The following is a 523,008-nucleotide window of genomic DNA, read 5'->3' as shown; positions in this document are numbered from 1 at the left end:
AAGACAGCACATAGTCTTACTACAGCCAAGAAGTTATTTTTAGCAACAGATCCTCCTGACAGTAACTATCCTTAATCACAATTCTAGTGTGTCTGCTGTTTTCAAATTAACTTGAAGTCAAGTACTGTAGTATATACATGTATTCATCTGAAAAATCGGATATTCTACTACAGAATGTCTGAGTTTTCCTCTTATTTGTGTAGATTACGAGGATGGCTTTCTCTAGATGTACATAGGTTCTTCTTAAGGTAAAACTCTGCTACTCCATTCAAAGCCATTTGCATTAACAATCACAACCCCAAGAAATCTATTTCCGACTACAATGTCCACTCTATATACATTGTCATTCATATTTCTTACAATGACATGTCATCAGTACAGTTCACTAAATGTAGTTTCTTCAATAAATACTGTAGTCAAGAACTTCTTCTTTCATTTCAGAAAAACCACTGTGTTCTCGCCAAACATGTAATATCTCCTTCTGCACCTCTAACCCTGAAAATAAATATATAATTATCTAAATGTAGCGAAAAGATACAGCTGAATTTTCTACCGCTAACCCTTGTAACATTACTTCAAGGTCAAGCCTAATATTAACTCATAAGTTGGTTGGTTGGTTGCTAATGTTCGACATATTGGAGTTCTTCCATTTCCTTCTTGCTTCCCAGTATCGTAATGACAGATCCGTAGTTGTTAATTTTTTTTATAGTTCTTGAAGTATGTCATATCCATTGTAGTATTATCTTCTTTAAAAAGTACTGGGTTTTTGCCAAAGGGAGAATTACTGAGAATTGACTGCCATAATAAAATTCGCTCAATGATTGCCAATGAACTTCATCGGGCTGATAAGCATGAGGTGTACGAGGAAATTGGATACCTTTCCATTGCCTATATCAACTCGAATAGCAGATATCATTGTTATAGACTGCAAAAAAATTGTGGACTCATTCTAGATCCAACAGTCCGTTTTGAGAACAGCGAGGAACAACCTAGAGAATTCTGCAAAGAAAAGTGGTCAATTTATCTGCCATGTTGCAGTGAATTGGGGACCAAATATAACATCAAGACATGGGATATTATAGGAATTATGATTGGGGCTAGAGACACAATTCCACGAGAGTCCTTAGAAGTCTTCCGGAAGCTAAAAATTCCTGACAGCACCCTGGAAATGATATCCTCAACTGCACTGAAGTCATCGATTTGCATACTGTAATTAATCATTATTTATATTCTTTATAAATTGTAATTTGTGTCGTAGCCTAAATTGTTTCTTGCATTTACAATAAATTTTTTAATGATAGCCTACCTAACTAGGGTTTCTACTAAAAAATTGAATTAAACATAAATATTCATTTAGAATTGATTAGGAGGCCGTTTATTATACCCTGGTTGAGACAGCTATCAAATATAATTTCAGTTTTTCATATAAAGTTAGGCTATGTTGATTTCTGTCTGATTGTAATGGAGTGTTATCTGTAAAACCTTGCAGAACTGATATAGGTGTGGCTGAACCATCACCTTTAATAAAGCGTAAGACTTGATTTTGGACTTTCTCAGTTCTATCTAAATTTGATTTTTTTGCTGTAATAATAATTATTATTTCACAACCATACCGGAGAACTGGTTTAATGTGTTTTATATGTTGTATTCAAGACTTGTCTAGAGCTTCCCCATTTACTTACAGCTAGTCTTTTCAAGATGGAAAGTCTTCTACATGCCTTCTCTCTTACTGTAGCTATATGACGTTTTCAGATTAATTTGCTATCAAAAGTTACACCTAAATATTTACAAGCTTGTGTTCGTGTGATGGGTTCATTATTCAATAAAAGTGAAACCGTTGATATTTGATGAGCTGAGAAGAATATTTGGTAATTTGTTTTGTCTACATTAATATTCATGTATCTTCATCTTACGATGTTTGGTGACGTATACTTGTCCGTTGAAGTGACATATCAACCCATAAGCAGTGCTGACTAGATCAGACGCTATGGACAGTACTCTATAACAGAGTCGCCAGTATGAAAGGATAATTCCAAGCCTTTGGCGTGAGACGAACTCGATAGCTCAGTGGTAGAGCACCTGACCGGAGAACAGGAAGTCGCAGGTTCTATTTCCGCTCGAGATTGTGAAATTTTTCTTTCATACCATGGCATGATTGTGACTATAATAGTATTTAAATTAATATTCATTTCATTTTTTCTGCACCACAAACTGCATCATTCATTTGTAAGAAGAGTTGATGATGATGTTTTCTCTTTGATAATGTCCAGAATACCAAATCATCTGCGAAAAGGGCACAGTCGATATTTTGTACTTTCTTTAATTTTTTTGGTACCGGTAAATCATTAATCATCAGGTAAAATAGGGTAGTGTTCGAGTCAGAACCTTGAGGGAGATCTCTTCTTGATTGTTTAAATTTTGATATTGTTTGCCATATCTTGTAGCTGAAAATCGTTAAATTAAGAAATTATAAAACCATTTTAGCATGTTATTATTTATAGGCCACCCATTTTATGCATTTTGTCTAACAGTTTCATTCGCCATATTGAATCATAGGCACTTCTAAAATCTACAAAAATGGCTAGTACTGTTCTCTGTTTATCGAAACTGTCTTTGATTTCTTAACTATGTTTAATTGTTTGTTGAGGTGTGGAATGATATTGTCTAAATCCTGCCTGAGCTGGAGTAAATAGATTTTGGTTTTCAAGAATCCAATTATGTCTACTGCAGGTCATCTTTTCTATAAATTTGGCAAGAGTGCTTGTTAAGGATATTGGTCTATAGTTCTGAATATTGTCAGCTGCAGGGGCGGCTCTACAATAAGAACTGCAGAGCTGCAGAACCGTCATTTAAATGGACCTGTAAAATTAAAAATGTAAAACGTGCTTTTATGTAATCTAGTTCACTGTTTCATTTATTTTTCCAATTCACTCTCCTTCGATTCGAGATTTTACTGTCTATAGGAGTTTTGAACTGCTCGAGAATTTTAGATGTAGTGTACTTTTCGGATCTGTGATCGGCAGTTCCTGGAGCTCAACATAGGGAAGTCGACAGCAGAAAACTGGTTTTCTTTACCGTCCCATAAGACTGCATTAGAGCTGCAACCGAAGCAGCTCTCTCCGAATATACAAAAGAACCGTCAACACCCTCATCTCTTTATGACCTGCGTTAGGACACATTAGGCTTCTGGACTGCTGTACATCATTACAGTTTCAGTGTGTTATAGTACTGTGGGTGGTGTGATATGATTAGTCAGTGTGTCTAAGGAAATATTTTATATTAAAAATGACTGAAATGAACACCTAATCGACCAACTCTTTTCGAAATTAAAATAGAAATTGCACGTTAACTTAAGAAATTAGGACGTCCTACACCAAATTTAAATATTGAAATTTCTAGAAAAAGTCGAGGAAATCATTAGCCTACTAGTCATTTTAATACCGAAATATGTAATGGAAACGATTGGTTTTTTGCTGAGCTCATGAAAACGCTTTCTCCCCCACCCGTGTATTCTGTTTAGAGGAGAAAATACATGAACAAAGGCTGGAGTGAAAGATTTAGTTACTCGTAATTTGACTTAAAAAAATAGAAAAGCATGAAAATTCGAAAACTCATTTCAAGTCAAATACATTGTCACTGCTAGAGATATTAAAATATTCTAACACAGCTTGATTCTGCGTATTGGATTAACATTCAGAAACAAGATGAAAATGTTTCTAAAAATAAATATGGTCTATCTAAAATAATTAACTGTGTAAATTCTGTGACGCATTTGAATTAGCGATGCGAGGACTTGCCGAATCAGAAGATTCAACAAACCGCGGTATATTTCGGGATTTGACTGATTTTACTCCAGATTTACAGTAGATTAAACTTTCAAAGATCATTTATAGGGCTAGTCACAATCCAAAGGAACTACGAACAAGGATGAATGGTTGCAGTGCTATAAGAACAAGGCGCAAAAGGACAACAACGGACCCGGCATTCCACTTCAGAAGCTGAATGGGAATCTACCTACCGGAAGGTTCTCAGCAGGGGACCACTTAACAGCCGCAACTAGAAGTCTGCTGAATAGCGCAAGAGATGCCGCCAGGAACAAAGGCTACCAATTCGTCTGGACAAGGGATGGAAAAGTACTGGTTCACAGATGAAAGAAGTCCGGTTATTAAGATAAGTAGTACATATGACGTAAATAACCTGTAAGTCTTGCACACTTCCAAACGTTTACTTTCTAGTATTTTCTTAATGTTAACTAACAATGGAACACAATACTATTATAAATAAACTTAACCAGTACTACCACGAAAACAACAACGCCACAGAAAATTTTGAAGACCTCGCTCTCTGTAACAATTATATTAGCACTAGTTTATCACATTTAAAGATTCTTCACCTAAATATTCGTAGTATAAATAAAAATTATGATGAATTTTGTGTATTACTAGAAAATTTTACTTTCTTTTTCGATATAATAGTTCTTACTGAAGCCTGGATTGATCATGATAACGGTTTTGACTTACTTGGTTATAATAAATACGTTAAAATAAATAAATATAATAAATTGATGGAATAGTGGTATATTTTAAAGATTATATTACTGTATGCTTAAAGGATGTAGAATTTAATCACTATAACTCTATTCATTTTGACTTTTCTATAGGCGATACTCCATTTTCTCTAACAGCAATTTACAGATCTTCAAATAACTGCAAAATTGATTTCCTGGATAGCTTTGAACAATCTTTGTATGAACTAAAAGACGTTAAAAATCATGTTATTTTAGGTGACATTAATATTCAAATTTTAGAAAACAATTTAGATAACTCTGGCAACAGATATTTGAATATTATGCATGAATATGGTTTTTTTTAAATACTTAAATGCCCCTACTCGATATAATGCATGCCTTGATCATATATTCTTCAAAACATCTATTAACTTAGATTTCAAATCTGGAGTATATAATAGTGCAATTACAGACCATTATATGGTATATGGACTAGTCACTATCACTACTAAAAATATTATTAAGGATCCCATCATAAATTCACATAATAATTGCAAGCAACATATTAATTACAAAGACTTAGTCGCAAATATTAGCTCAGAGACCTGGGAAACGGTTTTTGATTGCCAAAACGCTGAAGTTAGTTTTCAAAATTTTTACAAAATACTCCGCGATCTAATAACTAAATATACCTTTCATACTTGTAAAAATGTACCCAGTAAATATAAAAAATAAAACCCTGGATCACTTCGGGTATTGTTAAATCAATACGCACAAGAGACAGACTAGCCAAAAAAGTAAAACGTGAACCTTTGAATGAAGATTTATTAAAAAAATATAAAAGGTACAGAAATATCTTAACTTGCGTTATAAGAAATATGAAAGTTAGTTACTACTCAGAGAAATTTGTCAAAAATAGGAATGATCCCAAAAGATTTTGGCAGACTATTAACGAAGCTACTAACGTTTCAACAAATAAAAGCTGCAGTATTATGGAAATAGTAAATAAAGATGGCTCAATTATTAAGAATCATTATGATATTGCAAACGAACTTAATGCTCATTTTACAAGCGTAGGACACAATATAGCATCAAAAATAAACAAAAACACAAGACTCTCTTCTTCCTTTTCTTATCCATCATCATCATTATCATCATCATCATCACCATCATCAATGTTCATGTTTCCCGTAAGTGATAAAGAAATTATAACTATTGCTAAAACTTTAAAAAATAATGTGGCTCCGGGTGTTGATGGTATCACTACTAGAACACTCAAAACGATTATTGAACCCATATCGAAACCACTAACCCATGTCTTTAATTTGTGTTTATCACAAGGTGTATTTCCAACTGATCTTAAATGTGCTGTAGTAATACCTATATACAAATCTGGTGACAGAAACAATCTCAGTAATTACAGACCCATCTCACTCTTACCAAGTCTCTCTAAACTATTAGAAAAATGTATTAAAAGCAGGCTAATGAATTTCTTAGAAAAAAACAGTCTATTAAGTCAAAAGCAGTTTGGCTTCCATACTGACATGAGCACGGACGACGCTATTATGAACGTAACATCAAGGATTATCAAAGAATTAGACTCGGGTAAAAAATGTTTGGGAGTTTTCCTAGATATTCAAAAAGCCTTTGATACTGTAGACCATAATATACTCACTTCTAAACTTCATGCCTATGGTATTAAAGGAATCGCTTTAAATTTATTTAAGTCATACTTAAGCAACAGATCCCAATTAACGAAATTTAACGACCAACACAGTGAAATTCGTAATATAAATATAGGTGTGCCACAAGGTACAGTTTTAGGCCCACTACTATTTTTAATATACATCAATGACTTGCTAAACATTGATATAGGAAACACATCTGGAGATATATTTGCATATGCCGATGATACAGCCGTAATTTTTAGTGGATCGAATTGGAATGACGCCTACCTAAATGCTAATAGAGGTATAAATATAATTAAGAAATGGTTAGATGAAAATTTGCTCTCATTGAACATTTCAAAAACAACTGCAGTTCCTTTTACATTAACGGCTTCTAGTCTGAGAAAAATCAAACTTGATAAGGATACAAATTTAAAAATACACAATTGCAGTAACATAAACTTGATTGATTGTAATTGCTCTTCCTTGACAGAATCCACGCAAGTAAAATACTTAGGTGTTGTCATTGATCAACATTTAAGATGGAATAAACATGTGACATATTTATGTAATAGGTTACAGAAAACAATTCACAACTTTGTAACCCTTCGTGCATATATGCCTATCTATGTTCTCCGTGTAGTTTATCTAGCCTTGTTTCAATCAGTCATCCAATACGGAATAATAGGATGGAGTGGAATGACAAAGACTATCTTAACTCCATTAATATTACTACAAAAACGTATCATCAAAATTTGTCTGCATAAACCACTTGATTATCCGACACAATTTATTTATTCTGAATTCCAAGTACTAAAAATTGAGCAAATATATAAACATACATTACTAACTTATTTTCACAAAAATCGAATGAATTTTATAACTGAAAAACATATACATAACACCAGAAGAAATGTCCCAACTCTTTTGGCAGAACCTAAATGCCACACTACAGCTGGATTAAGACGCAGTAGGAATTATGGACCAAGACTATACAATTCAGTATTGAAAAATAATCCAGACCTAAGCAATTTACACATTCTTAAGTTTAAAAATAAAGTGAAAATGTTTGTATGATATTTGATAAATTTTATTATAATTTTTTTTAAGTGTTACTAGCATTATGTGGTACTAATTTATATTGTATTTATCTGATGCACGTACCCTATAAGATAAAACATTGTAATAAATATAAATAGATCATTTTCTTAATTAATAACAGTGTATATCTCCAATAAATGATTCCTTAGCATCGCCACAGATACACTTGATTGTACTTGTCACTATATCTCGTCACTAGAAAGTTACTGAAATTTATATTTTCACCGCCATTCATAAAATATTTTGATATGATACCTCTTGCACAAAAGGAGAGATCTATTAAATGAAACTCGATTAATATATTTCAGTATTATTTGTATTTATCCTGGTAATAATGAACAGTTTGACTCGTAGACATTTTGTTTTTTCAGCATTAACTTCCCATGATTTTACGAGAAGATTCGAAGAGAACGGCAGTTACGTAGACTTTCAGCTCCCCACTACTATATGCACAACACAATGTCAATACGGCAGTTGCTGTCGTCTGCGATACAACGAACTTTTCTGTTGATTTTCGAGTTTGGCATTTTTTCCGGTTATTATATGCTTATTTAAGTTGTGTTAACTCTCGCTAGTGGTTTTATATTTTATTTTATCCGTCTTAGCATTTATTTTATTGTTGTAAATATTTTTGTTTTATCACTATTATTATTATTATTATTATTATTATTATTATTATTATTATTCTTATTAATGAATTATTTTGTATTACAATCTTTGTATCATTTCTGTCACGATTATTCTATTATTATTATTATTATTATTATTATTATTATTATTATTATTATTATTGTTACTATTATTTATATCATCATTATTATTTGAATCCTGTAAAATTTATGTAGACTACTGGACTGTACTAGAGCACGAGCATTATGGTCATTTCGGGTATCTATTCATATGTATTCAATTCAAATGTAAATTGTAAATAAATTTGAAATTTGAAAAAAAAAAAAAATTGAAAATTCAAAATTAATTGCTGGATAGCAATAAAATTATTGGAAATTTCTCTTCATTGCCACCAAAACATGACGCTGAAAGTTTGGTGCAAACTATCTTAATGGAATATAGACTTAACGGAAATTCAGTCATAATTGAACCACATAAATTAATTGTGCTGGTTAATGGCGGGGCTAACATAATGAGTGGGAAACACAGAGAATTTGTATTGTGTCCCACAGCTCATTTCTTGCGCTGTTATGTCAAAGAATTAAATTTAATAATGCAACAAACATGTTCACAGACTGGTCAAGTTACGATACTTTATTGCAAATCTGTAGGAACTCCCAGCTCTCTGTTTTATAATTCCGTCTGCCAGTACGATTGTAGGCTAGAAAAGTTGGCGTAACGAAATTCGATAGGAGTTAAAAGCATTGGAAGATAGAAAGTTCCTGATGGTTCTTCATTCAGATATCCACTACGTGACTAGTTGTACCAGGTGGGAGAGGTGTAGCACGGGGTGGGTAGGGCGCACGGATGGTTGGAGTACAATTTCGGGTGCACAGTCAACTCCGAGAAGAGGCTGTAATTACACGCGTTATCCGATTTAGATGCAATAAACAGCATGTGTTTGCTAAATACACTATTTTTCATGCAGAACTGCCAACCTTTGTAACCGCGGGCGGCTACTGGTCAGCTGATTATTTTGATTGAAGGATGGGTATTATTATAGATTTCTTCCATATAGATGGAACTGATGTTGTTTAGATAACTGTATAAATCTGAACCTACAAGTCATATCCCTAACGCATCACTTATGAGCCAACTAGACCAGGAGATAATGGGATAGGGTGGCCAGTTTCTTTCCCCCTTCATTGAATATGTGGCCGGTTAGCTACATATTACATTATTCAGACTTCAGATGCATACAAACAATTGTTCTTCCTGTGACACATATCGCCAAGTGAGATATACTGCCTGATATTTTATATATATATATATATATATATATATATATATAGACATACACACACACACGTATCAACCAGAACCTCAATCAGAAGTAGGAACTGATGTATGCCAGATTAAATTGGATATTTGTAAACAAATGCCAAGTCCTTTATTGCCTAAATGTTTAATTAACTTACTTCATTTGATATCTGATCAGTATCAGAACTAGCTCATAGGAGATGGGCATAATCATTTCACTTTTTGTTAAACAAACTAAAACATTGGTCCCAAGAGGAGGAGAAAAAAACACTAGGATTGAGGCTCGAACCTGCTCCCTTCAACCCTTCCACATGACAGGAGAGAGCTACTGAGGCGAGACGAAAGGCCACACTTCTGAGAGACGCATTAATTTCCTTATGAAAGTTATCATGTAAATCGCACTATGAAACGACCTCCAAAAGTCGGCCCATTACTTTTATTTGGTGCTATATACAAACATGCAGAGATATTACTTTCAATGGAGCTGTAAACACAAGCAAATTTTTAAATCATAAGACATAAGGAAAAGTATTATTCATAGTAGTACTCTGCAGAAAACTATTACACAAAAGCAAAATTACGATATTTTAAAAGAGAATGGTTTAAGAATATGGTGACATATTCTTATAAACTATCAAGATTCTTTATTATATAAACAACATACAAGGTCACATTAAAACTAAATACTGAATAATAAGTGGAATTCTTGGTCATTAACTTTACACTCTATTACAATACTTCGGTCTTGGTAAAATATAAACGATTATTTAACTATAACGTCATTCTTAATATGATAAGATTTCAGTCCTCAACTCTCACAAATATGGCAGTTATATTACATTTCAAGAAAAATTATACCTCAAACTCAGACTGTCTAGTTGCTCTATAATGCACTATAATACTGAGCTTTAAGTGATAAAAATGGCTCTCAATCATAATTTTCTCACAGATAAAAAACTTTTGAAATAACTGTTCATTAATTTCAATTGAAGTGCTGGGTGGAAAAGGGGAAATTTGATTTGATGAAATTGCCTTTCCCCTCCCCCCCACAAAATGTATAATGTCAAGGTATGTGCTGCCCTCTACAAGATGTTTACGAATTACTTTAAAGCAGTGGTCGTCAGCACTCACTGAAATGTGCAATGGGTACGCAGTGCCGTCCCGTGTGCACCGTCGTGCAACGGGGAGAGATAGAGAGCATACCCGCTTGCAGGTACGAGAGCACTATAGTGCACAGTGTTTTCCGCGAGTAAGACAGGCTAGCCCCAGCGTGCTCTGTGCTGTCGACCCCTGCTTTAAAGTATCAATTCTCTACTGAGTTATAGCTTATTTTATGTTGAAGAAAAATTTTCCTTTTCCACAGAACATAATTACAGTGGTTCATTTCGACAACAATGAGTATTTTAGCTTCTTCTCAGCATTGTTTGACTTCAGTTCTGAGGTTTTTTTTTTTTAGTAGGTTATTTTACGACGCTTTATCAACATCTCAAATTATTTAGTGTCTGAATGAGGTGAAGATGATAATGCGGTGAAATGAGTCCGAGGTCCAGCATTGATAGTTACCCAGCATTTGCTCATATTGGATTGGGGGGAAATCCCGGAAAAAACCTCAACCAGGTAACTTGCCCCAACCAGGAATCGAATCCGGGCCACCTGGTTTCGCAGCCAGACGCACTAACTGCTACTCCACAGGTGTAGACAGTTCTGAGGTTTCTGTCTTTCAGTAAGGATGTGCTGCATGTTTCTATCCACAAAGATGATGAATACAGCAGTGACTCTAGTTTTAGTGAACAGAATGCATCAATTAAAAATATGAGAAATAATGGACGAAAACAGAGATGAAATATAAAATGCTTTGGGAGAGGAAAGTTTTAAAATTAAGGAAAGACGTGGTAAGTCATATGAAACTAGCTCCAGTAAAGAAAGTGCATCTAAAGTTTTCAGATCAGACAGTGAGTATTGCATGAAAGCTCGTTTTAAGAAAGTATCTGTACCACAACAAAGTGCATTTTTCAATTCAATCTAGGAAACTGCAGATAAGATTTCCAAGACAGTATTTTATGTCCACTGTGTGATACCAACTAAACCAAAAAGAAGAGTGACTAACAAATAGTAAAGAAGAAGAAAATATATTTTCAATGTGAATGTGTCAGTATACAAGGAATATTTTTAAGCAAGACTGATTTTCATGGACTAGTTGTTCATATTAACATAAGAAAATATTTGTGTTTTGGTTAATACAAAAGAAATAATTAATATAAAGATATTTCAACATTGTTTTTTATTCCACAGAAAAGGGCAATTTTTAATGTCAAATTTACATGACTATCTTATATTGTTTTACACAACAAAGTCCTTCAATATATAAAAATTTTATATACCGGTATATAAAAAAACATTTCGAGAAAAATAAATGTAGTAATTAAAATGAGTTAACTTTAAAACAATGGTTACCAACTCGTGCTATGTGTGTAAGAGCACTATTCTCTGCACACAAGCAGTATGCGAGAATACAGTACCGGTAGATCATTTCAATGCTTGCAGTTCCAATATTGCTCTTTTCTGTTCATGCTTTGTAGGAGCAGGTACTTGAATTTTTCCAGCTTTTCATAGGATAGATTTCCAATGTTTATATTTCCATTTCTTACTATGTTCTGGTCACGAGACATTATCATATACTTTGCTTTTTCGGGGTTTACTTCCAAACCTATCTCCTTACTTGCTTCAAGTAAAATTCCTATGTTTTACCTAATCGTTTACGGATTTTCTCGTAACATATTCACGTCATCCACATAGACAAGCAGCTGATGTAATCAGTTCAATTCAAAACCCTCCCTGTTATCCTAGACTTTCTTAATGGCATATTCTACAGCAATGTTAAAAAGTAAAGGTGACAGTGCATCTCCCTACTTTAGCTCGCAGTGAATTGGGAAAGCATCAGACAGAAACTGACCTATACAGACTCTGCTGTACGTTTCACTGAGACACATTTTAATTACCTAATCGAAATATCTTCTTGGAAATAACTAATTCAAAAAGAATACTATATAAAACTTTTCTCTTAACCGAGTCATATGCCTTTTTTAAATCTATGAATAATTGATGTACTGTGTTCTTGCACTCTCATTTTTTCTCCAATATCTGTCGAATACAAAAAATTTGATCAATAGTAGAACTATTATACGTAAAACCAATTTGATGATCCTCAATAATTTCATCTACATAAGGAGTTGATCTTCTTAAAAGAATATTGGACAAAATTTTGTACGACATCGATAAAAGTGATATTCCTCGTAAGTTACTACAGTTAGTCTTTTTCTCTTTCTTAAAGATAGGTACAATTATAGACTCCTTTCATTTTTCTGGTTCAATTTCCTTTTCCCAAATAGCAAGTACAAGCTTATAAATTTCGTTAGATAATGCGTTTCCACCCTTTTGTATTAGTTCTGCTGAAATTTGATAGATACCTGGAGTCTTGTACTTTTACAGCTTTTCTATCACAATTTCGACTTCAGAAAGTGTGGGTTTGGGTATAAATGGCTCAACAGTTTGTATTGAATATCGTCCCGATCATTTCTATTTGGATTATTCACATTTAATAGTTGCCCAAAATAGTTTTTCCATCTGTTCAGAATGGAATGAGATTCTGCAAGCAAGTCACCATTCTCATCCTTGATCACGTTTATAAATCCCTTTATGCCCTTATATAAATCTCTAATGTTTTTATTCTTACTATTTGTTTCTATCTCATTCAGTTTGCCCCACAAGTAATCTCTCTTTTTGTTCCTAAATGTACGACTTGCTTCCGCAGTAAGCTATAACGTAAAATGAAAGTATCAGGGATTCTGAAAGAATCAGACACGAAAACTGAAAGAAAGGAAATTTAAATTAAGTGTTCATTTGGCTTAATTTTCGTAAAGTTTAACAAACGATCACATTGCAATGAAGAAGATTACAATAAATTAATTAATCATATTGGTACCGGTACATCAACAAGTGAACGCTCGATAACTCGGATCTCGATATCTCGGACTTTGGATAACTCGGACCAAATTTTTCGAAAATAAAATATAAGAAAATATAAAAGAAGATTGACAACTTTTTCAAACGTTCTCCTAGGAAAAACAACGGTGAATCTTGAATTTGGTATTGCCAGTATAGGGAATTAAAAACAAACACTGAAAATACCTTAGTTTTGTAGTGTGGAGTAGTAGAAACTCGATGTGATCACTGGGAGAGCTGTGGTCCCGCCCAACCCGCCCTAAATAGGTTCCTTACTTATATAGAAAAATCGTCCTGCTTGAATGAAGAAGGCGGTCATATTTCGTCATTGTGACGTAATTTGAGGTGGAGTGGGAGAATGATTGCAGTGTCGCCAATTGTGGTAACCATTCATATAATCTTACACACCTAACCTAACATACTACACACCTATTTTAACATTCCTAACGTTTAGCACACCTGTTGTAACATTCCTCACAGTTTCATTTCGTTTGCCGATATTGGCATCCCTGCTACACCTATAGCATATCGTCTGCTGGAAGTCAGAGTCATCTAGTGGAAGTGAAGTGAAACTGCGACTCTGTTAATTACGTTTCATAAGTTGATTCTGTGTTATCTGCAAGAATTATTGTGTCATTGCAGTGATAATTGCATATATATTGTAAATAAAAATTGAAATGTATCGCGGCTGTGATAAAAGTGTTCAAAATTGATTTCCAGCGCCACAGTCCCAGTGATAAACGTGTAAATATTCGTTAGGAGTCCATTGGAAGTGACAATAGGAAACAAAGTGGCAGATCAATCATCATCATGCTCCTATAATAGACCAATCGAATTACAGTAGACTCTGATTAATCCACTTTCTCCATTACCTGTGTTATTTGTATTTCCATTTTACCTGGTATGTACTGATAACCTTGTTGCATTAATGTTAAGTATAATATTGCTACTGTATAGATAACATATGGTGTTAGTGTTCATTCCTTACGTACAACTTTATTTCCTTTCGATAAGATGGACTTTCCGTAGCTCGGACAGATCTCCGCTTCCCTTTAGTACGAGTTGTCGAGCGTTGACTGTAGTCTATTTATAAATTAAAACAACACGATTTTGACAGCTCGGCTATGTTACCGAAGCTACGGAAGAAATAATAAACAGTAGCTATACAAGTGTTACACCCCATACCTATAGGAATAGGACTTTAAGACAGGAAGGTCGATTCTTTAAATAATTTAAATACTCCTTACATGTCGCCCAGTGTTCTCTGTATTTTTATTAAAAATACGATTGAGTATATTTACCTATTTCTTACGCACATAAAACGAATCTAATGACGTTTACTAGATGTATAACATCCACTTACCAAAAATCGGACCGGTATAAAGTTGCAGTTGAACTGAACTTTTGTTGATAATGTAATACATATTTCCTTCACAAACACGCCTTAATCGAAAGACAAAAGTACACGTACATCACTGTATTTTTACACTGCAATACTTGTCCTTCGTGTATACCTTCAAACACAACCGATACCGATCTCAACCGCACCACATCTATCATGGTTATGTAACAGTCTAGTGTATACAGTTACGAAGCTTGAGTTATTGAGGGTACTAGGAACAATAGACGGTGCCGGTACTATTTCGCTTTGTCTGTGATGAGGCGATAGTAGCGATCCTAGTGATTAGCAACTATCTATGGGTGCATATTTCCTACGGATTGAACTTCGTCACTATATACACTAGTAACTAGACTGTGGTTACATTAGTCGAGGCAAGAGGGCTTAGAATTTCTCTAAGCCCTCTTGGTCGAGACAACATCAGACTACACTCCTGTCCTCTGTAGCCTATATACAAACTAATGTATCTCATGCTAATTGCTATATAGGAGATGAAATGAAATGTGTCAGATATTATAACAAATTTATAAATATTTGTGAAAATAACATTTAAGTCAAATATATTATTCTAACGTAAAGTAAGTTATACAGTATGAAGGTCTGCAGTAATCTTCCTCAATGGTCAAGTATTTATTAATGTCTGAGGTTCGTGGGATCAAACCCCTCAGAAGTTGGTGAAATTTAAGGGCATTACAAATTGTTAGGTTTTCTATGAAAGGGAAGCAATGTTAGGAAGTCCATGACGTTAGGTCTACGGCACGTAAAAGAACTCTAACGCTGTATGAACCAGTTCCAGACAAAATTTGTCGACAATTTGTTACACACGTCAAGACTCAATTTCTAGTAATTTTCTTCACCTCGTTATCAATTTATTATCAGGAGTAATGAATTTCATCTCAAAAGTGAGCAGTCGAAAACGGTTTTATTGCAAAATATCTACTTGCTGACAAACGATTAATCATCCCTAAGAAAAAAATTATGTATAAAGTTATAACTTGATTTTTACTTCCTTTCTACTTTATCTTCTTCTTCCATTCTTTTCTCCTCCCATCTTCCTGTTTGTTTATTTCTTACCTTTTATTTTATTCTCATCTCTCTTATCTCTTTCTTTCTATGTCTCTTCTATCAACAACAAGTCTTCTAAAATTAACGGGTCGAACTCCCCTTCAAAATGTCGAACACGGGTAGGTCTTAAAAACGATTAGAAATAATAAGTATTTGCAATTGTTGAGTGATAATCAGGGAAAGGAAGTTCATGCCCTAAAAACGTGAAGAATATGTATGCATTTATGAAGTAGAATAGATAAATATGCTACAAAATATGCATTATCAGTCTGAGATTATTTTAACAGAATAATAAGATATAGGTAACTTACGTTTAGTCTATGGATTCTGGAGTGCTGAATGCTGTCACAGTTCACAACTAAGCAGTGACGTATGTTTTCTGTTGTCATTCTTCGCCTATTCTCTCTCAGCAAAACTTTGTAGCGCGAAAAACGTCGTTCTACGTCACAAGAAGAGAGGACTGCACAAAAGCTGTGAGCTGTTCTATATAAATTTTGTTGGTTTTTGGGATGTTTTTCTTTCGAGAATATCTTGAATTTCTTTAAGTTGATAATAGCCAGGGTTTTTGGAAAGAATATTTGCTGTTTTCTCGTTCACGTTATCTCCTACATTTTCTGAAACTGATGTTAAACTGGATATTGTTCTATCGAAATCTGCTAAAGACTGCAGTAAAGGAATACTCACTATGACGGCGTCATCGGTACGTTCAAAATTCATAAACATAAATTAGTCGTGTTTACGAGGTTACACACTTTTAAAAATGAGGGAAAGACAAATAAATATACATAATATGCAGTTTCCCTGCATAAATGTTAAAATATGATACTTTTATAAAAAAAAAAAAAAAAAGGCAAAATATGCACTTTTATGCACAATAAAAGTAATATCATTGCATTCAGAAATTTGTGATTCATGTAGATAATCTTTCAGCATATTCACACAACGACAGAGAACAAATATGCAAATGCATGAACTTCCTTTCCCTAGTGATCATATCTTCGGCCTGTCGTGTAGGCGGTTCGGGTTCGAGTTCCGGTTAGGCTTGAGAATTTTTATTGAAAAATTCGAAGTGACACTTTCAGTGAACAAAGTTACACTCGAGAATCCCGTTTCTCCATGTTAGTCTGCGGTTACACTTCATCCGTATTTGGCCCATTTTTTACACTGACATATACTGCCGACAAAGATAGAACAAACAAATGCATTGAGTTTAGTGAAAACGGTCACAGATTCTATTCGTTCTGGTCAAACGGGGCAAGGTTACACACCGTGGTTGTACCACAGTCTAATATCTATTAGACTGTGGTTGTACGGTAAACTTTTCCAATTTGCGCCAGAGTCTGTAACACGTACCTACCAGCGTTCCGCTAGTTCAGGTACTCGTACTTTCAATCATGGATGTAGCTCAAGAGGAGTAGAATAGAATATTTCTACTCCTCTTGATGTAGCTGCAGCAGCCTATATTTATTTGCAATATGCGTGCAAAAAGAAACGGAAACAGCGACGATAGTGGCAAGCAATTATAACCACGTAGAAATAGACTAAACATGGTGGTTCAAATTTGCTGGCTGACATGAAGTTTCAAACAGTTAGCGGACATTATACAAATTTTAACAGAATATCACCTACAGACTTCGAATGTTTGATTAATTTGGTAGGGCCTAAGGTTGCAAAGAAGGATACCATCTTCAGAGAGGGTATCTCGGTTCAAGAAAGCCTGGCAATGACAGTACAATTTTTGGAAATCGGTGTTCTCATACTTTACTTTTCCTTTCTCCCTTCGGAGCGAAGAACACAAGGCAGTCATTTTCTTTCAGCATTCCTCTGTCGTTGTATACAGCTCGGTCGCCAGCTCTTCCGAAGCGTCATTCGTTAAAATTTTGTTAAAATGCCTTGGAGTGTTTTGCATTCCACAAAATTTCTTTACCTCTGTATAATTCCATAAAATGCAACGTGTTTTGCTCGGTCCATTCCATGTTCATTGTTCACGCAGACAAACGAATGGGTGTTATTTGATTGAAGTGAATCCGACGCTAACAGGCGGGCTACCCTTCCTAGGTCCCATTATCTACTGAGGAGCCCGAATAGAACCCAGAGCCCCAAACCCTTAGAACCTAGATCAGCATCGTGAATCCGTAGGCCTACTTACCATATGTAGGTACGTATACCTGTTATATCATTTTGGAAAGCAATTTTATTTGCGTAAATATTACGAGTCAAAAGGTTACATGGGCTATATGAGGGGATAACTAAGTTACATTAGGCCGAGGAATGTGACAAGCTTAGAGTGGGTTAGATGAGGGAATAAATAATGTGACAGGAGACATATTGCGTACGAACTAAAACCTCGCTCGCATTTTCTTTTGTTCCAACACGGTCTAATATGCTTATCGATTCACTAGTGAGTTTCTACTCGCCCATGGCTCTTATAATATTTTTTTTCGTAAAATTTATAAACAGTGTTATCAAAGCAGTAAATAATTTTATGGCCGTTGAGAGTTTTTCTTTTCGTAAAATGCGAGATATTTTCTCTGACCCAAAAACACAACACCAACGTGGTAATAATTACGTAGTTAACGCTTTGACGAAGATTTCCCCGAAATTTGATTTCGTTTATTTCAATTATATTCCCAGAACCACATCTAGGGCAATGCATTTAATGACCTATAAATTGGTAAAAAATGCAAAATGAAAAATGCATTTATGACCTAAAAATACAAAAAATGACCTAAAAAAACAAAAAAATGACCAATAAAAAGTAAAGCATTGCCAATGAAAATACTTTTAATTACGTTAAGTACTCACTTGATTACTGAACTACATAAAATTAAAAAAAATACATGTTACAGTACCTTGTATTGCAGAAAATTCATTTCAAGTGCACTTTTACAACAATTTTGAATTGAAGTTAACAATCAAAACTTGGCGGAGATTTTCAAACAAAAATGATTGTCTATTGTCTGCTAGTACCGACTTATAAATGGAAAAGCTTCTCTCTACTTCAACGGAAACAATTGGAGCAAACTGAAAGCAAGCAATACCTCCTGGATTTAACTCACAGTCAGGAAGAGAAAAATTTTCACTAGACAAAGCTCTGCCAATTGAACACAATGTTGTGTACCCCTTGTTCTTGCTTAGACAGTTTTTCATTTTCATTGACACTGCATCACCCAGTTTACCACATGCACGGCTCAGATCATTCACCACTTTATCCACTATTTGTAGCTGTTCCACTAATGTCACTTGGGATTTTTCCAGTGCAGTTATGACATCAGGAAGGAAACCAAAATTAGTATTTATGTAAGAAAGTTTACCAGCAATTTCTTTATCAGCTAACAGTTCTTGCGCCTTTTTTTATTGACACTGACTCACCATTATCAAAAGAATCAACCACTTTCTTCACAACATCGAAATTATTGCAAAAATAACTGCAAGCTTGGAGCCATGTTCCCCATCTAGCCAAAACAGGTGAAAATGGCAATTGGATTTCTGGAGCTTCTGTTTTGAATGCTGAAATTCGAGAGGGGGCTTTCAAGAATACTTTCTTCACGCATCCAATTAATCTATCCACTTCAGGAAAATTTGCACGTACTTCTTCCGCGACCCGGTGTAATGCATGCGCTAAACACGTCACATGTACCATTTTTGGGTACAGTGAACTTAAAGAAGCAGCTGCTTTCATCATGTAGGGTGCTGCATCTGTTATAAAAAGGAATACATTGGAATTTCGAATCCCATCAGGCCAAAGTATTCTCAATGCATGGTCAAATACTAATCTGATCGTTGAGTAGTTGACTTTGTCCAGCTGCTCACAATGTGGTAGAAATTGTTCTCCAGGGCTGTGTGCTTCTAAAACTCCAACAATAACATTAGCTACATAAAGGCCCACAGAGTCTGTTGTCTCGTCAATGGATACGAATACATTTCTTTCTCCAATCATTTCTCTTATTTTTTTTTTCAAAGTTTTGTCATAGCACCGAGCTATGTATGTTCTTCTCAATGTTCTGGGATCTGGAATTAATTTTCCGGTCTCCTCTTCTAAGAAAGTTCGCAGCTTAGGATGATTCAGTTTGTGACGTGAAATATCAGCCGATAGAAAAGCTTCACATAGTTTCTCATAAAATGGCGAAAACGTTGAACACGTATCCCCCAGAAGCATTTGCTGTAAGTTTACACTGGATTTATTTTCAAGTCTCTGCAGGCCACGTTTATGTTTCTCCCGTGACATGTGTTCTTCTATCGTAAACTTTTTTTCAGCAGCCACTCTCACATCGCAGATCTTGCAGAATAAAATACGACCGTCCGTTGAAAAAATATTTTCTCCATATTTTTAAACAAATGCCTTTAATTTAACACTAACACTTTCCTTTACTTTAGGCATTTTGCTCTTGACCTGTTCACACAGACGACTAGAAACAACTGACCACCTCAATTAACAGCATAACAATGCCAGTTTACCTGGAGAAAGGAATCTCTGTGGGAGTGTGGGTAAATTCCTAGAAGTGGGCAAGTTCATTATGCCTTGAAAAATAGGGGTACAAGCTAGCATACTCTCTAAGAATTTGAATAAAATTCCTAGAAGTGGGCAAGTTCATTATGCACATACTTGAAAAATAGGGGTAGAAGCTAGCAAACATCTACTTAATTCCAAGAAATTGCATTGACAAGGAAAATACTGAATTATAATAAAAATCTCAAATCAAATACAAATAATGTCACAGTCTTCCTGAAAGTGTAAAAAATGCTCAAAATGACCTAAAAATTGCTAAAAAATGACATATCCGTAAAAAAGTTAAGAAAATGCAAAAAAAAAATGCCCTAGCGAATTGCTTTTATTTAACCCGGTTTTTAATGTCATACATTTCCATATATGCTAGCAATGTTTAAACCTTCATAAGAAAAAGATGCAAAATCATTAATTGCCTTGCCCTACACATCACATTTCTCCTTTATTTCGCTGTAATAACCTGATATAATAGCCTATCTTATAAAATCTGTATTTTCTTTTAATGCATTCAAAAGTCCGCCGTTATACTCCGTAAACCTTGCACTTGAAGCAATGCTTAAAGAATATAGTCGCGAATTTTACTAGCGACATTTGGATGTCTTTTGTTTCACTTATTTCGGTATACTCCGGCCACTAGTGGCGAGCATAGTCGGCGCTGCTGTGCGGTCCGCCTTATCCAGTTGTTTCGAGAGATGAAATGAGGGGAAATGAAGTGCTGGAATGAAAGAAGGGAACGGAAGTACCACGAAAAAATCCTTTGAAACGTCTGTTTTCATCACAAATTCCATGCAGACCTAACCGGAAATCGAACCCGGACCGTCTGAATGGAAGGACAAGCGATGGAACGCAGCGCGCCTCGGTCCGTAACGCTCAGGTTGCAAGCTCAGGTTACGCGCCGAAATTACGAAGTACCGTCCACATAGGAACGCAGTGCGGTTGCGTTACGAGGTTTGGTTGCAAGTCTGGACGCAGCTTAAGTCAATGAACAACAGGAATACCACTTGGATTTGATAACAATAACGAAGTATATATTTAAAGGTAGTTTATATGCAATAAAATATAATTTTTACTAGGAACAGATCCTCTTTGTTTTCAGGAGCCACCACATTTCTTCCAGATATGCATTGAGGAAACCTTTCGAGCTAAGATAAAGATAAATTTACTGAAATATATTAAACAACACTAAATATCTATGCAATGTAAACACACGCTCCCAGTGACGCTCTGAAGCAAAGTAGGACAATAAAATGAGATGCGCAACAAATGTAACGATGTGGAACAGTGCGTTTCAATATACAAGGTGTAAGGGATATAAGTGCCATCCTTTTAACAGTCGTCGGCGACGGTCTACAGGATCAAAATATGTCCACACGACATAGGGTAAAAACTTGATAGTTTTCCCAGAAAAAAATATTTACCTCAACCAAGTAACTTGCCCGGACCTTTATACTGCTTATATCGTTAGTAAAATTACGAAAACAATTACATCAGTATGTATATCTAGCGAAGAGTTAATATTAGTTTAAATAAATATTTGTGTGTTCTATTAAGCTTTCATGAAATTAAATAAAAATGCATGCTTAAATTTGTTAATATTCAGGCGTGAGAAACGTGGCAACGTGTTCAGCAGGCGGTACTCTGCACAGACGTAAGTACGAGTCAGTTGAGTTTAAGCTCCCTGTTCATAGCTCTATTGCAGAGCGGATGACAGTTCAGTGTAGGGTATTCGATAAACTACTTACAATGTCATTTTTTTATTTACAGTTTAGGAATATCATTATTAATTTATGGAGAAAGTCGTCGTAATTCAAGTGAGGGAAGAAGGATGTACCGTTAACGTTTTCCTCAAAGAAGGTTACCTAATCGGCGAACTTTTGTAGCAGTTTCTGAACGATCTTTAGAAACTAGGAATCTCTTACTCCGTTTCGAAAATCACACAAAAAATGATACTGCTTTACGGAAACGGTAGAGATTAAAATTTTTCATTAGAAAAAACGTTCGTGTGGTTTTGTGCAGAAAATCATTATTTATTTTTTATACATGCAATAAAAATGGAGCAATATTGTTACATAAAATGTAAATCTACCATAATGTTGTATTAATGAGATTGAAAGTTTGTATTTGCTGCACGTTTTATGTAAACAACAGTATTGTCATGGTCGCTCCTGCATTAGAACAGAGCATCTGTTTTGTACCGTATGTCTGCACCCGCTTGAACTGTACTGTGTACGTCTAAACCCCCTTCTCCCCGCTTGAGCTGTACTGTGTACTTCTAAATCCGCTCTTACCCGCTCGAGCTGTACTACCATTGCAAAACGTCTATTATTGTAAACTTTAATAATTAGTTAAATACTGCAATTATAAAAAAATTGTAAGGGCACTTTTTCTTCCTTATGACATGAATAATCATCACTTAAAATAATAGCACTTATACCCCTTACTCCCTATATATCCAGCATACTGCTAGGACGTATACTGTTAATAGATAGAGAAACGGTCTTTCTATTTAAATTATACTCTACAGCACTGGGATAAGATAGCCTATCCTATCACAGCACATAAAATAAAATCACTTTAAATTGTATTTAAAATAGTGTATAAAAACAAAATAATTGCTAGGCTACATTATCACATCACTACAAAAAAGTTACAGACATACCACTAACCGGCACTGAATTCTAACGTATATTAGACAGTACACGACTTAAAATACCTACCCCGTTTATTATTACGACGCATCGCGACGAAGAAGATTTCTTGTCCTAAGTGAAACTCCCACTAATTTGCGCGTCCCTTTGAGAGCTCGGCAATAGGTAACGCAGCCGGGAGTATCAAGCAATCGAGACAGGGCGAGGTACTGCTGAATGGTTGTAAGCGTACCGTGCTTAGTAAACAATGATGTCGCCAATTGAGTTCAGGCACTGGCACCGAGCACATCACAAACGGTAACAGATGTCTGTCAAGCGGACGTCCTTAAACTGCAATAAAAACTGGAAGTTATTCGTCGAAATAAAAATGCGAAAACTTTTAACATACCGCAATAAATTAATACAAAATTAGTGCTCCCACGCGATTTATAATGTTGCTGCCTGCTGGATTAAAATTTCCAATGAAACTCTAAAGACAAGCTGGGATAAATTACTTACCTACATATGCAGTGGAAAGGGCGGCTTCTGATTAAAGAAACTTTATGTAAAATCCACCAGTCATGCTGCAGGCACGACTCTTATCAGAGCTGTTTGTAAAATACTATTAATTTTTCTACTCTTGATGTCCCAATGTCACTTAGAGGTGCTGCTTTCTAAAAGCTGTCCAAAATTACCATTAAATTAATTTAAACATAAATCAGCGTTGGAATTCAGTCACCAGATGTCTATTAAGGCATTTTCGATGCTGATTCATGTTTAAATTAATTTACTGGTAATTTTGGACACCTTTTAGTAAGCGGCACCTGTAGGTGACATTGGGACATTTAAGAGTAGTGTAAAACTATACGAGTATGTTTGTTGGGAACTCTTTCAATCCTAAAAATATTACAGCTCATAAAATAAAAATAAAAGCTGCATATTTGGTAGGTATATGAAGACGTAATTTGTGTTCAGTATATAAAAAAAATCAATTTCACAGCAGAGCGAAGAAACATTTTAATACCTTGATAACGAACAAATATCTGACATAAGAGGGTATTTCAATCTGTTCTTGTGAAATTTGTCTCCATGTCTTGACTTAAGATGTGTTTGCAGAGGTTTCGGGAAAATTTCTTTATTGGGAATCAAGTGAAATCTTATTGTGTTCATTTTTTTGACATACGAAGTTGCTGTTCAGCACCATCGAAATGTTACATTATTATAATACTGCGTACTTATTTGAAGGGTACACGGGAAAAACGAACAATGTCACAATGCTATTAAGGGTGATGTCATTATATAATTCACTGTATTACGACAAACTTTATTGTTATTTTTACCCAAAGTGGTAAAGGAGAATTAAAACTACGAATACACTCATCATTTCCTTCATTTCAAGTAGAAACATCAATAAATTTTGCAGCAATATACTGAAATAGATCACTATCTCACCCTTAATGGAAATGTGACATTGTTCGTTTTTCCCGTGTACCCTTCATTTGTGGTAGTATTGTGATTAGGGGTCTTTTCCTAGTGCACCTGCATCGCTGCAACCTTGGTGAACCAAAAGACGTGCGCTCTTTCTGTGAAGGATTTTATACGGAATTGGAGTTGTACTGTACTTTATTCTCAGCGAAGCCTCATCGGCGACGTAATAATGTGCAAGGACATAAGAGCATATCACCTTCACCTTGAAAGTGTGAATACTGCTTTAATCAACGTTACCTATTTCTAGGCAAATTTGTTTAGCACACCAATTGCTAGAAAACAGTTCATTTGTTTATTAATTTGTGCTCAAAATGATAAGCTTTACACACGTTTAAAAAAATCAGAATATATTAACCTAACTTCCTACAGCTAGTCGCTATATTTGACACTGCAACATGAGTTAACTAGATTTTATTCGGGTTTTAATTTTACACTAATTCAAAATGAGTTCATTTCTTTCGATTTCGGAGGAAAAAGGTGATAAATACGACGTGGAGACACTTCGAATCACCAGAAGTCTAAGGCCGGTATTCTTAGTTAAAAATGTTATGTTTTATTTAACGACGCTCGCAACTGCAGAGGTTATATTAGCGTCGCCGGATGTGCCGGAATTTTGTCCCGCAGGAGTTCTTTTACATGCCAATAAATCTACTGACATGAGCCTGTCGCATTTAAGCACACTTAAATGCCATCGACCTGGCCCGGGATCGAACCCGCAACCTTGGGCATAGATGGCCAGTGCTATACCAACTTGCCAACCAGGTCGACGGTATTCTTAGTCGAGATAAGTCATACTTATATATAAGTCGAACTTAAATCTCGTCTCAATTGCAGATTTCGGTCCAAATAAGTCGTGCTTATTTTATAAGCTTTACTTTACAAAGTCTGACTTCATGAAGTTGAACTTATTGCAATTCATAGTGACTCAAGTGCGACTTATGTTATGAAATAAGTTAAACTTTATCAAGTCAAGGGAACCCCTGACTTATGTCAGTTTTAACCTAACAATTAATAACGTTTATAAAGAACTGGCCAAGGAAATTATTGAAATGCAGGAAATTTGCGCCCAAAAGCGTTACTTGCGAAACATTATGGGTCGCTTTGAATTTTATAATCTTGAATTCAAAAGGAGGTTTCGTTTTTGCAAAAGGTTTTGGAATCAGTACTTCCGAAAGTGGAAAGAACTCTTGCAAAACCGAGATAGCGAGCTTTGCCATTTCTTCTAGATTACTACTTCTTGTTCGCTTGAGATTTTATGCCACGGAAATTTTTGAAATAAGTTTAATGTTCTTAAAATATAGCCATAACCGTAGTCTATAAATATATGAGGTATTTGTCGGCCTTGGTAGCGTAGTTGGAATAGCGCTGGCCTTCTGTGTTCGAGGTTGCGGGTTCGATCCCGGCCTAGGTCGATGGCATTTAAGTGTGTTTAAATGCGACAGGCTCATTTCAGTAATTTACTGGTATGTAAAAGAACTCCTGCGTGACAAAATTCCAGCACATTGGCGGCGCTGCAGTTGCGAGCGTCGTTAAATAAACCATAATTTAATTTATATGAGGTATTCAATATATCGGTGAAGTTAGGTTTCTTTAATATACATGAAATTTCAGTATTAGTAAGATTAAACACCCTTATCCAGTCAATTTAAATTAAATTATTATGTGTTAATAAAATTAATTTAAAACAAAGCCTTCTTGCTGTCATACTTACTTACAATTAGCTTTAAGAGAACGCGGAAGTTCATTGCCGCCCTCGCATAAGCCCGACATCGGTCCCTATCCTGAGCAAGATTAATTCAGTCCCTAGCATCATATCCCAACTCCCTCAAATCCATTTTAATATTATCCTCCCAACTAGGTCTTTTTCCCCCCAAGATCTTCCAACTAACACTCTATACGCATTTCTGGATTCCATACGTGTTACATGCCCTGCCCAGGCGACGCTGATATAACCTCTGCAGTTGCGAGCGTCGTTAACTAAACCATAATTTTAAAATTTTTAATTTTTCTCTTTTTATGAATAAAGAATCCTGTTCCAAATTGGTGTTACGCCATTCTCATCTAACCTAACCCCCTGTACTCCCAGAAAGTCTATTCTAGCTAGTTTTTTTTTTTTTTTTTTTTTTTTTTTTTTTTTTTTTTTTTTTTTTTTTCTACCAATGTCCTGTTCTGTAAAGATTGGTGCCATTCTAAGTACCAAATCCCATAATCTTATTCCTTTGCCAAAGAATCAATCCCATATTTCGAGGCTTATGTTGGGGTTTCGTAACATGGTCTTTTGTACTGTGATGGGTTGTTAGTCCTTCGCCCAACCCTCAAGCTGGAGGACCACCCCTTATCGGCTGTCCACGACTGCTTATTCAATATATTCGAAGCTACCCTTCCCGGTGGTTCATTGCTTCAAACGAGCGTAGAGCTCACCGAACATGCAACCACAGTAACCAATTAAGTTTTCTTACTGTCATAATGAAAGTAAATAAATTGTCAAATGTAAGCAATTGTGGAAATATCGGCTTGACATCTTAAAATTTATAGGTACAATAAGAGCCGACAAAAGGACGAGAATTAATGTAGTGGAGAGAATGTTTGAGCTACGGAAGATAAGATTTCCTTATCTGTCGGTTGGTTTAAAAAACAAACTCGACAATGTCCCAAATATAATTTATTGTTACCTCTGCAGTGCTTCACAATTCGAGTTCGGAGAAAATGACAACTTACCAGAAGATGATCCCAACGTAATGACTCTTCCATATGAATCTGTGCCTGTTGCATCATCTGCACAGCAATCTTCGGTTTGGCTTTCAGGGAGAACTGATTAACATAGTGTTCAGGAGGCATGATGATAAAATGTAAATGAATTTCACAATTAGTTTTAATGTATTTCACTGAAGCAAAATATTTATTCTTTTATGTGATTTACCAAAACATTTTAAAATTTAGATGATTTGTAATATCAACAATGAATACTATGAAGTTTTATACAATAACCTATTGAAGTAATTTATCTGGATTTCATTATGGACAAGCGGTATTTGTTTGTGAGCTTTCGATCTCAGTTGCATTATTGACCTATAAAAATAATAATAAATTCACACTGTTCCTTCAAAACTACATTCCTGAGCTTTCTTGTGTGATCCGCTTATGCTGCTGGAGTTGCCGTCGCTGTTGTTTGAGCTCCAATTGAGTTGGATGGACCAGCAGTAGAGGGGGATACGTCATCGGAAGGATTTGATGCAATATGTGCTCCCTCTACTTCCTCTGCAAACACGACTGCAATGTAAACAATATGTACACTATAACAACTGGCTAATTATGTTGTGTAGAATTTATTCTTCCTCATTCTATCACTTGTTAGGTATAGTTACCTATTACGGACTCGCTTTCTGTAAATAGATATGATTTGATAATTTTCTTTATTAACAAATAATAGCTAATAGGCTAAGAAACAAATTAAATGTTCAAGAAAGAATGTTGAATGTAATACTGCTTACCTTCTAGTTCACTCGCAATCATATCGGAGTCAACCGCTCCCGGAACTTGGACCATTGTGAGAGGGATTATTTGTGCTACAGGTGGATCAATGTCCTTCATATTTTTACTAGAAGACCACCTCGTGTAGCCATCACTGTTTGACGTTCATCGGTCAAAACATTCCGTTGGTGACATTTGATGTTCGTCCATAGTAGCCTATCCGTAGTTGTTTTCCAAATCTCTGTAATCATTATAACCAAAATACAATAAAATTTCCAAACTTCGCGTAAACGAACTTCATAATTTCTTTATGTTATAATATACACTTTTCAAAGAAAATATTGTATTAGGCTTACTTACATGTTCCACAATATGTATCGACGAATTGAATTCTTCTGCAATCTTCTGTCTTCAAAAAACTGCGTCGGTCTTCTTATTCTCTACAATCTTTGAATATTTTAGAATAATCTCCTTCAATACAATCATCTTTCTGTACAGAACTGAAATATTCTTCTTTCCACACATTACATCAATCATTTTATTAAATCGTATAGAAGCTATGCATATAAATTTAGAGACAAAAGAAAATCGACTGTCTGAGTTACATTGTCGTGACAATGGCCTTGCAATTTCTCATACCAATAAGTTCGACTTATTTGTATACACATAAGTTACACTTATTGCGTGAAACTTAACAAAGTACGACTTATTAGCCGACTATGAATACCGTAATCATATAAGTTAAGATTTTCCAATAAGTATAACTTAACAAAGTCATACTTATTGAACAAATAAGTCACCGACTATGAATACTATGTATATAAATTAAATATATTGTAATTGAATCGGTCCTTTCTGAAAGGCCCTATGTTTGGCAGCATTAGTTTTGACAAAAACACAAAAACGGTTTTCATCAGAAAGCTTTCACCATGGACGATTACATTTTTCCCCAACATGAAGTACATAGCTACTTACAGACATATCGTATTAAAGACTTGGTGAAAGTATGGCCATTCATCACAGTATTGGTTACCAACATTTTTAAAACAAAGGCCTTTTAGCAACGACGTCAAAATCTGAAAATTTTTGTATAAATGATATGATATAATATATTTATTTCTACAACTCTTATTTGGTAATGGGTCGCCACCACATATCTATATTCGTGCTCCCCATTACCTTCTAATTACAAAAGCACATACAAACTTTCATTGACGTGTGCAGACATCTTATTTTCTCTTTGTTACCTCTGTTACTAAAATACATACTCTCAATTTGCTTTCTAACCTCTCACCTTAAAATTTTATCTTCTTTCTACTGAACACCTCCCCACTTTTATTGTTTACTTATATTTTGAAGTACTTCCTATCGTCTAAAATTTCCATAATTTTGAACTAACTTTTATTTACACTATTTAATCATACTCATTCACTTACCTCTCTAACTTACAATCAGCTCTACCTCTCCTCACTTCTGTCATCATTCTTATCCCCTATTTCTCCATTAGACCTGAATCACATGTTTATTTTGTTTAATTGTTCCCTTTCACCCCGATAAATTTTCCGTTTGGCACTATTTTTGTAAGTCAACTCAACCTTCATTTGTAAACTTACATTGAAATACTTGCTGTCTTCCTATCATTTCAATTTCTCTGATTGTACGCTAACTTATTTTGCATAAATAAACATTAGATTCATAAAATATACGAAACATATATATTTATTTGAAACTTTTACACCTTGACTGGAACGAAATTAATCAATGTAAATAAAATTATTTCTTTTGCTACAGTACAATGAAACAGCAGCAGATTCTTAATCATCTTCTTCTGTTTCTAGCATAGGCAAATTCAAAATTGTCTTATATTAGCTATGACAAGTGTTAATCTGGGATGTATCTGATAACTTCTTTAATACCTTCAATTTTATTTGGGTTAAATTATACCTTTGAATTTACTATAAGCAGAGTTTTGTTGAAGATTTGTTATGAATTTCATGCAAACTTAAGTCAAAAGTATGATTCACCATTCCAAAAATGTTTATTTTCATTGTTGAAATAATTATTACCAGTGATTTCAACTGGTTCATTTTTATTTTTTATTTAAGTAAGTTATTTTACGACGCTGTATCAACATCTTCGGTTATTTAGCGTCTGAATGAGGTGAAGGTGATAATGCTGGTGAAATGAGTCCGGGGTCCAGCACCGAAAGTTACCCAGCTTTTGCTCAAATTGGGTTGAGGGAAAACCGCGGAAAAAACCTCAACCAGGTAACTTGTCCCGACCGGGATTCGAACCCGGGCCACCTGGTTTCGTGGCCAGACGCGCTAACAGTTCATACATGACCTATACTCTATAGTAGTGATGCGAGTTATTAAATTCACTGCTATATGCCCCTTTCTCCAGGACAAGAGGTCTTTTAGAAATTAACGGATATTTCAATACTTTATAAAACATATCAATATTGGCTGGAGGAGGGTCTCTTTAACATGCATTATCAGTTTTTTTTAAAGCAAGCTGAATCCATACTCAACTCAGTTTTGCTAGAAACTGGCAATGCCGGATTAAATTATGTTTTGTTGAAGTTATTACTGTTTCATTTAATATTAAATCCTTACGTGAGTATCATAAAATGTGTGTGTGCGTATCTAATGTCTACCCACTTCACTTGCGTGATTCGGGTTCCGCATATTGCTGACAGATGGCAGGACTGTGACCCATTTTCAATTTGTACACCACTTCGGCGGGCCACACTGTACATGATGTGTATCTGTGAAGAGTTACGTCGTGTACTAAGGTAAGTATATGTGTAAGTATTCTTGTAGAGAATGGGTGAGAATGATAGTGAAGTTGAGGAAGGGAGAATGGGAAACCCGGTACCCGCACGTAGCCTACTCCTGTCGAATAGCATGTCCCCATCCGACGGACGAATCACTATCAACAGTAATATTATGTCTTCTCTTCATATTATGCACTGCGGAGAGATTTGGGCTTAGCCCAGAAAATTTACATGAAAATGTATAACCCCACCGGGAATAAAACCCGGGCCGGCTAATCTGGAGGCAGACGCGCTGCCACAGAGCTAACTTGGCGGCCTTGTCATGAAATTATTGCATCACTAGGTCATCAGCTTATCTGTATCTTAGCGTCTTGCTGACCTCGAGCAAATTCCACCATATTTCCCATCTAGTCCAGTGTTAGTCGAAAATACCTAGAATAGTACGGGCCCAGGATATCCTGTAGTGATAGAAGAAATCCTCAACAGATAACTTCTTTTCAACAGCTCTGACTTTATTGGTGTTTCCGCTTACTTCTGTCTTTTCCTTATTTTAATGAATGACATTCGTCAACAGTGTGACCACATGGATATAAAATTAAATCTACGTCAGTAGCACTTCGACAGGACGCGGTGAATGAGCAGACGAGGGCTAGCTGTGACTCCGTAAGCAATATTCATCGTTGCTATGTACTCTGTATTTACGGCAACGCTTCATCTACTCTTCCTGTGACATACTGTAGGTAAGATCGCAAATTTACTGTGATATTTTACTTTTCCGAAGACAAAGTTTTGTGTTTCTTAAAAAAATTAATGTTTGTTATTTTCACGGTAATCTTCGGCACTCTGACAGGCATGCCTAGAAAGTGGTTATGAGCTTGCTATTTGTATAGTGACTTTCATGAACTATTGGACGAGTTTTGTTGATACTAAGTACGTGCAAGCCAACTCGTCAAATTATTATGTATATGAAACAGATATTATTTTACTGAGAGTATGGATCATTATTTAGAATATTTAGAAGAATAACATAGTACGCGATTTACTCAATAAATGTTCTCTTTGTTCTTTATGAAAAGTATGAAGAGAAAATAATTAGTGTGATGCAAACATATCAATTCCGATATTTTCCTGAGAAAACACGTTTTGAGGATCCCTAACTAAAAGTATCGTTTAGCAGTTTTTAAACAGTTCTACGTTTTAAAAGTAAGTTTTTTCTGAACATACTGAAATGGATCTAATAGCATAATTACACGGGTCTGGAACATTAAGGTTGGTAAAAACAAAACAAAAAAAAAAAACTAAATTCGCAGGTTTTTGGGATGCTAAACTCAAAACTGAGCTCAGTATTTCTCTATCATTTATCAATTTCTAATTGACGTACTCACAGAGAAAGGTCTACTCTCCCATTGATTAAGCCTAAATGTCATACAAGTGCACCACTTCAACATGGTGCTAGTTTCGGCCCAAGACTTTATAATAAAATTACAAATCATTTTCCAAATTTGAAATATTTAAAATTGAACGTTTTAAAAAAGAAATTTATAAAATTATTCATAATATAATATAATATAATACTAACAAATGGTGTATTTTTTACCTTTTTCTTTCTGTCGACTATATTCATGTTTTTATTGAATGTCATTGATTTCTGTCTGATTGTCAACTTATATTAAATGTGCTTTTTCTCTTCTTCCCTTTATTTTTTCTCTTGTGTGTTAGTTGTCGATCTGAATTAAGTTAATTATTTTTAGTAAACTGTCCTTGTACATTTTATGTTATATTATTGGCCAAGACCACACCGTGCACGAGCCTAGCTCTTACGGTAGTGGCTAGAAAGATTTTTGTTGTTAATTTTTAATTTGTACTCATTTTGCTTACTAGCTAAATAAAAATAAAATAAATAAAATGTCCTAAATCTTTTGTTGCAAGTTCTAACTAAGTGAATGTAGCGTTTTTATTATTTCTGTAAAGTTTCTTAATCATAAATTCACCACAAATAGATCTACAACAAAATGTATATGGGGTGTTCATAAAGCCAAGGCTAGCCATGTTTCATAATTCACTGCTATGTAGAAGTTCGAGGTTACAGCGTGACACAGCCTTCTCGACTTTGTTTGCAATGTCCATTAACAAGTTGCAAACAATTGACACTAAGAACACTTTGTACGAACGCTAGAAAGTCAGATCCCCACTTTGTATAATAATCCCTTACAAACGTTGATATCAATTTTGTGAAAAACTGTACGTGATATGGCATTTTAAGTGTCGTTTTCTGTTTAGCATACAAAAAATACGTAAGAGACAACTAAAATTTCAAAAAAGTTTCTTCCTCGCAGACCTTTGTTATGAAATTAGTTTATAATGTTATACCGTACTGCATGAACTAATGTTCAGCATAAGCACCGACTTTGGAGATGGGACAAGGCACTCAACTTAAAAAGGTAGGGGCGTCGCCCCTCCCCCCCCCCCAATAAAAATAGTAGAAGGGCCTCGCCTCTAAAATAATTCGAAGGGAGATTCATGTTAAATAAATAAAATATGAAACGAGCCATAGCCATCTTAAATTAACAAGCCATGTTCAAACACTTGGCAACGTTGCTACTCCAGCACATAATGGTCCAATTGCATAAAACATAATAGACAACACATTTAAGAAATATGTTTAAAATGTCGTGTTTAATAATTTTGTAGTAACTGAAAAAGTTTATGAACGATTTCAACATGAAATGACCGGAGATGAAAGAGTTAAGTGGGCCACCCAATATATAATATACACTTTGTGTATTTTTAAATACACAGTTTTACGGTCAATTTCTGGTTTATATGTACATCTATTATCAGGCAGTACATCTCACTTGACGATATGTGTCAGAGGAAGAACAATTATTGTTTGCATACATCTGAAGTCTGATTAGTGTAATATTTATCTAGTCGGCTATGTATGCCATGGAGGGGGAAAGGAAATGGCCACCCTAACTCATTACCTCCTGGCTTAGTTGCCTCATAACTGGTGCCTTGTTGGTATCACTTGTGGAGTCCAGACCTGTCTTCGGATAGTTGACTAAACAACAACAATATTGATATATTATTACAGTTTTCATGTTCACACGTCTATAACTATCTTCACTCTTAGATTTCTTCTGCCATATAGAATATAGAATCCTGGACCTCTAGGTAGGTATAAGCTAGAGAATTAAATTTTGGTTAATCTTTTCAGTATGTGAGGATTACTACCGATTTCATTACAAATATGGTGAATGCAGATATCCCAAGTCAAATTTCTGTCGATATATAGGCCTACGGTAAACCAAGGAATTTAGTAACTTATCGTTTACCTCTAAGATTCCCTGATTTTTTATGTACAGACTATATTAAGACATTTTAGTCCTAGCTTATCTTGTTTGAAATACAATATATTCGTAAGTAGTTTCGGCAGAGTTAATAAATAAGCCATTATTTTCAAAGTATTGGGTAATCCGTTCGTCATGAAAGAAAGTTTAGATCTCGAAATCTTCGATATTTGAGTTGTAGTTGAGAATTCTTGTACCATCACCAAACATAGTAATCTATCCATTGTGTGGTTTGGAGTAGGCATACACCAAATTTAATTTTCCTCTCATCTGATTAGACTGTACTTAATGTTATTCATCATTTTCAAATTGATCAATTTGTACCATTTGTAACCTATTGGTTATATAGCAATGGTATGTCCCGAACATTATAATAATTATGTAGTTTATCTAGTAACATCTACACCAGCATTTCTCAAACTACGGTCCGCGGACCACCTGTAACTTAAAATCTCTGTGTTTGGAAATGACACATGGCAATCGAATTTCACCTTTTCTCCTAGTACAGACATTTTATGAAATGTATTACCCTACCCGTCTATTTACTTCCCACTCTACTCTCAGCAACAAAAGAAGAATTTAAAGCACTATGAACGTGGTGTTTCTCGACATCTTTTCCCTGCACATCTGGCGCCTTGCCTGTAACTCAGCCAGGGACCATCCGAATTCATAACAGAGGACTAAAGTACCGAACCTTAATTCAATTTTAAAATATAAGTATACTGGTATTAAAATATGCTACAAAATGATAAATTTGCTTTCGAAGGGAACAAGAGTAAGGTGGTCCGCGGAACTGTTCTGACTTTAAAAAGTGGTCCCCACTTCAAAAAAGTTTGAGAAACGCTGATCTACACAATCAAAAGCCTTTCAAAAATTCATGAAGACAATTAATTTGGTATTTTATTATTATTATTATTATTATTATTATTATTATTATTATTATTATTATTATTATGTGATTGAAAATATTATGGTAATGCTACGATATTATGTTAACCTCTTCTATTTTATGTAGGTACATGTCTTCAATATCTGTTTAAATATGAATGTTTACTAAATAATGTTCCCCAATGTTTGCACACCAGAGGCATTATTACAGACGTTTGAATGCTATCAATATAAAATGAAAGTGAAACCCTCGTTTACAAAGAGGCGCAAACAATTCAACAGTTGATTTAGACCATTTCAGACAATAACTCGATTTTATGCTAAGATCGGGGCCCAGACGATTACTGCATGCACATGAAGAGAGCGGAGTGTGATTCATCCTCTCGTCCACAAATTTGCGTCTTTGTGGAGTTTCACTTGAAGTTGTGAAGTTGTACATTGGTCTAATTTCGTGGTAGTTGAACGTAACTTTACCATGAAATTAGCGGAGCCTCACGAGCCAATAAATTGGTAGAGTTTAGTCTGCTACACCAGACTTCACACCAGCTTATTTTAAGCGCTAGTGCGTCAGCTATAGACGCAGTGTTTTCCTTGTGTCATACAGACTGCGGTACTTACAGGTTAAGAAGGAATTTTTGCTCAGTCAGTACATAGCGAGTGATATGACAGTGTAACGCCAAAGATAGAAGAGACTTGAGTGAATTAAGGTGACGTGATGTAGTAGACTATTATTTTTATATTAGCAGTTTCTGACATCTTTTCTTTCTTAATGTCATTACAATCTTATTGTGCTGCAATTAGATGAAAGATACGGTGTAATCATTTTGAGCATGGTCACGTCTCACGACCGGTATATGTTTGATTCTCTTTTAACATTTCTCACCACTTCGGCTGGTCACCTCATTGGGTTTTCTTTGCGACGTTTTTCGCAACTGTAATGTAATATTAGGTAAACCCATGAAAAATCCTTGATCTCATGTCGCTAAATCCCATCTCATTATCACTCATTTCGTCGATAATAAATACGCCTAACTTAGTATTTGATAGAGCGTTGTTAAATAGTTGACTAAAATATTTGCTTCTATGTTTTTACATTTACAAATTTAATGCAATTTTACACCCATACATTATGTGTGTATTAACCTGGCAGTGTCCGTTTATAATCAACGGATAGTTCGTAAAATAATATATAACATGGCACTGATCGTTATAAATATTTTATAAAATTAAAACATAAGCGAATTCTCCCATTACAGCTCAAAAGGCAGATATAATTTATTTTATAAATTGAGTTATATTACTTGTAGTCTTTAATATTGTATTTTATATTGTGTACCGCACATTTGGAGAGAAGGAACAACTTTTAACCTAACATTATGCCCTTAAATTATCCATACAGTCATTTAGAGCGTTCACCTTGGAACAACTCTAGATTAGTTAAGCAGCTAAAAACCGTACCGCAAAGTTGTGAGAAATCAAGGCTAGCTGTACACAGAAGTCTGTAAAGTAATAATTCCAAGAAAAATACTTCTTCCTTTCATTCACTGATTTTTCTTGTCTAAGGAAAAGTACAACTGAATCGGTTATTTGAGAAAACACACAAGTCAATTTTTATCCAAAATGACTTCATTGTGTTTCTGGCATTGATACATGTAGGTCTATTTGCAGCTCTGTAGGATAAAGTAAACCTGTCCGCCTTATTCTAAGTGATGTTGTCAAGACAGTAAGTATCTTCCTGAAGAGAATGAAATCAAACAATTTTATAAAGAGTGATTTTTCTGGCCTAGTCTAACAAGATGACACACCAGAGGAGCTGTAGTGTGAGACTTTAATAAGATATCAGTGTTTTCACTTTAAAACGTTTTAAAGCTCCTCTTTCCATTTTGTAATATGAAGGACTAAATTTGTATACATTATGTGCTAAATTTGTACTTCAGTAGCTTTTGTTCTCACTAACTTACATAGAAAATAACAAAAAAACTGTTACAATTTTTTTTACTGAAAACATTTTATGTAATTGAGAAACAACACATGTCCATAAACTTCAGGGCACCCCAGCGCTCAAATTTATCAATTTTAACTTAATATTTTGTAACAACGTCTACTAAGCTAGTCAAAGTCTTTGGTCCAGGGATAATTAGGCTTATTCAGAATTTATTGCTTAGCATTGATTTTCACTTGTTTCTTCTCTCGTCTGGTTCGAGGTTCGACAAGTAGCAGGTCTTACAAAGAAATACAATTAATTGCAATGTTTTTTTTTTCATTTACACCATTCAATGGTGATGGTTCATAGCCCACAGTGAGATAAGAAAAAAATAATTTTCCCGGAGTAGTTTCTTAAAATGGAACATTTTTTGTGTTTTACAGTCTTTTTCTATGACGTTCGTTTTCGAAGAACGGATTGGAACACATAATTTTCTGTTTTATATATATGTATATATATATATATATATATATATATACAGTAGAATCCCGTTCATCCGTCACCCTATTAACCATCGATTAGTGCAGAGGTCTCCAAAAAGCGTATAGTCAGCCATTCGTGATCCCGATGCTGCCCGCCGAACACTGTGTGCTGTAAGGCTAGAGAAAGGGGAGAGACTCTTACCTCAACAAATGGGAGCGGTCAGTGGGGATTGTGGCAACGATCTGCTTATGTTTACAAATAATAACATCAATTTATTTTATTTTATTGGGTTATTTTACGACGCTGTATCAACATCTAGGTTATTTAGCGTCTGAATGAAATGAAGGTGATAATGCCGGTGAAATGAGTCCGGGGTCCAGCACCGAAAGTTACCCAGCATTTGCTCGTATTGGGTTGAGGGAAAACCCAGGAAAAACCTCAACCAGGTAACTTGCCCCGACCGGGATTCGAACCCGGGCCACCTGGTTTCACGGCCAGATGCGCTGACCGTTACTCCACAGGTGTGGACCAATAACATCAAAAGGATATGAAATATCATACGTTTGTATATTATTTTGACATATTATGAAGCTTGTACTTTTGATTGGGGAATATTCGTGAGCGAATGCAAACATGGAAAATGGAATAATTCATTTCGCATAAGCTCCACTTTCCAAACATCTAGCATTGCCACAAAAGATGTAACACGATTGTACATGTCGATTATATTCTGATTTTGTCCTTGCAGATGACAATTCAAATTGTTAAAATATTCCGAAATATCAACAAGGAATGTTAAATCAGTAACAAACAGTTCATCTTCCAGCTCCTGAATGTTCTTCCCTTGTAAATTAATGAGAACAATTAGTTGCAATGAAGAATGTAGATATATAAAGTCCACACGCTATAGTCAGACGCTAAATAACCTAGATGTTGATACAGCGTCGTAAAATAACCCAATAAAATAAAATAAAAAGATATATAAAACAATATATACAATAAAGCATATGCATTAAAAAACTTACCTAATCTTCATATTCCTTTCTTAGGCCTAATTGCTCTAACAGCTTACGAAATTTGCGAATTTTAGTGAGGAACCATTAATTGTGTTGACCGTTCGTACGACCACATCCATCACCTATTTCATATTTACAACTTTACTCCACAGTGTTTCCTGGTGAATTAAACAATCCAAATATGTTACATTTACAGGCACTCCCTGATCATTCAACCATTTGTTTAGCCTGCCCACCAATCCTGTCCGTTTACCAGTCATGACTGGAGCCCCATCTATTGCTATTGACATAAGCCGTTGCAAATCCAACCTTTTCTGTTCTATGGTGTTTTTCAGTACCTGTGAGCTTTGTCATTTCTATTTTAAGAATCTCAAATAGAAGACGATATTCCGACATACTCTAAGGTGTAGTTACGATTTAGATAACGATTTCAAAATTCTGCAAATTACCAAGTGAACAAGATTTACCAAAAACTGCACTGTGCAGTTTGAAACTTGAAACTGCACTGTGAACACACTAATAATAATCATAATAATAACAATAATAATAATAGTTTTTTTTAAAGTGCGTATAATGACAACACAAAGATGTGTCAAATTGACAATTGTTCAAAAGTTGAACTTTGAATGTCAATACACTTTCCAACTTGTTTCCTAAGACTGCAAGTCGTTTTTCAGAGTACAGCTCGTTGTATAAGAGTAACAGCATCCAGAATTCGTGCATTAAACTTATCTAATCTATCCTATTTTGTTTGGAAAACTTCTATTTTGAAGTAACACCGCAAACCGTAATCTAGTGGAGTCACATCCGGAGACAGTGACGGCCAAGGAATAGGGCAATCATATCCAATACATCGCCCAGAAAAATGTTGTTTTTAGGTATTCATTTACTACACGCAGAGTAATCCTTTATAGTGCAGCTCCATCATTCTGATACCATATTCAAAACCGTGTCACCAAAGGAATGTCTTGAGGAAGTCCTGGCAACTCATTTTTTAGCAAGCAAGTAGGCCCTATCTTGCGCTTGCTAAACGATTATAAATCATAAACAGGGCCAATCAAGTTATTGTCGACAATACCGCACCATACTTTTACTGCAAAAATATATCGGGACGTTTCAACAGTTACATGGAGTTTTCTTATGCCAAAATATGACTGTTGAGGCTGTCGTTGACACTGTCAGGGTGAAGATTGCTTCATCGGTGAACAATAGTTACATAAACGTTTTTATTTAGAATGACTCATACTATAGTCTCCCAAAATCATCGCCCTTCTTATTGACTCACCCGGTTATGTATATAATGGATATTTCAGTCTGTTTTTTTTCCAGAAATCCAAACTTCACCAATCTCTGCATTCTTTTAAGTCACATAAATATCTGATCACTACAGATGAAAAATAACTTTCCATATTTTGCTTCATTTCAGCATCAGTGAAGGAGATAATAATGGGCATGCACACGATTCAGTTTAATGCCAACCGTGTAGCCCAGGAGATATTACATGCTCTAAAGGAAAGATTATGATCATCAGTGGTAAGATTACACTTACTTACTTACAAATGCCTTTTAAGGAACCCACAAAGGCTAATGTCCTGAACATTTAATATAATATTTTTGTAAATATATGAGGTCAGTGATAAGAAATAAAATTGATAAAATTAGAAGATGATGGGTAAATGAAATCCCGGATGTGGAGATAATATTCTCTACCAGTACCATTTCTCATTTTGTGCACTTCCATCGTTGAAATAAATAATTCTCAAACCTCAGAATTTGTATCGAAATCTAAGTCACAGTTTTATCTCTAGCTAGGCTACATTCTGAAGAATTTATGTGAAAAATTATTACATTACTGTATACTCAATATGGTAAGCACTACGGTTTGGAATAGCAAACAGAATAAATGTCTTCATTAACATGATAAAATTGCAACAGTAGCAGATCTGAAGAAACACTAATGTCAGAAAATGTTACGAATTTATCCATTATGGTTCGGGAATGCACTTGCATAGTCATGTAAATTTCCTCTGTCTAAATCTAAACAAATGATATACATAATAAGTTACGAGTAATTTTTTTATTCTCCAAACATATTCAACTATTTAGAAATCTACGCAATAAAATCTTCAATTGTATGGAGGATGAAAGAGTCATTGTTCTAATTTCTTCCGTTTTCCATATTGTACCATCAGCGAAACGACCAGAACATTGACGTTGCTTTGTTGAGATAGGGTTCATATGCTAGCAAACGAATATATGGTGGACAAACTAATTGGGATAATATAGACCTACGTTACTACGGCTTAAAGCAGTTTAAACTTCATTTATAGCTGTGAAGGATATTAGTTTAAAATTAGCTTAAAGCCTTAATCTCCTATTTTAGAAAATTTCGTATTAATTATTTTATTATTGTTCACAAGTCTAAACTAATTATTTATTACTTTTGTCCGCGAGGAAGTGGCCAGTCCTATAAGCCAACACTGTGGGCCTATCCGTTCTTCGGCATATAACACAGAATGATTTAAATAACACCAATAACTCTTAGTATGCTGTACAGGACAGCAAGCTGATCATTTTTCAATTGGAAACCCATGTCCTGAGATGCGTGATTTGGCTATAATGGGGCGTCAAAGCTTATTCTGATTGTTTTTGACAACCTCGTAGTTATGCATCACATTAGCCATCAGTGCAAGGTAGATGGACTATCTGCACCTGTTAGGTTAGCTTTCCTACGCATGAGCGAAATCACTCCATAGTCCATACTCCACATCCTAATTAGATCGTTTGTGGTGTGTTCCAGTAACGTTGTTGACAGCAGTAAAACCTGTATCAATAAAAATTATGGAAATGACCGATATGCTTCTTGCATACGAAAAAATGTATGTCAATGGTAGAGGGAAACCTGTCCCAGGGCCACCATGGTCGCCAGATCTTACACCTCTCTTATGTTTTTTTACTATACTATGGAGGGTAGCTTATACGAGACTCCTGTAACGTCAGAGGAGGTCCTTATCGCACGAATCCACGTAGCGACTGAAATACTTAGCACCAATTACACGTCTTTGACCATGTGCGTCAATCTTTATACCGCCGATGTACGTTCTGTTGGAGGTCGACAATTCGAACTCTTTTTGTAACTTAATGCAAGATGTGATGCTCTTATTGGGCTGTGGAGATTTTCTGACAAAATGTGGAACGCATGCCCATCACCATATCCAAAGCGTTGTCATACTTTGACGTCCCATAGTGCCCAAACTATGTATTGCCGTACATGTGTTTCCATTTGAAAAATTATCAGTTTTCTGTCCTGTAAAACATAGGCTACTAAATCTACGGTTTTGCAGTAACGGTTAGCATGCCTGACTGTGAAACGAGCGGGTTCGAGTTCAAATCCCGGTTGGGACAATTTATCTGGTTGAGGCTTATTCCGAGGTTTTCCCTCAACCTATTAACAGCAAATGCTGAGTAACTTTTGACGTTTGACTCTGGACCCATTTCGTCGGCATTATTAACTTCGCCTCATTCAGACATTAGATAACTATAGCAGTTGATAAAGCGATGTAAAATAACCAATTTAAAAAGGCATAGTAAGGGTTGTCGATGTTATTTTGAATCATCCTGTATATTACTATGAACTGGTAGCGCATTTGCAGAGAATACTTTCGCCATACAACTACTGTATGTGAACGAAATATTATTGGAGGAAGCGAGAAATCGATTTTCAAACTTTGGGATTGCCTAAACACATTTTGCCTTTGTATATTATGTGTGTGTGTTCCTATGTATAAGCGCGCACAAGACTGTCTTGAAGTCTTGTGGTCACAGTCATTAGAGCGTTCAGGGTTAAGAAAATACCATTGGGTACACAGGCGTCTTCTTAGCGGACATCCCCCCTCTTAATAATACACCTAAAATAAGTTATTTGCGTATTTTCTAACGTATATAAAATAACAGAAATAAGCATTGCTTTAAAAAAGGCTTTTTATTGCTTACAAATACTGTCGAATATACAGTGTGTGTATGTGTGTGTATGTGTTGTATTTTAAATAACCGAATAAATTAAATTGATTTACTTCTGTATTTTATATACGTTAAAAACACGTAAATAACTTATTTTAGTTATATTACAAAGAAGGTGGATGTCCGCTAAGAAGACGTCTATATACCCAATGGTATTTTCTAAACTCCGAACGCTCTCTACCTGTGGCGAACCGCCTAGTATTGTTTAAATGGTTGTTTACTAAAGCTTTGGTGTCTCTGAACCAAAGAGTTTGTAATACTTACTAGAGACACATACCCGTGAGTGGCAGGCAAGGAAAATGTCACAAATTGAATCGGCTAGAATCCGCCATTAAAGGGAGTGTTTGCGGCGCGAAATTCGGAAACAGTACCACAATACATTGATGTAGCCTGGTGATAGACACTGTTTTAAACGTCTTTTACCAAGGATGGGTCGTGATGAAATAAAGATGAATGGCAGAGGAGCGCTGTATTTATTGAAGTATTATATGATTCATCTTTGGCGATATTATAAAAAAAATAAATTCAATCATACATATAAGTTTATACTCGGGATAAGTAAGTGAAATATTGAATAATAATGGCAATGCCAACATGAATTTTCAGTATTACCAGTATTGTTCAAAGTCACAATAATAGCTATCTACTGTAATATTTAAAATAATCTATATTTTAGTCCTTTCATGCAAGGGAAGAGAAAGATATATGGTGCTTAGAAAATGTTGTGGTGAAATATGGGATCATCAAAATTCTGGAAACCTGATTTAAAACATAACAAGAATAAATTTTTATCATTAAACAATTTATTAATTGTATAGCTGTCAGTACATGCTTTTTAATGCAGTAGTAGTAATAGGCCTAGTAGTAGTGACATAATAGAGGTCTAGTAGTAGTGGTAATAGTAGGTCTAGTAGTAGTGGTAATAATAGGCCTAGTATTGGTGATATTAGTAGGCCTATTAGTAGTGGTAAGAGTAGGCCTAGTATTAGTGGTATTAGTAGGCCTAGTATTGGTGATATTAATAGGCCTAGTAGTAGTGGTAATAGTAGGCCTATTAGTAGTGGTAAGAGTAGGCCTAAGCCTAGTATGGATGGTATTAGGAGGACTAGTATTAGTGATATTAGTAGGCCTAGTAGTGGTAACAGTAGGCCTAGTATTGGTGATATTAGTAGGCCTATTAGTAGTGGTAAGAGTAGGCCTAGAATTGATGGTATTAGGATGCCTAGTATTAGTGATATTAGTAGGTCTATTAGTAGTGGTAAGAGTAGGCCTAGTATTGATGGTATTAGGAGGCCTAATATTAGTGATATTAGTAGGCCTATTAGTAGTGATAAGAGTAGGTTTAGTATTGATGGTATTAGGAGCCCTAGTATTAGTGATATTAGTAGGCCTAGTAGTAGTGGTAACAGTAGGCCTAGTATTGGTGATATTAGTAGGCCTATTAGTAGTGGTAAGAGTAGGCCTATTATTGATGTATTAGGAGGCCCAGTATTAGTGATATTAGTAGGCCTATTACTAGTGGTAAGAGTAGGTCTAGTATTGATGGCATTAGGAGGCCTAGTATTAGTGATATTAGTAGGCCTATTAGTAGTGGTAAGAGTAGGCTTAGTATTGATGGTATTGGAGCCCTAGTATTAGTGATATTAGTAGGCCTAGTAGTAGTGGTAACAGTAGGCCTAGTATTGGTGATATTAGTAGGCCTATTAGTAGTGGTAAGAGTAGGCCTATTATTGATGTATTAGGAGGCCCAGTATTAGTGATATTAGTAGGCCTATTAGTAGTGGTAAGAGAAGGTCTAGTATTGATGGTATTAGGAGGCCTATTATTAGTGATATTAGTAGGCCTATTAGTAGTGGTAAGAGTAGGCCTACTATTGTTGATATTAGTAGGCCTATTAGTAGTGGTAGGAGTAGGCCTAGTATTGGTGGTATTAGTAGGCCTAGTATTGGTGATATTAGTAGGCCTAGTATTGGTGGAATTAGTAGGTCAGGTGGTGGTGGTGGTGCTGATTGTAATAGTAGGCCTAGTAGTGGTAATAGTAGGCCTAGTAGTAGTGGTAGTAGTGGTAGTAGTAGTAGTAGCAGTAGTAGTAGTAGTAGTAGTAGTAGTAGTAGTAGTAGTAGTAGTAGTAGTAGTAGTAGTAGACCTTGTAGTAGTGGTATTAGTAGGTCTAATATTTGGTATTAATAGGCCTAGTATTTGGTATTAGTAGACCTAGTAGTAGTGATGGCAAGGCATCTTGTGGTGGTGGTAATAAATTTGTAGCCATCAGCTATATTTTCACGAATAAACTAGAAGTACCAAACGGAAATTACATGATTTACCGTAATTTATTCTGAAATAAAACAGTTTTATAGAGATACTGTCTGAGGATTTTATTATGCACTTTGCTATTATAATCTACTGTAATATGATGGCACCTAACCCTTACATACATTGTTGAAATCAACCGTATAAACCAGATTAATATGCTTCTGGAAAAAAAAAAAAAATGTTATCCAAGAAATGTTCCGACATTCTGTAAACACACTGAAAGGAGGAACTGCATTTAGAACATTTTTCCAAATATCAAGATATGTATGTTTTCCTGGGCATCCTACAATAGCAAGCTATGTTAGAACAATTATTTGCGGCGCAGTATTTCACCATTTTCTTATTATTTCCCTTCAGGTGTACTTATATTTATTCGTACTCCTCAAATAAGCATGAACTGCTCGCACTCCCGGCGAAGCATCAACTCCCTTTAATGGCGGCCGAACATCGGTTCAAATTTGTACGCTACACTAGCGCCATTGGTGTCTCAGTTATATATTACAAACTCTTTGCTCTGAACCGACGCATGCGAAGTGCGAGGTACGAGGGCCGCCTAGCACAAACCCGGACTACACGAAAGATAGTGAGTGGTTTCTATAACTGCGAGATGCGAGGTCTGCGCATCTCGCAGTTATAGAAACCACTCACTATCTTTCGTGTTGTCCGGGTTTGTGCTAGGCAGGCCTCGCACCTCGCACTTCGCATGCGTCGGTTCAGAAAAACCAAGGCTTAAAGGAACTGAGACTGTCAAGTTTAATAGTATCAGTAATTTCAGCGAATAGCAAACTTTGTCAACAATAAACAATGATTATAACAAGATGCTTCACTAACATTATTTTCAGTCTATGATACCAGAGGATCTGAAGTTCCTTACGACACGGATATGTATCATCAGTCATTTCGAGGATAACCACTCCCATGTTATCTACAATCCCGGCCTAAAATATAAATAATGAAATCAGCGTAATTTTCTATTTGGAGAGGAAAAGACACTTCCTATGACATGACGGTAACCACTTCTAAAATTACAATACGATAATTCAACCACAGAAGACATTCATTGAAGAGTGTGATCCCAAAACCCGTTCAGTCCATTTTTTTAAGGAATGGGCTAATGTTTTTATTCTCTGTTATACGGACTGAGCGAGTTTTCAAATGGCATGCAAAATAACACAAACTTTTAGATAAAGATTGGCATTGTTTTGTAAAAAAAAGCTTAAAATATAGTGATAGAGGTCTCAAATATAATCATACACTTATTTACTTACGGCTTTTAAGGAATCCGGAGGTTCATTGCCGCCCTCACATAAGCCCGTCATCCGTTCCTATCCTGATTAATCCAGTCCCAACCATCATATCTCACCTCCCTCAAATCCATTTTAAAATTACCCTCCCATCTACGTCTCGGCCTCCCCAAAGGTCTATTTCCCTGAGGTCTTTCAACTAAAACAATATTGTTCATGTACGATTGAGTCAAGTCCATTAGGTTTCAGAATGGCTTTCGAAGCAGGGGAAGTAACCAAGATTATGTTAGTAATAATTAATCTTAAAATTAATTACAGATAAAAATACAAATATAATTTTACATCGATAATAAAGAATATTTGATGTTTCAGTAAAAGTAATACTCTGCTAATACTCTTACCTTATCATTTATGATGCAGTGTATTATTTCTTAAATGTTAGATATTTTTATTTTCAATTATTGTCTGACAAATATGTTTTACAGTATCCATTGTAACGCATAAATGACTTCAGATGTATGCAAACAATTACTCTTCCTCTGACACATATCGCCAAGTGATACGTAGGCCTACTGCCTGATAATAGATGTAGGCCTACGTATCAGCCATAACCTCAGTCAGAAGTAAACATTCCATATAATGAATGATAAATTATACATTAACTTTCATTGCTAAATTTAATTCTGTGTGTAACCCTACTTCTAAAAATCGTGTTACTTTCTTTAATTTCTTAGTTATTCCTTTATTAGCCTACAGTATTTATCCAGATACACACAAAAATCAAGCATCTACATTCCTACATACAGAGCGGTTAGTAGTGACCGGGGTCGTCAAACTCCGTTCCTTGCCTGCGCGGGGTTTCATGAAGCCTGTCCTAAGTACCACTTTTATACGTGAGCCCATCCCCAATGTTCACATGGGCTCGCTCCCGTACAGGTAAACATTTCCCTTCCCATTTTATGAAGATTTAGGACTGCCATATGGACTCGTTCCGTACAAACATTTTCCTTCCCATATGCATAATTAGGACTACCAGCACTGTTATTGTTAGTTTGGTTGAAAATGTTTGATACAGAAGCTTACTTGGTGCAGAATCACTTCGTCAAAAAAGAAAGGTGTGGTAAAATTCAAAAAGGTAAGCGTTTAAAATCAACGCTTCTAACAAAGTTGTATCTTATTACTGAATATGTTTTATATTCCAACATTTTATACAAGATGAACATCTTTTTTCGTGGGCTTTATTACTCTGCTTTTTATTTTTGATCTGATTAAAAGGTGCGTGTCACTTTGAATGTTCTTTAAAACTTCAAGTAATTGAAAAATATAGGCTTATGGGTGCGGGTTGTAGAATAGTTCATTCAACTTAGCATGGAACGCTTCCCAATTATTTGTAGTACAGACGGAACTTTCTGAGAACTGTTGCCCACATTTCTAAAGAGAACGTATTGTTTTCATCTATGTAACTTTGTAATATGTAGTCACAGAAAGCTTCAACTCGTTTGTTATTTGGCATTGTGGAACAAATATCGTCAACAAAACTGACATTAAAGAAAATAGAATACTGTCTTCTGAAGCAACAACAGTTTGATATTCTGATGTTGACATACAGTCTTTGGAATTACAATTGAAGATGTTTCATCGGAAGTACCAATGAGGTCATTGGCTGATGCTGTAAACATCATACAAAACTTGTCATCAGAACCCAGAAGACTACTTCGAAATGTCGAAACATTGGTGATAATTCTTGTAGTCTCTGTAGGCTTAAGACATATCTCCGATCATCTATGAGCCCGAGACAACTAAATAATATAAGCTAGATGTGTGTCACACTCATCAAACTTTATTGGACACAATAAACCTCCATGAAATAGCACAAATGTTTGTATCTGTAAATGACTACAGAAGAAAAATGTTTGGCTCATTTATGTAATGTGTACTTGTGTACAGTTTCCCTAGAAAAGCTCTTAAGATATTAATTTAATCACATTTCTGTTAAGTAAATAGTAAATAATAAATGACAAAATGTTTGTTAGAAGTGGATTGATTTTTTAATTCAACCTTCCAGTTTTATGTCCCCCTCCCCAATAATATTCACCTATCGGCGGCCATGAACAGGTCAACTCACGAATAAAGTTTAAACCAATCTGACTGACGTGATTCTGCACCTTACGGTGTCCATTGCACTCCGCTATTACGTCTGAACTGTCATGGTAAAGCCTTGGTTTTTCTGAACCGACGTATACGAGTTGCGAGGTGCGAGGCGGGCCTCGCACAAATCCAGACTACACGAAAGTTAGTGAATGGTTTCTATACTGCGAGGTACCCAGACCTCGCACCTCGCAGTTATAGAAATCACTCGCTATCTCTCCTGTAGTCCGGATTTATGCGAGGCGGACCTTGTAGGGTACCTCGCAACTCGCATGCGTCGGTTCAGAAAAACCAAGGCTTAAGGAGCCGCATTATGACGGCCCCAAACGCTCTGTATTATCTATATGTATTTATACATGCATAAACAAATTAATTTTGTATAATCTTTTCTTTTATAGATCATGAAAGACACCCACTCAGGTACAAAGTACACGTTGATTAATATGAAATGTAGTGACAGAAGTAGATGTCGGTTATTCCTGAGGTTACTAATAAACCACTGCAGACAGAGCACCGGAATTCCATAAGCTGAAAGCCACATATCTGACACTACAATGGTAAGTGTACGCACCAGCGATGAGATGTCTACCAGCTCTGCTTTATAATATCCAAACGCTCTTAACTTTATCTCGCATAAGAATTATATTCATTTTCACTATTTCAAATATATTCAGTGTTCGAAATGGGCATTTCTCAAACCTACAAATTTCATAATGGCACTTTTTCTTTAAGAAATTTCATATCGGTGCAGTGTTGCCAACCGTACGATCTGGATCGTACATGTGCGATAATTTGGTATCATGTACGATCGTATGATCCAACTCGCGGATAGTACGCAAAATGTACGATCCTGTCGGCAAAGAGGGTAAAATATGTCAAAAAGAGAGGAATTTAAACATTTATTACAATTTACGACATTTGAAAATTTATATATGTATACATTTCTGCAATATTACTGGTAGGCTATATTTATTTCACTTATACATTTAAAGTAGTTTCTGCATGTAGCACTTCTGCGTTACAAGTACTGTAGTCTACGTCGACTGTCGCAAAATATATTTCTATAAACATTGCACGCCTATGTCTTTAGTTTCAGACGACAATCACGACAGCTTGATTTTGGTGAATACAGTATTATTATAACGACAAGAAATTATGTAGTGTCCATTACTTGTGGCTATTCAAAAATGATGCTAACACATTCATTTGTTTTTTTCAAACATCTCAGAGAAATGGTCTTTCCAATCCTCTCAATAGTCTAAACGTAATTACTGTTGCCGTGTAATAACTAATAAGTTGGTGATAATGTTTTGAGAACTCCATAACAGAAAAAGGAAATAAACAAATTCAATATATGGGCCTATTTTGTACATACAAATGAGTAAGAAACAGTCTGTTACAGTACTTGCTTGTACCAGTCGTGTTTCGTGGTAGTGCCCGGGCAGTAAGAAATCAAGTGTCATTGTGATAGGTTCTGACGGAAACAAAATTGTACAAAATTATGAGAACAATTCCTAAATTAAAAACTTGGTTTTGCTCTGATGAAACAAATTGTAAAAGGGCTAGATGTAGGTTCTGACTCTTCTGTTGTTGATCCTTCTGAGAATCCTCCCAAGGTAATGAGACAACAAAAAGTTTAAAATCATTTTATGCGCTGATATTTCATTTTTAACAATTATTTCCTTATAACAATTTTAAAAAATCGTTTAGATAAAACACTGTGGAGGCAGTTTAGGTGAAGTAATAAAAAAAACCTATTTTATATGTAGTGTACCATCCTCCAATCAAAAGTAGGCTACAATAATTTGGACCCAATTGTACAATCCAGTCAAGCCTCAGGGTTGACAACGCTGTACCGGTATGCTATTTAAAAAGAACCCGTTAAAGTAATAATACCGGTATTTCATGCTGCAGCTGAGCTCTCGTCTCCTGTTTAAAATACTTCATTTATCCGATACATAAGTCACACAACTTTTTGACAGACTGTAATTTAGGCGGTAGGTACCTTAGCTTTGATTTCCATATTTGATTGCGAAGAGCTGAGAGCAAGTCGATAAGTACGAAAGTTGTGTGCTTCAGCCGCACGAGTTTTATGAATGAATTTCCTGTTTCCATTATTGTAAATTCTGGTTGCCAGATTTTGACTTAAGTACCGTAATTTCACACAGCTATAGTCCAACATCACACCACCTTTTCGATTTCTCATTGTAATAACAATTTCCAAAATAAAGCTATTCGAAATATATATATAGGCCTATTTTTTTGCTATCAACTGCAGAAAGATCATAATTTAATATCAAACACATTTGTTATTCCACATGTAGTTTATATATGGATTTTTTTTATAAATTATGGACAATAGTTGTATTATGAAGTCACAATTATAGTCCATCGAATATTTTCTAATATAAATATCTCATGCTCCGTAGTTGAATGTTTTGCAACTATGTCATACAACAGCCAATAATTTTTAATATAAAATACATATTGTCAGAATACCGTAAGGAAAATTATTTATTTCTTCATTTTAACAAAACTGCTTATTCTTGAAGAAAAATACAATTTGTATAAAATAATAAAATCTATATAAAACCAAAACAAGTTCAAGATAACTATTCTTTATCAAATATTCTCAAACAGGTACATAATCAATTTATACATTTTTTGTTCAACTCCATAGACCCTCAAGTTCGCACATGGAAAAGTTTTCTTTTCGTACTTTGCTGCTTTCGCTTACTCATAGATCGTTTAATATCCCTTTTAGGATTAAAAAGGCAGTCTGCCTTGTTTGGCCACTTCCATAGGTTTCCATCTGGTCATGCATTTTATATATGCCCCATTGGTCTCCACTTTCATAACTTTCCCAAGCCAGTATTCTCTTTCATAATCAGAACTACAAACTCCTCGCTTGCAGCGAGATAATTATCATTCTGGACCTCATGATTTGATGTATCTTCGAAGGTTTCTTCAATATCTGACAATTTCAATGGAGCATCTGATGCCAAGAAATATCTACCTTCAACTTCCTCGGTAGAACTCTCTACTGCCTTCACCTTGCGAGAATCTTTCTTTCTACTTGAGCAAATTGCTGTTTTGGAGGTAGAAGTAATGCAAATTTTTCAATCTTCTGCTGAAATGCTTTTATCTGGCTCAACATCAAGCTTCTTCTTTACCTCTTTATTGATGTTTCTTGTTCTGCTGCTTGATTCCTTGTCATTTATGTATATTTTATGAATGTGTCTGAAACAGCACTTCCTTCTGGTTTTCTGACGTTTGAATTAGAATAAGATGGCAGGCGTTCTAAAACTTTCGCTGCACGAAAAGGAAAGATTTCAGTCTTCCTGAATCCAGCTTGCAAATTGGCTTGCGACATCGGAAAAACTTCATTCAAGAGCTTATTTAACAATGAAGGAAACACAATGTTGGGGACTGTTGGCATGCTTCTTCCATCTGGTGTCGCTTTTCATCATCAAGTATTTGTCGGCAGTGATATTTTAATGGCCCAAAACAAGATACGTCTGGTGGTTGCATCAGATAGATCGCATTTGGAGGCTGCAAAACCTGTGATAATTTATTTTTGTGACATTCTAAAAAGCATTCCGCCCAACGTCTTCCAGATAGGTTCTTAGTAAATTCTGGTACTTTGCGGTCTTAGCTACCCAGGTACATTTTCACAATACACCTAAGGTCGAATAAAATTATCGGAAATCCAAAATTTGACGTGGTTATAGCATGCTCGACGAATTCGTCACCATATGGTTTGTAGGACTTCGTGCAACCTTTCTACTGAGAATTTTATTAGGCGGCGCCATCAGAAAGTATAAAAAAACATTCTGTAATGTAAGAACCGAAACCAGAAGTCGGAACACAACTATGGTCCGCAAAAATGATAGGACCATAGTTGAACTCCAAGTACCATTTTCTATTATTCTTCCAATAAATATGAAAATACATATGCAACTGTAAAAATATTCCTTAAATGTATGTAAGCACTAAATTACCTGTCATGTAGACCATCAAGAACACAGAACTGCTTGTTGTGGTAACAGGTGGCCGAGAAAGTTTGCAGCTGACGAGGTAACATGCAAAACATAACTCCAATTGACAGTTGACTAGCGAAAAAACGTGGCAGTCAGGGTGCGTTCCATAAGCTCACAATATTACTCTATCTATGCTCTCTACTTCAATATTTAATTAATCACTAAGTGTTACTAGGAATTCAGATATCGATGTTTTCGTGAACGCGAGTGTTTGGACCATAGTTGTGTGAAATTACGGTAGTTAAAATCTAACTGCAAAAATGAAAATATTAGAGAGATTTGAACTTAACAAAAGGAAAGCTGACTGCGATATTGACGTATTAATAACAGATGTTTCAGAATTAGAGACTTATAGGGTGCTATTCATAGACATTTCGCAGCACGCGCTACGAGCTATACACTGTTTACTTGTACAGAATTCAAATCATATCCTGTCGCTATCACTGGTTTATGAATACGAAAAACGTTGATCATCCACCGGAAGCCCGCACTAAAAATGTCTACGAATACGGCCCATAGTGTTTCTAGTGTCAGTGTTACTGAAACAGCAACTCAGGGACTAAGGCTTTCTATGGAGTGGAAATATTGCAATATTTCGTGTTTTGGTGACGGTGAGGAACAAATGAGGCAGTCAATACGGAAGAAAATATTTATATAGGCCTACATAAAGCGGCAATTAACATTTTAACTCAATCGAAAGAACAGAAATTGCAGAAGGCAGTTTCCTCATACGAAATAGATTATGACGAAAATATGTGTCATGTATCCAGTACAGTGTACACGTTGGTAAAACTCAAAACACCGATCTCTGATTTGCCAAATTTGTTAGATATGCAGACCATGAATGTTTGAGGATATGTAGAATTCTTCAGACTGATCACTCATGCGATAATATTGCAGGCCTAGGCGTAAATAACTCGATTAAGTCACTGGAGATCACCCCTTAACTCCTCACTCACCTTCCCCGACTAAGACAGTAATGTTTTGGTGCGGTAGAAGCAGGCAGGAAAGTCAGAGACGAGTTGTATGTATCAGGCGGGCATCTTAGCTTTTACGAACTTCCGACTAGAGTCGTGCACATCAGGTTACGAAAAATAGAAATGATATATTGCTACAGATCGTCTGTCGCTATAGACAATATGGAAAGCTCTTCCGTCTCGCGGAATGATTTCAACTCTCGCTGGTCTTCTAAAATCCACCACTAAGGAACGCACAGAGCCTAAAATTGAGAAACAAAAACCAAATTCATAGAGTTTTTGATAATAGCAAATGGGCGACTGATCCAAATATTTGATTTGGAGACTTCCATTAGAAGTCCAGGAAGAATTTTCAACATGACGCCGAAAGATAAACAACAATGTATTCGTGGTTTCCTTGGTGCTGTATCTTCAGAACCACAATCTGCATCACTCCAAAATCAAAGTGATCTGAAACCTTCGCCTGATATAGTGAATACATTTCATTGATCATTTCAATGAGAGAATGTGAGCGCGTGTTTAGTAGAATGAATGACGTGTATACACAATCAAGGAATTTTCTACTGTTGAAGACCATAGCAAATTTAATATTCCTAAAAAATAACGAACATCCTCTCCATCTCTTTCACCCAGAAGATCATTTGGTCCAAATCCATGAAAAGTGTTATGATTATGATTGTGATTATTATTACCATTATTATGGCTTCTGTATTTTGCGTAAAAATTACGTGACGAGTCATCTGTCCAATTACTCCAGAGCCGCGCCTGTTATCTGTACAATTTCGAGCAATAAAGTTGCTTATAGTATTTGTATTTTAACATATCAGCAACTCGCACACCATGCCTATGACTTTAACGCTAAAATAACACAAAGTTTTGCAAATTGGCGTGACTTATAAGTAAACAAGTGACTTATTGTATTTCCTTATACAAGTGTTGAAAATGAAACGTGGCAGAGCGCAAGGTATCTCTGAAGCATATCTACAGTTCAAAAATTATCTCGGCTACCGTAATGAATTTCATAAGGACACAAAATACACCAATTTAATAATAATGCATTGTTTTAAGATCACGAGTCCCGTACATGAAGTTTCAAAATCTTCCGCAGAACAGAAATACGCCTAATTAAAACCATAATATTATTATATTGGTACTAGCGTTAGACACGAGAAGTGACAGACTAATTGCAGGATAAAAGCAGTAAGAATTAAATGTTTGAGCTAAACTGTTAAACAGAAGCAAATTAAATTAATTAAAACAAAATCAGCTTGAAAAGAATTAACAAAATACAAAGAAAAATATTTCTGTCACATAAAACAAGTGAATTGGAACGAACTAACACCCCAGGCTTGGCTTTACGAGGGTTGGACCCGGTAAGGGTCCGTAGACTACACTTAGGCACGGTTTGGCCCTTTGTGCGCCATGTATATGCCACGATTATCCAAGATCGACAGGTAGCCTGGGTGGAATTCATAAATCTGACGTTGACAGGTGGGTCATCCTGTCTCAGCCCCTGATAGAGCTAGCATGCAAGTAGCCTGATAAGCCCTTCCGGTATCAGCATCGGAAACCCGTTACTACCCACAAGACTCCACCCTAGCCTATTTTTACTACTGCGGATGATAGATAAAATGAGGGAGGAAGTGATGGTGGAATGATATGGGAGTATCCCGAGAAAAACCCTCTGGTTCCACCACGACCCGGCGGGGATCGAATCCGGGCCGCTTGGATGGAAGGCCAGCGCATTAGCACTTGAACCACAAACGCGGCATACAGTGCCAAGAAAGAAGAACGTAAATATTACTAGCAGATGACAAATGAAGAAACTTAAGGTTGAAGAATGACAAAAGAAAAGTCATGAAAAGTCCTGACGTTCTATTTATAAATAAATTATCTCTGAATAAAAAATAAAATTAATATTTTTACGTCACATGCTTCGTTGAAATAAAGTTATAAAATATATCTTGCTTGCTTTTGCTTTTGAGGGTTTCTCCACTATTTAGCGGTTACTCTGTATTCCCATTCGCCAATCTTCCCGGTCAAGCCATTCATCTCCTTCCAGAGACCTGTCACTCATCAATCTATGGATCTGTCCTCTCCAGGTTGTTCTTGGCCTACCCCGCTTCCTTCTACCATGAGGTGACCATTCCAAAAGAGTTTTAGGCCACCTACTTTCCTCCATTCTTCTGACATGTCCATACTATTGAAGAGTTTGTCTCTCAATTCTGTCCATCACTGTCTCCTATAAAATATATCTGACTGCTATAAAAATCTAATGACGGTGTTTCTGTCAAGATTAGCCGACTACATGTTTCGATATAAATGTAAGGAAATGAATGTATTGTCATTTTTTTCTATTATAAATTTATGTTCTCTGTATTATTTTTAATGTTTCTAATTTTCCACTTAATATAAATTGCAAGTTTACTTATTTTAAATGTATAACTGTAACTATATTGTGCACTTCCCCTTAGGATGAGCAATGGTGGCCTTTGGGGCCTTGAGTGCAATAAAAATAGATTCACGCTCTACGTACTGTTCCACACATTCTATAAAATCTGTTTACTTTTATGTTTATAATGTCTTCTTCTTGGCACTCATTCATTCATTCATTCATAGTGCAGGGCAGGTATTTCATTGCAAACCCAGCATTCTTCGGTCTTTTCTATTTTCTGTCTTCCTCTTTGTTTCCTCATATGATCCATATATCTTAATGTCGTCTATCATCTGATATTTTCTTCTGCCCTGAACTCTTCTCCCTTTCACCATTTCTTACAGTGCATCCTTCAGAAGGCAGTTTCTTCTCAACAGTGACCCAGCCAATTCCTTTTCCTCTTTCTTCATCCACTCCTTCCAACACAGCTAAGTTTCTTATTCTGTCTGTCCACTTCACACGCTCCATCCTTCTCCATATTCACATTTCAAATGCTTCTATTCGCTTCTCTTCACTTCGTCGTAATGTCCATATTTCTGCCCCATACAATGCTACACTCCACACAAAGCACTTCACTAGTCTCTTCTTTAGTTCTTTCTCCAGAGATCCGCAGAAGTTGCTCCTTTTTTTCTATTAAAAGCTTCCTTTGCTATTGCTATCCTCCTTTTGACTTCTTGGCAGCAGCTCATGATACTGATTATAGTACACCCCAAGTATTTGCAGCTGTCCACTTGCGCTACTGCTTCAGTTAAAATTCGCAAGTTTACCTTCTTTGCTTTTCTTCCTATGATCCTCGTCTTCTTAGCATTTATCTTCATTCCATACTCTTCACAGCTGTCATTTAGCTCCAGTAACATCCCTTATTGTTAGTATCATCTCCTCTTCTGCTAACAACCCCATATTATCAGCAAATCTTAAACACTTTATTCTTCTTCCTCCTACTATCACTCCTCCCATGTTCTGAAAACAGTTCTTCACTAAATCCTCCAAGTAGATGTTGAACAGGGTAGGTAATAAAGAGAATTCTTGTCGTACTCCTCTTGCCATTTCACTTCCTTCTGACATTTCTTCTCCTATCCTGACTTTGATTCGTTTCATATAAAGGTTGCTGAAGAGCCTCCTCTCTTTCCAATCCACGCCAATTTTCTTTAAAATTCCCATCAGTTTATTTCAATCCACTCTGTCAAACGCCTTTTCTAAGTCCACAAATAGCCTACCACATACACTTCTTTATTCTTCTCTAGGTATCTTTCGCCGATTGTTTGTAGCAGTCCAATTGCATCTCTCGTACCTTCCCCTTCCTGAAATCAAACTGCTCTTTTTCCAGCTATTGTTTCGCCGTAGAATATAAACGTCGATTCAGTATTCGCAGAAGAATCTTCGCCGAGTATGATATCAGGCTGACAGTCCTGAACTCGTTACATTTCTTGGTATTATTTTTCTCCGGTACTGAAAGCAACACTGCCTCCGTAAAATCTTAAGACCAGTCGCCTTTCTCATATATTTCGTTGCATAATGATAGAATTTCCTTCTTGTCTTCAACCAAGCATTTCACTAATTCTATGGGGATTTCATCATCTCCTCTTGCACTAAGGCATATTAAATCCTAGATAATTAAAATTATTAATCTTCCCTATTATTGTTACTAATTACTTTACTTCTCACAAAATTTTTCTTGTCAAATTCCATCACTTTAGTCCTTGTTACTAAAATGTTTGTATTGTAGATTTGCTATATCATTGAGTTTCTAAACAGCCAATTGTAGATTACTTTCTGAATTGCTGAAAATGACCTGGTCGTCTCTAAATTAAACATTGTTCAAAATATTATTTCTAAGTATATATAGGAAGTTTCTGAGGTGGTGTTACAAACTTTCAGGGATTATGGCGAAGGCCATATGTATCAATTTGAGATAAAGAACCATGGTCCGGAAATGACTGAGTCGAAGTTATAAGGAAAAATAGTTGTGTGGAAATGGAATTGTAATTTGGCACCACGTGCCCTCCTTCCCTTAACTTTTGGAACAGTCGTGGACAAATGATATTGGCCGGATATCTCCTACGTGGGTACTTATCCCGATACAACCTGTGAGCTTGTCTACTGTTCTCATTGGCTCACCTGTATTCGAAAATCAGGTCTGCCTATTCTGCTCTCGTGTACTACTCCATTTCACTAGGACTGATTGACTGGATACTGCAACTTGTACACATACACTGCTGTCTACAGATGTGCATATCAGGACCGACCATTTCCGTTACACATTACGCTATCTGCATTGCTTTAGTGTAGTTTACTGTCCCCATCCCTCAGACAGCGCACTGAATGGAATACTGTAAGTAGACAACGTAAACAACGTCAGATGAATACAGTATGTATAAGATGTGCAGATAAATACACATAAATAAGGTGTACAGAGGAATAAAATTATTTCATTTCCACAGAACTATTTTTGCTTGTAATTTTCGACTCGGTCATTTCCGGACCAGGGTTCCTTATCTCAAATTGATACATGTGCCCTTCGCCATCATCCCTGAAAGTTTCTAATACCACCTCGGAAACACCCTGTATATGAAATGTAGGCCTACATGAAAAAATATACAAACTGTATGTATACATGAAATATGTAGTATATTTATATATCGCATATGATTTATCGAGAGTATGAATTTATAGAAAACAAATTTTCTAGACACGGATTCCAGAAAAGACAAGAGCATTGCTGAAGAAAGTTATCCTCCATTAGGCTCTATATTAGTGGGTATAACCGTCCACCATTTCGATTATTTCGTTGCCATTTGGAGTTATCACACAAGAAAGATAGGCCTATTTCTCGCTCCGTTAAACATTTATCAGGTATTAGCTCATATAATACAGTAGGGTAAACTCATCTAATTCCGTGATAATAAGATTTTATTACTATTATTTCCATATGAAGACACAAAATAATATTGTTTATTACTGTAAACATTTGTTCAAACATCGTAATATGACAATCCGTGAAGTAATAACTGATAGCTGTGTTTACGTAGAGAGAAAAAAATTAAAAGCATCACTCACATTTCATTTAATTCCGTGATATTTCACTTAATTCCGTGACACTGTAACCTTAATTCCGTGACACAATAGTGTACATAAAATAAAGACAGAAAAATCTTACACTGTGACCTTGAACATTAACATGAACGTAATTATCCTAATTAAAGTTATTCATTATCCATATAATCAACTTGAATCATCACGATCAACATCAGAAGTGGCACAACTATCACACATAAAACATCAACATCAGATTCTGCAATTTGACACTTCTCATGATATGTTTTCCTACAGAATGAGCAAGCAATCCAATTTTCATTATTTCGTTTTTTGACGTCAGCACTATAGGATCCGTTACGAACTCCACAAACCCAATTTTCATCGTTAGAACTGGCTCGTGATGTGGACGGCTTTCCTTGAGAAGATTTTATAGACTTCTGCGGTGAAGCATCAGCTAGAGATTTGATTGGCAGCGTAAGGCACTTGGCTCTGACACATATTTTGCGGTTGACCGTTCTCTTTTTCTTTGATGGATCATATGTAGGTGTTTTCAACAAATCTGTTACAGTTGACGTCGTTTCTCTTGTGTTCAAACAGGCAACTGAACAGAATCATTTTGTTGTGATGAAACAGACAGCTGAGCAAACTCTTTCTTCTGGAAGGTCACCCTGCGTTTGTTGACTTCCAAGAGTTGGCTTGTCTTTTAATTTGCTAGCTGTAAGGGCTTCATCTGTCAAAGACGCAGTGGCGGCCGATTGGCTGAGGCAAGTGAGGCCCGGCCTCAGTCACTGGCTTAAATGAACTCAAAATTTGTGTTTTTATATACGTAACATTATGTATTTGAATGAAGCATGTAACGTTGTAGAAGTATTCGAAAACCTTGTGATGTATATAGACCTGTCTTGCAGTAAAATCTGTTCCTGAGGCCCGAAATCTTCTGGCCGGGTTTAGCTTCCACATTAAATGTGTATATTTGAGGGTTTTAGGTTGAACTTGAAATGCTGCAACTGAGGCACAATTCTTCTGGCCTGGTCGGTGTCCCCCTCCCACCATTCTCTTTGTCCCATAGACCGGTCTCTTGTGAATGGTCGTCTGAAGGGTGGGAAGGGATGCGGATAAGGAAGTTGGGGGAACAGTGGTGGCTTGGCTTCCTAAATAAGAGGCAAATAACATAAAAATCCCATAGACTTACTAAATAACCGCTAGACCGCTCACTGGCGCTAGTGTTATGTTCCCAAATTGAACAGTCGACGAGCGGCCATTTGTTTGGTAGAGCTGAATAAGTATGGTTCTTTCGTGTGCTGCTTTTTATTGCAGCAATGCACACGGATGTAACGATAAAGAAGGAAGGAATGTTATATTTCACTGGTTAGTTAATCCTTAATTTCTACGACGATTTTTTCTCCATATTATGTTACAGAAGACAAACTATTGTACTTGCCATGTGACTCTTTATGCTTCAAGTTTCCTCTGAGTAAAGATTCCCTTAACCGAAAGTGATAGGTGCAATCCGCAGAGAGAATTTCTACCCTACATTGAATCATTCAGAGTGTTCAACTCATTTCGAAGATAGTAATTGCCTTTCAAACTACGTTATTATACACTGTTATTGTCCTTCACTCACTCTATATCATTCATTTTCTTCAAACAGCTATTGTTTCAGTGCATACATGAATAATAAAATTATTCACCGAACTTAAACATACAGAAACTGCATAAATTATATATATATATATATATATATATATATATATATATATTTAATATAACTGATTGAAAGTAATTCCTGTCTTAGTTATGGATTAATGAAACATTTTCTTATGTCATTGCTGCTGCTACTGCTATTATTACTACTACTATTCCTGCTACTGCTACTACTACTTTTTTTACTTCATACAGCAGTTTAACCTACAGACTGAATTAAAAAGTTGACATATTAATTCTTTTATTAACCGTGGTTATGAATGTTCCAATTCAGAGTTCCTGTGAAAATGATGCAAATCTGAACACAGTACCTATGTCTGACAGCCAGGGTAGTCGGGTATCCCAATTTAGGCGGGGTTCTCCCAATTTCCTGATTGAGTCCCGATTAAAGGGATTCGGGATTGACAAAAATCCCGATTTTACAGATATTAGCCTTGAACATATTTAAAGAAATTAGTCTGTATTTCCCATTATCCGATATTTTTATTTATATAATGACTCAAATGGTAACATTGTAAACACAGAGATAACCTGCGGATATTTAGTAAGTCTATGAGGTAGCCCTGCTGATTGCCGTAAGGCAACTAAACTCGCAAAATAATACTTCTTCTAGTTCTACAGCATTGTTGATTATTCTTGTCGCTGTACTCGCAATTAGTAAACATTGTGTATTTAAAGTGCGTTGACTGGCAAGAAAGATAGCATTTTGATATCGTACTTTACACTAATAACAGAGACATACAATTGCTGCGTTTTATAGTTTAGTGAACAATGTTTAAACATGGATTCATCGTCAGATAGTGAAACTGTTGCAGTACTGGTTCCAAAATTAATTTATTATCAAATTGTTAAAACATAGGCTATTCGCGGTTAGTACGAGAAAAAATAATTGTAGTGATCACTGTACTGTGTGTCCGTCGTATTTTAGTGTTTCTCACGGAGGCGAATAGCCTACTACTTTAAATAGCACGTGAACACTATGCAGAAAACTGCTATAAATCTCATGATAGGCTAAATTGTTGACAAGTCTAATGTCTTAGGTTAGCTTCTGATATCCCGACTTCCCTCGCAGAAAACCTAGCAACTCTACTGACAGTAGAGACACGGTATTAAAGGTATCGCAGAGGAAGTATTGTTCCTTTAAACAAAAACATTTAGCTTTCGGATACGCAATACAACACGTATTCAAATAGCGGTTTCGAAATCCCACGCGTTTTCTACCTAACAAATGACGGCTTTCTGCTGCTTCAAATTGGGAACATATTTCTCACTTCTCCGCTACGGCGTGGTAGGGGCTCGAAAAATCCTCGCTGTCTAGCAGGCACGAGCCCACACTGTTCACTCCCCTTGTGTCACAGTTTATGACTTAACCGAGGGTGTTGTGGTATTGTACTTCACAACTATAGTACGAAGTGAATACGTCCAGTGTTATTGTGTGTTTCGGGAAAATGGAAAGTGAAACAGTTGCGAACAATAGTAATGATGTAATTAATTCATTGTTAAAGTATCCTTTTTCGAGAAGAAATGATATTGAAAGAAGGGAAGTTTTAAATAAAGATAGACCTACGCCATCGCTAACAATTTTCCAGAAAGACAATTTTAAAACGCGAGCTTTCAATGCATCCTGGTACGGGCAACATAAATGGCTATGTGGTAGTGTGGTGCGTAATAAACTTTTCTGCTGGCCATGCTTGTTGCTGTCGAAGAAAAGAACAGTGTGGTCCACTGAGGGCTTTAGCGACCTGAAAAATATTTCTAGGGCAATTTCAACACATGCTTCCTCAGTTGAGCATATGCATTGTTTCATTACATTGAAACAGTTACTGAAACAAACTCAAAGCATTTCAGAACTACTAAATGAGCAAGAAAAAATTAAAAAATAAAGTACATTAGTGAAGTGAAAAAAAATCGTGAGGTTTTTAAATCATTAATTGATTTAACGTGTGTTTTGTGTAAACAAGAATTGGCGTCCAGAGGGCACAACGAAACCACGGATTCAGTTAATCCAGGCAATTTCAAGGCAATTTTTCAGCTCCTTTTGAATAATAATCCCGAATTAAAGCAACACTGGGAGGGCATGGGATATTTTCGCGGACTCTCGAAAACAGTTAAAAATGAACTGATTGAATGCATACAAGAAGAAATTCAGCTGTTCATAGACAGTGCAATTCAGAAAGCAGATTTCTTATCATGTATTGTTGATGAGATGACGGATATCACCGAGAAGTCTCAGTGCTCTATTGTTGTGAGATTTGTGGATGAAGAAGGAATAATACAAGAATATTTTCTTGGGTTTTATGATATCGATGAAGATCGAAGTGCTGTGGGATTATGTAGGGTTCTGCAAAATGTTCTTCAAAGATATGATAATATTGACAAAAGACTGGTTGCACAAACATATGATGGAGCTAGCGTAATGGCGGGAGAATTGAACGGACTTCAGGCTAAAGTTCGCGAGTTCGCATCTCAGGCTATTTTCACTCACTGTTATGCACACAGACTAAATCTAATATTGCAACAAAGTTGTTCGAGAATACCTGCTGTGAAAAGATTCTTTTCAGTTCTTCAGGGAATTCCAAGCTTCTTTCACAGATCTTCAAAGCGGAGTAGCATTCTGGAAAGAATTCTAGGCAAGCGAATACCAAGACACAGTGAAGTTAGATGGAACTCCAATGCAAAAGTTGTTTCATCCGTGTGTGAACACAGAGAAAAACTAATTGAAGTGTTTAGTGAAATAATGGACACACCTGACTCTAATTCAATTTCAGTGAGACAAGCTTTGGGTTTCAAAAATAATTTAGAGCAGTTTGAATTCAAATTTCTATTGTTGGTTTTCGACTACATATTTCAGAAAACTGAAATTCTCTATAGCATTCTTCAGAATAAATCTAATGATATTCAGTTCTGTTGGAATGCGGTGTCAGATTGTCTCTCCTTTATTACAAGAATGAGAAACGAAGAGAAATTCTCTGAATTTTTTTCAAACGTCGAAAGCACTGATTGCGACAAGCATGTAAGGCGTAATGAGCTTCCAGTTGAAAGGAGTGTAACTGGAAAATATCGACAGTTGTATTTCCAGATTTTGGATAATATTTATGTTCAGCTAAACTCAAGATTTTCAGACATGGCGAAGGTTGAATTTATTGAGTTGGGTGATCCATGTCAATTTCAAAACCATCATGAAAATTTTCCTGTCAGTGCTTTTAATGCGTTAATGGATACTTACGGACAATTTTTCGACAAATTGAAACTGAAAAATGAACTTGCAACATTGTATTCTCCTCATTTTGAGGACACATTTCGTAAGAGCACAACGAGTAAGTTAATCCGGTCAATGATAGATTCAGAATCGAAGGAAATTCTGCCCGAGGTATATAAGCTGTTGTGTTTAATAGGCACAATTCCTGCGACCAGTGCTTCCGCAGAAAGAAGTTTTTCTTGCCTGAAGAGAATAAAGACATTCTTACGGAACTCCATGACTCAGGACCGACTTTCAGCATTGGCCATGGCTTCGATTGAGGCTGAAATATTGACAAAGCTGCAGGAGAGGACGACATGGCATGATGACGTCATTGACAAGTATGCGAAGAAGAAGGAGCGCAGGGTCAACCTATTGTATAAATAGCAACTTATTTGGTGAGTGACATTTTATTATTTTCATCATCAACAACAACAACAACAACAATAATCATAATAATAATAATAATAATAATAATAATAGTGTAACTACATAATATTTTAGTAGGTTAATTTACGACGCTTTATCAACAACTTAGGTTATTTAACGTCTGAATGAGATGACGATGATAATGCCGGGGAAATCAGTCCGGGGTCCAGCACCGATAGTTACCCAGTATTTGCTCATGTTGGGTTGAGGAAAAACCCGGAAAAAACCCCAACCAAGTAACTTGCTCCGACCGGGAATCGAATCCACGCCACCTGGTTTCGCGGTTAGATGCGCTAACCGTTACTCCACAGGTGTGGACCATAATAATATACTAATCGGCTTACTAACATCAATAATAACAGGAAAATAATAATAATAATAATAATAATAATAATAATAATAATAATAATAATACCTTCAATGAAAAAATCTATATAGGAATTAGACCTACTTAAACTAGTTACATCAGGCCTCACCGAGGATTTCAGTCACCGGCCGCTACTGCAAAGAAGATGGGTTGAATGGATAAACTCCCGTTTTAGAAAACTCTGAACGGATATGTGTTGATGTCATTGCCTTCTCATATGCCAAACTGAATAACTTTTGCAAGTCAAATCGTGTTGGTGCAACATTGGATTTCGTCATATGAAAGTTCTCCAACTCATTTCTAAAGCTTGCTTCAAGGGACGATAAACACTGACACCTAATGGTTGCAGAATATGGCTGTTATGAGAGGGCATGGTGAAGAGGACGATCTTGTTTTCTCTGGCCAAAGCCAAATCATCAGGACCTACGTAACTTCCATGTGAGTCCATCAACAAAAGGAAAGGTCTGCTTGGAGGGATGTTCTTCACAAAGTGACGCATCCAATCAAGAAAGAGATCACAATTGATCCACCCATTTGCTGAGAGAGAGATATTCAGTTATCTTTAAGAATCTGGGTAGATAAAGCTTGAGACCAGTTCCTGACTAAAAATGTCTGAGAGTTCCGAGAATCGAACCCACGTGCGGATCAGAGAACAAAGTGCTGATCCCTATGCGAAGATGATCATTATTAAATATGTATATCATAGACAAAATTTTCTTCATTTTAATTGGCGTTAATATTCGATTACTTAATATAAGTTATCTAATTATTATAAATAAATATTATATAATTAATTAATATAGATGACAACTAGTCGTATAGGCCATATGACGTTCATTTAACGAGTTTTCATTTTCTGTTCACTTAATTCCGTGATACAGTAATGCAGCCAAATGTTAAAAATCCTTAACAAATTGTGCAAACAACTTAAGGTTTGTAGACTAAATTATATAAGTTAACTGACAACTGTGTACACATTCTAAATCTTCAAAGCAATCTTTATAGAAATATATATTTATACACACGTATAATCATGCACATACCTGTTTTTTTTAACTTATTTTAGGATACGACACCAGGACAACTCAAACCAAGCTTCTTAGCAAGGGCGCACTATGAAATGACTTCCTGTTAGCAGTGCTCTTGTTCCCAGAAGCCCAAACTTCTTGAGACGGTAGCTGATTAGTGCTGCTATCCATTGAACAAACTACCAACAATTTGTCATGAACACATAATTCAGTGATATTCATTATATTCAGTATAACAGAATTACATGAGTCACGGTATTAGATGAGTTTACCCTATAAGCAATCGTGCTGTAATTTTTTTATTGATAGGTTAATATCTAAGGAAAGCATTGAAAAAATTCGATTCAAAATCTGTTTTCAAAAGTGAGAAAAAATTACTAAGTTCGAAGTATTTTTAGTTAGTTATTTAACGACGCTGTATTTAGCGTCTATGGAATTGGTGATAGCGAGATGGTATTTGGCGAGATGAGGTCGATGATCCGCCATAGATTACATGACATTCGCCTTACGATTGGGGAAAACCTCGAAAAACCCAATCAGGTAATCAACCCAAGTGAGAATCGAACCCACGGCAGAGCGCAGGTCCAGATCGGAAGGCAAACGTCTCCGCCAATTGAACTACGCCGGTGCTTAACTTCGAAGTGATCTGTTCAAAAATAGACATTTACATCTTCAAAAGTTGGCCAGCAGCAAATTCTTTTATTTTTCAATTTAGACTGGTAGTCATTGTGAGAGAAATGTTGAGAAAGATTGGAAATTACTTTTAAAGTTATTGCTACTCAAAATCTTTACTGATTTAGGAGTCAGGACGACTTAAACAAACGAGAGCCCTAATGCTCCAAGTGATATCGAAGCTTGAAAAACATGGCGGACACAGCTAAGCGCTAGAAGACGGTGTAGAACTGCTCATATTCTATTCCCTATACTTCACGTTACAAGTTGTCAAAGTCACGAATTACTATGGCAAATAGGTTGTCCAAAATCAGCTTTTTCGCACAGTTAGAAATAAGCTTAACAATGAGCGGCGGTTTTTATGCTTCTGATTACAAGGCACAGTCATAAGTAACGTAGTCATATAATTATACTTCAATGGAGAGCATGGCTTCCAAACCAGTGGATGCCACCAAAATCAAGTTAGTAGTAATTATTCTTAAAATGTATTGAAGATAAGGGCATAATTTTAGATCAATAAAAGAATCGTTGGTGTTTGAATAAGTAAAAGTAATACTTTGCTAATAGCCTTACCTTAGCCTATCGTTTATAATGCACTGTATTATTATTTTAATGTTTCGTTTAACAGATGCTCTTATTTTTAATTAATATAAATACATACCTATCCATTACAACATCCATCGAAACGCATAAATGAGTTTCTTTATAATTTAATAAGTTACCGGTACACATGTAGTTCCTTACTAGGTTACTTTAATGCAATTTAATATCAATAAAACTTCGAATCATTGGGGTGACTATAATCAGTAACATGAGCTGCTGCCAGGAAGTCAAAAGAAGGATAGCAATGGCCAAGAAAGCTTTTAATAGGAAAGAGAATATCTTCTGCAAACTTCTGGAAAAATAACTAAGGAAGAGACTAATGAAGTGCTTTGTATGGAGTGTGACATTGTATGGGACAGAAACATGGACATTACGACGAAGTGAAGAGAAGCGAATAGAAGCATTTGGAATGAGGATATGAAGAAGAATGGAACGTGTGAAGTGGACAGACAGGATAACAAATGAATCTGTGTTGACAAGAGTGAGTGAAGAAAGAATTATGCTGAAACCGATCAGGAATATAAAAAGGAATTGATTGACCATTGGCTGAGAAAAAACTGCCTTCTGAAGGATTCATTGAAAGGAATGGTGAATGGCTGAAGAGTTCGGGGCAGAAGAAGATATCATATGATAGACAACATTAAGATACAGGCATGGATCATATGAGGAGACAAAGAGGAAAGCAGAAAATAGGAAATATTGGAGAAAGCTGGGTTTGCAATGAAAGATCTGCCCTTGGACAGAACATTTTGAATGAATGAATATCAATACATTTGTAATATTTTCATTATTTTTATTATATACACATGGCCTATTTTTAAATATAGGCCTACCAATATCTTATTTAAATTGAGAAATATTTTAGTTTTAGTTTTCTGTATTAGCGAGGAACGTTTAAGTGGGCACCTATTCGGGAAGAAATTTCGTTATCATTTCTGTAATACGCTACGCGTCTCGTAGAAGAACGCCGATGCAACCCGCAACGAATCATTGCTCTTAGCGGCAGCGGGCTTGCGCATCCCATAACATATCATTATTGGAAAAATGACCAGCTACGTTCCACGCAATTATACGTATTCTACAAATTCCTTGCCTTCCCTTTTAATTTAAAGATTGTATGCCGCACGTAATTTACGCGACATCAAATTTATATAATTAAATGTAGGTATAAATATAATTTTAGCTGTCTACAATTTAGCCTACTTCTAACACTGCCGTACCCTTGTAAGGGAGATATAATGAAATCAAATTTGCACAATAAAATTATATCTAGGTACAAAAGTTTAGTTTCCTATATCTTAACTCGTAACATTGCTATCTTCTTATAATGTGCATATATAAAGTCCAAAAAGAGTATTTTAGAGCTTATCTTAAAGGAGCAGTCCGCGATAAAATTCCATATTTCGATTATATTATAGGATGTTTACCAAAGTAATCCTTGGATTAACGGCGAAATATTAAAGGTCTTACTGCAAGCTCTGACGTCATAACCACTGATCGCTTCATAAGACTGCGTTGTAGTTCCGTTTGACATACAGAGTAGAACGAGTAAATATATATTTATACGTTACAGTCAGTTATTATTAACACACTTAGGACCTATCACATGCATATACTGTAATAATAATAATAATAATAATAATAATAATAATAATAATAATAATAATAATAACTTACACATTTTGAATTTCGTACTCAAAGTGATTAGAACAACTTGGGTCTGGTAAGGGTTCAAACTGAAAAGGTTTAATATGTCGATCCATTATAACCTAAGTCAACGCCTTCACTGAGTGAGTGAATGTATTTGAGACGTGAAATATTCGTTATGAATGGACTGCAAATACGTGTTTATCTCACGTCAACAATAACTTAGTATAGTCGGAGGCACCGATTTTGGCAGATGACCTCGATGACATTTCCAGTAGGCGAGCCAATATTGTTTGTGTAAGCTGCGAGAATGAGATGCGATAACATTCTGAGTCGTTCATATTTTCATAACAGCAGCTCATATCAATTATCCTTATTATGAAACACACCATGGTACAGTCCTATTCAAAGAATACCTTTAATAGCCTAAATGTAAATGACTTCCGTTCGCAATGATTTTACAATACGTCTCCTACATTTTCTAAATTAAATTAATTCTTAATTAAAAGGAAAATCCTACCCTTACCAGATCAATATACAAGATTTGTCCAGTAATGATCTAGGGATCGTCTACTGGTGGTGCGACAATTCAAGTTAATAAAATTACGATTCTTCTTAATAATCAAAATATAATTTGCTTAATTGGGTAAAATTGCATGCTGCGGAAGTTAGATTTATATAAGAATATAATAAATAGGATTGTAATGGATATTACAAGGGCAATAATTTCTTCACACGCACATTGTGAATAGAACAGAGAAGAAAGCATTTTAAAATATTCGAAATCGTACAAAATATCGGAGAAACCAATTTTCCCTGCACAAATTGCACCAATTGAAAAATATAATTACCATTCACAATAAATACTGTATTTTATGGATTCTAAAAAGTTTATTAATCTAGAGGTATTGGCTGATGACTATATTAAATTCCAGCACAACATTCATTCAGAATATGTAGAAATTACACTTTGGATTTTACTAAATGTATAGGCCTACTATTAAAAGGTGTTACATATCCCCTTAAATACTGTACATGTGTTACCTGTGCGATGTCCGATGTTTAATTTTTTAAAATATAATTCATAGTACTGAAACTGCCATATTGAATCCGCACAAATTGTATTATTCGTAATTTTCGTCTCGAAAACCCCTAAGATATCTAATTTAATTTTTCGCCCATTTTTGTCCCACTCCACCATTTTAGGGACAAAGTCGGACTAACTAATACCTTATTCGCATTCTGTGATCGCAAAGATCCCCAGATATCGACTTTCATCGAGATCGTATGACATGAGATTTCTCACTCCCTTCTGCCTTTTCATCAGTACCTTAGGATATGGTATTTAAAAAATCTAAGAATGTTTAACCAATATTGTAGAGAGTAACCTTCATTTTAAATTTTACGTCTCTAGTTAAATATAGTTTAGTGAGTTTTTAAAATCGTCGACTTCTTTCTCTCTCCTCTCTGCTCGGAAGTTATTTCAAGGGAGTAGCCTACATGAAATTGAATTTTTTTACTTGTCTTATATATTTTAGAAACAATTCTGAGAGATGAGGTGAATAGTCTAACCCAATTTTATGAGTGAATCTTTGTTAAACAAAATAAATCGGTATAATTATTTTGATCATTACTGCCTCCCATTTTCCATCCCTTAATGTTCGTATTTCGTAAAACTCAGTCTTATCTATTGACTAAGGATTAACATATTTCCATATACATATATATTTCCATATATATAACAGATTATTTTTCCATTTCGTACGATAATCTGGTCACGAGACATAATCATATACTTTGTCTTTTCGGGATTTACTACCAAACCTATCGCTTTATTTGCTTCAAGTAAAATTTCCGTGTTTTCCCTAATCGTTTGTGGAGTTTTTCCTAACATATTCACGTCATCCGTTTAGACAAAAAGCTGATGTAACCCGTTCAATTCCAAACCCTATCTGTTATCCTGAACTTTCCTAATGGCATATTCTAGAGCGAAGTTAAAAAGTAAAGGTGATAGTGCATCTCCTTGCTTTAGCCCGCAGTGAATTGGAAAAGCATCAGATAGAAACTGGCCTATACGGACTCTGCTGTAAGTTTCATTGAGACACATTTTAATCGAACAAGTTTCTTAGGAATACCAAAGATACATAAAGACTACTGTAATATTTGTTTAGTTTTTGGAGGTGTCTGTCCAGAGTGCACAAATGCTCTGGCGTGCATGTTTACTCTTATGCCCTACCCATTCCACTGCGACAGAGATAACAGCCGATCTTGCAGCGGTGAGAACTGGCTCTCCAGTTCACATTAAGAAAATCCATCTGCCAAAATCCCTGGCGCGACCTATACATGGTTTATATTATTCCATTGCGTCATAGTTGTTGAGTCACACGGTTTAGGCACGAAGCTATGTTTGGGGGAACCTCTAAAACATGTGGATCATCGAAATGCGGCAGCTGATAACCAGAACTACTTCCAAGACATTTTTCTGTATAGTATCTTCTTTCCACGCATTTTACTTCCAGCTGTATATTTTGTCTTTTACCCATCGTTTAGTGGCTTTAGAGTATTGGAGTTTGGAGCCAGTTACATCTCTTTTCACGTTGTAATTATGGTCCATTATCGCAATCATAGTTCTTGTTACCATTCCACCTTATGGAATAGGAGTGTAAAGCAATCTCTCGTTATGGTATGATTCAAATTTGCTGGTGTGACAAAATTGATTAGTCTGATTTAGGTCTTTCAAAAGGGCAGGATTACATACAACTTTTTTCAGAGCATTGTAATCGCTGGATCCAGGTTCGATCCATTCCCTCTCACTATTGTATGAGTGAATGTGTGCATATTTTTTATTATGTCTCTGTTTCTCCCCATTCGTGTATATTACAAACATGATTTAATACAGAAATGAATGTCTTCCAAGTCGTCAGAATCACCTTCACATGTAGCACAAGACCACATAGGTGATTTATGATGCTCTCTTTCCACATTTGTGCGGCGGCTTTAAGCTTTTTGCCATGTGCCAAATGTTAGATTGATAGCCCATCCATTCATATTTCGTTCTTATCAATTTCCTAATTCCTCTATGGCGGTCCGATAGAAAGAGGGTAATGTTCATTTTTTCTTTTAGGCGATCTAGAACTTTTTCGCATGCTGCTTCGCCTACAATTAGACCTTTTTGCAGAACTACGAAGTCTATAATCTTATCTGAATCGAGGTCCATTACACTGTAAGTCACATATTTTGCACTGTAACCAGGTGAGTCAAATTGGCCATCACTGCGATTCGCACGTTTTTATCTTTTAGGGAATTTATAAGTTGTTCATGAATCTGAAAATAAATACACCTGACTGTTGGTTCTACGAATTTTGAAATTATTTTATAAAATGTTGTCTTGCCGATGAAACGTAGTTGTAAAGTTTTTGAAAATTTTTCAAACAATTTGTGTCTTATATCGCACAAGTATGACGCAAAACTCACTGCTATGCTTCACCTCGTTCGGACTTCCACTCCCAATTACGGGTATTCTGGCACACTGCATTAACTTTCAGCAATAGTCCTATTGTTTCTACCAAATATTTGTAAAAGAGGAATGACAAATATTACACAAGAAAAACAAAATTTGTAACGTTGACCAGAATAAAAAAAAAAAAACAAAAAAAAAACACTTTTTGACTCCCTATTTACTTTCTATTTCATGGGCAGCGTCCTCGGAACCTGTTGAATTAGAATTTGAAGTTTCTTCTTCTATTTGAAGATATGTCCGTAAGTCATTTTCTGCTCCCCCACCTCTGATTCACCACACACATTTCTTAGCGTCTCGCACCCTATCTCACACTGCACAACTTTGTTTATATTAGGCTCCTGTGAATTTTCAGCCTCATCGAGAACTACACACACGTCAATATTTTCAGCTATAGGTGCATCACTGCAACTTGCTATTGCTTCTTCGACGACCTTCTTTCATTTATAAGCAGAGGAGCCCGCAGTATCAGAACTGTCTTGGGGAGATTCTCCTTTCAAAACTAAGGAAGGGACAGCAGTTTTCTTCATTTTCATAGGAGTTCTATTGTCTTTCATTAAACATCTTTTTGGTAAAGACGATTCTTCAAAATCAGTTTCACGGAAATGACTGGAACACACAACAGTAGTTTTCGATAGTGTGAAACCTTTTCTATTGATTTTCTTCACCCATGTTTTAAATCTTTGCAGTAACTTTTCTCTGTTCGGAAATACATGAAATGATACCCCTTCTTCATGTTCTGTTTTTGTTGTTCCCTCTGAACACGAAAAATCACAACACCACGGCATTTTAAACTGTATTACGATACAATTTCTTCTGTTTAGTCTACTGTAGTTCAAAATCGTTCATATAAAAGAAAATACGTCTACATAAAACCACAACATTGGTATGTGCTGGTTTTATGATTAAATTAAAAGCAAAACATGACTTCACACAATCATAACAAAGTCCGAAATTCTGTTCACGTTTACTACGGCGAGAGAAGATTATTTATTTTAATACAAAGCGCTGCGCTGCACTCACCGATGTTCTCGGTCTACTACGCAATCACACCAGTTCAGTGGCTGTGACGTCATAAGTATTTGTGCGGAATCAGTAACTCAAGAACCATGTCTCGCATTGACATGCGGCAAATTACATTCTACTTAGATTTAAAAACGTGTTTGATTAAAGCCAACTTAATTTTATCGCGGACTCCTCATTTAATATTGTAAAATCTACTTTATGCGCCTAAGCGTGCTTTTTCTAGAGTTAAAATATCCGAGTATTAATAAAACATTTGAATAACTTTGGCGTTATGGGCGTGGACAGATGGGTTGACAGAATCGCAAAAACCTCATATTGTTTATTCATTCTTAGTGACTGCTACTGCTGTTGCTGCTACTGCTACTGCTACTGCTACTACTAGTAATGTTAGGCCTATACTTCATAGAACTTGTAATATTAACATATGTGACTACTAATAACATCATAGTAATTCAATTTTTCAAACCCAATACAGCACATCCTGTTGTGAATTATAGCACGTCGTGCTGGTTGCTGATGCTTGTCGCCAATACAGCGAAGAAACGTCAGAAATAAGCTGAAAGGATTATCGGTCTGTCGACCTGGTTGGCGAGTTGGTATAGCGCTGGCCTTTTATGCCCAAGGTTGCGGGTTCGATCCCGGGCCAAGTCGATAGCATTTAAGTGTAAAAGAATTCCTGCGGGACAAAATTCCGGCACATCCGGCGACGCTGATATCACCTCTGCAGTTGCGAGCGTCGTTAAATAAAACATAACATTTAACGTCCGTCGGTCTGTTTCGGTTAAGTTCAGATGTGTTCATTTATCATCACTCTCATTATTCATCTCGTGTTTTTGACACTAATTTACTATTATAGATTTATTAATTTGTTATATAGAATAATATCTGTAATATTGACAATTAACATTTGAGGAGAAAAATTCACTCTGGCACCGGGGAACGAACCCGGGTCCTTGGTTCTACATAGCAAGCGCTCTGACCACTGAGCTACGCCGAATTCAATCCACAGCACCGCATCGAATTCTCCTCCTTCAATATTTCCCTTTGTGGCGTCAACATATATGCCTAAATTGGAGTCAGGCCACAAAGGGAAACACTGAAGGAGGAGAATTCGATCCGGTGCTGTGGATTGAATTCGGCGTAGCTCAGTGGTCAGAGCGCTGGGTACGTAGAACCAAGGACCCGGGTTCGATCCCCGGCGCCGGAGCGAATTTTTCTCCTCAAATATTAATTGTCAATATTACAGATATTATTCTGTATGACAAATTAATAAATCTGTAATATTCTCATAGCTGCAGTGCATATGTCTGTACAGATTACTGTGCACTTAACTGCGGAATCCCGGCCAAACAAGTCACTCAGCTGAGTGCACTCCTAGTATAATGGCAGTTGACATTGGACATATACGTCAACATATATGCCTAACTTGGAGTCAGGCCACAAGGGGAAACATTGAAGGAGAAGAATTCGATCCGGTGCTGTGGATTGAATTCGGCGTAGCTCAGTGGTCAAAGCGCTTGCTATGTAGAACCAAGGACCCGGGTTCGATCCCCAGCGCCGGAGCGAATTTTTCTCCTCAAATATTAACTTATTTACTAGTTATAAAGTTGTTTGTAGTTGCCTTAACTTGTTGTTGTTGTTGTTGTTGTTGTTGTTGTTGTTGTTGTTGTTGTTGTTGTTTTATAATGCCAGGCGTTTGACAATAAAGTCATTTGACCTCTTGCACTCCAATATTTTTCAAAGATATTATCATAACCAGCCACTGAAGCACAGATTTTAAGGTGTTCCGAATCCATTTCTTGGTTTGAGTTGCACAATGGACAGTTAGGGGACTGATATATTCCAATTCTATGCAGGTGTTTGGCCAAACAATCATGGCCTGTTGCCAATCTAAATGCAGCTACAGACGATTTGCGTGGTAAATCGGGAATTAACTGTGGATTTTGATTCAGAGAGTTCCATTTTTTCCCTTGGGATTGTGTTATCAAATTTTGTTTGTTGAAGTCTAAGTATGTAGATTTAATAAATCTTTTCACAGTGTAATACGTAGATTTAGTAACAGGTCTGTAAGTAGCAGTGCTACCCTTCTTTGCTAAAGCATCCGCATTCTCGTTTCCCAGGATTCCACAATGGGATGGTATCCATTGGAATACAATTATTTTATTGAGTGATATTAATTGAGAGAGCATTTTAGTTATTTCTGCTGTTTGAGATGAAGGTGTGTGTTTAGAGACTATTGATAGAATAGCTGTTTTGGAGTGTGACAATATAACTGCATTCCTAAATTTATTGATGTGGCATAGAAGATTCCTGAGATTTCCCCTTAACTTACCTTGAACGTTGTGATTATGTAAAGCAGTTGTTCCCAAACTGGGGATCGCGACTCGTAGGTGAGTCGTGTGAAGAGATATGAGGGGGTCGCGAAATGATCTACAAAATGAAAAGAAAAAAAAAAGTTCTATTAACATACACTCACTGTGTGTTCAGAAAAATAAGTAATATTTAACATAAAAATTACAAAAAAAGTTTCAGTAGTTATACACTAAAGTAAAAATTAATTTTATTACTGCGACAAATGTGCCTGTTTCCCTCCCACTCCCCCCAGAAATTAACTCTCAAATCTGGACTACCTATGTATTAGATATACATATAGTGATATCCCTTTCAAGTTCAATGAGATTTCTTGTCTGTTTTGATGCCAATTATAGCTGAGAAGCTTATTTTGCATAAATGTGAGATTGAAAATGTTATAAAAAAAAAGCCTAGTTTCAATATTCCATTAATAAGTTCTGTAATAGCCTTCATATTAAAATTAATTTTACCTTCTTTCCAATTCCAGCTAGTTGAACGCAACTGTCTAAAAATGGATTTAGTATCCATCGGTAACTAGTATTATTTTGAGTGCCTTCCGAAAAAATACTCGAAAACATCGTTGTTTAGAACTGTACAAATGTAATCGCATGTTCGCAAAAATAAACTCAGTAGGCTATTTATCATATCATACGTAGCTAAATTTTTTTTGAAGCTTTTAATGCACTGGAATGCATCCCATTTCTTTTGTCAAATGATGTCGAACAGAAATTAAGTTTCTTTATAAATCCTTTGATTTTATCACTCGCTGTTATTATGTTAACATCTTGGCTTTGCAAACAACTACATATTAAAAGTATTTAAATGTTCGAAAAATCAGAAAAGTAGGCTACTATAAATGATGTTCATGTAATATTTCATTATAGGCCTATCCTTCTATTTTGGTCGTTCTTTGGGTGGTATCCACTAATTTGGGTAAAATAATCTTTGTTTTCAATTTTACAGTGATTTACATTTTTGAATGGGGTTAAGTGTCCTACCAGTTCGGTATTTGAAGTCGCATAGAGAAGTCTTGCCCAAAAATTGATCGCACCTTCAAAATGTTAGGAACAACTGATAGCCTATAAAGATACTGTTTTTCTGGAATATGACTTAACAAAGACGTTAACATTCGGACTCATTACTGAATAGGATGTCTATAAATAAAGTTAGAAGAAGAAGAAGAAGAAGAAGAAGAAGAAGAAGAAGAAGAAGAAGAAGAAGAAGGTGGAAGCCTCTCGATAATTGCCTCGAAGGAAAGCATTATGCTTCTGCATATTTCTGATTTCCTTTTTCTTCCCAGCAATCCATTGTCAGAAGCAGATAGTCGGGAGCTACCATTTCACATCATCCGCGTGCCCATATTGAAACCGAGACAAAACATTGTATAAACACGAAATAAAAAAGTACAGTATAAGTAAAAACGAATAATAATAATAATAATAATAATAATAATAATAATAATAAAAATAATAATAATAAATTTATCCATATACACTTAAAAATCTATCCTTTAAAAATGAAAAGAGAAGTAAGGCTTCCACCACATCCATCAACGTTACGACCATGATATGCTTTACTACTGTGATTGTTATTTTATTATTACTATCACGTAATTGGCAATAAAGAGCAATATTTTACAAAAACTTTTTGGAGGCTATGCCTCTCATGTCTCTTCTGATAACCCAGCACTAGTCTCCACGTGAAATACATATAACAAATTTTTCTTTAGATAACTTCTTCGAATACATCTAGGTAAGTAAGAGTAAATGTGGATATGCAGAAGAATGGAGCATGTGAAGTGGACAGACAGAATAATAGATGAAGCTGTGTTGGAAAGAATGAGTGAAGATTGAATGATGGTGAAACTGATCAGGAATATAAAAAGGAACTGATTGCGCCATTGGCTGAGAAGAAACTGCCTTCTGAAGGACTCATTGGAAGGAATGGTGAATGGGAGAAGAGTTCGGGGCAGAAGAAGATATCAGATGATAGACGACATTACAATGTGGATCATATTCGTAAACTAAGAAGAAGGCAGAAAATAAGAACGATTGGAGAGTGCTGGATTTGCAGTGGGCAAAAATTGTGAATGAAGACTTTAGGGTCTACAAACCGCGACTATTCTGTTTCGTCAATTTGGAGAAAACCATCCTATGTTAATATTAATGTTAAATGTAGTAAATATGTTCATTGTCTAAGTATGTGTTAATCTTTTTATTTAATTTGGAACAAAAACCGTTCATTTTATTGGAAAATAGAAAAAGTGATAAATTATTTCTTACTTGTATTTTTAATGATAAGAGTTAAAATCAGAATTTTACGGACAGTACCTACTTATCAAGTAAAACAGTGTTAACATTTAAGGGAGAATTACTTTTTTCTGACTTGGAACTAATATGGTATTAGAATTTTTTTTATTCCGCCCAAAGCAATAAGTTGTTAAAATCTGCACAGCTGTATTACTTGCACCCTGTACATATCAGTTAATATTGGAGATATATGACTAATTAAAACGATAAAATTAAAAATATCACTCTTATATATGTTCTTATATGTTGATACATATGTGATTATTTTTTCTATTATTAGGATCCCAGCATCAGTTCAACTTACGACAAAGTGCCGGGGTTTGCAACGACATCTGGTATAATGTATGAAGTGAAGATGTGTTGTCTCATCTTCGTCCGTGCTTTTCGTCTCACAGAGGAGTTCTTTCTTGCCACAAACATGAATAAAGCTGGTGCATTCGATGACATCGTGCTAATGTACAAATGCTCACATTGTAGAAGTAGGAAGAAATGCTTGATCCAGATGAAGCACAAAACGAGTAAGAAGGACATCGGATTCCAAAACCTTGTAGCCCTAAGTGGAAATTTCAGTCTGCCTAAGTATTGTAAATCCTACAGTCAAGTAAAACATGTACCGGTATTTCAGATCTGTAGTGATAACAATTCTAAATTCGAGGCAGACTTTTCACAATCTGAGTTCATCATTTACACGAATTCACTGCTAAATTTACAAGTGTTGCAACAAAAGCAAGAATCTGAATGTAACACTCACACTCTTCTCAATACTAACAGTGATTCCAGTTCAGTGGTTACATTCGGGGACATCTTTAGTGAAAATTGCAGTCCTGCTTATGATCAAAAGTATCACCAGTTGTGTGTAAATGTAAGCAATTACTTTGAAGACTTGGTCAAATGTAAGAAATATTTAGACTATTTAAAGTCAGAAAAGCAAACACGCAGGCAAATACTGGAACATATCAAAGAATTCAGAACAGAAGTTAACAAATGCCTGTTCGATAAGCTGGAAAGAGCTGTGGTTCGCAACGAAATTGATAACTTTCATAAAGACTTACAAGGTTTGGAAGATTACAAGGAATTCTTGCAGAATTTGACTCTATTTATAGGACAAGCCAATGAGGAGGAGTTGGATGAGATTCTGCAAGGAGAAATACAAAATCTCTTCCATACATCTGGGACGGACACAAAAGCAATTTGTATGGAGATGTTGAAGCACATAGAACGTTGGAGAGATCGGGAAACTTACTTCCTAACTAAAACTGCCACATTCTGGCAAGAGGTAATTGCAGGAAGACGGAACCAACTGAGTGAAAGCAAACGGAATGAGATGGAGGCTTTGGGAGTGAGATTTGACAAACACCATCTGCTGTCACTTCCAGCAACTGGAGTGGTGAACATCGTGGCACATTCGACATTGCTCAGCTGTGTCAGAGTGTGCCAGAGTTTGGAGGATCATTACATTGTGATTGGACAAGAGTCACTTCTACGGCGACAGCAAGAGGTGCTGGCTCTGTGGCCCAGTGACTGTTGTAGAACTTTAGTAGTGGACTGGGAGTTTGGCCAAAACAATATAGTTCATCTGTGGACTCAGAACACAGAACACAGACTCATCATAGTGTCTCAATCGACTCTAAATATAGGACACACACTTAAAGACAGATTTGACTTTAGTCAGTTAGATGAATCATCTCAACACAATATTGGAAAAACTGAAATCATATTTCAAGGTTTTCCAGTGTCCTTCAATTCCCTAATTTCAAAGGATATGCATAAACGTGTTAATGAGAGCTTACTATCAGAACTTCTCAGTAATAAGAAAGTAGAAATAGGAAACGACATTACTCATTCTTTGAATCATTTCGTTCCTAGATCTATGAAACATCACATTTATATAAGAAAGGAAATTTTGAGTGGTGTTGGAACTTCTGCTTTGTTTGCTTTGAGTGGTGTTCGCAAAGATCTTCCATTATTGTATGACGTACATAACCTTTACATACTCAATTACCATTCATCAAATGCATATGAATTCATACCCTTTGACCAAATGAGAGCAGGACCAGAATGCCCAGAGTCCAATATGCGGAGGGAATTGAATGCAAATACTTGCGAATTTGTTGTAATCAGAAATTCATCTGATTTTGATTTCTTATGTGAAAAGCGTGAAAATATTCATTGGCTGGAAATAGAGGAAAACACTAAACTAAAATGGAAAGCATCAAAAGGAGACATCACCCTGTTACAAAAGTTTGTAGACGACAGTGATGATGTTTTCTACAATTATGAACAACTGACAAGTATTCCTGAGAGAATTATGCTTCTTATAGCAGAGCCAGGGATGGGAAAGACAACGCTCATAAAGAATCTGGCTTCTCGTATAAAGAAATCCAACTTGTCCCAATGGGTGCTTCCAATTGCTTTAAATGAGTACACTGAATTGTTGGACAGAATGGATAGACATTCACATATGATGAATGTGAAAGAAATGCTAAAAGAAGCTGCATGTGCAAATAAATCTAAACTAGAAAGTTTGCTATTTAGTGAGGTATTGAGAGACATGCAAGACATTGTGGTACTGTTCGATGCAGTAGACGAAATCAGTCCTGACTATACAGACCTAGTGTATTCACTAGTGAAAGCAATGATTAACAAAGGAGTGTCGCAAATATGGCTAACTTCTCGACCTGTAATGAAGATACATCTTGAAAATGAATTACATGTATTATCACACACATTAGAGCCTTTCTCTACAAGTGACCAAATATCTTTTCTGGTGAACTACTGGTGTACACATAATGAACAACTAGAGAAAGAGGTTGCGATAGAATTTGCAAATAGCCTGATTCGAATTACCACAGAAGATATTCTAGACAATAAAGAGGAGTTCATGGCAGTACCCCTGCACACCAGGCTCATGGCAGAAAGTTTCAACAGTCATTTAAAGGTATATAAGGAAACTGGTTCTCCAAATCTTCCAGAAAAATTGAATGTAATTGAGTTATTCCATTGTTTTGTAAAACAAAAGTTTTCCATTCACTTTGAGGAAAAGAGACAAATAGACACGACCAAGCCAAGTAACAAACGACAGTTTAAAAGACAATACAAAGAATTTGAAGAAGATCATATGGCATGTTCCTTAATAGTAATCTTCACTGAAAGTGAATGTAGATTACTGAAACCAGACAACATCGTAACTCAAGCAAGAAGTAATTGTATCAAAATCGAAGAAGGGTTTGAACAAACAGGAATTATAGACATGATTAAAAATGGAATACCACATTTCATTCATCGATCTTTTGCAGAGTACTTTTGTGCACTATGGCTTAGAAAAAACTGTGATGAGAATAAGGATTTTTTGAAGAAGAAACTCCATCGACAGGAATTGAAAATCATGTGGAAAATGCTGAATTACATTGTATCTGAAGGCCATAATTTACATATTGCTGTCCTCAACAATGATATGCAAAAAATGAAAATACTTTTAGATGATGGAATTGAAGTGGATCAAACAGATGCATGGGGTCGATCAGCTTTACATCTCGCTGCAGCTTGTAACTACCGGAACGTAATAGAATTATTATTGAGATATGGTGCAGATATGAGGCTAAGGGATTCTTTAGGCTGTGACCCCCTGGACTATTGTGAGAGGACCACATCTTGGGCTTCAGTAGACTTCATGCTTTCAGCATTCAAAGGGCAAACAGATGATCAATTACCCTTCTTGAAGGAAAATATTAACAATGCAGCATTTGGAATTCAGGCGTTGCGGGAAAGTACTGAATATGGCCATGCATATCTTGCAGAGTTTCTGCTAAACAATGGCTTAGATTTGGAGACAATACTGAATGAAGAAAATCAACAGGTATTACATATTGCTTCTCGAAACAATCAAGAAGAGATAATAAATCTTGTACTAGAAAGCAGTACTGTTATCACTAAACACAACTACACAAGAAGAAATGAAGAACAAATAGATTCATCTTTCAAAGACAAAATTGTGAACACTAAAGATAAAAGTGGCTGGACCCCTTTATTATATGCAAGTCGTCAGGGTAACTTAGATATTGTTCAGATTTTAATAAAACATGAAGCAGATATATCATTTGGAAATGAAAGTGGAGAATGTGCACTTCATTTAGCAGCACGTGAGGGTCATCTGTCTGTTGTTAAATATCTTGTGGAACATGGAGCAGATATTCAGTTAGGCGATAATAAGGAGTACACCCCATTGCACAAAGCAATTGCGGGAGGTCATTTGTCAGTAGTTGATTTTCTTGTGCAAAATGGAGCAAGAATTAACTTAGGTAGTTACTGTGGAGAAACTCCTATATATGCAGCAGCTCTAAATGGTCATTTGCCTATTGTTGAATATCTTGCAAAGAATGGAGCAGATATCAACAAGTGGACCACCTATGACCATACTCCATTACATATGGCAGCATGGTTTGGTCATCCCTCTGTAGTTGAATTTCTCGTGCAGAACGGAGCAAATGTTCAAACAGAAAATAAAGGTGGGCAAACTGCTTTATGTTATGCAATAGATGAGGGTCTTTTGACCATTGTTGATTACCTTATACAACATGGAGCAAACATACACTTTCATGAACGGAATGGCCAGACTTCATTGCATAAAGCAGCATATCGTGGTCATTTACATGTTGCTAAATGTCTACTTCAGCATGGTGCAAATATTAATGCAGTTGACATTTGGGGTCAAACCCCATTGCATCTTGCAGCGAAACAGGGATATCTGGATATTGTTGACTATTTACTGACTTATAAAGTAGAAGATAATGATGCTGACAATTCTGGGTGTACTGCCCGTAACTTCTCTGCTCAACAGACAGTAGATATTCACATATGTGATAAACTTGGTCATACTTCCTTGCATAAAGTGGCATATTATGGTCATTTACCTGTTGCTAAATGTCTACTTCAGCATGGTGCAAATGTTAATGCAGTTAATATTTTGGGTCAAACTCCGTTGCATCTTGCTGCAAAACAAGGACATTTTGATATTGTTGAATATTTATTTACTCAAAATGTACAAGTTGAAATTGGTGATAACTGTGGATGTACTGCTCTCCATTTAGCAGCATATGAGGGCCATTTGTCTGTTGTCGAATGTCTTGCACAAAATGAAGCACTAATTAATTTAGGAGAGGATCTAGGATATTCTCCATTACATTTCGCTGCAGAAGAGGGACATGTGAACATTGTCGAGTGCTTGTTACGTAACAAAGCTGATGTTAACTTACAAAACAATGACGGAATTACCGCACTGCATTTGGCAGCTGAAGAGGGACATGTGTTTGTCGTTCAGTGTTTACTAGATAATGGAGCCCTAGTTAACATATCTGATAAGGCAGGAAATATTCCATTACGTATAGCAGTAGAGGAAAGACATTGGAGTGTTGTTAGCTGCTTGCTGAGACGAGGGTCGTATTTCAGAATAGGAACCATTAATATTTCTCTACGTTTAAGGAGACGTAGCTGTTAACTTGTATAATATTGTGTTGTGTACAACCAACAGGACAATGTATTTTGCACTTACGGATATGTACATATTGTGTAACAAACTGAATCCATTCTTGAAGAAATCTACAGTTATATAAGTATGGTTGATATTAAATATTTTAAACTCTGTAATTTCTTTAATATGCAAATTTATTCTTCATAAATATAATTTTATGAATTTTAATAAGAAATTCCTCACATCTTAAATGGAAGAACCGTTTCTTTTAAGTATTACTGGCAGTATCGGTACTGGGATATCTTAAATTATTCTAAAGTGTTTTTAGGAATATACGGTACTATATATTATTCTTTGATTTTACCAGACATTTATTTGTGTACATTTTTAACAATAGTTCATCTCTAGTCATGAGAATACCAGTCTGTTTTTCAGGTGCATCATAAGGTCATTACATGAATCAACCAGCCCTGTACTTTCTATATAACAATGTAAAGATCTTAATTAACATTTTCAACCACATGAATTACTGAACATATTGCTACAAGTTGCTGATATGAATTATTTTCATCTCATATCCCCTTTCAAAAAAAATGATTAAGAATGTCGTTAAGACCGACTTCGAGTTCGTCATTTTTACGTTTTTAATTAAAAAACTATCAATATTATTTTACTAACATTATTACATTTCATGTCCATCACTGTCAACTAATTTGAGTCAGTGTCAGATTAACACCAGTAGCAATGTTAACATATGCTATGGGCTCTGTGCACAGGGCCCTGAGTTTTCGAGCATCGTCAATAGAAAATTAAAAAATAAATAAATTTAAAATTTGGGGGGAAAAAAATGCTCGTATGCTGTCTGGTGAAAAAGGCATCACAACACATTCTGGCAATGCTGTTGTTTACATATTGAGAGTACGATATATTCAATGGTACTTCCATATCGAGTGCATAATGCCAGAAGGGTGCATCAACAAAACAGCAAATTTTCATTAGATGAATATAAATATGGTATGATTTTTCCTATCCTTGCCTATATAACAAGGCATTTTCTTTGAATCTTTCTCATGCCAATTGTATTTCTCAAATGTTTGTTTTCAAACATACTGGTAAATAGGTTCCATTAAAATAATTCAATGATGCAAAAGTTGTTTATACACCCTTCTGGTATAATAACTTTGATATTATTGTCTGTAGTTGTGTTAGTCCTTATAGTGTAGTGTGCGGATATGTCCACTTTGGTTTGCAGACTACAAGGTGACGACTATGCAAGTATGAATTAGACTTTGAACTTTAATTTGTATATCCCAAATGAAATGAGTTTCAACAAGCATTAAATAGGTCATTTTCACAGCATTATTCCTAGTTTGTTGAGTGACTCATACACGCTCATAATGACAACAATCATATAAATTTGTGGTTGTTCATTAGTTTTTGTTAATATTGCTATTTAGTTTTTGTAGTGTATAACTTACACTGTTGATGTGTCTTGGCTTGCTGTTTGGAATAATTATACGCCTATTTTTTCATTTCCTGAAGTTCACTTCGCATGCCTATGTTGAAAGAGCGCCAACTAGTGTCGTCTAACATTTGTTACTAAACTACAGTGTCAAGTTCAAGCTGTTTTGCAGTTTGTCAGTAATCTTTTTCTGCTTTCTCAAAACATCAGGAAGATTATCAAAGGGTAACTAGCGTATTTATATTCCTTTGTCAGTTACAGTCATTTACACCAGAAGAGACTGTAAAGAGACAATGAAATCTTATTAAATCATATCTGGAAAATCTGCGGGAAAGTCTCGGTGAAAAATTTCCACACTTCACTGCACTACTAAAATTGATTTTGCTTCTCATTTTGGTGCCAGACAAGAGCTCGTAGAGTTACAATTGTACCATTTCAGAACTGACAATTCTTTGGAGTCTGGTTTTCCAAATCTAGGAGATGATTTATGCATCTATTTGTCAGTCATGGTTACAACTGCAGTGGAAAATTATCATTTTCAAAATTGAAAATGATTAAAAGTACAGTAAACGAACGAGCACCATGGGTCAAAACAGACTGAACAATCGCACTCTGAGCGCTGAAGATGAACTTGTGCGTTAAATAGACATTTATAGTGCCATCAAAAGTGTTTTTAACCTAGATCTAGAAAAATTAAATTTTAAATTGTACATCTTGATTGCACAACTTTTAACACTATAACACTTAGGAATATAATTTATGGTGATCACTTCCACATTTTAATGATGAACTAAGTTTATAAGTAACTAGTCAACTAGGTGATCATTTTCACGTGTTAATAATGTACTAAGTTTACAATGATTTAGACAAGCTAGGTGATCACTTTCACGTGTTAATAGTGAACTAAATTTATAAATAACTAGTCAACTAAGTATTTATAAACATAGTTCACTATTGCTAAATTGAAATTGTAGCTTTTGTTACTTTTGACATTTGGCACTGATACTTATAATATGTATTAACAACTGCGATTCTACAGGCTTTAATCTTAGGAGATGGGATATTTTTATATTGAATGAAGTTTTCATGCATGATTCACTTACAATAATGCGACATTTGTATTAGATAATAAATTTGAATATGAACCAGAAAAAACGCTCTTTTACTACTTTATTCATTACATTTCCTTTTCCTTTTTTTCAAAACTGTGTCACGCAAAAACAGACATTCTGGCTGAACAGCAAATGAAAATGTTGAATTACTATGCTGCCCAAGCAAATGACATTATTTACGTATATTTTTATAAAATTTGGGTCCTATATGCTACAGGCCCTGCACAACCTTAATTCGGCACTGATTTGACTCATTGTGCTGAATATGAACAAAAGCCTTCTAACAGTTTAGGGGCCATTGCTGTACACAGACGGACACACAGACAGTATGCCAAAAAACACTTTCAGGTATATATTTTTGCAGGATCACAATTCTTTCCAATAGACCTACACGAAGAAGAAAGCAAAAACGTAACTCTAAAATGTGTTATTTTCAAAGCATATGAAGGGCATCATACCACAAGGAAGTATCAACAAATTTTACATTACTGAAATATTTTAATGGAACAATCGTTTGAGAATTACAATGGGCATGAGAAGGAATCAAAGAATGTACCTTGATACATACAATGATAAGAAAAATCATTCCATATTTCAATGGCTCTAATGTAAACTTGTAGTTCTGTTGATACGGCTTTCTGGCATGATGCCCTCTATATATCTCTAATACAAACAACAGCAGTTAACATAGCGAAATAAGAAATTGTATCTCGTAGTACTACCTCCATAAGGAGAACACCTCAGTATACAAAGAAATGCAGAGTGTGAGTACTAGTACTATTACAGGATCATATGGTAATGCGCCCCTTCACCAGAAATCTTATCATGCTAAATAAATATTTTAACAACAGTTTATTGTTTGAGATTAACACCAAGAGAACCATTGCAGCATGCAAAAAAAAAAAAAAATGGGAACAACTTGTTTAAAATCCAGAAGTCATTCCTGATGTTTTCTAACTAGCAACTGGTCATAACTGCTTGAAAAATATATAGTCTGCATTACAGTTCTAATGTCACCAAGTTGCATTTTATCCCAGAATGGTGAAGATAAGAACAAGTCTCATCTGGATGTGTGTGAAGTCCTAGCATAGAAGTCTTGTACTATTTCAAAATATTGAAAAGTGAGACTACTAATGACTTTAAAGTTCAATGCAGTACACTGAACAACAACAATAATTTATTCGTCTTTATGTTGACAATAATTTAGTTTAACATGTTCTTAACCTTTACTTTTTAACTTCGCTTTAGAATATGCCATTAGGAAAGTTCAGGATAACAGGCAGGGTTTGGAATTGAACGGGCTACATCAGCTTCTTGTCTATGCAGAGGACGTGAATATGTTAGGAGAAAATACACAAACGGTTAGGAAAACACGGAAATTTTACTTGAAGCAAGTAAAGCGATCTGTTTGGAAGTAAATCCCGAAAAGATAAAGTATATGATTATGTCTCGTGACCAGAATATTGTACGAAATGGAAATATAAATATTGGAGATTTATCCTTCGAAGAGGTGGAAAAATTCAAATATCTTGGAGCAACAGTAACAAATATAAATGACACTCGGGAGGAAATTAAACGCAGAATAAATATGGGAAATGCGTGTTATTATTCAGTTGAGAAGCTCTTATCATCCAGTCTGCTGTCCAAAAATCTGAAAGTTAGAATTTATAAAACAGTTATATTACCGGTTCTTCTATATGGCTGTGAAACTTGGACTCTCACTCTGAGAGAGGAACATAGGTTAAGGGTGTTTGAGAATAAGGTGCTTAGGAAAATATTTGGGGCTAAGAGGGATGAAGTTACAGGAGAATGGAGAAAGTTACACAACACAGAACTGCACGCATTGTATTCTTCACCTGACATAATTAGGAACTTGAAATCCAGACGTTTGAGATGGGCAGGGCATGTAGCACGTATGGGTGAATCCAGAAATGCATATAGAGTGTTAGTTGGGAGACCGGAGGGAAAAAGACCTTTAGGGAGGCCGAGACGTAGATGGGAGGATAATATTAAAATCGATTTGAGGGAGGTGGGGTATGATGATAGAGACTGGCTTAATCTTGCACAGGATAGGGACCGATGGCGGGCTTATGTGAGGGCGGCAATGAGCCTTCGGGTTCCTTAAAAGCCATTTGTTGTTGTTGTTATGTTCTTAAACAGAATTTTTGTCAAATCTGGTGCTAAAATAGTATAACAAACTGTTTAATGTTAACACCAGTTGATGAAATGAGGATCACATTAATACATTATGAGGCTTAAACTTTGGAGTTCCTCCACAGAATAATATTTTTTGTGTACTGTATAGGTGATTCATGAACATCATGCAATACTCTAGGAACTGATTTCTGATACAATTTTGACAAAAAAAAAGTTCATATGAACGTACACAGTTCAACAATTAAATAATGGGAATGATTTTATTGTAAGGAAAAGAGAAATTCCATCAATAACACATTGCATGCCTTCGAAATATTCAAGCTTCGTATTATCTGGCAAAACTGTATCGTTTCATGCTAAGCTTGACGAGAACTAGGCAACATTTTTTTGTCGGTAGGCAGGAGACTGTTGTCATGTTAACGTACCAGAGCGAGTTTTAAATTCTGTTTTAAGTTCGGAAAAAGTGTGACCAAGACTGTGTGATTTATGCGACAAGTGTATGAGGATAATTTTTTATCTCGTGCACAGATATTCAGGTGGTATGAGTGATTTAAAAGTGGTGTGGAAACAATAGAAGATTAAGCAAGAGCTGGGTATCCAATTTCAGTACGTAACGAGGATCTCATTGCAAAAGTGAGAGAACGGGTTAAAGAAGATTTTTTTGTGACTGAGAATATTGGCAGATGAGTTTGATGTAAGCCAGAGAATAGCTCACAACGAATTTATTATTAATGTATTTATTTAATTAATTAATTTTATTTATTTATTAAATTCATTCATTTAATTAATTTATCTATTTAATTTATTTAGGTACTTAATGCATTACTTACTAATAAATGGCCTTCAAGGAACACGGAGGTTCATTGCCGCCATCACATAAGCCCGCCATCGGTCCCTATCCTGAGAAGATTAATCTAGTCTCTACCATCATATCCCACCTCCCTCAAATCCATTTGTATATTAAACTCCCATCTATGTCTCGGAACCCCAAAGCTCTTTTTCCCTCAGGTCTCCCAACTAACACTCTATATGCATTTCTGGATTCATCCATACGTACTATATACCTTTCCCATCTCAAAAGTATGGATTTAATGTTTCTAATTATGTTAGGTGAAGAATACAATGCGTGTTGTTCTGCGTTGTATAACTTTCTCCATTCTCCTGTAACGTCATCCGCCTTAGCCCCAAATATTTTCCTAACACCTTATTCTTGAATATCCTTAACCTCTGACCCTCTGTTCCTCTCCCAAAGTGAGAGTCGAAGTATCACAACCATACAGAACAACCAGTAATATAAGTGTTTCATAAATTCTAACTTCCAGCTTTTTTGACAGCAGCCTAGGTAACAAACGCTTCTCAACCAAATAATAACAGGCATTTCCCATAATCATTCTGTGTTTAATTTCCTCTCGAGAGTCATTTACATTTGTTACTGTTGCTCCAAGGCCCTTGAATTTTTCCATCTTTTCAAAGGATAGATTTCCAATTTTTATATTTCCATTTCGTGTTATGATCTGGTCACGAGACATAATCATGTATTTTGTTTTTTCGGGATTGACTTCTAAACCTACCTCCTAACACACTTCAAGTAAAATTTCCGTGTTTTCTCTAATTGTTTGTGGTTTTTCTCCCAACATATTCCCGTCTTCCACATAAAGAAGAAGCTGATGTAACCCATTCAATTTCAAACCCTCTCTGTTTTCCTGGACTTTCCTAATGGCATAAATTCTAGAGCAAAGTTAAAAAATAAAGGTGATCGTGCATCTCCTTGCTCTAGCCCACTGTGAACTGGAAAAGCGTCAGACAGAAAGTGGTCTAAACAGACTCTGCTGTACGTTTCACTGAGACAAATTTTAATTAATTGCATTAGCTTCTTGGGAATACCAAATTCATAAAAATATTATATAAAACTTCTCTCTTAACCGATTCATATGCCTTTTTTAAACCTATGAATAACTGATGTGCTGTGCCCTTACACTCCCATTTTTTCTCTAATACCTGTCGAATACGAAAAATCTTATCAATATCGATCTATTACGCCTAAAACCACACTGATGATCTCAAATAATTTCACGTACATCTTCTCAAAAGAAGTTAATCTTCTCAAAAGAATATTAGACAAAATTTTGTACAACGTCAATAAAAGTGATATTACTAAAAAATTATTACAGTTAGTCTTTTCCCCTTTCTTAAAGATAGGTATGTACAAGTTTATAAATTTCACTACATAATGTGTTACCACCCTCTTGTATTAATTCTGCTGGAATTTGATCGATACCTGGAAACTTGTACTTTTTCAGCTTTTCTATTGCAATTTCGACTTTAGAAAGTGTGGGTTCGGGTATAAATGTCTCAGCAGTTTGAATTGAATATCGTCCCGATCATTTCTATTTGGCCTATGCACATTTAATAGTTGTCCAAAATAGTTTTTCCATCTGTTCAGGATGGAATGAGAGTCTGCAACCAAGTCACCATTCTCATCCTTGATCACGTTTAACCTTGCCTGATATCCTTTCTTAAATTGCTTTATATAAATCTCTAATGTTTTTATGCATACTGTTTGTTTACACCTCATCAGTAGCGGCTGGTGGTCAAAATAATGAGTGTGCTACAATCTCTATATCGGCCTACTGTATACACTTATATGCATTTATCTTAATTTGAGACTCGCCTAGTGACGAAATATGGAGTTCCTTCCTACTGCAGAAGTTGTCAATTACCCTGGTGTTAAACGTTAAATCCCTCCATCCTGGACATCATACTCTTTTCTATTGACAGTATTGCAAGAGCAGTGAGGCGATCCTGGGACATAGTGTTCCTTAAAAACGTTTTTATGCGTTTCAAGCAAGAAAAACATCTTTCTGGCTCAGCAGTGGTCATTGGTGTTGTAACCAAAATATTTAACAACTTCGTTACTTCACAGAATGGATCCCGTGAATTGTTGGAGACTATGTTTTGTAACAATTGAACAGCCATCTATATTTCGGAAGTCGGATCTTCCGTATAGAACCCCAAGTTGTGTCTTTAACATTCTTTTGTTCAGTACAGTATAGCTGTTGACAGCAACTTCAAGTTCGCGTTCAGGAAAATTATGCAAAAAATTGTCAAAAAATTCGCTGTTTAACAATTTTGTTGCGTCTAGGTAGCTTAAAGATTGGAAACGATGAGTAGTTTCCTGAATTATACGGTTACATACCTCCTTGGCATCAATTTTCTGGGATTCAATTTTCCGTCGCTTGCTGATTGATTCAGGAAGTACCTCAGTAGATGGCAGCAGCAGTCGAACATCTGAATTACCAAATACATTGTACATAGTTCCGAGTTCCTCCACAAACAAGCATTCTTTCCTTACGCTTTACTTTTGCAATCTCCAGGCTGTGTTGTGCTGAAGCTGACTACAGCACTTCCCCGCGTAAAAATAGGCAATCAGAGCAGTTATTTCAGCTTCGCACATGCGCATTAACTGTCTACATTCTCATTTAAGTTTTGAGTAGCACAACGAACCCCCTGAGGCACCAAAGAGCGAAGACTAAACATTCTATAACTCGTCATGAACATAACAACGGGAAATTGTCAAATGGCAGATCAAATACTATGGTATTGCAAACACTTTATTTGAGCAAAAAATATCATTGTGCTGTAGCACTGTAGCACATAAGGACGGGCCGCCCCTGCACCTCATTCAGTTTTCCTTCAAGTAGTCTCTCGTTTTGTTCGTAAGTGTACGACTAGCTTCCCGTCTTCGATTGAAATAATTATCTCTACTCATCTGGACCAGATCCTGCAAGAATTTCAATTTTGCCTGTTTCCTTCTTTCTACTACCATGCAACAATATTCATCAAACCATGGTTTCTTTTTCTCAGTTTCATAATAGCCTATGCTCTGCTCAGCTGAAATTTTGATATTATCTCCGATATTTTCCCACACACTATTAATATCTAATTCCTCCTCAACTTCGTCGGAACTTCCTAAAGCGGCAAACCTTTTTGAAATTTCGATCTGATAATGTTGGTTAGTTTTCTCGTCTTTTAATTTCGGAATATTGAACCTCCTAATATTAACTTGTTACTCTACTCGCTTGGCTACTGATAACCTTTCTCTGAATTCTCCAATTACCAAATTATAGTCAGAATCAGTCTATCCCTCTGAAGGATCGAATGTCTATTGTACTACTATTTAATTTAATTCTTTGTTTAATTTATTTATTATATTTATTTATTTTATTTATCTATTTATTTAATTTATTTGTTTTATTTATTTAATTTTATTTATTTATATATTTAAATAATTAATTTGTTTATTTAATTTATTAATTTAATTGTTTATTTGATTATTTAATCGATTTGTTTGTTTGGTTCTTAGTATGTTTGTTTGTTTCTTCATTCCTTCGTTTATTTATTTACTGACTTTTCAGTTTAGTTGAAACAATCTGGCCAAAAGAAGCTGTAAGAACAATAAATTGTTATGGTAGAATATATAAGCGAAATATGTACTAGCCTATGTTGATTGGCTACATATTATCGAGAATACTCCAAAGGCCAGAGAACTTAAACCTTTCCCTAAAAGGTTTGAAACAGGCTACTGAAAATAAATATCCATCAAGGACGATTAATCTCTGCAACTAAACTTTTGATGGGATTACCATGACTGCTGTAAAAGCACAAAATCGCCTCAAGAAGGCAGTGAAGGGTGAGAGAGCAAAAAAGAAGACAGGAGAAGGTATCTCTCATTTATACAAGACCAGAAAAAAGTCTCTTGCCACCATATCGACATTGAATCAGCATGCCTTCATATCACTTATAGACATCAAAGCAAGATAGAGGAACATTTGTGGATCATTTCCTTCACTGACAAACGCCACCTGATGGAAAAAAAATTATTTAAAGGAATAGAGACAGCTGGTATTCATGTTGTGTGAAGAGAAGAAATTTCCGTTGCTCTCTGTTAAGATGTCTGTTGATCAGACACAATACTGATGAGGAACAGCATGCTGCCAATGTTGATGTGTCAGCATGAGATCTTTGACTGATTTTCTACAGATGGGATCTGTCATATCCAGCCTTCACCTTATTATTCTCTTACTGATGCAGACCTATATAACATTATTTAGGTGACATCGCACTTCTACAGTAGTCATATAGTATTCCCATCTGGGGTGCGAACTGAACTGACAGGTGGGAGGGGGCTGCCGGGGATCACCTTCCTATGGAGAATTTGGTGTCCTCTGCTTGAAAAGTATTAATTTTATCCCTCCCAGGGACAACACTTATCCCCTTCAGGTGCTTAGTTTATAATTTTTGTATATTTTATATGTTACTAACGTGGTATGCAATGAGGAGGGGGAAACTCCCCAATTATCTTCTGGCTTAGTTGCCTCATGAGTGATGCCTTTTGGTGTCATAAGTTGAAACCTGACTTCGGACAGTTGATAAACAACAATATGTGGTACATAACAATGATTCTCCTTTCTTCTTTAATATAAGTTGAGAGCAACAATACGAGTTGGCCAACACTTTATGGGCAGTATCTTCTATCGACAATGAAAACTTTAATGTCCTCTCCCCATGGAGAAGATATTCAATTCGCACCCTATTTTCATCAAACTTGTAGTGGTAGATACTGATCGTTCTTGACGGATGTTTCTCTTCTGATGTCTCTTGCAGGCTCGTAGAAAAGAGTTAAGTTCTCTATATCTTCGCAATGTTCTCTGGACAGTAAAAGATTGATATAGGCATAGGCGGAGAGAGCACCATTTGCTTGGAGGGGGGCAAAGCAAAACCATAGAATCCCTATATAACAGGGTTATGGGGGACATCATTTACCTCCTTCCCCTGTTGTAGCTTGACCATGGCACAGTATATCGGAATATGGCCATTTAATAAAGATATTTTCTAGGGGCATATTTCTTACAGTGTTACATCCATATCCATGATGTTAAATGTTATGTTTTATTTAACGATGTTCGCAACTGCAGAGGTTATATCAGTGTCGCTGGACGTGCTGGAATTTTGCCCCGCAGGAGTTCTTTTACATCCCAGTAAATCTACTGACATGAGCCTGTCGCATTTAAGTACATTTAAATGCCATCGACCTGGCCTGGGATCGAACCCGCAACCTTGGGCATAGAAGATCAGCGCTATACCAACTCGCCAACCAGGTTGACTCCACAATGTTTCGGACCGAGTTGTATAGGTCTTGAACTGTAGATCTACTACAAACTATAATAGGGCATAACTTAAAACAATCTCCTTATTTTTCTCTCTCGTACAGAAACACAAGGATACATCAATAAAACTACGTAACAGTGCTAACAGAAACTTTTTTATATGAAGCTTATGTTCCTGAATCCTGAAAATATCATATGAAATGTAAACTCTAATTGTTGGCCTGAACACCTGCAGACTTCTAACACTTGAGTACAGGCTCTTACAAAAGAAACAATAAAGCACTTCCATTTCTCAAATGAGGTATAGGAATTCTTAAACATTCAGAAATTTAAAATAAATATTATAGTCCAGACTTATGAACTGAAGATATTAATTCATCATTTTAAGCACAGAAACTTTATCATAAACAAAAGCAAAAAACGATCTTTTGAATTCAATATTTTCTAACGTTAAAAGAAAAAAAAATAATTCAGATAAGTTTGGAGGGGCAGTGCCCCCCCATGTCCCACCATAACTTCGCCTATGGATATAAGGTACCAAGCCAATAAAGGGTATGGTATACTGCGCCCATATTTCACCAAATAAATTGTTTTTGCATCTTCTTCCGATCTTAGAAGCATGTTACATGATAAAATAAAGTTTAAAACTGGCTGAAATGTCTAAAAAAAATTTAAATTTTACTAAACAATAACATAGAATGTGCTCAGGATTAAGAAAGTAATAATTAACATGCCATTAACTCAATTTTTTTTAGTACAACATTATTTTACTGCATAGAATTATTGTCTGAGATGCATATTGGCAAGGGGCACGAGAACTAAAAAAAATTATCAAACAAACCTTTCACATGGAACAGTCCAACATTCCTAAAGATGAAAAACAAAATTCTGCTTTAAACAGAAAAATGTTTTGATGTGGTGTTATGGTGTATGTACTGATATTACACGTGAAATTGAGATTTACTGCCATCAGCGTATATGGAGTGGATCTGATAACTATGCAGATTGAAGGGGACAACAGAACATAACAAATAAATAAAAAAACCAATTATCCATTTTAGCCTAATCTGTACTAATAATAAATCTGTAGCCGAGATTTTTCTGGTAATTTTCGATTTTCCAAAAATGATTGGTCCTAACATATGTATATAATTAACCACCCTGAAACCGAAAATCGATTTTTTGAAATTTTTGTTTGTATGTCTGTCTGTCTGTATGTTTGTTACCTTTTCACGCGATAATGGCTGAACGGATTTGGATGAAAATTGGAATATAAATTAAGTTCGTTGTAACTTAGATTTTAGGCTACATGGCATTCAAAATACATTATTTAAAAGGGGGGTTATAAGGGGGCCTGAATTAAATAAATCGAAATATCTCGCTTACTATTGATTTTTGTGAAAAATGTTATATAACAAAAGTTTCTTTAAAACTAATTTGCGATAAGTTTTATTCCTTGAAACATTTTGATAGGACTGATATTTAATGAGATAAATGAGTTTTACAATTAAAATAACTGCCACCTAAGGCCGTATAATGAAATAAAAAACAAATGACTTCGTCTATAAGGGGCCTTGGACAGCAACAATCGAAAGCTATGAAAGATAGCCTACAGAGAATGTTTCTGTGTTTGTATGAAGTAATATCGGAAGCTAAATTAACCGATTTGTATAATTAATTATTATTTCACCATTGGAAAGTGTAGTTTCTCTAGATGGACATAATGCTATTATGTTATTACAGTAACTTTGATATGATATGATATAATATAATATAATATATGTAATGTAATATTATATAATATAATTTAAGTTATTTGAAGGGTTCAGAACCATAGTGGGCCAAACGCCATTTACTGAATACGTAGAAAACAAGAGTTAAAATTAAGTTATTACCATAATACAATGGAAACCTATAACAAGTAAAATAAAGTATACACATTAAATCTAAATGATGTCAATCTTCATTAAACTATGGTTGCATGTAATAACAATAAAAGAAACATGTTAAAGGAATTGTCATTGCACCAATGAGTGGTCTCTGGACCAAAATGATTGCATTTTAATTATTTAAATACAATTTAAATTAAGTAACATATTAAAACGATTTATCCTTATATCAAACACGAATGTTCCCTGGATCAAACGTTCTATTTTAATTATGTAATTACTTTATATTTATTTCTAACAGGTGCAGCGGAGCGCACGGGTATGGCTAGTTTTCTAATAATCATGTACTTAATTATTAAGTAGGTACATGATTACTAGAAAATTAGGCTGGAAGTCTGAGTAGTTTGGCAACAGCACATCACCAGCTCATCCACATGAACTCAGGTCCGAATAGTAGCATTCCCATCCTTGTTACTGCAGCAGGGTTGCGACACTTCCTAATGGCAGGAAATAATACCTTATGTGTAATTTGCAAGAAAACCGTCCATTTTATTGGAAAACTGCAAAGGGATAAATTATCTCTTATTTGTTTTTTTATGTATGTGTATGTATGTATTTATTCACACTGCAAATGGGTACATACCCGGTGGCAGTGGTAACTAATTACACTCAATAATGACAATTAATAATAAACACAACTAATAAAAAAACAATAATATTAATGATAAATAATAATAATAATAATAATAATAATAAGGAACAACTGGATAATACGCACGGCAGACCAATATCGATAGTCGACTCTACTCGCTGGCCACTAGTCACCGGGCCGTACCGAGCCGTATCAAACAAAATATAATCGAAATGGTGGTAGTCAAATTCGCGACTATATTCTTAAACAATTCACTCCATTAGTCAAGTTCAAGGTTTTATGTAGTACAACGGCGGTTTTTTGAATGCATTAAAAGAAAATGAAGATGTAATAAGATAATAAACTAGGTTATCACAAGGAAATTAACAGGATAAAGGTGTGTTTCACGGAATACAATTAAAATGACGGAAAGTAAATTTCCGGTTAATGTTCGCCAAAGCGTAAAGTACGTAATTATGACGGCGTTGCTGTTTTATTTCTGGCCTATAGAAAAATACTTAGCCTTTTACGAAAAAAAATTTAAGGACCATGAAATTATTCACCGCTTTCATTATAGGCCTATTATTTTTTAACCAAAGCTAATCTAACCTAACCTATCCTAACCTAACCTATCCTAACCTAACCTATCCTAACCTAACCTATCCTAACCCAACCTAATTTATTCTAAACTAACCTAACCCAACCTAACCTATCCTAACCTAACCTATCCTAACCTAACCTATCCTAATCTAACCCAACCTATCCTATCCTAACCTATCCTAACCTATCCTATCCTAACCTAATCTATCCTAACCTAACCTATCCTAACCCAACCTAACCTATCCTATCCTAACCCAACCTAACCTATCCTAACCTAACCTTACCCAACCCAACCAAACTTAACCTAACCCAACCTAACCTAACCTTCTCCCATTCCTCGACCTCATATCACTTATCACATGCGGCTCGCGACAGGATATTGCCTGTCTGCGCATGCGCGGACTTGGCTAATAAAAACCTAAACTAACCAAACCTAACCTTCGTATATCCAAGGTCTGTAACCGGAACAAGAAGGGATCTCAATCATTTAATCTTCAATGTACACGCGAAAATAATTTCAAGGATCACGCTTCCACTGCATGAGAGGTCCGCGCATGCGCTACAGCAAAACTGTTTCTGTCGCGAGCCTCTCATCTAAGCCACTCGTCATAATTTACCCGCAATATTTGCGCAAATACACCTTGTACCTAACAGTGGTGCTTAACATTTAATAAAAAAAAAAAAACAAAGATAGCAAAACTGTTTTGTCTCGAAACTCTCATCTAAGTCATGTAATAAGTTTCAAACAATTATAAAATACGATAATTTGGTCCAGGGAGCATCCGTTTTTGATGCAAAGATAATTCGTTTGGCTAGTTTCTTAAATGAAATTACGAAATGGCGTTCCTGTGCTTAAGTCACGTAATCTACTTGCAATATATTTGCGCAAATATATCTTGTAGCTAACAGTGGTGCTATCTCTCAGTAATGTTCAGAACGAAGGGGGCACAGAAAGAAAATAAACAAATTTCTCTCTCTAATGACGCCACACACCAACATCGTGTTCTTATGTTGGCGAGATTGTGTATTTAGTAAAATTTGGCGCTAAACGTAACGGCACGGTTCAATGATACCGTGGGAATTCTCCAGTATAGCGAATAATAATAATAATAATAATAATAACAACAAGGAGCATCCTAAATTAAATGAAGCATGATCACTTAAAATAACATTTAAAGTAAATCTAATTTGTATCTTAACCAAGTTCGAACTAAGACCCACGAGTGTGACAGGTTTATACCTGCACAAGTACCTTTCGGTACTACACTTATTTCGCTGTCAACTCACTCACTGCACTGATTCTATCCTGATTTCAGTAACACTTCAAAACCATTTCAATGTTCAAATACTTTGCACAGCTACTTCACTGACATAAATACACTTCACTTACACAATAGACTTCACTGACACTACGCACTTCACTGACACAACACACTTCCTCACTGATAGAACACTTCAAATAACAAGATATCAATTACCAGTGGCGTAGCATGAAATTTTGAGCAGGGGAAGCTAACTCAAGTTGTCTTTCGTGCAATATGAGAAAACGTATTACAAAAATACAGTCTTAAAATAAATAGTAGTCAATTTCAAGTCAGCAGTCGAATATTGATTGGAACATCGTAAGTAACACCAATAAGGCATGACCTCAAATGAGACGTAATAAAATAGGATTTCACGGTTTACACATATCTCTTAACAAATAGACACGTATACGTATAACATTAGCTCACTCCCTGTCATACTTAGAGAAATCACCATATTAGTATCATTACGTAAGTATGCGTCTGTCTTTTGGTTGTGTCCTTCATTGACAGAAAGGGAGTCGGTCATTTCTTTTTTAAATCACACTTTTGTTCGTAAGTCAGTCTTGATAATACAATTGTCCTAAAAAATTCAAGTAAATTAGTGTCAGGAACTGTTATTTCGCTCATTATTTATTATATCAGCCACAATGCACACTAACACTTCAACTGAACACAACTGACGAAAAGGGATAACTCGGAAACTACTTATTTTAAATGTTAAAGCTAGCTTTTTTTTCGAGCCTTGCGACTAGGGTAGTTTAAAAGGGATGGAAAATCTGCGGGGTGGATTACACAGAAGAAACCGGTCTTCTTGGAAGCTGGTGTGTGCAGGCTTCTAGTTTACTGCTGCATCACAAATAATCCTGAGCTGCCGCATCACAATATTTAACGCGTAAATATAAATTCTATTAAAATTAATAAATAATTTTCTCCATAAACTGCAGGTTTATTATGAAATTATTATTAACTAGGGAAGCTAAGCTTTTTAGCTTACATTGACGCTACGCCACTGTCAATTACACCCTTTAAATAGTTACTACCGTCTATTAGTAAAGTCCTTAAGCCTATTTTTAAATACATTTTTGGTTATTGGTAAAGCCTTTAGTAAGTCTGCAGGTAAAGCATTCCAGTCCCTGATAGTACGATTGAGAAAAGAAAACTTTCCAGTGTCCGTCCTCTGCCTTCTTTCCCTCAATTTATATGAGTGGTCGTTCCTTGAAGAGTAATTTGGCGGCTGCAACCTATTTTTTATTTCTCTCCAGGCAGGCTCACCTCTGTATGTTTTGAACATTGCGCATAATCGAATTCGCGTTCTCTGGTCCGTGAGTTTGTCCCATTTTAATGGTGAATTATTACGACAACTCTTGAGAGCCCGTTTTTTAATCTTTTCCAGTGTCTCAATATGTTCTAATCTGTAAGGATCCCAACATGCAGCACCATATTCCATTACTGGACGAACTGGTGATTTATATGCAATCTCTTTGGATTTATCAGAGCCTTTTCTTAGTACCCACATCACAAAGTGTAACGCCCTCCATGCCTTTCCCGCTGTGTCAATAACGTGTTCCCCCCAGCCGAGATCGCTGCTAAATGTTATTCCTAGGTATTTACATGGTTTCACCCCCTAACATATACAATGCGATTATTTTATTTCTTTTTCTTGTAAAGCTAATGGCTTTGCCCTTTAGAGAATTTATTTTCATTTTGTTGGCCAATCGTTTATTCTATTAAGGTCATTCTGAAGAAGAGTAGTATCCTCATGACTTTTTATTTCCCTATACAGTGAAACCTCTCCTTACGGACACCCCCAAAATACGGACACTTCTCATATGCGGACAGATTTTTATGTCCCAACTGAAATGTTATAGAAATAACGATAAATTTAACTCTCGTTTACGGACACTCTCAGACATGGACATGGACAACAGTTTCACAGTCCCAAAGCTTGCTTTACCTCCTGACTGCGGACAGAACTTGGATTTGAAGACCTAATGTGTTACAAAAACGGCAAATTTAGTACAGAAATCCTTAACATGAGACATAACAAAAGGGTCTTGTAGGCTAACACTAGTCCAGCCAGCTACTCCTTGTTAGCTGGAAACATGTGGATAAACAGAGTCATAAAATTTAACCTGTCTGATGGGTCCAAGGTTTCTGCGATCGTGATATTGTATTCGACACATGATGGGGTTAGTAAGATTATTCTCTTCACTTCAATCAGTTGTACTGTTTCGAGAGACATGGCACCTGAACGTAAAGGTTAAGTTGAAAACTGTAAATTGCAGTACTGCATAACTGTAGACCTACAATAAAATTGCATGACACAGTACTGTATTTTCGTTTTTTGTCTTATCTACTGTAGTTCAAAGTCCCAAAGAATTTACTGTAGTACAGTAGACTGTATTTAGAATTAAACTACAGTAATACATTTCATTTAAAGCGTGAAGGGATACATAATGCACATTATAAATTTAGTTAGATCGGTGAGCCTCCCTCCCAATAAAGGACACCTCCCAGATGCGGACAGATTGTTATGTCCCTTCGATGTCCGTAAATAAGAGGTTTCACTGTATACGATACAGTCATCCGCGAATAAGCGAACCCTGGACAAGATGTTAACTGGCAGATCATTTACAAAAGCAAGGAATAGAAGGGGCCCCAAGACACTCCCCTGCGGGACCCCAGAAGTAATTTCTATTGGGCTCGATAATTCCTCCCCCATCCGTACTCTCTGAGTGCGACAAGTTAAAAATTCCTTGATTCACTGGAGTACTCTGAAATCAACCCCCATTGATTGTAGTTTAACCAACAGTATGTCATGTGGGACTACATCGAATGCGCGTTTAAAGTCAATAATCACTGCATCTATTTAGCTATTTGAATATATTCCGCCTGCTAAATCCTGACATACAGTTACTAATTGACTCTCACTCACATGAGTAGCCCCCGTAAAACCCATGCTGACGATTATGTAACCAATTTGAATCATTCCAATGCTGCCTTAGATATGCTGAAATCAAGTGTTCCATCTGTTTGCAAACCAGAGAGGTGAGGCTGACCGGTTTGTAATTTTTTGTATCTGAGCGAGACCCTGACTTATAAATTGGCACCACTATTGCATCTTTCCAATCTCGCGGGACAGTACCATTATTTATTGATATTTCAAATATACGAACTAGATAGGGAATCATGGCTTCCCCTCCCTATTTTAACATGTCTCCGGCGATACCATCAGGTCCTATTGATTTATGAGTTTTCAAATTAGAGATCCTTCTCCTTATGTCCCTAGGCTTGATAGAAAACTAACCCGTATTTTCCACAGAAGCTAAGTTAGGTATTATTACCCTCATCCCAAAAACATTGGCATAAAAGGAATTTAGTTCTTCTGCTTTTTCTCTGTCCTGTACAATAAATTCATTGAGGTAATTCTTTAGAGGGAGGCTCGAATAGTTTTCCTTGCGTTGTCTCTTCACATATTTATAAAATTCCCCCCACCCATTTTGTTCATCTCTGAAAAGTTTATTTAAGTAATTTTCCTGTGCTATCTTCTTCGCATTAAGCAGTTCTTTCCATAGTTGTGTGAATTTTGTTTGTTTTACAATGCTTTCCTTGCGCTGGCTGTAGGATTTCCTTAGTTTTCTTTTAAGTTTCTGTATGTAATTATTATAATATTCCAGATCAGGATTGTTTGATAAACATTTAAGCGGGATAAATTTCTGGATTCCTGTTAATATAACCTGCTTGAACTCCGCCCAGCATTCTTCTACACTACTGCCCTTTACTATCCATGATGAGTACTTTCCTCTAAGATAATTTTGGAAGGCTTCTCTGTCGGCTTTGTTATATTGCAAGATATTTTTGTTCTTTGTTCCGCTTTGCTTGTACTTAACATTCCATAATATAATGATAATAAAAATCAGAATTGTACGGATAGTACTTATCGAGTAAAACAGTGTTAACATTTAGGGGAGAATTACTTTCCTCTGACTTGGAACTAATATGGTATTAGAAATTTTTGTTTTATTCCAACCAAGCAATAAGCTGTTAAAATCTGGACAGCTGTATTACTTCCACTCTGTACATGTAAGCTAATAATGAAATTAAAAATATCACAGTTATATGTTCTTAAATGTTGATACATATATGATATTTTTTCTATTATTAGGATCCCAGCATCAGTTCAACTTATGACAAAGTGCCGGGGTTTGCAACGACATCTGGTATAATGTATGAAGTGAAGATGTGTTGTCTCATCTTCGTCCGTGCTTTTCGTCTCACAGAGGAGTTCTTTCTTGCCACAAACATGAATAAAGCTGGTGCATTCGATGATATCGTGCTAATGTACAAATGCTCACACTGTAGAAGTAGGAAGAAATGCTTGATCCAGATGAAGCACAAAACGAGTAAGAAGGACATCGGATTCCAAAACCTTGTAGCCCTTAGTGGAAATTTCAGTCTGCCTAAGTATTGTAAATCCTACAGTCAAGTAAAACATGTATTTCAGATCTGTAGTGATAACAATTCTAAATTCGAGGCAGACTTTTCACAATCTGAGTTCATCATTTACACGAATTCACTGCTAAATTTACAAGTGTTGCAACAAAAGCAAGAATCTGAATGTAACACTCACACTCTTCTCAATACTAACAGTGATTCTAGTTCAGTGGTTACATTCGGGGACATCTTTAGTGAAGATTGCAGTCCTGCTTATGATCAAAAGTATCACCAGTTGTGTGTAAATGTAAGCAATTACTTTGAAGACTTGGTCAAATGTAAGAAATATTTAGACTATTTAAAGTCAGAAAAGCAAACACGCAAGCAAATACTGGAAAATATCAAAGAATTCAGAACTGAAGTTAACAAATGCCTGTTCGATAAGCTGGAAAGAGCTGTGGTTCGCAACGAAATTGATAACTTTCATAAAGATTTACAAGGTTTGGAAGATTACAAGGAATTCTTGCAGAATTTGACTCTATTTATAGGACAAGCCAATGAGGAGGAGTTGGATGAGATTCTGCAAGGAGAAATACAAAATCTCTTCCATACATCTGTGACGGACACAAAAGCAATTTGTATGGAGATGTTGCAGCACATAGAACGTTGGAGAGATCGGGAAACTTACTTTCTAACTAAAACTGCCACATTCTGGCAGGAGATGATTGCAGGAATACGGAAGCAACTGAGCACAAGCAAACGGAATGAGATGGAGGCTTTGGGAGTGAGATTTGACAAACACCATCTGCTGTCACTTCCAGCAACTGGAGTGGTGAATATCGTGACACATTCGACATTGCTCAGCTGTGTCAGAGTGTGCCAGAGTTTGGAGGATCATTACATTGTGATTGGACAAGGGTCACTTCTACAGCAACGGCAAGAGGTGCTCGCTCTGTGGCCCAGTGACTGTTGTAGAACTTTAGTAGTGGACTGGGAGTTTGGCCAAAACAATATAGTTCATCTGTGGACTCAGAACACAGAACACAGACTCATCATAGTGTCTGAATCGACTTTAAATATAGGACACACACTTAGAGACAGATTTGACTTTAGTCAATTGGATGAATCATCTCAACACAACATTGGGAAAACTGAAATCATATTTCAAGGTTTTCCAGTTTCCTTCAATTCCCTACTTTCAAAAGATATGCATAAACGTGTTAATGAGAGCTTACTATCGGAACTTCTCAGTAATAAGAAAGTAGAAATAGGAAACGACATTACTCATTCTTTGAATCATTTCATTCCTAGATCTATGAAACATCACATTTATATAAGAAAGGAAATTTTGAGTGGTGTTGGAACTTCTGCTTTGTTTGCTTTGAGTGGTGTTCGCAAAGATCTTCCATTATTGTATGATGTACATAACCTTTACATACTCAATTACCATTCATCAAATCCATATGAATTCATACCCTTTGACCAAATGAGAGGAGAACCAGAAGGCCCAGAGTCCAATATGCGGAGGGAAATGAATGCAAATACTTGCGAATTTGTTGTAATCAGAAATTCATCTGATTTTGATTTCTTATGTGAAAAGCGTGAAAATATTCATTGGCTGGAAATAGAGGAAAACACTAAACTAAAATGGAAAGCATCGAAAGGGGACATCACTCTGTTACAAAAGTTTGTAGACGACAGTGATGATGTTTTCTACAATTATGAACAACTGACAGGTATTCCTGAGAGAATTATTCTTCTTATAGCAGAGCCAGGGATGGGAAAGACAACGCTCATAAAGAATCTGGCTTCTCGTATAAAGAAATCCAACTCGTCCCAATGGGTGCTTCCAATTGCTTTAAATGAGTACACTGAATTGTTGGACAGAATGGATAGACATTCACATATGATGAATGTGAAAGAAATGCTAAAAGAAGCTGCATGTGCAAATAAATCTAAACTAGAAAGTTTGCTATTTAGTAAGGTATTGAGAGACATGCAAGACATTGTGGTAATGTTCGATGCAGTAGACGAAATCAGTCCTGACTATACAGACCTAGTGTATTCACTAGTGAAAGCAATGATTAACAAAGGAGTGTCGCAAATATGGCTAACTTCTCGACCTGTAATGAAGATACATCTTGAAAATGAATTACATGTATTATCACACACATTAGAGCCTTTCTCTACAAGTGACCAAATATCTTTTCTGGTGAACTACTGGTGTACACATAATGAACAACTAGATTAAGAGGTTGCGATAGAATTTGCAAATAGCCTGATTCGAATTACCACAGAAGATATTCTAGACAATAAAGAGGAGTTCATGGCAGTACCCCTGCACACCAGGCTCATGGCAGAAAGTTTCAACAGTCATTTAAAGGTATATAAGGAAACTGGTTCTCCAAATCTTCCAGAAAAATTGAATGTAATTGAGTTATTCCATTGTTTTGTAAAAACAAAGTTTTCCATTCTCTTTGAGGAAAAGAGACAAATAGACACGACCAAGCCAAGTAACAAACGAGAGTTTAAAAGACAATACAAAGAATTTGAAGAAGAACATATGACATATTCCTTAATAGTAATCTTCACTGAAAGTGAATGTAGATTACTGAAACCAGACAACATCGTAACTCAAGCAAGAAGTAATTGTATCAAAATCGAAGAAGGGTTTGAACAAACAGGAATTATAGACATGATTAAAAATGGAATACCACATTTCATTCATCGATCTTTTGCAGAGTACTTTTGTGCACTATGGCTTAGAAAAAACTGTGATGAGAATAAGAATTTTTTGAAGAAGAAACTCCATCGACAGGAATTGAAAATCATGTGGAAAATGCTGAATTACATTGTATCTGAAGGCCATAATTTACATATTGCTGTCCTCAACAATGATATGCAAAAAATGAAAACACTTTTAGATGATGGAATTGAAGTGGATCAAACAGATGCATGGGGTCGATCAGCTTTACATCTCGCTGCAGCTTGTAACTATCGGAATATAATAGAATTATTATTGAGATATGGTGCAGATATGAAGCTAAGGGATTCTTTAGGCTTTGACCCCCTGGACTATTGTGAGAGGACCACATCTTGGGCTTCAGTAGACTTCATGCTTTCAGCATCCAAAGGGCGAAGAGATGATCAATTACCCTTCTTGAAGGAAAATATTAACAATGCAGCGTTTGGAATTCAGGCGTTGCGGGAAAGTACTGAATATGGCCACATATATCTTGCAGAGTTTCTGCTAAAGAATGGCTTAGATTTGGAGACAATACTGAATGAAGAAAATCAACAGATATTACACATTGCTTCTCGAAACAATCAGGTAGAAATAATAAATCTTGTACTAGAAAGCAGTACTGTTATCACTAAACACAAATACACAAGAAGAAATGAAGAACAAATAGATTCATCTTTCAAACACAAAATTGTGAACACTAAAGATAAAAGTGGCTGGACCCCTTTATTATATGCAAGTCGTCAGGGTAACTTAGATATTGTTCAGATTTTAATTAAACATAAAGCAGATGTATCATTTAGAAATGAAAGTGGAGAATGTGCACTTCATTTAGCAGTACGTGAGGGTCATCTGTCTGTTGTTAAATATCTTGTGGAACATGGAGCAGATATTCAGCTAGGCAATAATAAGGAATACACCCCATTGTTCATAGCAGTTGCGGCAGGTCATTTGTCAGTAGTTGATTTTCTTGTGCAAAATGGAGCAAGAATTAATGTAGGTAATTACTGTGGAGAGACTCCTATATATGTAGCAGCTCATGATGGTAATTTGCCTAGTGTTGAATATCTTGCAAAGAATGGAGCAGATATCAACAAGTGTACCACCTATGACCATACTCCATTACATATGGCAGCATGGTTTGGTCATCCCTCTGTAGTTGAATTTCTCGTGCAGAAGGGAGCAAATGTTCAAACAGAAAATAAAGGTGGGCAAACTGCTTTATGTTACGCAACAACTGAAGGTTTGTTGACCATTGTTGATTACCTTATACAACATGGAGCAAATATACACTTTCATGATAGGTATGGCCAGACTTCATTGCATAAAGCAGCATATTATGGTCACTTATCTGTTACTAAATGTCTAATTCAGCATGATGCAAATGTTAATGCAGTTAATATTTTGGGTCAAACCCCACTGCATCTTGCTGCACAACAAGGACATTTTGATATTGTTGAATATTTACTAACTCAAAATGGACAAGTAGAAATTAGTGATAACTGTGGTTGTACTGCTCTCCATTTAGCAGCATATGGGGGCCATTTATCTGTTGTCGAATGTCTTGCACAAAATGAAGCACTAATTAATTTAGGAGAGGATCTAGGATATTCTCCATTACATTTCGCTGCAGAAGAGGGACATGTGAACATTGTCGAATGCTTGTTACGTAACAAAGCTGATGTTAACTTACGAAACAACGATGGAATTACCGCACTGCATTTGGCAGCTGAAGAGGGACATGTGTTTGTCGTTAAGTGTTTACTAGATAATGGAGCCCTAGTTAACATATCTGATAAGAGAGGAAATATTCCATTACGTATAGCAGTAGAGGAAAGACATTGGAGTGTTGTTAGCTGCTTGCTGAGACGAGGGTCGTATTTCAGAATAGGAACCATTCATATTTCTCTACGTTTAAGGAGACGTAGCTGTTAACTTGTATAATATTGTGTTGTGTACAACCAACAGGACAATGTATTTTGCACTTATGGATATGCACATATTGTGTACAAACTGAATTTATTCTTGAAAAAATGTGAGAGTTATATAAGTATGGTTGATACTAAATATTTTTAATTTCTTTAATATGCATATTTATTGCTAATAAATGTAATTTTATGAATTTTAATAAGAAACTCCTCACATCTTAAATGGAAGAATTGTTCCTTTTAAGTACCGTATTACTGAAAGTACTGGAATATCTTAAATTTTAATCTGAACTGTTGTTTAAAATATACTATATATTGTTCTTTGATTTTACCAGACATTTTTTTGTGTACATTTTAAACAATAGTTCATCCCTAGTCATAAGACAAGATTGTTTTTCAGTGCATCATAAGGTGACTACATGAATCAACCAGTCCTGTACTTTGTATATAACAATGTAAAGATCCTAATTAACATTTTCAAGCATATGAATTATTGAAAATATTGCTACAAGTTCCTGATGTGACTTATTTTCATCTCATATCTTCTTTCAAAAAAATTAATTAAAAAAAATAATTAAGACCGATTTCGAGTTCGTCATTTTTACGTTTTTAATTACAAAACCTTCACTATTATTTTACTAACATTATTACATTCCATGTCCATCATTGTCAAATAATTTAAGTCAGTGCCAGATTAACACCAGTAGCAATGTTAACATATGCTATGGGCTCTGTGCACAGGGCCCTGAGTTTTCGAGCATCCTCAATAGAAAATTAAAAAATAAATAATTTTAAAATTTCGGGGAAAAGAAATGCCCGTATGCTGTCTGGTGAAGAAGACATCACAGCGCATTCTGGCAATGCTGTTTACATGTTGAGAGAACAACATACTGAATAGTACTACCATATTGAGTGCATCATGCCAGAATGGCGTATCAACAAAACTACAAATTTATATTAGATCATTATAAATATGGTATGATTTTTCCTATCCTTGCCTATATAAAAAAGTATTTTCTTTGAATCTTTCTCATGCCAATTATAATTCTCAAACGTTCTCACACATAAATGAGTCATTCCACATCAAACAAGGCAAATTTAAAGGAAATTTGACCTTGATATTTTTTATTTCTGTCAAACTTTTTTATTCGATTGAAAGAACAAAAATAAAATATATGTATATTTTCATAAAACTTGATTCTTTCGAAAAGTATTCAAATTCAAAATTTATGTAATAGCGCACACACCATTATATATAAATGGTAATATCTCCATTACACTTAATGAAATTTATTTAAATTCGGCTCATATTAAAGCTCATAAGACATACTTTTAGCATATCTGGCCTGCAATTACATAAAAATTTATATTGTATTTTTTTCTCGAAAATATATTTCTAAAATGCCTTTTTCTTAAAGTTCGGAATCTCTTTTCGAAATATAGAAAATATCACTGCATTCCTTAGTTTCTCAACTGTATGCATACAAAATTTCAGAATGGAATATACATAAATGAATTTGCAATAAATTAACTTATCCAGTCGGGCACATGCTGTTGAGTAGGAGCATCACTGCAAGAACATGTCGCTATGTAAGGATATGTGTGTACACACAGTGTCAGTAGGAGCATCACTGCAAGAACACGTCGCTATGTAAGGATATGTGTGTACACACAATGTCAGTAGAACACGTCGCTATGTAAGGATATGTGTGTACAAACAGTGTCAGTAGGAGCATCACTGCAAGAACATGTCGCTATGTAAGAATATGTGTGTACACACAGTGTCAGTATGTTATATACCATAAAGTCAACTTACGAAATATGTAAACACTTTTGAAGCACAATTATTAACAAAAAAATTCCACAAAACTAACTTAAAACACACAAAAACAAGCCAACCGGATTGGATAACTGAAATGTACTTTTAAGCAACTCAGATAAATACACGTTTACTTTCGTGGGACAAAGAATAATCTTTAACTAGTACTTCAGATTTTGAGACCAGTATGAAAGCATGTAGTGTTCACGTGCCACTTACTGCTTTTGCCCTCTCATATTGAAGCTGCAGTAAGTCACATTCATTTTTATGTTCATCATTGGTTAAAAATAGAAAATTAATTCCACTAATATTCTTTTCAGCCCACTCAAACAATTTTCTTGGTGTCATAATGGGGTCCTGATATGGCTGAAGACTTGCTGTTGTTGCTAGTCTTTTAGTGGTGCCACCAATCCCATCGCAAGGGCCCTACCCACGTGAAGTTCCAAAAAACTGCCATTCAGCACTTATGCCGAAATCTTCTTCGTGAAAACACTAGCCCCATCAGAAAAATAAATAACTCTTTTCACATTTCCTATTTTGTTCTTCAGAAATCGTATTAATTGTCGTGTTTAAGACACTCTGAAACTGATACAAAGTTTTTATGTTTTAATTCACTTCTGTCTTTAAAATAAATTACAAAGGGATGGAGTGTGACCTGATTTTTATTCCAATAAACACCCTGTACTAAGTCTTGAATCATGCAGGCATAATTTTCGGAAAAGTTACAAATTACAAGGCATTAACCCTCCTGGATAGCTTTAGATCCAAGATATTTAAAATGTTCCACTCGTCTAATTGTCTTGTCATTTATATGAAGGTCTTTCCCTTCTTCTCCCACTGTTACATATTCAGTCTTATTATAATTGATGTTCAAGCCTCCTTCCTCCAATGTATCAGCAAGTTTGTGAGTCATAAATTCAACATCCTCCCTATCTTGTCCTATTATGACCTGACCATCAGCAAATAATAGGCTATGAATATATTTGTCATTTATTTCTATTCCCATTCTATAGCATGCTGTATTCCATTTTCTCCAAAAATATTTTGAACAGTGTTGGTGACATTGCACATCTATGCCTTAAACTTTTCATCATGCGAAATTTTTTGGATATTCTACTACCCATTTTCACAAACACATCACAATCATATAGCCTTCTTATGAACTGAATGAGAGGTTTAAGAATTCCAAATCTTACTAAAGAATGCCAGAGTTTATTGGTATGGTATGATATGCCTTTTCTAAGTCAATGAATACAAAATGTAATTCTTTACCTTTCTCCGTCCTTAATTCGATTATTTGTCTGATTGTAAATATATGATATATGCATGATTTATCTGGTGAAAAGCCCGCTTGTTGTTCAGATATCTTAAATTAATTTCTCTAGTCGAATCTTATTGATGGTACTAAGAATTCTATTCACTGTTGCCATAACACTAATTCCCCTGTAGTTCTTAGGGTCTCTTTTGTCTCTTTTTTATGATGGCATTAATATATGTAGGCATATGTACTTTTCCAATCAGAAGGTATGGGATCACCATCTATTATCTGATTAAACATTCTGGTTAATGTTCTTACAACAGCTTCTCCCTCATATTTAATTAATTTCATTGCAATTCCTCCATGGCCCACGGCTTTTCCATTTTTAGCATTTTTTAGTGTCAAAAATACCTCATCCTCTGTAACTGGATCCATATCATCATTTATTTTGTTTAAAATTGTTTCAGATTTCATAAAAGCTTCTCTTGTTTCTGTTAAAAGTATTTTAAAATGTTGCATAAAATCATTAATTGTTAAAAAAAATCCAGGGTTTTGCTGCTTTATTTGTTTAGCTATCTTAAGGGTTTTTCAGGCTTGGGCTGATCTCGCATAACCTACATTATGTTCTATTTGCCCACATAATCTATCCCATAACTCCTTTTTTTGCAATTAAATAATGAGAATGATTTTATTGTAAGCAAAAGAGAAATGCCATCAATAATACATTACATGTCATTGAAATATCCAACCTTCATATACAATCTGGCAAAACTGTATCATTTCACGCTAAGCATGACGGGACCTAGGGTGACATTTTTTTGTAGGTAGCAGGAGACTGTTATCACATTAGCGTTGCAGAATGGATTTTGAATTCTGTTTTAAGCTCGGAAAAAGTGCGACTGAGACTGTGCCATTGATGCGACAAGTGTATGAAGATAATTCTTTATCTCGTGCAGGTGGTATGAGCAATTTAAAAGTGGTGTGGAAGCAATAGAAGATGAAGCAAGGTCTGGGCATCCAATTTCAGTACGTAGCAAGGATCTCACTGCAAAAGTGAATGGGTTAAAGAAGATCTTGTGTGACTATGAGAATGTTGGCAGATGAATTTGATGTAAGCCACGAAACGATTTGTCGTGTGCAGCCTGAGTACTCAACACCAGGCAGTTGGTTCCTACTTCATGACAATGCACCAGTTCATCAGACAGAAGTTGTACAGAATTTTTTGGCCTGAAAATAAGTGAGTGTGCTCCATCACCCACTTTATTCACTAGATTTTTCAAAACTGAAGTTACCGAGAAAAGGGAGACTCTTTGACAATGTTGAAGATATCCAGAGGACTGTGACATCGACTCTTCAAGACATAGCAAAAAGAAATTTGCAGAGGTCGTTTCAGTCGTTGCTCGATTGCGTCACTCGTATTGATTCAGAAGGAATGTACTTTGAGCAAAATAATGTACTATTCAACTGTCTTGTTTCTATTTGTAGTAGGAATGTACTTTGAATAAAATAATGTACTATTCAATTGTCTTGTTTCTATTTTGTGCAATAAAATCAGTCTCATTATTTAACTGTCGGACTGTATATGTCTCATTTTAAAATGACTAAGTTACAGCCTCCTGAAAGTTGAATATGAACATGGCAGTTATGAAGGTAAAAGCATTTGAATATCTAGGAAAATGGTACAGGATATATTATAAATATATTAAATACACTCACATTATTAATTGCAAGAAAAATTTGTATTGAAGGTGGTTTTTAAAGTCCCCATCTTCTACAGCAAAACATATAGTCACCCAAGAATGAACTGCATGCATCAATGTGGTATGTATACTAGTAATAAATCAAACAAAATTGTCAATAAAGGACCCAATTCGCAGTTCGTTGTGTATTTTTATGGAATACCCTGTCTATTGTTTCAAGCAGCTTGAGTTATTTATACTACAGTATAATTCTAAATGCTCGAACACATTTTACAAGAATCTGTGATACGAAAGCAAAAACCTCACAAATGATACTAACAAGTCACCACTTATGAGGCAACTAGGCCAGGAGATAATGGGGTAGGGTGGCCAGTTCCTTTCCCCCTTCATTGCCTACATGCCAATTAGCTACATATTATATTATTAAGACTTCAGATGCATACAAACAATTATTCTTCCTCTGACACACATCACCAAGTGAGATGTACTGCCTGATAATATATATGCGCGCGCATGCAAGCACGCACGCACGCACGCGCACACACACACACACCAACCAGAACCTCAATCAGAGACAGAAACTGATGTATGCTATATTAAATTGAATATTTGTAAACAAATATCAAGTCCCTTATTACCTAAATGTTTAATTACTTCACTTGATATCTGATCAGGATCAGAGCTAACTCATAGGAGTTAGGCATAATCATTTCACTTTTTGTTAAACAAACTAAAACATTGGTCCCAAGACTGTAAACTACATTTTAACATTATTCAAGAGGGGGAAACACAATTGTTTTTTACACTAGGATTGAGGCTCGAACCTGCTCCCTTCATCCTTTCCACATGACAGGTGAAAGCTACTGAGATGAGACGAAAGGCCACACTTCTGAGAGACGCGTTAATTTCCTTATGAAAGTTATCATGTAAATCGTGCTATGAAACGACCTCCAAGAGTCGGCCCATTACTTTTGTCTGGTGCTAAATACAAACATGCAGAGACATTACTTTCAATGGAACTGTAAACACAAGCAAATGTTTAAATCACAAGACATAAGGAAAAGTATTATGCACAGTAGTATTCTGCGGAAAACTCTTACACAAAAGCAAAATTACGATATTTTAAAATAGAATGGTTTAAGAATATGGTGACATGTTCTTATAAATTATTAAGTTTCTTTATTATATAAACAACATACATGGTCACAATGAAACAAAATATTGAATAATAAGTGGAATTCTTGATCATTAACTTTACACTCTATTACAATACTTTGGTCTTGGTAAAGTACAAATGATTATTCAACTATAATGTCATTCTAATTAATATAAGATTTCAGTCCTGACTCTCACATATATAGCAGTTACATTACATTTCAAGAAAAATTATACCTCAAACTCAGACTGTCCAGTTGCTCTATAATGCACTATAATACTGAGCTTTAAGTGATAAAAATGACTCTCAGCCATAATTTTCTCACAGACAAAGAACTTTTGAAATAACAGTTCATTCATTTCAATTAAAGTGGTGGGTGGAAAAAGGGAAATTTGATTTGATAAAATTGCCTTTTCCCTCTTCCCCCCCCCCCCCACAAAATGTATAGTTTCAAGGTATCTGCTGCCCTCTACAAGATGTTCACGTATTACTTTAAAGTATCAATTCTCTACTGAGTTATAGCTTATTTTATGTTGCTGAAAAATTGCCCTTTTCCACAGAATATATTATACAGTGGATCATTTCGACAACAATGACTGTTTTAGTTTCTTCTCAGCATTGTTTTACTTCAGTTCTGAAGGTTTCTGTCTTTCAATATGGATGTGCTGAATGTTTCTACCCACAAAGATGATGACTACAGCACTGACTATAGTTTTAGTGAACTGAATGCATCAATTAAAAATAAGAGAAATAACAGACGAAACCAGAGAATGAAATATAAAATGCTTTGGGAGAGGATAGTTATGAAATTAAGAAAAGACAGTGGTAAGTCATATGAAACTAGCTCCAGTAAAGAAAGTCCATCTAAAGTTTTCAGATCAGTCAATGAGTGTTGCATGAAAGCTCGTTTTAAGAATGTATCTGTACCACAACAAAGTGCATTTTTCAATTCAATCTAGGAAACTGCAAATAAAATTTCCAAGACAAGTATTTTATGTCCATTGTTTCGGTACCGTTTAAATCGAAAAGAAGAGTGACTAACAAAGAGTAAAGAAGAAGAAGAAAATGTATTTTCAATGTGAACGTGTCAGTATACAAGGAATAATTATTTTTAAGCAAGACTGATTTTCATGGACTAGTTATTATATGTAACATAAGAAAATATTTGTGTTTTGGTTAATACAAAATAAATAATTAATATAAAGATATTTCAACATTGTTTTTATTCCATAGAAAAAGGGCAATTTTAATGTCAAATTTACATGATTATCTTATATTTTTTTACACATCAAAGTCCTTCAATATATAAAAATTTTATAAAAAAAAAAAACATTTCGAGAAACATAAATGTAGTAATTGAAATGAGTAAACTTTAAACAATGGTGACCAACTCGTGCTCTGTGTGTAAGAGCACTATTCACTGCACACAAGCAGTATGCCAGAATACAGTATATCATCCAAATGCTTGCAGTGCCAATATTGCTCTTTTCTGCTCATGAGTGCATGTGAATGCACACAGTGCTTCGTAAGAGCAGGTGAGTTGGGTTACCACTGCCTTAAAACAAACAAACATTTCTAGATTTAAATATTTCAAATGCAATTTACTAAAAGTATCATTTCGAAAAATTGCCTTTTTCCCATCCACCTCTTCAATTAACCTTAAACGAAGAACTTCGGTAGTAAATCCTTGCACCACTTGGCAGTCTTCATCAATCACTGCAGATAGCATGATGCCCCCATTATTTTACATAATTAAAAATATAAATTTAATATATAAAGAAGTTAAAGACAAATGAGAGAATGCATTTACTTTTTATTAAGTTTGACATAATTAAAAACATAAATTTAATATACAAAGAAGTTAGAGATAAACTTTGAAAAGAGAAATAAAGAAGAAATATCATAAACCATTTGCAATTAATGAGAACTTGCAAACATTAGTAGTAACATATTTCAGAAATGTACATATTCTGCATGTTAAAGAATTAACAAAATATTATTAACTCAATAATAGTCAGGCACTTATTTCACTATTGGAACAAATGTATTGTCTTCACCAATTAAACGCAAAGTGTTTGGTTCATTATATAATCCAGTTTGTTCTCATATAACATGGGAATGTTAGGACCTGAAGCAGTGCATAGCAGAAAGTCCTCAACTTTTTTTTTACAATCCCCCCTTCCATCTCACCAAACTTTTTCTCCTCAAAACGAACAAATGACTATGCCAAAAATCAAAGGCACTAACACTACACGAATTTAGTTCTTGTATTTGGTTTAACGGAGAAGGTAACTAAATAAGTCCTGAATTGCATTCCAATCCAATACAAACTCTGGATTATGTATTATTCAAACTTTCAAAATGCACCTGCCACAAAGAAGCAGATTTTTCCCAGATAATGCAGTCTATAATAACTAATACGCTAAAATATTAAATATTGAATATCTATATAAAGAGGCATAAGAGAAACAAGTAGCGAAATAAGAAGAAACAATGATTCAGTTACATGATGAATCTAGTAACTACAGTAAGGCACATACATAGTGTTTGACCTCACTAATCCAATTTGAAGCTTCAATATTCAATGTTTCCTATCACATTAGGTCGACATGTTATAAAAGAATCGACTATGTTCAGTTAAATACGCAAAAATGAAAAAATTATGAAGTCACAAAACAAAAACCTAAGAACTCTTTTATATACGTAGTATTTGTGAAAACAAAGCAAACTATTCGTATATGAGTTATTCTTTCCCGTTAAATTTGAATATTAAATTACGCAGTATTAATACCATATATATTTTCGAACACAGTAAACAACTGCAAAAACAAATTGTCGGAATCTGATGTCAGTAATTCACGTAACTTAACATTGTTGTAGTATTTAGGTACATCTTACACAATGGTGTTCAAATTAATTAGCAACTGTTTGTTCGTGTATTTCTTTTAGAAACAAGACAATATCGAAATATATTTAATGACACTGTTCACTCGAAAGATCTCTTCTATCCAAATGCAATTATTTGGACAAATTTTGTCTCATTTAATTTAGCGATGAATTTCATCATGTCATACATTTACCTAGTTTTCCTTTGTTTCTGTAATTTTAATATTGCAATATTTATAAATTGAAATGCATCTGTACCACAACTGGTAGTGTTCGAAGAAGGTAGTTGTAGGAAACTTCTGTGATTACAACTGTTAGTATAAAATATACTCAAGCCAACAATGACATATGATTAGAGGTAAGTGTGGTGAAAGATAAAATATAAGAACTACACTTATAACAAATAATGACAAGAAATAATTAAATCCTGTAAAAATAAACAAAATTCCCTGAAAAGAATTTGACAACTGCAGATGTTCATATAAATTCAATGGTCGAGCATGTTCTGGAAGAAGTGTGAGTTGATCAATAAACCTCAAGCATCAGGAAAAATGACAAACAATATGTGAAATATGGATATTAGCAGACTTAGACATACTCTTAAAAATTTTTCGAGTTTCTTCTATTTCCAGAAATATACTTCCACTTGATGGTATGAACAAACTGAGTAAATACGATGGTATACTGACATAAAGAACTGTTTGTTCTCGTCCAATTTTCCAAATGAAGGTGAAATTGTGCAGAAAAATCTTGTGCCAATCACAAGTGAATAAATGAAGTCAGAAAAATAAATATGATCTTCCTTAGCTAGCTGGTAACCCATTATCAGATTTATATTAAAAGAATGCTCAATAACTGGTTTCATTTCCAAAGCCATATTAAGGAAGTGATTCACTTCTCCAAATCGATATCTTAATATGAAAGCCATAATTCTTTTTTAAAGTACCAAGTAAAGTGTCCGTGACTATTAAACAATCTTGTTCGTTTTCACCAACAACTCTGTGTAGTGGTAAGACAGGTCCCTTGTAACTCACACTTCGCAGTCCATTAATATCTGCTACTTCTACACTGTACAGAAACTGTGATTCTGAAGTTCCAGTACAGATAGCCTGCAACAAGGAATCGAAGTCCGTTAAAAAAAGGTCACTTTGGATAGTTACTAAGGAAAAAACTTGACTAGTCATTTGGTACGAGATAGTGTACAAGCAAAAACCATTTGTACTTCTAAAACAGTAACACTGAAAGCACACATTTAGATGTTAATAGCATAAGCTCTTCCTATAAATCAGATCATATTATTTTAAGGTATGATAATCCTAAAATAAAACAATAATGCATTACAAAACTGAACTGAACATACTGAAAATATTTAAATTCAACGACGAATTTGTTTGCAAAGGCTAGAGCAAGACAACCTTGAACAAAAATAGCTTAGCCTTCCAGTTTGGGGATTGATGCATTAAGTCAGCTCCCTACTTCTCACAAAAGAAAAAAATATATATAAAAAACCAAATACCAAGTCACAGATGGTAGGACAGAAGAATGTGTGAATGGGTACCAATAGGAAGAAGAAAAAGACGTTCAAAAAAGACTTGGCTAGAAGGACTGAAAGCAGAAACTTTAAAGACCAGTGAATGGATAGAGAGAAATGGCATTTGGACACGGAAAGATGGCGATAGCTGTTATGAGACTGGGTATATATCAATTCAATTACTTCAAGAGGAAACATGGTGAAAAGAACTATGAAAATCTCTCTCAAAATGTTGTATGTTTTACTAATGGTTTGACTATACAAAGGTATTTTACAATTCATACTGGGTATTTGTTCAGATAAGTCAGACACTAAGATGAATTATATTATAATGTTATTTGTTTCTAATGAATTATCGTGTTGAAGTAATTTTATACACTTTTTGCAATATCTAATTTATAATCATATTGGTTAAATATACAAGGACATTTAAAACAACACTTTAAAGTGATATACAAAGACATTTAAAATAATACTTTAAAATTAAAATTTTAAAAGATGTTGTTTTCTAATGCCAGGCGTTTGACAATAAAGTCATTTATCCTCTTGCACTCCAATATTTTTCAAAGATATTGTCATGGTCAGCAGCTGAAGCACAGTTTTTGAGGTGTTGCGAATCCATTTCTTGGTTTGAGTTGCACAATAGGCAGTTAGGGGACTGATATATTCCAATTCTATGCAAGTGTTTGGCCAAACAGTCATGGCCTGTTGCCAATCTAAGTGCAACTACAGACGATTTGCATGGTAAATCGGGAATTAACTGTGGATTATGATGCAGAGAGTTCCATTTTTTCCCTTGAGATTGTGTTATCAAATTTTATTTGTTGAAGTCTAAGTATGAAGATTTAATAAATCTTTTCACAGAGTAATATGTAGATTTAGTAACAGGTCTGTAAATAGCAGTGCTGCCCTTCTTTGCTAAAACATCTGTATTCTCGTTTCCCAGGATTCCACAATGGAATGGTATCCATTGGAATACAATTCTTTTATTAAGTGTTATTAATTGAGAGAGCACTTTAGTTATTTCTGCTGTTTGAGATGAAGGTGTGTGTCTCAAGACTAGCTGCTTTGGAGTCTGACAATATAACTGCATTCTTAAATTTATTGATGTGGCATAGAAGATTCCTGAGACTTTCACTTATTGCAATGATTTCTCCATCAAAACTTATTGTTCCATATCCAAGAGATCTATAAAGTGAGAAGAGACAGCACGTAACACCTGCACCTGCACCTTGTTCCCTGGAGATCAAGGATCCGTCGGTGCATAAATGAAGCCAGTTCTGTGGAGGGTACCTAATATTAATGGTCTCTAAAGACAACTGTTTCATTATTTCATTGTTTACTTCTGATTTCAGTATGTCTTCTGCTTTCTAAAAATTCTCTGCTTAGCATTTCAACAGTATTTCTCCTAGACTTAACTGACTGCCAAACTTTCCTTTTAACAAATTCACCAATGTCATCTACAAGTCCCTTACCATATGATGTTGCAAGTAATTCCACGTTATATTTACAAGGTGCACTTCTCAAGAACAGGTGGAGTTGCTTCAACAAATCTGTTCTTAAAATGTGATGCAGACACACTGAATCACACAGAAATTTTATTAACATCTTTCAGGAGCTGTTGAAATATTTTGTCAATATAAGCAAGAACAGTATGCTTACAATGTGTTACATTTTCATGCACAATGACAAGTTAGTAACATTTCATTACCAATGTGCCAATGGAACGTGAATAAATTGACCTGTGTATGTTGGTAGTGTGCACTTCGGATTTTATCCTGGAATACATAGGTATAATTTGATAAAAAACTGACCTTGGTTAGTGCTTTGTTGGTTGTTGAATTGTTTGTAACAGCAGCACGTTCAATCTTGTAGGCACTGTTTTGCTTTCCTTTAATGAAAAAGTGCTTCAAGAACTGTGGCAGAAATTTAGCTGTATAATTAAACAGATTCATTACTGTCAGCTCCTCCATAACTTTACAAACCGGTACTCTAAATTCTTTTACTTCATTTTTTTATTTCTCCAGATATATCTAGAGAATTATTCTTTTTCTTTGAGCATAGGCTGAAATCTGTTACGGAATAATTTACTTTCATGACAAGTAATGCAAATGCCCATTCAACGATTCTGGCTTAAAGGATCACAAACAACTAAATCTGAATACTTGCTTGTGTATTTGGGTATTTAATAATTTTTTATGCGAAGTTTTCAATGTCTGAATTACATTTTGATGGTACTCGCCCATACATACATTGTGAGGAAGCTTAGTACTTAGCAGAACTTGTTTTGGTCGAGATTCTGAAAATTTCGACATTCACAAATTAATGTTAGGCTTCTCTTGTTGGAAAAGTTTGTAGATTTCATAAACAGTAAAACATTACATATTTTTCCTTTTACCATTGTATTTTGTGTAAGTAACAGTGTCTTTTAGACCATGAGTTTGCCTAATACTGTCATCCTGGCAATTGAAAGCTTTCACTCTTTGGCTTTTTTGAGTAGGCTACGGTATTTCTTGGTATTATTATAGTTTTTGCCAATCGAAAAACTGGTGCACTAAATAACTTTCTAACTACAGGCTTCTTACGATGTGTGGAACTCGGATGTGCACAATAGCAATGGCAACTGTTTTTGACAGTGCCCTTGATGTTTTGTAGGCTTCCGGTAGTAAACAAGCAGTGTTCTTATAGACTCAATTTGACGCTTTTCTTCAGAGCCCTGCTCTTTGCCACACGATTTCTTGTATCCTGCTTTCTTTAGCTTACAATTTTTCTTTCAACATTCTCTGGTAATGCTTTAAGAGCATTCATTGCATTTTTTTGTTCAATGGCAGGATGGCAGGGCTCTTTACTTCTTGTTGTTCACCCCGACTCTATGAACAGCTCACAGGTGCCTCTACTGCCAACAAGTGTAGACCACTTAATAGTAGTTTTTCAGAGACTATTCAGAGTTCACAACAGGCAATGGGTCCACATTATACTCGTAATGAATAATAATAATGATGATGATGATGATGATGATGATGATGAAGATGATGATGATGATGATGATGATGGAAAACTTGCCAACGCAATTCAGGGTAGAGCAGGATTTGAACTCAGACATCCTGGCTTATAAGCCCAGCAATTTAGCATGAAGCCACCATAATGGTTGTCCCTCCTAGTTTTTGTATGTACTCTATATGTTTCCTCTTGCATTCTTCGGAGACCTTTCTACTTAATTTGAAAGAATCTTTTTGTTTCTGACTGTAGGTTTGTTACAGGCCAAAATCTGACTAAATTATCTTAAATTTTCTTTCAGTTGACCTTGTAACATAAACTAATGTGTACAGAGAACTTAATAAAACTGAGCTTTTTTTTATCTATGTACGCTATTTACATCTTTATATTTCTAATACATTTTTTGCAATTAAGTCTCATTACTAAGAATGCCAGAGGAAATGCAGGAGAAAAATTATCATTTGTCACAGCACCAACTGTTTACCTGGCATGCAGATAGCTGATGGATGGGAAGTTTTTCACTGAAGAAGTGCTACTAGAAACATTGTATGTAAATTAAAAGCAGGTGTTTCTGGTCGTTCACTACAAAGCCAAGCACAAAATATAATTACATATTATAATGTCGCGAGACACTTGAAGAGTATAAGGAAACGCAAATAATATTATATTATGTCAGTGAACCAACAACTGGGATTAAGAAAAAATTTATTACAATATTTGTGCAAGAAAGAAAAATATCAGGGACTAACTGTGAACAAGTACATTTTTGGACTCGAGAGAAAACATAAGAGAAAATTGTGCTTGATGAATTTTTTGAGGATATAGCAAGGAGGAAAATAAATCAAGAATTTTATGCCACAATGTATCTATTTTCGGAATTAGAAAGCTCATCAGTGGGTTGCATGCATACACACCCCATGCACACATGTGCATACACAAATTATAAGAGGAAGATCTGTAGGATTAGCAATTACAGATGGGATGAAAATGTCATACAACAAGAAATATAATAATAATAATAATAATAATAATAATAATAATAATAATAATAATAATAATAATAATAATAATAATGAAGTTAAGGCCATCAGGCCTTCTTTTCCACATCACCAGGAATATGTAGCTACATACACAACATTTTTAGACAGCAGCGAAGAAACTAATTAGTAACATTCAATTACACAAAAACGTCGATACAATACAAGAACATTTACAATTACAGTAACACAAAACGAAAAAAAAAAGAACACAAAAACAATGAAAATGTTGAATCTGTATGCAATTAAACAAAGCTTAAGATCTATATTAATATTATTAATCTAAATAACTGAACGAGGAAGGGTAACTAATAATGCAAACAAGAAATACAATTATAAATGATTAGACGAAGGCTGTAATCAACACATTTTGTAATGTATTAATAATAAATTTCATAAGACAAAAAATATGTTTCTCACTTAATTTTTAATTTCGATAGCGCAGCAATCCCTGATGTCACCAGGTAGAGAATTCCACAGATGAGGTAATGATATTGTATAGAAGGATGAATATAATGACGTTCTATGATGAGGGATAGGAAGAAGTGCTTGATTCTGATTGCGCACTGTTGTGAGAAATTGAAAACGTGCTTCCAGGTAAGTGGGAGTAGAGGTATGCAAGAGTTTAAATAGCAGTGCCAATACACATAAAACAGAGAGAAAAATTAATATATTTGATTCATACTTATTTCCCATACAACATACTGTAGACTAAAATGAAAACCCTGTAACATAAGAACTGTCGCTATTTATTTTTCAGTACCAGTAATCTATTGAATATATATCACATCACATTATTATACATGTTTATTGTATTCAGGACCCTTGTGGTCACTCAAAATTCTTTGAGCTGATGTCTATAATTATGAAATTTATTTATATATATATATATATATATATATATATATATATATATACATATATTCATATATGAGGCCCCTCCGTCCTCATTGAATAATCATTGACTTTAAGTAGCCATACTGTGAATATTATGTCCCAGTACAGCTCAGATGGAAGGAGCGCTCAGTGTGCAGAGCTGAGAGGTCCGGGGTTCCATTTCTGCTCCTGGAACGAATTTTTCTCAACTTAATAGATATTTACAGTATGGCTACTTATAATCAAAGATTATTCAATGCAGTGGCGATTCGTGATATTTTTTGTATGTAGGATGAGATGACCAAAACAGAAATAATAATAACAATAATAATAATAATAATAATAATAATGATAATAATAATAATAATAATAATAATAATAACAACAATAGATTATGTAAAATTAATACAAGTAGGCCTATGTTAATCTTTGACTCACCATTCTGGAACTGGGAATTTACTTGTAGTAAAGTTCGATTCTCCTCCCTTCTTATTTGCGAAGGCATTTTATGTTAAATGTAGCTAATGGAATCTAACTGATGCTTGCCCATAGCAAAATTACGACAAAATATTAGTTAAAGCTTTGGAATCTAAGAGTATCATGCTCTCATTTGATTCTAATCTCTTTAGTTTCATAATGTCTCTTGCCTAGCTGATAAGAAATTTTAGACCAAGAAATGTTTTTCGTGATTTCTCACGAAGTTATGGGAATGGACAAAGGTTGTTTTGAAAATAAGCTCCTCAATATATCAAGCGATACTATGAAACACTTACTTACTTATGGCTTTTAAGGAACCTGGAGATTCATTGCTGTACTCACATAAGCCCGCCATCAGTCCCTATCCTGAGCAAGATTAATCCAGTCTCTACAATCATATTCCATTTCCCTCAAATCCATTTTAATATTATCCTCCCATCTACGTCTCAGCTTCCCCAAAGATCTTTTTCCTTCCAGTCTCCCAATTAACACACTATATGCATTTCTTGATTCACCCATCTCATACGTCTGGATTTAGTGTAACTTTTTCCATTCTCCTATAACTTCATCCCTCTTAGCCCCAAATATTTTCCTAAGAACCTTATTCTCAAATACCCTTAACCTCTGTTCCTCTCTCAAAGTAAGAGTCCAAGTTTCACAACCATACAAAACAACCAGTAACTGTTTTATAAATTCTAACTTTCAGTTTTTTTGAGAACAGACTGGATGACTATCAAACACTACTGATTACAAATCTGCTATGAATTAAACAATAAATTTAAATGGGACCAGAGTAATTCTGTTCCTAATTTACAAAGACATCTATTATTTTTTATGTGTAAATAATGCAGATATAGATTATAGGATAATGCAGGGTAGAGGAGCAATAAAGATGTTGAATGGAGTGCTATGGAGCAGGACAATAACAATGCAAACAAAAAAGAGAATTCTTGAGGTTATAGTGGAAAGTATATTGACATATGGGGCTGAAGGTTGGAGTCTATCGAAAGGCCAAAAAAGTAAGATACAGGCAGTTGAAATGGACGGCATAAGGAGAGGTGCTAGAATATCCAGGCTGGAAAAGAGAAGAAACGAGGATGTTAGAAGGATAATGAACATGGAAGAATCGGTGATTGCAAGAATTGAGAATAGACAACTTCAGTGGTATGGTCATGTAAGGAGGATGGATGAGGGGAGATGGCCAAACGTGCTACTTCAGTGGTCTCCAGCTGGTAGAAAGAAACGAGGAAGGCCTACTAGAAATTCATGGAGGGCTGGAATATTGAGAATGATGAATGATAAGGGACTAAATGAGCAGGATTGGAATGACAGACGCAGATGGAAAATGGGAATAAAGGGTAACCACTGAAAAGTGGAGAGGCCCTCAAAAGTAAGTAAGTAAGTAAATAATGCAACTCAACTTACATGCATGGTCCTTGCACAGATTTTATTATATACACACCTGCATCCATAAACTTTATTATATAAGGTACACACCTGCATCCATAAACAAGTATTTTTTCCACTGACTTTGTGACATAGGAAGAAGAGCCCCCAACCAGGAATGTCAAAGGCCTGGACGAGTGACTGAAAGGCATGTTTAGTCATTGTTCGTGTAAATTTATGCCTGTAATGATAAAAATTATACAATTTAATGACATGTGGCATTTGCTTTTCTCAATTCATTCTACATTCCATACAATAGGAGTTGAAAAATTAAATTCCATTTATTGTATTCAATAGATATTACATCTGCACTTAGCTTTGATATGTGGAAAAAGTCAAAAGTTATAATGCAAATATATAACCACACAATACAAAGCAAGCAAATTAATTCAATTTACAAGCATAAACAATTCATCAGTTGAGTAGATTGTATGAGAAAGGAGAAATGTTGCTAATTCTGTTCTGAACCTTTTTCCTTTGGCACTTAAAAGCTTTACGAAAATTAGGCAATGCATTGAAGATCATAATAAGTGGATAGTGAACTCCTTTCTTATTATAACAAAGGGTAGATTTGTGTCTTGTATTAAAATTATGAATGTCTTGAATAGTAGGCCTATTAAATATACCTTTGTTTTCAGCATAAAACATGACCAGAAAAAGAATATACTCATAAGATAAGGTCAATATTTTTTAATTTTGTAAAGCCTTTTCATATGGTGCCTTTTTATGCACACCTGTCATTATTCTTAGGGTTTTCTTTTGTAAAACATTATTATTGGTCGATCGCTAAACGTTTTATGAGTGAGAAATATTCAAATCCCCGAAAATGGAATAATTTATATTTCAACGAGCCTTTGTTGTGCAATTTAACTTCAAACTGAGTTACTGTGTCATGCGGACAATAAATGGCAGAGCACAACAGGGACTCTGCACATGTTTGTCTGTGGGAGCAGGGTTGGCGACTTATTGCTGCTAAGTTGGTGACATTGACACTAATCATCAGATAATCTTGCGTGAGAAAGTGAGACACAGACTGTAGCAGTCGCTTGTTGTGCCGTAAGTATGCTGTGTGTGTCTATTTCAGCTACATTACTCCATCTGCTGTCTCCTAGCACAATTATTCGTGTCTTACACTCATACTATGCCTTGTAACATTAATTGTTGTATTTAGTGATATAAGAAAGGAGTTGAAACAGAGCTTCCGGGCTAAGATGCCGTGGTCTACTGGTGCTGACGTTACCAGACGTTTCGTCTACTTCTACGACAGACATCTTCAGTGGTTAGGTATCCTCGGTCGAAGTCTTCTGCTCGGGATACCTGTAGCAACGTAGTGTCAAAACTAGACTAGTGGAACACGAACGGAACTGCAGATTGGGACAGCTGGATAAATCTGCAGTGGCGGAACATGCGTTTCAGGATGGGAGGCACGACATACAATTCTGAGAAACAGACATCCTCAGTAACACGTCCAATTACTTCCCCCACCTATTCAGGGAAGCGATTGAAATCCATAAACATCCAAACAATTTCAACTGTAAAGAAGAGGGTCTGAAACTAAACAACTGCTGGCATCCTGTCCTGAAACGGACACGTACAAAACCTGTGTACAGCGACGGTACGACGGATGGAAACCGAAATCCTGCGAGTGCTGTCCGCCACAATATTGGAACACAACAACCAGCCCAAGGTCACCGCACTCCAGCGAGCGCGGACCGCCGCAACAACTGTGCGCCACGACCAGCCCAAGGCCACCGGGACCGAGCAGGTCCGGGCCGCCGCGACCAAGCAACGCCACGGCCAGTCCAAGGTCACGATCTGACGGGCGCGGACCGCCGCGACAACGGAACACCAAGTCTCGGAGCTATAAATAAGGACGAGCAACCAGTCAGGTCATCAGTTGCTACAGGTATCCTGAGCAGAAGACTTCGACCGAGGATACCTAACCACTGAAGATGTCTGCCGTAGAAGTAGACGAAACATCTGGTAACGTCAGCACCAGTAGACCACGGCATCTTAGCCCGGAAGCTCTGTTTCAACTAGACACCGGCCGTGAAAGCCTGCATGCTAAGATAAGAAAGGAGTTTTTCTAAAAAGAATAAGACATCATTTTCATGAAAAGTAGGAGCAAGATTAATAAAAGACAAATGTTGTTGCCTTATTTATAACACTTCAGTGGCAATACCTAATAAAGGGAATTTAGAACACCCTCCACAGCAAATACCAGTTTGACTTTCCACCCAATTGTGAGGTTAGAAAACACAAGTTGCAGGAACTTAAATCCAAGTAGTATGCACAACAGATTCTCTTAACCAACTTTACAACTGAAATCAGCATCATTCAAAGTTAGCCACCTTCTTGCAAAGAAACGTAAACCATTTAGTGATGGTGAATTTATTAAGGACACGTTTCTAGAAATATCAGATGTATTTTTTCAAAGTTTCAAAAACAATAATGAGATTAGAGCTGCTTTTCAAGACCTCTAGTTATCACGAAATAATATGATGTGGCAAGTTGAAAAAAATGGATGAAAATGAGAGCCAACAATTGTAAGCAGACGTGTAAGTAACGCCTTATCTCTCCAGTTGGAATCCAGAGATATATTATACTGCTCAAATTTGTGTTTTTATACATATGGGTTTTAGTGATTTTACCTCAAAAGAAGAAATGCTTGGTATGACTCCTCTGAAAGAGAGAACTATAGGCTTGGACATATTCAATGCCTTCAAAAATTTTGTTGATAAGCTTAAATTGCCTCTCTTTAAATTGGTGTCCATTACAACAGATGGAGCAAAATCCATCACTGGTCATGCTAAAGGTTTCATTGCATTATACCGGAAAAATAATGACTTTCTAGATTTACTGCTTTATCACTGTATCCTTCATCATCAGGTACTGACCAGCAAATGAAGACCTCCCTCAAAGAATGTTGTATATCATATGCAAAAGCCGTTGATATACAACGTTCTTTGAGGGAGGTCTTCAAATGTTTAACACAAGGAGTGTGATGGACAAAGCCTTCAAAATTATAAATTCAGCCAAAATGTGAGGTGATAACTCAACATCCATTCCACACTTCCTACATGTTGGGTCATCAATGAGGCCCAGTATATGCGCAGATGCTTATTCAGATAGCAGTGTCCAGTCACAAGTCTGGTTACCCACCTTCAGGTTTTTCTTTCCACAGCTAAGAGTTATTTAGTTATGTTAAGTCCCGGTTCTCCAATAAAGAACTTGGCCTTAAACGAATATATATGATGAATGTCAAGTTTGATAGGTGGCATGGGTGACATTTGTGAATCTGATATGCACTGTTTCTAATTACAATTTTATAAATCTCATTAAGGTCTACAACTTTTTTCTAAAACAGTTCAATTGTTCTACATTATTTTCCAGGCTTCCATTGTCATAGTATAATCCTTCAACATAGTTCTTTATTTTCCCTACAGTGAATTCTAACCCTTTTCTGTTTTCACATTGCTTACCCTCTCCCCTTGATTCATCCTGTATCAGTCTCAACTTCAAGCTTTCCCCACCTTTTTGGTACCTTACTTGATCTCTGGATCTTCTAGCAGCAATGACTATTCCATATCATCTAAGTTGCTTCTGGGTAAGTAAAGAGATGTTTCATTGACTCTGATTTTTGGTTTTTCATCATGTTCTTTAAAATTATTTTATTTTATTACTCATTCAAAGTGCCATTGATTTGGTGTAAGTTAGCTTATTTCATAATGATATAAGTATATAATTCTTTCTGGGGACTCTTTTATTGTATTACACTGTTCATTCTTGTCTACTTTCATGTCAATCTTAAATTACTTTGGGTCATTGTACTGTCATGGAGTTTACAAATTTGACACTTCATTTGCATTAAATCATGTCTATTAATTAGGTGATTCTAATGATGAGAATGACAGGCAGTCAGTCATCTTTATGCACGTTAATTTTCTTTGACTGGGACATACTAACCCTGGATAGATCGTACTGTATTGTGCAGAGGCACCATCAATAGAACTAAAAGCTATCAAATTCTATCGGCATAATTTCTGGGGGAAAAAAAAAAAACGAATTCGTACAGAATGAACATTGATCTGCTTAGAAGAACAATTCCATACAAATATACTGAAAGAATGTCAAAGTATTAGAAATGTATATCTATAATACTTTCTGCTCAAGAGAATGAAAGTTCCACAAGCTGTCACTAGACTTCATGATTATCATGTTGCATGATTATTTCCCTTCATTCCAGTCAAGTAGACAGACATTATGTCCTTACTGTGTGTCATAGTAGAGCATTTTATAGTCATGATCAAATGAAACCAGTTTGCCCCACCTCTAGTGGTCTGCTGTCACTTATGTATGTATAGTCGCGATGCTGTTATTCCCGGCGTGACTCCTCCTCTTTGCTTACGTCTTAGGAAATCAAGGCTCTATAAAGTCTAGGTAGGTAGTATCGTTCGCCATTTTTGTTCTTTCGTTGCTGAGCTACCAGACAAGGGATCTATTTGCCACACCATTAAACATTATCATGTCGTAGCTCCTATGATAATAAAGCAAACGCACTGTAATTCAGCACATGTCTCGTGTGCTTTCTGCGAACGCCAACGAAAGAGCCAAAATGGCGGGAGATTATATTAAGTATTTATCCAGCCTTAGGAAATGCTTAACATCTTCATCAGTGAATCACAAGACGCACATGTTTAAATGTAGCCGACCTGCAACGTGATTGGCTGCCGGAAATTAGAGCGACGGGACTTTAGTGTGATAGTTGTCTGCATAGAGAAATCGAGAATATGGTTCTATACATAATAAATAAGTGTGTAAATGATGGCATGGGCCTATTAAGGTTGCAGTGCTGATGAAGCAGCCTAGGTTTTTTTTTTCTCACAGTGTGCATCATCTCCTCATACAATAAGATGTAACGTCTGTGGAGACTTCTTTTAAGAAAACATTTTGCAGTTATGTATCCAGCTGACTGTATTTAGTGCCTCCCCACACAATGAGATGTCCCTCTGAATGCCTGTGGAGACTACTTCTAAGAAAACCTACAGCATGCATGTATCCTTAAACACTGATCTTCCTACATTCTTCATATTTCTTATATACTTTAATAGGGTACTCCTGTTTTCCTCTATCATTATACCAACACACTCCACCTTCTCCTCATTTCATCTATTATCTGAAATAGTTAAAAATGGAGTAGGGTGAAGTTTTGGTAAGTAGTAAGGAATTCCGATGCTGATATAGGTACAGTAGGGAGGACTTGAAGTTCTGGCCCTGGGGTTATCAGGTAGGGGAGGGTTGGACAATATGAATCTTGGGAAAATGTATACAGTACCAATACCATTGATATTAATAGTAAATTTAAAGCATTTTCACTACATTTACGAATTATTTCAATGAATGTTTTCCAGTCAAGGTAGTGAAAAAAGTAAAAGTAAAAACACGTGGATAACTCAGGGAATTAAAATATCATGTGTTACAAAAAGGAATCTATATTTAATGAGTAGGAATAGTGATGATCCTCATGTTCTTAACTACTATAAGAATGGCTGTAAAATTTTGTCATAAGTTGTAAAAGATGCAAAGAGAATGTATCTGAATGAAAAAATACAAAATTCAGATAATAAGATTAAAACTATTTGGGATATTATTAAAAATGAAACTAATTGATATTCAAATAATGAAAACATTACTTGTATTAAAATCAATGATTGTAAAATAGATAACCCAAAATCAACTGCAAATCATTTTAACGATTTCTATATAAATATTATTCAGAACTTAAACATTCAAGATTGTGCAGAAGATGCTGCAATTGGTTACCTAACAGATGCATTTAACACTGAATTTCTAGGTCTCAAATTTATTCCTACTACTGCAGCAGAAATCATGCATGTGATAAAAAAACTAAAAACAAAATATTTCTCTGGATATGATGAAATCCCAAGTTCTGAAAGCTTGTTCTGAAATAATATCCCCTCTGTTAAGCTACTTGTGCAATTTGTCAATGCAATGTGGTATTTTTCCAGAAAGACTCAAATATTCAATAGTAAAACCAATATAAAAAAGGGAGATAAATGCACTACTGCTAATTATAGACCCATATCATTATTAACAACATTTTCAAAAGTGTTTGAGAAAGTTATGTATAATAGATTATACCATTATCTGGAATCCAACGACATATTAGTTTTAGAACAGTTGGATTTAGAAAACAAAATTCGACAGAGAATGCTACTTTTAGATTGGTAGATGAAGCACTAAATTCTTTAAATTCGAAATTACATATTGGTGGGATTTTCTGTGACTTGGCTAAAGCATTTGATTGTGTAGACCACAATATATTAGTATCAGATCATTTTCACAATTAATTTCAAGCTGTGAGAGTGGCTGTACTGGAAATAGAAGCCTTTCTACATTATCAGTTATTTGTGCATTGTATTTACTTTGTAATTTATAAATATGCTGGAAGAAGCCAGACTGTGTTTTAAGTTTCCATTCAGAATTTTTGTAGTTCCCCCAAAAAGCATTGTTTGGAATTTGTTATAATTTCTCAAATAAAATAAGACTTTGTTTCTCAATTTCGTTTTTAATAGACGTTAGTACTTATTTGCATGGCTGTGATGGGAGTAGATTTAACACCACCTGTAATTAGTCTCATAGCTTGATTCTGGACCATTTCTATTTCATTAAGTCGTGTTGGTGTCGTAGATATAAGAACTTCACTGCCATACATTAAAACTGGTTTGACATAAGTCTTATATGTTGTATTTAGTGCATGTACTGAACAACCCCATTTACTTCCAGCTAGTCTTTCCATCACTGTCAGTCTATTTTGCACTTTCTCTGTAACATTTTCAAAATGCTTTTTCCATGTAAGTTTTGAGTACGTTGTCACACCAAGGTAAGTGTGATCTTCTGTTTCTTCCATGGATTTGTTATTAAATGTAAGTAAGACTCTTTAGTGTGGCAAAGAGTAAAAACTTGGTATTTGGTTTTAGACAAGTTGATGTCCATCTCATTCTCAAAGCACCAATCTTGTAATTTCAGTAGGGCATTGTTCATTTCTGTTGGTAGATGCATATGTTTCTTTTGTGGTGCTCGTGTCCACTTTATGAGATCACTGGCATACAGTGCACATTTAACATTTTTTGTTTCGTTTAACTCAGATGGTAAATCATTGATGATTATATTAAAAAGTGTAGGGCTAGACATTGCTCCTTGTAGAAGGCCTTTGTGAGTTTGTCTATATTCTGATAGGCATTCAGTGAATTTTGTTGCACAAAATCTTTGATTCAAAAAACTATAAAACCAGTTTTGCATTTTATTATATATTCCAATATTAGACATTTCTTCCAATAGTTTAGTCGAAGTGCAGAATCAGAGGCATTTTTGGAAGCGACATAAACAGCCAATATTGTTTGCTGTTTGTCCAAACAGTCTTTAATTTCTTGGCTAACCCTACTAATTTGCTGTGAAGTTGACTGATATTTTCTAATTCCTGCCTGTTCTTTCGCTATTATGTTTTGAGTTTCCAAATACCAGATGAGATGATTGCAAACCATTCTTTCTATTACTTTAGCTAGTATACTGGTAAGTGATATAGATCGGAAGCTTTCAATTTGATTTGATGATTTGTTTGAAGAATATGGATAATAGCCTTTTTCGATATTACTGGTATTATGGATGTATTCCATATTAAGTTGAAGATGTCTAAACATTTCCTAAGAGTTACTGTGCCAAAATGTTTAATCATTTCTCCAGATATTTTATCTGGACCTGGACTCTCCTTGGATTGTAATTGAGCAATGGCTTTTTGAAACTCATTCATATTAAATATGGTGTGTAATATATAATTTGTTTCATCTGTTTTACTTTTGAATTTATCCTTAACATTTCTCTTAAGGAACTTCCTATTTGATCTTGACATGAAGGAGGAAGCAAAAAACTTATTAAAAGCATCTGCTATGTATTTATCATCTATTAAAGTTTTCCCTTTGTATATAATAGGTTCTTTTTTGTGCTTTTTTATTATTTAATGAAGCATATGAAATTGTGTACTTTTCCACTATCTGTTCTGTAATCAATGCTACCCAAAAATGTTTCAAAAGATTGTTTTTTTTTTTTTTTTTTTTTTTTTTTTTTTTTTTTTTTTTTTTTTTTGCGTACATAATTTCCTTGCTAAGATTTGCTGCTGCTTTCCTCCAATCTTGAATGTCAATAATGTTTATAGTCTTCTCAGCTTTTTTCCTTGCGTTTTCTCGATTTTTTTTTTATTACTGGTATTCTAAGAGTTTTCTCCTTTCATGCCTCAAAAGTCAGGATCAATCACATAATCCAATCCTTTTGAAAACAGGAATTCCTGAAGAAAAGTGAAGGCAAACCTTGGAACATTCTACTAGAAAATAATAACATCCCAGATTTACCACGAAAAAAGGCTGTCGCTATATTTCACTTAACCAATCCCCTAACTGCCCACTGTGCAATTCAAATCAAGAAATGGATTCGGAACACCTCAAAATCTGTGCTTCAGTGGCTGACCATGACAATATCTTTGAAAGATACTGGAGTGCAAGAGGTCAAATGACTTTATTGTCAAATGCATGGCATTAGAAAACAACAACATATTTCGCTTAACCACCGGACATGACTGTCTTACCTCTCAACTATATCGGATTAATATCTACCAGCATCCACAGTGCACCCTCTGTAAAAATCAGAACTCCAGAATGGATAAAGAACATTTGCTACAATATCCAGCAATAAAGAAAATGATGTGTTTTAATAAAGAAAATCCACACAGTTTTTATGTTTATTTAGTTATGTTTGAGCCGTCAGTGTCGTCACATTAGGGAGTTCACACGAACTTTCGTTTTCAATGGATATGCGAACCTAAAATTAGTGTATTATTTGTATTGTATGATGTGTTTTAATAAAGAAAATCCACACAGTTTTTATGTTTATTTAGTTATGTTTGAGCCGTCAGTGTCGTCACATTAGGGAGTTCACACGAACTTTCGTTTTCAATGGATATGCGAACCTAAAATTAGTGTATTATTTGTATTGTGTGATGTGTTTTAATAAAGAAAATCCACACAGTTTTTATGTTTATTTAGTTATGTTTGAGCCATCAGTGTCGTCACATTAGGGAGTTCACACGAACTTTCGTTTTCAATGGATATGCGAACCTAAAATTAGTGTATTATTTGTATTGTGTGATGTGTTTAAATAAAGAAAATCCACTCAGTTTTTATATTTATTTAGTTATGTTCGGGCCGTCAGTGTCGTCACATTAGGAAGTTCACACGAACTTTCATTTTCAATGGATATGCGAACCTAAAATTAGTGTATTATTTGTATTGTGTGATGTGTTTAAATAAAGAAAATCCACTCAGTTTTTATATTTATTTAGTTATGTTCGGGCCGTCAGTGTCGTCACATTAGGAAGTTCACACGAACTTTCGTTTTCAATGGATATTCGAACATAAAATTAATGTATTATTTGTGTTGTGTGATATGTTCTAACAAAGAAAATTCACACAGTTTTTGTTTATTCAATTAGGAGCAAGTGCTAAAGAAATAAGCTTCACATGGCTGCAGTTTCAACATTTGGCACCATCAAATACGAACTTTTTTTTTTTTTTTTTTTTTGTATAAACAGGTATTTATTCAATTATCCAGAAAAATCTCATATCTGGAACTAGCCTGTCCCTTTTGTGCTGGTTAAGAGGGATTCTACTATAGTAGTATGACATATTATCTTTTTATGGTTTTATCGTTTTTTTTTCTCTTATTTGCTGTCGATTTGTATTGTTTGTATTTCTACTCTGTATTTCTTTAGTTCTTCTGCCAGTATGTCTTGTCTTCAGAAATAATTATTTTCCTGCAACTACTATCACCGAGTGGAAACCTATTTCTTAGGTAAGAAATATCATTCATTCAAAACTTAACAGCATGACGATGCCTGTTTATTATATATTAGCTTATAGTAAATAATTAGTCATACTTAATATTACATTTCACTCACCTGTATTAGTGTAAATAGTTAAAAAAAAAAATTAACTTTGTGCAACAAGCAACAGTATAAAAATTACAAAACATTCGACTTTGTGTTCATTTCTTCATTTACTGACTCACAATGGCGTCCCCACTCATCTCACACAAGATGCTAGTACCATCTGACTGATAGGTGCTGCAACCTTGTGCTGAAAACAAAAAACTGGTGCTCTCTGATACTGTCTGATCTTCCCCTACTCATCTGGGAATGGAACCTGGCTCTGTCAAGCCTGAGGTAGGATACCCCACCTGTCAGGATCGGATTCATGAATGCCACCCAGCCATCTGTCAGACTTAGACAACCACTCGAACAATGGGCCAAAGAAAGCCTAGGTGCAAGCACCCATCCCAGGTTCGGTCCTCGAAAAGCCAAGCCAAAGTACCTTAATAAATTACTTTATAAATAGACTCGAATGAACTTTGACTACAACTGTGTTAAATTTACTTCAATGAAATAATGATCAGTGCATTTCTCTGTATTTTTTAAGAGGTTAATAAGTTATTACTTACCCTTTAGGAATGTGGAAGGGGCTTCCAAATATCAGATGACTATGAGAATTCTTCAAATGTACTGTCATGCCCACATAACTATGAGCTTGATTACAATTATCAACCAAACATGTATATGTGCGAAACAGACAGGTTTCCTCATGAGCAATTTTTTCTGTTTGAGGCATTGTCTTCATACATCCATCCACACGGTATTTGCATGGCAATGGCAACTTTTCGACCATGGCCTCTGCCACATAATTGCGTGTTGTTGACCGATAGCGTTTACACAAAGGACAAGAAGGAACACGTTTCCAACACTGGTTACATACATGGTGACCTCTTTCACATTGTAGGACTGGTGAGGAAACAATTTCTAGACACACTGGGCATTCTAGAATCTTCCACATTTCCATCAAATGATTTCCAATCTCCCATAAGCTCTCTGTAGTTTGAATCTTCTGTAGAAGAAAAAGAAAGATAAATTTGTCAACTAGTTTGTTACACAAGAATTTCATAATTATTATTGTAATATAATTTCTAGAAACATTTCAATGTCATTCTGCACAATGGTGTTATACGAAATCTAAAATGTTTGATGGTCTGTATTTCAGATTCAATATTTTGCAGTTAAGTTCTTGTTCCAGAGAACGCCTCAATTATTACAGCTGACTGACTAACATATTAAAATGAAGATCAAAGTCCTGAAAAGATATATTACAGTATCACCACAGGAGTCTCAAACCGATCCCAGATTAATTTTCAGAACCATGAAGGTAGCTTGGAATGACAACTACCAATTGTGTGTGTTAATGTAGCCATTACAATGATAGCTATTGTTAGAACTCTGAGTTACAAAGAATACTGCTGAAATTAAAGTGACTGCTTTTTGTCAAATGTTTGTGGAGACTGGAGTAACAATAACATAATTATCTAGGCATATTTATCTCATAAAATCTATCTTTCATACAAGCAGGACTGTGTAAGTTATAAAACAAGAATAAATCACGGTAAAATATGGAAGTTGGACCATGTTCAGCACTATGACTGCTATCAATGTAGTGAATGCTTCCTATTTTTGAAACATAAGTGAGAAGTGATAGCATATATGTCATGAAATTTGGAAAACGAATTAAGCAACACTGTAGATAACAGATCTGCCAAAGCCTATCATGCCTTCAAACTAGGGTTATCAAACGTTCAGATTTCACGAGACATGACAAGCAAAATAACACTACATATGTATGAGTAACTGATATTTTAGTATTGAGTGTGAATGTTCAAACAACAGACCGGTACACAGAAAACATTAATAATTACACCGAACTATAAAAAAAAAAAATAAAACATCTTTGGAAAGTGGATGAAGTCTTATCCACAACAATCAATGCAGTAAGGTGCATTTTATGAAAGTTACTGTACACAACTTTCTAAATGTTAAACGAGAATAAAAGAATATTTATCATCGTAGGCTACATATTACATCAGGAAGCAACATCAACTATGTATATGCATAGGTGCCAACTTCTTTGAAATATTGCGGGGGGGGGGGGGGCGGAGGCAGGACTCTGCACAAAAATCCAAGAATACTTTAACTACTGTTTCTCACAAATTTTCTTGTGTTTTTACAGAAAATAACAATCTGATTTTTCATATAATACCTAGAGAAATTACTTAACCCAAGATGGTTGAAAACTACAGCCCTTATGCATTACCTTTTCCCCTTCACTACTTTCCTATCATTCCTCGTAACGATGATGAACATAAGCTATTAGTTTCACTGGCACTACTACAACCTAATTTATCATTCTGTTCTCGTTCATTGCAGTTTTATTTTGTCCAGTTGTCTTTACTAAAAATTTATTCATTTTCAATAGCTGTCATAACAATGTTCATCACAAGAAACAATCACTGAAACTGAATGTTGATAACAATTACTGTACTTCTAAATTTCGTAGCAAGTTTTAACTGTTTATGAAAAAATGTTGAATATTAATAACAATTTGTTAACTGATATTAGGCAAAAACACAGTCTAATACACTGCTAATTCTGTACTATTATTTCCGCTTTGTAATACTTTTGATCAGGGGTGTCGCCAGCTTCCAAGCTGGGGGGAGGGGGACGAGGGAGGACAGCTTAAAATTTTATAGAGCTTAGAGGGGAAAAAAGTAGACATAATAAAATAGAAACATTTGTATAGATAAGGAAATAATTGATATTTAACGTTTATTTTATTAATAGAATAGAATAGAACAGCAAATACAATACAATATCAAAGGATGAAAAATTCACAATATGGAAGAGTTGCAAATAAATTATAACTATTGAAAAAGTAATTTTCTTGGGTTCATGGCAAATTTTTCAACTACTGTTTGAATAAAGTAATTGTAGTATGTACACTTATAATAGCTAGTCCGTTTAACCGGTCGTCATACATAATGCTTCATAACTATGTCTTGATCCTTCACAGACTGCTGAAAGAGCACTCTACTCTACTGGTGTGCACAACTGGGAGAGCAGTATCAGCAGATCCTTTTTTGTCACCGGAAAAAAGGTTCAGACTCCTATAAGACTTGGGAGATGACAAAGTCTTTTAGTTCTTCACTACTCAATTTCTTGTCCTTACATATACATTACTTGCAAAATGCTCCTTTCAGGCGCATGGAATATGCCAGTCATGGAGAATATGTCTCTAACCATTGATGATTGAATTTCTTCTTTAAGAGGGTAGCATCTTCAGAAAAATTATAGGTCTTAAGTGAAATCCAACAATCTTCCAGTAACTGTTTCTTTTTCTTCGTCAAAATCATAGATGACCGTCCAATGTGTCTACCAATGTCGTTTTCGTGGCTGTCATCCAGTGAAATACCAGCTTCGATATCTGGCATCATATCATGACTCATCGAACAGCTGGGTCTGTGTCCTACGTTGAAATAGGAATGACTGCCTCTTGTGTAGCCTTAGTTGACATATTAGTATCTTGTTCGTCTTTGTCGCTACCACTTCCATCTGGCTTTTTCCTTTTCAAATTAACTGCAAACAATATATTGCAAAAGTTAAAACATACATATTGCAATGACCAGTACATTCCATGGAGATATATGGAAACATTATTTTTGATTAGTTTCATTAAACACAATAGCTTGATAGCTTCTATCCTTATATTTTATTATATTATATAAGGTTAAAAGGTACGTACCAAAGGATTTCCTAGTATCCATGTTTCATGTTCTCAGTGACAATTGAACTAAACCTCCCAGACTGAGGTGTGCTGCACCACATGGTGGCATCATGGCATGGTAATTTTTATGACACTTTGAATTGTATAGCCTACACTTAACACTGAGTTGAGAACACTGGCTGACTGTATAATTCACACTGACTGATGCCTGAAGTGCGCCAATTAAATATCCTGGTGCTGTACACAAAATCTAGAACCATACAGATGATCACAGAATACATAAACACACTAAATCTGGAAGGACATGAAAATCGGTACAACAGTTGAAGCCTGACAGCACACGTGCAGATTGTTGGCCAACTCCTCGGCCAATCAGCAAACGTGGATGGGACATCACACACGTCATAAAGGCTTCTAGAAGGGTTCCTTATACTTCATTTGTGGACCAGATTTCTACAGTATTCCGAAATTTAATCGTATATTCCAGCAGTCCAGCATTCTTTACTTCCTTCACTATAATAACAAACAGATTTTTAGTCATAAACTTTTTTTTTTCGTAAATTCTCCATTTTTGTTTTTCCTTTTATTTTTTTCATCATTAATTTGCCTAGGAGGGCACTCATGACGACGTCCTTGCTTTTACCTAGATATGGTCACATGTCACTACTTTTGCAGTGCTGCAGTACAAAATACCGCAAAACTCTTGTACAGAGACGTTTGAATAATGGTGCAACCCGAAAAGTAGCTGCCTGCTACTTTTTCATGCTGTGCACAGCTTAAAAAAAGCAGTGAATGAACAGGGTTGCAGTCACACCATTTTTAAGATTGGCTTTGTTGAAACTTTTACAGTGGTCGTGAACAGTGTTACCACCCAAATGTGCCAATGACACTTTGTATTGTTTGGAAATATTTTAGTGTTTGATGTGATGAAAATAAATGATTTGTAACAGTTATTAAATTTACAACATAGTCAGAGTATATCTACTGATGATATAATTATTTTTGTTCATTTTCCATAGCATAGTTACAAACATGAGAGTTGCCAACATTGTTTACAAGAGTATACTATTGGTTATCATAAAGTATATAGACTTTTTATAATTATAGCCTTATAATAAAAATATTTCTGAATACTAGGGTTAGGGCAGAAAAATAAATAATAAACCTACTTAAACCAAGAGACTGCTTATGGAATTAGCAAATGCTGATTTCTACAACAAAAGGTAAAAGACTCAAGCAGAAATTGCTAGTGCAATGCAAATTTCGGAAGACAATGTTAAAAATATACATTGCATTCTGAACTACTACAATAAGAAGAGTTAACAGATAATAATGTTCCTAATACTCGCAAAAAGTTCTTATACCATAATATTAAGGCCTATTCATCCCCTTTATCATGCTTCGTAACTTCAAATTCTTCTGTATTTCTATTTTTTCTTTGTCCCAGGATCTTTTGCTTTTGTAGTTTAACATTTTGTCCTTCATTTCATAATTAAAAGAAGTGACAAGTAAGCTACCGCAGAGTTTCACAATCTGAAATTCTAATGGGAACATAACCACAAAAAGTATTGAAGAACCTACATCGAGATGTAAAGCTGCAGCTAAATTATGGTTGCAAAAGTAGCGCCTTGTGTGTGAAAAGACTCACATTCTCCAGTTGCAAATTTTGCAGTGCTTGGGTTGTGCAGTACGGAAAGTAGCATGCAGCATGTTACCTTTGACTTACGTGTGAACATGACACGCAACTTTTGCGGCTGCAGTACAAAATTTGAGCAGCAAATGTAGCAATGTGTTACCATACCTTCACTCTTCAATTGTAATAGTTGATAGATTTGACCTAAATTGAAAAAATGTGAAACATAGACAAGGAAGTAGTCACCACTGCATCTTATGTGGGGATTCACCAATGTCAAAAATGCAGGAGGAAAGAAAGGATGGGGACATTGTGAACTGCGTCATTAATATGTTCACTGTGGCAGCTGACCCTCTCTATGGATCTGAAATAACTATTTCTGGCTTATGCTCTAATGACCTAGTACATCTTTCAAAAAAAACTATTTTTTTAACATGAGGAATCTCTTTACAGACTATGTAGAAGGGCGAAGCTCATCTATTAATTACATTGGGGGCAGTAACATCCCTCGCTGTATAAGACAAGAGAACAGAAAGTGCCTTGCCTCCTCAAAGTCGGTGCCTATGTGTATATGCCACTATAATACACTAAATACAAAACACAAAAGTATTATTTGATTTATCCATCACAGATATTGACTTTCAGAGAAAATATGAATGTTAAATGAAGATAATAATAATAATAATAATAATAATAATAATAATAATAATAATAATAATAATAATAATAATAATAATAATAATAATAATAATAATAATAATAATAATAACAATAATAACAGTACCTTGTTAGCTGTAGTAGTCTTAGTTTCTGAAAAATAAAAATGAGAATATATTATTAACAACAAGAAAATTATTCTACTCAATTCTTGATCTATTTCTGAAGTAGCTAGCATGCTTCACATTTTCCCAATCTTAATCGAAAAAAATAAAAGCATTCTGTGGAACAAAAATACTACTGTGGTTGTCATGGAAATGTGGAAATGTTTATGTCATATCTAATAAAACGTGGCTGTCGAGAAAGAGAGGCTATGGCAGAACATCACATTCTCAGTCTTGACATGGCCAACATTGAAAAAGTTTATATACGAGTGTTTAACATGAGTTTAATATAGCAATTCCTTTGTTTTTTAGAACTTTGAATATGTATTTATATTAGGTGATTGTCATGATTGCCATGATTGGACTGAGATAACCATGTGATTCTGATTTGTGCCATAGCCTGTCTTTCTCATTAGCCACGTAATAAAATTATAATCCCTGGGAGAGGGGTTTGCAATATATTAAAAAATATATATTATTCATTTATGCTTTGACACGGACGTTAAGTGAACAATATATGCGTTTTTTTTTTCGTTGTTGGTAACTCTATAGCATCTATTAGATGCTTTATGGTTGTGCTAACAGATTGGAGTTACTTGTCAACAATGTGACGCTGAAACGTGTGTTCAGGTTACTGCCCAGCGACAGTCCTGATGTATTTTTATATTTGTGATGATTGGTTAATTAATATTAACCCGGCACACTCACAATCACACTCACATTCATACAAAAATATATGCGTAACTATAGAAAGTTAATACATCCTTGGCATTACTCACATGTGGAAGGATAAGTAACAACATTTAAATGAAATGATGCATTATGCTACTGGGATACAAGAGGGTAAATGAAATTCTCCAAGAAGCCGAGCACTGGCAACCAAGCAATATTTAAGGGATATTCCAAGTGCCTATATACAATATACCAGTTAATTGTTAATTTATTGTCTGTAGTTAAAAAAAACATTTCTTTACTTCTTCCCTTAATAGCACATTCTGTTTCAATACTTTATTGTTATTATTATTAGGGAAATTTGTTATTTTTGGTTTATTTCATTCCATTCATTACACACACTTAAATCTTACAGCAAATGGTACGACATGCCATCAAAATGTATCCAGACTGTACCTCCCATTCACTATTTATGTCTAGCACACATTTGCAGCAGCAGAGGTCATTATACCAGTCTGTAAAATTGCATTAAGCTGAGAAGGCTGTAATGCTCTCTGCATATAATTTTGTAATGTACTGTTAAACTGATCTGGCGATTTCGAAATGGATTCGAAATTGGAACAGGGACGAACATCAAGTTTTGTGTTAAACTTCGAAAGTCTGCCACAGACACACTTCAGATGCTTCGGGAGGTCTATGGCAGTGACGGCTTTGGTCAAACTCAGTATTTTAAATGGCACTTATGATTGAAAAATGGCTGAACATTGTTGGAGGACGAGGAGAAGTCTGGATGACACTGCACAAGCACAACCTCTGAAAATGTCCAAGAAATCACACGACAAATTCGGAATGACAATCGAAATATGATTCAAGAAGTTGCAGAACCAGTGGGATTTCATTTGGTACAGTTCAGACAACCATGACAGGAATACTGAACATGAGACGCATCGCTGTCAGGTTTGTACCCCTACATTCATGTCAAGGATCATCACCTGGAATGAGGTTTGGGTTTATGGTTATAGTCTAGAGACTAAGCAGCAGCTGTCCCAATGAAAGATCCACAATCTCCAAAGCTGAAGAAAGCAAGGCAAGCAGAAACCAAACAAAAGCATGTTGATTGTCTTTTTCGACACGAAGGAAATTGTGCACCAGGAATTTGTTCCTCCTAACCAGATGGTTAATGTCAATTTCTATTGTGATGTTTTTTAAGAGGACGTTCATTGTAAAAGACTGCAACTTCGATGACATGACAGAAACTGGCTTCTGTATGACAACAATGCTCCTCCTCACTCTGCCTACAAAACACGAGATGTCTAGAAAGGATCTGGGGCATGGAAGAAGCATTGGAACCATTATAACAATGCAAGAGGGAACTACTTCGAAGATGATGGTGACCAGATTTCAATTAGTAAGCGTCAAAATTTGTTCAGGCCCAGAGCAGATACATTTCCTAACTCTGTTAAAGTCATAATAAAATGCGAACTGTCTTGGGGAAAATTCATATGGAGTGGAATAAGAAAAATTAATTTTAAACATTTATAATTTTAAGTTGGTTATCTTCACATTATTGGTACATAAATGGAAAGCCAAAAAGTGACAGGTTATTTGAGAAGGAAATCCCTATGAAATTAGTAGTGGCACTATGTACAGTATTTACTAATCCTAATTCCATTACCCTAATTTCTGTATAGACCATTTTTATAGTCAGGAAGTCACATACTCATTGATTTTGCAATGATGGCAAAATGTCTACATCATTCATTCTGTGCATGACTGGTATACATAAGTAGTTCAGTGCAAACAAGACTCAAAATCATTCGATACCACAAAAAAATAGTTAACCATTGAAACTATTAACATATATTTTTTCTAAAATTAGGAACAACTGATTGCCATTTTAGCTGACCCTAAGGATCCAGAATACATAACAGACATATGAAAGTGTACAATACACAATTTACATAATTTGAATTACGAGTATAAAATCGTGGAAGTTTTTTTCAGCTGCATTAAGGTAGAGACTAGTGAAGTGCTTTATGTGGAGTGTGTTATTATATGGGGCAGAGACATGGGCATGTGATCAGGAGCAGACGACAAAGTGAAAAGAAATGACTAGAAGCATTTGAAATGTGGACATGCAGAAGAATGGACCGTGTGAAATGGACAGACAAAATAAGAAATGAAGATGTGCTTAAGAAAAGTGGATGAAGAAAGAATAATGCTGAAACTGATCATGAAGAGAAAAAGAAAACTGACTAAGAATAAACTGCTTACTGAAGGATGTACTGGAAGGAATGGTGAACAGGAGAAAAGTTCAGGGCAGAAGAAGATACCAGATGATAGACAACATTAAGATACACGGATAGTATGCAGAAACTAAGAGGAAGGATGAAAATAGGAAAGAATGAAGAATGCTGGGTTTGCCCTTGGGCAAAAAATTATGAATGAATAAATCCATTAAATTTCGTTAACCATAGAGTTCAGTAAAGAAATTTTGAATAGTAACTAACCTGTTGGTTGATTCACATTATATTTAGCATACTGAAGTCTTAGCTCTTCAAATGATAAGGAGGAATATTCTGGCATTGCTGTAATATGTTGGTGATGAGAAGTTATTGAATATGTTATTCCATTTTTCACATATGTATCTGCTTCTGTGACTACTCTGAATGGTATTTCTGATTTATTTGGTGTTGGTTTTTGAATCCCTATGTAAAAAAAAGAACAAGTTAAATAAATCAACATAGCATGCTTTAATATTACTTATATCAAATCTTAACAGTATTGATAAGCAGTGACAGAATGTTTAGGTACTAAATGTTAAAAATGACACCTTGTATACTCGAATGGATGTAATATAAGTTTGAATTGTTTTGAGTTCTTCTTCATAACAATAAAAAATCTAACAAAGGAGAGATAGATCATAAAGATTGGAGAATGCAACTTGTCAAGCACACTTGCTAATTTGCAACTAACTTGAGTTGATACCCTTCAGTTGAACTTGCATATGAAAAGTGAGTACCACCTACTAAAGCCATTCACAACTCTAAATCAGCAGAAGCTGTAGGAAAGTGTAGCAAATGGCACAAACTTAATAAAATACATAGCAAACACGAAGTTTGTGCTATTCACTACAATTGGCTACCACTTACTATACACATTCACTGTCATTATTTATACCTCAATGGGAGCATTGAATGCTCGTTTATAACTATAGCTAGTTGGAATATTAACTCTTAGTACCTAAAACCCAGTCCTTATTGATAACAAATCATTAAGTGAATAGTCACATGCGATCAAAATCTGAATGAGGAATCCAATTAAAATTTACTACATAATTATTCTTCGCCCACATAATTAATTTCGGATACCCATTCATCTACATCTATCATATCATAAGGGAGTAATAGATTTTGCCTTGTGGAAGGGCATGTAGCATGTATGGGCAAATCCAGAAATGCATATAGAGTGTTAGTTGGGAGGCCGAAGGAAAAAAGACCTTTGGGAAGGCCGAGATGTAGATGGTAGGATAATATTAAAATGGATTTGAGGGAGGTGGGGTATGATGGTAGGGACTAAATTAATCTTGCTCAGGATAGGAACCAATGGCGGGCTTATGTGAGGGCAGAAATGAACCTTCGGTTTCTAAAAGCCATTTGTAAGTAAGTGTCTCCTTATGTTAGAAATTAAATTCTTGTCTGATTTTTGAAGACCATGGCTAATGTAGGGATTGCAGTATATCACAAGTTACAATAAAATAAGCAATATAATTTAGCAACAATAAGTAAAAAGTTAAACTTAAGAGATATGTCTGATGTAATTATCTTAAAATGAACATACCATTTTCATTGGTGCATTTTGATCAATTTCATCAACAGAATTCATATATACTTGAATAACACTGCTAGTAGCTTGGAAGATATGAAATAGCAAGGATTGATTAGATTATTAATCTCTTTCCTTCATAAATCAATAATAGAAAACTAAGTCGAATGCAGTGTTACCAATCTACCATAATTATGGTATGCTTACCATAATTTGGCTCATTGTATCATGTACCATAATTTGCTTAATAGTATAAAAGTATGAAAATGTTTATTATACAGTCTGATTTCCTCGCTACAGGCCCCAAACTTTCGTCCATAAAACTGCCATTTACTTAAAGTTTACCTTGAAATTTTATGTGCACATACCTTCAATAATGTAAAACAGGATCTGCCCATATCCGATTCTGAAAATGGTCCCCTTTCACATGCAAGCACTCTTGTACACGTCTCTCCAAATTCTGGAATAAATTTCTTAAAGTGGCATCGGTAATGGCTTCAATCTCTTGACGTACAGCTTCTTTCACAGATGCAATTATGCAGGGTTTATTTCTGTACACTTTACCCTTCAATAAATTTAAATTTTGAAACCATAACAAAACCGCACACATTTTTTATGGTCCATCGGTTGCAATTCTTGAACATATAAGACACACGGTAAGCAAGTAGCTTTGAGCTTTTTTCAACCTTTTGACACGTGAAATATGGGAGATTAGTTTCTTGGGAAAGTCTTTGCAATGATGTTGATTGTAATACCAGTAATCGCTCCTTTACATCCTGTATTCTCTCTTCAGACAGTTTCTGGCCTCCTAAATGCTATACAAGGCTTCTCATTGTCTCTTTCTTACCAATTTCTGGATACAACACTGAAGATACAGACCCAGAAACAAAATTTGCGCCACCTGAATTTTCCAAGTTCCAGTTGTATAACATACTGTGCATGATCAGTAAGCAGTAGCCCAAATTTTGTTTCTCGATCTGTACGTTTCACACCAAATTTAATCTAAAATGTCCTTTGATATGCTTCAAATGAGCCCATTTTCCAGTATTTACGAAGAAGGAACACGCACTCTTCAATTGTGTAGCCTATGTTGTTAATCCCTAGACATTTGAGCCAACACTAGCGAGATGCAATGTAGCAGAACAAAAATCAATCAAAGGTCAATGGAAGAGTTCAAAACCTATTGCAGGGGTTAGATCCTGTATTACATTCTTGAAGGTACGTGCATACAAAATTTCAAAACAAACTTTAAGTAAATGGCAGTTTTATAGAAAAAAGTTTGGAACCTATAGAGAGGAAATCACACTGCACCTCTCTGTTCAATTTAATGTAATGGAACAACTGTCAGTTGGTTCTCAGGACTTTCATTAATATTGTTGCAGTTCAGTTTTTTCCTGTAAAATTGCCTGAAACAAAGCCGAAAACTCCCGTTCAACATTGACCAAGTTATTCACATTATTTTAACAAACATCTTTCTCATTATTTTTCATTATTGAAATAGATTACATTTTACCAATTGCAGTAATGTAATAATCATGTTGTGCATACACATGACAGTTGTTCACAGTAAATAGTTCATTTAATATCATCATCATAACCATTTCACATATTAGACCTAGGGGTCTGTTATGGTCTCCTATCCAGCACTTTTTAGGTCTTCCCAAGTTCCTTCGGCCTCTTGAGTATAGCATAAGGTAAGTTTTGGCAAGCAGTTGGAGTTCATCCTGGCAACATGTTCTTTCCAGTTCAGTCTGTATTGTTCTATATAGCTACCGGTACTGAGTAATTGAATCTACTTTTAATTCTTTAAGAATGTCCTCATTTCGTTTACGGTCAAGTAGGGAGTAACCAGCAGTTCTCATAAATCGCATTTCGGCTGCTATAAGTCTCCTTTCGTCAGTCTTTTTCATGGTCCAGGCTTCGCTTTCATATGTGAGAACTGGTCGAACAAGAGTTTTATATACCGACTCTAGTGTGTCACTGGATTTGAGGAGGCTTAAAAACCTGATTGATTAGATTTAATCTCTGCTATAGAATCTAGTGAAGAAGATAATAAATGGAATGCAACACCAAAAAAGAAATCCATACAGTGTGGTTATGCTGAGAAATATGAATGAACATTGAAAACATAAATATAAAATTTGTCCAGAAAATGAAAATGACTTCAAGTCCTGGGTGGACCTGACAAGCAGGATGTATTCAAGGCCCATTGTAAACCTTTTTGTAATGATCAGACAGTGGATTTTTGGTCCCTACACAGCAACAAGACATCGCATCCCTTGGCGTATGGAAATGTTAAATGTTATGTTTTATTTAACGGCGCTCGCAACTGCAGAGGTTATATCAGCGCCGCCGGATGTGCCGGAATTTTGTCCCACAGGAGTTCTTTTACATGCCAGTAAATCTACTGACATGAAAGCACACTTAAATGCCATCGACCTGGCCTGGGATCGAACCCGCAACCTTGGGCATAGAAGGCCAGCGCTATACCAACTCGCCAACCAGGTCGACTGGCATATGGAGGGAGTATAGCAATGAGTTCTATGACTTCCCTGCAAATGACGTACACCTAACATTCAGTATGGGGACCCAAAATCTGCTGTATGGTAATAATTCGATGAGAGTAGATATTTCCGCTATATGCAACCACATGAAGTTGAATAAACATGCAGCCTTCTCATGAACATTTGTTAACAATTTCTCATTTGCAAATCTGTAGACCATGTATCACATGGGTCATTCCATGCGAACTCAACAAATTTGAAAAAAGAAAAAGAAAGTGTTGCATGACTATCATCAAAATTAACATTTTTTTTTTTCATGAAGAGGTCTTAATATGACATGCATAATTCTGAATGTAAAATTGTGAAATGCAAATAGTTTGCATGCCAGCGCTGTCCAAAGCTTTGAAAATTAGCAGTGGAATATAAAAATGTGATGTTGAATAGCTCTTATTAAAGGCAAATGGCTAATGATAAATATTTTACTCATATATTATTTGAAAGAGCTTTTTCTACACTACGAACTAGGCAAATAGTTATGTCCCAAAACTTCAAGGATTGCTCATAGATGTGTTACATAATGCAACGAAAATGCTGAAATTTGGTATTTTATAATATTTTTTTTCAACAGGATAGATTTAAGATAGGACTTGTTCTTTTCATGACAGTTACCTCTCATATGCTTCTATCAATGGCATATATCAGTTTACAAAATAATGAATAAAGAAAATAAATATTCTGGTCTTAATTTTGATCTTTTTTTTTTTTTTTTCAAGTTTTCACGACAATATTTGACAATGTCTGGGAGAGGTTTCAGATTTCATATAATTTCCTATTTAGTATAGTTTTAGTAGTTTGTGTCGTAAATTCCGTTTTCCAACTCTGACTAGTTCATTTGTTTATAAAGTTTTTAAGAATTACAATCTTTTTCAATTTCAAGAAAAATTCTAATACCAAATAACAGCAAAATAACTGTATAACTTTTGTATATGCTATACAATAATGGTTCCAAAGTTCAAAATTATAGTAACAGCAGCCAGAGTAGCAGTCAAGGATACTTCTCATAGTAATATACTGTACATTACATTGTATTATCATTCCTATATAAAAAAAATTACTAGCAGTAATCTGAGAAGTTGATCTTATCACAATTCCAATCTTTGCACAATGCAAAACAATTACTTCAAATGATGATGTGTGGTGACTAATGACAACTCTGAAGACTACATGATAGGGACTTCGTTAATTGTCTACGGATTGAAGCTGTGAAGGTGATGGTAAAAACATTGGAGGAATATAAGAGATAAGACAGTGTACAAAGATCTATGTTTGTGATATATGTGGACATGTGACGAATTTATTGAAAAATCAGTTGACAAACCCTGTCATCTCTGTAATCACCATTACATTGCCAACCAACAATCGAGTTTTTAAGCGATTTTTCTGAGGGCCTTGCCCAACATGCTGTTCAAGATTTTCTTTAGGTTAATGATCACTCTACATTGCACCCTTTCGTGGTTTACATTGAATACAGTCATCCCATATCTATGTGTATCATTAGTAATATGGAACAAGCACTGTAACTGTCCATTACTTTCAACAAATTGTAGGTCTGAGTATCCTAGGGGTAAGCATCCTGATCTACAAAAGATAGTTTATTTTTCTGATGGTTCTGCTAATAGTGCTATCAGTTTTGCTTTCCGCTGGAGTGTTTTGCCTATGGACGAGTGCGTCATTCATTAACCAGTAAAACAATCAAATAAACTAACCATATAACAATACACAAATTTAAGAGGCTCATTACTTACCAATTTATCAAATTAATAAGGTGTTGAAACTGCCTGCCTTCATTCTCCACACATTTTTTTCGCATCTCTTCAGGAAATTATTAATCACATTTTCCAGAATCCACTCACAAAATGTGCACTTAAGTATTGGGTCACCTGGCTGAAGAGCATGTGGCACAGTTATTTTATACTGTTTGAAGTGCAATAATTTAGTAGCCTTTTGCACAGACTCATATGAAAGCCCCACTTGTGCAAGGCAACGAAGAGATTTTCTAGGAGAATTTTCTAAATGATTATGAATGTCATGTAATCTTTCTTCAGTGAGAACCCTATACTGTTTTTTTTTTTTTTTTAAGGCTGGACACTTCCAGTTTCCTGAAATTTATGATAAAGATTACGGACTGTTTTACGATCTGAAGTGTATACACCCAGGAATCTTTCTTGAAACCATCTACGAAACTCACGAGCTGCGTTAACAAATATTAATCGTAAATAAAGACATGCTGTGCCATTGTAAACTCACGAGGCATAATACACTTTATGTATACTGTCAAATTAAGAAACGAACACAGCTGCGTTGTGACATTCAGCAAGGTCAACAAGTAAGCAAGTAGGCTTACTACTCCCTCAAGTATGCAGCAAATGAATGGGGGCTCGCTCATAGGAAAAATCCTGCACTGTGAGGGAAAGCATAGCTGATCGTACTGTACAAAAATAATAGGAATTTCACACGTATACTGATCCATGAAAAGAGACTTTCATAGTACAGAGGCTAAATGGCATTTCTTTGCATCAAGTTCCATGGCAGGAGTGCAAATGATGGAATTATTTGTGGAACAGTCAAACAACTTGCAGCTAATGCCATACAATGTCCAGTTGCAAATTTAAAAATTTGCATAGGAACACACAATGAGCATCCAATTTTTTTTTTATGTTCTATCTGAAGCCACAGTAATGCACTACAGCACAGATTCAAAGAATCATATGCAATTCCTGGGACAAGGGGATATCATAGATTAACCCTAGCAATATCAACCCATAATCTGGAACATGCATTACCAATGGGGGGGGGGGGGCCCTCTCAGGCCCACATGTAAAATATTCATTTTATATTTTCAAATCATGCTATTTTGTTTTTATATCCATTAGTTAAGAGTTTAAATGTTATTTATTTGCTATAATTCAAGAAACATTTCATACAAGACTCAGTATTCATATCACGTATAATTATGAGGACTAGACACATAATACTTTGAAAAGAGCTCATTGAGTCCTTGAAATAATTCCCTCAGTGGTGCAAACTTGTATTTCTGACAGGTATTTCCCTTGTGTTCTTGTCAAATCTAAGAATTCTTGTTAATTCAAAGAACCGAGTTCGACTCATTGCTCTGTAATAGATTTGTCGACCTTGCAGGAAAGACCACAGATCTTGGATTATTACACTCAAAATAACAAATTTTCACAGTTATCAACAAAAGTTCTAGCATATGCCTTGCGTTTTCTTTTGTTACGGCAACTGACATAGGTGGCTTTGGATACAAAACAAATCAACAACAACTTGAATACAGAAGAAAATTACATGTGGCTTGTTAATCATCACAGATATTATGTACACCACAAACAATGACTGTAACTAAAAAATTAAGCGAAATCGACCATAAGTTTATATGAACTTTTCCGCTTGTTTTCAGGTCCTCTATCAATTCCCACATGTTTTGGTACACTTGTATAGACTACATATTAGAAAAGAAATAGAAGAGTCCACACCTGTGGAATAACGGTTAGCACGTCTGGCCGCAAAACCAGGTGACCCAGGTTTGATTCCCAGTCGGGGCAAGGTACCTGGTTGAGGTTTTTTCCGGGGTTTTCCCTCAACCCAATATGAGCAAATGCTGGGTAACTATCGGTGCTGGACCCCGGACTCATTTCACCGGTATTATCACCTTCACCTCATTCAGATGCTAAATAACCTAAGATGTTGATAAAGTGTGTAAAATAACCTACCGGTACTTAAAAAAAAAAAAAAAAAAATAGAAGAAAAAAATTTTGAAAGTACTGATAACAAGTAATGATCTGTCTTCAATAACAATTCCTCAGTTCTAGATTCACTCAGACATATAGTAATAGCTATGGTCAGCATCCTAACAAGGCACTGTTGCCTGACAGTCCATCTAGGTATATCTGTATATCCATTCTCAAAATGTGACCTAAGCAATAATGAAAATTTCTTAATAACAACATATCTAGACAAATGTTCCTCCTTAACTATACTTCATCTGGACTCAGCATCTAAACTATATTTGGAAACAAAGAGAATGGAGCTAATCCAAGTTTCTGGGAGACAGACTACTACGAGATTTCTATTAACAAATAAAGAAAAATATAAGCCAACCTTATATTCTCGTTTGGTCATCTCCTCTCCATTACACAATGCCTCTAGCTCAAGGAAAAGTACATGAAAATGTCGTTAATTTCCAAGCTTCCACTTTGACATTACTTTTAGATACTTATAACATGATCTCTGAAAGACTATAAATCTTTCTATATACAGTATTTTGAATTTTCAATGTTAAGATTTCAAAAATCAGCTTCAGACTCGTGAGGAAAAAGAAAAAAAAAAAAAAAAAGACATAAAATTCACAGAGACTATGACTATAGTAACAATAATTACTTAAAATTACCACAAGTTAAAAGTCATCATTTTATAAACTTACGTAATTTAAGCTGTGCTGGTGTGACTACTCTTGAAGATTTCTGTTTTAATTTCTTGTCTGAGGCCTTGAAGTTGAACATAACAGTGCTTGAAGTAGCTGGTGATGATACTCCAATACTGAATCTGTTGAAAACTGAACCACTACTGAAACTATTTGACGGTGTAGACGGAAAGGGCTTTGAAGATGGACTTGAATTTAAGGCACTAAAACTATTACTAGTATTCTGCCCTTGAACAGATCCAAATGAAAACAGTGTGCTTAATGACGCAGTCACTGGCACTGGTAATGTTGTCTTTTCCTTGGGACTATTCCATGTAAATTGTGGCACATCCTTATCCTTCATGCCAAAACTATTAAACAGCATTCTATTTGTTTCTTTGGATTTACAATCAGATTGAGGTAGTGGTTTTGAACCAAATAGATCACCAGATTTAGAACTTTCCGAGTTTTCTTCAGATGCTCTTGCAATGGAACCAAAAGAAAAAGTAGGTGAACTACTGAAGTTGTTGGTTTCTGCTGTAGTTATGTTTAAACCAATTTTTCCAAAATTGAAAGATGAAGATTCAGGCTGTTTTGTGACACCAGAAAAAAATATGTTCTGTCCAAAAGTACCCACAATATTATCTGATTTTGGACACTTAACATCCAACTTTGGAATATTTCCTGTTGCAGTATTTGTATTTATATCAACAGAAGAATTTACTACTTTGAAGGGTGTTGCAAATCGAAATGCAAATCCTGGAGTAGCTGTAACAGGACCAGCATTGCCAGTGTCTAAATGCTTCCCAAAAATTGGTGGAGGAAATGATGGATTACCAGGGCAGAAATTAAATGATGGTTTATCTGTAGATGAGTCACTAATGTTATTAATTTCAGAATCACCTGTAGCATATTTTAAAGGTACATTTACAGCAGGCGTGTTTTTGGAAGCTGGCATGTTTGAAAATACACTACTTTCACCAAATCCTGTATTTTGCGTTGATTTTAATGGGAAACTGAAGCTAACTTTTGTTTTCTCAGCACTATTTTGTAAAGAATTGTTTGCATTTGCAAATTTTGGAGATAAATGAAGATTTTGAGAGTCACCAACTGAACTGTTAGATGAATAGTTCGGCTCTAGCTGGAAGGACGACACTGGGGGTAACAGCAATGGTAGAGATGGTACTGTTGATGATGAAGTGAATGATTCAGAAAATAAAGGCACTGGTTTATAAGAACTGAGTTCGGGTGGTTTCATTGGTTGCAGTGACAATTGTCTCAGTTTGGTTAAGTCTTGATCTGAGACTGTCCCAAATAATCCAGTAGCTCCTTCATACATTATACTATTTGTGTTATTAGTAAATGATGTACTTGGTGTTACAGATTCTGGTGTGCTTGTAGCTAGACCACAGTGCAATTGTTTCTGACCCACATCTGATGTTAATATTCCATTTGAAAACCCAAGGCCTATTAAAGTTGAGGTGTCTTTGGTTTCCTTTTTTGCAGCGCATTCTGAAGTAAATGTGACTCCTGTGTGACTTTCATGTGTGTTTGTTGCATCTGTGGCTGTAGTAAAATACGTTTTAGGCATCATCTTTAAACTGCTGCTGTTTAAATCCTCTGTTTTAGGCTTCTGATATCGATTCTCAGAAGTAGTTGTTTCACTATGGAAATCCATGCCTTTTTCTATGCTCTGATTCATGACACTGTCTCCTGTTGCTGTAATATTCTCATCACATTCAGTTTTATCATTAAATGAACGTGTTTTCTTTATTTTGAGGCACTGGTCAAAAGTAAGTGAGCATTGTGATGTATCTGAGATCTCTACAGTTTGTGTTGATTTATTTGTATCACCTATTGCTGTGGAATTAAACGTTTTAGAATTTACAATATGTCCATGTTCACCACCCACTTTATTTGGCTGACACTGATTGTAACTATCTGCAGTCTGCTCATCCATGGATCGTGACACTGCAGAACAAGCAATATCACTCTTCATATCCTCATTCATTTCACATTCTTTAATTTCTTCCTTCACAGTTTCAGCAAATGAATCTTTGCCACAAGCCATATGAGAAATTTCACTATGTTCGTTATTGGGCAAGTCACATTCAGTTATTTTGTCACTTGTTTCTAATTTGGATACAACAGAACAGTCTTCAGCATCCTTTTTACTGTCGTTCTTCCTGTTAGGTTCTCCAATATGTGTATTATAATTAATTCCAAACGCATCTTCACATTGAGTATTGTTCGCAGAGGCAACAGCCAACTCAGTATGAGCAACAGATGCATCAATATCACCAAGAGTTGTCAATTCATCATCTTCACCAGAATTGTCAATTTTATCAACAGACTTAGAAAGCGATTTATCTCCTGAACGAAAACAATTAAATATGCCTGAAGATGTAAAATAATTTCTTGTCGAGTACTCATTAACAGTACAATCAGGTTCTTCGCCCGAATCACTTGACTGAGGATTAGAAGCTTCACAACTGTCGAGTCTTTCAATTATACAGGATTTATCATCTGTAAAAGAAGATACGTTTCATATAGAATTTCTGAGGGGACAAAAAATATTAAATGAAAATTCACAACTGTTCATAAAAACTTGTGTCATTTTATTAACTAAAATTGCTTTTAGTGATTACAATTAGAATTATCCCTAACAATAAGAACGTCTGTTTTACTTAACTGTATAAATGATAAATAAGTCAGTAAAAATTGATAAATAAGTTGGTAAAAAATAAATAAATGCACAGGCCTACTGTTTCAATTACAAGTTTTATAAATTAACTATTAAAATCTTTATGTTATCCAAAGTTCATGACTCTCTTCTTGAATCTTTTGAAATATCAAGTTCAGGAAATAATAAATTTCAACATCACATTTACTCTCTGCACAGAAGCTAATCAAATATATCATACTGAGATTAAGACACCAATATAAATTTTCTGTTAACACCTGCTATTTTTCTTTACGAAGTATATGGTAATGGGTTCACCATCATCACAGTCTACTATATAGAGTCACGAAGCTTGAGTTTTGAGGGTGCTAGAAACAATAGACTGTGACGGTACTATTTTGCATTGCCTGTAATGAGGCGATATTAGCGATCCTAGTGGTAAGCAACTATCTAATGTTTGCATATTTACTACATATTGAGCTTCGCGACTGTATATACTAGACTGTGCTATCATTATACTGGTAATTTCACTTGGTAACATACCTTCTTCTGTGTCCATTTTGTTAATTCAGAATACATTCATTGAAGACATCAAGTGACAAGAATCGAATCTGTGAAACATAAAAATTTCTGATGTCAGTGACTGCAAATTATATTGCATACTGGTACAGGAGTATGTATAACAAAATAAATAGTATAGACATTACAGATTTAATTTCCCCTCTGTTCCAAAATATGTGTATCTAATGCCTACCCACTTCACTTGCGTGATTTGGGTTCTGCATATTTCTGATAGATGGCAGGACTGTGATCCATTTTCAAGTTGCACACATCTTCATAGGGCCACGCTATGCATGATGTGTATCTATGAAAAGTTATATTGTGTACTAGGGTGAGTGTATGTGTAAGTGTTCGTTTAAATGTAACGTAGGGAATGGGTGAGGATGATAATGAAGATGAGGAAGGGTGAAGGGGAAACCCAGTCCCAGCACATAGTCTACTCCTGTTGAATAGCATCAAGAGGGCCGCCAGGCTTAACGTCCCTGTCAACAGATGAATCACTATCAACAGTGACATGTGTCTTTTCTTCATATGCACTGCGGTGAGATTTGGGATTGGTGCACAATCTAGTGATTAGAAGTTGTGCACTGCCACCTCTCCTAGTCCTGAGGTAAAGATTTTGCATGAAAATTTCTGACCCTGCCGGGAATCGAACCTGGGCCAGCTAGTCTGGAGACAGATGTGCTACCACAGGGCAAACTCAGGGGATCTGTTCCAAAATAATGCACCTGATTTAAAGCCTTATTGCTAAATGGTAGGCTACTTTTAATGGCACTATTGGCTTCCATCATGTCACCCACAAGGTAGTCAGAACTGAATCTCTTGGACATTCATCATTACCATTAATTGTTATTACTTTAAAAGTAAAAATAAGATAAGCCTACACAGATTTATTTAAAAACGTTCTACATGAACTGTTATACCATTTAGAGTTTCCTGTCTATTGTGTGTAGCATATAACAAACTGGTAACACACCTATGAAGTAGGAAATGTCTTCAATAACAGATTAAGAGGCAAAAATCTGTTTTCTCGAAGCTCATATATAACAACTTGTAGCTTTCATCTTTGGGGGAGAATTAAGGACAAAGTGAACAGGAAAATCATATTCTCGAACAGTTGCAGGAAACACACACTAAGAAATTCACTTCACAAGAGAGAAATTGCAACTAGGTAACAAGGAATTTCCTTCGTAAATGTAAACAATATATGGATGGCAAGAGTCGATTTTTAAATATCACCTAGTTTGGTGAGTGCTTCTAAACAAAGCTATGTATTTTAATTTTATTTTTAATGTAGTAGCAAATATTTAGTGGTAATAATAATAATAATAATAATAATAATAATAATAATAATTCTCAAAGAGATTCTTTTGAAACTACCTTGAGGGCAGTATGATGGAAGCCAGTGATGCAGTGCAGGTAGTTAATGTGGCACTTTGCAAATAAGGTTTTAATCGGACACTATGCAGGCCTATTTAAGAGCAATACAGAAAATTTAAATGATCATTAAAACACCGTATTAATGAATTTTAACTACCGAAACTTTTGTTTTCCTGAAAACTATATCTAACATTAAACTCCATATTTCCCTTATTTCTGTTCATGTTGGTAATTAATTGATAAGAGGGTCCTAACTTTTTGTCCATTTTGAACAAGCACAGCAAATATTTTTAAACTAAAATATTCTTACATCTTTATTATGAAATATTTTTGATAAGAGCACTCACAGAGAAAGCTCATTTAATTCTCATCTTGAACTACAAAGGTTATTCAGAAAAGGAGTAATGTTAATACCATGTGGCACATTAGATTACACATATTAGACTACCTAAGGATTTTTCATTTGTTTCTTGACATTTTAAGACCGCAAAAGTCCTACATTAATGAAGGCTTCACTTTGCTCATCTACTACACTCTTTAAGGGGACATTAGAGAGTCTTCCAAATTCTACAATTTTCAAGTGATCTCAATTATTTTTAAATAGCATGTGTACAAATAGCAAATAAAGTTCTGTGTCAAATTTGAAGTAAATTGGTGGTTTAGTTCCCCCCCCCCCCCCAGTCGCATATTCAAAGTGCGCCAAAAATTACAAAATTTCAGTATGGTCAAGCCTTACTTTTCATTTTTGAGTGCAGATTTTCAGTTCTTGAATGTAACAGCAGATTTAAAAAATTTGTAATTCATTGCTTTTTTAATTTGTCTTTAATCTCATAGCACATTAATGGTCATTAACAAAACTACAATTTATTTATCACAAAATGGCAACTATATAGAGTTGCTATGCAGACTGGTCTCACTCCAACCTCTACCAACAAAATCTATTGCCGGGTAGCGAGAAATCATGCATCAGCATAGACAGGTCTGTGCGCTCTTCCCTATGCAGATTGGTCCCAGCCTTACTGCTTAGCTTCCTCAGGACAGCCACTCTGTACTACCGTCATTAAGCTGACAGGACGTTACTACCTGGGACTGATCTACATAGGAACTCTCCGTGCTTTCTTAACCATCTTATTAGCTACAGTCATGCAAAATCTCAGACGAATCCATCTTATTACCTATATTCATGCAAAATTTCAGACCAATGAGATAAAAAATGTTTATTTTGGAGCAATTTGAATACGTGAAAATGTCGTTTTGAGACAACTCCAATTTTCTACTACCAAGAGGATTTAAATGGTTCATGCATAGTGATTTTAAAATGATCACAGCTCCCTTAAAATGGCGGATCATAAAAATCATACTGAAAACGGTTCATGCATACATTAAGAAGTATTTTAAGGGGTCATGTACACTATTGAGGGCCAAAAAAAAAAAAATATTTTATTTTTTTATTTCTTTGTTTCATTAAACGAATTTTCCTCTTTAGTTTAGTGAAACATTTTTTTAAACTAGAACCAATATTCCTCGACTTATGGCTTAAAACGTGAGGCCATGTGTCATTCAGCAATACACATCTTTGGTAAGTTGTTGCTCATTTCCCGTAACTTGCATTTTTTTAAACCATTTTCCTGATAACTCGTACAATTTTTTATATAACTTAATGAAATTTTGCAAGCATAGAAAAGAACAAAATTGACCTCTATCATTGTTATATCTATACTAGTTCTTATTTTATATACTTTTATGCAAAAAAGAAAACGAAAATATTTAGTTCATCAAGAAAAAAGTCAGAAAAAATATTACTCATTCATGTATTGAAATGATAGAGATTAATTTTATTTTGTTAAGGCATTCATTGTGAATAAAATGAAGTAAGCAATCGAAAGGGCCTATCTTCCTCAGAATGGACCAATGCTTTAAAAATGTCAAGCAATATTTTGGCGGTTCGCGCAATACCGGGCAGAATTCTAAGCACAACCCGCTGCTGTCATCCAGACTGTAGTGAGCTTGAAACACTTTGACACTGCCCTAAAGGCGAGCTGCTGATCAATGCTAGACATCATCGTGTACGACATGCTTTGGCGACATCGTTAAAAACTTTAAATTGGGAGATTCATGAGGAAGTACCAGATGGGCAGACATTATTGCTATTAACGGACACTTAAAACGGGCTCTTGTTCTTGACCCTACTATCCGTTTCGAAAGAATCCTAAATCAGGCCACCAAAGTTGATATTGAGAAGAAGTCCATATATGAACCTTGTCTGCCTTATCTTTCTCAAAAGTACAACGTCCCTCTTAAACAATGGTCTGTCATTGGTTTGCTGTTTGGCAGTAGAGGTTCTATTTCCAAATTCACATGGAATTATCTTAAGGAACTTCACGTTCTTTTTGATTATGTAATGTCTGTCCTTATAAATATTATCAAGGATTCTCTTCAAATATTACATTATCATCTGTATTTCAATTAATCCACTTATATTTGCCTTAAACAATTAACTTTCTTTTCTCTTTAATGTATCACATCACATTATATTGTACATGTTTATTGTATTCAGGACCCTTGTGGTCACTCAAATTCTTTGAGCTGATGTCTATAATTTAGAATTTATATATATAATATTGAAAATTATAAGAGATATTTGGACAACAGTTTTTCCTAGTGCAGACTGCACACATCAATTTAAAGAACTGTAAACCGTTAAAAGTAATTTTATTTTAATTCTAAAATTTGTTTAATGACATAGAAGAATTGTATAATGAATTATATACAAATTCACACGCTAGTACAATACAAGAAATAGAGGTCATATTTTTATTGAAATTTTTAATATAACTTCACATAAAAACAGTTTCATTCATGCTGGTTTTCGTATATATAATAGTCTACCAAATTATTTTAAAGAAATATCTGCACATTAAAAATTTAAGAAAGACTGACAGTGGTGGATCACGGAAATTGAGGACATCAGTTTAAAAAACAAGGATGTTTTTGTATTGTTTTACCACCCAACAGGTCCAAGAACCTCCTTAAAAAAAAGTCAACTGCTGACAGAAAATATCTGCTTTGAAACTTACAATATAATAGGCCACTCACATGTTGTTTCCGACACACTGAAGAAATATCTCAACTTTGTTCTGAAATGAGTACAAGAACTCCGTGGCATTTACAATGTCACTTGTTCCGTCATTCAATTCGATTCTAAACAGATACTGCATCTCTACTTCATTGTGTATGACTTCAGTGCAGTCCCCCAGTGTTAGGTTACATCGGGAGGTTATTGAAATACATAAACACAAAAACAACTTTAACCGTAAGGCGGAAGGACTCAAGGTCAACAAAGCTTGGTATCCGGCCCTCAGAAGCACACACATCAAACCCTTTCTCCGACAATTAGACACTATGACAAACAATCAGAACACCAAAGCCACTGGTGCAGACTGCGGCGACAATGACAAGCCACAACAGTCCCACACCTTAAATATCAACGTGCTACTAGTCTCAGTACCAGTTCTTGATACACACAGCAGATCTCTCCGAGCACGTGTACCACACCACTGAAAATGTCGACCGGAGTAGTGGACAAAACGTTTGGTTATATCACAGACAGACCATGGCCCTCTAGCCCAGAAAATACCCATCCTATTTTTTAAAAATGTTACTTGAAAGAATACAGTGTATCACTGTTGGATGCTTTCTGATGTCAACATTATATATTTTCTATCATAATGAAGCCTGCAGTACTTCAGGAGCTTCAGAAAGAGCCTACATATACAACTTTCAGCTTAAATAGGTCATGACTTATAAAATATTATGTAAACGCATACAAATACAATTTTATCAGTTTTTCTGATTTTATGAAGTCAGTAATTTCAAAGATAGTAATAGAAATAAGCATTTAATATATATTAGGCTTATATCGCAATTCTGCACAGCCTACATGTGTATCACTATACAGGACTCCATTTTAAAAAAGCAATTAAAGCAAAAAAAGAAAGTAGCCTAGTACCTCCTTTAGTGTAGCTTTCATGAATGATTACCTAGATATTAATTAGCAATTACTGAAAACAACATAAAACAAAATTAAAATATATTGGGAAAATCTGAAACACTGACTGGTGTAGCTAAGCTCTTTACGAGGTGTTGAATGTACATACTACAAGGAGTGGATGACATGATCCGGCAGCTACACCGTTCTTTCAGATTTGTTGTCTGAAGATAGGTCTGAACCTCATAAGTAGAGTTGCCAACCCTCCCGTATTTCCCAGGATCTCCCATATTTAGCTCTAATGTTTAACAGTCTCCCGACTCCTGATTTTTCTTCTCTTCGAGCATTTTTCTCCCTTATTTTCGCATAATGTAAAAATCTATTTCAAACATTTAATTTTTCCGTGATCGAAGATGATTTATATTATGGATTCATCATTAAAACTGGAGTGCTAGTTTAGAACAAATGTAACTGCTTTAGATTGAGCACCAACTTCTTCTGCTTTGGCGGTACTTCGCTCATACATTACCCCCAAAATGTTTGGAGGGCCACACCCGTCATTGGTTGGCGGGTTCATTCGACCTAGCCAGGAGGATTATCAATGTAAGTCCACCGATCTTTTCCCCTGTTTACCAGCGACGGGACGCCTTACATGCCATGATGGGTCAGCCTGTCAATAATTGTCGTGATTCTACTGTTTGGAGGTGTTGGTCGTCCTCTTTCCACGTTGGGACTATTCTTAGCTTCTCCTCACCTCTTACCAACCAGCAAGTTAGAAATGTCCTGATTTGGTCGTCTGGTTCATTGGATACTAAGCCCCCACACCGGCAAGGTGATAGTCCCTTATGTGATTTTCAGGAAGAAATGGATCAAAATCCTCTTCAGCACTGCCCAGCCATTATCAACTTGGTGTCCTTGAGTGAAAAATACTGGAGAGCGAAAGAATTAATGATTTCATTGTCAGAAATTCTACATTAGCAAATAACAACAACAACATATTATAGATTCAGTTGTTCCAGAGATGCAGTGAAATGTGCAATCTCTGTAGAAGGTAATACTTTCCAGAAATAGTTTCAGGGTTCACAGTTTAAAATCAAACAATGTTAGAGTTAGAAATTCAAGAAAAAAAAAACTAGTGAGTTGTGTTGTAAGCATACCAGGCAGCAAAGCTCATGCAGAGAGCGTTTTCTCTTATGAACAGTAAGTCAACAGATATTCAAAACAGGAACACTAAACATCTAATCAAATCAGAACTGCAAATCACAATCGACATCAGCTAGGCCTACTCATGCAGGGAATGTTTACAATTTGTTTGAAATTATTACGCGAGGCAAATGGTCTCAATGTACTCGTAATTTAAGCTTAACTGAATTGAACAATTTGTCAGTTTTCTATGTAAAAATGTTGCAGATCGTTGAGTCTCTCGTATTTTCTTCAAAAACATTTGGCAACCCTACTCATAAGTGATACCAATAAGAAATCACACATGAGGCAACTAGGCCAGGGTAGCGTTGGTAGGGTGACCAGTTCCTTTCCCCTCCACTGCATAGGCTACATCGCCGATTAGCTACATGTTACACTAATCAGACTTCAGATGTATACAAACAATTGTTCTTCCTCAGACACATTACGTCAAGTCAGATGTAACTTACTGCCTGATAATAGGTGTACGAATCAGCCAGAATCTCAATCAGAGGGGTTATTTTATAGTAAGGGAATACATTATGTTATTCACTCTCCTCACTTCGTATGAATTCCTAAATGAGGCCTACTTCCTACGAGTATCAGTGATGCAGGATGCACCTTTCTATTAAGGAAAAGTTATAAAACAAAAAGGGCAACAGTTACAGATGTAAGACTTACGTTACATCGTAGTGGACGTAATTTACCATCATTTATAAAACACGTTAAGCAGTGTGTTCTTACGCTTTGTCAATATGTCACTTTCTGGATGTGCTGTCATCCATCATCTAACTTAATGAAAAGCATTTAAAAATCACTGTAACATTATTCCTATCATTATAATCTCTGGATTTAAATGTAACCATCTTTCAAGGAATTTTTTTCTCAACTTTCATACTTTTTCCTCTATTCTGACAATACCATCGCTAATCAGACAAACGTATTTTATCCTATCAGATTCTGGAATCTATAAATTCATTACAGCAAAAACGAAACACATGAATTCGTACAACGCATGATACTTATTGTTACTGTCGCAATTTCACATACTACTCGTTGTGTGGAGCAAAATACCGTTTAAATTTAAGCTGGAATCCAGGATTCAAACACAGAAATCATGTGAACTGAGCAAAAAACAAGAAATAAGAAATTCACCTTGCTTGTGTATACAACTCACTGTTGCCAACCTCAGAAGACGCGAAAACCGTATGCGAGATAAAAATGGACTGTATTTTCCCCGTAGGACCGTACAATAGAATTCATTATGTAATCGCTTTATTCTTTATGCATACCTAAATTTTCACTGTCTTCAGACATTATTTTGTCTACATTTTACTTGTTCCTAAAATAAGATATAAACAATTTATATAATACCATAAAATGAGGTAAACAGGGACGAAGTTTTATTTTTTTTTTCTTTGTGTCAAAGAGTAAATATAATAATAAAGTGTTTATTTATTCACTCATTTTGAATGAAAACATAAACACTCTTATTATTATATTTAATCTTTGACACAAAGAAATAAAAAATAATAAAACTTCGACCCTATTCATCCCTTGCGTCCCTATTCACTCCATTTTACGATGATGATGATGATGATGATGATGATGATGATGATGATGATGATGATATGTTTTATTTTAGTTGGTTATTCAACGACGCTGTATCAACTACTAGGTTATTTAGCGTCGATGAGATTGGTGATAGCGAGATGAAGCCGAGATTCGCCATAGATTACCTTGCATTCACATTACGGTTGGGGAAAACCTTGGGAAATACCCAACCAGGTAATCAGCCCAAGTGGGGATCGAACCCGCGCCCGAATGCAACTTCAGACCGGCAGGCAAGCGCCTTAACCGACTGAGCCACGCCGGCGGCTAATAATAATAATAATAATAATAATAATAATAATAATAATAATAGAGTGCACTTTTTAATGTGTGACACTTATTGTTACACTTACTTATTATTGTACTTTTCACACTTCGCTCTACATTGTACAGTAGGATAGGTAAGAAGGCACTGCCACTTGCACACGCCCAGACTCAACCCCAAAAAAGAGAAGAAAAGTGTGTGAATCCCCTATGCGTCATAGCACTCAGCCACTCAGTCACGTTCAGTACACTTGCACCTTGCAGGGTCGAAAGATCATAAACGAGGCGAGAAGAGTAAAGTCACAACAATCAATAGTACTAGAAATGAGGGGAAGTGGGTGATAGAAAATATTGTGTTTCCCCTTTTTATATTATGTTCCACTAAAGATTATTTTACAAGACCGTACAGAATGCGTACGATCCAAACATACACTGTACGGAAAGGGCAAAATACTGTATTTGTACCATACACAAATGATTTGTGCGGTCCAAACCGTACTGTTGGTAACACTGACACAACTTTACTATCATGCATTGTTGCCACCTAATTGTTCATATGAAATGAATTGCATTCCGAATTTCTGTAATTTTATTTTCCATGTAACAATTGCCCTTCTGGTAATCTTATTAACTCTAACAATGTTATAAAGGTGTAAAAAAATATTAAAAAGATTACACACATTTTTAATAATTGCCTTGTCATCTGTTTATCAGATATACCATTTGCTCTGGGATATTTCATTCTAAGAATAATGTTGGTGAGAATGTATATTGAGGTTATTCAATTTATATAATTATGAAGGTTTGATTCTTTGAGGATAGAAAGATTTATTCTCTCAGGTTTGTTTCTGTTGCAGTTTCCAACCGTCATGAGCATACGCACATCGCCTTTATTGTTCGTGCAGCGAGAACTTCAAACGTTCAAACGCTGCTGTTTGGCGTTCTTGCAGCATATCAAACTGTCACCAAACCATTTCTTGACAGTGAGAAAAATTTGCCGATCAAGAGCAAACCAATATCAAACCAAGTGACGCATGCGCATAGTTGTGAAATAGCTCTTCTCGGTTTCTCAGCCAAATGAGTTGGAAAGTTGCTTCCAAGTTTACGATGATTCGCTCTGCCATCTTCTTCAGGGAATGAAGTGTTATGGGATCATGTCTAGCCTGTATATAAACGTCAGTAGGATTATCCGCTCCGGCCAATCAGGAGCCAGTTCCTAGTCCCGACCGCCTGCCGCGTTCTGGTTGGTCGAAGCGGTGACCAATCAGGAGTTTGTTATTCCTGATCCTGATCGCCTGCAGTGTGCTGGTGGTCGAAGTATGTTGATGGCAGGTTTCCATGTTGTACTCATCACAGGATGCACAATTATGGAATTCTGCAAGGAACATCAACGCAGCATAAGACTATATTACTCCAATAAGTCGGCAGTAGCGCAACACAGCTTGGAAACGGGCCACAAGATAGATCTTGGACAAGGCATCAGATTATTGGGACCTGGTCATCAAGAAAGCCATCGAAATCCAGCTAGATGGCAGTAATTTCAACAGAGACGGGGGGCCTACAGCTGAGTACAGCATGGAAACTGCTATCAACACTCTTCGACCACCAGCACACAGCAGGCGATCAGGACCAGAAATAACTAACTCCGATTGGCCACTGCTTCGACCAACCAGAACGTGACAGGTGGTCGGGACTAGGAACTAGCTCCTGATTGGCCTGCAGTGGGAAGCCCTACTGACATTTATACACCGGGTAGATATGGTCCTCCCCTCCTTTCCCAAACCTTATTGTCAACAAACTCCTTGAAACACACAATGAATACCTACTCCAACAACACCTTTGAATCATCACCACCGCATCGCTGGCTAAGAGCTATGTAGGAGAAGAAAACAACACGTGATACCTGCAATCCCACACAATAGACACCTCTCCTTCCTTCCCCTCTCCCTCTCGCACTTCAGAAGAAGAAGAAGAAGAAGAAGAAGAAAACAGTGTTCACTCCTAGCATCCAGTATTAGATGCAGCAACGAGCCCACCTCCAACACACAAACACACAGCCTGAAGAGGGCATTTAAGACCCTACGACATTACATATCTCCTCCTCCTCCTCCCACAACACTTAATTCCCTGAAGAAGATGGCAGAGTGAGTCATCGTAAGCTTGGACGCAACTTTCCAACTCATCTGGCTGAGAACCTGAGAAGAGGTAGTATTCCACATCAAATGCTGGGAAAGCCTCAAGTTTCTATGCCGCAATTTTGCTCCTAACACAGTTGTGACAGGCATTTCACAAGAGCTCACCATAACTGCAGCCTAAAATGTATGCCAATAGCTAAGGAACAGCTAAGGTCTTTTCTAGTTTCAAGCGATGGGCATTCATCATAGAGACCATAGAGAAAACACCTTTGCCATGTATATGTAATTGGCACCATTTTTTAAATTCTTGATTTTGAAGAAGGCATCTTATATGTTTTCTTGGTTATAATTTCTTTCATCGGTTTCTAGCTTCTCTAAACACTGCTACTTGTCAGCACATAAATCTTTGGTGGCATGGATAGGCTACTCATTATGAATTTTTCCTAGGATTTGACAGGAATTAAATTTCTAAAGTGAAGCCTCCCACTTCGTCTGGAAGACACCAAGTCCTTTTACTTTTCTAAATCAATATACCATGGAATCTAGGGTGTCAATTTGTACTTGAAGAATTTTCTTTACCATACTTTTTAAGATTTTATCTATAGTTGGAATTCATGTTTTTAGACAGCTGCAATTTATCTAGTTCTAGAAAGCAATAGGTTACGGAGGGCAAAATAAATTGATTACCGAAAACTTTGTTCAGGTTTCAGGAGAGGACTACCTGCTAGAAGATTGAAGTGTTCCCGAAGTTCATTAATTGTTTTGTTCTCATAGAAAGCAACTGATTTGAAAAATTTATACTAAGGTAATTAATTTTCTTCGACTGATTTTGCAGTCAGAAGTAGGCAATAATGAAGAGTTGTCAAATTTCCCTTTGACGGTATTAATGGCAGAATAATTTAAATCCAATAACTAATAACATAGAAACTATAATTCACGAAAATATTTTTATAACAGAAAATGAAGTAATATAATTCATTACTGAAACTGTATAATCAACCAACAAACTTCCGTAATGATATTAGCATCCTATTTATTTATTTATTCACATTTAATAATAACCCAATTTCTTTAAATTGTTGCACAACAATGTTTGTGTGATGGCATCTTCTTTATTTTTAGAAATTACAAGGGTGCCATCTGCAAAGCCTTAGTACCATCAATTTAGGTAGTCCTTTTACTAGTTCATAGCCATATTTCGGAAATATTCTTTTCTCTGAAAGCTTGTGTTACTTGTTCAATTATTTGATCATTTAATACCGGTACTATTTTTGCTAGTTAATATAACAGGAAATATTACTTTTTTTTTTTTTTTTTTTTTTACGAATTACTGTACATTACTGAGGACACAAAACACTATACTTGAAATTTAAAAGTAACGTATGTGTGCATGCATGTGTTTGATATGCATATGTAGTAGGTCTATGCATGTTTGTATTCATATGCAAATCTGACATTTGTAACGAATTTATAATTTTACAGATTGTTTGAAAATGTGTTGCAATGCTTTTCCCAAAATGGTGCCACTACGTTTATGTCAGTTGTCACTCAAAAGAAGTTTCAGGTACTGTATGCGAATTCTTTACAAATTAAGTTTAGGTCTAAATATTAATTAATTAAATATACAATTAACAGCCTCACCAAATTGCATGCTGTGTAATGAACATGTCATAATGAACTGGGACCATTTAGAATATGTGGTGCACTTCAGGCCTACTGGACAAGATCAGATGGACAACTTTATTGGGAAGCCAGAAATCTAATGGCCTTGCTCCAAATGTCTTGAGTATTAGATTAAATAAGTAAATATACAATTCACTGCTTATATATGTGAAATCCTACTATCGTGCTTCATTGGTCTTCATTTTAAAGGAAGCTTTAAATTACAGTTATTCAATTTTATTGAGTCTGGAATATTAAATACAGTAGTTGTTCAGCAGTGTATCTTATTCCATTTTCATAAATATTTCTTTACAGATATGTCACAACGATAAATCAGGAAGGTTTTAAGAATGAGCACTCAACCATTGATGGAGATGATATTAAACTTTACAATGAGCTAGCAGATAAATGGTGGGAAGACAGGGGAGACATGAAGGGCCTCCACGCTTTAAATAAATTAAGGTGACTACAAACATCATTAAAAATATGGATGTGTATTAGGGAAATCCAGCTGACATCTTCTCACGAATGAGACTAAAGGTTTCCTTCTTGTTTCAATATTTTACTTTTAGCTATTAGCCTATTAGCTACTATATTACTGGTACCTAATTTAATTGAACTACTGTCCGACCAAGTGTTATGTCGTAGGGTTGGCAAAACGAAGGAAGTCACATGACAATTACTTACTTTACGGGGCCTTTTTTTTTTAATTATTTAAACAGTTGTATAATATTATGTAGACTTCCAATTCCGAACAGTAGATATTTGAGGAAAGAGCCTAACAACCCAGTCCACTAGCCTTTACAGAGAAGCGAGTAGAAATGAGTGGGGAAAATCAAGATGAAATATAACCACTCAGTCGGACAAAAGATAAGAGTATACGAAAAATTTTATCTCTAGTGTATGTCAGTGAGTATGAGTGGTACAGCATAGCTCTTAAAACAGATGTATGAATTGCTCTCAATTTTAAAACAACTATAACATAATTCGAAATTTTCTCGGGCTTCCAGCCAGGTCATAAGTTGGTGATCCACCGACGTTTCGAGGATGTTCATCTTCCTCATCTTCAGGGTTAAATGATATCTGAGGGTACCTAGCTCCTTAATTTATAGTGCCAGAGGGAGTCAGCCGAGGAGCTGTGCGCCGATTGGCTGTTATTAGTGCGGACCGCGGCGAGAACGCTGCCGACATGTCGTCTTGCTTTGTGCTTTCCAGCTGAATGACCTTGGGTCTCACGGTGGGCTCGGCAGACGAGTTCTCATGTGTCCTCCGCTGATGACGGCCCGTCGTCCGGGCAGTGAGAAATTTAATAGCCGGTGCCCATGCCGCGCTTAGTTGGAGACCCGAGTCCCGGTTCAGGTTACTGCGTTCCGCCTCTATGGCCAGGGTTTCTTTTACTCTTCTATCCCAATAGCCCGCACAGTTTACCAGGACCTCGGTGTTATTGAAATTAGCCCTATGGCTTTTTTCAATGCAATGTTCAGCCAATCCGTATTTTTCGGGCTGCATTAATCTGATGCTTCTTTGATGTTCCGAAAGACGCGTCGCTATTGTGCGTCCAGTCTGTCCAATGTAAGCTGCATCACATTCACACGGGATGCGGTAGATCCCTGGTACTCTGAGGCCTAGATCGTCTTTTACTGATCTGACCTTGTTCCTGATTTTTGGCGGAGGTTTGTGGATTGTTTTTATTCCATGCTTGTGGAGCAGTCTGCTTATCTTTCCCGACAACTTCCCTGTGAATGGTAGACAGGCTGTGGCTGGTTTTTCCGCTTCTAGTGAGTCCGTGATGGGCTGCTGCTGCTGCTTCTTGTGTCTTGCTCTATTTAAAGAGGCCGTGATGTCTTTAGCCAAATATCCATTCTGCTGGAGGGTGAGCTTCAGGTATTGAAATTCAGTGTCTAATTGCTCCGGGTCCGATATAGAGACTGCTCTATGGGCCAGTGTGTTAAGTATGCCCATCCGCTGCGCTTTGTGATGGAAACTATTCGCGTTCAGGTACAAGTTGGTGTGTGTTGGTTTACGGTATACCGCATGGCCAAGAGATCCGTTGTTATTTCTGAAGATAAGGATGTCCAGAAATGGGAGTTTACCATTCGTTTCAACCTCCATAGTGAACTGGATCTGGGGTCGTAGACTGTTTATATGCCTGAGAAAATCTGGTAATGTGTCTTGTCCATGAGGCCAGATGACGAACGTATCGTCTACATATCTGAAGAAATGTGTAGGCTTTAACTATAACATGCAGTATAATAAAAACTAGTGGGAAGACTATCGTTGATTGCAGGTACAAAAGTTCTAATTAACTAAATTGAAATGGGTATTATTTTGATGGGATGAATTCCAAGGATTACCTAACATTCATCTTACAAGTTGAAAAGATTAAAAAAAAAAAACAGTAATCACATAATCAGCCCAAGTTGGATTCGAATTCATGCCCAAGCACAGGCTCGGAACACAAGTCCCACTCGCTACTCCATACTCCTACACCACACTAGTGGTCCAAAATGGTCTGCTAACTGGATACTGTGAAGTAAAACGCCGTTTGACAAGGTTGCAAAGAGCTGGATTCTTCTTGTTCTGAATGTTCGAATTCAGATGAACTGGCAGGCATTTTAATGTTAATGCTAAGTTTTAGTACAAATAAAAGCTCACATTTTCGAGTCCTGCTTTATGGACCTAAGTGAGTTCTCTGAAATCCAAATTTATGGTGTAATAACCTTTTCTGAATCGTCGAGATGTCAACGATTAAAATAAGTGAAGCACTGTAGGTCTTGGGTCGTAGTGCAATTTAACATGAATTGTATTTTTGGATGCTGTTTTTGTTGTTATTTCAAAGTTATGTTATCAGAAAATCTTAACTAGGTCTAATACAACAACTTGACAGAAAACTCCCTCTCCAAGTCGCATAATATTCAGTATTGCAAATAGAAATTTAATTCTTAAATTTAAAAATAATGTTAACATAATGTAGGCATTATTTGTTTAAGATCTGTCATATATGTATAGCAAAATTACAACTGAACGAAATTGCATTACTCATAACATACACACAAAGAAAAAGAAACAAAGTACAGCCTACTCATAACACTTCTAATGGGCATATTTTTCTGGTGAATGAATTTCCATAAGAATTTTCATATTTTCATTCAAGAAATTGAAGAAAACAAGGAAATTGTATTTGAAATTAAGTTAGGTAATTTAACAGTGACATCAGTGTGTCAACCTTCAGTTGTGTTTTGTCCGAAGTTCCTATTTTGTTCATTCTGACAAAAACTGTTTTTATAGCAGTGATAGTTCCAAGCAGGGATAAGTCAAATTCTATAGTGTTAGCAGTGTTTCTGAATGACAATTAATTATTGATAGGAGAAATGCTGGAACATTTCCACCCATCTTGTATAGACTTCTTCCTCATCTTAATTCTATTGAGTGACTTTGTCTGCACTAGCAAATTACTTCACATAAACAAATTCACTAAACTTGGTTTTATCATCAATGTTGGGATCGCCAGAAACGTTTGTAATGGTGTATATTTCAACATCATTCCATTTTAAGACTTTACTCAGCAAGAACCTTTTTTATATTTTCCATCAAAACGTGACTGTCCTATTCAAAATGGGATCTCTGGTTACGTTATTCAAAGGGCAAAAAGAAAATGTGTTGTTTAATGCATTTAAAATAAGAAATAATTGAGATTAGCGAGAGCTCTTGAAATCTGATGTCTATGTTTTAATTGATTGTATTACAATACTTGAAATACAGAGACAGGTTAGATTAGCACTAAGCATTTCAGTCCCAATTGGTCCATTGTGCTTATCTTTTTAATACTGAATGTCTTACATTATTAAGAGAGTTCGTCCTTTTCAGCAACTGCCTTTGTACAAGTCTTTGAACCTTTGAATGATGTGAGGAATTGATTTTTCTGTTCTCCTGATTCGAAACTACAGATATTGTTTCTGTATTACATGATCTGCAGAAATATAAGTCTGTGAATTAGAAAAATTGAGAGACGAAATGCGTGATAACTTAGACTAGAGCCCTCATATTCAAGGACAGATTTATTTCATGTGTCGTATATCTACTCCTCTTCTGGTAAATTCCATACTAAGAATTTTTATCACCCTTAAAACTTCTACACCCACTGGATTTGAACCTGAACACCTGGAATTCGGTAACAAGTACAGAACTACTATACTACCGACGACAACTTATTTTACCTTTCTATTATGTAAAGTGTAAAAAAATTAACACAAAATAGTGTTGAGAAAATTTTTGTATGCCATTAGTTGCTGTTTTTTTTGTTTGTAAACGACTTGCGTTTAAAGGAGAAAAATTATATCAATCAAAAAGGTGAACGTATCTTTATGTCCTTAATAAGCTTTGTTACATATTGTATGAGAAATGCATTGCACAATTTAATGTTAGTCACTCAAAATATATTATCAGCATTATCATATTTGAAAACAGATGCATTACTGTATTTTTCATGTATTATATTGAAGCTACGATGTTTCCTATAGGGTTCAGCTTATCCGAGATGGTCTTCTAAATACAGGCCAACTTGATTTAGCAAAATGGCAGAGTTCTAGACCCCTACAAGGACTGAAGATTTTGGATGTTGGCTGTGGTGGAGGCATTCTATCTGAGGTACATGTAAATTTAAGAAGTTTAAAATATATGAAGCAATGTAAATTATTTCAATTTTATACCTTTATTTACTTAATTATAAAGTACATACGGTATCACAGTTTTAAATGTACTAGTAATTTATAACAAAAATATAATTTATTTATACTGTTTCATTATTGTTAAAATTCATAGTTTTGCTGTTTTATTTCTTATTTAAGTATAAAAAATTCCGTTGCATGTATGCAATAATCAGTACTGGAACTTTTTAACTGTTTTTGAAAGAATAATATTTACATACTTTAGAAGTTTTCTAACTTCCTTTTCCTTCATTGACATCATATCACCTGACACCATTAGCAGTGGAGATGTCAGTGATGGTTGTTTGGTATTCTGTCTGAAGAAATTTTTGTTTTGAAATAATTTTAAGAACAGGTTGTTTTCTTTACTCTTAAGGATTATAAAACTTACCCCTTCTCTCATACTATAGAGCAGCAACGAAAATGCTGTTGCCCATCAAAATACTAAACAGTACCTGACAAAAACATTCCATTTCCTTAAAAATGGCGGACTTTTAATATTTCAGCCACTTGCAAGAATTGGTGCTGAGGTGACTGGAATTGATGCAAGCCAGAATATGATAGACAGAGCAAATTTACATGCACAGAAAGATACAAAAATTGGAAAATCTGTAACGTACATCTGTGCAACAATAGAAGAGCACATGAATGAACACAAAGATTTTTATAATGCAGTTGTTGCATCTGAGGTCCTGGAACACGTAACTCATAAGGATTTATTTCTTGAAGCATGTGTGTCAACATTGAAGGTAAGAGGAAGTTTATTTTGTGTTGAACTATACTGCCTTCATTTGCAAATGCAAATTCATTTTCAGGTATAGTTAATCTGTAACTAGGAACATTAAATTGTTTCTATTTAGTTTTCAGTCATCAGTTTCACATGTAAGATGCGTAGTATTACACAGGGTGTAAACGATGTAAACTACCAAAATTATATAGACAGTACCCTACATATCGGTCTTCCTTACTTAATTACAAATGGCTTTTAGGGAACCCAGAAGTTCATTACCACCCTCACATAAGCCCGCCATCAGTCCCTATCCTGAGCAAGATTAATCCAGTCCCAAGCATCATATCCCAACTTCCTCAAATCCATTTTAATATCATCCTCCCATCTATGTCTCGGCCTCTCCAAAGGTCTTTTCCCTCAGGTCTCCCAACTAAGACTCTATACAGATTTCTGGATTCATCCATGTGCCCTGCCCATCTCAAACATCTGGATTTAATGTTCCTAATTATGTTAGGTGAAGAATACAATGGGTGCAGTTCTGCATTGTGTAACTTTCTCCATTCCCCTGTAACTTCATCCCTCTTAGCCCCAAATATTTTCCTAAGCACGTCATTCTCGAACACCCTTAACCTCCGTTCCTCTCTCAAAGTGAGAGTCCAAGTTTCACAACCATGCAGAACAATCGGTAATATAACTGTTTTATAAATCCTAACTTTAATGTCTAGCGAAATTTAATTATTTCTTATATTTTATTTTTAACTTGTAAAATACCATGTTTTTAAGATATTTGTTTACATTTCGACTGAACGTGAATGTCTTTGCCAATGACCTCGTGCCCATCATATACCAATACATAACAGAGTAACAAACGACTTCTTCAGCATATGTATCAGGCAAAGTAAATAATGATTGTCTATTCTCATTTTCAAAAAAGTTAGACTCACAAAACACATTTTTTTTTCTAGGAAAATCTTCATAGTTACAGAAAAACACTAATGACTTTTATCTTCAATGTCACTTTGCCCCTCCCCCTCAAAAGGATAGCGAATTAACCGCACACGAATTATCAGGAGTCGACTGTATTTAAATATGTCTGTAACAAGTATTTTGTTATACGATGAAAGAGTAATGGAACGGAGAAAAATTCTCTCCGGCGCTGGGATTTGAACCCGGGTTTTCAGCTCTACGTGCTGATGCTTTATCCACTAAGCCACACTGGATACCCACCCCGGCGTCAGACAGAATCGTCTCAGTTTTAAGTTCCAACTCTTGGGTTCCCTCTAGTGGCCGCCCTCTGCACTACGTCACAGATGTCTATGAACGTAGGACTCAAGTCCACACATGTGCTGAGGTGCACTCGTTATGAGTGACTAGTTGGTCAGGACCCGACGGAATAAGCGCCATCTTAAATCACAAAGTGATTTACGCATATCATATATAATTTTTATTTTAATGTACCGAAGTACATAAAATAAGTATTTTGTTAGCTTTGCATTAAAAGTTAATGTTCAACATGGTGAGAGGTTTTTGGGTTTTTGCATCATGCATCTGTGACATGGTGCTGAAAGTAAAACATCTTGCACCACATTGAACAATTCGAAAGTCTTAATCATAATTAAAATGAATATATATTAGATACTTTTCCTTATTGTTTAAAGTTTGAAAACTAAACGATTTATGTGTGTTTTAGCCAGGAGGCTCAATCTTCATCACAACCCTAAACAGAACTCTCTTAATGTGGGCAGCTGGAATCGTCATGGCAGAATATGTTTTGGGACTGGTACCAAAAGGAACGCATGAGTTAAACAAATGTGTGAAACCACATGAGGTACAAGCTCTGCTCGAAAGATGTAAGTAATATTCACTCTCGAGAAAATTCCTATGCATATGTTGTCTTGTTTATAATGTATAACCACACATTTATATAGAACTCTTACAGATATCAAAGAAGCTGAAAAAGAAGATACACAAAATCGTGAATATTACTTATTTTATTTGAATAACTGTAGAATATTTGATTCCATAGGGATGAGATGTCTGTCATTTGTCTTATGTTATTTTAAACAATGACTGTTCATGCTCTCCATATCATAGGGAGTTAAGAAGTACAGGTTGATCAGTTAAGCAGAATAGCTGTTTGTAATGATCCTAACCAGTAGGTTACTTATCAACCTTCTCTTTTTTCACCTGAAGACGAAAATAGAACCAATATTCGAAACGTAAATTCCTTATGCACCATTTTTTTCTCTCTCTTTCGGAGCAACGTGATATGGAGTCCTGCTGCTTGTATACACTTATGTTGGTCCATACTTCTCACTTGCTTCATGACAGAATGAGCCATTATATGGGGACATCATTTTATTTTTACTTCAGTTTTTATTATACCTGAGTTTTTTTATGTACTTCACTCCCACCTCTTCTACTAGTAAACTTCCACCCGTCCTCCATACAAAACCAAGGCCGCATATGCAGTCAAAGTTGTCTTACGGTCACGGTATACAGTACTGAGTAAGTATAGTACGTTCCAGAAATATGGTCGTATTTTCTAGTGAATAAAGTGCATTCATTGTTGAATCATACTTTCGCACAGGTACTGTGTGTCAGTTTGGTTATGTCGCTTCCTGGTTTACCCCATCCATTTCTGCTGGTCCCTCTGTAAAGACTTTAGTGGCTGGGCTGTCTTAGCTCTTTTCTGAAAACATTTGCTGTTAGAAATTGGACGTCTATGTAATATTATAAAGTATTTAAAATAATTTAAGTAAAATGTCCTCGTTAAATGAGTAACTTTCACGTGATTTCCACCCTTCTATGACCCTGCAACATAACCACTTGGACGGACAATAGATAGCATGTTGGGTAAATTTATCTGTGTGGATTGCGCAGAAGTGAAGATTGAATTTACAGTATGTAAGGTATTCTGTTATAGAGTAGGCACAAACTTCAACAGGCACAGGATTATGGTCTACCATGTCGACTGATTTGAGTGCTTTGCATTATTTCTTTTGGGGTTACTGTAAAACAGTTGTGTTTGCTAAACATCCTACAACAATAGAAGAATTAGATAATTACATTCACGAAACAATACTTTTTTTTCTAAACCAATGTCACTAAGTTGTCATTTGACATTTCTGGTCTCTCCTGGCAATGACTTATTTGTAACCCACTTCTGAGGTTGGGGTGCCTGGAAAGCTGAGTCACGCTGCCCCGATGATATTACGATAGGATGATTGTGAAGTGCAAGGAGAGGTTTTAAACCTAAGCCTAACCTAATTTCCAGACCATGGACGAATACAGGAACATTTCCCTTTAAGAAAACATTCCTGTGTTCTAACCAGGAATCGAACCTGGGACCTCATGAACTGTAGTAAAGCTCTGACCACTAGCCCATGAGGCTGGTCAGAAACAATACATTAAATTTCAGAAGATATGCTTAAAAACGTTTTCGATAATATGCACAAAATAACTGAAGCCTGTATCGAAATGAACGTCCACCATTTTCAACAATCTATTTAAAATATCCAGATTTTGATTATGTTTAAATTTAAATGCATTCTCCATATTGTATGCTAATGTACTGTAGACAGTGTACTATACATTGCACAATGAATACGTCTGCCTGGATAGTTCAGTTAGTGAGTAAAAACAATTATTGTTAATACTGTACTGTATTTTGATTAAATAAAATCCTAACGAAAATTATCAAACTCAAAATCGTAATAGTTCCCAGTTTACTGTACGTAAATGGATGCACTACTTTTCTTCCCTCTTATACTTAGTAAAGTGATTTGTTTATATTTTATACTGGTATCATCAAACTCCGGTCTTGGAAGGAAAGAAACAATTTTTCTGGTTCTCAACTGTTAATCCAGAAGTATAGCCAGGGTAATATTAGAAATGTCAGTAAAAACAAAATGATGTCCTGATATAATAATAATAGTAGTAGTAGTAGTAGTAGTAGTAGTAGTAGTAGTAGTAGTAGTAGTAGTAGTAGTAGTAGTAGTAGTAGTAGTAGTAGTAGTAGTGGTAGTGGTAGTGGCAGCAGCTATGGCGGTGGCAGTATGGCAGCAGCAGCATTATAGCTATTTTATTTATTACTTCTTTTCTATGGATGTTTCTCTATGGTCAATAGGTAAAGGCTATTTTCAGTTGTTCTTCGTCCATTCTTTCCACGTTGTTACTCCATTTTATTCTGTACTTACAATGAGATTGTCAATTTATATAACCTTCAATTCAGCTCTTTACAATATCTTCATTGTGTAGATGTTCCAATCTCGTGTAACCTTTCACTACTCAGGTAGGGCCTAAGTCATCCCAGCAGCAGTTATATGTCTGTATTGGTTTTTGTTTATAGTTCACACTTACTCATCATATAACAAGGTGAGAAATGCCTTATAAAATGTAATTTTGGTCTCTTTTCTTACTGTTCTCTTGATTGTGCCATGTATACCTCTTGAGTTTATTGAGCTCTATATCAAAGTCTTCACTTATGTTGTAACATCACAACTAAGGCAAATGAAGTGAGATTTTTGTTTTATTTTTTTGTCTTCTACAACGATTTTTGATGGGATTGGATATTTGTCTTTGAAAATCATGGACTTGGTTTTCTTGGCAGAAACTCGACAATTGTAGCTTTTTCTTACTTAGTCGAGTTGATGTCTTATTTTCCTGTAATTCGTCTATTTCATGAAGGAGGATTTGGTCTTCAGCATATAGGAGGATGTTGATGTAAGTATGCTGTTTAATTTGTATTCCCAGGTAAATCAGATTATGCCATATCATTTGTCCTCTTTGTTCATATAGTCATTATTAGATCCATCCATTAGGTTCTCCATATGAAGCTTAGTTTTATTCCATCATTTTCGATTTTATGACGTTATTGATGAATTTAAAAAGCATCATTAAGTAGATAAGTAAACAAATATCAATATATAAAATAAATGGGAGAGAACGAATAATTGAACCTTGTCTATTTAACTGTAAAAAAAATCTTGAATTTATATGTTACACAAATTTCATCACGAAGTGTTAAGAAAATAAGAAAATCTGTTGAGAACCAAGGCACAAAATGTACGATATGTTAGTTGTAAATGCAGTAAATAGAGAGAGAGAGAGCAGATGAGGTGTGGACAGGAACAATGGGGTTTTCACTGTGCGCTGCTAACGCACTCACAGCGGGGAACGGACAGTGTAGAGTGGCAGTGATACAACCATAAGTTCTCGTAACTGTTCTCAAAAGTGTCTTATTAACTTTATTGATGGAAGTGCTGAAACTGGGTTCCTTCATTGCCCACACATTTTTTACACCTCTTTATGAAATGTTCCATCATCATTATCATCATCATCATCATCATCATCATCATCATCATCATCATCATCATCATCTGTGGTCATACAGCCCTTTTAGTTTAGCCTTGACCTCCTTAAGAATTGCCGCCCAATCTTCCCTCTCAGGGGCTCTCCGTCTCCATCTCTTAATTCCTGCCTTAACTAGATCATCCTGAACATCATCCAACCATCGTAGTTTAGGTCTTCCTGCTCTTCTTTTACCACTTAGCGTGGCATCTAGTAATCTTTTAGGAATATTATTATTGTCCATTCTGATAATGTGGCCCAGCCACTCCAGCCGTCTAATTTTTATATCAGTGACAATACTTGAATCTTTATATAGTTTTTGTAGTTCAGAATTGGTCCTAATTCTCCACTCTCCCTTATCATAAATAGGGCCATAAATTTTTCTTAAAATTTTCCTTTCCCACGTATTTAAGATGGTTATTGCACGTTCAGGTAGAGTCCAGGTTTCGCTTCCAAAAGTCACTGTAGGTTTAATAATTGTTTTATAAATCCTCACCTTCATTTTTTTGGAGATATATCTGGTTCTTATAATTTTATCTAATGCTCTGAGGCTTCGATTGCCAATGGCTATTTTATCCTTGATCTCAGTTAATATGTTGTTATCCTCGGTGACTATCGAGCCGAGATATCGGAACCTTGACACTTTCTCAAAAGTAACCTCATTTAAGACAACATTTTTTACAGTATTGTCTCTCGTGGTTATGTTATTCATATACTTTGTCTTTGTTCTGTTGATATTTAAATTTGAAGCATTTGTCTCATTATGTATCTGTTTGAGGACATCATCTAAGGATGACACATTCCGTGCAAATACAGCTACATCATCAGCAAAAGCAAAGTATTGAAACATTCTATTAAATATGGTTCCCCCTGGATTAATGGCAATCTTTCTAATAACTCGCTCTAGACCAATATTAAATAAGAGTGTTGATAAGGAGTCACCCTGTCTAATTCCATTATGAGTTATGAACTTTTCTGATAATTTATTCTGTATTTTAACTTTATTTTGTGTATTCATTAAGGTCATCTTGGTTAAGGCAATAACTTTCTAGGGATTCCAAATTCTGCCATTGCATCAAATATATAATTCCTATTTATTGTATCAAATGCTTGTTTAAAATCAATATACAACTGGTGTAACGGTAAGTTAAATTCATAAAATTTCTCTAAAATCATACGTACGGAAAAAACCTGATCAGTCGTGGATCTTCCTTTACGAAAGCCACATTGGTAATCGCCAAGAGCTGATTCAGCGTATGGTTCAATATATTTAGATAAAATATTGGTAAAAATTTTATAGGTGACATTTAAAAGTGAGATTCCTCTATAGTTATTACATTCCAATTTACTGCCTTTTTTGTGTATAGGACATATAATGGCTACATTCCAATCATTAGGCATTTGTTCAAGCTGCCAAATATCAAGAATCAAATTATAGATATGTTTCCATAAAGCTCTGCCACCATGTTTTATTAATTCCATGTTAATAGAATCTTCTCCTGGGGCTCGGTTATTCTTCATCCTTCTAATTACATCATTTACCATGAAGATAATTGGAGGGGGAACAAGAGGATCAGGTCCAAAATAGATCAAATTTGATGTGGGTTTATCTTCTCTGGCCTCGTTTAACAAATCATTAAAATGTTCTACCCATAATTTTAGTATTTCTTGTTCTCCGGCAACAAGGGTTCCTTCTTTATTTTTACACATAGTAGTTCTTGGTTGGAAACCTGTTTTAATGTTTCGAACACTTTCAAAAAATTTTCTACTCTCGTTCCTCCCAAAGTTTTCATCTAATTCATAATGAAATGTTCCATAACTCACTGTAATTCTATTCGATTAATGCTGTTAATTTCGTGACGAATGTTATATTTCAGTTTTTGCAGGGTGCGTGGGTTTGTCTCATATACAACACCCCAGCACAGTATCCCAGAAATAAAAGGGGTTAGGCTGGGGGAGCACAAACCCCTACTAATAATTGTGTCCTGCTGGAACAGATATTCAATTTCTCACATCGAAATATCGGCTGTATGAGCTGTGGCCGAGTCTTGTTGGAAGAATGCGAAATTACGCTCCCTGCCGGTTAATTCTCTAAAGAAAGAGGTCAGCATGGAATGCACGTATGCAAGGGAATCAATTGTATTCCGAAAGAAAATGGTCCCTATAACTTTTTTCTCCTCTCATAGTGCACAATACACCAATTTTTTTAGTTATGCAGGCATATGACATCAGGGTTCTCAGCACTCCGATAACAATAGTTTTGTGAGCACACATAACCATGGAAGTGGAACCATGCCTCGTCTGAGAAAAATATTATATGTGGGTCTATTAATGTTATGAATATTATTCAGCATCCACTCACAAAAGGCGCGCCTACATGCAGGATCACCCGGTTGAAGAGCATGTGTCTTAGTTATTTTATACAGCCGCAACTATAATAATTTAGTAGCTTTTTGCACAGAGCCATAAGAAATTCGTACCGTAGTTATGATTTTCTAGGAGACTGTTCCAATCTGACCAATGTCATCTAATGTTTCTTCTGTGAGAATTCTATGCTGTCTGTTTTTTTCTTAGGTTGAACATTTGCCGTTTCCTGAAATTTATTATAAAGATTATGAATTGTTGTATGCGATGGAATTTTTACACCCTGGAATCGTGTTTCAAACTGCCTGAGACTTGGCTGGCAGACTGGGTTAACACATGAATCTTAAATGTATACACGTTGTTCAGTAGTAAACATCTGATTAGCCATTACACAGTTTACACTCATTCGCACTTTCACTTTAAATGCACATGAAAACACCGTATAATACACCATTGTTTCCATTCACTCGCCATTTGGAGACCGATTCACTAACCTTGACACGAGCCAGGATGAACACATGCATGCTTGCGATCATCACCTCTGCCTGCTCACTGTTCCCTGCCGAGAATGCGTCAGCAGCACACAGTGAAAATCCCATCACTCCTGTCCACACCTCATCTGATTGCTCTGTAGTTAAGTGAAACGATTATCTATATTTTCTTCTGTAGAATGTTGATTAAAGCATGTAAGTAATTAATTATTAGAAGAGACATTTTTATAATGCAGTAATTAGATGTGTTATTTTCTAATACTGTATTTTTTCCAGATGGTTGCAGCACAAAGCTTGTTCACGGAATGATGTATAATTTTCTCTCAAATGAATGGTTCTGGTCACCAAACACAAATATCAACTATGCCTTGCAAGCAGTACGAAAGTATTAGTAATATTATCAGTGTTTATATTTCTTGTACCGAGGTCATTCAGAGTGATTCTTACAACAAAATGTAACATTCGACGTTAATTTTAGGATGTTAATATTTTTGGAACAGTAGGTGTAGATAAGTGAAATGCAGATAGTCAAAGACATTTGGACTTGCTTGTAAATTTTCTAAATAAATGTAATAATTATTTATAATAAAATATTATCAGAACATATTCTTATTCCTTTATTTAACTCGATAAACTACTTATAAAATCTCTTTAGACGATGTTAGCACAGGCTAGAATAATTATGAAATGGAAATAGGCACTGAAATAATCAAAGAATCATCAGATGACTAAAACCAAGTAGTGGTACAAATCTTGGGCAATAACCTGGATGGCTGGTTGGTTGTGTCCAATGCTATGGCAATTGACAGAAACATTATTGGCTGCAGCTTAATGTTCATAAGGTATTCATGTTGGTGTCTTGACACAAGAGTGTTTTTTTAGAAAGTTCAGAATATCTGGAACAGATGATTCCATTGGATATGATGATAGGTTTTTCATTTCGTCTGTCTTTGCCTGCTCTTTGTTGTTGATTCCCCTCTCTCTATCCTATTATACTATTATTACAGTGCTAATATGCTACTGTTAACCTCATGAAGTGAAATGGCAGAACTCTTCACTTTTGTAATATTTGTTACAGTGAATTTGTTATAGTCGGAGGCACCGATTTTGGCAGATGACCTTCGATGACATTTCCAGTAGGCGAGCCAATATTCTTTGTGTAAGCTGCGAGAATGAGATGCGATAACATTCTGAGTCGTTCATATTTTCATAACAGCAGCTCATATCAATTGTCCTTATTATGAAACACAACACGGTACAGTCCTACTTAAAGAGTACCTTTAATAAATGCAAATGATTTCCGTTCGCAATGATTTTACAATACGTCTCCTACATTTTCTAAATTAAATTAATTCTTAATTAAAAGGAAAAAGCATTGCATTGCGCATATATATATATATAAAATCCTACCCTTACCATATCAATATATAAGATTTGTCCAGTAATAATCTAGGGATCGTCTACTGGTGGTGCGACAATTCAAGTTAATAAAATTACGATTCTTCTTAATAATCAAAATATAATTTGGTTAATTGGGTAAAATTGCATGCTGCGGAAGTTAGATTTATATAAGAGTATAATAAATAGGATTGTAATGGATATTACAAGGGCAATAATTTCTTCACACGCACATTGTGAATAGAATAGAGAAGCATTTTAAAATATTCGAAATCGTACAAAATATCGGAGAAACCAATTTTCCCTGCACAAATTGCACCAATTGAAAAATACCGGTATAATTAACATTCACAATAAATACTGTATTTTATGGATTCTAAAAAGTTGTTTATTAATCTAGAGATATTGACTGATGACTATATTAAATTCCAGCACAACATTCATTCAGAATATGTAGAAATTACACTTTGGATTTTACTAAATGTATAGGCCTACTATCAAAAGGTGTTACATATCCCCTTAAATACTGTACATGTGTTACCTGTGCGATATCCGATGTTTAATTTTTTAAAATATAATTCATAGTACTGAAACTGCCATATTGAATTAGCACAAATTGTATTATTCGTCATTTTCGTCTCGAAAACCCCTAAGATATCTAATTAAATTTTTCACCCATTTTTGTCCCACTCCACCACTTTAGGGACAAAGTCGGACTAAATAATACCTTATTCGTATTCTGTGATCGCAAAGATCCCCAGATATAGACTTTCATCGAGATTGGATGACATGAGATTTCTCACTCCTTTCTGCCTTTTCATCAGTACCTTAGGATATGGTATTTAAGAAATCTAAGAATGTTTAACCAATACTGTAGAGAGTAACCTTCATTTTAAATTTTACGTCTCTAGTTAAATATAGTTTAGTGAATTTTTGAAATCGTCTTCTTTCTCTCTCCTCTCTGCTCGGAAGTAAAAAAAAAAAAAAAATGAAGTTATTTCAAGGGAGTAGCCTACATGAAATTGAATTTTTTTACTTTCCTTATACATTTTAGAAACAATTCTGAGAGATGAGGTGAATAGTCTAACCCAATTTTATGAGTGAATTTTTGTTTTAAATTTAAAGGCTGGTCTGCTGGTTAAAAAAAATTAATCAGTATAATTATTTTGATCATTACTGCCTCCCATTTTCCATCCCTTAATGTTCGTATTTCGTAAAACTCAGTCTTATCTATTGACTAAGGATTAACATATTAACCATATACATATATATATTTCCATATATATAATAGATTGTATATTTCCATTTCGTACAATATTCTGGTCACGAGACATAATCATATACTTAGTCTTTTCGGGATTTACTACCAAACCTATCACTTTATTTCTTTCAAGTAAAATTTCCGTGTTTTCCCTAATCGTTTGTGGAGTTTTTCCTAACATATTCACGTCATCCGCATAGACAAAAAGCTGATGTAACCCGTTCAATTCCAAACCCTATCTGTTATCCTGAACTTTCCTAATGGCATATTCTAGAGCGAAGTTAAAAAGTAAAGGTGATAGTGCATCTCCTTGCTTTAGCCCGCAGTGAATTGGAAAAGCATCAGATAGAAACTGGCCTATACGGACTCTGCTGTAAGTTTCATTGAGACACATTTTAATTAATCGAACAAATTTCTTGGGAATACCAAAGAAACATATAGACTACTGTAATATTTGTTTAGTTTTTGGAGGTGACTGTCCAGAGTGCACAAATACTCGGGCGTGCATGTTTACTCTTATGTCCTACCCATTCCACTGAGACAGAGATAACAGCCAATCTTGCAGCGGTGAGGAACTCGCTCTCCAGTTCACATTAAGAAAATCCATCTGCCAAAATCCCTGGAGCGACCTATAATTTCGTTTTCATTTATTCCACAGTGAGTGGTATTCACTGGATTGGACCTTCCATTGACTATTATATATATATATATTTTACATTTTTCATTCGTATGTTTACAATTACTTACATAGCTGTTTTCCAGTCTGTTATGTAAGACTACTTTCTTGAAGTGCTCACTACTGGCAATAAAGATTACCTCTAATTCTCCGACAAAATAAATTGCTTATGTTTAATGAAATGTCGAAAGAGAAGAGGTAGTATGACATGTGATTCCGGCTGTGACTCTTCCTCTTTTGTTAATTATTAGCCATCTGTCAGTTTACCTAGATACTATGACGAAAACTGCAGATATAGTTACAAAACATTGCAGAGATCAAATCTCAACACAGAACTGAAAAAACTGCAAATCTTCTTCTCAACCTAATTACCGTTAAAGCCAGAAATATTATATTAATTTATAACAATTAAAAGCTCTTATTTTTAATGACAAAATCTGCACCATATCTGCTTTTACTACCGTAGATCTCACAGTCTGTTGGAGGTCGAACTTCACTGTTCGGTCGGAAGTCATAGATGACTGCAAGCAAATTAAATTACAGCAATTGCAATAACTGATAAAGTTAGATGAAGATAATGGAATTTGATAGAAACTGTAATATACTGTATAATTTAAATTTATCAGTGAGCGCAATCGTCATCGAGAATAGGTATTATTCAACATTTATTATTACATTATAATTTTGCAAATGGGTTAAGGACTGTCAAGAAAGCTACCTTGGTGCTCATATGAGTGAGAATGAAATAATCATGAAAATTTCAATCAGAATAATTATGTTCACTAGATATACTGTATAAGATACACATTATTCATCAAACAATAAGAAAATATGTGGAAATGAAGCCTTCATTATAGGAAATGAAACCAGACGGAATAAAGTATTCAGAGTTTGACATCGGCCTTTGAAGATTTTTCTTTCAAAATAAAATGTTTTGATAGTTTTTTTTATTGGGTTATTTTACGACACTTTATCAACATCTAGGTATTTAGCGTTTGAATGAAATGAAGGTGATAATGCCGGTGAAATGAGTCCGGGGTCCAGCACCGAAAGTTACCCAGCATTTGCTCATATTGGGTTGAGGGAAAACCCCGGAAAAAACCTCAACCAGGTAACTTGCTCCAACTGGGATTCGAAGCCGGATCACCTGGTTTCGCGGCCAGATTCGCTGACCGTTACTCCACAGGTGTGGACAAAATGATAGTGAATTGGCTACTGATTTTATCTTTTCTATCATTCACATATATATGCTCAATACTACGTTAAAACTGCTAGCACATATTACAGCTAGTTGCGCTGTTTGAAAATATACTTGTGAGGAGGTTTAACATAAATTCTCTGTTTAAAACTGGTAGCTATGGCAAGTACATAGAAAATACATGGGGAATGACAAGAATCTCGACAATTACACTGGATGAATGACTATAAACACATGGAACATTAGGGAAGTTAGAGCATGTATTCATTGTTGGTGACCTGATTTAAGTATATTTTGTATACTGTAATTTTTCACATAACATTATGTTCTTAAATAACTGGTGGTTGTGCAAACTTGCAGCCTGGTCAAAAAACGCAAAATGTAGATATACAATATAGTCAAGATAATGCTTTAAGATTGACTGTGGTAGCAGTAAATTACTTCTGACTGCAATACCTCAGCTTTTGTATGTTACTGTAAACCTACCAAAGAAAAGATTTAGGAATGACTCTACAATACAGGGAAGTAGCTTAAAATCGTGCCGTAACATTCCAATACATTGTTACGAAGAAATGATACTAAAATAGACATTTCCGTAAAAAAAATCTATTGCACTCGATATACCATGGGCTTTGGTGCTAAGAGAATGACATTTTTTTCTTTTCGAATTATATTAAAGCACAAGGAAAAGAATGTAATGTAATATTTTAAAAAAAAATTGAAATAAATTCACGCACCACTATTTCCCCCCCCCCTTCTACTAATTGATGCTTGTTTCTCCTCCGGCTTGATATGAAACTGTCACAATTGCTGAAACAGTTTGCTAACCCATATCCTAGAGTCTAGCCAAGATATATATATAAAAAAAATAATAATAATTACATAAAATAAAAGTTTATCAGACTTATACTGGATTAAACAACCATTAATTCAAGTAATCTATCATAATGTAGGGTCACCTTGAAGTTTGAACAATTACATAACAATATTAAGGCAGGATAACTCTAGTGCTGCCACAACCGATTACACTACCAGAACTATAATATTCAGTTCAGTCTCATAAAACAAAGATCACACCACTAAAACAATTGAAAAAATTATACGAAATACAATTCATCTGAGATACTCAAAGAAAAAAGGCTATATACTTAAGTGCATGCACATATACCCACATGCAAACACACGTCTGTCTTATTAGTGAGAAAAAATCTAATACAGGTGTCCACTGAAAACTCAACTGTTATATAACAGTAGGACAAAATACATCAAATTTTGAAGCCAAAATAGAATCAGTAAGGTTTTTTTCAGTTACTACACAGACTACATCTTATCAGTAATACTGTATTTTAATACCGGTAGCAGTCATTCAAGCATTAATATTGGGAGTGAAAACTACAATCACAGTCTTCTTTTTCTTCTTCCACTGCAAGGTTAGGCTATATAAATCTGTTTCGATGTAAAAATACCTTCCCATCAGGCTCTGGAACATCCTACCTTGTACGACAATCAGAGTATTAGCAGAAATTAACACACTAAATAAAAGAAAGAGAAACAACATTATTATTTCCATGGGTCTCATTGCACACAGGACTTCAAAGAAATGAAGTTTCAGAACTGGGAGGGGGGGAAACATGAACATTACCTCATTTTCATACATTTTGTGATATAAATTCATTTGTAATAGCGATAATATCATTTCAATTAGACATGTTTTTTTATTTGGTTATTTAATGACACTGTATCAACTACTCGGTTATTTAGTGTTGATGGAAATGGTAATTGCGAGATGAGACCGAGATTCGCTACAGATTATGTGATATTCGCCTTATGGTTAGGGAAAAATTCGGAAAAAACCCAACTAGGTAATAACCCCATATGTAAATCGAAAACACGCCCGAGCACAGCTCTGGATCAGTAAGCAAGTGCCTCTGCCGAATGAGATACACTGATGGCTAAGTCATGTCAATGGCAGAATATTCAGTGATGATAACTTCCTTGACACGTAGTATGGGGTAGGTTCTGCTGAAGCTACTACAACACGAATTGTACAATTATTCTTACACATCAGAATTCATCTATTATGTTAGCAATTCAGAAATATTTATTTTATTTATTTATTTAACCTGGTAGAGATAAGGCCATCAGGCCTTCTCTTCCCCTCTACCAGGGGATTACAACTACAATATTAAGAATACAATTACAATTAATATTAAATTTACAAATACAATAAAAATCAAAGTACTAAAAGATTAACTGATTAATAAAAGCTAGACAGTTTATTGTAAAAGTTAAGAAGAGAGAAGCATTTCTTTTATAGATTAAGCAAAAATTAAACCTACTCTACGCAGTAAGAAAATGCTTAATAAGTTTGCTTTTGAACGCTACTAAATTCCGACAGTCTCTGATGTCACTGGGTAGGATATTCTACAAGCATGAGAGCGAGATTGTGTATGATGATGAATATGATGTCTTGTGTGTTGGTATGGCTAGTATGCGGCTATTTTGCGTGCGTGTGAAGAGATTATGATATGATGACAGGTAACTGAAACTGAAATATCTGAATTTGAAGGGAGAAAGAATAATTTCCCTTTGTTTCTGTGCAAGTAATAACAGTTATTCCAAATTGTGATTATTTGCTAATGTCCATCTGGGTTTACATTTTTTATTTGGTTATTTAATGATACTATATCAACTAATAGGTTATTTAGCATCGATGGAACTGATTCTAGATAGAATTTGGCGAGATGAGGACGAGGATTCGTCATAGATTACCTGACATTTGCCTTACAGTTAGAGAAATCTCGGAATAAAGCCAATCTTGTCATCAGCCCACGTGGAAATTGAACCAATGCCCAAGTGCAGCTCCGGATCAGCACCTTGAAACAGTAGAATGATACCAAGAGCCATGACGAACAGCACAGCAATCTTCTTAACCCTTGTGGAGTTCATTGGTAGGATCGAGCATGAGATAATTTGCAATTTACATGTGCCTGGCAGTTTGTAGTTCTTTCCACCCAGGCATTGTATACAGTTTAGAATTGTATTTAAGGTCAGTCCTCATAATTAAAATAGTATTTAGTTGGCACACTATGAAAATTATTCAAACTTAGTATACTACACAGGACCGTCATCTGGCAATAAAATGTTATTCCTCCGACACATATCGTCAAGTGAAATGTAGGCTACTGCCAGATATTAGATGTACATATCAGCCAGAACCTCAATCAATAGTATCAATAATTCTAGATAAATTTTAATTTTAAAAGCATTTTGGTAAGGTAGACAATAAAAATTCACAATTTGAAAATAAATTTTAACATATTGTTAATACTTTTAAAATAATAAGCTCTTACAGAAAGCTAAAACAAAATGTGAATTATTTTTCCCCAAATTGACTAATTTATTATCTTCTACTCTTATGTATGCTAGCAGTTGAAACTTTGCACACAATCTCACTTGTTTAGGAAGCATCTAAAATTTATAGCATTGAAGACAATAATTGTTCCTAACAATTTTTCTGCATTTAAATTCTATTTATTTGTTTTTATTATTTTATTTAAAATAAACAATGATGTACAAGTGTCTTAACTAGACCGCGGATATTTACGTCCTAAAAATGTGTTTTAGGTGCCTAAAATAAGCTTTTTCAGTACCACATTTAGGCTTCATAAAACATAAAATAGACTCTAAAATATAGGATAGGAACACTCTATAGATATTAAAAAAATTAGTACAATGTTAACTAATTATCAAATTTATTGGCAAAGGCAAAGAAACCAACATTAGACCTATACATAGAGCTGTAAACTATAGGAGTGTCCAAAAACTGTGTTTGTATAAAATATTAAACTTTGTCAAAGGTACCAGTACTATCATTTAAAGTGATGTGTATACACCTAAATGCATTTCCTGTCACTGTTGCATCATATACTTATATTTTGGTCGTTCTTTGATGGTATCCACTGTTTTTGAGTAAAATTATAATTGTTTTCGATTTTAAAGGAATTTGTAATTTTTGAATGGGATTAAGTACAAGTGTGGTATTGGGTAGGAGGTCAGGAGGTCACAATCAGAAGTCTTGCTGAAAACTTTGAAAACTACTATTGAATAGTTTCTGTGTCTTCTATTCATCGCAAATAAAACTTTTGTCACGGGGGGGGGGGGGGACCCCGCGCTACGAACTTTTGCATCAACCTAATATATGGTCAGTGCCAATTTGGATAAATTGCTATTATGTCTCTTTTCTTTTAAATAAAGACCAAATATATTTTCATTAAAAATCATTAAATCGCATGTGCATCATTTCCGTACTAACTGATTTGACGACACTAACTAAACTAATCAATCCTAAAGTTCAAGAAAAGTCACTGTATAGATAAATGGCATGCCAAAGATTTTTTTCTCTGGTATTGAAGACTGTATTATAAATCTCGTATGTTGTGAAAGAAAAGAAGTGTAATAGTAAAAAGAAAACTAATTGTTTGTGAATGTGAAAGTTTTTTGTAGAAATATCTGTACTTGGTCTGTAAAATGAATGTCAGGTCCACTTTTTTCATAGAGGGATGAAGGAGGGAAGAAAGGAAGGAACCACTGAAATATTCACTCTCAGTGAAGTTTGTTTCTATTATTACTCAAACATTACTTTCACCACCTTGAAATTAAAAAAAAATGTTTTTACCATTAAAAGTGGCAATATTACTACAGTCATTTCATATTCACAGTAAAATGTCGCCATCAGATCAAAACAGAACTCATAATCGTGTTAGGAACTTTACACAGATGTGCAATTAAAATTCACTAATAATTCAATATGAAAGGTCAGAATTTTAGGAGATACTAAAGCTACTGCGAGCATATAACAGACTTCTGACAGTCTGTAATGCCATTTTTAACACTCTTCTATCTGCTGTCCGTTTGGAACAGACAATAAAACTAAATTCATCACTGCCCTTTCGAATCCCATAAGACAAGTGAAGACACTGCTGTCACATACTGTAGATCCTTAACTCAGTTGCCATCATAATGTAAAAACTTCCCCATGGTGCTTAAAAAATAATGCCCGCCTACCGTCTGCTTCTGGGAGAAGGGAGGGGAATGCTGGTAGCTGTAATGCCATGCTCTGGTCCTGCACATTCCACGTTCTTTATTAGAGATATCTGAAGTCACTTCTTTGGCTGCAACAGCTGTAATTCTAAATTGCAAGTGACACCAATGCAAAATGGATACAAACAAATGTGCCATGGTGAGCTGATAAGTAACTGCTGGTAGAAAACCCAGAGAAATAAAAGCATAAAAATTAGAAATCTTGATATCATTTACATAAATTCAATATATATTTTTACTTTCAATATAAAAGTAATGACAGGTGGTAACTGAATTATCTGTAAAATAAATATTTTAAAATCTTCTATATGTAAATAAACCCTAACAGTATTACATTACAAGTTACAATACTGTACATTTGGCATTGCAGGAAATATATTTATATATAACCATCAGTTATGTCTGTCTGTCCAGAAATTGAAGGCTCACAAGATAGAGTGGTACTACACATTTTAAATGTTAAAATATTACCAAAGTGAAAGGTTAGTCCACTATTATCTCAACCTCCAATAACTAATAAAAACCTTTCTATATCTTGTACAGTCACAGACAGTCCAAACCATCGTTCAAATATTTGAGGATCATTAGTTGACGGCTATCAAAACCCGTTTTAAGAAACAATATTCAAACTGAAACCAAGCTATTTGTACACAAATGTATTTACATTGATGATACTCATATTGAATAATTCAAGCACCTCAGTGGTAATGCAAGAGCTTTGTTAATATAGATACCTTGTCATGCAGTAAAATAAACTACAGCTGCAACAAAAATAGTCTTATCTTAAAACCATAAAGTGCAAAAAATTGAAAATCCTGCTCTTAATGTTTCTAAATTGGAGAAAGTAATCTTTGGATATAACTAATGATATGAAATCAAATTCTGAGAGTGTAAAATGGCCCCACGTTCAATTCTTGACCTCAAATGATGCCAATTAATATTAATAACAGTATCTTTAATTATACATAATAATGAGAAAGCATAGGATCATTTAGTCACAGTCAAGAAAGAAACAGAATGGAGCAGTCTACTTCTGCAATGACAAATTTTGCGTGTGTAATAATGAAACATCTGATGAAAGCAGATGCAATATTGAGTTCACCATGAAGTGGCAATACTCCAGAGAGAATAAGATTTCTGCATGATATAACACTGGACTAAACTGCAGTCAGAAATGTTTATTTTCTTTTTGGCTTAGTGACACCAACAGCTTTTGTGATCATTACGCTGCACTCTGCAGTACATACAATATTATCCTCTCACAGGTTTGCGACATTTCCATTGCTGGTAAAGGCTTAGCCAAACTTAATGGTGATATGAATGTTCTTTGTTCTACCACATATTTGTACTTCCTAAAGAGTGGAGAAGTAAGTAGTTAAAAAATAAATCCTACAGATATACTGAACTATGACTACTTTCTACACCTGCTTATACAAATGAAGTATTGTAAAATCTGACATAATTATTGAATACTCATAAATTTCTATATTACCAAAACTTTTGCTTTACCTTATTACAAATCTATTCATAACATGCTAATAAGCAATTCACAAGCTTCAATTAATCATACTCCTAAATAATATACAAACTTTGGAGATTTCACTATTTTAAATGCATAAATTACAATACTGATACTCTTAATGTGGAAAGTAAAAGTACCATTAACAGCTGCAAAATTTCTGCTCCATATGTCAACAGCATGTATTTGTACCAGAGCAACTATCTGCTATCTATGACTGTACTGAAATTCAGATCTGCACAGAACGAAATATTAAATATTATGGAAAATGTTGGTAGGTTACTTTATATATTCCAAGCAAGTCAACTAAAATGTGTACATGTTATCCATAGAGCTGCCACATCTCTTCTGTACACATTTTTACTATTTCCTGCTATTATGATTGGATTTTACCAGCAATTAAAACTAGTTTAGGTAAACTTCCATATCATAATAGAATGTTAGATCAGCATATACTGTCATATAAAGAAATTGTATTAAGTGCCACTAGTTCTCTGTCAATATGTGTTTTTCAAAATCCGTGATGTAACAATCTTGGTGGTACTAATACTATGACATATTTCCTGGTGAGTCTTTATCCCTACTGGCAGGTTTCCTTGTAATACATGATGTCAAGAAAGGGTATTTAATGAAGTTCAGCAAAAGGCTAACATTATTTATAATCTACATCCTTAATTAAATTTATTTCCATGTAGCTAAGAATTATGTTTGTATTAAAAAAACTTTTGTTCACGTATACTTCTTAAACCAATACATTAATAGAAATTATCTTCAGAGTTCTATGGAAATAAAGGTAACTAAACGTCAGTTGCAAATTTGAATTTCTTTCCTTGCAGAAAAGTACCCTGACTCCATCAATATTTCTAATTTCTTTTCCTTGAATTTCAAAATTAAAAATGAAAAAATAACTTTGAAAAAAAAAGTGTAAGACTACATTCTGCCTCAAATCAAACTAAGTATTGGAATATTCTTACAGCTATCTGTAATTCTGTTGAAAGAAGTGACTGGATATTCACTGGAAAATTGTGAGTTTTATTCGAGAAAAGTAAGTTTTAGGTTTTTTTCCTCTCATCACCACATTCAGAGAGAATCTGGATCCAGATACACATCTGGATGAGGGGGAGAGTGGAAAAATACAGTGTTCATCCTCTATATGTGGAAGACCTAATGAAACTTAAAATTTCTCCATGACTATAAAATGACACAGAAACACCTGAAAAGACTTTATAATTTATATTTATCATGGAATGGTGAATTCACTGTAACGTCGATTATAACTTAAATGCAGTCAATTATAAATGAAGAGTCCACTGCAAGAATTATGGATGTCATTTGGAATACATTTTGCAGGAGAAGCAATTGAAAGTTTGCAATGCTTAGCGCTCAAAGCTTAACTGTGATTTTCCGATCATTACTGGACAATGACTATCAGTGTTAATGCCATATAACTCTGTATGTACATTCTATATGTCTTAAGCTATGCATTGACAGTCTTGGTTCATTTTCGACAAGAAAGTGACATCCATCATTCTTGCAGTGGACTCCTCAAATGCAATTGGATGTGGGTAGCAGAGTGTCCTCCACTCAATGTGCTACAATTGATTATATATCGTAAATTATAATTATTATTCAATGTCTGAGCAGCTACATGTCTATACTCCACAATTAACATCCCACATACCAGTCAGTTATAAATGCTATTTTTCCCCCATAAAAATCCATAACCGATGAGTCACATCCATTATTGCTGTTATAATGGTGAGTAGATTTAGATTTAACAACATTAATAATTTTTACTGAATTGCCAAGTTTTGTCGAATTTCCTTGATATTTTAAACAGAATGATTACTGAGAAATACCAACACCCAGTTTAGGGGCCTTCCCCTTAAACTTTTCTTTACGATGGTCATCCATAGGTCGTCAGGCACACCTTTCAACTGAAAATACGTCCCTAACTCATTAATATAATTATGAGGGTTAGTAAATTCCTCCTCATCAAAAATCGGATACATTATCTCATTTATGACATGTGCTGGATAGGTATGTAGATTGCTGCTTGTTGAACGCAGATCCAGGCTCGTGTGTTATTTCCAAATATTGTTAATACTATCGACGAATAGACTTGAAAATTATAAACAATTATCAGCGGTATCTCACTAGCGGCAGCTGTTGCTAGAATTAACTAAGTCCACAAAATCTTAATAGCATCTCATCGGCTGTTACTGAAAATTCTCTAAGTTCCACAATTCTTTGAGACAGTTATTATCTTGCAGGTGTAGGTATTTTTTATAGGATTGATTATTGTTTTTTATATGTATTGCGTTCAGTATAGATATCGCGCATATAGATAGATCGCGAGTATTATTTGATATAGCATAGGTTTTTTCCTTTACATGTTATGTAGATTATGTTTGTACAGTGTTAGAAAGAGGACGCGGAGAGGCTTTTTGTAAGTAAGACGTGGCAGGAGATTATTGAACAAAGTTAATGGCAAAGTTTGGTGATATCTACTGTCTATGTTAGCATTGCTGGTGCTAGGCGGCCATGCGTATTAATTGGGTAGAGCGGACAGGGAACTTAGGTGTACTCGTAGACGAGGGGAAAATCTCGTAGCGTCCATCCTTTGCAGTGTTTAGGGAATTTTGAGATTCTTAGAACGATTAGTAGGCTATTCGAAGTTATTGGAAAGTTCGAGTAGCGACTATAAGTTTGCAACGCGTCTGTTGTGATGTAGGATTGTTTTAGCCAATCGGAGTTTGTGACCAGATCACATGAGGTTGAATTTAGAGGGGGTTAGTTTTCAGAGAGAGGTGTCGTCAGTTGATTGAGGTAGACATTCTGCGGTGAGAATTCTGGCTAAGAGGTGTGAATGCGGGGGAGATAGATCCCAAAGAATGTGCAAGCCAGACACCTTCGTATTATCGGACTCAGTAAATTTCAGTAACAGCAGGCGAAACACTATTAGAATTGTGGAACTTAGAGAATTTTCAGTAACAGCAGGCGAGACGCTATTAAGATTTTGTGGACTTAGTTAATTCTAGCAATAGCCGCTGCTAGTGAGATACCGCCAATAATTGTTTATAATTTTCAAGTCTATTCGTCGATAGTATTAACAATATTTGGAAATAACACACGAGCCTGGATCCGCATTCAACAAGCAGCAATCTACATACCAGAAATAAATCACAAGTTGAAGTTCAATTATTGAAAAACTCAAAATGTGTTGTTCTGTACATAATTGCGCATTTAAGTTCCATCTCCTAAACTCCACTTCCCGACCGACTTCAGCTTCCCTGGGATCTCAGCTCTACAGCAGGCAGGTCGAGGCGGCTGGTGCCCAAATATCAACGTATTTACGGATCATAGATATCATTTTGCCACCTCGAAACACCTGTCCAGTGTACTTGGAACTGACAGCCAGAGCTACGTAGAAGCGGAAATCAACTAGAGCTGGAAGGCGACCGCATACCCTAGGGCTAGGCAGCCATAAACAACGATGTCCCGCCTCAAGGAATGATTCATATACTGACTACTATAATAATTTAAATGCAAGTAGGAGCAAACATCGTCCCATACTCAGAATGTACTATTTTTTCCTCAACATTTCATCCAGATTACATATGTATATCTTTGAAAATAAAATATTTTCTGCTTCAGTTGATCCTGAGTTATAAGAATAATCAAATAAAAATTTCAAAAGTATTTAAAAAAAAATGCATAGTCACACAGAAAAGGAATCACATGCAACAAAAATTTCTCGTAAGGGTAGAAATGCAGGAAATCCAGTCACTTCATTGATGAATTTAGTTGATTTTAAGAAACTTAATATAGTGTAAGTTCTAACTACTGTACTTAGAACACTGATCACGTACTGACTACAAGAACAAATATACCTAGATTTGAACACACAAAATTTTCAGTGGCATTGTATTAAAAAACCAAAAACAGAACATGACACAGATACAACCAACATTTTCCAGGATTATTAAAACCGTGCCCTAGATATTATGAATCAGTTCATAAACTTTATCTATATAGTCAGGTAATAAATATCAATACAGTTATTCTTGTTACATATTTCAACAACCCAACTGAGCACATTTTCAGAATCTCACATGATACATATTCATTCATGCACCAACATGGACTAGGCCAAGTACAAAATTACTATTAAATTCATCAGTTTCCCTCAAGTCTCAAACTCTTAATGTTGCTCACTTTCACGATTGAGAGTCCTTTCTACCAAATGAATTTGCCAAAATATATAATATAGTTCTACATATAAATAATGAAGTTAACATGTAAAAGGTCACTACTTTACAATGGCTATTATTCAAAAGACCATTATTATGATTCTTAAATTACAAGTAGCAAATCATACATCAATATTTTGCCTAGAGTAACGTTATTATTTTATCAAGGATAGTTTGTTTAAGCAATACTATAGTTTTATAATATAGGAAGATGTTAAAGTATATAAAAATCTCTTTTTCCTTAAACAAAAAGAATATATATTTGTCATTGACTTTACAAAATTTACATTCATAATTCTACTTATAGACAAATGAATATGACTACTACATTTTAAACTCACTCTAAAGAAAATATATGTGCCTTCAAATCTTTCAAACGGTGTCATTAAATGATATTTCCCCATTTTCTATACTAGATGGCACTTAAAATACTCAAGCAAAATACGTGAAATAAACAACCACGACCAAACTATTTCAGATCCCTTCCCACTGCCGCTGTTCAATACTTGCTCTATGCTTTTACAGCCTCATATAGGGCTTCTGTTATATGTATTGAATGCTGGCACAGTGTTTTGCTTCTCAGCAACTGGGCATGTCACAGTTGCTCCACTTGTACGTTAACCCTGCTACTTAAAAGTGTATTAAATCATAACTTATAGAAGATGCTGGAAATGTTGTCCTCCCAGAGGCTAAACAGGCATTGCATCAGGAAAACACATTCTGATTGACACAATTAAGTTCATCCACTGTAATGTTTTTTATTTAATTTGTTCTAATGATATATACGATATTTAACCTCACAATAATTAAAATGCTCAAATTAAGAACAATTATGAATAAACAAAGTGTGTTCTACTCGAAAAAATCGGACTGATTATTCATCTTGTGCAAACAGCACACCCAACTTCAACTTTCCTATCATGAAGAGGGATTTCTTGTACACGATGTGGATTTTCAGAACACCAATAGCGAGTGTTTTGATTGTTTACATGACCAGTCAGGTGAAATCACACCTCATCTGAAAATAACACGAGCTGTGACAGTATGTTTCTTTTACTTATGAAAAGCTAATATAGCTAATAATAACTTTCTCAGTGATTTAAAACGCTGATAATTACAACCAGTTAAAAACACGTTTTCTCAAATTTATTGTTTAGGATTCATATGGCCCTTTAGAAAGACTTTTCCAGAACATAAAGCAATTATTTCTGCAGTGCCTGGGAAAAGTGATGTAAGTCAGTTTCCACAAACCTTTTCTGATAACTTATTGACAACTTACACTGGTTTATGTCGATTTAATTTTTTTCTATATGAATTATTGTAATGGGAGAAATACTTATGTCTTTTTTTCCAAGCAAGCAGATATTCCATAAGTTGTCAATAAATTATCAAAAAAGGTTTGTGGAAACTGACTTATGTCACTTTTCCCAGGCATTGCAGATTTAATAACCTTTTTTTTAAACTTCGCGCAGTGTTCATTGTTCTCACTGTTGAAGAGTAATTATTGAATTAAATGAGCTACAGAAGGGACTACGAAATAGGAACAAAATGAACAATGCTGTAATGTAAATGAATTAAACAGGTATGGCGTAAATGTTATGTTTTATTTAACGACACTCACAACTGCAGAGGTTATATCAGCATCGCCGGATGTGCAGGAATTTTGTCCCGCAGGAGTTCTTTTACATGCCAGTAAATTTACTGACATGAGCCTGTCGCATTTAAGCACACTTAAATGCCATCGACCTGGCCCGGGATCGAACCCGCAACCTTGGGCATAGAAGAGGTATGGCGTAATGTTCTGTAATGATCCAAACATAAAACTACTATTATTAAAGTTCTACTGTTGTATGTGAATACGAAGCTACTGAAGAGAATATACATTCTAAAGTAAAAACGTATGTTTCAAATTAAAAGTACAATAAAAATACGAGTTCACTTGGTCAAAAGGCATCTCAATCATTGCATACAAATTGTTCCAACTGAAAATTACTCCATATCAAGACCACTTTCGTAAGAAATGAAATGGTTACTAATCATTGTAATTCAACGATGTGATGTGGCTGAAAATTAGAAACTGCAAATGTTATAATAAAAATTCAAATACAACACTAATACCATTAATTGACATTTTTCTTCTATATACTGAAAAACAATGATAATGATTATGCTGTGTATTACACCCATTATACGCCTTCAGAAACCCAAATATTACTTTTAAAATATACAAATAAATTACTCTATTAATATTACTTCCAAAGCTTACAGTAAGTAGTTGAGCTTGCACGGCAATTTTTTTTTCACATGGGTCTTGAATTAGAGAATAAAATGCAATGTGACATCTATTCTATGTACAACAGTTGGGGTAGTACCAATTAATTATACTACAGACCCCAGTAATTATATACAGTTAATTATTAATTACCCTACCAAAACACACCAAAAATAGGCCATGAAAGTTGAAAGCTCAAAGAGTATTAAGAGACAAACTCTCTAGTGGAATATCACGATTCGTACCACTGGTCCTCGTCATTAAAATATAACTCTCAAAAAATTAAAATAAAATGGAGCTGTCTGTCTCGTATCCATGCTACGTATGTCCCACATAACTATACAAACTACAATTCCCAAAAATACACACAACTTTCCAGAAGTGACGATGATAACAACAACTTCGAGAACTCTTACACTGAACGTTCATTTGACATAAGGTCGATTACAACAGAACAATTTAACAGGTTTCACCAGCAACTTGAGAGGTGCTGTTATCGGAGTCATGCATACAATAGAGCAGGTATGGTTAAAGAAAACAACAATCATATTGTTACATTAAAAACTCGCATCATTATTGTAGCTTCCTATGGTCTGGAGATGTGGCAGTGTAGAACATTTGCACCAACATGGTTCCGCACCAATATCATTGAGCTAAGAAAATGGTCTTGCATAGTTCTTCTGACCACTTCAAAATTACACCATGATAAAACTCTGATGCATAAGAGATCACAGAACATGGTTTAAATCTCATCATACACATAATGAAATATTCGCAAACTCTCTCTTTCTCTATTACTTTTTAGATAAATAGTTACCATACATTCAGACAACACAACTACAGAGGCAAGTCAGTAACTAAGTTACAAATCGAAGTAACAACTTACATTTTTTAATGAGGTGCCTAAGTTATCACTGATAGATGGCAATATCGATGTGCATACAAGCAAAACAAAGAATCAGCAGTTGCAAGATGGAGGAAGTTCTGCAAGAGTGTACCATTGTCGAACAATGCCCCATTGTGCAATTTTTCTGGGCAAAAGGTCTGACAGCAAAGAATATTCATAAACAAATACTGTTTGTGTATGGTGAGCACTGTCTATCACATCAATCTATCTTTGCTGGGTGCAGAAGTACTCAAACATAGAGTCAGTCGGCCAGTGGAAATTACCATGGAGGCAAAAGTGCAACAGGTTGGCAACTTGATCGAGCAGGTAAGATAAAGGGGACAATGTGCTAGCCTGGATAGTTACCGTGATGAATCTTGGGTACATCATTTCCAGCCTGAGACAAAACATGTACCAATGCTTGAATGCTTGGATCAAGTCGCCAATGGAACACTTGTGCAGAGTTGCTGCCATCTTGCAATTACTGCTTCTTTGTTTTGCTTGTGCACACATCAATAATACTGTCATCTAGTAGTGATAAAAATATAGGTCACTACTTAAATTTGTAGCTTACTTATTGGCTCTCCCTCGTAATTCCTTTTATTACCGTAACATAAGATTATGGTAAGAAACACGAAAAGAAGATTGTAAAAGTTTACATCATTTTTCAGGTTACCTCACACGCAAACTCATTGAATTTTCTTCTCTCATACTTCTGGTCTGGAATAGTAACAGTAACAGCAGTAGACATAGCAGGAATAATAGTAGTAGTAGTAGAAGTAATAATGATGGTAATAGAATGAAGAAGATGGATGATTATCATAATAATAATAATAATAATAATAATAATAATAATAATAATAATAATAATAAACTATGGGCTCTTAAGTTTTACTGTTTGTTTCGTTTCTCTTTCCATTTCATTATTACCTCCCCACTGCAACTTCATTTTCAATAGGAATGTAATAATCAGATACATGTATTCGTTTGAAAGTTTAATTTTTTGTTTTATATATTTAGAATGCATGTGATAAGCTAAATTTTCCTTACAAATATTGTCCCTCGGTATCACATTAGAATGTAAATCCATCTACCTCCATTTCTTAATATTAGACATATGTTTAACCTGTATAATATGTGTGACGAGAGTTGTAACGTACATACAAAGGAAATTAAAAGAAAATAGTGAGATAATGAGACAGAGGTGGGAGGTGAGAAACACTATATATAATTTAATTAAAAAGTGGCTATCCAAAACTATGGTCCCGAGAATATTACCTTTCCCTATAACACACAGGTATATGACCACAACATACCAACATTTTTTTCTCAATTCTAATGTTTCTGGAAAAATAGTGCCTACAGGGGGGAGAACTGTCTAAAAATACCAAAAGTTTAGCATTAATACTGTGTCCAATTTTTTCAACTTCGACTGAAGAGTATAGTATTTATATGTATGCCTTGCTGAGGGATTTGTCAGAGTAGCAGAGAGCATCAATAATTTTATTGTTACAAAATCCTAAGAATGCGATCTTGATGCAGAAAAGGTTCAATAGTCCAATCAATACAAATTTGATTTTACTTTCAGAATCATGACTGTAACCAAAGCCCTCAGACTAAATCATGTTAAATTTATTTCAAACTTTTGCAAGATTAAAACTGTGTGAAAAAAATTTAGAAATGTCAAAAGACAAACACTTCCAACTGGCACTGTAAGCAGACACACCACACTAATCACATACAATAAGTATCCACATAATATTTTGAAAGTTTCGTAATTAAATTTTTGAATTCTACATTAAAATAAAAACAAATATTTTCATTATGTCCTTCTCATGGTCAAGTGTTTGTCATTATATCCGAGATTCTCTAAATTTCGGTTTGTTTAACGACGTTTGCAACTGCAGAGGTTATATCAGCATTGCCGCTGTGTCGGAATTTTGTCTCGCAGGAGTTCTTTTACATGCCAGTAAATCTACTGACATGAGCCTATCGCATTTAAGCACACTTAAATGCCATCGACCTGGGCTGGGATCAAACCAGTAACCTCGAGCACGAAAGGCCAGCACTATACCGACTATGCTACCGAGGCCGACCCGAGATTCTCAAGTTCAAACTTGACCAAGGGTAAAAATCATTAAAAGTGATAAAAATTCGTTGTATGGTCTTTTTCAGAAGAGAATCAAAGTTTGAAGATCTATGATGCAGGTATACAGCACACAAAAAACCCTGACCCTGCATGAAGAGATTCCCGGAAAAATGTGGCTGCCATTTCTTGCCCACGTCAAAATTCAATTCTGATACTCATTACCATTGTCTACTGTCCATTCATTGAGGTGTTGAATTCTACCTCTATGGTGCATAAGGCACTGCATCGCTTTTGGGAAACTCAGCAGTACACTAGGAGACCGGTTTAAAGCCATAAGAGAAAAACTTCAGTCAGAGATGATCGATTTTTGGTGCATCAGATCTTGCAGGACCGGCACACCTCTGCTGTCGAAGCCCGTAATCGACTTCAATTGGCCACGCACATCAACATCAGTGAAAGGACAGTTAGAAGAAGGCTTGATGAAGCAAATCTGAGATCTCAGAGGCCTGCAATGGTCCTCTGTTGTCTGCAGAATAACGCAAAAATCATCTTGCATTTGCAAGGAACCACTAACATTGGACACATGAAGACTGGAGCCATGTACTCTTTACAGACAAGTCCAGATTCTGTGTAAGAGGATCAGATGAAAGGGAACGAGTATAGAGGAGACCAGGAGAACGCTATCTTGACTGGATGATCTCTAATCGCACACCATTTGGAGGTGGCTCCATTATGGTCTGGATGGGAATATCTACCAACGAGAAAACAGAGCTTGTATTCATCGAAAATGGATCTCTGATGGCAGCACGATATATTGATGATGTTCTTCATTATCATATGGTTCCGTTCTCGATATTAGCAGGAGAAAATTTCATCACTTGTGCATGATAATGCCCGTCCTCATGCTGCTCAGTGTATGTAGGATTTTTTGGATGAAGTTGGTATCATGTCTCTCGGGTGATCTTCATGCAGCCTGGACTTAAATCCGATAGAGATATCTAGGACGACTTGTTCGAGACAGAGATCACCCTCCAGAAATAATGCAACAATTGAGGGAAGTTTTACAGCAGGAATGGAAAACATTCGGCAAGAATACATTAGTATTGTAGTAAGGAGCATGCCAAACCGAATGTAAGCTGTCATCAGAGCAAGAGGAGGAAACACCCACTACTAGGTTGTGTCCCTGTTGCAGCAGGTTACTCTATCAGCAACAGAATGTTTTAATGTGTGAATAAGTATTAATTCACACAAATTAATTTAAACCTTAATTTTATGATATTTTGTTTTATATTTTACGATATTTGTATCGTAGAGTCATTAATTTACCTCAAAAATCAATTTCGTTTAATAATAATTCCTTAAATTTCCATAATTAAATGTTACCTGGAAATGTTCAAGGTGTTCCGTTTTTTTTTTCCGGTCAGTGTAGATGAACATTTCCATATGTTCTAAGTTTACTTATACATGATTATATAAATGGTTATTCTATACCACTTGTGATATGTTTATTTTCTGATAAATCTACAGATTAATATATCCAATGCTTGAAGTGTGTTAGTAAGCAGTGCCTAAGTCATAACAGAACATTAAAACCATTAGTTGTGGCTGACTTTGAAAAAACAATACATTGGGCTTGTGAACCTGTTTGGGCAAGAATTCAGATATACATTGGTGGGTTTCATTTACCACAAGCCTGCCTTTCGACACATACAAATGGATGGTTTGACTTTACAGTATAAACAAAGACTCAGAAAGTAGTAAGTGGTTAAGAATGTATTCCAGTTTACCTTTTCCATATCCTGAAGAAGTTTCAGATTTCTTTGTTACGAAATTGACGGAAACAAAGCCAATGATGATTGTATTATCAATTTTGTTATTTGATTTATTTTTACATAAGTGACGAAGTTGAATTTATGCCATCAATCTAGGCCAAGGTGTCCACTGATTCTATTCAGATCATAAATCTTCTCATTCATATTTTGATTCCACTTTTAATATTCTACATGCCCCATATATATTGAGAGACTTAAAGAAGTTCTTTTACAAGCCAGCAAATCTACTGACATGAGCCTGTCGCATTTAAGCACACTTAAATGCCATTGACATGGCCAGGGATCGAACATAGAAGGCCAGCACTATATCAACTGCGCCAACCAGGCCGACTCAAACAGATTATGTAAAGTAATTTTTAAAAAGTAATAAAATATCTGAAGTATAAATTGTTTTATCCATTCTGCTTTCAAAAAACTGAAAGTTAGAATTTATAAAACAGTTATATTAAAGGTTGTTCAGTATGGCTGCGAAATATGGACTCTCACTTTGAGAGAGGAACAGAGGTTAAGGGTGTTCGAAAATAAGGTACTTAGGAAAATATTTGGGGCTAAGAGAAATGAAGTTACAGAAGAACGAAGAAAGTTACACAACGCAGAACTGCACACATTGCATTCTTCACCTAACATAATTAAAAAAAAAGGTAAAAGGTATCCCCGTAACATGCCATGAAGGCACTTGGGGGGCATGGAGGTAGAGCCCCATGCTTTCCATGACCTCGGCACTAGAATGAGGTGGTGTGGTCGGCACCACGCTCTGACCGCCTTTTACCCCCGGGAAAGACCCGGTACTCAATTTTATAGAAGGCTGAGTGAACCTTGGGGCCGTTCTGAAAGTTTGGCAACGAGAAAAAATCCTGTCACCACCTGGGATCGAACCCCGGACCTTCCAGTCCGTAGCCAGCTGCTCTACCAACTGAGCTGATTAGGAGCATTAAATCCAGACGTTTGAGATGGGCAGGGCATGTAGCATGTACGGGTGAATCCAGAAATGCATTAGTGTGTTAGCTGGAAGACCCAAAGGAAAAGATCTTTGAGGAGGCCAAGACTTAGATAAGGGGATAATATTAAAATGGATCTGAGGAAGCTGGGATACGATGGTAGGGACTGGATTAATCTTGCTCAGGATAGGGACTTATGTGAAGGTAGCAGAGTACCTCTGGGTTCTTTAAAAGTAATTTGTAAGGAAGTAAGTATAATTTGTTTTATCAGGGTGAATGTGATATACCTGTCAAAATTATTACAAGACTATAAATCACATCATGAAACCACTTCTTGTACAGAAACTCACTTGTGACATGATTACTGTAACCAGTGACATATATATCGTATCAGAAGTACCGTTCTCAGTCGACATTTTTGGAACATTCTATATATTTGCAGTATGTATGTATGTATGTATGTATGTGTGTGCGCAAGCGTATATACAGAGTGAACTGTAAGTAATGTCATTAATTTCAGGGGGTTATTCTTTGGAATATTTCAAACAAAAAAGTTTAATATTTACAATTTTTATCGTTTTTGTTTCCTTTTCGAGATAAAAATTGTTTTACATGAAACATTTCATAGCGTGATTTGGAAAAGCCATTGATTTAATTCCCAATACTCAGTCAATTTAAGAGAGCAGTGTATTATGATAATAAGTGATTGAAAGAATTTTAGTTTTGTCCTTTAAATGTGCAGAAATTTGATCCGAATAAATGTGACTTTTCATGTTGTAAAGGAATTTTTCAATGTTACATTTGTTTGGATCAAATTTCTGCACATTTAAATGGCAAAACTAAAATTCTTTCAATCATTTAATATTATAAAACAGTGCTCTCTTATACTGACTACGCATATTTGGAATTAAATACTGACTTTACCACAACACGCTATGAAATGTTTTGTATAAAACAATTTTTATCTCGAAAAGGAAGCAAAAACGAGTAAAATTGCATTAAACATTTTTGTTTGAAATATTTCAAAGAATAACCCCCCGAAATTAATGACATTACTTACGGTTCACCCTGCAAGCGCATGAACACACACACCAACACAAATCAAAGGAGAATTTTCTTCAAATACTTGCATAGGTTATGTATGTATGTATGTATGTATGTATGTATGTATGTATGTATGTATGCTAAGTATACTATAAATTGGCAACTGGAAACTGTTATATTACTACACCAAGTTTATTAGGATGTATGCATACTATACCTACACAGTGAGTAAAAATATGGAACAATGTTCATAACTATTTTTAGTTGTATTGAAAAATGTATTTTGGGATAAATCAAAGAAGTGTATATTATTATTTATTAAGGCAACAATGAATTCAATAAGCATGGATAAAGCTTATCAAAAACATCTGAGTATAGCAGTTCCTTTATTCTCAAGTCTCTCTGAAGTTGATCAGCATGTCAAATCTTATAGAAAAAATGAAGTGATAACTGAAATTCTAGATGATTGGTTATGGTGATTGGAAGAAGATTAAAAAAAAAACTAGAAGACTGAAACAAGAGCTAAAGATGGTGAAAAAAATCTCTTGATATTTTATTATCTTTGGAAGATATCTGATTCCAGTAAAATGGTATCCCTGCATATTATGAAAGGTGATAAACTATTTCAATCAAGTGTTTCCAGGAAGCTAGAATGACGGAAGAGGAAAAATGGAATGAATCCAATATCTCCTGATCTGAATCCATCAGATTTTGTTCATGGGGTTATTTGAAGGGGAGGGTTTATTGAAACAAGCCAGACAACCCACAAGAGTTAAAATGAACAATCACCAACATGCAACAGATCAGTGGAACAATGTTGCTAAAATATTAGACGAATTCCAAGATAGGCTCATGCACTATCTGTTAGTGAATGGAGGTATTTTGAACAATGTTTATAATATGATACATTTTAACACCCGAAGAATACAAAAATTAAAAACTACTGTTATACAAACATGTGCAAAATTTGCTGATTTACTCTAAACTCTTATGTACAATACTTTTCAATGAAACTAAAAATTAAAAAGTTAGGTTATAAACAATATTCCATTCTTTTTACTCACTTTGTATAAAGTTACTGTCAAACAGAACAGTCCCAATGTGGCATTTCACTACTGCAAGTAGAATTAAGGTTAGTGTTTATTTTTGGATGAGGGGGAGGGAGAGTTAGTTTCAAAACATGGAATAGCATGGTACGTTTTAACAGGTAAACGTCTTCTATCATAATCCACCTGTCAGTTTGTAGTGCTAGATCTACAAATGAAACCTGACTAGCAATCAGCAGTTTCACTACATGTGCTTCCTGATTGCAAACCTAATTTTAACACAAGAGATGTCACTTACTTTATTGATTGCTCCACCAGCTTTAATATTTCTGCAAGTCTGTATACTCTAAAATGTGATGGATAGGTGATCTCAATTAATTTTCGAAGAAAGTGCCAAATCTTTTCCAAGAAATGATTTGATGACCAACACTGTCAGGACTATTTATCACTTTCAGTTTGATTACCTATGTACTGTAGGTATTAATTTCCCTCTCTTTCTCCCTTTTTCCCTCACTCCCTCTCCCTTGCTGGTGCAAATTTCGACAAGAATGTAGAGAAATGTTCGCACTCCCATTTTTTAATTCACGTCCAACTTTAAATTTCCGAGTATTAACTCAAGTTTAGATATTTCTCAATACAAGCCTACTTTTTCTGACCAATATTTTATTTTCAAATTACCTTTTGAAATTGTGGGCTTTAAATTGCAATTTCACAGATTTCGAAGCTTCACTTTTTCCAGTCATGTGTTTCTTTCAGACAATATTGTCTGATCAATTGTTTTAATAAGATAGTATCACAGGTTATGAATCACATTATAGAAGTCCCTTAACCAAGCAATCTTATTTAATTACATTACTCTATAAGGAATTTTGTAATACATAACAGTGTACCCACCATTTGTATATTACTTTCATTACATCAATAACCATCTTACTGTACACTCTTACCATTTTCATAAGAGTATTTCCATTTCCAGAGAAAGAGAGAGCAAAGGACAGTGTGCTAAAGAAAGCAACCACTGCATCATATTTAAAATTCTTCATAACTGTCAACACCATAAAAAATTATAGATGTAAAATAAATCTTCACTGCTATAATCTAATAAAATATAGGCCCATCAAATTAATGTCAGGAATAAATTCACAGAGCCGAGGAAAGATTCAAAGCATCTGATTCCATTCTTCAATTTCAGTATCAGAGTGCACTATATCCATTCAAACCTTTTTTTAAAACGATTAAGTGAATTACACAGTATCGATTTGTTTGTGCAAAATGGTAGACCAAATATATCAGTCAAGTTGTTCCATCATACTACTAGATGCTGAACGGCAAGTTGATTACATTCATTTGCAAGAGATGTGAAGTTGCAGCCTCTCTTACCTTACCTCTGGCAGCTCATACACTTAATAAAGCTCTGGCCTTTCAAAAGAGGGAATGTTACTTTGGTATTTATTCTTCTTCTGAAGAAGTTGAAGATGTAGAGGAAGCTGGCATACTGCTGAACCAGTTTTCTCTCGCTCCATGTAATGAAGCAGCAGGCGTTCCATGCAATGGCGTAGATCTATAAGAACAAATCATCAATGATAATATCCCTGACATTACTTTTTTTTTTTTAGTCAACTGTCCGAAGATAGGTCTGAACCTCACAAGTAATACCAAGACGGCACCACTTATGAGACAACTAGGCCAGGAGATAATGGGATAGGGTGGCCAGTTCCTTTCCCCCTCCATTGCATACATCGTTGACTAGCTACATATTACACTAATCACACTTCAGGTGTATACAAACAATTATTCTTTCTCTGACACATATCGTCAAGTAAAATGTACTACCTGATAATAGTAGATGTACGTATCAGCGAGAACCTCAATCAGAGGACAACATTTACATTAATGTCAGTAACTGAGATACTACTGTAGCATGCATGCGCACACACACAAAAAAAAGGTCAAGTGTACTCCTGAAAATAAATATAATTCAAAGTGTTGTAGGACCATTACAAATAATAAGTGAATTTCTTTTTCCTAGTTATGAAACTTTACTATTAATTTATTTATATATTTACTCAAGTTTCACGAGCTGTCAACTTTCTTGATGAATATAGGCATGTGACACGTAAAGACAAAGAGAGAGAGAGAGAGAGCTGAAGCTAGTCTGGAATATCCAAATCTTCAGTACAGAATTCTTCCTCTTGCTCATTGGGATTTCCATAAGGTCGGTTGAGGTTTTTTCCGGGGTTTTCCCTCAACCCAATACGAGCAAATGCTGGGTAACTTTCGGTGCTGGACCCCGGACTCATTTCACCGGCATTATCACCTTCATATCATTCAGACGCTAAATAACCTAGATGTTGATACAGCGTCGTAAAATAACCCAATAAATAAATAAAAATAAGGTCGGGTGTAACAAAAAACCACAAAGCAAAGAAAATTGTTGTCTTACTTTCATCCTATCACCAAATAGTTACTCACTTTTTAAATGTACGGTGATTATTCATATGGCGTGAATTCGTAACTTTGAACCTGAACTGAAATAAAAATCAAATCACTGCAAACATCATTCTTCCCCACATCCATCAAAATGTTGTTGACATGAGTCAGAAGTGAAGAAAATGACCACTATGGTGTTTGATAATAGCACAGACTAAATTATTCGTGTAAAGAGTACTGCTCAACATTAATTTCTCTATTAAAACACTGTGTTTGGAAATTTTCCATAAGTGATCATAAGGCCCAGATTTATATGCACCAAAATTTTAGAATAACACTGACAAGGGATGCTTTCAGACCTTCCGACGAAAATCGCCACAAAACTTTCTGGGCTGAACAAGCATGAGGCCAAAGTAACTGATGTGAAGTGTGGCATTTCGCAATCATTTGCTACCCCTAAAACAAGGCATATAAAAGTAGGGTTCGCAACTGTAATGTTTGTAGTCATAAGTTATGAAACACGCTGTACCCAAGAGACATGATGTCATTTTGTGATAATACACATGCCTGGTAGGTCTCCTGTGAAGAGTAATACCAAGCTAGTCTATCATTTGACCTTATTCTCTATGTAAACAAGTGATATATGACTTTTACATTCTCAGTGTGTGTGATAAAACACGAGAGGAGTAACACCTTTGTCCAACAGTGATTGGCCTTATATGAAAGTTTAAAATAGTAATTTAGTTAATTACACAATAACTGTTTCCTAAGCAAACAAATGCATAGTGATGTTAGGCCTACTTTGGTTAATAACGGGAAATGTTTAATATGAAATAGAGTGCACAAAAATGGATGAGATCATGTACTGAGAATCAGTGGTGCAAAGCTGTGGCCAATAAGCTTCATTTCAGTCATGTGCTATTGTTTACTGTAAGATTATTCTAACAGTGAAAAGATGATCGAGAATGCACTGAGTGAGCTGTATGCAGACGTGTAAGTGGCAGTAACAGTACTGAAGGGAATCACTGAATGACAAAAAGACATGGTTTTTATCTTTATAAACTAAACCAAGTAAAAATATTGTGACAGCCGGGATACGATCTCACGACCGGCAGAAGGAGGGCAAGGTAGGCAGTGGCTCGGTGCGGCAAATGAAGTTGCGCGCGCATCTGCTTCCTGGGGCATGTGCTGTGGCGTAGAGAGGAGAGGAGAGCCGGCGACTGCGGCAGAGTGGGAAGTAATGCGCCTGCAACTGAGGGAAGAAATCCAGAGAATTCGAGAGGTGCCATCTTCTGGACATCCGTAGAAATTTCCAGCATCGTACTTTCCCGAAACTATGGTTTAGTTATAAATATGACACGCGAGTGAACTGCAGTTAGTTTGTTGCAGTTGCAGTCGTCAATTTTTGGTCAGCCAGTCAGTGTAGCAGTGAAGCCAACTTCGAGACCGGAGTTCGACTTGTGTGAGGGCAGCTGTGTGAGTGCAGTGGACCGCAGTTGGGGGACCTGAGTTCGAAGTTCAGTGGACTGTCTCTGAAGGTCTGGGGTTCGAGACACTGTGAACTCGAGTGACTGAGCTAGAAGAACTAGCCAAGGCAAACGAACTGTGAACTGACAGTTCTGTGTTTTAATAGTGCTGTGTGAACATTAGTTAAGATTAGCAGTACATTGTTGTTCTCAACAATCCAAGTAAATTGTCATTGACGTCTGTGGAGTGCAATAACGAATACTGTGTTGCTGTGTAGAGTGGAAATCCCATTGTTGACGGGAGTATTTAAATTCAATTATAGAAAGTGATTATTGTTCTTTTGAATAAAAGTTACATTCTTGTTTTGTAATAAAAGTTACAATATTAACTTTTAGTGCATATAAATCCAGGCCCTAGTGATTATATTTACTGGAGTAAGATGTGCTCTCTCTTAATGACAACACAAGGTCATGTTATCCAGGATGAGAATATTGTGACGAATTACGAAAGGGAAACACATGCTCTACAGTCTGGATATGAGTCCATTCAACTACAACAAGTTTCCTAACAGAAAAAATCACTCAACCAACATTGTACATAAATGCAGAATCAGTCCTATATTAAGCCTGCAGAGAGGGAAGGGGAGAGGAGAAGAGGAGAGGGGAGGGAAAAGGAGAGCAGAGAAGAGAGGTGATGGGAGGGGATGGGGAGAGAAGAGAAGAGAAGAGAAGAGAAGAGAAGAGAAGAGAAGAGAAGAGAAGAGAAGAGAAGAGAAGAGAAGAGAAGAGAAGAGAAGAGAAGAGAAGAGAAGAGAAGAGAAGAGAAGAGAAGAGAAGAGAAGAGAAGAGAAGAGAAGAGAAGAGAAGAGAAGAGAAGAGAAGAGAAGAGAAGAGAAGAGAAGAAAAAGTAGTAGAGTAGAAATGGAGGTCAGGGTTATTTTACATCACATAAATCTAAAATAGGAGACCCAGAGCTTTACTTCACTCCTGGAGAAAGCATGCCCTCAGCTAGATGTAAACTCACAATCATCAGCTCCAATGACTAGTATGGTATCCACTAGACCATGGAGGATGACCAGAGATACGAGAAAGAACAAGATTATGCAGAAGGGCAGAGCAAAAAACGGACAAGAAAATTTTGCATCATTACAAGTATCTCCTGTTGGTTAACAACCATGTTCTCAGTCCCTTGAAAAGTCTGTAAACAAAGTTGAAAGATCAACACAATGTTCTAAAAAGAATGCAGCTATACTTGTAAATAAATGGTGAAACATTTGCTCAGAAGTTTTTTCTTTTTTTGTTTCGAACGTATCACAGCCTGAAGGCTTTATTGTGCTCACCAGGGTTGGTAAACATCAAAGTATTTTATATAGCAATGCTTTCAACTGAAGAGATTATTCAACATGAAAATTCAACCTGAGCAAGAAATGGCCAATCAAACATTTATAGTGTTAATTTTTAAACCATATATATTTTACTACACATTTCTACTAGCAGCAAAAAAACATAGAAGCAATAACTTATCTTCTTCCATTAAAACTTCACTAACATCAGCCTTATTGGCAGATTCTGCATTACTTGTCAGAACACACAGTAACAAGCTAACACCATCCTTGTCACTTGTTAAACTTTCAATAAATAGACTGTAGGTAACATGTGAATCTTTCTTCAACACTAATCATGCACAATGTACTGCATTAAAGACACACTCGAATTCTAAATTACTTGATTGCTGTAACAAGAGAAAAACATCGTGATTGGTTCATGTAGTCTTTACTAACAAAGCCAACACAAAACAATAAAACCTGCTATCCTGTAAAACAATGGCAGCAGCAGTGGTATACTACTACCAGTTCTTCCAATGGTGGACAATAAGGAAGGCAATACAGATTTAAGATGTTATATATAAGATGAATTTAAATAGATTTCAAGTATTCTAGGAATTATTCCTTTTGGCCAAATATTAAAAAATTTAATATAAATGATATGGGTCAAGTTTCTTCTCCACATATGACAATTAACATGACAATTATATATAGAAACTGATGTTGATGCCTTAAGAATGGAAAACGAAAATGGCTGTGAGCAAATATGTAACACTCCAGGTGTATTCAACAGAGTACGACAAATTGCAGAACACAGGTTCAAAGAATGCATAAAAATAGTCTCATCATTTTCTTGAATTCTTTTTGTAACAAAATTGTCTGTCTTGTGTTTACTTTGATTTCATTTCTGTTAAATTTCATTTTGCTAAACTGCATTACTGGTACTTACCATATTTCATTGCATAATCACTACATTTATGCTTTTTTTATTGAGTGAAAATACATGGTGCGAACATTACGTGAAGAATAAATTAAAATGATAATGATAGGTCACATCACTTTCAGTGATCAGCTTCCATGTAATAGTACATCTCACTTGACGATATATTGTGTCAGAGGAAGAACAATTGATTCTGATTAACAACATTCATGGTATTGATGAATCACATTTACCGGTACATTTACACAATGAAATATGGTATTCTGTTGGATTGTTTATTAATTGTTCAATACTTGTATACCTATAGATTAGTAACAAAAGAATGAATTGGAACAAACACATAAACAGAAAAAAGGACAACAGATCAGTGAAAATAATGTATGGATACAAAAGAGATCTTAAGAAGGCCGCAGCTATGATGAATATAATCATACCCTGGAACTGAAATGAATGGGCACACAACAAGCTATCAGCTTTCAGGAGTAGAGGAAGAAGAAAGAGAACATACTTCTAGACAATAAAATCCCTTCTACCTCAAAAACTGTTTCTAGCTCTATGTTTATATGAACTTTAAACATTTGGACGATAGGAATACATCTCTAACTAGGACCTATAGGAGAGAAAGCCATGGTTTGAGTGTTTTTTTTTTTATTTTCAATGTAGCCTACGTTCATAAAAAAATTCTCAACAATCTGAGTAACATCTCCTTGTAAGTTACATATCTATATAATGTCAAAGTGACAGTAATCTCAAGGTTTAATTTTATTATATAAAATAAGACAATCCCTGACAGCATTACCATCCTTTAACACATTTAAGTGAATATGGTATTTAATATTCTGGAAATTAAAATAATTTAGTCTTTTTCCAGATTCTACAAAATGAAATATGAGGAAAAAAGAAGCAAAACTAATATGTGAACAGTGAAACCAGACCATACATATTCAAAGCTTAAAAATGCAAAGAAACATAAACGACTAATTCTTGATATACTAACCTCAATCGTCGTGTATGAGTAGGCAGTGTGAGGGATGTGCGATAATATCCCTGCTCCTCAGTATCATAGTCCTGAGGACGCCGATGGAGTGTCATGGTTTCTTGTGGCGAGGTAATGTTGGGCTCTTGATCCAAATAATATCGGGATCCGTGGGTACTTTTACAGTTCTCACATTCGCTTCGATAATCATCATTATCATCAGGTGGGAGAGGTGGAGGCAGACATTGATACGAGCAACTACACGCAGCACTGTCCAAAGAACTCTTATTCAAGTCATTCAACCTTGGGTTACTAAGTCTTGTGGTATCGTTGTCCTTACCCACAGCACCTTCTGAGACGGATGCAGTACGCAAGGATGGGTTGGTATCGCTGATGGGAACTTCTGGTGCTGGAATGTTCACAGTTGTGGTGCAAGTCTTGCTCTTCCCGGGGACGGCAGTTACACTGGGATTGAAACATTCAACAGGAGACAGAGAAGAAGGTGGACCAATCAGAACATCTTCATAAAATGCATCTGAACGTATTGCAGCTACTGCCCCTTCTTCCTCCGCCGTCATTGGGAGGGGTGAAGGTATTTCCATTATTCGTGAAGAACGTCTCGATTCAACAGGTGGAAGAGATTCTAAGACAACATCGGCTGAACGGGATCTGGAAGGTTCTGTGGTTTCTGATGAGCGCTGCTCCCTCCCAAGGGTAGAACTTGTTGGTTCAATTCTGAAGCTCCCACTGGTAGCCAAATTGATGGGAATGGTTCTATGTCCAGTCCCCGAACTAATCAAGGTGCTGCTTGCTCCTCCATTGCTGATGACACTATTTGAGGATGCCACTGCAGCTGCCAGGGCTGCTTCTGCCCTTGCTGCTGCGACAGCTTCTTCATAAGGAGGGGGTGCCTCACCTCGAGGGAAGTAATTGCCTGGCGGTTTCCACAATGGATAATGTGCTGGGGGTTCCTCATAGTGGAACTCTATATGGTGGTCCTGGCTGCCAGCTCCCAAGTACCCCATGCTTCCAGGCAAGTATGCTAGGCTACCAGCTATGTAACCAATGCTGCCCAAACTGCGCTCATCTTCACTTAGTTGCCGATTTTGACGACCTGCAATTATTTAAAAATGTAGATTAAACATTCCTTTAATAAACAAGAGTTAATGTTTTTATGATAGATGATATTTTCCATATTGACATACAGTGAAATCTACTTTAAGTATCTACCAGATGTTGTTCTCAAGAATGGCTATTATTACAAGACATCACTAAACTAAGGAATTTTAGAATGTGGAAACTGGTATTAATTTACCGTATAATTACCTATATTATGTTTATTATTACATATCAGTATACTGTACATATATAAGTTATTTTCTTATTTAATGTTAAGTCAAAACAATAAGCATATAGTACACAGAATTTTGAACAAATCAAATATTTCTTCAGTACGAGCTACTTTCTATTTCATACTTCTACATTTCCTTTAATCAGTACTTTTCTTTTTCAGCCAGCAGAATACTCAATGAATGTGTATACTTTATAAGCAACAATACCCTTTGAACTGACAGGCAGTTCTTCGGTTTTTTGGATCACACTGCCTCATTCATTGTCACAGAAAAACTTCAAAATTTCTTTGTTGGTAGGTAAAACGTTCAATATCTTCGCATGCAGTTGCAGGATGAAGCTAGATTACAATGTCATAAATGAATGAGGTTCCATAAAAATAATATTAACCTAACCATTTTCAATAGAATAATATTTCTTACAATGAAATTTGACAGCTTCTGAAATTTGAAGCTTTGAGATTTTATATTTATTTTCCTATAGGTAGAGGAAATATATTATTCAGGAGTATTTTGCGGCCAGTAAAGCACAATCTCTAAAAGTTGTCTGACTGTTAACTGCTGTTGGAAATTAAATGAAGGGACATTTACACAAGTCATATGGAAAATAGATTTTCAGAAAAAAATTATATGTAACTTACTAATGTAACCGCTGAGTGAAGATGACCTTTTCGGTAGATTTCATTGCATTATCTTTATTTCTTGTTGTTAAAAGAATAAGATAAAGTATATAATTTTCAAAATAATTATAACACCACTATTTACATGATGTGTCGACTTGAATACACAGAACAAACATTTTAACTAAACACAATCTTACAGGAAGACAAACTAACAATAATAGAAATTAGCTTAATTTCATTACAATAAATATTACAAGACTATGATTTTCATCAAATCTTCATCAACAACATCTAGTGATTTTTTGCGCGAAAGAAACATAAGAGCACTGAAGTCATCAATTAACGTACAAAGATTGCTTCGAACTTGTTCTGAATCATTTAATTTTATTTCAATATGGTATACTTCGAAATCTGATGGTGTTACAAAAATAGCAATGATTTCTATACATTTTTAAAATGGTTGTCTAACATCCTGCTACCAGTTAAATTTCTGTCTTTCAATTGGTTCATAATAATATGTTCAAATTCTTTAAGTACCTGTACTGCTTAAAATGTGTTCCAAATAGAAATCATTACAACAATAATAACAATAACACAGTGAAGCTTTGATGATGATGATGATGATGATGATGATTATTATTATTATTATTATTATTATTTGCTATTTAAATCATTAAATTCGACTATTATCGAAATTCTGTCAACTACATTTTTGCCAGACCTCACACGGGTACATTTCTCCTGGTTGATTAAATTAGCACAATCTCAAGCATCGAGTCATGCACCCAAGAGTTCCTAAATATTGAGAGTCTTTTTTTTTTTAGTACATTATTTTACGACGCTTTTTCAACAGCTTAGGTTATTTAGCGTCTGAATGAGATGAAGGTGATAATGCCGGTGAAATGAGTCCGGGGTCCAACACCGAAAGTTACCCAACATTAATATTGAGAGTCACATGGCCAAGCCTATACTTAAGGGTTTTTAGGGAATTCATAATCTTCACAAGAGATTACAGAAGAGTTGAATCATATCTGTCAGTGAAGCTGATTGAATGTTTTCAACTAGAATAGTGGTATTATTTTACACAGAACTCTTCCCCCCCCCCCAAAATAGGGCTACAAATGTTACTTCTTTAGAAGTTTAAATATGATAAATAATACTTGTGATTTCGTGGCAGGTAGACAACTTGCGCACAAACCCGGAACACAAAATTCTGCATACATTAGAACAATCATCAATGAAAAAATAAATACAAAACTTGGAAAAATTAGCAGTGCCTGGACAATTAAAGCAATGGAAGCTCATGATAACATTATGGTGAAAATGGAAACTTGCAGAACCAGTTTTCATTAAATTTTACAGTAATTCGGCCTATTAAACTTTTCTGTTAAAATTATATGACATATCTATAATAGATTTAATAATCTTTTATTAAATGAACTTGATGTGACAGAGTTAAGGGATATTCTTATAACACACAATCAAAGATGTTATAACCTAAAATAAAAATATTTGTTTGAGAGTAGGTTTTATTTTTGAATCGAAATGTTGCTTAAACATGGGTTTAAATATTACTGTTGTTCCAATACTCATCACAGTTTTGTGGAACAATAATTAACAATAACTGAAACTTCACAGTGATTTTGCTGAAAATATCTACTTTTATCAATGATGATAATATCTTTGAAAAATATTGGAGTGCAAGACGTCAAATGACTTTATGTTGTTGTTGTTTTCTAATGCCAGGCGTTTGACAAAGTCATTTGACCTCTTGCACTCCAATATTTTTCAAAGATATTACCATGACTAGCCACTGAAGCACAGATTTTGAGGTGTTCCGAATCCATTTCTTGGTTTGAGTTGCACAATGGGCAGTTAGGGGACTGATATATTCCAGTTCTATGCAGGTGTTTGGCCAAACAATCATGGCCTGTTGCCAATCTAAATGCAGCTACAGACGATTAAAATGACTTTATTGTCAAACACCTGGCATTAGAAAACAACAACTTTTATCAATGAAACCATTTGTTTAAACGTTTTTCTTTTATTATTATTATTATTATTATTATTATTATTATTACTGTCTTTTCAATCATACAAACAGGTTTATTACAAAACTTTCTGCAGAATGTGTAGTCATTATTTACAATAGTTAATTAATTTTTATATACAAAATTAAAGCTGGCTATATAATAAAGTAATAATTGAGCATTGGCAGACTGATGATAGTAATAATGTAAATTGAAGCACTCTGGAAAAATAAAAAAATACTCAAAGAAGTTACCCTATAGCAGGGATCTTTTAATCATGCTATAAAACTAACTTAGCATTACAAAAGTGAAATATTTTGAGAAAACTTTGACAATCCTTTGGATGTTATTAAACACAAACACAAAGAACATGATTACCTCGTATCTTCCGTTGTCGAAGGCGATGAATGAGAAAGAAAAGAAGAGACAATGATAAAATTGCTGTGACAGCACTAGCAATAAGCCGCAGACCTAGGTCAGTACCACTGTCAGGTCCATTTCCATCAGATGATGTTTTGGGTAAGGTATCATCCAAGCAAATGAATTCACAGCAAGAATTGCCTACACGGAATGATTTACAGTCCTATAACAAACAAGACAAATCATACTTATTTAATCAACAATATAATTGATAAATATAGTATGTCTTTACCTTTGTACAGTAGTGGCAAAAAAACCAGACCGATCCTTGTAGCTGATTTCAGAGTCACAGATCCAAATTTTGCTAGTCACAAAACACATCCATCTTGTATAATTAATTGTAACAATGAAATTTATTGCATTTGTTCGATTCTTACTGTATTTTGTTTTCTTCAGTGCCTCAAACTTACAGACGAAAAAACTTTGAGAGTTTTATTTTCATCTGGCATCAATATTACATTTTCTATTCGGCAAAGATAACTGCGTATTTTTACATTAAATAGCAATACATACCTCTGGCTTCACTATCCATATTGAAATTACCACAGTTTGACACAATACACAGTACAGAATTCTTTTATATCAGCTACAAGGATCGGTCCGGTCTTTTTTGCCACTACTGTACATATGTTGTGTGTGTATGTGTGTGCACGCACGCGCACGCACACAACCGTGTGGAAGCAATAAAATGATCATACTAAAAATAACAGGGAGTAGCACAGTAAATATGTATACAATTGTGATTGCATGTAAGTGGATGTAGCAGTTCAGAAATGCATTCTATTACCAGATTCTTAAACTTTTTTTCGTTTACTTTTTTAAATTCTATTACATAAAAATACATTTGCAGAAGGAAGATAAAACTTTTCACAGAATAGTTATACAACTAACTATAATCACATCATTCTTCATGATTTACACATTTTTTACTTCATCAGCTACGTAGGGTTGCTTCACAGTTCAAGCTGTCTCCAATGGTTGAAATGTACTTCCAAAATTTATATGGTAATCTATAATTCAGGAGCTTGTGTCCAAAACCAAATCCAGCAATGCAAATTTTTCAGGAAGTGAAAGAAACTGAAATCGTCACTCACATTAATACTATTAATGTAATATTTTGTGAGGACATTAAGGGACCATCTACAAATTAATATTGTAAATCAGATTCTGAGTTGCACAAAATGCCCTCGAGCTACTGTAAAAAATCTGTAGGACTTGTTCAGTTCTGATTGACAGAGTTGAACTTGTTCAGCACTGATTGAAAATGGTTTGGACATGTTCAGTTTTGGTTAAAAATAAACACTACTAATTTATGGAATACAAATTTGTCTCAACTATTCAGAATTTTATTGAATTACCATTCAAGATGTAGGCCTATCATCTAGAGCTTTCCTGCCCTCATTATTTTTTTGTATGATACATAATAAAAGTGAAATTCGTTATATTACTGTAAACAATTAAAAATATCAGTTATACAATAGTCAATACAGATTAATACAATGATTCAAGTAACAATACTTGTGATTTAATTCCATACTTTATCTTCATAATCTATTCACGCAAAGCTGTATATGAATGTAATGTATATGGAATATTTTGATTATATCATTAATTTACATATTTTAAATAAAATTAACTTCGAAACTAGCAGTTCGATTGAGTTCAAAATTTGCACACACCTTATTCTTAATATAGGTATCTAACAAACAGACAAAAAATTAAATAAATCGAATTAAAATTATGAAGATTTCAAAAACTCAGTTCTAGTTTTAGAAATATTTTTATGTAATCAATTTCTTCAGTTCTGGGTCTGCATTTTCATATTATGTGAAAGCAAAGATTAAAAATTAAAATATTAGAAAATTGTTGATAAATCTTTGTTGTTGAAATAACAATGTTTATAATGTCTTTTTTTCTTTACATATATTTTATTTCTTTCTATATCTCTCTTCCGACCAACAGATGATCACTTTCTGGTTCCGTAATTAATTATACGGACAACTGATAATTCCATTGTTTTTTTTTTTTTGTAATAACTTTTATTGCATTTAAACCACAGATTAATCTCTTTAATAACTGAATTTCTCACTCTCCTGCGTTCTCACAAGAATAGTCAATACGACACAGAGACAAATGTTAGAATCTTCCAACTATTCAGTTCTTATACTATTCAAAGTATGAAAATGGAAGAAAATGTCAGATCCCAGATTTCTTACAAAAGTAATGCAATCAACAGCCATTATACTAGAGCAGAGGTGACACGAAATGATGATCAGTCTGTTTTCAAGGAGAAAATAAAAGAGAGTTAAGAGCCAAGTGTAGATTGCTCACCTGTGAAAAGCTAATTCTTTTGGTTATTCCAAGGGCTCAGTTAGTGCTCTCTACAGAACAGATCCATCTGGTATTCCCAAAAAGGGCTTGGGATAGGTTATTCACCTCTACACAACAGATCCATTTGGTATTCCGAAGAGGAGTAGGGGTAGGTTACCAACATCTATACAAAGGTTTTTCGAAGACAATGGGTAAAAAAGGATCTGTTTAATTTCGGTTGAAAAAAAGAGTACATTGGATGATATACATATAGGATTTGCTTGGTATTACTGAAAATGTGTTAACATTTTACTTTCCAAGTTACTTTTGGACGTGCTTGGTTTTGACCGAAAACCCATATTTCAAATGCAATTTTGTATGGAACTTATCCAAGTTTGATTCAAAATCAATGCAGATATCGATAGAATTCAGTAAAATTATAACGAAAACATCATAAACTCATTTTCGTAAAATTATGGACTTGTCTGGTTTTGGACGCAAGCTCCTCAATTGTTTATTCTGGCTTATCATGTATTCATTCCTATCTGTTCCCTTTATTTTGTTATTTATTTCGTTTATTTTTCTCTGATTTAATTATTTGTTTCCATATCAGTTACGAACACTTCTAAGGACTGGGTCATTCAATTATTTTGTGACAAGAGCTGGAGAGGGAACAGCCTGTGGTCGGATGGGAAAGTGGGCAGGCAAGGCTAACCGGTTTTGATCTGACTCTCATATGATACAGTGTTCTTTGAACAGTGCAAGCAACTACACATTTACAGTCTGCTAAGAATAAATGGTGAATAATAGACTTAATTATTCTACATCTACATATTCCACATGTCCATACAGAATCTGCTTATGCTGTCAGGAGATTATTTCAAGAGAAATTCCCAGGTGATTGAGTTCCAAGTCGTGGTATGATTCATAAATTAATTAATAAATTTCAGGAAATGGGAAGTGCTCCAGATAAGAAGCGGAGAAGGTGATATACAGTGCTCACAGAAGAAACTCTTGGAAGCAATAGCTTATTGGCCGGCATAATTCCTGCCACAGCTCTAGTCAGATGATAACTGAATGACCTAGTATTATATCTTTTCATTCTGTTGATATTTTGTTTTGTATCTCTTCCAATTCCCACGTTTCACTTACACATATGTAATAAAGTTGCTGTTGTCATATTCTTACAAAACTTTAAAATTGTTTCTTTCCACACTTCATTATTATGAGATCTTCTAATACAGATATTAGTAAAATCATATTTTTGTATTTTTTCTCTCTCTTTTCGATCCAAATACTGTGTGTAACAAAGTGTAACTCTTAAAATTTTTAATTTACTAACTTGCTATGTAGGATTTTCTATTATTATTTTGACTTTATATAATATAACCAACTACAGAAATCATACTGTTTATTTTATTTTATTGGGTTATTTTACGACGCTGTGTCAACATCTAGGTTATTTAGCATCTGAATGATATGAAGGTGATAATGCCGGTGAAATGAGTCCGGGGTCCAGCACCGAAAGTTACCCAGCATCATACTGTTACCGAAAATCTACTCTTACCTAAATTAGCTATTAACCAATGTGTTGCATAAAGAAGTATGACTTCGAATAATATTTATTCACGCAATATAGAGGCTCATAAACGTCAGTAAGACAATATAATATAGTGCTAACAGTAGTAAGAGGAACTTAACTAAAGAACACCTGATACAATTGCAAAAAAAAAAAAAAAAAAAAAAAAAAAAAAAAAAAAAAAAAACTTTAACAGAGACCTTCACAGAATCGATCATGACTATTCCCTCTAAAAAGAAAACTAATTCAATTAAGTGTCTTATATTAATAACATGAGAACACCTTGATGAACAAAGATAATACATGAGAAGCATTGTTTCGAATTGTATTAAATAACACTGAATTCAAAATTGTGTCTGATCCGATTTTGTATAGAAAAGCATGTTCTCTACAAAAATACGATACCTGCTTAGTTCATTTCACGTTCTGTCTAATGGCTTTGTAGTGCTGAAATACAGGAATCGGATCAAAACATAATGGATGATTAAAAATGAATGCTTCAAATTGTATTGTGACAGCGACGTGAGATTCGAACTCACGACCAGCGTCCCGCAAGAAAGCAGATCGTGCGGGGACGGCGTGCGGCGGAGAGAAGTAAGGGGAAAGGGCCTATGCGGCGAGAGAGTGGAGAGAGAGAGTGCGCGCGCATCTGGTGCTGGTAGAGAGGAGAGGGCTCTGGATTTTTCTGGAGTGCCATCTCTAGAGACGTGTGGAACTTTCGAGGCTACGTCGCTGTGGTTATAAATTACGGACGCGAAGGAACGACAGAGTTTTCAGTTATTCAGTCAGTGAGTAAGCCAGAGCAAGCAAGCCAATCTTGTGTACCGGAGTTCGACTCGAGTGTGCGTCCGCAACTGTATCAGCATCCGAAGGCCTGAGTTCGAGTGCAGTGGACCGCAGTTGGAGGGACCTGAGTTCGAGTGCAGTGGACCGCAGTTGGAGGGACCTGAGTTCGAGTACAGTGAACTGTCTCTGAAGGTCTGTGGTTCGAGATACTGCGAACTCGAGTGACTGAGCTAGAAGAACTGTGAACTGAGAACTGATAGTTCTGATTTGTAAATAGTGCTTTGTAAAATTAGTTAAGATTAACAGTTCATTGTTGTTCGTAATAGTCCAAGTAAATTGTCATTGCCGTCAGTGGAGTGCTATAACGAATACTGTGTTGAGTGAAAATTCTATTGTTGACGAGAGCGTTTAAGGTGAATTGTAGAAAGGAATTATTGTTGGAAGAATAAAATCCTATTGTTGAGTGGAAATAAAATTTACAGTATTAAGTTCCGATTCTGTTTCTGTTGAGTTTATTAACCTACAGTATTCAGTCTTTCTGTCACTCATATTAGCAGCAATGAACACATTCATCACATGAGATTGAGATGAACAGGATAGCAGTTGTGTTATTGCAGTAATAATGGGTAGTGCCAGCCTACAGGTGAAAGGGCAATCAAAAAAAAAAAAAAAAAGATGGTAAAACAAAGGGGCAATTTTATAAGGAAACTCAGTGAGAAATTGTGTTGAGATCAAGATCCACATTTAATCTAGTTTGTGACTCTTTGTAACCATAAAGATGGTAGGTTCAGATGTGGCAATACTGCAATATACTGTATTACGCGATGAAAGCCAGAAATTTTGTATACTCTGTATGAAATAAAGAGAATCAAGATCTACATTTGTCTAATATATCATATATTAAATCACTAAGATGCTGTATAATGGGAACATACTTTAAAAATAAGACCAAATGAAATGACATTATTGTCAACAATAGCTACATGAGCAAAATTCAATTATAAATTTAATAATTCTTTGACATGTTATAAAATTCTTTCAACAATTAGCACACACACTGCAATAAATTTTGTTTTTATAGACTTCATTACAGTATGATAATCTGCTAGTCTCTTAACATGTTCATAATTATTCATATTTCAATTTCACTAGTAGGCTACTCTCAATGTAACACCGGTTTCACTGCTAGGTATAACAGAAAAAACACTACTTTCTAAGTGAAGATAGAAAACGAAATGCAGCCAGTTTGCACTAAATTCTTCCATAAACTGTTTGGAATTGGCCAAACCAAACATAATTCTATCACCAAGGCTGCTAAGACTGGACAGGATGTAACAGGTAGAAGAGGTGATAGAAACATTTTTTGCAAAGAGAAATAAAGTGAAAGAATTTATATCACAACTACAGGTACCAGAATCTCATTACTGCTATAAAAAAAAAAGCCACAGCTGTATCTATAGCTATCATCAGAATTAAATACCAACAAATTGTTTAAAATGTACAATTCATATATATATATATATATATATATATGCGTATGTGTGTATCCAATGCCTACCCACTTCACTAGCATGATTTGGGTTCTGCTTATTGTGGACAGATGGCAGAACTGTGACCCATTTTCTAGTTGTACACCACTTTGGCAGATCACGCTGTACATGATGTGTATCTGTGGAGAGTTATGTCGTGTACTAGGGTGAGTGTATGTGTGAGTGTGGAATGAGTGATGATGATGAAGATGAGGAAGGAAGAAGGGGAAACCCGGTGCTGGCATGTAGCCTACTCCTGTCAAATAGCGCCAAGAGGGCCGCCAGGCTTAACGTCCCCATCTGACGACGAATCACTATCAAGAGTGACATATATATGCCTTCTCTTCATATGCACTGCAGAGAGATTTGGGATTTAACCCAAGCATATTGGTGCACAATCTAATGATTAGAAGTTGTGCACCGCCATCTCTCCTAGTCCCGAGGTAGAAATTTTACATGAAAATCTCTGACCCCACCGGGAATCGAACCTGGGCTGGCTAGTCTGGAGGCAGACATGCTACTACAGAGCTAACTCGGCGGACAAATATATATATATATATATATATATGGTTCTTCCAAAACATATTTTCCTCCCACTATAACATTGGGTTCGGAACTCTCAGAAATGATGTATGCAGTTACTGCAAACTCATGAATTTTCAAATAAAGTCAGAAAATGATAAGACCACACAAAATCGTATGTTTGCTGAACTAGGTAGTCATAAGCTCCTGGCTAAGAACTTCTATTTCTCAATGAAGCAACGTCCTTTGGTCACAATGTAATTTTATTACAATATGTAGCAAGTGCAGGACAGTTCCTAAATTGGCCATAGAGGAGACTTACTATAGCAGACACATAGAATTCTATGCCCTCTGTGTGACTGATCTGGATACCATACAGCAAATTCTTTGTCTGGAATGAAAGGCAGGGAGAGGAGCAAATGAAGTGGCATGTGTGACTTCTTTCCTCGACGAGGTTAAATTTAATAATTCCATAACATACATTTGGCTTTTTGCTGATAAAGGTTGGAGCCAAAACTAGAATATGCATGCTGCGCATGCCCTTGCCTTTTAGTTCCTATAGAAAGCTCTCTACATGTTATTCAAAGTATCCTGATCTTTTCTGTATGAGAGCATTCGTATTTTCCGAAATATAGTGTGTTCGGAATAAATGAATCGAAATAATTGAAAAGATTCTATGTAAACATAAAAAAATAGTGATGCCAGAAGAGTAATCGACATTTTTCTGTCTGTGGAAACTGTTAAATCTAAGGAGACCATTGGGTTGTGAGAGATTACAAGAGCCTCACCACAGTGTTAAAAAATGTGACTGGGATACAAGATATGAAGGCTATTTTCTTAAAAAGGACCACAGAGGCGAAAAATTGTAAGTAACAATAAAAATGGAACCCATCTTTAGAACTTATGACCCATCTAAATAATTCACTTCACTCTCAAAACGAGGTGCTAGAATGAACTTACTGAATGCATCTCGAAAATTAATGCTATATCACACATAAGCCTCTAACAGATGCTAAGAAATATATATATATTCGAAAATTAATGGCAACACTGTTAGTATTCAACTTCCCTAGCAGTGACTAACATAAGGTGGTAGTATGAGATGAAGTGGTGCCTGATATGTGTTCTTTTAAGTTATACGATAGTGTTCTCATTTACACTCTATATGCAGTGATTGTAATAATAAGACCAGCAATAAGCAGAAAGTGTCTAAATTTCTTGAATACCCATTTCATTATGTTTTGCTCGTTGCCATGTGGCTGCCCAAGAGTTTAATTTACTTAACAGGTGGAAATGGGTAATTCTGGAGCATCCTCCGTATTCTCCAAATATGAGTCCCTATGACATGACCTTTTCCTTAAGATAAAAGAACCACTGAGAGGGGTACATACATAAGTGTTCTGCCCATTGTCCTCCACTGCAAACCCAGCATTCTTCAATCTTTCCTGTGTTTCGCCTTCCTTCTAGTCTCTGCATATTAAGATCCATATATCTTAATGTCCTCTATAATCTGATATCATCTTCTGTCCCGAACTCTTTTCTCATTCACCATTCCTTCTAGTGCATCCTTCAGTAGGCAGTTTCTTCTCAGCCAGTGACCCAACCAATTCCTTTTTCTCTTTCTGATCAGTTTCAGCATCATTCTTTCTTCACCCACTCTTTCCAACACAGCTTCATTTCTTATTCCATCTGTCCATTTCACATGCTCCATTCTTCTCCATATCCACATTTCAAATGCTTCTATTCACTTCTCTTCACTTCGTCATAATGTCCGTTTCTGCCACCATACAATGTCACACTCCTCACAAAGCACTTCACTAGCCTCTTTCTTAGTTCTTTTTCCAGATGTTCGCAGAAGACACTTCGTTTTCTATTAAAAGATTCTTTTGTCATTGCTATCCTCCTTTTGACTTCCTGACTGTAGCTCATGTTACTGCTTACAGCATCCCAAGTATCTGAAGCTGTTCACTTGCTCTACTGCCTCATTTAGTATTTGCAAGTTTACCTTCTTTATTTTTCTTTCAACAACCATGATCTTCGTCTTGTTTGCATTTATCTTCATCTCATACTGCTCACAGCTGTCATTTAGCTTCAGTAGCATATCCCTTAGTATAGTCTCCTTTTCTGCTAACAATGCCATATCATCAGCAAATCTTATGCACTTTATTCTTCTTCCTCCTACTTTCATCCCTCCTATGTTCTGATCTCCAAGTAGATGTTGAGCAGAATAGATGATAGAGAGCATCTTTGTCGCACTCCTCTCCTTATTTCACTTCCTTCAGACATTTCTTCTTCTATCCTGACTTTGACTCGTTTCATATAAAGGTTACTGAACAGTCTCCTATCTTTCCAATCCACGCCTATTTTCTTCAGCATGTTCCTATCCACTCTGTCAAACACTTTTTCTAGGTCCACAAATACTATACACACTTCTTTATTCTTCTCTAGATAGCTTTCACCGATTGTTTGTAGTAGCCTAATTGCATCCCTTGTACCTTTTCCTTTCCTGAAGCCAAACTGCTCTTCTTCCAACTGTCCTTCCATCTTAGAATATAAACGTCGATTCAGTATTTGCAAGAGAATCTTCGCCAAGTGCGCCTGTCACTATACTTGATGCAACTGGGTGGATTAACTTGGCTTGAAAGACAGTAACAAAGGATACAAATAGAAACTGTTTCCTGAAAGCAGGATTTCGCACTAATGACAATGAAGTCGAGGTACAAGATGATGACATTGAAGAAGTGCAGGAATCTATTCAGAGTCTTCTAAACCAGGCAGGACATGAGAACATTGTAGCCAGTGAGTACAAATTGACTAACAACAGTGCAGATGTTGAGGACAATTTGTTGGACATAAGTGAGATTATGAAGGATGTAAGAGCAACACAATCCAACAATGTGTGTACTGGTGATAGTGGTAGTGACAGTGATAGTGAGAGTGAGAGGGAAGGTGAAAAAGATGATGATTTGACCTCTGAAAATTCTATAACAAACTATAAATCAGCTTATCAGATAGTAGAGAAATTGAAGAAATTTGTGATCAATCGTAGTGATATTGAAGCTCTTCAATTGATACAATAGTTTCAGGCTACTTTTGAACAGAAAATAGTTAGTGCAAGGTGTACTCGACAAAGTAGCCCGTCTGACTTTTTAAGAGAACTTCGTAATGCTGCAGGCCTACTGCACAGTATTTTTAAGTTGATTGCATAACTGTAGACCTAGAATAAAATTGCATAGCACAGTACTGTATTTTCCTTTTTTGGTCTTATCTACTGTAGTTCAAAGTTGTAAAGAATTTACTGTAGTGTACTGTATTTAGAATGAAACTACAATAACACTTTCATTTAAAACGTGAAGGAATACATAATGCATGTAATAAATTTATTGTTAGATTGGGGAGACTCCCTCCCAATAAAGGACACCTCCCAGATGTGGACAGATTGTTATGTCCCTTCAATGTCCGTAAATGAGAGGTTTCACTGTATAGAAGTTTCAAGCAATCATTGAGATTTCCTTAAAACCCCTGTCATTTTTTTTCTCTGGGCTTATTTAATAACATGCTTCTTTTGTTGCTAGTGAAACATTCTTTTCTCACAGCATTATCACAGAAGACCTTTCGCAATGTTTGGAATTAGACTGGGACACACAACAAAACAATGATACAAAGATTAGAATGCAGACGTGACCTCTGTCTACTATTAATTGAATAAATGGTGAGGAAAAGGAGGAAGAACTATCTCAAGTGTACTATTGACAATGAGCATGCATTTCAGAATGATTACCAAGTCCAGAATGTGATTACAAATAAATTTTCATATGACAAATTGACAGACCACTTCAAAAGGAAAACAACTCAAAATGCAAAGTTTCGAGATAACTGCATTTTAAAGTTTCATGTTGCTGAGAAAAATCCAAAGATCATTTAAATTACTCCATATTCTGTTCATGTTTCTTATATAAGCCTACTATAAGTTCCAATTAGAATAATGTTAATTGGATTTTTCACTGCAATATGAAACTTTAAAATGCAGTTATCTCAAAACTTCGAATTCTGAGTTGTTTCCCTTTTGAATTGGTCCGTCAAAATATTGTATATTCAGATCCCTATATCCTGATTCCCTTGCACTCAGTTGCTTCTCTATCTGTCAGCTGAAATTCTCCATTCATCAAACATAGTGTGATCGCCAACAAAACCTTTGAGAATTGCGGTATACAAAGCAGCAGTGAAGATAATATCTCTATATTTTCATTCTATATGCAATTTTCTTAGGATTTTTGTGCCAATAGAGAAAGTCCTATGTTTCAGGCAAAATAATCTTTGTATTTTCACAGAAAGAAAGTCAATGACAAAAACTAGACCTAGGCTATTATAAACTAGGCCTATAAATCAAAACACTACTTTCACCGCACTGCTTATAACATGATACAAAAACATGCCTTAGAAACCTGGAAATATCAGTGGTTATAAGAAATATCAGGAGAAACATTATAGAAAACCATAAAACCACAAATGACACAAATATCTATCAAATCTTTCATGTTTAGTGTAATTTTGCAGCAAGAGCCCATACCGAACACAGAAGAGAAGAATATGTTTACAATTCAACTTAACAGAATCACCCATTTGTAAAGTCTGCAACAATGAACCAGAATCTCTAAAACATATAGGCCCTACTTCTAGACTGTATCTCTGTACAAGATATTATAAGTTAAGAACTACTTAAATTCATTTCAAAATTGAACAATATCTCCAATCAATCGACCTTGAATAACTTCTGTCAATCAAACATTTAACTTTATGCATACATTCCTAAGTCTATTTATGTTTAGTTAACAGTTCAAAGACTGGTTGAACCTCAGAAGTTGATCGTGAAACAAGCGGGTCTGGGTTCAAAACCTGGTTGGGACAATTTACTTGATTGAGGTTTTTTCTGAGCTTTTCCCTTAACCTATTAAGAGAAAATGCCGCATAACTTTCAGAGCTGGATCCTGGACTCATTTCGCTGGCATTATCACCTTCATCTCAGTCAGATACTAGATAACCAAAGCAGCTGAAAGTGTCGTAAAATAAACCAATTAAAAAAATATCTTGCAAGTGACACCAATAAGGCATCACTCATGAAGCAACGAGGCCAGGAGATAATGCGATAGGGTGGCCAGCTCTTTTCCCACTCCATTGCACACATCGCTGATTAGTAACATATTTAATTAATCAGACTTAAGATGTATACAGACAATACTTGTTCTTCCTCTGACACATATGGTCAAGTGAAATATACCGCCTGATAATTCTAGGTCAATATCCCTCCTCTCCATTCATTGCATACTTCTCTAAAAATTTCATACAAAACCTCACAAGAAAAGGTTAATAATTAGTAGTAAGTTTACTTGTATATATTTAGTTAGCAGCTAAAATCCTGTATTGGCAATCAATACACTAAAAATGTTTAGTTAATTTCGTTTCCTTTATAGTTATTACACTCCATGGATTACTTTGTTAAAATATGATCAGCCCCATATATTTCGGTAGTAATACGCCCAGGGGGCATGAAAAAATTTTTCCCTTCCTCCCACCTCCCACAAACTAAGTGAGGCAAATCTTAGACATTTAGAAGTCAAACTGTACAAAAAAAAAAGTGCATGTAACAATTTAACTTATGTCACTACTATATCTAAAGAGGCATCTATGAAGTAGGAATATACCGTAAGCGAAACATTGAAGTGAGGATGACAAAACACGATCATTAATACTTAGTATTTTTTGGGCTTGTGAAAATTTATTTTCAGCTGGATTTGTTTTCTCAAAATTTTGCTTTCCCTACAAATTTTCCATCCCAGGTCTGGGCCCTTGTGGCCAATAAGTAAATGCATGTATCGCAGCTCAGTAAGAATGTCAGGAACTTAGATGTGCTTGCCTAGGTGAGGACATACTGTATGGTTTTCCTCATCAGTTATTGCACTAATCTGGCATTACACTGTCAATGTCAGTCAGCTGTCTGAATTGTACGGAGAAATACGTATTTTTAAGCATGGTTAGATACACTGTACAAGAACACATTTTCCTTGTTGAAAAACACTAAAGAAGATGTCAAACAAGCTATATTTACGCAAGTTTCAGCAGTACTTTCGAGAGACTTCACAACCATCGAAACGTTATATTAAATTATTTATTAAATAGCCTAAGTTAACAGTATGAAATAACACATGTAATAAGCAATATTAACGAGGGTGATTTGTTAAATATACCAGAACTTAAATACATCTCTGCAATGTAAATTCAACAGAACGTAAGTTTATGTTCGGCATTTTGGGAAACTGCTACGAAATTCGGCAAAAATTCGCTTCATTTTCTTACATAAATAATTCACTAGTTACGCGAAACATCACTCGCTACACTGTAGTGCCATGAGATGGCAGGAGTGCTGATCTCTTGAATTTGACTTTCTCTGTGCAACCTGAAATGTAGTATCAACTGCATCAATAATTTCATTTGTTGGAGTTTTAATGTTCATTTTGTTTAATTACTGATTATTTTTTTCGCAATAAAGGATTCTGTTTATTAGGTAATGGAAATTTGATTTGGCAGGCCTAATTCTATTTTTGTAGCTACTAAGTCACTACTTATATTCAACAGAATACAAAAAAAAAAAAAAAAAAAAAAAAACTGATTGCAGACAGAAATGTCACGAACCATTAGTACAAATGTTTCATAAAGAATACGAACAATTATTTAGAGCCTATACTTAACATAGGCTATTACTGTTAACTTTTCTTTTCTCCTGCAATTATTCTTCACTTGACTTCGAGGTCAACTACGCTTTGGAAAGTATTTCTTTACAATTGCGTTATCACATTACAGTACATAGACCTATATATTTACGTATTTGACTTCTAATCGAGACACATGTATCATATAAGTTACAAAAGAAAAATTCAGTGGCGACATCAATTTCATAGCAAAAAATAAGGGCGGTAAGTTGCTGTGATAGTGGTGCCCAGTGAACTGTTAGGATCGCATCTAAGCTTTTGGTATGTACATAAGATCGAGTACACCCAGTGACAGGTTAGGTTAGGTTAGTTCAGGTTTTTTATATGCCTTGCATATACGTATTTTGATCGGTAGGTGGATATCGACAAATATCCGCTTCTTTTGGTAACACAATTGTAAAGATTTATCCTTAAATTTGCCATAAATTAAATATTATAATAAACTAATCATTCTGGTAAATACTACTATACATTAAATTAGTGTGTGGTTATTGTACCTTAGACAGTACCGATACTGTTGCCAAATATTTCAGAGGCGTATTAATCACCATTTACGAGGATATATTGAAAAGTCACCTTTTCAAACTTCATTATAACATCCGTAACAAAAAATTCACAATACAGCTGGCAAAATCAGGGAAGCCTGTTATTATAACTGAATGGACAGATTGTACGGTGATTCAGTCCATCCCAATTTTTCACACTAAAATTAATGAACTGAAACATTACCCATTTCTGGTAAAGTTTAAGAACATAACCTATAATTCATAAGTAAACAAAAAAACATGCTATATACAGGCCTAGCTTCTTAATTACAAAATTTGTCTAGTTCGCTAGTGACAAAAAATTATGGGGCATCCTTATGATGTGTGCAATAGGTGTCCTTAAGCCATATACTCACTTGTGGTGGAGAACACAGAACAGCTTTGCACCACTTAGGGTTGCCATTATCACATACACATAAAGTGCATGTGTCTGGACCTGGTACATAATGCAAACCTGGTGCTATGGTTCGGCCATGGAGATCAGTACACTCCCCAGATAAGCCAACAACAGCTATAAAAAAATCACGGCAGCAAAATAAATACAGATGTTACAATACGTCAAAATGACATTTACAGTCTACAGGCAGCATATCCTTTGCAAAACAAACAAGGCCTAGATTTGCCCTACATCACATCATTAGCCTGTAATTCTGTACCTGTAAAACTCAACGAGTAAGAAACACCAAGTAATATCAGTCTAGTGCGCATCTTTATATTCTGTTTCGCTTCATTGTCTTATAAAAATTCGTTGTCACAAATTAAAAAACACCCATAAGCTCGACATCACACTCGAAGCGCACATTACTTCAGCTGACACCGGAAGTCACAGTTGAAAATGATCGATTAGTAAACAAGGCCTCTTTCAATAATTCCTGGGGTACTAGCGGTACTAGTAGTATGTCTGACCTGTCAAGAGAAATCTAGCACTGCAATGGGACACAGATGAATAATAGCAATACGCAAGTCTGATAATATTTACTTCATAAAAGTAATATAAAATCGCATGAAATTGAACAGAATAGATGTGAATGATAATATATGGCAAGTGTATTTGAACTTACAGCGTCATATAAAGCAGTTATTTTTTATTATAAAAGTAATATTGATAACGAACTTTAAATAGAGGTGGAATGTATATTTTCTCATGAGAAGGGGAAATTTGTATTTATTTTCCCTCATGATAACAAAAATAACTAAATTTTCCCTGGTAAGATCGTAATTATGAACATACGCGCCAAAAATGAATTTCCATGACAGTCGGGAGAACTTTCCAAGAATTAAGAATTTTATTACTATGATAAATGTGCATTAACGATAACTTGGTGCCTATAGACTTAGATTTCGGAAGGGCAATCTCACCCTATACGCGGCGAGATGGCTTTCTAGAACAAAAATTAATTTATTGCTGTTTCCTCTCTTCTGAATACATTATTGCAGCATATTCTATGATTAGAACTCAAAACATAGAATCTCAAATTCAAACTATGAACACATAAGGATCAAAACAGTACCGGTACTGTATTGCATTTTCGTAAGCTTACCATACGTCTCATAAAAGACTGGACAGTCCCCTTTTTTGGCCTAGGTGTCCGGTGTCCCCGAATTTTTTTGCCGAGACGCGCAAAAATCCTGTATTTTAATCAAACTTTATTTTATAATGTAAAAATCAATCATTTCTCAGATGGTTTTTTTATCTTGTATGGAGAAGGAACCCGAAGGCTTACATTGCAGCCTGAGACGTATTGTGCTTACCACTCCTTTTTCTGTAATCGAATGGCGGTGCTCTTGTACAAGTACAGCACACTGAACCTTGAACTTAACCTGGGCTATGGTATGGATGGTGATGATATTATGTGAATTAAGGATGGCGAAATGAGTCCGAGGTCCAATGTCGAAAGTTCCTCAGCAATTATTCTGCTTCAATTGGTTGAGAGAAAACCCTGGAAAAAAAACCAAACCAGGATTTGAACCTAGGCCCGCTTGTTTCACGTTCAGACGTGCTAACCTTACTCCACAGCAATGAACTAGCTGACGGTTACTTCATAAATTCATGTTGAAATTACTGTTTGTTTTGCATAAATGTTTGCAAATGTTTGATTTTGAAATCAGTAAACATGAATGAACTATGTATAAAGGGTACTGTTAGACAAAAAGATAAGTGGAAAGTACTATTAAGTGACGTAAATAAATTCACATGAATAAACATTGTTTAAAGGCAGTAGTGTTCTTTCTTTTGTTAACTTCCTTATTTCAGTCTTGGTTAATACTTTTTTCAGAAACTTCTAACTGAATTTCCTTACAAAAAACCTTCATAGTAAAAGTGCCCTGTATTTTCTTGAGACATTTATGGCAGGCTTACGTTTTGAAATAATAAAAATGTAAACTAAGTGCAAGGCCGGATTATGTGGGAGCCCAGACGTAGCATATGGGGACTGTAAAACCCAAATAAATTAGAACCATGATCTTATTTTCCGTTATTATTGGCTCCATTTGAGGACTACATAAAATTTCTACTCGAATAATTTTAACATATTCTGCAATTGATCATAAAGGATGAATACAAGCAGCTATAAATAGTCACAGTGTATCTGCAAATTACGCAACTGTTTCATTTTATGCAAATGTAATATCAACAAAGTAAAAGGAAGTAAGCTACATAGAAATGACAAACACGCAAATTATATAGGTACAAACTTTCCTTGATTTCTCTGCAGCAAACATGTCACTAATATCTTTAGAATACATTTCATGAAGAATATAACTTTTCATGATAAATAAAGTCAAAAGGAAGATAGCAATGGCAAAGGAAGCTTTTAATAGAAAAAGGAGCATCTTCTGCGGACCTCTGGAAAAAAAAACTAAGGAAGAGACTAGTGAAGTGTTTTGTGTGGAGTGTGGTATTGTATGGGGCAGAAACGTGGACATTATGACGAAATGAAGAGAAACGAATAGAAGCATTTGAAATCTGGATATGGAGAAGAATGGAATGTGTGAAGTGGACAAACATAACAAGAAATGAACTTGTGTTGGAAAGAGTGGGTGAAGAAAGAATGATGCTGAAACTGATCAGAAAGAGAAAAAGGAAGTGGTTGGGTCACTGACTGAGAAGAAACTGCCTACTGAAGGATGCACAGGAAGGAAAGGTGAACGGGAGAAGAGTTCAGGGCAGAAGAAGATATCAAATGATAAACGCCATTAAGGTATGTGGATCATATGCAGAGACTAAGAGGAAGACAGAAAATAGAAAGGATTGGAGAATGCTGGGTTTGCAGTGAAAGATCTCCCCATGGACAGAAAGCTTATTTATATGTATGTCCGCTCAATAAAGAAAGTTGGTTTTGAAAGAGATTAAAATATTCAGTTGTTATTCCTATCTTTTTTTTTTCCAATTACAAAATCCAGATTTAGTTGAACACATGTTCAACTAATATAAGAACACTACTAACATCAGCGACTAGTCATTTGCTACTGAAAACTGTTGCGAAACGACAGATTATTTCTGTGATTGTTAGAGTAATCGACAGTCGACACTGTCAGATATACCATATTTTGAATGCAGACAGCATTGTTAGTGGTATAGAACTATCTAAAAATATTGAATGTAGTGTCTATGTACTGGATTTACTTTGCATGTTAAAAATATTACGTTTAAACTTTATTCCATTTTTTATATTTTTTAAACAGAATAAATGAACTGTATGTTGTATTGTTATCTTAATTCCAAAACCTCGTAACTCGCTCGGATGTCGATTTTCACTTTTTGCGCATTCTTGATAGTATATACACAGATCCATCTACTGACAAAGCAGTAAAGCTTAATATAAAATACTAGCTCTAATATTAGACTACGATGAAATCACTTAATTTCTTTTTCTGTGAATACACTTTATGAGTAGAATAAATAAAACTTTAAAATTAATGTTAAAGTAAATTCATTAGTTTGCTTTATACCAAGTAAATGAGCAATTTATTCAGCCCCCCCCCCCGGCCCCGGGCTAGAACCACCTCTGTCTTCTGTATATATTTCAACTAGACTGTGACTATAATTAAGACTTTATAGTACTATTAAGATTTTTTTGTTTTGTTTTTGACATGTTCCATATTCTAGCTGTGAAGCAATGTACGAATACCATGGATTGTAAATAAATACAATACAATATCTTCTTTTTTGTAACATTTGGGAAAGCTCGTTGGTATATTCTAAGATTTCACAAAGGCACCAAGGAAATGTAAATTAAATATGTTATCAAATTGGCAGAATTGACCAATTAAACTCTTAGCTATTGCATCTTCACCTTTATTATTAGATTGCTAAAAATATTCAAGAGCTAATGTTTTACTAATGGTTTGTAGTAACCAGACTGCGGTTATTTGGTCCCTTATAAACTGGGTGGGCAATTGTCCACCCAGCCTGGGTCTAGAACCGCCACTGCCTCGTAAATCGTTCAATTGTCAGCAGGGTTTTTAATTTAAATTGCACATCCATCAATTTATTGTTACTTACTTCATGCAGGAAGAATATTATTGTAGCTCAAGACAAGAAACGTCTACAACAGAAAATTGAGTTCATGCTATCTTTCTTATGGGGAATCTTGGGGCCCCTACCCGTGTGTGTTTGTGGACCTACATCTTTATGCTTGCCATCAAACACATATGCATGGTTGAACATATTACAAGAAAATAAAACAATACACAATACTGCTTTACCAGTATCGATTTTAATTAGCAAAGTTGGAAATAAATTCATTACGTAGCCTATATCATATAAAAATAAGTGTATTAATAACAAGATTTCTGGCGGAGAGCAGCAAGAAAATCAATTAAGGAAAAAATTATAAATCAAAGAATTACAGGTAGAAAAGAACGTTATTGAAGTAAATGAAGAAAGAAGAATAAAATGGTTTGGACATGTGAAGAGAATGAAAAATGGAAGAATAGGTACCGAAGATGAAGCTGGAGTGGACTGCAGAGGAAGGAGTGTGACTAGAAGAGATCTTACTGAAGAAGATAGAGATTGTGGAGGAAAATTCCTTTAGGTGAAGGATTACTATTGTAACGTAGAAAGGTCTTAATAAGAAGAAGATAGCAAGATGATACATACTCTCTCATTACACTTTTCATGGTATCAGTATGCATTTTATCATGTTGTGAATGATGTTGTTGTTTATAGTTTATTTTTCTTTATAATTAAAAAATCAGAAAGCATATACTATTGTCAAAATTAAATACCGGTAATTCAAAAGTTTGAATCCCGCTTGGGTTTATTATCTGGTTGGATTTTTTTTCCAAGGTCTTACTCAGCTACATTATAGGGCGAATTCTCAGTCTCATTTCCCCAAAATAAGCTAGGTACCGGTACTGTACCATTTCGCTATCACTATTTCCCCTGACGCTAGTTCGAAATTTATATCACGTCGTTAAATAATAGACTATAAACAAATATTATCGCAACAATTATTTTTTAACAATTTTATTCCTCGAAGATAAACAAACTTTCATAACATTTTTTCCCCCCCCCACAATTCTAAATCATCTTCGCACAATTCATAAAAATATCATACTTTGTATACTGCCATTCTATATTATTCTGGACTAATTCATCTTTACAAAAGAAAGCAATAAGGATAATTACAGGTGTGCATAATTAATGAACATCATGCAAAAAAGATTTTTCAAAATTTAGAAATATTGACCTTACCTTGTGAGTACAGACATTCTTTCCCTGATGATGTTTCATATTAAAAATCAAGATACCAGTAGGCTACATTTAGTACTACTAATCAAAACATTTATAATTTCAATAAAGACACAACTCAGATCTGCATTTCACCTCTGTAGATCTCAGCTTCTCAGCTATTATATATTTCCTTTCTCGTTCAGATTAAGTTAACATTTAGCTTACCACAAAGGTTCTGTTAATTTAAAATTATCTCACCATCCTTTCTAGCCTCATTTTCGTATTCCAAGCTCGTCCATGGAATATTGAAACCAGAGGTATAGACAATGGAAGTTTGCAACTTAGTAGACTAAGAAGTATTTCAGTATAATTTTCATTGCCAGAAAGAAATGTGGCACAATTGTTACACTTCCACACAAAAAGAAAATTCTTTCAAGAAAAGTACAAAAGAAATAAAATTTAATAGGAGAAGAGTTAATGTAGGTGGTGGTTTATTCATCATATAGATTTTTACAAGGTAGTACCGGTAATGTGTTAATCTTTTTGGAATATGTCACTACCGGTACCTTCAGAGAGGAAGATGAGATAATACTTCCATGGGTGTCCAGTATGCATATAGTTAGCCGAATACTTACCTTGAAGAGAAGTTAAGAACATACACTCCATTCCATTCTTTCATAGTATATCTCTTGTTAGAGGAAGAAATGGAGCACTTGAAAGACAAAAATTCCATATTCAAGAAGGCAGACAGTTTCATTCGTTCCTTTCTAACTGTTTATACGGTATTTAATTATATTTTACATTAATAGTTTGTGGATTGTCGAATTACTTGAATTTCTTCATACAATCCGTTCATAATTCTGGTGACTTTTTAAACTGCTTATAAAAATAATAATACTTCATTTTATTAGGTTGTGGTTTTGTAGAATCAATGTAACTGTGCTGTCTTTATAACCAGTATGTGGGAGCAGGCCCACCAGCAGCCAAAGTTGTCACTTTTCGGTCGGGAGACTATTTGTTCACCATACCAAGTACTTCTACTTACTTATTTTAATTGATTTAAAATTTGAGAAATGACAACGCAAACTAATATTTTTTATACAAGTTCTTAATTCTTAACAAACAAGCAACTAGTACCCAAGCTACAATCAAGGTGAGAGAGGTGACATATCTTCAGAGCAAGTTAGCCTGCATTACTGGTACCAGTATGTAAGTCTCATTTTCGAAGATAGTCAATGACCATAAATGGATTAGAGAAGAGAGGACTGCTACCATATACTGTATTGGAGGTGATAATTTTTTTACAAGGGACACAGTACTGGTACTAGGCGATGTGGCAAAGTCAATGATAGACAAAATTAAGAATGCAGAGGCTAGACTCCCAAATTCACATTTTTTCGTAATGAGAAAGAAAATTCAGATTATCGAGTATCATAATTTTTAGTGCATAAGTATTGTCCTATAGTATAGTATTGTCGTGGACAACAGAAAGACTTTGTTGCTTGAGAATTTGGAAGAACATGTAGTAATTTATTGTAACTCCAATTTAAATAAAAATAAAGAAGTTAGTCTTAACATTGTTGTGAACAATAGAAAATCTTCGTTGCCTGAGAATCTGAAAAAAAAAAAAAAAATGAATGTAATACTAATTTACAGCAACTCCACTTTCAGTAAAAATTAATAAAGTTATAGACCTCAGCATCCTTGTACTCAAAAGAAAACTTTTTTGTCTGATTATTTAAAAGAAATATATAATTATCTAGTTGCTTGTTTCAACTCATATTTCAATACAAATTAATATTAATAAAATTAAAGAGATTTTAACTTCTTTCTGTGTATTACCAGTACCAATAATAATTACTATCCAATCAATAAACTGATGGTAAATTTTCACTTTTCATTCTATTTCAAGTTTGTTGGCCTGGGTGGCACAAGCGGTAGAGGCATGGGTTGTGGGTTCAAGCCCACCTTGGGAATGGGTGCAGTGTTTGTATTAGTTTAAGAAAAAGGGAAAACTGTAAAAAAAAAAAAAAAAAAAAAAAAGAATACGAAAAGGGACTCTGGCCGGTAAAATTAAAAAAAAAATGTGAATAAGTGCATGCATATTTTTCTGTGTTTACTGCATAAAATTCCGCCCTCTAGTTGTGAAAATGATAAAAACAAAATAAGATTACATTTAAAAGACGATTAAAATATAGCCTATTGTAAATTGCTGTTATAGAAAGGAAATTTCGGAATATGTAGTGACAGTTTATTGAATAAGGAAGTTATAGTATTAGGGAGAAATACTACACAAGAATCCTGTAAAAAGGGAGGTTTCATTGACTGGCAGATATACACAATGCACAAAACCTGTAAACCATCTCACAAGTACATGAATCCATACACAGGACGTATAAACTCTTCTGTACAGAAATCACACATTTCTAACTGGAAGTTTGGTTACTTGTAAGTTGTATTATCCTGATTACTAACAATCATAAAACATAATAATGATTTATAACAATAATTGTTTCATGAACAAAAATATTATAACACTAATTCATGATGTACAAAGTAGAAACTCATGTATAAACCTCATTTACAAATTGTTGACAAACTCAATAACAGTAAAATCTAAACATATAGTACAAGCAGCGATGATTATATTATTGAATTAATATCTAAAGCTTCATGATTTTACAAGGTGTTTAAAAAGAATGCTCACAACTTAAAGCTTAAATTCGAATAATTAATAAATCCTTAAATGTCACTTCGTTTCTTTCTGAATATTCTTTTTTTTTTATAGTTAAGCAGTGTTTTACAAACATAAGCTGTAATACAATATGTAATCCATACAAATAATTTTAGTACATTAGTATTAGAATATAATTGGGAAAGATTATTATATTCTTTCAAATTTTCCAATAATATTCTAATTTATGATTCATATGGAATAATCTCGAAATAAATTTTAGTGACAATATTGATTTTAAAATGGAAAATACAAGTAGGTATATTTTGTTATTAAACTGCACAAACTATACATCTTTGTTCTCCAAAGTTCGTATTTAAAACAGGTGAATTATTATACAGTATCCAGAACAATTTAAATGTTTTGGACTTATCAAGCTACTTATGAGTTTCTGGCAAATTTCAATTAACAAATTTGGAGACTTAGACGTTTCACATGCTTCATTCCATATCATTTCAGATCTAGATTCGTAAATATTGTAAATAAATATAAAAAAAGTCGACTACTGGTATGGAATTAAAAAGAATTACTTATTTCTATTGGCGGATATGTTTCTTGAGCTTCATGACTTTCTATCAGACACAGTCTCATGGTGTATGCGTCGATAGTAGCCTATGTCTTACTGGTGCGAAATCCATTTCTAGTTATAATAAACAAGAAACTATAACTGGCATTTCTTGAAATCTGAGTCTCTTCAGTTTGAAAATCGTTACCGGTACATTTTTTATAAATATTTTCCATGTTGACTAATGTCCGGCTGAATATAATAGAAATTTTCAGTTGGTATGGTATGAAGAAGATACCAGATTTTTTTCAACCAAAATGTAAACAGGGTTTAGGGTTCTACAGAGTCACATATAAAAGAGCTAATTTTGTAGCAAATTTAAAATATAATTTCAGTCAGTATTGTACTGGTCTATTAGCTTTTGATTATTAACACTAAAATCTGGTATCAGTACGTATACACGATTATGCTTACTGGTACACAAAATAATTTTAAATAAATGCATTACGACAGATTGCTAATTACTGCTTAATTAATTTCGTTTTACCATCTATAGCAGTCACCGTCAGATAGCACGATTCTGGACAGCAGGCACATTGTCCCTCCATGGGCAGCAGTGAGCAAGCAAAGGAGGGGAGGTTAAGTTGTGTAGAAATAATAGGAGTAACTGCAGCAACAACAAGTGTCATAGCTGTACGATGCCTGATCTTGATTCGTTCACTCAGTGTGGGCAAGTATCTGAACCCCTTTAGGGCACTGTAATGATGAAAGCTGATCTATAGTGACACTGGCTCCTTGTACAAATATTGTTTAATCTATGTGGACAGAGGAACGAAAAGAAAACAAGAATAAGTCACTTCAGATCTCACCTAAACAAATATTTTTAGATAAAGGGAATATATGGACATAGGCAATATTTATCGGAAAACAATTATGTCAACATCGGAAATTAAGAATTGAGAAAAGGTAAAGATTGGACTTGCACCATTGCTTTCTCTCTTTTTTACATCAACATCGAGAATTGTCAAAATATATAATAATCTTCAATGTAGTTTGGTATTTCAAGCAAACTAGTAATTATATGATTAATACTAATTACAATACCGGTAGGTACCATGTGGGCATTCATCTATAAACATCCTTGTAATCACATAAATTGTAGATGGGTTCGACTTATTTAAACTGTATTTTTAATATGAAGGAAAGGAAACTATGTTTATAGGAAACATTTCCTCAAATAGCTATTCATTTTCTCTTTCCATGTGAAATAATAAATTAGTATCAACATATTCCGATTGTGTATTGCTAAGTAAAGTAATGCGTTACAACAATTTTGTTTACAATACCAGTTGCTGTCCTCCACTTCAGTAGCTAGATAGAAATAACCTAATTTTAAAAATGTTCTAAGCTCTCATAGCACTCGAAATAAACAAATCCTATGAGTAGGCTACATAGGTATGTTAGAGAGATAAAGACAATTAGTCGAAATCTCACTACATAGACAGAAGTTCAATGATGGCAAATGCAAATCATTTGAGATTTGGGACGAAAAATGTGACTATAGCTTCCAATACCGGTATTTTGGTTTCTCCTGCCATATTCATGCTACTTCTATTACAGTCTTGTCAAATCATCGATTCATGGGCTCACAGTTTTATACTTTTTGTAGTTCAGAAGTGTCATAAAATAAAGAGCTACTATTGGTGTCACATGAGGTTCCAACTAATCTTTGGACTACTGACTAAACATACTCGTACATATTGGAAAAGTATTATATTAATTATTAAGAAAAAGCAGATAAGTTTCAACAAACTATAATATGTTGCTTGTAGGTACCTATTTGAACTATTTAGTATGAAAAGATTAGTTTTGCAAACTGTGTTGAAGTACCGTAACTAAAAATACATACTGGTACCATACGAATGAGTCATTTCAGTGATTTTCTTCGTTATTCAGTCCGAAAACTCCTGTTGCAAAAATTTTCATCCCTCAATACATATACGTTATAGTTCGAGTTTTGAAAGTGGAAGTGGTAAAGGAAGGCAACTAATATTGTATTTATAAACTGTATTGTGTACTAAAATAAGTAATTACCACTGCAATTAATATCCCTATGGGCAGTATAATGTGCGGATAGTACAGTATATTAAAGTTAACTGGAAAAATCAGTTCAATAGCCAGATTTACTAACCATAAAACAAGCACCAGCAATCAAGTTAAGTTTTACCTGTATTACTAATGACTGATTCTCATCCAAAAATGTTTCTGTGGAAGAATGATCCACATAACTACAATTTGAATGTAATAGGTAACTTTAAACAACTTAATAGATAAGAAATAAAAAACACATTCTAAACAAATTTTATGTTTTTATCTTTACAAATACATTATGATTTAAAAACGACTTCACTGTTTACTTACAGATTTTGATAGGTTGTTGTATATCAAATCATAAATGGATATAAAATTTTCAATCTTAGTCTGTTAGACTTTTACTTGGCTTGTATAAAAACTCCTTTACATTTATCAGACAAATGTTTATCCAATTTTATGATTAATACATAAACATCAAAACATGCAGTCTTAATTTCATAATTCATACTAAAAATGTATCAACAAGTTCATAAAATAAAGAAGAGAAACTTCCATATCCAGATGAACTGGGTGAAGCTACTCATGTTTCTTTGGCAAGTATACATATTTTCATTTGTTTACGAAATACATACTTTAAATACAAATGGTACTAGAAGTTAATAAATCTACGTAGAAAAAAATTTCGCCTCAGTCTATCAGGTATAGGAGCATTCTAATTAGAGCTTGATTATGATAAATTGGTGTATGTCAAAATAATATGATTTTAAAGATCCATTTCGTAAACATATGGTACTCTAATCTTATATGCACAACTCAAACTCTTTTACTTCACTAACCTAGTCCCTTTCACAAATTGTTCACTTAACCTATACAGGAATTTTATTTTTCACATTCTATGCTCTATATATTACACAATAGTCTCTTATGTTTCGTAGGGAAACGATGCATAGCATCAGAATCTAAACGTAGCTAAATAATCTAGTTTGAAAAGTCGATTTTTTATTATCTAGTACAGTATATCGCATTACGAGTAAGAGGGAAGTTAATGCCGCATATGTTAATACATGGCGATATTCACCATTCATCATATTCAATTTTACGTATTTCTAAATACTAAGTGTTTGGTTTTAACCAACATTAGTTAAATATTAACGATTGATTAAACATTAACCAGTGTCTGTTAACGGGTGCACAAGGAAAATATCCTATTTATGAAAACATAGTGGTGCATAAATCTCTGGTTAGTAATTAATCAAATGTTAAATTGTAAACAGAATTCTTTTGTCTACACAGTTTCATATAATTATAAGTCTCTGTTATAAATATAATTTCTTATTCATTAGATCATATATTGCACGAGTCATTTTTTCAACACTTCCTAATTACTGGGTTTCTGTTTATGTTACACATTAGGGATGTTCTACATGAGGTATTGGTCACTGCTCTGAAGACGATATTTGGACTGCTAGAAAGTTTTGAAAAGTACTGTTAAGACTTTCTAAAAGACAAATGTGTAGTTGGAGACTCTGGGAGAAATATACTTCATTAAATTTGTGGAAAGAACAATTAATTGCTGAAACAGCTTATAACCTACGAGAATTTAGAAGTATGGCCACAAATATCAGCCACTTAGCAGAAAATTCAAACTTTTTCATTTATTACTGAAAACAAAATCCGTACGTTAGCAACTTGACAGTGTATTGTTAAAAAATTACTAATGTATTAATAATGTTTATAGATATATTTCCTTCATATTTAATTGTATAGACAGAAATTACAAGTTGGTGATGGTAGCATAATTTTGTGTACTGGAGTTACACTAGTCATTAAATATGAGCAGCTCTTATCTCCATTTCAGTTTTTTATTATTATAAGCTTCAGATCGATTAGAAAATCTCTAAATTCTAGAAATGGATATCTAGAAATTGGTCCATTCTCAGGGATTGAACATTTTCACCCTAGTGTGAGAATTACATTTGCAGTACTGTATATAGTGTACAAAAAAATGTAATATAATTTAAGATAAACATAACAAATCCAATAACTACATTTAAAAGTGTTAAAGCCATCATTCATATAATTTTGGTTTTACTCTCTCTTTTCGTCCGAAAAGTATTTTTTATAGGGTGGAAGAGAACGAAGTTCAAAAAACTTCATTACACACATTAATTATATACGATTTAACTAAATCAAAATTATAGTAAAACATTGTAAAACTAATTAGTTACAATATTTCTCTAATAAATAATGTTTTGATTATGAGTACCAAATGAAAATAAATTTAAGAGTGAGCTAACATTGATGGTTTGATTTATACCATAAATAAACATTCTAACAATAAATGTATAAAAATATGGTGTCTGATGGCTTAATGTTCAGGCGTTTTAGGTTTCAGTTTTTTAAGACCAGTTACACAAATGGGTGCTTTTCGTTCTCTGTCTCAGATTCTTTTGGATGACACAGTACCTTCATATAAGCCATGACTGTTTATTCATAAATTGTTGCACATAACTAAAATCGCACTTCTCATTTCCTAATTTCACCAGTGTAGAATGAACTCTGAACTTAAAATAAGAATAATATTTAGGCTCCTTATTAATGAGAAATGAAAATCACAAAGAACTGATAATAAATGACCAATTCAATTATTTATCAAGTTCTTGGTTTAAGGCATCATGCCTAGGACTCACATTATAAAATGTGTGCTGGTTCAAGTCATCATGGGAAAGAACTTTTCTCATTCGATCAGTGTATCAGTATTGTGATGAATTTGGGGAGCTACGACAGATAGCGAAATCCTGTTTCGAAAGCAGCTGCAGGGATTATTGTGCTGACCATACAATACCTCCATTCTGGTTGGATGATCGTTCACCTCTACTGAGGCATGTGGATGTGAGGCTAGTCTGCCTGGGCCCTTCCTGGGCTGTCGTGCCACGGATTAATATAACTATTTACCAAATTCTCGTCGAAGTCATTCATAAAAATCAGTAACCATTTCTGTACATATATGAAATTTTGAACAATACCGTGTGGATTTTATGAAACCATAATCGAGAAATTAAAGCTGTGTGATATTTAATTTAAAACAAGATCTGTTCTTACATCTGAGTTAGAACAAAGTCACAGAAATCACATTAAATAGACTTAACTGGTACAGGTCATTATTTTGCATACACATAATACCGGTAGCCAAAATTATACAAAAACAGTTTAAGTTATATTATTCTCTTTGTAATAACTAAATAAACCTTCATGTAGTTATTGGATTTTGTACCGAGACACAAAATAAGTGTTAAAAAATTTCAACAACCTCAAGTTTTTTTATACAAAGTTAATGTTTCACTTATGAGGTCAAAGTTAATGTAAAATATTTTAAAGCGCGAGTGCACACTTAATTTCATAAAACATGTTGCAGCATCAGATTTTGTAATATACCAATACTCTTCCTCATCCATGGGAAAGGAATAAGTGACACTGTACTGGAGACAGGTACTCCAAACTTCCCAACAACTTCTGCTTCAGAGTGTCCATAAGGATTGCTAAATATACTTAAAATATGACAAAATTGCACTAGCACAAGATATATTGATTATGTAACTATATAGATATAGTTATTCTATTTAATTAAATCAAGTCACAGCTATTCTTTGGCTTGGATATCTCCTTATTGGAAATGTTATGTCTAAGGGAGACACTGCTAATGAATCACACATTTCATCTCATTTCGCACAGTAAGAAGCTAAAAGAACTCCTTAAATGACAACTATTATTACCGGTAAATTATTATTTGCCTAGAGATATATTAGACGATGGTTACGTATAACTCTTGTGTTATATGCAGTCAACGTATTGCAGGAAATATGCAACTTTGATTAATTTCTAAAACCACCGTTTCCCAAATCACTTTAATTTAAGATGGTATTTTAAAGGTTGCAATATTACTGACACTATCTCATTACTGCTTACTGTAATTAGACAAAAAAAAATAATAAAATAAAAATAAAACATATATATCCTGCCAAAAGCCAAAATGTTTTCATTTCGCATTGGAATATTCAATTTGCTATCCAGGCCCATTTTGAAAAGTATATTCTGAATTTCTATGTTCCAATATTCATTCAGTTTACATACAAAATGTGTTACACTGCTACTTTTTTAAACAATACATTTCTTAATGATAATTGATTGTTATAAAGTTGTTTGAAAGATAACATATTAAATTCACAAATAGCATGACACAATTTTATTATTAAAAGAGGTATTTTTGTTATAAACTGAGCATTTGATGTTATACAGCTGATTAATGGACGGATGGCCGGACAGATGGACTAACGGACGGAAACATGAAGAGACAACTTAATATCAGAAATAGTGCCAATAATATTTGCAAAACCTTTGAGATTCTTATTACCATATACATTATTATCAGCAATATGGCAGGATTTCATGTTCATCGTATAATAGATTTTCAATTTAAACGTGCCACAATTTATTCATGAACAAATTGTTAAGTACAGAAACAATTAACCACATTTCAATCCTTATTTAAGAAAGTTTTCTCTGTATTCATTTCTGTATGAGATGCATTGTAAATGTATACAAATCACAGGGGATTGATTACTGATCATTCATACATAAAATGATATGCCTCTAATAATTATTTTCTCTCATAGCATCTTATAATGTGCTTATATGTAAAACATAATATAAACTGTAAATATTATATCGAGGAATGATGGTTTTCTTATAAAAGATTCACTTTTAAATTTAAACCTGAGTTGCATTATGCTCTTCATCATCCACATTTTAAATTACCGGTACTTATTGGTACATCCTTCATAATAACTCAATTCAAAGAGCAGTAATTTAATATTATATGATTATTTAGCTCTATAAACATTTATTAATTTTGATATTTATAAACTAAAAATAGAGAAAAATAACAGACGAACAACCTTGATGTTTGTTTTTAATTTAACAGTATTTATTTCTACAATTTCTTTCCCGTAAAATAATGGTGTAAATGTTCAATTAATGTTAGTTTGAAACCATTGCCAACAACGTTTACACGTTACTTACTATACAAAACTGTATTAATACAAACGAAAAATCAACATCAATATCAAAATTATCATCGTTAATGAGGTCAATTACTTTACACATCTCAAGATTGGAAACCTTCAAAACATGATCCCTACCATTTTGAGATCTGAAATTTATTGTCTAAAAGACAATATAATAGTAAATACTCTATACATTACTGAAGGTTATATTAGTTTAGAAATTTAATGGTAACATCAAAAGTGGACTGTACAAATTACTATCACCATGCAGTAATGCTAATGTGGAAGAACTCGAGTAGTCTTTGAGAGAAATGAACGCACATAATCTTCATAATGTGGAAAGTATTTAAGAGTCTGCATGATTCTGGATACAAAAGTTGCTAAAGTGCTTTTAATTTTGCTGCCCTTTGCTTTAGGCTTTACTTGATGTTTTCTGTTAGATCTCCCGGTTAACCTGCATGAACAGTGATTATCAGGTTCATTTATCCTCTTCTACTGCTGTGTGTTATGATTTCTCTCACAGACTGTAATTACTAACACATTATTTATGTATCTTCAATACCGGTACTGTACTTTGTAAGAGAATGCTACTAAAAACGAACTATTTAGCAGAATAAATAATGAATCTAACTAAACATTTTATCATCTGCACAAGAACTACTGTTAGCTTTTCGATGGTATGTAGCTACTTATTACCGGTACTTTAGTAACAGATATTATGAAGTTACAATAACTGTGAAACAAATACCTTTTATCTTTGGCACTTGGACCTGAAGTAGAAATTTAATGTCTGGGAAGTACGGTACTTATACTATGTAACAACAAGAAAGCAACGGAAAAACTAGAAAATAATCTTCAGTAGTTTTACACAAACACCTAAAATTAATGGAAGTTTCATTGGCTATCATTTGCAATAAGATAATGATAATTTCAATTTAAATGAGTGTCCTGAAAGCCCGCATACTTCAAGATTTGTGCAACATACAGCATTTACAACGTCTTAAAAATTCTGACTAATCATTAGTCTGTAATTTTATATATTTCGAATCTGAAACTAGCTCAATTTAAGTTGGATTTTGTAATACAAATATGCGTATAAATTCATAAAGTTAGCTGCAAATTAAATTTTCACCCACTTTAATCTAACGATAGGTGTGACCAATGATTTGTTAAATTATATAAAAATAATAATTAATCTTACAATGTTATGTCGGCAAAGATACAAATTTTGTTCGTATAATTTATGCTCACATATAGATATATGTGCATTTCACACTTCCGATATGCATATGCAACATTTCGAATGTGTGTTAAAATATCAAATTTCAGTTCATTTCTTAAAGCAGTTTATTTTGTATTTTTCATTAATAAATGCAAACTGCAGTTGTGTGAAATTCTCGAGCCTGTTCAGTATCAAATAAAATACCTACATGAATCATAATTTGCCATATAAAAGTAAGATCATTGTCAAGACTGAAAAATGGCTGAAATAAGTAGGCCTACGCACGTCAATAGTACTATATCAGTACTCTTTTTCATTTTTAAACATTGCAACTAAAGGAAGTACTATACCAGTACTCTTTTTCATTTTTAAACATTGCAACTAAAGGAAGTACTATACCAGTACTCTTTTTCATTTTTAAACATTGCAACTAAAGGAAATTACTGGTACGTATTTTTAAAAATTACATTGAATGAATGAGAATAAATGCGCACAAATGTGCATAAGGTGACTTAATTAGTCTGAGCAAAACTTATTAAGCGATGAACGTCTTTCAGTGCACTTTTCAACGTGGTATCGTTTCACAAATTGAAAGCTGTTCGACAATATGAGAAGAAACTGGAAAGGCTAAAAGCAAAAATGAGAATCCTATATGAAGAAGAAATAGAAAAAAAATGAAGAGTGCAAAGGAAGATAATAAACAATTGCAAGAAATGTGTCGTCTCTACAAAGATAAGATTATCAGTCATGAAAATGAAATGCGTCATTTGAATTCTCAGATTTGGGAAATTGGAGATAAATTGCTGATGACAGAGAAAGAGGAGAGAAAATGAGAAGAGGAACTATCGAAGCTGTCATTTTTTCAGATTGCAGGAAAGAAGGAGGTCTCAGAGAAACTTGAGGTTTTAAGCACACTAGAACAAGGCAGGAGAACTGGCTCTTCTAGAGATGTGAGCACACTGAATGTGATTGATGAGTCTGTTATGTATGTTCGAAAGCGAAAGAGTATTCACAAATCTGTTCCTTCAGGCATGAGTGTGATGTTTGATCCTGAAGACGAAGGTGAAGTTTAAAATTACATTAGTTATTCAAATTCCAAAATGGTTAAAACATTACCATTCAACAGGTGAAATATGAAAAAAGTTCAGAATTATACTCATATCATATGCGTAATCTGTTATTGTATATATATTTTTAAAGTAATTACAACTTAATACAATTTTACAGATGTAAACATATTGGTGCTCGACATGCGGATAATAAAGACTAAGGGGACAGGGAGATAGAATTGTCTGCTTTCATAACCTTGGTATGAAATTACTGCAAATTACTGTCAAAATGGAGAATACTGGTAGTACTTATTGGTAATATAATATAGGAATCATTCTCTGAATTACATTCAATATTAAGATGGATAACGTACGGTTACTCATATCCTTCAGTTGTAACAAGAGGTTTGTCCAAACTTATAAAAAAAATCGTTTTGATTTAAGTATTTTGTATTCAGATTTAAATTTAATATAAGGGATACCCCTGAAATAAGAAAGTTTTAGAATGTTAACTTTCATCCATTATACCGTGAAATTCTTTTGCAAGTTTTGTTTGCTAGATAATAATCTGAGATACAGTATCTATTTAAATTTCTAAGGAAAATTACTGCACAATTGCACAAATTTCTGTTGATTAATCTTATGTAGGGTAAATTATGGATAGAAACACAGAACATTCTATGGTTAAAACGGATTCATTTGTTCTGATATGAATATATCTTACCTACAGACATTTCTATTTATCTTCCTACTTTATGGCCATAGTGGAGTAAGTTAAGTATTCTTGTATCTTTTGGGCTTTTAATTTTCATTCATACTCTTGCTCTGACTATTAATTTTCACGATCTATTTAAATGTAGTTTCCTCAGTCATAAAGATTTGCAAGTCGTGTTTATTCTATTCACGATCTATTTAAAATGTAGTTTCCTCAATCATAAAGATTTGCAAGTCATGTTTATTTTATCTCTTGCAGTTCCATTCAATTCTAAGGTAAGTTTTATCATTATGTGCCTCGTTTTACTTAGTAAATAATGCAATTGATATGGTAGGTAATATAATACCACAGTTAACAACAGTAATCCTAAGAAGGTATTTGAATGGGCTCCATTTGGTACAGGGAACAGATAAAGATCCAAAATCACATGAATGCAAGAAATAGAAGGTATAATGAGAGGGAACAGGATGGAAGATCGAGAAAAGTGGAGAAAATCAATAAAAGTATAATGTTAGTTCAGGAAACGGGAAATTAATTTTAAACAAGCTGAGATAAATATATAAAATCCTGTAATTATAATTAAAATAAAGAAATATTGAAAATGTGACTTCTGCCCTTTGTATGTGCAACTGTAGCCTAAACATTTTCACACACAATTAAAGTTCAATGGCATATGAATTATTACTATTATAAATGTACACATTTTAAATTTATTTAATTTTACGTGGTTATTGATGCTGAAAAACTACCTACTGTTCTTTCTTCAATAGATAACACTAAAAAGTGCAATTTCATTTATTTTAATGCGATTTTCCACATATTATTGACAACAGGATTTCATATTTAAAGAGTTGTGAACAGCCGAAGAGAATGTTCAAGTCAAATTTGTAACAAATTATTGTTTATCTAAAAACTTTAAAATAGTTTTTTAATGTTAGATTCAGACACTGTAATATTCTTGTAAACCAATTCATATGTATTACATATGAATGGAACATTTTTCGAAGTTCCAGTACTATGGTTGTATAGAGATGGACAGATAGATGGACGGACAAATAGGCAGAAGGATGGAAATTTAAAAGTCACTTCTTGAAATATTTGATGCCATCGAATTATTTACCTTAACACGTAGGCTTACCATACATTAATTTTTGCAGCATCACAATTCCTCCTTTGGGAGCGAAATTTGGAAAACAAAAATGGAAACAAGGAGATTAAGTAAATTAAAAAAAATATATATTATAACTGGTTTCAACATCCTTATGATAGAATAATCTGGAATTTTATTTAAAATAATAACAGATATGGTATACTTTTATAATACAGTAACTAGTTTGCTCTTATAGGTTTATTTATAACAAAATATGTTTCATTACGGTACAAATATTTTTATTTGCAAGTACCTGAGAAGAACTCGAGTAAATGTCACACTCAGAAAGATGGTTGAAAATATTAATTTTAATTAATGACAAGTGAAAGAAAATGACAGTAGAATTTCCTGTCATTATTTCGGGAAGATAATAGTGCAGTAACTAGAACACACTTTGTGGAGTCATGGAGTTGTTTTCTTAATATTTTTTGACGAAGATAGAGGATAAGGATAATAATCTGCAGTAAATTATCAAGAACAGAAATCATTATGAAAATATTACATTCCATTAGGTAGGTTATATATTGCATTAAATACTGAGAAAAATATGGCAAATTCATGATGAATAATATTAAAAGATATTTCTTAATCTTATGAATACCGTATGTATAGTCATATATTAAATGCAGTTATGTGCAGCTAATCTCAAATAAACGTATAACAAAATGTTTATGGAAATGAATTATTTCCTAACATTTTAATTAAAAAATAAGAATATATTCAATGCTATTAATTTACGTCTATTTTTAAATTACGTCCTTTGCGATGAATACAATTTCGATATATGAAACATGTACAAAATTAGGGACTTGCAATTTCGGAAATATGAACTTATACACAATTTTTACAACATAATATTTAAAGTAAGAGCTGAGAATATCTCTTATTTATTCTTGCGATTGGTTTCTTGGAAGTATTTTATCTTCTGCTACTCTAAATCTTCTTCAGGATGGACAACTTTTAGTTTTTCAAGATCTGGAAGAACGGCGAATTCTTAAACACTGGAGGCAATGGTATTTTGTGACAGCAGACTTATCCTGGTGCCATGGATCGGAGAACCACGTTGAATATTTTTTAATCTCTGATGGCAGCAATCAAATCGGTACTTTCATATTGATTAACACTTTTACACCACTTCACGTTCACTGCTTTGGAGCGGTGTAGTATGAAAGCAGTAGCTAGAGCAACTGTTCGATCACAGGGTGCAACAGACACATGTGCTCTGCCCCTCGAATTGGCAGTCTATTCACCGTGTAGTGATGAATCATCTCTGGTATGTTATCAAATGGTTTGCTGAACTGCCCTAGAATGAACTTCCCAGTTTCAGGACACTGTTGGATCCGCATGTGCATGAAGCCTCGGGCACTCCTGAAAATCAAACAACAAAATGAGTCTACATCTGAAATACGGCAACCAGAAAGAAGGGAAGAAGGTTTGTTATAAAGTTTTCTGTACTAAACTGTCATTTATGTTTAAACAAAGAGTCTCCAAGAACAATTATTAACATTTACTTTTTGATTTAGCAATATTTGAATGTCTAAGACACATATAAATTATTTTATAAAACTGTAAGGAAGATTATAGACTTCTAACTGTATTATTAATTAAGAGAAAATACAACCACAATGAATGTATGAAGTTCTTTTTATATTTATTTGCTTATAATGCAAAAAAAAAGTGCTCAATTAGATTATTTGAAATTCAAATGCTATTTCAATCAATTATGATCCTAATATACAATTACTGCAGATTACGGTGATATAATGCCAGGTAATCTACGGCGAATCCTCGGTCTCACCTTATCTCACTTCATCTCGCCAAAAAATTGTAATCTTGTAATATTTTGACTTGTTTCAGATCTTAAAGCTTCATAGCTAAATGAAATAGAATGAAATAAAAAAAAATAAGATTCAGTAGTAAGATGATGATGATGACAACAATAATAATAATAATAATAATAATAATAATAATAATAATAATAATACAGAATTATATAGAGTTAACACAACAATGATTTATCACAAGTTGTATCTGTAGACTGCATATTGGTATTATACTCGTAGTGTGACATGTTTCCGTAGGATAAAATTCTGCAGAAAGGAAGAAACTCACACAACACTGGAACTGAAAATTACAATTTTATTATGTTTCAATATCAATAACAATTCTTCACATTTAATTAAATCAATCTAATTAAAAAAAACTTCAAAATATATATGGTTAGACAGGAGAAATGTTAAATGATTCTCTGGTGTTCGTAATTTTGTGAGTTGGTTCCTTTCTGAAGAATTTCACCCAATTAAAGAAAATCGTTTAATGGTAAATAAAGAATTAAAATTGACAATTGGGAACATGAGAATAGGAATGGATACTGTCTTATTTTGAATCCTCCTTTGAATTCTCATTTTCCATTTTTACTTACAAATATGGCCTTTAGAGAATCTGGAGGTTTATTGCCGCCCTCACATAAACACGCCATCGATCCCTATCCTGAGCAAGATTAATTCAGTCCCTACCATCATACCCCACCTCCCTCATATCCATTTTAATATGTCCTCCCATCTACGTTTCGGCCTCTCCAAAAGTATTTTTCTATCAGGTCTCCAACTAATACTTTATACGTATTTCTGGATTCATCCATACGTGCTACATGCCTTGCCCAACTTAAATATCTGGATTTAATGTTCCTAATTGTGTTGAGTGAAGAATAAAATGCGTGCAGTTCAGAGTTATGTAACTTTCTCCATTCTTCTGTCACTTCATCCCTCTTAGCCCCAAATATTCTCCTAAGCACGTTATTCTCGAACACTCTTAACTTTTGTTCCTCTATCAAAGTGAGAGTCCAAGTTTCACAACCATACAGAACAGCCGGTAATATAACTGTTTTATACAATATAAAATATATAGCCTAGGCCTACGTATATTATGAATTTAAAATCTGTCCCAGAGCTTTTACACGAAATAAACAAAGCCTTCAATCTCATACACAATAAGCGACAGCACGTGGTGATGAAAAATGGAGAAGATGATGGAGACTGGTGATACAAATATTGTTGCATAGAATATCAAAGAAAACCTTAATACATACTTTGTTTACACAGAGTTCGCGGTCATATTCTTTTGACACACGTATCGTCGTTGTAATTCTATTTGTCATTCTGTAACGTTTGTGGTATACTTTTACTCCTTTAGTGCCTTATTTCTGCAGTTAAAATACAATTTATTTGAACTACGTAAATAAGAACTATGAACGGAATTCAACCACTACAGTAAAAATAATTTAATATTGTTTACTTCTTGAACAAATTTCCTAACTGAAATTTTTATTCAGTTTTATTATTTTAATCAGTCATTTAACGGCTCTGTATAAGCTCCGAGGTTGTTTAGCGTCGGTGGAGTTGGCATATGACGAGATGAATTCGAAGATTCGCCATAGAATCAGCTGACGTTCGCCTTAGAGTTTAAGAAATGAGTCAAAGCGGGATTCGAACCCATACCTAGGCACAGTCTTGGAGCACGTTTATTTTTTTTAACCATAGATCACACCAGTATCCAAATTTTGTTACTAACTATAAAATATTGATTGGTTTAAAAATTAATATCATCTCACAGATTCGTCAGAGAAGAAAATAAGATATCGGTCTATTTCTCCATCATGCATGTTATTTACAACCTATTCAGAACTATTTTTTGGATCGCTAGGTTGTAGCTTCATACATAATTGTGTATGGTTAGATTTTTAACAACTTTATAGCTCTATGCCCGGAAAAACTAGAAATTCCGGTTGTTAAAGAGGTCGCCTAATGGATTTTTAGAGAAATTTTCCATGTGTTTGCCCATATTATCCATTTCTTCCATCAAGACTTTTTTGTACGGTTATATATAATACTTCCAGACTCTCCAAATTTAAGTAGGCCTACTAATTTACAAATTGTTTCACGACATATCGGAAAGTCTTTCTACATAGTCTCTGAACTTAGTGAATGGACTCTGTAGATATGTAAGAATGGTATGTATATAAACACCTAAAAACCTAAACCCAGCTTAAAGAAATACTGCAATCTGAATACACACATGCTTGTTACAATGGTTGAATGACTCAGGCTCACTGAGAACTCGGTGTACATGTGTGATGTAGTTTGACCTTCATGTGTCAGGAACTACTGTCATGCAATGTTCTAACATGAGAGGGGATGATATTAGAAACTTCGCCTACTCCATAGGCATCCAACAATACGTGGGAGTGAAGCATGTAAACTAAAATAACCGAGTTCGTTAAAATCGGTAGGAGGACTTATGTTCGGTTAATATTTGCCAAGTCTCTGTAGAACCGAAGCTCCCTTTGCGTTGGGTCACTGGCTGAGAAGAATCTGCCTACTGAAAAATGCACTGGAAGGAATGGTGAACGGGAGAAGAGTTCGGGGTAGAAGAAGATATCAGATGATAGACGACATTAAGATATATGGATCGTATGTGCGGAGACAAAGAAAAAGACAGAAAATAAGAAAGACTGGAGAATGATGGGTTTGCTGTGAAAGACTTGCCCTTGGGCAGAAAAATATGAATTATTGAATGAATTTACCTGGCAATAGTACATAGTATAACTTCTTTCACTATTCTAGCAAGAGCAAGTAGTAGTCCTGTATTCATGTGCTGTCAGAACTACATTCAAAAACAGGTACCAGTGGTACAGAAATGTTGTTTCTCCGTTTGTCTATTTCAACATGGAGAATATTAACCACACTTACACTGGTGCAGAAGTAATAATATGTTACTTATTACTCATTACTACAGATATAATTAATTAAATTATACTATATTTTCAAAAATCAAGTTATATCTTCTCTTAAAAATGTAAAAAAAAAAAAAAAAAAATGACTCGCTGGTCGCTAGTCTTCAATCCAGATGAAATTTGTGGTGGAAAAAGTAAACGTTGCAAAAAAATTTTCTCGGAGTACTCGCTTTTCACTCTTTCATTCCATCCCTGCTCATTTTCATGTCTTCTTCAATAATTAAAAGTAGACTGGGATGAAGTCTTAGAGATAGTACGAGTCTCTGCAGGTACACGTCTGGGGATGGGATCGGGTTCTATCAGTGCTGAGATAGGATGGTCCGCCTGTCAGCATCGGATTCTCGAATTCCACGAAGGCCACCTGTCGGATTGGAACAATAACACACATTGAGCCAATCTAAACGTAAGTACATGGATTTATTCCTGATCCAGCACACAAGAAGCCAGCCATTCAGCCAGTTTTATAATGTCATTGTGAATGCAGTCAACGAATGGCTACTCTGCCTGTATCCCCTTTCTTTCTATACTCCACACAGCTTCGTAAGTTTACATCTTCTGCCAAAAGTTCTGGGCAGAGTATAATATATCATTTCTGATATTTACTTACTTGAGAGACAATGAGTAATCTTGGCGAGTTGACTCACTGTTTCGGACTAGGTAACTTCCTTCTTTTAGTAGTCTTAACACATTCTCTGCTTCGACCCTTGTGATGGCCCCATGGTACCATCTGTAAAAAGATCAGTTATTTTACCGTTTGAATCGTACAATTTATAAACCACAAGAATGATTTCTGTGCCTGCCTTAAATTATTGCAGGAAGTGAAGTGCAGAACATGACGTATCTCCTAAATTTATTAAATTTTTAACACAGCAATGCGCTGTAGTCTGTTGGTACTGTGAAAGCAAACATGATATGCAATAGATTCTCATTTCTATGGAATCCAACGGAGTAAAGGTTTGAAAATATTTGGAACAAACTGCAGTTGCGCATTTCATTTCTCGAAAGTTAATATATAGGCCTATATATGAGAGAGAGAGAGAGCAGAATGAAACAATGGAAAAAAGTATCAATAACTAAGAAATTTCCATAGCATCCACAAGAAAGCAGAAACAAAATTCATATTACTAAAGGAAAAAACATTAGCAACACACCCTTGTGTATTATTCGCATTCAAAGAGTAAATTGCAGTACTTTCATTCTGGTCAGTTGAAAAAGATTATAAGTACGAAATATAAAAGTATTGAATGTCTTTATGAAAAGAATACATTTCCTAGTTAAGCAGTGGTTTTGCTGAAATTTGATGTTCGTTTTAAAACATTCATATTTTCACTCGTTTATTCTGATACAGCAATCGCACTTGTAGCTGCTGTCATACTTAAGTCATACTCACTTCCACCCCCTGGCGAAGGTACGTCCTAGTGACAAAGCATAGAGAACAGCTGATCTGTTATTCTCTAGACTACTTCAGTACACGTCAACTGAGGAAACTAGTATGTAGGCCTATCTTAATTTCTGTTATAGAGCTTTCCCTAAACGAATTGGCTGATATAATTCTCATTTATGGTAAAATCCATCGAAATTATACTGTCACGCTCCTAGACTGTCCGTTACCCGCTGTGTTCGAGGAACATCTATGCCCACCGTTGTTCCAATATCTTCACGTCATTGTCTTGAAGACTCTGAATATCTTAGTGCTCGTATTTTAAAAGTTAATTTGAGTAACGAAGTGAAATGATGAGCGCAATTGTATTACAGGTGGAGCTGGTTTACACTTCATTAGTAGTTTGCAGCAATTTGGTCCTAGGCTCGTAGATCAAGTACCTATGGGGTGGAAGGTCATGTATTCAAGTCCCCGTTGGTAGCAGTGTTTTTCTCGTTGCCCTGGGGAATACTGTCTCCTATAAAATTGAGTGCAGAGTCCTTCCCGAGGATAAAAGACGGTCGGAGTGTGGTGCTGACTACACCATCTCATTCCAGTGCCGAGGTTATGAAAGCATGAAGCTCTACCTCCATGCCTCTCATGCGCCTTCATGGTAGTTTGCAATTAACAGATAATGTTCCAGGAAGGTAGTAAATGCGAAGATTAGTATAAATTACGAAGTGCCAAGTTGCTTATATGCTTATAGCCTATTCTTCTTCTGACAAGAGCATCGTTATTAACTTATTAGATTAACTGAGACTCAACAAACATTTCAAAGTGCGCAGAAACCGGTGATACTGGAGTGGGGATTAAGTCATATGTCATGAAACTCTTGAAGAGTAAGGGTCTGCTCCTGTGAAGTACGGTTTACTCTAGACAGTGTAATAGGTATAGCATTGTTGTATTCGTACCACGTTAGCGTATTTCAGGTCAACCTTAATGTGTGAATTGGCCCATCTCTCTGTCACATCTCTCGTTTATCAGTTAGTAGGCGTGAAAAGTATGATGTCATGTGCTAAGCAGCAACGGAAGCACTATGTTTAGTCTGTTGTCACCCTATAGCGCGTTTGTCTTCCATCCAGTCGACCCGGGTAGATCGTAATGGAATTTGTGGTGGTCAAAGCCAACCTTGCAGAGGAGTTTTGTTGGGGTGCTCACGTGTATCTCTATTATTCTACAAATACACACAACCTTCGCCTCATGTACCTATCATCTGCAATAGTAAAAATAGGCTGAAGTGAAGTCTTGGTGATAAAACCGATTTCCGATACTCGGATGAGACCTGGTTCTATCAGAGCTGAGGAAAGATGGCCCACCTGTCAGCATGAAATTCACGAATGCCATCCAGGCCACCTGTCGGGCTTGGACAATAATTGTATATAGGCGCACAATGGGCCAAAGCAAGCCTAAATGCAAGGTTCCGTTCAGGGTCAAGCCCTTGAGAGGTCAAGCCAAGCAAACGCCGTGTTCTGTTCAAATCTCCCATATTTTAACATATCACAAAACATGAAGTAGGAGAACTGGGGAAATGAAACTGCGCGAAATACAAGTGTTAACTCAAAGAAATTAATCAACATTTATCAATAAATCTCTACATGTGACTTATTAGTGGCAGTGAATTAATACCTTAGCATGTTCTTTCCAAAATGCCCACTGCTACCGTAGCAATAACACTGCAGATGCGGTGTCGTAGAGCTGGGGTGTCAGGCACTTCAGACGCATGTACACGACTCTTAACATATGTTCACAAAAAATCCAGTGCAGTAATATCAGGCGAACGTGGTGGCTACGAAATGTATCCGTTACATCCAATACAGCGACCTGGAAATATGTTACTGAGAGATTCTCTAACCTGCAGACTCCACTGTGGGGAGCCTAATTCTGTTGAAAGTATGCGTTGGGCTGCAGATCAGCTATTTGGAAATACACGAACTCAAGGTACACGGCATCAATTATTGTTGTTTTAGAAAAAGAACGGCCCGATAATCCTGTCCTTCATCAAACCACATCAGGCGTTCAGTTTCGAGCCATCTAGAATGTGTTCGTATTGGACATGTGGATTCTGCGAGCCCCAAATCCGAACATTTACTTACCCCTGCCGCTCCAGCGGTAACTGCACGTCTATAGAGTCCCCGCGGGCTGATATGAAAGAAGAGCCTCCGAGATTCAAGGACAAGCCAAGTCTCTGTTTCGGAGACGATGTAGCCTCTAGATTCAGCGTCAGGCTCGGCCTGCTGGGAGCTGCTGAAACACAATAAAGCAGATTTTAACTCATAGGCGATGGCAATTTCCACATCTCCGACTAGAAACAAAAAGCGATCTAACAAGGACTACTCGTATATCATTAAAGGAAATCAGAAATATATCTTTCTCTTTTATTGAACGTTTTATCTTACTGATCTTAAAATTTCCTAATTAATTTTATTACATATCACAGCTACAATTAAAATATAAGTAATAATTTCAATCAACCTAAAATAACTATTTAAGTGTTTTAACTTTAGAAAATAATTTTGAGTGGCCAACACAAACTCTCTGGGTAGCGTTTGTAGCAACAACAGGTTAATATTAAAACACTGGTTTTCGGTACTAATTAAAATTATGAATTATTTATTAATAATAGAATAAATGGCGATCTTACTCGTGTTAATTATGTAAACATGTGCGGCTTACAGCTGTTTCGGTGCTATTCGACACCATCCTCAGAGCCTACTAGATCTCGGCGCTATCTCAACTTCGCTGCCTGTTGTGTGGCTGCGTTCGTGTGACGAAGAGTTGTGTCAAATAGTGTGTGTTCTGAAATTTATCTGTGTGTTGAGAATTTGATTGGGGTATGTTTTAGTGTGTCTGTATATTTCATGTTGTTCTAGTGTGTTGAGTTTTTGGTTTTTGGGTTGTATGTGTAGGATTTCCATGTCTGTATTTATGTTATTGTATGTGTGGTTAGCATTAGTTATGTGTTCGGCATATGAAATATACAGACACAATAAAACACACTCCAATCAAATTCTCAACACACAGATCAATTTCAGAACACACACACTATTTGACACAACTCTTCATCACACGAACGCACCCACACAACAGGCAGCGAAGTTGAGATAGCGCCGAGATCTAGTAGGCTCTGAGGATGGTGTCGAATAGCACCGAAACAGCTGTAAGCCGCACATGCTTACATAATTAACACGAGTAAGATCGCCATTTAATCAATTATTTATATTCAAATGTTAACAGTAGAGTACGAAAGATTCAATTATTTATTAATCAAATGTCCACAGTAGAAAATAAAAGATGTAAGGACAAATGAATGAAATGTATAAACAATTGAATACTCTTCCAAATTTAAGTATCATAATCTAGGGATGGCATTTGAAATTCAAAGGCAGGGTTGGGGGGTGAAATCTAAAATGAAATTAACAATGATTTTGAATGTGCCTCTCAATATGTACATTGACGTATTTTTTGTTTGAATTATTTATTTAGACTGGAAAGTTTTGAAATGGGCGCAGGTATATCTTTTGTTAATGAAGTGGTTTTACATAACTTTAATAACTTTTTGTCAGAATATTTTGCATTACAATCAAAATGTGATTTAAAATTATACTTCAAGAAACTCACTGTTGTTTTCCTTACTCCATTGAGAAATCTATTTCTATTGGAATACAGTATTAATATCAACATCCGGTATCGTACGTTAAACATTTATAAATAACTGTATTGAGATTTCGACCAGCATTCTGAACCCGACTCTTTCGTCTGTAAGGAATGTAGGGCACAGCTTACTGGGCGAAAGCACTGAGGGGAAAAAGAGGAAGTAAAAAAATATCCTGACGCAGACTCGAAGCTAATTTTAAGTGCAAATAAAATTATTCTTTGAGCTTTTCACTGTTTTACTTTAAAAATAATAGGTGCTTGAAGGGAATTTACATGATCGTAAAAATGAGCGCTAACTTGAATGCCTATTACCGTACGTAGTCTACTCGAAAAAATATTTCTCAAAGGCTACTTCTTGTATGAGATTTGAGGTCTTCGGTAGCTTAAGGTTAATAAGTTGTGATTCAACCATACGGCGAAATGGAATCCAGCACATGATTAAACTTCAATATATGGCTTGTATATTTTTAGTACTATTTCAGAAACAATAGGCCAATCATCTTTGAAAAACAAAGTGAAAGTATGGTAAGAAATTGCAACACCCAGAGGTGCAATTTCATGCAAAATGGAGCGGAGTTGCAAGTCACATCGTGGGTGTCAGACTCTGCTATCCGAGTGACTGATCACCTGCTTACAAGGCGAAACTTGCTCTTGAGCCCGACACATTGACACGGCAGACAGGGGTCGTCGGGGCGAGAAAGTGACGAGCAGACGGCGATAAGATTGTCGAAAACCGACAATACATCGATCATTGGCTGAAGGGGAAGGGGTTCAGACGTCAAACAATTCTTTGTGCGTTGATCCATGACACAAATGGAATACTCGTATGCAGAAGAAACACAGGCTTCTTCACAAACACGTAATCACTTGCAGGCCCCTTCATTTTACCACATGTTCAATTACTTCAATTTTTTTTACAACGATTACTATTTTACTACTTTAGTTTCTTACAGCGATCCAAAATTTTATAAGTTCGAATATTTGATGGGGTGGTCAATCAATTAGAGCATTATCGGCAATTTGAAATAAGGGATGTCTAATGCGTATGGATTGAATCATTAATTTATTTGTCGTAAAGGTTTTTAGAAATATTTGTAATTTTATTACTGTATATGCCAAAAGTGCCTTAAATCGTTATAAATTCAATTATTAAGAACTATTATAGGCTACCATCTACAGTATAATTTTGCAGATATTCTCATAAATACTTCTTATTCACAGTTATTACATTAGTACATTATGCAACGAGCCTATAATGGTGGTAATTAAGACGCGAGTATGTTTATGAAACGAGCGGAAGCGAGTTTCATACGAGCGTCTTAATTACCATTATAGGCAAGTTTCATACGACTCTTTATGCTCGACCATATTTCTAACTTGAAATTATTCATAAGTATTCATGTAATTCTTATCTGACTGGGGAGCGGAACTGACCTATGCAATATCTCGTAAATTGTGAGACGTGCGCAGACGCGAAAGTATTGATTTTTTCCGAGGAACAAATGTCATTGACCTTGATATAATCTAGAGAATAAAATGAACATTAATCTTGATATAACCTTGAAATTTATTTAGACATTGAAAAACGAAATGACAAATTGAATTTATTTGAATATTATTTACAATTAACGCTAATTATTATAGTAACAGAACATAACCTTCTGCGACAGTATTGGATTTCCAGCCTCCGTGACGTTTCGCTAGTTGTCTTTCGATTGCATATTTGAGAATAATCGATACTTGCGCTTTCATATTGCTACAATGGTGTTTTCTGATTGGTGGAACACCTGAACTTTAATGAATAGGTGTACTTTAATGAGGTCCATTAAAGGGCTGCTACCAGGTGTATAATTACTACATTTCGGCATGGTCGAGCATAAAATATAAATTATAACTTAAAACACAACTTAAAAACTACTTAAAATAAATGCTAGTGTTATTTCATTTTACGTTTTATTGTAACATTTAATTACTTTTCAGTAATTCTTTCTATAATTAAATGCAGTTAAAGACTTAAAGTGCCTGCAAATCAAGTTACTGAAGACCTATATTAGGTGATACGGAAGCGAACTTGGATTCGAAATTCGGATCTGAAAGTAGTAAAAAGAAAACATGTTTTCTTATTAGTTCTTTCCAAGGCAATAAAAATGTCGTCTTTGTAAGTTAATTTTCGATTATGTCGTAAATTTCTTTGATCGACATGTCGCGTGTTCTTAGCTCACAGCCTGAATACATTATGGAAATGCAACGTCTATTTCAGAGCCCTCTCTTCGAGATGAACATATTTCTTAAGAAATGCTCATACGTACGAGGTCAGTTAGAGGCAATGCTCGAGATTTGGTATCCCTACGAATCTCACTTGAATTGTCATTACACGAAAGCCTTGGTTATCATTTTGCTATTAGTTACCATCACTTCGTTGTAAGGTGCTCCAGAGTGTGACGGGTATTCCCTGGTGTACAATTCGTAACTTCTTGACTTTATCGGATTGGCGAGAAAATAGGGGAACAAGAAAGAAACTCTAGACGCAGCTGTCAAGTTCGGTTCGTGTTTCTCCTGGCGTCGTCTCTAATAAACTATAATTATATTTTTTTTGTAATATATGTCCAAACTTCCAAAAGCCATACTTCTTCCACTTAACTTGTTAAAGGCATATTGATAACTTTCTTGTAAGAGTGGAGAACAGTTTTCGTACGTCTACAGTATATAGGCTATGTACTATACATACCTACGCATTCAAAATTAAATCGTAGACGCTGGGAAATGAAAATCCCACAAACAGGCCATATGCCTATAATTAATATTAATCTATAGGGGTTCAGTTTCTGCCCTTTCTTTGTAGTGCTACCAGCAAGGTCATGTATAACGTGTAGGCGTTCAATTTCTTTATTTTCTTTGTAATATTATGAGCAAGGTCATGGCGTAATAATGCCAGAGGCAGTCACAATCTTAAAAAGCGGAAGCAACTTTTACGACAATATGAAGAAGTCATATAATAAATTGTAATTTGCACCTTTTCATTTGGAACTAACAGTGAAACCCTTCATGTCTTTTTAGACGTCAGTTTAGAAAGTTAGCTGGATACAATTGCAATTACGGGCACTGCAAATGAGGCCATTGAGAAACAATGAGGCAGTGATATTATGATAGTAATAAAGTGTAATTATGACAGGAAACCCGAAATGCAGTACTTGGGGAACATCTACATTTCAGCCACCACTTCGTGCACCAAATCTGACAGACTCTGGAATTAATTTGAATATCATATTAATGTTTTGTTTCAGATAAGTTGAATTGAATATTAAAGTATTTATTTGTTATGTAATTTTCAGTCTACAACTTATCAAACTTCATATGCAATGAAGAATTAATATTCTGTCATCTCGTGTTACGAGAGTATTATCATGAATGCTTTCGACTTATAGTAAGTCATCTTCAGGTAGGTTTATCACATACACGTGTGTGTGTGTGTGTATAACATAAAAATTAAACACAGGTGACAAACAATGCAGAAATGTAAATACACTTGTACATATTTGTATTTATTTTATTGGGTTATTTTACGACGCTGTATCAACATCTAGGTTATTTAGCGTCTGAATGAAATAAAGGTGATAATGCGGGTGAAATGAGTCTGGGGTCCAGTACCGAAAGTTACCCAGCATTTGCTCGTATTGGATTGAGGGAAAACCCCGGAAAAAACCTCAACCAGGTAACTTGCCCCGACCGGGATTCGAACCCGGCCACCTGGTTTCGCGGCCAGACGCGCTGACCGTTACTCCACAGATGTGGACTTGTACATACTGTTATTGAGAAATGTGTGATACCATTCTTTACATTAAGTTGTATTATTATAATATAATAATATGCCTAGTACTTACTCATGGCTTTTAAAGAACCCAGAGGTTCATTACCGCCCTCACATAAGCCCGCCATCGGTCCCTATCCTGTGCAAGATTAATCTAGTCTCTATCATATTCCACCTCCCTCAAATCCATTTTAATATTATCCTCCCATCCACGACTCGGCCTTTCCAAAGGTCTATTTCCCTCCGGCCTTCCCAAGTAACACTCTATATGCATTTCTGGATTCGCCCATACGTTCTACATGTTCTGCCCATCTCAAACGTCTGGATTTAATGTTCCTAATTATGTCAGGTGAAGAATACAATGCGTACAGTTCTGCGTTGTGTAACTTTCTCCATTCTCCTTTAACTTCATCGCTGCTGTTACATCTGGTTTCCAATCCTGCAGCCGCTGTAAAATTTGTCTTTGTTTTAACGTTCAGAGTCTGCCAAAATAAATGTTAAAAACTGCCTCCTGAAAATTTCTCTCAGTACTTTCATTGTCAGCAAATACGAGCGCAAATTGACTGGCATATTGCAATGCTACGGAAAGAAAAGAAATATTTAACGGTGAATTTTTGTACCTCTTTGTCTTACTTCACAAAAGGATACATTCAACCCTGAAGCAATCTGGAGTGCGCTCCAAGGAGTGGAAATAAATGGCCGCAGGCCAATCACTCCCCCATAATATTTCGCTCTTTTGATAATTCTCTTCTAAAAAAAAAAGAAGAAAAAAAGAGAGAGAATACGAAGAAAAAATGAAAAAAAAAAACATGGCATTGTAGGTGAAGGGAGATGGAGGGGAGGAGGGAAGAAAGTTGAACAAAGGATTGGAAAGCAACTGGAGCATTCATCAGCGATCGCCTGAAATCATATTCACAGTTGAGTCACGTTACCATTGCATGGGCTTCCCTGCTAGAACGAGAGAAACCCCGTGCAGGGACTGCCAGAATTTGCATAGCGGCATAAAAAGCAAGAAACTCACAAGAAGATGGTGGAATTTGTGAGGGCTGCAGATAATGCACAGATAGGTTTCCATCCTCCTCTGAAGAATGTTGTAACCACGACTTTCAAAATGTAGTCTTACAGTTGTGTCGCACAAGCTTTGTAACTAACCTGATCACGGTTTTCAAGAGGAAAGGTGGAGACGTGAAAGAAGCTGGAGAACTTCAGAGGATATCGAGGAATCATTTCACGACATTAGGGCTCACATAATTCCTTGCCTTTGTCGATAAAAATTTCTTATGGTAACAAACGACGAGATAAACATGTGAATTAAAAGAAATCATTTTCATATTTTCAAACCATAATAGAGAGAAGAAGCCTGACATCGTGCAGAAAATCATAACCCTAAAGTATGTACACGATATATAAGTCACATATGCGACTCAAATATATAGCCTACAAATATAATGGCCTGGTCACCGAAACACAGTGGTGTATTGCAGTTAAAGCCAATTTCTGGGTCTGTAACGTCACGTTTTACAACCTCCTTGAGAGGGAGGCATCGGTAAAGGAGCAAAATAGTGAGGAGAGACGGTGGGAGTGGTGCAGGTTGTTACGCAGTAGCGAATTTTAAGACTATTATTCGTGATTTACTTAAATAGCAGAATGGGTTTATTTTTTTATAATGATGTACTTATATTTAAATTAGAACTATTTACATTGATTACAGGTAAATTACATTTACTCAAAGCGCAAAATAAATCATGCGGAGTGTGTCCAAATCTGCCATCGGAGAAGGATACACTAGTGCTTTTAAATCCAACGGTTAAATAAGGTGAGCGTGGAGGCTTGGCAATTGGTCCACCTCTACCGATCCACCGACCAGGGTACCTTCGATTCAGGTGCCTACGGGCAAGAGAGTGCTGGAGCGCCATCATACATGTAGTGTGTTTGTTGAACAATGTTTAATAGGTCAAGAAAGCAGGAAGGTTGTTCGATAGAAAGCGCCTGTACATGTGGAAGTACATGGCATCCGAATAACATATGATCAAAAACATAGATCCGGATATTGGGGAGAACCGCACTTGGTAATGTGATGAAATAATTACCGGTACTTATAACTTGGAAATAAAACTTTTCCGGACCTATGTACAGTTACAGAGTTAAAATCTGGAGCGAGTCTTGATAGGAGTACACCTGTATTTAGGCAATAATTTCGCACGACTGTTCACAAGCAGCATATATACAGGGGCTCTTGTTTACTGCACATGCGCAGTGTGTTGTAAGTTTAACTTATACAATAAAGGAGCTGCAATTTTTATTTTCGAATCTGTACATATAAATTATTTTCATTGTTTACGTATGAGAAATACATTCCTAAAGTTATACCGCTTATTTTTTGGGACATCTTGTATATTATACATACACACATACAATCTTTTTTGGATTTGCTGAACATAGGCACATGAATATGTACGGCCCACTAAATTTGTTTTCCATTTTCTTTTTTGCTAATTTTATTGTCCTTCTCTCTCTTCCTGAGACGTTTCATGTTGCCATTCATAGATCGTAAAAAAGAACACTTTCATAAAAGGTAAAGGTATCCCCGTAACATGCCATGAAGGCACTTGGGGGGCATGGAGGTAGAGCCCCATGCTTTCCAAGACCTCGGCACTAGAATGAGGTGGTGTGGTCGGCACCACGCTCTGGCCGCCTTTTACCCCCGGGAAAGACCCGGTACTCAATTTTATAGGAGGCTGAGTGAACCTCGGGGCCGTTCTGAAAGTTTGGCAACGAGAAAAAATCCTGTCGCCACCTGGGATCGAACCCCGGACCTTCCAGTCCATAGCCAGCTGCTCTACCAACTGAACTACTCGGCCGCCCGAACACTTTCATAAAACAGTTTTCTTAACACAATACACAGACAATACCCTTATCTTGTTAAGAAGCGTGTCAAATATCATAAAGCTATTTTATACTGCAGCCATTTCGAAATTAAGTTATACTATAGAACTTAATGAAGGTATGACTTGAATAAGTTTCTTCTACAAAATAGGTCACTGAATGAGCATGGGCATCCCTCACCTCTATCCGTCCTAACTTCCACCCCGCAATGAAATGCGTACGTGATGATAAGCCTAAAATCCCGCCATATGCTGTACAATCATACTCGTATGCAACAGTTTACAAAGTCACAAGCACAATCTGAAAAGTAGTCGCGTAATACGTGTTTGAGGTTAGTGCATATTTCCGCTTTTATTGCATGTAAATGCACATTTGCTCCTTTTTATCAATCAATCCTCAAAATAATGTAAAAAAATGAAAAATCACGATATGCAAATTAAAAGAGACAGAGGCAGTGTAGTAACTTTTCAATTTTATTTAGTTTATTGTAATCTGAAAAATACAGATGGTGGCACCATCATCTCACTTTTCTGGATAGACATACAGCAATTGTCCATCATCATCATCATCATCATCATAGTCGTCCTGGATGGTGCAGTCAGTATAGTGCTGGCCTTCTGTGCCCGAGGTTGCGAGTTCGATCCCGGCTCAGGTCGATGGCATTTAAGTGTGCTCATGTCAGTAGATTTACTGGAATGTAAAGAACTCCTGCGGGACAAAATTCCGACACACCGGCGACGCTGATATAACCTCGGCAGTTTCGAGCGTCGTTAAATAAAACATAATTCATCATCATCATCATCATCATCATCATCATCATCATTTCAATTCACTCATTACAGGTGTAATATAGACCCACTGCTTGTTGTGCACTCTGTATAGTGTCTCTAAGTAGTCTACACTTCTCGACACTACCAACATTTGCAGAGTGGATAAGACTAACGGCAAGTTCAGGGCTAGCATTTTACTCACCGGCTCCTACGAGTATAAAAACATTATTGTGGAGAACAGAAAATCTTTGTTTTCTGAAAATTTGGAAAAAATATGCAGTAATTTATTGCAACTTGAATTTCACAGGTCTTGATGTTTCTAGTATACATTAGGATAACTTTACCGCCTTATTTATGTGTATATATATAATGTAGGTGTTTATTTTATTTTATTTCAGTAGGTTATTTTACGACGCTTTATCAACAGCTTAGGTTATTTAGCGTCTGAATGAGATGAAGGTGATAATGCCGGTGAAATGAGTCCGGGGTCCAGCACCGAAAGTTACCCAGCATTTGCTCATATTGGGTTGAGGGAAAATCCCGGAAAAAACCTCAACCAGGTAACTTGCCCCGACCGGGAATCGAACCCGGGCCACCTGGTTTCGCGGCCAGACGTGCTAACCGTTACTCCACAGGTGTGGACTGTAGGTGTTTACTCCAATTTCATTGTGAATTTAATTCCAATTTCTATGTGAATTTAGAAAGTATAAGGGGTTCAAAATTTTGTGGATATTAATTATGTGAACGGTAAATAAAAGTAAAATGCTTAAAATAAAATAAGTTTTTCATTTTTAATAGTGCATATTTTGTTATTTTTAATGCATATATTGTGGTTTTAAGGCCATATGTGCATGCATATTTTTCAAATTTTTTAGTGCATATGATTCCGCCATCTACAGCTCACTAATTCGAGATGATCCAGCGAGTGTTGGCATTAGCATTTACATGTAGTGCAGGCTTGAGAATCGTGTTTCTGTAGAAAGAAATACATCGGCAGGGAATTCTAAAAAGGCATATGACGTTTTCAGATTTACTAGTTTGAACAAACGAAAATAAAGAGGAGGAAAATATTCCGCGTAGGAATCAAACCGATGCAATCCCCAGGGGCACATATCCGTCTCTACGCTGCACTGCATGTTCTTCCGCATCACGCGGTCTGCTGGGTTCTTGCATTTCAATCTCAGATGGCTGTCAGGAGGATGTCAGCGCCGCATCAGCGATCCCTCTGCGATATACGTACTGTATAATCTCGACAATGGTGACGGGGAAAGCGCTTAAAAGAGAGTATAGCAACGTACTCCTACAGCCATTCTGGAACTCTCCCATACATGCCACTCCGAACAACAAAGAATTCGGTCTGTATATAGAATATCATATAATATAGAATATGTAATATAGAATATAGATAATACACAATCATATTTATCATTATTAGGCCTAACTGTTTTTTTGTGGTCGTTCAAACAAAATATAGCCTAAAGTTGCAAAATAAAATGTAATGCTGCTAATAATTAATAACAATATTACCTTATTTCACACATTTATTCCATTGCCAGTTTTAATTTACATCATTTTCGTCTACACAGTGTAATAAGCACAACAATAAAGAAGAAAGGAAACAAATTAATAATGATAATTATTAGTCAGTACTCTTATGTTACACCATAATAATTGGCCGCAATCTCTTCCCTTCCCAACATTATTTTGTCGAGAAGATATTAATCTATTGTGATGCGATTTGTAACGCTGCGGAACACTTGACTTCCGAGACTTCCAGATAATGAACTACTACCACTACTACTACTACTACTACTACTAATAGTCCACTGCTGTGGAATAACGATTAGCATGACTGGGAAACGAGAGGGCCCGGTTTCAAATCCTGGTTGGGACAAGTTAGCTGGTTGAGGTTTTTCTCGGGGTTTTCCTCTCAACCCATTAAGAGCAAATGCTGGGTAATTTTCGGCGCTGGACCCTGGACTTTTTTCGCTCGCATTATCACTTTCATTCCACTCAAACGCTAGATAACCATAGCAGTTGATAAAACATCGTAAAATAAACAAAATAATAATAATAATGATAATACTACTACTACTACTACTACTACTACTACTACTACTACTAATAATAATAATACACCTACAAAGTAGGAAGAGAAAAGAACTGACTTACAATTAGACAATCATTCACAAAGCTAGTTTTCAAGAAGTTACACCCTATGGAAAATCAAACCAGTTTGATTCCTGGTGAACGGCGAGCGGTACGGCGAGATGATCGGAGGTGCACGGTTCCAGCATGTTCTGATCCATAGCTTATTGTTGGCTCATTTCAGCATTACCGCACGGCGAGATGAACAACTCCAGTACGTTAACCCAAACTGAAATGCTCTTGGGCATACAGAATTTTTGCTGCTCATCCGGAATTTTATTCTAAAATCGTCTCTGGATGTACTTTTAAAATGCTACGTAGTCAGTGATCAGGTCATATTAACATTTTATGCTCAGAGGGATAGAAGATTCGAACAGCTGTAGGCTAAAACATAAATGGAACATCGGAGGTAACACACAGTTAACTGAAAGACTTCATCGTCGGCTAACTCTCTGTATCCGAATTCAGTTCGCAGCGAGTTCAAGCAAGATGTGTTGAGAAAATGAGCTCATGGGTCTTGTCTATTCTGTTCATTCATTCATTCATTCATGTTTTCTGTCCAAGGGCAGGTCCTTCACTTCAAACCGAGCATTCTCCAATATTTTTTATTTTCTGCCTTCATCCTAGTCTCCGTATATGATCCATATATCTTAATGTCATCTATCATCTAATTTCTTCTTCTGTCCCGAATTCTTCTTCCCATTCACCATTTCTTCCAGTGTATCCTTCAGCAGACAGTTTCTTCTCAGCCTGTGACCCAACCAATTCCTTTTTCTCTTCACCATTATTATTTCTTCATCCACTATTTCCAACACAGCTTCATTTCTTATTCTGTCTGTCCACTTCACACGCTCCATTCTTCTCCATATCCACATTTCAAACGTTTCTAATCTCTAAATGAATAGGCCTACTTCCAGTGATGTATGTATGTATGTATGTATGTATGTATGTATGTATGTATGTATGTATGTATGTATGTATGTATGTATGTATGTATGTATGTATGTATGTATGTATTTATTTATTAACACTACAATTGGGTATATACCCGGTGTCAGTGATATATAATATACAATAATTCCATTACAATTATACAATAATTACAGCAACAAAAGAAAAAAGAAAAAAGAAAAAAAAAAAAACAGTAGAAGAAGTGGACAGTTTCAAATACTTGGGGTGTACTATAAGCAGAAACATGAGCTGCTGCCAGGAAGTCAAAAGGAGAATATCAATGGCAAAGGAAGATGTTAATAGAAAAAGGAGCATCTTCTGCAGACCTCTGGAAAAAGCACGATTATTGACACAAATCACGTAAGCTTAGTTAACGATTATAATATTATTTCTTTGGCCTTCAATAATTAGTATAATCTACTGAACAGTTGTAAGATGGGCCTCCTTCATTGTATGTCAGTGATCTTTTTGTGTTGGTTCTCTTGTTTTAAAGGCGAGAGATTTAGAATATCGGAGAGAAGTTAGAAAAAACTGTAGGTGAAAATTAATCTCTCTAAAATATTATTCTGCGTTAAAAATTACGAATAAAATCTTCATTGTTTGTAAAGTGATGTAAAGTAACAACCCATTAATTATAATATTCTAAAATGATTTCATTTCATATTAATTATTTCCGAATAATTTCATTTTTAGACAGACTACTGAATTTCGAACAAAATCCGGCCAGTAGTTCAGAAGAAATAGCTGTAGGCCTACTGTGCACCGACATGCTCAAAACAGTTTTTCGGTATGGGAGATTTAAACCTTCTATACCGCGTCTGTGACTCAAGCTCTAGCGCGCTGGTCTTCCATCCGGGATCGATCCCCGACCAATTCGTGATGGAATTTGTGGTGGACAAAGCAAACGTTGCAGATGTTTTTATCGGGGTACTCCCGTTTCCTCTATCATTCCACCAATATACTGCACCTTTCCTTCATTTTATTTATCATCTGCAATGGTTAAAATAGGCTCGCTTGAAGTTTTGGGGGCAGTACAGGTTTCCGATGCTAATATTGAAAGGGCTTGGGACTCTGGTCCTTGGGGCTATCAGGCTACTCTGAGTATGGGACCTGACTATATCAGGGCTGAGGATTGATAGACCACCTGTTAGCATCGGATTCACGAATGCCACCCAGAATTCCTATCGCATATATGGGTGTACATGAAGTACGAGTGATGGGATTAGAAAGAAATGAACTGCGCCCGAACACCTTAGATGTAAACACGTTAATTGCGCGCGGATTACTTAATGAAAATACGTCAATACTCACACACATGTCGCTTTAGAATTTTGGTCTTTCTTCCGAGTAGAAAGAAAACAGTAAATTGGCAATGACTGCATTTGATATTTGGTCTAATTTTTCCTATCCCTGCAGATGTCGAAGATTATTCTGTTGAAGTTATGATTAGTATCCAACCAGTAAATGAAAATGTGACAAACTTTTCTGATTATTTGACAACTAAATTTAGCAAAATGTGACAAAATTTTCTGATTTTTTAATAACTAACTTCATAGCACTTGATTAATTATTTTCTCTCTAGATTTGGGCTTCGACTACTGCTGCTGCTGCTACTGCTATTATTATTATTATTATTATTATTATTATTATTATTATTATTATTATTATTATTATTATTATAAAATGACTGGAAAATTTAACCATATTGTTTATGCAGGAGTCCTCTCTATAAAATAGGATAGTCTTTTGAAAAGTATTTAAGTTCTTGAAGAAACCAATGTGTGTGCAATGATTTGTTCTTTCTAACCACTGCTTTGGTCCATTTGTTAAACTTTTGAGACTTTATCCACTATATCGCAGTTCCAAACTTTCATTAAAAAAAAAACGAAAATCTTTTACTACTCACTCATCAGATCCGCCATCTTGTACGCCTGCGAAACTTGGGGTTTTGCTGCCAAGACTCATCTATTAAAATATCCAAGGGGTGCAAAACAGAGCAGCAAGAATGATTACAAATTCACCACGTGGACTTCGCATCGCCCAACTTCATGAGGACCTGGGTCTAGAATACATCCAAAGCATCATAATCCGAAGCATCACTCATCTCTACGGCAGATATCTACAGGAGCATCCAAATACACTTCTCAACGCTCTTGGAAATTATAACATCATAGGCCCACACAGACGTCCAAAAGCTTTACTAGTCAATTAATCCAATAATTTTTGTTTTGTATATGTAACATTTGTGTCCCGCGCCGTGGCGTCGTGGTCTAAGGCATCCTGCCTAGGACTCGCGTTACGGAATGCGCGTTGGTTCGAGTCCTCATGGGGGAAGACATTTTCTCATAAAATTTCGGCTAGTGTATGGGACCGGTGTCCACCCAGCATCGTGATGCACTTGGGGAGCTACGATAGGTAGCGAAATCCGGTTGCGAATACCAGCTATAACGGCTGGGGGGATCATCGTGCTAACCACACGATACCTCCATTCTGGTTGGATGATCGTTCACCTCTTCTTCGGCATATGGGCGTGAGGCTAGCAGCCGGCTGGTCGGTCTAGGCCCTTCACGGGCTGTAGCGCCACGGATTTATATGTAACATTGTATTCAAATGATTTTGTGTTATTTGAGGCTGGCCTCATGTTTCATGTGAAATCCAGACAAGGCAAACACCTCTTTTGGTGTGTTACTTGAAACAAATTGCATAACTAAAGTTATGCGTCACGTCATGTGATTGGTTGGATTATAACTTGAGTTTAGGTTGTTTTTTTTTTTGTAATACACGCGCTATAGCTGCATATGCAAACAGTTCATCATGTTTTAACAACTTAATATAATCACATTCCATTTGGCGATAGGCTGGAAGACTGTGGCATACAACCTGCCGGTTTACCTGTTCGTGTATAGGGAAAGGAAGTGAGAGAGCAAACTGTTAAAGTTTCGCCCGTCAGGTCGATCAGAAGACCAAACTGTGTGTGGGCCTAACATAGGAACTGATTTGTTCGCAAAGTCATTATTTTATAACAAAACTGAGTCTGAATAAACATTTCCAAACTTTTTTCTTCCGTCTTTTCATGAATACTGACCACAGGACATGAGAGTGACAGCCACGAGGAAGGGCACAAACTTAGCACTGGAGAACAATTTGTAAACATCCTACACTGCGTCAAAACTGCGATAGCTGGATACATTTTTTGTAGGCGATATTCTCCCGGTTGTATTGTATTGTGCTGTATTGTATAGTATCTTCTTAATTTGAAGTAATGCAATGCGTTATTATAAATATAAAGTTATATAATTCTGAAATAATAGTACATTAAAAATTATGAAAAAAGGAACGTTTCTTAGCTCATATTTGCAGGAGTTATAGGTTGGATTTTGTTCTCTTATTTTACTTTTTCCTCCAACGCCTAGCAATTTTATTGTTCACCATTTGAGCAAGCGATACTTCTTTCAGAGTACGTGTCAAACTATACTTTACTAACGTGTCAAACTTTGCCGTCACAGGCGTTAAGACCCATTCACAATGAAAATTAAACATAACCGTAACATAAACACAGAAGTTTGCGGCCAGGCTACCAAATGGGATCATTCACAATGATTCACATAAACATTGACATAAACATTACCGTAAGACGTTAACATGAAAGTCTGCAAACTCCAAACTTTCATGCTTATGCTCACGTGATTTGCAAACAGAACACAATCGTGGAGCGCTGAAGTATACGACAGAATATGAGGAAATGGCGTCATTGTTATGTTTCCATGGTTACCAAGTATGTTTGCTGTTATGTTTATGTTCCCATCGTGAATGATGGTATGACTTCTTGATTTTACCGTAACGTTTACATTCTTAAGTTAACGCTTAAGTTATGTTTAATTTTCATTGTGAATGAGCCTTTACTCATATTAACAGTAAGTGAAAGAAAAACATGTGGTTTAGACGATAGCGAGCGGAACTCATGCTCCAACTGTGAGTTGGAATTTTACTTGCAAAGAATGGTAAAATTCGCCTTTGGTAGAAATAATTATGCCGGCCGGCGAATCGCTTCGGAGTTTTTCCCATGAACCAGCAACACAAAGTCGAAGCAGTTCGCCGGCGACCATAATTATGTGTACCAAAGGCAATTTTTACCCAGCGATTGTTTACTTGAAGGGGGTTCTTTCCGAGGTTCCCTCCCCCCAACCATAATGTGAACATCAGGTAATGCCAAGGCGAGTCCTCGCATTCATCTTCCCAGAATACCGTCTCGCTACCATCAAATCTATTGACGCTAGATAAGCTCGCAGTGATTCAGTGCAGTTAAATAGCCGATTAAAAATGAAGACGTTATGATCAATAAAGAAACAGTGAGATGTTTGTTTAGGTAAACGAAGATAGGCTTACCTCATGAAAACATTCCATTACAAATTCCACTCACTTCTTTAGTTTGACTGTTCTGTATTGTAATATGCTGTATTTTGTTCAAGTAATTAGATCAGGAGTCAGTGCGTAGGTTAAAATCTTCTGTCTTTCTTTTTTCACCTTACATACCCGTAGGTTAATTTGACTGTTCATCATTTGACACTCCAGTATCTCTTTTAAGAGTAACGCACTAAAACCATAGGCTAATCACTCTACCGGAATAGATGTGGTCCGCGGTGCACTGTGATACGATCAAGAAAAAGATAATATGAGAGAGAGAGAGAGAGCTAGAGAGAGAGAGAAAGGGAATGTTGGCTGGGAAAACGATAGTTACTCACAAAAACCAGGTCATGACAGAGACTTTTTGCTGATCACGATTTTCGCTCAGATTCGCCGAGTTTTGGTATTTACCCATAAGGCTAATGGTTTCTGAAAATGGTTACAATATTTTGCCAATTTATAATAATAGTTTGAATATGAACGCTTCGAATGAGGTAATTTATAAATATAGGTAAAGCAGTTAGTAGAAGTAATTGTTGCTTCATTATTAATATTTACTTTCTTTATATTATTTTATTTAAATATCTCAAGATTTGTTAGATAAATATAATTAATTCATAAGTTTGAAGACGAGGTAATATGCTACCAATTCTGTTCGTGAATCCAAAATTATATAAGAGAAAACGTCATTGTCCGCATCTACGTATGCTTTTCATGGTGAAGAGATCAGTTCGTTTTTGTACATGTACAGTATATTGATGTGTACTTACCTACAGAGGCAGGTCGCTCAGCGTCGCGCACACTCTGGCTAGACGACGCCTGCGACACACCACTGGATTCTGTGCTCGTCTGCGGCTGTTGCTGCTGGAGAGGGGGCTGACCACGGAGGCGTCTCCGCAGCTTGGGCATGTCAAAGGGTAGATCGTGAAGATCAACGGATGTTGCACTGCCGGAAGTGCAGTTGTCCTGTTGAAGAAGGCGTCGGCGCCGCAGCTTTGGCATGTCGAAGGGCAGATCAGAGAAATCGGCCGTGGGCTGCTCATTGTCCACAGGCCCTACACTCATGACGTTGCTGTTGTCTGTCTGCTTCGCGAACGAGAAGGCGCTGAGGTTGTAGACCTTGTTGCCCTTAGTGCCTCCTCGTGACTCGATGGATATGCCGCTATCAGATCCCTGGATCTCTGCCTCTCCCGACGACGAGGACTGCTGTTGCTGCTGCAGCGTCAGATTGATAAGGTTTTTGTTCTGTGGGGTGCGCCGTTTCAGTTTGATAGCCGTCGTGTCACCCCAGGGTTGCGAGTCAGTTGAAACTTTGGTGGTTGAAGCGGGAGACGTGATCTGATCCGTGTCTTCAGGCGACGCTTTCTGGGAGTTGTTGTTGCGATTGTTGTCCGAGGTTTCCGATACGGGCTCCTGAGAGGACTTATCGGATATGGGGGATAGGATGTGCAACTTGTTGCTTTGATGGGCAAAAAACCGACCACCGGACCCGACGGTCAGGGGTGTGCCTGCTCCCGAGCACTGGTGGTGATGGTGGTGATGGTGATGATAGTAGTGGTGCAGATGGTGGGGATTGCTTGAAGGTCCTCCGGAACCGCTGCCCCCACCGCCGCTACTGCTAGCAGAATCCGAGCTGTGGGAACTGAGAGAGCTGCTACGGTGACTCTCAGAACTCGTGGTGCTGCGGTTTCCTTCACTGGTACTGCTGCGAATGGACTCCAGACTTCCTCCGCTGCTACTTGTGGCCATACTTTCCGTGCTCGAATACTTAGGTCGCACTCCGCAACGTCTGTTAGAAGACGTCGGCCTTCCCTTGAATTCTAGAATGGGACCCGAATCTTGACTTATCAAACCGCGTTGCCTTCCGCCAAAATCTAACACCGGTTCCTCTATTTTCCCTGGCCTGCCCTTGAATTCCAGAATAGGCTGTTCTTCTTGCTCTGCATCGTTCGGCCTACCTTTGAATTCCATGATAGGCCCATCTCCCTCCAAAAACATACTTCGAGGTCTTCCTTTGAACTCAGGCACGCTCTCCTCTTGGTGGACCATACTCCTGGGTCGGCCTTTGAACTCCATAATACTCCCTTTGCGACTGTCAGGCAGTTCTCTAGCGCGCAAGGACTTCACAGGAAGACGCATGTCTTTGAGACGTGGGTGTGCTGGGCTGGTTGATGGTAGGTTGGGTGCGCTGCGAATGCTGTTCATGGCCAGTATGTCCTTATTATTGCCGTGGAATTTGGCCGGCAGGGGGGCGGTCGACGGGGGTGAGGGAGAATACCCTCTGAGGGGCAGGGGAGGTGAAGGTTCGGGCTTGTCGTCCTCTCGGTCGTCGAGCTCCAGGCCGTCTAAGTCCTGGGAAAGAGTGGTCGTGCTGCTCGCGGTATCCGACTGCAGCAGACGACTGGGAATGGCCTTGGGGCGCTCCTTCACCAGCTTCCCGCGTACCAACGTAACTTTGCGCCTCTCTTTGGGCGTGAAAATTCCCACACTGATCGTCGGGTCTTGAGAGGAAGTAGCACGCACTGATCTCGCTAAGCTATTTCCCGTGTTAGTGGACGATGATATTTTGTTGCTGCCAAACATTTGAAGAACCGGGTGATTTGTGACACGATCCACGTCATCCAAGTCGTCGTCCGAGCGACTTACTTTGCAATCGAAGGCCGTCTCGTACAAGTGGCGTTGGCGTCCGCTCATATCGTATCCGTATTCGTCCTCCCCTTCCTCTGGGACGTCGTAATCCACAGGCGGTTCCTCTACGGGCGCCCGGCCTCCATCGCGATGCTGCCGGTAGTGGTGATGGTGGTGGTGATGGTAGTGGAGGTGGCGGTTCCTGGGGTCGAAGTCTACGTCATCTGCCTCGTCGTCATCTTCGTCGAGGCACTGGCCCCCACCGGCGCAGGCGCAGACTGACGGCAGGTCCTGCTGGCCCCTCAGTTGGCGGTGCGGGGGCATGAGGAGCGCGTCCCACTCCAGCAGGCAGGCAGCCAACAGAGACCCGGCGCTCGAGGCCGCATGCTGACCGCTCACCTCTGACAGGATCAGGGACGACACGGACGCGGTGCCATCGCACGGCGCCCCAGCGGCGGGCGTGTCTAGACTCGCGCTCTTCCTGTAGTAGCGCGGCTGCCGCGTCGAGTATGTGCGGCGAGGAGCTTCGGACTGCGGGGGTTCGTTGTCGTCGCGGAAGAGGTCGCCGTAGTAGTAAGGCGACGGGTTCCTGCGGGTTGTAGCAATGGGAGCGGCGAGGTGCAGGGTCAGCTGGTATTCGTCGGCTTTCTCGTACTCCTCTTTATCCTCTTCTTCTTCCTCCCGATGTTGCTGGAATTCGTCCACCCGTGGCTTCGGTTCCTCGGGATCTCCCACACGGATTACTGTGACACAGTTACCTCTAACTTCGATATCGGGGACCGTGGAACTCTCCTCGGGCAAACCAACGTCTTCGTACACGCCGTCATCTTCGTCGTCTGGAGTTTTTGCCTCAGAAGATCCATCTGAAACAAGAAAGCAAGATATTCAATTAAAGATCAGAAATACCTTCTTTCAGTTCATAGCAATTCGGCTTAGAGATGTGATGAAAATGTTCCCATTATCATAAAAGTCGGGTGGAGTTCGATGTCAGGCAGACCACTCTGTTGGCTTGTATTTTTCACCTTTTTTAAAGAAAATATTGCAATAGCGGCTTAAATCTAGATCAATATTGACAACTCATATTTCTTAAATTATACTACTCTTATCAACTCTCTGGAAGCCAGATACTCGTAATACAAGTAGATAGATGTGTGTGGATAGGGATAGACAGACACACAGACTGACGAACAAACTGGGAGACAGACAGACAGGCAGGCTGGCATGTCGGTTCATGTAATATTATATTGTGTAAACAACAATTGGTGTTACACTCGACTATCCTTTGTTTATGCACGTTTCTTATAGTATATTTTGCCTGAGTGCCATTCAGAAGTGAGTGTACTATACATAATCAACATTTATTGATTCAGATATTCCTAAGGAGTGGGACTGACATCCCAAGGATTTTTATGTTTTTATTCCTATACGTGTATACAATAATGTAGTAATTTATTAATTAAATAATACGTTTATGACATGTATATTTTATTGTGCAGTGCGTCCTATTGGGACATTAAAAAGTTGTTACGATCTACCTACTTATTAATTATTAATAGGCCAGTTAGCTGCTGCTCTTACTACAGGGTCACCGTGTAAATATTGATATTCTAACGTCTAGGTAATCATGAAAAGTGGTTAAATCTAGAAATCTTTATCTTTAATTTGCAACGTGTTTCGAAGATTTCTATTGGCAACGTTTGTTTAGGAACACATTTTAAATACCTACTAGCAACATCCACTGTCAAGTACTACAGCGCAGATGCGAGGGGAAAAAAATTCCCTTCACTCAAACACGTGAGCTGCGACCTTTGTGATATTACGAAGGAGTAGGCGAGGTTGCATGTATCTACTCCTACTCAAGGATGGGGATATTATAAACTGGGCTCTATTTTTCTGTAATCTTTTATTCAAGCTTGAATTTCTCAACATTATTTTTAGTATAAACAGTTCATATAAGTGTACAAATTGAAGCATGACTTCTACATGAGTTCATTGACAGTTCTCTTGTTTAAGTCGAGATCATACTTGCGTCTCAACAGTATTTTTTAAAGCCTCGAACAATCAATAATTCGTTCGTAATAATTTGAGATAAATTCTAGTAAGTTGATGATGTCTCGTAGCATGACTTTGAAGAAGTCACAAATACTTTATCAACAGTAATCTCACTAGAGGTTTTGACTTATCTGCAGAAAATCAAAACTCGAGTGGGATTTAATTAACTATTACACGATTAGAAGAAAGTATATTCAGATTAGAAGAAATAAAGTACTCTAACACAATAAAATAGGTATTAATTGACTTACTAAAATTCTGTTTCACTAACGTTAGCTTCACCAAAACGTTGAATGGAGCCGCCATTTTCAGTTGACTATCTATGCGGCGAAAAATAATGATCGCAAAACATGTTTTATAGTGCCGTAAAGAATTTGCAGTTTGAAATGTTGGCAAACAAAGAAACAACTGCTAGGGAAGTAATAAAAACAATCAAATGCTAGTAAAGTGATAAAAACAAACAAATCCTAGAAAAATGATAAAATTGTAGCGATAAACAGCCGTGATTGGTTGAAACACGTCCTTTCGTATCGTTTTATTGGTCAAAAGTAGTGTGACGTAGTAAAAGTGTAATAGTCATTGTAACTTAAGTTTTACGCGTTCCATAACGATAATATGAGTTCAATTATCACGCTGTGATATTAGTGTTCTTAGTTTATTTTTGTGCGCTACGTAGGCTATACTATTCAACAGACATGTCACATAAGTGGAATTGTTTATAATATACGCTCAAACAATTTTAACTGTGATTTTCTCGGTTACACACAAAATCAGTTTCCAATAATCCAAAAATTAGGACATTTGACTTCAACTATAAGTTGTATGGTTCAAGTAATAGTTCTATACTTAATCAATTTACAAAAATTATGAATATAGCTACTTATTTAAAGTAATCATTTCAATTTCTAGTTCCCACTTTATAAAAATTGGCATTTAAAACTGATAAAACTTACAAATGATCTAATCGGTTATGTAGTGACTCTGTATGAACATCTTGGCTATTTAATAATTAATCTGTGGCCCAACAGCCCATGAAGGGTCAATGTCGACCAGTCGGCTGCTAGCTGTTCACTTGTCTTAGCAGATCACCCAATCAGAAGGAGGTATCGTGTGATTAACACAATGAAGCTCCCAACTTATTTAGTGTCGATGAATTGGTGATAGCAAGAGATATTTGGCTGTGGTCTCATGTCGTAGGTTTACGGCACATACAAAAGCCTTGTCTCTGGTAGATGTTCCAGGAAAAAATTGTCAGCCATTCTTGCCCTCGTTGAATTTACATAAGTTAAAACAGTCGTTAAAATGCTGCTACTGCTACTTCTTCCGCCATTACTGCTACCGCTACTATGCCTACTACTAACAATAGTAGTATCGTGGATATGTTCTTTCAAGGATATCCAATTAAATATCTTAAAAAGAACCTCTGTACATTCGAATTCCCTTTTTCTTGATTTATTCGGAACCAAATTTTCACTGCCATAAGTAAGTGGTAGGTACCAGGGAATAAAATACTCAAGTCGAACCAAAGCTAACAGCACAATAAGATGTTAAACATCAGAGACAGCCCAAAATAGTGTAAGGGAAGAGTACGTAAATGAAGTGATCTGTTGGCTTAGATAAAGAGAAGTGATGGTCTCTCTACCATGCTTTCTTTACGTCAAGTTGGTTACTCGCCTAGACAGATTGTTAAATTCATAATTCTCAACAGCATTTCGTGTGGTCGAGCGACTTAAGTAATCTTAAATTAGGTCGAGGGAATTTAACGGTAAGGAGTCTTTCTAATTTGCATATACAAACTCCTATAAAGAAAGGGACAATAAATATTTGAAATATTTGAAGACACTTCTGTAAACATATGTAAAATAAAAAAGATGGTGTTGAAGATACGTCAGGGGAAACATGGACATGACGTTCTTTAGGAATATTTAACTTCAGAGAAACTTCCTTCGGGGTGGGAGAGGGGACGTTGACTGATGTTCTGACAGGTGCGCTCAAGGGGATCGCGCGATTCATTGACCGCGATTGTTTAGCTTGACGTATCGCGCCCCTGGGGACTCCGAGTGACTGACGGATGTTCCCATCCCGGTGGAATAAGGCACCGCGATTTAAATTAAAAATATTTATTTCCCTCACGTCTACTCTCAACACTCAATCGACGCGCAGGTGTCAAAGCTCATCTTAGCTAGCTCAGCAAGAAATCCTTGGGGTCTTGGAACTAAGCGAGGGTTCAGTGTAAAACACTTCATTCATATGCCTTCACTGATTAAAAGCGTTGACACTAATTGAGGAATTTTCACTGTTGGTTATTTTTCCTGTGTAAATCCTATAATATCTGCGATTGTCTGTTAAAATGTAATCTCAAGCATGGATCCTTGCCAATTTTAATGTGACGTTTTGTATTGTCTTTTTTATGTTAGTTGGTTATTTAAAGACGCTGTATCAGCTACTAGGTTATTTAGCGTCGATGAGATTGGTGATAGCGAGATGATATTTGGCGAGATGTGGCGGAGGATTCGCCATAGATTACCTTATATTCATATTACGGTTGGGGAAAACCTCGGAAAAACCCAACCAGGTAATCAGCCCAAGTGGGGATCGAACCCGCGCCCGAACGCAACTTCAGACCGGTAGGCAAGCGCCTTAACCGACTGAGCCACGCCGGTGGCTTGTATTATCTTAGGTCTGACTTCACGTCATATTACTTCAATGAATTCCATCTATTAAAAACAGAAAGGATTCAAAATGACGAGGAAACACACCGACGTGTAACTGTTTTTCCTAAAGAGACGTTTACTAGTTAAGCATTTTGGAGTATGAGATTTTTCTTGGCAAAGGCTATCAGCCTCCAGCCCAACCCCCAACCTGAAGGACCAGAAGGATTTTTCGGATGTTCATTCTTCTTCTGTCTGCCTATAACATGGCTGGAGTCCTTTCAATTCCTCACGCAATCCTGTAGAAGGGGCCTCTTCCGACCCCTGTATGCGTTGGGCCGGGTTAACAGTTTTGTATGATACGAAGACTATCAGAAGAATGGTCATTAAAAGTACCCAAAAGAGTTCCATTATATGAATATAATGACATTAGAGCAATACTTTTTGCAGACGACCGACTGCTGTTACCTGACTCAGAAGATGACCTCCAGAAGTTAGCCTTATACTTGAATAAAACTGCAAGAAAATATGACATGACAATATCGCCTAAGAAAACGAAATGAATGACCATGCACAGTAGATATCAAACGAGAGTCAAAATAGTTGTGCCAGATTTGTGATTATTATTTCGACAAAGAAGCATTTTGCGATCCCATGTTCATAGCATCGTTTCCCTTTACTTTGTATCCGGAAATACGCATCAGGTTTATAAACATACTATGTCTTTATAAATAGAGATGTTAGAAGCAACTATTGCATACATAAAGTTTTCTCTAAAATATATCTTGCCAGTAGGTGCTGAAAGTCTTTCCACCTCTACCACTTAAACTCTCCAGTTCTGTGCTTAACACAGTCAGGTATTTTGCAGCAAATGTACTTGTTTTTAAGATGCTTGTATAATTCTTGTAGATGGAGTGCACAAAGGGCTAATAAGAGCTTCAGACAGTATTTATGTCCTCCTACTTTCATTCAAATACAATCTCAGGAACTGGAATAATTTCTTCAGAATAATTGAAGCTGTGTTAATATCATTTTTATAAAGTGTATTACTTTCATCTAATTTCCTCGCCGTCAGAGAAAGTTAACATGAAGAAAGTAATCATCTCACCACACAAACAAGTTTTTATAGAGTATAAAATTTAGTTCTTCAGTAACTCGTTGTTGCTCACAATTTCCTGTACAGAATTACAAATTTAAAGGCTAATTTAATTAATAACGACGTAAGTACACTCATACAAGTTCTCTCGTCAGACATCACAGGTAGTCAATGGTAGCCAGTAGAGATGAACAACGATCGTGAAAGCGAGACTAACAGCGCCCGCAAAGCCGAAGACCCGCACGACAATGTTGTATTACGTCGCGTCCTTGACGTAAAGACTTACCGAGTCTTCCGAGACTCGATATTGATCATCTCCGGAAGTCCCGAAGTCAGGAGTTGTTTATACCTGACTGAACTTTTATCTACTTTCGCAACTGTTATATATGTATAAACAATCAAGTAGCCTATTTGAAACATCTCTACCTTTCAGTGCATAATAATCCGTTTCCCAGTCCTTATTTAATTACAAGGCCCTTATTAAAAGGCTAGGAATTTTCTTTTTATATGTTTAAGATCAAGTGTGCAATCTCAAGTAAAAAGATATTAATGTCATGTTTGATGTTTCTTAGAAATGAAAATTTATTTGAGAATTGTTTTTTTTTTTCTATTTATATAATCACAGGTAATATCATATAATGGAACCAGAACATTTTGATAACGAAGATACTGTTCTGTTTTGTCTTTTTGTTTCATTTAAAGATTTATGGTATTTATTTCAATGATGTATGTTATTCAAAGTTACGAAATCTTTTCACGCGGACCAAATGCTATTTCGAGAATGACGAGCGAGACTCGAAGCGCAGCGAGAATGACGAGCCGAGACTCGAAAGACAAATGCAGCGAACACAGCGAGCGAGAGCGGCAGTTAGTTTTGTTCGTCGCTAGTAGCCAGTATTGAAAGACAAAATGGTGCGCGTTGTTACCCACCTCACGAGTATACCTATCACGTCTTTCCATATCGGTAGTTTGGATTCAATTTCCGTTGAGACCAAACTAAAACTTAAGATGAGTAGAAAGAGTATTGATGCAGGTTTCATGAGGGGTATTCACATTTCTCCATGATGTCAATCCTCCAATTACCCAAGTTAATCCCCTCAAGTTTAAACTGCACTGCCACAAATATTGGATGAAATTGCTCATATACAACGGCCGAGTAGCTCAGCTGGTGAAGGAAGTGGCTTCAGACTGGGAGATCACCGGTTCATTCCCGATTGGCGGAAGGATTTTTCTCGTTGAGTAACTTTCAGAACTATCTCCTGATCCACCCAGCCTCCTGTCAATTTGAATACCGGGTCTATTCACGGGTAAAAAAAAGAGCGGTTGGAGCGTGGTACAGACCACAACATCTCTTTCTAGTGCCGAGGTCATGAAAGGTCAGAGCTTAACTTCCATGCCCTCATTCGCCTCTTTTACTCAAATACAGCCCAAGCGGGGATCGAACTCGATTTCAATGTTAGGTATGGTAAAGATTAGGAGGAAAAATAGTCTTACAAGTACGTATGTGAAATTATTGTTGTGTTGCTTATTTTATAAAACTTTGTTTTTACTTGGGACTTTACAAAATGGTTAAACGATTTATTTCCAACAGTTTACTAAATCATTAAGAAATTGTGGTCGAGATTTATATACTATTTATTGACAATAGAAATGTATTTTAACATGAAAAATATTGCAAGTCGTATAATTGCAATCGACATATTGTTGTGAACAGTTTTTTTTAAATGAATCGGTGTAAAACAGCTGCACGCTCGAAGTTAAATGACTATCATCATGTCTTTGTGCTGCATCCATGTACTAACACAATCCAGCCGAATATTGATGCATGAGTGCAGAACAAGAGGTGTCTGCGATCAGTTAATCACTAAATAGATGATTGTTCAATAGTTTGTGTGTGAACTTATCAGTCTTGTCCTAATTTATGTTTAGAGTGTTGAAGCAAGTTTGAGATTGAGAGCGATGCATGAACGTCAATCATGGCTAAAAGATTTGGAGTGAGATTGACGTCATACTTCCCCCTTCAACTGAGTTTGGCATACCTGTATGAAAGCTTCATTACACTGAATATGCCCATACCAACTTACTCGTCGACTTCGTATTATTTCATAGTTTAAATAACTATGCCAGTCATTTTGCACAAATACGAATAAAGTATAGTAAAAGTTAATTTCTGAACTACTTTTTGTTTATAAAAAGTCATCGTTTCAACGTGACATACGTGCTTCAAAATAAAATTTCAAGTACATTAATTTCTTGTCTAATAATGAAACTAAATGCTTCTGTCCACATACACCCACACATAACAAAATTCGTTAGATTTTTTTTTTTTTTTTTACTTTAGTAGGTTATTTTACGACGCTTTATCAACAGCTTAGGTTATATAGCGTCTGAATGAGATGAAGGTGATAACGCCGGTGAAATGAGTGCGGGGTCCAACACCGAAAGTTACCCAGCATTTGCTCACATTGGGTTGAGGGAAAACCCCGGAAAAAGCCTCAACCAGGTAACTTGTCCCGAGCGAGAATCGAACCCGGGCCACCTGGTTTCGCGACTAGACGCGCTAATCGTTACTCCACAGGTGTGGACGACGCGTTAGAACTATAATATTCATCAGACTAGCCGTACACGTGCGCTCCGCTGTACCTGTTAGAAATAAATATAAAGTAATTACATAATTAAAATAGGACGTTTGATCCAGGGAACATTCGTGTTTGATAGAAGGATAAATCGTTTAATATGTTACTTAATTTAAATTGCATCCAAATAATTAAAATTGCGGTCATTTTGGTCCAGAGGGCAATCATTTGGTGCAATGACAATTCCTTTAACATGTTTCTTAATTATTACATGTAACCATAGTTTAATGAAGATTGACATATCATTTAGTTTTAATGTGTATACTTTATATTACTTACTATATGTTTCAGAAGTTACTGTAATAAGATTGTAGAATTATGTCCATCTAGAGAAACTACACTTTCCAATGGTGAAATAATAATTAAACAATTAATTAGCTTCCGATATTACTTCATACAAACACAGAAACATTCTCTTAGGCTATGTTTAACAGCTTTCGATTGTTGTCCAAGGCCCCTTATAGACGAAGTCATTTGTTTTTATTTCAGTACAGCGCCTCAGATGGCGTTGTTATTATAATTTTAAAACTCATTTATCTCATTAAATATCAGCCCTATCAAAATTTTGTATAGAATAAAACTTATCGGAAATTATTTTTAAAGAAACGTTTGTTATGTAATATTTTTCATGAAAATCAATAATAAGCGAGATATTATTTAATTCAGGCCCCCTTATAACCCCCCTTTTAAATAAAGTATTTTGAATGCCATATAGCCTAAAATCTAAGCTACAACGAACTTAATTTATATTCCAATTTTCATATAAATTGGTTCAGCCATTATCGCGTGAAAAGGTAACAAACATCCAGACAGACAGACAGACATACAAACAAAAATGTCAAAAAAAAGCGATTTTCGGTTTCAGGATGGTTAATTATACACGTTAACACCAATTATTTTTGGAAAATCGAAAATTACCAGGAAAACTTTGGCTACAGATTTATTATTAGTATAGATAAGAAGGTGGTCCAATTTACATGTGGTCATATGAACCCAACAGGTTTATACGAATGCAAGATAGACAGAAAAGTTGCACTTGCTTCATTAGTTATTCCTGTACCATTTTAACGAGTATTAACTCTTATTTACACAATAATAAACATTATTTTATTCAAAAGAAATTTAAGAAAATCTTCACAGGCAAGCTACACAAATACCATAAAATACTTTTTAGACGCAGATTACAATCGATGTAATTACTTGAACGCTTAGTACTTGACTAAATGATATTGACTAGCGACATCACGCGATTGGCTATACATGCACAAAAGCATTCTGAATTGTAACTGATGGTCAGTGTAGTAACCACTAATCCCGAAGGAAATGGACTCTGAATTGCTCGTTTTAACGTTTAAACTTCCTTAGGTCACCTCTACGTCTCGTAGCCTATTTTGTGATGGTCTTTATTTTCTGGACGCAGTAGAACTTAGACGACAATCACAATCAAACGGGGGAAATAATAATTTTGTAGATAATTGCTCAGAAGAAATATATATATATATATATATATATATATATATATATATATATTTGATATATATTTGATATATATTTGATATGAACTGTATCATTTCATGTCAGTTTATTGTACGTAGCAAAAAAGCTCAAGAACAACGTCGTGTGTATTGATTTGGAGTAAATTTTTTTACTGTGTAGTGTTGGCTTAAAATATAAAAACACACTATTTAAAAATGGTTATATTCCATGTATCGTTCTCTGAAAAATTGACTGATAAATAGAGTAATAAACACAACAAAACAATCAGTTCAATAGTTGAGAGCCATCGCTGTATAGAGACAAACGGACAGACGGTATGCTCAGTACTTCCTTATGAGGTATGCTGAAAACTCATTTCCGTTAAAATTACAAAACTAATGTTTGTGATCATCAAAATGCTTTTTCTTTAGATTACATGTAATGAGAAAATAAAGAAATACGTGAACAAATAGGACAAACAGACAAGTAGACAGACGGATTGATGGATAGATGGCAAAGATATCAGCATATATATATTATACACATAATTAATAATATTAATAATAATAATAATAATAATAATAATAATAATAATAATAATAAAGATATACATGTAATGCTGCAGAGGAATTGTAAGAAATTATCACTATACAGTATAATTGTGAAGCAAGATTTGAAATCCTAGGATAGCTGGAAAGTAGGGCGTAGCTGACGACTTACTCTGCAAAACTGTTCGTAATTCTCCGTCTTTTTTGTGACTTTGCGGCGCCACGGATAGGGTAAGTAGTGGTAGTTGAAGTAACACAAACGCCAGTTATAAAGTCACGGAACTGGCGTGGGAGTACAAGAAAGACAGAGAAGAAACCAGAGAGAGAAACAGACAGAGACAGAGAGAAAGACGTGAACTCTTGTCTGGCAGAACAATCATTCACCGAGTTGAAGTGTAAATGAGATATTACGTGTAGTCTAACTTTAGATGTTATTTTTGCTGGAACCTGATATAGATAGTAACGACACATGTTTCGTCTCACAGCGTGACCTCAAAGCAACTACGTGGGTGGCTCAAAGGGCGCAACCACTCATTCCTCCTACCATTTCCAGAATACCGAGCTCGTTCGTTGTTCTAGAGTGGGAGTAATCATTGATCGAGGTCGGTTTCGAGAGAAATGCGATTTGCAAACACGGATGACGAACTAAATTCTCTAAACCTGTTATCAAAGAAAATACCTAGTCACTTTTTATTTCTGTCAACAGTAATGCTGAATCACATTATGGGTATTTTTAATTTAGCCACCTGTCTAAATGAGGCCATACTTTGCGGCAGATATGCATTAATTTTAATAATAATAATAATAATAATAATAATAATAATAATAATAATAATAATAATAATGATTTATTTAACCTGGCAGAGTTAAGGCCATACGGCCTTCTCTAACACTCAACCAGGAGTAAAAACTGCGTTACAAAAACACTACAAATTTACAAAGTACACAGAAAACTGAATAAGATAATAATAATAATAATAATAATAATAATAATAATAATAATAATAATAATAATAATAATAATAATAATAAAATGTAAACAACAAGTAAGAAGAAATCAGACATAATATATAACATAGAGAAGAAAAGAAAAAAGCATAATAAAATGTGAACAGCAGGTCAAAAATAAATGAGGCATACAAAGTATAAAAAAAATAAGACAATTATTGATGATGATGATGATGATAATAATAATAATAATAATAATAATAATAATAAAAAATGAGAATAGTAATAATAATAATGATAATAATAATAATAATAATAATAATAATAAAATAATAACAGGCCTAATGATAATGATAATAATAATAATAATAATAATAATAATAATAATAATAATAATAATAATAATAATACTAATAGTAGTAATAAAAGCATACAATGAATACAATATTTTTAAGTATACACAATAAGGAAAATTATGTATGTATATATATATAGCTCAACTTATCACATTAGAGATATACCATTATCAGAAAATATGAAAACAAAAATATAAAATAAGTTAAATATCACTAGAACATAAAAAAAAATGTGAATTCGTGGAAACATGCAATACAACACTTGTCATAATAGTAAGTTAGTTTGGCAACTCGTCATAAGATAATTTTCTAACTTGGATTTGAAAGATTTCAATGTTCGGCAGCCCTTGACTTCAGGCGGCAGAGAGTTCCAGTGACGAGAGGTAGCAACAGTGAAAGATGAGGAATACAGAGATGATGTGTGAAGTGGAATTTCTAGCGTGTTATTGCGTTGTGACCGAGTATTACTATTATGATAGCGAGAGAGAGTATGAAAACGAGCGAATAAATAATAGGGGGATGAAGTGTGCATAATTCGATATAGGAGAGAAAGTGAGTGCAGATTTCTCCTCTCATCCTTGTGGAATTTTTGGCTGACAACTTCGACGTTGGGGCAGATATTCAGTGTACACCGAATTCCTTTGCATCATTTCATTATTTTTCATAAATATTAGGGCTAATCATATATATATATATATATATATATATATATATATATATATATATATATATATATATATATATATATTACCACATCCATAATGCATACAAAACATTGTATTCTAAGAATAAAATGAAGTCCAGATGTTGATTTTCACGAAAGGAAACCGTATTTGGCACTGAATATGTTTTCATCTTTGTGACGTCTTTATTTAACGAGCTAAGAAATTTAATCTCATTTTTTGTACTCGTATGTGGATTAGACTCTCCGGATACGCCGGTTTCTCTGTGACAACCCAAAAATTCTCCATAATCATCATCATCCATTACGAATGTAAATGTAGACCCACATCCTGTGGTGCACTCTGGATTGTTTCTGAAGAACTAGCACCATCTATGAGCCAAGTTCAGAAGGTCGGGGCGAATAACGGCAAGCCAGTTTGCGCGCGCACATGCACACACACAGACACAAAAATTTTCACGGAGGATTTTCCAAATCAATGATATTATTGGTTTGGATATTTTTGTGAAGAATGACCAAAAACATTTACGGATACTGGATAATGACAATACTATATTTTGTGGGATGCCTAAAATAAGTTACGTTTTTCATCAACATTACATGAAATATGATTTCGATCTCAAATCTTCATAAGCTGCGCTCTTTTACCGTTCTTATGCCAGATTGCTTCCGCCACAATTCAGTTGCTTATATTACTAATAATATTCCTCATTAGCACGGTAATCTGAAGCCTAGCCTTAATTCTCCTCTTGTTTTAAAAATAATACAATTATATTTCAATCCTATCAATTCAAAATGTAGTACCTCGCAAGTTTTTGGAAGAAACAGTGTTTTTAAGCAAAAGTTCAAAACATTCATCATCCATTCTCAAATAATTGTTATATTAATTTGAAATCGTTATTCGTAGTTCGTTTACAAGATTGTTATGAAACAATTCATACTGATCGATAGCCACTGTTTACTCAAACTATCTTTTCAAAGTGAATTCTTCTTTTGTCTAATACATGAGCGACTATGAGAGTACAGAGGGCTTTTTGCTTGGACATACAGTAATTACGTGAACAGCTGTATCCAATACAAACGTGGTCAAAGGAACAGCTGTTTTGCCATACGACGATTCAGTATTTATTTGAAACGCTCCAGACCGTCTATTCAAACCATGTTGTACTGCTAATTGCACAGTGTAAAGGGACCAATAAAATAAATGTATTGTTCGATAGACTTCATTTAAAACAGTAAAGTATCTTCCTGTGGGAAATGTTGTATGATATCATAATATTGCATCAACCGAGGGAGAGAAGAAACAGCTTGAGATGAATTAAGATCAGTGCGGAGAAACTTAACGGAAAACGTTTTATCAATATAAGATCTTCACATTTTCTGAAACATAGGCACGCTGTCGCGTGGTGTTAATGGCACCCATTCATCACAATAATATGACATTTATGACCGCGTTAAATGCTTTTTCACGGCAAGAACTGCACTTTGTTTCCGAAGACTCAATCAAGCTAACGCAAGAAGCTGTGGTTGTCAAGGTTTCGTTTCTTCCCATCGCATCGTCCCCCGCTGATGTTCGGAAAATATGTTCCTCACAGGGCCCCATTACAGCTGTGTTCTCCCTTTGTTGAGCTCAGACATAAGTGAAGCAAGAGTACGACGTAGCAATAGTAACAAAGAGCGCAGTGGTAAGTCTGATACCATTAATTTTGTCAGTAGGTTATTAACAACGCTGTGCCAACTGTCTTAGTTTAACTATCGTCGCCATCGATGGAATTGTTGATAGTGAGATGTTATATGGTGAGATGAGGCCGAGGATTCGCCATTTGATTATCTGAAATTTGCCTTATGCTTGGCGAAAATTTCGGAAGAAACCTATACTTCGTCTGGTTTATATTGGCACAGACTAGAATCGTGCACAACCAGTTACTAAAAATAGAAATTATATATTGAACGCCTGCCGATGTAGTCAGTATGCAAAGCTATTCTGTCTCGCGGAGTGTCTCAGGTTCGGTTTAACAAATATTCGAGTTGTTTCTCACTCTTTGTGGGTGGACGGCAAAGGCAGACCAGACTGCAGGAGTTCCAAGAGCCCTAGCAAGGACGCGATTATCATCGTGTAGGCCTGCTTACTTACTGGCTTTTAAGGAGCCCGGAGGTTCATTGCCGCCCTCACATAAGCCCGCCATTCGTCCCTAGCCTGAGCAAGATTAATCCATTCTCTATTATCACATCCCACTTCGCTCAAATCCATTTTAATATTATCTTCCCATCAACGTCTCGGCCTCCCTAAAGGTCTTTTTCCCTCCGGCCTCCCAACTAACACTCTATATGCATTTCTGGATTCGCCCATACGTGCTACATGCCCTGCCCATTTCAAACGTCTGGATTTAATGTTCCTAATTATGTCAGGTGAAGAATACAATGCGTGCAGTTCTGTGTTGTGTAACTTTCTCCATTCTTCTGTAACTTCATCCCTCTTAGCTCCAAATATGTTCCTAAGCACCTTATTCTCATACACCCTTAATCTCTGTTCCTCTCTCAAAGTGAGAGTCCGTTTCACAACCATACTATAGGTGTAGGCCTACTATTTAACTGATAATTATTCTTTTCTCACTACAATCAATCAATCAATCAATCAATCAATCAATCAATCAATCAATCAATCAATCAATCAATCAATCAATCAATCGATCAATAAATAAATAAATCAATCACTCAATCAATCAATAAAGCATCGTTTCATCCATCGACTCATTGATTCATTCATCTATGGACTCACTCACTCACTCACTCACTCACTCACTCACTCACTCACTCACTCACTCACTCACTCACTCACTCACTCACTCACTCACTCACTCAGGTATTACAGTGTTGGTATCGTCAAGAGCAAAACATAACTTCTTAAAAATGATTTATTAATGGAATAATGCACCTGCTTAAAGTAATTAAAAGACATTAAGAATTACTGTTTTAGAATACGCATTTTAAGTTTAAAGTGTAAACGTTACAATAGAATGTATGTACTTATTTTTTCTTCTATTTAGTAAGTAATTGTAATTTATTATATTCTTGCATTTTTTTACACACCATATTTCATATTATACATTACACTTATTTCCTTTGTACTTAACTGCCGGTCTAGTCGTCTCAGTATTTACTTATTCCGAAAACAAGTCTTTGGTAAGAAAACTTTCTCTCTCTAACCGTCTGTGCTAGAGAGCTGCAGAATAGGGTTTACATCCGGTTTTCATTCGACCGGTCAGAGAGCATCCGTCAAGGTAGGGCATCCGACAGAATGCTCAAATTTCAACCGGTTGCCCCTATGTTTTGTAGGCTAGACAGGGCACTGAGATTTTCTGAGTACATAAACCGAGTAACAATTGAAGGAAATTTACCATGTGTAATTTAAAAAAAATGTATTTCCTTAATATAGGCCTACAATTGATTGCATACTTTATTACACATATTTTCATAACATATATAGATGAAAAAATGAACACCGGAATATGATTTTTATTGGAGTAGATATCATTTTCTAGGACAAGGGTCACAGAAAGAAGGCTAATAAATTGATCAAAATAAACAGATCTACAGAAAACGTTAATAACTCTCGTAGTACAGTATCATTTTCATACTCGACAATATTTCGTTTAAAATATTACTATGACATATTCTGACTTATATTAATACATCGAGAAGTGAAGACAACTGTAACTTGTCGATGTAGATCTTCTTACTTTTTAAAAATGTTAGTGATCAAGTTCTATCAAACTGAGCACATTGGAAATAAAGTTATTTCATGCATACGAATGGGAACGCGAGGTGAACGGTGAACGGACATAGAACAGTAACCTACTCTGCGCATGTATGGAGAGTTTGTGACTTGTGACTGAAGTTCCATTACCTTTACTTCTTGGTGTAAAGTCTAATTGCTTTATGAATTCAGTTTATAAATATACATCAAGATCACTTTGCATCGACTGCCTACATAGCGATATACAGTTCCTGTTTGTAATGAAGAAAAGTTGAAAGCTATGTCACATCTTGTAGCTAGTGGATGATTAATTTGACGTCACTTCCTTTTAGCTGCCAGCGAACTCTATAAACTTTCGTACACGCCTCGCTCGAAAGAAAGTGACTATTCATCGGAAGAAAAGGGAAGTCTTGGAAGCATGAGATACGGTAATGGTACTCACTTTGCCTGTACGACAGATGATTAAAGTTTGAACATCTAATGCAAACATCAGCTTCTGCAAGAATCTGAATCCACGCGCACTACAAATGTGTACGTGTTTCAATTAAGTTAAAATGTCAACAGAAATAAATTCAATACATGAGGCTGAAGACTTGTTCACGCCGTCTAAAGTACGCAGTCTTAGGTAGTGAGGAAGCTAAGGTCTTGGTTTCAAATCCAGCCTACAGCATGGATATTCTTTTGCTGTCAACTTCTTACCTCTGATTGAGATTCTGGCTGATATGCACATCTATTATCAGGCAGTACATCTCACTGGACGGTATGTGTCAGAGGAAGAACAATTGTCTGCATAACTGAAGTCTGATTAGTGGAATATGTAGCTAATTGGCGACGCATGAAATGGAGGGGGAAAGGAACTGGCCACCCTACCCCACTATCTCCTGGCCTAGTTGCCTCATAAATGTGCAATGTTGGTATCACTTGTAGGGTTCAGACCTGTCTTCGTACAGTTGACTAAACAACAACTTATTTTTCTGTAGTGTCTTCGAACTAGTGCACATATAAGACAAATAACAACATATTGTTCGTCTGTAACAGCGCGAATATCCCATGGAGGGCCAAGGCCGACCAGCCGGCTGCTGGCCTCAGAAGAGATGGGCGACCACCTAACCAGGACGGATGTGTCCAATATGAGCCTCCTAAACATTACAGGTAGTTACCGAAACCGGATCGCTACATATCGTACCTCTCCAAATTCATCCCGATGCTGAGTGGGCACTAATCCCATACACTGACCAACATTTTCATTAGAAAATCCCTTCTCCACGAGAGCCCGAACCAGAGCGCCTTCCATAACGTGAGTACTAGGCATGATGCGTTTGAACACATCGCTACGTTGCGGAACAAATAATATTGTACTAAGGTTATTCTGTTTGCACAAGATTCTTTGTTAAGGTACTTACGTGGGAATACTATTACGATACATAAGCCACTGGGTATCTCTATCGATCACTGGTCTGATAAAGATTCATGGAAAATGTTAAATTTATCGTAGGTTACTCAGAGGGTGCATTACATGACTGAAGTCGATTTTAAGTCGCTAACATTTGCGCGATCAAGTAATTTCAGGCTTTTTCTCTCACAAGGATAATTACAATTGCGGATATACGTAGTAAGAAGTCGGGCTGCTAATTAGAACCGCCTATACAAATTAATCATAAAATATGTAGTCTATAATAATTGAATTCTTAGTGCACAGTCATTGTACAGAATGAATAGACTAACTTACAACCACTTATAATAAAGCTAACTAATAAATAGAATTTATACGGTTTTGTAGGACCTAAGGTGCTTACATTCTCCAACTATCCATTTCGCAGACTTTACGTATACAGCACACTGCACCGTGAACTTAACCCAGGCTATGGTAATCATGATAATGATATTTGAATAAAAGATGGCGAAATAAATCCGAGGTCCAACGTCGTAAGTTACCCAGTAATTCTGCTCCAATTGGTTGTGGGGAAATCTCGGGGGGGGGGGGGACACAACCAGGTAACTTGTCCCAACCAGGATTTGAACCCGGATCCGCCGCTTCACAGTCAGACATGCTAACCGTAAACTCCACAGCGGTGAATCAAATCATGGCTTACTCTGCCCAACGACGACTTTTCACCTAGGCGACAGGGGTTCGATCCCCAGTATTGCCAATGAAGTTTGTAATGATCAAAGCGGCTTTGGGAGAAGTTATCTCACAGTACTTCGGCTTCTCCTGCCAATTAATTTCACCAGTGCTTCATCATCATTCATATGTCGTCGCTTCAGGGGTACGAAACAGGGTAACTATCAAGCACAGATTATCCATACTGATCCATAGAACGAGCAGGATTGAAGATTAGTAAGAGTGAAAGTAAGAAAACTAGACAGAACTAGACAGACTAGGCAGAGAAAGAAACGGACAGGAGGCAGGCAGAGACAGAAACGTACAGAGGGAGGCAGGTGCAGAAAGAGACAGAAACGAACAGAGGCAGGCAGAGACAGAAAGAGAGAAAAAACGGACAGAGGGAGGTAGAGACAAACGCACAGAGGCAGGGAGAAATAGAAACGAGCAGAGGCAGGCAGAGACAGAAACGTACAGAGGCAGGCAGAGACAGAAAGAGACACAAAAACGGACAGAGACAGAAGGAGGCAGAGACAAACGTACAGAGGCAGACAGGGGCAGAAAGAGATAAAAACGGACAGAGGCAGGCAGAGACAGAATGAGACAGAGACAGGCAGAGGTAAACAGACAGAGGAAGAAAGAGGCAGAGAGAGAAACAGATAGAGGCAGAAACAGACAGAGACAGGCAGAGACAGAAGCGGACAGAGGTAGGCAGAAACAGAAACGGACAGAAGTTGACATACAGAAAGACACATACATAAATACATAAAAAATTCTGTCTCTACAAAATATAGCAATTCAAATTGGCTATAAAAAAGTTAGAATCCGGAGGGAGAACAGATCATTTACAATTCTGACATTGGAATTAAGTGTATGTACGATACTACGTAGTTCCTGTGTTACGTTCATAAATTCATAGGGGATTACGCAATTGGGGAACATTAGTAAAAGTAACCAATGGAAGGAAAACATGAAATTGATTGATATTAATCACCGAAAATAAGATATGTTCATAAAATAAATAGACTAAATCAATGACAATTTGGTTCAATTTTGTAAATTGTCGTAACGCACTCATTTTATAGCACATGTAGATGAATCTTCTGACTCGAAATAAAGAACTGAAATGAAAAGCTCTTTACGACACTCTGCTGTACACAATACCCAAGCTCACCCTGGAGACACAGTGTTGCATTTATTTAATGCAAAATCCATTAACCTTTTAGCTGTAAGCCCCTCACAGCCCCTGTGGAAGGTTACTTCCACGTGAGCTTTGATACAATGCCGTTCGGGGTGAGTAATTTCAACGCAAAGTTCTGAAAGTGCTGGTTCAGATTGGCCTCCACTGCGCGGATTGAATCGCTGGACAATAACTCAAAGATAACTTCGAGCCATATTAATTAAAAAGAGAACATAAGGATAAGAGTTCAATGGTATATGTTTTTCTCTTATTTCCTTACACAAAAATAGTCTTAAAGTTTGAACTTTAATGGCAACTTTAATAGTAACAATAGTAATAATAATAATAATAATAATAATAATAATAATAATAATAATAATAATAATAATGTCTAATCATTTAGTCAAGAACTAGTTTTCTAGTTTGTTTCGTCTTTACTTTCCTGAGGCTATGAAGCAACGTCGGACACAACTAGTATAGTCCCGTCGCTCTTATTTCCGGCAGCCAATCACGTTGCAAGCCGGCTACATTTAAACGTGTGCATCTTGTGATTCGCTGATGATTACGTTATGCATTTCCTAAGGCTCGATAAATACTTAACACAATCGCCCGCTATTTTGGCTCTTTAGTTGGCGTTCGCAGGAAGCACACGAGTACGCTATTTGCCGCTCAATTACTTGCTCAATTACAGTGAGTTTGATTCATTATCATAGGAGCTACGACATGATAATGTTTAACAGTGTGGCAAATAGATTTCTCGTCTGGTAACTCGGCAACGAAAGAACAAAAATGGCGAACGATACCATCTATCTAGACTTTATAGAGCCTTCACTTCTTAAGACGTAAGCAAAGAGGAGGAGTCACGCCGGGAATAGCAGCGTCGCGACTATAGTGGTCAGCATGTCGGAAAGCCACTGTTTGAGACAAAGAAGAATATATAAAATACAAAGCAAGATGTATGCCCAGTCTCTATTGAAGTGAGATAAATCTTCACTTCTATGACAGGAATCGAACCTGTAACCTCTATTTTGTGGCTAAATGCTCTATTACCTGAGCCACAACGGAAGAAACAAGACAAGCTAAGAAGCCAAAGGCCATCAGTGAAAAGAACGTTTCGTCTGAAGTTATTCTTGTCGGCTACAAGGAAGCTTAAAAAGAAAAAAGACATTGAAATATAACGATGACATGATAACTAATCTAGTTTAATATCTTCATATATCTCTCAGACAGATGCCAGAAATTGTACAAAACAAAGGCTCGCAAGCACAAAGTTATCCTCGTAGATCTCTGGAAGGGATACATTTCAAAATGGTAAGAAAATCTCTCGATCCTCGAGAGGTGGCGTTGCCGCCGTTGTTGTGACAGTGACTGATGGCGATTTCCGTTCCTATCTTGTTTATTGTACTTGAGTGACAGTGAATGAGTGAACTCTCATCCCTGCCGTATCCTGGGGAGCGATCCTTAACACAATTTAACGCTCCCGTTCTTCCTCGAGCAACAACGATGCCACTAGTAGTCTTACACCTGACTAAGCGCGTGAACCACTCATGTTCTCACAGAGTTTCTGCGGAACGCTTTGTCATCATAATATAATATAATATAATATAATATAATATAATATAATATAATATAATTAATATAATATAATATAATATAATCACCATCCTCAGCGATCAAGCATTGCCATTTTAGGTCCGTGAATTAAAATCCGTTTTCTTGCCTCTCTTTCTATGTCAACTCTGTCTCGGCGGCCTCATGAGCGATAATTTAGTGCTTGTTTTGGAATTCGGTTTCTTGCATTCTTTCCATGTGATTTGAGGAACATAGTTTCAAAATAAGTTTTCCTCATCTTAGTACTTTTTCGTGAAGTGAAAAAGATCCAGTCTGCTCCGACTAACATTTCCTTTTTAACGTCATATTCAGATGGGAGAATACTCGTTTTGTGACGTTATCACTGCGGATTTGAATTCTGCATTCATAGAATGTAACGAAGTGTTACATGTTCAGCTATTATAAGAATGAAAAAAACATGTTTTAAAACGATGCTTCTCATTTATCCAATCACCTCTGTATCGGAACAGTCTGCATGGCCGGGATAGACTACGTCGTCATATATTTATATATTTTTACTCATATAACTTTGATTAACAATAGCATGCACACAATTATATTTTTATTCCATAATGAACACTAATCAGGGGTCTCCGTCTCCGTATCCAGTCACATATTCGCGAAATCTTTTGATGACATTTTTATTCACAACTAAAAATTATATTTCTGCAATGCTTGAACTTCCTTTCTTTACATTATAATCTAAGTTCATACATAAAAATTATGTAGTGCGAATTTGTAGAGTGGTATATCAATGAATTACTGTAAAATTTAATGGACACACACTTGCAATTGCACTTATAGAGACATATCGGCTTATCACACTGCAAGATGAAAACCAATTCACTTAAAACGCGTCTCTGCTCTGGTCTTGAGCATAAGCATAACACTGCATATCTATTGATCCATGAACACAAGCATGTCTGATGCTCGTATCCCAGACCGGGAGCCGAGCTGAACGCTCTCTACATACAATAGAAAAAGGAGAACATTAGCTGTTTCTTTTAATTTTTTATTGTTTCAACATATTTTCAGAATGAAACTAATCTTATGAATTAGTAATCTTTAAAAATTAATGTGTTTTGTTTTAGTCTACTTAGAATCTATAGAAAGTCAAAAGGAAAAGAAATTTATCTTGGAAATAAGTCACAAATCACTATGTTGTCAATAAATACTGTGTTCAATGAGTACTTCAGGACATGTCATAAGCCCTACCCGATCTCTTCCTGTGTCTCTCATATTTAGTATTTATTTATTTAACCTGGTAGAGATAAGGCCGTCAGGCCTTCTCTGCCCCTCTACCAGGAGAGTCCAACTATGATATGAAGAATAAAATTACAACTAGTATTAAATTTACAATTACAATAAAAAGCAAAGTACGAAAAGATTACCTGACTAATTAAACATAGATAATTTATCACAGAAAAACAAAGAATATATTATATTTACTGAATTACAAATTAAGCCTAGAATAACATAATTGTATAGTGATGAAATTACTGGATATTGAAATATTTTTGTGATAGATTAAGGAAACTATTTACAAGAAATCAATTACTGACCGAGTGCCTAGTAAGTTTTAGTTTGAATTCAATTTTATTTCGACAGTCCCTAATGCTAGCAGTTAGCGAATTCCAGAGTCTTGGCAGGGCTATTATGAAAGAGGATGAGTATGAGGAGGTGCGATGGGATGGTATGATAGTATTGTTTCATGACGAGAGCGTGTGTTCAGATTATGATGGGAAGAAAGGTAAGTGAAGTGAGACGACAGGTACGAAGGAATAGAAGAGTTCAAGATTTCAAAGAGAAAGAGAAGTGAATGTAAATTTCTTTTCTTATCTAGTTTAAGCCAACCTATTGCTTCTAGGGCTGGGGTAATATGATCATATTTACGTAGTGACACAACAAAATTTCAATCACTACGAAAATATTTTTCTACTAATTTGTCTCATAAAACAATAAAATTGTTCATTAAACATGTTAAAAGTAACAGTTATCACCTAAAAAGTTTCAGATGTCTGCATTCAAATCATAATGTTTTAATGACGTTCTAGCAAGAAGCAACGCACGCTCTAATTCTCTGTGGTGTTCTCTTTGCATGATCTGCGTTCCACTCATCAGTAAACACCTGCTTGCTGTGCAATGCACACAGGTGGTTGTTCATTATTTAGCCGAGAGATGCACGACTGTATCTCTTGCGTATGTTTTATGTCCGCGCTTGTGTATCGTTATGCTAACTCAGAAAACAGAGGCTTTGAGAGATAGTTACACGTAATCAGAAAAGTTGGGACTGTAAAATTTCAGTGACAGTACCAATAAATCATTAAATATTTGTTTTTCTTTTAATTTTCGGAAACGTTAAGCTAAAACAAAAACTGCTGAGCAAGTAGGGAATATAGTCTATTTCGACTGGAATATTCGGAGGTAAGAGAAAATCGACATAAAAACAATCACTAACATGGCACATGTTTTCTCATTACGTTTTATACAATCAATTCCTTTATCACGTTGCGAGTTATATTATTGCATATGATTTATTTGTTTTAACTATTATTTAAAAGACGTACCTAAATGAGTTTATTTGCTAAACACTGAAATTAAAATACGAGCTTTCTTCTCGATTGCATATAAAAGGCACCTTTTGTAATTCCAAGAAATTAAGTGAGGTTATGTTATGGACAAGTTCGTAATGTTTTTGTTTTCCAAGGAAATAGCATCTTTGTAAGAACTTTTTCTTTTAGATTTAACATCTGTAATTTTAACGTCATAGCGTTGTGTTACTGAATACAAAATTAAGATTTCAATTTCTAAGAAATTTTGTGTTAATTAATGCTAAAGAACTGGAGTCTCGAGCAGAAAAAAAGCATTTCCGAAATATATCCGTCTGTTTGGGTTTAACCGAGAAGTAAAGCCTTGGTTTTTCTAAAACGACGCATGCGACGTGCGAGGCCCGCCTCGCACAAATCCGGACTACACGAGAGATAATGAGTGGTTTCTATAGTTGCGAGGTGCGCAGATCTCGCATTTCGTACCTATAGAAACCACTCACTATCTCTCGTGTAGTCCGGATTTGTGTGAGACGGGCCTCGTACCTCGCACCAAGGCTTTAGATATATCGGAGCCCGGAGGCCAATAGAACCATTTGTGTCGTTTAGGGGGAGATCGTCATTGGAGAAAATACGGCACGAAAATGGTTTTCTCGTTTCAAAGAGGGTCACTCTGACATACAGCAAATGATACTCCACATTCAGCAAGTTTAATAAATAATTGGGTATGTTGTATAGACCTACCGTACATTTTGAACGAGATAAAAAATCGACGTATTATCATTCGTGTTTCTTTGCTTACTCGTCAGCAACATCGACCCTTTTGTCCTATATTGTTACTGGTGACAAAAAATGGTGAGTTTACATCAACATCAAGAACAGAAAGAAATGACTGAGCCTAACAAAAAGCAACTCTTCGTGCAAAAGCTGGTGTCTATCCACGTAATGTTGGGCATCTGGTGACCAAAGCAGGCGTATCTGCTATGAATAAATTGCTTCCGGGGAATGTAACAATCACTGCTGAGATTTATTGCCAACAACCCAGTCCCCTTGAGGCCGTAATTCAATGAAAACGACCAGGAGGACTGTATTAAGTGACCTTGCAGCATGATAATACCCGTCCAAATACTGCTAACATTACAAAAGTATTTATCCAAGAGACAGGTTGGGAGGTTATTCCTATTCTCCTGATCTTTTCTGCTCTATATCCAACAATATCCGGGAAATGTCCTTTAAGAGTGAAGCTGCTCTTTAAAATTGATTTGACTATTTCAACTCCAAACCATCATATTTCTTCAAGCGTGGAATTGAAAAAACTGCCAGAACATTGGAAGTCAGTCGTAAACTATGGAGGAAAATAGCCTATATTACTGATTAGTTTATACAAAATAAATAACTTTTTATTACATAAAAAACTCTACGAATTTATACACCTATCAAATATTTATAAACTGTACAGTTTAAATCGATGTATGCAACCAATCTTGCACTAATTTCCTTGATATAACTCTTCGTATGTTATATTTGCGTCTAATATTACTTTTCTCTTCCACGAAAATTACTATTTATGAGATTCTGTGTTACTTTTCAGGAAGACAGTGTTTACAGACTCAGATGAAAATTATTTATGTACAAAAATTCTCCATCACAAAGCAAATGCTTACAACTGGCAGCAGGTAACTTATCGTTAGAGTATGCGACCCTTCCATAACATTTAAATTATCTGTAGAGAGGAAGGAAATTTGACTTTAAAATGCCAGACTACAATAATTTAGCACAATGTGATCCAATCTTTTTTTGAGTCAGTCTTCGTCATGTAATAGATGGTGCTGGCCGCCCCAGGTAATTGAATGCGTACCGGGAACAAATTATTAATACGCATAAACTATAAAGTTTTTCATATAACGTTTATAGACTATATAGACTAGTTTGTATTTTTTCACAAAATATAGGCCCTATGATTCAATCTTCTTAGATTAATTCAAACTTATAATCAGGATTTAATAATATTTCAGACAAACTTCTACAATGTCAGAAGATAACTCATATGACACTTTCACAATGCCTACACTATTTTTATACAAAGTTTTCAATGTAAATTTTCGATTCTCTTATAGAAAGTGGTATGTATGATTCTAAACTTGAATTATTAAATTTATGTCACATTTTCGGTGTGATTAATTTCAATGTCGAAAAAATAACGACACAAACTTAAATAGTGCCAAATGAACACAACATATTGAGGCGTATTTTCTAAGTTTAGGGTATATTGCTCTCCTCAAAACATCTTCCGAAATTATTCTTATAATTCCTCTCTTTGTCACGAGAATGCCTTCGTTCAGACAATTCCAGGTAATTTATTTCAAACAGAATTTGAACCTCTTCGTGTCACGGTCAGGCAAGCTAACAGTTACTCCACTCCCCCTTCAATAATTCTTAACATGAATGTAAGATGTAGTAATAATTTTAATCCAATCACATTAAAATAAATTAAGTTTTTTTGAGAAAAATTCTTCTATGTGCCAAGTTGATGGAACATTTTTGTGTTCAACCTTGCATCTTCATATTCAATATGTTCAAATGACACATGACATCAGGGAGAAATTAAATCGACCGTAAAAAAATTCTACGTTTTGCAGCTCACTTTGAAATTCATTTTTCAGATTCTCATTAGGAGAAGTAAGAACTTATTTAACTTATTTTCTTAGAGAGGAAAAAGCTACAGACATTCCTCTCCACTCAGCAAACGAATTTCAGAATGTAGATAGATATCTTTATATATATATATATATATATATTTTGTTTAGTCACGAGATAAATGGTCTACGACTCTTTGAGATTCATTTCTCCCTAGAATAAACAGTCTTAGAAATACAACTTATTATTTTAATTTTGCCGCAGGACGCTTTATGATATGTAATATAATGCAGAAATTTACAATTCACTAGTAGCTCCTTTAAATGTTCCATTAATCCTGTCTCCTGACCAACCATTGCTTCAGCACTATCGTTGGCAAGAAGTTCTTCAAATTCAGAAACAGTTGCGTTTATGTAGCGAATGCAACTTATAAGTTAGTTTTGCACTACGTCGATTTACATCAATGGCTGTAATTACATCCACGCTAAGAAGCAGTAATCAACATGGTTATTACAGAACTAAGTTTGTTATGAAATGACTGTCCATTTCAGTTGCCCTCCTATTTACGGTCTGGAGACTTGATTATGATTACATAGTGCTTTATTAATTATTCATTTCTAAAGGACTCTTCGTGTTTAATTAATTCTAAACATACTTATGCCTCAAGAAATATTCAAACTTGCCATTTTATTAAATGTTGCTAGTTTATGATACTGTATTCTTGTCTTTGGTCAGCTTCCATTCGACATAGAAATCTTTGCAACTCCTTGATATTGATATTATTTTGCTTTATGGAGAATCGAATGTCTGTTTTCATTAATTCTGCAGAAACTTGCATAACCTGCGAGAAAATAACATAATCTGTGCTTCACCTTCGCATTAAATAAAAATTAACTTCCTATTTGGATTGGAATGTTTTCTTGTTCTTCAGAAATTTTACGTTTCTTCTCATCATTAATTGCTGAAAACTCAAAACACACAGTCATACCTAAGTCGTATGTAGGCCTATTTATTATATTTAGTATATTAAAATATCTAACAGATAATTGCTTCCAATAGCTGCCGAAAAATGGATGAAACTATAAAATTCACAAAATTATGAATGTAACAATGCAATATCGATTTTATATTTTCACGTAAATACCCTTATTTAAACAAAATGTTACAGATTATTTTTTATATATTAATTCAAACTGAAAAAATAATGTAATAAATTCGTGATATAAATATTATAATAGTGATGGTTGTAGTAAGTAGTAGCAGCAATAGTTATTGTAATAATAATAATAATAATAATAATAATAATAATAATAATAACTTACAAATGGCTTTAAAGGAGCCCGCAGGTTAATTGCTGCCCTCACATAAGCCCGCCATCGGTCCCTATCCTGTGCAAGATTAATCCAATCTCTATCATCACATCCCACCTCCCTCAAATCCATTTTAATATTATCCTCCCACCTACGTCTCGGTCACCCCGAAGGTATTTTTCCCTCCGGTCTCCCAACTAACACTCTATATGCATTTCTGGATTCGCCCATATGTGCTACTTGCCTTGCCCATCTCAAACGTCTGGATTTAATGTTCCTAACTATGTCAGGTGAAGAAAACAATACGTGCAGTTCTGCATTGTGTAACTTTCTCCGTTCTCCTGTAACTTTGTTCCTCTTAGCCCCAAATATTTTCCTAAGAACCTTATTCTCAAACACCCTTAATCTCTGTTCCTCTCTCAAAGTGAGAGTCCAAGTTTCACAACCATACCGAACAACCGGTAATATAACTGTTTTATAAATTCTAACTTTCAGATTTAATAATAATAATAATAATAATAATAATAATAATAATAATAATAATAATAATAATAATAAAGCATCACTGGTAGTCATCATCCTCACGTGTCTACCTATCATGAGAAATGACGAATTTCACCTCATAAATTGCATTTTTTCCAGTGCTAGATTAACAGAGTTCAGTTGATCTTTGTTGATCAAATAGAGGTATTAACAACCAATCAACCTTCCTCAGCCTAACCAACTAACCAATTAAACCAACTAACTGGCGGATTTATTAGAACTAGATATGGAAATTCATTGAACTATACATATTATGATTAAAACAATGTGTCTGTTTGTACCCGTGACGAAATGTCCGGTGGCGAAACCCCTAGACCCATACGGAAGTCACTGCTGCTTTTATTATAGATTAGAATCTTTATAACACCTCTCCATTGCACTTCGGTGGAGATTACTCCCTGGGTTAGGATATATTTCAGAGGGAGAGTTTCAGAAGCCAAGTGCGGGCTTAGCTCCACGACCAATATTTCCAAACCCGAAGCAATTAGGAAGCTCTTCTTGGCCGCACAACAGCCTTAAAACGTTACCTTCGTGGTTGTCGTGTTGCTAAGTTGGCAGCCTCGCCTCGCCGCGCCTCGCCTCTCCCATACATCATTTTCTGGAGAGAAGCTTGAGCCTAGTTAATCTGCCATCGAATAAAGATGCAGCCTCTAATAGGATTCGCGGCAAGCAGAGAGAGGGCTGAGTAAGGTGAGGCAGAAGAGATGGGATTCGTGGAATCGAAGTGAGCAACAGAAAATAGGGGAGAACAACGCTACCAGTAAGTAATGGAAAAATAATGCAAAATATTTGTGATGTCTTTCCGTTAAATTAACAGAAAAAAATCCATATATGAGTGAAAAGGAACTACGGTGAATCGGCAGCCGAACGACTAGAGATTCAGTTTTTCTCTCTGAAAACCCGGGTTTTAGGTTCTCATGTTTATTCCATCATCATTACAACAATAACTGTCCGTAGTAGTAAGTAATAAAATAACTGAGGCGTTCACTGGAACAAGAATTTAACTGCAAAATCTTGAATTTGAGATAAAGAGCATCACACATTTTTGATATCGTATAACAGTATTGCGCAGAACGACACTGAAATGTTTCTAGAGGGCGCTGTGTTTATTGGAGAGAAATAATATTTTGTCAGGAGGGAGATATGTTATTAAGGAATCAATCTATGCTGTAAATAGAAAACGACATAACGTACTACCCGGCAAAGCGAACTTCCGAGGCGGAAAATATGTGCAACAACACATCATCATATCGTAATATAAACAGAGATACGTTGACTGCAGCGTCCTGACCTATGAGGCCTAGAGTCCCTCGATAATAACTGAATGTAAGCGATGAGACAATGAGCATACTCCTGATTGGTTGGATCCAATCCAACTTCCTTTAACATATAGTTAATCAAACTAGGTATACATTATGTACTCAAATAAAAATAAATTGGGTCGATGAAATAACAAATTCCTCATTTTCTGTAATTTTTAGACTATAGAGTCTCTTTATAATGAAAGTGAGGCGTTCTTCCCATCTACAATTAAAATATGTAATGATCTGATAGCACTGTAAACGGAAAAACAAATTTCCTATGAGAAGTAAAACCATAGAAGTGTGTATTGTGTACAGACATTAAACAAATTTGATACATAATTTTGTAATATATTACATTATTTTATAATATAATTCATTATATATATATATATATATATATATAATACAAAATATAATTACAGCTATTTTATCAATGAGTAATAATGAAAACCTGTTAACTTGTATTTACTAAACTATTTCCAACTAAAGATTGAAGTAGACGTAAACAAAACCGAAATGTATTACTCCGCAATCGCAAGCTAGCTACCAAAGCAGCCACCAGGGCGCATTATTTTCAGCAAGTGAGCACGCAGGGCAGCCACCGTCTGATCTATTGCAGACATTTCAACACATTCATTGAACTAACCCGTAAAATGCTCAGAGAGGGTTAATATTTATTATTTCTCTACTGGGAATAGTGGATTTTCATTTTCTGTAGATTCGTGATTAAATGTTATTCTCTGAATTGTGGAGAATTTCTTTAATTCTACAGAAATTTATTTGAGGTTGACAACACTGAATCTCGTACTGTGTTATACCAGCTGTGTTGATGTGCTCTATGAAGCTGCAAGTCACCTTGGGAGGGATTTAATGCCTATTACGCATGCGCGTTGCCATAATACACGTTACAATGATTTAACACGCAATGTCTGAAACTACTAATATAAACATGTTGTTTAAATCGTAAGAAAGTGTTCTTATAAGCATGTTTAATTCACTCGTATTCCATGTATATTATACATTTTATTATTTTAGAAGGAACTATTTTAATATGAGGAAGAAGATGACAAGCTTGAGTTTGGAGGCGTTGTGCGTCCAATAGCCAATCAGGAACCATTATGCCACGTGCATTTATTTACATTTACTTCAATCTTTAGCTGGAAAGAGTATAGAAGCAAAGCCGTTGCAAGTGCTTACTGCAGTATGCAACAAGGTAGGTAATGTTTGGATCCTGTGTCTCAACACTTATATTTGATTATTATTGAAGAATCTACAAGACCAAGTCGGAAGTTCACCTTGCCGGTTAATATGTTTAGATGTTAATCCAGAGAACGCCTTATTTACAATAAATAAACCATACATCACAATACCAATGAGGGAAATATACCATTTTCAAACATTTATACCTCTCGATTACAAAACTAAAAAAAAAAGAAAAGAAAAACAAGTCCGTTACTCGACAACCGAGTACTGACATCATGTACACATGCCTCAGCAGAGGTGAACGATCATCCGAACAGCAGGGAGTTACGTGCGATTAGCACGATGATCTCCCCAGCAGTTACAGCTGGCTTGCGAAAAAGGTTTCGCTACTCACTGTAGCAACATAATAATTAACATAGGGATAAAGTGACATTTTTAAATTTAATTTTATATGTTGATGACATGACATTTATATAGAAAAAGGAAGCGACCTCCAGAAATGAATCTGTATTTTAAATCCAATATTAAAGGAATAATGCTAAATTTACTTCCAGTTCGTAGTCTGTTGTTCTACCAACTAAGTTACCCGACCACCAATACTAGTAGCATTTAAAAGCAGTAATATTGATTCTTTATGTATTTGGGCCATTAATAAGCCTTTTCGGGGTTTAAATTAATCGAAATCAATAACCTTCTTAAAGGAAGGGAATGGAGAGAGCGCCGTATGAATTTATTAGACAGCACTGTAAGGCATGTATAGTGACAACTATGAAACAGTAGAAGATATTTTTTCTAATGTAAGAGATTGTGTACATTGTACATATCAGGCCTATGTGATTTTATTTGGAAGCAGACGTGAACGTTTCCTCTACCCCATTGCTCTCTGAACTCACGATGTTTGCACGACTAGCTTGCCTGTGCTCCAACCGTCTCAACAGTAAACCGCAGGTACATCTATACACACTTCAATTTATTACATGATATCGCACAACAAATATTTACAGCACGTACAACGTTTAGGGGTGCGCGATAACTCCGCAGTTAAAGCGTTGTGCTGCAAGCCATAAGATTGCCGGTTCGATTCACGATAGGATTATGTATATCCTCCATTGATCTAATTCCTTCGGACGTACTATGGCCCTGAAATTTAAGCCTAGTTCCCACGGTGCTTATTTTCTTGCGTGTTTCCTTGCTGGCTAGCAAGCTGGGTGCTGTGGTGGGTACCAAGTCCCCACACTGCCGGCTGCGCAGAAGATACGACTGGACCCAAATTGAAGCGATCGCTCGCCGCCATCTTGAGGCGGACAGAAAGCAATGCTGATAGAACGCAATCGTAAAACAAACTAAGATTTATTACTATACAACATAAAAACAACCAAACATGAGCCTAAGAGTAACAAGGATAAAGACAAATATAAATAGTAAAACGTGATTACCTGCATTCTTGTGGTATAACATCAAATAATCAAATATATTAATCCTGCAACCGTCAATCAATAATCTTCGTCGTCTTTGTGACTTGGGCGTATTTATATTTACATAATTCATCATATCCGTAGGATGGGCTTCCTGAAATATATTTCAATAACCGAGTGAGAACATTAACTTAATCTTGCACATTGTGTGCATCTTGCGGTCGTGAAAAATAGCGAACGAATAGTAAGGCTGATGGAACGCAACCGCAAAAGACACTAAGATTTATTACTACATTATAAAAAACAACCAAATATAAGCTAAAAGAGTAACAAGGATAAAAACAAATATAAACAGTGAAACGTAATCACCTGCATTCCTGTAGTAGTCTACGACAGCAAATAATTGAAGAAACTGGAACTGTCAGTCAGTAATCGTCATCTTTGTGAACAACAAATATTAAGCTGTTATGCTAAAACTGTCAATTAAAAATTCTTGTCTTCGTGATTAGGCCTATTCATATTTACACAATTCATCAAATCTGTACCGATGGAGTTCCTGAAATATTTCATTAATCGAGTTAGGACATTAACTTAATCTTGCACACTGTGTGCATTTTGCTTAGGCCTAATAATAAATATTTCAATAAACAAGGAAATGCATTAACTGTTATTATTAAATCGAATATGTGCAAGAATGTCAAAATATTGTAACTAGGCCATATCTAGATAGTATGAAAATACTTAACAGATTTATTTTGCACTCATAAATAAAATTGATTTAGTATGCAGTTGTATGCAGCACACTATGGTTTCACTTATAGCATGATTAAAATACTATATGAACACTATATGTATAGGCCTCATATGTAGCACAATAGTAGGCCTACACTGTGATGTCACGTATATCACAGGAGAACGATACATTTAAACTATATAAACACTATATATATACACACACACACACTATTGATTAAATTAATACGCACTTACTCCTAACACATTCAATAATACTGAATAACCTTCTATGTTATTTCAAATTAAGCGGAATTGTGATGTAAACATATTGTAGTCACATGGCTCTCTGCCCCAAGATGGAGATGCGCAAAAGTGTTCAATTTTTGGTCGAGGAACAGCGCTCGTAGTGAATCTAGTTAAACTACTAAAAACGTCTTTGGTGGGTACGATCCTGGCTCCCGTGTTGGGTACGATGATGGTTGTTGTTCTCACGGAACTGGCTCTTTTCACAATTCAAATTGGAAAATCATCTGCTGTTTCATCTGTTGCCAACACTCATTGTCAAGAAGAAACTAAACCGTGAGTGGAAAACAACTGAAGTCCTACATTAACAATAGTAAATGTCGTAATAAGGTAATTAAGCCATAAGTGAAAAACAGCTAAAGCCCGATATTTAATTACTGTTTCTTAGAAACTAATGAATATAGAAAAAAAAACAGATTTAGTTAGAAAACAACGAACATTGCGACATGGTTTCAGTGGTGATACTATATAGTCATCTTTGGTTCCAGCCTGCAAACCAACACGAAAAATATAAGCAACCTAATTTCGAAAACCAGCAAGCTAGTCACCAAAGCAGCCACCAGAGCGCATTACTTCTAGCAAGAGAGCACGCAGGGTAGCCATCAGCGCAGCCACCTTGGAATCCATCACAGATATAAGCACAGTGGGAACCGGGCTTTAATCAGCTATTAACAGAAATGAGTAGTCTACCTACCAGGAGTTTTTTCTTGATCGAGCACGTAGGACTGACATGCATACTGCTACTAATGCCGACTATCTAGAAAATGCGGGAGCCTTAATTTTCCTCTTCCCTATGAGCCTTCATGGCCAATAATAAGGTTAAAATTATCTTTACAAGTCATTAGAAAGGTAAGAAATAAAACAATCAGCACGTGAAATGAGTAATAGCATTCAGGCAGCGCTTTAAACATTTTCCACCAGGGCTGTGGAGTCCGTTTACAAATATTTGTTCACCACTCTATTAAATATTCATGGTAAAATTTCACGAAGCATTACAACAAATAAAGGTATCAGAAAAGGGTGTAATCTGACCTCCACTTTCATATATATTTTTTTCAAATTGAATTTTATATGCTGATGGCATGAAATGTATTTTAGAAAGAGAAAACGATCTTCAGGAAGCAATTATATATTTAATTAAATGTTCAAGGACTATGGCATGAAAATATCAAATAGGAAATCGAAAGTAATGACATTTTTGGGGAGAGCCACATAAGAAGCAAATATATTTTTGGAATGGAAGGCAATATCAAGACAGGTTTCCCATTTTAACTAACTAAGCTGACATATTACATCATATGGGTTCGGCAATGATATAAAAACATATACCGATATAATACCTTTGAAAATATATCGGCTATCAATATATAACTGAAATATAAGGCTCGAAAGGACAGAAGACTGATATTTTATCGAACTAGCAGTTTCAATACAGCAGGATGTAAGTGAAACTTGGATAACTGCCAATCAACACAAAAATAAAATCCAGACGGCAGAAATGACATCTATGAGATCAGTGAAACACTGTACAAAGATAGTTTGTATTACACAGGAATTAACAATTTCAGCTCTCCAAAGTAGGTGAAGGAAATAAAACATCCAAATAGAATGAGCAAATTATAAAGACCTACAAGCAGGAAGGTATTAGAAGTCCTGGCATACAGAGGGAAATATGGAAATTTTAAGAGAAAAAAGAACCTAGTGTCTTGTAAGTATTGTGTTGAATGCAACAATTTTGTAATTGTAACTCAATCGGACACTTTTCAGTTATGGTGATTAATAATGCAAATTCACGATTACGGTTATGAACTCGGACTAGAAATAAAGTCTAGTCCCTAAATTGAAGACGAAGAATAGGAGCTGACGATTCCGATTATGATAAGTACAGCAGTTTCGAGTTCAATGACCAGACAATTTCAGACATGTGAAATTCAGAGCTGTCACGACCTTAATTCTGAATTATAATTTATTTAATGCAGATCGTATAAAAGCTTTTGCAGGTCATGATAGTGTCAGCTCCTGTTTAATGCATCGCGCATCTACGTTTCGAACTGCGGGCAGTATCGCGGTGGAGCAACTGAATTTTATTATTTTAACTCTTCAGACGATAGCCGTGTCACAATATAGTAACACAACCGAGTCCATTTCCCGTATTTCCACTGACAAAGCAGGGTGACTGGCTAATTATTTTATGTCCAATTCTGGAATGTCCGTCTACCTTCATGGTTTGGGTCCTTTAAAATATTTCATCACTATACATCGGTAAATGTGAGACAATAGACGTTTAAAAGTGTCGTGCTCCCTGGACATGTTGTCCACATGGTAAAAACACGATAAATACAAACCTAATCTCCAAAAGACGGGAATAACACTTGGAATATACACTGTAAGTTTGTAAGATTTGAATTTTTTTTTCAGAGTTCAACTATAGGCCTACACGTAGAAGTGAGAATATTTGGACACCTGGGGCCTATTGCATAAACGATACTAGAGACAAGTGACAATTTACCAATATATGGATGATAAATGACAAGTCTTGGTAATTTTTGTTGCATAATACTATTTTACCAATTTGTCACGACTAGCATATTTTACAAGTGAAAGGCAGCCATATTGACAAACTCAGCCACCGGCGTGGCTCAGTCGGTTAAGGCGCTTGCCTGCGGTCTGAAGTTGCGCTCGGGCGCGGGTTCGAGCCCCGCTTGGGCTGGTTACCTGGTTGGGTTTTTTCCGAGGTTTTACCCAACCGTATTGTGAATGCAAGGCAATCTATGGCGAATCCTCGGCCTCATCTCGCCAAACATCATCTCGATATCACCAATCTCATCGACGCTAAATAACCTAGTAGTTGATACAGCGTCGTTAAATAACCAACTAAAATAAAAAAAATTGACAAATTCTGTTTTAGAAAATTACGAAAACTGTAGTATTATAATACTAAAATTAGTTTTAAGTACTGTCACTTGTGACAAATTTACCAGTAAAGATTTATGCCATAGAAATAACTAGATCTTCTAATTATTTACTAATTTGTCGCCAGTAAAGTAGTAAGTTTAGCTTTATGCAATAGTCCCCGATGTTTTACTGACTCCAAGTTAAAAATCTGCACAGCGTCTAGTTATAAAATTTAAAATATGGGCTTAGGAGTAAGTCAGAACAAATTCAAACTAACGTATACTTGAAAGTTCGATGAAAGTTTGCCATTTCTTCCAATTCAAATAAATTAAAAAGTAATAATTAATGTGTTATCTTTACCTGGGAATTTTATGTTCTCGTTGAAATACTCGGTACTTCTGCCTCAATAACCCGAAACGGGAACATGTTAACTCGAGAGTAGTATTGAAGATAATGCATCTAGATAGGCATAACTTATGAAATTTTCCTGTAAGTGTACTTTTAGAACAGAGGAACGCATAGTCATGTAATAGAGAGTTATGAAACAATGACAATGAAAATTATAACAACGAGTACTTTGTGATGTTCAATTTTACTTTATAGACAGATTTAAGAGTTTTCCTAAGAACTAGATTAGAAAGCATAATGTATGTCTAAATCTTCAACAATTTTGTAGAGGCCTATCTCAATACAGAAGTTTACAAAGATTAAAGAAAAAATAGAATATAGGCCTATTACCAAATTTTGAAGAAAAAAACAGAAAAATTAAGTAATAATAGGCATATACTGTAATAAGGAGGACGCGGTAACGTATCTGATAAGACGCACTGCAGGCTGGAAGGTCGCGGGTTCAAAATTACCGATGGAATCATGAATTTTCTCCATTGATATAATCCTTCTGGTCCCTTTATTGCCCAAGGGCTCACTTAGCTTCTAACAGAAATGAGGTCTAACAAGTAGTACTCCTTGGGAGTAAAGGTGTCGAGCACGTATCCCTCCTGTAAATAATGCTGATTGTCTATAAAGGTGAAAGCATTAACTTCGCGTTATCCATGGCCAATTATAGAGATACCTACACTGAAACAAAATCATATAGGCCTACCGATAATTATCAAGTTTTAAAAATCTAATGGAATATTGATTTCATGTACCAACAGTAAGGAAATACTCAGACGGAATTAATTATATGGGCTACTGTATTATCGATTCGTTAATATACAAAATAGTTTTTACTAATTTAAAGCAAGTTAACTCCGGTGACCTAACGGTTACCAAGCTTATCATCATACTATGCTACGTATTTAGATTTAATAAATTTAGATTTATTTAATAATAACATATACATAAGAAACGTTACATTAAAATACCCCGAAAGAGCAAAGCTCGTGTTCGGGGACAGTTCCGTTACATAAATATACATACTTTGTAGACAAAATAGTTAAGAAAAAAGGCCACATAAAGATGATAATAAAATTAGTAAATAATAATACTAGTAATAACTGAGTGAAAAAAGAGACGATGTTGAGATTGGTGGATTAATATTAAACTATTATTAGTAGTATAATTAGTACAGGTCATGTTGATATAGTAACCAAGATAAGATAGAAACAATATACTTAGGATAGAAATAAACTTGTTTTACAATGAATGGTACATAATATAAATACAGGGAAGTCTGTCATATAAATTTTTTAATTCTGGATCTGAAAATTTCATTGCTTAAAGCAGTCAATTCTGGATGAAATTTTATTATCGAATTATATAGACGTGGACCATAATTTGTACTGTGTAGTAAAGCAGCAGATGTGAAACATTTAGGTTCAATTAATTTAAGAACTTCATTTCGTCTTGTATTATGATCATGTGGCTGAGCTACAAATTTCATTCTATTTTTATGATAGAATTTCATTAAAGAGTATTTATAAATTTGGTCAATTCTAAAAACATTCAATTCGGAATGGATCAAATTTGTTGGATAATCCAGTCCAGTATGTAGTTCGCCTTCCATGGTGTACCAAGGGTAACGCCTAATGGCTGCTGAAAGAACTATAGCTTCGGCGTGTCGCCCACTAGATAGGGATGGTGGATAAAAAAGATAACGATTGTGCACGTACTTGGTAGAAAAAATAAGAATCATCAATAATTAGATCATTTGGCCTGTTCCAACTTTGAGATAATTAAGCTCGAATCTGAAAAAAAAATAAGAATATAATATAATATAATATAATATAATATAATATAATATAATATAATATAATATAATATAATATAATATAATATAATATAGGGGAGAGTCGGGTAGTATCGGACATCGGGTAATATCGGACAGTGAGTTTCTTTCATCAACAACACGATGATAGTGCCTGATTGACATGGTTACGTTTCTGTGATGTCACATAGAGAAATGTAACCATGTCATTCAGGTACTACCATATGGTGGTAGATGAAAGAAACGCATTGTCCGATACTACCCGACTCTCCCCTAATATAATATAATATAATATAATATAATATAATATAATATAATATAATATAATATAATATAATATAATATAATATAATATACATGATGTAACGAAAGATTGGACCAAACTTCAGGTAGCCTATGGATTCCTCATATGTAGAGAAGAAAAAAAGGTTATATAAACATGGGTTTGGAATGTGTGGTTGCCGCGTTATAGGGGTTACAAGGAGGATCATTGTACACTACAGAAGTTAGGTATTAATGTTTCAGTCCTTGTACACCCCCTGCCTGAATACAGGCCGCAGTTCGTCGGCGCACTGACGTCCGGACCTGCTCCCAAATTCCTGAGCGTAGAACGTATTATCCGAAAGTGTTTCTCAATTCGCACACATTTCATTCTGGATGTACGTAGACATCTTAATGCAATATTCCCTGGCCGATGGATAGGGCAAGGAGGACCAATTTCTTGGCCTCCACGCTCACCAGGTCTCTATCCACTGTACTTCTACTTGTGGAGGCACTTGAAGTCGGTTGTGTATTCAACTCCTGTGAACGATGTGGAAACTGTCTGTTTGCGAATTGAGCAACACTGTCGGACAATACGTGCTACGCCAGGCGCTTGGGAGCAGGTCCGGACGTCAATGCGACGAACTGTGGCCTATATTCAGGCAGGGGTTGGACATTTTAAACAGTTCCTGTAAACAAATGTACACAGACTGAAACATTAATCAACTAATACCTAAGTTTTGTAGTGCACAATGATCCTCCTTGTAACCCCTATAGCGCGGCAACCAGGCATTTCCGGACACATGTTCATATAATCTTTTTTTATTCTCTACATATGAGGAATTCATACCTGAAATTTGGCCCACTACTTTCCTTACACCATATAACAATGAGTTTATAAAGAGACGCTCTTCGTTAGTCACTGTACCTGGCTGGACCTGAAGACTAATGGAACTTAAGAACATTCGCGACGAAAAGTAAAAATAATTCCGCATGTAATAATTATTTCTCCGAAGCATGGAGGTCTGGGGACATACTGAGCTGCACATTTCATTCTTCCTCATCTTCAGCAGAAGAAAAAATGAATCGGTTTTCAGTTCATCGCCATTTTGTTTTTAAAATAAAGACCTATTAATATTTTACTAGAATTATATATTTCATATACATCATTTCCGGATAAATTGACTCATAGGTACTGAATATGAACAAAATCCGTCTAATACTGTAGTATAGGAGAGTTCTCTGTACCAGACAAATGAATGGACGCACAGACAGACAGATTGCATGGTCAAAATCATTTTTTTGTGTCAAAGATGCAGGAAAGACGTAGCCTATCTCCAAATAAGATTTTTCCAACATCGCATTATTTCCACTAATGACAAAGTAAAAATGGCTGACAAGTCTACAACTACTGTAACTTGAAGTGTTGGAGTTTACTCGTCAAGGCACACAACTTGATATGTGTTTCATTAAAACAACGCTTCCCACGATCAAAATCTCACCTTGTTAGTAGTCGAATGCTCGGAAATCGGAATCTTTCCTTCGTATGTGAACCCAGTTGTGACGCCAAGGGTCGCTTAAATGTTCCAACATCGACCCTACCAATCTGCAATACAAGGTCCATCCCTAAGCCTAAAGGATTTCGCAACCGCACAATGGCACGGAGAGTTTACTGTTGCAACTTTGCAGTTTCCAGAGTTAAGCGAAGGGTTATCGTCTCGGACAGTGCACGATGATACCTGTGGGCCAGAACAAGCCAGATAAAAGCGAACGGTGCGTTTCTCTGTCGGTTACGCCACGTCTCCGATATTTTGTGCCAAGCGGATGATGCATCTCGTTCCGGAAATCAATATATCGATGGTGTAAACGGCGGCTTCCGCACCACTTGTTACGCTGAATAGAAGTTGCGAAGAGGAATTCGAGCTCGCCTGTGGCGCGGCGATACGGCCATCAATTTCCTCGTCCAACAATCGCACTCACGCGATGATTCCAGTCCGCAGGTGAGTGAGTTAACTCGTCCGCGTTGTCTCTGTCAGGAGCTTAAAGGGCCGAAAACCGCCATCGTCAATGCAAGGGATGCGCTCGCTAGACCAGTGACAAGATTTATGTAAATGTGTATGGCAAGCAGCGTGAAGCTAACTATAGTCCCGTCGCTCTTATTTCCGGCAGCCAATCACGTTGCAAGTCGGCTACATTTAAACGTGTGCGTCTTGTGATTCGCTGCTGATCACGTTATGCATTTCCTAAGGCTCGATAAATACTTAATATAATCACCCGCCATTTTTGTACTTTCGTTGGTATTCATAGAAAGCACACGAGGACGTTATTTTCCGCTCAATTATTTGCTGAATTACAGTGCGTTTGATTTATTATCATAGGAGCTACGACATGATAGTGTTTAATGGTGCGGCAAACGGCTTCCTCGTCTAGTAGCTCGACAACGAAAGAACAAAAATGGCGAACGATAATACCTACCTAGACTTCATAGAGCCTTCACTTCCAAAGGTGTAAGCAAAGAGGAGGAGTCACGCCGGGAATAACAGCGTCGCGACTATAGTGCGCCCGAGGGATTTCTGGCGAAACACGTTCTGCGGATAGGCAGCTAAAGGAATAGCCGTCATGGATCGAAATCAGGTGTGACTTGTCAAGAAATGGAATTTTCTCTTTGTACAACTGAAGCGTATTGTTAAAGAAAAAAAAAAAATGTATCATACAGTACGAATAAGAACTTTATGAGAATAATAAAGCATGTTATGACGACTAAACGGGTTTTTTTAGTTGCAGCCATGTACAATTTGCGCATAATAAAACAAAATGTTTGCAGTAATAAAATACAAGAGAATACGTGAAAACGATACTATAAAATTCGTGAAAATTTACGTTGTATAAGTTACGTGTTTGATACAATTACAAAGTAAAAGTAATATAAACAATTATACCAGAATTATGAAACAGTAATGTGAAAAATTATCTTGTAAGAGTCATCACTTGTATTTAAACGTCAAACTTTCTCGAGAAGGGCAGGTTGATAATGTTACGGGAAAGCATTGAGGACACTTAATTTTGTTATGAGAATCTTGAAAAAATCTAGCCCCAAATCGAGAGAAATAGCATACCTAATGTTAGTGCGACCGTTAATGGAATATGGAACAACATGTTGGGATCCCTATAGAATGTATCAGATAAATTCCTTAGAAAGAACCCAGTATAGAGCAGCTAAATTTGTTAGGGATAAAAGGGGACATGGGAATGATAGGACAAAAGAAGTTAAATGGGAAGCTTTGAAAACAAACGTATTGTATGTCACTTGAAAACTCTCTCAGTCCGTAGAAGAGTAGATAAAAAATGTAGCCCAGTCCTTATATAAAAATGGAATTAACGCGTTTTGGGATCATACTCTGCAATTTTTTGTGTACGTCTGAAGTCTAATTAGTGGAATATATACAGGCAATCGGCGATGTATGCAATGGTCACCCTACCCCATTATCTCCTAGCCTAGTTGCCTCATAAGTGGTGTCATGTTGGTATCATTTGTGAGGTTCAGACCTGTATTCGGACAGTTGGCTAAACAAACAGAACAAGAAAACAATATACTCTCTTCTCTATACTTATGTATTATTATTTTATTCCATTTGTATTGTTATTTATCTGTATTTTGTATTTATGTGCATTTGTGTACATATTTACAAAATTTAAAAGTAATTTACACAAAGTAAATGTAAATAAATTTGAAAATTGAATTAAAAAATTAAATTTGTCTGTACCCAAATAAACTAAAACTAGTGCTCGAATCCAAAGGAAGTTGCAAATAGAAACTATATTAATTTTGTTTATTATTTTCTATTAGAGATTCAACTTAATAATCATTCAGAATTCTACCTTTGGATATTCCACCGTGTCCTGGAACTTGACATTTCCAACGTTTCGCAACTTCATAAAGGTTCCATCATCAGGAAAAAGGTAAGACCAGAGAGGTCGCCTACTCTGTTGGGGTCGTTACACCAGGCTAATCAAGACGACTGAGCAAATGTTATAATTTGCTATTATTTATATAGGAAATTAATTGTTAAAGTCAAACGAGACTCTCGGAAAACATGAACATATCAGCTACACCGTGTCTTTAAAGTAAGTCCTACTTAATATTCTTTTTTATTCCAATAATACTTAAGCTTAGGCAGAGTTTGATGGCTCATACGGTGCACAAGGTCCCTAGGTTTTTGTTTTATTACAGAGATTCGATATGAGCGCTATGTGTGCCGCGATATTCCAACTCCTGCCAGACCCTGGATAACATGTCAAGCGTCACCGTGGCTGCTGCTTATTCATTTCTCATTCGTAGATCCAGCAGATCTCGTGGTAGAGGTTACACGTAGACTTTGTCCTTTATATAACCCCACAAGAAATAATCGCAGAGGAATAAATCAGGAGATAGCGGCGACTATTTCATGCAGGCGTTGTCCACGGTCTCCTACTCGTCCTATCCAACGTTGAGGAAGTATGAGGTTGAGATGGTCATGAACTTCACAGTGATAGTGGGACTTCTGAAGGCTACGTCGAAAACACTCCCGTACACGCTCAACACATTCATTAGAAACTTCTGGACGTCCGGTATTTTTCTGTGGGCACAAACAATCAGTCGTGAGAAAGTGAAGATACCACTTCTTTATCACATTCTTGCTGAGTACCTCCTTTCCATATCTCGTCCGAAAAGAGCGTTGCACTTGCGTAGCACAATCATTTCTATTGACGAAATATGATTTTTTTTTTGCACCACTAAATGTCAATGTTGGATTGTTGCGCACAGCGCCGTTTGTGACCAACCAGGGAAACTGCAATTAAAACAAGACAAAACCGGATTCTTACACATGTCACCTGATTCATCATAAATCATCCGCCAGACTATACGCTATAAATTACTGAAAGTGGGACTCACTTTAGAGACACGTGTATTATACTACGAAACGACTAAAGCAGCGTGTACCTCTGGCTATATGGGGATTATAATGAGAAACAAATATATGAATCCTCAGTAAGACTCATCTTGGCATAATTATGTCGCAGAGATGAGTGCTAATACAAACAAAACATTTTAATTAATGAGAATCATAGATATGAGAACATTAATAACAATACATAAGAAAGCATTTAGAATGAAGGTATTCAACAGGTGAACAATATATAAGACATGAGCCTAAAGGCATTATAAGAGATAAAAGGAAGTACGTGTTAGAATCAACATGTTGAGAGAATGGGGGATACCAAAGTAGTGGATGTGGCCAAAGAATAGAAACTAACAGATCACTAAATAAATGGCGTGAATGTTGGACATTCGAAGAACTGGAGGCGTGATAAATGGCAAGCTTTCAGCCTATATATTAGTGAGAAAGGAGAAGACTGTACAATAAATCAAACTTTGGAAACTGTAAGTAAGCCGCCTGCAAGTGAACTTCATACGTAATTTAAGACAACATTTAAACCCGTTGTCTTGAAGAACTAAAAGCAGATCCTTCTATGAAGTCTAAAAACGCCAAATAACTAAGGCAATTTCTGTGAGAAAAAGAATTTTCCGAAGGTGTTCATAGCCACACAAAGGAAAGGGAGTGGAATTCTTTTCTCAAGTATCTTCAGCTAACAAGATTTATTGAGCAACAAATGGCGTGATATGTTGAAAATGAATGCTGTGGTTCCACTCCAAACATGACACGATTATCATACATAACTTTATTCAAATGTGACATGATATTACAGAAAGTAGGACATCTAATATCTAAAAATCTATTACATTTCTAACAAAAAAAATAAAACAGTTAATGCAAGTAAACCGTACCAAAGTTGAATGTTCACTAGCAATACCTTCACAACGATGTACTATGAATTTAGAGTCAGCCTTCGGTAACATTTTCAAAACACACCCCGTTTCTCCTCAGATCGACTGGATTGTAAATCTTCTGGAAATTGGATACAGAAAATTGAATAGAAAAGCAATTTTAGCTGAGAAACACTGAAGAGAGTTTATTTTTTAAAAAATTGAGCAGGTTTTAAAATCACTGCGAGTAGATATATAACAGAACAGTCGAGAGAGCTGAACTCCGTCATCCGCCATTAATCCATTCAGAGAGATATAGAAGATAGGACCGGGGGAAAAGAAGAGAGGGTCTCCATTGAAGGGACTAACATGAGCAACGATGAAAAGAATCAGAACTGCGCACAAAAGAGAAGTCGGATGATAGAGAGGCTTAGGATCTCTTTAAGTTGAAAAGTGAAGCAGAGAATTACTGGCGAGAGGCGGGCTTATTCCGGGCTGGTCAGCTTGTTAAAATTAGACCTCATCGCTTTACGTTATGTCTATTGTAAAGTGCACAATGCGGGGATTTCATCAGTCTACGAATACGGTCGGCATAGACAATGAAAACGCGGACATTATCAAGCAGAATTCACTTTACGTGTTAGTTTCAATTACGACTTCCGTGTTTTAATACGTTAATATGGAGAAATCCCTTTAACGATAAACCTCACATTCGTGTTACAAGGTGCGTAAAATTCAACTTCTCGTGATGGTATTTTATGACGCTTTGTACGTGAAAAACTGACAACAAAGCATGCAAATATGCACATTTTACAGAAACCAGTGCATTTTCATTATGTGATAGAATTCTATAAAATTCCGCAGTTTATCTCATTACTTATTAGTCCAGTTAGTTGTCTACTTGAGCTTCTTCATTTGATTAGCATGCACAAAAATGATATGCAACGCACGAAGAGTAATCTATATACAGTACGATTATTTAGTCCTGACACTCGCCGACAATGTGCGCCTGGGTCAGGCTAGTTCATTACGTTACGCAAGGGGTGTTCGGGTTAGTCAATCTCTTGCATTCAGAGCGAACGGATGTCATGCGTACGGTAGAGCGGTATGTTTCTAGCACAGTTAAGCTGTACTGCATTTCTTTACTGACCGCTCGCCCTTATCTCTACTCCGGAGCTCTGCCCACTACTCCTATTACTTCCCCTCTTTCGCGTCGCTGAGCTGTCAGGACTAAACAATCGGTCTGTATTTAGCTAAGTTTAGCTGATTCTATATTTTGATTTTTAAATTACATCAGTTAATTTTTCTTATAAAATTGAGTATGTATCCGTGATAAAATACCTCTTTTTGAAAGAGTTGAAATTTATGTGGATATAGTGGATAAAATGAAGGACAATTGTCCTTAGTACGCCACCATAAAAAACTGGGTTCCGGAATTTAAAACAGGGAGAACGGAAATCAAAGATGAACACCGTGTTGGTTATTCCACGACGCTTTATCAGCTGCTATGGTTATCTAGCATCCGAGTGAGATGAAGGTGATAATGGCAACGAAATGAGAACAGGGTCCAGCGCCGAAAGTTACCCAGCATTTGCTCTTAACGGGTTGAGGGAAATCCCTGGAAAAACCTCAACTAGGTAACTTGTCCCAATCAGGATTTGAACCCGAGGCCGCTCGTTTCTTGGTCAGGTATGCTCTTACTCCACAGCGGTGAATAACACCGTGTTGGAAAATGTTTTTCTGTGACCACTTTGGATAATACCGATGCCGTGCATGAAATTATTTGATGAATCAACTAATTGGGCTGAATCAAAGACTTAAATTTGCATCGTAGATCATGATTTCGATATAACAAAATTACCTACTGAATGGAAGCTTAGAGTAATTGCTTTATGACAGAGTTAAAATGTGATTAAATTGAGTAAATGAAAATTTGTTTTGAAATACAGTAACTTTTTCCATGTCAGACTAAGAACTTATCAATATCGCCTCGTATTGTTTTCCCTTGCGTTTACGTTTGTTAGGGGAGGACAAAACATAAGGCTCTTAATTATTTAGGGAGCAATACAAAACAATTACAGAATTCCGGTGTAGCTATGCAGAGCTTAGTAATACTCTTTTCCCTTCTAAACTGATGAAATAACTTTTACCTTCGCCGTTTTAATATTTCGTAAGTAGATCCTCTTTTGTTCATAAAGCAATTGGAAATGATTTCTACGTACAGCTACTCGAACAACGTGAAAACCCCTCTCCTGTACTCGACTGAGATATGGTTTAATAAACCCAAAGTCTGAATCCCATACGATAAGCCCTCTCACTCGGGGGTTTCAGCAAAGTCAACCCCTATTCTTCGTGCCCCATTACTCTCCGGCTCGGCGTTAATATGCGGCTCATTCAGTCGACCTCCCCTCCCCGCCGTCGCCGCCACCAAGTTGAACGAGGGATGTCGTCAAAACGGTGAAGTTTTTGATGTACTTTAAAACTATGGGGCAGAGCACTCATTCTTTTTCACCCTTCATCCTCGTCCCTTTTCGGAATAGAATTTCTATACAACAGAGGGATGGAGACAGGTCTCACTCTCGCAACCCCGACTCCGGACTCCTCACGTGTTGTGTGAATTGTTTGCTGACTGATGAATTAGGAGCATTCATCGGCGTGATCAGTGCATGATACCGCCAATGTTTTAATAAATTTAAAGTGGATGGACGAGAATTGTACGTATTTGTTTTCAAGTTGACGTCAATCCATGAATGGAAAGTCAAACAACAGCTTCAATTGGCCGGGCTGGTCGCAATGAAATCGTCATGTGAGGTGCGTGGGGAATATCAGCATTCGAAACAGAAACAAAAACTGTGATAAACACGTGTAATTCGAGTAATGGGTCGAATACTAACCTGCATGAACAATTTATGGTTAGCATCATACAAGCAACTAGTATCGCAACGATAAACTTACGCTGATAAGGTACAGTATATCCAGTTTATGGAAATAACAACGAAGAGAAATTTCTTCTAGTTGATATTCAACTTGAACTGGAACCAATATTAAAAAAGCCTACATATATAATTTTTAAATATTATAAAAGTCTTTAAACTTAAAAACCTCACTGTGTCAAAATCTGTTAAAACGGTAGCCTAATATACCTTTATATGCTATACGGCCGTTTGAGTCCGTTTACTCCAACTTCAGAGGATGAACTCCATATAGGCCTATAAATTTATTAGAGGTCCGCAAGGGCCGAAATTCTTAGGTCCGGCCCGGTGCGATCTGAATCAGACTAGAACCCAAACCGAAACCCGAAATTATCTTCTAATTATCACCCGAGCCCGACCCGAAATCTGAAGAATAGCAGATAAAGCAGAGGCCAGAGGCCACAGGGGTCAGGAACAGCTGCGTAAGCATGAGAAAGAGTAATTTCCCAGTCTCCCAGGTAAAAGAAATAATAATAATCAATGGTCTGTGTCCATGACAGAATAGAGAAGGGACAAATGCCGTTTCGAAATACGAAGTCAAACTAAACAATAACTTGCAATACCTATAGTCTACTGTTCTGGATGGATGTAGGGTGAACGTCTAATCGTCAGTCCATTACAATCTTAAAATTTAATTAACCAGTAGTCTATACAGTTCGCGGGGAAACAAATCGTTTGCATTCCTTTAAGACCCGAGCCCGGCCCGAATCCGACAAACATAAGTGAATTTTAATCCGAGCCCGTGCAGAGTTCTAAAACATGTATATGCACTCATATAGTGCATACATTTTATCTTTACACGCTAGCGGTTGTAGGCAGTGCACAGCGCAGCTGCACATATGTGAGCGTGGAAATATAAAATGTATGCACTGTATAAGTACAAAATAACAGATAACAACACGTTAACCCATGAGTGGACAAAGTAACATCTTGCTCTGTGTTCAATCCGGCCCCCGGAGTAAGTAGCTTTTAATTTTTTTGTTTTTTGAAAACACAAATATGCTGCTAAACGAATATTAGAAGTTGAGATAACGGCACCCCTTAAAAAAATAACATGATGTAGAAGTAGTTGATTCTCGTTCAGTAAAAACTTCATCCTTGTAGTATTGCTTGCATTCCAATGCTACTAGCGGCTCGGTGGTTGGATTCCGTTATATTTTGACCTCTTCAGTGGCTGAGTGGTAAGACCTACAGCCTATCAGGCACGCGATCCGGATTCGAGTCCCAGTCAGGCTTGGGATTGAAATCCATAGCGGCAATTGTGGCGAACAAGGTCGCAGTTCGGATTCTTCTACGGGTTCTCCCGTTTCCCTATAGTAGGTAGGCCTACATACATCATTCCGAAACATTTATCCATTTCGTCATCATTCCATAACAATCCCAGCACGCCGGCTGGCGACGCACGAAAGAAGCTGGCCTGCTGGTTGCCTGCTCGAAACCTGGGTGCGTAGGGAACCTTAATCCACAACAATTGGCACAGCAGAGAACAAAACACACATTGAGCATGCGATACTGGCGAACAGGAGAATCACCATCACAGAACTTACGCATGACTTGGGTCTGTCACGTGGAACAGTTAGCCGTAGTATTGGGCAGTTGGGATTTCACATACAGCGTATTCCGAATCCCACCGGACCGGTGGAATATAATGATGTCACGCTGCAGCGAAATAGGAACAAAACTGCTGGAAGGTTCGATGGATATCATGGCGGCTGTACAAGTTGTTGTCTGTGCTACGCTAGCAAGATTTTGAGAAATTTTCTTACTATCATCTCGTTCAAAGAAAAGAGAGCATAAACAATTTATCCTTGAACCAATAGTAATAACTGATCCGTTGACTCGTTCGCTCATAAGCCATTATCATATTGTTTTTACGTTATGCTCATTACAAACAATACAGCAGAACCAAAGCAGAACACACCGCCATGACACAACAGTGCACGATGTCATTCGTCTGCTAATTCCCGCCCTATACAAGAACCAATCAGATTCACTGATGGCGGCTGATGGAGACTGCCACCACCTCTGCAAACTGATGGAACCGGTGCGACACCGGTGGAGCATCAGTGACATCATCGTTGAAATTCGGAACACCGTGATGCCATCAGATTGCTCAGCGCTGAGATTCGGAATACGCTCAAAGTGTGTGCACTATGGGTTCCACGAAACCTTTCTGAAGACCACAAAGCTCAGAGAATGGCTTGTTCGCAGCAACATGCCATTGGCGGCAAAGATTTTCTTCAGCGCATTGTCACTGTGACGAGTCATGGGTTCACCACCACATCCCAGAAACAAAAAGGACAAGCATGGAGTCGAAGCATCCAGGTTCCCCGCGAACCAAGAAATTCAAGGTCATGAAGTTGGCTGGCAAAGTGATGGCTACTGTCTTCTGGAATCAGAAGGATGTGTTGCTGGTCGATTTCTTGGAGAAGGGAACAACAATAAATGCAGCTGTATACGGTGCAACATTGGAACGTTTACGAGCTGTCATTAGACGTAAACGTTCTGAACTGCTCTCAAAGAGTGTGCTACTACTCCACGATAATGCGCGGCCACACATTGCCAATGGCACTCAAGAACTGTTGCGACATTTTCGGTGGGACATTTTGGAACGGAACATCCACCATACAGCCCTGATCTCGGACCAAATGATTAACATCTCTTCTCCTTGCGGACCTCTAATAAATTTATAGGCCTATAATAATAATAATAATAATAATAATAATAATAATAATAATAATAATAATAATAATAACAATACTCATTTATTTTTCACACATCATCAATCGTAGTCTTTTGTTATTTCTTATTTAATTGCAATGCAGTTTAGAAGTACAAAAGTAAAAAAAAGAAATGTATTTTGGGGAGATGCTGGAAAAAATATTGAATAAAAATATATAAAAAAAAATAATGATCTAAAGGATCTCTCAGCAACAATAGTGGTAACGGATGAAAAAGTCTAGCACGGTTTTTGAACTTTAATGCATTTTTGGTGATATTATGCAATTCTTTTAAGTACAGTAATAACTAGAGACCGTATTCTGCCCCAGGGCGTACGGAGATAAGGTTAGTTGTTCATAGACTATACTGACGTAAGGTCACGTTTGGCGCGTGCCATTGGTTCTATCAGGGAACACTTGCATCTTGTTTGTGCTGCAGTTGACGTTCTATTCATGATTCAAAATTAGATTTCACTGACTGTTTACAATGCATTCTAGTGATAAAGACTGACACTACCGTGACCTTTGCTCCAATTTAAATTATTTATTCATTTATTTAATTGCTTTATTGTTACTGGCAGACTTAAGGCAATAAGGTCTTCTTTTCCACTCAACCAGTACAAAAATACATTGAAAATATAAATTACAGTAATAAAGAAAACAATGTAATAATAATAATAATAATAATAATAATAATAATAATAATAATAATAATAATAATAATAATAATAATAATAAAATGTAGATGTGCTTGGTTACACGTAATTCTAAGAGTTAAACAATTACAATTTTGTGTTAAATAAGATAATTTGGACCAAACAAGTGATTAACATAATGAAGGAAAATTAATATATCAGAAATAATAATCATATAATAATATGTAATACATAATACTCTAGCATAACCCTCCCTTTTATACGGAAGTGAGATTTGGACATTAAGGATAAGAGATATGAGCAGAATCAAAGCAACGGAAATGAAATTTCTCAGATTGACAGCAGGTATACTCTTTTAGATCGAAAAAGGAATGAAGAAATATTGCAGCAATTAGAAGTAGAGTCGGTAGAAGAAAAAATAAACAGATACAAACTAAATTGGCTATACCATGTAAAACGAATGGACAATTCAAGAATCCCCAAAATGATGATGCAATATCAACCCAGAGGACATCGACGGTTAGGAAGACCCTTTAGAAGACTGCTAGATGGGCCCGAAACAGGTCTACACAGGCCTAATTCGTGGCGGATGACGATGATGATGATGAACAATCATATTCTACAAAAGTAATATTTGAAGAAAGATCCTATTCTAGAGACGAAAAGCAATCTTTTCGACAATTAACTTTTGAAAGTAGTCAATGCCTGACAGCCCCTTTACATTGTGTATATTAGAATATAGTATTTTTATTATTTACATTATCATAAAGAATATAGGCTTATGTTGATCAAACACATTTACACTATTATATACTATTTACAAAATACGTAGGCTATAGTATTAAGAAATAAAATACCTTACATACAATACACAACACTGTACATAATAGTGTAAATAATGTTCGATCAAAGTAGGTCTACATTTTTAGGATAGTACCTATAAACAGTAAAAATAGCGTATTCTAAGGTGAATAGTGCAAGGAATTTAAATTTTAAATATTACTGATAGTAAAAATAGTGTAAATAATTTAAATTGTAAATATTAGTGTAATTGCTAAAGTTTTGTTCTACCCAACTTGGTCAAACAAGAGTCGCATGAGCAGTCAGTCAAGTACTTTGCTTGCTAGATGCATGCGCGTCGTCCACTTAAGAACTCCAGTAACACTTAACCTTGTAACCTTGTGGGCCAAAGTACTGTCCCTGGTAATAAATACATCTGAAAGTTCAGGTCCTCTACCTCTCTTTCTCTCAGAGGTGTAAATCTAAGACTGAATAAAAAGTATAATAATAATTTTTAAGAACGACAGAAATGATGTTTCTAATATATATTTGAACACCTTTCATAGGCGTCGAAGGCTCTTAAAACTAGAGTAATGGAAACAATGACAAAATAAGAAAAACCTCACACTGTGTTTCGCGAAACGAGACTTTTAAGTGATGAGCAAACTACCTTTCTATAAAATCTACGGAGTTGGTTTCGAAACTTAAGCTCTGCGTTAGAAGAAACATGTAGCCTACTGCTACCCTCTATTCTATAGTGGTCGCATGAAAGAATTTGTTCATTTCATCACACGAATAAACATTCATCATTTATAAAATGTGAAAAACAAAACAATCCTGTCTTTAATGTCATGCGCTGGAGTCAGTGGGAAGACAACGTTTGAGGATGGCCCACCTGTTAGCGTCGGATTCGTGAATGTCACTTACATCACGTATCGGGCTGGAAAAATAATCGAGTATACTGTATATGACGGATAATGGGCCAATTCTAGCCTAAGTACATAGATCCATTCTGGAACTAGCCCTGAAAAAGAAAGCCACCCAATGCTTTGGTAAATAAAAAGCGTAGAAATACAGTACCTGCATAGAGCTTTGACGAATAAAGTGCAGCGATAACGTGAATAACAAACTATGTCACATACAGACTACAGATGCAAAACGTTCCCGTCATATCAATCATGTATACATTTAGTTTTTCGGTTTTGACGAAATAGCTAATTTAAAACTTTGATGCACGCCAGACGCTGCGGTCGGTGTAGTTTCATTGCAACAGAGCTGTGGTTTGTAAATCATTTGGGGATGTAAAAGAGATAGTAAGCTCCAATGTGTTGTCAAAGTTTCCCAGACACTGAACAGCAACACGTTATACTTCAAGACTCGCGCAATCTGACGTTTCAAAATATGACATTAACAACATCGTGATTGTACCATGCATGTAAGAGAAAACTAATTCATGTATTTTCAAGTTAGAAAAAAGGTTTTCCTAGTTTCTGATACTTGAAGAGACTCCTTAGTCTTTTTCCAATGAAACACACAGAGCCTTTTCACACGCGGTGAAACAAGGTTCCTGCGTAGATTAAATCAAGTTTACGCCATTTGTCACAACTAAAGATAGGAATTTACCCACAGAGACTATAAGGTTAGGTATGCATAGAGTGTTTGTTGTTGAAAGAGAGTGTGAGCATAGCTAGCAATGCACGTGCATGGGTAGCTGTTAGGGAACTCTGTCGTGGTATAAGCAGGGGAGTCAGGTTGTAGATTTATGTGGTTAACCAATCAACGAATCACGGTGCAATGTAAACAAACCAATTGCCGAAGCACAACGCTGAACCCTACGTACAAGAAACGTATCCCCATTCAATAGGGATATCTTATGCGAAGTTTTACCGTTAGATGGCAGAAGCGTTTCATGCGGTACTACATGTTGTAGGGCTATATTATGTCACATGCTACAGTTGATTAAGTTCTCCCGCTTGTTGGTTTTCTGTGCGTGTCAAAATTATATTTATAATTACTTTGTATAACCTAGTATAATTTAATCAGGATGCTGGCTTCAAGCCTTACCTTCTTCCAACATAGGGACCTTAATGGATAATACGTCCTTTAAGGTTGCTATTGCCTTAAGGCTTGGTGTTAAAATTTGTTTTCCACAAAAATTTATTTGTGGTGCAGTTGTCGATTCTTCTGGCCTCCATGGATTAAGTTGCCTCAAGAATTCTGGACGATTTTCCAGACACGTCATGATTAACGACATCATTAAAAGGGCCCTAATTTCCGCTGGTTTTCCTACCATTCTAGAACCCACTGGCATAAATCGTTCCGATGGCAAACGTCCAGATGGCTTAACTTTAACACTATGGTCCAAAGGCAAATCACTTTTATGGGATGCCACTTGTTATAACACCTTCGCTTCTTCTCATTTGCCCAAAACTTCCAAACTCGCTGGGTCAGCCGCTGCATCTGCTGTTACAATTAAACGCAATAAGTATCTCGATCTTCTGGATATATATAATTTTGTCGTTTTCGCCATAGAATCTATGGGCCCATGGTGTTCCGAGGCGAAGTTGTTAACTTCTGATATCGGCAAGTATTTATCAGCACTTAACGGTGACTCTCGCTCTACGGCTTTCCTCCGCCAAAGAATTAGTATTGCCATTCAACGAGGGAACGCTATAAGTGTTATGGGGACTTTTCCAGAATCTAAATCGTTGGAAGAAATATTTTATTTCTTGTAGAGCTGTAGAGAGTATTTCGCATCCTTTAGTTTTGTTGCTAATAGCCTACATATTTAAATAGAATGTCATTCGAAAATGAATACATGATGAAGAAAATATATTAGTTCCATCTAACATTATTATTAATTATACTATGAAGTGATTGAAGTAAGATACGTTAAGTAAAGGTATTAATATTATAACATGTAATAATTTGTTTTTAATCTGAATTTCTTTGCATACGTTTTCATCTCATTGGCATCTTCGGTGCAGACCTGTATTCGAACAGTTAACTAAACAACCTGTGTAATATTGTTACTTGGAATTTCTGTGAGGCAAAACTAATTGTTATGTAATTGATTAATTATTACAAAGAATAATAAATTGGGACTATGATTTAATATGGTTCAGTATTTTCTTACATCTTAATTTAATTTACAATAAATAATAGCGTAAACTTGTACAATACTAAGCGATTCCACTTAAGAGATGAATGGGAAAATCTGCAATATGCAGAATATAGATACGTGTAAATTGAATATTCATTAACCTAAACGAGAACTTTGAGAACTTTGTCGAAGGTGAATATTACCTCTTTAATCATTAGTATTGTAAGTACCGTACGCTAATAACAGGATATGTAGCCACCAATAATTTTTTTTATTATGGGGAAGGGACTATCGAGACTGAATTCCTCGTATTTTTTCTCTAGTTACGGAAAGATCAAATGCAATGTTTGATAAGATGATATAATATGATCGCAGTAGTATCACAATTATTCCTGTGTTTTGTAGGTCAAGCACATGAAGTTTTGAATACTATGTAGGCTGATTTTGAAAATTTTAAGTAAAACCATGGTTTTAATAATTAGTCTACAGTACATTAAAAACATTATTCACGAAATGGATTTCACTATGGATCGTCCTGGATAATAAACATCTCAGTTAATCCAGAGCTTACTGCAGGCGTAAAATGCTGGCCACTCCTAGTAGAAGTACTGAATATAAATCTGAGCTAACACAGCTTGCTGTCGAGGTTGCATATGTTTTTATTAAATTTTCTTTTCCCTCTTTCAAAATGAAACTGTAGCCAGCAATTCCTTACTTGATGTAGTTATTTTTGTTTGAGGCGCAATTTAATTAGTTAAATTTTTTAGGGTTTAAAGCATATATTCAGAATATTTCGGGATCTGAATGAAGACAAAAGGCTTTCTCTGGTTTTTACAAATAGGAACATAAGAAAAATTTGGTATTTTGAGTTGTTTTTAAGAGTATTCAATGTACTAATACACTACGTATATCCTTAATGCTTGTATATCGGAAAACAAATGCACACGCAAAGCGCATCCCTCAAAGTACATGCGCGCTATCTGTTGGTGCTAGTTTAGGATATTCCTATTGCTGCGATACACAACACATTTCAGTTGTAACCTGTCCATGCCTCAGGTTTCAGGTAATTCATGACGTAACTACAGCTTAAGCACAACTAACCTAATATCCTCATGTTGTGGTATAAATTCCTACCTTTAGTCATAACTATGTCCTCTTATATTCTTGTGGGAGATGTTCTCGTATTTCTCCTATAGAACTTTGTGAGAAACATACAATCTTAATAAATAGAAAACATTTCCAAGATTTCCTCTTTATCTTAAATCAACATGCAGCACGCTTTGCATTTCATTAATTACACTGACTGTACTTCGTTTGTTTTATAATCAAACTTATATTTTCCCTTTTGAAAAAGTCAAATCTGTACATGAACATTTTAAAAATGTCTCGTTATTTTTTCTCTTCTTCTTGTCAGTTTATAGTTCAGGAGTTTTCTTGTTCCGACTTCTCTTGAGACTCTATCAGTTTCAATTAAGACTTTTCAATATCTCAACTGTTCATTAGTCTACATATGTAAGGAAATTATGAAATGCCAAAGTTTTATATTGTCTGTGACTATATGGTCGAGCCATTATTTTCTATATCGTCTGTTGTTCTGAAAAATTAACAATTAAAAGTTGATTTGAAATAAGTTATTCTTGTTTCGAATTTAACTTCGTTTCTTGCAGACTTTAATCAAACTATATTAAAAAGTCAAATTTTATGACTAAGGAAAGCTGATGATACTTCCAAAGATACATTTTATCACTGAGAGCTTCAAAACAGACTTAAAATTCGATGTATAAATATTTCACGTTGGTTAATTTGAATTTAATTGCACTGAATTTCTAGAGGGGGACATTACGACCAGCATTCCGACCAAGAAGATCTATTCCACTAACCCTCAAGCTAGGCGCATTCTCAAACCCGTACCAGCTGACTACACTAAGGTTCACTGTGTACCCAGGTTTCGAGCAGGCAACCCTACTTGTCCCAAGGCCAGCCCCCTCCGTGCGTCGCTAGCAGATGTTCGAGGATTGCAGAATTATGACAAAATGGAAACGTTGATGGAATAATTTTGAAACAGAATTTGGGGAAATGGGAAAACTCCGAGAAAAATTCCAACTGAGAGCTTGTTCGTCGCAAGTGTCATAATGGACTTTTCATATGAAAAATTCCGTTAAATCAAACAGGGAAGAAATTCGAATAAGAATATAAAAATTATATAACTTGGAAGTAGTGAATTACAAATATTTGGTAAATGAAGGATGGTAATAGAGCAAACAGTTGAGATGGATGAAGTACGATATAGTAAAGAGTGTAAATTACAGGATTAACAAGAGTAATGAAAATAAAAGGCACCATAAATGTATGAATAGTGATAATAATAGAAGCAAATAGAGAAGAATGAAGTGGAAGTGGGAAAAGATAGAGAAATAAGAGAAAAAGCTTACAATTTGAAGTACAGATTTTAATACTAGTACGTTAGATTGTGGTTCTAGAGTAAATAGTGTGATAGAAAATGTAAGACAGAATCAATAATTAAAGAAGGATAGAAAGCAGGGGCGGTTTTTCGGGTGAAGCTCGTGAAGCGGCACTTCGCCTGTTTACTAAGCGCAACTTCACTTATTTACAAGTATTTTAATATTTTATTTTATTTCACTTCAATTTTGTCTTTTACGTTCTGCGTTATGAAATGTTCTGCACTTAGGTATTCTGCATTATGGAACACTAGTCCCATAGTCTTGCCGCAGAGTGGGGAAGGGTGACAATTGCAGCTATATCCCTCTTTCAGAGGTAGAGCTTCTCAATTTGCGGATTTGTTTACGGGTAACCATGGCAACGAACTCTTGTAAGATTTCTATAGAGCCTGTCTGCGAGGGTACTTGAATCGCTGACAAAACATTTCTCTTGTAGCTGCAAACACCTTATAGCTTCCTGGCTTGACTTTTTTGAAAGGAAAATAACGGCACGCGAATACAATGAGATAAAATTCCTTGTCTTTCACAATATTCACACTTCTTTGTACCTGTTAATTTCAGTTTGTGAGACGTATGAATAGAGTGACTGTGTTATGTCTTGTTGCTAAAACGATGTATTAGAATACAGTATTAAGTTAACTAAGCAGTTATTTATTTTTAGTGATAGTTTTATAAAGTGGTGACTCAAATATTTTTATTAACAACGAGGAATGTATCCTATAAACGATATAGTGTGTAGCGTGTTACAGACACCATTTTCGCGATGGATTGAAGGTGATGAAAGAGATGTATTGTTAGCAGGGAAACCACCGGCGTGGCTCAGTCGATTAAGGCGCTTACCTGCCGATCTGAAGTTGCTCTCGGGCGCGGGTTCGATCCCCGCTGGGCTGATTACCTGGTTAGTTTTTCGAGGTTTTCCACAACTGTAAGGTGAAAGTCAGGTAATCTGTGGCGAATCCTCGACCTCATCTCGCCAAATACCATCTCGCTATCACCAATTTCATCGACGCTAAATAACCTCGTAGTTAATACAGCGTCGTTAAATAACCGAATAAAATAAAAAAAATTGTTAGCGGGGAAACCAACATTTGTTATTAATATATCGGTAAAAAAGTTGAAAAGGAAAGGTGCAAGACCTTACACCAAACATTTTAAAATGTGCGTGGTACAGTGAATATCAGTGGCTGTGCGGTAGTTCTTATTTGGAAAAATTGTTTTGTTGGCCCTGTTTGTTAGTTGGAACAAAAAAATCGGCATGAAACTCGGATGGATTTTGTAAAACAGATTAAGTTTTTGTCAGTTTTTTTTTAAAGGCTAAAAAAGGGGGTGAATTTTCAGGGCGGAAATATGTTAAGCTGTCAGAACGTGAACTTTTTCAGAAATAGAAACAATTATTTTTGAAATACTTGACGTCATATTTATGCAAGTTAACACTAGATATCGAGATATTGAACAGCTTCAGTTTTGCTCTTTTGCCAATACTTTAAAATTTCTTCAGCATTCTAATATTTTCCCTTCTAATGCTCTTGCCGCTCTACAAAAGACTTTCCCAAATTTGTTCAAAGTAAGTCGCTTGAAAACAGTACTAGAGCTTCTCTATGCAGATCATGAGTACCAGAACATTTCCCCTGATACAAGCACTAAAACGTGTAAGATAAAACAAAGACGTATTGAAGAAACCTATAGGCTCTTTTCCCTTATTGTGACATTACTGTCAACAAGCGTTGCAGTGGAGCGAAGTTTTTGTGTTTTTTTGTGCACTCAACAGCAAAAAGACAAATCTTCGCAATTCAATGGCACAAGGGAGATTAACATCATTGTCGTACATCTCCATTCACAAGGACTTGCTACATGATCTGATTGAAAAGCAGCCATTTCATGACGACATCACTGACAAATTCTTCATCCTTAGAGACAGATGAATCAACTTAATCTACAAAAAATAGGTAAGTCGTACATCATGTCCCTTAATAAAAGAGCTTCACCAACTTTTGAGGTTGCGAGCCGCCACTGATAGAAAGTGGTATACAGTATTAGAGAGGACACTTAGTGACGGCTAATATTAAAACTAATGAATAAGTAGCGAATAGCAAAGGAAATGGATAAGTATTGAATAGTACAATAGACTGAGCAATAAGAGGCAGATAGCTAGTGATAATAAAGTGTTTTTAAAGCGCGTACTGCAAAGAAGTATTATTGTAATGATTGTTAATGGTGACACCGTATGCGAGAAATGTGAGGCCTACCATTACATGTAAAGAAGTGCTGTGACGAAATATATATCATACAGATGAAGTGTTACAATAAATGAAATAGGGCTACAAATATGAAATAGTGTGATATACGACCCGAGACGTTTTTTATTCTTGTGGAAGCCTTCCAAATTAGTACGCACTGATACTCTCTTCCAGGGGAATGTGTTAGTTTGCAGTTAAGTTTATCTTTATTACGTTTTTGAGGAAAGTCACAATTTTGACGGTAAGTTCTTTTCTTGAACATACATTGTTATTCGTCAATGTTAAAAATAGTAATATTATAGGCTATTCTTAAAATGATAATGTACGTTTATAGCAGTGCATGTTTATTGATTTCGTTTATAAATTATGATAATGTTTTGAGGTTATGACTTACAACATCAGTGTGTCACAAATATGAAATAGCCTACTAATATTATTAGTATTCCATTTTTATATCCTGGTTTTATGTTTTATTACTAAGGAAACCTCACCTTCCAATCAACTTAGAAAACAGTGGAATGAAAAACCAATGCAAAAAGCCATAAAACAAGTTCGAGAAAGACGTGAGAGACGGTTAATCTAGATTCAGTATTACGGTTGAGAAAACACCTTAATGAAGATGCTGAATGCTTTTTCTGTACTTTTCTTAGTAGAGGCCATTTTGACTTTGCAATTTTGTTGATCTTGTTACTTGTTAATATTATTCCATATTTGTACCTCCATTTTTATGAAGGAAATATGTTAGAATTTGAGGAAATTATTTTTATGCATTTTATAACATCTGACGAATTTATAAGCCCGGTGTACCATTCACAGGGACATTCAGCAATAAACAGGACGACACTTTACGTTCAGTATTCAAAACATATAGGTTCCAAAACAAGGAAACAAAATGGTACTACATATTTATAACACTTCTTCTATATGAAAAATTCCAGACCAGATTGGGACTTGAACCCGAACCGCCTGCGTGACAGACCGAAGGTTTGACCACTCAGGTACCGCAGAGGTGGTGCTTAATTTTGTTGAACACTTTTCTTCTCCAACATTAATTTATATAACTGAAAGCATACTTTAGTTTTAATGTAAAATAGGTAACATGTACGTCCAATTTAAGCTCAACGCAATCAGAACTATATAGCACGGAAGTGCTGGCGCAGAATTTAATTGGAATCGGTACTTCCTACTAACACGAGGCGATAAATTCACGGAAGCTAAGTTAACCTGAGAGGCAAGATTATCTCTGGGAATTTCGTTGATTCAATTGAAGCGAACACCCGGTATAATATGCGCAATTCTCATCAAGGGACGATGAGGTGGAATAATGCCGACAACCCTCTCACACACCAGCAAACCCCCATATATCTGTACTTGTCACATGACAATCAACTCCCTTCGCAGTACCACCCCAATCTGGCTTCACTATTTACCGCGTTTTGCAATGGAGTTCTCATTCCCCGTTTGTAACAATGTCCGTACGCAATCACAGGGCCTTCAAATTCTCCCTCTAACCGCATCGCAGTTAGCAGACAAAATGTAGCGGCCAGGGAGCGCGTTCTTGTGCATGAATGCCCATTTGATGAACAGCCCAACCACAGCTGAATGCTGCAGCGAACGCTTCAGTTCTTCCATTGTTGCGTATTTTACAACATATTCGCTTTACTTCATACTTTGTAGCAAACTCCTCAACTGTCCTGCCGGTGTCGACAGGAAATTGGATTTTAAACAGCCGATGTGCAATCTGATGCATTGAGCAGCGCGCGAACTGAATTAGCAAAATACAAATAAACTGCAATGTGAACGTATTCATGCCATGACCTGATCATGCCGACGCAATACAGAGTAAACTATTATTATTATTATTATTATTATTATTATTATTATTATTATTATTATTATTATTATATACAGTCTTGGTCTTCTTCCCACGGCTGCAAGCTCATAATTGAGAAACCAGGCGTGGCGCAGAGGGAACAATGGAACTGTTCACACAGGACAAAGTGAATTTAATGGTTTAGAAAAGTGAACGCTTATCGTAACTGCAGTTTAACCGCACATAAAACAGTAGGTACGCAAAACTTGTTCAGTCCGTAAATTCCGAGTTATAATTTTAATGTTTTTGAGTTTATACAACAGACGTCATGTTCAATGAAATAAAAGTGACAAGAAAATAGTCCAGTATATATTACCCATATCATAATCCATTCTATTTACAATTTGTTAAACAAAATACAGGGACATTACTTTGTTTTTACCAACATTTTTAACATTAACCTGGCTATACTCCGAAACACTGTTGTCCCCTTCCATTACAGGAGTTTGATGTTACTAGTGCAATATGTAAACAAATCATTTTACTAGGTATAGGAGGAGAGAAGAGTAGCGTATCCATTTATGTTGTAGGGAAATACGATATTACGATTTTCAGTTTGATGATCACTTTTACGGAATTTATCAGAATACAGTAGAGTAGTAACTTAAAAAAAAAAACTCAACTTTTCAGGCGGCTATGTTCGTTATGTAATGTCTACTTTATTTAGCATACAATATAGAGAGTGCATTTAAATTGAGGGGGTCGTAAGTAAAGGGCTGTAAGTGCACTTAAGTTACTTTTGAGAAAATGGGGTTTAAATATTTAAGCTTTCGTAAAATCGGTGAAATTTTTATTTAAATTTTAATGTGTGATGCGATTAAAATATCCCTTTGCCAGTAAAATTTTAGATACTATTGCTTACACTGGATGCACTTAACTCATGTTATTACAAATGTCACTAGCATTCCTTTGCTTCTAGCCACCTCAATTCAAAATAAGCTAATCTGAATTTTTAAACAAGTTGCTGAAAATGGTTGCCGTTCATTACAATGCAGGCTTCAATTCTTTACGCATATTATTAAAAACATTTTGAAGCATATTCTCTGAAATTGAATTTATCGTTTCTTGAATATAATTTTTTAGTACGATATTATTAATATAGGTTCTTTCTTCTATAGAAAACGCAACCATATTTATGAAACACACTATACACTGCAGTGTTTACTTCACTGCTTGAAGACTTCGAATGCAACAGTTTGTGTGTCTGACGGGAGCAAGGACATTAGTGAAGGGGTGGGAATGAAGTACATTCAGAAATGCAGGTACAATAAAAATGCAAGTAAAAATAAAATGATGTCCCTGTATAAGATATGCATAGGGTGACCAGATTCACATCAATAAAAAAGAGGACACAATGCTTCAAAAAGGAGGACATTGTTCGAAAAAGTCGACCTGGTTGGCGAGTTGGTATAGCGCTGGCCTTCTATGCCCAAGGTTGCGGGTTCGATCTCGGGCCAGGTCGATGGCATTTAAGTGTGCTTAAATGCGACAGGCTCATGTCAGTAGATTTACTGGCATGTAAAATAACTCCTGCGGGACAAAAGTCCGGCATATTCGGAGACGCTGATGTAATCTCTGCAGTTGCGAGCGTCGTTAAATAAAACATAACATTTAAACATTTGTTCGAAAAAAAAGAGGACAGAAGATATTATTAATTATATTTATTTATATTTACTTGGTTATTTAACGACGCTGTATCAACTACTAGGTTATTTAGCGTCGATGAGATTGGTGATAGCGAGATGAGGTCCAGGATTCGCCATAGATTACCTGACATTTGCCTTACGGTTGGAAAAACCTCGGAGAAAACCCAACCAGGTAATCAACCCAAACGGGGATCGAACCTGCGCCTTAGCCGACTGAGCTATGCCGGTGGCTATTTAGATTTAGACTTAGGCCTATATTGTACTTTAAATTACGTGAATATCTATTTTATTACAAAGTATTTACAGTACAGATACTTAAAAGTATGTTAATATCTATTTTATTAAAAAATAATTGATAAACTTAATAATAATAATTTTCCAGTTAGCTACATATGAACGTCAAATTAAAGAGGACAGAAAGAGTATATTCCGTTGATGCTGCTGCCATCTACAGGAAAATTACTTGAAAAAAGCGTCAACTCAGATAGCTTCAAAATATCAGGCATACAAGTTACGAAAAGGAGGTCATTTCTTGATTTTTTTTAAATCCGCCCGGATCCCGGACAAAGATCTAGAAAGGAGGACATGTCCGGACAAAAGAGGACGTCTGGTCACTTTAGATATAAATCAGCACTAAACCACACTGCATGAAACAAAACAGTTTCAGGCTGATTGAAACTGACTTAGACTACTGTCTGCTACAACCAACTAGCCCTTGATAAGCAGGTAATAGTCTGCCACAGGAACACACTATGCAGACGAAACGTTTGGTTTGTTCTAAGCAGGAAGTAACTACCGGGAATTGTTTCATGCCTATACATTCGCAACTGACTGTGTGATTTGTTTACTACTGTGTCTCTTGAAGTTGTTTGAAATACTCCGCAGCAAGGAATCCAAAGGTGAGAAAAATGGATGTTCTATTTCAGTTTAGCATCAATTATCGATTCGTTATTTACATTCTTACTACTAGTTACGTATATTTTACAATTATTGATTATTATTTTAGGCACAGTGTAATTTGAAATCTCAAATCACAATTGAAGACTTGAATTGACAAATATCCCAAGTCCAAAATTTACCGAATTTAACTTTTTACGTAAGTACATATATTGTACGTTGCATAGGCTACCAACTTGTAAAAAAGAATATTCCAAGTCTGACTCTAAATCTGTGTTTTCTAAGCATACAAATATTGATTTCAATATTCTTACATTGCAAGTCTATATTATGGTTTCTTTGTTCTCCTGAAAAATTTACTTCAGTGGACTTGGGATGTTAGTCAATTGAAATATTGAAAATATACTGTTTAACTAACATAGGCTATAGATTAATAAAATATAATAACATTATTATACTGCTGTATAGAAACAAAACTAATTTTTATCAGATACAGTAACAAATTGAACATTTTTATATAAAGTAAAACAAACTAATATTTAGATGAAATATGATGCTGAGAAGCTCTTTGTGAGAATAGAAAACGCCCGGCTATTTACAATTTTAAATTGAAGATTCACGGTAATTTTGTGTTCGGTAATAAGTTGTTTGTTGCAGAAGATTGAAACAGCAAGAAACATTTTGCTTCAAACAGTCGAAAACAGTTATTTGCCGCAGTGTGGACCTAGCCTAATGAAAAAGAAAATCAGACGTTCCAGGAACGTAGATAAAAAAGTGCGTTTTGTTATGGACACGAAAGTCCATATATATTATTTCACGCTACATTAGTAAGTCCATGGAAGGAAAAATAGATTTTGCAAGAGTGTAGATAAAGAAGTTTGCTTTGTAATGAATAAGGAGAAAACAGGCATTTTCCGGTATTTTATCTAAGTGGGCAGTAGAGAAACAGAATCTACATACGTAACATTTTTTATACTTATTTTGATGTTACTACCGAATGTGCTTACGTAAGTCCATTTATTCAGTTATCGTTGTTTGTTTGTTCTTCTTTAACGTACATAGGCTATTTAAATTATTTAGGTTAGGTCACGGTGGCTACGGGCGGATTAGGACGACCCTTTGCACGTCGGCCATACTGACGCCTATTGTGCACTCCTAATTGTATGGGATGAATGAGGATGAGAGTGTACCAGCTCATCGGCCGCATGTGACCCCTCACCAGCTCACTCAATGGGGGCCTCCTACCCTCCTTATCCTTCCCCGCTCTAAATTCACACCGCCAAGGTGACCAAGCAGTACAGGATCCACTCCAACAGCCCTTCCACGGTGTCGAAGCGCCCTTGGAAGTGCTCTTATGGAATGAATCCTGGCAGAGATATTGCGGAAGGCTGAGAACTCAGGAACGGTTGTTGAGAGGACGCCCCCTACCGTAAGCGGATGAAGACATGCGTCTTCACCTGAATATGGCTATTGAATGAGATAAGATGAATGATATGATATGAAATTTTTTTTCTACACGGGAGGGAAAGGGAAAATGGACCTTGGCAATGAAAATTCCAAGGCAGCATTTGCCTAAGTAACTGTGAAAAACCACGCCAAAACCACAGTCAAGTTGGTTCGTCCGGGAATCGAACCACGGACCTCCCGAAAGAGAGTCCGATGCGATACGCATAAGCCAACTCTCTCTGTATATTAATTTTTTTAATACTGGACATGTTTAGTCATCACTCCGAAGACTGGATGGAACCTCATGACACCAATAAGACAACACTCAGGAGATAATGGGATAGGGTGGGCAGTTCCTTTCCTCCTCTATTGCATACATCGCTGACTAGTAATATAGTTCACTATTCAGACATGAAGCCACATTATTGTTCTTCCTCTTACACATATCGTGAAGTGAGATGTACTGCCTGATAAATGATAATAGATGTACTGTACAAATCAATCAGAAGCTCAATAAAAGGTAAAATACTATACAGTGGAACATATTAAAGTAGAAAAAGGCTAGACTGTTAGCTCTCCATGCCGGAAATGGAGGCATGGCTAAGTAGAGAAAGACAGAGTTGAGAGCAGTTTTTCGAAGTATTGTAACTTTCCTTATCTTCATTTCTCCAATTCCTGTTCTTCATATCGTGATCACTATCATCACCCATTAAGAGAAACCAAAGGCAAGAACATTAGGTGTGCATTTTTTTTATTTTAGTAGGTTATTTTACGACGCTTTATCAACAGCTTAGGTTATTTAGCGTCTGAATGATATGAAGGTGATAATGCCGGTGAAATGAGTCCGGAGTCCAGCACCGAAAGTTACCCAGCATTTGCTCATATTGGATTGAGGGAAAACCCCGGAAAAAACCTCAACCAGGTAACTTGCCCCGACCGGAAATCGAACCCGGGCCACCTGGTTTCGCGGCCAGACGTGCTAGCCGTTACTCCACAGGTGTGGACATTAGGTGTGCAGACTGCAGTGCACATTATGTAACATATTTTATAATGTGTCATTTTTATGTGACCGTAAAACTACATATTTGGTTGATAGACTCACACACAAGTTATGGATATCTGAAAATTTCCGAAGAGGATCAAACTAAATGAATAATGGAGAAAGATGAATAATGATGAGCTTTGTTCGTGGTGACATTGAATACTCGGAGAAATAATAATTATTTCCTGCAGTTCGTTATTCATACCAAGGAAACTTAAGCGTTGTTCTGAATATTAGAAGCGACTATTATACAGCAGATTCGTACACACTATTTATCAGTTAGTAGATTATATCAAGCGAAGTCGACTAGGCGTTCAAATTTCCTAAGATAAATTTACAAATATGTATTTTCGTTTATACGGTATATGTCGTTCGTTATCTCGGGGAACCAAATGGATGAGTGCGCCGTAGCCCATAGTAAGAACATTATGGCGGGGTAAGTGAGCCAGCTAGGTACAAGAGAGAGCGTAGCGAAGAAGGGAAGCATCCCAATCTACTTTTTCTTCCCATTACGCGCAAGTAGGTTCTATGAGATAACGAATGACGTATACTGAGATTCGATGAAGATATCAGAAAAATAGAATACAATACTACGTTCTTCTAGTTTTTGGCTATTGATTATACAGACTAATTAACTTTGAAGACAATGTAGTATCTTAAGTTTATATTAATGTGTTGTCATGGTTGCACGGATCATTGACCACATGTAGGTTTCATGAGATAACGAATGACGTACCTATACTGAGATTCAATGAAGATATCGGGAAAATAGAATACAATACTATGTTCTTCTAGTTTTTGGCTTTGAATCTACAAATTCTCAGAATTCACTGGAATTATATTAACACTTTTATTCTATCAAAACTCTCAATTTCACACTACTCCATACTTTATTTACTAAAAATATGACATAGGCCAGAGTATAAGCTTCTGTGGTTAAGAATGGAGCTGGCCAACTTGAAAAACGTGGCACCTAGTAACCGTATAACCGGTTAGGGACGCATAGTTGAAGAGACCTTCTGGTATACGGGGTTGGTTTAAGTTTGTCTGGTGAGGGTCAGGTATCTTTGAGGTATCTAGGGGACTAAATATCCGCCCGCAGAGAGTTCATTTATTTTGTACTCCTCGCTCTCGTATCATTTCACACGACAGCGTAATCACAAGAGATAAACAATAGCCGTAGCACAGAACTTGAGTCCGCCCTCTCCGTAGATAAAAGAAAGAAAATACGATGTTTGCAATTGGAAGAAAAGGGCTGTTGCGTCTTACTAGTGCATGTTTATGAAGAAACAAGTTGGTGTTTTTATTACAAAGAGTAGTGTGATATACTGAATGTAGTATAAGCAATAATCAACGGGCAACTTTAATGTTGCACGCAATTCACGGTTATGAGCTCTAATCCTCCGACAGATATGGTTGTCTGATGTACTGTGCTGTATTTAGTGGAGCCCCGGTTTCGTAATAACTCCACATCACGGAAGTCCTGCCACGTGTCTGAAACTATGTCACGTCTCGAGAAACGTCTGACTCTTGTAGGTCTGTTGGTCGTAGAACTAGAGAAAGAAAAGAAGAGAAAGGCTGGAAGGATGTTTACGAGTTAATTACAGTGTTGGAATTATGTGAAGAAGTTATAGATCGGCTTTCCGGAAAGTAATAATGAAATTATAGGTACCAACTTTCGATTTTGTTACATAATAATACAGTAATAATAATACTTTCTTACTTACTTACTTACTTACTGGATTTTAAGGAATCCGGAGGTTCATTGCCGCCCTCACATAAGCCCGCCATTGGTCCCTATCCTGAACAAGAATAATCCATTCTCTATCATCATATCCCACCTCCCTCAAATTCATTTTCATACTATCTTCCCATCTACTTCTCGGCGTCCCTAAAGGTCTCTTTCCCTCCGGCCTCCCAACTAACACTCTATATGCATTTCTGGATTCGCCCATACGTGCTATATGCCCTGCCCATCTGAAACGTCTGGATTATGTCAGGTGAAGAATACAATGCGTGCAGTTCTCTGTTGTGTAACTTTCTGAATTCTCCTGTAACTTCATCCCTCTTAGCCCCAAATATTTTCCTAAGCACCTTATTCTCAAACACCCTTAACCTATGTTCCTCTCCCAAAGTGAGAGTCCAAGTTTCACAACCATAAAGAACAACCGGTAATATAACTGTTTTATAAATTCTAACTTTCAGATTTTTTGACAGCAGACTGGATGATAAAAGCTTCTCAACAGAGTAATAACAGGCATTTCCCATATTTATTATGTGTTTAATTTCCTCCCAAGTATCATTTATATTTGTTACTGTTGCTCCAAGATATTCGAACTTCTCCACCTCTTCAAAAGATAAATTTCCAATTTTTATATTTCCATTTCGTACAATATTCTCGTCACGAGACATAATCATATACTTTGTCTTTTCGGGATTTACTTCCAAACCTATCTCTTTACTTGCTTCAAGTAAAATTCCCGTGTTTTCCCTAATCGTTTGTGGATTTTCTTCTAACATATTCACGTCATCCGCATAGACAAGCAGCTGATGTAACCCGTTCAATTCCAAACCCTCTCTGTTATCCTAGACTTTCCTAATGGCATACTCTAGAGCAAAGTTAAAAAGTAAAGGTGATAGTGCATCTCCTTGCTTTAGCCCATAGTGAAATAATAATAATAATAATAATAATAATAATAATAATAATAATAATAATAATAATTCTTCCAAACATGTGTCAGCCAATTAGACCGTAAGCTGTTACAGTCTCACATCATCCCCTCTCTTCGCTGGACTTCCAGTAGATCTTTCGTAAGATATTATAGGCTACACATTCAAAAGAAATGATCAACCGGGTCCTTTATCATTTTTGTTCATTTGCACCCGTTTCACAGTTATAACAGGTCAAACATTTAATTCATGATTAAGTTTTGATATATAAGCGGGGGTCCCGATGGACTCCGCAACTCTAAAACCGAGTGCACCCAGAATCAAACGCGACGCGACGCAACGCAACGCAACATTTTATCTGTTGGAACTTGTCTCCTATTTATTTTTTATGATATGGTGCACACAAAATCAGACGCGACAAGACGGTCGCGAGCAGACACGGGGAGACAATATTGGATGACTGCTTGAACTTGGTCGCGAGCAGGTCTGATGCCTGCAGCGTACTGCGCATGCGTCAGTAGCCACTACCTACAGATACTATTGCTGTATAGTGCACATTATTCAGAATGAAGCTCGATGCGGATTAAATTATTTATTTTATTACAGGAAAGATACGTTTTGTACAATCTCACGATAATTAACTTATGTGGTTTCTAAAAATATGCGAGAAATGTCAAATGTGATGAAAAGACCAGAATAATAATAATTAATAATAATTAGTACTAGATCTGCTACTCTGCTCTATATTATCAGATAACTCATTATTGATTTAATATATTTTTTTCATTATTGTGGCTCGTGAAGTAGTCTTAAGGCCCGCTTCCACTTAGCGGAATCGAACCGAATCGAAACGAAAATCTGCTGCCGCTCACATCTAGTAGAATCGAACCGAACAGTACTTTTGAGTTTTGTCATACAAAAGAAAATAATTCTACAAAGATTTATTAATTTTTCTTCGTTCATATTACATTGTGATTTTTGTATACATACTATTTCTGCAATAACTTTCAATAGTAAACAAATTAAGCTGTCAAGAATGAATGTGGTTCATTTGTTTTCTCACGAAGGCTTCAAGAGAACTTACGATCATACCCGAAATAAGAAATTCTATTCTGGCAGTGGAATAAATATTCTAGCTCATGAATTCTGTTCTATTCGATTCGCTTCAATTCGATTCGAAGCGCCGCTTTCTGCAATCTTTCATTTAAATACATTGTGAAGAGAAATTCTGTTCGATTCGATTCTGCTAAGTGGGAGCGGGCCTTAAGGTGTCCTTAGGAAATAATAACCCAGTACGTTTAATATAATTTCTGATATAGACAGTCCTCATTGAATGAAGCCATTTTCTAGGCTAGTGCAGTTTTCCAAACCCACACAGCCAGCAGATCAATTGTCGCGAGCAGACAGTGTTAGCTATCGCGAGGCGTTGTGAGACACTATGTATAAAGCAAAAGTCGTGTCGCGAAGAGTCGCGCCGCGCAGCCTCCGACTGTGTGCACTCGGCCTAACTTGCAGTCTTGTTGCAGACACTATTTCGCCTTCTTTGTATTTTTTGTACTTTGTTGGAGCTTTATAATTTCACCACTATTCTGTAAATAAATTCATATTATGATCTTCAGTATTCAGGATGTTTTACTTTCATATCAAGATGTGTGAGCTTATCCAACTGCGTTGACTTGCAATTAGCAAGGAGATATACAGAGTGTAAGGGGTATAAGTGCCATTATTTTATCTGATGATTATTCGTGTCATAAGAAAAAAATGTCCTCACAATTTCTAATTGCAATATTTAATTAATTATTAAACTTTGCAGTATCAGACGTTTGGCAACGTTGCTGGATGTGTAGGAGGGGGTTTACAAGTACACAGTACAGCTCAAGCGGGTACAGACATACCGGAGTTAAGTTTCTGCAGCTTAACAAGTATTTATATTTCGCGAACTTGAAGCCACGGTTCCGTTGGTTCACGTCGCGCTGTGTGATATCTTATTCACCGAAATGAGAAGCCAGTTTTAATGAAACTTGATTTATTTAAATCCTGAATTGCCGATTCTGAAGTGTACAATTCCCTTAATCTGAGCTACATGTCAGTTAGGGACTAAGTCACGGTTTGAACCCAAGACTTGAAACGTGAAGCCTGCTGGTCGGTTATTACAACTCCGACGACAACTAAACGAAAGAGGGCGAGTAGCTCAAAACCCTCGGTTTTATTCAATTCTCCCAGGCTTGGGTCACGTGTCAATTCTGGTGTCAAACTTACATGGTCTGACAGAATGACGTTGCATATTGACGTCATGTCCCCGTGATGGGATGTCATCTTATTTGAGTCCAGCTAGGGTGAACTGTGACTCGTACCCTCGTGAGGTGATAAGACGCATGACTTCAAGTCAGGAGTTATTGTCTTAATGATAAAGCATAGACTATATGTCTGGCCAGAATAATTCTTATGATATTAACATTAAATTATTAAAACCCTTATATGATATTACTATGAACTTATTAAAACCCAAAGTTCTGAGCCTCTGGGGCTCGTAGCTCGACCACTGGGGTCGGGATACATAACTCCAGTACAAAACAGATGCTCTGTTCTAATGCAGTGGCGGACTAGGACATAAAACGAAGAGCAAATACAAACAATAATTTAATACAAAGTCTTGAAAATGAATTTTCGTATATAAAAATATTTCTGTTTATAGTCACTTACTGAGGAGGCAAAAGCTGAAACAAGAACTTGAGATCTATTTCTTAAATTAGATAATCTGGAATAATATGGTTTCATGAAAAATCTGACTGCGTGCAATGGAAAAATGCTGGCATCCCGGAAACATAATAGTAATTATTGTCCACGTGTATCTGGTGCGCAATTAATACTTTGCGGGAGTAGTAGATAATTAATTCCATTGAGAAAGATAACTGTGCAAAATCAATTCTCATGTCGCGAGATAGTTTTCTAACCATCCTGATGATGTTACATATAAGTAATCATAATTTACTCTAGACACACTAACTATGAAACGTTACCATATGTGCTAGGTTTCTGCCTTCAGGGCGAATTACTGCGAATTGACAGACATAACACAGTCCGCTCAATAATTGCTAACAGACTGAGGGAATATATTGAATACGAAGTATATGCGGAAGTTCAATGTCTTTCTACGGAACGATCTGCACGGAGTGCTGACATCATAATAATTGACCGAAATAAAAAAGCTGGTCTCATTCATGACCCAACAGTAAGGTTTGAAATTAATGAAGATCAACCAAAGCAAGTACATAAAGAGAAGCGCGCTATTTACCTTCAATGCTGTGATGATCTCACTCATAAATATAATATTCAAGATTGGAATGTCATTGGACTTATGTTTGGTGCGCGAGGAACAATTCCCAAATTTGCATTGGAGATCCTCAGAAAATTAAAGGTTCCTGAAAAGACTCTTCAAACAATTGCATCAACCATTTTAAAATCTTCATTGAACATCATCAATCACCATCTCTATTCATCTTTATAATATTGGATGTATAATATTCATTTTCAATAAATTTGTATCGTTTTGATAGCTACCACATCTTGTCGCAGAATATTATTTTTTAAAATTTTATTATGTATTTTTTAACATTAATTTACATTTTCTTTTTTGTTCATTTGAATTGATTCGGATGCTGATATTTTAAATCCAAGATTTGGACGGCTATCATTTCGATATACTATTACAACTACTACAACTACTACTACTACTACTACTACTACTACTACTACTACTACTACTACTACTACTACTACTACTACTACTACTACTACTAAAAAAAAAGTCTATCAGTAAGATTTGCAATGTTCCTTTGCACTTAAGAGTGAGTACCTTTAGCAAGCTTCAGCTAATTATTATTTCACGCATTCATACAATATTTTTCTTCTACTTGTGACATTCTATATTCACATGTCGAAAGCTGAAAATTGCCTGGATATGATCCTCCAAACCACGTAAAAATCTTCGGAGGTAAGAGAAGGGAGGATTAAAATGACCCTGAGCGCAGTGTTCACTGTGATCTTAGCTGAGCCTACTAACAGTGGGAGCATGATGTTGGTAGGCTTATCTTTATTTTCGAAGTTTTCTGATGCTATCCTACTCAGTAGAGTGTAGTGTATTTGGTAGTGCATATCCTATATTTACTTTCTTTTCTCAATTTAAGTTACAGTGGAAAGTTTTCATTAATGAAAGTGTAGTTGTCCGCGGACTACTAGGGACGATTCCGACGTCTCCTGAATGCCAGTTGAGCTGCGCCCCATTACGCACTTCTTGTTTCCGGGACGCCAAATACCCTCTTCGCACGATACGAGTAACGAAGTTCCGTTGTGTCCCCAGATTACTTCCAAACTTCGTTACCTTCGAAATTGCGTCCAATGTCCGCGCGCACGACACTCGCAATTATGTGTTCGAGCCTCCCCATCAGCTGCAACGCACGCACCTGACATTTCCCAATTTGCTTCTTAAACCATTTTTTTTTCTAATTTGCTGCAATGTCTCTTATCTGGGTGCTAATATTAAAACATGGAACAAATTTGCGTTTTTCTATTCGAACTAACAATGACTTTCGACATTTTCGTGTCTCTCATTTGATCTCTGACAAGCTCGCTCACTCTAGCCTATATGGCGACGTCAACTGACGTTCAGTATTTGTTACAAAAGCTTTCACTTTCTTATCTTAAAAGTATTTATTTCAGTCACTGACTTCACAGCATATGTTTAAGGTGCTACACCTTTACATTACATATTTAAAAGACGTATGAACGTTTTCGTTGGTCTACGCCAACATCATCAGATACGAAGTACATTTCAGCAATATCAGAGCTCTCTACATAATATCTACAAATACAAAACATACGAGTATTTAGTGGCATGCAAAATGATTACGTGACACAAACCATGATACATACGTTTCTGAATGGTGGAAATATATATATTATTGTGAAACAGAAATAGGAATATAATAAATGTAATTACTGTAATCTTGCAACTCTTCTCTTCACATTCATAATACTTTTTATCTTAGTTTTATATTTTATTATTTTTATCACTTTTAAATCATGTCATTTTATTATCTCATATGTGAAGACTTGCATTTATATATATATATATATATATATATATATATATGTAAATCAATATTTTTGTAATTTATACGTGTATTTTAAGTAAGTGACAATCAAGGGAGTCATATTGAATGTCAATGTGTATCAAAGCACTGATATTGCTGAAATGTACTTCGTATCTGATGATGTTGGCGTAGACCTAGACCAACGAAAACGTTCATACGTCTTTTAAATATGTAATGTAAAGGTGTAGCACCTTAAACATATGCTGTGAAGTCAGTGACTGAAATAAATACTTTTAAGATACAATATAGACTTCTCTGAAAATTAAAAATTAAAAATGAATTGCAAAATTTCACTTTCTTGCATTATACATGCTTCAGCGAATCAGGGCATCTTGCATCACTCACACATCAAACATTATTTGCGCAAAATATTAAAAAAATATATACATAAGGATAACAGTAAACTAATGCAACATACTGTTAGATCAGTAGTTCCCAAACCTTTTGAAGGCACGACCCACTTATGGGCGAGACATTTGTTTGCGATCCACCCACCCTCCACTACAGCACCGATACCCCTGATCACTATATAACAGACTGGTCAGCCTTATAGGCTTTGACGGCAACACCTTTTATCAAGTTTACTACACTGCCATCTAGCGACAGTAAAAGGAGTCACGTCATAACTCTCATTTGAATTGCATGAAGCAACTGTACTCCCATCTAGCGTTCGTTTCCAGTCGACGGTGGCGGTCCTGGTGGTTGTTCTCTTCCACATGCTACCGTTTTTAACATTGCGATGGTCAATCTGTTATATACGTGATCAGGGCCGATACTTAACCTATTCGAAAAATACAAAACCCTGTAAAATCGGAAACAGCGATAAATTTACTCTTGCTGATATATTTTTCGAACATTTAAACACTTTGAATAGTAGCTCTGATCACATATATGTCAGATTGGCCATTCCCATGTTATAAAATGGCAACGCATAAAAGAACAACTAGGTTCTCCACTGTCGAAAATGAATTTTTTGATAACGATCGCTAGTAGGAAGTACAGTTGCAAGCTATTACTCCATGCAATTCCATCAGGGTTATAACGTGACTTATTTTGCAATCGCTAGATGGCAGGATAGTAACATTGATAAAAGTTGTCTTGAAAGCGCATTAAGCTCACCAATCTGTTATATGTGATCAGCGGAGCTGCGACAAAATCTACTTTGGCATCAAGTTGCATGCACTTCGACCATACACTTAAAAACAAATGCTGGCGCTGTGGTACGTCACGTAAACAATGACACTCCGTTCAGATACACAATAGCATATCATGTTGGACATCATAGAAACTGAATGAACTGTAAATCTAATTCAAACAATTGTAAATACGGTTGAAATGATATTCTACTAGTTTCTTGGCTGCTCTTAACATAAATGGTGCGCCATCAGTTACGAAAATCGATGCACTACCATTCTCTATGGAAGAGATGTCTATACTAGTACTGTACAGTGCATATCTACAGTCCTACACCCACCGCAGTAACCTCTCCTCCGGCTTTGCCTTGCTACCCTGAGTCCTAAGTACGCTGATATCTTGTCTGGGTAGATTTTGTTGCAGCTGTGTGATCAGGGGTAGTAGTTTGCAAGGCCAAGATGTTAGTATAACAGCCAGAGAGAAAATCGACACATTTATAAAGAAACTTGATTTCTGGCCGACATTATTTGACAAAATAATTCCAGAGTAGGCTATTAAAGAACACATGGAAAATTTATCTACGTAGCTACTTATTGTATAATACGACAAATACTGAGTTTACTTCTGAGAACATGCAATTAAATATGCAGAATTTTAAACAACAACTTATCGAGTATTTTCCAGAATAAAGTCAAAACAATAACGAGAGTCACAGATGGATACTGAATCGATTCATGTTCTGGGAATAATAAGTTAATTAAGTAGTAAAATATCGCTGCAATCGAAAAGTATTGGGAATAAATTTGAATAAGGAACAAAAAAAAAGTTTCCTTCCCAGGCAGGATTCGAATCACGAAAGTCTTAGTTACCAGTCTATCGTGCTGCCACTGTGAACAAGGCTCTGAAATCAGCTACAAGGGTCGGTCCGGTTTTTTTGCCACTACTGTACATACTGTATATAGAAAATACAAACGATATAAGCTGTCACATTAATACAGGTAGTACAATACGATCCACTGTACGTCAACGTAAATTACATACAGACAGACAGAGCTGCAAAACTAATATAACTTGAAGTCAGCGCTTTTAGTGGACACCTATTAAATCTATTTTATATTTTGTGTTGAAGTTTCCTTAGTGGTCTTATATTCAATCCATGTACAGGTTCCAAACTCTCAAAAGAATACGTTTGGGAAGAAGATTTTAAGCCGTATATCGAGATATTTCCTCGCGACGTTTAGGAACTACTTAGTCTACATGTTTCATGAGCAACTTGGTCTTAAAACTCAAACCTGCAAGAAATACTATATCTAATAGTCTACATTGTATCCCATAGACTTGACAACTCCAAGGATGAAGAAAAAAGGAATTCGCATCAAAATTTTCCATATAGGCTATAAATGCACCCATCTGCCAGTATAAATGTAACCGAAATCAGGTCTACATTTTGAAAAATAAATATTCTCAATAATATCCATGTGTTGGCAGAAAGACATTTGACAGAGCAGAAGTTCTCTTGTTTGGTAATACTCTGAGAAGACAGGGATGCTGGATTTATGAAATTCCCTCTCCGAGATAATCAATAAGCCATTAGCATGAAGACGATCTCGCTCCATTTTCTTCTTGCAGAGAGAAATGTGAGACTATACAATGCAGACATTACGTTCTATTTCTTCTGCTTCAGTTGGTATAACATGTAACCATTACAACACCGCAAACGTCTCCATTACGCACACCTTAGAATCACATCGCGTGACGTTTCCGTGTTTCCCCTCATTTTTATTTCTTTTGCCTGTAAATTGCATTTCCATTCGTGGCCCCGCATTTCATCGTCTTGTCTGATCCCCTCCGGAGATCTTTTCAGCTGACGACAATGTCTCAACGTCTTCGTCAACCCATTGCTGCTCGCCCTGTTGTACCCCATTAGCATACAGACGAGTTAGGAAGAAGGGAGTCCACCCCGGGGCAGGCGTCTCCTCCAAGACAAGGGCGCACCGCACTACTGCTGAGATTCAGACAGAAAATGATTAACAACCAGCGGCGCAGGGGATGGTAAGTGGCTCCTGTTCTACCACTCACAAAACCTCGTCGCTAGTTATCTCAAATCAGGTCGCAATTCGAAATGTATAAACTCAGGCCTCTGTCTGCTTTTACACGCATTCATTTTAACAAAGTAAACGCAGAAGTGTTACATCATATAATATAATATTTGTATAAGACATGAGGGTTACTGGCAAGTGATGGATTTTTCTGATAAGTCTGATCTCTTCCTACCTTTCCATCAATGAAAAGGAATAATAATTAATACTACAAGCAAGTCACTGTGACGCAATTGAAACAACGTTAATAGCAATATAACGACAGGTCAATAGCCAGACTTCCACAGTTTCGAAGCTCTCCAGTAGGTCTACTAATATTTTTCATTATAAGCAGTTAGTATGTCCTGTGTTAGTCCTCAAAGGGAAGGAATTTCTCATGAAATTTTGGCCACTTTATGATACCGGTGCCCACCCAGCACCATGATAAATTTGGAGAGGTATGATAGGTAGCGAATTCCAGTTACGAAAATCACCTATAACGGCTCGGGTGATAACTACACGATACCTCCGTTCTGGTTTCATTATCGCATCGTCCACCTCTGTTGAGGTATGTGGACGTAAGGCCAGCAGCCGGCTGGTTGACCTTGGTCCTTCATGGGTTGTCGCGCCACGGATTATTATTATTATTATTATTATTATTACTATTATTACTATTACTATTATTATTATTATTATTATTATTATTAACGATTAGAATGTCGAATTTCCATGCCAGAGATCCAGGTTCACATTCCGAGGATTCTCAGTGAAGTTCATAATAAACGATGACAGTATTTTGAGTGCTTCTGGGTTATTTTACGACGCGTTGTCAATATCTTAGGTTATCTAGCGTCTGAATGAGAGGAATGTGATAATGGCGGTGAAATGAGTCCGGTTACCCAGCATTTGCTCATAGTGGGTTGAGCGAAAACCCCGGAAAAAAAGTCAACCAGATAACTTGCCCCGACCGGGAATCGAACCCGGGCCACCTGGTTTCGCGGCCAGACGCGCTAACCGTTACTCCACAGTGTGTGGACTTCTCTATCAGTACCACATTTTCCAATTAATAATTATAATCATTCTAATGTAAAGGAGATGTATCTCTGATGGTGTTCCCGGACAAAATATGTGGCGGTAAAGTTATCTACTGAGAGTTACTCCTAGAAGAAAACGCTTGGGCCAAAGTAGGCCTACTTGGCATTACAATTAAAAAAATAGTCCAAATTAATTTTAAAAGTTTTGTTTTTAAATCTCATGCCTTTCTTTTACGCATATTAGTTTTAAAAGAGACAACACAGCACTATTACGAATGCTGTGCGAGTTATTCAAATGTGATTTTTGAAAGGCATAGTGAGGACCGATAAGCTAATACATAGAAATTAGGAATAGTCAGGGTCCGTCTGTGCTTATCTGCTTAACAAATATTAATTGTTACAATACTTGTCACATTAATTTATTCAGTTTAACGTTTTCGGCTTAAATAAGCCATCTTCATGTAATTAGGCATAACGATTTTTCTGAAGATGGCTTATTCAAGCAGAAAACGTTAAACTGAATAAATTAATGTGACAAGTATTGTAACAATTAATATTTGTTAAGCAGATAAGCAAAGATGGACCCTGACTATTCCTAATTTAAATGTGATTTTGATAATTCTGCTTCTATTTGCATTCAGTTCACTGAGACAAAGAATTTAAAGCAAGAAAATCGTTGTGATACCGACAAAAACAACATTCATAGCATTGTAACGAAATAGAGATGAAAAGGCAGTTAACGCAGCTTTTCAGGAAGTACATCTACTCGGACTGTTAGCGTTCCGTGGCACAATAAAAGAAACATTACAAGACATGAGACTATACTGCGTTTCTCAATGTCTGACAGGCGTTGTAAACATTGCCGGCAGAGGAAGGGAGAAAGGGAATTTTTATTTTTTATTCAACCAGTAGCAGAAGTCACAGTCTATTTAATAGATACAGGGTGTTTTACATGCTGTAAATCTATAACATCGGGCTCCCAGCATTAATTACATCCAGGAGTCCACGTCTGAGCCAGCCCGCGAACTCGGATCCAATTGCAAACATGGTAACACTAGACCACCGTCATCAATGTTCCCTCCGGTGCGCTACTGCTCAATAATTGAAAAGCTCCCACGTACAATAAGTGAAATGCTCCCACTCATACCGAGTTGTTGCCGCGTAACTGACATTTTATTTTGAAAACGCTGCTGGAAGCACTTTAAAATGCCGCGCTGTCATCAGGTCATGTAAAAATATTCTGTTAGCAGTGGCAGTTTCCTGCAGCTGTAAAAGAAATTAAAGGGAATGTTGAACGTAACCCAATAATTAAGGCAATTAGAGCTGTGTTGAGTGCACAAAGTTAGTTTGAACAGGTTGTCAATAACATCGATAACTTCGGGAGAAAGTGAGAGCATCACGACTCTCTCCAACTATCATTCAAACGGACTTTACTTGTCCTGAAAGTGACGTGGTAAAGGGTGCAGAGAGTGCAACAAATTGTGAGAAGGGTTCTAAACTTTCAATGAACGGGAGGGAAACTGGAAGCTTCAGATTTTAAATCAAGTAGTTTGTCGAGATGCTCTGTTCCCCCGCGCTTGTTGCAGATTAGATGCATAAAAACTCCCAATTATTGGATGTTGTGTTGTGGAGTAGCTAGGGAAAGAGGATACTTCGTACAAGCAGTGCTCTATGCAACAGAGCAGAAAAATAGAGCCACTAGACTTTCGACAAATTGAATCCGCTCCACTCAACACAGTACACGCCGGCCTGGCGCGTCTTAATTGGACTTTGAGGGATTGTTCTGTAATCATGGATGAACTGAGAAGAATGTCAATTTCAGTTCTTCCGAATCAAACACTAACGAAATCGTGTAATTCAAAATAATGGTACAAAAACAATGTCCGCCGTTGTGGTTTTGTGCATCGCGAAAGAGCACTCTCCATCCAAACGGTCCGAGGTTTGACAGCCGGCGTGGGCAATGGAAGAAATTTATTTTGACTGAGTGTTCGTCCTTTGTCTTGTGATTGTCCTGTGATGTCACTGCGGGGGCCCTGCATCATGCAGATCCCATGACCATGAAGGTCCGTATTTGTGAGATGTCTAGTGTACGATCCAATGAATCGCCTTCCCCTACCCGCAGTGGTGTGTAAGTCGGATGAAAGGAGGGGTAAAGCAGAGTTAGAAAGAAAGAAATAATAAAGATTGAAAACAATGGGGTTGTAGGCGTAGGTCTACACATCCAGTTATTAATATTTAAGAAGTTTTTGCCAGTAGCTGCCACGACGATGCATCAAATAAATTACAATTTCTGTACTCATAGCATCCGTAAGCTTATATTTAACTATTAGGCTACAGTGCATAATACCGTAGGTTCGAATCTCCCTTCTTCCGTTTGTTTATTATTAATTAAATTCATCTCGTAGGTACCCAGCGGGACGGGATCAGCCCTATGTATTGCAGAATTTTTTTGTACACCCGTTATGGAACAAGTGTTTTGCCGATTGTGATGCTCAGTTAAGCCGGTTCCACCATCCGCCGCACCATGTACACCAGGGACAGAACATCTAGAAGCTTGAAGACCGTTACTTTTAAGCGGTCCAACAACCCCCTCCTCCCGCACTAGCAGGTACGGTACCATTCATCTGCAAAACATTTTCTGAACGGAAGTTATTGTATTGTGAGAGCGCAGCTGGATCAGTGAAAGTAGGTGGTCAACGTTTTCAGTTTGTAGTGCAACGAACAATTCTGCTGTGTGTGGGCTCTTCTGTAGTGACGTCACTGAAGCCTCTAGTTGTTCTGTCCCCGGTGTATTCCTCTTCAATCAACAAGTCCAAATATTATACTTCTGGTGGTAGTCTGCCGAACCCCAGAGATTCACCTGAGTCTTTAAATCAGTGCCAGGAAAAGAGTGTGGATTAGTCTGGGGCTCCAGTTCCTATCTACAGATCTCTTGAGTACATTGCAACTGTAATCTATCAATCTCTGGAGGAATAACAGTCGCAACGGACGGCCGAACAGACACAATTCTTGCATATGACACGCATGCGTTTCTTTTTTGCTATTATGAATATAGCATTTTCTGCAACATCTCTAATAAAGTTCAGCTAGAACTTGAACGAATGGCTAAATTTCTTCGTACTCTGATCTCTGCAGAAGTCCTCAGCAATAAACTCCTAGGTCTCTGATTATACGTCACGTTCATAATAGTGAAAACCAGTCTCGTAGCTTGACATGTGTGAAAATTATGCTTAAACGTAAAATAGAAGGCAATAATACTATATAGAGAGAATCTGTCACGCACTATCCTCTGACACTAACCATCAGGTTACGAACATTACTGGAAGATTAGTATGATTTGATTTTTGTATAGACAAAGATCCTAACAAAGATATCATAACAACATTTTTTTTTTTTCAGAGAGTAATATGACTAACAGTCTGCGCCTGAAACCAAAGGGTTCTGAATTTATTATATTCTTTAAGCCTAACAAGTTGACATGAATTTGATTAGTTCGTATCTTCCCTTTCTAAGTCAACTGATTTACGATTTGTTTTCATTTCATTGCCCTACATACATGACAAGCAAACATATTTATGTTTCAAATTCAAAGCAGTTTACGTTCACATGCTTTATTTCAGGACCATTATGAAAATATATAATACAGGAAAAATTACAGAAGAAACATACTTGAATTAGTTCGCCGAGTTAGCTCTGTGATAGCGCGTCTGCCTCCAGACTATGCGCCCTGGGTTCGATTCCCGGCCGGTCAGAAATTTTCATGTAGGAGAGATGGCGGTGCACAAATTCTCATCACTAAATTGTGCACCAATATGCATGGGTTAAATCCCAAATCCCTCCGCAGTGCAAATGAAGAAACGGTATAATATGTCACTGTTCATAGTAATTCGTCCGTCGGATGTGGACATTAAGCCTGGCGGCCCCCCTTGGTGCTACTCGACAGGCGTAGGCTACGTGCCGACACCGGGTTTCCCCTCCTCCATCATCATTCTCACCTATTCCTTACACTATACTTACACATACACTCACCTTAGTACACGACATAATTCTTCACAAATAGCCTACACATCAGGCTCGCCGAAGTGGTGTGTAACTTGAAAATGGGTCACAGTCCTTCCATGTATCCGCAATATGCGAAACCCGAATTACGCAAGTGAAGTGGATAGGCGTTAGACATACACATTCCTGAATTTGTCACCAAAATAAGTATTTTATAATAACAGTAAAACATTAATGTATGTTTATGTAAAAGGCTGCTGAAAGCTATTAAAATATGAATACTAATCTCTCTCAAAGCACGATACATTTCCCCATTTTTACAGGAAGACGAGGACAGATTTTCCTTCGTAACTTCATTGCGTTTTATTTACAAGAAATGGAATATATTTTAGTTTAAAATCCTTTCGAATATATCACTATTGCTTTATCCCTTTAAACTAATCCTCTTTCGGTTTCCGGCATCACATCTTCCAGTTGTTTCGATTAAAAGAATATTTCATCTACATTACTGATTAATTTCATTAACGAGTGTGTGTGATTAACATGCATTTTGTCAGTCGTGACATGCGTTACTATATGTATTCAAATCACCCAAGGGGTATAAATATTAGTCAGTATCTAGTATTGTTCATAATTCTCCATGAGAAACGAAGTACAAGGTTCAGTACAGATGATGGTGATGGTGATGATGATGATGATGATGATGATGATAATGATGATGATTGGGGCTTCAAATCTTCTCTTATATTACACATAAATTTGTCTTTTGCTACGACAAAAATTGACTTTAACAAATGTTGGAGAGTCTGTCGTTTGAGTTCCACTCAATTATTTGCTACAAGATGTTATCATAATATTTAATTATGAAGGCAAACGTCGAGTAGTTATCTTATCTAAGCGGAGTCTTTTTTCATTCCAGTTCACTCCGAAAATCATTAAGTAAAATTCCGAGTTAAAGTTTTACGATCCAGTTATCTGACGAATATTTCTTCCAGAGTGTAATATCCACACCATAAGTTATGCAGAGTTCATATATGAGAGAGAGAGAGACAGAGAGAGAGAGAATCCCTCTAAAAAAGTTATAAGGTTATAACACACCGCTTTTTTCATCGTTCTGGAAAAGAGTCGCAGGGATTACAGAGCATCATGAGTACGTGAATTTTTTAAGACAGAGCAGAAACGTGAAATTAAAACACTCAAACGCTAATGAAAATTGTGTGAAATTTAACTCAGAATTGCGTGAATACAGGATAACAGCAATTCTTTTTATTTCTTTTAAGATCCATTTTGAACCATAAATGCCATTCAGAAAAAAACACACAATTCTTGAATAATCGTGTAACGTAAATGAAAAGTGAACCTAAATATAAGGGAAAACTTGTCCTATTTAGTTTCTCGTGTAGAATTAGTCTTATTGAATTTATCGCGAAACAAACCTCACTCCTTTGGGTAAAATCGGCAGCTGATGGATCTATGGTTTGGCAAATACAGTTACTAAAAGAGAATGTCATGAAGGTGACACATACTTTCTCAATATAGGTCACGTATGTGTTTCGAAACATTTCAGTTCTTTTATCACCATGGTAATGGCATTCATTACCACACTGATTACCGCATTGAGTGTGGTAATGGTATTCATTACTCCACCGAGTGCGGTAATCATTTACATATGGCACTCAGTCAACGATCGTATTATTAACGCATTATTAAATAAAAGCGGATAAAATATTGTAACTAGTGGGATGAGCATAATTACAGCTGTCATGTAATTACAGAACTCGGCTTCCGCCTCGTTCTTGCAAAACACATTCGAGCGGTAATGATGCTTATATCCCACTAGTTGCTTAAATAACTATTACAATATTGCGTGTGATATGGATAATCTTCATAGTTAATTCACTTGAATTACTATTTCACCTTCATTTGAAGATCAAGTATTAGACCCTAGTGAATCCGTTACGGTCTCCTGTCAACGCTTCAAAGGACTCCCAAATTCCTGTGACTTCGTGGAGCATAGGACAGGATCTATTTAGGTATTCCGCTTGGAGGCGTCCGTTCTACGTGTGATTTCCAATTTGCACGGTATTGTTGAATGTACTTGACAATAGAGTCCATGTTGAGGTCTTTCATGGTGTCAACATTCCTTCTATGTTCGAGAAGGGAACAACCTGCAGTTGCCCTCATGAACCTCATCTCCGCCGTCGTCAAACGTTTCTCATCTGTCTTCCTGAGGGCCCATGCCTTACTACCGTATGTTAGAACAGACCTAACAAGAGTCTTATAGCTTTAGAATGTCTCAGTACTCGTGATGGTTTAAAAATTTATTTATTACCCCAATGACTTTAATATATTTTAATATTTTGTGTGCCATATCTTCATCTAAACTAAATGACATCTTGTAACCCCAAAAATTAAAAGAGTTCACTCGTTCAATTATTAAGGTGTTACTAATACAAATTTTGCTTTGAATAGGATATTTCTTTTTGAACACCATAACTTTAGTTTTATCTGTAGAAATGTGAAGTCCAAAATCTGTTGTAGATTATAAGCTGCGCGCTGAAGGTCATCTTCAGCAGTAGCAATTGTAACTTGATCATCTGTATACAGCAGTGTCCAGATATGTGTTAATAGACAGAGAAAATCCTGCATGATAGTTTCTTTTCCATGACTCAATTATATGATTGCTATATATTATAAACATGGGGGGGGGGGGATAAACAACCTTGTCGTACAGCTAGATTTATTGGTGCCCATGAGGACAGTTTTGACAGTTATTTGGTTGTGATTAATATTGTAGATTGCAGTTATAAGTTGGTTCCATTTTAAATTATTGTCGAAAATTACGATTTAACTTCAGAGGACTCCTTAATAATTGGCCATTTACAATGTTTAAGACAGCAATCAGAGTTATGTAATTTAATACTTAATATAGATGTAGGAGATTTGTTACATTTTTCAGATAATGTAAATGGAATAATTATTTTCGTTGGTAGAAAGATAATTTATGTCAAACCATTTTTTTATTAATTTAAGTCCATTATTTGAATTATATTACAGTATCATACCAGGTTTTTCTACCAAAAAGTAAAACTGTGTTATCTGCATAAGAATTAAAATTGATATTGAACTGCGAAATTTAGCATACAATACGTTAATTTATTATCATAAAGGACAATAATTACAGACTTACTTACTTACAAATGGCTTTTAAGGAACCCGAAGGTTCATTTCCGCCCTTACATAAGCCCGCCATCGGTCCCTATCCTGTGCAAGATTAATCCAGTCTCTATCATCATATCCCACCTCCCTCAAATCCATTTTAATATTATCCTCCCATCTACGTCTCGGCCTCCCTAAAGGTCTTTTCCCCTCCGGTTTCCCAACTAACGCTCTATATGCGTTTCTGGATTCACCCATACGTGCTACATGCCCTGCCCATCTCAAACGGCTGGATTTAATGTTCCTAATTATGTCAGGTGAAGAATACAATGCGCGCAGTTCTGCGTTGTGTAACTTTCTCCATTCACCTGTAACTTCATCCCTCTTAACCCCAAATATTTTCCTAAGAACCTTATTCTCAAAGACCCTTAACCTATGTTCCTCTCTCAGAGTGAGAGTCCAAGTTTCACAACCATATAGAACAACCGGTAATGTAACTGTTTTATAAATTCTAACTTTCAGATTTTTTGACAGCAGACTGGATGATAAAAGCTTCTCAACCGAATAATAACAGGCATTTCCCATATTTATTCTGCGTTTAATTTCCTACCGAGTGTCATTTATATTTGTTACTGTTGCTCCAAGATATTTGAATTTTTCCACCTCTTCGAAGGATGTCTCCAATTTTTATATTTCCATTTCGTACAATATTCTGGTCACGAGACATAATCATATACTTTGTCTTTTCGGGATTTACTTCCAAACCGATCGCTTTACTTGCTTCAAGTAAAATTTCCGTGTTTTCCGTAATCGTTTGTGTATTTTCTCCTAACATATTCACGTCAACCGCAGAGACAAGAAGCTGATGTAACTCGTTCAATTCCAAACCCTGCCTGTTATCCTGAACTTTCCTAATGGCATATTCTAAAGTGAAGTTAAAAAGTAAAGGTGATAGTGCATCTCCCTGCTTTAGCCCGCAGTGAATTGGAAAAGCATCAGATAGAAACTGACCTATACGGACTCTGCTGTATGTTTCACTGAGACACATTTTAATTAATCGAACTAGTTTCTTGGGAATACCAAATTCAATAAGAATATCATATAATACTTCCCTCTTAACCGAGTCACATGCCTTTTTGAAATCTATGAATAACTGATGTACACAATAATTACAGACTACAAAATAAAATTGTAAAAATGGCATTATTGACCATTTGAAGTGTAAAATATGGCAATTTTCATTAATTAAAAAAACTCGATTCAATAAAAAATGAATAGTTTATGAATCAAAGTTAAAGGTCAAAATAAGTAACTAAGGAACCCTATCCAGTCGGTAAAAACATATATGTATATGTAATATGTACTCGTATTACATGCACAAGTTGGTAAAAACATTCATCAACTTGGGTGTCGTGATTTCTTCATTTCCAGAGAGCACTGTAGGCCTACCAAGATAGACACAAGATACGCATACGAAAATGATTAAAGGCACAGCCTGTCAAAATATTAAATAATAATTTTAAATTGCCTGAAAATGAAATATGTTTCACTCTACAAATCCACCTTCGAGTATTTCCTGTCGATTTGGAGCTCCTACAAGTTGTAAAGAAATAAATTGCAAGTTTATATCACATAAGAAACTAATGCAAATTTATGTATCGCAACAAGCTCAATTCCACATAATCTCCTGCTAAAATATTATGAATGGAAATTAAATAAACTAAAATAAACATAACTTTCTACAGTAAAAGTTTCAATATACTGAAGAAGCGTCTAAGCAGCTCTTGGTTCGATAACCAATTGTATGAAAGTTTTCCTTCTTATTTTAAACATTTTTATGTTGTGAAATATTTTGAAGTATGGATACATTACCAGCGGACAAAGATTTCCATCGAAGTAGAAAAAGTAAATTCTAAATTCCTACAGTAAAAGTTTCAATATACTGAAGAAGCGTCTCAAGCAGCTCTTGGTTCGATAACCAATTGTATGCAAGTTTTCCTTTTTATTTTAAACATTTTTATGTTGTGAAACATTTTGAAGTTTGGATACATTACCAGCGGACAAAGATTTCCATCGAAATAGAAAAAGTACTGTTAAGTGTAATAATATTATATACTAGTGTAGTTTTCTGGGGAGTTGACTAGCCGATACGCTTAGGTTCTGTTTGTTGTGTAACGTGTCGCATTGTTTTTACTTGTAAAGGTTTTCAGACCATGAACTTTGTTCTTTCCTCCCTGAGCCTGTCTTTGTCTTCAAATAAGAGGGTTCCTTTTAACTCGAGGGTAGGTCCGAAGTCAATTAAGTTTCCTTTGTGAAGGATCTGGACCGAAGTAATTTTGAGTCGATGTGGACACAGCAGAGGGTGGCTAGTGCGCTCAACTGCGATTGACTTCTGTCTTTTAAAAATGAGGGTCTGTTAGAGTTGCTACAAATCTATAACTTGCTTTCCCCACACTCTGCAAACAACGTGGACCATGAAGGCATGACTGTAGATGGGAATTCTTGATACAAGGATTCGCAACAGAAGACTAGCTCAGTACATAGATCGTTTAGGGAGGCCAGATATAACCTCTCATATAGCCTACTAATAAGTTTTTAGTAGAATATTTCTTATAGAAACGTACTGGCAGACACGAACTAACGTTTTGTGAAGAGTTCCGTTTGTATTAACTTTGCTATAATATGCCGAATTATGGACACTAATGGTGTAAAAAGATAAAGGGACAAATATGGCATCAAAGAATGCAAGTGTAAGATGCCACTAAGAAATCACAGAAAAACTTAAATATACAGTGATCGTATTACACTACACCTACAAAGCATTACAAGCATTCATTCTAACAAAATGAATAAAAACAAGACTAGAAAAATCACAAATGTAGACAGACTGAATCCAAATAGCCTTACGAAATATAGCCTATCGTCGCTGCGCTTCCAAAATCCGCTACGTGTTTTTAACAATATTTTACAGGTGAAAGAGAAACGCATTGCCACTTTTAATTTCAGTGATTTTCAAAGCGACTTTCAATATAATTTCAATCATTACAAGACAAATGATGAAATTATACTGAAAGTAACTTTCAAAATCAAGGAAATTAAAAGTGGTAATTCTTTATTCTTTGTCCTGTAAAATCTTTCTAAAAACACATAGCGGATTTTGGAAGCGCAGCGACGATAATATATATTGAATGCAAATTAAAATAAAACAAGAAGTTGGACATGTTATGTTACATAAGTCCTGAACACAGTTGACAAATCATACAGCGGAACCGCTATTAAATTCAAGACATTACTATAAACTGGAGAAGTGAAACTAACAAAATGTTTCAAAATAGTAAATCTAATTATCTCCAGAACACTGAAAGTTACATCACGACGTTTGGCATTAAACTGACTACTTAGGAAGAAATAACTTCTGAACTTGCATATTACGCCCCATTCAATAATACAGATATTAAGGCTACTTGTACAAAAATCGAAGAAGAGAGAAAATACTTATTACAGTTACGTACGCATCGGGAAGTTGTACTTCTTCTGTTAGTAAAGACTTTCGCACTCAATATGGAAATGATCTTGACTGTATGAATTTTGTTACAAACGGTTCTTTTCTTCCATTTCGATCACCTTGTTGTTCCTGTGAGAAGGTAAAAATATGAGCCTTTTCAAGAGCCTTATTTCTTTTGTGGATAGGAATGGAATTTCTTACACAAAAATGCAAATATATTTGCTAACATAAACGAGAAAAACAGCTTATTAAATACTTCATCATGGAAGATTTCCTTCTCCTACTGTTGTGATATTGATGACTTGGTGGACTCACTTGATAAGGAATAGGATCCGACGAATGGAGGCTCATCATAGACCCACTACAAACTGAGTCTGAAAGTTATGCTGCTTCGCAATGGGAAAGTACAGGCATCTGCAGGGTGTATAAAAAAGGATAACGCAAACTTACACGGTTGAAATTACACGATAATAAAAGAAAAAAAGTCCCAGTAAACATGGGCCCGCAATTGAGCCGTTTGCAAAAAAAATTGCGAATATGTGGTCACAAACCGCCACTGACATCACCGTTTGTAACACCGTATGGTTTACTCCTTGCGCACTAGAAGTGATCCTGTGCTCTTTGTTTACAAAACTGAACATTGCCGAGAGGTGGAGTTGTAATCAAACCATTCACATAGAACGTGACTGATATCCTTGTGAGACTGTGTACTGTATCCGTTCTGTACGTTCTGCGTGTCGCTTCTAGTGCGCAAGGATTAAACCATACGATTTTACAAACAATGACGTCAGTGGCGGCTTCTAACCGTACATTCGTAATTTTCTCGCAAACAGCTCGTTTGCGGACCCATGTTTACTGGGGCTTTTTTTTGCTTCTATTAACGAATACTTTCAACCATGTAAGTTTTGGGCCTTCCTTTTTATACATTCTGTATATCGATTGGTCTTGCAGCAAGACTGAGAAGAAAATGATGGCAGCATGGAACGTCTACTACTAAAAATCTGCATGACAAATAGAGGTAAATGTTTTATCTGTGGAGATTTGAAAGTCATACTAGGTATGCTACTAGATCTATAATGTGGGTAAAAAACAATATTGTTTTTGTGTGAGTGGGACATTCGTGCTAAACCACTCATTGTGACGCTAAGATTTGGATAAATATTATACGTAGCAAATAATACAAACTCTAAACCAATAGTTGATATGTTTAAAAAACTTTTGCCATCACAACAACAAATTCAGCCTTGTGAATAACTTTGTCAAGGGGCTTGAAAGAAATGGGGATGGTTTTAAATATGAGAAGTTTTCTAGAATCAATGATTCTAAAGTGAAATAAGATATATTTGTTCATCTAAAAAAATGTTATGTTTTATTTAACGACGCTCGCAACTGCAGAGGTTATATCAGCGTCGCCGGATGTGCCGGAATTTTGTCCCGCAGGAGTTCTTTTACATGCCAGTAAATCTACTGACATGAGCCTGTCGCATTTAAGCACACTTAAATGCCATCGACCTGGCCCGGGATCGAAGCCGCAACCTTGGGCATAGAAGGCCAGCACTATACCAACTCGCCAACCAGGTCGACTTGTTCATCTCAGATCAGGGAATTAATTACAGATATGACAATATGACAGTGTGTTAAATTCTGTAGAACTAGAGGCCTAGTTATTCTTTAAAAATGCTTGTGAATAATTCCAGGGTAATACAGGCCAGAAAATTATGATAAATTAGTTGATAAATTACTACAAATTTACACAGACGTGGTTACATGTCCCTAAAATGCCCTTTCTCCATTCATATACCGAATTTTCTCTTTAACGTCGGCCATGTTAGCGATGGACAAGGTAGATTTCATCAAGATATTGATGATATAGAAACGGTCCTAAGAAGATGGACACCCAATAAACTGGTAGATTATTGCTTGACACTCTTAAATATGATGAGAAACTTCAGACATCAATAAGAGAATAAACAAACGGCGAAGTTAAACTGACTGCAGTGCACAATATGAAACGGGATGGAGTAGGAGGATGACAGAAATTTTTCCTAGGCGTATGTTCTGTTGTTTCATTTGAGTCAGAACAGTTTATTGTGATGCATGTATTACTACAAAAATAGGTTTACTTTATATCCATTATTATCTCTCATAAAAGTGTGGTCTGGTCGGAGTTTAAGTGTTCAGCCGGCGCGGTGAATGTCGTGACGGTGAGAGAGTACCGCAGGTCGGGGCGTCGGATGTTTCCGGGTTAGAGAGAATGTCGAACATCAGACAAAATTATATCATACCTATACTATACTGGGTGTTCAGTTCAAAATGTGTCATGGCTCGCTGTATGTCGTCATGTGGCTATCCGATGAGCCTAAAGAATTCAATCTTCCTACACTTCAGCAAAGGCGTATTACCTAAATGCGAGAGAAGTTGCCTAGCAAGTACGGCGTTCATTCTGAAGATTACTTACCGATACGTACGGTAACGCCAGTAGTGGCAAGAATGTGAACTGTTTGGAAACACGTACTGAAGTGAGTTTTTTTTTCTTACTGTCGGGATATGGGGGAGAGGGTTAAGACGATTATTTACGTATTTGTTGACATTAACTTCGACGGTCAACATGGACACGGAGCATTTGATTTGTGTTGTGGAATGTTACCGTACGCAACCGATGATAACAAATACCCTGCGTACGACTTGCCGGCGCAAAACACAGTTCGAAAGAGGTTATGGTAGCACACAGACCGTACAGACCGCCATCTGTTGCTACGACGTTCAAGTTATACCGTACACGTTCTCAAGTTCAGATTGAAGAACGCCTTAAATAATAGGCAACTTCTCTAACATATAAGCTGAAACTCGCTTCAAATCGGTGACCCAACAACAGTGACGTCATGACACACTTTGAAATGAATACCCAGTAGTAAAGTCGCGATATGACTATTGTAGATAAAACGACTATAAATAAAATAATAAGTTAATAAAAAGGTACGACATGCAATTTTATGAACACTGTAGGTGCTACGTTAAATCTGGCGGAATATTAAACTCTGCGAGTGCAAAACATCTGAGTTTCAAACTTGTTGTGCAGCGTGATTGGACACACGCACTAAGAAGTAAGAGGTAAATAAGTTGTAATTATGATAGTAACAAAGCTCCATCGATTCCTCCCTTTCAGACAACGTGCAATTAGCCCCATAACTTATGCGCTCTTCAAAGTCTCATCGCTTGTTTCGAGCAACAAATCAAAGCCAAATCCTTGAGCTTAGCGTTCGGCATCGGAAGGAAGGAATGAAAACATGGGGAGAGGAATTTAATGAAGCAAGGTAGAACATTTCAACTGAAGGTCCCCCTCCCCCTTTGCTACCTTCCCCTTCACTTCATTTCGCGGAACTGACTTAATCTCATCACAGCTCCAAAACACTTCATTACAACTCCGGCATTAGCAAAGCGTCTCATTAAAATAAACATGGCTACACCATGGAAACGCTCATTTCCCTTTCCGACCTCGAAATTAACAGCAACAGCTTTGGGAGGGGGGCGGAAGGAAGGGATACGCAATCCAGGGGGAGCGAGACACGCATTGTCGTTCAAAACTAAATTCTTTATTAGCGTCAAATTTGTATTAAAATTCAAATACTTGCCCCTGAGAGAAGATGAGGCGATTATCTTAGGATACCCTCTCTCGGTCTAAAATCCAAGAAAAAATCAATAACCTTCCATTCTAAAACAACAGATTTAAAAAATGTATAACCTTTACTGGTACGTATTAATATTTTATTCCAAGAAGAGCTTTAAATTCTTTATGTAGATTTATTAATACTTTGCATCATAAGAGTTATAGATCATTCAAAATCTTATTGGAATAATAGTTAATCCTAAATGATACGTTTATTGTATTTTCTGATGAATTAAATACTGTTGGGATTTCGTAATTCATAAAGTTATAATTTTAAAACGGTATTTAAGCATTGGTTTGTAAATCCTCCAATACGAGGTCATTAAATGAAAATAAAACAGCATTTCACTCACAAAGAATATAAACTATTACTATTCTAACTGGAACAGGTTAACAGGTGATAACGATATTGATTTGTGTTCTTGCCAATTAAAAAGAATTAACTCTCAGTAAGCCCAGTTTTTAAAATTACATTCTGATACATTTCTTACAAAGTTGACCCTTCAGATGCAGAATCATTCATACTTCTGATGTCGCAATGTGCAGTAAAATGTTTAATTTGTCTGACTTGTCGACTAATGAAGGTACATCTGCATCTGCATTGTTAAATTTATTATCTACGCAGTGAGTATAATATTGGATTTCGGTGACCGAGTCGCGTCATGGGAATTCACGTTTAAAATTCCAATTTGGGTCAGTATCACATAACAAATAATTTAATTATATGGCAACAGTCATCTCTAAATCAAGCAAACCACGAATTTGTCGCTTTTCGATAGGATCACTGCAGCCATGGTGCTTTCTAAAATATATGATAAGTTGGCTTATCCTTTGAGGAACTATTCATAACGTACAGTATAGTAATATGCGTTACAAGAGCGGTATGTTGAAGTTTTCATGTTCGAGGAAAAGTTTGAAAAAGCGAAACGTAGTTGAGCTTTTTAATTTCCGAGAATTGAAAGAAAACATACCGCTCGTGTATGGTACATTATTTTGTGCGAAGATCGTTTATTAATTAGTTGCAATGAAATCTCCATCTTGGTTTCTGTTCAATGACGGCAAATTTGCAAAACAAAAATATCTATCTTCAACATTGTTGCTTTAAAATGTTTTCTGTGTTTACTATACTCCAGCAGGCCGTGATATACGTCTGTCTTTCCCCCCCCCCCCCCCCAGTCTATGATGAGTCTGGAATCTTGTTGATTTTTTCACGGCTTCCTTAATGTTACTTGCATCACGAATGCAGTAACTTTAGTGGAGTTGTAGAGTTTACTTAATTTTTGCAAATATTTAAAAACAATAATTAACAGTGCAATTTAGGTGAAATTGCAGTGGTAAGTTACCAATTTATAATTATTACTATATTGAACGTCTCTAAAAATATATGCTAAAAGCCTAAAGTAGTAAAATCAATATGTCACTTAAGCGGTAAGAAGAGGGAAATTGTTGTGTGTGTTAGGTTGGGAATACTGAATGTGGAATTTTAGACTTTCCGCGGATTGGTTTTGTGCGGAAACCAAGCAAATACAAACGATCTCGTACAAAACAAGTTACGTACTATCATGCATAGTCTCCATAAAGTTCTCAAGCCTTAGCGTTTCCATGTTTCCAACTACTAACCCAACTACCCTGGTTTCGATTTCTGACACGAAGTTGAAATTTACTTCTCTTTTAGAGAAACTGGGAACCTTGTCTCGTGTCTTATGCAATGACCTTGTGCCATAATAAGCCTTTGGCAAGAGTGTCCAGGGACTCATGAATGTCTAATAATATTCTTTTTCCACTTATCTTCCATAAAGTATTAGGCGCAGGGCCTGTTCCAGCTTCTTAAGTTCACCTTTTCAATGGCGTCCACAATCTATTTTTCCTGATGATCAATAGGTAAAGGCCATTTTCGGCAGTCGCTTATCCATCCTTTCCATGTGGTTATCCAATTTCGCCGCTCTAGGATAGGTCATTTCAACAACAGTTATTCGGTTGTATTGGCTTTTATTTATAATTCACACTCCACTACCGTAGAACAAGTTGGAAACTGCTATCCCTTTATAAAATTTAGTTCATCAATGCTCTCTTGGTTGTGCCACATATATTGAATGCCTAATCTTGGTTCATATACCGCACATGAATGAGCAAGAAAACGGATGAGAAGACTTCATCCTTGAAGATAAATTATGATCTTGCATAAATATGAATGAGCTTAAATCACATTATAATTTTCTGTACTCCAACACCATAAGCAGTTTTTATCTTTAGTGGAAATCGTATATAATATGCAACGAGGGAAGTGGGGGAAAAAACAGAGGCGGTATGCTATTCCAAGATTTTCCCCTGGCGTACCTCGATTTAAGAAAGGCATACCCCCTCCCTTACACAAACATGATGTATACAAAAATTGTTTCGTGCGGTTAGTAACGCGAATCTTTTAAGCTTACGCAACACATTAAAGTTCTTAATAAAATAATTTCAAGTTATTTCAGTTATTTATTAGATTATTTTGCAATTTTCATTGAAAATTATCATTTAAAATAATGTTAAAGCTTCAAAGTCCCTTAATTAATTATTAATAAGAAGTGCAACAACAAAAATGACACGGTCACAAAATTGGCAACAATGGCCACCATAAGCCTTCTATACTTGAAATACTATCCTTTTAAGCATTCCGGGGGTTGACTTCTCAAATAAACGTATATAAATACAGGAGGCTGTGGTTTAAATCTACGAAGAGAACAGATAGTACTCTTTGCTGTGAAGAAATGTATAAACACATTTTTACGGATCACATTTTTTCAGTAACGGTATGCCATTTTCCACTAACGGTATGTTTTCTGGCCATAGAAACCACTGACGGTATTCCATACCGGCGCATATCGCCCCACTTCCCTCACTGATAATACGCCACATTGTACCAGAGCAGTAAAATATTACCATGACAACTAAAACGTCATGACTTCTATTATGATGGCATAACTTGAGCCATAAAGTTAATAGGCTACTATGAAGTGATATGTCGTGCTACTCGTATAATATTTAATACATCACTACTGTCATAGCAACCTTTCTTCATAGACCATGATATCAAACTAGTACCCATCATTACAAATTTTATGTTTTTTCTTTATTGTTTTATAATACTGTTGTACAAAAAATTGCGCATGAAACACGTTTATAATGTTCCAGAATTATTGTATTCATCAAAATTAGGAAATTCACTTCGCTCGTTCCCTAATCATTTACGCCTGCCTTCCATAATGTGTATTTATTGAGTTATTTTACGACGCTGTATCAACATCTAGGTTATTTAGCGTCTGAATGATATGAGGGTGATAATACCGGTGAAATGAGTCCGGGGTCCAGCACCGAAACTTACCCAGGATTTGCTCGTATTGGGTTGAGGGAAAACCCAGGAAAAAACCTCAACCAGGTAACTTGCCCCGACCGGGATTCGAACCCGGGCCACCTGGTTTCGCAGCCAGACGCGCTGACCGTTACTCCACAGGTGTGGACCCCATAATGTATAACATTATAAACTTATTTAATAATATACACACTATTTTACACTTTCTTCATATGCTAAATATGGACATATTGATATTCATATTGGTGTTGATATTCAACGGGGGCACGGGATCATCCCTATGCGTTGCAGCCTAACTAGTCTTTTTGTACACCCACCTAGATCATATATAGAAAGATAGGTCGGCCTTATAGGTTTTGAAGTTAACTTTTGTCAGGTTTACTACACTGCCATTTAGTTATTACATAAGGAGTCACGTCATAATTCCCATTTGAATTGCATTAGCGACTGTTCTGCCATCTCATCTCGTGTTCGTTTACGGCGGACGGGTGGCGATCCGGCGGTTGTTCTCTTCAAAGTGCAAAATATTTTAACATAGCGATGACCTATCTGTTACATATATGATATAGGACACCCATTATGAGTTGCGTGCCGACTGTGCTGCTTGGCTTGGTCGGCTCCACCTTCCGCCACACTACGCATTCCTCTTCAGCCAAGAAATCAGAGTGCCATACCTCCAATGGTGGTATGCAGCAAGTCACAGATACACGTCAAATCCCCCTCTGGCAATCCGAGGTTTCTTTTCCTTTCTGCAGATCTCTGAGTCGTCTATTATTCACCACCAATGACACCTACAAATCTTCGGATAAACCATGAGGAACACTGTTCATGGCAGACGGACGATTCCACTCCGAATAAAGACAAGTAACTGCGCTGATTTTCGAAACAGAGATGATGATAAAAGGTGGAATTGCGAAGAATATTGGTAGATTGAAGAGAGATAACGCGGAACTCCTTAATTTTGACTCTGTCACCACAAGTATAACGCAGCTTTCATCGAATTTCAACTCGGATAAAAAATCTTGGAAAACCAGCGCTCTGTCAACTGAATTACCAAGGTAGCTAATATGACAAAGTGCAAATCAACGCATTTCAATGCTTCTCAAATTTCCGTGGTTTTCTGCTATCTCCAAGGGTACAGATGGCAACAGTAAATAATACACTTAAAAATTAAACAGTGGGTTTGGATCCGATTTCGACTAAAATAAATATAAGACCACTCTGGTAGGAAATAGACCAATTAGTGGACAGCAAGACATTTTATATATTAGACTGCAGACTAATCATGGGCAGATGACAAATAAAGATCTGATTATGTATCTTATTGCTCTAATTATCTTTGTCATTCCTGGCTTTTTTCACCATATCTTGCACTCTCCTTGGAGAAATAATTTATAAACATTTATTATTAACCAGGATTTAGAGTGGAATAAATATGTTTCTTATTTATGTAACAGACTTCGTAAAACAAATTATATGTTTGTAATAATTATCCGCTCTTACATCCCTCTATTCTTAGACGTCGTGCAGTATGGCATAATCGGATTGGGAGGAACAACAAAATTTACACTTTCTCCACTGATATTGCTTCAAAAGCGGGTAATTAATTACAGTTTTCTTAAAGAAGTAAATAGATTACCAAACAAATCTGATTTATCCCGAGTTTCATGTTTTCAAAATTGAACAAATATATAAATTATATATAATTAAAAATTATCATAAAAATCGTCAAAAATAGAAAGAAGAACCGCAAGTTTATCCTACCAAAAGAAATTTGACATGCTCTTTAGCTGACCCTAAATGTTACACAGCTACTGGAATAAATCACAGCCAGAGTTGTACAACTCCATATTGATAATTAATCCAGACTTGGTAATCTTAATTTTAATAAATTTAAAAACGAAATTAAGAAAATTGTTTAGTATTCATGTCCCTTTTTGACTTAATTTCAATACATTTATTCACTCGAACTTGCATTCTGCTCTTGATTTCATTTTTTACCTTTAGCTCCGTAATTATCACTGTTTTGTAATAACTGTATTGAATTTTGTACTTTTATTGAATTTTCTTTATGTTCCATTTAGTACAAAATGGTTATTTATAGGAGCAGCTCCCGAACACGAGCTTGGTCAAACGGCTTTGCGCTATGCCCATTACATGTATTTATTTTGTACTGCATGTATCTATAAATACTAAAAATTATAATAACAGAATATAAAACGTCTCATGAATATTTTCTTTGTTTGTGCTTTTGAAATTTCATTTTTCGAAATAATAATAATAATAATAATAATAATAATAATAATAATAATAATAATAATAATAATAATAATAATAATAATAATGTATGTATGTATTTATTTACACTGCAAGTGGGCAAGCACCCGGTGGCAGTGATATACACAATATAAACAATACACAGTAAAATCTCAGTACACAATAGAATTAGATACACAATACAATTATATACACAATACAATAAGAATACACAATACAATTATGCACTAATTACAATTAATAATACATAAAATAACCTAGTTAATAAGTGAACCTAATTGTACATTACAACCTACATATGTATAGCCCTACATAGGTTTCACATTGATACTGATAATAATATTTCACTTTACTCTCATCTCATTCACTGTACTGGCACTATGACACATTTCACTGACACTATACGAGTATAACACATTTCACTGACACTATAGAACACATTTCATTGACACTATAAATTATCACTGATCGAAACTATTCAATGCACTGTAAAACCTTAACTTCACTGACTCACCACGCTTCACAACAGCTCAAATAAGACAAACAATTACACTCTTATTCATACTTATAAACAGAACTACATTTAAACTAAACATTTCTAGTCTAAGATCCTCTTACAATATATTAAATAATAATAATAATAATAATAATAATAATAATAATAATAATAATAATAATAATAATAATAATCATCATCATCATCATCATCACAATATGACGCAGAACAAGATAAATTCAAAACATAGCACAAAATAAATAATCTGCACTTTTTCAGGAATAGCACCCTGTACTTATAGTTAAAGGTGATTTTCGTTTTAACCACTGAAGTGGATAGTTACTTAAAGATTTATTCTTTTGCAATAGGTAAGTATTTTAAATTGTAGAAACCAGTAAAAAATATAAAAAGGTAACTTATTCTCAGTTTCTGTATAATGCGTGAAAGGAAACAGCAAAACATGCAATACAGTGAAACCTTTTAAAGTATTTGTGAATGAATAGCGGAACGAATTACAAAAGCAATTAACCTAGAACACTGCCTCTAGAGGGCTTGTCTTTGTGGAGTATGTCGACTGTACACGACAGTGTGTACTTTACGTTCACGTTGGCGTGGTGTAAAGTGTGTTAGGAACTGAATAACAATTGAGATGTGAACTGGACAGCCGTTCCTGTCGTTAAGTCAGACGCCACACAGCATAACTTTCACACTAATAACCAGGAAAATGGATAAGGCCGCTGACATCTCTCAGCTTTCCACCGGTTACCGCAAATCCCATATGAACGGACGGGCACTGCGAGTTCCGAGAAATTTTCCTGAAGTTCAGAACCTAAAGGCCTTATCTCTGTGACGCATTTCACAGTTCCCTGGCTTGAAACTCCAGTAATTATTGGTAGCACAATTTCGAAAAACGCAAGGCAGCTGGGAGTGAGAAATTTCCTTTCGAAACAGCGTAAATTGATCACAGAGATGATTAATAACCTAACTTTGTAGACTAGGTCACTTTGCTAGTAAGTGAGAGCACATCATTATTTTGGTTTTAATGATGTTGAAATCAGATCCCGTATCGTTACTGAAAATACCGATAAAATTCGGTACTAATTTGGTGTTTCCAAATACAGCAAAAGAAAACTGCATATCCTCAATACTGGCATGATGTCATTATAGGGTACGTTTGTACTTATATAGACGTACAAAATACGCGTATAATATAGGTAAAACTATCCAAAGTGAAAAAGCAAAAACACCAGTAATTACCTTGAGAAATGTTTTCATTAGTTCATTTAGTAGGTCTCATCACTTTTACATGGTAAAGGTGACGCTTTTGACACATTGTTCGTTATTCACTTAAACGTATAGTTGGGTGAATTGTGGTGGCCAACTTCTTGACTTAGCTTTCGCAGACCGGACACAAGATATATCCTTGTAGTTTTACATTGACCAATTGTGCGCCCTATTACATGCACTTAGTTTTACATTGGCCAACATGCGATGGTGCCCAAGTGCGACAGGTGGCTTGGAGGGCATTCGTGAATCCGATGCTAACAGGCGGGCATTCTACCTCAGCCCTGATAGAGCAGATTCCATTCTCAGACGAGTACCTGATAATCCCCTGAGCATGGAGGTCCCAAGTCCTTCCTATATCAGCATCGGTAACCCGCACTACCTCCAGACTTCACTCCAGCCTGTTTTTAACTACTGCAGATGATAAATGAAATGAGACAAAGTAGGAGAGTGTTGGTGGAATTATGCAGGGAAACGTGAGTACCCAGAGGAAAACCATCTGCAACGTCTGCTTTTCCACCACAAATTCCATCACGACCTCGCTAGGAATCGAACCCAGGCCGCCTGGATGGAAGACCAGTACTTCAGCTTGAGATGTGCTATACATCAACCTTCGGTCAGACTGTATTCTTTAAGTCCCGCTGTATGGTGTGCTGCAGTTTTCCATTAAAATTTTTTAAGACAAAATAACCAAGTAAAATTTTAAATTATGTTTTATTTAACGACGCTCGCAACTGCCGAGGTCACATCAACGTCGCCGGTGTGTCGGAATTTTGTCCCGCAGGAGTTCTTTTACATGCCAGTAAATCTATTGACACAAGCCTGTCACATTTAAGCACACTTAAATGCCATCGACCTGGGCCGAGATCGAACCCGCAATCTCGGGCACAGAAAGCCAGCGCTATACCGACTGCACCACACAGGACGACAACCAAGTAAAAAAAAAATGTTGGTATGTTGGTAACCTTGGTTTTTAATCATAACGCGATTAAGGGGACATCGTAATTTTGTTTTCATTACTGTAGACCGTTACGTTGAAATGATATTTGTGAATACTACAATGTTTTTAGTAGGTTATTTTACGACGCTTTATCAACATCTCAGGTTATTTAGCGTCTGAATGAGATGGTGATAATGCCAGTGAAATGAATCCGGGGTCCAGCACCGAAAGTTACCCAGCATACAATAGATAGCTGGCATCGAACTCAAGGTAAGTTCACTGAAATATCACCTTAGTTTAAGATTAGCTGTCCTCCGCGTATGGCGTTAGGCTTATTTGGGCTTTAAGAATTACGTGTATATGTACAGGGACATCATTTTATTTTTACTTGCATTTTTATTGTACCTGCGTTTCTGAATGTACTTGACTCCCATCCCTTTCACTAATATTCTTACTAACGTCAGCCATATAAACTTACGGCCGCTGTTGCTAGCAGAGTACAGTGCGTTTCAGAAATATGTTGTATTTTCTATAGAAGAAAGAGCTTATATTATTGAAATTTATTTTCACACCGGTACAGTGTGTAGCATAACTGAATTTATCTGTGTGGACTGAGCACAAGTGAAGATTAGAGTTATCGAAAGTACGGTACCCTATAATATGGTACGGTAGTTAACAGCATTATTTAAACAAGAGTTTTGTTTTACTGTTTGTAGGTATGAAGGACGATGATAGAAACTGGAATTACAATATAACCGAATGTGAACAGCAGTTTTTTTCCTGATTATATCATTACGGAATATGTTCGTAGAAATATCATTAATCTGGTAGATAAATTTAGAGCAACAGTGTGTACAGGAAGGAAGAAAAGTGTAAGATGGCCAACAAAGATGACAGACGATGCTGTAGAAGATGCTAGAGAAAGGATGCAGCGAAATCCTAATAAGTCGGTCAAGAAGTTAGCTATAGAAATTGGGATTTCTTACGGAAGTGCTCAGAAATTCTCAGGAATAAATTAGGTTAGTAATATGCTGAAAAAAAGTAGACATTACATAATGAATATAATCGCCTGAAGAGTCAGTTTGTGAAAAAAAAATGTTACTGCTCTACTGTTTCTTTGATAAAATACCGTAAAAGTAATGATCAAACTGAAAATCGTAATAGGCCACTATATTTCCCTGTAACATAAATGGATACACTACTTTTCTCTCCTCCTATAGTTAGTAAAATGATTTGTTTACATATTGCACAAGTAACACCAAACTCCTGTAATGGAAGGGGGGTAACAGTGTTTCCGAGTATAGACGGGTTAATGTTAAAAATGTTGGTAAAAATAAAGTGATGTCCCTGTACAATAATTTTTGTTCCTTTAGTTTGTTATTATTATGGAAAGAATTACATTAAGAGTATTTTTCATTTCATTTATGGAAGATCAAATGGAATTGGATGAAATTTGGAATCAAACGTAATGTTTCCGGGCAACAAAACCACGGTTACATCCTGTATACTCATACATACAGTACATGCGAACATGATATGATATATTTTATTCCATCAGCTTACATCGGTCGTGTACTTTCACATTTCTGTATACAGTGCCATCACTCCCTTGGGTATATATGCTTACGCTTTTTTAAACATCCGGCTATTACATGTAAATGATCCTGATGACTTTTCTATCACGCCTCTCCCCTCTGTTTCCCTCCCTTCTTTTTCTAGTTACCTCTCCCTTTCCTAGTTATCTATCTTAGTCTTACTAATCTCATTTAACTTAACAATCACTTCTCTCAGTTTCTTATTGTTCTGAACATTGTTTACATTAAGTTGAACTGTTCCATAGTTGTCAACTTATTTATTCACTTGAATCACTAACGTTCATTGACCACTTATTCCCACTAATCTAATCTGTATATTTTCAGACGAAATAGTTTCTACACTTTTAATATATTTCCATTCCCACTGTCTTTATTATATTTCTAAGACTATTTACTTATTATCACTCCCTGTTTATTACTTATATCTTATCCTTTTTCACTAATATTCCCTTGCCTTAACGTCTTTTCCGTCACCATCACCATTTTCACTTTATCACTTTTCTAAGTTTTGTCACTCATGCTCCAACCTCGTAAGTTACAACTTTTCTGTCCCTTACTTGTACATGCGAATAGATCAGAACTATTGACAATATGTGTAGATAACACCCATGTTTACATACGTACTCGTTTCTTGGACACGACTGTTCGAGTGCAACTACGAGAAAAGTTATTAAAAGCGAAATTAAAAGCATTCAAATGGAATCGACATGCGAGTGCGATTGGTATGTTCCTAGACTATAATTGAAATCGTTTATGCTGTTACATTCCGATGAGATAGGCCCAAGGTTATAAACGCATCGAGGACATAACTGAACATCATCAAACGGTTTAACCGAGTGATGAGGGACAGCGCTATGAAAATTAATCTTCTCAAGTAAACAAACATTTTATTGCCCTTTTCATTTCCCGTTCCACTCTCAACCCTCGTGCGTGTTTTATTACTTCGACGCTGCCGCGAGTCGGCGACGCAACCCGTACAACAGCGGCTGCATGTCCGCCAGGCACGATCGAGCCAGCGGAATGTTTGACGCCACTGCGAACAAATGAAATTGCAAGCGTAAAGATTTCCTATATGATTCTATATCGGTCGCAGGTTTCCACACAACAAATCCCATCGTCACAAGCTACAAACACCGATGGAGCCAGCTCGTACCAAACTGGCATCGCGGTGTTCATCAGTCGTAATCCAGGAACAAAGTATCGGAGTAGGCCTACTAACACGTTCTGCAGGTTCGGCGCTATGTACCTCCCTTCAGATATAGTCTATATTGTGTCACACTGGAAGCACTGAATTCAAAATATGCCGAAGATATGAAGAGAGCAAACTGGGAGGAGGTGGAAAACTGCAACAGTACGAGCGATCTTGAAGAGTATCGATGCGGGTGGAAGAAAAGTTATATGAAGTCCAAGCCTGTTGTCCACTTGTTTTTCTCCGTGATACACTATCAAACAGAAGTGTCTTTGATAATTATTGTGAAATAAGAAGGCAACAGTACATAAATAAGTACTTGTCCACGGAGATACTGAAGACCATTTTGAGATGACGGGTACACCTGTAAAGAGAAGGCGATAACTAGCATAAGAATTCCGATGTAGTTCCCACTTCTACGAGTAAATTACAAACAGCACCACCAAAACGTACAATTAGAAGTTTTAGGTGGTGAGCCGTGAACGTCGGCTCGATCGCTCGGGCAGCTCGTCAGCATCTAGCGCCACCCAAATTATCGGTATATTCCCGAATGCTCTATCCTAATAGCAGCAAGGATATGTGGGTAGACAAGAGAGGGTGAAATAAGAGGTTTCTTGGTTAGCCGAGCAGTATCGCATCGACACTCGAAAACTTGCCTTTACCTGGTCATGTAGACAGCTAGACTCGGGAACTCGCCTCTGCCTAAACATGTAGACACGCTACACTCAGAAATTACTTATCGTTACTCGGAGATTTGCTTTTGTGTAGAGATGTAAACGAGAAGAGTTTCAAATTGTGCCGTGCAGATTAATATTGATTTAGTAATGAAGGTTCGAGAACGCGGAAGTTATACGTTGGCTACGATGGGTTATTCTGGAAGGATCCAGATTGTTGTAACATGTATTGGGCATTGAGAGATTCGCCTGTTTGGTGAAGTATTAACGTGGTATTTTCTAAATTCTTTGAGACATTTCCTCCTCTCATTAGTCTACGGTATGTTTGTAATAATTTAATATTTTACAGATGGCATGTGTTTATAGGCTAAATTGGTAGCCGAGTTAAGATTAAATATGGCTTTGAGCTTGAAGTAATGTATTAGAGGATATTGTACTGATTATCGGCTATTAATTCTCATTTTTTATTATTTCATTTAGTTTAATACTGTTACATATTTTCCATTATTAACTCTTTGTACGTTTATGTCAGTTAATCTCATTGTACATATTTGTATTCTTCACATATTTAATTAATTATATGTTATATTATTTAATATTCGGCATTGTTTATTTATATGCTTCCACTGCGCAACTAGATCAAATCCACATCATCTTTACCACCTATTCTACTAGCCGTATCCGATGTGTGGTGGCGTTTCAAATGGTAGATAGAGACATCGGAAAACGGTCACAGTGGACGATGCAAATGGTAAATGTTTTATGAAATTGGTCAACAATCGTAGGACTCTTCACTATGCAGCAAACATAGACGCCCACATTTACTTCCCTAACGCAGGAAAGTTTTAAGGTTACTCGTCCCAGCTTATGAGAGAAAGAAAGCGAGAAGGAGTAGGGAAATAGGAAAAGAGAAAAAAATTACCATTTTAAACGAAGAATACCTACACGAGGGCTATCCTGCCTTAGCCCTGACAGAACCAAGTTCCATCCCCAGGGCCCGTATCCCAAACACTTTCTATATCAGTATCGGAAATCCATACTATTTCAGTGGCGAATATACAGAACATGCTACGCATGCACCCAATGTCCTAATATTAAAAAAAACACACCCTCTATAATTCAAATTATTATTGTTGTTGTTATTATTATTATTAGTGTTATTATTATTATTATTATTATTATTATTATTATTATTATTATTATTATTATTACTACTACTATTACTATTACTACAATTTTATTTATTTCCATTTTTCTCGTTTTATTTTCCGCACAAATGTCAAATACTGCGAACTACCAAGTTACGGCATGCAATTATACGCCCTGTATGCAGCGTTCGACAAAAAGAAACCTTCTTAAGTCTCGGGTGTATTACTTATTGTTCGCAGATCTCGAAAAAGCGACAACCAGAGAAAGGGTGTGTTAGGGTAAAATACCACTCAGTTTGGGTGCCATCAGAGCAGAGTGTGACATTGCATGCTGTAGAGCAGTGGTGGACTGACGCACATTTTTTGTTGTTTTATTTAATGTGAAAATGGGTAACTGTAACGAGGTGTGTCAGTGTGACGTGGGAAAACTTAAATTAAAACCTTTCAGACATCTGAGCTTTGAGGAAAAGAAAATTATGTTTTCTCGGGACAGAACAGCGCCTAACCGGCGTGGCTCAGTCGGTTAAGGCGCTTGCCTGCCGGTCTGAAGTTGCGTTCGGGCGCGGGTTCGATCCCCCGCTTGGGCTGATTAGCTGGTTGGGTTTTTTCCGAGGTTTTCCCCAACCGTAATGTAAATGCAAGGTAATCTATGGCGAATCCTCGGCCTCATCTCGCCAAATATCATCTCGCTATCACCAATCTCATCGACGCTAAATAACCTAGTAGTTGATAGAGCGTCGTTAAATAACCGACTAAAATAAACAGTGCCTAAATTAACAGCGGCTAGATTTCACATATACGAGTAAATATACTGGTTAAGTCCACAGAATTTTATTTTGAAAGTTAAAGGATATAATAATAATAATAATAATAATAATAATAATAATAATAATAATAATAGAATAACAGAACTTCTAACATGTAATCCACTAACATATAACAAGAAAATTAGAAACGTGTTAATATCTTCAATTTGATTAAATACATTTATAGTCTATGTGTATGAATTAATCAACCTATATTATATTTGTATTCTATAATTTTGACATATATTAGTCCTACTTTTCACGTGCGATATTATTCTTCTCTTGTGTTAATATTATATTATATAATTCCATTGCCGCTGTAATTATATTTTAGTTCCAATTTTATTTTACTTATTTATTTATATTATTATTATTTTTTATTTTAATATTATATCTGAACTGCGACCGAGCACGAGCGCTGCTCATTCGGTCTCAAATTTTGTTAATACTACTGTATCTTCCTTTTATATTGCTTGTATTATTTTATTTGTATTTCTCTTTGTTTTGTAATTATATTTCTTTATTCCGTATATTTGAATTTAAATAAATAAATAAATAAATTTAAATAAATAAAATAAATAAATAAATAAATAAATAATAATAATAATAATAATAATAATAATAATAATATTTAGCCATGACTACTTCCTTGAAAAAAATTAAAGTAATTACATAGTGTATGCTTTAGTTCACTCTTCGCCACTGCTACCCCCAATACTTCACGCCAACCAATTTTTATTATGGCACATGATAGATGAAATGAGAGGGAAGGTGGGAAGTGTTAGTGAAATGATATAGGGAAACGGGAGTACCCAAAGGAAAAAATCTCTCTTCAACGTCTGCTTTGTTTACCACAAACTGGATCACGAGTTGCCGGGCAATCTGCGGCGTTTCTGGAGAGAAGATTTAGCGCGTTGAGATACGGCTTTGTAAGGCACCTTTATTAAACATTTTCGAGTTGTCGTTGGCTGCATCAGCATAAGATGCCTTTCCTTCGCATTATGACATACAATTTTTGAGAAAAATATTTTAATTTAAATTTCAATGTGATGCAATTCCATCGTCTGTGACAACACAGAGAAAACAAAAGGCCAAGGATACGCATTTTAATCCATATAGCAAGGTCATAAATCTCGACTTTGCTCACTGGGTTTCGAGTCAAAACCACTGTAACTGTGTGGTATTATACATGTCCTATAGATACAACAATAATTAAACAGCGCATGATTGCTTGTATAAATGCTTCAAAGTACTTGATAAGGGAATTACGTTGAAACTTGATCCAGCGGTTTCGTGAAGAACGTGTTAACATTTCACCTTCAAAGAGAAACACGTCTAACGTGTGTCACCAAAATTCAATTAAAAGTGTCTCTAACAGCGTCAGATGATTCAAAGCGAAGCTCACTCGCTTCATGTGAGTCTATTAACAGTGACGTCATGTAATCCATCTTGTTGAAGCGTTCGTCTCATAAAAGGCCTAAGTGTCATCCATGGAGCGAGACTGAGTAATTTCAAATGCTAGTAGGAACATAAAACTATTCCAGATAGCCGCTGAATATGTGCCGTCAAATGCACTGTATAGGCCAGGGACTGGGATCCCCTGTTTCCGTTGTCAGATCTTCAGCCGCTCAGATGAGGCGGAGCTAATATTTTACGAACTCATATTTTTAACCTACTGACATAGTGCCTGATAACCAGAGCGACTCCTTTTTTTTCCATGACAGAATTATCGTCGTTCACCATTCGCGGCTAACTTTTCACACACAGAGATAATAATGTAGTGAAAAGTTTTATCTAGATGAATCCGGTGTATTTTTCTGTTGTTGATATAGTAACTATTACTCGTATACACAACAGAGAATTCCGCAGTCATTTTGTATTTATTTTTAAATAATACACACATATAATAGAGAATAGGCACTTGAATACTCAAATATTGAGTCACAAAGTAATGAGACTGCAATAATACCCCTATATGCAAGGTACCATATCCGTCGTCAATTTTTTTTTCAAAATTATGGCGCTCGTGAATAATTATCTCAGTAGTTCGGAGATGGTTTTTCCTTTGTGCAAATAATCATTTATTTCATGTCATAACAACTACGTTTGTGTGCAAAATTTTACTATTTTTAAGTTTTATAACTATTAACCCTAGCAATACCGGGGGTACTTTGTGCCAAAATTTATATTTTAAATATTTAATTGATATATTAAAAATATGAAAATATAATTTATTGTCAGGTATGAATCCTTCTATCTTATTGTGTTACTGTTTAATCGTTTTCACTGATAGTTTTACTAAAATACGAAAATATGTCTAAGTCAGTGGTCGTCAGCACTCGCTGAAATGTGCAAAGGGTAAGCGGTGCTGTCCCGTGTGCACCGTCATGCAGCAGGAAGGGATAGAGAGCATACTCGCTAGCAGCTACGAGTGCACCATGGTGCACTGCATTTTCCGCGGGTAAGGGACGCTAGCCCCAGGGTGCTCTGTGCTGGCGATCCCTGGTCTAAGTGGACAAAAAATATTCCCCTTGTTGAAAAAATTGTTCTAAAATATAAAATGGCATTTCAACTTTTCTCTTTTATTATAGTACATACTATTTTCTGATAACAAATGTAAAAAAATTCTTCAAAATTAAATATTTTTGAAATGGTCACATAGTACCCTGCCGTTGGTACTGCATGTTATTTATTTGTGCAAATAATCATTTATTTCATGTCATGACAACCACATTTGTATACAAAAGTTTACTGTTTTTTAAGTTTTATAGCTATTATTAATATACAGTATCATTAATTTCTTTCCTACTGCTCACAGCAAGCTTCTTTCAAGCATCAGAACCTGGCATGTGGATTGATGTAAATTCAAGCGTATGTTTTGTTTCCAGCATACAATTGAACTCCTTCAAGAACTGAAAAAAGTTATACAGGGAAAACAAGGCATGCACGTAGGTTAGAAAATGTTCGTAGACTTGGTTTGAGGTTCCGTAGCCACGCAATTCTGCAGAGATCATTAGTCGCATGAAACCTCTTGCACCAAGACCGCAGACAACTCTGCTCCGATTCTTTCAACTGCATTCCGCTCTGTTATTCCACGAACTTTGGTCCCAGAGGTGTGGAGACCTCCAGCTCTGTGTTACATATCGATTCAGAGCGAAGAGCTTTCTGAAAGCTTTAGAAATGTAACTCGATTACAACGTCGCAACCCGGTATAATTGTGTTCTCAACACCTCGTTCTAAATTTGCGGCAACTCGCCTCCGCCGCAGTGCTCGTCGCACAACGCAGTCATTAAAGCGGATAACGAGAGGACCTCTGTGTGCACAGCAGGAGACGATCTCCCTCTTGCTTCAAGGCATACTTTTATTAAGCTTTTAATTTCAAGCTCTTTTACGAAGCGCTCAAGTCGTATAGCATCTATGTGACGTGGCAATTATTTATTAAACGCCTTCTTGCAACTACACAGGCATGTCATAGACCACGGAATTGCAGCGCAATAATGAAAAAATGATTTAATCAAAACCAATTCGTTTTACCACAAAACGTGACAAAAACTGTCTAGGATCAAATTTCTGACCTTCTGGTGTCCAATTGGTGCTCATTGTACCCGTATGACCATGAATGTTGATGACGATTCAGTAGGCCTACCTCGTCTTCAGTATCCAGTCTGAGAACAATTTATTATTATTATTATTATTATTATTATTATTATTAATATTATTATTATTACTATTATTATTATTCGTAGACACGACCTCTATCCCCAAATTAATAATACTTACGTAATTCGTTAATCACTAGATATTGTAACTTGATGTAATGGATATATTAATAATTTCGTCAAATATTTTAAATGCAAGCTACTAACAGATTCAAGCCTAAAAATCATTTTGAAATCTGCATACCAGTAAGTTGATTTTCTTATTGATAGTTCTAGATTATACTATCATACACAAAACTTGCGTTTTTAGCAGGAGAGTAAATGATACTAAGGGATATGTTACTGAAGCTAAATGACAGCTTGAGCAGTATGGGATGAAGATAAATGCAAATAAGATGAAGACCATGGTCATAGGAAGAAAAATAAAGAAGGTAAACTTGCGAATTCTAAATTAGGCAGTAGAGCAAGTGGACAGCATCAAATGCTGGGGTGTACTATGAGCAGTAACATGAGCAGCTGCCAGGAAGTCAAAAGAAGGATATCAATGGCAAAGGAAGCATTTAATAGAAAAAGAAGCATTTTTTGTTGAACCCTAAAGAAGAACTAAGACAGAGACTAGTGAAGTGCGTTGTATGGAGTGTGGCATTGTACGGGGCAGAAACATGAACATTACGACGAAATGAAGAGAAGCGAATAGAAGCATTTGAAATGTGGATATGGAGAAGAATGGAGCGTGTGAAGAGGACAGACAGAATTAGAAATGAAGCTGTATTAGAAGAAGTGGATGAAGAAAGAATGATGATGAAACTGATGAGGAAGAGGAAAAGGAATTGGTTGGGTCACTGCCTGAGAAGAAACTGCCTATTGAAGGATGCATTGGAAGGAATGGTGAACGGGAGAAGAATTCGGGGCAGAAGAAGATATCAGATGATAGTAGTTTTGAGTTTTAGAAAGATATTAACCTAATAGTAAAGTATTTTTTGTGAAAACCTAATTTACTGCTTCTCATTGTACATTAAGATATATGGATCATATGAGAAAACAAAGAGAGGAAAGCTTGGAGAAAGCTGGGTTTGGGCAGAACACTGAATGAATGATTGAATGAAATGATACACAACTCCAAGAATAAAATTAGACATGAGACAAGAGTAAAATTCTACAAAACAATTGCTATTTCCTAAATTTCTGTAAAGCAATACAGTTGGGTGCCCATACAAAAAACTGTGGCAGCCAGAATTATAATTTCGGAAGTGGGATTCTTAGAAAGAACAAAGAGACGCACTAAACAAGACCAAATTATAGATGAAATTGTAACAAAAAATTAAATGTGCAAAGAATGATACATAAAACTGAAGAATATCGCAACAAGTGGGCACTGTTCCATAAATATCACAGTTTTTCTGATGACAGATGAGAGGTAAATGATTGACAATTGTATAAATCTGATAAATTTTGTGTCACAAAATATAATTTGGTTTAAAGTTTGTAAATTTCGTGACAATTTTTCTACTTTCTGTTTCGTGAAACCTTTTATCCGATTTTATAAGTGAAGCGTTGCGCCGAATAACGGTCTACGTTACAATTTTTCAAAATCGAATTCTTAATGGCGTAATGCTGTGTATAGTCTTACACAGCTGTCACAAAACATTGTTTCTCAATTTCTGTATCAGAGGAGCTTTTATACGAGTTACAACCATGAATTTCACTATGTCACTAGTCACTTTAGCGTATCCAGTTGTTTACATCGTATCGGGAGTTTTTGCACGGGAGTTTGTTAACTTTACGAATACTAGGTACTTGAACTCTGTGTATCAGGTTTCGGTTGATCTATTACGTAAAATGGACGACTGGAAGACAGTGACGATTTCTACTGTAGATATTGACCAGCTAAATAAATCTAAAAAAAAAGGATCCAGACAAATTAATATTAATAAGTGGAAAAATGTGTCACGAAAGTCACTGAGAGATAGTGTCTTGAGTATACAAGGAAGACGTAGTCGCAAGTTAGTGCGAAAGATCCCCCAAGTAATGTAAGTTCCTGTCTGTTATTTATGCAGTATTTTATTAGTTGTATTTTAAGTTTGTTAGTCTATGTTGTGTTTTGCCACTGTAGTTTATTTTAGAATTTTATCAAGGTATTTCTTTTCAGGAACAAATTTGTGGGAATTCTTGTAAGGAGATGTGCTCACAGGTTGCTCTTGATGTCAGAAAGGAGCTGTTTAAGATATATTACTCTCTTACAGTCAGCATTTAAAAACTGTGATTGTTATTGTCTTCATTACTAATAAAATGCATACTTAGCAGATGAGGCATCTGTTGGAGTGGATACTGAATATTCGGGACAGGATTCAAATTCCATCCCCCAACGATTTCTCAACTGTAATATTCAATTTTCTTTATTCATTTGTTATTGTTATAATTTTCATTAATTTAATGGTATCCCTACATCTCAATACTGCACTTATTTTGTAATTATCGTGTTATTATTTGATCAATATTGTATGTTTATTCATAATACGACATTGAGTGTAACTTTAACAAATTACATGGCATTATTATTATTATTATTATTATTATTATTATTATTATTATTATTATTATTATTATTATTATGTATCGAAGTACATAAATTACATGGTGTTAATGGTTACGACGTAAATACCAGATCACTTATCTGTGGCACGCTAAGTATACCTCTTCATAGAACATCTTGTTATTCATCATCTTTTACAATATCCACCTCGCGTCAATGGAATTCCTTGTCACAAAGTATTAGGGGCTGCAAGACAATAAACACCTTTAAGAACAGCTTAAAAGATAACCTTATTAGCATTTCACTCCAATCATACTGATTTAAACTATCACTGACTACATTGTTACTTTTTTCTTTAGACATCATCCTGATTGTGCTGTATTTTAATTGTCTCGTAATAATCTCTTTCTATTATCTAATATTATTTGAAATATATTAACATTCTATGTATTTTAGTTTAATTCTGCTACACAGTTTATTTCAGTGTTTAATTAATAGTTCATAGTATTTTGTTGTTTAATTTGTAAATAACTCTTGTATACATGTAACTCTCATCTCAATCAAATTGTTGGATTCTTTGTAAGTTCATGCATATGTATATACACTTTTTGCTGGTTGAGTGGAAGAAAAGGCCTTACGGCCTTAACTCTGCCAGCTAAAATAAATCATTATTATTATTATTATTATTATTATTATTATTATTAATTCATATTAATATATATCATTTTAAAAAAATGTCATAATCAATGTGTTCTTAATTTAACATTTTTATTGATTTTGTATAGTTCATAATATTCTGATTGCATAAAACTGTTTATTGTCTGTATTCCCCAGTAGCATTTATTGTGGAGTTAAAAATGTGACAAACATCTATAATATGACTTTCAATAACATACAATCGTATACTTCGCTTAGTGTACAAAACATATTGATGGAATAACGGTCTATGTTGCCCGTCCGATAGTAAATTTATGAGCGGAATTACGATGTAACATTTTTGATCCTCCTGCACAGTTAGCAGATTGTAACATAGACCGTTATTCGGCCCAACGCTTTTACTATCAATATACTGTTAGCGAAATCAGTTAAAATCGATAGTCGAAAGTTGATCGTTATATACAAACAGTAGGTATACGCAAGCGCAGTCAGTAAATCCATCTTTTGACAAAGTGGAGGTCAAACAAAAGCAAGCTCCACTATCTGTACTTAACGGAGAGAGGCAAATATCCACTTTTATTATCAAAGTCGAACTCGGGTCTTATTTTGTAGCCACAAACAGAACTAAATATCCAAAGGGAAGGACAAAACACCAAACGTAAAAGGAATTAACCATTAGTTCGTGAAGCGTAAAACATTTATGTTTAAAGAATTATTAATGTCATTATTAATAATTCCATTCCTTTCAATAGGAAGTTTCATGATCTAATTATTGCCAAATGTTGAAATTATAATTTTTACTTCGAGGAGAAGAAAACTTTAAAGCAAATTTCATTTGCTGCTTCTGTTCCACAGCGGTACGAAGTCCGCGTACCTGTTCCTCTACTTCCTTTACGAAGGATATAATATTTCCTTTCATCTCTCTTTAAACGTATTATTCTCGCGAGCATTACGCTGGAACAATCTCACCAATTACGGCTAAAGAGGAAGAAAGACAAGAGTAATTACTCTTATCACTTTGTGAAATATCTTGTTCGTTGTTGTAGACACTTTCATGTTTCCAGGTCTATTATTATGCGCGGTGAATTCTTTCTTTGTTCAAAAGCTTATTCTGGAAACAGTAATCAGTCATGTATACGTAAGAGGTAATGCAAAAGGCAGATTTGTTACTACTTGTCTCTTTTGTTCTCTCAAGGCAGTGGTTTCCAAGAAAAGTGTGATTAAGCTATTGTAATGTAGACAGTGTATTAAATTTTATATTACTTTATGAAAATACAAATCAGCTTACACACAACTGCTTTCTTGTGAGAGACGTACAACGGAAGTTATGTAATACAAAACTTTAAAATGTAACGTAATATGATATGATATGACATAACATACTATTTTTTTATTTGGTTATTTAACAACGATGTATCAAATAATGTTTTTTTTAGCGTCGATGGGATTGGTAGCAGGGAGATGAGGCCGAGGATTAGTCACAGGTTACTTGACATTCGCCTTACGTTTGGGGAAAACCTCGGAAAAATCCAACCAAGTAATCAGTCCAAGCGGGAATCGAACCAAGCAGGTTCGATTCCCCGGCATCTAAGTATTTTTTTTATAATGACTGGGAAATGTAAAATTATTTTTGAAAGTCTTGTTTGATCTATAGTTAATCCTAAATTATTTATTCCACAGTCGAATATTTATATTGCTGTTTGATATCAGCGTTCCTCAATTTATCTTTTTTGTTACTCCCATTATATGTCATGAAACCCAATCTCAGCTAGTTTTATTCTCCATTCACTATTTTCTTTAAAACTCAAAAGCAAGCAGTCCGTCATTGTCAATAGTTTCATAAAACTAGAGTCGTTTAACCCCTCTGTAGTTTCATTTCTTAAAGTTTCCGTAACAATCCTATACAGGATGATTTAGGATCTCTGCAACAAACTCTGGGGATCGATAGATCTCGCAACGAGGTTAATTTTTCGTAAGACAACCCATGTTCTCCGATGCCTCGTTTAGGAGCTAAGCAACATCAAAACAAAATCAAGTTTTAGTGACATTAACAATTTATGAAATGAATTATTTTTCAAGTATGTTTGCTGACAAGTCACAGGTGTTCAAAGTATCTACCCTGAACCTGATTACATTCGTTACACCGTCGTAGCAATGGTTATCGACCTGTGTCGAATTTAATCAAATGCAGCTAATACTCGCATAGCCGGTTCCTCTCTGGTGTCAATCCGAGTGGTGTATTACTTCACATGTCACAAAAGAAAAAAAATAAGGGCGTGAAGTCGGGTGATCACGCTGGCCATGCAACAGGTTCGGCTCTCCATATCCATTGCTCCATGTAGATGTTGTTCAGATGTACTTGTACAGCCAAGTTGAAGTGCGTTGGGACGTTATGTTGAATCAAAAGTCTCCTCACATCGTGAAGATTACATCCTCCAGGAGCACCGGAAGCGTGTTCCGAAGAGCGCTCCATTCAAACGGGGCAGCAAAATGACAGGACACTTGTAACCTGCCCGCAAGGAAATAAATGAATAATTCATTTCATAATTAACTGTAAATGTCACTAAAACCTGTCTTTTTTTTCGATGTCGCGTGGCTACTACATGAGGCTTAGGAGAACATGGGTTGTTTTACGAAAAATGATTCTCACTGACAGATCTATCGATCCTCAGAGTTCGTTGCAGAGGTCCTGAATCACCCTGTATAAGTACGAGTAATTTATAAAAAAAAACTTAGAGGAGAAATGTTGCTACAGAACATTACATAAATGAAAATTAGTTGAAGGAAAGAATCCTTTAAGATTGCACAATTACAACTAACATTCATGACTGCGGCTCTGGTATTTAATTTACGAACCAAATTATTTTAACAAACCTAATTTAAGTATCTCGTTGCAAAATGCGACATGGGAATCGCGTAAGAAAACAGCAAACGAGCTTCTCTTTCCCAATCATTTTGCGACAGATCACGTCGAGCTGTCTTCATTATTCCTTTTACAGATGCAGTAAATTAAGAGGAATTTCGAATCAGCTGCAGCTCCAGTTTATATGTGAGGATTTCTTTCCGACGTTTATTTCAGGTTTGGAATGCCATACACTTTTATTCTCTAGAAACGAATGGGATCTGTGAGTAAAACTGTTGCAGCTCATTCCGACCGACGAGAGGCCCTCCCCTTCGCACAGAATGTAATTCGTATATTGCCGCATGACTGAAGTTCGATTAAGCTGAAATCTGTCGTAAAACCCATGCGCAAATATTTCACGGCCGTTTCGTCTGAAGCCATCTTTATCGCTCTGAAGAACATTACAAAATATCACGGCGGAGCTTCAAAACGGATTTTCATAATATCCCGCCTCACTTAACTTCATTTCCTTCTTTAAAGACACAAAACTTTACTGTGTGCAGGGAAAATATTTCGCTTCTAGTTTAATTACATTTCTTAGTTCACTGCCGCTAATTAAGATGGCACAACTTCATTGAACGTACTGCAGAGTTGAAACATTGAGTTTTGTGTGACAGTCTGGTTTCTGAAGAAACACACCAAATGTCACAACTACTCGTCAGATATTATTTTAAAAGTTATTGAGTGTAGTATCTTCCGTAATTCTTTCTTGACCGCATTGTTGTTGAGCTTAGCTCATATTTGGACTTATAACTATGAGATACAATTCTTCCGAAATTCGCGTTATTGCGTCCATTTCCAGAGAGAAGTGAATGCTGTTGAAAATAAACTGTCTAAATATCTGAACGAAATTGACACAGTGAAGAGAAATATTTAGTAAAGCGATAGTCGACATGGTCCTTAAATTTTGCAGCACGAAACAGTTCAATGACCAACTTATGGTTCTTAGCTTAGATACTAAAAACTCATTATTGGCTAACTGAAGAGAAGAGAGGCGCCTGAAATGCGAATTTCGAGACATATATTCCTAGAAGAGTTCGGGGCAGAAGAAGATATCAGATGATAGACGACTTTAAGTATATGGATCATATGTGCGGAGACTAAGAGTAAGATAGTAAATAGGAAAGACTGGAGAATTTTTTAGTTTGCAACTTGTGTGTATGCATGTATGTATGTATATATGTATGTATGTATGTAATGTATGTATGCATGCATGTATGTATTTTTAGTAGGTTATTTTACGATGCTTTATCAACATTTTAGGTTAGCTATTTAGCGTCTGAATGAGATGAAGGTGATAATGCCGGTGAAATGAATCCGGGGTCCAGCACCGAAAGTTACCCAGCATTTGCTCATATTAGGTTGAGGGAGAACCCTGGAAAAAACCTCAACCACGTAACTTGTCCCAACCGGGAATCGAACCCGGGCCACCTGGTTTCGCGGCCAGACGCGCTAACCGTTACTCCACAGGTATGGACTGTATGTACGTACGTACGTACGTACGTACGTACGTATGTATGTATGTATGAATGTATGTATGTATGAATGTATGTATGTATGTATGTATGTATGTATGTATGTATGTATGTATGTATGTATGTATGTATGTATGTATGTATGTATGTATGTATGTATGTATGTGCCCTAGAATTTAGTCTGTACTAATATAAAAGGAATTAAGTCTACAATTACGATACTGAGAGTCCACGTTAGTAACGTCAATCCAAGTAGATGGTCTGGACATACATATCCGTATCTACCTATATAAAGTAGGTGGATTCCCATACAGTTCCCAGAAACATACATACTTTTTCGTTCACTTCTTATTAAAGTTTTCTACTGAACTGTTCTATTATTTCTATTACCAAGCGCCAAAGAAAAAATCTTGCAAGGAACATTTTCATAGAGAGGATATTCGAATTACAAATGAAACATTGTCCCCCATATTTGGAGAAAAAGCTTCTATACTTTATAACGAGATAAAAGCTGAAATGATTGTTTGCACAGGAAATTTTAAATATAGGCTAGTAGCTACGAACAAAGGTATTTGTTTTGCGTAACAAGGCGAGATGACAAAGACTTATGTAACAGAACATAAAAAGGTTAGGAAAATAGGGAGAAATAAAGTATTAAACTTACTGAAACTCAAAGAAAACTAACCAATATATCGATAAAACTCTGTACCAAGAGGACGGTGAAAGAAAAAGGAATACTTTTACTGAACAAAGAAAATAAGATACTAACAGCTGAAGTGTAAAAACGTTCAACTGAATACAAAGAAGAAAGGAATGGACACAATAAAAAGAAAGAACTCGGGAAAGACAATAAGGTTACACAGTGAGATAAACAAGAGCGAGGTTGAGTAAGACAAAGCGTTACAAACTATTAACAATAGCGATTCACTTAGTTTAGTTCTACCGTCTTTGGTGTTCTAGTTCTAGTGTATCCGACTTTCACGACTTGACACGACCGAGGACGGTGCATTTTTAGGATTAGGTCTAATAAAAGCACTTAGTCCTTCTCGGAGTCGGGAGCACATGAAGAAAATTTGCTTTTGAATAAAGAGGACTTCAATCAAAATTTTAAGCGGCCATTTCTCGTTGAGGTTAACAATTTTGAGCAATGTCGCTGCAGGGTTTTGCTAGGCTACTCAAGCATTTTCTGGTGCTTCACTTAGGGGGGGGGGGAAAACAGAAATCAGATTTTGATAATATTGTGATATCTCTAAAAATAATTCTGCAATGACTTTAAAATTTGTGGAAGGCGCAGAACTGGAGTATAATGTCAGTTATCTTGAGGCGTGCACAAATCAAAAGAATAGAGAATAGTGTAGGCTACATAGAGGATGATGCCTTACCAAAACCTAATCAACCCGATCCAATCTGAACGTATCTGGTCTAATTTAATCTGATATAATTACTAGTGAGCGATGTACGCATGGAGGGGGGTAAGGAACTGGCAAAGTTACCCCATTACCTCCTGGCTTAGTTGCCTCATGAGTGATGTCTTGTTGGTGTTACTTATGAGCAGGCTTCGAGACTTTGGACCCGATACAATAAGTTTACTGTGTTTGTACTATAGGTTGTTGCTCGCTGCAGGTACTGAAAGGTAGAGATGTGTTGAGGTAACAATGTTGCTATTTAGAGTAGAGTACGGTAGTATGGGGGAACACACACATATGGACATTCTGAAAGTAAATATAGGCTACATTACACTATGACAATGTCAAAACAATGTGAAAAGCATTTATTCTCCTGTCTTTTATAAGCATTTGTGTTTAATTATACACAGTGTTAATGGTGGAAATAAACATGTAGCAATTTTAATTTCTTCATTTATCCTATTGGTCATCTTTAGGAAGTTCAGTTACAGTACCGAATTGCAATGTACTACAAAATACATTTTCAGTGTCTCAAACGTAAATCTTTTTCAGTTGTCTACCAAACACAGTTTGAGCTGTGAAAACATGCGTTCTACGTTGCATGACTTTATAGCAACAAAATGAAAAAACCTAACATCATTGCAATCTCTAAGAGACAGTCCTTTATTATCGGGTGATAATATGTCCACTAATTTGCTGTTTATATTACACAATGTTCCATATCCGTTATTTTTACATAAAATTGATTTCCATTTCTGTTTTACACGTTCAGTAACCGGTGTACTTGGTGTATAATTCTCTGTGTTATTTCCTGAATTAATTTGAGGGCTTCCGGCATCTCTTACTCTGACTTTTCTAACCGTGTAATAGTTTCAGACACAGTTTGAAAATAGGTTTGTATGAAAACCAAATTATTCATCAGAACCTTCAAATCCAGAGCGTTTTTCTTTGCGTATTTGTTGTCATTCATTCTACAGTACCCCCACTCACTGTACGCTTTACCACTATACTCAGTACGCCGTTATGCGGATTTCCCACTGAACTGCTCTATCGGGTCCGAAGTCTCGAAGCCTGCTTATGAGGTTCCCAGCCGACTATAAACAACTAATATAATACAATACAATCTCGATAGTCATCATCTTATCTGATCCTATCTAATTTAAAGTAACATCGTTCAATATTGGAATGGAATGGTTTCAATATTCACTTTTACGACATTAATTGTCAGATTTCTGATTCTTCTGTACATGTTTATTTTACTAATTTTCGGAAAATAGCGATATATATATATATATATATATATATATATAGGAAGAAGAAACTGTTGAATAGAAAACATATATTACATTTTGTGATTAAATGCACGGCTAATTAGAAAATTAAGTTTGAAGTTTCATCAGTCCGGCAACATCGCCGCTAAAATGCTCTACTCGTATGCAGATGTAAGAGGTCAACGAAGTTGATGTGTCTCCGTACGTAAGCTGTCAAGAAGTTGCCATGCGTTCACTTCGTGAAATGGTTTGAATTGAGGGATTTTTAAAATTAAATTTACACGAAAACCGTGCACGCTATTGAAATACGCCAGGGGATAAATTATTCTTTATTAGATTTCCTATCGATATGAAAAAAAATATCACGATCTTACTCGCATTATTTACCGAATAAGAGATTATTAAACTTTTGGGAAACACATTTTTTTTTCTGAAAAAAAATCTATGAACTTTCCACCGATATTATAGATTTTTGTTACATACAACATGAGCTATTCGTTCTGAAAATCTGCAAGGCTATTTCACTTCCACCCTGTATATTTAATGATCATACTCTGTTAAATAGCTTTCTTTTCCCTTCCACTGCTGTAAGTATGCTATTATTATCTTGTTTTTAGGGAAGTAAATTAATTTTACCGTGATAATGTCGGTTGCTATTGACGACGGGACGTAAGTCACATTACTTTCCTAGGGAAGTAAGTGTTAATATGTTTCGTTCAACAGTCGCATAGCAACAAACAAAAAATTACTCAAAACTCGACGGTTCCCTACCCAACAGTTCTGATATTAAACCATGTAAAATGAATAGCTATACTTATTACATAAAATGTGGAAGTGGAAAAAATGCAATTCGTGAGTTAAGTAGAATTTGCTAGAGTCGGACTACTAAATTGCCGCCCGAGCGATAGCAAACTCGTCCTCATCTAGTAAAAACTACTTACCTCCCTTAATACACAAATATATTCGTTAAGAATTAGCCAACAATAAAATTTTCGCATTTTATATTTGTTGAAAATAAACTCACGATTAAGCAGAAGCACATAAGAAATAGCATAGAATATCTTCCGTAGCAGAACCTGAAAGATTTATGAAGTTCAGTCAGAAATGTTGAAACTTGCTTCAAATACGAGTACGGACGAAAAGATGAGAAATACTTGGGCCGGAGCAGGATATCCACTCAACAAAACTAGAATTCTAGGGAGTCTCCTAAGACAGTTTTAAACTACTCTGAACCGCGACAAGACTGGTTTAATGGCCTGTAAAGAGACTCCATACGTATAGCTAATAGCAAGAGTTACGCTTCTAGTGGTTGTGTTGGTGATGAAAATGTAGAAGATATGAAAAACTTCCATTATACCGTCGAGCTCAAATCTGCATTCTTGCAATCCGTAGCGAATTACTTTATCAATTTTGTTAACTGCAGTTTCTATAGTGATTCAAGTTACTTCCTCCATATTACTATACACATAAATAGGCCTGTAGTAACCACTAAAAAAAAGGAACTTAAAAATTTCAACAGAAATGTCGTTTTGCGGTGTTTGAATACGTTTATATTATTTCGAAATGTCGGCGGAGTGTATGATTCAATTGTCGGTTTTGTGTTCAGTCTCAAGGCAATTAATTTTATTGTTGTTTACAAGTTTGTAGTAAAGCGACACGAAACAAAATTTGGACGATATTTCCTCTGTATTCTGGATGAGAGCCAACTAAGTATTGGGCGTTTCAGTGGTGCTGTTTGACTTTGTGGTGAATCACAGTTCACAATTTGCTTTCCAGCGATTCTCACATTAAAAGCACAAATTCACGTTCACTAATTAATTGGTTGTTCATGAGCCTACAAAGCTGGAGACTAACAAATGAAAGCAGGTCCATGAATCGCAGAGTCGTGGCGAGTTGCTGGGGGCGGGCGGGTTGGCTGGCGATGTAGGTGCAGAAGCTGCTTGTAGGTCCTCAGGCGACTGACTATAATGCCTCCGGATGCCAACTTCATCACCGATAATCAGTTGAACACATTTGTTTCCAATCAAATGGTTTGCCTACTACGGAGTATATTTTATAGATGAGATATTATACTCCAGAGATTTCATTTAATACTTTTCGAGACTTATTGACTTGCGACTTACGAATTCTTTAACTCTTTTACATTATCGGTAAGTTTCGAATTCGATACCAATTTCTGTTAACAATAGGTTAACAAATGGCTTTTAAGGAACCCGAAGGTTCATTGCCGCCCTCACATAAGCCCGCCATCGGTCCCTATCCTGTACAAGATTAATCCAGTCTCTATCATCATACCCCACCTTCCTCAAATCCATTTTAATATCATCCTCCCATCTACGTCTCGGCCTCCCTAAAGGTCTTTTTCCCTCCGGTCTCCCAACTAACACTCTATATGCATTTCTGGATTCGCCCATACGTGCTACATGCCCTGCCCATCTCAAACGTCTGGATTTTAAGTTCCCAATTATGTCAGGTGAAGAATACAATGCGTGCAGTTCTGTGTTGTGTAACTTTCTCCATTCTCCTGTAACTTCATCCCGCTTAGCCCCAAATATTTTCCTAAGCACCTTATTCTCAAACACCCTTAACCTATGTTCCTCTCTCAAAGTGAGAGTCCAAGTTTCACAATCATACAGAAGAACCGGTAATATAACTGTTTTATAAATTCTAACTTTCAGATTTTTGGACAGCAGACTGGATGATAAGAGCTTCTCAACCGAATAATAACACGCATTTCCCATATTTATTCTGCGTTTAATTTCCTCCCGAGTGTCATTTATATTTGTTACTGTTGCTCCAAGATATTTGAATTTTTCCACCTCTTCGAAGGATAAATCTCCAATTTTTATATTTCCATTTCGTACAATATTCTGGTCACGAGACATAATCATATACTTTGTCTTTTCGGGATTTACTTCCAAACCGATCGCTTTACTTGCTTCAAGTAAAATTTCCGTGTTTTCCCTAATTGTTTGTGTATTTTCTCCTGACATATTCACGTCATCTGCATAGACAAGAAGCTGATGTAACCCGTTCAATTCGAAACCCTGCCTGTTATCCTGAACTTTCCTAATAGCATATTCTAGAGCGAAGTTAAAAAAGTAAAGGTGATAGTGCATCTCCCTGCTTTAGCCCGCAGTGAATTGGAAAAGCATCAGATAGAAACTGACAGATTAACAATACGTTTGATATTTATAGACTATCAAGATGATAAATCAAAGAAAGCACAGAGTACACTGCTGCTATTTATAATGTTAGGTACGCGTAAGACAATCGGTTTTAAATTTAACCACGAGGCTCTTAAGCCTCTAGATATTTCGCATCACTGAACTTTACAAATCCTCCCTGCCAGAAAGTTCAAGTGAAATGAAAGCAGCAGTAACTTCGTAAACACCTCTGGTACAACATAGGAGCTGAATGTATGTTCTAAGTTGTGTATAATTAACCCATTGGCATAGACTTTAGCCGTGATTTATTACTAAGGTGGCGGTTGTTTCGGAGCTTGCACGATCGGTGCTTTGTTGCGAGGCCTGAAGAGGAGAAACAAGAGGCTAATGTTTACGGAAATGAGGTGCTGCGGCAGGTATTTTCAAAGCGTGGACGTAAATTCTCGTAAATTCCGGAACGACAAGGATTCGCAGGCCGCAGTGCGTCCCCGCTCAGGTATTCAGAGCGGAGCAACACATAAATCCTTTCCAGATTCTGTTTGCAGCCTCGCTTGCGCACTTCCAGCGGGACATTTTGTAATGCGTCAGACTGGCGTGAATGATAAGGGAGGCAAAACTTTAACAATCCTTTTAAGTTACAGAGGATTTCCAGAGACGGTGAGATGATGTGGTGATAATAAAATCAGTAAGGAATGAGAATTGTGAGGAAAATAAAAGTAATGAATACCATGCGATATACAATAGAACCTCGATTATCTATCACCCTATTAACCGCCGTTGAAAACCAGATTTAAATTAGTGAACTTCTGGTCCACTACCGAACATGTTAAACACTAAGGGTGCTATTCATAGACATTTCGCTAGCCCGGCCTACGAGCGTGCTAAACAGGATTCATATCATATCATATCGCTGGCATTGGTTTATGAATACGAAAAACGTTAGTTCGCTGATCATCCACCGAAAGCCCGCGCTAAGAATGTCTATGAATACGGCCCAAGATCACGGAAGAAATTACGAAACTGTAGGCCTAAGTATTATGAACTTAATTATTAAAATCTTTTATGATAGAATTGTCCTATTTTTTCGATTAACCGTTCAGTACACTCCCTTCATTGCCACGTATAATAGAGATTCTACTGTATCTCGTTCTGTTATAGACGAAAAGGAGGAACAATAATTTATTATAACCTACATAAATGTTCGGTTTCAAGTTTTCCGTTACTGTCATTTTGTATGTAGCAATATAGCCATATTACAGAAAAATTCACGGCGTTATTTTGCATTTAACAACGTACGAACAATGTGTCGAGTAAAAATTTTGTTATGCTTTCAGTACAGTTTACCGTATACTCCGCACATCTCATTCTAATAGTAATAGGCCTACATCAAGATGTTTACCTGTGGTGTAGGGCTGCGAGTAATCCTTGTCGGGGCTCGTGTATAGCTTTCCACTGGCTTCGTCTCCAGGTTCCAGGTACGCCTTCGAATCTCGAGGATCACAGTAGGCCTCTACGATCTCTACCTGTAAAGAGAAAAATATAATTATAGTATCAAATACTGCTATTCTTTTTAAAATCTCACTTAATTAACCATGTTAGCATTTCAGTCGTAAGTTATACAAATAATCTGATACTGCACATACAAGGTGGGCTAAGGAAACGGGAGATTTTAATTTTGTTGTTGGTAGTACATGGATTATTTTAGTAGGCTTAGATTCATTGTCATTGTTTAGCCTCATTGTTGCAATTTATTAAACATGGAGCATTGGACTGGAATACAACGAGGATTTGCTGTAGAATCTTATTATCTAAATGGTCAATGCGGAAAAGCTTCTCGTAGAGAGTTTCGCCGCCACTTTCAACTTGCCGACCTGGATGGCTCAAGCGGTAGGGGCACGGCATGTCTCTATCTCTTGGTCCGAAACGTTGTGGGTTCGAGTCTCGCCTTAGGCATGGGTGTTGTGTACGTACTAGTTTAAGAAAGCGGAAAAATAGAAAACAAACAAAAAAAAAAAGAACAGAAAAAGAGAAACGAAAAAGGGGAAAAAATAAGAAAAAAAAACTCCGTTGTCATGATTCTCTGCCCTCTTCACATGCGATTCGAAATTTAGAAGAAACAGACTCAGCACTAAAGAAGAAAGCTCCAGGTAAAGAAAAACTGCTCGTTATGTGATAATGATTCAAATGTTTTAAAGTGATCATTTGAGAAGAAATTTTCGTATCAACAAATCAACTTGGTTTCAGCAAAACGGTGAAACAGCATATACTTCAGCCATCTCTATGGCGGAAATGGGAAATTTGTTTGGAAATCATGTCATACCGAGAAATGGTGACATTCCCTGGTCTGTAAGTTTTCCCGATTTAAGTACATGATTTCTTTTTATGGGGATATCTATAAAGTAAGGTATTCGTAAACAAACAACGAAGCATTGAAAACATTGATCAACTGAAGACAGCAATTCGTGAAGAAATTCCAAACATCACAGTCGAAATGCTGCAAAGTGTAAAGAGAAACTTCAAAGAGCGATTACAAGAATGTATGCCACGTTGGTGGAGGGATGGATGGTTGGATGGTTAATTGAATAATTTTAACAATAGAGTTATGGAGAAAGTAAAGGATACAAATATTTTTTTTAGTTCAACATCATTTCTACAAGTATATGCCTATTTATAATACGAGGCATAAATCTGTAGAATGGACCTATAATTAAAGACCTGATGACAAACATCCAAAGTCCATTGCAGTAAAATGTTCAGGAGAGTAAGAAAACTACATAGGCTTGCAATATAAGAGGTAATGGAAAAAATATTTGTATGATTTAAAAACACAGACTTAGAGTCGGACTTAGGGTATTCATCTTTACAGGATGGCGGCCTATGCAAAACACAACATAGGCTATGTCAGGTCATCATCATCATCATCATCATCCTTCATGCATTAGGAAATTGATTCCTGTAGCAGCTACTGAAATTGGCCCACCCATTATTTGGATGGTCTTCCAATATCTCTTCTTCCCCGAGGTTTATATTTCCAAAACTTATATGTATCATGTCCTCCTGCATCCTTGAAATGTGAGACATCCATGTATTCCTATATTATTCTATTTTGTTGTTTAATTCATAGGGTGACTGCACCATTAGTCAGCCTGATAACAGTACTGTAATACACTAGAGTAGTTTCTGATAAGAAAACCATTTAACATTATTTCCTTTATTAATCACCATTAGAAACAAATAGTCTAGTTTTGAAATTTCACATAACATAATATTATAAGTACACTTTTTGGACTAAAAATAATACATTTTCCTAGTAGTAACAAATTCTCCAGTATTCGGCCACAAAAATCCAGTGTCCAGCCAGATTGAAACCAGTACTCAGCCTCTAAACCAAATTTAGGTTAAATACAATTTTATTGTTAGTGTGTGATAAAATAAACATTATACATGTACTTTCATTATACAGTATTACAAAAAAACAAATTAGAAGGAATTACAGAAGTCATTTCTGAGGTAGACACTATTGAAACAATATTCCTTTTACAAAAAAATCAGCAAAATATAACATAGGCTAAATTTAGCTTCCCTTAAGAAAAGGATTTGACAAAGCGTATTACATATAATTTGCAAACACACCTAAAAGGTAAAATGATATACATTTGAAACGGTTATGGAATCGAATATACAAAATGTCAGAAAAATGTACACCTAAGTAGCGTTTGTGCTCATTTACCGTTAAAAAGGGGGGGGGGAATCATCAGATAGGTTAGAATGATTGGAATTCCATATACCGCGAGAAAAATAATACTTACTTACTGGCTTTTAAGGAACCCGGAGGTTCATTGCCGCCCTCACATAAGCCCGCCATTGGTCCCTATCCTGAGCAAGATTAATCCAGTCCCAACCATCATAACCCACCTCCCTCAAATCCATTTTAATATTATCTTCCCATCTACGTCTCGGCCTCCCCAAAGGCCTTTTCCCCTCTGGCCTCCCAACTAATACTCTATATGCATTTCTGGATTCCTGTAACTTCATCCCTCTTAGCCCCAAATATTTTCCTAAGAACCTTATTCTCAAAAACCCTCAATCTCTGTTCCTCTCTCAAAGTGAGAGCCCAAGTTTCACAGCCATACAGAACAACCGGCAATATAACTGTTTTATAAATTCTAACTTTCAGATTTTTTGACAGCAGACTAGATGACAAAAGCTTCTCAACCGAATAATAACTGGCATTTCCCATATTTATTCTGCGTTTAATTTCCTCCCAAGTGTCATTTACATTTGTTACTGTTGCTCCAAGATATTTGAATTTTTCCACCTCTTCGAAGGATAAATCTCCAACTTTTATAGTTCCATTTCGTACAATATTCTGGTCACGAGACATAATCATATACTTAGTCTTTTCGGGATTTACTTCCAACCCTATCTCTTTACTTGCTTCAAGTAGAATTTCCGCGTTTTCCCTAATCGTTTGTGGATTTTCTCCTAACATATTCACGTCATACGCATAGACAAGAAGCTGATGTAACCCGTTCAATTCCAAACCCTCTGTGTTATCCTGAACTTTCCTAATGGCATATTCTAGAGCAAAGTTAAAAAGTAAAGGTGATAGTGCATCTCCCTGCTTTAGCCCGCAGTGAATTGGAATAGTACGGATTCATTGGCATTGATATCTAAACCAATCAATAACCATCGGTTAAGATAACTTGAAATTTCCATTATCACTTCCATACAAATGATTTCTCAATATCTGAACCGATCCTTTGAGGGCACTAATGGCTATTTCCTTCACAATGCTGTGTGTTAGGCCCAGTTGACAGTGAGATTCTTTACCCTCTGCAATATCACATGGCAATGCATTAAGCTCAGTACATTTGAAATGAAACCAGTTTGAACAATTATCACACCCAATATTTTTCAAATCTTCATCTTCAACGTCACTAATAAGTTCATCATTACAAGCAGTACACAGTTGTCTTAAATAATTGTCCTCTTCCTGAGATTCATCATCTGGATCATCATTTGCATCTGAGATGAATGCAGATTTCCTTTTTTTTTTTGTCTTTGCTATTTTTCAGAAGAGATTTTCGATTCTCCCTCTCCTCTTTTCTCTGTTGTTTTAATTTTGTTTCCTCGATTTTGGCCAAGTTCTTTTTATGGAAGAACTCACGCCATGCTGCTGATGAAATTGTACTCGGAACTCTCTCTTTAACAGGTCGTTGCTTTTTTGTATTTGACCTGGGACCTGGCCAGAACAGATGCTCTTCAAAATTTTGTCCCTCTTGTAATGTCCCTTACCGATGTTTAAATTATTTTGCCGAATCTCAAGCAAAGCTTCCACTAACGCCCTGAATCATATTAGTGAATCGGTCGTTTCACCCTTTTAGTCGAAAACATTTTTATTTATAGGCCTATCTGTAAAACGTATATTTAGGGAGCAAGTTGTAGGTAACTTCTCATGAGTTCTACACTATCATTATTACATTATTTTATTTATATTTTAATATTTGAGTTAGTGGCTGACTATAGGTTAATCAAGATACCAATAGTCAGCCTCTATTTGTCTTACTAGGCTGACTACTGGGTTTTATGTATTTAAACCAAAATACCATGGTCTGACATTAAAGGCCAGGCTTTAAGCTTGCAGATGACAGAAAATGGTCTTTAAACACAGTGTGAGCCATAGTTCCAGTAGTCAGCCGCCTAGGCTGACTACTGGCTTCTCTATCTTACTGAAGTCTCCTATAGTCAGCTCCATTGAAATACTTAACTTAACACTTTTAAAACATAAATTCAGTGCTCATTTAACTATTCTAGAATATTTCAAGTCACTCAATCACTGTTTTAAGTGGCTGACTTATAATAACGAAATACTGACCTTGTAAAAATGACACTGCACGTTGTTCAACGCACAAGAATATCACACACAACAACATGGTGCTCTCCACAACATGTTTAGGGGCTAACTATTGCTTTATATTTCTCACATCAGAGGTTACTAGAGGTTCGAGGGCAGGACAAAGAATGGCAGAGTACTGGTGAGCCAACAGAATATGTACATATTCTTTGATGTACTCATTTTTTTCATAATTATTCCAGGGTGGCTGACTACTGGAAGGTGGCTGATAATACGGTGAACTACCCTATATCTCAAGTTCTTCTCTTATTTCTTAGTTTCTTTTATGTTCTATTTTCCTGTAACCTGCTACGCTTCTAAAAAATTTCATCTCGTTTGTAATCTAGAGGCATCTTTCATTTTCATAACCCATATTTCGCTTCCATATAGTAAACTGGGCACTGGCATCACCTTATAAAATTTTAACAATGTATCTTTTCTAGCTTTTTATTTCAGGGTTCTTCTTATTCTTCCATTTATGTAATTAAATTTTTCTATTTTTTCTTTTTACCATAGTCTCCTTTATAAGATAAGGCAACGCCCAAAAATTTAAATTTATTTACCTGTTCTATGATACTCTTTCCTATTGCTATTTTAGATCTTACAGGAGATTTGGCACAAAATGCCATAGTTTTAGTCTTACGAACAGATATCTCCATATTATAGTTCTTATTTATTTTCCATAACTCATGTACTGCTCTCTGTAGGTTATTTTCATTATTTGCTATTACTACCTGATCGTCAGCGAATAGCAACCTCATTATGAAATTATCTTCATTAAAATTCTGTGTATAGTTCTTTATTTTTATTTTCCATTTTCTTAATATTTCGTCCATATATATATATATATTGAATAGAATCGGCGACATACTGCAGCCTTGTCTCAAACCTAAGTTAACTTCCTCTACTATTATCTGTGTCAGGTAAAAAGTCAAATTCGGTAGGTTTTGAACTTGGGATGTTTGTTAATTCAGGCCTTCGATTATTAATTGTACAGATAAACAGACATAACAAAAATGTTCATACACTAGTTTGTGAGGGATACCGTACTAAAAACGTCTATTTTCGTGAAAATCTTGAAATCGACCTTTTTTTTTATTTTTGTAAGCCTTTTGTGTGATAGTACATGAAAAGAAACTAGAATTTGGAATTATCGGTATCATTGACAACATGACAATATAGGCCTAACTAAATTTTTTCGAACACAAAGATTTATTACGAAAATGTATTAAATATTCATGACATTAAGGGTGCTATTCATAGACATTTCGCTAGCCATCGCTACGAGCGTGCTAAACTAGCCCCAGCTATCGACTGGTTACTTGTACAGGAATCATTTCATATAATATCGCTAACACTGGTTTATGAATATGAAAAACGCTAGTACGCTGATCATCCACCGGAAGCCCGCGCTAAAAATGTCTATGAATACGGCCCCATATCTTTTATTTATTTATTTATTTGTCTATAACAGGATAAAGCCCAAATTACAATAGACAATCCAAATGGTTGAAATCTTTATGAGTTTTCTTTTTAAAACCAGTTCTGACTTCAGCGAGGTGAGAAAAAATTAACAGTCTTTGATTTCATGTCCGTGAAGCAAAATCTAATGACCGTTATCAATCTGTAAATACTCAATTTAATAGAAAAGGTACGCTAAATGAAGACTTACTGCTACTAGCTGCGATCATACATGCAACTCGGTTCTACATTTTCAATATCATTGTATTATTCAATCATTTAAATGTATGAAAAACGCTGTGAAACGGCAAAGAAAGAGTATGTGAGCCAAGAAGCGTCCAGAGCGGTATGCGATACGTAAGACGCTCGGGGAGTTCACACTGAAGTCTGCAAACTGCTGCGCATTTCCATAACAAAAGTGACGTCGCAGCTACGTCCCACCAAGGAAGGATCTAGCTTCGTCTGGAAATGGAAAGAAATTCTGTTCTTGATTTTATGAAAGTCTGAACGGCATGAATAGAGCAGAATTGTAGTAGGATATTTTTACATTTTAAATAAAATTTGATGTAGCATGACATGCAAAACCCATCTTACAGTATAAATGGACCACATTCTCTATAAAAGACATGGATTCACTATCTACTGCAATCTATAGGCCCTACAACACTATTAGACTCCAGGCTGCAAGCGATATTAGGTGTCAAATTTTCATAGATGACAATTTACTAAACAAAATGTCTAATAATGTTGTCTTCTATCTTGAGTTTTATTAACGATAATTTTATATTTTTAGTGAGTTATTTTACGACGCTTTGTCAACTTCTGTTGTTATGATATGAAGGTGATAATGCCGGCGAGATGAGTCCAGGGACAGCCACGAAAGTTATCCAGCATTTGTTCTTAATGGATTGAGGGAAAACTCAGGAAAAAACTTCCAACAGGTTACTTGTTCCAACCAGAATTTGAACTAGGGCTCACTCGTTTCGTTTGGGTGGAGATGGTGGAATTTCAACGATCCTCATTCTGCTAAAATTTTTAAGCAAAGGAAATCTTGAATTTTTTGCTTTATGCGGAGTTCACATGAAATATCTAATAAAGAATACATAAATATCTCAAATCAACTTTTGTGTCTATGGAAACAAATAAGAACAGTTTAAAACATTTGGAATACTATGGACAATTCTATAGATTTACACACCAGATACAAACAATTTGTAAGTGGAAAATGTGATATGACATTTCCTTTCTTCATCACTTAAAATATCACTTCACAGTCTTAAAAAAATTATGGTTTATTTAACGACGCTCGTAACAGCAGAGGTTATATCAGCATCGCCGGTGTGCCGGAATTTTGACCCGCAGGAGTTCTTTTACATGACAGTAAATCTACTGACATGAGCCTGTCGCATTTAAGCACAATTAAGTGCCATCGACCTGGCCCGGGATCAAACCCGCAACCTCGAGCACGAAGGCCAGAGCTATATCGACTACGCTACAGAAGCCGACTTCACAGTCCTAAGTTGTTACAATAGATTTAATTAGATTTATTCAGAAGTGAAAAGTTTTACAGTTCGAGAAATTATTCGACACTAAATCAACATAAACTAATTAGAACACGCCCTTCGGCGGGATTAAAAGTAAAAAATAAATACATCGGGCGTTGTCATAAACCAGTATCATTACTTAACATTAAAACTTCGCGTGAGAGATGGCATTTATTACTATTTTGCAAAAGCAACACGAATACTGCACATCACATAGCTCCTTACATTGACATTTGAACAGACAAAAAATGTTTTCCCCTTTATGTTATTTATTTCACTTGAAACGGTCCAATTGGCATTAACTATTTAGAGATATTAATGAGAAAGAGCCAGTATGTAACGTCTCGTTACTCTGCTATATAGCATATTAAATATTCATATCATCGGTAGAACTCATATTTAAAAAATGACGTTCTTATACAACGAGCACAACTGAGTACACTACCATTACCTGTAGTGACTGAAGACACATTTCAATATATAAATTTGATCATCCCCAATCAGTGAACCTGGTTGCCCAAGTTCAGCACGAATTAGTATTCTTAATGATGTTCCTACTATTGCTTTAGTAATATCAATTGCAATCTTGTTTATTATACCCATATATAATTCAAATTTCCGAGGTATACAATTTTATCCAATTAATCAGATTATATTCTGATTAATAACAAATATTGTAATCTTATTAACATGTTTTTGCTTTATTTTTAATGCCTACGTACTCTGAAAATTTCAGCCAGCAATTCAGTTCCGTAGTCGTGCCAGAGAATCAGTCCCATTCCGAGGCTTATTGTATGGATTCGCAACAACTGGATTCGTAACAACCCCTTATCGGCTGTCCACGACTGCTTATTCAATATATTCGCAGTTACCCTCCATTAAACGCAAAATAAATATGGGAAATGCGTGTTATTATTCGGTTGAGAAGCTTATGTCATCTAGTCTGCTGTCAAAAAATCTGAAAGTTAGAATTTATAAAACAGTTATATTACCGGTTGTTCTGTATGGTTGTGAAACTTGGATTCTCACGTTCAGAGAGGAACAGAGATTAAGGTTGTTTGAGAATAAGTTTCTTAGGAAAATATTTGGGGCTAAATGGGATGAAGTTACAGGAGAATGGAGAAAGTTACACAACGTAGAACTGCACGCATTGAATTCTTCACCTTACATAATTAGAAACATTAAATCCAGACGTTTGAGATGGGCAGGGCATGTAGCAGAATGGGAGAACCCAGAAATGCATACAGAGTGTTAGTTGGGAGACCGGAGAGAAAAAGACCTTTGGGGAGGCCGAGACGTGAATGGGAAGATAATATTAAAATGTATTTGAGGGAGGTGGGATATGATGATAGAGACTGGATTAATCTTGCACAGGATAGGGACCGATGGCGGGCTTATGTGAGGGCGGTAATGAAACTCCGGGTTCCTTAAAAGCCATTTGTAAGTATGTATGTAATTCAGTTCCGTAACATTGTTGAAAATACCTTCACAAGACGGTTCAAGTGCTTACACAATAAACCTATACTACTATAAATGTTTTAAACTTTGTTGTTTTTATTTCATTTAACTTTGTGATTAAGTACTTTATTCCCAGAGTAATCGCGAATTTATCTTTATTTCATGTAGAGTTGAAGACAGAAGGAACGTATTTTTTGTCCATCGTCTGCTGTATAATTATTAGGAGAAACATTCCATGCTGCAACTATGGAAAGAATAAAACTGATGGATTACTTTACAGGGAATAAGAGAAAACAGTTTTGAAAATATGATACTGAATTATTCTGAAGTTATATAAACGAAACACTCACTTAATACTGAGATTATGAAAACTGAATAGATCTACAACTCTCACGGCCTTCCATTATCTATATAAGAACACTTCAGCAGAGGGCGATAGATATGTACAGTATACGTATAAATCATTATACCCGAGGTTCGCATATTCAAATCTGGATACTGTCGATTGAGTTTTAAGGTCAATAAAATAATTAGCATGGCTTCCTTCAGAAGAGAAATAAAATCAGGAGGCTCTTGTCAGAGATTGATGGCACGTGAAAGAAATCTGTTCCTAAATGAGGGAGTCCTAGTTTAAATTTACGTACCGTTCTCCTTAAAATTTAATCTTGATAGTTATCATTATTTTACGTTAAGATATCGTCGGGAGTACTTAGGCTACTCCTCAGAAATGGAATGCCATACCGTCTGGAAACTCTCAACGTACATCATTTACAAAACGCCTCTCACCACGGCGAATAGACTGAGAATCCTTCATATTTTACTTCATATAGTCTTCCAACGTCAGACTGAACAACTTTACTCAACAATTTTAAGAACATTTTTAAACGATTTTAATTCTATATTCTAAACACACTGCATGTGCCTTAACATATTGTATCACAATTTATGATTAATGGAAGACTCTCCATTCTGTATGTTATTTTAAAACCATGTACTGTATGTTACTTCACCAATTCATGTAAATCACACATGGTCAGATCAGTTACAAGTGTTTTAAATGTATTTAAATATTCACCTAGTTTTCAAATATTGTTTGTCAAAATATCACCTGAAGATGACTTCCATGCAAGTCGAAAATATTCGTGATTTTTAACAATTGTACTTTCGATGTAACAAAATCTTTTTCTGCCATTGATAAATGATAAGTGAATGACTGAAAAAATAAAATACTGATTTATTTGATATAAAACTTTTCATGCTTAATATACATAGCTAGGGTTCATTACACTTTATGAAACACTATTCAGAATATTAAAATAGGTAATAATTACCTGTAAAAATAATATCAAATTTGCATAATTTTTCTTACAACCGTAAAACATAAAGCACTCACATAATAAAATATACAATTAATTAAATATCTGCATGATTCTTTTACTGGAATGTTTTAATGATCTACATCAACAACATAGTCCACGATTTTTTACCTATTCCTTCAGGAAATATATTTTTCTTAATAAATTTTTTTAGACAATTTAATATTGAAGGTAACGATTAAGAAAAAAAAATATTTTTTTGAAGGGATAGAAATATCCTGAACTATGTTGTTGATGTAGGTCTTTAAAACATTTCAGTAAAAGAATCATGTAGATATTTAATCAATTGTATATTTTATTATGTAAATGCTTTAGGGTTGCAAAAAAGTATGCAAATTTGATATTATTTATACAAGTAATTATTATCTATTTTCATATTCAGAATAATGTTTTATAAAGTGTAATACACGTATATATATATATATATATATATATATATATATATATATATATATAAATGAATTTCACTAAATTTTTTCAGGACAATGGTGTACCGCTCCCCTTAAAACTTCAAATTTTGAGTTGTTTCCCTTCTGAACTGGCCCATCGACATATAATTTTACGTAATGTTAAACTCAAAATTGGACATATGATATGAGTTAACTAACGATGTACTTCTGCTATCACTTTGATAGTCCTTCAATAATGTAATATTATTCAGCTCTTCAAAATGTCATTCGAAGTTACTTCACAGAAAACTGAAGAATGATAACGTAAATATGTAAAGGTATCCCCTTTAAACGCCATGGAACTCCTGCGGGACAAAATTCCGGCACACCGGCGACGCTGATTATAACCTCGGCAGTTGCGAGCGTCGTTAAATAAACAATAAAAAAATAATAAACGTCATGAAGTCCCATGGGGACGTGGAGACAGAGCTCCGTACTTTCGTGATCTCGGTACTAGAATGAAATGGTGTGGTCAGCACCTTTGTTTCAGGAAAATACCCGGTGTTTAGTTTATTTTACAGAATGCTGAATGGGTCTCGTGGCCGTTCAGAAAGTTTTGGCAACGGAAAAATTCCCACCACAACCCGGGACCTTCCACAGTCCGTACCCAGTTGCTCTACCAATTGAGCTACCCGGCCGTCGAAGAACAATGACAGTGAGGACACAAGAAATGAGACGCCTCAACATGCAATTTTGAATTCAGTTCTTTGAAATGTCAAATAATGTGTTTACTGTATACTCAGCACTATTACGAGGACTCATATGCAGCATGTTTTCATCGTACATCAATAAACAGATTATGACCAATAGAGCTCACCTCTTTAAATTCTTGACGAGAGTGTGTGAGTAGCGGGTAAACAAACTCAGCGATGAAACAGAAAAACACAAGAGGCGCTTCACACACTGCAGGAACATAACAACCCGCGGCCGGGAATTCAAACGAGTCTGTCACGGTGGAAAATCTAATGTCAGCACAAAAACTGGGTTATTTTCAAAAAGCCTCAGGGAAGGATAATCAAATCATAGCACTACCACAGGTAGCAAAGCTCCCATTACGTATGGTATCATTGGAGGGCGGGGGCGCAGTTGAATTAGCACAGGGAGGTCTTCCTTTGATGGAGTCGTGGGTGGCTAAACCCGACCGTTCCGCGAGTATCAGTCTCTCTCGCCCCGCACCCGACAGAGCTGGGGGCAGTTGTAGAGATTCTCCCTCTAAAATAACATTAACAGAGCGCAATGATCACGCCAATAACGTCGCTACAAATATCAACGTGGAGAGGTGCAAGAGATAACAATGCCGCCCTGTCATCTGCTCAAACAAAGGGAGGAGTAATTGTGTACGGCTGCGAAGCCGAAAATTAAATCAAAAGCACATTAAGGTGAGTGATCACAGCGACTTGATTTACTCTGCGATCTTTGATTAACTGGGCTCCGATTCAAATTAAGGATACAAGCCCGGTTGTAAGAGCACCAGTATTGGAACAAAGGGCTTTGCTTATATTTACAACAGATTGAGACGTATTGGTTTGTTTAAATATGAAGTGTATTATTCTCTTCCTGTTGTACATTAATCTAAAAGGATATTCTAAAACTCCCTTCCTATAGGGCAGAAAATTATTATCCTTTTCACATTATTGCTAGGAAGAAGTATTGAAACACACTCTTGAGTTGGTAAACATACAAAGTATTTGGTAAGTGTCGTGTTGTTCAGTAAGTATTCTCTAGAGATGAACAAAACAAAACTAACTGCCGTTCTCGCTCGCTGTGTTCGTTGCATTTGTCTTTCGTGTCTCATTCTCGTGCGCTTCGAGTCTCCCTCATCATTCTCGAAACAGCATTTGGTCGGCGTAGAAAGATTTCGTAACTTTGAATAACATACATCATTGAAATAAATAACATTATAAATGTTTAAATGAGACAAAAAGACAGAACAGAACAGTATCTTAGTTATCAAAATGTTCTGGTTCTATTATATGATATTACCTAGGTTAGCCTATATAAATAGAAAAAAAAAAACAATTCTCAAATAAATTTGCATTTCTAAGAAACGTAAAACATAACATTAATATCTTTTTACTTGAGATTGCACACTTGATCTTAAATATATGAAAAAAAAAATCCTAACCTTTTAATAAGGGCCTAGTAATTTCATAAAGACTGGAGAACGGATTATTATACACTGAAAGATAGAGATGTTTCAAATAGGCTACTTGATTGTTTATACATATATAACAGTTGCTAAAGTAGATAAAAGTTCAGTCAGGTATGAACAACTGTGGCGATTCAAGGCTGCTTGATTCCGGGAGATGATCAATATCGAGTCTCGGAAGACTCACAACCAGTCTTTACGTCAAGGACGCGACGTAATACAACATTGTCGCGCGGGTTTTCGGCTTTGCGGGCGCTGTTAGTCTCGTTTTCTCGATCGTTGTTCATCTCTAGTATTCTCCTCTTCACGTCATTACTCGATCAGTAACGATTACAATGAACATGGGACGTAAAGGAAAGAATACCAGCCCTGAAATTAGAAATATAGTACTGAAGCTATTCAAACGGGGCAGAGCTTATGCAGAGATCATAGAATCAGTACAAAGAAGTCGAACAACAGTGTTCAACATTGTTAAACGATACAAGAAGTTCAAGACGGTGCAGAATCAATCCAGAACTGGTAGACAATCAAAGCTAAGCCCAAGGCAACAGAGGAAAATAGTGCGTCAAGTAAAGAAAACTCTAATGATTTCTGCAGTGTAGATTACAGCACAGCTGAAGGAAGATGTAGGTAAGGAAGTTCATGTTAGAACTGTGAAAGGGACCCTGAATAAGGCTGGGTACAGTGCTAGAATTCCCAGACGAAAGCATTTGTTTCTAAGGTGAATCAAAAGAAACGCCATCATTCTGGTAGATTTTGAATTTACTTTCATCAGACCACAAGAGTCCCTAAAGTCAGGAGTTTTGTTTATGTACTCATTTGCAAACTGAAACAATTCCACATTTCCCTGACATTGTGTGCAACAGCACTGAGAATAATCCTTACGACTTACACCACGTATCTGTTGAAGAACAAACCTCATGTCACACTGTTAACCGCGCAATGCCTCACCACATTGTAGTTGCCTACAAACTTTGTTGCTAGATGGCACTGGTGAGTCATTCACCATTTCTCCGTGAACTTTCCATTATTATTATTATTATTATTATTATTATTATTATTATTATTATTATTATTATTATTATTATTAGAGAGTATTAAATTTGACAATTCCTCATGATGATAATAATTAATGGGGAAATTAAGGAATGCCGGCAGGGGAAACGGGAATACCTCACAAAAACCTACCACCATGCTCCGTTTTTGTTAATTAGAAATTCCACTTGGACCCGCCAGGATTCGAATCTGGGTTACACGCTGAAAAGATTAATTGTGGTTTGTTTCTATGGAATATACAAATCATAATTTGATGCGCATAATTTCTTGTTTCCTGCTTGAGAAGAAACGAATCTAAAACTCTTATTCAACGTTACAGGCTGCATTTGAAAACGTATGGAAGAATAAGCGCCGCTACAACAGTTGAAGTAGTGTTGGAAGTAATTACTGCTCCCAGAGCCCATGCACTGCAATTTAATATATGGCTGGTATGCAAATATCGACATTCCTGCAATGTTTGGTTTCCCTCCACAATTCCCAAACAAGACTGCTAGTCGCCGTCTCTCTCTGCTAAGCCTAAATGGGAAATATTTTATTGAAATCACGAGGCTGTAACGTGTCCGCTAGGCATGTCACTGCTACGCTGAGTAAGGGATCGTGTTATTGCAATCAATTTAAATGCCAAGTATATATTTATTTTACCACGACACGTTAATCATTCCGGTACAATATATTTGTTCGTTCATTTTAAAACCTCTTATGTTGACTCAGTTTACTTTTATCCTTCACACCTTCTTTTCCTTCTTCGATGATACATTGAAAGTTAGTTCTTCAGTACCCACTCCTATTCTTTCCTTTAATCCTTTGGCGATTTACAGCGTAATTCACAATATAACACCTGACTGAGAAGTGAAGTTTTCCATGATAGTTCGATTGTATCTGAAGATAAAAACGCCGCGACTTTTCACAATTACTTACAGATTTCATCTTCATGATACGTGATTGTTTTTTTAATTGATTTATTTTACGACGCTTTTTCAACTGTGATGGTTTTCTAACGTCTGATTGAAATTAAAAGTCAGCGAAAAGAGTCCAGATTCTAGTGCCGAGTTACCCAGCATTTACTCTTAATGAGTTGTGAGGAAACTCCGGGAAAAAAAAACTTATTAACTTGTTCCAACCAGACTTTGAACGGACTCGTTCGTCTCACGGTCAGACATGGTAACCGTTACTCTTCAGCTGTGGACAAGTTGTTGTTGTTGTTGATTTTTGAAGGTTCATCATATTTTTTTTTACTAATAGCGGGAGCTTGACTGTTTGTCATTCACCCATATGAAGTCAGTTCTGTAGCCCAATTTACCGACAGAGTCGTTGTCCAGGGTGCACCTACACAAGCGATGAGATGATGATGATGATGATGATGGTGATGGTGATGATGATGATGATGACAGAGATTTGTTTGGAGGTTCCGAAGAAAACCTCTGCGTTACCTGGACCACAGGCTTGTCCAACGCAAGTGGTTCATAATACACATCTTCATTGGATACGAGTATCTCTGACAACAGGCGGTTTCTGCTTAAAGATTCGGCAAGCAGTTCCGAAAAGTTAGAGAAATCATATTTCAATACACGGTCCAAACTAAACAACAATATAAAATCTTCTAAGCATGTTAATCAGTTATATTTCATATTATACCACATTACTGTCATATTCTTATTTAAGTATCATTCATTCGAAGACTTGGAACCTAATTTCAGGTGCTCATTAAATTACATGAAGTTACTTTGTACTCATTTCATCTCCCTTTTTCTTTATATATTTATTTTCTCATCTTATTCTTTCTACGAATCCCTTGTGAATTTGCATTTATTTCTGTTTATTTATGTGCATAAATATTGAACAAGTCACCTCTCTGCAGACTATACTGCGTCGAACAATCAATTCATACTGCGGCGAATGCTAAATAGGCAGTATCAATACTCCAACCGTGATATCACTACCAGGGCAATAAATCTGCCTTTTACACAAAACACTACCTTTGCGTTCAAACAACCAACGTTTCATATAATTATATGAAACAGGGAACACTGTCTATGATGTTATTGTTTATTTCACTTCTTTTCTCAATGTATGAAAGTTCGTATGTAGTAATAATGGAGCAATTGAGAGTGAGAATGAGTGTCAATCAGCTTCATAATAATTCAGTATATCATAAATTTCACAGAATATGACGATGATCGAATCATAGTTTTCGGAATTTTATCGTTTGTAACTCTTGAAAAAGTTTTAGGTGAAACTTATCGACTTATTAAGTCGTCAGAGGCGGTAATCTGGAACAACTCTTATGGAGATTCCAAATTACTTCTTTTAAAAAAATTATCCGGTGAAATATCTGCATTTTTTCAACAGGCCTAAGCTCTGAGCTTAGATGGAAACGGTACTCTTTCAGTTATGGTACAAAATACAATTTTCTGTGAAAGTTCAAAACAGCATCCTCTGCATACATTCGTCCTATGTTGAAATGCTTCAGATTTATTCTGATTTATTTAGGAAGGGAGACCTGAATTACAGGCTGTAATTGCATTCCGTTCTTCCATATACCGAGAAAATTTTGGCTGGTTAAGAAACCGAAGATATTAAAAACATACCACTGTCATTATCCTCATCGCTGCCGTTACGAAAATTGATCTCTCTTGTACATTTTCACTAACTTAGAATACAGTTCAGATAAAGACGATGAAAAATTTTAATCGGAATGGTGTCGCAGGATGACAATACACATGCATCACCTTTCAGGAATTCGCTATATAAAATCTTGTTTGGATGCTCGCTAGGTCCATCAAGAACTGTCATTATCAGTTGCTACACTCCTGTCTATTCCGTTAATTTTAGTTATCTTTGGCATAACAGTACTTTATCATGCTGTCCACCACATTCCCACCCGTCCGAAATGTAATACCACGATTGAGTAGGCCTACTATTCGCGAAATGTACGGTAATGTGAAACTCGATACCATAAGTACGGTAATGTGAACACAATACCATCTACCATGTAAGAATTCACATCGATAAAATATGCTAATATAATGAGTTAAGGGACTGTTATCGAACTGGGGCGTGAGATGAATAACAGATAAATATATTTATAGATGGAGCTAAATAATTATACCACAGTAGGGTCGAATTCGCATGCAGCTCATTTTTAAACCTATCTTCCTTGTAAACTTAATTCAAGCATCTCCAGCGTGGCAGATATCACAGGAGTAGGATAAAGGGAAAGAAAGCTTATGAGTTATAAATAAACTCAGGACTCTTCGTAAGGATGTGAGAATTCACATCTAGTTCTAGCGCTATAAATTGCTAGGTTGATGATATCAGACGTTTATGCTGCCTCACGCACTGATGCTAAGTGAACTAATACTAAGGCATTCGAAACGTAATGTTAGTAACACAGTTAATGTTTCACAGTAAATTTGTTTAAGTTACCTTTAACATGCATACTTCAAATATAGTCTCTTGCCATGTCAACTATACTTTGCTAGATTTTTGGAAGACGACGGACTCCATCTGCAGCAGCATTTCAGGATATCTCTTTCAACGATCAATCTAAAGCTCTTCGGATGTCAACTCTTGATTGAAAGCGAATGCCTCGCTTCCTTCCACCCAACTTGTAACAGTTCAGTATGGTAAGACTTCTCTCCCACAGGATTATTGAAATGCCCTAAAGCACTGAGTTACATGTTTTCTCTTGCAATTTAGATTTTTATAAAGCACCTTTGTTCGTATATTATTTACTACAAAACAGAAACAGCCACCGTATTTATAAAATGTGGCTACTTTGAGACTTTCAATATTGCAAATTTATGAAACAATCGCTGCTCTATTACATAGTACAAGATTTCAATGGTCACCGCTAGGAGCACTGATTTACAGCATTGTTGCCATTACTTACTGAATGTCTAGTAAATTCTTATTTAAGGAGATCCCATACTTTATAGAATATTGTGTATTCCATGACTTTGTGTATCCATCACGTAGATACTATTAATGAAGAAAAATTCGTTCCGGCATTGGGAATCGAACCCAGGACCCCTCAGCTTGGAGCGCTGAGTGCTGTTAACCAACTGACAAGCAAACATTCTGATGGGGGCAGATAAAAAAAGTTATTTTGTTTTCTTTCACCATGTTAGTAATGTCGAAAGAAGTGCTTATGTAAATTTTGGCTACTCGACAGCAATTACGAGGGCCGAAAAAATAAGTTCGCCAAGGGCCGTTAACAGGAAAAATACACGATTTCATTATACAAATTTATTGGAACAAACACAGTTATTGTTGAGTTATTTTTCAACATATTCCCCACCGGAATTGAGATATTCGTCATATCATGGGATCGACAGAGAGGTGCAGATGGCTGTCAAACGCTGGTTCCGATCCCAGGCGGCTGACTTCTACGACACAAGGATACAAAAACTGATCCCATGGTATGTTAATGTCTCAATTCCAGTGGGGATTAGGTTAACAAATAGCGCAACAATATCAATAAATCTTTCCATGCAATTATGCTTTTTTTTCGGTAAACAGCCCCAGGGAAAATAACTTTCTGGACGGCTTCGTAATTGCGGTCGAGTGGCCAAATTTTGTATAAGCACTTCTTTTAACATTATTAACATGGTGAAAGAGAAAAATTTAACTTTTTTATTTGCCCCTATCAGAATGTTTGCTTGTGAGCTATGCCGGGATCCGATTCATAACGCCGGCTGAACTCTCCTCCTTCGTTTTCAATAGCCTACTACCTGCATTTTAGAAATATATGTCATAATATAGGCTACAGGAGTGCATATTTCAATGATTTTATGGACCTTTTCAACAAAAATTTTAGATCACTGTTAATACACACATAAAAGAACCTGGCCGTTCTCTATTGAATATTGTGTATTGCATGACTCATCAGTCATCACATAAATAATATTAATGAAGAAAAATTAGTTCCCAGTGCCTCTTGTCGAAAACGAAGGAAGAGAGTTCGGTCGGCGCTGTGGATCGGATCCGGGCATAGCTCAGTTGGTTAAGGACACTCACTGCGCCAAGCTGAGAAGTTCTGGGTTCGAGTCCCAGTTCCGAAACAAAGTTTACTTCATTAATAGTATTTAAGTGAACTGAACCACTAATATCTCATAACAATTTAGAAAGTTGGCTAGCTTAGCGAAATAAAAGCTAAGAACTTATTCAGTAACTCAGAATGTTTAAGATGAAGCTCTTTAGTTCAGGTATAACAAATCGCAGAAACTAAATTAGACACTACTCTGTGACAGACTGAGTTTTCTTGTTGCTAATACACGGACATCATTTTATTTTTACTAACATTTAAAATACTAACCTGGCTATATCTTTGGATTAAAAGTCTAGAACCGGAAACACCGCTTGCTCCCCCTTCCAAGACTGGAGTTCGATGATACTGGCGTAAAATACAAATCACTTTACTAGGTATAGGAGGGAAGAAAAGTAGTTCATCCATTTAAGTAAACTAGGAAATATCGCAATTTTGAGTTTGATAATTTTCATTAAGTTTTTGTTTAACCAAAATACAGTACTGTATTAACACTTAGTGTTTTTACTCACGAATTGAGCTATCCATTCGGATGTATTAATTATGTAGTGTATAATTGTACTGTTACAGCACATTAGCGTATAATATAGAGAATGAAGTTAAATTTAAAAATAATCATAGGCCTAATATGGATATTTAAACACATTTTTGAAAATGGTGGCCGTTCATTTCGATACAGGCTTCAGTTCTTTTGTGCATATTATCGCACTATAGACTATTTACCTAATTCCAATTGCCAGTTTCGTCCTTCGTACGAGTAACTCATGTTGAAACAATTCTGTACCTACTCTATAAAAGAGTACCTTACGTACTGTAAATTGAATCTTCACTTCTGCCCGATCCGAAAAGATAAAATTACTCAGAAATGCTACCTATTGTCCGTTCAAATGGTTTTGTCGCAGGGTCGTAGAAAGGGAAGGGGGGATCACATGACAGTTAATTACTTAACGAGGCCCTTTTACTTAAGTTATTTTAAACAGTTGTATAATATTACGTAGACGTCCAATTCCTAACAGAAATTAATGTTTTCAGAAAAGAGCTAAGACAGCCCAGCTACTAGACTTCACAGAGGGGCGAACAGAAGCAGGTGGGGGAAACCAGGATATTGAAAGCTCTTTCGGCACTGGAAAACGTGAACATATTTCTGGAACGTACTATACTCACTAACTCAATACTGCATATGCGGCCTTGGCTCTGTGTGGAGTACGATTTTAAGTTTACTAGTAGAGGGGGTGGGAGTGAAGTACATTCAAAAACTCAGGTACAATAAAAATTGAAGTAAAAATAAAATGATGTCCCTGTACATTAGCTGCAAATACTGCGAATCTGTCTTGACAAATGAAGTGCAGCACTGTAGTGATTACCAGTCGCCAGTTTATAGCGCTCCTGGAAAATCTTTCATGATTAATTTTTCCTTTCTTTTCCCCTTGCGTCTTTGATTTGTAGAACTGATTTTCAGTTTATGTCTTGCAAAGATATTTTTTTACAACTTATTGCTAGATTTTAAGCATAACTGCGCTAGTGTTTCAGGTAATTTCAACAGTAAGCAAATGGACAGAAATGTTTCCTCCCATACCGTAATTTGCAGTGTCGTATATTACGGACATCTATTACAAAAGCATTTAATTGCATAAACGATTGTATTTCAGAAACAATGACCCCTGCAAAGGCTTCAGTCTCTCTTGAGACATGAGGTTCATAATTCTTATTTAAATTTATACGAAATTCAGTTTTAGACCAATAATATTAAATCGCAGACAGGTTCTAATCAGGCAATATTTTATTTTTAATGGCTTCCACATACTATTACGTATTTAAGCACATGAAAAGTAGATCTAAGTCCTCGGATACTATGAGCACATAATAATACACGGCAAACATTTCGCGACAATAATTTCTGCTGTGACATTGCGTTGCATTCCAGACCAGCCATAAAGCCCCTCCCTGCTATAAAACAAGGGTGCAGCGGACATCTAATATTTGACGCCGTCTAGTCCGAGTCCCCTGTATGCGATGCCACATTCCGCATGAGCTGGGCACAATGGTGGGGCGACGATAACGTTTTATTCTCCTCATAATATAGTTGCAGTAAGAGTTGTTGGCAATTAATTTGTGTAACTTAGTTCAAATAATACTGAAAACAAATCCCACTGCTTTGTGACATCATAAAAATTCTACTTCACAAACTTTAACACCGCTGGCACTGAAAAACACGTGTGATCTAATCAACACTTTTATTACTGTAGTCATTATCCTTTCCAGTTTATGGAGCATTATAACAGTTTCTAAACATTTGCACTTTAATATTATAGTGTATGCCCCAGTCTCACTTACTTGTCTCTTTCATTTAATAACTTCTTCTTTATGTCAAGGATGTCTTTCGGTCGAGGATACTAGAATCTATCCATCTCGTTGTAACAACTTCTTCAACTATTCGATACAAATACCTTTGTCATGATAAAAGATTGTAACAGGTAACAGGTAACAGGTATTGATTAAATAAATTTATAGCATATGTGTATGAATTAATCAACCTATATTATATTTGTATTCTATAATTTTGAAATATATATTAGTCCTACTTTTCACGTGCGATATTATTCTTCTCTAGTGTTAATATTATATTATATAATTCCATTGCCGCTGTAATTATATTTTAATTCCTGTTTTATTTTACTTATTTATTATTATTATTATTATTATTATTTTTTATTTTAATATTATATCTGAACTGCGACCGAACACGAGCGCTGCTCATTCGGTCTTAAATTTTGTTAATACTACTGTATCTTCTTTTTATATTGCTTGTATTATTTTATTTCTATTTCTCTTGTTTGTTTTGTAATTATATTCTTTATTCTGTATATTTAAATTTAAATAAATAAAATAAATGTAAGGTAGACTATTACCTCTCGTCCCCTTTCTCTCTTTCCTCTATACAGCTCACTATACTAATTGTTTTCTCCTCCAATATGCTATCTCCACTTGACTAGGCCGCCCATGGGGGATACCTGCCCAGGGCCACTCTGAGAAGATCGTCAGTAAGTTACTCCCGCTACAATTATAGGGTCTTTGATCTACTGGGGAATCGGATGAGTGACAGGTTAAATTTGTTCGGCTGCATTTTGGTACTACAATTTTAAATTCTAAACTTAGCGCGCCCTTGTCATTTGCCCACAGTCAGTTAATCAGGTTTAACTGGAACATGTTATTGCACTTATTTGTCACTGTTGAACTGGTCCTTGTCTATTTTTCCAATTTTTCTATGTATTATTTTATATTTATCCCAGATACAGGGGCTTGCGCGAATGACGCAGTCTAGTACTAGCCACTGGCAAAAATATATATACTGTATGTACTATTCCATATTTAATAGCTATTAAATTGGACTCAAGTAAAATTACTTTTGTTACATTATTATATAGTCCACCGTTGTGGCTGAGGGGTTAGCGAGTTAGTCCCGGGTTCGATTCCCGGTCAGTACGAGTTACCTGGGTGAGGTTTTTCGGGGTTTTTCCCTCACTCCTATGGATGAATATCAGGTAGTTTTATCAGGCGATTGGAACACCCTCATCTTCGCCACTTCCTTCCCTCCCTCATCATCCCGTTTCTGGTTTTTCAGATCACTCTACCGGCTGCCTCCCGAAGCTGCTGACTCTCTCGACCGGCCTCCGTGTAATGCAGTTAAGCGACGTTGGATGGCTTCTGCAATGGCACCCGAGGCGGACCTACTCGAGGGAGGAGTTTGCCTCGGACCGACAGGGCGACCTTGGGGGAATTTGCCGAAGCAAGAATGGTATAGCCTATGGATTCTGTCGGCTGTAGGGACCGGTCGTTAAGGGAGTCATGTGGTTAGGGCGGTGCGCGTAAGGGATCTGTGGCATGCAACTCATTTCATATCGAGGGTTAGCGCAATAGATCTCAATAGGTCGCAGTGCTGGGCCATCCATACCCCACTCAGTTACATTCCATTCCATTGTTATATTATATATAATGTTAGTTATACATGCACACTTATTAAATTAACAATAATAGTTGTACTTATATCATTTATTAGAAGTGACAATAGATATTAGGCCTAAGCTGATATGCAATAGATACATTATTTGGTGGCGTTATTATCTAGTGGGATAGTTTCAACACTACGGCTTCCAACCGGCAACCTTCATGGATATAACAGGATATAATTCTTCCAAATACTCCGATCGGTAGCAGAAACATTTGAAAATATCCTTAATAGAACTTGTCTTGTTCATCTTTGCAAAATGAATCTCTTAGTAAAATATTTTCTCAAAATAACTAGTGTGTCCGGTACCAGTTTCTTTACACCGAAGATTGGGAATCTAATATTATTGAATAAATTAATTAAATTTTAGCGAATAAGCTTATAGATCATATGAAAAGAGATTTACTCAAGTATTTTCACTCCTTCTATGTTTTCATTCGGCGTCATCTACAACTAAACGAAGTTATAGGTCTAATATTAAGGGGAGGCAAGTAGTAATTTCACTGTTAAGGCATTGCGCTGTAAGCCGGAAGGTCTGGAGTTCAATTTCGGATGGGCTCATGAATTTTTTTTTTTCATTGACCAAATCCTTCCGGCCGGAGTATGGCTTTGAATCTCACTCAGCCCCTGACAGAAATGAGTGTCAGGAGGATTTCCTTGGGGGAAAATACAGCAAGCATACAGAAATGACATTTCTACTGTCACACTAATGCCGATAGTCTAGACAAGGTGGGAGCCTTAACATCTTTCTATTCTATAATATTAGTGAAATTTGCGCTCGCACAGCCACAAAATAACCTATAAGTTTACTTAAAGAATAGCTTACATATGGTTCAATAATCTAAAGGTAAGAACATACATTTGCTGGCACGTTATATTTTGTAATTATTTCATTTTTATGAAGTGACAAGCACACTACAAAATAACATTTATTAGTAGGCCTAAATAGTTGAGTATTATCAGGAAACGAGAATCAGTTGTGAAAATTATGTTCGTAACAATTCCGGAAACAAAACAAATTGAAAGAAATCGTTAAATTTAATAAACACGTAACTTGGCTGTAGTTATCATGAAATTGCAGTTAATTACAAAAACAAATTTTTACTGCAATTACTACATTAAAATGAAAATAAAGCGTTATCGTGTCCTACCATTTTGCCTCGTTCATTCGGAATCTTGGTATTACACACTGGACTGTGACACCCAATGCTACACTCTGCACGCTTGTTTTAATTGTGTTTATTTTGGACGATTAAATAGCCAGCTTACTTTTTAAAAGCTACTGCGGATAAATAGGCTGTCACAATTTAAGCCGTAATGTAACAAGGTAATGTTAAAGCATGCGTTAAAATGCGTCATTTGCTAGATACGTCTATTACCGCCGTATTTTCTAATCATTAAAATATTCCACTACTTTATTTCCAGTAACGTAGACATATCTAAACTTCTGTTTCACGGATGTTAGAAGTATTTTACTACATATAATTCTCAAGTTTCTGACAGTAACAATGAGAAAGAAGAATATACATTGGGATTACTCTATACTCGATGAAGATAACGACATTCGCAATATATGTATGTTTTAAATATTTGTATGTTTTTTCACATTTTCATAAGTCCAATCTGCCCCGTCAAATATCGTAGAGGATACATAATTCCCAAACATACAAAGACCCACATATATGAATATCTAATATAATCTTAGTAATTTGCGACATTTCCTGGAAAATCTGGGCATGACCAAAAAGGTGAGCAATAATAATTAAGAATATTTTATTTTAAAAAATCCTACAAAAATTGGAGCCCTAAAGTATCCTGTTACTGGAAAAGCGAAAATAAAAATATATGTACAACTAATTTAAAAAGGGCTGAGTGTCCAGAATTAAACCCAGATTCTTTATATGTGGTCGACGTATTGTGAGAGTTTCAGAAGAATGATTATGAAAGTTATTAAATAATGGCTACGAAAGAACATTTGGCTGTATAAAACTAAAATAGCTACCGACATAGAAGACTCTCTAGAAGTTTTGAAATGCATAATTGGAGAAGTACCTCTTTTAAAAACACGACAGGTTCAAGACTGTAGAACATCTGCAAAGAACTTACATGTAGCTCACAAATACTTTTTTATTCGTGTTTCCATCTTTCAGCGATTATATCTAATAATAATGATAATAATAAATTTAATACTTTGTGGCTAGTATTATCTAACCCAGAACTTTCATAATCATTTGAATACAATTTATTTAACGTATAATTTGTTAAATTCACAAAAAATAAAGTGCACTATATTTAACTGCAAGCTGAAATTTAGAACTTATTTGAAAGCATACAGATGTCACTTAACTTGAACACTTCAGAAGAATTATACGACTTTTTTACTTTTGAAGAAAACATGTGATGCTATATTGACAGTTTATACATTTTTTAATCGAATAGATCATATCCCTAGTGTAGATTGTTGCAAGATAGCACAATAAGTGAGAGAACTACAAGAAAAGACCATCATGAATTTTATTGTACTAGAACTCACAAGGAGAGGACATGCTCTGTATATCACCGAATGGAATAAGATTGTGTGAGATGAAAGTACAAGACGTACTGTTTAAAGTCATATCTGGTATGGGTGGCCAATGACCCCTCGTTTTGGAAATCTTGGCTATTGTTTGTGACATACTTCCGTTAGGTGGCTAATAGGGAAGCAATAAACTGTGTAAGAGCGTAGCCCATATGGTTGGATGCTGATTGTTATCCAGGCAACCTGAGTTCGAATCTTAACTGGTCCTATATTTTTTTCTTTTAATAATGATTAATATTGTGATCACAGTTATCTATTTACATACCTATATCATATTTCTCAATGTATTGAATGCCTCATCATGTTTTAAACAAATTACTAATTAACTAACATTGTATTGTAAAGGATAAACAATGAAATACTGCTCACGTAGGAAGGTAAGATGTGTCACTAGTGTCTGTTCTATTTCTGTAGCAGCTATTCCATTTCATTTTGTACCCGATTCATTATGATGTCATAAAAACACACAAAACATACATATTTCCTGCACTATGCACAGAAAATGAAAGAAGTTGTCCACAGTCACATACATTTTTCCGCACTTCTGCTGCGAAATAGATATCCTTCACATTCACAAACACTTCTCGTTCGCTTATCAATTTTGATGCATACCACGCATATTTCAACATGGCTTCGAATATAGGAACTGACAACTGAAAGTGAATTAAAATAACAATAACAATAATAATAATGATAATGATAATAATAATAATAATAATAATAATAATAATAATAATAATAATAATAATAATAATAATAATAATAATAATATCAAGCTTTAAAAAATGAGAAGGCATTAGGATTCGAACGCGGGGTGCCTGGATGACAACTCAGCATCCAATTACATGAGCTACGCCGTTACACAGTCTAATGCTTCCCTATTAGGCACCTAACGGAAGTATGTCATAAACAATAGCCAATATTTTCAAAACGAGGGGTCATTGGCCGCCCATACCAGGTATGACTTTAAACAGTGTGTCTTGTACTTTCATGTCACAAAATCTGATTTAATTCGGTGATATACAGAGCGTGTCCTCTCCTTGTCAGATATGAACCCTGGTCTCCGGCGAGGGAAGCTACACTAGCCGTTCAACTGTCTTGCACCGTAGCAAGGTCTTACGATTAGTTGACTACAATATTTGCGACGGTACAAACTAAAGTAAAAAGTCATACCTTGCCGTAGGAAAGTCAGGAATTTACCTACTTGGAAGTACTGAAACAAAGATTCCAACAGGATATCGCAACGAAAGGCGCTTGTATTCAGACGCACACCGAGGATTCTCCGTCATCATTACGAGTGCGCCGGCTTCCTGGCCGCAGGGGTGAGATGTGGCTCTTATTCAAGGAATGCCTTCTAATTACTGAACCGGATTTCCCACGTGGCTTGTTAGTTTGTTATGGAGCACGATGCCAAATCGAGAAAAGTTTCTTTCAGGTCAGAATTATCTCGCCTTCATTAGTGTTGATACAAGCGCTAGTAGCTGTCCCACCGGGAAGCAATTCAGGTAGCATATTATTCAGGAGCCACCGTTTTACTCCCTTTTCTCAAGCTACCTAATTAACGGACCTGGTTCAAATTTTGCATAGCTCTGTGTCCCATACGTCCGGGTTTCAATTTCTTGGTCAACAGATCCGACTGAACTTTGTCGTGGATTTCTTACCCTAAAGGACATTTTCGGAGGGATGATTGAAATGGCTTAGCCGGATAGCACAATTCGCACGCAACTCATTTCATCATGGATGCACAAAAATCCTATTTTGGTTGAAGTGCTTAGAGATGCTCAGTATCCCGTCCCATCAACACCTCTGTACCTCTAAGAACATGAAATATTTGCATTATCTTACGGAACACTGGTATTTCCTGAAAAATGATTTATTTAATAATTTAATTATTTTCAAGCAAGTCCGTGTTGGTATTTGCATGAACCATCATTGCTGCCTTCCAAATCATCAAGCGATAACATTAAATGTTTGCTAGTTGGTTTTCAATACCAAACACTTAACAAATAAGTCAATGACTCTCCTCAATTGGTCTTAGCTTAATTAATAGCCATTTTCAATTTATACATTTCGTTATAGTATATCGCCGAATATCGTTACACATAGAAGCCGTGGACCAATGAGATATGAAGAGTCCACTGCAAGAATGATGGATGTCATTTGGAATACATTTTGCAGGAGAAGCAATTGAAAGTTTGAAATGCTTAGCGCTCAAAGCTTAACTGTGATTTTCCGATCATTACTGGACAATGACTATCAGTGTTAATGCCATATAACTCTCTATGTACATTCTATATGTCTTAAGCTATGCATTGATAGTCTTGGTTCATTTTCGACAAGAAAGTGACATCCATCATTCTTGCAGTGGACTCTTCATATTGAATCGACATATTCCCAGTGTTTTCTAACGAGGCCTGCATAATTTTTGTGATAGAATTAGGAGTAACCATCGCTAAAGAAAGCGTATAAAATGGCTTCTACTGAAAATATTTACGGTGATAAAAGCCATATTACAGTTCTTATAAGAAGGAGAGAACGAGAGATTCGTTTCGATATAAAGACGGTTTGAGACCACGTAAGTATTTAATAAAATCACGGGATACCAATATGGGCACTGTAAAAGAGTTTGCATTTTTACTATCTGTTGCAAAAAAATTAGTTGTAAACTTGAAACAAGATTTCAAAATGTTATTGTTACCATAAAACAATATAAAACATGTCAATACTAGAGATATCATTTAGGTAGAAAGAACAATGAAATATATATCGAAACGAATTCTGAAATATAAATGAAGAGAAAGATGCGAGGATGTTACCAGACCTAGGATGAGATATTGCTGAAATCTTGACAGGTTGCAATAACGCATTCCATGGAAGCATATGATATTTATACCAACAAGACACGCTGGGAGAAATTTGGTATCATTTGAAACGAAAGTTTTCACCTTTCGTCGTAAGCTAGAGGAAAATTCTTTTCGCAGAATCCACCAGATTCCCTTAACTTTCATGTGGAATTTATCTGAGGAGCTTGTTCATGCAGCCTATTCTACTGAAGATTCTGAATATTTTTTGTTTGTGCAGAAGTTAGATACTAAATATTTTTATATGAGGTTTCTTTCAGAGTGTCTGTCATTCCCTTAGGTGGGTTCCCTTGTCCATGACTCATAATCTCCACCTATTTAATTCTACATACTTAAAACGATATTCATGTTAAATTATATTCATACTAGTGGCTTGTGCAGCAAATGCTGCAAACTAAGTTCATAAACATTTTTCAGATTTATTTTCAAAGAAGAATACCAGACATTCTGAAAGTTATTTGCTTCCATAATAATGAAAGATACTCTCTCTCGAGCCAATACTGAAGAGAAGCACGCATATAAATATCTACACCACACCGCCATTAAATATATGAAAAAGACCCAACCCCACTTGATTAACAACTATAAAAATATTTGATTTTTAATAATATTATCTTACGTAAGTTTTATAGCTTTCAGTAACGTATACTATATATACTATATAGCCGCCACTCAGTAAAATATAGAAATCAAAATCTAATTTAAGTTATTCTCTACATCTACTTATATAACCCCAAAACGTTTCACTTTCATATCATCAATATAGCATTAATATGTATAATTAATGAAAAATAGTCACATCATGGCATTAACTACAATAATATTTCATTTCTAATGGTAATAATGTCATCAAACCACCTCAAGTTTTGTAGTTTTTAATATCCAATACACAGCTGTACCCAGAAAATTACACACCACAGAATTGAACCTGTATATTATTTTTAGTGAGTTAAGTTTTTAATAACCAATTTAATTTGAGCTCTAAATATGTCAGCATTCTTGCAGTTCATGGCCTTCGTGTAATATTGTTTACTGTAGTGTGTGTTTTGTTTTATTCTGAAATGCAATTAGCTAGTTCTCAAAACTGACGACAGATGGATTTTGGAAAATAGGAAAATTATGTTGAAAAATTTTTTATTATATTAAATCAACAATATTTTCACCGTTACACAATTACACATATATAAAAACTAAATATAAACATTTACATAGAGATAAAAAAATTTTACAGGAGAAAAAGTTCGTCCATAGGGCTGGACTCTGGAAGAGTACCCAAAACGCTCATTGCATTTCCGCGTTGAATAGCAATACTTAAGCGTTGACGCAAATAAGTAGTGCAACGGCGATCACCAATAATGGAGATCAAAATTTGGCCGATTTGAGATACCAAAACTTTGCCGTCATGACTCCAAGGACCGAAGGTCTCCACAGCAAATGGGACAAAGATATAATTGTCTAAAAGATGAGCATATTTATTGACTTTCTTCTTCACGGCTAATTCAGCAGCAGATGCTGCGCGTCTGGAGGTATTCGGTAAGTGAGATGGAGCTAGAGTGTCAACGCAAGTGGAGTCCCAAATTAAAGATTTTCCTCTAGACCATGGGATCAAGGTCAGACCATCGGGTCGTTTACCATCTACGCGACTAATACCTGGTGGTTCCAAAAGAGACGGGATGCCACAAGAAGTCAGAGATCTTTTAATGATATCATTGAGTGATGAATGTTTGGGAATGCGACCCTTGCTCCTCGCACAGCTGAGTGCATGATGACCGTAAATATCAGCAATTCCCCCGCAAATACATTTTACAGAGTTTACAACCAAGGCGTAAAGCTATTGCGATTTTAAAGGATGTACTATCTATTAGGGTGCCGATGTGAGGAGAAGGTAATGCGTGTAACCAAGCTCCAGACTCATTCTCTTGAAGAGCTAGGAGACGTGCAATGTCTTGTTCGGATGTGAAAGAAGAAAGGAGTGTATCTAAAATGTTTTGGGAAAAGATAACGTCCCACTGTTTTTGAAATTCAGGATGGGCAGGAGGATCAGTGGTTTGTGAGGAAGTATACTAACTTGTCAGAGCATCACGCACATGGCAGATTTCAGCTGCATCACTGTATAAAGGAAAGAGCGAGTTGATGCAACGGAAAACTCCAAAGGCAGAAGAAAGAAAAGCAGGTATACAAACGTCAGAAAGTTTCCGAATGCCCACACCACCAAATTTAATTGGGAGAGAGGCTTGAGTCCAACTAGTATCGGTAAAACTTATATTGAGGATCATTTCCAAACTGGATCGAAAAAGAGCATCAGCTTTATGTAGGAAAGTTGGAAGAAGCCTTAAAGGAGTAGTACGCATAAAGTAAGTCATCTTAGGGATTAGAAAACAATTTTTAAGGAGATAATAAGAAATATGAGGATGTATTAGTTTTAAACGATCGATGAAATATTGTAAAGAAATTAGTTTTTCTTCAGCGATGTGATCGGCAGCTTCCAAAAAGACGGGAGATCCAAGAATCGTTAAAGTGGATTTTGACATTAGTAAAATACCCGGAGCAAGTTTTGAAAAGAAGAGAAAACAGTTTGATTCAACTTAGAACAAAAATAAATTTCACATTTATCTGGATTAAGTTCTAACCCTATAGTTGAACCGAATGATTTTATTAAGATCTTGTAAAACATCTGAAGGGGCTCCACTTAAGCAACCATCATCTAAGTAAAAAAGGTTGAGTTCACTAATAAGTTCTTTAATAAGGGGATGAATTGTTAGACTAAAAAGTAAAAGGCCAGCCGGATCCCCTTGTTGGCAACCTGATTGAGACATAATTGTATCAGAACCAAAAAATAAAGTAGAAGGGTGTCTGTATGATTGCCAGAAATAGGGGAAAAGTTGTGGAATTTTAAGTTTGACAGCTTGCAACATGATATCGCTTTCAATACAATTGAAGGCATTTCTGAAATCTAACTTAAGAACGATTTTATCAGAGTGAGAATTGGCAGAAATGAATGAGCGCAATGAGTGAATAATACTTTCACAGCCCTGAGGTGAACCGAAGCCAAATTGATTCGGTCTAAAATATACACTAATTTCTTCTTTGACACTAACACAAGCTATTTTGAATACTATTCTTCGGAAAGTGTTCCCAATGGCAATAGGTCTGATGCCACCATCCTTCTTGTTGATCGCGATAAGAAAAGCTCCGTAAAATACAGGACAAATCCCAGGATCTAAGTCGCCATGTAACAGAAAATTGCAAATGTGGGTTAACGAAGAAAGAAGAAGTTTACCGGAATCACCTGCAGATACAGAAACCAGATCCTTAAGGTGTTGAAAAATTGACATTTCAATGAAAACTAGTATTTTTCTGAAAAAGTTTGAATTCCAAGCTTCAAAATGAGGGGTCATTTATTAAAATCCTTTCAGCCTTTTCCCTGTAATTTCCATTACCAGTTCAAATTATATAAGATTACGCTTTATAATAAAGTCAGGAAGGACAGTGCAATCAACATGTTATAAAGTCGTGACAATACCAACATATTCTATGGATGTGAAACATGTATTCCAGTTCAAAATGAATATAAGTAAAATAAAGTAATTATTGAGATGACATATTCACGTATCTGTAAAATGTTATACACGACTGTTCAGATAGGAAGTAAACATTTATTAAACAAATTTAAAATAATTTCAATAGATTTGAAACTTCCAGAGTATTGCGGGAAATACAGCGCATTCTTTAGAATGAAAAACAACAACGTATAACTGTGCTCTAAAAGGAAAGCAAGCTCAGGAAATATCAAGGAAATTATTGAAGTACTTGTGAAGCCGGAAGATGCAAACTGTTTTTACTGTGAAATAAAGAACAATACGACTTGTTCGTCGGTACTTGACCCTTCTCTGGGTCAGACCTTTCTTCATACATCCTGGAATGCCACTACAATGCTTAAAAGTGCGTTTAGTTTCCAGTACATATTGCAAAAGCGTTCGGGAGCGCATTCTCGCCATTCCTGGGGGAAACACGAAGAAGCTTCCTTATTTGAATTCCAGACTTTTTTATAGAGGCTCTTCCGCATATTTCAGTTACGATAATTCTGGACGTCAAGAATTTTTTGTCGGTGGTATTCAAACAAACCTAATGTGTTTCATCAAACTTCACTGCCTGATTTTTAAGTTATATATTTTTATTTTCAGCGGTTGCTGGATGGAGAAATGGGATCCCCGATGTTCTATATGAAATGCTAATTCAAAGCGTTCAATTTGAATGTCATACGGTGCTCGGAAAAGCCCTAGGGAGAGAAAGGGGAATAGCATAGAATGATATGGACGGATATATTACATTCCTATATTACTTCTAGACATACGCCTTCGCTGGATGTTTGCTTTTAAAACAGCGGCATGAAATGTTGATATTGAAAAAAAAATCCGCAAAATTTCCATATTGGGACAGAAAGTGACGGAAACTCAAACATCAATCAGAATTATGATTTCATGTAATTTCATACGACTCTTGGCATTAATATCCCAATATTTACTTTGAAATTATGGGCTCAGTTGCAGTATACACTTTTCATCTTGACTGATATAATTTTATGATTTTCTAAAGTCCAATATAGTTGAGCAATTCCAAATTATTTGATTCATTTAATGTCATCCGGCCATTCCTTTTCAAACTTAAGAGTAAAATGATCTGCCTCATGGACGGCTGATGAGTAAATCTCACTGGTACAGTGACAAAATGAATAAATGAAGGCGTTTACAACTGAAATAAAACAGCATCAAACTTTGGAATCATAACTTAAACTACCAAGACCAAACATATGGAATTTCGAAAAATATATAAAAGAAATTACATTAAATAATTCATTGAAATGTCTGGGGTACACCATCTCATATCAGAGGACAAAGTTATGCTAACAAGAGGCTAAAAACACACAAAATGCTTTACTAAAACTACTCTTCTTTATGGAAAAGAGGCATTACAATTATGTAAACAGGATAATTAAAAGTTAATAACATATGTGTTCATGAAAACAGCGAAATGCACAAAGCAAGATCATAAAATTATACATGAACTCAAAATTATAACAGTTTTAGACAAAATGAAGAATTAAATCTACAGGAATATATTATATCCGTGTTATCTCTTATCACTTAGGCTTATTATATTCATATTGTTACGTTATGGAGCACAATAAAAACAAAAAGTCATAGGCCTAAGTATAAAATAAAATGAAAATATATAATACAAATTAGGGCTAAGAAGGTGACACATGATATCCTACTGTACGTTTCACACGCTTCACAACAATTCAGTTATTTTATCATATTGCGTAAACATTGTTCAAAAGACATAACTTACCAAATTTACTTAGCACTCGAACAAAAAGAAAACGAAGTTTCGTTTTATAGGATACACAAAGAAGGTATTTTCACAATCCTAAAAATAAGCCAGTTGATATTTATTAACTGTAATTTCCAAATAGATGTATGAATTAATTTTGCACAATTCATATGAAATATTCGTAATTGAGCAGCAAGATACTGTATATGTATTTCACTTCATTTGCACATCGTACGTTTTTATTAGACATAATATGTAAATCATTTGAGACAAATTTACGTACCATACGTATAGCCTATTGTAGAGGTGCACTCGTTATGAGTGACTAAGTGGCCGGGATCCGACGGAATAAGCGCCGTCTTTAAATCACCTCTGAGCATGTGTGGACATTGTGCCACTGCCATACATCTACGACGCAGTGCATGAGGGTAGGCCACTAGAAGGAACCCAAGAGGTGGAACTTAAACTGAGAGGATTCAATCAGGCATCGGGATGGGAATCCGGTGTGGCTTAGTGGATAGAGCGTCAGCATGTAGAGCTGAAAACCCGGGTTCATATTCCGGTGCCGAAGAGAATTTTTCTCCTTTCCATTCATCTTTCATCATATTATGACGCAGAATTTCTTCACGGATATATCATATGTATTCGGTACATCGTAATAATATAAGATTCAATAACTCAATGAGATCCTTGTATGCAGTCCGGTACCCAGATTATAAAGACAGGCTCCAGTAGTTACCTGTTTGTCGCGAAACAATAGGCCTACACAAATATTATTCACTGGTACGTAAGAGTAAAGTCCATTTTGAGAATTTAAATGAAATAGGGGAAGAAGGTAGATTTTGCCATTTTCCAGAAAACAAAATGCGATATGTAAATCTGAGAAATTTAAAATCTCAAATGAACATGGGAGAAAGAAATTGTACGAGAAAAATTCTTTACTTCTTGAAAGAGTGAAAATATGCCGAATATGACCATTGAATTACTGAAATATGCTCTATCACATAGAAATGGTCAAATATGCATAAATATGACTTAACAAATTACTTTAATTCAACTAGTTTTTTCATAACAAGCATTTATATTTATTTAAGGAACATATCAGTCTTACCAAAAATATATGCTACATCATAAAATACCTAGCCATGTTTGTGAGATCACGTCTCAATCTTATCTTGTGTGGAGGAATACCCTTGTTTAGTTATGAGAATGTCCTCGGCTTATAGCGATGTTTGAGCTAGTAAGGAGCTCTTTTACGTGCCGTATCCGCGATCTGTGCCAATCAACGTTAAACCCAGACAGCGGCCAAGCCTTCTCTCATCTTCTCTTACCACCCTCTTCATCCCTCCGCCCCCATTACTGGCGCTTCATTTCCACGCCGTGCCGATAGGAAACCCATCAGGATTTACGATTGTCCACACTCATGCCAGCACGTCCAGAAAATATACAACAGAAAAAATATATTACAAGCAATAAAAATGAAGAGGTCCTCGGAAAGCGGCGTACTAACATGGAGCAATCTGCCTGCATCAGATGTATGCTCAGAGACCGTGATACTTCTGTTTAAATGGCAGATTTGTAGTAAAATATTTTACTGTATTTCTTCAAATATTTTGTAAAAAATTAAGGAAACTCGTAAAACTAACTTGTAAAATACTACACGTACAAGTGTAAGACTGAGGGAAATACATATGAGTAGAAGAATGACCTCGACGAAAATTCAATTCACATACACGTTAGATATTGTTATACTTCACGACTATCATATTCAATGAAACAAGACGGACTCCAAGACAGTTACATAATTCTGTACCTTAGAGGAAATGCATGGTAAGTTCAAATTTTTCAATTTTGAGATTATAGCACTACTAATTCCTTAGGGTGAGATCTATCTGAAGATATATAATCTGTTAGATCCTGGGACGACTGAAGCATTTTTTTGAAAACAAGATGAAAATAGTCCACCGCTGTGGAGTAACGGTTAGCATGCCTGACTGTGAAACGAGTGCGTCCGGGTTCAAATCCTAGTTGGCACAAGTCATTTGGTTGTGAGGTTTTCTCCGGAGTTTTCCTTCAATCAGTGCTCGGTAACTTTCAGCAATGAGCCCTGGATTCATTCGCTAGCATTATTAACTTCATCTTATTCAGACGCTAGATAACCATAGCAGTTGATAAAGCGTCGTAAAATAACCAATTAAAAATAATAAAAGATGAAAATATATCATTGATATACTACGGTAAGTCCCACATAACAATGTTTACTTATACTCTTCTAATTTTCAAGGTATACTATGGTTCCACTATACCAAAAATAAATTAAACAGGTTTGTAACTTTACCAGTATGAAAGAAAAAAAAATTGGAATTCGATATTTGGTTGTATCCTAAATTCGATAAATGGATTTATTATACAATACCTGTGAGGTAGGGCTACAGATTCATATATTTACTGTGGAAGAGTATCCTATTTCAAAACAGAGTTCATGCCATATAGGTATAAAATTGTGAAATCATGGGACAAATATTCAGTTTTAATTATTTGAGACACAATGTAGTGTCTTACTGCCATTAGGATGATACAGATATCGAAATAAAAATATATAAAGTATGTAGTGTTATTCAGAGGACTTTAACAAGACGAAGGTTTTCTTATAATTCACATTCTACAAAGTATTGGCAGTCTTATGTTGACGTATAACTGTAAGGAATGGTCAATATGTAATAATAATCCGTGGCGCTACAGCCCGTGAAGGGCCTAGACCGACCAGCCGGCTGCTGGCCTCACGCCCACATGTTGAAGCAGAGGTGAACGATCATCCAACCAGAATGGAGGTATCGTGTGGTTAGCACGATGATCCCCCCAGCCGTTATAGCTGGCATTCGCAATCGGATTTCGCTACCTATCGTAGCTCCCCAAGTGCATCACGATGCTGGGTGGGCACCGGTCCCATACTCTGGCCGAAATCTCATGAGAAAATTTCTTCCCCCATGAGGACTCGAACCAGCGCGCATTCCGTAACGCGAGTCCTAGGCAGGATGCCTTAGACCGCGACGCCACGGCGCGGATGGTCAATATGTGGAAGTGACAATTAAAATTGACATGATACCGCTTACAATGCGTTAAACATTTTGACTCTTTGCATGTAAATTTAGGTTAGGAAAAGATTAATTTAAAAGGATTATATAAATACTACCACAGGCAGGATAAGTACACTCTGTACAATAATTAGATAATGGGTACGCGCGATGCACATTAAATAGCGAATGAAGAGAGACGGATCGCGTGGAAAGCCATGAGGCATGAAGTTCCTCTTACACTTCTGTTTCCATGGTATCACGAGTGACGTCAAAGTAAACGTTTCATATCAAATCGTTACAATTTTTCTCTATTGTAGGTCGAATATAAACATTTCAGATCAAATATGAGCCCAATGAGATGATATTCTTTGTGACGATGTTAGAGTTCTGTGGTTCGATCACCCATTCGTAATATATGGACTTGCGATTCTTTGATGATCCTTTAACAATATGTATAGTCCGCGTCACCGTTTTTGGGGTGTGTTCTAGATATATAGTGCCCAGTTTGTGAGCATGTTGCTAGTGCAGCTGAGAATGGTACTACTTCTTATACACGTCACATCAGCCATTTGCCAAACAGTTGTCAGACTGACTGCGGAAAATGTAAAACACTCGCACTTAACGTTCCCATTACTTATTTCACACGCCAAAAACAGTGACGCGGACTATACCCTCATTACCCGCTTCTGGCCAGAGGGAGTAGAACTAAATCCGTAACAAAAGGTATAAATAATATTGCACACAATTTCCGTTAGAAAAAACTTTTTTCGTCAGTATTAACACCAGTCTATCATTTTCCAGTTTATTCCATTTAATACAAAAAACACAAGTAAATAGTTGACTTTTATCTGAAGTAGATTCCCATTGTGTGCTTTTTTATTTAAAATAAAGATCATTATTCTTATTTGTTTTACTAAAATGATTACATTCTATCTAGATCGTTACGGATAAACTCACCCTTAGATGCTGAATATGAACAAAATTCGTTAAATATGATACTTCAGGAGAAACAGGTGAATACATACGGAACCCATTTTATCGACAAGGATGCTAAAAAATCCTTGAAAATCTTTAAAATAATTTTTGCAGCATCATTTTTTAATACTTTTCACAACGACAAAGTAAAAATAATGAGATACGACAGGAAAGTGTACGAATATCATCACCATCACCATCACCATCACCATCACCATCACCATCACCATCACCATCACCATCACCATCACCATCATCATCATCATCATCATCATCATATAAGTTGCATTATGGTGTAGGTTACTTGATCTGTTCTACCGCCAATTAGAATTGATGTCTTAATCTCTTTATGAGTCTTCTTATGACGATCTCCACTGCATATGCCTCTGAAATAATTGGACGTAAGTCCACACCTGTGGAGTAACGGTCAGCGCGTCTGGCCGTGAAACCAGGTGGCCCGGGTTCGAATCCCGGTCGGAGCAAGTTACCTGGTTGAGATTTTTTCCAGGGTTTTCCCTCAACCCAATACGAGCAAATGCTGGGTAACTTTCGGTGCTGGACCCCGGACTCATTTCACCGGCATTATCACCTTCATATCATTCAGACGCTAAATAACCTAGATGTTGATACAGCGTCGTAAAATAACCAACTAAAATAAAAAAAAATTGGACATAAAGTTATTTTTGTTCGAGGAAATCGCTGAAAGTCCCGATTATATTAACCCAACACGGGATTTGAACTACAGAGCTCCCAAATTCGAAGCTAGTGTTTTACCAGTGAGCCACGTTACGTGAATTCTGCCAGGGATCTAAACAGTTTCATTTATTAGTTAATGCTCACTTTTGCGAACTACGTAACACCACAGGGAGTACACTTTTATATAGCTTTATTCCAGGCTATTTTCATATCCAACTAGTATAATTTGTTCAATACTCCCTACGAATTGCTGCAATATATGTATAATTTTTTTATCTATATCTAGATTTTTATAAGATAAATTGCATCTCAGAAAGTTTAACATACTAACACACTGTGAACAATACCGATAATTACTTTGGAATATTTAAGTCATAATATATAATTTTCTCCTATAGAAGCAAGTACCCTATCTTTGTTTTATTTGTGATTATTATTATTATTATTATTATTATTATTATTATTATTATTATTATTATTATCAAACTGCAATTTTGTATCAGATCACCAAACAGCTTTTTACTTATTTTCAAAGCTGGTGAAAATTACGTGATTATCCGCAAATAAGTACAGTAGCCTATATTGTTATGTTTTCCGCTATAATAGAAGCACAATTTGAATGTAAATTCATATGAAATTTACCTCTTTCAGAAGATAGGCTAGAAGCATGAAAAGTTATTAATTTCCATCCTCTAATCCTCAAATCGAAAGCAGAGGTTAATGGCTGCCAATAGAGCTTACTTCGCCTTAGGAAAATTACTTTGTTCAAGAATTTTATCTCGTACCACAAAGATAACTACCTATAAAACACTTATAAGACCTGTCCTAGCATATGCTGCCGAGACGTGGTCCCTAACAAAAAAGGACGCTGGAAATTTGGATGCCTTTGAGAGGAAGATACTCCGTAAAATAATTGGCCCAGTATTCGAGAGAGGAAGATGGAGGAGGCGATATAATAATGAGTTGTATTCCATCTATAAAGATCCGCCTACTAGAAGAATAGTAAAAGCAGCAAGATTAAGATGGGCTGGGCATGTGGCAAGGATGAGTGACGTAGAAATTCCTATAAGAATATTAAATGGAAATCCTGGGGGCCAAAGAAGCCGTGGACGACCAAGAATAAGATGGTTGGATGGAGTTGAGGAAGACATATGTAAGATGGGATATAGGAATTGGAAAGCAATTTCGCAGGATCGAGACAACTGGCGGAAAATCGTGGAAGAGGCCAAGGTTCACAATGAGCTGTAGCGCCAATAAAGAAAAAGAAGAAGAATCCTCAAATCGACAAGAAGAAGAATACCGTGTTTCCACGCCAGAGACACAACAAATTCGGGAAGTGCAAGTGAGTTTTTCAATGATGAAAATGGTGTGTGAGCAGGCGTAGGTACTTCCGATTCTACTGCAATTATTCCATCATTTTTTATAATTCAAACCATTATCATCTAGTGACTAGCAACTTTCTTCGAGCACACAACGAACGACTCTAGGAAAGAGTTGGCCCCATGCCCGAGTATTAGGGAATGTCACCATAGTTCATATCACATCGGAGACAGGGTTCATCTCTCAAGCTGACATTGGAAAAGAAAAACAGTTTTGAAACAGCTTTTATAGAGTTCTCTCGTTTATTGCATCGTCGCTCTATCAATTACTTTATATTAAACAAAATGTTACAAACTGACAGAATCTATGTAAGACACCAGTATAAATATTTTTCAATCGCATACCTAATAAGTATATGATTATAAAAGGATTCTACGTCATGAAAATTTGCAATCGCGTGGTTCCCAGAGGATGTCGGTACAGAATTAGTGATGCCAATCGCTATTCCACTAATGATGAAATAAAAATCCATTATTATTATTATTATTATTATTATTATTATTATTATTATTATTATTTTTATTATTTTTATTATTATTATTATTACTATTACTTATAAGAACTGAAATGAAAACTAGCCTTTTCTGAACGCGTGTCGGTTAATTGCTTAGTGACGTATGCTGTATGTTGGTTGTTGGTCATCATCACTTAGTACGACAACAGCTCGCAATGAATGCTCAATACGCTGCCCTATTTTTGCATGCGCTGTAGGCAAAACTAACTCATAAACATAAAAACATTGCTATACATGTTATCTTACTTGTATTGGATTATATATTCTGCATAATTTTCAATAACCTTTAACAACGGCGAAGAAAACAACACAAAACTACTACATCCTATTATCTATGCACGAGATTAATCCCATCGTATGCTATAGAAAACGATTAATTGAAAAAGTGACTTCAGAAACCCAAACAGTAGTCGTCGATGTCCGACTATTCAGATACAGAGCGTTCGCTAGGAAACAGGTTCCGTTCAGATGAATGCCATCGGCCTTTTTTCTGTTATACTGTGTATCGACTGCGACTACCGAGCAAATTATGTGTACTTATTCCATGTATCAAACGTGGGAAGGTTTTGTGTTGCGTAGTTTGGGCAGATAACAGGCTGCAAGAACGTCAGAGCATTAGTATACAGCTGACTTCCATTTAGTACAGATAAATTAAGTTCGTGGCAATGCAGTATGCATTAGAAGTGATCTTCATTTACGTAGAAATCGTACAAAAATTGCTGTGCAATATTTATACGGAAAAATTCTGACGTTCACAACCATCTGATTCAACAATTCAGAATTCAGTGAAAAAAGTGACAGAAACAGACTCATTTTTAAATAAGAAGGAGCATAAATAGCTCTCTGAGGAAGAACTCAATGATATTGGCTATACGGAGTAGGTTAGAACGTTGTTAAAACTGAAGTCTTGTATGACAACAGTGATTCATAAATTGAATGAAGTGGACTATAAGTCTAAGAATCAATTGCATATTTAGAGACGAAATTAAACGTGTGTTTAGAAATCTTTTCAGAAGATGTGAAATGTGCATCAGAGAGGATGGTCGACATTTCCAGCACTTATTATAAGATACCGAAAGCAAATGAATTACATCTATAATGTAATGTATAAGTCGCGAGATTTTATTGCTGAAAGTCATTGCTAAGCGTGCCGTTCTTGCCCATGTCACTTTTCGAACAGCGCAACCTGTTTCAGGCACAGGCCTACACCCTTTAAAATGGATAAGGATACTGTTATCAATTTCATTTAATATAATTATGTACACATTCGAAAGTCAATACTTTATAATATGTCAACTGTGTTTTATTATATTAAGGAACATACTGTATATATGATAATTGTATGATATGAAAATGATTACCCCCCACATAGTTTTCATTTCTTCTCATGAAATTATGAGACACAGCAGCTACTTTCTTCCCCTCTCCCTCTTCATTTCCATCTCCTCTGTCTATAATCTCTCCCTTCTAATTCCATTCCAACGTAGTCTAGAAATTCAATTAATGGGAAATCAGCTTGTAAAAAAAGTCAAATCAAAGCTTCTTAAATCTTTCATGATGGCAGTGTAAGGGAGAAAGGAGGGAATTTTTGTTTTATCTGCCGCCTGACACTACTCAGAAACTTTGATGAAAACCGCTAGAAGCATAAGGCAATATTGAACACAGAAGAGGAGAGCGTTCAAGAGACCCAGTCTGACGTGTATCCCGTAATTTTGTGAAAGAAAGACTTATATAAAGCACTTCACTCGATATCTCTCGAGAAAGCTTCAGAAAATAAGAAAATTTTATTTTCTGTGACAAAACTCGGCTTCTAGAAAATAACGTATCACTTCCCGTAACTCTTACTGCAATAAAAGAGTACATTCACTTATATCTCCTATGTTCTACGCTTCTTGTCAAAAGAAAGAAGATTGCCAGTGCGATGTTTGAATGGTCGAAATAAGGAAGAATACTAGCATACTGTATACTATTTACTAATTTAAATGTAAATATATGTGAATTTCAGTCTAAATGACTTCTCTTATATGTCATTTTGACTGAAACTTACATAATATAAGTTAAATTTTAATCAACATTTTTACTTATCTGAAAATAATCACCACGATTAATTATAAGTTAATATACTATTTATGCCCATTGAGAATAACTAAAATAAAAACTTCTTACATCAATTGCAAACCTAATTAAAAGTATTTGCGAGCTCTGAGAGCCAGTAGATAAATATTTTTGTTCATATATATTACATTTCACAGAAACGTCTTTACTTGTGTATGCATATAGGCCTACACTATATTATTATTGCCATTACACAAACATTACATCACAATACATGCATTACAAACATAAAAGTATAGTGAGACCAAGCGAATAGTAGTGTCGATGAAATAATGAACTAAACGTCTTAATGTCATCCCTGACAATCGCACAGTGCATGTAACATCAGGCCTGGCAACCTACGAGAGATGAACTACGACAATAATAATAATAATAATAATAATAATAATAATAATAATCATAATAATAGAATGATGCTGAAACTGATCAGGAAGAGGAAAAGGAATTGGTTGGGTCACTGACTGAGAAGAAACTGCCTACTGAAAGATGCACTGGAAGGAATGGTGAACGGGAGCAGAGTTCGGGGTAGAAGAATATATCAGATCATAGATCACATTAAGTTATATGAATCATAAGAGGAAACAAAGAGGAAGACCGAAAATAGGAAAGATTGGAGAAAACTGAGTTTGCAGTGAAAGACCTACCCTTGGGCAGAACACTAAATGAAATGAATAATAATAATAGCAGCAACAAAAATATAACATTAATACGAAAGTTATGTGATCACCTCTAAATTCAGGAGATTACAGATCAGCGGAAGTCGTGAGCTAATTGTGGGTGATTCGCACATTATACAAGATGGTAGGCGTATAATTTAACCACAAACTGATGACAACAAATTTACAGCAGCGACGTGCTTCTGATACCGCTTGTCTCTTGGCCGCACAGTAATCGCATTGCAAACACTCGGCCTCATTTCGCCAAATACCATATCGCTATCACCAATTACATTGATGATAAATAACCTGATAATTGTTACCGCGTCGTTAAATAACCGATTAAAAATACAATTTCGTAGTAGATATAATGTCGTTAAAACAGATAAAAGCTAAAAGAAATCATCTTTCAATTTCGTATCTATATAGCACAAAATGAGTCCGCAATGTTTTATAAAGGCTTAATTTAATTTTTTTCCTATATGTGACCATGTGGGAAATAAACGTACAGTATTGATTCCACAATGGAATGGGATAACTTACTAATATTTGCCATTTCCCAGTAACATTACCGATCATATCGTTAGTAGCATAATTCAAAAACAAAATCAGCCTCCACTAAAGAGGAAAAAATTTATTTCCTATTGTTCGATCGCCTTAAGAGATATAATTATGTTTTTGAACAAATTGTTGTCGGTGTGGATGGATATCTGTAAGTTCAATACTGGCTGGGTGTGATTAATTTCTAAGTGATAAAACCCTTAATATGGATCTCTTCCAAAGGAAAATGAAATAGAATACCCATTATCATGGATAGGCTACACGGTATAAAAAAGAATCCTGGAAAGCAAAATACACGTAAAGCCTTGGTTTTTATGAACCGACGCATGCGACGTGCGAGGTGCCTCGCACAAATCCGGACTACACGAGAGATAGTGAGTGGTTTCTATAACTGCGAGATGCTTACCTCGCAGCCATAGAAACTACTCACTATCTCTCGTGTAGTCCGATTTGTGCGAGGCGGGCCTCGCATCTCGCACGTCGCATGCGTCGGTTCAGAAAACCCAAGGCTTTAGTAGCTTCTCACTCACGTTGAAATTCAATTCCGTTGGTCACTCATCATCCTCAACTATGACCTTATTGTTGGTATTAACGACTTCAATCATAAAGGTTTCCTCAAACAAAAACTGAAATGCTCAAGTCTTGATTGGCCGTGTCTGAAAGCAATAGAGAAAACATTATTTTGTTCAACATATGCATGTACAATGCGCTGGCATCAACGTACGGTAATTTATCGATAATGAAGCAATTACTCGTAGAAGACTTGAATGAAGTCCAGAATGTTACGGCAGAATAGGAGAGAGCAAACACTAATTTCCTTTCATTAAGTGCCAATATCCGTTGCATTATATCGCAGCATCTATCGCTATTACGTCAGAGCACCAAGTGGATCTTGCACTTATGATTAATATTCTCTGCATAATCGATTGATACCACAATAATTACTGCTGCAGGTACTGCATTATCCGTAGCGACGACACAGGAACAGAGCAAAAAAAATCCTTAATGTTAGACAGTGCCTTTTCAGGTATGGAAATGAACACAACTGCGCCGCATTCACCTGTGTACATTTATTTAAGATGGTACGGAAAGGTCGAAAAATTCCGTGTATCTCATAGAAATCTGAAAGGCGCAATCTGTGATCTAACTGCTGTAATGATCATCATTAAATCTGATCGGAAGTTCATGCCCAACAAGAGACGTTAGATTTTAAAGAGGAACACAAATCCTTAGCCTACCTAAAATCCGTTGTTGTTGTGTTCTTGTAGTTCGTTCATGGCATTTCCGACATCTTCGAACATCCGTTTCTCCAAGAATTTCTAACTTGTCGCTTTCCTCTTTATAGATTACAGTTTTTCTTTGCATAATAGATTATTTCCTTTTTCTTATGTTGATCTTTCCCATCTTAGACTTTCTTAATAATAATAATAATAATAATAATAATAATAATAATAATAATAATAATAATAATAATAATAATAATCTGTGGCGCTACAGCCCATGAAGGGCCTAGACCGACAAGCCGGCTGCTGGCCTCACGTCCACATGCCGAAGCAGAGGTGGACGATCATCCAACCAGAATGGAGATATCGTGTGGTTAGCACGATGATCCCCCCTGCCGTTATAGCTGACATTCGCAACCGGATTTCTCTACGTTTCGTAGCTCCCCAAGTGCACCACGATGCTGGATGGGCACCAGTCCCATACACTGGCCGAAATTTCATGAGAAAATTCCATCCCCCATGAGAACTCGAACCAGCGCGTATTCTGTAACGCGAGTCCTAGGCAGGATGCCTTAGAATAGACTTTCTTAATCCATAATATATTTATTGTTTGTAAATAATTTTTTCTTTACTGTCGAGATGTTCTAGTTACATTTCAAGTTATTATTTTATTTCTTTGTCAAACTTAATATCCGTAAGTAATCACAATCACACCATAACACATTCTTATTAAATGATTTTCCTTCTGGTGATGGGTTTGTCCCACAACAAGCTATGATGATATTGTGTAATGTTATAATTTCACTATTTCACTTCCACCTCAAGAGAACGAAATCGAGAGTTCCATGTTAAGGAACTTTCGGAACGAGAGGCAACCGGGGAAATTCAGTAGCCCTTTCGTCTCTCACGCCCAAATTCAACGATCTTAGTTATTTTAAGACAATATCGAAATAAATAAATTTCTCTTTACAGGTACATTTAGAAATGAAATTCTACAGTCATAGTGGCAGATTTCCAAGAACTTCTCGGTAATAACTTTTATTACATCTGGATGTATTGGTTACATATAATGAGTAGCTTAATATCAAAGACGGACATCTGTCGTCTCCATAGTTTTGATCTAGAGGCAATTTTTTAATTCACAGTGTTCTTTGTAATATTTAACACAATTTGTTTTATAAATGTAGTGTTAGAGTTTGCATATGGTTTCACTATAACTAGAAAGAGCATGAAAAATTGTATAAAAAACCACAGCTATCTAAATTTCGATTGAGGTCAGATGTCCGTCTTTGATATTAAGCTACTCATATATATACATATATATATATATATATATATATATATATAATGAGTTTATATTACAATAAATGTTCGCAAGAAAGAAAAAAATATAAATATCAAATATAGGTTTCATTTACTGATTCTGAGACAGCAGATGTTAACAGTAAGTACAGTTAATGACATTTTTTCTAGTGTATTATATTTTGTGTTTCTTTTATGCCTCATATTAATGAACATGTAACATCATAATGTAAAATTGAAACACATTAATTAACATACATAATATTAATTATTATATTAATATACTTTTTTACGCTTCATTAACAGTATTTATTGCGAATTGTTACGAGAGTCTTACATGTCGCGAAGCCTAGTACAACAATTCAATCTCCTATTACCACAGTCTAGTATATACAGTCACGAAGCTTGAGTTGTGAGCGTGCTGGGAACAATAGACTGTGCCGGTACTATTTCGCATTGTCCGTAATGAGGTGATATTAGCGATCCTAGTGGTTAGCAACTATCTATGGATGCATACTTACTACGTATTGAGCTTCGTGACTGTATATACTAGACTGTGCTATTACCTTGAAAAGTATTTTCGCTCTCCCGCTCACTCTCGCTCTGTGACGCAGCGCATTGCACAGGAAATGGTATGAGTGGATTACAGATGCGTAGCGTGAAAGCCTTCAAAGAGAAGCGCTGACTATATATGCAACTTCAAGACTGGGGTTCGATGCTTGTTGCCGTCTTACCGGGGGTTCAATGGGAGAAAGACCTATAGCCACCGTAAAAATGATAAACTTCAATAATTTTTTCAGGCCAAACGGGGGCCTATGGGATAGAAAGCTGAAAAGCACGGGTACTTTTATTTTCAATGTACTTTCACCTCAAAAATTCCCTATTCGATCTGTGACATTGGTCTGACAATGGGTCCTTGTGAGTAAAATAACTTCTAATCATGGTACAGTGGAACTCCACAAATAGACGCTCACTCTCGCATACTTCACGATACAAGGTAAGTCAACGCATCCTGTCCCGTGCTGCACAGGGCTAACCAGTTGAACCAGTGCAGTAGTGTGCAGATACTCGTACACGTTGGCAGCATGGCAGGGAACAAAAAATGTGTACTTATGTTGAAGCAGAAGTTACAAATATTGGAACGGTTTAAGAAAAAGGTGAATCAATCAGAGCCATCCCTCAAGAATTTAACATTTCGATCAGAACAGTGCACAGGATAAAACAAAATTCATCTAATTACGAGGCATTCTGTAGTGATTATAAGAAGCTTTGTTATTATCAGTTGATTGTAGGATGAAAACACAGCTTATTTTGTGTATTTCCTAAAATTAATCAATAGGGATGATTTATGTTCTCTCTTGAAGGGTATACACCATTTTAAAATAATTTAATACACAAACACAACTATTACAAGAAATGCTCATTAAGTTTTTGTAGCTTTATTCTCTTCGGCTCTAATCAACAATAACAAAAATGCAGGTTACCAGGCGACGATAGAAAAGAAAAGATGCGAAAACGAATGAGGTGTATAAACAATTGAATGCTCTTTCATATTCAAGTATAAAAATATAGGGGTATCATTTGAAGTGGGAGTGGCTGGGGGTGGGAGGTGAAATCTAAAATGCAATTAAGTCTTGTTTAAGACTTCCCCCTTGATATCTAAATTTACGTGTTTTTTTTTTTTTGGTTTAAATTGAATTCAATTTAATTAACTAGGTATTTAGAGTTGGAAGTTTTGAAATGAAAGCCCCGTATGTAGATATATTTAGAGAGTTTTTCCTTAGAAGCTTGTTATATGTTTCAGATGTATCACGTATATATTATACTTATTCACGGATTTGTTTTGTTATATATTTTGCATACACTACAATATATTATTTAAAATTATATAAGTTAATTATTTATGTTTCGGTTCGCACGCCATGAAAACATTGTACAGCCCTTATGTTTACCAATGTCCGCAGTACTCCGTAGAAAGACAGCGTTCGTACCTCGTCTCGCACACAGACCATTGCTGTGTCTATTTGTGGAGTTCCACTGTATAAACTACCGTTAAGGCACAATTTGTAAGTCACTCGAATAATACGGAGATGAGTACTTAGGAAAAGAACATTATTTTATAAATCATACCAACACATTACTGCACAACACAACGACGTCATCATCGCAATACCTTCAAGGACTGAGTTTGGACAAACGGTTCATATTCTATGATGATTATGAAGCAATATCATACATTCAGAAATAGCAGGAATCCCTTGGTATGTTGTCCCAAAGATCACAGTTTGAAATAAGACAGAAAAAACACAAGATCAGATAAACATATTCTGTCTATATGGAAGGAGATATGACTCTACTTTCCACCCGGAAATCTAAGCAGAGTCCGCTGGATTTACCCTTTGAACCATAAATAAGGACTTATTGTAGAAATAGATTTGAAGAGTACTTCTGTTGATGCACTAATTCATGGTGGAGCGAGAAATTAATTCTTTGCAATACAACGCATCGGAACGAGTATAAACCTGTGCTAATGCGCTCATTCCTGCTTTGTTTCGTCTTCACATTCATTGAAACTCGCTGAAGGAGATTACAATACGCAACAGCGGGGTGCTTTATAACAACGGCGCTTTAAACCCCAGCTGCCATGTTTGTTACGCGCGTCTTTGTGATCATAATTCATTATCCATTAGAATATCGCAAACAACTGACAAATGAAATAAACTAATAAAACAACGCATGCCCACATTGTTCAAAACTGAATACGTAAATCGTATAATGCAAGATTATGATACAATGTATCGGCGTAATCTGCACGTTTGTTTCGATACATCTGATTTATTATGCGCTTTTCCGAAGTGCAGATATCTTGCAATATATTTGTACTTATAGAAACGATAGATTTTTAAAGAAAAACTGTATTTATCTCTCATTAAATTATTTGATACTGTATAATAATCCACGCTCTTTTAGCCACCTTTTTCTTGGACGGCCCTAAGTGGATAATTAAAGATCAGGGTAATACTATGGTGACTATGGTCTTCACTATGGTATAGATTGTAACAAGATTAGTTTTCCCTGTTTTATACTTCAGTTTCATTCAGATTATTTACTTACGGTGCACCGCACATGGGCACTCTCACTCTTTATCTAATCGTCTAAACTTGTTAGATGGAAAACAAGACAATTAAATAATAAACTAACCCTGCCATGAATCGTTATGATCAGGATGGTAATCTGGGTGTCGAGGTATTCAAGTGATAACACGCACTCACTATAAAACACAACTATTTATTAGAACATGCAAAATAAATTTGTAGCACATAACATATCCTGTTAACAGTGTGGCGTAGACAAAATCCAGATAATTACCTTACATAGGTAGTTGTTTGCCCACGCTGGCATCCATCTTGTCAAACAGTCTTGACATAACCATCACTCAGCACACACATACCCGTTACATACAGATTGGTCACCCCTCAAACGTCACACAACAATGGATGCCTTCGTCGTGGATTCCATACTGTTTAAATTCGTTCTACTGCAAAAACTTGATTAAACATAAGCCAAAACAAACTCACTGAACTGATGATATATAGAGGCAGGCTTTTAGGTATATCACAACTAGAGAAAAACGATCCACCAAAAATATAAATGCCGACCAGTGTTTCACCAGAGTTGACTGAACGCAAATCAGTCGGGAAAATGATAGCAGCTCAAACTAATAAGTACATCCCAAAACTCGCCGCTAGCTTCCACCCGAATACCTTCTACAATTCCCTCGCAGGTTCCCGCACACCGAGCACTGTCAGCTTCTGGTAGACTTATCGAACCCAGTTCGATCCCCGGCCTACGTAGCAACTCGTACTCTTCACCACACTCTCACTTGCCGGCACACCTCAAACCTTAGCGAGTCCTTCCACTGGACTAATATCTTCTGCGATACTTCACAGGATCCCACAACACGGTGTACAAACAACTCCTGGTAAACTTATGGAACCCAGTTCGTTCCCCGGCCTACGTAGGAGCTTGTACCCTGTTACGCGTCTGACCTACACGAGCCCAACCACTAGACTCACGCTACATTCCGAGATGAAACTCGCTTCACAGACCAAATCTAAATCACGCCATCGTCTTGACCAATCAGCAAGCGCTATTATAAAATAATTAATTCTCCCCGGATCAAATAATTACTGGCCCCCCCACGGGCTCAATTCATCATAGGTTATAGGAACAGAAACAGCATAAAAAAAGTTGAGAGAAAAGCCATCTACGAGAAGTAAGAAGAACTAGATCAGAAAGAAAAAACTACAAGCCATCTATGAAGATTAAGAATAATTAAAACTAACAGAGAAAAATATGAAGATAGAAAAATCTAAGAGAAATAGAAAGGAAAAGAAAGATGTGCCGAAATATAAACGGCACAACGGGAGTCTGAATTTGATAGTGGACGGAGCAGAGATTGTTGGCGTAGGAAACATAAAAAGCATTGGTATTATTTTTAACAAACATGGGGCCAGTAATGATGAGATTGTTGTGAGAAAAAATTAAGAGTGTATTGTGACAAGAGCACGGCATTCGGTTTTATTAAACAACGAGATAAGAACAACAAAAGCGAATCTACAGAATTCTCCTTCAGAGTATTGTCATGTATAGTTTGGAAACACGGGTTATTGGTAACAACAATAGGAATAAATGGTTACTGAAATGCATTTCTTAAGACGGAGCTCAGGACGATCGAGGCTGGATAGAAAAGGAAGAGATGAAGTTGGAACTTATTTTGTTTGGACGTGTGCAAAGAATGATGGAAGAGTGATTTCCGAATCAGGTGTTACTATTAATTCCATCCTAGCCAAAAAAGAGAAGTCGTCCACAATGCAACTGAAGAGACGATGTAGATGAAACCATGATGACGAGGAACAACCATCGAGAGCTGACAAGACAGAGACTGTATTTCTGCATCTTGAAATATATTTATATCTTTTGTATTCAAGACACACTCTTTGCTTCCGTAATATTCAGATGCAGTTTATGAAATATTATTTATGAGCGAAGCATTTATTTATTTCGGTTCTTTTTAGTGTCGGTTATATTCTCACAATTTATACTGTATATTTATCTTATTGTTGTTATTACTACTATTAATAATAATAATAATAATAATAATAATAATAATAATAATATTATTATTATTATTATTATTATTATTATTATTATTATTATTATTATTAATTATTTAATCTGGTGGGGTTAAGGCCATTAGGCCTTCTCTACCACACCACCAGAATACAATTATACAAAAGAGGAAACAAATGTTGGGGAGAGTCGGGTAGTATCGGACATCGGGTAATATCGGACAGCGAGTTTCTTTCATCTACCACACGATGATAGTACCTGATTGACATGGTTACGTTTCCGTGATGTCGCATAGAGAAACGTAACCATGTCATTCAGGTACTACAATATGGTGATAGATGAAAGAAACGCACTGTCCGATACTACCCGATGTCCGATACTACCAGACTCTCCCCTAGAGAAAAATACAAGTACATCATCATCATCATCATCATACATCATTTTTACCCGTTTCGTCTCAGCTAAACAAAGTCTAGAAATGTTTCATTTTCCTTATAAAATCAAATTATCCCAACGATAGGTTAGTGTATGTATTCTAGAATAGAATGCAGAGGTTAAGTAGAAATTAAAAAAAAATTAATTAGAACTAATTAGATAAACAATGCAGTTAATACTTAAGTTCTTGATAAGACTTGTTTTGTAAACTTAAAATATCTCCCATTAAAATCATGGACAGAAAACACTTAGGATATTTATTTGTCTTTCACCAATCCATAATTCGTGTACGTGGCATGATCTGGAAGGACAACTAGATTAGTTATCAATTAAACTACAATTATACCCAAATTATCCCATGTTTGTACACTGTAATTTGCTAACAAACCATTAATAATATATTATTACATTTTTGTTATAAATATGTTCTAAACATGCGTAATGCACACATGAATTTGGTTAGTATATCACAGCCGGTTCCTCAGCAATATTGCTCCGAATATGATGTGTCATTTCATATACTGGTAAATAAGGAACAGTTTTTTTTACCAGGCAGTATTAGTGTGATCAACACAAATTTTTAACACTCCATGATACACAATTGTAAAATATACAATATAATATATTAAATTGGCATGTTTTTGAAGATCAGGTAAAGTTTTATTCAATAAATTGTAACTTATACCCAAATTACCCCGACCCCCTATAAGAAATGTATAATGTGAAATATGGTTTGACTTCTAAACTGATCACTTATGTGAAAATATCCCCGGCCTTTTTTTTTCGTATTCTGATATTCTGATCTTATTATGTCTGTAAATCGTGTGTATGAATGACGAAGAAGTTGACAATAATTTCGTTAGAAGTTCAAATGGTTTCTTAGCTTTGTAAAAAATCTATTTGAAGTTTCACTCGAAGTCAAGTTTTGTGGATTCAGAATTTGTAATGAATGCAATTAATAAGTTTTAAAAGTTTCCTAAGTAGTTGGGAAACTAAAAGATGCATTTTTTAAAGCAAAATGATTATTGCACACAAAGGCACGCACGCATATAATACGCAGAACACCTGGAAAGTTAACCTAACCTCGCACTTTGCCTGTGCGATTGAGCCTTTAATTCGGAGTTAGTTTCCGAGTGGGACGTCCCCCGGGTTTCCAATCGACCTCTATCGCATCCCTCTATTTTCTTACCCTCAATCCTTCTATTCTCTGCAGAACCCTTTCTTCTTCTCTCCCCAAAGACGTTTAATTACTAGCTTTTTGCTTTGTTCTGCCGCCACTTGCCAAGAACGTCCCCCCATATATAACAAAGGGGGAAGAACTACAAATCGTTCCAAAATAATCGAGTGAATGACTCGCCCATAAAGCTTCTCCTTCATGGTGCTGACTACAGATAGCAGCACCATGAAAGTGAAACGCTAATCAAACCGGGCCAGAGCTAAGAGAAAGTCTTGTTAAAAAATACAAGGCATTACCACAGTCTAGTATATGCAGTCACGAAGCTCAATACGTAATAAATATGCATCCATTGATAGTTGCTGACCACTAGGATCGCTAATATCGTCTCATTACAGACAATGCGAAATAGTACCTGCACAGTCTATTGTTCTTAGCACCCTCACAACTGAAGCTTCGTGACTGTATATAGGCCTACTAGACTGTAGCATTACCTCACAACGTGAATCAGACAGAGGAAATGTACCTAGTATCTGCATCAATTTTGAATTAGGCTAACACTCTAGGAATTTGCAATGTGAGACTTCGTGCTTTCACCACGTTCAGTTCAAATATAGTTCTTATTCTTTATTTTTCCATTAGCCATTCAGCTCAGACTGTCATGTCATCTTCTTCTGGATCAACTCTGTTTCCTTTTGCCTGTTGGTAGCTTGTCCCTGGTGATTTTAATTATCCCATTTATATTAATTCTGTTTATATGTTCATTCCTTCCTGTTTCTTTCTATATACACATTCAATGATATTGTCCTTATGGTGTAGCTCCATTCTCTATCCACCAGAACTTTTTCTGCAATTTTATGAAGTACACCTTCATTTCCGCTGTTTCCAATAATATGTTTCTTATTAACGCATCTTGTATTGTTCCTGTCTGATATGTCATAACAAATAATAATATGCCCAGTCCTCACGGTGCTTGTTTCGTTCTGTGTTTCCTTGCTGGCCAGCAAGCTTGGTTCTCTGGTGGATACGGCGATGGATCCTGTGCTGGTTGCTGTTCACACGGAATTGGCCCTTTTCATAGTTCAAATTTGAAAATAATCTGCTGTTTCACCTGTTGCCAACACTCATGATCAAAAGAAACTAAACCGTGAGTGGAAAACAACTAAAATTCTACATTAACAATAGTAAATGTCATGATAAGCTAATTAAACCAGAAGCCGAGACGTAGATGGGAGGATAATATAAACATGGATTTGAGGGAGGTGGGGTATGATGATAGAGACTGGATTAATCTTGCACAGGATAGGGACCGCTGGCGGGCTTATGTGAGGGCGGCAATGAACCTTCGGGTTCCTTAAAAGCCATTTGTAATTAATTAAGTAAGTGTAAAACAGCTAAAGTCCGATATTTAATTGCTGTTTCTTAGAAACTAGATAATATAGAAAAAAAAAACAGATTTAGTTAGAAAACAACGAACATGGCGAAATGGTTTCAGCGGTGATACTATATTATCATCTTTGGTTCCAGCCTCCAAACCAACACGAAAAATAGCAAGCAACCTAATCTCGAAATCCAGCAAGCTAGCCACCAGAGCGCATTATTTCCAGCAAGTGAGCACGCAGAGCAGCCATCAGCGCTTCCAACTTGGAATCCATAAAGAAACAAGCACCGTGGGAACTGGGCTTTACTATAGTTTTGTAGATTCTAACCTAGGTTTCAATTTTCAAATTTTTATTTCTCCAGATAGTACCTATAATTAAAATATCTTGCCACTTGATTTGTTTTAATAATCTGTTGTCTTACTTCTTGTTATAAGTTTCCAGCTCGATTCATAAATACCTAAATGCTATTTCTTCTAAGTTCTACTGATGCACTCTTCCTAGGGAAAATTGTGAGATTAAATTTTTTGGCTGTTAGGTTAAATAAATGTAACAATCTTTGCAGCTCACTTTCATTCTCTGCCAACAGAACTGTATTGTATGCATAACAGATAATTTGCAATTCTTGCTTCCCCAGAGTCTTAGTTCAGGTATAATATTTTTGGAATTAAACTAAGTTGTGGAGAGATATAAGTATATGATTTTGTCTTCAGTAATTTTGCCAACTCGAATTCGAATACGGAGAGGAGATCATCATTCTCCCAATACTCTCTTCATATTTTACAAATGATTTTACACAAAATGACAACAAAATGGTACAAGATCTTCGGTGATGCTAGATGGAGGTGGTCACTCAGATTACTACTTCTCTGTGAAAAGCGAGCAAACCTGCCCCGGCGCCAGACCGGGACGCCCAGTGACAAACTTGCATATATACGGGAGTGTACCTGGTGCTAGTTAACAACTTGTTTCCGAGACTCGCTATATGAAGCCTTTAGGAAGATGTTTTCTTGGCTACATTCGCTCGAATTGGGAAATGGTCTGTAATATCTAGTCACCGTTGTAGGCCTATAACTGCGTAAGTAATATCTATATTATTTCGGGGGGGTTAAAAATATATCCGTAAAATTTAAATTTATCTCACCAAACTCTCTTGGGGATTTTTAGAGGAAAAATTGGGAATAAATGTTAAGTTGGTATTGTGGACAGATAAAGTTTAATTTTTTGCGGTGCTTCAATTTTATATTAAATACTTTTATTGTTAGATCTATGAGGAATACTGCTGTAAAACGGAGAATACAACGTATCCCAAATATCGATTTTAATATGGTTCATTTCATAAAATATATAAGCTGTGGCAACGTAGTCTCAAAAGGCACTAGTATCTCCTAGTTTGTTAAGCGTGCGGCTACCATATGAGCGTGCGCTGACTATTGTTGGAAAATGTTATTATTAGAAAATGGTGCTATCGAAACTTCAGAAAGTTTTTTGTGTCCTGAATTTCGCAGCTCATGGTTCTGTTGTAACTATAGAAAGAGAAAGATGACTTCATTTTTCAGCAAGATAGTGAATCACCTCACTTTCACCATCATGTGCGTGAGTACCTCAACCTTGGATTGGCCGTTGCACTGCCGAAGACCAAAATTTGACGAGGCCTCTGCATGAGCTCACCTAATTCCCTGTGATTTCTTCTTTGTGGGGATATGCATAGGACAATTTTAACGTTCCTTCTCTGACCAGTAACCTGCAGGAGCTACAGCGTCACATCACAGTTGCGGTGCAGGCGATATATGACATGTTGCGCAGAGGTGGGAGGAATTGGAATATCGCCTAGATGTGTGCCATGTGATCACAGTTTCACAAATCGAAACTTGTGAGGTATTAAACAAAACTTTGAGAGATTACCTGTCTACTGGCACTTATTGCGTTGCTGTAACCTTAATAGAAGCTACAGACTAAGCCTAAAATATTGTGAAGACAGGAAATCATTTTGGAACACAGTGTATGGCATTAATGTTCTATTGGAGTCAAAACATTCATTAATATGCAAATAAACTTTTAGAAGGTTATGTTTCAGCTCTCAATAAAACATCAGTTTTGTTCTATAGTTCTATGTTATATATTTTTATTTTATTGAGTTATTTTACGACGCTGTATCAACATCTAGGTTATTTAGCGTCTGAATGAAATGAAGGTGATAATGCCGGTGAAATGAGTCCGGGGTCCAGCATCGACAGTTACCCAGCATTTGCTCGTATTGGGTTTAGGGAAAACCTCAACCAGGTTACTTGCCCCAACCGGGATTCGAACCCGGGACACCTGGTTTTGCGGCCAGACGCGCTGACCGTTACTCCACAGGTGTGGGCTCTATGTCATAAACGGAACGAAATTTTTGACAGTATTTTACTAGATTTAGTAAAGTATTACGCTTTTGAGAGTATCAGGAATCGAAATACACATAATATAAAATTCTTGAAAACTATCAGTATTGTTGAAGGAAAAGTAAAGCGAACTTCTAAATCAGCGATACACAGCATGTACAGACTGCCAGAGTACGCTGAGCACGCAGCAGCAGAAAATGAGGAAGGGATGTACATTCAGCATTTTTCATGGAGACTCATTCTGGTATCAGTTTTTTTGAAGAGCGGATGTTAGCAGAGCTTACAATCAGTTATATATAATTTGAACATATAGTTACAATGATTTTTACATAGAGAATTATATTTCATATTTCCAATAATATCATAATATTTTATAGTGCCCATGCTTTTGTAAATTGCTATCATTGACGCTGAAGTCGTTGAAATTCAATAGAGAATACGGCGTCGTTAAATAAAATGGTTTCAGTCCGAACTCACACATCATGCCCTCTGTATGGAACAAAAAGGGGTGTACTCTGCTTAATACGAGTAGGCCTATATGGAAAACATATTTTAATTATTAAGGAAATCAGTATTCAGATACACCATGCGTAAGTGATCCAATCCAAATTAGAGCCCTTCTGTCGCCAGTTTCAAATATTAATAATTTTCCATTTTTTGTAACACAGTGTCCCTGGTTTAAAATGAGTAAATATTGTTTAGTGCCAAATTAAACAATATATGTATTAACATATGAACCTAATATATGATATACTAAGATTATATTAAATTATTTACTTACGGCTTTTAAGGAACCAGGAGGTTCATTGCCGCCCTCACATAAGCCTGCCATCAGTCCCTATCCTGAGCAAGATTAATCCAGTCTCAATCATCATATCCCACCTCTCTCAAATCCATTTTAATATTATCCTCCCATCTACGTCTCGGCCTCCCCAAAGATATTTTTCCCTCCCGTCTCCCAACTAATACTCTATATGCATTTCTGGATTCGCCCATACGAAATTAGAGGAATAAAAAGCATTATTTAACATATCTATATTTTCCTCTATATATAGAGTTATTCCAAAATCAGGAAAAATTATTTTATTTTTATAGAAACTTAAGTTTAAAATGACGGAATTTCTGCCGGCAAGGAAAAGGAAATAAATTTAAACAGCAATTCAAGATATTTTTGAATGAATGAATTATTTTTTCTTAATTAATATCGGAAAAATAATGGTTTTGTTCTATAAATGTAATTTTACCTCATTATTGTTACTATGAATGTAATAGAAATTGTTCCAGCGCATTGAGAATATTTAGAAATCTAAATGGATGAAAGTAACGACCCTGCATTTTTGTTGTCATTGTGAGAACTTCTAAAATGAATTTTAAGAGACTCTGCAATATATATTTTTTCTGAGTGTTGTTCATTTCCTACTAACTGAAGGATAAAGGAGAAAAATGTCAATTATTTCTAAATGTTTTCATTCAACCAATCCATTGCGCGAACGGCCCACGAAGGGCCAAGCTCGACCAGCGAGCTGCTGGCCTTATGTCCACATGCCTCAATAGAGGTGAACAATCATCCAACTAGTCGGATGTATCGTGGCCAGCAGCATCGTATATCGTGTATGGTATGGTCAGCACAATTATTCTTGCAGTCATTACAACAGTTGTAACTAACAGTTGTAAATTACTGGTTGTCATTACAACCAGTAATTTACTAGTTTTATAAACCTGTCGCACCTCCTCAAATTCATCACTATGCTGCGTAGGCACCGCCCCCATACACTGGCCGAAATTTAATGAGGAAATGTCTTCCCTTCGAGGACTCGAACCAGCGCTTAATTCGTAAGGCGAGTTTTAAGCATGATGCCTAAGATTATGACATATGGCGTGGGACAAAATTGTGTAATTTTTCTACAAACTTGCATCTTAAGAAGTCACAAGACTTTCAAATTTTTCTTGACTTCTGAATAATCCTAATTAATGGATCAACGATGGTACAAATGCAGGGGAACGTCCATCCGCATCCTCCGCACACGAACACACACAAATATTGGAACACGAGCGCGCACACACACACACACGCCAACGTTCATAGCACATGTGACATACGACTCAATGTGAACAATACCTGGTCGCCACTGGGGCTGGGCGTAGTCCAGTTGGCAAGGCCCGCCCCGAAGCTGTGAGGCCTTCTCTTGTTGACGAAGTCTACGGGCAGACTGTACTCGTCGCACAAAGACACCTGAAACAAACACAAAACTCCATTCAGAATATTGCTTTCAGATTGAAGTTCCATCGAAGTAACCATCACTTCACCCTCGTATCAGTGACTGATCCCCCCCACATCTCATCTTTGCAGTCACTGTAATATAAAATTTTGAATCGGAAGCAAATGTAGAAGGAAAAAACCTCCTCTGTCTTATTTTATGGAATATCATATCATCCATCCTGTGATATATTATTCAGCAGATGCGATCTCTTTCTACTTTGTTAAGGCATCCAGCAGCAGAATTTTTAGTGTTACGTTTAACATGACTGGCATGATAAGTGTTTGAGCTTATAATGAAAACGTCTGAAACTACAGGCTGATTCTGAAGGGATATTATTTTTAAAAGTGATCAGAAATCATTGCAGGACTATGAGAGGGAAATTTCATTGTTGTTTGCGGTGTCTATTCGTGTATTTTTAATCTAAAATCGTATTCTATTTCATTCTTTCTTAATTATAATTGAACCTATGTAGATGGCCAGATATGAAATTCATATTGATGTGCTGGCTGTCATGGTTGGGACACGTACATAGAACGGACGATACAAGACTCCCAAAACGTATGTTGGATGGAAGAATATTGGGTGTCTCTAGACGTTGTAGACCTAGGAAAAGATGATTCCAAGATATCTTGGACGATTTGAAGAGGTTACGTATATCTGGTTGGTGGGAGAAAGCGAAAAGAAGTAATGAATGGAGGCGGATCGTTGAGGACGCCAAAGCCCACACTGGGCTGTAGAGCTGTTGAAGATGAAGATGAAGATGAAGAAGAAGAAGAAGAAGAAGATTAATGTGGTGGACAACAGTCGTAGGTGTTTGCTGGTATGTCGGAAATTTCCTCGTTGGGCGAAGGTAAAATTGCGGGGTTAAAGGACTGACGAAACTAAGGTAATAGAAACAACAGTACTACTGCTGCCCTAAGACTTTTTTTTACCCAAGAGTCAGGGTTTTTAACCCTGGTCACTAGTCATTCGGCTGAAAGGTCGGATTATTTAACAAGCAGATGAAAAATGAATCTCCTCGTAATGGGGGGAAAGAATCCGTGTATAGTCGCGACGCTGTTATTCCCGGCGTGACTCCTCCTCTTTGCTTACGTCTTAGGAAGTGAAGGCTCTATAAAGTCTAGGTAGGTAGTATCGTTCGCCATTTTTGTTTTTTCGTTGCCGAGCTATCATATGAGGACTCTATTTGCCACACCGTTAAGCATTATCTTGTCGTAGCTCCTATGATAATAAATCAAACGCACTGGTTAGCAAATATTTGAGCGGCAAATAAAGTCTTCGTGTGCTTTCTGCGAACGCCAACGAAAGAGCCAAAATGGCGGGCGATTATATTAAGTATTTAGGGAGCTTTAAGAAATGAATAACATCTTCATCAGCGAATCACAAGACGCACACGTTTAAATGTAGCCGACCTGCAACGCGATTGGCTGCCGGAATTAGAGCGACGGGACTATAGCATTCTGAAAATTAATGTGTTCCTTACGAAATACCATTAAACGTGTATGAAACATCATTATTAATGAAAAACAAACAAAACGCTTAAATGTTGAAAATACATAGGCCCATTAAAATTAAGAGCACTAATACTTCCAATTGAAAGATTAAACTTTGACTTCCTCTTCTATGGAACTACATACAGTTCGATGTTTGACTTCAATTTAACAGTCGTCAGATACAGTACTACGGATCTTCTCCGTATGTTACCGGGTGTTGCAATTGATATCGCGACTGTCATATTCATGTATGCCATTGAGTCACACAATCTGAGCATCCTCAACTAGTGCAGAAAACATTCTCACATGCCGAAAATATAGTAATCTGGTCGGCAATTTTTAACCGGTATCACAGAAGCTCGAATGCTACTCGATTAAATTTATTTAATGATATAAAAGGTAAAGACCAAATGGGGAGTATTCACGGAGAGAAATTATGTAAGTTGAGAGAAACAGCAGAGCCCTAAAAAAAAAAAAAGAATCCTCATCCTTCGACTTTTACACCACGAACTATAAGGAATGAGAAGTCTGCGCTCTAGCGCTAATTTGTACAAAATTACATGTTTTTTTTTTGCCCAACTGCTTGTATTCACCATAATAGAAAACACTGACAATTACAGCAGACTTATTGCTTCAAAACTCTAATACAAAATCTTTATCCTTACACAATTTAATTTCTCTAGATATGATCTCATATTTGGCACTACCTTCTTGGCATCAGGGATTCTGAAAATTCGTATCTCCGCAAAAACTCTAAATAAATCCCTTGCCACATCAAAACATACTCTGTTTAGTCTCTATACTTCGGATATTAAGTACAAATTCGAAAATGATATAAAGAACGATCTGAAGGCCTACGGTTAAAGAAATAGTTCCTTTGTAAAACACGACAAACTATACAAACTATGTATGGTGAATCCTATTGTACATTTCTCCTTTACTCAAGATGTCAGGAAGCAGAAAGTTTGACTGGTTTTTCATCAATTTTTGTACACGTTTAATTTATGAATACTTAATGAGTCGCTAAATAAGACAATCTAATCTAACATAATGCCAAGATTGTAAAACTCCGTTACGGGATTACGGCGGACTTCGTGTCAGCGGCTCCAAAGTTAATTAACGAATGTGTCTGCCACCTTCAGGTCCAGGAAATGAGAGCGTGGCTCTGCGCGTGGGTGTGACACTTCTATTAGGAGAGGATCAACACCACCAAAGAGAAGATTTTTTTGCATCCAGATCCTTATTAATGAAGTTTGAAAACTACTTTACCCAAGGCTACTTATTACCTGCACATTTCACGCTCTTATTCCACTGTAGTATTATTTTTCCATCAAAGGCTTTCATATTATAGTAGAGAACGTATCCTAAAACAACATTCTGACTATTAAGGGGAGTTGGTCATTATCGCATGCAAAATAATGGTAAAAATAGCCTATCTTCTAGCAGTCATAAATATAATAGTCTGCTATTTATCAGTTATCTTTCATTTTTGTTAGCTGTGTGTGTATACATATTAAGCTTTAAAATGAAAAAGAATGGTGACTCTAGAGTAAATCTGTATCCTTAAATTAATTTTTTTAATTAAGCACAATTTGTTTTTATAAATTCACTACATGTCTGTGATTAGGTACACTCTATTCACTTATTATAACACATATTGAATTGAAACTTTGACTACTTACTGCTAATAGATACTAAAACATACCCTACTAAAATTATTCATATATCTGTAATATTATGGGCATAGGGATTATAGTAATCATCACCGTCAATAAATTTAAAAAAATTGAATATTAGTATAAGCCCTATGCCCATAATATTATAGACATTTTAACAATTTTAGTAGGGTATGTTTTAGTATCTGTTAGCAGTAAGTGGCCAAAATTTTAATTCAATGTGTGTTATGATAAGTGAATAGAGTGTACCTAATCACAGGTATGTAGTGAATTTATATAAAACATACGTTTAAATTCAAAAATTAATTTAAGAGTAAGATTTACACTAGATTAACCATTCTTTTTTCATTTTAAAGTTTAATGTGTATACATATATCACTAAAAAAATGAAATAGCTGTGATAAATAATATTACATTTATGACTGCTTGAAGATAGGCTATTTTTACCATTACTTTGCATGTGATAACGTCCAATTCCCCTTAAACTCTGAAATTGTACACAGCCTACGCACAATGTGATTCTTATCGATAGTATCGACATGAAGTTGAGTTTTTACACAATATAACCACAGTCTACTAGTACATACAATCACGAAGCTCAATACGTAGGGAATATGCATCCAATGACAGTTGAACTTTAGTTGCTAGCCATTAGGATCGCTACTATCGCCTCATCACAGACAATGCGAAATAGCACCGGCACAGTCTATTGTTCCCCTAGTACTCTCAGTTGCTAACCGCTTGGAGCGCTGTATCGCGAGAAATGAAAAAAAAAATCACCCCAAGCTTCATGATTGTATGATATTAGACTGTGCTATAACACAAAAGATAAAACTGCAACGAATAAATAAATATCTACTGTATGTCTTAGGCGAGACACGAATCCATGACTATGGCTTTCATGCAGTTTCCGAGCTGCTTCCTGAATGTTGCATATAGTCTTGCCAACCATTACATTTGGATTTTATTCAGTACTCTAGGCATGATTAGACGTTTGTAATTTATACCTACTGATGTTCTATAATATTAAATTTATAGGAAACAGAAATTATAAAAATTAGTAATGAATCAGTAGCAATATAATATATCAAGACTGCCTGGAAATTGAAAGAAGTAAAAATAATACCAGTAATAAATTCAATGAAGATAATGCAACAAAGGAGCTCATCAACTCTATACAAACAGAAGGATTCCCTGATTGACAAACAGTAGCCTACTTTCTCTCTCTCTCTCTCTCTCTCTCTCTCTCTCTCACACACACACACACACACACACGCACACGCACGCACGCACACACACACACGTATCATATATATTGCAGAAGACCACAGTATCCAACAAAAAAATACAAGGAATCTCGTCGCTGCAACATATTGAGGTGAATTTCTCCCCGGCTGTAGCTAACCAGCAAACTATTTTAAGTTTTGTCCTATTATAGAGAGGAAAAGAGAGAGATCTGTCCTTTCAGTAGTCTTATAGTCTGTGTATTGCTGGCGAGACTTTATATCTTGTGCTGAAATTATCACTGGTATTACATTTACTTCTGTACGTGTATGTATTTGTCGTGTATATACAACGTATTTCGTACAATGTGGGACCCATTTCATCAGTAAATAGGAGCCACAAGAACAACGAAAGAAGTTCACAAATAAATTGTCCCATGTGTCCTTGTTTCCGAATTAAAGCCAGCTGAACTGTACATATGCACTATCTCTCGACTTGTTTACTAGGTATGCTATGCCTGGCCTGCACGCTCTCCAGACCTAAATTCATTGAATTTTTATTTTTGGGGTCACTTAAGAACAATTGTTTATTCACAACTCATTCCCAACATGAAATACTTTGGCAGTGTGTTCAAGACGGCTACCAACTTATCCGATAAATACTTGCTATTTAAACAAATGTATGACATTTTAAGACCTTACGATTATAGGCTTGAATTCAGGCTGAAGGTGGTAAGCAGCTCCAAATTACTGCCGTACCAACATGACTGTACCTTGGAATAAAGGTCAATTGGGACAAATATTTATATTAACTTTTTGCAATGTTTTTGTATCCCCTGTCCACCTATGAACTGGGTCTCACATTTCCACATGTTTTTTTAAAGTTGGTTACTTAACGACGCTGTATCAACTACGAGGTTATTTAGCGTCGATGAGATTGGTAATAGAGAGATGGTATTTGGCGTGATGAGGCCGAGGATTCGCCATAGATTACCTGGCATTCACCTTACGGTTGGGGAAAACCTCAGAAAAAACCCAACCAGGTAATCAGCCCAAGCGGGGATCGAACCCGCGCCCGAGCGCAACTTCAGATCGGCAGGCAAGCGCTTTTACCGACTGAGCCACGCCGGTGGCTTTCCACATGTTACAAAGCACCCTGTTCTCTAGACAAGCCACATAAAAATCACATGGAATCTCGTCGCTGCACTGGAATGGAATTTATTGAGGGGGGCACTATAGCCCAACACTGCGACCTGTTAAGGTCTATTGCGCTAACCCTCTAGTGACGCATTCCCAAACCTACACCGTCTGACCACACTAAGGTTCTCTGTGTATCCAGGTTTCGACCAGGCAACCCCACTCGTCCCTAGGCCAGCGCCAGCCGGCGTTCGGGGAATGCTATGGAATGATAACGAAATGGAGAAATGGTGACGGAATGATATACATGCCTAATATGGGGAAAAACGGGAGAACCCCGAGAAAAAACTAACTGCGACCTTGTCCGCCACAAGTGTCACTATGGATTTTTCAATGAAAAATCCCAGACCTGACCGGGACTCGAACCCTGCGTGACAGGTTGCGTGACAGAGGGTAATTACTGTATTTAATGTATATATTCGATAGTATGACTATCACGTAAGTTATATGCAGAAACTCTATTACAAAGCTACAATTCTACAGAGATGTCACATCAGAAGTAACTCTTCATGGGTGCGAGTTACCCTTTGGTTGTGCCTAAAGGTGGAATATTTTAAGTTTTTGTGGTACTATTATTTTGTGACATAAGTGACGAAGAATATTAATATAACATACCGGTAATAATCGTAGTACATAAATATCATAACATGTTGGGATATTGACATGGAATGCGGAAGTAATGCGAGACAATCTGAGTAAAAAACATTTTTCACCAACAGTTTTAATCGAACTCCCGAAGTTAAAGAAGAGTCTCATATATGCAAAGTCGCTTTCTGAAACACATTTTGACTTGCAGAAAGAAGCTCTTAATAAATGAGTCGCACTGACATACGACGTAACGCAAGGTGTAGCAGGCAGCAGGTACATTGTGAGTAGTGTAGCTGGACAATATTGCACAGAGGGTGACGCAAATCGAGTTAGCGAGAGTATTTCGAGTTGGGAAATGGAGTCCATCTAACTGCATTACTGAGTCCTGAGAGAGGGGAGACACCTGCCCGCTGTCCTATCTTGTCACAAGCATGCTGTAGGACTTGTGGCACATCTTCTCCTGAATTTTTGTGAATTTAACAGTTTGACTTATAGCGGAGGACGAAGTAAACTTTTTAAATCAGTACAGTACTTCAGACTCTTCATTGGGTTTTCGAAGTTACTTCAATACAATGGCAATGTTTATAGTCCATTTGCATGCTTGATATTTGAAGACTGGACATAAAAAAGACTGAAGGTACCAAACAGGCAAACCGTACAAAACACAGCTTTCTTGTGCAACTAGTAATGTAATATCATACGTTTTGTACATCTATGAGAGAACTTAGGGCCTAAATAAAATTACAATGGAATTTATCATTTTTATTAGTAGATTGAGCCAGAAACATGGACTCTTTTTTTTGGGAAAGCTAATTTTCAAAGATATTGCCACTTACAGCCTTTTTTATGTCCAGACTTCATTTCTTTATTGCATGTTGTTTCTCTAAGATTATTCCTAGATTTCCGAATGCTTCCTTTTTATCTCTTTCATGACAAATAATATGTGAAATTATTCCGAATCCCGGTAAAATTAAAATATATACTTCTGGGTGCCCAAAGAATCAAAATAAGTGTTGATGTATTATATTTTATGAAATAAATTATTGACAAATCTACATACAGAATTTTTAAAAATAAAAATTCATACAAAAATGGTTATCCACATGTTTCAGAAGCCACCAGGTTAGGTAAGAAATCAACTGTACTAATTTTCATTATTAGGTATATTCGCATAGGTATGTTGTCACTATACCTCTACCTGTCCGCATGACAACTTCTCTCCTCTTCATAAAGGCCATAGAGACCCGCATTATAGCGAGGGTTAAGATTCCCAACTATTATAGACAATCGATATTAGTAGCAGTAGGCTTGTCAGTTCTACGTGCTTGGGTCTTTACCCTGGTACTTCTTATTATTGAAATGTACCGAAGTACGTATGATATTTCCGTGCAGGAATTCTGCGTTACCATATGATGAAGGATAGAAAATTCTCTCCGGCACCGGAATTCGAACCCGGGTTTTCAGCTCTACGTGCTGACGCTCTATCCACTAAGCCACACCTGATTCTAATTTCGATGCCGGATTGAATCCTCTCAGTTTAAGTTCCCTTTAGTGGCCAACCCTCATGCACTGTGTCAAAGATGTGTGACAGTGCCACAATGTCCTATACACTAATGTGCAGAAGTACACTCATTAGGAGTGACTAAGTGACCGGGATCCGACGGTATGAGCGCCGTCTTTTAAATCACTAAGTGATTATATACGCATATCATATTATTGTGATGTACCGAAGTACATATGATATTTCCGTGCAGGAATTCTGCTTTACCATATGATGAAGGATAGGTGGAGCGGAGAAAAATTCTCTCCCGCACCGGGATTCGAACCAGGGTTTTCAGCTCTACGTGAAAAGTATTGGTGATTTGACAAAAAAACTACAGTATTAACTGAAATATTATTAAATATAAACAGTTCTTTAGTAGAGATAATGGATACGGAGTGCACTTTTGTCTTTCTCCCACAGAATTCTGCGACAGCACATACAGCAGATCATTCTAAGGACGAATTTCAGAAAATATTCGAAGACAGAATTCTAACTCTCTGTGGCATTTATCTCTTTATCTCTAGGGAACTAAAAAAGGTAAATATGTACAAATAATCTACTCAAAAAACAAAATCCGGAAAACAAAGTTTCTATTTTTCAAAGGGAACTGCGACGAGTGATGCGTTATTTCTGAAGTAAGTCTCAGAGTATTTTCTTTTAATTTAGGTGAATAAATGACGTTTCAACTTACATTTACTATTATTAATACTATTTTACATTAATACAAAGTCTGTAGTTTGTTGAATCACAGATACTGAACTGTCTCCATAAACAGCATGTAGAAGAGCTCTTGCCGATATCCAAAGGTGCTGCTTTCCGGTCTTCACACGTTTATACTCAATAACAAGCAAGTACATACTCCTTTAATCCACGATAAGACTACTGAGAATAAGTAATCTGAGGACAGGGCGATGGTGGGGTGAGAATAGCAGGGCAAGCAGAGGTGCAGGAACAGAACTACTTCACAGTCCTTCTATTCACTACAAATTATCGGAGTTCGAACTCCCGTCCATTCTTAAACATGCACAAGATTCACGATGTAACAATTTGCTTGCTACTCTGCGTCGTAAACCGGCAGTGTCGATGATGGCGGGACGGACGGTTTATGACTCGACCAAGTGCTCCACTGTCCCTGCGGATTCATGTCTACGCTGTCAAACACGCAATTTGCTGACACACGTCGTTGAACTATTTTTTATTCAATGACTGTAACAATGACAGACACAAACACGGTCATGGTGCACTGGTAGCGTACAAAGTTCGAGCACTGGGTTATTCTTGGTTAAATAAAAAAGTTATCTATCGCTTATCGCAATTAATTGCCATGTATTTCCTGTGAAAAACTGCACCATTCTATAACAAAGGGATGTTACAATTATTATTTCAATATCTTTTATACAAGGTGTTAAAAGTATCCAATATTTTAGGAGGTGCTAGTATGCATCAAAACAAGAAAAAAATGTCTAATAAATATGGGTCCTACAAAACATACTTTCTGAGATCCGAACACTTGTTCATAAGAGGCGCTCAATGTGATGTCCATTCATGGCAGTGCATTCCTGTGCCCTTTGGCGTAAGGAATCACGCACTCTTTGAAATTGACCTGGTTGTTCTTGATAACCAAAAGTCTAGGGGATTTAGGTTTTGGGAACGAGCAGGCCAAGGTGTGGGGCCTCCCCAATCAATCCAGCGGTCCTGAAATGTCAGCGTCAGGTGTTCACGCTTATTGCGAAGAAAATGTGCTGGTGTGCCATCATGCATGAACCCATATGTAGTCTTTGCTGACATGGCACATTCTCCAGCAAGGTAGGCAATACGTCAATAAGGAAGTCCTGATAACGAACCGCCGTTAATCTCTGTGATAACACGTATGGTCTTTAATCTATCGCCAAGAACATATGCCCATACGATGATTAAGAATCAGTGTTGATGTCTTGTTTCTTCAACTGCATGGAAATTTTCATCAGCCCACACATGCTGATTACAAAAATTCACAACACCATCTCTGCTGAACCCCGCTCTTATCCGCAACCAAACTTTTGTTTTCAGTATTCCATGCAACGTATCAGTATTCCATTCCAGGGGTGTCAACTACGTATGATTATCTGGTAGCCTGCTGTATTGTAGGGTAGAAAAATGCATTACCATAAATGGACGTCACATTGAGCACCTCCTATGAACAAGTGTTCAGTTCTCAGAAAGTATATGTTGTAGGACCCATGTTTATGAGACATTTTTTCTTGTTTTGATGCATACTATCACCTCCTAAAATATTGGATACTTTTTTAACACCCTGTACATGCAGTACCTATAAACTTCGGACGATGAAATAACTACATGGAGCAATGGTGATAAGACAACGGCTAAGAATACTACTGTACTAAGAAGAAATATCCAACAACAGCTATGTCAGAAGTCGGATAAGATCAGCTCAGAGTCCCGTTCCTTTGTTAAGATGTCGTTTGCAGACTGAATGTTTAATTCTTAATGACAGTATTGATGAAAAATAAAGCCGGAACAGATTGAAAAATAAAATGCTTGGAACGATACAATGATGAGGGAAAACAATCAGGTAATGTCAATAACATTATGGGTGCATGTTCAATACCTATTCCCATATATTTTTACCAGAACAAGCCACATAGTATTAACACAGTAATTTAATAGGAAAATTGTTTCAGCTATGTTCACTGTAACACTCATTACAATCCTCTTACGGTTGCGGGATCAGAACGAAGTTAGATTTCCAGAAAAGACAGCACAGCATATCACACGGACTACTGAGAAATTCCTCAAGAAAGATCTGGTCAACAAATAATAATAATAATAATAATAATAATAATAATAATAATAATAATAATAATAATAATAATAACAATAATAATAATAATGATAATAATAATACTAATAATAAGTAAAGCGATTGGTTTAGAAGTAAATCCCGAAAAGACTAAGTATATGATTATGTCTCGTGACCAGAATATTGTACGAAATGGAAATATAAAAATTGGAGATTTATCCTTCGAAGAGGTGGAAAAATTCAAATATCTTGGAACAACAGTAACAAATATAAATGACACTCGGGAGGAAATTAAACGCAGAATAAATATGGGAAATGCGTGTTATTATTCGGTTGAGAAGCTCTTATCATCCAGTCTGCTGTCCAAAAATCTGAAAGTTGAATTTATAAAACAGTTATATTACCGGTTGTTTTGTATGGTTGCGAAACTTGGACTCTCACTCTGAGAGAGGAACATAGGTTAAGGGTGTTTGAGAATAAGGTGCTTAGGAAAATATTTGGGGCTAAGCGGGATGAAGTTACAGGAGAATGGAGAAAGTTACACAACATAGAACTGCACGTATTGCATTCTTCACCTGACATAATTAGGAACATTAAATCCAGACGTTTGAGATGGGCAGGGCATGTAGCACGTATGGGCGAATCCAGAAATGCATATAGAGTGTTAGTTGGGAGACCGGAGGGAAAAAGACCTTTAGGGAGGCCGAGACGTAGATGGGAGGATAATATTAAAATGGATTTGAGGGAGGTGGGATATGATGATAGAGACTGGATTAATCTTGCACAGGATGGGACCGATGGCGGGCTTATGTGAGGGCGGCAATGAACCTTCGGGTTCCTTAAAAGCCATTTGTAAGTAAGTATAACAAAATAAATCATCTGAAATAAGCTAAATGTACCAAGTACACCTGAGTGCTATTACAGTTCCTATTAATATAGAGTGCTGCTGTAAATATGCATGGACAAGTTTTTAATCATCCCGTACAAAATTTTTTGTCGATTAGGGGCGAAAGGTTGCAACAATGACAAAAAATCAAGCGTTTTCTCATTAAAGTTTCCATTTATATTCAAATTACTTTTAAAATTCATAGCCACCAGATATCTGTGACGCGCGCCATTAACCTGAATACACAATAAACCGATGTTAATAATGAGAAACCATTCACTTAGGAAAATTAATATGTGAATCATTCAGCAGGGCTGGGACACGTAAACACGCCGAACACTTGCCGCTCGGGACGTTGCACCTCCATGCGTGGGGCAATTGAAAGCTGCGACACAACAGATTGCAATGCAATAAATACAATCACAGTTTTCAATAAACGTCACAGTTAGAAATGTAGCGATCGCTAGTTTCAATAAGCGGACATTCACTCCCCTCTGATCCACCCCAACCCATAAACGCCGAGTCCAATCATCCCCAGACCGTTCGGAATATCTGTTCACTTTTACTCTCCCTTATTGCGCTCTCCGTTCCCACAGCCCTCTCTTCTTGAAGGATTCTCGCTCGCCGGACAGCAAAATAAATACAAGTAAAACACAAGACGGACTGAATGCATGCGGCTCATGCCCCTGAAACTCACGGTTTTCATAGACATTGCTGTGGTGCCCAAGTCACAATATGTGAACTATGAGTTGGTATGTGAAGAAGGAAAACAGCGTGCGATAAAGTCAGCTTTGTTTCTATTTTATGTTATGGCATGATAGCTTTGTTTTTTATCTGACGTTACAGAAGAACTCTGAAATGTATTCATCTCACACCAAAAGACTAACGAAACTGTTAGTAATAATAATAATAATAATAATAATAATAATAATAATAATAATAATAATAATAATAATAATAGTTTTCAATGATTCATTTGAGTAGTTTAATATAAAAGACGGATATCTGTTGTCTCCATAGTTTTGATCTAGAGGCACTTTTTGTTTCACAGTGTTCTTTGTAATATTTTAACACAATTTATTTTTATAGATGTAGTGTTAGAGTTTGCATATACTGGGTGTTCAGTTCAAAGTGTGTCACGGCTCGCTGTATGCCGTCATGTGGCTAGCCGATGAGCCTAGAGAATTCAATCTTCCTACACTTCCGCAGAGGTGTATAACCTATGAGGCAGAGAAGTTGCCTAGCAAGTACGGCGTTCATTCTGAAGAGTACGTACCGATACGTACCGTAACGCCGGTAGTGGCAGGAATGTGAACTGTTTGGAAATACGTACTGTCGGGATATGGGGAGAGGGTTAAGACTATTACTTACGTATTTGTTGACATTAACTTCGACGGTCAACATGGACACGGAGCATTTGATTTGTGTTGTGGAATGTTATCGTACGCAACCGATGATAACAAATACCCTGCGTACGATTTGCCGGCGCAAAACACAGTTCGAAAGAGGTTATGGTAGCACACAGATCGTACAGACCGCCATCTGTTGCTACGACGTTCAAGTTATACCGTACACGTTCTCAAGTTCAGATTGAAGAACGCCTTAAATAATAGGCAACTTCTCTGACATAAAAGCTGAAACTCGCTTCAAATCGGTGACTCAACAACATTGACGTCATGACACACTTTGAAATGAACACCCAGTTGTTCACCATAACTGAAAAGAGCATGAAAAAATGTATAAGAATCCACACTATCTAAATTTCGATCTGAGGTCAGATGTCCGCACTTTGATATTAAGCTACTCATTTATTATATTGACGAATGAAGGAACACTAAACTTAATTTCGTAATAAAAATAATTAATTATTGACAAATTACAGTATTTTTATTTTAGAACAAAGTGAATTCTCTGCGGTTAATAGTGGAAAATTTGTCATCTGGTTTTGTTATGATTAGTTGTCATGGAACGTTGTTATTGTGGAAACATAACATGAAATATGGATTAAGAATCTGGAGTAACTCTTTTATAGCTAAACACTTTACTATAAGGATAATGAAAGGTGTGCACAAAAGGACATCATGTAAAAAAATTTCAAATTTAGAAATAATGACTTTACCTTTCCCTGGTGGTTTTATATTAAAAACCAAGATACATTTTAGTACTAATCAAAACATTCATAATCTAAATACAAGACACAAATAAGATCTCCATCCACCGTCTGTTAGTCTAAGCCGGCGGTGACCAAAACTCGAACTGGAGTGATTACATGCGACAGACAGCCTATGAAATAAGGAGAAGAACGAAAGGTACTTGGCATGAAAACTACAACCAGTGGTGGTTCCTGTATTAACATCCTGAACAATCCCGCGGATAAAAATCTCAAGCTTTGCTGTATCAGTAATGTCACTGCTTTCATCAAGAGCCAGTGAATAATATACGATTTTTCTTGCTCCTTTTTTCAACCTTCCTCTTGAATATAATCAGTAATTTTCTAAATTCTTCTCTCGATACTTGGTCGAGAAATTCGTAGTTTTTCAAAATTAAAAACTTTTTATGGACAATTATTTAAGCTATTTTAATCATTACTCTTTTGAGAAATTCTGTTCTATTAAAGGGCTTTAGAGCACGAGATATTTCAAACCCCATTAGGTAGCTGACTTCCTTACATTTATTTATGTCATCTTTCTCTTCCTGGCTATGATGCAAGATATTTCAATTCCTGGCGTTTAAAAGTTCGTTAGCACGTAATATTGAATCAGTTTTTCTACAATATTACTATTAAATGAATAACTAATAAATAGTTATCCTCACCTAAAGATTAAGAAGATTAAAACTGAGATAAAACCTAATAATTTTATCCTTCTAGGGAGAAGATCTAAAAATATCAATATTCATGCACGTACAGAAGAATTATAGAAACACATACTTAGTGGTCAATAATAATAATAATAATAATAATAATAATAATAATAATAATACATTATTCAGCGTGGCAATTAATGTTTCTATATAGCCCTACTGTACTTCTAATTGAATCGTTGAGCAAAGTAAACATATTACATTTTGTCCGACAGAACAACGAAAAAGTTTTCCTTCCCATTTTTCACGAAACCACCTCTTACTGCTTGTAGAGACAGAGTTTGTAGAGCGATATGATACTGCCACTGCTTGCCTTCAGTACGTAAATGAAAAACACAGCAATGTACAGGAAACTCCTCGTACCCGTTTCAATGTCTGTGATTACATGATGTAATCACGACACCCACATTGGTCACCGCTGGCCTATGCCAGGGGTTCTCAACCTTTTGAAGACTGTGAGTACCGTCCACATGTAATATTAAGTGAGCGAGCACCATGGAATGCAATAGGTTTATTAGATCTCTGTGAACAGAAATAAAATAAATAAATGAAAAAATAAATAAATTTTTGAAACACTCATGAGGACAATGATATCCTTGAACTTGAATGCCACTCAGAATTTCAGTGATGTCCAAGGAGAAGTCCCTTATAGCTACACATAAGCAGTCCTGCAGATGTGATTTAGTTAATCGTGATCGTGATCGTGATTTGTTCTTAAGATATTGCATGAGTGAGAAATTCTTTTTTCGCATAGGTAGAATGTCTCGAACATAGGCAGACATTTGAGAAAAACACTCCACAGTATTTGGAGTCTTTTGTATCTTCTGCTCCTAAAGACTATGATTTCTCCTTTTAAAACAAGTATTTCAGAACTGTGCTACTCAAAGACTATGATATCTACTCTTAAAACAAATATTTCAGAACTGAAAAAGATTGGAGGTCTATCAATTCAAGTTACTCATTTGCAGTCTTATTATACTCTTGAATAACCTTGATTTCTCTGTTTAAATTCAGACTGAATTGAAAGTGATTATACACCATGACTATTATCAGGCAGTACATCTCACTTGACGATATGAGTCAGAGGAATAACAATTGTTTGTATGCATCTGAAGTTTGATTAGTGCAATATGTAGCTAATCGGCGATGTATTACCATTATCTTCTGGTCTAGTTGCCTCATAAGTAGTGCCTGTTGGTATCACTTGTGAGGTTCAGACCTATCTTCGGACAGTTGACTAAACACAACAAAACACCACGAAATACGAGAAACCCTTTCAGGTCTGTAAGATATAATGGATGGACAGAAATACTATTTGCGCCGGCTCATACGTCAAGGACAAGTTAAAGACGGAACTATTTCTTAAGATTTTGTTCGTACAATAAAGTTTGAATTGAAAAAAGAACACCAGGATCTTTCGTGCTCGCGAGCACTTTTTTACTCGCATGACGAGAGTACCAAATGTCATTAAAAAAGCACCAGGTCGAGAACGCCTGGTCTAAGCTGTTATAAAAAGTAGTTCACTATTCATGTATTACAGAGTCTTCAATACGCTGCCTAATTATCTTAAGGCTTTGAAGAGTCAAGATAAAAGGTTCAGAAAAGGAATAACCAAATTTCGACAAACTCATACTTTCTACTCAACTGATGAATTGTTTATGCATCTAAATTGAATTAATCTGCTTGCTATGTATTGTATACTTTTGTAGAGTCACTAATGTAGCTCAGTTGACAAACACACTTGCCTGCTGATTCGGAGCTGCGCTCGGGCTTGGGTTCAACAACCCCTTGATCAGATTACCTGTTGGGTTTTTTTTTCGAGGTTTACCATAGTCGTAACGTAAATATCAAGTAATCTATGACGAATTCTGGGCTTTATCTCTGCACACGCACACGCACACACAAATGTAAAACTCTTAACTCGTTCATCTTTCGTAAACCTGTTCTTTTTTAGTTGTTTATTTAATTACGCTGTAGCAACTACTACAACATTATTTAGTGAAATAAGTGATAGCAAGATGTTATTTGGCGAGACAAGGTCGATAATTCGCCAGAGGTTACCTGACATTCGCCTTACGGTTGGTGAAAACTTGTGAAAAACCTAACCGGGTAAAAAATCCAAGCGAGAATCAAATCCATGCCGAAGTGCAGTTATGGATCAGCAGACGAATGCCTCCGCCGACTGAGCTACGTTGCTGGCAAAGTCGGTTATAACGACTGAGGCGATAACAGTGCCGACCATACATTACTCCGATTAAATGATCGTTCATCTCTGTTGCAGTTACGGATCAGCAAACGAGTGCCCCTGCCGATTGAGCTATGTACATCGGTGGCAAAGTCGGTTATAACGGCTGAGGGGATAACAGTGCCGACCATACATTACTCCGATTAGATGATCGTTCATCTCTGTTGCAGTTACGGATCAGCAGACGAGTGCTTCTGCTGACTGAGCTATGTACATCGGTGGCAAAGTCGGTTATAACGACTGAGGGGATAACAAGGCCGACCATACATTACTCCGATTAAATGATCGTTCATCTCTGTTGCAGTTACGGATCAGCAGACGAGTGCTTCTGCTGACTGAGCTATGTACATCGGTGGCAAAGTCGGTTATAACGACCGAGGGGATAACAAGGCCGACCATACATTACTCCGATTAGACGATCGTTCATCTCTGTTGCAGTTACGGATCAGCAGACGAGTGCTTCTGCTGACTGAGCTATGTACTTCGGTGGCAAAGTCGGTTATAACGACCGAGGGGATAACAAGGCCGACCATACAGTACTCCGATTAGATGATCGTTCATCTCTGTTGCAGTTACGGATCAGCAGACGAGTGCCTCTGCCGACTGAGCTACGTTGGTGGCAAAATCGGTTATAACTGCTGGGGGGGGGAAACAGTGCCGACCATATATTACTCCCATTAAATGATCGTTCATTTCTGTTGCAGTTACGGATCAACAAACGAGTGCCTCTGCCAATTGAGTTACGTTGGTGGCATAGTCGGTTATAACGGCTGAGGGGATAACAGTGCCGACCATACATTACTCCCATTAAATGATCGTTCATCTCTGTTGCAGTTACGGATCAGCAGACGAGTGCTTCTGCTGACTGAGCTATGTACATCGGTGGCAAAGTCGGTTATAACGACTGAGGGGATAACAGTGCCGACCATACATTACTCCGATTAAATGATCGTTCATCTCTGTTGCAGTTACGGATCAGCAGACGAGTGCCTCTGCCGACTGAGCTACGTTAGTGGCAAAATCGATTATAACGGCTGAGGGAATAACAGTACCGACCATACATTACCCCGATTAAATGATCGTTCATCTCTGTTGCAGTTACGGATCAGCAGACGAGTGCCCCTGCCGACTGAGCTACGTCGGTGGCAAAATCGGTTATAACGGCTGAGGGGATAACAGTGCTGACCACACATTACTCCGATTAAATGATCGTTCATCTCTGTTGCAGTTACGGACCAGCAGACGAGTGCTTCTGCCGACTGAGCTACATCGGTGGCAAAGTCGGTTATAACGGCTGAGGGAATAACAGTACCGACCATACATTACTCCGATTAAATGATCGTTCATCTCTGTTGAGGCATGTGGACGAGAGGACAGCAGTAGGCTGGTCGGTCTTTGACCTTCATAGGCTGTCGTGTCATGGATTTATTATTATTATTATTATTATTATTATTATTATTATTATTATTATTATTAAGTCGTAATAACATGCTTCACTGGAATTATAAATAAATGTATACAATTTCATTCCACACTGTTTTTGTCCTTCCTATGCTGCAAGTGACTCCAGTGCAGCGGTTGGGAAATAATATGCACGAAGTTGAAGACTGTGGCAATCATACCTACAGTATTTCCAAAATGCAGTAAAATTGGAACCTTCGTCATCATCAGCATTATCAGGTCTGTCGTGCATGTGTTATCACAGAGACCATATACTGCGCGTGGGACGTCGAGTTACGCTTTGGTTAGCACCGAATTCGCATTGATCTGGTGTCCCTCTCTGTCTGGTATTCATGACCACTTGGGGGCAATCGGACGAGCGCCAGGATTCAATACAAGCCCAACCCTTCATCGCTTTTGTTTATGTGTAAGAGATAAACACGAGCTGTAGAGCATCACAGTGCAAGTCCTTTGCATGTGACTATTAGTCTGTAAGCGAGAAATAGAGCGAAACGTGATCCGACATTTCAAGTTTTCACAGTTGTCGTCTCTGTGCAAAGCTCTCTATTAATTGCAGCGTCGATAACATCCAATACCTTGCTACTATCCAATAAGCAAGTCTCAGCTCTGTTCTGTTTCGAGTTTGTCCAAGGCTCATTCATCTCATCCTGACTAAATCACTGACAAAGGGAGGAAGGGAAGCGGAAAAGTAATATTTTAACGAAACATGTGCCGATTTGTGAGATGGAAAGAGTAGATACCAAAACATTACAATATAGGCATAAATAATGAGTCCGTTTCCAAAATATAGAGGTTTCATAAAGCCTCATCATTAGGTATCCTTACTACTAAGAAATTTGCAACTCAATTTCCAGCACCATTTGTTGTATAATTTATATTGCTTCGCCGATTTAGTAGAATGCGTTTGAGTCTACAGAAATAAGAAAACAATACAACGTGGTCTGTTGTTGTGACGAGATTCCAAGCTCCCGCATACCGGTAAGGCATCATGTCACAAAATGTTAACGTTAAAGTATTTTTGACAACATAAATATTATTCAACGTCTAGAAACAGCGAAAATGTTAAGGATATTGCTGGAGAGTTTAAGGTACCGATAATATCTATTCATTCATTCACTCAATTATTTATGTATGTATGTATTTGTTTATTTATTTATTTACTTATGTATTTATTTATTCACTTATTCAGTTATTTATTTAATATGAAACAACTGGATAATACGCATGGTACACCAACGTCGGCAGTCGACGTTGCTCGCTGGCCACTAGTCACCGGGCCGTACCGAGCCGTGTCAAACAAAAGACAATCGAAATTGTGGTAGTAAAATTCGCGACTATATTCTTAAATAATTTACTCCATTAGTCAAGTTCAAGGTTTTTGTGCAGTACAACGGCGATGTTTTGAATGCACGAAAAGAAAATATAGGCCTAGATGCAGTAATATCATAAAGTCGATTATCACACAGAAATAAAGGGGGGGGGGGAAGGTGTGTTTTAGGGAATATCATTAAAATGAAGAAAAGTAAATTTTCGGTTGATGTTCGTAAAAGCGTTAAGTACGTAATTATAACCGCGTTGTCGTTTTATTTGTGGTCTAGAGAAAATACCTCGTCTTTTACGAAGAAAACTTTAGCGGCCATGAAATTATTCACAGCTTTCATCATATTATTGTTTATGAATATTACGAAACAAAAACTATCATAAGGTCCATGACTGACAGGATCATCTTGGCTGTCTGCGTATGCGCGGACTTGGTTAATAAAAACCTAAACTAACCAAACTTAACCTTCGTATATGCAAGATGTGTAACCGGAGCAAGAAGGGATCTTCTTGATTTGATCTGAAATGTATACAGAAAAATAAATTCAAGTAAGGGTCACGCTACCACTGCATGAGAGGTTCGCACATGCACCATTGCAAAACTGTTTCTGTAGCGAGCCTCTCATCTAGGACAAGTAATCTTCTCGCAATATTTACGCAAATACATCTTGTCGCTAACAGTGGTGCTCTCTCTCAGTAATTTCGAACGAAGGAGGTATAAGAGAAAAAAAATGTCTCCTTCTAACAACGCCGCAGATCAACGTCCTTATGTTGGAGACACTGTGTAGCTAGTATATGGACCTGTGGTTAGGTCATCTATGTTGTGTGGGGCGGAAATTTGGGGTTGGGAAAATGCAGGAAAACTAAATAAGGTACAAACGGACTTCCTGAAACGAATACTTGGAATTGGCAGAAGCACAGCTAACTGCGGGGTGCTAAAGGAGTTTGGGCTTCAAAACGAAGTAATTCATATGAAAGTCAGGGTGATAAAGTACTGGTTAAAAATTATATTTGGGGATCAGTCGCTTCTTCGGTCGATTTGCTACAAAGTTCAACAAAGGGAGGGCTGGGAAAAGGGGTGGGTTTATAAACTGCAGAGAGGGCTGCATCATATAGGAATGGGATGGGTGTGGGAGAAAGGAGAGAATAACAGGAGGAATGTATGGCATAATGTGAAGAGGCATTTAATTGATATCGAGAGGCAAGAGATTGAGCTCCAATGTTCGGAAAAGTCCTCACTACATCTACAATCAGAGCTCATGCTTAACTGGGGGAGGTGTGAATACATAAATTTTTGTAACAAGGACAGCAGAGCAGGTTTAGCGTGGCTAAGATTGCGGGCATGGAAGGGTAATAAAATTGTCAACGAAGAAGGGGAGCGTCTTTGTCCGCTTTGCAAAGAAAAGGATTCCTATATGTATATTTTATTACTGTGTGTTGAATTGGAACTTGTACGGAGAAAATATTTACTACTCTCGATGCTAAGTCAGAGTAGGAGTTCGCTTGCATGTCTTGACCTCATGGGGAATAGAGAATGCGAAGAAAATACAGGATTGTTCCTCTTGAAGGCGAGAAAGATTAGAACTGCAGCTGTTGAAGTCTGCGACGCGAACTGAGGAAGGGATAATAGTATACACCCAACTGTACACTTTTATGTCTTTTAGGTTAGGATATATTATACTGGGACATCATTTTATTTTTACTTCAATTTTTATTGTGCCTGAGTTTTTGAATGTACTTCACTTCCACCCCTTCTACTAACGAAGTTCAACCGTCCGTCACACAGATCGAAGACCACATACATAGTCATAGTATCCATACGGTCATAGTAAACAGTACGTTCCAAAAATATGTTCGCGTTTTCCAGTGACGAAAGAGCTTTCAATATTGAATCATTTTCGCACAGGTACTGTCGTCCATTTGCCTACGTCGTATCCCGGTTTCCCCCACCAGCTTTTATTCGCCAGCTAGTGGCTGGGCTGTCTTAGCTCTTATCTGAGAACATTAATTGCTGTTAGGAATTGGACGTCTACGTAATATTATACAACTGTTTAAAATAACTTAAATAAAAGGGCCTCGTTAAGTAATTAACTGTCACGTGATTTCCTCCCTTTCTACGACCCTACGACATAACCACTTGGACGGACAGTAGATAGTATGTCTGAGTAATTTTATCTTTTCGGATCCGACAGAAGTGAAGATTGAATTTACATTGCGTACGGTAATCTTTTATAGAGTAGGTACAGAATTATTTCAACATGAGTTACTGATACGAAAGACGAAACTGGTAATTGGAATTAGATACAATAGTCTATAGTGCGATAATATGCCTGTATCGAAATGAACGGCTACCATTTTCAAAAATGTGTTTAAATATCCATATTATGATTATTTTTCAAATTTAACTTCATTCCCTATATTGTACGCTAATGTGCTGTAGACAGTAAAATATACACTGCATAATGAATACGTTCGCATGGATAACTCAGTTCATGAGTAAAAACACATTTTCTTAATACAGTAGTGTATTTTGATTAAACAAAAGCCTAATGAAAATTATCGAACTCAAAATCGCGATATTTCCTAGTTTACGTAAGTGGATGAACTACTTTTCTTCCCTCCTATATCTAGTAGAATGATTTGTTTGTGTTTTACGCCAGTATCATCGAACTCCGGTCGTGGAAGGGGATAACAAACTGTGTTTCCGGTTCTCTAAAGGTATAGCCAGGTTAATATTAAAAATGTTAGTAAAAATAAAATGATGACCCTGTATGATGCGTTTTATTGTGCCATTTCCATTTTAATATGTGTGTTCTTGTAGAGAGTAATTGGATGTAATCATAGGTGGGGGGGGGTAACCTACAAAGGAGAACTTGTTTCGGGTACAAAGCACGAACGGTCAGAAGACCCGTGCATTGTATTAGACAAAATTATGATAATATAAAATTTGTATGTATAATATTACTCAATAAATCCATCTATCTATCTATCTAGTTAAATTTTGTCGTAACCGTAACGGCACGGTTCAAAGCTACAGCAGCAAATTCTCCAGTTTAGCGATTCTTTGTATTTTATAGATAGATTTACATTAGGAAATAAAATTAATTTGTATTAACCTTGTACCAGATTCACTTTTGTTTCCAGTTTAGATCGGGAATCAAACTATGTTTCGCACTATCACAAATCCTTTGTAAACTGCGTCTTAAATACACATGAATAACTTGTGTGAAATTCATTCCATTAGACGAACATATCATGGCAAGATGAAATCTAAACCTGTACATAATTTATTATGATAATGTACAACAATGAGTGGGACGTACTTGAGTTTGTAATTCCGAGAGTGGAGAGTTGACAGTTATATTGGTACACTCATGCTGAATTAAAAGTTCTAGTCAAATTAATGTCGATTTATATTGAAGGTTTCTGCGTGAAGTACAAGACTGAACGAGAGAAGAGAGAAGCAGTGACGTGCTGGTGCAAGATTGAGTACCATCAACGTCACCGAGAAGTCTGAGATCCCATCCATCAGCGACAGTCGAGGAGCAAGTGAAGAATGCATGAAGAGAGGGGAGCGTGGACACCAAAGAACTAGAAATGGCTGCCCAATTTGTAAATGACAACCGATTCTCTTTTCTTCCTCCCTTTTTTGTCAGAAAAATCTCATGCGGAAATTCGTACAAACAAAACTAACAAAGAGACCGCAGATATCTAATTCATAACAGTGTTCCGTCTCCTTGTTTGTCGCATGCCAATTTTGTCCTCGTTAAGATGGATTTTAAAGGGCGATGAGCGTCTTAGCATGACTTCTTCTAGGAACAAAGTATAGCCGTGAGGCCCGTTCTCACTCACATTGAATGTCCACGTTGAATAATCTCTGAATATGAAAACTTCGTTAAAAACAACAACTACCACCATGTGAAATGTTGGAGCAAATATTTCGGTTTCTCTTGATGTAATATTATCTTCGTACGAACAAGATAGTTTGCATCACCGAGCAACGTTATAAAAGGGTACAATCCCTTTAAAACAGAACTTACATATAGTATAAGTCATGCTACAAAAAATAGGAGGCGAAAATAAAATTATTCTTATAAAAGCTGCAATCAAAATTAAAGAAACATGTTTCGAAATTTAACGCTTATAACAGTTTTTGCCATTTTTTAATGGCAGTGTTAAAATGTAAAGTAAAACGTGTAGGACAAGGGGCGATCTAACAACTATTTCTAAGCAACTAGATCTAAACAGATGAAAAATAGAACATAGAGGTCCAGTTGACGGGGCGAGCTCTGGAAACTTTCAAATCCTCGCAGTTAAAAAGTAATGATTACTTATTCTCTATTTTCAAAGCAACGGAACTTCGCCCGCCTGAATACAACAGACATGTTTAAACCTGTCATGGCGCACCAGTAACAATTAGATACTCTTATCCCATCCTATATATTTTATTACTGTTATTATGCTCTTTTTAACCTGGTTGGGACAAGTTATCTGGATTACGCTTTTCCGGGTTTTCCCTCAACCCATTAAGAGCAAATGCTGGGTAACCTTAGGCATTGGACCCTGGACTCATTATCACCTTCATCTCACTCAGACGCTAGATAATCGTAGCAGTTGATAAAGCGTCCTAAAATAAATCAAAATATAAAATATATCTTACTCTTTTTATATTTGAAATTGCATGTGGATTGTTATGTTGAATAAACGGATAACGCACGTGTCTGTCGATTGCTATACATAACATGTTTAGTAATTTTGATAAATCAAACCAAATTACTAAAGGGACAAGCAGGTAATGCTATCATTTTAATTCTCTCAACGTGTTCAGCATTTTTAATTGTAGACATTGTTGCGTACTTATGACGTTTAAAACACAAGGATCAACGGGGAGAAGAGTACAGAGTTATGAAAGACAAGGACAGAAAGCAGCATCTATGGTGGGAGAGCGCAAGCATATATATATATATATATATATATATATATATATATATATATATATATTACAGCTTCGGTGAAATTCACTTTGTTACTGAAAATGGAATGGTGTTCAAAAGCAACTATTTAATCAACAGTGTATGCAAGAAAAAATTGAAAGCAACTCTTTACTCAATCAAATTTTTAATCATGGCAACTACTTAATTCCCTTAGTCTAATTGATACAGTATAGAACACTCAGGTGGAAAATCCTCAATTGTGGCGTTCTCTGAAACAAGAGCTTAGCTACAAAATCTTGAATTTGAGATACAGAGCATCAAACATCTTGATCTGGTATAACAGCACTGCGCAGGGGACGACATTAAAATGTTTCTATATTTAGAGGATGCTATGTTTGTTGGAGGTAAATAATATTTTCAGTGTACTACGAATCTCGGCGCTGAGCGATCAGATGGCATCACGATGTTCCGAATTTCAGCGATGACGTCATTGACGCTCCAGAGCTGTAGCAGCTCTTCCATCAGCTTGCGGAGATGATCAGCGTATTCCGAATCTCACCGGACCGGTGGACAACAATGACGTCACGCTGCAGCGAAATAGGAACGAAACTGCTGGAAGGATCGATGGCTGTCATGGCGACTGTATAAGTTGTTGTCTGTGCTACGCAAGCAAAATTTTGCGAAATGTCCGTAGTGTCATCTCGTTCATAGAAAAGAGAGCATAAACAATTTATTTCTTGAACCAGTAGTAATAACTGGTCCGTTGACATGTTCGCTCATAAGCCATTAACATATTGTTTTTACGTTGTGCTCATTACAAACAATACAGCAGAACTAAAGCAGAACACACCGCCATGACACAACGTGGACGATGTCATTCGTCTGCTAATTCCCGCCCTTTACAAGAACCAATCAGATTCATTGATGGCGACTGATGGATACTGCCACCACCTCTGCAAGCTGATGGCACCGGTGCGACACCAGTGGAGCATCAGTAACACCATCGGTGAAATTCGGAACACAGTGATGCCATCAGATTTCTCAGCGCTGAGATTCGGAATACGCTCGATGGATTACCATCAGCCGCCATAACTGAATCAGATTGGTTCTTGTAAAAGGCGGGAATTTGCAGACGATGTTATCTTGCGCTGTTTTGTCATGGTTGTATGTTCTGCTGTGTTGTTTGTAATGAGTACCATGGGGAAAAATAAGTTATGAGCGAACGTGTTATCGGATCAGTTATTATTACTGGTTCAAGAAATAATGTTTGTGTTCTTTTTATTTGAGCGAAACGACCGTATGAAAATTTCACAAATCTCGCGAGCGTAGCACATACAGTACGCACAGCCATGTTGTCCTTGAACCTTCCAACAGTTTTGTTTCTATTTCGCTGCAGCGTGACGTCACTGATGTCCACCGGTCCGGTGAGATTCTGAATACGCTGTTTGTCAGGAGGGAGATGAGTTTTTAAGAATTCAGTATATTCTGGAAATGGAAAAGCAGCATAACGTACGTTATGTTGTTATTCCAGGGAAAATCTCAATTTGTATATCTTTTAACATATTTCCATATTTTGTTTCCATTCGAGCCTGTGTAAGTAAACGCAGTCTTCAGCATTTTAAAGAGAGATATGTCACGGAAACACACAGATTCTCTGAGCTGGCACTATCCTTGTTTATATTTGTAATTTGTGCTTCGGGAAGTGCATTACCCAACTGGACGCGATGTTAATTTACAACTGCGGAGAGAGAATGTACAGAGCACCTGCACAGCACCATGTCACTCTGATAAGTCTGGCAACACGTGCGTCCGCTCTGCTCTGTCAGACATTTGCTGACAGCATATGAAAGCCGCCATAACATACGGTCAGCTCGTTCAGATAAATCACTAGTGAACAGATTGCAAATGCACGTCCACAGGTGCACTCGTCTACTCCCAATCGCGCCCAAGACCTGTTGGCACAAGTGCCAGATAAAGCAGATGTTTATGAAGATACTGTAGACTATGCATACTATTACACAAAGTTATATCGCATTTACGAAACATTCCTGGGTAATTTTGTGGATAGAATATGATCATGATATGCGTTTTTAGTCTTTCACGGTGAATGTGGATATTCCAATATTCTACCGTGTCTTGGAACTTAACATTTCCAACTTTTCAGTCGTCTACTTTGCTGAGTTCGTTAGGTCTGGCTACTCCTGTCTGTAGTAAGAAATTTGGGAGTACATTATTTTATGTTTTCCGCGAAGTATAAGCTATTGAACATTCTTGGGTTTCTCAAAACAAAAGTAGGCCTACATTTAATTTTCGGTCAATTAATGTTTCGAACATCGGTACATATCAATGACAGATTACGGAACCCTATATCAGGAACAAATTACCTTTATATCAACTACACAAACAATTAATAACTATGTCACAGTTTACACTTCTATTTCTTCTTCTTACTTATTGTAGGTTTAAAGCCTGTTTCATACAGAATTCTTCCATTTATTTCAAAGCCGGCCAGGCATTCTCTTCCCTCCGGATAATACACTCCTCATTATGTTTACTAATCTATCAACTCACATTCTACATAAATAGATTGTTTCATTACATTCTTCGCTTTAACATCCGGTTACCTATCGCTTGAATATTACATTTTTTTCTCTGATATTACTTCTTACTCTGTCATATCTGGTTTTCTTTACTATTCTTCTGAGAATAGTCAATTCTGTTGTTTCTAACAGCTAACATGTTTTACAATATCTGCTCGTGCTTCAGGCGAATAGGTTAATATTGGTCTTATTGCTGATTTATAAATTTTTACGTTTGGTTCTTCTTTAAGATTTCAATTTCTCTATATAATATCATTCAAGCATCTAGTTCACACCTGTGGAGTAACGGTTAGCGCGTCTGGCCTCGAAACCAGGTGGCCCGGGTTCGATTCCCGATTGGGGCAAGTTACTTGGTTGAGGTTTTTTCCGGAGTTTTCCCTCAACACAATATGATCAAATGCTGTGTAACTTTCGGTGCTGGCCCCGGACTCATTTAACTGGCATTATCACCTTCATCTCATTCAGACGCTAAATAAGCTAAGATGTTGATAAAGCTTTGTAAAATAACCTACTAAATCTAAATTCAAGCATCTAGCTACAGTTCACACATCTACTGAAATCCAAAATGCAAAGCCTGCTTTTTTCAGCACAGCAGCGACTAGGATCTATGTTTGTAAATATGCAGTGCTATGTAAAATCACATAGTATATTTTCTCGTATATCTTGTTCAGTAAATTAAAAACGATACGTAAGTTATGCAAATGAATTTTACTTGACGCTTTTTTACAACCAATTCGGTCTCTCCCTAGTGCAAGCAGTGCATGTACCAGATAATAAAAGTTGTGTAATTTGTAGAAAAATCGAATTGTGTAATTTAATAATGTTCCTACAATGGTGCTATATTAAATACTACAAGAAATACCAGTGACAGGTGGTTTTAAATAACATGGTAGACTAGAAGGGCCAATTTGCTATCATTTCTGGTACATGGTGCAACAGCTTCTTGCTGTCTTTAAAGGAATGAATAAATCATGGCAAAAATACTTCTCCGGCACACGATCTGACATGGACTATCCGTGAACCATACATTAACTTCTTCCTTATTCTGAAATCATGCTCCTTCATCTAAATCTTCTGTTTATGAATATATCAATACAATTATTAAAGCAATATAGCCCTATCAATGATACTGACATTAATGACGCATATGTAAAATACAACTATTCTTACTTTACATGACTGTTGATGGATAACAATACCAAAAATAATAATGACAACATAAACTATATCGTTAGAAACCCTGCGAGGACTTAATACTATTTATTTCTCTGTCTTCCTCATTTATTAATTTTTCATAGTAATTCATACACAGCTCTTGTAATTATACAATTTTTGTCTGAAGAAGGGTTTCGCTGAACGTAATAAGACTGTGGATAGTTATTCATTCGACATTAACATTTTTTTTAACATTTAAATCTTGCCTTGAGAAACACAAGAGGAAATTCAAGAACAAAATGGTTAAAGCCTATTTAGCATAAAATAAATAATGATCTGTAAGTCGGCCTAGGTGGCGTAGTCGGTAGAGTGCTAGCTTTCTGTGCCCGAGGTTGCGGGTTCGAGCCCGGACCAGATCGATAGCAGTCCGTAGATTTACTGACATGTAAAAGAACTTCTGCGGGACAAAATTCCGGCACACAGGCGACGCTGATATAACCACGGCAATTGCCAGTGTCGTTAAATAAAACATAATTTATTATTCTTGTTATTATTAGCCTATTATTATCTATAATTTCTTTATTAAAATAACTATATCTTAATTCCAACATCAGTTAATAGAATGCCTAGCAGATTGTGAATATAAGAATCTCTCTCCTATTAATTACGGGAAATAGTTGTGGCAAAAACCGCTTTCTCGGTATAATGTAAAAAGAAACATATATTTTCGTGAAAGTGTATTAATTGATTTCATGCAGTATGCATTATTTCAATTGATGTCAGAGGTAAAAAGAAATGGAGTGTTGGTGGAAATAAATTTATGAGATTGAAGATTTCATGTCATGATTTTGTGCGCTACAAGTAATGTTCCAGTTAATATCGATATTGAAACCAGATTTGAGGAATACGACCCGCTATAATACTGAGTTACTGGATATACAGTAGCTTATTGATGATGTTACACTGATATGTAGGCACGCATATACTACATTTGCTGGAACAGACCCCTTGATATCAAATTTCACTCGCCGGTGATCTTTCACACACATCAGTTTGAAAAGTGTTTTGCGTGGACTCGCATTTGTCTTGGAATCTCTCGGGGTCCGCTAACGAAGTGCGGAGTTCCACTTTCAATTAACCGCAGTCACATTGGATACCAACAACAAACGAAAGTGCTGCGCGCATTTCGCCACCGAGATGATCTCCCAGCGCTCCGCAGCGATCACTCTTTCCCGGTGTAATATTTCCTGAAGCTGCATTTTCTCACACTTGAAATATGGTCCAATCATCGCCCCACTAGGGCCATTCGTCTGCGTGACAGTGTGCGGGGATGCAGCAGGGGAGGGAAATGCTGATAAAGTGTTAGGACTGACGGGTGAAGAGAGGTCAGGCGGAGGAAAGGAGCAGCATACAATGATACATAGAGAGAAGTTTGTTTGACCTGTTTATTATGAGTTATAGTCCCCAGTCTGTTGTAAGAATAGTTACTGCACTTCATATTATCCTGATGAATGGGTGAGTGGATGGATGTTCGAGGTATCGAGGGACAAGTTGTGGCAGCGATGTGATACTTTACAAGCAGGGGTAGCGAAGTTGATAATCCAATTTTGGAATCAATACAATTTGCAGTATGGATAAGTTCAAAAGTGCTTTCATCAGTTCTGCTGTCAGTTCAGTGATGCGACGTTATAAAATGCATTTCAAATGTGATCGTATCCACGTCGCGCTTGACATCGGGGCAGAATCCCATTTTCTAAATTGCTGAGCTGTTGCACAGGGGACCACTTCGCAGGAAAGCGGGTAATGCTGAATATATTTAACGGGAACACTGCCTTTATGGAGGAAACGAAGGTGTTTCTGACAATCTCCAACTCTAATAGAAGAATAAAGGCAAGAATAGAATACCCGAAAGACTTGACTGAAGTTCTTGACAATGTATTAATTTGTTTCTTCAGAAGAAAATACATTATTAATCCACAATAAGACACTGGGACAATGATAAGGTGATACCGGGAGAATAATTTTCCCCATAACTGTTCTATGAAAGAAAAATATAGCTATTATTAATCAACAATAAGACACTGAGACAATAATAAAGTGATACCGGGAGAAAAATGTTTTCCATCACTGTTCTATGAAAGAAAAATATTATTAATCCACAATAAGACACTGAACAATAATAAAGTAATACCGGAAGAAAAATTTTCCCCATCACTATTGTATGATAGAAAAATATATTATTAATCTACAATAAGACACTGAGACAGTAATAAAGTGATACCGGGAGAAAAATTTTCCCCATTACTAATGTATGAGAGAAAAATATATTATTAATCCACAATAAGACACTGAGACAATAATAAAGTGATACCGGGAGAAAAATGTTTTCCATCACTGTTCTATGAAAGAAATATATTATTAATCTACAATAAGACACTGAGACAATAATAAAGTGATACCGGAAGAAAAATTTTCCCCATTACTAATGTATGAGAGAAAAATATATTATTAATCCACAATAAGACACTGAGACAATAATAAAGTCATACCGGGAGAAAAAAGTTTTCCATTACTGTTCTATGAAAGAAATATATTATTAATCCACAATAAGACACTGAGACAATAATAAAGTGATACCGGGAGAAAAATTTTCCCCATCACTAATGAATGAGAGAAAAATATATTATTAATCCACAATAAGACACTGAGACAATAATAAAGTGATACCGGAAGAAAAATTTTCTCATTACTAATGTATGAGAGAAAAATATATTATTAATCCACAATAAGACACTGAAACAATAGTAAAGTGATACCGAAAGAAAAATTTTCCCCATCACTATTGTATGATAGAAAAATATATTATTAATCTACAATAAGACACTGAGACAATAATAAAGTGATACCGGAAGAAAAATTTTCCCCATCACTAATGTATGAGAGAAAAATATATTATTAATCCACAATAAGACACTGAGACAATAATAAAGTGATACCAGAAAAAATATCACTATTGTATGATAGAAAAATATATTATTAATCCACAATAAGACACTGAGACAATAATAAAGTGATACCGGAATAAAAATTTTCCCCATCACTAATGTATGAGAGAAAAATATATTATTAATCCACAATAAGACACTGAGACAATAATAAAGTGATACCGGAAAAAATATCACTATTGTATGATAGAAAAATATATTATTAATCCACAATAAGACACTGAGACAATAATAAAGTGATACCGGAAGAAACATTTTCCCCATCACTAATGTATGAGAGAAAAATATATTATTAATCCACAATAAGACACTGAGACAATAATAAAGTGATACCGGAAGAAAAATTTTCTCATTACCAATGTATGAGAGAAAAATATATTATTAATCCACAATAAGACACTGAAACAATAGTAAAGTGATACCGAAAGAAAAATTTTCCCCATCACTATTGTATGATAGAAAAATATATTATTAATCTACAATAAGACACTGAGACAATAATAAAGTGATACCGGAAGAAAAAGTTTCCCCATCACTAATGTATGAGAGAAAAATATATTATTAATCCACAATAAGACACTGAGACAATAATAAAGTGATACCGGAAAAAATATCACTATTGTATGATAGAAAAATATATTATTAATCCACAATAAGACACTGAGACAATAATAAAGTGATACCGGAAAAAATATCACTATTGTATGATAGAAAAATATATTATTAATCCACAATAAGACACTGAGACAATAATAAAGTGATACCGGAAGAAAAATTTTCCCCATCACTAATGTATGAGAGAAAATTATATTATTAATCCACAATAAGACACTGAGACAATAATAAAGTGATACCGGAAGAAAAATTTTCTCATTACTAATGTATGAGAGAAAAATATATTATTAATCCACAATAAGACACTGAAACAATAGTAAAGTGATACCGAAAGAAAAATTTTCCCCATCACTATTGTATGATAGAAAAATATATTATTAATCTACAATAAGACACTGAGACAATAATAAAGTGATACCGGAAGAAAAATTTTCCCCATCACTAATGTATGAGAGAAAAATATATTATTAATCCACAATAAGACACTGAGACAATAATAAAGTGATACCGGAAAAAATATCACTATTGTATGATAGAAAAATATATTATTAATCCAAAATAAGACACTGAGACAATAATAAAGTGATACCGGAAAAAATATCACTATTTTATGATAGAAAAATATATTATTAATCCACAATAAGACACTGAGACAATAATAAAGTGATACCGGAAAATATATCATTATTGTATGATAGAAAAATATATTATTAATCCACAATAAGGCACTGAGACAATAATAAAGTGATACCGGAAGAAAAATTTCCTCATTACTAATGTATGAGAGAAAAATATATTATTAATCCACAATGAGACACTGAGACAATAATAAAGTGGTACCGGAAGAAAAATTTTCCCCATCACTATTGCATGATAGAAAAATATATTATTAATCCACAATAAGACACTGAGACAATAATAAAGTAATACCGGAAGAAAAATTTTGCCCATCACTATTGTATGATAGAAAAATGTATTATTAATCTAGAATAAGACACTGAGACAATAATAAAATGATACCGGGAGAAACATTTTCCCCATCACTGTTCTATGATAGAAATATGCCCCTACCGGTATCTTAAAAAACATGTCCGAGCTTCACTTGATCACACCAGTCATTAAAATATACATCTTGATTACACAACTTTTAACATTGTATCACTTCGGAATATGTATGATAAGGTCGAAACATGTAAACAAGGTACGTTAGAATTTAACACAAGAAAGTCTTATCATACATATTCCGAATTAAAATATAGGTAAAAGGTATTCTGAAATAATTGATCAAGATCTTCTTTGAAGGTTTGGGCCATTTGACTCGTTCTGTTAGCACTGTTGTGAGGACTATGAAGCAACATAATGAAATCCTTGGTCATATTGTAAGCAGGGCGCAAACCACCGCTGTCAAAAACGAAGGACAAACAGAAAGCAAGAGACGTAATTATTCATTCCTTACTTAAGAGAGATAAATCTACTAATTTTGCAAAGAATTGAATCTGGTTCTGCTGCATTTGTACCTAGACATTAAATAACTACAATATAAAATATCTGTTACAGCCTTTTAATAAATGGTGAAATAGTTTGTTACTAAAGGCTGCTAAAAACAAGCAAGCAAAAAGGATAGAGTTCATACAGAAATATTACTTTAATATGTCGAGAATGACAAAATCGATAATCGAGTTATAAGTATGATTTATTCATAAAATTGAACTTCCCAAACTACTGCAATAGGCGTAGGATTCAGGTATATATTATGAAAGGCTACGATGCTTTTCACTGCTTCTTCAAACTTGCGTAAAACTATCCATCCAGACTTAGAATGTTAAAGAATTGAATGAAAACATAACAGGAAGAGATAAACAGCTGAAATACCATTTGACAAGCCCCAGTGACGAATGTCTTCCGAATGTAATTTTGAACAGCCATCCTGAAGAATAAATGGGCCATTAAGCATTCCCGAAGAAGGGGAAGCAAATTTATACTGAAGAAAGGAACAAACTGCAACGTTTGAACGGCAAGTCTAGCAGTGATGTTAATCCTGAGTAAAGTAAGACGACATTAATAATAATAACCATTTTGCATAATATTAAAACATTTAGCATAGTAAGTATTCGAAGACACACAGTATTATGCAGCAAGAATATGTGCCACACTATATCAAACACTTACAAAAAGAGTAGCCTAATATATGATATGATATATGACAGGATAGGACTGATTACAATACGATATACAGTAGGCCTAATATAATATAACATAACATACTGTACAACATAACACAATGTAACATAATATAACAATACAATACAATATAATACGATACTATATGACACGATTCCATATGATATGTGATAATATAATATAATATAATATAATATAATATAATATAATATAATATAATATAATATAATATAATATAATATAATATAATATAATATAATATAATATAATATAATATAATATAATTTTATGTTTAACAAAAATCAATGTAAAAAATTTAACTTCAAATTAAGCTAGTTACAATAGTGTTTCGGTTTCTTTATTACTCGTACAAATAATTTATCAGCATATCAATAACAACCTCATAAAATTACTTACAAAAGACACTCTCAAAAATAATATACACTTATGAAAAAGAATAAATAAAAAAAAAATAAAAAAATATTTGATTAACAATATTTTCACCGTTACAATTACACATATATAAAAACTAAATATAAACATTTACATAGAGATAAAAAATTTTACAGGAGAAAACGTTCGTCCAAAGGGCTGGACTCTGGAAGAGTACCCAAAACGCTCATAATATAATATAACATAATATAATATAATATAATATAATATAATATAATATAATATAATATAATATAATATAATGTAATGTAATGTAATGTAATGTAATTTAATGTAATGTAATGTAATGTAATATAATATAATATACAGGGAAAGATCTGGTGAATATTGCAGCTGGTAGCCAGTTGCTCTAGCAACTGCACTACCCTGTCGCTAATGTAATTCAATAAAATGTAATATACTTCAAAGTGGACCGCTCGATAGCGTTGCAGTTGAGGCCTTTCGTTGCAAGCCAAAAGGTCGTGAGTTCCATTCGCGATGGGATCATTATATTTATCCATTGGTCTAATCCTTTTCGCCGCACTACGGCCGTGGAGCTCACTCGGTCTCTAATAGAAATGAGTATCAGTGGTATTTCCTTGGGGGAAAAAGATTGCAAGCACGTAGGACTGGAATTTCTACTGCCACTAGTGCAAATTATCTGAAAAGGTGAGTCTTAGCCTCTGCTACCCCATCTGCCCCCATCGGCTGTGAAAGGGATGCTTTAACTCAGGGAAATGCAGAGTGTCCGGGACGAACAGTACCGGTAATAAAGTAGTATAATTCAACAACCAACAAATTTATCCAAATGCCGTTTTCTGCTAAAGCAGAGGAACTTGCCAAATTACTGTGGTGTTCAATAAATCTCCTCATGTGCACTTCGTGAAGCTTGTCAGAATGTGTCAACGCAGAAATGTCAGCAACAAAAAACGGAATAACATAAAAATTAACAACAGTAATTGAATATCTCAGCAGAATTACAATGTTGTCACCATAACTTAGTGATTTTCTCAGTCCCTTGCAGTAAATAGCATTTAGATAAATTTATTAGTTACTGAATTATAAAACTTTCTTATTGGTAGTGTTCGCCCAGGACAGTGTATTGTATTGTTTATATTGTATTATATGATAATTATATTGTACTATATCAAGTTACAATGTATTATGTACTAAATTATATTTTATTTTATTACATTACACTATATTATATTATATCGTGCCCTATCCTAACGATCACATAATACTATGTCATATCATATCATACCATACCATATTATAAATCATACCATAGCATACTGTATATCATATCATCTCGTGTCTTATCGTGTCGTGTTGTGTCATACATCATATCATATCATATCATATCATATCATATCATATCATATCATATCATATCATATCATATCATATCATATCATATCATATCATATCATATAATATATCATATCATATCGTGTCATGTCATGTCATATCATGTTATTCTTGCTGTATAATATTGTATCTTTTCAAATAGGCTACTTACTATGTATGATGCCTTAGATTACGACGAAAAGGAGCGGGACTTTATATAGTATTAAGTCTGGTTCATAATAAACCGGGAACGAAAACGACAACGAGAACGATAACGGGAATATTGTTAAAATAAAATACGTATTTAACATTTTAACTATTGTGAATGCTCACATTTAAATACATTTATTTTAACATTATTTCCGTTCTCGTTGTCGTTTCCGTTCCCGGTTTATTGTGAACCAGCCTTTAGTAATAGTAGTAATCATATTATTATAACAATAACAATAATAATAAAACTGTAAGTAAAAGAGAGTTTCCCTAATTTCGTTTTCACTTAAGAGACGAATTTAATCAACACTAGGTATTAATACATAGCAGAACTTCTTATTCTTATCTCAACACGACATAAAGACAAAGTTTAACACAACATAGTGTAAGCGCAAGCCAATGATTATGTACCCATTCTGTAAGAACTTACTGGTAAAAGTAATGATAAGAAATACGACAGATAACGGTAACACAATCTTGTTACACTCTTACACACATACCTTAGCCTCTTCCGGCCATAAAGCATGCTCAGGATAGGGACTGGAAGTGATGTGTCCCTATTGTTATCTGATAGATGTCAAACACAGGAACGACAATTGGACGCTGGTGAGGACCTAACACAGTGTCGTGAATAGGTAAGAGGAATCCGGCTGCTCACTCCAGCGTCATCAATAATGTCGCATGGTTTTAAATAACATCACCGCCTCTCCATGGGGAGAGGGAAAAAGTAGTCAAAATACCAACAACAGGATCAAAAAACTTTTAAAACCCATTTATCATCCAGCCCCAGCTCCCATTCCACACATCGGTGATAGTAAAAATCAATATTGTAAACATCCCCCGGGAATATCTGAGGGCGTTGGATTTATCTCGGGGCATACGAAATGACCTTCTAACAGCAGTCATGTATGTCTGCACCGCTCACAAGGTGCCGGCACTGCGGAGTTGATGCAGATGTTCGAGGTCCAGCACAGCATCGCGAGCAGGTGTTCCGTCGCAGCGACTCGCCTGCGGGCTGCTTGTTTACACGCTTGTGGTGCTGGGGGATCGGCTTATGACGCGGAATTAATTTTATTGCATCTGTTGACTTTTAGATGAAAATTTATGTTGATATATTGGAATTCGTAATTTACGCGGCTAAGGCGTTGCACTACAAGTCGGAAGATCGCGGATTCGATTGTCGATATCATGGATTTCATCCAATGATGTAATCGTCAGGCTGTATTACATGTCTCTGAGGGCTACTCAGTCTCTCAGAAGTGAGTACTAGAGAAATATCTTGGGGATAAAGGCGGCAAGCACGTAAGGCTGACATCCCTACTAAACCTCTTGCTATCCTGGGGCCCTAATCGCCTGTAATAGGGATAAATTTAACTTTAATTGATGATCTTTGTCCTCGGATACCATAATTACAGTTGAGCATGCGGACAGTGGTGTCAAAAACCACTTTTTCGAAAACAAGCAGGCTCAAAACATGTGTCACTGCGTAAATGTCTACGTAAATCGGTATTTTTCAGAATCACAATTTTCTTTATGTTATTTGTATACTGAGGCAGTAAGATTAAGAAAGCGAAACAATAAGTGAAATAAAATAAACTTATGGACACTCAGGGACCGTTCGTCTCAAGTAAGGGAAGACCCTCGTCCCTCAAGACAGTTTAAGACATTACATTAATATTAATCTCAATTTTAAGACATAATAGAAAAGCACAATAAAATGTGTTCAGTTTAGAAAGTAGAGAATGGAGGTTTTTTATCACGTATGTACGTAGGCGCGGCTGAAGTAGCGCCGAGTGAAGTCCTTAGGGTCCTTGAAAAGAAAAAGACGAGAGTGGGGTAACTTGTACAGTTGTTATATGGGTCAGAGGCGCGTTCATCTTCGCGCCTTTGTGAGGTAGCAGTACTCCATGTGTACCCGAAGCATACGTGTTCTTCAATACAGTATTTACCGTATGTGATTTGTATTAATAATCGCCACAACTAATAGGTTACAGTAACTGTTGAAGTTATAATTCTCGTTTTGATCAATTATTTCTGTGAATTAAATTAACACAGATTTTAGTAGCAGCTTTTTCTAAGTGCATAGACTAATAAAAGATAGATACGTGATTACAATCAGTTAAACTAATGCAGTTTCATTAAATTAGAAGACAGGCAAATGGATATTATATACAAATAGATCTAATTTGTATTCTGTTGAACAATTAATTAATTGTAAATATTTATATGTTATGTATTATTATGTGAGTGCGTTTATGTTTGAAAAACACAAGCTGATAAGCAGACATCGGATTCTAGGGCAAATGCCTATTTTGTTTCTTTAGGAGAAAAGTAAAAATAATTATTAATATTTGTGTTTCATGGGAATTGAAAGGTATTCAAAGAGTTTTATAGTGCCCTAAAATGCCCTAAAACGGTTATTAGAGCCTAATTTGTTAATATTCGCCTAAAAATGCCCAACTCACTGTAAAGTTTCGCATTTTACTCTTACTTTTTATAATTTATACATGCATTCACTGCGAAATTTAAGGCATTTAAAAAGTGGAAAGTTTGCTTCACACCGGCCATGAAACCATTGATAAAGGAAACAAAATGTTTTGAATCTCACGACACTCGCAATAGATTTCACCGAATTTAACATGTTTGTCGGCATAAATGCCGACAAAGAACCAACCTTAGTTTTGAAGCAGGCAACAATCGCAACATGTGCTGCTACCGATTCAGAGATATACTATACTATAAAAATGACTGTTTTCGATCTGAAACCGATTAGCTGTACTGCCCTTCAGAGTGTCATAAAATCACAATTTTTGGAGAAAGAGTGTTTTTGAAATATTTATGAAAAGTCGTAAAACTGCGAATTAGTAGGGTAAACCGTTACAAAATATTTAAAAGAATGGCCCTCCTAGTGTTAACACTACCAGGAAATGCAACAATAAGTGGAACTTTGTATTTTTGTCCAATTGAATCTCAATAACAACGGTTCATTTGAATGCTCGTTAACAGTTGCTCTTTCCCTCACCTTATTTGTGTTGAGAAGTTTTGAGCGGTAGGACGTTTTCCTGTGAAGTTTAACGCGATAATGCCGAAAACTGTAAGTGCAAAATCTACATTGATCCGGCAATGGCTAACAGAATATTCAGAATTCACTTATGATGGAAAAATAATATTCTGCAAGATTTGTAGCAAACAGGTATGTAACAATAGTTGAAATATATAAATTCTATTAATTTTAATGAGTAGGCCTATAATATTTATACATTGACTGAGCTATCCTGAGGTATAATTCTTTTTAAGACCACTACACTTTAACCTTTTAAATTCCGATAGTTAAAGTATTTGCAGGTCATTAAAATTTTGATTGTTCGAACCCACTAACTTTGTGATAAAAATACGGCAATACAACAATTAGGATTTTATTTTAATTCAGTTTACTTTACATTTTTAGATTTCGTAAGAAAAGAAGTGCCACCTAAAGCAGCATGTGCAAGGAGCGGCTCATAAGGCTAAAAATCAACTGCAACAAACTTTACTAACACAGCCTACTTCATCCAATCTCAGCAGCAATTTCTATGCTGATTTAACCAGAGCGTTTGTTGCTGCTAACATTCCCTGGAATGCAATTGAAAATCCGGTTTTAAACAGTTTTTACAAAAATACTGCAAACAAAATATCCCATCTGAGTCGACCCTAAGAAAAAATTACTTAGACAGAATATACAATGAAACTTTAGCTTCCATTCGGGAGGATATATGTGATTCTTATATATGGGTCTCTGTGGATGAAACCTCAGATCCTATGAATAGGTATATAGCAAATATGGTAGGAAAACTTAGTCCTGATGGACCTTCGATTCCACACCTCGTATGTGTTAAGGAACTTTCGAAAGTGAATAGCCAAGCCATTGCTTATTTTGTAAATAAAGGCCTACAGTCTTTATACTCAGGTAATATAGACGATTCTAAAGTTCTGTTGTTTTGTACTGATGCTGCCTCATACATGGTTGCTGCAGCTCCACTTCTTAAAACATTTTATCCTAACCTCACGCATGTAACCTGTCTAGCACATGGCCTTCACAGGGTTTCTGAAACAATCCGGAATGAATTTCCTCTTGTCAATTCGTTTATTTCTAACACAAAAAAAATGTTTTTGTAAAGCCCCATCCAGGATTTCAATATTCAGAGAGAACTTTCCAGATATCCCACTCCCACCTCAGCCGGTTGTTACACGATGGGGAACCTGGATTCAGTCAGTGGTGTATTATTCTAAGTATTTTAAAGAAGTGGTCACAGTTATTGATAAATTACCTGAAACTGATAGTGCAGCGTGTGTGAAAGCAGTGAAAGATTGTCTGAATGACTCACGAGTGAAAAACGATATTGCCTACATAACATCAAACTTTTCTTTCATACCTGCAAGCATTGAACAATTAGAACGTGAAAAACAATCTCTTTGTAGCCAAATAGCAATAGTAAAGGAAGCTCAAGCAGAACATACATTCTTCTTTGGGCGAAACTGGGAAAAAAGTTAAAAATAAGTGGGACAACGTATTAAATAAGAATGTAGGATTTTCATTGTTGGAAAAAGTATCAAGAGTGATATCGGGGGAAAGTGTAAATGTTCCAGTAAGTATTGATGTTTCTATTGTACCTAATTTAAAATTTGCGCCTCTCACATCAGTTTCGGTTGAAAGAAGTTTTTCTGCTTTCAAAATGATTCTCAGTGACAAAAGGCAAAGGTTAACTGTGGAGAATTTAGAAAAAATTCTGGTGGTGTACTGTGCAGATAATTATAATAAAGTCTGAGCATGGAACTGAATTTCAATAACTTAAAATGAGTAATCTTGATATCAATAATCATTATTTCATCAGTTTCAATATATTAAATTTGTGCAGTTCTGTTTATAAATATAGTATTCTATTTTAATGTTTAAACATACTTTTTTGTGCGTATTTTAGTGTATAACTAAAAATTTCAGTGAAAGAAATAAGTATGATACCTTGATGTGCCTAAAATGCCTATTTTAATTAAAATAGAGCCTAATTTTATAAATTTTGAGCTTATTTTAGTCGCCTAAAACTGCAATTTTAGTGCCTAAAAATCCGATGTCTACTGATAAGACATCAGCTCATTTGACGCAAGATTACATTTAGGTGAGTCTGAATTACAATATTATAATAACAATAGTGGCTTGTGCAACAAAGCTGCAAACTAAGTTTATTAGAAGTTCAAAGTAAAGATTTTTCAGATTTATTTACAGAAAGAATGCCACACATTTTGAAAGGTATTTGCTTCCATAATAATGGAACATACTCCAAGGAAGATGTAACATTTAAAGCAATGTAATAATTGAATGAAGTGTAACCATATCTTTAAAAAGCTTCCCTCTGAATGGTTTTTATGCCAAATGCTTTTTCTTGAACATATCCAGCTTCAGTTCTTTGAGTTTCAATGCGAAAATGCAAGTAACAATGTAAGGACTATCACCGAGTTTTTCATGTGGGAGTAAAGCAATAGCCATTTCATTGCGGATTGCAGGTGAGAGTTTGCCATGCTTGGTATAACTGCTGCTTGTTTCGTGAACTGCCTTGAAATGTAGAGGGCAGGATCACTATTTTTCCTGCTAAGAGATCCTGTTGAAGTAATCGGGAGACCACAAAATCTTTTAGGTCTATTGTTTGGTCAGTAAGTAATACCTTTTGGTTTTTCATTAGGAATTGTAATTTTTGCGCTTATGACAATACTGGTCTACATACTAAATGTTGCTGAATTAATTTGTGTGACTAATTAATGGATGAGAAATGGCTACAAACAGCAATCAGAAATGATACAAACTGAAGTAAAGTCATTCTAGCGAGCTTATTTCTCTGGCGTGGGGAACTGTGTTGCAATTGTGAGCCGTAAAGAAAGAGGAGAGAATCTATTTTTTTATTTGGTTATTTAACGACGCTGTATTAACTACGAGGTTATTTAGCGTCGATGGAACTGGTGATAGCGATCTGATATTTGGCGAGATGAGGCCGAAAATTCGCCATAGATTACCTGAAATTTGCCTTACGGTTGGGGAAAACCTCGGAAAAAACCCAACCAAGTAATCAGCCCAAGCGGGAATCAAACCCGCGCCCAAGCGCAACTCCGGATCGGCAGGCAGACGCCTTAACCGATCGAGCTACGCAGGTGGCTGAGAATCTATTGCTGAGATGCGGAAAATGAGGCAAATTCTATAGCAGAGTTGTAGAATCTTATATGCGTCCTAAATAAAATTGTTAATCGTAAATCATTACTGTTTCAATGTGTCATTCGTTGCTGGTTGCGGGAAATAGACTAACTCATCATGGTAGCAAGAAGTGAAATGGCCAGCTCTTCTTTCTACAAATGGTGTGCTTGGCAGCGTTCACAAGTCTAGTCGATTAAACCAAAAGAATATGAAATTAATTTTGACGTAGTTTAAGACGCAGTTAAAATAGGAAGCATGGTTCAATTACTAATGCCTCTTCTATAGTACCACAGTAATATCTACACAGCACCGCCATTAAATATCTAAAAAAAAACCCACACCACTTGATTAACAACAATAAAAGTAATTTTTATTACAATATTATCTAACATACGTTTTGTAGTTTCTAATAACATATATGTATAACAGTTACTCACAAAATTACAGAAATGAAGATCTAATTTAAGATATTCTCTACGTCTACTTATATAATCCCAGAAGTTTCACTTTCACTTCATCAATAATAGGATTAATGTGTATCATTAGTCACAAATAGTCACACCATGGCATTAGATAAAATATTGCACATTTAATGGTAAAAATGACATCAAACTTACTTACGTTTTATAGTTTTTAATAACCAATACACAACTGTACTCAGAAAATTACACAGCAGAGAATCAGAGCTGTAAATTCTTGATAATGTGTAACCTTCTTAATAAGTTTTGAAGTTTTTAATAACCAATATATAAAAAATGCTCAGAAAAGTTCACAAATGAAGTTCGACCTATTTACACTATGATGTCAGAGAGTTTGAGCTATAAATACGTATGTTGGAAATCCTGCAGATCATGGCCTACTTCAGCATTTCTCAAACTATGGTCCGCGGACCACCTGTGGTCCTCGAAGTCTGGCCTTGTGGTCCTTCAAAAAAGACAGAAGAAAAAATAAAATTCAAACGAATTGCACATCGCTTTATAGCTCATCTGGCGCCTGTAACCCAGCCAGGGACCACCCGAATTCATAACAGAGGACCAAAGTACCGAATCTTTTCATGTATTTATGACTTTCTTAATAGTTCTGCCGACATCCAGTCTGCACATTGAAATGGTCACGTACCGTACTATATGTCGTACACCAATAATACAACTCTGAAGTCACAATTTAAACTTATTTTCGAAGTAAATATGACGAATTTTCATGGGTTCCTGATCACTTTCATTGCGATATTGAAAATAACAAACTTTCATTGAGTGAAAGAGAACAGTTAATTGAACTCTCGAATGACACCGGACTTAAAATGAAATTCGAAGCGGAAGGTATGGTTAATTTCTGGACCTCATCACATGTGAAAAGAGAATATAGTGAACTGTACAATGGTGCTTTAGAGATTATAATTTAGTTTGCTTCTACGTATCTGTGTGAGAAAAGGTTTTCATCACTAACTCTAATAAAAACAAAGTACCGAAATCGACTCGAGTATGTGACGATCTCCGACTTAAGCTTACCAGATAAATCCAAACATAGAACAACTGTGCAAGAATCGGAAGGCTCATCCATCTCATTAATGCGAGTACCAATATGCATTTATTTTTTTAGTTAATTAGTTAAAGATTACCCAAACTCTAATACCTTGAATTATAAAAAAACAAAATGAATTTTCTTCTATTAACATTAACTTAATTAGTTAATACTAATATAAAATTAATTGAATTAAATTAATTTTAATTAATTATTTTTTAAAATATAAGTATATGGTATTAAAATATGCTACAAAAATGATAAATTTGCTTTCGAAGGGAACAAGAGTAAGGTGGTCCGCAGAACTGCTCTGACTTAAAAAAGTGGTCCGCACTTCAAAAAAGTTTGAGAAACGCTGGCCTACATGATGAACGAAGAAAACTGAATCCTTATGAACGAAACATAAGCCTTCTTTATACGCATTTCTTGTAATATTTGTTAAATTATAAAATTTATGAACAAATGTTTCAAGTTTTTAGTATTTTTGAAAATTTCTCGAGTTAATAACAAATCGAATGAGACATTTCTCATCGTGATAGGTGCTGTAGTTTTCTCAAAATGTTGCGTAAGGAACGAAATTATATATATTACTATATGATGTACCCATGCAGTAATCTAGCATCTTGCAGTACAAAAAGGTGGCTACGCTTATTGCACCAATTACTCTTATCTATATTGTAACCTGAACACGATTTGTCCGTGGGATACAGACGAACTGTAATGATAATTTAACCAACAACAAAATGAATATATTTAATAAAGATTACATTAAAATTCAAAAAGTTCTGACACCTGCGCCTCTAAAAAATGTCAGTCACGAGTCTCTATTTGACATATCAATGAAGAATGCGTGAAGTTAATGAAGAAAGGAGAGAAAGCACTGTGATTGAACAATGAAAAATCTATCAACAGAATAAATGTACACGCATCCAAATGAAAACATGGAAGAAAATACTAAATGCACTCAAGAAAAAGTAGATATCAGAAAAGACAACTTGCACATGCTGTGAAAAGTAAACAAGATTAGGAGGTGAATAACACAATGCGGTACACTGCAATCATAATTAACAACAGTGCACTTAGTCTATGCTTGACAATCCCGATGTTTTACTGATCCACGGTTCATGGGTCCAAACACTGGCGAAGCTAGAGAATTTCAATACAGGGTGCGTCTCATGTAGCAATTTTCGTGACGAAGTACAGCTGGGCTACAATGAAAAATTTCTTGTATCCTAAAGATATTGCACATTGCACTTGTTAATTTTAATGTCTAACATACCGGTAGTAAGAAAAAGTTATTTGCAGTAGGTCTAAACAATAGCATTAGCAACTCCTATTTCAAAGGAAATAATTATACTTAAACATTTTTGTCAGCATCTAATTAATTTCTCATTGTCTAGTTTACTTGAAACATGGTACCACTAGTGCTTTTACTGTTTTGAAAATTGTATAGATTACCAAATGCATAAAATATTACTTTTTCTAAATAATTAACTAATTCATGTTTAATACATTTTTATTCTATTTTAGCCAAGTTTGATATAAGTGAACTGGGTCTATAATTGAAGCGTCTTCTGGAACAACGTTGTAAGTTACAAAAATTTCATTCGGCGTGTTTCCGTGTAATAATGTATGTCATGTGACCTTGCTATACTGTTTGGCTTGCAACTGTCCATCAATGCAGTACGTGAAATTTGTCCTCTCAAAAGTTTGCTACCCTATAAGAACAACGTTGTACGTGTACACATTTTTGCAGCTCCTGTAAAGTTTACCAAATGTAGCTTATAACGTTGTTCCAGCCGACGCTTCAATCATTAATGTTTTTTATCTTCTGATTTATAAATTGGAATAACTACTGTATTGTTTAATTATTTGGATAGATTTCTTGAGATAAACATAAGAGAAATAAAATATACAAAACAAGAACACCAGACTTTTTTACAATAATTTGGTAAAGCTACTAGGAATCATTATAATGAAAGATGCCTCTGGAAAGGAACCATGTTCTTAAATTCATCAAAAGAAGGGGAGAAGCCGAGTTTATCGGAAAACATACGAGCTATACCGATCTGGTCATGAGTTAGCCTAACCAAATATTGATTAAGAAAAGAAAGTTATTTACGGAATATTTTGAGTCTAATACATTTTCGACGTGTTTCTTACAATTCACGTATTATGAGGGGTCCACAGGTTCATTTGAACGTACCCAAGCATTCCCGGCACCTCTCGTAGCTACGTCTATGGTCCAAAGGTGACTGAGAACTATTAATTTTTCAGAGCGATAAAAATTCTTAGACTAAAATAGCTTCCTTTGAAAGGAAAACAGACAAGTTCTCTGTGGCGCTGATTTATGGGACGCGAAAGAACCCTGTCTCTGAAAAGCAGAAAGAAAGAGGGGTATATGAAACGAAACGTTATCCCATTTCTCGCCCAGTATCCTACTTCGCGCAGACAGATGTCTCTGCAGGTCCGTGAAATAGCAGCGGGCTCTGGTGCTAGAATTAAGAAAGTAGAAATAAAATACTATTACTGTTGTGAAGATTCAGTAGGCCTAAGTATACACTAAGGCTACTAAACTTCCAAACTGCCTCAAAAGTGCAATGTATATAAAACAGTAATAAAAAACAACTAGGCCGACGTGAAAAGGCAACTCACCATTTCTTATGTACGGTAATCTTAAAATCTACGAATGTAAAACAAGACTTTTTTTTTTATAGAAGGAAAGAATTCGATACCCGACAGACGTGACAAAAAAATTGTTAAGCAGCTTTTGTCTGTTATATTATATATTACATATATATATATATATATATATATATATATATATATTGGAAAAGAAAACAACTGTTGATTTCCTTTTTTTTTTTTGATAATTTTACCGGCCAGAGGCCTTTTCCTAAAGTTTTCTTTTTGTTTATCTTATTTCTGTTTTTCTGGTTTCTTAAACTAGTACGTACACAACACCCATGCCCGAGGCGGGACTCGAACCCACAACCCTTCAGGCCAAGCGATAAAGACATGCCGTGCCTCTACCGCTTGCGCCATCCAGGCTGGCAAACCTTTCAGTCGTAAAATTATGACAAATTTCTATTTCACTGACAGTGGGACATACACTACCGGTAAAAAGTTTTCGATCAGCTATGAAAACAACTATATACTTTATTTCAATGTATAAACACATCGGAAAAACTAAATAGACCAACAAATAAATATTTTCTCTCTCTAGGATTACGATACGGTAGAATATTCAAAACGAAATCCCTGTTTAAACCACAAATCCAAGCTGTGATAGGTGATCCAAAACTTTTCACTGGTAGTGTACATTCTCAAATTACTCCGATTTTTTCTCACCACCATTCGACCATTGTCACCATTCCTCCATTTCCTTGACTTCTAACGTCGTTCTCTGTTTAGATGAGTAACTTCTTTGGAACTTGTTTTATGCTTCTATAACAACCGGTCTTCCCTGTCTCTTATTTGAAAATTTCATTCCTCCATTGTCTTATGGATATAATTATTATGTTCTATCACAGAAGATCTCCCTTCTGTCCATTCCTCTTGATAACTACTGCATGATTTTCTTCGCCCATCTCTCGTCCTAGCACAGCTTCATTTCTTATTCTGTCTGTCCATTTCACACGCTCCGTTCTTCTCCATATCCAAAAATCCAAATCCTTCAAGTCGTTTCTCTTCACTTCGTTATAATGCCCCATACAGTGCCACACTCTACACAATTAGTCTCTTCCTTAGTTCTTTCTCTATAGGTCCGCAGAAAATGCTCGTTTTTCTATTAAAGTCTTCCTTTGTCATTACTAGCCTCCGTTTGGTTTCCTGGCAACAGATCATGTTACTACATAGTCATATTACAGTCAGATATAAATTTTTTTCTAAGCTGTGTGGGTCAAAAATGCTCTCGCGCATACTTTACTTTTGCCACGCAGCTTGGGTTTTATAAAAATACTGCTGGATGCACTCCTAAATGCCGCAAAGACGTCAGGTTGTGTAAAAAGCCTCTGCTCAGAGAAGCAGAAAGCTCGTGTACTCAGTTCTTAAGAAAGTTTTAGAAAAGTTTTTTTTTTATCAGGTGGCTGAAAATGTTACGAAAGAAAGGCGAGTTCGTTCCTGATCACATCCATTAGGATAAGAGAAAAAGAGGTAATTTTTATACAGCACTGCTCCAAGTACTTTGTTGCCTCCGCCGTTTTAAGTTATTGTTGCAGTATCGTTTTATCGCAATTTTACCGGAGTTGACTCTGCAGTTGAAAAGGAACGTTAAATGAAAGATTAACAATTACTGGTTCTACTTTATACCTGGAACGACACACTCGATTATCTTTCTTCCCACAGCTGTATTCTATTATCGCGACACTTATTCTATCTCCTCAACTTCTCTCATTCTTCACTTTTATTTTGCTGCCGCTCATTTCTCGCCCTCTTATTTACATCCCCTCGAAACAAGTTACCCTCCCTCCAGCGTCTTAGGGATGAAGGAGCGCAGGAAGACGCTGTCGTCGGGAGTCGTCGAGCAAAATGAACGCTATAACTCATCGCGAGCGACAATGGCTCTGCGGGCGACGGCGACGGGGCATCCACCCCACGAAGAGGGAAATAGCGCTTACCACCCCGAGGAGACGCAGAGAAGATTATTATGTGATTTCCATTGAAATGATAGTTGTTACCATTTCTGAAGGGGAGGAGCAAGCAGTGACCATTCCGAAATGTCATTCTTGTTATTACAGCGTTGGTGGAATCCTTATAAACTCCCTGCCAGATGCTATCTCTGTTGATGAAACAGATTCTTGAAAGTTCTTACTGATTATACTTACATTCCCAAAATAGCCTTCACAGATCTTCTGTCTCATAAACGAAAACTACACGGTTTAGGCCTAACATCCTACTTTGACTTTAGAATGCCGATATCAAATAATAGGATATAACATTTCCTCTTGGTTTCTAATAGCATATTTGAAACAGGAACGAATGTTGTTTCATTCTTAATAGATGTTCCTGTCATTTCAACCAGTATTCTGTAGTTAGGACTAGCTGTTTGTAATATTCAACTCAACTCGCATTTCTTAATGTTATTGTGCGGCCAAGTAAAGTAGCCTACAACCAGCAGAGGTCGCAGTAAGTTAAGATTTATTGCAACGATTTGCTTTACACATTCCTCACTGATAATACAAATTTATGAATTAAAAGTTTAGCACATATACTGTTAATAAGTTGTATTTTATTATTATATTTTTACATACTTTGACCATAGATTCCTTAATTATATGCATTAATTCTCAGTTATTGTTTATTTTAAAGTAGCAGCAGCAGCAGTAGCAGCAGCAGTAGCAGTAGCAGTAGCAGTAGTAGTAGTAGTAGTAGTAGTAGTAGTAGTAGTAGTAGTAATAAAAGGTAGAGTTATCCTCTAGTCATGCCATGAAGGCACTTGGGGACATGGAGGTAAAATAGCCCTATATGTTTCCTTTATCTCGGCACTAGAATAAGATCGTGTGGTCGACACCACCTTCCGTCCGCCCTGGGGAAAAGACTCGGTACTGAATTGGTAGGATGCTGAGTGAACCTTGGGGCCATTTTGGAAGTTCGGCAACGAGAAAATCCCAATACTCGGGATTGAACCCTGGACCTTCCAGTACGTTTCCATCTGCTCTATCGACCAACGTGCCCAACCGCCAGTAGTTAGTAGTAGTAGTAGTAGTAGTAGTAGTAGTAGTAGTAGTAGTAGTAGTAGTAGTAGTAGTAGTAGTAGTAGTAGTAGCTGCAGTAGTACCAGTAGCAGTAACTAATATTTTATTAAACTTTTCCGGTTTTCAGAAATTGACTTTAATGCTCTTTCCTCTCGAAAGATGGGCGCTAACTCAGCCAGTTGCGATACTTCTCTCCGCCTGTCGTGGAAGGTGTGAAGATGACAACGAAACGATTTACAAAGGGTTGTAGGATTGAGAAGAAAGCGGATTGTAATTGGTACTAACCCAGCATTTCCGTGGAGAAACTTGGAAAATCATGAAAAATACATGTTAGGATACGAGTGAAATTTTCATCGTTAGCGTCCTAGCTTCCATTTTTGTCTATTTGCACTAATTCTTCCCTACAGTTCTCTAATATTCAATGCTTACCTGACGGTTCACAATAATAAACTTCACTGCTTTTCCTCCGTACATTTCTATTTCATTTCTCTTCTGTCATTCTTTTCATAATATGACAGTAGAGGTCTACCAATTTAATCTTCCAATCTCTATGCTTGCTCTCACATACAGGCCTACATACAGTCTTTCTTGTTTTTGCTTCCTTTTCGAGATAAAAATTGTTTTATGTGAAACATTTCATAGTGTGTTTTGGGAAAGCCATCATTTAATTTCCAATACGCAGTCAATCTACGAGAGCCGTGTATTATGATAATAAATTACAGGTATTGAAATAATTTTAGATTTTTCCTTTAAATGTGCAGCAATTTGATCCGAACAAATGTAACTTTTCGTTCCAAAAAGGAATGTTACAATGTTACATTTCTTCTGTTCAAATTTCTACATATTTTAAATACAAAATTAAATTCTTTCAATAATTTATTATCATAATACACTGCTCTGTTAAACTGACTGAACATACTGGAAATTAAATCAATGACTTTCCCGAAACACGCCATGAAATGTTCAATATAAAGCAATTTTTTTCTGGAAAAGGAAGCAAGCATGAGCAAAATTGTATTAAAATCTTTTGTTTGAAAACATCTCAAAGAATAATTCCCTGAAATTAATGACATACGTATATACACATATAATTCCTATGCAGACCGGTCCCAGCTAGTCATGTTCCACCGGCTTAATGACTTTAGTGCGGAGCGCCTGTCCCGAGAAAGCTAAGTGGTAAAGGGGGTAAGTGGAGTGGGACTGATCTGCGTAGGGAAGCGTGAACGGACTGGTCTGTTACGTCGTCGCGCGACCATTCGCCTCCCGACAACAGATTTTGTTAGGAAGAGGTTGGAATGGGACGCACACACATTTCGTCTACTCTACAACTTCTTCAATCAAATATTTTCATTGCTTTCAATCTGTGGAAATTTTGTTTTATTTCCCGAATTGGTGCATTGTAGTTATATTGTACTATTTTCTACACTGGTTTTATACAGACATAATTATGTATCTCCTTTCGTTGTGGCCTACTTATACAGGTGCTCAACTTATTATTCGGTCAGGCTTTAAATTGAATATTTCAAAACTTTAATAAACAATTTGAAGCGAAATAAATACATTATTGCGTATAAAACAAAAATATTTGTACAACATACAAAGTAAACAATATAATCCATTTTTCCAAATTAAATCTATCATTACAAAAAACAAACTATTTATTCTTTTATCAATATAAACAAAAATATCACAGTCAACTTAATATTCGGTCAAAAGTTAAAAAATAAAAAATATACTCCTTCATAACAACTGCAACAGGAAATTAATACCTTGTTGGGTACCAGTTCTGCTGGATAACATGTTGCAACCGTCTGGACATACTGGCTACGATCCTGCTTGTATATGTTCCATCAATACGGCCCCATTCCTCTTCCAGTCGTCTCTTTAACTATTCTTTTGAAGAAACTGGCATTTTTTTCAGTCTTCTGTTCTGCTCATTCCATAGATTTTCTATAGGGTTGCAGTCGGGAGATTGGGGAGGAGTATCGATAACTTTTGGACAGTTATACAGTAACCAATTGCGCACAATATACGACTTACTGTATGTTTGGGGTCGTTGTCTTGGTAAAATTTAAAAGTATTACGTATTCCCAACTTTTCAGCACTCTTGTGTAAATTTTGTTTCAGGATTTGGAGATACTGTTCCTTGTTCATGTTACCGTCAATGAAGACGAGCTCCCCTACTCCAGCAGCTGACATGCAGTCCCAAACCATAACCTTTCCACCATCATGCTTCATACTTGGTTGCAAGTTATCAATTTTCATGTCTTCTTTCACCTTACGCCACACCATTACCCGATCAGCCTGACCAAAAACGCTAAATGGATTTTCGTCCACGAAAATGACGTCATTCCACCATGCTTCATCCTTGTCAATATTGTTGTTTGCAAACTCAAGTCTTTTCCTTCTGTTAACTTCAGATACCAGAGATTTTTTCCTAGCCATTCTTCCATAGTAACCACTCTTCCTTAAAATTTTTCTAATTGTTTCAGGGTGCACAGTCTTTGAAGATTCTTTTGATAGTTGGGGAGCACTTATTCGAGGGTTCTTATTAAATTTCCTGGTGATCGAACGTACATCTCTGTCTGTTAACTTCCTTGGTTGCCCCCTCTGCGGGACATATTCAATCCTGTCTTCATTCTCATATCTTCTAATTATGTCCCCGACTGTACTCCTCATATTCAACATTTCGGCGATCTCTCTATGTGTACGTCCCTTCGCATGGTGAAAAATAACAAGCTGTCGTTTTTCGAAACTATTACTCTTGCCTTTGCGCCCCATTATTACAATGATCTTGCAAAATCAGACTACAGGTCTGGAAGTGTTAACAGCAAGAAGACAACTGAACCATACCACTCCCACCCTTCACTATACAATGCTTGCAGACGACATAGTAAACACAGTGAAAAAGGGGACTGTATCACACTGACCGAATATTAAAGTGTACACAATCTTTTTGCTTCTCATGTTCAAAAGGACAAATAATATGGTATATATTACTTCTGAATCAATAAGCTTAAGTGTTTGCTCAATATTCTTCTATCGTGTCCTTCAATTAATTAATAATACTTTTTATGTTTTTTTTGCACTTACTGACTCAAGTTCGAAAATAATGAAATTTAAAGCCTGACCGAATATTAAGGTGAGTACCTGTACTTCAAATTAGGAAGTGCAAACTGATACTTGTTATTTTACAATCCTATTTTGAATTTTGTCCGTGCTCCCTTTACTTTCTGAGATTTCTCGTATTTCTTTTGGTATCAGTTCACTATTTAGCCTATTTATAAGAACTTTCAGAAAAAAGGAAACTTCAACTCACCTAACCAAAAATAAATTCTTATTCGCTCCAACGTATAACCACTAGCTAAGCCAGTATGAGTAGTCGGTGTCGGTACCGCATCACAATACCGCTTCTCTTCGAAACGCCTTTAAGTTTTCGATTAGGCTATATGTCATACAGTAGTGTCGAAGAAGTGTCCGCCATAGGGCGGCGCGGACGGAAAATGTATAACACAAGTTCTGACTCGAAACGTCCCCTGTGGTGGCTGAGGCGATCAGACCTTTAACCTGTCACGTGGTCCGGTTCGAGTCCCGGTTAAGTAGCATCGAGGAATCACAGCCCACTCATAAAAGGAAATCCACTCTTCGAAGCTTCAAGAAAAGGAAAATGCAAACATGAGATATTACTACAATATATTCTTTTCTCAACTTCTACTACTTTTGACCAATAAAAGGTACGAAAGGACGTCTTTCAACCAATCATGGCTGCTTATCGCACACTTTTATCGTCTTCCTAGCATTTGTTTAATTTTATCGTTTCCCTAGCATTTGTTTCTTTTTATCACTATCCTAGCATTTGTTTCTTTGTTTGCCAACATTACAAACTGCAAATTCTTTATGGTACTATAAAACATGGTTTGCGATCGTAATTTGTTTTCCGCATACATAGTCGACTGAAAATGGTGGCTCCGTTCAAACACTTTGGTGAAGCTAACATTAGTGAAATAGAATTTCTGTAAGTGAATTAATATTTTATTGTATTAGAGTACTTTATTTTTTCTAATCTTTATATACTTTCTCCTAATCGTGTAATAGTCAATTAAATCCCACTCGAGTTTTGATTTTCTCTAGATAAATCAAAACCTCTAGTGAGATTACTGTTGAGAAAACTTAGTTTCACTTTTGTATTATTCGAATTAAAATATGATTTAGTTATTCTCATTCTTCACATACCGTGGCGAAAACAATTATGAATTTGTACACTTAAATCTGCATTGAAGATAAGTAAAAATTGTGGATTTCTTGTATTGATTCTCAGCTGACAGCTGGCCTACTTGCATAATAATTCATCCTACCATCTTCTTGCTTTAATCAATTAATTAATTCATTCATAGTTTTCTGTCCAAGGGCAGGTATTTCACTCTAAACACTGCATTCTTCAATCTCTCCTATTTTTGCTTCACTTTTCGTTTCCGCATACGATCCATGTAACTTAATGTCGTATATCACCTGATATTTTCTTCTCCTCCAAACTCTTCTTCCGTTCACCATTACTTCCAGTGCATCCTTCAGAAGGCAGCTTCTTCTCAGTCAGTGACCCAACCAATTCGTTTTCCTCTTTCTGATCAGTTTCATCATCATTCTTTCTTCATCTACTCTTTCTAGCACAGCTTCATTTCTTAATCTATTTCATACGCTCCATTCTTCTCCATATTCACATTTCAAATGCTTCTAGTCGCTTCTCTTTACTTTTATTAAAATCTAGCTCTGCCATTGATATCTTTTTTACTTTCTAGCAGCAGCTCATGTTACTGCTCTTTGAACAAAATTTTAAAAGAAAATACCATTCATTTCTGTCAATATCATGAGTAGGAAAACAATTCGATTTAGTTTCAGTCTTTCACTATAAAATAATAATTAAACCATCTTCATTGATCTAGTGGGATTCTCTTGTCATTAAAATGTTTTTATACTATTTATTTATAGTCGTTTTAACTAGGAGGTCATATCGAGACTGTCTGTTGGACTTGGTACAGATTGATATATTTTGCTTTTGTTTTGCTGCCATCTGCATGCAGTATGCGCATACCTACATATTTTCGACTGTTGTATTTGATGTTACAATTCATGAAAGCATATTCATTTATTGCCATCTAGTGACCATATCTGAGTAGTCTGCAGATATGTCCACACTGTAAAACTATTGATCCAAATTAGCATCTATTTGCAGTGAAAGTAGGAAATAATTCGGCATATACCTTTGCTAATAAGTAGATTCATAGTTATTTACGATCTAGAAAACCACTAAAATCACGATCAGGTTTATTGACCCGGAATTTTAAACCGGAATCTCCCGAGTGCGAGTCTAGTGTTTTATCACTGGTCCGCATCACTTTGTAGTAGCATGTTGTTTCATACTTACAGAGATACAAAAAAAACTGTAATCAACACCTTAGAAGTAACAAAACTGTAAAAACGTTGCGTCCAATGATAAAATTATGATCATAAATTAGGGTGACGCTAGTATCTTAATATCTAAAAAAATTAATAATTTTCTTGAAGAAGCCCAAATTTATTGTGGTTCGTGATTCTTAAAACGATTTGTAAAAGGTGTCATGTAAATTATATAAAATCTCAATGAGGTGCAATTAAAAATGTTCTCCAGAAAAGACTTCGTAGTAAATAATAATAATAATAATAATAATAATAATAATAATAATAATAATAATAATAATAATATAATAGTAGTAATAATAATAATAATAATATAATAGTAGTAATAATAATAGTAATAATAATAATAGTAATAATAATAATAATAATAATAATAATAATAATACTTACTGGCTTTTAAGGAACCAGGAGGTTCATTGCCGCCCTCACATAAGCCCGCCATTGGTCACTATCCTGAGTAAGATTAATCCAGTCTCTACCATCATATTCCACCTCCCTCAAATCCATTTTAATATTATCTTCCCATCTACGTCTCGGGCTCCCTAAAGATCTTTTTCCCTCCGGCCTTCCAACTAACACACTATATGCATTTCTGGATTCGCCCATACGTGCTACATGCCCTACCCATCTCAAACGTCTGGATTTAATGTTCCTAATTATGTCAGGCGAAGAATACAATGCATGCAGTTCTGTGTTGTGTAACTTTCTTAATTATAATAATAATTAATTAATAATAATAATAAATAATAATAATAATAATAAATAATAATAATAATAATAATAATAATAATAATAATTATTATTATTATTATTAATAACATTCCTTTAGAAATAGGTATTTTTTCAGTCACCAAGGATACAATGTATCGCACGTATACTATGGGAAACACTGAAAAATGGCTTACATTTTGAGAAAGAAAGAATCTTCGTGACGCTTAAAATTTCAGACTAGAATAGATGATCACATAAAAATTTCCCTAAACATCATTCAGGGATTTGACATCTCAGTAAATAAGTGGTGGATTCATTATTTAAGCAACGAGGCTGGACTCAGCGCAACATGTGATATGATCGCGTCTTGCAGCAGGGGGTGGGCATTAGGAAGGGCGGGCGGCAGTGAGCCATTAGCGTGACATGTGGCGCTTTTAATACTTCCTGCCCAGATGCTGGGACAACGCGCGCGGGTCGCAGGCCCAACGAGGCGTGGGAGCATCACGGCGCGACTGTGGACGTCGGTGCGTGAAACCAACGTCCATATTTGGCACATATTTGTTCGCGTTTGAGGAACTTCGAACCCCCTTCTATGAACTTCATTTCAAAGTGTATTGATATTGAGATGAGAGTTAAGGTTTTTCCCGTTATTTAACTGATTCGTTTTTTTTAATATTCGAAACTTGTTATGAAATTGTAGCCTAACCGACGTACTAATTTTAAAAGCAAGTCTTATAAATTTTTTTTCTCTTATAGCTATGAAGCAGGCTGTTACAGACTATATGATTAGTAAACATAAACTGTAAAATTAGATTGTTGCTAGTGGAGCTTCTAATATTATAGAACAAAATAAGAACACACAAGTAAAACTCCTAAAAGTAAGCAGAACACATCTTGAACGGCGATAGGTCTACAAACGGTCTGTATGTAGTCAAAAGTCAGCATCGTGTGAGAGGAATTAATCTATGGATCACATACATACTTTTTTGACTTGGAGGGCCTTCCCGGACGAGGGATCAGCTCAGTGCCAGGGCCACCTCCGATACAACACAAACATATAAGACATTACACATCATTCACTCACACATATGAAAGGATTAAGAGAAGGATCGCCGTCCATGGCCGGACTTTCAAGAGGTACAATCCCGGCATTTGCCTGGAAATAACTGAGGAAACCATGAAAAACCTCAGTCAGGATTGCCGGCCCCTGGGATCGAATCCCGGACCTCCCGAATGCAAGGCCAGCCCTCTACCACGCCGCTAGCCCGCTGTGTAATATACTACAAAGTTTAAAAAGTTAGGGTGCAAAATGAACCTCAAAATTAATTTTCTGTTTTCGCATTTGGACAGTTTTTCTCCTCACTTAGGTGATGTAAGTGAGAAAAATGGTGAAAAATGTCATCAAGGCACGAGTGACATGGAGTGCTGTTACCAGGGGTGATGGAGTACAACAATAATGGCAGATTACTGCTGGACTTAGGTATCGAGGAATCACAACCCAGTCATAAAAGGAAATCCACTCTTCGAAGCTTCAAGAAAAGAAAAATGCAAACATGAGATAAATATATTACTACAATACAATCTTTTCTCAACTTCTTATGACTTTCTGCGAAGTCCTATACCTACACTATAGCTATTTTCCTAAACTTCTGTGACTTATTTTCCTACAGAAATTGCGTTTTAGGCCAAAACTTAATTTTCAAATTGTGAAAAATTATGACGTGAAGGAAAAAAAAAACAAACAACAGATTTGTGATCAGCACACTCGAAATCGAAATATCTTATATCACCTATCATCCGGAAAACAGCTCACAAAATTTGATTTTGTAAGTAGTGTTATTCATTGTTTCATGTTTACATTTTTAATATTTTAACGTTGGAAATAAAGTGAATATTTTGAATTAGTAAAACAGAACATAATAAGAAGTGGTGCATGGTCTAATGACTGCGTAAAAATAAAAATAAAGATACATATATATATATATATATATATATATATATATAGATCAGAAACATCTAAGAGAAAGTGCAAGAGGCTCGTTGACATCTTTAAGTATGGTCGACAAACAATGCTACCTTGACGTGTGTGAAGGATTCTAGTTCTGAGATGGTCACGTCTTTAAAGCAACATTAATCAAAATCTGTGATAGTGTTATAGAAGATTTTAATCTTAAAAGTACACACCAAATAATAGGTATACAAATGTGGCCTAAATCTATGTGGTTCGAGAAAATAGTCTTTCACGTGATGTAAGTGTACGTCGAAATGTTCTCAGAATTACATTCTTTCTAAATGAAAACTCGCTAAATTTTTCTACGCCCTTAAAAATTCATCGTCTTCGCGAAAACCTTGAGGTATGATGGCAAGTATGACAACCACTTGATTACTCCATGCTTTCAGAAATTGAAGCTAGAGGGAAAACAAGTGTTTAGCATGCAGCTTCGTTCGTTTTTAACTTAACAAAATAATATATATTATTGTAATGTACCGAAGTACATATGATATTTCCATGCAGATATTCTGCGTCATCATGCGACGAATGAGTAATGGAACGGAGAAAAATTCTCTCCGGCGCCGGGATTTGAACCCGGGTTTTCAGCTCTACGTGCTCATGCTTTATCCACTAAGCCACACCGGATACCCATGTGTGGACTTCAGTCCTACGTTCATAGACATCTATGACGTAGTGCAGAGGGTGGCCACTAGAGGGAGCCCAAGAGTTGGAACTTAAACTGAGACGATTCTGTCCGACGCCGGGGTGGGTATCCGGTGTGGCTTATTGGATAAAGCATCAGCACGTAGAGCTGAAAACCCGGGTTCAAATCCCGGCGCCGGAGAGAATTTTTATCCGTTCCATTACTCCTTCATCGCGTTAACAAAATAAACTGAGTATCCAATTGCTAATTAACTTTAAAAAAGTTCCACTAATGTTGGTGAAGAGCAGAACTCCAATTGTGAGAACCTAATCGTATATTGGTTTGTGTTGACGTAAGTTTATTTAGAAATGTAAGTTGAAAAATATCTGTAGATACTAAGAAATCTGTTTCTCAAAGAAGTGTAGGTGTAGCTACGAACTACGTTCTATTATTATGACCAGGACACACGTTGAATGGAGTAATGAAATACAATTTTTGAAAAGAAAATTTACTATAGTATTATTGGGTAATTGAGTGTTATTTCTTTCAAAAAGAGATATTAGTGTTCGAATTTTATCAAACACATTACATTAATTCACTCTCGATTTATTTGCTTTAATGTTCGCAGATTATCAGCGATGAGTACTCACAACTAATGGAAGTGGAAGTTCCGTCTTACTACAGAATCTTTCCCTGACGCTTTACTGATCTTAATCCCGAGGGTTTTAAACTTTACCCTAACACGAGTCTTGAGTACTTAAGGGTATTGGAAAGCGATTTCGTATTGATTCCTCATCTCTAAGCGAAGTTTAATTAAACATTTCATAACTCGAGTCAACTACTCCAGAACATTTCAGGTGATCGAATTTCTAAGAGGCCCACTTGGACAAGTATTCCTGATTTGCCTGTCGATTAAATCGGTTAATGCTTGTTACAGGAAAGACTTCAGCCAAGGGAACAGATTCATACAATAGAGCATGTTTGAAACATGAATGTAAGGCAACCTCGTTTTCTCCTAATTTGTAACACTGTGCTTAAAATGTACAGGATATTCCCCGATTGAGGCAATCTAATAACTTGAATAGTATAGAAAGCAAACCTTAATATTTATTATTATGTTTCTAATAAAGAATCTCTAATATTCTACTGAAATAATCTTCATTATGCTATCAGATACTGATAAAGTCGAGTCGGTTTCTACATACGAGGAATTCTCTGTACTTTACCATTCACCTGATAATCTAAATTTTTTTTCTCAGTG

At 35.9% G+C, this 523,008-nt stretch overlaps 6 protein-coding genes and 1 long non-coding RNA gene across 16 annotated transcripts; 3 read left to right on the top strand and 4 right to left on the bottom strand.

Annotated features, from left to right (window-relative positions):
* Nucleotides 1–13,622: 13,622 nt before the first annotated feature.
* Nucleotides 13,623–84,079, top strand: LOC138705912 (uncharacterized). Of its 3 annotated transcripts, none has more exons than XM_069834672.1 (4): nucleotides 13,623–14,107; nucleotides 39,627–39,733; nucleotides 48,324–48,482; nucleotides 77,585–84,079. In XM_069834672.1, the coding sequence occupies exons 3-4, from the start codon at nucleotides 48,480–48,482 to the stop codon at nucleotides 82,796–82,798; spliced, it is 5,217 nt and encodes a 1,738-aa protein (XP_069690773.1). In that variant the 5' UTR covers nucleotides 13,623–14,107; nucleotides 39,627–39,733; nucleotides 48,324–48,479; the 3' UTR covers nucleotides 82,799–84,079. The 3 variants fall into 3 exon arrangements, with proteins under 3 accessions (XP_069690773.1, XP_069690771.1, XP_069690772.1); XM_069834670.1 differs by lacking the exon at nucleotides 13,623–14,107 and adding an exon at nucleotides 30,718–31,279; XM_069834671.1 differs by lacking the exon at nucleotides 13,623–14,107 and adding an exon at nucleotides 35,288–35,484.
* LOC138705918 (uncharacterized) lies at nucleotides 27,291–29,233 on the bottom strand. The gene is made up of 3 exons (XR_011333858.1): nucleotides 28,124–29,233; nucleotides 27,784–28,004; nucleotides 27,291–27,562 (listed from the first exon to the last, which is right to left on the bottom strand). It is a non-coding gene; the product is annotated as an uncharacterized lncRNA (long non-coding RNA).
* A 20,697-nt stretch (nucleotides 84,080–104,776) lies between the features above and the next one.
* Nucleotides 104,777–107,358, top strand: LOC138705916 (ankyrin-1-like). The gene has a single exon (XM_069834682.1). The coding sequence runs from the start codon at nucleotides 104,857–104,859 to the stop codon at nucleotides 107,206–107,208; it is 2,352 nt and encodes a 783-aa protein (XP_069690783.1). The 5' UTR covers nucleotides 104,777–104,856; the 3' UTR covers nucleotides 107,209–107,358.
* A 5,776-nt stretch (nucleotides 107,359–113,134) lies between these two features.
* LOC138705915 (serine-rich adhesin for platelets-like) lies at nucleotides 113,135–163,939 on the bottom strand. 6 transcript variants are annotated; one of them, XM_069834676.1, is made up of 8 exons: nucleotides 163,802–163,939; nucleotides 155,270–155,337; nucleotides 152,065–154,569; nucleotides 143,748–143,945; nucleotides 140,529–140,554; nucleotides 134,951–135,390; nucleotides 124,436–124,565; nucleotides 113,135–117,129 (listed from the first exon to the last, which is right to left on the bottom strand). In XM_069834676.1, exons 2-8 carry the CDS (start codon nucleotides 155,283–155,285, stop codon nucleotides 116,899–116,901), a joined length of 3,546 nt encoding a protein of 1,181 aa, XP_069690777.1. In that variant the 5' UTR covers nucleotides 155,286–155,337; nucleotides 163,802–163,939; the 3' UTR covers nucleotides 113,135–116,898. The 6 variants fall into 6 exon arrangements, with proteins under 6 accessions (XP_069690777.1, XP_069690780.1, XP_069690776.1 ...); XM_069834679.1 differs by lacking the exon at nucleotides 163,802–163,939 and adding an exon at nucleotides 162,993–163,012; XM_069834675.1 differs by lacking the exon at nucleotides 163,802–163,939 and adding an exon at nucleotides 162,912–163,000.
* Nucleotides 163,940–164,470: 531 nt separating this feature from the next.
* LOC138705917 (ubiquinone biosynthesis O-methyltransferase, mitochondrial-like) lies at nucleotides 164,471–181,758 on the top strand. 3 transcript variants are annotated; one of them, XM_069834683.1, is made up of 8 exons: nucleotides 164,471–164,552; nucleotides 166,551–166,652; nucleotides 167,330–167,411; nucleotides 167,825–167,971; nucleotides 172,030–172,156; nucleotides 172,722–172,964; nucleotides 174,636–174,795; nucleotides 181,429–181,758. In XM_069834683.1, exons 3-8 carry the CDS (start codon nucleotides 167,341–167,343, stop codon nucleotides 181,542–181,544), a joined length of 864 nt encoding a protein of 287 aa, XP_069690784.1. In that variant the 5' UTR covers nucleotides 164,471–164,552; nucleotides 166,551–166,652; nucleotides 167,330–167,340; the 3' UTR covers nucleotides 181,545–181,758. The 3 variants fall into 3 exon arrangements, with proteins under 3 accessions (XP_069690784.1, XP_069690786.1, XP_069690785.1); XM_069834684.1 differs by lacking the exon at nucleotides 164,471–164,552 and adding an exon at nucleotides 165,056–165,917; XM_069834685.1 differs by lacking the exon at nucleotides 166,551–166,652 and having other exon boundaries at nucleotides 164,480–164,552.
* Nucleotides 181,759–207,984: 26,226 nt separating this feature from the next.
* LOC138705911 (uncharacterized) lies at nucleotides 207,985–233,096 on the bottom strand. The gene is made up of 5 exons (XM_069834669.1): nucleotides 232,921–233,096; nucleotides 232,621–232,775; nucleotides 218,185–218,389; nucleotides 213,826–214,918; nucleotides 207,985–208,228 (listed from the first exon to the last, which is right to left on the bottom strand). The coding sequence occupies exons 1-5, from the start codon at nucleotides 232,970–232,972 to the stop codon at nucleotides 208,117–208,119; spliced, it is 1,617 nt and encodes a 538-aa protein (XP_069690770.1). The 5' UTR covers nucleotides 232,973–233,096; the 3' UTR covers nucleotides 207,985–208,116.
* A 7,144-nt stretch (nucleotides 233,097–240,240) lies between these two features.
* hwt (heavyweight) lies at nucleotides 240,241–515,727 on the bottom strand. The gene is made up of 7 exons (XM_069834175.1): nucleotides 514,987–515,727; nucleotides 463,595–463,708; nucleotides 404,659–404,782; nucleotides 278,077–280,797; nucleotides 260,779–260,926; nucleotides 257,873–257,992; nucleotides 240,241–253,841 (listed from the first exon to the last, which is right to left on the bottom strand). The coding sequence occupies exons 1-7, from the start codon at nucleotides 515,725–515,727 to the stop codon at nucleotides 253,652–253,654; spliced, it is 4,158 nt and encodes a 1,385-aa protein (XP_069690276.1). The 3' UTR covers nucleotides 240,241–253,651.
* Between the last annotated feature and the right edge of the window lie 7,281 nt (nucleotides 515,728–523,008).

This window comes from Periplaneta americana, chromosome 9 (assembly GCF_040183065.1).
Source record: "Periplaneta americana isolate PAMFEO1 chromosome 9, P.americana_PAMFEO1_priV1, whole genome shotgun sequence".
In the NCBI taxonomy this organism is placed as follows: domain Eukaryota; kingdom Metazoa; phylum Arthropoda; class Insecta; order Blattodea; family Blattidae; genus Periplaneta; species Periplaneta americana.
This window is presented reverse-complemented; position numbering and strand designations above follow the sequence as displayed.

What these genes read in the sequence shown, in the direction of transcription:
- LOC138705916 (XM_069834682.1), top strand. Translation starts at nt 104,857, where the DNA reads ATGGCAGTACCCCTGCACACCAGGCTCATGGCAGAAAGTTTCAACAGT.
- LOC138705911 (XM_069834669.1), bottom strand. Translation starts at nt 232,972, where the DNA reads ATGCGCACTAGACTGATATTACTTGGTGTTTCTTACTCGTTGAGTTTT. An exon ending in TTCTGTGTTCTCCACCACAA is followed by an intron (nt 218,390 to 232,620) that starts GTGAGTATATGG and finishes TGTTTGTTATAG; the next exon opens with GACTGTAAATCATTCCGTGT. An exon ending in TCGACAACGGAAGATACGAG is followed by an intron (nt 214,919 to 218,184) that starts GTAATCATGTTC and finishes AAATAATTGCAG; the next exon opens with GTCGTCAAAATCGGCAACTA.
- hwt (XM_069834175.1), bottom strand. Translation starts at nt 515,727, where the DNA reads ATGGGGCGCAAAGGCAAGAGTAATAGTTTCGAAAAACGACAGCTTGTT. An exon ending in ACAACGACCCCAAACATACA is followed by an intron (nt 463,709 to 514,986) that starts GTAAGTCGTATA and finishes TGTTTGTTTCAG; the next exon opens with GTGTCTTTGTGCGACGAGTA. An exon ending in GATTACTCATTGTCTCTCAA is followed by an intron (nt 253,842 to 257,872) that starts GTAAGTAAATAT and finishes TTTGATTTTCAG; the next exon opens with GAGTGCCCGAGGCTTCATGC.
- LOC138705915 (XM_069834676.1), bottom strand. An exon ending in AGACTACTACAGCTAACAAG is followed by an intron (nt 135,391 to 140,528) that starts GTACTGTTATTA and finishes TTTCTTCTACAG; the next exon opens with AAGATTCAAACTACAGAGAG. An exon ending in ATACTTGTTTATGGATGCAG is followed by an intron (nt 117,130 to 124,435) that starts GTGTGTACCTTA and finishes TCCTTGTTGCAG; the next exon opens with GCTATCTGTACTGGAACTTC.
- LOC138705917 (XM_069834683.1), top strand. Translation starts at nt 167,341, where the DNA reads ATGTGTTGCAATGCTTTTCCCAAAATGGTGCCACTACGTTTATGTCAG. An exon ending in CACGCTTTAAATAAATTAAG is followed by an intron (nt 167,972 to 172,029) that starts GTGACTACAAAC and finishes TGTTTCCTATAG; the next exon opens with GGTTCAGCTTATCCGAGATG. An exon ending in ACAAGCTCTGCTCGAAAGAT is followed by an intron (nt 174,796 to 181,428) that starts GTAAGTAATATT and finishes TATTTTTTCCAG; the next exon opens with ATGGTTGCAGCACAAAGCTT.